The 576,716-nt window shown below is 44.2% G+C and overlaps 3 protein-coding genes and 1 long non-coding RNA gene across 14 annotated transcripts; 1 reads left to right on the top strand and 3 right to left on the bottom strand.

The window, feature by feature from the left end:
* Positions 1-73,341: 73,341 nt before the first annotated feature.
* On the bottom strand, positions 73,342-85,975 carry LOC141085402 (zinc finger protein 574-like). Of its 3 annotated transcripts, none has more exons than XM_073570751.1 (3): positions 85,696-85,975; positions 82,812-82,870; positions 73,342-76,063 (listed from the first exon to the last, which is right to left on the bottom strand). In XM_073570751.1, the coding sequence occupies exon 3, from the start codon at positions 76,034-76,036 to the stop codon at positions 73,520-73,522; it is 2,517 nt and encodes an 838-aa protein (XP_073426852.1). In that variant the 5' UTR covers positions 76,037-76,063; positions 82,812-82,870; positions 85,696-85,975; the 3' UTR covers positions 73,342-73,519. The 3 variants fall into 3 exon arrangements, with proteins under 3 accessions (XP_073426852.1, XP_073426851.1, XP_073426853.1); XM_073570750.1 differs by having other exon boundaries at positions 85,779-85,975; XM_073570752.1 differs by lacking the exon at positions 82,812-82,870 and having other exon boundaries at positions 85,779-85,975.
* A 17,648-nt stretch (positions 85,976-103,623) lies between these two features.
* Positions 103,624-332,152, bottom strand: POU2F2 (POU class 2 homeobox 2). Of its 8 annotated transcripts, XM_073570744.1 has the most exons (18): positions 331,964-332,152; positions 315,721-315,794; positions 173,491-173,538; positions 119,726-119,785; positions 118,565-118,599; positions 118,435-118,470; positions 117,253-117,417; positions 116,950-117,144; positions 114,331-114,436; positions 113,371-113,462; positions 113,030-113,176; positions 111,943-112,084; positions 111,673-111,821; positions 111,331-111,507; positions 110,829-110,892; positions 110,505-110,667; positions 109,321-109,394; positions 103,624-108,699 (listed from the first exon to the last, which is right to left on the bottom strand). In XM_073570744.1, the coding sequence occupies exons 4-18, from the start codon at positions 119,775-119,777 to the stop codon at positions 108,425-108,427; spliced, it is 1,872 nt and encodes a 623-aa protein (XP_073426845.1). In that variant the 5' UTR covers positions 119,778-119,785; positions 173,491-173,538; positions 315,721-315,794; positions 331,964-332,152; the 3' UTR covers positions 103,624-108,424. The 8 variants fall into 8 exon arrangements, with proteins under 8 accessions (XP_073426845.1, XP_073426846.1, XP_073426844.1 ...); XM_073570745.1 differs by lacking the exon at positions 173,491-173,538; XM_073570743.1 differs by lacking the exon at positions 315,721-315,794 and having other exon boundaries at positions 331,964-332,132.
* Positions 332,153-332,264: 112 nt separating this feature from the next.
* LOC141085401 (uncharacterized) lies at positions 332,265-409,171 on the top strand. Its single transcript, XR_012231288.1, has 2 exons — positions 332,265-332,402; positions 408,210-409,171. It is a non-coding gene; the product is annotated as an uncharacterized lncRNA (long non-coding RNA).
* Positions 409,172-438,469: 29,298 nt separating this feature from the next.
* DEDD2 (death effector domain containing 2) lies at positions 438,470-480,124 on the bottom strand. 2 transcript variants are annotated; one of them, XM_073570739.1, is made up of 5 exons: positions 479,971-480,124; positions 469,834-470,353; positions 463,569-463,679; positions 453,130-453,255; positions 438,470-440,071 (listed from the first exon to the last, which is right to left on the bottom strand). In XM_073570739.1, exons 2-5 carry the CDS (start codon positions 470,288-470,290, stop codon positions 439,698-439,700), a joined length of 1,068 nt encoding a protein of 355 aa, XP_073426840.1. In that variant the 5' UTR covers positions 470,291-470,353; positions 479,971-480,124; the 3' UTR covers positions 438,470-439,697. The 2 variants fall into 2 exon arrangements, with proteins under 2 accessions (XP_073426840.1, XP_073426841.1); XM_073570740.1 differs by lacking the exon at positions 479,971-480,124 and adding an exon at positions 479,866-479,889.
* Positions 480,125-576,716: the final 96,592 nt, after the last annotated feature.

Here is a 576,716-nt window from a genome sequence, read left to right as displayed (position 1 = left end):
ACAGAGAGAACAAACCAGACCTTGGAGTCGTATTTGAGATGTTTTATTTCCGCTGATCAGGATGATTGGGTTTCATTTTTGCCCTTGGCCGAATTTGCTTTAAATAATAAAGCTAGTTCTGCCACTTTGATGTCACCTTTTTTTTGTAACTTTGGGTTTCATCCTCGATTTTCTTCAGGGCAGGTGGAGCCTTCTGCCTGCCCAGGTGTTGACACTGTGGTGGAGAGAATGCACCAGATCTGGGACCAAGTGGTGGATAAGTTATCTCTCTCCCAGGAAAAGGCCCAGCGGTTTTCCAATCGACATAGGACCATTGGTCCCCAGTTTAAGATTGGTGATATGGTGTGGTTATCATCAAAAAATATTGCTATGAAAGTGGCTTCTCCTAAGTTTAAGCCTAGATTTATTGGACCTTACAAGATTTTGGAGATTATTAATCCGGTCTCTTTTCGTTTGGCTCTTCCTGTCACATTTAAAATCCATAATGTGTTCCATAAGTCCTTGTTGAACCAGTTGTTCCTGGGGTGGCACCTCCAGACCCTGTATTGGTTGAAGGTAACATAGAATATGAGGTAGAGAAAATACTGGATTCCCGTCTGGCTAGATGGAGACTCCAGTATTTGGTTAAGTGGAAGGGTTATGGTCAGGAGGATAATTCCTGGGTCTCTGCCTCTGATATTCATGCCAAAAGATTGGTGCGTGCCTTTCATCGGGCTCACCCTGATCGCCCTGGTGGCGTGGTTGAGGGTTCGGTGACCCCTCCTCAAGGGGGAGGTACTGTTGTGAGTTCATTTTCCCCTTCGTCACTGAGGTCTGGTGAACGCCCTATTCTGGTAAAGGAAGGTAATGAGCCTGATTATCATGCACCTGAGCCAAATGAGGATGACTGGCTGAGTGGAGTCACGGACTGGATATAAGGCTGCCGACGCCCTTCTGTACTGCGGGTGACTTCTCTGTGGACTTCTAGGACACCAGTCTGATTCCTGCTTCCCTAAAGCTAAGTTTTCTGCTTTGCCTGTTTGCATTTATGTTTTGTTTTTGTTTTCCTTGCTTTTCTGGATTCTGCCATTCCCTGCTGGGATGAGCTGAATCTCCTTTTGCCAGTTGCTCTGTCTTCAGAATATTCCTGATTACTGACATAGCTTTTTTGAAGCCTAGCGTCTTCAGGGCCTTTTTTACTGTCAGTTTGTTGGCTCTTATTTTCATAGGGTTTTTCACGGATTGCAGACAGCAGCCTTCCTGTCCTTTCCTATCTAGGTAGTTTGGGCCCCGTCTTTGCTCAGTCTATCTTTCTGTCTGTGTTAGTGTTTTCATCTTGCTTCACCGTCATTATATGTTGGGGGCTGCCTATTGCTTTGGGGTCTGCTCTGGGGCAGTTTAGAATTCCCCTTTCTTTCTTTAGGCCTATTTAATTCTTCGGCTGTGATCGAGGGGTCTAGGGTAGGAACCCCCCACGGCTACTGTTAGTTGTTGTGATAGGATCAGGGGTCTGCAATCTGATAGCTGCCAACCTCTCTGGTTTTCTGGACTTAGCTAGCAGTTCTGTTTTTGCCTCCTACGGTGACTCAATCATAACACATGCTATATGGTACTATGAAAGCATTACTGTATATGGCACTGCGGTCATGGCCGCCATCAAGGTGTTACTACCCTGACTGGCGTATGGGGCCCAAAGAACAGAGGGGGCCTGCATCGGACCCCGACTCATCTGCTCACTGGGCCCTAGCAGCAGGATTCTGCAGGTGCAGTAACTGAACCTGCGTCCGAGAAGCAGATTCAGTTAAACTCTATTGCCGTGTGGGCCCGCACGGCAATAGTTAAAAGCCGCCAGCCAATCGATGGCTGGTAGCTGATGTCAGTGCGCACGTCGCTGGCGTATGACATCATTGTCATTTGCCGGCAAGTGCACGCTTGAACTGCATGGAGGGAGAATCACAGCAGGAGCGCAGCCAGGTAAGGAGAAAGGGTTTTTTTTTTTTATTGAAAGCGGCACGGTGGCAGAATGGGAGACACAGGGAGCAGGATGGGAGACACGGAGGCAGGATGGGAGACACAGTGGCAGAATGGGAGACACGGAGCAGGATGGGAGAAACGGGGGCAGGATGGGAGACACGATGGCAGGATGGGAGACACGGGGGCATGATGGGAGACATGGGGGCAGGATGGGAGACACGGGGGCAGGATGGGAGACACGGGGGCATGATGGGAGACACGGGGGCAGGATGGGAGACACGGTGGCATGATAGGATGCATGGTGGCAGGATGGGAGACATGGTGGAATGATGAGAGACATGGTGGCATGATGGGAGACACGGTGGCAGGATGGGAGACACGGTGGCATGATGGGAGACATGGGGGCAGGATGAGAGACACGGGACAAGATGGGAGACACAGTGGCATGATGAGAGACATGGTGGCATGATGGGAGACACAGTCACAGGATGGGAGACATGGGGCAGGATGGGAGACACGGGGCAAGATGGGAGACACAGGGGGCAGAATGTGAGACACAGGGGGCAGAATGGGAGACACAGGGGGCAAGATGGGAGACACGGGGCAGGATGGAGACACAGGGAGCAGGATAAAGACATGGTGCAGTATGGAGACACATGGGGCAGGAATATGAGGCAGGACGGAGACAGATGGTGCGGTCAGGTAAGGAGAAAGTTTTTTATTTTTATTGAAAGCAACAAGCCGCAATATGTTTCGACAGCAGGATGGAGACACATGGACCATGTGTCTCCATCCTGCCTGGGACAGAATGGAGACATGGTGCAGAATGTACACAGGGGGCAGGATGGGGACAGATGGGGCAGAATGGAGACAGATGGGTCAGGGTCATGGAGCAGGATGATGACAGATAGGGCAGGATCATGGGGCAGGATGGAGATAGATGAGGTAGGATCATGGGGCAGGATGGAAACAAATGGGGCAAGATCATGGGGCAGGATGGAGACAGATTGGACAGAATTATGGGGCAGGATGGAGACACATGGTGCAGGATCATGGGGCAGGATGGAGACATGGGGCAGGATCAGGGGCAGGATGGATACAATGGAGATAGATGGGGCAGGATGGGATATCACATGGGGGCAGCATGGTCACTCATGAGGGCAAGATAGGAGAACATATGGCTGGAGCCAGGAATGAGACACATGGGGGCCAGGATGGGAGATATTATTACCATAAGAGCTAATTAAGGGATATTATGACTGCAGTGATGTATTTATTTTATTTTTTGAGGATACTGTTTTAAATGGGGGGTGGTCCTGTTACTGTGCAGGGCGACACTGTCACCTTTTTTTCTTCATCTGGTGTAGTTTTGAAGTTGGGAAAAAATTAAGTAATGTGTTCTGCAAGCAATGCTCTAAATAACTGTGTTATTTCCTGCAGAGACGAACCCCTGGCTGAATGAAAATGAAAAGCAAAGATGAAGGACTTCACCTAGAGACGTCACTGGTGACTCAGTGTGTTACCTGTACACTGACACTATACACTGTATACTATATACAGCGGTCCTGTGTACAATGTCACCAGTGATGACTGTATTACCTTTATACTGACACTATATAGAGAGCTCCTGTTTATAACGTCATTGATCACTCTATAACCTGTACAATATATACAGCGCTTGTGTGTATAATGTCACTGGTGATCACTGTATTACCCGTACACTGATACTGTATACAGAGCTCCTGTGTATAATGTCACCAGTAATCACTGTATTACCTGTACACAGACACTGCATACTAAGTACAGATCTCCTATGTATAATGGCACTTATGGTGATATTAATATTGTGTTTTTCATTAGTAATCAGTATTGTAGTATTCAGTCACCATGTGGTGGTAATATGTTGACAGGCCATGGTGTGGCGGTATTTGTTCCTTGTATGTGCTATTATTTTGTCACTATGTGGTGGTAATATGTGGTCTGGTCATAGTGTGGTGGTATTTGTTACTTGTATGTGGTATTATTGGTCTTCATGTAGTGGTAATATGTGATCTGGACATGGTGCGGTGGTATTTGTCCCTTGTATGTAATATTATTCGGTCACTGTGGTGGTAATATGTGGTCTGGTCATGGTGTGGCGGTATTTGTTCCTTGTATGTGGTATTATCGGTCATTTTAAAAATTGAAAAATAAATAAAAATATACCTAAATTGTATTGGATATTTTAACAAATGATTAATAGGTTACAGTAGAGTAGGGCTCGGCCAAAAGAGTCTACCTTGTCGTGGTGGCGGATTTAAAAATATTTTGGCCAAAACAAAAGCTGCCGGCTATATGTGTGATCTGGTGAAGGGAACTGTTAATGTGTGATTGGTATGAAGTGGAGTTTTTCCAAGAGAGAGCGGTGGGGCTGTGGACAGTTCGAGGGGTGGAGCCTGGCCGGAGTCTCAAGGGGGCCCCAAAAATTTTGCCAGTATGGGACCCTGAAATTATTAGTGGCAGCCCTGACTGCAGTACACGTTACATGGCACTGTGACATTACTGTATATGGCACTATGAAATTACTGTATATGGCACTGCGGTACACACTATATGGCACTATGGCATTACTGTATAAGGCACTATGACATTACTGTATATGGCACTGCGATACACGCCATTTGGCACTATGGCATTACTGTATATGACACTATGATATTACTGTATATGGCACTGCGGTACACACTATATGGCACTATGGCATTACTATATATGGCACTATGACATTACTGTATATGGCACTGTGCAGGTGTTATATGGCACTATTACAGACAGTACTATGTATGGAACTGTAGCTATAGGGACATTATATTGTCATTACTGTATATGGCACTGCGGTGCACACTATATGTCACTATGACATTACTGTATATGGCACTGTGCAGGTGTTATATGGCACTATTACAGACAGTACTATGTATGGAACTGTAGCTGGTGCTATAGGAACATTATATTGTCATTACTGTATATGGCATCGCAGTACATGCTATATGGCAGTATGACATTAATGTATATGGCACTCCAGTACATGCTATATGGCACTACAATGGGCATTGCATTTGGCACTGCGGTACACGCTATGTGGCACTAATATTATTTTTATTATAGCACCATTTATTAGATGGCGCCTTACATGTGAGGAGGAGTGTACATAATAAAAACAAGTACAGTAATCTTAAATAATACAAGTCACGACTGGTACAGGAGGAGAGAGGATCCTGCCTTCTAGGGCTCACAATCTACAAGGGATGGGTGAGGATACAGTAAGTGAGGGAAGAGCTGGTCGTTCAAAGGTTTAGAGGATCAGTGGTTACTGCAGGTTGTAGACTTGTTGGAAGAGGTAGGTCTTCAGATTCCTTTTGAAGGTTTCCACAGTAGGAGAGAGTCTGATATGTTGTGGTTGAGAGTTCCAGAGTAGGAGTGATGAGCGGGAGAAGTCTTGTATGGGATTGTGGGAAGAGGAGATAAGAGGGGAGTAGAGAAGGAGATCTTATGAGGATCGGAGGTTGCGTGCAGGTAAATACCGGGAGACGAAGTCACATGTATGGAGGACACAGGTTGTGGATGGCTTTGTATGCCATGATTAGGGTTTTGAACTGGAATCTTTGGGTAAAGGGGAGCCAGTGCAGGGATTGACAGAGGGGAGAGGCCAGGGAATAGCGGGGGGGACAGGTGGATTAGTCTGGCAGCAGAGTTTAGAATAGATTGGAGGGGTGCAAGGGTGTTAGAAGGCAGGCCACAAAACAGGAGGTTGCAGTAGTCAAGGCGGGAGATGATGAGGGCATGGACTAGGGTTTTTGCAGATTCTTGAATGAGGAATGTACGGATCCGGGAAATGTTTTTGACTTGAAGTCGGCAGGAAGTAGAAAGGGCTTGGATATGAGGTTTGAAGAAGAGATCATTGTCAAGGATTACACCAAGGCAGCAAGCTTGTGGGACTGGGGAGAGTGAGAAGCCATTTACTTTAATGGATATGTGGCGCCCCTGAGGCTCAGCCGCCACAGAGGTACTGCACCTTCTCCTAAGGTGTGGTGCCCCACCATCCAGGTAAGTTGGGGACTCCTGACCATGCTCCAACACTCGTACCCCACACAATAGAGTAGTTCAGCAAAGCCACATTGCAGCTCCTTGCTTAGAGAGAAGCAGAGCACCTTTGGTGGTTCCCTGCTTGGAACACTTGACGTGCTGGGAGGTGGGTGGAGTTCAGAATATAAGAGCGGGACAGATCCAGGATTGAGAGTCAGTTGAGTCCAGAGGTGGAGTAGGAGAGGAAGCACCTCAGGAGGAGTGGGGATCCCTGGAAGAGGGATGGAGGAAGGAGTGCTGCAGCTGCCTCAGTGACCTGAGCCAGCTGGCACGGGAAAGGAAAAAAGGAGAAGGACATTGAACCGAAGCCTGAGCTTCCATAGAAGGGAAAGGACAAGAACGGAACGTAGGAGTAGTGGGAACATAGAGGACATGGGTTAGAGGAAGAACCCTGCCTAGAAGTTCTAAGCGCAAGGCCGGGGCCCGGTCCCCGAGGTTGTATGAACACTAATGGTTCTGCAGCAGACACCGGTGGAGTAGTGGGGTGTAAATGCACTACTCCCATCTAAGACTTGAGGGCACAACAGCAACACGGATAGAGAGCCGGGACTTAGGAGTAGAGAGTCCCAGAAGCAGGCTACAGCTGTCTGCCGTGCAAGTAGAGTTCTTGAGAACATCTGTCAGGAGGAACTCCAGTGTAACACAGTACTAGGAGATCTTCACACTTTAGGCGCTATAGAGGAGATGTTCAGGAAAGGCACATAAGTTGGCGGAGTGTGGAAGGGAGCATTCCATCTTGCCTGAAGGTTGACTGAGTCCCTGACCCGGAGGACACGGCACAGAAGCGGGCACTACAGACTCTGAGTAAAGCTTTGGAACTACATGCCCTGGTGTCCTCCATTCCTTCCTGCGTCCGTCCGACTGGCACTGTTACATTCCCTGCGCCAGACACTACACCATCTAAGTGTCTCCACATCTACACTGCCCTGGGACAATAGCCCTGCCTGTGGAGGGCTATACCATCCTTGCTGCACCACACCATCTGTCCCAGAGGATCTGTCTGCAGCGTCGGCTTAACACCTCCCTTGCTGAACACCACAGGTGGCGTCATGAACTATTCATCTAACTACCTTTCACCATTCACATCTTCCTATTACTTGGGCGCCCAGGGCCACGGTCTGGGTCACCGCTGCTGTGACACATCCCACTGATACCGGCCCGGTACCGAGTACCCCGCAGCCCTGGGAGGGCGACCCAACTTGGCGTCACGAACAGGATGACGAGACCCGATACCATCGGGTTCTGTGTGCCTGAGATTTGTTGGACTTAAAACTTTTGAAAATGTGCAGAAGACCCAATTTAATAGACTGTGAAATGAACCTTAAAAATGGCCGTTGGCGTGGAGAAGAAGGGTGTGACGAGATGGGAGGTCCTAGGAATAGACCGCGAACAGTCTTGGGCCTCCCCTGCCTGAATTACTATGTGACAACAACATGGCCCACCCCCCGAGGGGTTCGTATACTGGCTTGGTATGGAGGCGCTGGAAGAAGACGCCGCCCCAAGAAGGAGGGGCAGAAGCCAGTGGCAGGAAAGGGGCTGAGAGAGGAGGGAGAAGAACGCCAGAACGCCATGATGGAAAGAGAAAAGAAGACAGAAGAACAAGGGGAAGAGAACCCACTCGCCACCAGGCCGCCCCTGCGGAGGCTGCGACCGCTGATACATCCCCTGCAGCGTCCGCCACCACCTTACAACCGATATTGTCATTGGATGAGTCCCGTCCGGAGGAGGTATATGAGGGCTCTGGAGCAGAACGGAGGGCCGGGACCGCGTCCCCGTTTGGACCGGGTGCGGTTGCACCGGCCTCCACTGGTGACCCCAGCCGAGACCGGCCTTGCCCCTGCCCGAATCCAACTGCGGTCCATCCCATCTACAACTCCGGGAGTTGTGGCTGCCACTGTCCACTACCAGGTGCCGGGACCGGAACCGCGCCTGGAAGCACAAGGTACGACCACTGCCCCTGACCTGACCCTATTCTTGGGAATGGAACCCACAGATAGGAATGGGCCAATTGACCTCCGCCGGCAGCCTCAGGCTGTGGTGCTGCCACCCGAGGTCTCGATGGACACTGAAGAATCGGATCCCGAGGAACCAGTGACAGTGCTGGCCGAATCACCAACGGCAGTAGAAGCGCCATCGGAGGTAGCGGATATGCCGTCTCTGCAGGCAGTGGACATTTCCATGGCTCTTTCAATTACCCCGACTAGTCCCTATCTCTCCCTGTGGGAAGCAGAGTACATGCGATTAGGAAGCAACCAGCAGCAGGATGAAGACACCCAAAGTATTTCATCTGGTAGCAGTTCACAATCAGCAGCTTCCAGAACCCCAGGAGGGGATCAGCACTAGTAACCTACACTAACTCTCGTTACCCAGGAGGGTTTATTTGCACCGTAGTGCCTATTTTTCTATTTTCTGACCATCATGGTTTGGTTTCGTTTTTTTTCCAGAGTTGCCCTGTTTATTGGCAGCCTTTAAATTTGAACTGAGCGATCATGAACTTGGAGTGATCCAAAAACTGTGTTTGTAAACAGTTGCACCTCTTTAGGTGCCCTCTCTTGGTTTTACATATAGACACTTTGCGAAGATTACGTCTACCTCATTTGGAGCATGACTCCAATCAAAGGACACTGCAAGACATCCCGGCTGGGAGTGGTGTCCAGCACTTACAAGAATTATTGAAAAGTTTTAATGTGAAGTATTTAATGATGTATCTTATAAGAGTATTGGTAACTAAGAAATGGCTTTTATATAGAATTAGAATGTTTTGATAAAGAGATACGAGATTTGAATAAAGAATTGAGAATGTATATGATGAACCAGGCATCACGGTTATCACTCAGAGTTGAGAGAAAGCAGAAAATGTGCACTAAAGAGAGAAAAGAAATGTGTTGATGAAGAATACTGAAGTGATAGAGAGTAACACATAATAGCACTTTGAATTGAGTATTATACAGAAAAATTGCACTTTTGACTTAGAATTTTAGATAGTTAATTAATAACTGTTTACAACATTCAAGAATGAGTGCCTCTCGCATTGGGAAGTTTAGTATAGGAAATGTTTATTCAGCATTGCAAAAATTTGCATGTTCCTGTAGTGTCAACTTTGTTTTCCTTGCAGCCCGCGGACGTGCTGTGTTTAACAGGGGGGTATGTGGCGCCCCTGATGCTCAGTCGCCACAGAGGTACTGCACCTTCTCCTAAGGTGTGGTGCCCCACCATCCAGGTAAGTTGGGGGCTCCTGACCACGCTCCAACACTCGCACCCCACACAATAGAGTAGTTCAGCAAAGCCACATTGCGGCTCCTTGCTTAGAGAGAAGCAGAGCACCTTTGGTAGTTCCCTGCTTGGAACACTTGACGTGCTGGGAGGTGGGTGGAGTTCAGGATATAAGAGCGGGACAGTTTCAGGATTGAGAGTCAGTTGAGTCCAGAGGTGGAGTAGGAAAGGAAGCCACTCGGGAGGAGTGGGGATCCCTGGAAGAGGGATGGAGGAAGGAGTGCTGCAGCTGCCTCAGTGACCTGAGCCAGCTGGCATGGGAAAGGAAAGAAGGAGAAGGACATTGAACCGAAGCCTGAGCTTCCATAGAAGGGAAAGGACAAGTACGAGGAACGTAGGAGTAAAGGTTACATAGAGGACGTGGGTTAGAGGTTGTATGAACACTAATGGTTCTGCAGCAGACACCGGTGGAGTAGTGGGCTGTAAATGCACTACTCCCATCTAAGACTTGAGGGCACAACAGCAACACGGATAGAGAGCCGGGACTTAGGAGTAGAGAGTCCCCGAAGCAGGCTACAGCTGTCTGCCGTGCAAGTAGAGTTCTTGGGAACATCTGTCAGGAGGAACTGTAGTGTAACACAGTACTAGGAGATCTTCACACTTTAGGCGCTATAGAGGAGATGTTCAGGAAAGGCACATAAGTTGGCGGAGTGTGGAAGGGAGCATTCCATCTTGCCTGAAGGTTGACTGAGTCCCTGACCCGGAGGACACGGCACAGAAGCGGGCACTACAGACTCTGAGTAAAGCTTTGGAACTACATGCCCTGGTGTCCTCCATTCCTTCCTGCGTCCGTCCGACTGGCACTGTTACATTCCCTGCGCCAGACACTACACCATCTAAGTGTCTCCACATCTACACTGCCCTGGGACAATAGCCCTGCCTGTGGAGGGCTATACCATCCTTGCTGCACCACACCATCTGTCCCAGAGGATCTGTCTGCAGCGTCGGCTTAACACCTCCCTTGCTGAACACCACAGGTGGCGTCATGAACTATTCATCTAACTACCTTTCACCATTCACATCTTCCTATTACTTGGGCGCCCAGGGCCACGGTCCGGGTCACCGCTGCTGTGACACATCCCACTGATACCGGCCCGGTACCGAGTACCCCGCAGCCCTGGGAGGGCGACCCAGATAGACAGGCAGTACTATATAACACGGAGGAAGATGAGAGATCAGCCTAAAACTACACGGGGGGAACTTGTTAATGATCTCAAGGCAGCTGTTACGACAATTGCCAAGAAAACCATTGGTAACACATTACGCCGTAAAGGTTTAAAATCCTGCAGTGCCTGCAAGGTCCCCCTGCTCATGTCTTTGTCAGTGGACAAACTTACAAAATCAGCAAGGGATCAAATACTAATTTCCCCCACTGTATAGGGGGCAATATATCTCATCACGGTATATACAGGTGTTATCGGAGCTTTGTGGCTGCACACTTGTATGGCGGCAGGCCTGGTATCAGCACTATGGCGGGCACTATTATACCCTAATTAGGATGGCGCTACATTACAGAGGACACATTTCCCCGCGCTCCGGTATTATAGTAGCAGCCGGTGTATGAAGCACCAATAATCTTCTCGGCTGTAAGTCAAATGTTCCAATAATTTTTTGATGAAAATGGTGAACAATCCCGGCACCAGCCCTTGGCATAAATGTAACTAAAAGTGGATTTAACGGGTTAAACCAGAGCGGTGACCTATGGACCTGTCAGGAATCGATCTCCCGGCTGTCTCCATTATGGCTGGTGCACTCTCAGAAAATCGCCCAGTTCAGGGTTAAGCGAACAATGGACAAATCCTGCAAAAGAGCAGCAGGATCAATCTACGCACCATTATTTGTGTTCCTGAGGGAGATGAACGGGTCTGTTCTTTCCTACAAAAACATATGCATGCCCAGCCAAACTGAGCGTGCAGGTGGTACTCGGGAGGAATGGCTGTGTTGTGTGAGCTTCTCTGCAATCCAATCAGATGCAGCAGAGATGATTTTGTGCTCGTCCTATAGGACTGCATATAAATCTCCATGCATAAAAAAATGCGTCCCGAATCGAGTGACAAATTCGTCTCTGCTACATGTGATGGCGCGTGCCCTAACCGATGATATGAGAAACGTTATACAAGCCTCCCACCATCATCCATCTCTACAGTTTCCCATATATCACTCTCTTCCTCTCCTTTTCGCTTCCCCCATCTCTCTTTCCCTCCTTCCGTGTTCAGAATACAGATAAAACCTTTTCAATATTCTCCTCGTACAAGAGCAAACGGCATCAATGGGGAGCGAGCGGAGGAAGGAGGGTGGTGGGATGGAGGGAGTGGTGATACTGAGACTGGCCGTTGAGGATGAGACGGGCAGATGGACTCCTAATGGAGAAACAAGCAAAAGAAAAGGGTTATTGGGCAGACCCCCAACACCGAGATCCTGAGCTGCCAACACCCCCCATAATGACTCCACTATATATGTGTATATCATCCTGCCAGACGCCACTTTCCAGCAGAGAAAAACCCTCACCTCATTGTACATCACTGTCACGTATCCTCTGTGTGTCACGGTCCGTCGTCTTAGGGTCTTCCTCCGGAGGGGCGCTATGCACAGAATATATCATCTTAACCTATGGGTACCCTGAAGCCACGGACACACACAACTGACGCTCCCAGTGTGAATGGCAGACGAGAAGCATCTGCACAAGAAGAAGATGCATCCGATTCCTGACTGACACATTTCTGCCCCATACTGATACATTATATTATATGTATATATATATATATATATATATATATATATATATACACTGTATATGTACACACACACACGCAGGTGCTTCTCACAAAATTAGAATATCATCAAAAAACTAATTTATTTCAGTTCTTCAATACAAAAAAAGTTAATCTCATATATTATTTAGAATCATTACAGAGTGAACTATTTCAAGTGTTTATTTCTGTTAATGTTGATGATTATGGCTTACAGCCAATGAAAACCGAAAAGTCATTATCTCAGTAAATTAGAATAATTAACAAAAAAACACCTGCAAAGGTTTCCTAAGCATTTAAAAAGGTCCCCTAGTCTGTTTCAGTAGGTTCCACAATCATGGGGAAGACTGCGAAATTGACAGATGTCCAGAAGGCAGTCATTGACACACTCCACAAGGAAAGTAAATTTTTCATTTCATTTGGAAATCAAGGTCCCAGAGTCTGGAGGAAGAGTGGAGAGGCACACAATCCAAGCTGCTTGAGGTCTAGTGTGAAATTTCCACAATCATCGGTGGTTTGGGGAGCCATGTTATCTGCTGGTGTAGGTCCACTGTGTTTTATCAAGACTAGTGATGAGAGAGCATGCTCACCACTACTCGGTACTCGCCCGAGCATCTCACTGCTCAAGATGCTCGGAGCTTGCCGAGTATTTCCAGGGTTGCTCAGCGGGAGCTCGGGTCCCCGCCCTGCATGTTTGGCGCTCTTTAGAGAGCCAATAAACATATAGAGATTGTCTGCCACACACTGTAATGCTGCAGTCATGTTGGTTGTGGCATTACAGTGATTGGCTGGCTGCACAGCATCAGGTCTGTGTCAGACCTGTCGCCGCAATGCTCTTCCCAGTCTAATACGGCATCAGGCAGTGTAGGGAGAGGTGCTGCTGAGCTAGTGAGAGATTTGATTGGTTCTTACTTAGCGTGTGTATACCATATCTAATACACGTATCCATCTCAACTATCAGTCCTTCTGAGGACTAATAAAGCTGCAAAGATGTCAGTGCTAGGCAGTCAGGCAGTGTATGTGGCAGACTGCAGTGCATATAGCAAGAGGGTCCATTCCAGTTCTGTCTGCTGCTACTGCTATTACAGATATTTGTAGACATAGCTCAGTTATCAGGGGCCAGAAATAATTTTTTTTTTACAGGCCAGCTATTTCAAACTGTTGTTTGTCCGTCACATGGATCAGAGATAAAAAGTGCGCTCAAAATTCTGCCATTTCTGCCCTCCCTTTAAATTTGGTTGCAGTGTGTTAGCGCAGTTATTGACACCAGTTTGCTGGAAAAAATAGTTACCTACAGGTCAGCTATTCAAAACTGTGGTTTGTTCGTCACACGGATCACTTATAGCTGCGCTCAAAATTCTGCCATTTCTGCCCTCCATTTAATTTTTGTTGCAGTGTGTTAGCAAAGTTATTGACACCAGTTTGATGGTAAAAAGTTACTTACAGGCCAGCTATTGAAAACTGGTTTGTCCGTCACTAATGTTGAGCGATACCACCCGATATTGAAAAATATCGGATCGGATTGGATCGGCCGATATCCAAAAAGTATCGGGTATCGCCGATTCCGATCCCGGAAGTCCCATTCAAGTCAATGGGACAGAAATATCGGAATGAAAAAAAACCCTTTCTTTACTTGCACATCCAGTTCGGGAGGGGGGAAGAGTGTGGGAGGTGCGTGGGCGGACACTGTGCGTGTCTGTGTGTGGGGGCGGGGTCTGTGCGGGCCTGCCAGGGGATTGTACGGGCCTTCTGGGGGCTTGTGCCGGCTGCTGGGGGTCTGTACGGGCCTGCCGGGGGTCTGTAGGGGCCTGCCGGGGGCTTGTGTCGGCTGCCGGGGGTCTGCAAGGGCCTGCCGGGGGCTTGTGCCGGCTGCCGGGGGTCTGTACGGGCCTGCCGGGGGCTTGTGCCAGCTGCCGGGGGTCAGTACGGTTCTGCCGGGGGCTTGTGCAGGCTGCCGGGGGTCTGTACGGGCCTGCTGGGGGTCTTGTGTGTGTGCAGGCATCGTCCGATGGGACTACAAGTCCCATCGGGCGATACCTGCTACAATGACAGTGATTGACACATTAGCCAATGATGGGACAGTAGTAGTCCCATTATCTGGCTAATGTGTTGAATGTAAAAAAAAAACCTACATACTACATACATACAACATACATACATACTACATATATACAACATTCATACATTCCACATACATACTACATTCATACAACATACATACATACTACATACATACTACATTCATACAACATACATACATACTACATATATACTACATTCATACAGCATACATACATACTACATACATACTACATATATACAAAATTCATACAACATACATACATACTACATACTACATACATACTACATTCATACAACATATATACATACTACATATATACTACATTCATACAACATACATACATACTACATATATACTACATTCATTCAACATACATACATTCTACATACTTCATATATACTACATTCATTCAACATACATACTACATATATACTACATTCATACAACATACATACATACTACATACTTACTACTGTACATACATACAACATGCTGCAGACATACAACACACATACAACATACATACTACATACAATACATTCATACATTCATACAATACATACATATAGACATACAGTACATATAACATAGAGTACATACTGACCATCACTTGTCACTTTGATCCCCGAAACCAGTGTCATCTATGAAAAAAAAATGAAAATAGCAAACAAGCCATATACTCCCTGATCCGCCGATCTCCCGTGGAGAACAGCAGCATCAGCTGATGCGATCGCTCTCTACGGGGCTCCAGGAATCCAATGACGGGCGGTAGGTATCCTTCCGCACTGTATTCCTCCGCCACTGTAAAAAAAAATAGTCCCTAGTCTCACTTTTGGCATTGCTGTGTGAAAATGTTCCCACGCAGCTTTTGCCATAAAGTCAGACCAGGGATTATTTTTTTACAGTGGCAGAGGAATACAGTGCGGAAGGATACCTACCTCCCGTCATTGGATTCCTGGAGCCCTGTAGAGAGCGGTCGCATCAGATGATGCTGCTGTTCTCCACGGAAAATCGGCGTGGGACACTCATGGATTTCTGCGGATCAGGGAGTATATGGCTTGTTTGTTATTTTCATTTTTTTTCATAGATGACACTGGCTTCGGGGAACAATGTGACAAGTATTGGTGAGTATGTACTCTGTGTTATATGTACTGTATGTCTATATGTATGTATTGTATGAATGTATTGTATGCAGTATATATGTAGTATGTATGTTGTATGTCTGTAGCATGTTGTATGTATGTAGTATGTATGTACTATGTACTATGTATGTATGTTGTATGAATGTAGTATATATGAAGTATGTATGTAGTATGTATGTATGTTGTATGAATGTAGTATATATGTAGTATGTATGTAGTATGTATGTAGTATGTATGTAGCATGCATGTAGTATGTATGTAGTATGTACTATGTATGTATGTTGCATGCATGTAGTATGTATGTAGTATGTACTATGTACAGTCATGGCCAAAAGTATTGACACCCCTGCAATTCTGACAGATAATATTCAGTTTCTTCCTGAAAATGATTGCAACCACAAATTCTTTGGTATTATTATCTTCAAGTAATTTGTTTTAAATGAAAAAACACAAAAGAGAATGAAGCAAAAAGCAAAACATTGATCATTTCACACAAAACTCCAAAAATGGGCCGGACAAAAGTATTGGCACCCTCAGCCTAATACTTGGTTGCACAACCTTTAGCCAAAATAACTGCGACCAACCGCTTCCGGTAACCATCAATGAGTTTCTTACATTGCTCTGCTGGAATTTTAGACCATTCTTCTTTGGCAAACTACTCCAGGTCCCTGATATTTGAAGGGTGCCTTCTCCAAACTGCCATTTTTAGATCTCTCCACAGGTGTTCTATGGGATTCAGGTCTGGACTCATTGCTGGCCACCTTAGAAGTCTCCAGTGCTTTCTATCAAACCATTTTCTAGTGCTTTTTGAAGTGTGTTTTGGGTTATTGTCCTGCTGGAAGACCCATGACCTCTGAGGTAGACCCAGCTTTCTCACACTGGGCCCTAAATTATGCTGCAAAATTTGTTGGTAGTCTTCTGACTTCATAATGCCACGCACACGGTCAAGCAGTCCAGTGCCAGAGGCAGCAAAGCAACCCCAAAACATCAGGGAACCTCCGCCATGTTTGACTGTAGGGACCGTGTACTTTTCTTTGAATGCCTCTTTTTTCTCCTGTAAACTCTATGTTGATGCTTTTGCCCTAAAAGCTCTACTTTTGTCTCATCTGACCAGAGAACATTCTTCCAAAATGTTTTAGGCTTTTTCAGGTAAGTTTTGGCAAACTCCAGCCTGGCTTTTTTATGTCTCCGGGTAAGAAGTGGAGTCTTCCTGGGTCTCCTACCATACAGTCCCTTTTCATTCAGATGCCGACGTATAGTACGGGTTGACACCGTTGTACTCTCGGACTGCAGGGCAGCTTGAACTTGTTTGGATGTTAGTGGCGGTTCTTTAACCAACATCCGCACAATCTTGCGTTGAAATCTCTTGTCAATTTTTCTTTTCCGTCCACATCTAGGGAGGTTATCCACAGTGCCATGGGCTTTAAACTTCTTGATGACACTGCGCACGGTAGACACAGGAACATTCAGGTCTTTGGAGATGGACTTGTAGCCTTGAGATTGCTCATGCTTCCTCACAATTTGGTTTCTCAAGTCCTCAGACAGTTCTTTGGTCTTCTTTCTTTTCTCCATGCTCAATGTGGTACACACAAGGACACAGGACAGAGGTTGAGTCAACTTTAATCCATGTCAACTGGCTGCAAGTGTGATTTAGTTATTGCCAACACCTGTTAGGTGCCACAGGTAAGTTACAGGTGCAGTTAATTACACAAATTAGAGAAGCATCACATGATTTTTCGAACAGTGCCAATACTTTTGTCCACCCTCTTTGTTATGTTTGGTGTGGAATTATATCCAATTTGGCTTTAGGACAATTCTTTTTGTGTTTTTTCATTTAAGACAAATTAAATGAAGATAATAATACCAAAGAATTTGTGTTTGCAATCATTTTCAGGAAGAAACTGAGTATTATCTGACAGAATTGCAGGGGTGTCAATACATTTGGCCATGACAGTATGTATGTTGTATGAATGTAGTATGCATGTATTGTATGAATGTATGTATATTGTATGTAGTATGTATGTAGTATGTATGTTGCATGTCTGTAGCATGTTGTATGGATGTTGTATGTATGTAGTATGTATGTACTATGTATGTATGTTGTATGAATGTAGTATGTATGTATGTATGTTGTATGAATGTAGTATATATGTAGTATGTATATATATATATATATATATTTTTTTACATTCAACACATTAGCCGGATGATGGGACTACTACTGTCCCATCATTGGCAAATGTGTCAATCACTGTCATTGTAGCAGGCATCGCCCGATGGGACTTATAGTCCCATCGGACGATGCCTGCACACACACAAGACTCCCGGCAGGCCCGCACAGACCCCCGGCATCCGGCACAAGCCCCCGGCAGGCCCGTACAGACTCCCGGCAGTCGGCACAAGCCCCCGTCAGGCCCGTACAGACCCCTGGCAGCCGGCACAAGCCCCTAGCATGCCCGTACAGACCCTCGACAGCCGGCACAGGCCCCCGGCAGGCCCGTACAGACCCCCGGCAGCCGGCACAAGCCCCCGGTAGGCCCGTACAGACCCCCGACAGCCGGCACAGGCCTCCCGCAGTCGGCACAGACCGCGCATCATGATGCGCACAGACCGCGCATCATGATGACATCATTTCAGCAGCCAATCACAGCCACAACAGTGGCTCATTGCATTATGGGGACTTCCGATTCCGGTATCCGATATTGAAAAAATATCGGTACTCGGTATCGGAATTCCGATACAGCGAATATCGGCCGATACCCGATATTTGCAGTATCGGAATGCTCAACACTATCCATCACACGGATCAGAGATAGAAAGTGTGCTCAAAATTCTGCCCTTTCTGCACTCCCTTTAAATTTTGTTGCAGTGTGTTAGCGAAGTTTTGACACCAGTTAGCTGGTAAAAATAGTTACCTATAGGCCAGCTATTGAAAACTGTGGTTTGTCCATCACATGGATCAGAGATTAAAAAAAAAGTGCCCTCAAAATTCTGCCATTTCTGCCCTCCCTTTAAATTTAGTTGCAGTGTGTTAGTGAAGTTATTGACACCAATTTGCTGGTAAAATAGTTACCTACAGGCCAGCTATTTCAAACTGTAGTTTGTCCGTCACATAGATCACATAAAAGTTTGCTCCAAATTCAGGCATTTGCAGTGAACGTGGAAAATATCGTACTCCATTTAAAATGAGCAAGGCACGTGGCAAGGGACGGGGAACTGGACGTGATGGTGCGTGCAGAGGCCAAGGCCGTGGCTGTGGGCAAGCTGAAATTGTGACACAACAAACACCCACATCTTCTCGCCCGACCTTCCTGACACCACTTTTGAACCCAGAGCAGTGTTAAAAGGTTGTTGGTTGGATAGCAGAAAATGCTTCAAGTTACTTTGCCACCACCACCACCCTGTCTTCCACTCAAGTCTCAGTAGCCGTGAGTCTGAACCGCATATTCCTCACCCTGATCCTCCTTCCTCCCACCATGACAAGTGCCTGGAGACAATTAATCCCACTCTTGGACACTTCGAAGAGCTGTTCACTTTTCCATTTATAGATTCGGGGCTATCGCCCGATCCACTTGAAGCGGAACAAGAGGAGATCGCATGTAGTGATGCCCAAATATTTGAGCAGCCACGGTCACATGAAGGTGACAGTGGGAAAGTGTCACAAGAGGTTGATGATGATGGGACACAATTGCCAGAAAGTCAGGAGGAGGACCAGGGTGCGGAAGTGGAAGATGAGGTGGTGGATGATATAGTAACTGACCCAAGCTGACAAGAGGATATGCAGGGCAAGGACAGCAGCACACAGGGGGAGGGAGGCGTAGCACCCCAACAGGCAGGAAGAAGGAGTGTGGTGGCCGCAGACAGAAGGCGGGCAACCGTTCTCCATAACACCAACACGATGGAGGTTGCCAGTCCAACTATTTGGTCTTCCCGAGTCTGGTTGTTTTTAAAGACTCTGCCAATAACCCCAAAAAGGCCATTTGTACCACCTGCCAGGCCAGCATCAGCAGGTGTAGCAAAACTACCAGCCTGACCACCACCAGCATAATCAGGCACATGGCAGAAAAGCACCCAACTTTGTGGGCCAAACCCCAGGGTCCAGGAACAGTGTCTGCAGGTGACACCACTGCTTCTTCCGTTGTTGTGCATGCAAGGCAATCCCCTGTCCATGGTGCATGCGAAGGTGCCTCCTGCCCTGCACCTGTCATTACACACATTCAACTAGCACCATCATCAAGCACGTGCAAGTCCTTGTTCCAGCGTTCAGTTGTCCATACCCCAGTCCTTGGAACACAAGCGCAAATACGCAGCCAACACCCCACAGGCCACACAACTAAATTCACATATTCCGCAACTGCTTGCACTCAAAATGTTGCCTTTTAGGCTCATGGAGACGGAAGCTTTCCGCAACCTAATGGCGGCGGCCATTCCTCGGTACTCGGTCCCCAGCCGCCACTATTTCTCCCAGCTTTTCCTCCCCGTATTACACAAGCACATGTCCCACAACATTAGCCGTGCCTTCAACAATGCACTTATTGGGAAAGTCCACCTAACCACGGATATGTAGACAAGTGCTTGTGGGCAGGGACGTTACATATCGCTATCGGCACACTGGGTTAACATAGTGGAAGCCGGGACCCAGTCGGACCTTGGGATCATCATCATCATCTTTTTTTTTTTATATAGCGCTAACATATTCCGCAGCGCTTTACAGTTTGGGATGGACCACGTCCTCCTGACGCCGAGGATTGTGGACTCTAGGTCAATCAGAGTTGCCCCCACAGTCTACGGTTCCTGCACCTCCTCCTCTTCAGCCTCCATCTCTGAAATGACCACATCAGTCACAAGCTGAAAGCACTGCAGCACTTCCTCAGCCAAGCGGCAACAGGCTGTGCTGAAGCAAATATGCATAGGTGACAAACCGCACAATGCTGAAGAGTTGTGGACCGCTCTGAAAGAGCAGGCAGATCTGTGGCTGACACCGCTGAACCTGCAGCCAGGCATGGTCTTATGTGACAATGGCCGGAAGCTGGTTGCGGCTCTGAGGTGAGGCAAGTGGATCGCCCGCCAGGGCAGTGGGGTTACTCGGTACCGGGCCGGTGTCTCAGAGGAAGGTGTCACAGTGGAGGTGACCCGGTCCGTGGCCCTGGGCGTCCATGCAAAAGGGGTGAAACGTGGCTGAATAAAGTTTATAGGTGGATGATACGTGACGCCACCTGTGGTGCTCGGCAATGAAGGGGTTAAGCCGACGCTGCAGGCAGATCCTCTGGGACAGATGGTATAAGGCAGCAAGATGTAAGAGCTCCCCACAGGTAGAGCTGTAGTCCCAGGGCAGTAGTAATAGGTGTTGAGGAAGAGGGTGCAGTGTTAGGCACAGAGATGTAGCAGTGCTGAAGGGGTTGCAGGAAGAAGGCAATGACACAACAGGGTGCAGTTTCCTTTACCTTTTTACTTTGCTTTGTAAGTGCAGTCCAGGATCCAGTTTGCAGATGGAACAGGAGTTGATCAGCCTGGGAGCAACTTAGGAATCTCTCTATGCATATGGGTTGTGTAGTCTCCTTTCTAGTGCTTATCTGAGGCACTTGCAGTACTGAGTTACACTGAAGTTCCCCTTGCTTGCTCTCTTTAGAACTCCCCTCGTATGGCAGACAGCCGTAGCCTCCTATTTCTGGCTCACACAAGTTGCTGCTGTGCCTCCAAGTTTTAGCTGGGAATAGAGCATTTACAGCCTCTTGTTCCTCCGGTTTCTGCTGCAGGACCATCAGCATCCATACAACCTCGGATACCGGACTCCGGAACATGCGCTACAGCTAGAAGTGAGCCTGAGTTCTGCTCAATCCTCCAGCTCCTCTTTCCACATCCTCATACTTTACCTTATCACACCAACTTCACTAACTTCCCTTTCCTGGCCACAGAAAGCAGCTCCTCCCCCAGTTTGGGTTCAGAGCTCCCTCTGCTGGCCTGGAGTGGGAACTGTGCTGTGTGCTGGACTTACCTGATAGAGAGACCCTTTCATTGCTTCCAAGCATGACATCACACTCCCTAGGAGGAAGGTAATGCCACTGTGGAGACCATACTCCTGGGGACGCCACATTCCCCCCTAGTGTAATTCAGTACTCCCGGACTGAGAAAATATGCAAACATATTAACAAATTAACAATTGTAACTGTAACAAGATTTCAAAAATGAAAAATTACAAAAACCAAAGCTCCAAAAATAGTCCCTGTGACGATTAGTCCATGCGTCAATGTCCATGGTCCATTTCCTGAGCAAGTTGGTAAATATATACAAGGATTGTTTTGGCCACACATAGTCCTGTGGCCCAATTGTCCATCAAAATAAAATAAGATATTCAAAATGTTCTTACAGAGTCTCTGTAGGCACATAAGCTTGAAACGTTGCATATTTACAGGTACAGTTTACATTTTAGATTTGCACTTTAATCTCTATATCTAACTAGGATCTCACCTTTTGTACTACGGGTAGATCTGCGTAGCATGGGCACTTCTAATGGCCTATTTAGGTTTAGTGGGCCTGTTACTGCTGTTGGTAAACTGGGTAGTAGCCGTCTGCGAACTCTTAGACTCACTGTGGGCATGACAGATTCACCACTGGCAGGGCGAGGATTCTCTTGCTCTACTGCTGGTGTGGCATCCGCTGCCTGAACTTCCTGGCTTTCAGAGTTAGAGTCGTCTTGAGTCTCTGCTACTTCAGTTGCAGTAGGCTGGGGAAAGATCAGAACAGGAACTACGATGGCTTGATCCACTCTTGTCCAGTTTGCAGGAAATTCTCTGAGTACAGTGCTGACCTTTTTCTCTTCTTCTGTGGGTTGAAGGTTGTTTTGCTCTCCCATCTTTTCCTTTAGTTGGTCAGGACACAGTTTCAGATGATCCCTCGATACTGCTGATGAGGTTTCTCCTCCATCCTTACTGATAAGGAACACTTTGGTGTTGTCAAAGTTTGATGGGAGGACGGTGTAGGGTTCAGCTTCCCATTGGTCATCCAATTTTTACATCCTCCTTTTCCTCTTTAGGACCTGTTCTCCTGGTGACAAGGGAACTGCAGGTGCATGTTGATTGTAGTTCTTTTCCTGTTTTTGTCTTGCCTGCGCTAAACTCTTTTCTACGCACTCTTGTACTCTTCGGTACTGCTGCTGCCTCTCTGTGTCCCAGTCAGCATCTGGTGATGTCACCACAGGTGTCAGGACTCCCATGTCCAAGTCAATAGGCAACGTGCCAGGCCTCGCTCTCATCAGGTAGGCTGGTGTGCAGTTGGTGGAATTCACAGGAATGTGATTGTAGAGGTCTACCAGATCTGGCAACTTATCTGGCCACAGATTCCTCTCTTCCAAAGGCAAGGTCTTCAGTAGATCGATCACCACCTGATTCATCTTTTCACACATGCCATTGGTTTGTGGATGGTACGGTGTTGTCCTGATCTTCTTGCAATCGTACAAGTTACAGAATTCCTGGAACACTTCTGCCTCAAAGGCTGGACCTTGATCTGTAAGCACTCGCTCGGGATATCCGTGTGGTCGACAAAAGTGCTGTTGGAATGCTCTGGCTGCTGTCCTGGCTGTTTGATCCTTGACAGGCACGACTACCAGGAATCTCGAGTAGTGGTCAACGATGGTAAGAGCATAAACGTAGCCTGAACGGCTTGGGACCAGCTTCACATGGTCCAGGGCTACCAACTCGAGTGGCTGTTTAGTTATTATTGGCTGCAAAGGAGCTCGTTGGCTGTTACGGTCCTTCCTGCGCAGGTTGCATTGTCCACACTCCCGGCACCAATTTTCAATGGCCTTCCTCATACCAGCCCAGTAGAATCTCTCCCGGAGCAAGGCCTCCAACTTATTCTATCCAAAGTGTCCTGCTCCATTGTGGTACGCTTCCAAGATCATCGATGCCTCCCTTTTTGGGACTACCACCTGCCAGACCAGCTCATGAGTGCGGGCATTGATATTCCTCCGACACAACTTTCCCTCATAGATGAACAGCCTGCCTCTTTCCTTCCACAACTGCTGGGTTTCTTCAGGAGCATCTGGACCTTGGCGTGAGTAAGCTTGTGACAGTAGCTCCTTTACCAGGCAGACTGTGGGATCGCTATCCTGCGTTTCTGCCCAGTCATGATGAGGCAACGGTTTTAGGGTGGCCTCTTTCACGATAGATCGTCTGTTTCTCACTCCTTGGGCACGTTGGGCCGCAATTGGCCGGTGGAAGGCAGGTAACTCTATTTCTTCGAGTGCCTCAGGGTCTTCTCCCCCATCTGGCAGATTGGGCATCCTGGACAGCGCATTGGCATTCTTGTGCCCCACTCGGTACTTGATGGTAAATTCATAGTTAGACAGCCGGGCCATCCATTGCTGCTCCAGTGCACCTAGTTTTGCAGTTTCCAAGTGAGTCAGCGGATTGTTGTCCGTGAAGATGGTAAACTTGGCTGAAGCTAGGTAATGCTTGAATCATTTAGTCACAGCCCAGACTATGGTGGGGAACTCCAATTTGAAGGAACTGTAGTTGTCACGGTTCCTTTCAGTGGGATGAAGCTTCCTGCTGGCGTAGGAGATCACTCTTTCTTTGCCATTCTGTACCTGTGACAGTACTGCTCCCAGTCCCACGTTGCTGGCATCAGTATACAGAACAAATGGTTGGTCATAATCTGGGTAGGCCAGAACTTCATCTCCTGTGAGAGCCATTTTCAGTCGAGTGAAGGACCTCTCCAGTTTCTCATTCTATTCAAATGTAGGACTCTTCTTCCTGGCTTTCTTGGGCTGGCCCACCAAAAGATTTTGCATAGGTGTGGCTATCTCAGTGAAGCCTTTGATGAACCTTCGGTAGTAGCCTACCAACCCGAGGAATTGGCGTATTTCATGGAGGTTGCTGGGCTTCTGCCAGTCCTGGATGACAGTGACTTTGTCAGGATCTGGTGCCACACCTTCTGCTCTCACCACATGACCGAGGTACTGTACCTTGGGCTTCAGGAGGTGGCATTTGGATGGCTTCACTTTCAGGCCAAAGTTGGGCAAGGCTTCAAACTCCTCACACCCGCCCCTTCCTATAGCTCCAGGGTACAGCTATTGGGGCGACTTGTGCGCCCTCGTATGCTAATCTTTTCCTGGGGCTGTGGGAGAGGGAGACGGTCCTTGACACACCGGGGTACGGCAGCCTCATCTCGTGGTCTCGTTATATTGATGACATAGTCTTCATTTGGCAGGGCTCCACGTCACATCTTGATACCTTTCTTAATGATTTTAACACCAATGACCAAAACATTAATCTGACTTGGAAATACAGTGAAAAAAGGATGGAATTCCTGGATATCCTGACTTCCAAGGGACAAGATGGTATAGTGATCACTGACATCTACCGCAAGAGTACAGCGACTAATGCGCCCTTGCATGCAGAGTCATCTCACCCTCCTCAATTAATTCGCTCTATACCAATAGGGCAATTTTTGAGGACTTGCCACATCTGCTCTGACGAGCACATTTATCATCAACAGGCCATAAAACCTTTCATGTAGGTTTCAAAAAAGTGGTTATAAACTCAGGGACATTAATAAAGGCTACAATAGAGCTACTAAAACGGACAGACAATCGCTCCTATCATATAAATCTACCTCTAATAGACCCAATAATTTTGATACCAAACCACGTTTTATATCCACCTTTAATTCAAATTGGAGACAAATTAAAAATATTCTTTCAAAAAATTGGTCTATTCTTTTGACTGACAGGGATTTAACCCCTTTCTGACATCAGACGTACTATCCCGTCCTTGAGATCCGGGCCCCTATGCCCATGGACGGGATAGTACGTCTAGCGCGATCAGCGGCGCCCACGTGGTGAGCGCCGCTGATCGCGGCCGGGTGTCAGCTGATTATCACAGCTGACACCCGGCACAATGTGTCAGGGGCGGTCACGGACCGCCCCCAACACGTTAACCCCTTGCACACTGCATTCAAACATGATCGCGGTTTACCGGGGGTTAAAGGGAAGCATCATCAGGGAGGGGGCTCACTCCGTACTTCCCTGAGCCCCCCACAGCAGCGCAATGTGCAGCGCTGCTGCGGGGGGCTCCTTCCCAGCAGGCCCCCGAATCCCAGATGGAGACGGGGGCCTTCGGGGGCCTGCAGGGAGCTGACTTCCTCAGTGCCTGCAAAGCGCAGGCCTGAGGAAGTCTGCAGCAGTGCCTGTGATGTGACAGATCAGCGATCTGTCACAGGACAGTGATGTCCCACCTGGGACTATGTAATAAAGTTAAAAAAAAAAGTGTTGAAATAATTTTAAAAAATCGCCAAATAAATTAGAAAAAAAAAAAATATTCCCCCAATAAATCCATTTTTTGGAAATAAAAAAAAACAATAAAAGTACACATATTAGGTATTGCCGCGTCCGTAACGACCTGCCCTATAAAACTGTCCCATTAGTTAACCCCTTTAGCGAACCCCTTAAAAAAGAAAAAGAAAAAACGAAGCAAAAAATAATGATTTATTATCATACCGCCAAACAAAAAGTGCAATAACGCGCGATCAAAAAGACGCATATAAATATCCATGGTATCGCTGAAAACGTCATCTTGTCCCGCAAAAAACGAGCTGCCACACAGCATCATCAGCGAAAAAATAAAAAAGTTATAGCTCGCAGAATAAAGCGATGCAAAAATAATTATTTTTTACATAAAATAGTTTTCATTGCATAAAACCGACAAAACATAAAAAACGACCTAAATGAGGTATTGCTGTAACCGTACTGACCCAAAGAATAAAACCGCTTTATCAATTTTACCGCACGCGGAACGGTGTAAACGCACCCCCCCAAAAAAAATTCATGAAACGCTGGTTTTTGTTCATTCTGCGTCCCAAAAATCGGAATAAAAAGCGATCAAAAAATGTCACGTGCCCAAAAATGGTACCAATAAAAACGTCAACTCGTCCCGCAAAAAATAAGACCTCACATGACTCGGTGGGTCAAAATACGGAAAAATTATAGCTCTCAATATGTGGTGATGCAAAAACTATTTTTACAATAAAAAGCATCTTTTAGCGTATGACAGCTGCCAAACATAAAAACCCGCTATAAATAGTAAATCAAACCCCCCGTTATCACCCCCTTACTTAGGGAAAAATAATAAAATTTAAAGAAAATGTATTTATTTCCATTTCCCATTAGGGTTAGGGCTAGGGTTAGGGCCAGGGCTAGGGTTAGGGCTAGGACTAGGGTTAGGGCTAGGGTTAGGGCTGAGATTAGGGTTAGGGGTGTGTTGGTGTTAGGGTTGGAGTTAGAATTGGGGGTTTCCACTGTTTGGGCACATCAGGTGCTCTCCAAATGCAACATGGCGTCTGATCTCAATTCCAGCTAATTCTGAGTTGTAAAAGTCAAATGGTGCTCCTTCCCTTCCAAGCTCTGCCATGCGCCCAAACAGTGTTTTACCCCCACATATAGGATATCAGCCTACTAAGGACATATTGCAAAACAACTTTTGGGGTCCAATTTCTCCTGTTACCCTTAGGAAAATAAAAAATTGGGGGCAAAAATATCATTTTTGTGGAAAAAAATGATTTTTTTATTTTCACGCCAGGGCGTTATAAACTTCTGTGAAGCACTTGGGGGTTCAAAGTGCTCACCACACATCTAGATAAGTTCCGTGGGGGGTCTAGTGTCCAAAATGGGGACACTTGTGGGGAGTTTCAATAGTTTAGGTACATCAGGGGCTCTCCAAACGCACATGACACCCGCAGACCATTCCATCAAAGTCTGCATTCCAAAACGTCACTACTTCCCTTCCGAGCCCCGACGTGTGTCCATACAGTAGTTTTCTCCCACATATGGAGTGTCAGCGTACTCAGGACAAATTGGACAACAACTTTTGGGGATCAATTTCTCCTGTTACCCTTGGGAAAATAAAAAAAATTGGGGACTAATTGATCATGTTTGTGGAAAAAATACGATTTTTTTATTTTCATGCCCGGGCATTATAAACTTCTGTGAAGCCCTTGGGGGTTCAAAGTGCTCAACACACATCTAGATAAGTTCCTTAGGGGGTCTAGTTTCCAAAATGGGGTCATTTGTGGGGGTTTCCACTGTTTAGGTACATTAGGGGCTCTCCAAAGGCAACATGACACCCGCAAACCATTCCATCAAAGTCTGCATTCCAAAACGTCACTACTTCCCTTCCGAGCCCCGATATGTGCCCATTCAGTAGTTTTCTCCCACATATGGGGTATCAGCGTACTCAGGACAAATTGGACAACAACTTTTGGGGTCCAATTGCTCCTGGTACCCTTGGGAAAATAAAAAAAATTGGTGACTAAAAGATCATGTTTGTGGAAAAAATACAAATTTTTTATTTTCACGCCCGGGTGTTATAAACTTCTGTGAAGCACTGGGGGGTTCAAAGTGCTCACCACACATCTAGATAAGTTCCTTGGGGGGTCTAGTTACCAAAATGGTGTCATTTGTGGGGGTTTCCACTGTTTTGGTACATCAGGGGTTTTCCATTCGAGACATGGTGTTCGATCTCAATTCCAGCCAAAAACGTCAAATGACGCTGCTTCCCTTCCGAGCTCTGCCATGCGCCCAAATAGTGGTTTACCCCCACATGTGGGGTATCAGCGTACTCAGGACAAATTACACAATAACTTTTAGGGTCCTGTTACCCTTGGGAAAATAAAAATTAAGGGTGAAAAGATCATTTTTGTGGAAAAAATATGATTTTTTAATTGTACTGCTGTACGTTATAAACTTCTGTGAAGCCCTTGTGGGTTCAAAGTTCTCACCACATATCTAGATAAGTTCCTTGGGGGGTCTAGTTTCCAAAATGGTGTCATTTGTGGGGGGTTTCCACTGTTTTGGTACATCAGGGGTTTTCCAATCGCGACATGGTGTCCGATCTCAATTCCAGCCAAAAACGTCAAATGGCGCTGCTTCCCTTCCGAGCTCTGCCATGCGCCCAAATAGTGGTTTACCCCCACTTATGGGGTATCAGCGTACTCAGGACAAATTGCACAATAACTTTTAGGGTCCTGTTACCCTTGGGAAAATAAAAATTGGGGGTGAAAAGGTCATTTTTGTGGAAAAAATATGATTTCTTAATTGTACCACTGTACGTTATAAACTTCTGTGAAGCCTTTGTGGGTTCAAAGTTCTCACCACATATCTAGATAAGTTCCTTGGGGGGTCTAGTTTCCAAAATGGGGTCACTTGTGGAGGGTTTCCACTGTTTAGGTACATCAGGGACTCTCCAAACGTGACATGGCATCCGATCTGAATTCCAGCCAATTTTGCATTGAAAAAGTCAAACGGCGCTCCTTCCCTTCTGAGCTCTGCCATGCGCCAAAACAGTGGTTCCCCCCCACATATCAGGTATCAGCGTACTCAGGACAAATTGCACAATAACTTTTGCAGTCCAATTTCTCCTGTTACCCTTGATAAAATAAAAAAATTGAACCTGAAGTATATTTTTTGTGAAAAAAAGTTAGATGTTCATTTTTTTTTTAAATATTCAAAAAATTCCTGTGACGCACCTAAAGGGTTAATAAACTTCTTGAATGTGGTTTTGAGCACCTTAAGGGGTGCAGTTTTTAGAATGGTGTCACTTTTGGGTATTTTCTATCATATAGACCCCTCAAAGTGGCTTCAAATGTGATGTGGTCCGTAAAAATAAAATGGTGTTGCAAAAATGAGAAATCGCTGGTCAATTTTTAACCCTTATAACTTCCTAACAAAAAAAAATGTTGGTTCCAAAATTGTGCTGATGTAAAGTAAACATGTGGGAAATGTTACTTATCAAGTTTTTTGTGTGCCGTATCTCTGTGATTTAAGGGCATAAAAATTCAAAGTTGGAAAATTGCGAAATGTTCAAAATTTTCGCCAAATTTCCTTTTTTTCACAAATAAACGCAAGTTATTTGAATGAAATTTTACCACTATCATGAAGTACAATATGTCACGAGAAAAAAATGTCAGAATCACCGGGATCCATGGAAGCGTTCCAGAGTTATGACCTCATAAAGGGACAGTGGTCAGAATTGTAAAAATTGGCCCGGTCATGAACGTGCAAACCACCCTTGGGGGTGAAGGGGTTAAAATATCATCTATCCCCCACTCCATCTATTATGTGGAGGAGATCACGCAATTTGAGCAACATGTTAACCAAAAGTCATTATGTTCCACCTAGAGCGAGCCCTTTTCTTTTTGGTAGCAAAGGTTCACCATGGGGATCTTTCCCCTGTAGTTCCTGCTCTGTGTGTAAATTTATCCCCAAATGTACACAATTTTTAAATGATAGGGGCGATAGGACATAAAACATTGTCCATCATATCACCTGCAATACAGAGTCTGTCTCACCTCACGTGCCCCTGTGGCCTGATATATATTGGTATGACTACCAGAGCCCTCAAGGTTAGAATTCAGGAGCACGTGAGGGATATAATTAATGCCAAGAAAGAACAAGATCCTGATAAACTGAAAAATGTCCCAAGACACTTCTATGAGTATCATGGTTGCACCCCTAAGGGGTTAAAAGTGTGTGGTATTGACCATGCTCCCTCTGCTGGCCTGGAGTGGGAACTGTGCTGTGTTCTGGATTTACCTGATAGAGAGACCCTTTCATTGCTTCCAAGCATGACATCACACTCCCTAGGAGGAAGGTAATGCCACTGTGGCGTCCATACTCCTGGGGGCGCCACACAAGCTCACACATGTACCATGCCTGGCCCAAGTACTTAACCTCGCGGTTCAACGGTTTCTCAAAACCTACCCGGAGCTGCCGGATCTGCTGGTCAAAGTACACTGCCTGTGTGCCCATTTTAGAAAGTCAGCTACAGTTTCTGTTGCCCTTGCCGGGCTTCAGCAGTGTTTGCAGCTTCCGGCACACCGACTGGTGTGTGATGTCCCCACGCATTGGAACTCTACACTGCAGTTGTTGACTACGAGCATCAACAAGTCTGTCGGTTTTCAGTTCAGACTCCACACATAAGACCTCCGGAGTGGACATGGATGTCAGACATATGTACCATCCTCCAAAACTTTGAGAACTCCACCAAGATGGTGAGCAACGATGACGGCATAATTAGCATCACTATTCCGCTTCTCTGTGTTCTGAAGCGCTCTATGCTCACATTGCAGGCGGAGCATGATGAGATATAGCAAGGAACCATAAAGGGTGATTACACACAGCCCAGCCTCATCTCATCCCAACGTGAATTGGGTGACAATGAGGAAGAGGAGGAAGAACAGGAGCTACTTTCATACGCTATAGACGGTACTACCTGTACAACTGTTATACTGTCTGCTCAGCGTGGATGGCCTGAGGACAGGGAGGAGAGTATGGTCTTCTTGGTGAGGACACGGAAGTCTTGCCTGTTAGCAGTCTGGCACACATGGTTGAGTTTAGTTTACGCTGCCTTTCCTGTGACCCTCACGTCCTCAAAATTTTGAGTGACAGTCATTACTGGTTGGTGACACATCTAGACGCACGCTACAAGAAGAATTTTCCATCTCTTATTCCCGAGGCGGACAGGTCTACTAAAATGGGGCAGTACCAGAGGGCCCTTGTTGAGGGAAAAAAAAAATTCCCCATCTGAAAACGCGGGCGGAAGAGGTCATAGTTCATTGGACAACCAAGGAGTACAGGCGAGAGAGACACAACTCCTTTAGCAGAGGCAGGGAAACACTGGCAAAGTTCAGGGAGAGTTTTGTCAGACCCTCCCATCGCACAGGCTCTGGGGAGCGGGATACTGTCACAAGGAGTGCAAAGTTTGGGAAGATGCTGAGGGAGTACCTTGCTGACCGTACCAACGTCCTCCGTGATTCCTCTGTGCCTTATAATTATTGGGTATCCAAGCTGGACACATGGTACGAACCCTACCCGTGCCCTCCGTTCTGCTGATGACCTAAGGTTAGCATCCTCAATAATCAGAACCTCCCACTCCTGTCTCCAAGACTATACACGTGGAGGAAAGAGGAGACTCTTAAAGAAGAAGTTACAGGTCTGTGAGAGCCAGAAATCTTGATTGCTTGTTTCTGACCAAATACTTATTTTCCACCATAATATGCAAATAAAATGAAAAAAAACAGACAATGTGATTTTCTGGATTTTTTTTCTCAGTTTGTCTCCCATAGTTGAGGTCTACCTATGATGTAAATTACAGACGCCTCTCATCTTTTTAAGTGGTGGAACTTGCACTATTGCTGACTGACTAAATACTTTTTTGCCCCACTGTATCTACCTACAGTTGCCACTAAGGGGGGCTAATAGAACTGCCTACCTGCAGTTACCGCTAGGGGGAGCTAAAGAAAATGTCTACTTGCAGTTGCCACTAGAGGTAGCGTTAAAAAAAAAAAATGACCTGTAACTAAATTAGAGGATAATAAAAGAAATTACTGCTTACAGCCACAACTAGAAAGAAAATAATCTGCCTGCAGCTGCCACTAGGAAGAGGTAAGACAAAAAATGTATCTGCCTTTAGCCACTAGTAAAGGAAACTTATATTTAAATCTGTATGGATGCAGCTGCCAGTAGAGGGAGCTAAAAATATTTATATGGTTGCCTACAGCCCCTATTAGGTGGAGTATTAAGACATTTCTTGTATTCCGCAGCCACTAGTAGGTGGCTACAGGAGGACAGAAATTAATCACTTTACTCTTTAAGTGGGGGATCAGAAAAATACAGCATTGACGACTAGAAAGATATACTAATAAATGACTCAGTAAAGACTGTTGCATGTAAAAATCAAATGGAGTAAATCAGTAACTATGTTCTCTATTGTTCCCTGTTATCAGCCACTCCATGTGGAGAGAGGCTGATTGTTGTTTTTTCAATGGGACTGGTGATGGGAACTCCAAAGAGATGTCACTTATGATCACATTATCTTCAGACCATGTGCGTGCGGAGATAACAGTAGAGGGGTACAAGTGCACGAGTTGAGGGTCTGTCAATGGCCAACATCAATCCTCATTTTTAAAAAGACAAACTGCAATTGTATCAGTCTCATCCTTCATTTCCACCAAGATAAGCGGCGGGTGCACATGGCAGCCATTGATCTCCCTTTATAGAAATAACATAATAATGCCAAGGAGCTTTCTGTGTGCCATCTGGGGCTCTGCAAGGTCATCTCCCCACACTCACTTATCCTTTCTTCACCAGCAAACTCCTAAAACTTTGCCTTGTTTCTTGCACAAGAGGAAAATTGGTAGAACTGAATATCGATCTTCGAAAAGGGCATTCAATGTTCTAACTCGTGCTTTATTAGTGTGTGTGTATAAAATATACACCATATTAACAATTCGACTGAAATTTTATTCTGACATTTTCAGGAGCAATGAAAAAATACTGAAATCTCAAAAAGAAAAAAAAATCCCAGAATTGCAATTTCATTGGGAATTTGAGTGCAGAAGTGAGAAAGAAGCTCATCAGGATTTTACCCTGCTCTAAATACAACACATAGTAGACACTGAGACTGCTGTATATATGTCACATAGGAGACACTGAAACTGCTGTGCATACATTACATAGGGGACACCAAGACTGCTCTGTATATACATTACATAGGAGACAACCAAAACTGCTGTATATACATCACACAGGAGACACTGAAACTGCTATGTATAGATCACACAAAAGACACCAAAACTGCAATATATACACCAAATAGGAGACACTGAAACTGCTGTATATACATCCCATTGAAGACTCCAAAACTGCTGTTCATACATCACATAGGAGACAACCAAAACTGCTGTATATACATCACATAGGAGATACTGAAACTGCTGTATATAAATCACATAGGAGACACAAACTGCAGTATATACATCACATAGGAGACACCAAAACTGCAGTATATACATCACATAGGAGACACCAAAACTGCAGTATATACATCACATAGGAGACACCAAAACTGCAGTATATACACCACATAGGAGACACCAAAACTGCAGTATATACACCACATAGGAGACTCCAAGACTGCTGCATATACATCACATAGGAGACACCAAAACTGCAGTATATACATCACAGGAGACACCTAGACTGCTGTATATACATTATATTGGAGACACTAAAACTGCTGTATATAAATTACAGAGAAGACACCAAAACTGCAGTATAAACATCACATAAGATACATCAAGGCTGATGTATATACATCACATAGGAGACACCGAGACTGCTGTATATACATCACATAGTAGACACCGAAACTGCTGTATATACATCACATAAGGAACACCGAGACTGCTGTATATGCATCACATAGAGGACACCAAGATTGCTGTATATACATCACATAAGAAATACAGAGACTGCTGTATATACATTACATTGGAGACATCAAGACTGCTGTGTATATATCACATAGGGGACAACAAGACAGCTATATATACACATTGAATAGCAAACACAAATACTGCGGTATATACACTCACTGGCCACTTTATTAGGTACACCATGCTAGTAAGGGGTTGGACCCCCTTTTGCCTTCAGAACTGCCTCAATTCTTCGTGGCAGAGATTCAACAAGGTGCTGGAAGCATTCCTCAGAGATTTTGGACCATATTGACATGATGGCATCACACAGTTGGCACAGATTTGTCGGCTGCACATCCCTGATGCGAATCTCCCGTTCCACCACATCCCAAAGATGCTCTATTGGATTGAGATCTGGTGACTGAGGAGGCCATTTGAGTACAGTAAACTCATTGTCATGTTCAAGAAACCAATCTGAGATGATTCGAGCTTTATGACATGGCGCATTATCCTGCTGAAAGTAGCCATCAGATGTTGGGTACATTGTGGTCATAAAGGGATGGACATGGTCAGCAACAATACTCAGGTAGGCTGTGGCATTGCAACGATGCTCAATTGGTACCAAGGGGCCCAAAGAGTGCCCAGAAAAAATTCCCCACACCATGACACCACCACCACCAGCCTGAACCGTTGATACAAGGCAGGATGGATCCATGCTTTCATGTTGTTTACGCCAAATTCTGACCCTACCATCCGAATGTCGCAGCAGAAATCGAGACTCATCAGACCAGGCAACGTTTTTCCAATCTTCTACTGTCCAATTTCGATGAGCTTGTGCAAATTGTAGCCTCAGTTTCCTGTTCTTAGCTGAGAGGAGTGGTACCCAGTGTGGTCTTCTGCTGCTGTAGCCCATCTGCCTCAAAGTTCGACGCACTGTGCGTTCAGAGATGCTCTTCTGCCTACCTTGGTTGTAACGGGTGGCAATTTGAGTCACTGTTGCCTTTCTATCAGCTCGAACCAGTCTGCCCATTCTCCTCTGACCTCTGGCATCAACATGGCATTTCCGGCCACAGAACTGCCGCTCACTGGATTTTTTTTCTTTTTCGGACCATTCTCTGTAAACCCTAGAGATGGTTGTGCGTGAAAATCCCAGTAGATCAGCAGTTTCTGAAATTCTCAGACCAGCCCTTCTGGCACCAACAATCATGCCACGTTCAAAGGCACTCAAATCACCTTTCTTCCCCATACTGATGCTCGGTTTGAACTGCAGGAGATTGTCTTGACCATGTCTACATGCCTAAATGCACTGAGTTGCCGCCATGTGATTGGCTGATTAGAAATTAAGTCTTAACACACAGTTGGACAGGTGTACCTAATAAAGTGGCCAGTGAGTGTACATCACTTATGAGTCACCGACAATCCTCCTCACACTATTTCCCCTCCTAGCCCTCAGAGCGTGCTCCTCCCCAATCCTGGTTCAGAGCTCCCTCTGCTGGCCCGGAGTGGGAACCGTGTTGCATGACATGGTTAACTGCTAGAGAGACCCTTCCTTGCTTCCAAGCATGACATCACCCTCCCTGGAGGAAGGCAATGCCATTGTGGCGGCCATACTCCTTGGGGTGCCACATATACATCACATAGGGGACACCAAAATTGCTGTATATGCATCACAAAGAAGACTGCTGCTTTTATATCACATAGGGGACACTGAGACTGCTTTATATACATCACATAGGGAACACTGAGACTGCTGCATATACATCACATAGAGGACACGAAGATTGCTGTAAATACATCATATAAGAAAGAGAGACTACTGTATATACATCACATAGGAGACACCAAGACGGCTGTGTATACATCACATAGGGGACACCAAGATTGCTGTATATACATCGCATAGGAAACATCAAAACTGCTGTGTATACATCACATAGGGGACCCTGAGAATGCTGTGTATACATCACATAGGTGACACCGAGAATGCTGTGTATACATCACATAGAGGACAACAAGACTGCTGTATATACATCACATAGAGTTCACCAAGATTGCTGTATGTACATCACATAGGAATCTGTTGTGAGTTCATTTTCCCCTCCGTCACTGAGGCCTGGTGAACTCCCTATTCTAGTGAAGGAAGGTAGTGAGCCTGATTATCAGACACCTGGGACTAATGAAGACGATTGGCTGAGTGGAGTCACTGACTGGATTTAAGGCAGCCTACGCCCTTTCTGCCCTGCAGGTGATTTCTCTGTGGACTCTTGGACACCAGTCTGATTCCTGCTCTCCTAAAGCTAAGTTTTCTGTTTTGCCTTTTTGCATCTAAGATTTGTTTTTCTTGCTTTTTGGATTCTGCCACTCCCTGCTGGAGTGTGCAGTGTTCCTGGAGCTCTGTCTTCTGAATGTACCTGAGTGCTGATTTAGTTTTTGAAGCTTAGTTGCTTCAGGGCCATTTTTATATCAGCTTGTTGGCTTTTGTCTCTGATAGGGTTTTGGCAGATTGCAGACAGCAGCCTTCCTATCCGTTCCTATCTAGGTAGTTTTTGGGCCCCGTCTTTGCTCAGCCTGTCTTTCTGTCTGTGTAAGTGTTTTCATCTTGCTTCACCGTCATTATATGTGGGGGGCTGCCTATTGCTTTGGGGTCTGCTCTGGGGCAGTTAGATTTCCCCTTTCCTTCTTTAGGCCTATGTATCTCTCCGGCTGTGATAGAGGGGGTCTAGGTCATCGTAGGAACCCCCCACGGCTACTGCTAGTTGTGTTGATAGGTTCAGGGGTCTGCAATCTTATAGTTGCCAACTTCTCTGGTTTTCAGGACTTAGCTAGCATTTCTGTTTTTGCCTCCTACGGTGACTCAATCATAACAGAATCACCCGCCGAACCGCAGATCCTGGGGTACTCAATAGCAGGAAAGAATTGTTTAAAAAAAAAAAAAAGTGTGTGTATATTCTTTCCTCTATATCTTTGAGGCCGTAGGGGGAATTTTTTTTTTTTCTCTCAATGGAGATAAAGCAAGTGTCTGATCGTGTGGAGCAGCTCGCTGCTGAAGTGCGAGGAATTTCCGCCTATCTTGCTCGTTCACATGCTGTTGAACCAAAGATCCCCACACCTGATGTATTTTTTGGGGATCGATCTAAATTTTTGAGTTTCAAAAATAATTGTAAATTATTTTTTGCTTTGAAGCCTAACTCGTCAGGGAGCCCCGCGCAGCAGGTTAAAATTGTCATCTCTTTGCTGCGCGGCGATCCCCAGGATTGGGCGTTTTCTTTGAAACCAGATGACCCTATTCTGACTAATGTGAACGCATTTTTTCAAGCCTTTGGGTTGCTGTACGACGAACCTAATGCTATTGATCAGGCTGAAAAGACCCTGTTAGCATTGAACCAGGGTCGAGAATCTGCAGAGTTGTACTGTCAAAAGTTCCGAAAGTGGGCGGTCCTTACTACCTGGAATGATAGTGCCTTGGCTGCTCTCTTTCGGAAGGGTTTGTCAGAAGCCGTAAAAGATACTATGGTGGGATTTCCTGTTCCCTCTGGTCTGGACGATTCTATGTCTTTAGCCATTCAGGTTGATCGGCGTTTACGTGAACGCAGGATTACACGAGAGGTGTTGCCACCGGTTGAACAGACGTCTGAACCTATGCAATGTGATAGAGTTTTGTCTAAGGCGCAACGTCAGGAATTCAGAAGGCGTAATAAGCTGTGTTTTTTCTGTGGAGATGCCTCACATGTTATTTCTGTTTGTCCTAAACGTGAGAAACGTTTTGCACACACGTTTTCTGTTGGTGGGGTTCAGCCTAAGTTTCTTTTGGCGATTACTCTGATCTGTTCCCTATCCACATTTTCCGCCAAGGCTTTTGTGGATTCGGGAGCAGCGCTAAACCTAATGGACTTGGATTTTGCTAAACGTTGTGGATTTCCGTTGACACCTCTGCAGACGCCTATCCCTTTGAGGGGGATTGATGCTACCCCTCTGGCTAAAAATAAACCTCAGTTTTGGACCCAGTTGGTCATGCGGGTCGCCCCAGACCACCAAGAAAATTGCAGATTTTTGGTGTTGCATGGTCTGCATGATGCCGTTGTTCTGGGGTTTCCCTGGTTGCAGATTCATAATCCAGTTTTGGATTGGAAGTCTGTGTCTGTGGTGAGTTGGGGTTGCCGGTGTACCTTTAGTGAGGCTCCGGTTTTTTCCACCTCTCCTCAGTCGCATGAGGTTCCTGACTATTTGGCGGACTACTATGATGTATTTAGTGAGAATGAGTCTGCGTCCTTGCCTCCTCATAGGAGTTATGACTGTGCAATTGAACTAAACCCGGGGTGTAAATTTCCTAAGGGTCGGCTCTTCAATTTATCTGTACCCGAGCACGAGGCTATGCGGTCCTATATTAAGGAGGCATTGGAGAAGGGTCATATTAGACCATCTTCTTCACCCTTAGGTGCCGGGTTTTTTTTTGTGACCAAAAAGGATGGTTCTTTAAGGCCTTGTATTGATTATCGTGCCCTCAATAAAATTACTATTAAATATCAGTATCCGTTACCCCTGATTTCGGATCTATTCTCTAGAGTCAGAGGTGCTTGCTGGTTTACCAAGCTTGACCTCAGGGGGGCGTATAATCTTATCCGCATTAAGCAGGGGGATGAATGGAAGACGGCGTTTAATACTCCGGAGGGACATTTTGAGTACCTGGTGATGCCTTTTGGGCTCACTAATGCCTCTTCTGTCTTCCAGTGCTTCATGAACGATATTTTCCGAGACTTTGTCGATAAATTTTTGATTATCTATCTGGATGATATTTTGATCTTCTCCAAGGATTGGGATTCTCATGTGGAACATATTCGGACTGTGTTCCGGATCTTGAGAGAGAATTCTCTGTATGTCAAAGGATCAAAATGCCTTTTTGGAGTACAGAGAATTTCTTTTTTGGGAATTATTTTGTCTCCGTCAACTATTGAAATGGACCCGGCCAAGGTACAGGCCATTTATGATTGGGTTCAGCCCACTTCTTTGAAGGCCCTTCAGAAGTTTTTGGGTTTTGCTAATTTTTATCGGAAATTTATAGCAAAATTTTCTAGTATTGCCAAACCATTGACTGACCTGACCAGGAAGGGTGCGGATGTGTTGAATTGGTCTCCGGAGGCGGTTGCTTCCTTTCAGGAGCTGAAGCGTAGATTTACCTCTGCCCCGGTTCTGCGGCAACCTGATGTCTCACTCCCGTTCCAGGTAGAGGTGGATGCTTCTGAGATTGGTGCAGGAGCGGTGTTGTCCCAAAAGGATCCGGTAACATCTAAAATGAATCCCTGTGCTTTCTTTTCCCATAAGTTCTCTTCATCTGAACGTAACTATGATGTGGGGAATCGGGAACTGTTGGCCATGAAATGGGCATTTGAGGAGTGGAGACATTGGTTGGAGGGAGCCAAACATCAAGTTGTGGTACTCACTGACCACAAAAATTTGATTTACCTAGAGTCGGCTAAACGCTTGAACCCTAGACAGGCTAGGTGGGCCTTGTTTTTTACACGTTTTGATTTTGTGGTCTCTTTCCTTCCTGGAACTAAGAATGTCAAGGCAGACGCCCTCTCTAGGAGTTTCTTTGCTGATTCTCCTGTGGTGACCAAGCCTGCCACCATCTTAGGCGAAGGGGTAGTTCTTTCTGCCATCTCGCCCGATTTGAGACTTGCTCTGCAAGAGTTCCAGGAGGACAAACCTGAGCGTTGCCCCAGTGGAAAGTTGTATGTTCCTGACCAGTGGAAGAAGAGAGTGATGTCTGAAGTTCATTGCTCTGCATTGGCTGGTCATCCAGGTATTTTTGGTACTAGAGATCTGGTGAGTCGCTCTTTTTGGTGGCCCACCTTGTCTCATGATGTCAGGAATTTTGTGCAGTCCTGTGGGACTTGCTCCCGGTCTAAATCTTGTTCTCGCTCTAGTGGGTTGTTGATGCCTTTGCCGGTCCCCAGGAGGCCATGGACCCATATTTCAATGGATTTCATTTCTGATATGCCGGTCTCTCAAAGAATGACTGTTATATGGGTGATTTGTGATAGGTTCTCTAAGATGGTTCATCTTGTACCACTCCCTAAGTTGCCATCTTCCTCTGAGTTGGTGCCTCTGTTTTTGCAACAGGTGGTTCGCTTGCACGGGATTCCTGAGAACATTGTATCTGACAGAGGAGTTCAATTTGTGTCTAAATTTTGGAGGACGTTCTGTTCCAAGTTGGGAATTCAGTTGTCCTTCTCCTCTGCTTTTCACCCTCAGACCAATGGGCAGACAGAGAGAACAAACCAGACCTTGGAGTCGTATTTGAGATGTTTTATTTCCGCTGATCAGGATGATTGGGTTTCATTTTTGCCCTTGGCCGAATTTGCTTTAAATAATAGAGCTAGTTCTGCCACTTTGATGTCAACTTTTTTTGTAACTTTGGGTTTCATCCTCGATTTTCTTCAGGGCAGGTGGAGCCCTCTGCCTACCCAGGTGTTGACACTGTGGTGGAGAGAATGCACCAGATCTGGGACCAAGTGGTGGATAAGTTATCTCTCTCCCAGGAAAAGGCCCAGCGGTTTTCCAATCGACATAGGACCATTGGTCCCCAGTTTAAGATTGGTGATATGGTGTGGTTATCATCAAAGAATATTGCTATGAAGGTGGCTTCTCCTAAGTTTAAGCCTAGATTTATTGGACCTTACAAGATTTTGGAGATTATTAATCCGGTCTCTTTTCGTTTGGCTCTTCCTGTCACATTTAAGATCCATAATGTGTTCCATAAGTCCTTGTTGAAGAGGTTTGTTGAGCCAGTTGTGCCTGAGGTGGCACCTCCGGACCCTGTATTGGTTGAAGGTAACTTGGAATATGAGGTAGAGAAAATTCTGGATTCCCGTCTGGCTAGACGGAGACTCCAGTATTTGGTTAAGTGGAAGGGTTATGGTCAGGAGGATAATTCCTGGGTCTCTGCCTCTGATATTCATGCCAAAAGATTGGTGCGTGCCTTTCATCGGGCTCACCCTGATCGTCCTGGTAGCGTTGTTGAGGGTTCGGTGACCCCTCCTCAAGGGGGGGGTACTGTTGTGAGTTCATTTTCCCCTCCGTCACTGAGGCCTGGTGAACTCCCTATTCTAGTGAAGGAAGGTAGTGAGCCTGATTATCAGACACCTGGGACTAATGAAGACGATTGGCTGAGTGGAGTCACTGACTGGATTTAAGGCAGCCTACGCCCTTTCTGCCCTGCGGGTGATTTCTCTGTGGACTCTTGGACACCAGTCTGATTCCTGCTCTCCTAAAGCTAAGTTTTCTGTTTTGCCTTTTTGCATCTAAGATTTGTTTTTGTTTTTCTTGCTTTTTGGATTCTGCCACTCCCTGCTGGAGTGTGCAGTGTTCCTGGAGCTCTGTCTTCTGAATGTACCTGAGTGCTGATTTAGTTTTTGAAGCTTAGTTGCTTCAGGGCCATTTTTATATCAGCTTGATGGCTTTTGTCTCTGATAGGGTTTTGGCAGATTGCAGACAGCAGCCTTCCTATCCGTTCCTATCTAGGTAGTTTTTGGGCCCCGTCTTTGCTCAGCCTGTCTTTCTGTCTGTGTAAGTGTTTTCATCTTGCTTCACCGTCATTATATGTGGGGGGCTGCCTATTGCTTTGGGGTCTGCTCTGGGGCAGTTAGATTTCCCCTTTCCTTCTTTAGGCCTATGTATCTCTCCGGCTGTGATCGAGGGGTCTAGGTCATCGTAGGAACCCCCCACGGCTACTGCTAGTTGTGTTGATAGGTTCAGGGGTCTGCAATCTGATAGTTGCCAACTTCTCTGGTTTTCAGGACTTAGCTAGCATTTCTGTTTTTGCCTCCTACGGTGACTCAATCATAACAGGAATCACTAAAACTGCTGTATATACTGTATATCACATAGGAGATACCAAGACTGCTGTGTATACATCACATAGAGGACACCAAGATTGCAGTATGTACATCACATAATAAACAGACACTACTATATATACATCACATAGGAGACATCAAGACTGCTGTGTAAACAAATGTAACAGACACCAATGCAACAGAGAGTCACCCCCAGCCTGTACACATGGATCATACTGTAATCAGGCTTAAATTAGCATTCCTTGTCCTGTATCTGGTGGGGGCATGCTTGTCTTTGTTCCCCTATGCAAGGGGCATCTCCAATACACAAACCTGTAAGACAGAACGGAGTCCGGTAGCTTCTGGAAACTTCTCAATGTAACCACATGTTAAAAGTTGGTATGAACCTACCCCATTGATGGGCTGATCACAGGACAATAGACTCATGTTTTTGGCCGAGTCAGTTGGTGGTGACCTGCGAAGTACTGGGATCTTGTGCTGAGGCGATCCCGGTGACAGTGCGTATTGTTAGAAGCTGCCACGTTGGACTGTGCTGTATGCCTCGTCTGCTGGATCCATTGAACTCATCCAAGGACTATTTCGATATTTCCCTGGCATCGGATTACCAGGTGGCGCCCCCAGGTCGGCTCCCTTTGTGTGGACTCATTGTGGACTCATTACGGACGCTGTAGCATTACCCTCATATGTGCTGCCGAGCTCCCTGTTCTATTAAATCTCGCTGGATTGTTTATTAGCCTGGTGTCTCTTCCTGCTCTGTCGCATACCCCATTAAAAACTGGTGGCAGCTGTGGGATCAGAGCAGAAGGAATGGAGGACAGCGGCCCATCAATGTCTGGAACTGGAACCTCAGGATACAAGAACTGGACTGTGGGGAGCTTACAAACAAAGGCCTGTGAATTAGGAGTCGCTATAAATGACTGACCAAGGAGCAACTAATTAAGGCTTTGGAAGGAGCTTGTTTGCAAGATGGATTCCCACAGCAAAGGAAGGAAAGACGGGAGCTGCAGGTAAATACCCCAAAAAGTCAGTGGGTTGTGTGGTACGAGGAGGAGATGGCATTGCTTGGAGGTGAGGTCACCATAGAATATAATATGGAGGCCATTCATAGAACTCAAGAGAGGGCATTGCTGGAGAGACAGGTCGCTGTGGAAGCAGCTGGAAGCCCCTGTATCCACAGCATCAACAATGAGAGAATTCCCCAGAGTGCCCGCAAAGACTTTAAGCTGTTTAATGAGGCTTCAGGGGACATAGAATCATAGAATCGTAGAGTTGGAAGGGACCTCCTGGGCCATCTGGTCCAACCCCCTGCTCAAAGCAGGATTCGCTAAATCATCCCAGTCAGATGTCTGTCCAGCCTCTGTTTGAAGACTTCCATTGAAGGAGAACTCACCACTTCTCGTGGCAGCCTGTTCCACTCATTGATCACTCTAACTGTCAAAAAGTTTTTTCTAATATCTAATCTGTGTCTCCTCCCATTCAGTTTCATCCCATTGCTTCTAGTCTTTCCTTGTGCAAATGAGAATAAAGTTGATCCTTCTACAATGTGACAGCCCTTTAGATATTTGTAGACAGCTATTAAGTCTCCTCTCAGTCTTCTCTTTTGCAAACTAAACATTCCCAAATCCTGCAACCTTTCTTCATAAGACAGGGTTTGCAGACCGGTCACCATTCTGGTCGCTCTTTTCTGAACTTGCTCCAGTTTGTTGATGTCTTTTTTAAAATGTGGTGCCCAAAACTGGACACAATATTCCAGATGAGGTCTGACCAAAGAGGAGTAGAGGGAAATAATGACTTCACGTGATCTAGACTGTATGCTTCTATTAATACATCCTAGAATTTCATTTGCCTTTTTTGCTGCTGCATCACACTGTTGACTCATATTCAGTCTGTGATCTATTAGTATACCCAAGTCTTTTTCACATGTGCTGTCACTTAGCCCTATTCCTCCCATTCTGTATATGCTTTTTCATTTTTATTGCCCAGATGTAGTACTTTGCATTTCTCCCTGTTAAAAACCATTCTGTTAGTTGCTGCCCACTTCTCCAGTTTATTTAAATCTTTTTGAATCCTCTCTCTCTCTTCTCTAGTATTAGCTATCCCTCCTAGCTTTGTGTCATCAGCAAATTTAATCAGTTTACCGTCAATTCCTTCATCTAAATTGTTGATAAAGATGTTGAACAATACAGGGCCCAGGACAGAGCCCTGTGGTACCCCACTTGAGACATTCTTCCAACTGGATGTGCAGCCATTTACGACCACTCTTTGGGTCCGATCACTAAGCCAGTTATGAATCCACCTAACAGTTGCCTTGTCCATTCCATACTTAGTCATTTTTTCAATAAGGATTGTATGAGAGACTTTGTCAAATGCTTTGCTGAAGTCAAGATATACTATATCTACAGCATTTCCTTGATCCACCCAATCAGTGATACCATCATAGAAGGAAATTAAGTTAGTCTGACATGACTTATTAGTTACAAACCCATGCTGACTCTGTTTAATCACTTCATTCTTATCCAGGTATTGACATACATGTTGTTTAATAATTTGTTCAAAGATCTTTCCTGGTATAGAAGTCAGACTCACCGGCCTATAGTTGCCTGGGTCCACCTTCTTCCCCTTTTTGAAGATAAGAACAACATTTGCTCTTCTCCAGTCTTCTGGCACTTCTCCTGTTCTCCTAGAATTTTCAAAGATTATGGAGAGGGGTTCAAAAATTTCTTCTGCTATCTCCTTCAGTACTCTGGGGTGTAATTCATCTGGACCTGGAGACTTGAATTCATTTAGGTTAGCTAAGTGTTTCCTCACTATCTTTCTGTTTATAGATATCCTGGATTCTTCTATTCCCTTAATAGGACAGTGAATAACAGTTGATGTTACATTTCCTTTCTGAGAGAAAACAGATGCAAAATAGGAATTTAAAAGTTCAGCCTTCTCAACATCCTGTCTTACCATTTCATCATTTTCATCCTGTAAAAATCCTATAGCATCTTTGACTTTTCTTTTACTTTTGACATATCCCCAAAATCCTTTATTATTGCTTTTGACATCTCTTGCAAGCCTCAATTCATTTTCAGCTTTAGATAATCTGATTTGTGCCCTGCAGGTTTTGCAGACAGCATTATATTCTTCTTTAGATATGCCTCCCTCTTTCCATTTTATAAACATTTTTTTCTTCCTTTTTAGCATGTGCTTAAGTTCTGTGTTCATCCATCCTGGTTTCCTTAAATGCTTCCTATTCTTCCCTCTTTTCGGAATTGTTAACAACTGTGCTTTGAGAATTTCATTTTTCAAGATTTCCCATCCTTCCTGGACATTTTTGTCTTTAAGGATATCCAGCCATTGGATCCCTCCAATTCTCTTTCTGAATCCCTTAAAATCTGCCTTTCTGAAATCTAACCTTGACGTCTGAGTCTTCACAGGTCTTCCGTCTCTAGTTATCCAAAATTCTAAAATAGCATGGTCGCTACCTCCTAGGGTCCCAGCCACTTTTACCTCCTCAACCATTTCCTCCCTGTTTATAAGGATTAGATCCAAGGTAGCAGTTCCCCTTGTTTTCTCCCCTACCTTTTGGAAGATAAAGTTGTCAGCAAGAGAGGATAAGAATTTCCTTGACCTGTTAGTTTTGCCTGAGAGAGATTCCCAACAAATGTCTGGATAGTTGAAATCTCCCATGACAACTATGTCATATTTTTTGGAGAACTTGGCCATTTGATGCATAAAGAGTTCATCCATATCTTCAGCTTGCACAGGCAGCCTGTAGTAAATGCCTACAATGGTGTCCTTTCCATTGTTCTGTCCTTGTATTCTTACCCAAACAGTTTCCACAGAACTCCCAGTCTCTGAAGCTTCAATCTCTGTGCAGATATATGCGTTTCTAACATACAATGCGACACATCCTCCTCGTTTATCAAGTCTGTTTCTTGCAAATAAGTTGTATCCTTCTAGTCTTGTATTCCCATCATGTGTATTGTCCCACCAAGTTTCAGTGATTCCAATGACATCATATTTCTTTTCCTGTGTTAGTAGTTCCAATTCTCCTTGTTTGTTGCCCATGCTTTGTGCATTAGTATAGAAACATTTTAGTTTGTGATAGGTTTCTCTTTCTCCAATATTTTTATTAATTAGATTCTTTTGTCTTTGTTCTTCCTTTCCACTTCTAATAGCAGAGTTCTCAATAGCATTTGTCAGGTGTATGGCTTTTTCTGGTCTTTTGCTTCCCTTCCCATGTTGTTCTAGTTTAAAGCTCTCCTTACAAGTGTAGCAAGGCGACTTCCAAATACATGCTTTCCAGTCTTCGTAAGGTGCACCCCATCTTTAGCAAGTAGTCCATTGTAAAGGTACTTCACTCCGTGATCTAGAAATCCAAATCGTTGCTGACGGCACCATTGACGTAGCCAGTTGTTCACCTGCAGAATCTTATTCCACCTCCTTGTTCCATGGCCATCCACTGGGAGGATGGAAGAGAAGACCACCTGCGCTCCCAGTTCTTTCACTTTCTTGCCTAAGTCTTCAAAGTCTCTGCAGATGGTTTCCAGGTCATTTCTTGCGGTGTCATTTGTCCCCACATGTAGTAGCAGGAATGGGTAGTCATCTGTAGGTCTGAAGAGTCCTGATATCCTGTCAGACACATCTTTAATTTTTGCACCTGGAAGACAGCACGTTTCTCTTGAAGTTATATCCGGTCTGCAGATAGCGGCCTCTGTTCCTCTCAACAGGGAATCCCCCATGACCACCACTCTCCGTTTCTTCTTCACAACATTTTTCTTTCTCCATCCAGGAGGACTCTGAAGGCGTACAAGGTTGCTGTTTGTGGGCAAAGTCTTATCCTGATGTATTTCTTCATCGTTTTCCTGCGAGAGCCTGGTAGTGGTTCCTGAGCAGTATGGGTGCTGTCTGCCTCCTGATCCTCCTGCTTCTCTGGGTCACATGTCTCCATTCCTCTGTTTCTTCAGGTGCACTTCGAATTTCTTCTCTTTCTGTAACATGAAGAGATAATTCTGCTCTGTCCAAGAACTCTTCACCTTCCTTAATGATCTTCAACGTAGCTAACCTCTCTTCGAGATTTTGCAACTTTTCCTCCAACAGGGACACAAGCTTGCATTTGTGGCATGTGAAGTTTGGCTTTTCCACTGGTAAGTCTGTGAACATGTAGCAAGAAATGCAGCTCACCAAATGGCTCCTGGCCTCTTCCATATTGAGATTTCTTAAAAACGATGAAAGATGAGCCAAAATTCGCACGCCAATAGGCGCGCGGTTTTCCGATTTCCTCTTTTCAGCTGCAACGGCCAAAACCCAGTGATCGTTGAGCTCGCGGAGACTCTTCACCTATCCCAGAAGGCACTGGGATATGCAAATGATCTCCTCAAGACTCTTCCCCTTGTTTTCCGATTTCCTCTTTTCAGCTGCAACGGCCAAAACCCAGTGATCGTTGAGCTCGCGGAGACTCTTCACTTATCCCAGAAGGCACTGGGATATGCAAATGATCTCCTCAAGACTCTTCCCCTGGTTTTGAGGGATTCTTCCTAGACTTTGAACATTAATGTCAGTTAATGGAAGTTCCAGAAATGGAGAGGGTCAGACATCTGGTGGGGCTCTTAGAGGGTGGAGCTGCAGAAGCGTATGGACCATCGGTGGAACCGTGAATATAAGGATATTAAGAAAACCATCCTGGAACATTATGCAGGTAACTCCGGACACTTACAGGACTCAGTTCCGCTCATTAGCAGTCACGGGGAAGGCTCTTTTAAAATGTATGCCCATAGGATCAAATAGGCATCGCTGCCTGGAGGGAAAGGGGGCCTTGACTCGGGAGACCATCATCCAGGTCATGTAATCTTAACAGAACAGTTCTTTGCTAAATGCCCCTCTGAGATCAGGGAATGGGTGCGTGAGAGAAAACCAGCGACAGTAGAACAAGCTGCCGCTTTAGCTGATGAGGTTCTCACCATCAAGCCTCAGTGGAAAAATTTACTGGCGGATGGAGAAAAAATTACCAGCACCGCACCAAAAGTGGTCCCTTGTCCTTCAGTCCCCAAAGTTTGCTGTCCCACTAGACCACCAACTCACGTTGATACCCATGTGACTCACCTTCTAGCTAGTCCTACCTTTTCCTCTGGAATGTGTCAAGGAGAGAAAGGAGTAGAACGCAGGCGTTATGGATGTGGGCATCCCATGCATCTGTAGGCCACATGCCCAGCTATCAAGTGGAGAAATCGGCCTCAACATCAACCACCACCTCATGCACCTTCACATGGACATCAGCCTCCAGGTTCCCTTACCTCTGTCCACAGATGGCAAATGGGAAGTGGTGCGACACAGCAACAAGACACCTGCCCTCAGAGTCAATTGAGAAATGACCCTACAACATATCGGTCTATCTATTAGTTGCAGCCAAATACAATGAAGGAAGAGGTGCCACCCCTCCAAATTGACTTGCCTAATGGCTCAGAAACCCATGTTCCACAATTTGGAGTTTATGTGGTGCGGGCCACAGCCACGAGTTCCTTTAATCCTCAAAGAAAGCACTTACAGGAGGTAGTGCTTGACGGTTGGAGAGTTCATGGTTTTTGTGACTCTGGAGCATTTCTCACTATAGCTGATCCCAGAGTGGTTTGGCCAGAGGCAATACAGCATGGACCCGGATTACTATTGAATTAGCTGGACGTTAATGGAAGAATATCCCAAAAGCAAGTGTAGAACTGGACTTTGGCTTTGGGGTTAAGCAGTGCGTGGTTGGGGAGATGAGGGGCCTGCCTGCAGATATTGAAGAGGAGGATGAATGAACTCATGGAGATCAACATCCGACACTGCGGAGACACCATCACGTGTTTCTGAACGCAGTGATTCTAGAGCACTGCCCCCATCCCTTATGGGAAATATGTAAAACATGCAAAACAGAAGCCGCGGAGACACCATCATGTGTTTCTCAACGCAAGCAATGACCAGCCAGGTCTTTGCCCGGGAAGGAACAACCACGGGAAGGGCAGTCTCCAATGAAGGAAACCACCTATGCCAAAACATGGTATCCATCCACATACAGCTGTTTCAGGGTATTGCCCCTCATCAGTGTGGAGTAGGAAACTGGCTGGTAGGAGCAATGCCTAGTAAAAAGACTATGAAGAGGAGGAAAAACTGCCAAAACAGCCAAAACTGCTGAAAATACATCACATAGGAAACACTAAAACTGCTGTACATACATCATATAGGGGACATCAAGAATGCGGTGTTTACATCACGTAGGGGACACCGAGAATGCTGTGTATACATAACATAGGGGACACCAACACTGCTGTATATACATTACATAGGAGACACCAAAATTGCGAAATTGCTGTATATACATCACAAAGGAGACATCAAAACTGCTGTATACAAATCACATAGGAGTTACTGAAACTGCTGTATATACATCACATAGGAGACATCAAGACTGCTGTCTATATATCACATAGGGGACACCGAAACTCCGGTATACATATCACATAAGAGACACGAAGAATGCTATATATACAGTGGCTTGAAAAAGTATTCACCCACTTGGCTTTTTAAATATTTTGTTACATTACAACCTGTGTTTAAAAAAATTCTAAAATGATTAATTTGTGATGCATCAGAAACAGTTTAAGTTAGTAAAGTGAAGTGAGAAAAATATAGGTATAAATTAAATTTACAGGATAAAATAACTAACAATTGACATGTGCATATGTAGTCACCCCTTTAGTTATGAAGCCCTTAAAACATTCTGGTGCAAGCAATTCCCTTCATTAGTCTGATGCTTAATGAAAAGAATTCCACCTTTGTGCAATCTACGAGTCACACATTGGGCAGTACATACACTTTACCTTTTCTGAACGGCCACAGACGCTGCAACACCATTAAGCAAGAGGCACCACTAACCAACCAACATGATGAAGACCAAGGAGATCTCCAAACAAGTCAGGGACAAGGTTGTTGAGAAGTACAAGACAGGGTTGAGTTATAAAAAATATCCCAATCTCTGATGATCCCCAAAGCACCAGCAAATGCAATATCATCAAACCTGCCAAGAGAGGGCCACCCACCAAACCTCTCAGCCTGAGCAAGGAGGGCATTAATCAGAGGGGCAGCACAGAGATCAAAGGTAACCCTGAAGGAGCTGCAGAGTTCCCTATCAATGACTGGAGCATCTGTCCATACAACCACAATAAGCTGTACACTCAATAGAGGTGAATAAAAAACAATAAAAAACAAATCTGAACTGAGAAAAGTAAGTTAATGTGTATGCACAATGTAAGTGCATATTAACACATGACCATTAACCAGAGAAAACAGAAAGCAAAAAACACAAATATCCTGAACTAAAAGTAAAAAATATACTGCAAATAATGCATAAAGGTAATAATAATAATAATAATAAGGGTATTTAGTAAACATAATTTTGATCAAAATAATGTACAAGCCATCCCGCCACGTCACGGCAACCCTTGTGGGACAGTCCCTACTCTAGTATTTAAAACCTTATCACTTGCCAAGTGGCGTGAATGTGAATAAGGGTCGAGCGGCTGAACCACTTGTAACAGCTTAGGCCAGACTGGATGGCTTTCCCAGCTCAGAAAAAGGGGCGGTCACACCCATATATGCACTGAATGCACAATGAAATGAATAAAAAACAAATCTGAACTGAGAAAAGTAAGTTAATGTGTATGCACAATGTAAGTGCATATTAACACATGACCATTAACCAGAGAAAACAGAAAGCAAAAAACACAAATATCCTGAACTAAAAGTAAAAAATATACTGCAAATAATGCAGAAAGGTAATAATAATAATAATAAGGGTATTTAGTAAACATAATTTTGATCAAAATAATGTACAAGCCATCCCGCCACGTCACGGCAACCCTTGTGGGACAGTCCCTACTCTAGTATTTAAAACCTTTTCACTTGCCAAGTGGCGTAAATGTGAACAAGGGTCGAGCGGCTGAACCACTAGTAACAGCTTGGGCCAGACTGGATGGCTTTCCCAGCTCAGAAAGAGGGCGGTCACACCCATATATGCACTGAATGCACAATGAAATGAATAAAAAACAAATCTGAACTGAGAAAAGTAAGTTAATGTGTATGCACAATGTAAGTGCATATTAACACATGACCATTAACCAGAGAAAACAGAAAGCAAAAAACACAAATATCCTGAACTAAAAGTAAAAAATATACTGCAAATAATGCATAAAGGTAATAATAATAATAATAATAATAATAATAAGGGTATTTAGTAAACATAATTTTGATCAAAATAATGTACAAGCCATCCCGCCACGTCACGGCAACCCTTGTGGGACAGTCCCTACTCTAGTATTTAAAACCTTTTCACTTGCCAAGTGGCGTAAATGTGAACAAGGGTCGAGCGGCTGAACCACTAGTAACAGCTTGGGCCAGACTGGATGGCTTTCCCAGCTCAGAAAGAGGGCGGTCACACCCATATATGCACTGAATGCACAATGAAATGAATAAAAAACAAATCTGAACTGAGAAAAGTAAGTTAATGTGTATGCACAATGTAAGTGCATATTAACACATGACCATTAACCAGAGAAAACAGAAAGCAAAAAACACAAATATCCTGAACTAAAAGTAAAAAATATACTGCAAATAATGCATAAAGGTAATAATAATAATAATAATAATAATAATAAGGGTATTTAGTAAACATAATTTTGATCAAAATAATGTACAAGCCATCCCGCCACGTCACGGCAACCCTTGTGGGACAGTCCCTACTCTAGTATTTAAAACCTTTTCACTTGCCAAGTGGCGTAAATGTGAACAAGGGTCGAGCGGCTGAACCACTAGTAACAGCTTGGGCCAGACTGGATGGCTTTCCCAGCTCAGAAAGAGGGCGGTCACACCCATATATGCACTGAATGCACAATGAAATGAATAAAAAACAAATCTGAACTGAGAAAAGTAAGTTAATGTGTATGCACAATGTAAGTGCATATTAACACATGACCATTAACCAGAGAAAACAGAAAGCAAAAAACACAAATATCCTTATTATTATTATTATTATTATTATTATTACCTTTATGCATTATTTGCAGTATATTTTTTACTTTTAGTTCAGGATATTTGTGTTTTTTGCTTTCTGTTTACTCAATAGAGGTGGAAGAGTGAGCAGAAAAAAGCCTTTACTTACACATAAAAATTGTAAGGCTCGTTTTGAGTTTGCCAAAAGACATGTGGGAGACTCCCCAAATGTATAGAGAAAGGAGCTATGGTCAGATGAGACCAAAATTTTACTTTTTGGCCACCACAATAAACGCTATTTGTGGTGCCATATCAACATATCTCATCACCCCAAGAACACCACCCCCACAGTGATACATGGTGGTGGCAGCATGATGCTCTGAGGATGTTTTTTGACAGCAGGGACAGATAAATTGGACTGAGTCAAGAGGAAGATGGATGATAGGAAATACAGGGATATTCTTCACCAAAACATGTTTCAGTCTGTCAGTAATTTGAGACTGGGACAGAAGTTCACCTTCCAACATGCCAATGACCCAAAGCATACTACTGAAGCAATACTCGAGTAGTTTAGGGCGAAACATGCAAATGTTTTGGAGTGGCATAATCAAGGTCCAGACCTTAAATCAATTGAGAATCTGTGGTCAGACTTGAAGATCGCTTTTCACCAGAGGAAACCATCAAACTGGAAGGAGCTGGAGCAGTTTTGCCTTGAAGAATGTGAAAACATCCCAGTGACAAGATGTGGAAAGCTCATAGAGACTTATCCAAAGCGACTTGCAGCTGTATTTGCTGCAAAAGAAGGCTCTACAAAGTACTGACTTTAAGGGGATGAATAGTTATGTACACTGAAGTTTTCAGTTATTTTGTCCTATTTGTTGGTGGCTTCACAATAAAAATAAAACCAGATGTTCACAGTTGTATGCATGTTCTTTACAGGTAAACATAACTGTCCAGAAAAACCCTAATCAATGAGAGTAACACTTCATGAAGCATAAATACGTAGTGACCATTGATGAAAATCTCAGGTCAAGAAGTGTCAAGCAAATGAGATTCCAAAAATATATATTTATTATTCATATGAAAAACAGGAAAAATGTATAAAATGAGATGCCTCATGCAAAGAGAGATGCAGCACAATACATTTAAATAAATAGCTATTGTTATGAAACAAACACAATTTTAACATCTTTAGCATTTGAACCAAGATAATAATTAAGTGCAGTTCATAATCATTCATGCTCAAATGGATACCAAGCATAGTCTATTAACATAAGCAAAAAGTTTGAAGTAGTTAATTTCAGCTAGACTGGCAACCACAAGAAATTCCTGCGTCCCTTCACCCCGACGCGCGTTTGGCTCTGCTTCTTCTCGGGGAGTGAATAATTAATAAATGTATATTTTCATTATCTTCTTGTTTCAATGCCTCTTGACCTGAGATGTTTATGTTCATTAAGTATTTATGTTCTTTACATGAACTGATGCAAATCCTCAGAAAAATCTGTAAAATTTTAGGTTGTGAGGTAGCAAAACACAAAAAATGCCAAGGGGGGTGAATATTTTCCAAGACACTGTACATTTCCAGGAGGAATAGCAGAGGAACAATATAATGTATAATACTGAAAAAAAAAAGATTGCTACTTTACGGGAAATACTTTTTTACTTTGGAATTGGAAGATGGGGTGCCCACAGCTGCCGGGCCCCATAGCAGCTGCTAATGTTGTAGTTTATACCCTTGCCCACAGCTGGTTGGTTAATCCAGACCTTGTTCTAGCCACGGCTGGGCTCTGGGCCAAAATTCCTCTACATTCAGCCAGCAAATCCTGATTTCTACAGAGTAATGAGTCAGAGCAAGTTATCATGTAAGAAATGCACATGGGGAACAGTGCATAAGCTGCAGAATAAACACAAGAAAAGCAATGCAAAGTGCACGCATCCACAGGGAGTATCCGTATCTGAGGCCGCTGACAATAACGCCGCAGCATGTGAAAATCACATTCATACATAAGGATGTGTCGTCTGCCTGCTAAAGAAGCTCAGCCCCACCAAGCTGCAGGGATTTACAGGGTGACAAACTGAATTGTGGAAGTGAGAGGATTTCAGGGACATAGCCGCTAATGAGCGAGCATTGAAAATTCTCAATCAGATTTACTGAGTAGCGGAATCAGCAGCATGCTTAACTCAAGCCAGCAGAGAGGTGGCAGAATTAACCCCTTCATTCCGAGAACTTTTTTTTTTTACTTTTGTTTTCACCATTGATGTGTCTGTATGATGCTTTGTTTCATGCAGGAGAAATTAACTTTTGTTTAGATCTCTTTGATCTTCGTTTTATTATTTTTTTATTTTTATACGGTTCATGTTTCACAGTAAAACAGCTGATTACTAAGTTCTTCAGGTTATTACGGTCATGTGGATACCGAATATGTGTGGGTTCTTGTTTTGATGCAGTGTAGACTCAACCAAATGTATTTTAAAATATATATATATATATATATATATATATATATATATATATATATATATATATATATAATTTGTTTTCTGATTTTCTTACATTATTATTACATTTGTTCCCACAAATTGTTTTACATCTTTATTTTACATTTATAATGTATGAGTATAAAGTGTCATGTAATACTAGCTTTTGGTAGAATAATAACAGCATCCATGGTTTCTCTGGTATTGGATGAGATAAATAGGGTGGACAGCAGCATGTGCAGCCTCTTCTTACCTCAGCACCCCTGGTATCTCCAGGATTAGATCAGGTAGGCATTGTGAGTAGCCTCTTCATACGGCCCTTTTACATTTAGCGATGCACCAGCGATCCAACCAGCGATCCGACCCGGTCAGGATCGCTGGTGCATCGCTAAATGATCGCTAGTGAGCTTTCATACAGAAAGATCTCACAGCGATGCAGCAGCGACGCAGCGCACGATACTTACCATTCACACACAGCGATCCTGCGTCCTCCCGCCCGCGTCCAGCGTCGCTCGTCATCACAGCAGGAAGTCTCAGCAGGAAGCGCCCGACGAGAAATGGAGCCGGACATTCTCGCGCGATCAGCGATGGACAGCGGGGGAGCCGGTCGCTGGTAAGTATCACACATAGCGATATCGCTAGCAATATCGCTATAACGTCACAAAACCAGTGACGTTTTAGCGATATTGCTAGCGATATCGCTTAGTGTAAAACCCCCTTTACTCAGCACCCCTTGTATCTCCAGTATTAGATCAGATGGTCAGGGTGGACAGCAGTGTGAGCAGCCTCTTGTTACCTCAGCACTCCTGGTATCTCCAGTATTAGATGAGATAGAGTGGATAGCAGTGTGAGCAGCCTCTTCTTACCTCATTACTCCCTGGTATCTCCAGTATTAGATCAGGTAGATAGGATGGACAGCAGTGTGAGTAGCCTCTTCTTACCACAGCACCACTCGTATCTCCAGTATTAAATCAGGTAGACAGGGTGGACAGCAGTGTGAGTAGCCTCTTCTTACCTCAACACTCCCTGGTATCTCCAGTATTAGATCACATAGACAGGGTGGACAGCAGTGTGAGCAGCCTCTTCTTACCTCCGAACCCCCTTGTATTTCCAGCATAAGATTAGACAGGGAGGACAGCAGTGTGAACAGCCTCTTCTTACCTCCGAACCCCCTTGTATCTCAAGCATAAGATCAGACAGAGAGGACAGCAGTGTGCGCAGCCTCTTCTTACATCAGAATATCCACTGGGATCACATCTTCCTATACATGAAGGATGGGTGGAACTTTTTCTGCACATGCTCACAGACATCCATCCTCTTAATGCCATAAAACAGGATTCTGTCAGTGTAACAAGACAGTGGCCATTTAAATGTACCATATTTAATACTTCCCTAGAAAAAATGAGCATTATTTGCTAATTAAATAATTTAAGAATTTATTTAGAATGACATTTTCTGCCTTTGCTTTATTTTCTATGCATGGGGAATCCCTTTAAGGTGTTGCCAGTATAATATATGTTTTAGAAAGGTTGTCTTCCCCCCAGTGATAATATTTAAAGGAGCAGTAATATGTTTTAAAATCACATGGGTTCCAAAACTGGACCTCCCAATGTAAGGGAAATTAAAAAATGACAAAATGAATAAAATAACTCGCTGATAATGGGAAAAAAATCCCTATAAATAGAGCCTGTTCCGCGCTCCGGCCATCGCCCACTGTTATTTTCCACTTACCAGGAGATCATTTAAAATCTAATTGTGCGTGCAGCAATGGAATATCTGATAAAGGTAAAGGGCAGCGCTCCTTACATGCCGCTGTCTGCCGCACCGGTGTATGTGTAGCTATTGACGTGTGTCTGGAAATTAGTGTCTGCTCCATTATATGTCTATTATTGGTAAATAATGTACTATATACCATCCTCAACATGGAAATTGCAACACTAAGTAGGAAAAGTCATAGAATGATGGAAGTCACAGGATGGATAGATGTCTTACTGATCTGCAAATGAAAAAAATGGAAACAACATTTTCAACATTTCGATTTATTGAGTATGAAGAATAAGAACCACGTACAGATATCCCGGCACTTACAGCCTTGGCGGCTATCGATGAGATTATTAATGATCATCTGAGGAAGGTTCTGCTGCTGAATGCACTTGGACAAATCATCAAGATCCGCTGCTGGCAGCTCCTGCGTAATCACCGACCAATGACATCCCAGATGTGGTAGATGGAAGACAAGTCTGGAGACGCTGCAGCCATGGGAGCACGTTTGGGGCACGCAGGCTGCTCACAGTAGCACCACTTGATTTGACTTGTTGAAAAATGATTCCTAGGTCACTTTTCGGGAAATGACTGCACCACTGGTTCCACGATTGATCCTTTCTGTACTACAAGAGAAAGTGGATGACATATCAAGACTGGAAATTGTTCTGGAAACCATGAGGGCAACACCATTAAGAGGCCTTCATGAGGGAGTGTTACACTGTTCCTACTCCATGGATTATGGTGTTGGGTGGCATAAAGTATGGTAGCCAGACTACAGTTGTATAACATCTAAAAAGTGGAAGGGAAGGCAGCAATTCAGCCACAAAGTGGAGACCACGTAATGTTAAAAGCCACCACTGTTCTGCTGACTCAATAACTACAGAGTCCAGACCTCCTCTGGTACTAACATCAGCACAAACACTGCGCCCCCTGTCAGGAGCTTCATGGCCAAGCAACTGCATGCAGCCATACATCACTAAGCACAATGACAAATGTCGGATAGAGCATCAGAAAGCCACCATCACTGGACTCTGGAGGAGATGTGTTCTGTGCCATGACGGGTCGCACTTCTCTATCTGGCATCTGATGGACGAGTCTAGCTTTGGTGAATGCCAGGAGGCCCTTACACTACTGACTGCATTGTGCCTGCGCTACAGTCTGGTGCTTGTTAACAGTGTTTGGTCTCTTACCCTTAGGTCCAGGAAATTGTGGCTTGTAACTTTTACACACTATCATAGAAAACATTAAAATCCTTAAGTCAACTCCAGAAGGAGAAAGAGATTGCACTCTAAAAGTTGGTTCCATGCATCTGACCCCATCCTTTGGAATCAGGTAATTAAGAAAACTCCTAATGGCAAACAGATGTGAGGCCCTGCATCAGGAATGTGGAGAAGCAGATTTACAACTGAGATAAGACCTAGAAGAAGCATAAAGATCTGTGATCCTTTGTGTGCTTACTAGAAATTAAGAAGAGAGGTTTGTATGAAACCTAATCTTTCTAATAGATACGAAAGCCATCTTTTCAGAAATGTGATAAAGTGCAGAACGCAAAGCATGGTTTCACGGCACTGAGCAATGGCTAGGATCCCTTCAGTTGAATAAAAACCTGGTCGATGAGGCTACACCTGTCATCTTTGGTCTCTAAGTAAAGATAAAATCATGCTAAAAAATATGACGGCAATGTTTAGCGACTGCGACCCTCAGGAACAAAGATATCATGAATGTAGGGAATCTCATACTTTTCTGAATCTGAAGCCACATCCCATGACCAACCCTGTTATGAGTCATCAAGGAGAGGTGTGTGGGTGTAACTTAGGTGTTGATTATCGATCAGTGAAAGTGCTCATATAAAGTGTTTTTCAAGCATGCTCATGTGCTAACCGATTGTCTTCGGCATGCTCAAAAAATACGAGTCCCCCTGGCTGCATGTCTCACGGCAGTTTGTTAGGTAATCCCTGCATGTGTTGCTGCTGTCGAACAGCCGCTAGACATGCAGGTGGGGGGACTCAAACATAATATTCGAGCAGGCCGAAGACACTTGGGTAGCACCCGAGCATGCTTGGATAACACTTTATACGAGGGTGTTTGCTCAACACTCGTGCTGATAAAAAGACAAGGCAAATTATCATCTGTGTTCAATGCATGGAGATACATATCTGTGTAGGCATGATCCACGTTTACGGACATTTTCCAACCCAAGTGCTTCCCTTCCCTAAGCTCTGAGTCATCTCTGTGACCAGTGTTTAGTAAGTTTCGTTGGTTAATCTTGTTTATTTTATGTAATTGTATATGCTGTATTGTTTTGTCCCCCTGTAAAAACTTTTGTTTATTATAAACACTGCCTATCTTTCTGGGTTATATATAAAATTCAACAGTTCTGTTCCTTTTGTTCTGTAAACCGCATCCCAAAGCCATACGCTACCGGTAATGGGTGTCCAATCGGCCTGAAAACGTTTGGTGGTGGCAGCTAATAATCTTTCTTTGGTTATTATGGAGCTAGAAGTGACCATACTGGGGTGTGTATATATATATATATATATATATATATATATATATATATATATTCCATGGGTTAGACTCATTTGTGTATCCACCATACGCTCACTGTTTTTTTCCCAATAACAGGCCTATTAGTCGAAACAGTATGCAGCCTCCTCCGTAAATCGTCGGTTAATTGTGTAATTGTCCTGACAATATGAGAACAGCAGAGAGGTGATCTTTGACACCCACCGATAAACAAACACCATAGTGCCCTATACAGTAAATGACCCCACGACCGATCACATTACACCAGTTTTATTTGAACAATCAAACTGTGCACCCCTTCTACATCCGTACAGTTAAAGTTCCCCTTCTTTGCAGTTATAGTGCCCCCCATTCAGAAGTTATGTCTACTTTGCATTGCAGAAAACTGATAACATCAGGGACAGTTTTGGTCAACAACCCCCAGAGCCCTTCCTCCTGACTTCCCAGCCCTCCACCTTCAAAACCAACTTCTCCACCATTACAGAAGATCGACTCTCCACTCTACTCTCAAGATCACATTTCACCACCTGTGCACTCGACCCAATCCCATCCCACTTCATACCAAACCTCACCACAGTCTTCATCCCAACCCTAACCCATCTCTTCAACCTATCACTAACAACTGGTGTTTTCCCCTCAAGCTTTAAACATGCCTCCATCACACCTATCCTCAAAAAGCCCTCTCTTGACCCATCCTCTGTATCTAGCTATCGCCCTATATCACTTCTCCCCTACGCCTCCAAGCTACTGGAACAACACGTCTACCTTGAACTGTTATCCCATCTCTCTTCTTGCTCCCTCTTCGACCGCTTACAATCTGGCTTCCGGTCACACCACTCCACTGAGATTGCCCTTACTAAGGTCACCAATGACCTCTTAACTGCCAAGAGCAAGCGACACTACTCTGTCCTCCTCCTCCTGGACCTGTCGGCTGTCTTTGACACAGTGGACCATTCCCTATTATTACAGACCCTCTCATCCCTCGGCATCACAGACCTGGCCCTATCCTGGATCTTATCATACCTAACAGACCGGACATTCAGCGTCTCCCACTCACACACCACCTACTCACCTCGCCCCCTATCTGTCGGAGTCCCACAAGGTTCAGTCCTTGGGCCCCTGTTGTTCTCTATTTACACCTTTGGCCTGGGACAGCTCATAGAATCTCATGGCTTTCAGTATCATCTTTACGCTGATGACACACAGATCTACATCTCTGGACCAGATATCACCTCCCTCCTAACCAGAATCCCTCAATGTCTGTCCACTATTTCATCCTTCTTCTCCGCTAGATTTCTGAAACTCAACATGGACAAAACAGAATTCATCATCTTTCCCCCATCTCACGTGACCCCCCTACGAACCTATCAATTACAGTAAACGACTGCCCACTCTCCCCAGTCCCACAAGCTCGCTGCCTCGGAGTAATCCTTGACGCTGATCTCTCCTTCAAACCACATATCCAAGCCCTTTCCACTTCCTGCCGACTTCAACTCAAAAATATTTCACGAATCCGTTCATTCCTCACCCAAGAATCTGCAAAAACCCTAGTCCATGCCCTCATCATCTCTCGCCTTGACTACTGCAACCTCATGCTCTGTGGCCTCCCCGCAAACACTCTCGCACCCCTCCAATCTATTCTAAACTCTGCTGCCCGACTAATCTACCTGTCCCCCCGCTATTCCCCAGCTTCTCCCCTCTGTCAATCCCTTCACTGGCTCCCAATTGCCCAGAGACTCCATTACAAAACCCTAACCATGACATACAAAGCCATCCACAACCTGTCTCCTCCATACATCTGTGACCTCGTCTCCCGGTACTTTCCTGCACGCAACCTCCGATCCTCACAAGATCTCCTTCTCTACTCCCCTCTTATCTCCTCTTCCCACAATCGCATACAAGATTTCTCTCGCGCATCACCCCTACTCTGGAACTCTCTACCACAACATATCAGACTCTCACCTACCATCGAAACCTTCAAAAAGAGCCTGAAGACCCACCTCTTCCGACAAGCCTACAACCTGCAGTAACCACCGATCGACCAAACCGCTGCACGACCAGCTCTACCCTCGCCTACTGTATTATCACCCATCCCTTGAAGATTGTGAGCCCTCGCGGGCAGGGTCCTCTCTCATCCTGTACCAGTTATGACTTGTATTGTTTAAGATTATTGTACTTGTTTTTATGTATACTCCTCCTTACATGTAAAGCGCCATGGAATAAATGGCGCTATAACAATAAATAATAATAATAATAATAATAATAATAATAATAATAATTGCTCTTCTTTGTGCTTACGTGCAATAATAATGCCTTCTCTATGCCCACACACAATAATAATGCCCCCTATTGGCACACCCTAACAATTATAATGCCCCCTTTGTGCCAAAATACAGCAGAGTGATGTGCATAATGTCAACACCTCACTGTGACATGTAGCTGCTGGGAGAAGCGTTGGGGTTGACATAAATGTAAAAAGGCAACCATTGGTAAAGGATACTTACCTAATCCACATACTGAAGAGCAAGAATGTGTTTTGCCCCATACATACTCTGACCCAGTCTGCACAGCAAAGCTACACAAAAAAAAGAGCTGCTGCTGAAAAAATGAAGAATAACATTTTGATTATACATTCCCTTTATGATGATAAAAGCTCATACATGGGGAGGAAGAAGTCTATACGTCTTACCAGGAGTAGTCGGTAATTAAACTTATAGAACGGCATCAAAAGGCTGGTGACTGGAGACAGGGGAATAATATGAATCCTTAATACCTGACAGTGAGAATTTGCAGGAAAGGATTAATTATCACGTCTCACTTTATTCTGCGATTAGGATCTGCCTGTCAGGCGTTTTACCTTCAATTTACAGAGAAACAAGTATTTTGCTGGAACATTAAAGAACGACCCTTAAAAGTATTTCGATTTTTTTATAACTATATCTTTTTTAATTTTTACAAGCTTCTAACTTTCAACTAATTTCTACATGTAGTTGATCTTCAGGTGTGCTTCTTTTTATATGCCTTGTTAGAAAAAACATGGCTGCTCTCTTGGTAAAAGAGCACCACACCTGGTAAGAGGTTGTATGTGGCATTGCAGCTTAGGTCTGTTCATTTTAACACAGTGGACCTGCAATAACTGACACAACCCACGGACCAGGGAAAGGGATCAGCCACGGTTTCTAATCTTGGACCGCTCATTAAGGCCACACTCGCAAATTACGTATTCGTTGCAGATTTTTGTTGTAGCAAATCTACAGTTTACGCAATGTGGTGAGAGTTTAGAAATCTGCAGCGTAAAGTGCAAAATGCTGCAGATTTTAAATTATTTTGCATAATTTCTTGTGGATGTATCGGTATTACTTTGCTCACTGTGTATGTAGTTGTATTACTTGGCACGCTATGGCGGTAGTTTTTTCATTGCTCCTAATACTTCTGAATATTCTGCCCCTTTTTTACATTTTCCCTTTTTTTTATATTTTTTTTCAGCTCGTCTCCTCAATCTTCATTATTCCTTGTCTTCGCCTTTCACAAGAGTTTTTCATTCTTCTTCCCGCAGCAAAAATACATTTGAACCCTTAGGAATAACTCTACAGTTCACGTTCCTTTTATCGCTACGCACAGGATGGGATGTTACTTTTTGGGTATTCAGGTCGCGCTTCATTAGAAAAAAAAAAGTTAATTAAAAACCTTTATTAAGTTTTAGGATGGGAAATTATCCTGCGGCGTCAGTTTTGCTGCAGCTTGTGGATGAGTCCCTCCTTTTGAACGGCTGACAAAGACGATAGTCGGGGTCCGCGCGGTGGATTTTAGATTTTCTGCGATCGACTGATCTTTGGGGCATCCATGGTGTCATTTTATATGGCCATGTAACGTTCCTGTTAGTCTTTTTTTGCCGACAAAAAAAAAAAATCAAAAAAGGATGACAATTGGGCACAAATGGAAAAAAATTTTTTTTCAAGCACGAGTTAAAAAACATGTCTGAATAAGGCATTAACGAGGGTGTAAAAGTGATACCAAAAAGCGGAATTTGGAGACTCTCAGCTCTGGCCACACACTTCAGCTCCTGGGGACGACATTTTCAGTGGGTGTATATTAGTAAATGAGAGGACTCGGTGTTCTCTGCGCTTATTATCCCTCAGAACCACATTACTGCTGATAAAAGAAGATGATTTTGCCTGGAACTGGATCTAAAGTAAATTGTCACGATCATTTAAAACAAGCAGAAAATTGTTGACGTCATCTGGTTCACCCCGGAGCTTCTTCTCCGCGCCGCGCTCTGCAAAAAAGCAAAAAACCTCCCTGATGCTTCGAGCCGATATTGATCGCATTGATTTCCTCTTCTTCAATGTAATTAGGAGTTTTACTGATTTAAAAAAAAAAATAAAGATGGAACTAAAACTGAAAAAAAAAGGAAATTAAGTGCCATATTCACAGCATGTATTGTATTGTCGAGGGTCCGGTGCCTGGCAGGAGTAGAGCCTCATAGGCAGATGGGGGGTTGCCCAAGCGTGCACAATACCGCAGTCATTCATAATGTTCCAGGAGAACAGGTTGGAGGTTTTCATGATGAAGAGACCTCTGCCGTCCAAAATGTATAGGTACCGCTACATTTAATATTACGGCTCACTTCTAATTACTTGCCCCACATTTGTTCCTATAGGTTATACATATAACCATACTGAGCACCACACAGTATAGCGTACATGTGTAACATATACTGTATAGAATGCACCCTTCGGCGCCGCAGAAAAAATTGCCGGTGGCTCGCAGGTGGCCGGAATAGGGATTAACAGCAGCACCAATCCCCCAAAGCCAGCGAGACCCCCTTGATCCAGCTAGAGACAAGAACAAATATAGGTCAGAATCAGCAGCAGTCAACGGTGTAACTATACTGGGTGCAGGGCTTGTAGTCACCCCTGTGTCTTAGAGACTACGGGGGGGTGCCCAAAATGCACCCATAGCAGAAGACCAATATTAATAAAGTTCCATCAGAGTTTGAGCCTCAATTGGAGATTTTACATCAGGCCCCAACAGGGTCAGGTTCAATCCCCGAAGCCAGGACATTTCCATTACCATGCTTTACAGTGAAGGTACGAAATTCTTCTAGTGAAATGCTTTCCTTGGTTCTTACCCGAAAAAAAAAGTTAAATTTATATTTCAAGGGACTATTGCTCTTATGAAGATCTAGTGCTAGGCGTTTATATACTGTATGATCCATTAGGTCATTGATGCTTCCCAGGTAAGGCATGTGGCATGCTAGTCTAGGTGCGCAGTGGAGGTGTGAATGTACAGTGGGGTACACTGGGAGCATTCCTGACGTATATGGCCGACCATAGGCACATTTACAGTACCAATGTCACCATACACTGCAAAAAGACAGTAAATACCGCCATACACTGCTCAATTAATACCGCCATACAGTGCTCAATACAACCATACACTGCTCCATACCATCATATACTGCTCAAATAACACCATACACTGCTCAATTAATACCACCATACAGTGATCAATACAACCATACCGTGCTCAATTAATACCACCATACAGTGTTCAATACCGCCATACCGTGCTCAATTAATACCGCCATACTGCCACATATAAAGTAACTAATGGCAAAGCCATACAATGCCGAAGTGATATCAACATTCAAGGAAGTCTTCGGACACAGGGGGCACTCTGCTGCTCAGACCTCCGTGAACCTGATTGATTGCTACAGGATTATTAATTTGAATTCTCTGACTGCTCCTTCCAATAAAATAAGGCCTAAAATGAGCAGTTTGCCTTCCTTGGCATGGTTGTTCTTCTCCTTTGTGTATATATCTAGTGAGCTGAGATATTTGTGAAGGGGGCTGGCTGACTTCTCAGCTTCAATAGCTAAGCCAGCCCCCACCGTACAAGGCTCATCATGGAAATAGAGCTGCTGGAACAAGAAGGGGCGCTGAAAATAAATTAGTGGCTCCTTTGAAAAATGAAATGTCGCAGGTTTGATGTGCAAATATATTAGACTATAATGAAGTGGAATAAATGGGAATATTAGGAAATGACGGACAGCCGCAGCCAGCGCTAGTATAAGGCCAGAACAAGGAGCCATAATTAGCTCACATGCTCCCCCATGTGGCCACACAGAGGTACTGCATGCTCCCTTTAATTTCTCCACTCATTCCTACCATGCATGTATCATAGAATGAAAAAGAACAACTCACTTGTCTTTATCACATCCAAGGCCAGATTTCTACTAGCGACATCTTACATTGAAAGGGACTGAGCCTCTATATAATATAATACAGCCAGCACCCAAGTCTAACCGCTGTAAATGGAGCTAGTGGGGTGCCAGTGGCATGGTCCCTGAAACCAGGGTCCAACTGAAAGACCCCCATGTTTGTACACATAGCTGGCTTTTTAGATCAGTAGTTTTGCAATATTATAGCATTATTTTACAAGTTAGCACAGGTTCAAGTTCCTTATGGGGACCAATAAATAAAAATATTAAAAAGAAATTAAAAATATAAAAAGCTCACCACCATCCTTATCCCGGAATATGCATAAAATCCCCCTAAAAAAAATAAAATAATACCGCGGCCGTTACTGTCTGAACTAATAAAATATATTTAACCCATATGTTGAGCGAAAAAAAAATTAAAGTGGCAGAATCGCAAAATTTTGGCCAAAAAATTGCACCAAGAAACCAAAATGGTGGTAACAAAAACTTCATCATGCCCTGCAGAAAAAAACAAGACAGCCAAAAATTCAACAAAGTTATAGTTCCTGGAAGGATCAATGAAAGTGACCGATTGGGACTCCCCCCTATGGGTCCATGTAAACCTGGCTCCGGTCTGGATTCTGAGGGGGGGTTGTAAAGCAAATGTTACTTATTGGAAGCAAAGTATTACATCTTCTCCATTCTGGCAATGATCCAAGATTAATTTCCTCCATAAACCAAACTTCCTACTTCCAAGACTTTTCTTGTGCTGCACCAGTTCTCCGGAATGCGCTACAGTAACAGCATTAATTCCCAGTGTCCACAGTTTTAGTGCCATGGAACTTGGTGCAATATAATTAATGCTCATTAATCCACGTCTGTGTTCGCTTTGTACATTTGGCAGAGGTAGACATGTAAGTAATAAGTGACTCAGACCGCAGCTATAGTTGACTTTACATAGCAAATTGCATTTAAAAGTAGCAGAATGTGTCTGGATGCTATTGATTTCTACATAACTATTGACCAAACACTAATGCAAGGTAACGGCACAGCAATGTTCAGTCATATGCTTCATAGACTTTCAAGGAATTGGAAAGATTAGTTGTTTTTTTTTTATCTCCAGAAACTATGCCACACCTGACCTATACCCAATGCACAGACCCCATTGAAACAAGTTAGGGCATCCTATGTATTTACTGCTTCTACAGCCTGGCGTTAAGCAACTTTTATGTTATTGTTCAGGGACTTGTGTGGCAAATCGTGAAGTAATGTTGTAAGCACTACATAAAAAAATCATTTCTGGGGTCTCGCTAATGTCCAGATGATATAGGACATGCTATTTACATTGAAGGCCAAAAAATAAGATATGTGCTCTTTGTTGTGAAAAATGTATATATTTTTTAAATGTGTGCTTAGATAGTTTTAGATTGCACTATTTTACAACATTCTGCACTTGTGGAGCTGCAGGATAGAGCTCAGTGGGCATTCCCTGTGAAGCAGCTTCTCTCTACCTGTCTGCCGCAAAATCAGGGTTCAGTGGGGTTTTTTGGTGAAGCTGCTAATCCTCTCCTGCAGGTTCAGAGCTCAGTGAGAGTACCAATTCAAGCTGCTCATCATCTCTCTGGTGATCCTTGTGATGCATACTCTTCTCTCTCCCTTCCTCAGGATCCGAGTTCAATGGGCGGTCCCTGTGAAGCTGCTCATCAGCTCTCCCTCAGCTTCAGAGCTAAGTGAGCGTTTCATGAGAAGCTGCTCCTAGTTTCTACCTCAAGTTCATAGCTTTGTGGGTATTCACTCAAGATCAGAGCTCAGCGAGCGTTCCCTGTGATGCATATTTCTCACTCTCCCTTCCTCAGGCTCAAAGCTCACTGGGCACTCCCTATGAAACTGCTACTCCTCTCCTCCATGTTCAGAGCTCAGTGAGCATTCTATCTGAAGCTGCTCATCATTTTTATGCAGGTTCAGACCTAAATGGGCATTTCCTGTGAAGCATACTCCTCTCTCCTTCAGGGTCAGAGCTCAGTGGGTATTCCCTGTGAAGATCTCCTCCTCTGTGTTCCTTCTGCAGGTTCATGGCTCAGTGTGGACATCCCCTGTGAAATCGCTACTCCTCTCCCACAGATTCAGAGCCCAGTGGGCATTCCCTGTGAAACTGCTACTCCTCTCCTGCAGGTTCAGAGCCCAGTGGGCATTCCCTGTGAAACTGCTACTCCTCTCCTGCAGGTTCAGAGCCCAGTGGGCATTCCCTGTGAAACTGCTACTCCTCTCCTGCAGGTTCAGAGCCCAGTGGGCATTCCCTGCAAAACTGCTACTCCTCTCCCACAGATTCAGAGCCCAGTGGGCATTCCCTGTGAAACTGCTACTCCTCTCCTGCAGGTTCAGAGCTCAGAGGGTGTTCCCTGCAAAACTGCTACTCCTCTCCTGCAGGTTTAGAGCCCAGTAGGCATTCCCTGTGAAACTGCTACTCCTCTCCTGCAGGTTCAGAGCCCAGTGGGCATTCCCTGTGAAACTGCTACTCCTCTCCTGCAGGTTCAGAGCCCAGTGGGCATTCCCTGTGAAACTGCTACTCCTCTCCTGCAGGTTCAGAGCCCAGTGGGCATTCCCTGTGAAACTGCTACTCCTCTCCTGCAGGTTCAGAGCCCAGTGGGCATTCCCTGCAAAACTGCTACTCCTCTCCCACAGATTCAGAGCCCAGTGGGCATTCCCTGTGAAACTGCTACTCCTCTCCTGCAGGTTCAGAGCTCAGAGGGTGTTCCCTGCAAAACTGCTACTCCTCTCCTGCAGGTTTAGAGCCCAGTAGGCATTCCCTGTGAAACTGCTACTCCTCTCCTGCAGGTTCAGAGCCCAGTGGGCATTCCCTGTGAAACTGCTACTCCTCTCCTGCAGGTTCAGAGCCCAGTGGGCATTCCCTGTGAAACTGCTACTCCTCTCCTGCAGGTTCAGAGCTCAGAGGGTGTTCCCTGCAAAACTGCTACTCCTCTCCTGCAGGTTCAGAGCCCAGTGGGCGTTCCCTGTGAAACTGCTACTCCTCTCCTGCAGGTTCAGAGCCCAGTGGGCATTCCCTGTGAAACTGCTACTCCTCTCCTGCAGGTTCAGAGCCCAGTGGGCATTCCCTATGAAACTGCTACTCCTCTCCTGCAGGTTCAGAGACCAGTGGGCATTCCCTGTGAAACTGCTACTCCTTTCCCACAGATTCAGAGCCCAGTGGGCATTCCCTGTGAAACTGCTACTCCCCTCCCGCAGGTTCAGAGCCCAGTGGGCATTCCCTGTGAAACTGCTACTCCTCTCCCGCAGGTTCAGAGCCCAGTGGGCATTCCCTGTGAAACTGCTACTCCTCTCCTGCAGGTTCAGAGCCCAGTGGGCATTCCCTGTGAAACTGCTACTCCTCTCCCGCAGGTTCAGAGCCCAGTGGGCATTCCCTATGAAACTGCTACTCCTCTCCTGCAGGTTCAGAGCCCAGTGGGCGTTCCCTGTGAAACTGCTACTCCTCTCCTGTAGGTTCAGAGCCCAGTGGGCATTCCCTATGAAACTGCTACTCCTCTCCTGCAGGTTCAGAGCCCAGTGGACATTCCCTGTAAAACTGCTACTCCTCTCCCGCAGATTCAGAGAGCCCAGTGGGCATTCCCTGTGAAACTGCTACTCCTCTCCTGCAGGTTCAGAGCCCAGTGGGCATTCCCTGTGAAACTGCTACTCCTCTCCTGCAGGTTCAGAGCCCAGTGGGCATTCCCTGTGAAACTGCTACTCCACTCCTGCAGGTTCAGAGCCGAGCCCAGTGGGCATTCCCTGTGAAACTGCTACTCCTCTCCTGCAGATTCAGAGCTCAGTTCATGTAAAGCTGCTCCTTCACTGCTGCTCCAGCCCAAGACACTTTAAAGCAGACGCTTTCACATCGACTTGGTTGCACAAACCTTGGGGGTTTTGTCATCTGCTCAGACTACACACAGAATGCATGTTTTTTGGGGGGTTTCAGTCATAAACAGGTCTGCCAGATGGGGACTTTTAGAAAGTCTTCTACTATATTGCTTTATTTCTCCATACGCACCGTATATCAAAATTAGCCATAGGATAAGGGCACAGAATGGATATTTTTCTATTTTCCAGCTAAAATCCTAGAATATAATGATTGGTCAAATGGGCAATAATATGAACGACGTTCTAGAAAACAGCATGGGAACTAATGGGGAGATCCATATTAAGGAGGCTCTAAAAGCCGTCACTGTGCAGACTGAAGTTGATGTCGATCTTCTAATGAGCAGACATCAGCAGGACCCTTGGCATTAAGCAGGTAATGCATTTTATTGCTTTCTAATTGTTGTAAGATGTAATGGGTTATTAATTAAGCGATTCACAGTGGTCAGGGGGCCACCATGTGAAATCTCCTATTGACTGAGACCGAGGTGTTTAAGTGCTTTTGAGCTAAAAAGGCCAGATCATGGTTGGAGCCCATCCAGAACTATAACGACGAGAGCCGCGTGGCTGCAGTGCAGGAACTTGGGCTGAATCAGGAGGGTAAATTGTTCAGTTCCATGATTGTAGATATTTGCAGGAAACAGATCCAGTTACTACATATCCATGAGGCTTTGCCCAGGAACCACTGATAGAAGGGCATTAATCAGTATCTGCAGTTTTATGGCTCTTTCCAAAATGTGAGCACTATTATGTAATAGTGAGAGGCTACAGATTGTGCCTGGTGCAGCAGCATGCAGGTCACGGTCACAGGCATTGGGCAAACTACAGCCAACTGCAGGGTCTGCGAGATTATTGGTTGGGAATAACCTTAAATCATCCCCATGGAGCATCCTGGAGACTGACAACAGAATCTTATGATTTGTGGCACAAGTTTGCGACTATGATGTGGTCACTTCCTGACAGTCGCAGAATACAATATAGGGAAATGCCCGTAAATTGATTCTTTTGCAATTGTGCGGCCATTAAAACAGATTATTTCCCTATAATCTGACGGGCAACTCCGACCACTTTGTCCAGTGCTGCCGGCTATTGAACGCAGGTTAATCCGAATGTGTACACGGAACCGTGCGATTCACATTCATTGTATGGGTGAAATTTCTCTTGCCATCTGGAAAAGACACGCTGCATGTCCATCTCCGCAGGTGGCTCTGGCCGCATTTTGAAATCCCATCCACTATGCTGCAGCATCTGGATGCTGCAGGTTGGATGCTGCACAAGTACGCAGCGTCCAATCCGCAGCATTTACTGATCGTGGCCACATGCCCTAACAAGTCAGACGTGCTTAAGTTCCTTTACAAGACAAAGAAAACTTCATGGGTCCCCATAGTGCATGCATACTGTTGCCAGCACAAAGATGTTCTGCTGCTACAACGGCGTTCAGCAGCACATTTCTAAAATTGGGAACCGTTGCTTCTACAAGCATTTGCTCAGCCAGTTACTGGCCTGTGTCAAGAGGCCGCTGCTTCTGCCCATTTCTATGTTAAGTAGGTTCTCAGCAGGAGAGATATCCCCATCAACAAAGATACATGCACCTCACCAGTTAGAATAGAACATTTGTCGGTGCCACCCAGCATCTCTCTCTTTCCACTGCAGAAGTCAGAGGTGACAGAACCTCCCCATGTATTCCGAATATACCACAATAGAAGTCTTCAACGTGCTGCTCAGCAGCTGATGTGGAACCACAATCCCCAGCAGCTATAGTCCCAAATTGCAGATTATGGTCTTAAAGATCTGCTTAAAAAAATGCAACGGCCCATTCAGGGAACATCACACGACCATATTTTTTTGGACTGGAGCCCTCATTCACCGTAGTTTCAGCCTGGTGCCTGGTTGGGAGCGGCTGCATCACAGTGCCATAATTAACCATTGCTATTAACCCCCTAGCACTGGGAGACTAAAGCCCCCATCACACTAAGCGACGCACCAGCGATCCCGACAATATGACCTGGTCAGGATCGCTGGTGAGCTGTCAGGCAGGTCTCACCAGCGACGACGCGGGTAACAAGTGCGCGTCGCTTAGTTACTCGCTCTGTACCCTGGTTACCAGCGTGCTCGTGCTGGGAGCTGGTATCCAAAGTAAACAGCAGGTAACTAAGCGACGCGCGCGCTTAGTTACCCGCTGTTAACCTTGGATACCAGCTCCCAGCGTCTGCTTACAGCGCTAGGAGCTCGCTGATCTCCCGTTGCCACACGCGGCGATGCGTGCTGGCCAGCGGGAGACCAATGATCAAAAAAAGGCCTAGGACATTCCTGAACGGTCAACGAAACCCGGGGGGGTGTTTGCTGATAGGTGTCACACACAGCGAGGTCGCTGTTGCGTCACAAAACTTGTGACTCAGCAGTGATCTCGCTTAAGGAGGTTTTTTCACATAGCGATATCGCTAGCAATATCGCTAAAACGTCACCGATTTTGTGACGTTATAGCGATATCGTTATGTGTGATACTTACCTCCGACCGGCTCCCCCGCTGTCTGTCGCTCATCGCGCGATATCGGGAGGCTCCATTTCTCGTCGTCGGCTTCCTGCTGTGTGAGACGAGCGATGCGGGCGGGAGGACGTCAGGATCGCTGTGTGTGAAAGGTGAGTATCGTGCGCTGCGTCGCTGCTGCATCGTTGTGAGATCTTTCTGTGTGAAAGCTCACTAGCGATCATTTAGCGATGCACCAGCGATCCTGACCGGGTCGTATCGCTGGTGCATCGCTAAATGTAAAAGGGCCTTTAGTGTGATGGGGGCTCAAATTTTGTGTGTTTCAGTTTTTACCTTTTTTTTTTCCCTCCAACGATGTCATATAAGGTCATGCTTTTTTTCCATGGGACAAGTTGAAGTTTTGAATGACATTCATTTTCCCAATGTACTGAATAAATTCAAACAAAAATGTAATGCCACCATTTTTTGTTTTTTTTCCTATTGTACCACATTCATTGTACGAGACCTGGAACCATGATTCCTCACATAAGGCCGGGGTCACAAGTGCAACTGTAAGTCTCTCGCCTCAATACCCGGCACTCTAGACCGGAGTGTACGGCTACATGTATTTCTAGGCAGCTGAACGCTCCGGTCCCAGTGCCGGGTATTGAGGAGAGAGACTCACGTGAGTTTCTCGCAGTGCAGTTGCAAGTGTGACCCCGGCCTAAGTACAATTATGGTATTATCAGGAATTTATTAGGGATGTGCGGTGACCAACCCCTCCCCCCAAAAAAATGCATTTTTGACTTCTCTTTAAAGCATTTACTGCTTTGATTTGTTTTGCTAGATCAGATGGCAATCCCCAAATTTGTTTATTCTTTTAACTTTTGGGTTTTAGTGTAAATTGCAATTTTTTTTTTTTTTTTTTTTTTACACTCTTTAGGGATTCGGTGATCCTTTGCTCATTCAATATGCTGCAGTACCATGGTATTGCACCTTCTGGCAGCGTTGCAGGCCTTCAGCAAGCGCTGGCAAATGTACCAATTAAATGCAGCTCCCAGAGATTGACAGCATCTAAATGGTTAACAGAAGCAATTAGGACCTTGCAAAATACAGTCAGCAGCAAACGCTCCTGAACACCCTCAATATTTGCAGACCCAGCATCCTGGGTGGAGTCTACCAATTAAAAGCAGCTCCCAGAGATTGACAGCAGCATCTAAATGGTTAGCAGCTACCGCTCTTGCACACCCTCCACATTTGCATACCCCAGCGCAGGCATCCAGTATGAGTCAGGCCTGCCTATAACTTCTATATTCTGTGCCTGTGCTCAGACTATTGATGAACATTCCATTTCTTCGCAGGGTTCTGTTTCTATGGCGATGCCTGTGCCCAACACAGGACGAGGGGGGGGACAGAGCGAAGAAGAGCAGTCTGGGCTGCAGAAGCAATCTTTGCTTGCACAAGATGTACGTGCATCAGAGGCACGCAGACCCATGTACACAGCGAGGCTCTTGCCACCTCGCTGTAAAAGATGCCTGAAACAATGCTTTTTCGAGCAGCACACCCCTGCCTGCAGCATCAACAACTGCACAGGGGCTGGGGGCGGAGGAGACAATGCACGTGGGCGACGCGAGAGAGACTACATCTATCTGCAATGGTGACAGCATCATGACTCATCCAGCCACACTGGTATTAAAAGCGACGTGTGTACAGCACACAAAAATGGTTTCCAGGTAGCGAGCATCATTTGCATAGATCAAAAATAAATACGCTTGTACAGTATTAATCCAAAACATGTGCCATTGTCATTCCCACTAGATTCATATGTTATGTCCTTGGGAAGTACAGGTGAATAACAAATCCATGCACCTTGCCTGAATGATTTTGGCGCCCAGTATGAATCCAGCCGTAGAGACACAGATTTCAAAAGCCAACGCCAGCTCAGTGTGGGCTCAGTTCAGACTGGCATTGTGGGTTACATTTTTTCTTCATGTATTTATTTTAAGCCAAGTATCATTTTTGCAATTGGGTTCCATTAAAAATGTTGCATCGTTTGCCTTCAATAAGTTCTGCATGTTGCACGGTCTATTGCTGGCTGCAGAATGAGTTAACTGAGAAACTGTCAGCAACAAAGTTTGAAAACGCTGAAGCCACATTCAAACGTCCATGTATTACAGGCAGAGCACAGACCAGCTGCGGATCTATTAACCCAAGCCAGACAGTCTCATGAGACTGTCAAGTTTCCGTCAATATAGCCATAACAGAATGCTTTATCGGTCTCCTTTCTGAGCTCTGGTCACAATACAGGAAGTTAAACTTCATGGTCATATTATTTAAAAAAAAAAAAAAAAAAAAAAAAGTTACAAATCAGAAAGAACTCACTGACAGATGCTCCATTAAAATGTGCACATTTTTTAATGAAATCCAATTACAAAAGGTCAGGTAGATAGAACATGCAAAATTGCTGCTAGATCCACAGAAAAAAAAAAAACAAAAAAAACAAAAAAAAAAAAACACCAAAACAAATGCGGAGGGAATGCCACGATCCGCCAGTAAAGGTTAATAACTATAGGGTTTAATTAAAATAGGAATTTCAACAGTGTTTCATACAGAAAGGACATAAAGAATGCAGACTTCTGACAGCAACCAATTATCAACGCGGATTCGTTATAAACCGCAGACTTCCTCTGATCTCACGGACCGGAAACGCGCTGCCCTTTACTTCACAATATCATAAGGTTTCAATCTGAATGTTCCCCAAATGAATATTCTCCACCTGCAGAGTCTCAAACTGAATATCTTGCACACTTATGGTGCTGCCCTCGGGAAAAATTTCCACCGTCTCGATGATGGGAATGGTTTCTACAGTCTCTAGTATGGCGACCGTGCTGGAGAGGTCGTTAGTGTGGGACTCGTGGGCCGCCGGTGGTAACGTTTGCTCCCGATGAAGCTTTCGATGTTTCCACAAATTGGAGAAGGAGCGGTAAGCTCGGCCGCAGTCGGGGCAGGTGTGGGGCCTCTCGCCGGTGTGGATGCGCTTGTGCTCGGATAGGCGGACGGCAATGGTGAAGGCTTTGCCACAAACATCACACTTAAAGGGCTTCTCCCCAGTGTGTAGGCGCATGTGGTCTTTAAGGTGAGTGGATTGTCGGAAGGCTTTGCTGCAGACCGGGCAGGGGTATGGCCGCTCACCAGTATGGATCCTGCGGTGAACTTGTAAGGATGTTTCAGTGCTGAAGGTTTTCTGGCAGTCGGGACACTCCAATTTTTTGGCGCCGCCTTTTTGTCTGCTTTGCGGACACACTGGTTGTTTACCTTTCCCTGGACATCCGTGCTGAGATGCAACATGGGCATTCAGTCGAGCATCAGAATTTACCTTCTTGCCGCATACAGGGCACTCCAGCTTCTCTCCGGCTCCACCACCGGCTCGATTACAGCGATGATTTTTTAACCTCTGTGCACTAGGATAGTTGGTGCCGCAGTCGGCACACCGAGATGGCGCATCACCTTTATGTCCGAGCTGGTGCACCTCAAGCAGCCTTTTGAGCAAGAAAGAAAGGCCACAGTCTTGGCACTTATAAGGATACTCACCGGTATGATGATACTGGTGCATGAGCAGTCGGTACGGGCGGTGGAAATTGACCCCGCACTCCGAGCACTTGTAAGGATATGCCTTACTGTGAACGAAAAGATGCGTCTGGAGCGTGGACGACTGACTGAAGGCTTTACCACACACCTGGCACTTGTGGGGTTTTTCCCCCGTGTGGGTAAGCTTGTGCCGTAGCAGGTTGGCTTGGGAGTTGAAGGACTTACTGCACTCTGTGCAAGAATAGGGCCGCTCCCCGGTGTGTGTCAGCATGTGGTTTCGTAAGTGCGACCTCTTTTTGAAGGGCTTGCAACAAGTCGGGCACTTGTGTCTCCTTTCAAGCGAATGCACAAAATGCTGATGCCGTAATAGCTGCGCAGGTGAAGGGAATTCTTTACCACACGTGCAGATAAACCCTCCTGCAGGACTCGGGAAGGTGCAATTCTTTTTCTTCTCCTCCGCTGCCGGCAGTGCAGGCTCCCGGGGTTTGTTGTTATGCTGACGCCGGTGATACAGGAACTTTGTCATGTTAACGAACGTCAGTCCGCATTCACAAGAGTACAGTGGGTCAGAGAGATGGGTTCTGCGGTGATTTAATAGGACGGTTTCGCTGGCGAAACCAAGGCCGCAATCCATACAAAGGTAATGGGACTCTCCTTGATGTGATCGGAGGTGTTCCTCCAACTCTGGAGATGTAGGAAACACTTTGCTGCACAATGGACAATTAAAGGGACAAGTCTGATGTAACAACTGATGAACCTCGAGTTCACCGACATTTGTAAAAGTCATTCCGCACGGAGAGCAACACAAAGTAGCATCCTCTGTCGCCTTCTCCCCTTCAGAGGGAAGCGGAGCATCGCTGTTACTCTGTTCACCGTTCTCAGCAGCGGGTGTCTCTTTCTGCATCTGGTCACCAGCGGGTTCATCCTCAGTGGGTTGTTGCAATTCCTCAAGCTGCTGACCACCTTCTTGTCCTTGAAAATGAGTAGCTTGATGATCCAGGAACTCTTCAGGTGTTTGGAAAAGCTGAGTGCACTCGGAACACTTATAAAACAAGACTTCTACGGCGCAGTCCTCCCCGATGCCCTCGCTCTTCTTGTAAGAATGCTCCAAGTCCACCAGCACCTGCGCAGTAGAGGATGGGGTTGGTACATGGAAATGTTGCTGTCCTGCCACAAGATGGACCTCGCCAGGAGCAGAGGGGTTACACATAAGCTGCAGCGTATCCTCCAGGACATGCTCTTCAGTCTGCAGCACAACCTTTGACTGTGCCACCTCCTGGTTTTCCATGTGTGTGTACCTGTGGGCCATCCATACATCCTGGCTGTTGAACAAAGCTTTGCAATCTGGGCACTCGTAATGAATCTCGCTGCGGGATGGTCGCTTGGTTTTAGGGCTCTCGGACTTGGATGTATTCAGTAACCGGAGATGCAATTCCTGGTGAGTGAGCAGGTCCCCAGGAGTCATCAGCAGCTGCCCGCACTCCAGGCATTGATACTGGTTTTCTTGAGAGCTGAGACCGACAACCTGGTACTGGGGCTCCGGCGCAGCGGTGGTGTGGCTTTGCTGGTGCAGGACAGCATCCCCCAAGTTGGGAAATTCCTCCCCGCATTCTGAGCACACGTAGCGGTGCTCTAGGTACACAACTGTCTCTTCCGACATTTCTGCTCACCCAATCTTTTTAATGACCTGTCAAGAAAAACAGAAGACAAGAGTAAGAGATTCGCAGAGCCATCTCTGAGACATTACTAAACGAATCTGAAAGGAAGCAAACCAGGGGACAAAAATGTGCAAATCGGGCCAAAAACTACTCTGATCTCCGCAGCGCTGTGCCAAGCGGTGAGATCAGGCGGGATTAAAGCTAGCAAATGGCAGAAACCCAAAAGCAGGCAGAGGAGAGGCACTGCTGTAGAGATCCTCATCAAATACTGCAGCTCTCAGCGGGATCCAATGTGTGTGGGAACAGTCTCAGACTCTACTCCTCAGCTACCAGGGAGTGCGGCCTCATTCACACAGCGCATTTCAGCATCCGCATTATAGCGGCACATTCTGCCCAACCTCGGTTTTTATCACCTTTATTAACAAGACTGGAGACCTCTACAGATGAGGCCAAAACAAAAAAAAAAAAAATGCTAAAATGGAAATTATAGCTGTCTGAATGAGGTCCAAGGAGGATCAAATAAACACACAAAGCCTCCCCGGGGGGGAAAAGTGGAATCAGAGGCATCTGATGAACTGTGACATTGACTATTATGAATGGTGGACCCTGTGTTATCAGTGATTGTACAGGTGGAGGCGAGCTGTGACATCACATACTGTGAATGATGGGATTCTGTGTTATCAGTGATTATACAGGAGGAGGAGGCGGCAAGTTGTAACATCACCTATGTGATTGGTGGATCCTGTATTATCTACTGTGCATAGAAGTGTGATCATTCCCGCCTGTGATAATGAGGCAGCTGAGCACTGATCTCTACAGAACTGGAGAAGTCAAGTGATTATGAGGCTCAGTAAACACATTTCAAGATCATTGGTGGTGATAAAGAAATACAAAAAAAAAAAAAAAAATCTGTTTAACACTGATATAAGGATTGAAGCAATACATTGTCTGAGGACATCTCCTTTATGGAATAACATTATATCAGCAAATAAATTGCACATCTGTCAACCAAATTTCCACATAGTAAACAAGGGGATGGGGGAGATACGAGCACACAGAAGTGCACGACCTGCACGAAACTCCCACTCATAAGAAGCAGCAGCAGAAATTAGGAAACATTGCGGCACAACGTCCGGCTCTGGACTCACTATCCCACATCTAGAACGATTGCTGAGGACCCAGCTGTTGGTCATGTCCCCCCTTACAGACTCGTAGCTCGTACTATCAGTAGCGGATGTGTCACATTACAGGTCTGGACGTGAGCAGCCATCATAAGGAACCATGTGGCTGTATTTGCAGAACTCACACCTGTAGCATAGGTTTACGTTAGAGTGGGGGCGAGTTGGCGGAACCTGATCGATTGTCAGATTGTGAGCATCACCTTTGGTCTGACTGCGTCTGTGGCTCTTTTGATTACTGTTGAAAGCACAGCACTCCTGTGTAGTAGCTAGGTGCACAGATAGGGTCTTCTTTGATTAGCCAGCCTGGTGCATCACAAGCGTCAAGCCAGGCCAGTTAATCAAAAGGAGAGCCAAGGATGGCGGGAGGTAGAAGCCACTTCTCAGGGATCACAGATTACAGAAGTGACCGAAGTACGGGGTCATATAAATCGATTTGTACCAACTCTGGTCTATACATAGCACGTTCTATGAGGGTGAATAAAATTATAGGGGTCCGGCCAGGGCATTACTGCCCTTACTGGAGTATGGGGCCCGGTAAGGAGGTGACCCTGGTCTCCCCCCACCCATTGCAGGTTTCAGTACCAAAGGGGGGGGGGGGGGGGAAATTCTCCTCACTTGGCTGCGCCATCCTCTTCATAAACCATTTTAGGTGAGACGTCACCAGCACTTGACAGCAACATCATTCGCCGGCGACGTGCATGCACTGATTTGCTGGCATCTCCTATTGCTGTGCGGGAAGCAAGTCCTGCAGGGCAATAGAAATCAACTGAACATGTGTCCTCAGACGCACTTCTGTAAGCAGCTTGGATTGTGGCCTCTCCACTCTTCCTCAGACTCTGGGACCTTGATTTCCAAGGTCTAGTGTGAAGTTTCCACAATTAGTGATGGTTTGGGAGCATTGTCATCTGCTGGTGTAGGCCCACTGTGTTTTATCAAGACCAAAGTCAGCGCAGCCATCTACCAGGAAATTTTACAGCACTTCATGCTTCCCTTTACCAACAAGGTTTTTGGAGTTGGAAATGTCATTCTCCAGCAGGACTTGGCACCTGACCACACTGCCAAAAGTACCAATACATGGTTTACAAAGAACAGTATCACTGTGCTTGATTGGCATCAAACTCGCCTGACCTTAACCCCATAGATAATCTATGGGGTATTGTCAAGAGGAAGATGAGAGACGCCAGACCCAAAAATGCAGACGAGCTGAAGGCTGCTATCAAAGCAAGCTGGGCTTCCATAACACCTCAGCAGTGCCACAGGCTGATCGCCTCCATGCCACACTGCAGTGATGCAGTAATTGATGCCAAAGGAGCCCCGACCAAGAATTGAGTGCATTTACTGAATATACATTTCAGTAGGCCAACATTTCAGATTTTAAAATCATTTTTTCAAGCTGCTGTTATAAAGTATTCTAATTTACTGAGATGACGACTTTTGGGTTTTCATTGGCTGTAAGCCACAATCATTAACAGAAATAAACACATGAAATAGATCACTCTGTAATGACTATATAATATATGAGTTTCACTTTTTGTATTGAAGAACTGAAATAAATTATCATTTTGATGATATTATAATTTTGTGAGATGCACCTGTATATAATAATAAATTTTATTTTTATAGCGCCGACATATTCCGCAGCACTTTACATTTCAGAGGGGATTTGTACAGACAATAGACATTACAGCATAACAATAATCACATACAGTAGATTATAACAAATAACAAGAGGAGTGAGGGCCCTGCTCGCAAGCTTACAGTCTATGGGGAAAGAGGGAGACACGAAAGGTGGGTGGTAACAGTTGCTCTGATTGTATGGACCAGCCATAATGTTAAGTGTGTAACAGTACAGACACAGAGGGCTAATGGATGCATAAAGCATGTGGGAACATGATGCTGGGAACCTGGTTATGGTAAAACTTTTGGCTCTGCCACACAGGGATAGGTTAGGTTAATGTGTTGAGGCGATAGGCCAGTCTGAATAAATGCGTTTTCAGGACACGCTTAAAATTGTGGGGATTGGGGACTAATCGTATTGACCTGGGAAGTGCATTCCAAAGAATTGGCGCCGCACGTGTAAAGTCTTGGAGACGGGAGTGGGAGGTTCTGACTATTGAGGATACTAACCTCAGGTCATCAGCAGAACGGAGGGCGCGGGTAGGGTGGTATACTGAAACAAGGGAGGAGATGTAGGGTGGTGCTGAGCCATGGAGGGCTTTGTGGGTGAGGGTAATAAGTTTATACTGAATTCTGGAGTGGATGGGTAGCCAGTGTAATGACTGGCACAAGGTAGAGGCATCGGTGTAACGATTGGCGAGGAATATGATCCTGGCTGCAGCATTCAAGACAGATTGGAGAGAGGAGAGTTTGGTAAGAGGGAGACCGATTAGAAGAGAGTTACAATAGTCGAGACGAGAATGAATAAGAGAAACAGTAAGAGTTTTTGCAGAGTCAAAAGTAAGAAAAGGTCGAATTCTAGAAATGTTTTTGAGGTGCAGATGACAAGAGCGAGCCAGTGATCGAATGTGGGGGGCAAAGGAAAGCTCGGAATCAAGTATGACCCCAAGACAGCGGGCATGTTGCTGGGGAGTAATAGTGGAACCACACACAGAAATAGCAATGTCGGGTATAGGTACATTAGTAGAGGGAGGAAACACAAGGAGTTCAGTCTTTGACAGGTTCAGTTTCAGATATAGTGAGGACATGATATTAGACACAGCATTTAGACAATCGCCAGTGTTTTCTAGAAAGGCTGGCGTGATGTCAGGAGAAGAAGCGTATAATTGGGTGTCATCAGCATAGAGATGGTACCGGAAACCAAATCTACTGATTGTTTGACCAATAGGGGCAGTGTACAAGGAGAAGAGGAGGGGGCCTAGAACCGATCCTTGAGGAACCCCAACAGTAAGGGGAAGGTGAGAGGAGGAGGAACCGGCAAAAGAAACAGTAAAGGAGCGGTCGGAGAGATAGGAGGAGAACCAGGAGAGAACGGTGTCCTTGAGGCCAATGGAATGGAGCATAGTGAGGAGGAGCTGATGATCCACAGTGTCGAATGCTGCAGAGAGATCCAAGAGAATTAGCATGGAGTAATGACCATTTGATTTAGCTGTTAGCAGATCATTAGAGACTTTAGTGAGGGCAGTTTCAGTGGAGTGTAAAGAGCGGAAACCGGATTGGAGAGGGTCGAGAACAGAGTTTTCTGAGAGATAGCGGATAAGACGGGAGTGGACCAGGCGTTCCAGGAGTTTAGAGATGAAGGGAAGATTAGAGACAGGTCTATAGTTAGCGGCACAGTTTTGGTCGAGGGATGGTTTTTTAAGTAGTGGATGTATGATGGCATGCTTAAATGAGGAGGGAAAAATACCAGAAGAGAGAGAGAGGTTAAATATTTTAGTTAGGTGAGGGGTGACAGCAGGGGAAAGGGACTGGAGGAGATGTGACGGAAATGGGTCACTGGTGCAAGTAGTTGGGCGAGAAGATGCAAGGAGCCTGCTTACTTCTTCTTCTGTGACTGGTTCAAAATCAGAGAGTGAGTTAGATGCAGTGGGGGAGGGAGGACAGTGCATGGTATGAGGGGATTTGGAGATAATTTCCTGTCGGATCTGGTCAATTTTTTCTTTGAAGTAATTGGCCAGATCGTCAGCTCAGAGCTCCGTGGTTGGGGCCTGTACTCTTGGATTGAGTAGAGAATGAAAAGTGTCAAAGAGACGTTTCGGGTTATTGGACAGTGAGGTGATGAGGGTGTTGAAATAGGTTTGTTTGGAGAGGTGAAGGGCAGTGTTGTATGTTCTAAGCATGAACTTATAATGGATGAAATCTTCGTGTAGATTGGATTTTCTCCACAGACGTTCGGCGCACCTGGAGCACCGCTGTAGGAAACGTGTTTGCACCGTGTGCCAGAGTTGTCGCCGTCTGTGTTGTGGTGTTCTATACAGAGCTCGTGTGTGTAATGGCACTTATGATAATAGTATTTTTTTTTATTAAAGGGAACCTGTCACCAGTTTTTGAGCCTATGAACAAATGCCACCATCATTAACTGCTCCTGTGCTGCATTCCACAAATGTGTCTGTCTGCTCCTGACTCCCCCTGTATGGCCCCATAAATACCATTTGATATGCTCCCACGCTGTATGTAAATAAGTGGTCCAGTCCGGTGGGCGTCTTTGCTGCAGCGTACGTCCCTCAACTCTGCTCCTAATCGCGTCCTCCACATAACGAACTGAGAGCTTGCGCAGGAGCCTCACAGGACCACGCAAGCGCACTCTGCTCTGCCCTACTGTGAGCAGAGCATTAATCAGCACTATGAAAGCGCATTGCGCCGTCATTTGAATGAGGTTACTGCACAGGCGCGAGATCTCAGTTCACCATTTACAGCAATCACAACTATGCACTTGCACATTGCTATTTTATGCTCTGTTCACAGAAGGGCAAAGTATGCCCGAGTGGTCCTGTGAGGTTACTGCGCAGGCGCAAGCTCTAGGTTTGCTATGTGGATGACGCGATTAGGAGCAGAGAGGAGGGATGTACGCCGCAGCAAAAACGCCCATCGGACCGGACCACTCTTACTTACATAAAGCGCGTGAGCATATCAAATGGTATTTTTTGAGGCATAAAGGGGGTGTCAGGAGCTGACAGACACGTTTGTGGCATGCAGCACAGGAGCAGTTAAAGGTGGTGGCATTTGTTCATAGGTTCAAAAACTCGTGACGGGTTCCCTTTAATGATCAGTAGTGTAGTATTCAGTCACTATGTGTTGGTAATATGTGGCCTGGTCATGTTGTGGCGGTATTTGCGTCCTGTATGTGGTATTATTCGGTCACTATATGGTGGTAATATGTGGTCCAGCCATGGTGTGACGGTGTTTGTACCTTGTATGTGGTGATATTGGTCATTTTAAAAAAATTACACAATCCCTTAAAGAAAAATAAGAAGAAATAACTAAAGCATATTGGGTATTTTAACAAATGTTTAATAGGTTAGATTAGAGTAGAGCTCAGCCAAAAGAGTCTCCTTGTTGTGGTGGCGGCTTAAACAATCTTTTGGCCAAAAATAAAAGCTGCTGGCTATGTATGTGATATGGTGTTAGATGGGAACTGTTAATGTTTAATTGGTGAGTACGAGGTGCAGAAGTGGAGTTTTTCCAAGAGTGGGTGGTGGGATTGAGGAAGGTTCGAGGGGTGGAGGCAGAGCAAGGGTGGAGCCTGGAAAGAGTCTCAAGGTGGCCTGAAAATGTCAGTATGGAGCCCTGAAATTCCTGGTGGCAGCCCTGGGTCCGGCACTGCTCAATTCCCCATAGGACACATGGATGATACTTGCTGAAAACAAAGGTGAGGCCACGCGGAGCGCCCTCTGGTGGACTGCTGGAGCAGAGGCCACACGGAGCGCCCTCTGGTGGACTGGTAGGGTCAGTACATTGCACGAAGGATCCTTCCTCTTGCAAAAACACCAAGTTAAAGAGCAATAACCAACACAGGGGGCCTGCAGCAAGTACGGCTTTTGGAAGAAAATTAGATCGCATTTGCAACTTGCAGGTTAATAATCAGGGAGAAAAAATAAAAAAATAAAAACATAATGCCTGGGATCTGTCTGTACGTTACCTGCTAAAATAGTGCACAAATTCCGGGAGCTCCGCTTCAGATGCACTCATAGGAGACCCCTGCAAAATATTAAGACACGTACTGCATCAGCGATGGACATGTGGTGCACAAGGCCAATGCCTGCACAAGAACAAGGGATTGCCATAACCCTACTCACCCTCACCCAAAACAGAAAATGCTTCTTAAATTGGAATAGTAGATCTGGAGCAGCGATAGCAGCAGTTATTGAGATCAGAGCCAGCTCAGATCCCGGCCGTTTAACTCCCTAGATGCCGCACTCAATAGCATCCACGGCATCTAGAGAGGATAAGGCTATGTTCGCATGTTGCTTTCTTTTTTTTTTTTTTTGCAGCCAAAACCGATCTCTTGGCAGTAATAAAAAAAAAAATATAAAGCTGCAGACAAAAAAAAAAAAAAAAAAGGTTTTGCAACAACGCCAATAACTAAAAATAAAAGTTTGCAAGCAAAAAAGTCAGTTTTTGATATTTGTAAAAATAATGTTTAAGAGAGGCCAGAACAGGCACAGCCATGAAGGAGTTAATAAAATCCATGCCTTCTGACTGACAGCACAGGGTCTTAGGCTATGTGCACACTAGGGTGACCGGATCTCATATGGGGGGGGAAAAAAAATGTCAGAATCTTGTTCGTCTGGACCCCACAAAACGATTCCCCTTTCCAGATATTGAGAGAGCCAAAATTTGAGCTCGATCAAACGACGTTAACCCGTGCCGCTCGTCGCTCAAAGTTTGAAAAAATCCAAATTGAGGTATTTTAAGATTTAGGTATTTTGCATAGTCTGTTAGACTATAAAGAATGTGACAACAACATTGCAGAAATAGCCCTGACCAAATTTTCGAACCATTTGTGGTATTTGAATGCAGAGTTGGTGGGATTATCGTTTTTTGATCCCACCATTACAGACAATGAAAAGTTGTTAATGGCTAATAAATTGCTCAGTAGCACAGATGAACCATCAGAGCACGCTAACCTACATGAGTTGATAATTTTACATAGTTATCTAATCTATTCTAGAGCTTTTGTTAAAGTAGTTTTTGAAACGTCAGAATATAATGCTCGGCATTTGCTTACAACTTGCAGGACATATTGCTTTTGTTCTTCATCTTTTGTCAGAAGGTCGTTAAAGTCGGTTACTTCCTACCTCTTTTAATTTTTCTTTCCTAACTTTTGGATTTACAACCCTAGCGTGCTCTGATGGTTCATCTGTGCTACTGAGCAATTTATTAGCCATTAACAACTTTTCATTGTCTGTAATGGTGGGATCAAAAAACAATAATCCCACCAACTCTGCATTCAAATACCACAAATGGTTCGAAAGTTTGATCAGGGCTATTTCTGCAATGTTGTTGTCACATTCTTTATAGTCTAACAGACTATGCAAAATACCTAAATCTTAAAATACTTCAATTTGGATTTTTTCAAACTTTGAGCGACGAGCGGCACGGGTTAACATCGTTTGATCGAGCTCAAATTTTGGCTCTCTCAATATCTGGAAAGGGGAATCGCTTTGTGGGGTCCAGACGGACAAAATTCCCACATCGATTTTTTGCGGTCACCCTAGTGCACACGCTGCGGATTGGTATGCAGATTTATATCTGCGTAACCACAGGTAAAACCGCAGGTAAAATGACCTGCGGATTGCCCTGCGGTTTATCACCTCTACAATGGAGAAGATGGTAAACCGCAGCAGAATCCGCAGAAAAGAAGAGACATGTCATTTATTTCTGCGGATTTGAAACCGCAGCTTTTCCGCAGTTAAAAATCCGCAGCATGTGCACAGCAGATTGTAAATCACATAGATTTACATGCTACTGTACACTGTCTGCAGAACTGCTGCAGATCCGCAGCAAAAACTGCAGCGTGTGCACATAGCCTTAGGGTGTGTGCACACGCTGCGGAACTTTCTGCACGGATTTTGCAAAATCCGCAGGTCAAAAGACCTGCGGTTTATCTGTGGATTAGCCTGCGGTTTGACACCTGGACAATGGAGTAGGTGTAAAACCGCTGCGGATTAAGCACAAAGAAGTGACATGCTGCAGTTTTGAAACCGCGGAAAATTCCGCACCGTGTGCACTGCGGTTTTTGTTTTCAATTGATTATAATGGTACTGCAGGGCCAAATCCGCTGCGGATTCGCAGCAGAATCCACAGCGTATGCACACAGCCTTAGGGTATGTGCACACGGTGCGGATTCTGCTGCAGATCCGCAGCGTTTCAGGCTCTGCGGGTCCGCAGCAGATCTAGGCTGTTTGCACACGATGCAGATTTGCAGCGGATCCGCAGCAGATTTTACCACGCAGAAACGTTGTATATCCGCATTGTGATGTACAGTAGCCTCAAAATCAATGTAAAAAAAAAACCGCAGCATTTTACTTCTTTTGTGTGGTTTTCCATCTCCCCTGTCACCAAATCCGCAGGGGGAGAACCGCATTGGAAAACCGCATGAAAAATGGAAGAAATCCGCAGGAGAAATGCAGGTCATTTGACCTGTGGATTTCTTCCATTCTGCGTGGAAAAATCCGCAGGGCCAAAAAGTCCATCTGCACTCAGCCTTAGGTGCGTTGTACAGTACCATTGTTTTCAATGGTAAAGTGGAAAATGCTGTGCTGATGCGTTTCACACCTCATCCATTAGGTGTGAAACCGCAAGGCAAAACCGCAGGCAAATCTGCCTGCAGTACGTGTCTAATATTTTGCAGGGGTCTCCTATGACTACATCTGCGGATTTTACTACAAAATCCGCACCACCAAAAAACTCCGTGTGCACATAGCCTATAGTTCAGCCCAAATACCGCACCTATAGAATGTCACACGGCTGGAAAGGCATGCTGGGACATGTAGTTCAGTTACAGAACCCGTAACTCCTACCTGCTGATACGTAGAACCTTTCCCCCCTTCCCTCTAGCAGTTGTCACGTCACCTCCTCACGCAGCTTATTACCGGTACTGTACCTTTAAATTATCAGCAGTGCCTGTCCCGCAGTACAATAAACACCGGCAGGTCGCAGCCCGGGTGTCAGACACCACTTCCTGGACTGACCGTTGGCCTCAGTACAGTCAGCCGCCACCGCGCCGTTCTCGACACCTGCTAATCAAAGGCACAACCCATTGGCTACCGGAACTATACAAGTAACCAATCAGAGCGCAGGTTGTTAAACAGTGTTGTGAGGAGGAAAATAACGGATGTGACGTTAACGTGACGTAGTTTGCCGCCGCCATATTGGTTATGGGCAAAATAAACCCCCCACAAACACAAAAAAAAACCGAAACTTAATGATTATTTTTCTCAGAAATTACAAGCTCGATGTAATGTTGAAAAATAACACAATTCTGCTATTATTATTTCGGTTTTGTTTTCACGGCGTTGTGTTATAAAATTGAACCGGAAACGTGATTTTTCTGCTCTGTACAATTACTGTGACACCAACCTTTTTAATATATATATATATATATATATATATATATATATATATATATATATATATATATATTTTGGAGGTTAGAAAAAAAATGTGAGGCAAGTAATGTCTTTCTCCTCCTCGCTATTGCGAGGCAAGCCATTGTTTCTACTACTCCCATTATGGGATGTGTTGGCGGAGGATTTGTGAGTTTTCTCTTTCTTATTATTCTAAGCAGTGTGGCCGTATTCACACTGTGACTAAATGCTGCGTCTTTTTTTATTTTTGTGCAGAAAACTGCTGAAGCCGAGGAGACGTGATTCCATGCGAACGCTACGTTTACAGTTTGAGTTTTCGTTTGTGCATTTTTTTCCTTATGAGCTTGAAAAAACGCTTGTAAAAAAAACGCAATTGCATTTTTTACATTTAGAAGCAAATTTTTTTGTTGCAAAGGATAAAAAAAAGGCTTAAAAAATGCTTCAAAGTCGCACCAAAAATGCATCAAATAAGGAGAAAAAGGCATAAGGACCCCATGCGATATTAATCAGAAAAGACTTACTGCTTCAGCAGAAGGAAAACTGCACTTACGCTGGGTGTGAACACGGCCTTAGCTGTCTGGACAACGCCTTGAATTTAGTGTTACAATTTTTGGCAGGATTTTTTTTTTAATAAACTGAATGTCCCCTGAAATGTCTTAAGTACATTTGGTAAATGGGCAAACTCCAGGGTGAAACCACCAGACTATAAAAACTGCCCCACCAGATTTGTGAACTTTTCCAGAACTGTGTTATCACCTGCTCATTGCTGAATTCTCTCAGAAAGAATCAATTCTAAAAATTTGTTTTCCCATGTACGGTGCCAGGCAGCTTAGTCATAGGACACAGCCCCAGCGTCCATACGGAGGCCTGGAGGGGTTATTTGCCCTGACTTATCCTAATTGGACCTTGTGCTCATTGCTGTTTGTAACTTTGTCCTACAGGGGCTTCCATCCCTCTTCCATCTCCAGATATCTACCGTTTTGTGTCTACAGCTCCTATACAGACCTACATGTTCCCATGGTTACACAATGCAAACAAAGCCTGATCCATACTTTCCAACAGTCCTAATTTTTCTTGGACAACATTACAATCCCAAGCCCAAAAAGGGGCACTTTCTGCATATACAAAGTCTGTATATTGGGAATATTACTGGGTTGTCTCAGTGTCTTCAGGTTAAAAATGGCCCATTTTTGTTCTTATTTTATTCCCTCTGCTCTCCTGAGTATTCCGCTTTTTTATTTTTTTTTTTAATCCACCGCACAGAGATATGGACCTTTTTGTTTGGTTCCAGTTTTTATGGTCTTTACAAGGGGGCTTGGCTCATAGGGTAATTATGCAGAACAGTTTTAAAGACACTCCCCAGAGGATCCTGCTGCTAAAAAAAAGGGCCATATCTCTGAAACCGTATGACGGATTGAAAAAAAATTAAAAGAGGAAATACTCAGGAGGAGCGACAGGAATAAAATATGAGCAAAAACTGGACCCTTCTGACCTGAAAACAGGTCCTCTTCTTAAGTGTGCTGATTATTGGGAAGTATGGTGATCCTGTAGTCATGTGTAACGTCCTTCCACATACCTCACTGCTTGCAACATTTATGTTTTATATAAAAGGGGTTGTTCACTAATTTAAAAAATGTTTTAAATCAGAAAAAAAATCGTATTCCCCTACAGGACCGCTGAATGTCCTGGGATACACATCTATCCTCCCGATTGAATGGAATGGGAAGGCTGCAGCCAATCAGCCGATTACTGGCTGCAGCGGTCATGCAGTAAGAAGTCAGCAAGGAAACATTCTAGTAGGTATGATTTGTTTTATTACTACTTTTCATTTTTTTCACCAAACTGGGCCCATTTAGAATATATAAACCCAGAATATAAAACAGATTAATTTCAAAAGTCTGCATACCCTTAAGTCTCATGCCCTGCTGCCCTCACTGTGCTCCATTTGAGAAAGTAAACTGCAATTTCAGAAGAAACCGCTCCATAAAAAGCCGTCGTGACAATAATGAATATAAATCTGCCTGGATTCCGGTAAGAAGTGAGCGGCGTTTACTGCGTTACGTTCCATTTAATGTGCAGAGCAGCGATCTTATATTTATCTTTGGAGACGTTTAGCCGCAGGCCATAAACACAGCAATAATTGATGCAATTGATATTCTTATAGTCGCCGGCTGTCCCAGTTTTTAAAAGATTTGTCTTAAAACATTGGTTTCTGTCTTCCCTCGCGTTCTGTTCAGCAATGGCCGGCTATACGTTCGTTAATATGCGGCTGATAAGTGCTGCTCGCTTGCATCTGTTCACCGTCTGCTGTCGTGTTAGATGGGATCTGAGTGTTGTAAGTACTTTTTAGGTCACTTGTGTTTTTGCATTGCGCTATTACGATAAATTAGTACTAATAACTACAATGCACGTCCAAGTATACTTCTATTTTCTCCTGGATTCTTGGCCATGGAGGAGAGTCTTGGTAGAAATTGCTGGATGTATGCTTATTTTGATCACATTGACCTTAATGGTAGCTGTATACAGGTTTATTAATATGCACCTGAAAAACATATCCACATCCCATGCATACCCAGTGGCATACACTGGAAACTTTCTGCATGGAATTCTGCCCAGAAACCGCATGCAATTCAAACTGCAAATCCAAGAGTCAGAGTTCTGCAATGGAAAATACATGAAAGATTTCTGTATGCAGTGAGCTCCCCCTAATGGTGTCCTTGTGCCCTTTGGATGTTATATTACTGTATGGCTCTGTGGCGGAAGCCATACTATTTACTTGTGGTAATGCTGCGGCTTTGGGGGTCTGTTCCTGGACTGGAAGTGATGACCTGCCCACCTAACCCAGCAGTGGCCAAGAAGCAGTGGCTGGAGCAATAGGGAATTCCAGTGGTATGCTTCACTTCTTTTTTTTAGACGGTTCCCTACTTTTACTAGAAAATTAGTAGAAAATTCCCTAACCGTTTGCTGCGCCATATCTAAATGACGTGCCTAGATAAAGTTGTCTGTCGGTGCCCACCATACACCACAGTGTCAAAGAAAGGAAAATACCAACTTGGGAAAGCTTCCAGTAACTTTCATGGAGTTTTTTCAAAGTTAGCAACTACTTGAATTGCCAGCAGATTGAAGGGATAGGGGGATTCAGATCCTGAGATTGCCAGCAATCCCTCAACAGACCCCCAATTGCACAGCTCCTGCCTAAGCACTACAAAATCCAGACTCCGCGCAGTGTGCATATGTAAAGCAGGTAAACGGATGCAGTAACGCAACAGAACAGAGCAAGTGCGGTTTAATTATCAATAATGAACTCCTCGCAGGGAGATAACAGGAAGGGGGGAGACAAGTTAAACAGTATAATTGTGGTTCAACGCAAGTCTTTCTATCAACTTTAACTTATCGTGACTCCACTGTCTTTTAGTCGTCTGTAGTCCGATAGTTGATGAATGCCAGCGGAGGCCAACACTGCGCCTTCAGGCTTTCCCGCCCAGCACATGGTCGCGCTTTAGGCGGCAGTGGGCGGTCACCAGTTTTGCCCACTGAGCCCCTAGTCCAATAAACTGCAGAGCGGGATTGGGAAGCTCCACAAAAGTCTCTCTTCGGCATGTGCTCCCCTGCGCACCCGCCAACACCTGGATGCACACACCACGATGTCTCACTTGGCGATCATCCCTCGATGCACCCACCGATACCTGACTGCTTGCACCGCTTCACTCGACGCCCATCTCCCTGTGCGCCCAATGGTACCCGGGAGTCCTCACTGACCCGTCCTAGGTCTTTGCTCTGCGCTTCAACTCGCTCCGCAGCGCACAGCCGGGCCCTGCTCTCTCGCTTCTTCGGCGGGAACTTTCTGCCTTCTCCCCTCGATTACCACGCCCCCTCCTTTCAGGTCATGGCTTCTTTCAGGCTGGGTGCACACGCTGCGGATTTTGCTGCGGTGTACAGTAGCATGATTCCCTATGGGAATCAAAAACCGCAATGCAGACGGTGCGGAAATTTCCGCGCAGATTATCTGCGGTTTTCAATCCGCAGAAAGAATTGACATGTCAATTCTTTCTGCGGATTCTGCTGCGGTTTGCCATCTCCTCCATTGAGGAGATGAAAAACCGCAGAGCAATCCGCAGGTAAAACCGCAGGTATTTTGACCTGCGGATTTTACAAAATCCGCAGCTAATCCACAGCGTGTACACACAGCCTCAGTCTCCTCAGAGGTGTAGCTAGGGTTTTGGATCGGGGGGGGGGGGGGGAGCGAAACTTCTGAGTGGGCCCCTAACCAGGTAACTTTGATTACAACTCAGTGACACACCCTAATAGTGGAGAACCTCAGCAGATGACCGTGCTGCTACTGAAAATAATCTCTATATAAAGACCAATATTGATATTACCGCCATATGGTCAGTGGTAAATACAAGTCCTACAAAACATATGTGATTACTGCACAGTTATAGTTGGTGTCTTACCGCTGACGTTCTTTCTGATGGAATCGTTCACTTTTCACGTCTTTTCCATCTGGCCCAGACCGACATGACAACTCCTCCAGCCACGAATCTGCTACAGAGAATACAACGACACGTGTCACTTCTCATATTCCAGCCCCATCACCATCTATCTCCAACCTGCACAAACCCCTAATCCTGCTGATACCCCAATGCTGAGCCGCTGCTGCCATGTGTCCCTATTACTGCACCTGATACCCCAATGCTGAGTCGCTGATATCGTGTGTCGCTATTACTGCCCCTGATACCCCAGTACTGAGCCACTGCTGCCATATGTCCCCCTATTACTGCTCTCGATACCCCAATACTGAGCTGCTGCTGCCGTATGTCCCCCCTATTACTGCCCGATACCCCAATACTGAGCTGCTGCTGCCGTATGTCCCCCCTATTACTGCCCGATACCCCAATACTGACCTGCTGCTGCCATAAGTGTCCCTATTTCTGCACCCAATACCCCAATACTGAGCCGCTGCTGCCGTATGTCCCCCTATTACTGCACCCGATACCCCAATACTGAGCCGCTGCTGCCGTATGTCCCCCTGTTACTGCACCTGATACAGCAACAGCGGCTCAGGATTGGGGTATCAGGTGCAGTAATAGGGAAACATACAGCAACAGCGGCTCAGGATTGGGGTATGTTTCCCTATTACTGCACCTGATACCCCAATGCTGATCCGCTGCTGCCGCATGTGCCCCTATTACTGCATCTGATACCCCCTATAGACACTCGGCTCCGCTCCGTACAGCTTGTACACACGGAGCTCTGCTCCATACTCCTTGTACACACGACCTCCGCTCTGCACACCTCGTACACACGGGGCTCCGCTCCATACATCTTGTTCACATACGGCTCAGCTCCGTACACCCTATACACACACGGCTCCGCTTCATGCACCTTGCACACAAACGGCTCCGCTCACCCCATACATACGCGGCTCTGCTCCTCTATACACCTCATTCATGCATATCTCTGCTTCGTACACGTTCTACACACACAGCTCTGCTACATCCACCCTGTAAACCCCTCCTGACCCCACACAAACTTCACCTCATCCAGCACCATGACAACCAGCACAGCAGAGTCCTGCAGCCACTGAAGCCCCTGATCATGTGACCCCTGACCCCGCCTCTCCTGTGACCTCATCACAGGTCCTGTGTGCGCACAGAATAGCCCAGGACGACATTGCTGGCTGTTAGGTGGGGGGCCCACTGCTGGCACCGGGACCCCCCACCGCCTTCTCAGGGGCCCATAGCGGCAGGGCGGCAGAGTAGGGAGATAGATTCTCCCTGCCCTACCGCAGAATGTAACTGTAAGGGCGCGCTGTGCACGCCAATAGTCACACTAGTGTAGCTCCGGTGGGCCCCCTCAGAGTGCGGGGCCAGGGGCCACCGCCCCCTCTGCCCCCCCCCGGTAGCTACGCTACTGAGTCTCCTCTTTCCTTCCCCCCTGCAACACTGGACGCGGCCTCGGCATTTCAGAGGTACCCACAGCCCGGTCCTCTTCCTTACATATAGACAGGAGCTGTTACGGGGTCTATTGAGCAATCTATGGGGATCTCAGGATGTGAACCCCCCACCAGTCTGTAGGAAACTAAAGTACCTGCCGAATGTGACTATGAAAATTGCCTTTTCAAAGACGACGAGGACTACAACTGTAATGCAGCCTACTGGAAGTAGCAATCCTAAAAGTCAATATCGACTCTTTAACAAGCCTTGCCACACGACTTAGTCTAAAAGCCAAATCACAATATCAATTTGTAGACGTGTTTCAGGGTGTTTGCCCCTCCTCAGTGCAAAGAATGAGATCTGATTTGGCTGTATGAGGGGCCTCTGACTGGTGGCTAAGCAGTATTGTCTTGTGGAGCGTGACATGCCAGTGTAAGAAGACTTATAGGCCATGCAATGCTCCTAGAGGAGCACTGCATGGCCTATAAGTCTCCTTACTCTGGCATGTCACTCTCCACTAGGAGTGACACTGCCAAATTTGAAAAAACACCATGCAAGTTAACTCTTTAATTTACATCATAGCAGACAGAGCACACTGTGCAGCAGTCTATCCACTTAGTGATGCTGACTTTTGAATATATGTACATATTCCTCCTGGCAGTAGATAATGCCAGGATGCCCATTTCTTATTAATATTTTGCCCTGGGCAGCTCCAATACTACTGAAACTTGTAGGTTTTTGCTCAGAGTTGTGCCCAATATTCAAGCTCCAGCAATGCCCAAGGAAGACAAGACACTATGGATAATCACTGACCCCGGGACTTGATTATATGTCTATATCATATGGGTACTTGGCACCACCTGGATACTGGAGCGTTGACAAGTCAGTGCAGTTACATTAGACAGAATACACTGATGAATTCCTAGACATTGGTCAATTTGGGAACTGCAGGCTAAGTTGCAGTACTACACATGACCTGTAGACAGATGTGTCACTGTTTTTTGATTGAAAGAACTCGACTTGAGGGGTAACCAAAACTTTTGAATACTTTTTTTTTAATATGTTATAGCCCGTTTAGAATCACTGATCGGTAGGGGAACCCCGGCCAATCGCTCAAACTCACTCAGCTTATCCTTGAGGGGTACACGGGCTCAATAGAAAATCTACAGGTCACACAGAAACATAAAGTAAGTAATCCCGCCCCTCGGCGAGAATGTTCAGTGGGGGTCTGAAGAGTCAAACCTCCATAAATGACAATTCTAAAGAGGGGTTATAACATATGGAAGAATAAGTGTCATTCAGCTGGGTTACACACCAGGAACTAAAGCTTGGTACCATATGCCCAGTTTTCATGCAGGGCCTCAGAATTTACAATATCTACTTTCAACATTCAACCCTATTTCCCACTGTTAAAGGATTGCCTCCTGCTCCCTATTGTGGTCACCATGCAGCAGACGCTCATCTGACGACCGAAGCAGCAACTTCATGTGTCGATGACTGTGGTCAGTAGACTGGAAATGGTCACTGCTATGTTGGACGGTGTGCGGGACTCCAAGTGGGATAACCACTTCACTGCTAAAGAATATGGACACATTTGCACGTGTTTTTTTTCCTTCTTAAATTTGTGTAATTTTTTTTTTAGCTACAAAGCAGTTTTCATTAAAATAATGTTGGCTTGTTTGGCTTCTACAGCCTGTATTTATCACACGGTACATAGACTGCAAAATGAGTTAGCAGTAAATCTGTCAGGGAACTCCTGACAACAGGGTCTGTAACTCTCAGCTGACATAGATGTAAAGGTTGACACACATACAGTTGTGGCCAAAAGTATTGACACCCCTGCAATTCTGTCAGATAATATACTCCGTTTCTTCCTGAAAATGATTGGAAACACAAATTCTTTGGTATTATTATCTTCATTTATTTTGTTTTAAATGAAAACACAAAAAGAATTGTCCTAAAGCCAAATTGGATGTAATTCCACACCAAACATAAAAAAAGAGGGTGGACAAAAGTATTGGCACTGTTCGAAAAATCATGTGATGCTTCTCTAATTTGTGTAATTAACAGCACCTGTAACTTACCTGTGGCACCTAACAGGTGTTGGCAATACCTAAATCACACTTGCAGCCAGTTGACATGGATTAAAGTTGACTCAACCTCTGTCCTGTGTCCTTGTGTGTACCACATTGAGCATGGAGAAAAGAAAGAAGACCAAAGAACTGTCTGAGGACTCGAGAAACCAAATTGTGAGGAAGCATGAGCAATCTCAAGGCTACAAGTCCATCTCCAAAGACCTGAATGTTCCTGTGTCTACGGTGCGCAGTGTCATCAAGAAGTTTAAAGCCCATGGCACTGTGGCTAACCTCCCTAGATGTGGACGGAAAAGAAAAATTGACAAGAGATTTCAACGCAAGATTGTGCGGATGTTGGATAAAGAACCTCGACTAACATCCAAACAAGTTCAAGCTGCCCTGCAGTCCGAGGGTACAACAGTGTCAACCCATACTATCCGTCGGCGTCTGAATGAAAAGGGACTGTATGGTAGGAGACCCAGGAAGACCCCACTTCTTACCCCGAGACATAAAAAAGCCAGGCTGGAGTTTGCCAAAACTTGCATAAAACGTTTTGGAAGAATGTTCTCTGGTCAGATGAGACAAAAGTAGAGCTTTTTGGGCAAAGGCATCAACATAGAGTTTACAGGAGAAAAAAAAGAGGCATTCAAAGAAAAAAAACACGGTCCCTACAGTCAAACGTGGCGGAGGTTCCCTGATGTTTTGGGGTTGCTTTGCTGCCTCTGGCACTGGACTGTTTGACCGTGTGCATGGCATTATGAAGTCTGAAGACTACCAACAAATTTTGCAGCATAATGTAGGGCCCAGTGTGAGAAAGCTGGGTCTCCCTCAGATGTCATGGGTCTTCCAGCAGGACAATGACACAAAACACACTTAAAAAAGCACTAGACAATGGTTTGAGAGAAAGCACTGGAGACTTCTAAGGTGGCCAGCAATGAGTCCAGACCTGAATCCCATAGAACACCTGTGGAGAGATCTAAAAATGGCAGTTTGGAGAAGGCACCCTTCAAATATCAGGGATCTGGAGCAGTTTGCCAGAGAAGAATGGTCTAAAATTCCAGCAGAGCATTGTAAGAAACTCATTGATGGTTACCGGAAGCGGTTGGTCGCAGTTATTTTGGCTAAAAGTTGTGCAACCAAGTATTAGGCTGAGGGTGCAAATACTTTTGTCTGGCCCATTTTTAGAGTTTTGTGTGAAATGATCAATGTTTTGCTTTTTGCTTCATTCTCTTTTGTGTTTTTTCACTTAAGACAAATTAAATGAAGATAATAATACCAAAGAATTTGTTTGCGCAATCATTTTCAGGAAGAAACTGAGTATTATCTGACAGAATTGCAGGGGTGTCAATACTTTTGGCCACAACTGTAGATCCATCAAGTTTCACCTTTATCCACCAGTTATACTTGCATTCTCAATCGCAATTATTTAGAACTCAAAATACCATTTGTTGTCCCTTTTTCAAATACTGTTATAGTATCTGCCATTAGTTCCTCTTGCAGTAAGGCCTAAAGTGGCTTGTAAAAGCATTCATCCCCTTAGCATTAATTTTGTTTTGCTACCTCACCATCCGGAATTTCACTGTTTTTTTGAGGGTTTACATCAGTTCATGTAAAGAGCATGCCTACAACAAGCAAACAATAAATAGGACAAAATAACTTATAACTTTAGTGTGCATAAATATTTGCCCCCCTAAAGTCAATACTTTGTAGAGGTTCCTTTTTGCGGCAATTACTGTTGCAAGTTACTTTGGATAAGTCTCTTTGAGATTCCACATCTTGCCACTGGGATTTTTGTCTTGAAGGCAAAACTGCTCCAGCTCCTTCAAGTTAGATGGTTTCCTCTGATGAACAGTGATCTTCAAGTCTGGTTCACAGATTCTCATTCAGTTTAAGGTCTTGGCTTTGACTAAGCTACTCCAAAACATTTACACGTTTCCCCTTAAACCTCTCGAGTGTTGCTTTAGCAGTATGCTTTGGGTCATTGTCTTGTTAGGTGAACTTCCGTCCTATCCAGTCTCAAATCACTGACAGACTGAAGCAGGTTTTGAGAAAAAAACAAAACAGACAGAGATGCTTACTTGTATAGACAGGCCTCAATACAAATGCACTAACAGGGTGCAGCGGACCCAAGTAAAATGGCAACTGCACAGGTGCAATAATACCTAATGAAACAGCCAGCCTACAATCAGAGATTGGCCGCGTGGCACACCAGTGCAAAAAAATAATCCGTATGTGGCAATGTTCACACAGGGAATGCAGAGCATATGGTTCACAGCCTCTTAGTAACACCATATAGGGGGGCTGCCCAGTGCTAACTATAATGCATCCCGTGTGAACAGAGGCCACAGTTTACAGAACCATTTGGGCCCAACTGCACCCTGAAAAGATAAAAGTGCACAAAAACATATCAATATATGTAAGGTATTGGATGTACCGTCCATCTTCACCTCAATTCGGACCATTTTCCCTGTCCGTGTTGCCAAAAAACATCCCCACAGCATGTTTCACTGTGGGGATGGTGTTCTTGGGGTGATGAGCTGTGTTGGTTTGGCACCAGACATAGCATTTACCTTGGTGGGCAAAAAGTAAGATTTTGGGCTCATCTGACCACAGCACCTTGCTCCATACATTTGGGGAGCCTCCCACGTCTTTTGGCAAGCTCACAACAAGCCTTCCATTTTTTTGTGTAAGTAAAGGCTTTTTTTCTGCCCACTCTTCCATAAAGGCCACCTCTATGGAGTGTATGCCTGATAGTGGTTGTATGGACAGATTCAACAGTCTCTGCTTGAGTTCTCTGCAGCTCCTTCCGGGTTATCTTTGGTCTCTGTGCTGCCTCTCTGATTAATGCCTTCCTTGCCTGGGCTGAGAGACTTGGTGGCACCCTCTTGTCGGGTTTGTTGTGGTACCATGTTCTTTCCATTTGATGATAATGGAGGTGATGGTGCTCTGGGAGATCATCAGACAATGGGATTATTTTTATAACCCCATATTGACATGTATTTCTCAACAACTTTGTCCAGGACTTGTTTGGAGATCTCCTTGGTCTTCAACGTGTTGTTTGGAGATGTCCTTGGTCTTCATGGCGTTCAGTTAGTGGTGCCTCTTGTTAATGGTGTTTCAGTCTCTGTGGCCTTTCAGAAAAAGGTAAAGTGCATATACTGACAGACATGTGACACTTAGTGAAAGGACGTCCACTTATGTTCAATCTAAGCATGTGACAAATGACGTAATTTGCTGGTAATTGCTTGCACCAGAAATTTCTAGGGGCTTCATAGTAAAAGGGATGAATACATATGCACATGACAATTCTTATTTAAATACCATAAATGTAATTTATGCCTATATGTTTCTCACTTCACCAACTTAGACTATTTAGTGCTGATGCATAACAACCAAATCGGATTACAAAAATATTTAAACCCAGGTTGTAAAGTATCAAAATTAATATAAAACCAAAGGGGTGAATACTTTTGCAATCCACTGTACACAGAGTCTGCCTGCTCCAACTGTAAATAATCCTTTCCTGTTTATCTTTCTTCTAAGACTATTTATGACCAAATCAAAATGTAAACTCTCATATGTAATAAATCAGCCTAAAAAAAATTCTAGACAGGAGAGAGAGAGAGAGAAGAGTCACAGACCTGAGTGTGAGAACGAGCTCACTAATGGATAACTGGTAACTTATTCCGCAGCATAAATTTATATATAAAAAAAATATATATTTATAGTGTGAAATCTATAAAATATATTATAAAAAATATAAATTTTATAATATATATATTTTATAGATTTCACATTATATGTATTTTTTTTATTTTTACAAGTACAAGTAAGAGTCAAGAAACAGCAGGTGGCTACAGATAGCCGTTTCATGATTTAAGATATGTTTAATAGCTTTTTTTTTTTTCAAATGTAGACCCAGAAAGGTCTAACTCATAACAGAACAACGACAAATACCACAGAATATACAATACACATTGCTTTCTTTAGGGGCTAGAACATTTACTGAGGATTCAGGTGCTGCATTTAAGTGTGATGACCAAGATGTTAAGCAGCTCTCAAATTAATCATAAAACAAAATTAAAAAAAAAAAAAATTGCCAGTAACTCCCCACCTTCCCCAAATTATATAAAAAAAAAAAAGTTATTTCATTAAAACATAAAGCAAAAAAAAAAAGCAACAGTTCATCAAGAGAAATGGTGCATACAAAAACAGACAGCGCCATTAACCTTGTCTCTGCTACCGAGGCAGAACAGTGCCTCAACAGCAGGGAAATAAGTTAATTTGGCATGTACACTGGGTACAATTGACACCTCAGTCTAAATTTTGCTAAAACAATGTGTCGAGACCACCCATCCCACAAGAATGCATTCATTTATTTATCCCTTCCTTCCCTCTGGCAATTTTTGGTTTTACATTTGAATCCACTTTTACATGGAGCGAACATCGCGATGATGCAAGGTAGATACTCCGCTCTACTGAGACATACGGGCATTGGTCCAACGTTACAGTACAGAAAAATTCTGCAAAGGCCAAGGTCATAAGCGATAAAAGTACTTGCATTTTTTTTTTTCAACATTTTGACACTTTAAGATAAAATTTGAATTTTTTTGCAATTTTCTTCTTCTGAGGGCGACATTTGGCACATGCAAATTCTTGTCAAATTTGTTGGCTTACTGTAGTGCTATTTGAATGGAATAACACACGTTCGGACATGTTAAAGGGTTATTCCATTCTATAAAAGAAATTCTGACTGCCTTCATGCACCACTAGAGGGAGCTCACTGCATACTGTTGCACTGCAGTAAGAGCCCTCTAGTTATTGCAGTAGTGACATGCATCAAGTATCGATGCAGTTTGTGAGAACTCTATAAAATAAATAGGGCTCCAAAAAAAGCCAGGACTACACAGAAACTTTTGCTGCGACATTACTACAACTGCTAAGTGAATTCTTGGTAATATTGCATATAATATACACATGAATACTAAAAATAAAGGATCCAGGTAAGGCAGCAAACGTTTTCTGCCCGATCACATTCGCCGTTGGAGCTGGGTCTAGTCTACGCCCTGCGGTATAATAATAAGCTTTGGTCTTTTCTATTGGCGCATGTTCAATTTGTTGCAGCTGGAAGGATAAGGACAGTCAACTTTTCCGTTTTTCTACACGCAGTAAAATGACCAGAAAATACCATAAAACTATGTATATAAAATGTGACCCCCGACTGCAGTATCTGTCTAGTCAACTCTGCCACAAGACATAAATCAGTAACCAGAATATACAGAAAATGGCCACCTCTTCCCACTTTTTATAAAGTAATTAGGTAAAATATGCAATTATTGAAGCTTCGTTAATCCAAACTAAACCATGCAGACCAGTTAGAGGCTCAAAAAAAAAAATAAAAAAAAAAAAATTATATATATATATATATATATATATATATATATAAAAAAAAAAAAAAAAAAATTATATATATATATATATATATATATATATATATATATATATATATATATATATATACACACATATATATATATATATATATATATATAATTTTTTTTTTTTTTATTTCTACAGTTTAATGAGACAAACCCTTCTAATCATCTGCAGCACGGTCATAAATCAATGCAGAAAAATTGTGCAGCGTTTGGATGGTTGAAATCTGCAAAATCCCATCCACTTGCCTCCTGTCATAAAAATCCAAAAGCCATTCAATCCCATGCGGTTCTGCCATAAGGGTTATGTTCAGACACTGCTTTGTAACATGGACTATAATGTGAGACTTTCGCACTAAAAATCCATTAAAAAATGCTTACAATAAGCTATAAAGCGCATGGAGCAGTGAAGAAAAAAAAAAAAAATGGGTCATGTTAATTCTTGGTATGCGCCATCTTTTATAAAAATCAACTGGAATTCTAAAATTTTGTAAAAAAAAACCTCTGAATATTCCAGGTGTTCATATTGAAGCTTCTGTTTCTATAGTCAGCAAATTTTTTTTTTCAGTGCAGATAAAGATTAAAAATTTCCTGTTGCAACCTGGAAACTGTCGGCAAGCAGCTATTGGCAAATCGGATATTTTTGTGTGGGGGTTTGTTTGTTTTTTTCCAAAGTGATAGATGATTTCTTATTGAATTAGAAATGTGGGATTTTAGTCACACTCACTCCCCAGAAGCCGTAAGATTTGGTAGCGGATGAATTCAAACATCCATTTTTTTTTTTTGCGAAATAAAAAAAAAATCCAATTTTTTCATTAGTGCAGAGTCTAATCTTCCATTTTGGTCCATGCGTCTTGTTTTGCCATAAGTGCAGTAAAATTAAATAAAAATGGACGCCCGTTTTCTGCATAAGACTGCTATATGTATTTTTATGGATAGCACTCGCACCTGTGATAGTTTATGGGGCCCATTAAAATTGTGGAGATATGTCCGATCATGATTCGCGGGTTGGATAAATAAAAAAATAAAATCATCAATGTAAGTCTAGGGACTGCATTTGAATGTCATCCAATGTTAGTCCAAAGTGGAGCGTCACTTTGGGGCGTCGTTTGGATGAGTAGCTAATCGGTCCATGGGCGCCATGGACTCATTCTAACCAATTTGCTAGTGCATGTCGGTGGTTTTACTGGCCGACTGCGTGCGTTGAAAAAAAGATGGAAGCATGCACTATGCCAAGCGTGTCAGGGCATGCGAGTCCTCGGATGGACGCCTGTTTGTTCCACCACTACACACAACCGAACATGGACGATATTGATTTCTTTGTCCGTAGCCGCCTTGTGCCTCATCCTCTACCCCCCCGTCCTATAGCACAAGACTAATTTGCTTGTTTGGCGCTTATAAGTCTCCTTTGTGGATAATGTACAGAGTGGAGATAAAGGGATCGGACCTTGTTATGTGTTGTTTCTTTAATAGGCACTGATCTTTTACCGCGTGCGCCTCTGATCACAATATATGAAAGGAGCTCTCGATGAAAGTACCAGCGGCTTTGATATTCTGCCAGGAATAGCAAAAAAATCCAATTGCCCATTAAGCTCTCGCTCTGTTTATCGGTCCCGATGAGCGCAAACGATGTTCATGTAACAGAGGGATTATCACATTAATGGGAGCCTCTTTCTCTAAAGGAATCACAACAGTGTATCACCGCCAGATGGTCCTCCGTACTGCGGTCCCGTGCCTTTATGCTTCATACTGAAAGTGGTGCTCGCATTTATAACACCCTTCATTGGTGGTCAGTTAAATAACAAAAAGATGGCTGCTCTTTGTATGCGTTGCATTGTACAGAGCAATGGCAATGATCGATTCTGCTTTCAAAAACATCCCTTTAACCCGTAAAAAAAATATAAATAAATAAAAGGTTGCTCCAGATGTAAATAAAAGTGTGATGTCCTCTGCTGAGGGGGGTTCTTGTAAATCAACCCCGAAACCATGAGTATAAATGCTCTCTGGTGCCACCTAATGGTGATAGCTACACTATAAGGCAATGTGCAACTCCTTAAAGGGTTTATACACTACTGGCCAATGCCTTCTAAAAACGCTAACGTAAATGAAAAAAGTAAAAAAAAAAAATAAACACGTCCTGTTCCCACCAGGTCAGTGCCATCTCTCCCAGTGGTCACGTGACACCTGCAGTCAATCAAGTGCTGTTGATCAGCTGCAGCGCTGGTGTAATTAATTGGCTGCAGCGCTGATGTGTTTAAGTCAGGTAAGCGCCGGGAAAAACAGCGGCAATTTTGCTGGAAAAGTGCCAATATAGGAGGGGAGTTTGCACCAGTGGTGGACAACCCCTTTAACAAGTCTTACTTTGTTACTTTGAGTATGTAATCAAATAGGGTCTTGTCTAGTTTCCTTCCTCCTAGAGGAGAGATAATTTCAATACATTTTTCCCAGGGAGCACTACATGGCCTACAAGTCTCCTTACACCTCCGGGAGACGCAGTACCCTCTAGATCTTTGGTCAAGAAAACACATACTTTTAACATTTGACTAGAGACGCCTGGGGAGGACCCAGGTTGACTTTATAAATGGGAGATTGGGGACTGAAAATCAGCTCCAAAAAACGTGGATTTCCGTAAGCCTCATTCAGATGTATGGGAAAGTCACAGAAATACAGGTGGATCTCACAAAATTAGAATATCATCAAAAAGTTAATTTCAGTTCTTCAATACAAAAATTGAAACTCATATTATATAGTCATTACAGAGTGATCTATTTCACGTGTTTATTCCTGTTAATGTTGATGATTATGGCTTACAGCCAATGAAAACCCAAAAGTCATTATCTCAGTAAATTAGAATACTTTATAACACCAGCTTGAAAAATGATTTTAAAATCCAAAATGTTGGCCTACTGAAATGTATGTTCAGTAAATGCACTCAATACTTGGTCAGGGCTCCTTTGGCATCAATTACTGCATCAATACGGCGTGGCATAGAGGTGATCAGCCTGTGGCACTGCTGAGGTGTTATGGAAGCCCAGCATGCTTTGATAGCAGCCTTCAGCTCATCTGCATTGTTGGGTCTGGTGTCTCTCATCTTCCTCTTGACAATACTCCATAGATTCTCTATGGGGTGAAGGTCAGGCGAGTTGGCTGGCCAATCAAGCACAGTGATACTGTTGTTTGTAAATCAGGAATTGGTACTTTTGGCAGTGTGGACAGGTGCCAAGTCCTGCTGGAGAATGAAATTTCCATCTCCAAAAAGCTTGTCGGCAGAGGGAAGCATGAAGTGCTCTAAACTTTCCTGGTAGACGACTGCGCCGACTTTGGTCTTGATTAAACACAGTGGACCTACACCAGCAGATGACATGGCTCCCAAACCATCACTGATTGTGGAAACTTCACATTAACAGAAATAAACACATGAAATAGATCACTCTGTAATGACTCTATATGAGTTTCACTTTTTGTATTGAAGTACTGAAATAAAATAACTTTTTGATGATATTCTAATTTTGTGAGATGCACCTGTATCTGCATGTGTTCAAAATGGGGAGAGGGGAGTAAGTCGCCGTCAGACATCTTTCGTGCAGGCTTATTTTCCCTGTATATTGGAGTTTGATCTGTTCGGGAAGAGTCTGAGATGCCATCATCTGCATGAGATAATCATCCATTCCTGCTGAAAACTGGGGGGTCTCGGCCAGTTTTGCTCTAAAATGTATGGAGAGGGTGGTGGGGGTCTCAGCCGTTGTATTTGAAGGGTTAATTTTGAAATAAATTTCCAAGATGGCTTTTAATTTTGAGAAAGGCTTTCCTGCTGCACAATCTAAGCCTGTATCTTTTTTCCCTTGGATATTGATGGGAGGTTTAGAAGAGACAATAGCAAATCCAGTTCTACTGGTAAGAAAAAAAATCTGCACATGGTTTTTACATGCAGTCGCCTATATTTCATCAGAAACAGAAAAATTAAGACATCACTAAAGTAAGAAAAATCAACTAACAAAAACGGCAGCAAAAATGTAAATATACATCCATATTCTCTATGTACCATTTTTTATATAGCAGTTTTTCAGCACGATAAGACGATAATACAACGCAATGTGTTCATGGGGGTCCATGGCCTGCTTAAAGGAACGCTTCAGGCAAAATGTATGTGCCTGGGGGTAGATCATACTCACCACCTTCATTCGGCAGCACACAGTGGGACGGATTTACTAATGTGATTTCCCCCAGACATTGTCGAATATGTGAAAACAGTTGGAGCAAACTGTTGCAACACGTTTTAGGTTGTTTGTGCTTTGGTAATAAAAAAAAAAAAAAAAAAAAGGGACTTACATTAAAAGGGGTGGAACTTGCAGCAACATTTTGATGCAGAAAAAATGATACCAATAGGCAGGGTAAAATCCAGGTGCATTTCCACTGGCCGACAGTGTGCCGTTAATCAGGCACATAAATGTCGATTGGCAGTTGTATAATATTTGGTTAGATAGGCGACCATGTTTCCTTGCTCACAGGAAGAACAGTAACATGATCGCATAGACTATCACTATTCTCGGCAGCACGTGTGCAGCCGAGAACGATGATTTTTTTTTTTGCTTGTTTATCAGGCTATATGCAGCATGCTTAGACAGGCCGATTGGGAAATGTATCATTTGGCGTGGGTCACTGCTGCATTTTCACACTGTCTGCCCAAACATTAGATAGAGTTAGTAAATCTGTCCCAATGTCTCTGTTTTGTCTTGGCTGTTCCTTTAAGAAGCCATTGCAATCAGTAACAGAAAAGCGCAGATGGCGTTGATGAACTTTTGCTCCCGTTGGGGTCAGACCGTACAATCCTTACATCATCAATTATCACAAATACAGATTATACATTCACTGCAAAATCACAGTACGGCTGCTACAGCTTCCCGAGAGTCCACCATCCATATCCTCTACGCTTCTGAGATTTCTGAGCACCAGCTGAAACGTCAGAGTTGTAAACTACAACTTAACAGATCTTTGAAATCGAAATTTGTTATGTAATGAGACCACACGTTACCTGCCATATAGTGAGCAAGTCTACTACACCGCATCTACATCCACACCCACAGAAAAGCAATGAAACCTTAAACCAGTGTATAGGATTTTTGTCCGATAGAAAAAAAAAAAAAAAAGGGGTTGCTCTTTTTTTTTTTTAACTCGTGTACCCCAGTCAGACAGATTAGAATTTGAAGATAAGTTTGGGTCTGGCGTGAAGGGGGGGGGGTGACGAGAGAGGGGGGGGGGGGGGAGAGGGAGCGAGAGCGGGGGAGGGGAAGAGAGAGTGAGAGAGGGGGAGGGGAAGAGAGCGAGAGAGAGCGAGGGGGGATGGGAGAGCGAGAGAGTGGAGGGAGGGGAAGAGAAGAGAGCGGGAGGGAGGGGAAGAGAAGAGAGCGGGAGGGAGGGGAAGAGAAGAGAGCGGGAGGGAGGGGAAGAGAAGAGAGCGGGGAAGAGAAGAGAGCGGGAGGGTGGGGAAGAGAAGAGAGCGGGAGGGAGGGTGGGGAAGAGAAGAGAGCGGGAGGGAGGGTGGGGAAGAGAGAGCGAGAGAGAGGGAGGGTGGGGTTTGACGAGAGAGCGGGAAGGATGGAGAGAGCGAGAGGGAGGGAGAGAGATCGAGAGTGGGGGGAAGAGAGATCAAGAGGGGAGGAGGGAAGAGAGAGGGAGGGGGGGAAGAGAGCGTGACAGGGAGGGAGGGAGGGGGGAGAGAGTTAAGCAAAGAGAGAAAGAAGAGAACAGAGGAGGGAAGAGAAACGGACAGTGCATGCTTGCTTTACTGTTTGTCCAGGCAATGGTAATAATCTCACATTGTAGGAGTCTAATAAGACATGATATTTAAAAAAAAAAAAAGAAAAAAAAAAAAAAAAAAGGCATTGCCATAGGACAACCCCATTTGACATCTCAAGTAGCCTAAACCTATGTGATCCAAGTGTCATAGTTGACATATACTTTTGTCTGGACAGTTCCCGCCACTTCCATTAGATGGGGGGTATATTAATAATTAGAAAAACACGAAGCCTTCTGCATAGTGGAAGCAAAATCAACCAGATACCAGCTGTTATTGCTCTGGCTGCCACTGGCGTTATCTCTGCATTTGTTTAAGGCATGAGGCCCAATAGATTTTAAGAATTTAGTCTCTGGAAATCTGTATACAAAGATAATATCAGACTAGTGGTACCCAAAAGAAACATGTGATCATGAGAAAACGGTAATGGACTATTACAGTACATGGCGACATTTATCTGGGACGCCGCCCCCAGGTTCTGCATCATTTTACCTTCTCGTGACTGTAAAAGTAGAAAAGAGCGACATTAGGAATGAGTTCTGCATGCATTCATTAGTCACCCCATCAGTCCCACTCTTTGCACCCCCTTTCTTCCTACGGTGAAAGTCTTACCACATAAATTAAAGCAAGGGGGCACAAAAAAGGTGGTTAACCCCTTCACTGCAAGAGAGTCTGCGGCACAAGTCAGAAGCAAACGTCACCAGCAGTTAACAGGTTAAGCAACTTCAGACAGCCTTTTGTAAAGCAATACCTTTTTTTCACAGTATCATCTTTCTTTAACCCCTGATTATGTTTTTTTTGTTTTTTATTTTTTTTTTCCATCACATCTAAAGCTAAATCTATAATGAGGCCCATGTCCCTTTTAAGAAAGTCCAAAGTTCACATTTCCATAAAAGAACAACAGCTAAAATAAAAAAAAGTAGAAAAAAAAATTAAGGAAATAAAATGAAAACGAAGAGAGTGTTTATCGTTTTGTTTTTTTTTGGTCTTGTTTGTTTCTCTTTCTTTCATTCATTGTTTCAGTTTTGTCCTCCACCTGATGTGGAATTTTTTTTTTTGGTATACGATTTGTTCCCCCTCATCTCCATGGCGCTTTCTCTGAAGTTTTTAAAAGTTTATAACTTTTTTCTTTTTAATACTTTGGCACAGAGAAAAAAACTTTTTTTTTTGTAAAACCATCAAATAAAATGGAAAAAAAAATAAAAAATAAAATGAGAAGTTTTTCAAAGAGGCCGTTAAAGCTTTTGGAACGGGGAGATGCAGGAGGGATAGTCTTAGCTCCTTGCACCTCACCAGAAATTTTAGTCTTTTTTTTGGTTTTCGATAACATTCCCTCCTTGAGTTTCTTTTTTTTTTTCTTTTTTTTTTTCTTAAAATAATATCGGCTTCTTCAGATGAGGTATATAAGACAGAGAAAGACGCACCCCTGCAGCCCTCACCCTTTGTGACTCTTGTACCTTTGTCCATGGGATGGAAGGGCTCAGAAGGAGGGGGAACATGAGATTTTTGGTAACTCTATTTCTTGGTATATATCTTCACTCTGCCAACACTCAGAGTCTGTACTTTGGCACAGCGTTAGCAAAGAATAAGTTTTGTTTGTTTTTGTTTTTTTGGTTTCTTCTTTGTGTTTGTTTTGGTTTCATTTTTTGGTTTGCTTGTTTTTTTGTTTTTTTTGTCCATCCACGGAAACATATGATCCAGGAAATATATCCCATGAAATTAAACAAAAAAAAGGCAAAAAAATATAAAGCTTGGCTGCATTATAAATAAATAAATAGGAATTAAAAGCAAAGAAAATTTTAAAAGCTATTGTGCATCGTGAGGGGTAAAATATATAAATATTTAGTATGAGAAAGTTAAAAGTACAGATAAGTGATAAGAATAAAAAGAATTACCAATTTCTTTTTAGAAAAAGAAGAAAAAGAATATCCGGGGAGGGGAAAACTTTTTGAATGTTTTTTTCCGCCTGCTCTGCAAAAAAAAAAAAGTTTTCTAACCACATCTAGAGCTGGAGCGGGAAATTCTAGAGCGAGTTTTCCGTAAACAGAATTACAAAAAGGTTTTTTTACTTTTTGTGTAGGATGGGAAATAATTCAGCATTTTCTAAATAAATTATGGGGAGCGTAAAAGAAATCTAAAGGGGTTCAGTGCTGGCTAAATATAAAAAAAAAAAAAAAAAGCTAATAAATAAAGCTATGTGTGTGTTTTTTTTAATATGGACGTCACACATATACACAGAGTTACTCTGAGGTTCTAGAGATATGTTAGGCTTTGGATAAAGCTGTTATTTTGGTATTTGGTGTAGAAGAGGGGGAAGCGATGGGCGTTATTTCACCCATGCACCCCACCCCATGAGCGGACTCGCTCCTGCTGCAGCCTCCTCCCCTTCCTCCTAAAAATCTGTGGACATTCATTCTCTGCAATAAGAGTACGTAAAGTAACAGGAGGAAGGAACTTGGAGGGTCTCCCTGCCCCCACCCCCCACCTGAATTCACCTCCTACATATCAGTAACTAAAAAAATGGCACCTAGCTCAACATGACTAACAAGAGGGAGCAGTGGGGGTGGGGCTCAGTCTTTGGGAATTCCTTTGGTTGGGGGAGCTCCGTACACCCCAAGAAGGGTGCAGCATATTTTTGGTTTCTCTGAAGTATTTCCGAGGTTTGGATTTTTATTTTTTGGTTCTTATTTGGTTTTTGGTTCTTCATTTAGGTTCCATTCTTTTGCCCCCCCCCCACGCATTTCACGTCTTCACTTCGGTTGGGGGGCTTTGAAGGGGAAAAGAGGCAACACCATCTGAAAAAGTAGTCACACCTCTGCCCCCCTGAAGTATCCAGGAGCCTCCATTTATATATGGAGGCTCAGCTTTGGGTGCTGGTGGAGGTTGAAGGAGGGGGAGAAGAAAGAGATAGGTTTCCCTCTTTCAATCGCTCTCCCCGCTGTGCTGGGAGCCTCCTGGGCTGTGCTGTAGGTTGGGAATTGCAGCCTCGCCAGAAGAAGTGGTGGAGGCTGGAGAGAGACTTGGGGTACCACCAGCAGATGCGATGCGTCCCAGGCCGGAGCCGAGAAGAGGGAGACCTCCAGGGTTCAGGAAGAGTGAAGAGCTCATCAGACTGGGAGCGCTGGAACCGCTGGCAAGGATGAAGTTACCGCTGGCATCAAGACCGGAGAGTGGCAGAGAGCCACCACTGGTCAGAGCTAGGAGACAAAAGGTACAGAAAAAAAAGTCATGCAATTAACTTATTGAGATAAAATAGAAATAAAAGAGAAATAAAAGATGAAAAACACAGAATAAAAACAGAAATAACGACTCATATGACGATAATAATGTCACTCATGCGTCCTTTTTGGTTTCTTGCAGATTTGACTCTCGCCATCGTGAAAAAAAAAAAAAAAAAATCAGGAGCAGCAATTGTAAATCCTCCGGGGGTCTTAATAAATGGCTCCGATAATACTCAGCAAAGTGTCTGCAGACGAGCAGTAACTAAAGTGCAACGACACGCGAGTTTCTTGTCAATGATGACATCTCAAAAAGCTTTTTGATTACTTCTACAAATTAGAATTTATAGCGCTTTTACCATGGTAAGTGCCATTCGGGGCCGTGCTGAGGAGCATGGGATTCATTATGAGCAATGACAGCTTTTCCAGATCTTACATAAAAATACAAGAAACCGCCATTTGCGTTTTTATGCAAGACATACCGCCACTGGACGATTTTTGATATGAAATGTCATGGCCAATCAGTACGAATATTAATGTGATGACGCATGCTATGAACAGTCACGAGGGAGTTCGTGTGACTTCCCCTGTCCTACAAACCTTGTATGGTGGCCAGTGGGTTTCCAGCCATGAGGGCTGAGTTCAACCCCGGGCTGACCCCGAGCACTGTGCCCCTGTAAGACCAAGAACATGGATAAGACGGGAAAGACATTCTCTGATTCATAGTTTAGCACAGAGTTGATACCTTCCATAGTATATAATCTATATACTCCTAGCCGGTGACTACCAGGAACATCATGCCACTTCAATCCAGCAGCAGGAAGGGGTCAGTGGCAATAGATTTTTGCTTTAAAGTGTATGTGTGCATGACTACAAATGAGAGACATTGTACACTCGATACTAGATCCATAGAACAGTCTGATTACCGTATGTATGGTTCATCTGGGATTCTTTACAGTTAGAGCAGTCAAGCTACTGAATTGCCCCACCCCAAGAGATAATATCAGATACGGTGACAACAAAAAAAAAAAAAAAATGGTTGCCTTTAGTGATGAGCGAACGTGCTCAGATAAGGTGTTGTCCAAGCATGCATGGATGCTGACTGTCTTTGGCGTGCTCGAAAATTATATTTTGAATCCCCATCGCTGCTTGTCTCGCGGCTGTTTGACAGCCACAACACATGCAGGGATTGCCTAAAAAAACAGCAATCCCTGCATGTGTTGCGGTTGTCGAACAGCCACGAGACATGGAGCCACAGGGATTCAAACAGTTTTCGAGAACGCCGAAAACACTCAGCACCCAAGCATGCTAAGAAATGGTAAATGTAGCTAAAAGGGGTCCGAATGAGCATGGCTGCTGCAGCCAGGTCGTGTATAAAGCGAGTGACTGCTAGGACCAGTGATTGGCTGCAGCAGTCACATGCAACATCTGTGCAGACCAAGGTCATAGCAACTTTGGTAATTTTTGTTTTCCTAATTTTATAACTTTGCTTGTAAAAATAAATGTAAAGCTATAAGTATGTAATGGGCACTTATATTACAGTTTGTGACCGATTGTGCCATAGTGTGCTTTTAGGCAGTGCGTAGAACACAACGAAGAATAGAGTGTATACAAGGCCAGGAGCAGATTATGGTTTTCCTTGATCTCTTTGATTCTTCCTATATTGTCATTATTATGTTTCTCCTCTTTCTGCCTTTTGAGATTTTGTGCAATCAGCTAAGAGCATCTGGTTTCAGTCTGTATGCGCTTGAAGGAAATATGAACGTGCAAATTTGAGTACTTACCCTGCATTGGGGCTAAGTCCGGTCAAGCTGAGCCCAGAATGGGTGCTACTCTGGGGACTTGCACTTGTGCTGTTGCTTGGAGGGGGTGTTGCGGATGGGGGTGCTGTGTTGGAGGGTGGACGAGGATGTACAAGTGATCCCAGTGCAGAAGGTAAGGTAGTCACTAAATATAGAAAAACAATAAAAGGTAATAACATTAAATCAGCAAGTTTCATATTTTGGAGTGGACGGTTGTGCATGTCAGTAGATCACATTGTCAGATTTATTACAGGGGTGCAAATAAGACTCAGCGCTCAGTGAGAAGAATAGGGGGTGTCCGTTTACCTGTTGTGCTGAGATTACTGGAAGCCTGGGAAGTGAGCGTGGGGGCAGACACCGGGGGAGACACCTGGAGCAGACCAAGGAAAGGAGGAATTATGAGAAAGTGAGGGTGGATGAGGAAAACCAGAGGATAGAGACAGGAGGAATAGCCATGGTAGTGCAGCGCCCAAAACACTTGGAAATTGGTAGGATAATTCCACCCAAGAAGGAAACTCTGCAAAGTTTATTTTCTGTGCGGATTTGCAGTTGATTACAGCCTGGATGTAGGATTTTTATTTAATATGTATTCGGAAATATTTCTGCATTGAAATTTTCCAGCAACAATTTAATATCTGTTGCAGATTCTTCTCATTCTCATGTAGAAAAGGTGGAAAAAAAACCCGCACATGCGTCATAATGTGTGTGCCCGCGCATGCCCTATACTGCAAGTGTGACCGCGCATGCCCTATACAGCCTCCCTTTTGTAATGTGGGATTTAGGAAGGTAGATACAAGGACTTTTTTACCAAATGGCTCCCATACAGTTGTCCCTTGCTCTGGCTGGGAACGAGTGGCATACTGCTACAAGGATTGATGCGTTTTTCCTTCTGCCGGCGGTTACAGAACCAGACGCGGATCACTTCCTTCTCCATGTTCAGCTGCTCAGAAATTATTAGGATCTCCTCAGAGGTAGGCTTCTGGTTCTGTACAACACAGTAATGAATAGATGAGCGATAATAGACTGAAAAGTGAATTATTAATATCCTAGTATTGATCCAACTATAAACCCATGGACTCGACTTTGCAGGACTATTTAGGACACAACACGACACATCAGTCTAAACCTGCATTTTCGTCTTGTATCTCACCGCAATAAAACTTTTCTCCAGTGCATAGCGCACATTGGTCTCGATGCTGGTGCGTTTCTTACGTCTACGGCCAGGAAGTCCTTCATAGCCTCCCCCAGGACTGCTCAGAGGGTTGGGACTCGGCAGGGTGCTGTCTACTGACATGGTTTCTGGGCAGAGGAAACAATAAAAGCTTTATTGAAAAAACTGTAGTGTAATGATAAAAGGGCGATTAAAGTGAACTGCAACCGCCTCCTCTTTGCACGAGGCATTCATCCGTCTTAGTCTTACCTGCATCACTTAGCCACTTCTGGAGTAATGGTTTTAGCTTGCACATGTTCTTGAAACTCAGGTTAAGTGCCTCAAATCGGGAGATGGTTGTCTGGGAGAAGTCATTGCCGTACAGCTTTCCCATAGCCAGGCCAACATCCCCCTATAAAATAACATAAAAGCCTCTATAAACAATGAAGTAACGCCTTATTACCCCCTAGATTGGTGGTACAGGACACCACTGTCACATGCAGAATATACTACTGCAGTACCACAGGTCTCATAATTATCCGTTTGTAGAGCCAATCGCTAAAGTACGGGACACACTTGTCGATTTCCTAAACAGGAGGAGGTGAGCTGTAACATCACCTATTATGAATTTTGGACCCTATGTTATCAGTCATTGTACAGGTGGAGGAGGTGAGCTGTGATATCCCATATTATGAATGGTGCATCCTGTGTTATCTATTGTATATAAAGGTGTTATCAGTTATTGTACAGGAGAAAGGCGGTGAGCAGTGATATCACCTATTGTGGATCCTGTATTATCTACTGTATATAGGGGTGTTATCAGTCATTGTACAGGAGGAGCAGGAGGTGAGATGTGACAAAGTTTGCAAAAGGTATCTGACAGCAGCTTATTTTTCTATCCACCATTGATAACACATGCACACCCAGCAGAGCCATTATTTAGGAGTATAAGGGAGGGTCACTGTCAAAACTGGCCAGCTTCACATTCCACATATTCCATTAATTAATACCCCTCCACTTCTTAGACAGGCATACATACAGAAAGGAAATAGGTCTCATATCAAAAAGTCAAATCACCCCCTCTCTATGTTACTACAATCAGTTTTTGGCCTGCGGCAGGTGGATACGTTTATTCATTAAATGATTCTTGGGCCAATTTCTCAATGCCTTGTAATATGGGAAATCCTATACAGATTATCTCAGAAAATTTGGAGAGAATGAGGCAATCCTAACTTGCCTCATTCTCTGGAGTGGACCCACAGCAGCAGCATGTGGTGCAGATATGGTGTGAATGTACAGCAGTCACATGGGATCATACAATACCCTCAGAACACAGTGATGAAAAGCCTTTTCCTACCTGAGTGAATCCTAGTTTAATCCTGCGCTGTTTGAAGGTTCTGGCAAATTGTTCTAACTCCTCCAAATCACTGGGTTCCTCAGGATGAGATGCTGGTTCTGTATGTGACAATATTGGTGGATCCTGGGGTCCCGGACGGGACACAGCCTTGAAAGAGAACAGCATGGTTAAATATTTTATCAAGGTTTCTTAATAATACTCCATCGGGTTAATAAGAGGCCCACACAGTCCCGCAGATTACTAGTGTGCAACGATGGACGGCTGGAACGATGGACGGCTGAAATGATACATGGATGAACAGTTTGGACCTACTGAAAGTGATAAGAACGGATTTCACTCACCTGAGTGGGAAGGCCAGGCCTTGGCTGACCTGGAATGAGATTCCCCTGGCTTTGTTGAGGTAGCTGAAAGAGATTTGGTGCAGAAAGGAGACCTGAAGCAGAAGAAGAAAGCAACAAGACTATGAAAAACACAGCAAACTAGCATTAGATGATGGTAAAATACATAAGATCTAGTAATGCACTTCACCAGTGGCTCGCAACGCAACCATAGGAGCCCGGAGTTCTTGCTACAAAAGGACATCAACATTAATAATATTATTGCATATCTCCTAGTCAGTGCCAACTTTGGCAATTAGTAAAAAGTTTTCCAGGAAAAAATATAGTCAAATCAGCATTAAATAGCAAGTTACATAACATACTAATATAGTTTTATTATGCCAGCTGTTCCATCCATCAGCACAAGATTGAAAGAAAAGTGGCTGAAACGCTGGCACCCAATCAGCGCTGGCGTCACGGCCTCTGCTTTTGGACAAATCGAACATTAAGAAGAAGTCTGAGCTGCAGCTGCTCTCTCACTTCCTCTTCATGTTCAACAGGAGGCGGGGGACAGTGCCGCCAGCGCTGATTGGATGCCCGGGTTACATGTCACAACAACAGAAAGGGGGCCCGGGGAGAGCGAGTGCCAACGCTGCGGGAACAGCGCCAGTACAGGAGATGAGTATAGTTTTTTTTTTTTTTTTATTCGGGGCCAAGTGTGGGGCATGACGACAACTTCTTTAATTCCCATTTTTATATTTGGGTATTGCCGGACAGGGCTTGTAAATATAAGCATTTTTTTCAATTGACTGTTAATTGAAATTTTCATCTGCTATTGAGATATTAACACTTTTCTTCTGTTTACAGCTGGCTGCCTTGGAGACCGACCACTGCTGCTAGAACTCACAGCAGTGTTTACAAACTCTTTTCTACTGATCTTGTAAGCACTGCTTTAAAAACTGATCAGGATCGAATGCGACTCACCTTGTTGGCCTTGCCCCGCTTGGGGCAGCAGGAACTGTGTGGGGGACTGGAGAGGATGGCCAGGAACAAGAACCAGTTGCTGGAGCTGCAGCAGTTGCTGGATATCCTATGTAATTGACAGAATTTAGTAAAATATAGAAATTAGCAGCTGATAAATGGTAACGTCCAGGTTTCAATTTATCTTGTCAATTGGGCGTGTCAATACACATTCTGGCCCGGTCTGACCTGATTGCATAATACCAGACTGTGCACAGAAACTGTGCAATGCTTCATTTCCCTTGTGTTGGCGCTGGAGGGAACCAAAACACTTTTTCCCAGGCTTTCCAACAGATTACAATAAGATGATCATAAAGTATCCCTCCTTCTCCAGTGATATACATTTTATGATCATCTTATTTTCAAGGATCCTTCTAACAACTAAGAATTGTCCAAAGCCAAGAACTTCTTTAAGAACTTCTCAATGTTTGATGCACATGTTCATCATACGTTGGGTGTACGTGTATAAATCGGGCTCAAATTAGCTGTTTAACCATTTAAATGCAGCGGTTATCTCTGACAGCAGTATTTAAATGGTCAGTTTGTTTGGCACAATCCTTTCCGGCGCCTGTTGACACAATCGATATAGTAATGGGGGTTCTACTAAAGGCACCGTCTGTAGTAGAACCACCATTAGTCTGTAGTCCAAAAAGTTTGTAGTCCAAAATGATATGAGTAAAAAACAACAGCTTGTCACGCAAAAAAGTGAGCGCGGATTTAGACAGAATGACAGAAAAATAAATTCTGAATTCTTATAACCACTAAAAATGATGAAATAGTAGTAAATAAATAAAAAAAATATTTTTTTAAAGTTTGGTATCGGACTGAATATATCGGAAAAATAATGCTGCCATGTCATTTTTACAGCACAATGTACATGATAAAAAAACCCTTCCAAAACAAAAAAACAACTGAAGATTTTTTTTTTTTACCATTTCATCCTACTAAGAATTTATTTCACTTCTTCAGATACATTGTATGGTAAAAATGAATGGTGTCAGAATCTTATTATTATTGTTGTTGGCGTAAAAAAAAAATAAAAAAAAAAATTAAGGCTTGTGAAAAAGGAGGAAGGACAAAAACCACAAAAATAAAAATTGGCTCTAGTTAATGTATGATGACTTTTTGGAAAGAGCAAATTAAGAATTATTCTATTATGATGTATAAGGAGATAAAAACTTTGTAAACTAATCAGAAACACAAGTGCGGTTTTTAATGGAAATAATATGTTATTTTTAGTAACAATATATGTACATAGGTTTCGGGAACTTGTGAGAAAAGAAGATAACTATGATAAAAATGTTTCTGGTGGGGGGGGGATCATAATGCACACAGCAGACTTCTTACCTTAGGGTTTGTGCACACTCTGCGTTTTTGTTTTTTTAGGGCAACACTACATTTTATAGTACCAGCAAAGTGAATGAGATGTCTGAAATCTCACGCTGTTTTTTTTTCCCCTGAGGATTTGAATCCTAAAAGCGTGTCAATTCTTTCAGCGTTTATTCAACACTTATCACCCATTCAAATGAATGGGAAAAACGCAAATAAAAAAAAAAAAAAAAAAAAAAAAAAAGTGCTTTTTTTTAAAAAAATGTATTTTTATTTTACACTATGTTTTTCTTGCCAATACTTTGGTTTTTGGTGCAGAAAAATCTGCTGCAAATGCTCAAAACGTCAATAACACAATTTAAAAAATATAAAAGTGACTTAAAACCCAACACTAAAAAAAGGCACTGTTGCTCTTAGGCTGTGTGCACACGGTGCGGATTCTGCTGCGTTTCCGCAGCGGTTTTGCTCCTGCGGAAACGCAGCAGTTCCGCTGACCAAGTACAGTACAATGAAACCCTATGGCGGTGCGTTTTTTTCCGCGCGGTTTTGCTGCGGTTTACAAACCGCAGCATGTCAATTGTTTTTGCGGTTTCCGCAGCGGTTTCATACCTCTACCATAGTAGAGGTGTGAAACCGCAGGGCAAAGCCGCAGACCAAACCGCAGAAAAACCGCAGGTCACTTTACCTGCGGTTTTATCTGCGTTTCCGCGCGGAAGAATCCGCAACGTGTGCACATAGCCTTAAGAAGAAAACAAAAAAGAAGTATTGTTGCTCTTAAAAAGTTTCCTGTTCTCATTACCATTGGGGTTTTGGTTTAAAACTGGTCCCAAAGCGGTCTGCAGAAAGCATTGTACAATGGATACCACTAGTGCAGAATGGACTTATAATGGTGTCCGTTGGGCTATGTTGTAATTTTAATCATTTTGGTAGACTCTTAAACAAACAAAACATTTTGATGCGAAGAAAACATGGTGTAGATCTAGCTTTATTTTCCCTACCCCTTCTTTCCCTAGTGCCACCAATTCTCCCCTTCGTTAGCCTCTGTGGGGGCGTTCATGCTGAGCAGACATACCACTACTGCCTGTACGGCACAGCGCAAACTTGCAACAATGTTGACCAATTTTATAATCCTGAGCATTTTAAAATCCTGAGCATTTTTATATGTTCCTGTTTACCATGTAGCTTTATGATAAAAGTTCAAATTCTTCATTCACAATCAGTCATAGTGATCTCGGGGGCACACGCCTTGCTCACCTGTGCAGTGAGGTGGATGGGCTGGGACAAAGCAAGTTGGGGGGGTTGCTGTTGGCTGTTGGGGGTAGACTGGCTGTCGGACCCTGACTGGGAGGCGCTGGCGGCGGCAGCGGCGTTGGATTGCTGTACAGCAGCTGCTAGAAGCTGAGCTTGCTGGAGAAGCAACTGCTGCTGTGCAGGGAGGAGTGCAGTTAGCTGCAGGCAGGATAAATAAAAGCATGGGAGTAAAAAAAAAGCAAAAAGAGGAACCAGAAGGCTGACACATGAATTCATAAACAATATGAGCATAAAGCTGGCACTTACCCCAGCCAGCTGGCTGCCAGCAAGGAGGAGTTGCGTTTGAGGGAGGGAGGTAGGTGGTTGCTGAGGGGCGGAGGGAGCCTGTGGGGTTGGAGGAGCAGAAGGCATTGGGGGGACTGGAGTTCCGGGAAGGGATGGGGATCTCTCCCCACATTCTTCATCTGTAATCTGCATGAGAAAAAGTTTTCGATTTAAAAATAAACTTCTAGAACACTTTCTTTCCAAAGTAATATTGCAGGCTGCATCTCTGGTTGTATGGTTTGATAATACTTCTCCTTTAAATCCATTCAGTTTCAGCACTTTATAATGAGGCTAGGGAACTAAACAATAAAAACAGATAGGAGCTCTGGTCTGTAGGGAAATAAAGTAACAGGGGGCTATGGGGAAGTTAAAAAAAAATAAAGACGAACTCAGGAAACGGGTGCAAGGCTGTGACGAGTCCGGGGCATCCCCTAATATGTTCTTGATGCACAGATGATCATAGTGAATCACACGAACAGGCCTCAGAGAACGGGCCATGTATTTGTGATGTCGCCTCTCATATATACATTTATAAACAATGGTTTCCAACCTGTGCTACTTCTCCATTTATTGGGAAATTAGGATGTGCAAAATTAAAAATGTGCTACCAGGTAATCTATAGATTAAAGTGGGATCTTACTCTGATCTGCACCAGACCTTAAAAGTGCCCAAATACAGTTGGTTGTACCTGATGATCTTGGCAAAATGAGCCAACCATCTCATGTATGGTGGTATCCTAACTCTCCAGAGGAATGAACAATCAGCCATGATGCTAATCTGATGCTCTTAAAGTTCTTGGCAGCGCCCATGAGACACCGCTAATTCTCTACATTCCTTGATTGATCATGATAGATTTCAAGCCAAAGGTATCTTGCTGAACCTAGTTTCCCTCTCCCCATTAAAAACATGTGCTTTCGGTCAAGTCAAGAAGAACAGTTGGCATTTAGCGTCAAATATCTAAGTCGTGTGGGCGAACAGTGTATGGGCTGACATCACATATTCTCTTGGCAAATGTCAATAAAAGGATTGGGCATGTTGGCTTTCATGCTCAACCCTTTCGACAAAAAAAAAAAAAAAGGAAAAACATGAGTATGAAGGGTGAATAGCTGTTGGTGTAGAGAGCTACTCAAAGTGTATTGGAAGTTTAAGAATCCTCGTACATACCTTTGGAGACATTGAAAAGGGAGATCCCTTGTTTTGCTAAAAATGAAAAAATATGAATATATCACAGATTTGAGCAATGAAATCATAACCGAGACTTGTAACCGTGGTGAAAAAGAAAGCGACCCGGTACCTCATGTAAAGAGTCTGCACCGTTTCTTTCATTGTCTGTGAAAATATAAAGTATAAAGTAGATTATCACAAAGAGCACGTGAGGATGCAGAGTTTCTTCCCCTCTCGCTAAACTTTTGAAAAAAGGCTACAGAAGAGCATATAGTTGCAAATTAGTCAGCATCTTTTTTTCTGCCACTTTTGTGTGGCAAAGCCTGCAACAAAATTTGTCTAACAAGAGCAAACAGATACAATTCTGAAGGATCTGATTTTTTTTTATATTTTCCCAATTTTTTCCCCCAATTTAGCTTATTTACCTAGTGCTTCCAACCATTAATCCCCCGCACCTCTGTGTGGCTACATTACAATAATGGTGTATAAATTATGGCCAGTCAGCAATTGTGACAACAGTAAAAAAATAAAAACAGAACATAAAACTTCTTAATTACACTGTGTATATGATACAGGAGGTTCCCACCATATATGTAAACTTTACTCAGTATGGTGAGAACAGTTCATGTAAAAAGTACATTTCTTCCAGTCAACTACTATAATATACAGGAAAGGACTTCCTCAATGGGTAGAGATTCCCACAGTCTAAAAAACAAAGTCTCAAACTGGACTTCCCTAACTTTAATCTTGGAAATAACACAGAAAAAGAGTTTTAGCCCTACGGTGATATCATATGGTATAGTGTGATATATCATTACCAGGGGGCTGGCTTTTCTTAAGGAGACCAGCAGCGCTTCGTGGGATACCTTGATTTGCATAACAATCATAAGGAAAAAATTGTGAATTTACTGCGAAGCTCCATCAAAACCGGTTTGATAAAAAAAAAAAAAAAAAAAAGGAAGATGTTGCTTACAGGTGACGGCATGGGATCTGGTAATGAGATCTGCTACAGCTTTGCTTGACCTCATTTTGGTTTTCCAAAACAAACCAACCTCCAAGCACCCGGGGTCCAACCCCTTATTCCACCACTGAATATTAATTTACCTTTACTAGTGGAACTACTTATGAATTCTACAGTCAGTATAATCGTGGGCTGTAAAAACTTTCATGGACTGGCTGTCTAACATGTAGGAAATCACCTTTTTATATTCTGCCGATGACGCCTACTTGAATAGGAGGGTGGGGATCACTATCTTTCAGTGTCACAAACAGACAGAAGAAAGGCTATTACCTGTTACACCCCCTTCTACGTGCAATTTGCCGAGGTGTCCCGGTTTCGACATTCTTATTTCTGTAGACAGAAAGTGAGAAGGTTGATCTAAACTCAAGTGTACAGATATAGTTATACGTAGTGCTGATATACATTTATAGCCAAAAGTGTTGGTCCCCTTGCAATTCTTCCACAAAAGGAAGTATTTCTCAGAGAAAATTTTTGCAATTACACATCCCAGAAATGGAGGAAACAAAGCTCTGGAGATTTCTGAGGTGGCCAGCAATGAGTCCAGATCAAAATCCCATTGAACACCTGTGGAGAGATATTAAAATTGCTGTTGAGAGAAGGTGCCTTCAAATATGATAGACCTGGAGCAGTGTACAAAAGAAGAGTGCTTCAAAATTCCAGATGAGATTGTTGATATTGTTCAACAATTTTGGTGCTCAAGTCCTCAGACCATTCTCTTATCCTCTTTCTGTTCTCAGTCCATGCTTAGTGTGGCACACACACATAGACAATCCAAATATTGAGTCAACTTCTCTCCTTTTTAGCTGCTTTCAGATGTGATATTCATACTGCCCACACCTATTACTTGACACAGGTGAGTTTGAACAAGCATCATACTTCAATTTCTAGAACAATTTCAAGGGTGCCAACACTTTAGGCCATGACTGTAGATCCATTTTGTCCATACACTGGAAATTGTGAATTGATGTCCTAAATGAAACTGGCAACGTGTGACTTTTCTAGGTTAAATGGGTTTTCCAAAATTTGTGAAAAAAGTGATTGGGAAAAAAAAAGAAAAAGAAACAAAGAAACTATACTCCCCTCTTTAACCCCTTCACCCCCAAGGGTGGTTTGCACGTTCATGACCGGGCCAATTTTTACCATTCTGACCACTGTACCTTTATGAGGTCATAACTCTGGAACGCTTCCATGGATCCCGGTGATTCTGACATTGTTTTCTCCTGACATATTGTACTTCATGTTAGTGGTAAAATTTCATTCAAATAACTTGCGTTTATTTTTGAGAAAAACGGAAATTTGGCAAAAATTTTGAAAATTTCGCAATTTTCCAACTTTGAATTTTTATGCCCTTAAATCACAGAGATATGGCACCCAAAAAACTTGATAACTAACATTTCCCACATGTTTACTTTACATTAGCACAATTTTGGAACCAAAATTTTTTTTTGTTAGGAAGTTATAAGGGTTAAAAGTTGACCAGCAATTTCTCATTTTTACAACACCATTTTAATTTTACGGACCACATCACATTTGAAGCCACTTTGAGGGGTCTATATGATAGAAAATACCCAACAGTGACACCATTCTAAAAAACTGCACCCCTTAAGGTGCTCAAAACCACATTCAAGAAGTTTATTAACCCTTTAGGTGCGTCACAGGAATTTTTTTGAATATTTAAAAAAAAAAAAAATGAACATCTAACTTTTTTTCACAAAAAAAATACTTCAGGTTCAATTTTTTTTATTTTACCAAGGGTAACAGGAGAAATTGGACTGCAATAGTTATTGTGCAATTTGTCCTGAGTACGCTGATACCTGATATGTGGGGGGGGGGGGGACGACTGTTTCGGCGCATGGCAGAGCTCAGAATGGAAGGAGCGCCGTTTGACTTTTTCAATGCAAAATTGTCTGGAATTCAGATCGGACGCCATGTCACGTTTGGAGAGTCCCTGATGTATCTAAACAGTGGAAACCCCCTACAAGTGACCCCATTTTGGAAACTAGACCCCCCAAGGAACTTATCTAGATATGTGGTGAGAACTTTGAACCCACAAGGGCTTTACAGAAGTTTATAATGCACAGCTGTACAATTAAAAAAATCATATATCATATTTTTTCAACAAAAATGATCGTTTCACCCTCAATTCTTATTTTTCCAAGGGTAACAGGACCCTAAATGTTATTGTGCAATTTGTCCTGAGTATGCTGATACCCCACATGTGGGGGTAAACCACTATTTGGGCGCATGGCAGAGCTCGGAAGGGAAGCAGCGCCATTTGACGTTTTTGGCTGGAATTGAGATTGGACACCATGTCGCGATTGGAAAACCCATGAAGTACCAAAACCGTGGAAACCCCCCACAAATGACACCATTTTGGAAACTAGACCCCCTAAGGAACTTATCTAGAAGTGTGGTGAGAACTTTGAACCCCCCAGAGCTTCACAGAAGTTTATAACGCCCTGGCGTGAAAATAAAAAATTCGTATTTTTTCCACAAACCTGATCTTTTAGTCACCATTTTTTTATTTTCCCAAGGGTACCAGGAGAAATTGGACCCCAAAAGTTGTTGTCCAATTGGTCCTGAGTACGCTGATACCCCATATGTGGGAGAAAACTACTGTATGGGCACACGTCGGGGCTCGGAAGGGAAGTAGTGACGTTTTGAATGCAGACTTTGATGGAATGGTCTGCGGGTGTCATGTTGCCTTTGGAGAGCCCCTAATGTACCTAAACAGTGGAAACCCCCCACAAATGACCCCATTTTGAAAACTAGACCCCCTAAGGAACTTATCTAGATGTGTGGTGAGCACTTTGAACCCCCAAGTGCTTCACAGAAGTTTATAAAGCTCGGACGTGAAAATAAAAAAATCATTTTTTTTCCACAAAAATGATATTTTTGCCCCCAATTTTTTATTTTCCTAAGGGTAACAGGAGAAATTGGACGCCAAAAATTGTTTCGCAATTTGTCCTGAGTAGGCTGATACCCTGCATGTGGGGGTAAAACACTGTTTGGGCGCATGTCAGAGCTTGGAAGGGAAGGAGCACCATTTGACTTTTTCAACTCAGAATTGTCTGGAATTGAAATCAGACGCCATGTTGCATTTGGAGAGCCCCTGATGTGCCCAAACAGTGGAAACCCCCAATTCTAACTCCAACCCGAACCCCAACACACCCCTAACCCTAATTTCAGCCCTAACCCTAGCCCTAACGGAAAAATGGAAATAAATTTTTTTTATTTTATTATTTTTCCCTAACTAAGGGGGTGATAACGGGGATTTGATTTACTATTTATGGCGGTTTTTATGTTTGGCGGCTGTCGCACGCTAAAAGACGCTTTTTATTGTAAAAATAGTTTTTGCATCACCACATATTGAGAGCTATAATTTTTCCGTATTTTGACCCACTGAGTCATGTGAGGTCTTATTTTTTGCGGGACGAGTTGACGTTTTTATTGGTACCATTTTCGGGCACGTGACGTTTTTTTGATCGCTTTTTATTCCGATTTTTGGGACGCAGAATGAACAAAAACCAGCGTTTCATTAATTTCTTTTGGGGGGTGCGTTTACACCGTTCCGCGTGCGGTAAAATTGATAAAGCGGTTTTATTCTTCGGGTCAGTACGGTTACAGCGATACCTCATTTAGGTCTTTTTTTATGTTTTGTCAGTTTTATGCAATGAAAACTATTTTATATAAAAAATAATTATTTTTGCATCGCTTTATTCTGCGAGCTATAACTTTTTAACTTTTTCGCTGATGATGCTGTGTGGCGGCTCGTTTTTTGCGGGACAAGATGACGTTTTCAGCGGTACCATGGATATTTATATGCGTCTTTTTGATCGCGCGTTATTACACCTTTTGTTTGGCGGTATGATAATAAATTATTATTTTTTGCTTGGTTTTTTATTTTTATTTTTTAAGGGGTTCGCTAAAGGGGTAAACTAATGGGAAAGTTTTATAGGGCGGGTCGTTACGGACGCGGCGATACCTAATATGTGTACTTTTATTTTTTTATTTTTTTTCAAAAAATGGATTTATTTGGGGGAATTTTTTTTTTTTTGTAATTTATTTGGCAATTTTTTTTAAATTATTTTAACACTTTTTTTTTTATTTTTTTTTTACTTTATTAAATAGTCCCAGGTGGGACATCACTGTTCTGTGTCAGATCGCTGATCTGTCACATCACAGATCACTGTGACAGATCAGCGATCTGTCACAGGCAGTGCACAAGGCTTCCTCAAGCCTGCGCTTTGCAGGCACTGAGGAAGCCAGCTTCCTGCAGGCCTCCGAAGGCCCCCGTCGCCATCTTGGATTCGGGGGCCTGCAGGAAAGGAGCCCCCGGCAGCAGCGCTGCACATTGCGCTGCCGTGGGGGGCTCAGGGAAGCACGGATGGAGCCCCCTCCCTGCCGATGCTTCCCTTTAACCCCCGGTACACCGCGATCGTGTTTGATCGCGGTGTGCAAGGGGTTAACGTGTCGGGGGCGGTCCGTGACCACCCCTGACACATAGTGCCGGGTGTCAGCTGTGATAATCAGCTGACACCCGGCCGCGATCAGCGGCGCTCACCACGTGGGCGCCGCTGATCGCGGTAGACGTACTATCCCGTCCATGGGCATAGGGGCCCGGGTACCATGGACGGGATAGTACGTCTGATGTCAGGAAGGGGCCTGCTGCAACACTTTGGTGGTCCCCAACGGTCCCAGCTTACTTCCTGCAGATATGACCACCGGCCTCAGTGTTGATAGCACGTGACTTCTGAAGCAGTGATTGGCTGCAACAGTCACATGATCGCTAAAGGAGGGAGATAAGCGGCAGCGCTCATGTGAACGCTGCAAAGAATAAGAAGAGACCAACTAGGACTGGGATGGAGAAGCAACTGAAGGTGGTTAGGTGATTATTTTCCCAAAAAGCTTGTAAGCTTCTTGGGGAGGGGGGGGAATAAATATAAAGACATTCAGCTGTAATGCACAAACATACAGGACTAATCTGTGTATTAGTGACATAATAAGCCTTGTATATATTTTCTTTCTAGCCCCTCTGTTCAAGAAGTTGTGGGGCTTACTGATTTTCTCAAGTAGGCTGATGGGGGAACTCTCACTTCTGCTTCTGGTTTCCCTGCTACAAGTCGATTTACCGAAAAATAAACTAAAAATACACACGGCACTTAAGAAATACCACAGTGTCCCATGCAACGTGCACATACAGTAGACACATTCCTTGTAGCCAGAATTGTAACATTACTCAATACTTGTAAATCTGCCCCACTGACATTACATTTCAGGTCTAGCAATAATGTAAATATAGAGCCCCAGGGACTAATTACCAATCTAAGTACATCTATATGTATGAAAGCCTGATGCAGACCTATTAGGCAGAATAGAGAGTGCAGCTCTGGAGTATAATACAGGATGTAACTCAGGATCAGTACAGTATCAGTAATGTAATGTACAGTTGTGGCCAAAAGTATTGACACCCCTGCAATTCTGTCAGATAATACTCAGTTTCTTCCTGAAAATGATTGCAAACATAAATTCTTTGGTATTATTATCTTCATTTAATTTGTCTTAAATGAAAAAACACAAAAGAGAATGAAGCAAAACATTGACCACTTCACACAAAACTCCAAAAATGGGCCAGACAAAAGTATTGGCACCCTCAGCCTAATACTTGGTTACACAACCTTTAGCCAAAATAACTGCGACCAACCGCTTCCGGTAACCATGAATGTGTTTCTTACAATGCTCTGCTAGAATTTTAGACCATTCTTCTTTGGCAAACTGCTCCAGGTCCCTGATATTTGAAGGGTGCCTTCTCCAAACTGCCATTTTTAGATCTCTCCACAGGTGTTCTATGGGATTCAGGTCTGGACTCATTGCTGGCCACCTTAGAAATCTCCAGTGCTTTCTCTCACCCATTTTCTAGTGCTTTGGGTCATTGTCCTGCTGGAAGACCCATGACCTCTGAGGGAGACCCAGCTTTCTCACACTGGGCCCTACATTATATGCTGCAAAATTTGTTGGTAGTCTTCAGACTTCATATGCCATGCACACGGTCAAGCAGTCCAGTGCCAGAGGCAGCAAAGCAACCCCAAAACATCAGGGAACCTCCGCCATGTTTGACTGTAGGGACCGTGTTTTTTTCTTTGAATGCCTTTTTTTTCTCTCCTGTAAACTCTATGATGATACCTTTGCCCAAAAAGCTCTACTTTTGTCTCATCTGACCAAAGAACATTCTTCCAAAACGTTTTAGGCTTTTTCAGGTAAGTTTTGGCAAACTCCAGCCTGGCTTTTTTAGGTCTCGGGGTAAGAAGTGGGGTCTTCCTGGGTATCCTACCATACAGTCCCTTTTCATTCAGACGCTGACGGATAGTACGGGTTGACACTGTTGTATCCTCGGACTGCAGGGCAGCTTGAACTTGTTTGGATGTTAGTCGAGGTTCTTTATCCAACATCCGCACAATCTTGCGTTGAAATCTCTTGTCAACTTTTCTTTTCCGTCCACATCTAGGGAGGTTAGCCACAGTGTCATGGGCTTTAGACTTCTTGATGACACTGCGCACGGTAGACAAAGGAACATTCAGGTCTTTGGAGATGGACTTGTAGCCTTGAGATTGCTCATGCTTCCTCACAATTTGGTTTCTCAAGTCCTCAGACAGTTCTTTCGTCTTCTTTCTTTTCTCCATGCTCAATGTGGTACACACAAGGACACAGGACAGAGGTTGAGTCAACTTTAATCCATGTCAACTGGCTGCAAGTGTGATTTAGTTATTGCCAACACCTGTTAGGTGCCACAGGTAAGTTACAGGTGCTGTTAATTACACAAATTAGAGAAGCATCACATGATTTTTCGAACAGTGCCAATACTTTTGTCCACCCTCTTTTTTATGTTTGGTGTGGAATTATATCTAATTTGGCTTTAGGACAATTCTTTTTGTGTTTTTTCATTTAAGACAAATTAAATGAAGATAATGCCAAAGAATTTGTGTTTGCAATCATTTTCAGGAAGAAACTTAGTATTATCTGACAGAATTGCAGGGGTATCAATACTTTTGGCCACAAATGTATGTACACAGTGACTGGACTAGCAGAAAAGCGAGTGCAGCTCTGGAGTATAATACTGGCTTAATATAGGCTTCTGTTCTCCAAACCAGGGCGGTGGGGGCAAGAGAAGTCAGCAACCAGCCTGCACATCCATCAGAGGACTCGGGGGTGAGACGCTCCACCAGGAGTCGAAGCGATGTGGCTGCCAATCCCCCTAGGTCTGTGGATAAACAGAGAAGCCACAAGGTTTCCAACACGGAAGATAAGCCTGCCAGCATGCACGCTCACTGTGGTGAGGCCGACCTCACTGAGGAAGGTTGGGGGCTGCAGAGACCCCAGGAGTCTGTGTCCACCTATGACTCATAGGTCATGAACCACTCCCGTGAGTATGAAAAAGTGAGCAAGATCATCAGGAGGCTCCAGAAGGAGCTGCGCTGCACAAGCGCCAAAGCTGCAGGTGGCCCCAAACAGAGGAAAGACAACTCCAGGCGGAAGTAAAGAGATTTAAAATTGAAATTACGGTAATGAGCTGGAAGGGAAGAAAGACTTCATCAGGGAAAAAAAGTGGTCCATTTAAGGAAAAACTTATGAAGACAGATTCAGAGATATGGCTGATACAAGAGAGCAAAGTCAGATTGGGCTGCAGCCTGAGAGCCAGATGAATGATGATGAGGAGGAGGATGACGACCAGCAGAAAGCTCCACCTGGCAGCCTGGAAGTGAGCTCCCTGCAGGAAAGGCTCTCCATGCTTATGTTGTGACTGTCACACTGCCGCGACACATACAGGTGATTATCAGGAGCGCTCAAGGTATCCAGGTTACCGATGCAGCTATTTGGTAAGCGCTATAGCTATTCGGATAATCACTTACCCAAAGCTGTTCAATCAACCCTGAGGTTGCTTACAGTTCTATGGAGGTGGCTGAGCCACTTGTGCCTGATGATGCAGAGGTCAAAATTTCACCTACTGTTACTGGTCCAGCAGGAGTGAATGTGGTGAGTGTGAATGAGGAAAATTCATTGTCTAGTGGTGTAGTTGCTAGTTTGGTGGATGGTGAGATAGTGATGAACAATGGGGAAAATATGTGTTTGATACACTGCTGATTTTGCATGTTTTCCCCATCTACAAAGAAAGGAGAGGTCTGTGATTTTTATCGTAGGTACACTTCAACTGTGAGAGACAGAATCTAGAAGACAAAAACCAGAATATCACATTGTATGATTTTTACATTATTAAATTGCATTTTACTGCATGAAATAAGTGTTTGATATAACAGAAAAACAGAACTTAGATTTCTGTACCAAATATTTTCTTTGCAATTACAGAGGTCAGACATTTCCTGTAGTTCTAGACCAAGTTTGCACACACTGCAGCAGGCATTTTGGCACACTCCTCCATACAGTTCTCCAGATCTTTCAGGTTTCGGGGCTGTCACTGATGAATATTGAGTTTCAGCTCCATTTACAGATTTTCTATTGGGTTCAGGTCTGGAGACTCCCTAGGCCATTCCAGGACCATGAAATGCTTCCTCCGGAGCCACTCCTTAGTTGCCCTGGCTGTATGTTTTGGGTCATAGTTATGCTGGAAGACCCAGCCACGACCCATCTTCAATGCTCTCACTGAGAAAAAGAGATAGTTGGCCAAAATCTCGTTATACATGAACCCATCCATCCTCCCTTCGATACGGTACAGTAGTCCTGTCCCCTTTGCAGAAAAGCACCTCCAAAGAATGTTTCCCCCATCATCCTTCACGGTTTGGATGGTGTTTTTGTGGTTGTATTCATCCTCGTTCTTCCTCCAAAACATGGCAAGTGGAGTGGATACCAAAAAAAAATATTTTGACCTCATCTGACCACATTACCTTCTCCCATGCCTCCTATGGATTATCCAGGTGGTCACTGGCTAACATCAAATGGGCCTGGGCATGTTCTGGCGTGAGCAGGTGAACCTTGCATGCCCTGCAGGATTTTAATACATGACGGTGTAGTATGTTACTAATGGTAAAGTTTGAGACTGTGCTCCCAGCTCTCTTCAGGTCATTGACCAGGTCTTCCTGTGTAGTTCTGGGCCAATTCCTGATCTTTCTCAGAACCATCCTTACCCCACGAGGCAAGATCATGCATGGAGCACCAGACCGAGGAATATTGACAGTCATCTTGTGTCTTTTCCATTTTCTAATAATTGCGCCAAAACTTGCTTCCTTTTCATCAAGCTGCTTACCTATTGTCCTGTAGCCCATCCCAGCCATGTGCAGGTCTACAATTTTGTCCTTAGACAGCTCTTTGGTATTGTCCATGTTGAACAGGTTGCAGTGTGATTAGTTGAGTGTGTGGACAGGTGTCTTTTATACAGTTAATAAGTTCAAATACCGTACAATTAATACAGGTAATGAGTGCAGAGTAGGAGGCTTCTTAAAGAAAAACTAACAGGTCTGTGAGAGCCAGAATTCTCACTGGTTGGTAGGTGATCAAATACCTTATTTCATGCAATTAAATGCAATTTACTTATGGTATGTTAAGAAAAATCATACAATCTGATTTTTTATTTTTAGATTATGTCTCTCACAATTAAAGTATACCCATGATAAAAATTACAGACCTCTCCATTCTTTGTAGGTGTGAAAACTTGAAAAAAAAAAATCGGCAGTGTGAAGAATATTGGAGATATAATTCCATGTCAATCATATGCATCCTATTGGGCATGGAATGCAATAAAACCCCTTCAGCACGTGCAGTGGTAACAGGACACCTGGCCAGCTTCAATAAAAGGGATTCACACACCCACCAACTTGCTGGTATTCAATCTTCCACAGAAAGACCCCCTGTGGATCCAAGCCATGCAGCCTGAGTCCTTTGTTTAGCCAGCTAGGATTTCATAAAGGAGTTGTAGAAATACTATACGTCCTAGCTGTACATCATATGTATTTCCGAGATCTCCAGAACAGGGCAAGTTCCTGCCTGGGTCTCAAGTAATTCTAACATGCATGGGAAGAGAGATACATAGAACAGCCACTAGCAGCTATGTAGCAAAATTGTGTATAGTCTATTAGTAGCAGGGGCCCGGTCAGATCCGATGGCACCAATACCACCGCCCTAGGACTGCCCAGAAAGGAGTTATGATCTTTCATAGGTTTTGGGAGATTTAATCAAAAAAATGTCCACAGGACCAGGGAAGAAATATCAAAAGTGCAATCATATAATCCCTTTAAAAATATGAAACTTTAATAAATTGAGGTAAAAACACCCCTCTAGTACAATAATAACACAATTAAACTCTATACAATAATAATCTACGATAGCCCTACACTAGCCTGCTATCCCTTCCTGACAGTGGAGGTTGGCACCCTAAAAGATACGATTTGGCGCCCCATCTCCGCGGCGGCTGTCCCAGACGCGCCCTAAATGACCCTTATAAACTACAGGTGGGAAAACAGTAAGCAAATAAAAGATGAAAGATAGCGTTTAATATAATACACAGGCTATTAATGTACAATATATAAAAGACAGGCTATTACATGTAAACATAGAGAAACCTCTTGTATAACCAATAGATAGTAGCAAGTCTTGTCTTTTTGGGTATTAATAGACCACAGAAAATATAGATTCCATAAGCTACCAGTAGATAGTGGCAGTCTTGTCTTTTTGGGTATTAATAGACTACAGAAAACATAGATTCCATATGCATTATCAAATAAAGCCCAAAAAAATAAACTCTGCAGTAAAATCAGACAAGCACAGACAAGAGGTAAAAAAAAATAGCGTGGTTCAATAAAGGAACATCAGAATTATATCCATATTGGTTCCCATAGAAGGCAATGGATGATACCTATTGCCAAAAAAAAAAAAGTTATAGAAACAGCTGGGGGTTAACCCAAACTTAGCTTCCAGCCTCAACACGTTTCCCTGTCCACACGGTTCATCAGGAGGCACAATAAGGAACCAGCCAATTCATGGATGTGAGGTGTCCAGATAGAGAGGCAAACCTCCAGGGAGGAGATTTAAGTTCAGCTCAGAGGGTAGTGTCCCAGAGGGATAAATGCTTGTGTGAAGCATATCCTATTGCTTTTTTTCAGGGAGGCCAGGAGGACATATAGTGTGAGAAGTCACACACAGAGAGGACCATAAGCCACCCATGTGGAGCCCCTTCCCCCTAAGCCAGGCCCTTCATCTAACTGGTAAAAGACCATATGTTCTGCTTATATCTTTCCGGTTGACACCCACCCCACCCCACCCCCGGCTATGGCAGCACCCATCAGGAGTTAGGGCATCCTCCTTCTGGTCTCCGGGGACAGCATGTTGCAACGGCGTCTCCTGGAGACTCTAAAGATTGATCTATTCTTCAGGATAAAAAGCCATGGCCTTGGGGCCTTCTGAGAGAAAAAATGAAAGGGGGGGGGGGATACAGTGTGGTCCCTCCTAAGAGTTGGACCAGGCAGTGTGCATAAGAATGTGGTCCGTCTTTGGTGGAGGAGCAGTAGTTAGTGTCCTTAAAGGTTTAAGGGCAGCACGGTGGCTCAGTGGTTAGCACTGCAGCCTTGCATCTGGCAAGGAGTTTGTATGTTCTCCCTATATTTGCGTGGGTTTCTTCTGGGTACTCCGGTTTCCTCCTACATTCCAAAGACATACTGATAGGGAATTTAGATTATGAGCCCCATCGGGGACAGCGATGATAATGTGTGCAAATTGTAAAGCGCTGCGGAATATGTTAGCTCTATATAAAAATAAAGATTATTATTATTATTAAGGTTGTGGAGCCTTTGCTGAGGATGGGCTTCAAGGCGAATGACATCTATGCCTTGATACATCCCAATTCCACTCTAAAGTTTGATGCCAGCATTGTTTAGCTAGAGAGGCTTGAGCTCTTCTGGTCAAATTATGAGTTGGAAAAAAAATTAGCTTGGCTGGCGAGATTTTGCAGTCTAGGCAGTGTCTCGCCAAAACCAAGTCCAGAAGGTGACCATGTTAACTTACATGGAGTCGCTTTCTTGCTATGACATCATGACGTGGCTTGGTTTGTATGGAAAGGTGGTAGAGACGCCAAAGAATAACTGTACCTGGGAGTACAGAGACTAGGACAACAAAAGAAAAAAACATATGGGAATCTGTGTCATTAAAGGCCGTGAAGGATTCCTCCTCAGGTGGAGGATAAGGTGAGTGGGAAGAATAAAGCAATATAGCTCAAATCACCAATGAAAGCGGTACTGACTCCGTTGATGCTGGCGTCCATTAATGTCGCTAGCATAAAGTCAAATACGGCCAGATTTGCGGCCTTTTGAGTTTTTCCGCTGGATTGAAGTTGACATTTTCTTTTTGCCAGAGACCACACTGCCAAACATGGCGGATGTGATTAAAGCAAAGCAGAAGTGGAGACTAGGGTCCCTCCTGTGAAGAATATGGGGGCTATAGTTTCTTGCCAATCAACTATCATATCCAGTTCAAGATTATAGTTTTCTTACAAAGTGTGAAGCTGAGACAGGAAACCATTTTCAGTAGGTTTCAGAGCAGAGATAAATTCACACCCCCCAGCAGATAGCTAGGACCAAGTTATTCCTGGCAGGATGGATCCCTATTGAGAGTGTAAAGCTAATTAACGGATGAAAGAATTCCCCCAGCCAGATGGAAGCCATAATTTCTTAAGGAGTTATGGACTTATTGTATGGCCTAGCGGTATACCAGTTACATTTTCAAGATCTCAGGAACAGACCAAACGCCCACCGGAGTCTTGACCCGTTCTAGCACCCAGGAGTAGGGAGATTCGTAGAACAGCTACTTAAAGCCAGGTAGCGAGGCCGTGTTAGGTCTTCAAGTATATTGGGGGGCTGGCCGGATCCAATGGCTCCAAAACCACCACCCTATGACCTTCCAAAGAGAAGTTATGTTCCATCATTGGTTTTGGAGTTTCAGCTGCCAGCGCAAGTGGGAGGAAGACCAAGACGATCCATGCAGGTGGGGAAGGCAGTGCCTGACCAAGGGGTTAAGTACAAGTACAACGATGTGGGCCTTCATTCTCTGCCAAGGGAGGTCACACAGTGCAGTGTGTTGGAAGAAAACGGAAATAACTGGCCTCCCACACCTCCCATGTGGTTGCCAGCATCCAATGGCCTAACATCAAGCTGGTAATTGACTTTTGTATCATCTGCTTATACTTTCCTACAACCTGTATTTGCATATCTAACCATTGTATATGCATAAACCATTGTGCACATAGTGCATTGTCTAGTGTGCCCTTATGGCAACTAAATATATAATTTAACCTTGGGCTTCACTTTTATCTCGATCCACGAACCCACACGGATGTGTTCTTGGTTTTAACTTTCTATACTACCAGGGCTGGTTTCTGGTCCGCTATAATCCTGTTAATGGATCAGGCTTATATCTAACGGGGAACTGGTGGCAGTCCTACCGAACTGACAAGGCACTGCTTCACAGGTGCTACTGTAAGGGGCCTCTTGGCATGTCAGGGTTCTCAGCGAGTGTGGTGCCACGTCAACAGCTTCTTGGGCCATCTTCTCTCACTCCCCGTGCCTCCCTGGGCCCGTGTGGACAGTGGGTGTCTGTGTAAAACTGTGCCAAGCTGACCTTAGGTGTCCCCAGGGGGTGCGGAACGTCACGTTGGTTGAAGTGAGGAGACTGTACTGTGTGATCCCTCCGATATAATAGTGGGAGGTTTGTCACACCCCCTATTGGTCTCTTGCAGCCTAGCCATATAGCTGTGTGGTGGTCCTTTTTACTGCACCGGTAAAATGCAGACAGGTTGTTGAGTTAGAAATGTAGAGGTGCTTGACCTTAGATGTCCTCATGAAGGGACAAGAGCTCCGGCTCAATAACATCTCTGATCCCTAATCTAAGTGGGACCGGAAGCGTTTATTTATGAGGATTAAGCCATACCTTTTTACTAGTCGGCAGGTCATCATTGGAAGGGACTTCAACACTGTCACGAGGCCCAGAAATAGAGGAAGTTCCAGAGATAAGCTGACTTATGATAGTATTGCTGTTAATAGTATAGCTACTGAGCTTGCCTGGTGGATGTCTACATCCACAAAGGGGTCACCTATCATAGAGGCAACTATAGGTTTAGAATAGGAGGAAGGAAGCAGTCTCTTCAGCAGTGTCTTGTTGAGGTAGAGTTATCCAACCACGTTTTAATTTTGTTTTCCATGAATGTTACAGAGACCCCAGGATGGTAGGATTTTGGAGGCTCAATTCATCTCTCTTAGAAGTGGACATAAGACAGTCCTTTGTGTATTTTCTTCAGAGCCAGGTACCCTTACTGGATCTTTGTAGTAGTAAGTCAGAGTGGTGGGAGATGTTCAAGAAAAGGGTAGAGAGTTTCTCTGCCAGCTCGCAAGCCTCAGGAGTCTGGACAGATATCGCCTGTATCAGGGCCTGAGAAGGAAATTCAAGCATCTAGTCTCAACTGAAAGTAGAGGTGAGGAGATCTCCAGAGCAAAATCTTAGGTAATGAAATGTATTTATGATTTACGTGCATCTTTGGTTTCTGAGAGGGATTATGGGAAGTACCACTCACCCGACCATTACAGAAACTGCAAAATGTCAGTGAATAGTAAAATAGTTACAGGACAGGTCAATACTATGGGGTGCCTGAAATGATCCAGATCAGGGATTCTGGAGATCGTCAACTCTTTCTACTCGTACCTCTTGGGGAAGAGGAATCTTGATTGGGATGTGATGTCGGCTTTCCTTGCTGAAGCCATCCCTGAACCAGGGGTAGACCCCTCTCAATGTTTTCACAGATGATCAGGAAAAGAAGTTAAGATGGCGACTGAAGGGCTTGCTCTAAAGGAATCACCCGGTCCAGATGGCTTAAAATTTGAATTTTATAAGACCTTTAAGGATGCATTGGTTCCCGTATTTACTGAGGTATTCAATAAGTGTCTTTCCTCAGGCACTCTGCTAAAGTCAATGAAGAGATCTGCACTGATCATCTTGTCAAAATGTAAAGACCCATCTTGCATTGAGAATTGGTATCCAATAGCGCTTCTCAATGCAGACAGGAAGGTTTTGGCAAAGGTGCTGTTTTAACGGCTGGTGAAAATTGCACTAGGAGTCCAGTATTGCTCTGTTCCAGTCTGCAGTACATTTAGTGCTGTGCTCAGTGTCAGAAGGCAGTGGAGCAGGGTATTGATGGCCATTGAAAGGGGTGCATGCTGTTATTGGACCGAGCAGAAGTTAATCATAATAGATTGGTAGAGTTGGAAGGGACCTCCTGGGTCATCTGGTCCAACCCCCTGCTCAAAGCAGGATTCACTAAATAATCCTAGACAGATGTCTGTCCAGTCTCTCTTTGAAGACTTCCATTGAAGCAGAACTTACCACCTCTCATTGCAGCCTGTTCCACTCATTTATCACCCTGTCAAAAAAATTTTTTCTAATATCTAATCTGTGTCTCCTCCCATTCAGTTTCATTCCATTGCTTCATGATTACCTCTGGTCTATCCTTCTGAGGTATGGCCCGCTGGGGGGGGTTGTTGATTGGCTTAAGATCTTGTACGCTGGGGAGGAGAGTTTCCCATTTGTGAATGGTTGAATTGGCAGCTCTTTTTAGGTTGGGTCAGGTGTTCCCCTGGGTTGTTCCTTGAGCCAGCTGCTGTAAATATTCGCAATTGACCAACTTCTTAGGAGGGTGGAACATGGATTAGGCAGCACCGAAAGCCACTTTGAGGGTGGTGGCATAAGCTGATGATGTCACAGTTTTTGTTTCCTCTCATAAGGTAGATTGGCTGATGTCAGAGGTAGATTGCTACTCGGAGGCATCCGGCTCCAAGATCAACTGGGATAAGTGTGAGGCTGGGAGGAGGAGATCCTGGTTTTGATCTCTCCGCACCCTTCCAGAAGCCAAAAGTCTCTTCAAAAGTCCTTGGCATAGAATTTGGCAAGGGGGATTTATCATAACAAAATTGGGACAGCAGGCATAAGATCGCCACTCAGAAGGTGGACCAAAGGAAGGGTTGTTTGTTTTTTTTTACCCCAAGTTAAAGGGTAAACCTGATCAAAACTTACCTGTTCCCTTTACTGATTTATCTGGGCAGTGTGTGCATTTTTCCGAAGCCTCTCTGGACTCGGGTCTACAGTTTGTTATTCCAACTGTTGTGGGAAAATAGACTGAATCTGGTCAAGAGAGAGGTTATTTAATGTATGAGGAGAAAAAGGAGGGTTAGGTATTGTAAATACTGTGGTATTCCTTGTGAAAACCTTCATTAAGATAAATATTGAAAACCTCTGGAAAGAGAAGGCTCCTCCATAGGTATTCTCCTGTAGGGAATGATTTCAGCCTACCTCACAGGAATGAGAGACAGGAGGGAAAGTGAAGGTTCTGAAGGTTATTTTCCGGTGATGTCAAGGAGATGAGGGTTCTGTTGACCGTTTTCCAGAGGCCTCTGGCGCTCAGGGATTGCCCAAGTCAGGATCTTGGAGTGGGTTTGCATCTTTTGAATTCTATCAGAATACCCTCAAAATTTTGAGACTTGGCCCTGCTTCCATGGGAAACTGTGTGTGAGAGACAATCTGAAGTGTAGGAGATCTGAGGACAGGAACTGTCCTTGGGAGCATTGTGGTAACATGCTGGAAAGCATGGATCAAATCCTACTTTGTTGTCCCTTTAACACAGAGGTGCACAGCAGGGTAGGCGCCACCACTAGCTGACCCCAGCTTGCCCAGCTCTCTTATGCAGAATGAGCCTATGGAGTATTCGGAGAGCTGGGTGGTGGGAACTGCTGCATCTTATTTCTAGTTAGCATAGTGGACCAACATCACAAAACAGTCACTGACCTCAGTGAGACCAGTCAAAGAAAACACTGTGGCAGCCAGCAAAGGCGCTCAATCACAGTGAAATCCTAGGTGCATTGCTCCCTGGGAATTACGAATATGCAAATAAAGTCCGTGGAGCCTCATTTAAGAGTCTGAAACACTACTAGGCATTGCTCCCACCTAGCCGGAATCCTACTCCACACTGATAAGGGGCAACACCCCAAAACAGCTGTCTGTGGATGGATATCTGGCCTTGGTATTTCCCTTGTCATATCTGTAAACTCGTAAAGAGCTGGATATTGACTTAAAGGGCCACTTAATATGGTGGTAATGGTGGTTTCCGAAAGGAGCCACTCCTTGGCTGGGTCCTTCCCTGGAGGAAGATCTGGCTAGTCCCGTGTTTAAGACTCTTAAATGAGGCTCCACGGACTTTATTTGCATATTAGTTAGCATAGTGGTTAGGTATCACATATAGAACGCACGGTGCTTAGTATCGACGCAGCGGAAAATCCTCCCAATGCACGATGTGTTTAGGACCATACTCTGTGACCTGGTGAAGGTGCACTCTCTGGAGTATGAGAGACTGGGCACACGTAGGGCCGCTCTCCGCTGGAGGGGCTTTTCTTTTATTGTGCCCTAGTCTGGTCATCTTTCCTGGTGGTGGGCTGCGGCTGACAATGTAGATTTTTGTTTTGTTTGATCAGTATACAGTGATATAGGGCTGCAGGCGCAGAACTTGGACTTTGTTTCTGTATATATTATATATAGGGCTATAGATTTGGGTGTGTTAAGTTTGGTGGCGGATTAATCTTGTGAGACTTTGAGACATTGGAGTGTTTGAGTGAAAAACCGGCATTGCCTGATCTGGCCTATGGACGTTGGACATGGACTGAGGCATGAGACACAGAACCAGCTCTCAGGTAAGTGTGGGGGTTGGGAATGGTGGGCTTGAGTGTGGGGTGGTTAGTTTAGTCTTGTAAATATTTATTTAGTTAGGGTTTATTTTATATTAATTTAAAAAATGTTTACGTATATATTTTGCCAGCTATTGTTTATTTTACCTATTGGTTGTGGCTATTATTTGGTTTGGTAACCGGACCAGAAGTTGGAGGTGTAAGAAGTTGTTATTAGTTATTAATCTGTACAGATGTATGTCAGAGGCCCTCAAAAAAGGAGAAAGGTCGATAGTGGTAGAGGGGAGGACAGTGGACTTGTCTTTCTGGATAGAGACACTGCCTTGCTGCCTTCCAAAACCAAAGGGAGGGAGGGACTGTTTGGTCTCTCCCCACAGCCGGGCAGGGGCCGCAAAGGAGGAATGTGGTCCGTCTTAGGTGTGGGGGCAGTGAAGCTTGTCCACCTAGGAGCAAGGTGGTGGAGCTCCTCCTTAAGATGGGCTTCGGGGCGAATGACGTCTTTGCCCTGATACATCCTTCGGCGTCCCGCTTCTTCGACGTCAGCTTTGTGTGGCCAGAGGGGCTTGAGCTCTTCTGGTCTAACTATGAGCTGGTGCGGGAAGAGCCCGGATGGCGAGACTTCGTTGCGCAAGCGGTGTCTCGCCAAAATTCCGTCAAGCGAGTGACCGTGGTCAATTGTAACGAGTCACTTGCCGGCGTGGACATTATGACGTGGCTTTCCCGTTACGGGGAAGTCACCGAGGTCCCCAAAAAGAACAGGGACGAATTCGGCATCTGGTCGGGGGGCTGGACCTTCATGGTTAAACTGAAGGTTTCCGGCGGCACGGTCACCCACATCCCTTCCTCGGCGTTCCTGGGAAGGGACAAGATCCTGGTCTTCTACCAGGGGCAACCGAAGGTCTGCCACAAGTGCGGCGACCCCACTCACTTCAGCGCTAGCTGCAAGGTACAGAAATGTGCCTTGTGTGGTGGGGTAGATCATCTGGCCGCCTCGTGTAAAGACATTCGGTGTCACTTGTGTGGTGACCTAGGTCACCCTCTCAGCCGCTGCCCTCGCTCCTTTTCTAATGCCGCTGCAGGCCCGGTGGGAGGAGTCCGTGAGGGAGAAACCTCTGGCGGCGCTCCTGCAGCTGTGGCAGGTGGTGGCGGAGGGGAAGGGGCTGAGGGACCGGTGAGGAAGGGCAATGCCAAGGTGAGGGGCCCCGCGTATGTGCGGAGGCAAGAAAAACGCCATGGGGGTGGGGGGCAGGTGAAGTCTCGGGCAACCGGGTCGATGCCTGCTCCTCCCTCCAGGCCCGTGGCAAAAGCCTCTGAGGTCCTGAGGGAGAGTGTGGTGAGAGAGGAGATCAGGAGGATGGAGAGGGAGGATAAAGCGGCTGACTCGGACGGGTCCTCACAGTATGAAAGTGTTGATGAGGAGGTCCAGGAGCAGCCTACAGCAGCGGGTGGCAAAAGTAAACGTGCCAATCATAACAAATCGGGGGGGGGAAGAAGGCTGGCAAGCCTTCAAAATCTCCCCCGCCCCCGACCACCAGGGTGCGCACGGAAGGGCCCGCTGACCCCCCTCTGATTGACCTCTCCAACCGGTTCAGCGTCCTCGGAGGCTCGGATGATGGGCCGCAAGACGAGGATGCTGGGCCGGGGGTACCACCGGAGGGTCCTTCGGGGGATGGTGGGGTCCGTCCCTCAGGGGGCAGTGTTCCTCCTGGGGGGGGGACAGACCTGGAACCCGGGGGCGAGGACACTGGGGGGGGTGGGATGGACACAACGGGAGCTTCCCTGAAAAGGAAGGTGTCCGACCCCTCCCCAGGTGGAGGTGATAGCAGTGGTAAGAAGTTGGCCATCCAACTTGATCACCCATGATGGCGGAACTCGCCCCGTTGACGCTGGCATCTATTAATGTTGCCAGCATAAAGTCAGATGCGGCTCGCTTCACGGCCTTTGATTTTTTCTCCCGGATTGAGGCAGAAATTTTATTCTTGCAAGAGACCAGACTAACAGACATGGGGGCCATCTATAAAGCACGGAGGGAGTGGAGGTGCGGGTCCTCATACTGGTCTCTTGCGGCCGAGCCGTATAGCGGGGTGGCAGTCCTTTTTAAGACTGCAGCTGTTGAATGCCGACGGGTTACTGAGTTGGAAATTGGGAGGTGCCTGATCCTAGATGTCTTCATGAGGGGACAAGAGCTCCGGCTCATTAACATCTACGGCCCGCAGTCCAAGTGGGACCGCAAATGTCTCTTCCTGAGGATCAAGCCCTTTCTTTTTACGAGCCGGCAGGTGGTCTTCGGTGGGGACTTCAACACCATTACGAGGTCCCGTGACCGGGGGGGTCCCGGAGATCGCCTGGCTTATGATAGCGTCGCGTTGAATAGCATAGCCAGTGAAGCTCGCCTGGTGGATGTCCACATCCGGCACACCCCAGGTCACGGAGGTTTCACCTACCATAGGGGTAGCTGTAGGTCTAGAATAGACAGGTTTTTTTTGAAGGAGGACGCCATCTTTTCTGCTGTGTCCGCCGTTGAGGTGGAGTTCTCCGATCACTGTCTAATTTTCTTTTCTCTGAATGTTGCAGAGACTCATCGGATGGGAAGAGGGCTGTGGAAGCTCAATTCGTCCCTGCTGGAAGAAGCGGAGGTGAGACAATCCTTCGAGGATTTTCTTCAGAACCAGGTACCGCTGTTGGATCTCTGTAGTAGTAAGTCAGAGTGGTGGGAGATCTTCAAAAAGCGGGTGGCGGGGTTCTTCCGTCAGCTCTCGAGCCTCAGGAGTCTGAACAGGCACCGCTTGTACCAGGCCCTGGGGAGGAAACTCGAGCAGCTTGTCTCGACTGGAGGTGACCGTGAGGAAATCTCCAGAGTGAAATCTTTGCTCAAGAGGTGTCAGTATGATAGACACACATCTTTAGTTTTTGAGAGGGACTTCGGGAAGTACCGCTCACCCGACCCTTACAGAAACTGTAAGATGTCAGTGAATTGTAAGATGGTGACAGGACTGATCGACAGTACGGGGTCCCTGAACAGATCCAAATCAGGGATCCTGGAGGTGGTCAGATCCTTCTACTCACACCTCTTGGAAAAGAAGGATCTGGATCGGGACAGGATGTCGGCATTCCTGGCTGAAACAGTCCCCGAGCCAGGGGGTGATCCCTCTCGGTGTTTTGGCAGAGGAAATCAGGGAAGAGGAAGTGAGACTGGCCATTGATGGGCTTCGGCCCAAGAAATCGCCAGGTCCGGATGGCTTAACATCAGAGTTCTATAAGACTTTTAGGGACTCCTTGGTCCCCCTCTTGACAGGGGTATTTAATGAGTGTCTCTCCTCGGGCACTCTTCCCGACTCAATGAGGAAGTCAGCCTCATTATTCTGTCAAAGGGTAAGGATCCGTCCCGTATTGAGAATTGGCGTCCCATAGACAATACGGACCGGAAGGTTCTGGCCAAGGTGCTGTTTAATCGGCTGGTGAAGTATGCACCCCGGCTCCTTTCAGGGGCCCAGCATTGCTCTGTTCCAGGCCGCAGTACTTTTAGTGCTGTGCTCGGTGTCCGAGAGGCAGTGGAGCAGGGTAGGGCAGGTCACTGGAAGGGGTACCTGCTGTCATTAGATCAAGCGAAAGCCTTTGACCGGGTCAACCACGAGTACCTCTGGTCCGTCCTTTTGAGGTATGGTCTGCCTGGGAGGTTTGTAAAATGGTTAGAGGTCTTGTACCAAGGGGCTGAGACTTTTCCGCTGGTGAACGGTTGGTCAGGTCGCCCTTTTGAGGTGGGTTCTGGGGTCCGTCAGGGCTGTCCGCTGAGCCCGCTTTTATATGTGTTCACGATCGATCCCTTCCTAAGGAGGGTAGATCGTGGACCGTTGGCGGGAGTCGGGATGGACCAGGCGGGCTCTGGGTCCTCTCTCAGGGTGGTGGCGTATGCCGATGAGGTTTCCCTTTTCGTGTCCTCGAGAGGGGAGGCGGATTGGGTCATGTCGGAGGTAGTGCGCTACTCGGAGGCATCCGGGTCCATGATCAACCGGGATAAGTGTGAAAGTCTCTGGCTGGGAGGGGGAGATCCCAGGTTTGGTCTCCCGGGCACCCTTCCAGGGCCCCAGGCCACCGCCAAAATTCTAGGCATCGAATTTGGCCCCGGGGATTACCCCCAGCAAAATTGGGAGGGCAGATTTAAGATCGCCGCCCAAAAGGTGGACCAATGGAAGGGTTGGTCTTTAACCCTGAGGGAAAGGGTTTCCCTGGCTAAAGGCTTTCTGCTACCTTTATTAATATACCTGGGCAGTGTGTGCATCTTGCCGGAACCTCTCTGGACACGGGTCTATAGCCTGTTCTTCCAATTGTTATGGGGGAATAGGCTTAACCTAATCAAGAGGGAGGTTACATACCGTACGAGGAGACTAGGCGGGTTGGGTATGGTCAACCCGGTGGTGTTTCTAGTAAACACCTTTCTTAAGACTAACATCTCCAACCTCTGGCTAGAGAGGGCTCCTCCGTGGGTAGTCTCCTGCAAGGGTTGGCTTTGGCCTTTCTTCCAGGAATGGGAGACAGGAGGGCAGGTGAAGAACCTACGCACACCTCATGGGCATCTCCCGGCTTACGCTACCCCGGTTCTGAAGGTGATCCGCCGGTGGGGTCTGGGAATGTGGGAAATCAGGACCATGTCGAGGCAATGCCTTGACAGGAGGGTCCTGTTGACCCATTTCCAGAAGCCCCTGGCCCTTAAGGATTGCCCAGGCCGGGATCTGGAGGTCGGGCTGGGGCTTTTAAATTCTAAGCGGATCCCCATGAAGTTTTGGGACTTGACCTGGCGTTGCTTCCACGGGAGGCTGTATGTAAAGGATAACTTGAAGTGCAGGAAATCCGATGATCGGGGTTGTCCCCGTGAGGAGTGTGGCGACGTGCTGGAAAGCATGGAGCACTTCCTGCTTCAGTGTCCCTTTAAAGCAGAGGTGTACAACAGGGTGGGTGCTTCCATACGCTGGCCGCGACTGGCGTCCCTCTCCTACGCTGAGTGGGCCTATGGAGCGTTCAGATCCCTGGGTGGCCGGGACCCGTGCACTTTATTCCTAGTCAGTGTAGTGGTTAGGTTCTACACTTGGAATGCACGGTGCCTAGTTTCGACGCGGAAAAAAACCCTCCCAAGGGATGAGGTGGTAGGAAACATCTTGGGTGACCTGGTGAAGGTCCGTTCTTTGGAGTTCGAAAGGTTGGGTGTGAGAAAGGCCTCTTGGCTTTGGAGAGGCCTCTCCTTTTAAAAACGCACTCAAGGGAGAGCTAGCTCCGTGTGAATGAGGGTAGGGATAGCATAAGTTTCACTGGGTGTGTTAGGGACAGAAGTAGGGGCAGATAGGGACAGGGAGGGACAGGCACTGAGGGACAGATAGAGAGTTAGTTATGATAAGTTAGGTAGAGTAGGGACAGGAAGGGACATAGGGACAGTTTCTTTAGGGACAGAAGCAGGGACAGTCTTAGTTGTTGAGGGACAGGGTGAATGAGTTAGTGAGGGACGGGGCCTCGAGAACTCCTTTTCCTGGTGGTGGGCTAAAGCATGCCACTCTAGTCTTTTGTTTTGGAAACATAGAGCATTGATGGATATTGGGCTTGCAGGCACTGAACTTGGGCCTGTAAGAAAAGTTTTGAAGGGTATGGTGTATTTAGTAATGATGAATAAGGATGTTATGACATATTTAATTGGTGTATTATGTGTTATATTGTATGTTATTATGTGTATGTGTTATTATTTTCTTTTAGTTAGAGGGCATGGGAGGGTATAGTGAGGTTGGGAGGGGGGTGAATGGGGGAGGTGAGAGTGGAAAAAAATCAAAGGACCCCAAGTCAAAGGGAAGTGGCAAGTGGAGATGGACCATGGAGGAAAAAGGCATGCTGGAGCACATCGGAGGCAAATGGTGGAGGGTTTTTTTTTCTTGAGGGGCATAAAACTTTCATGCTCCTCAAGTAGATGTGATAAGGCCACGAACTTTTATGGACCTTGTGGAGTGATAGGCCATGGACGTATATGGACCTGTGGTGAGGAAAAAAAAAAAAAAATATAAAAAATATATAATAAAAAAAATAAAAAAAAAAAGGATAGGGGTGTTAAGCTCGGTGGGGGTTTTTCTTGCCAAGTTAATGGCTAAAGTTATTTTTGAGGCAGTATGGGCCGGAAGTATTTCTTTTGTTATTTGTATATAGGTATGGGTGGGAAGCGTGAAAGGGTATGCATGAGGATGAATGGATTATATCTGGGTTTTTATTTTAATTTTTAAATTGTATAGTGTTGGTGGAGAGATCCTGCTGGGGGCCCTCCAAGCTGGAAAGCTTGAGGACCACAAAGGACATTGCAAGTTTTGCACAGGCGTTGTATGTTTCTGTATGGTTTTGCCTTGGTTTTTAGTTCTGGAATGTTGTTTTTGTCTGTCTAATGTATTATGTATTGTGTTTTGATATTTTTATAATAAAAAGAGCTACAGGATGTAATACAAGTTGTAACTCAGGATCACTACAGGATCAGTAATGTAGTAATCTAAATGATGCAATATTTGTAATTGGTCTTTGAAGGTCATCACAAAAATATCTCTCAAAATATTTTCAGGTCAAGTCTCTATCTACATCAGCCTCCTCGTGTAAGTGTAATGAAAAGTCTCTAAAGATCAGCAGAAAAATTTTTTTTATAAACTGATCATCCCAGCAGGTATAGCAAGATTTAGGCTGCGTTCACATATAGTTCTGTTCAGCACATTTCGCATCTGTCTAGATTGAGGCTACAATGTCATCATCCTTTAAATGAATCAGTCTGCATCACTTTCACAGTATTTTTTACCTAGTTTGTTGAACACAGATGTACTGATCTGACCAGACTAGTACAAAGATGGAAACTGCTACATTTATGCACCAAATTATACCTCATGGAAAATATTTTTTTTCCCATTTCAATCCTTTATGTTCTTTTGACATACTGAACCAAGATGTGCCAATTACCAGTGCATCCGCCAATTAAGGGAATAACAATATAGTACTATATGGCGGTAATTCATATGACTGCACAGCGGTGTTTTCTTGTCTGTACTACAGCCGATCACAGGATACGTGATCTCAAACTAATAGCCTTATTGGGTATATATGTGATGTTGTTAGTTCGCAAGACCCTTGTTTGGGCTGGGACTTACACACTTGATACATATGCGAAAATATGGCCGACATAGAATGGTGAGAATGGACACCGAAATGATTAGGACAGTGACTAAAAGTTGGTATAATCTGAGTGGAGACATTATTATAAATGGCATTTCTAAGGCTGGTTTCACACTTGCGTTTGTATGCGCATGCGTTTTTTTGCAGTATGCGTGTCATGATATGTATTTTTCCCCAATACTTTGCAATGTCTTGTGTATACCTGTAACAATATGTTTCCTTTCCCCATTGCCTGTGTCTCTGGGACTATAATGTAATTATGTAAGTAACCTGTCTCCTTTCCACAAGACTTGTGTATCTAGACCATAATTGAATTCAGGCTTGGGTCAACACAGCTAGGGGAATCACCATTGTTCTCCTCAGCAGGGGGAGGACTCACAATACACATCCTTGTAGACACCTCGGAGCCGTGCGATGGACCAAACCATTGACTAGGAGGTGGGAACTTCTACTCCCCTACACTTGGGCTGATCCCAGGAGCCCAAGACAATGGACTTATGTGTGACCCATCAGATGTGAGTTGGATGCTAAAAGAGAAGGATGAGGCTGTCTGAGGAAGCCTCAGCCTCTGTGTGATCGTGGTGGATTTCTGGGACTCTTAAAGGACTATGGTTTTGTGATCTGGCACAAGGATTGTCGGGAGGTGCCCCCGAATCAGTTTCCTGTGGACTTATTTTGGGACTCTGCAAATTACCTTCGTGTTGTTCCTGTTTTCTGGTCAATAAATCTGTTGGATCGTTCCCAGGCCTGTTGTCCCTCCTTGCTCTGGAGAATACTCCCGTCACAAACTGGTGGCAGCGGTGGGATCAGAGCAGAAGAAATGGAGGACAACGGCCCATCAACTTCTGGAACCAGAGCCTCAGAGTACAAGAACTGGACTGCAAAGAACCTACAAACAAAGGCCCGTGAACTGGGAGTCAGCTGCAAGGGACTCTCCAAGGAGCAGCTGATTGAAGCTTTGGAAGCAGTTCGCCTGCAAGATGATGCTGAGGAAGGATCCTCACAGCAAAGAGAGGAAAGGCGGCAGTCGGAGGTAAATACCCAAAAAAGTCAGTGGGTTGTGTGGTACGAGGAGGAGATGGCCTTGCTGGGAGAAGAGGCTACCATAGAAGATAAGAGGGAGGTCATGCGCACAGCCAAGGAGAGGCAGCGCAGGATGGAGGAGAGGGCAATGCTGGAGAGGGAGATCACTTTGGAGGCGAGAAGCTCCAGACAGACTGTACCCACAGCATCCCCCATGAGGGAACTCCCCAGAGTGTCCCGCAAAGACTTCAAGCCGTTTAATGAGGCTTCCGGTGACATTGAGGGCTTCTTCCTGGACTTTGAGCATCAGTGTCGATTAATGGAAGTCCCGGAAAGGGAGCGCGTCCGACATCTTGTGGGGCTCTTAGAGGATGGAGCTGCCGCAGCCTATAGAGCTATGGACCCTCGGTGGAACTGTGAGTATGCAGAGATTAAACGGACTGTTCTAGAACATTATGCTGTGACCTCAGACACTTACAGGACCCAGTTTCGTACTTTAGCCTGTAATGAGGAAGTGTCTTTCAAGATGTATGCCCACAGACTCAAACAAATATGTAATCGCTGGCTGGAGGCAGAGGAGGCCTTAACCTGGAACACCTGTCTCCAGGTTATCCTAAAAGAACAATTTTTTGCCCAGTGCCCCGCTGAGATCAGGGAATGGGTGCGTGAGAGGAAACCTGCTACAGTGGAAGAAGCTGCATCTCTCGCTGATGAGGCTCTCACCATCAAGCCTCGGTGGAGAGTTCTGTTGGAGGATGGAGAGAGGCCTACCAGCTCCACAACACCGGTGGCCCCCAGTTCTTCTGTCCCCATTGTTCCCCGTTCCTCTGAGCCACCACCTCGTGTTGATACCTGTGTTAATGTGCCTCCTGTTGCTTCCACTGCGTTTTCTGGAATACGACGAGGAGAGGAAGTAGCAGAGCGCAGGTGTTATGGTTGTGGGCATCCGGGGCATCTGCAGGCCTCATGTCCAGCCAGCTCATGGAGGAATCGTCCTCAAACCCCTACAGCACCTTCAGGTGGGAGCCGACCGGCAGGTTCCCTTACTCCTCGCCCAAGAGGACGCATTGGATGGAGTGAGACACAGCACAGATGCTATCGATGTGGGCAGCCGGGGCATCTGCAAGCCTCCTGCCCAGCTGTTCAAATGAGGATTGATCCTGTACCCAATCATATTATTAATTATGTACAGCCAAGTGCCACGGAGGAAGACGTGTCACCACTACGTGAGGACTGGCCTAGTGCCTCACCCACCCATGTTGCACCACTAGGAGTTTATGGTGTGCGACCCGCAGCTATGACGACTTCAGCTCATCGAGGTAAGCACTTGCAGGAGGTCGTGCTGGATGGACAAAGACTTGTTGGATTTTGTGACTCAGGGGCTTTCCTCACGCTGGCTGATCCCCGAGTGGTTCGGCCTGAGGCAATCCATAGAGGACCTGGGATTGTCATTGAACTGGCTGGTGGACAATGGAGGACTATTCCCACAGCCACTGTGGATCTGAACTTTGGTTTTGGGGTCAGGCGATGTTTGGTTGGGGTGATGGGTGGTCTGCCTGCAGCTGTTCTCCTGGTCAATGATGTGGGAAAGCTACGATGCCAATTCGTGGCTGCATGAAGCCACATGTAAGTTACGCCATGCCTGTGTGTACTTAACCAGTGACCTGTAGAGGTCCCTAGTACGTACACAAATTAGGAGGGGAAGGGATTGTCATGATATGTATTTTTCCCCAATACTTTGCAATGTCTTGTGTATACCTGTAACAATATGTTTCCTTTCCCCATTGCCTGTGTCTCTGGGACTATAATGTAATTATGTAAGTAACCTGTCTCCTTTCTACAAGACTTGTGTATCTAGACCATAATTGAATTCAGGCTTGGGTCAACACAGCTAGGGGAATCACCATTGTTCTCCTCAGCAGGGGGAGGACTCACAATACACATCCTTGTAGACACCTCGGAGCCGTGCGATGGACCAAACCATTGACTAGGAGGTGGGAACTTCTACTCCCCTACACTTGGGCTGATCCCAGGAGCCCAAGACAATGGACTTATGTGTGACCCATCAGATGTGAGTTGGATGCTAATAGAGAAGGATGAGGCTGTCTGAGGAAGCCTCAGCCTCTGTGTGATCGTGGTGGATTTCTGGGACTCTTAAAGGACTATGGTTTTGTGATCTGGCACAAGGATTGTCGGGAGGTGCCCCCGAATCAGTTTCCTGTGGACTTATTTTGGGACTCTGCAAATTACCTTCGTGTTGTTCCTGTTTTCTGGTCAATAAATCTGTTGGATCGTTCCCAGGCCTGTTGTCCCTCCTTGCTCTGGAGAATACTCCCGTCACAGTGCGCTCGGGCGGACTTGCCCCAAAAAAACGCATGAGTACGCAATGCGTTTTTTTTTTACAGCAAAACACCCATTAAAGTCTATGGGTGCGCATTGTAATGCGCACGTATGCGCAAAAAAACGCATGCTTTTTTTTTTTAATTGCACCAAAACCCGCAAAAAACCCGCACACATGATACGTTTTTTCATGCGTTTGTGTGAGCAAAAAACACGCAGCAAAAAAACGCAAGTGTGAAAGTAGCCTAGCACAGGCCCATAATCTAGACCGCTAGCAAAATATGATACATCAAGCCCCGACATTCAGTTTTTACTCCAGTTTTCCAGCATCACAAAGAACATACTAAGACCACGTTCCCACTATGAGTTTTTTTATGCTGCATATTTTCCAAAAAAAATGCAAGTAACTCATTTTACTTAACGGGTTCAGAAATGGTGCAGGAAATCTGCAGCATCAAAAACTTACCAAAAACACAGCCTTAGGATATGAGCACACAGAGGATTTTTGAGGTAGTAAAAAAATGACACGTTTTCTAATTGAAACAGCTTCAGGAAACAAAAGGAGAGTTTTAAGTGTTTTTGCAAGTTTTTTTCCCTGAGGCTTTTTTTTTTATTTGCAGCCTTTTGATTGGACAGTTTCTAATTTGAAGCTTTATGCTTTGAAAGGAGTGACATACACTTTTCATTTCTTCCACTTGCAAAACCTAAAAGCAGAAAGAAAAATGCTCAAAAGCCTGAACCTATGAAAAGGAAAGTTGTTTTACACTAGGAAGAGTTTTTTGAACATTTTTTCAGAGTGGATCTGCTCCGAAAGACTCCTTAAAAACAAAACGAAAACTCTGTGTGACCTCCTATGAAATTGGTCCTAATGTGTGTACAGTGCCGTCATTAGCGTCAGGCAGACCAGGCACCTGCCTAGGGCCCCCGCTCCCCCTGGGGCCCCCAGCCAGTGGCGTGTCGCTAATAGCGGAACATGACAGCTGCTATGGGGTCCGTGAGTCAGGGGGGCCCGCCTGATGCCATCACCGACTCCACCCCCCGCGTTCAACTATACCAGTATAGTTCAAAGAAATGATGGAGGAGAGATGACGCTCCCTCTCCCACTGACACTGCGGGTGCGCGATGAAGTGACATGTGCCGCCGCTGAGACCGGAGCAGGGCAGGGCACGAGGAGAGGTGAGGATTGTGTGTGTGTTTTTTTGTTTTTTTTTTAAATATATCAGTAAGAACTGGACTGTGGGGCCATAATATTCTATGGGGGAGGTGGGCTGTATTATATTATATGGGGGCTACATTATATCCTATGAAGGAGGATTGCATCATACTCTTTGATGGGGCTACATTATATTCTATGGGGAGGTGGGCTGTATTATATTCTATGGGGGGCTGGGGCTACATTATATTCTATGGGGAGGTGGGCTGTATTATATTCTATGGGGGGCTGTATTATATCTAATATATAAAGCTCAATGTGTGTGTGTGTATGTATGTGTGTATGTCCGGGATTGGCATCTGCACCGTCGCAGCTACAGCCACAACATTTTGCACAGTCACACGTCTGGACCCCGAGAGCGTCATAGGCTATGTTGTGAGGCAAAATTTTAACCCCGCGCGTTCCAATTCACCACACAATTTTGCCTATAAGGCCGGGGTCACACTAACCGACGCAAAATACGGTCAGTATTTTACATGCGTAATACCGATGACAGACCCCTAAACAGTGCTCCGTTTGTCATCCGTAATCAAGGTGTGGTCGCGTATTTTGCGCATGTCAGCATCCGTATGGCGAGATTTTCTCGCAGGCTTGCAAAATGGACATATAATGGAGCCCTATGACAGTTTTAATAAAGAAATGAAAGAATAGATATAGACACATAGAATGCGTATATATATATATATATATATATATATATATATATATATATATATATATATATTCTATGTGTCTATATCTATTCTTTCGTTTCTTTATTAAACCCGTCAGTGTGATTTTACTGTATAGCGCACTGAATTGCCGCCTTTGCTAAAAGACACCGGGTGCGTATTTCTCGCAGGTCACACGTGTGATCCATGTGTAATCCGTATTTTTTGCGCACCCATAGACTTGCATTGGCGTACTACGGCCGTAGTACGCTGACAATCGCAGCATGCTGCGATTGGCACGGAGCGTAGAATACGGATGAGAAATATACGGCTGGTGCGAGGGACCCCATAGAGAATCATTGGTCCGTGTCTAATGCGTGCTTTTTGCGCCTCTCACTCTCCCGTATTCCTCGCCAGTGTGACCCCGGCCTTATTCTTATCATTTCTATGGTGTTATCATCCTTCTGTAAAGCTGGAAATAACACAATTACCGTGCCAACACAGACCACCCTCTGACACAGACTGCAGGGGGAGCCCAGTATCACACAGGATAGGATAAGACACACGGCTCACCAGTCAGTGTCACACAGGAGAGGATTAGGGTGTGTGCACACGCTGCGGATTCTGCTGCAGATCCGCAGCGGTTTTGGCCCTGCGGAACAGCAGCGGTGAACAGTAGCATTATAACCCATGGAAAACAAAAACCGCAGTGCAGACAGTACGGGTTTTTCAGCGCGGTTTTGCTGCGGTTTTCAATCCGCAGAAAGAATTAACATGTCATTTCTTTCTGCGGATTCCGCTGCGGTTTGCCACCTGCTCCATTGTAGAGATGATAAACCGCAGGGCAGCAGTCCCACGGCTCAGCAATCAGTATCACACAGGATAGGATTAGATACACAGCTCAGCAGTCAGTATCACACAGCATAGGATTAGATACACAGCTCAGCAGTCAGTAACACACAGGATTGGATTAGACACATGGCTCAGCAGTCAGTATCACACAGGATAGGATTAGATACACAGCTCAGCAGTCAGTATCACACAGGATAGGATTAGATACACAGCTCAGCAGTCAGTATCACACAGGATAGGGTTAGATACACAGCTCAGCAGATGGTATCACACAGGATAGGATTAGATACACGGCTGAGCAGTCAGTAACACACGATAGGATTAGATACTTTCTGCTGAGCAGTGTATCACACAGGAGAGGATTAGGTACACAGCTCAGCAGGCATTATCACACAGGATAGGGTTAGATACACAGATACACATGTTGTTTATACACATGTTTATCAAAGGCTCTTGAATGAGTTGAAAATAAAATACTATCAATACTTGGGTAATCGTTTAGTTAATTTGTGTTGCAAATCTGTAGTGTTGAATATATGATGTGAAATGTTTTTATGTGCAATATAATCATAATTTGTTATAACTAACCACAGTTGGTTACTATGCCCAGGCAACGCTGGGCTCTTCAGCTAGTTTATTATATTCTATGAGGGATGATTGCATCATACTCTATGAGGGGGGTTACATTTTATTCTATGGGGGGCCTTCAATATTTTCTATGAGGTGGCTACATTATATTCTATGGGGGCTGCATTATACTATACAAGGGGGCTGTATTACATTCTATGGAGGGGCTGTATTATACTATATGAAGGGGGCTGCATTATATTATATGGGGGGGTTACATTATGCTCTGTGGGGTGGCTGCATTATACTGTATTGAGGACTATGGAGAATACATTATACTATATGAAGAACTATGGGGTGCATTATACCATGGGAAGTGAATTGTATGATATGGAGGACTATGGCGGTGCATTATACTATATGGTGCAATATGAGGAGTATATTATACTATATGGAGGACTGAGCAGTGTATTTTAATATATGGACAACTATGGGGAGTGTATTATACTATATGGAGGATTATGAGGAGTGTATTATACTATATGGAGGACTGAGAAGTGTATTTTAATATATGGAGTCCAATAGGGAGTGTATTATTCTATATGGAGGACTGAGCAGTGTATTTTAATATATGGAGGACTATGGTGAGTGTATTATACTATATGGAGGACTATGGGGCACATTATATTATATGGAGGACTATGGGGTGTGCATTTTACAATATGGAGGAATGTGGTGCACATTATAATATATGGAGGACTATGGGGTGTATTATACTAAACAAGCAAAATCCTGCATATTCGAGTGATTGGATTGTTTATGCCGAAACAAAAATCTTTGTTCTCAGCAGCACATCGCCGGTGTAAACTGTAGATGTGCTGCTGATAACATGATACTGTATGGGAACAGATTGATCTATTAGCGATTGTTCTGTCCCATCATTATTCCTCAGCCGGTGGAAAGAGGCCGGGAAACAAGCGTCAAATGACTTCAATATCCTCTCTCCTCCTGTACCAGTCATGACTTGTATTGTTTAAGGCTACTTTACTCGTTTTATTATGTACTAGCTGAAGAGCCTGGCGTTGCCTGGGCATAGTAATCAACTGTGCTTAGTTATAACAAATTATGATTATATTGCACATAAAAACATTTCACATATTCAACACTACAGATTTGCAACACAAATTATCTAAACGATTACCCAAGTATTGATAGTATTTTATTTTCAACTCATTCAAGAGCCTTTTGATAAACATGTGTATCTGTGTATCTAACCCTATCCTGTGTGATAGTGTCTGCTGAGCTGTGTACCTAATCTCTCCTGTGTGATACTTTCTGCTGAGCTGTGTATCTAATCCTATCGTGTGTTACTGACTGCTCAGCCGTGTATCTAATCCTATCCTGTGTGATACTGACTGCAGAGCCGTGTATCTAATCCTATCCTGTGTGATACTGTGTACTGAGCCATGTATCTAATCCTATCCTGTGTGATACTGTCTGCTGAGCCGTGTATCTAATCCTATCCTGTGTGATACTGACTGCAGAGCCGTGTATCTAATCCTATCCTGTGTGATACTGTGTACTGAGCCGTGTATCTAATCCTATCCTGTGTGATACTGTGTACTGAGCCGTGTATCTAATCCTATCCTGTGTGATACTGTCTGCTGAGCCGTGTATCTATTCCTATCCTGTGTGATACTGTCTGCTGAGCCGTGTATCTATTCCTATCCTGTGTGATACTGTCTGCTGAGCCGTGTATCTATTCCTATCCTGTGTGATACTGACTGCTGAGCTGTGTATCTAATCCTATCCTGTGTGATACTGACTGCTGAGAAGTGTATCTAATCCTATCCTGTGTGATACCGTCTGCTGAGCCGTGTATCTAACCCTATCCTGGGTGATACTGACTGCTGAGCCGTGTATCTAATCCTCTCCTGTGTGATACTGACTGCTGAGCCATGTGTCTAATCCTATCCTGTGTGATACTGACTGCTGAGCCGTGTATCTAATCCTATCCTGTGTGATACTGACTGCTGAGCCGTGTATCTAATCCTCTCCTGTGTGATACTGACTGCTGAGCCATGTGTCTAATCCTATCCTGTGTGATACTGACTGCTGAGCCATGTGTCTAATCCTATCCTGTGTGATACTGGGCTCCCCCTGCAGTCTGTGTCAGAGGGTGGTCTGTGTTGGCACGGTAATAAATTGTGTTATTTCCAGCTTTACAGAAGGATGATAACACCATAGAAATGATAAGAATAATAGGCAAAATTGTTTGGCGAATTGGAACGCACGGGGTTAAAATTTCGCCTCACAACATAGCCTATGATGCTCTCGGGGTCCAGACGTGTGACTGTGCAAAATTTTGTGGCTGTAGCTGCGACGGTGCAGATGCCAATCCCGGACATACATACATACATACACACACTGAGCTTTATATATTAGATATCCCTTTTCACAAGTATAGCACCTTGGAATAAATGGCGCTATAATAATAAATAATAATATTGTCGATCACACTCGTTTAGTGGCCTGAACTTAGTGCAAGTAAATACAACCGAAATGCTTCTGTGTGATGTGCAATATGTTATCATTTGGGGCCCCATTTTGCCTAAAACCGGCCGTGTGTTTGTGTATGTAGGTTGTCAGCGATAGCCACTAACGCAAGTAATGGTGACAGTTTCTTTACTGCGCTGCAAAACCTGTTGGTGATGCAAAAGCTGCAGGAAGATATCTTTGGGGGTCAGCCCAGGACCACAGCTGGAGACGATATCAGCAGACAGTGGAGTCAGGAGTTTCGCAGTCTCACATCAATACAACACTGTGCAATAAAACAAAGCTTTTATCATTTACACTTCCGAAAACCTCTCCACAGCTGCTATGCCAGGCTGTGCTGGTACCAGGACATACCCATGCATATTGTCATACCCACCATATTGGCATACCCCACCGTATATTGGCATATTCCACTCATTGCAACACTCTCACTAGGTTAGTTTAAAATTCATTACTGAGACATTATATTAAGCACCCAGGCATCCAAGAAATGTTCACTCCCTGGTCTTCAACTTCTGCAATAACCACCAGTGCCTGCTAGATCCAGACACAAGACACCTAAGGAATATATGATGCATTTTCATTCCCTGCATCCCCAATGACCTCCGAGTCCTACATACCTATGCCCCCACTGACCTCTCCAACCCTCATCTCACCTGTTGCCCAATGATTAGAGATCACCATGATGAGAAGTGGAAGCAGAGCAGAGATCACAGGAGATGTAAGAAAGTAATGAAGCAGACAGCATGAAGGAACTAACCCTCCCACACTTGCTGTTAACCCCAATTCTGCCACTCTCATTGCATTAACCAATGAGTGGCCAGGGTTCAAGCTATTCTCATTGCTCCAAGCTGTTGTGAAACTACAAGTCCCAGAAGCTTATGAAAACTGCACACCATCAGGTCAGGATGGGACCTGTAGTTTTACAACAGCTGGAGAACCAGAAAGATTGAAAATAATAGTCATGGTTCACAGACCTATTGGAGCTGTGTAATAGAGAATTGCTCAGTAAGGCGATGTTCCCACCATAAGTTTTTGACTCTTTTTTTTTTTTTTAGGCCTCACTGAAACTTAGACAATGCAATTGATACTTGATGTGAGCAGGTCTAGATTTGCAGCAAAACTTGCACTATTTTCGGTGCTTAGTATTTATAAATTGGTCACTTTTAGACCACAGCCAGACTCCGTAAACCAGACCTACTTTTTTTTTGCACTTTTGAAACTGAAGACTGGAGAGAAAGTTTCATACTTTTGTGAAAAGTTAGCATGCGCAATTTTCAACTTTTTTTTTCCCCCACTGTTTTGGCATGATGCAATTACCAAATTTGTATCTAGGGGCATTGGATAACGACTTGTAGGAGTGTATTGGGTATTTTTACAGTTGTACTCACCCTTGGAGCGTCTATTAATGGGGTTTGGGGGGGGGATCTTGTACTGATTTTGCATTGGAGCCTCAGAGGGAAGATCTTGCGTTCTGAGCCAATTCACTATGACAAGTCTGATTTCTTCGTTTTGTCGTTTTCACACTTTTTATAACAAGTCTGGGGGACATGCCGTCATTATTTCCTGCTCGTGCATTCGCGGTGTTAAGCTGACATTTCCTAGAGCCCGGTACTAACGTGTTGCATAATTGATAGCGTCCCAATACATTCACTGCTGTATTGTAACTTCTATGATTGATCAACTGAAGGATTAACCAGAATACTGTCAATTTATCCTTCATACATACAGAAATGCCGAAGATTATGTTCCCCAGCGATGTTCTCTAGCTATTGCCTACTATTGTGTAGTATGTCATTTACCATACTTGCGTCACCGCAGGTTATAAAGCTACACATATGGCAGATTTTTCTTTTGCAAATCATCTACATGTTTTAGATGAAGATTTTTTTTGGGGGGTGTATTTACCATGATTGAAAAAAAGGTAATATCTGCAGTGAATTGTTGCATGAATGAGATTTTTAAAAAAAAAATCGTATTTCTTATTAGTGCTGCATTCAGTTTGAATAAGCAGGTAGGGCGTTACATGCTGTGACTGTATGGCAGCGCTTGGTGTCGGTGTGTTCGTTGGAGCGTGGGACAGTCCCTTAAACCACATCCTGCAATAACAGAGTGACTTGGAGCAGGTTCCTCCCAGTAGAGGGTGACATGACTGTAGAGAGAGCACCTGCATCTAACTCTGACATTGTGGTGAACTACACGTACCATATACAGAGAAGTACTGATGATATGTGTCGTGCAAAATGGGTATCTGCAAAGAAAAGTGTGGACTAAGGGCAAAAATCCTGGGAACGAAAGACAAAATTAATTTGCCAGCAGCGGTGGAGCAAAACTTTGGACGTATTCCTCTTCGATGAGTCCTTTCTCTCTATAAATACAGTCATATGTAAAAGTTTGGGCACCCCTATTAATGTTAACCTTTTTTCTTTATAACAATTTTGGTTTTTGCAACAGCTATTTCAGTTTCATATATCTAATAACTGATGGACTCAGTTATATTTCTGGATTCAAATGAGGTTTATTGTACTAACAGAAAATGTGCAATCTGCATTTAAACAAAATTTGACCAGTGCAGAAGTATGGGCACCCTTATCATTTTCTTGATTTGAACACTCCTAACTACTTTTTACTGACTTCCTGAAGCACTAAATTGGTTTTGTAACCTCATTGAGCTTTGAACTTCATAGCCAGGTGTATCAAATCATGAGAAAAGGTATTTAAGGTGGCCACTTGCAAGTAGTTCTCCTATTTGATTCTCCTATGAAGAGTGGCATCATGGGCTCCTCAAAACAACTCTCAAATGATCTGAAAACAAAGATTATTCAACATAGCTTTTCAGGGGAAGGATACAAAAAGTTGTCTCAGAGATTTAACCTGTCAGTTTCCACTGTGAGGAACATAGTAAGGAAATGGAAGAACACAGGTACAGTTCTTGTTAAGCCCAGAAGTGGCAGGCCAAGAAAAATATCAGAAAGGCAGAGAAGAAGAATGGTGAGAACAGTCAAGGACAATCCACAGACCACCGCCAAAGACCTGCAGCATCATCTTGCTGCAGATGGTGTCACTGTGCATCGGTCAACAATACAGCGCACTTTGCACAAGGAGAAGCTGTATGGGAGAGTGATGCGAAAGAAGCAGTTTCTGCAAGCACACCACAAACAGAGTCGCCTGAGGTATGCAAAAGCACATTTGGACAAGCCAGTTACATTTTGGAAGAAGGTCCTGTGAACTGATGAAACAAAGATTGAGTTGTTTGGTCATACAAAAAGGCGTTATCATGCGCTGTATTGTTGACCGATGCACAGTGACACCATCTGCAGCAAGATGATGCTGCAGGTCTTTGGAGGTGGTCTGTGGATTGTCCTTGACTGTTCTCACCATTCTTCTTCTCTGCCTTTCTGATATTTTTCTAGGCCTGCCACTTCTGGGCTTAACAAGAACTGTACCTGTGTTCTTGCATTTCCTTACTATGTTCCTCACAGTGGAAACTGACAGGTTAAATCTCTGAGACAACTTTTTGTATCCTTCCCCTGAAAAGCTATGTTGAGTAATCTTTGTTTTCAGATCATTTGAGAGTTGTTTTGAGGAGCCCATGATGCCACTCTTCATAGGAGAATCAAATAGGAGAACTACTTGCAAGTGGCCACTTTAAATACCTTTTCTCATGATTTGATACACCTGGCTATGAAGTTCAAAGCTCAATGAGGTTATAAAACCAATTTAGTGCTTCAGGAAGTCAGTAAAAAGTAGTTAGGAGTGTTCAAATCAAGAAAATGATAAGGGTGCCCATACTTTTGCACCGGTCAAATTTTGTTTAAATGCAGATTGCACATTTTCTGTTAGTACAATAAACCTCATTTGAATCCAGAAATATAACTGAGTCCATTGGTTATTAGATATATGAAACTGAAATAGCTGTTGCAAAAACCAAAATTGTTATAAAGAAAAAAGGTTAACATTAATAGGGGTGCCCAAACTTTTACATATGACTGTATATGGTGTATGACCACAGGAGCCAGTAGGGGCTCATTCAGACATCCATTTTTTGTGCATGTGTTTTTAGGAATAGCGCTTGTACGTCTAATAGTGAATTGGGCTGTTCACATATCCATGATTATTCATGGACCTCAAAATCCCATATCGATCCGACTGTTGAATCAAAACTGGAAATGCAAATCTAGGAGTCTGTGGGAAAAAAAAAGGAATCAAAACGCACTCTGTAGACAGGAGAAAGTGGAGAAGCACTAGGACCAAACTGATAAAACTGATGAAAATCTGACCAAAATCGCTTTGTACGTGACAAAAAACTTACATGTGAATGAGGCCTTAGGCCAGTAAACACATTTATGTCGGCCAGTAGAAATGTTTGCAACTGAGTAGAATACTTCTGTGCTTCTTGTCAGTGAATTAGAACTATATTTAATCTCTATGCAGTTTACTATTATTGCATCCACCCTATGCAATGTAATCCTGCCTGGACTCCCAGCTATTTACCCTGCACTGATACATTGTTACAAATGATTAAGACAGGAGAAACATTAGAGCTGCTTATGTAAAGGATTTATTGGACTGGAGACGATAGTAAGAATTAGTGATGAATGAACGTCCTGGGATAAGGTGTTTTCAGAGCATGCTCGGGTGCTAACTGAGTGTCTTCAGTGTGCTCAAATAATATGTTCAGGTCCCTGTGGCTGCATGTTCAATTGCCGCAATATATGAATGGATTGTCTGTTTGTTAGGTAATCCCTGCAAGTGCTGCGCCTGTCGAACGGCCATGAGACACGCAGATATGGAGACTCGAATATATTTTTCGAGCACGCCGAATACACTAGGTTAGCACCCGAGCATGCTCCGATAACGCCTTATCATAGCACGTTCACTCGTCGCTAATAAGAATCCATCAGGTATAGGAAGCATTGGGTCATGTCATCCTCTGGATGGAAGCCTCTTACGGTATGTTCACACTGCATCTTTGTCTGTCAAAATTGTCCATTTTTCAAGCAGAAGATAATCGAGTACTCGCTCCGCATCTCTGGTGTTTTGTAATCCTGAGCATTTTTTTTGTTAGCATTTTTGGGTCATTCCTGGAGTGCTTTGTCAATTTTTTTGTTTGTTTGATTTTACCCGTTGGCATTTTTTTTTTTTTTTTAATTTGGTTAACATGTTTCCAGAGTCTTTGAGGTGTTGTTTTTTGTTTCACAAATTAATTAAGCGCTGGATAAAGCGTCTTTTTTGCCTCCCCATTGATTTCTATTGTACTGAATGATGTAGCCTCAGGAAACAATGGACATGTCGCTTCTTCTAACTTCTTTGTGTCTTTGAAAAAATGAAAAGTTTAAAGACACTGAAAAGCCTGAACATATGAATAGCAAGTTGTGTATCCAATTTTCTCATGCGGTGACTTCAGTACCGCCAATGAACTACAGTCACCGCTCGACACTGAATGCGCATCCTCACAATACTGTCAGTGAGTCCAGTCTGGTGTGTTGAGCGGTCGCATGCTCATGCACAACCATCTGTATGTAGCAGAGCTAGGGATCGTTGTGGGACCTCAACTGTATAAATTATCTGCAGACAGGTGAGGATAACCTTGTTTTTTTTTTTTTTTTTACTTGGATCATAATAAATGGGTTAAAGAGGGTTGGGGAGTGTTTTGTTCAAATAAAAGACTTTCTTAAACTTATGGGGTTGGTAATGGGGTTGTCTTATAGATGCCTCTCTATTACTAAACCCTGGGCTTGATGTCAGTGGACATTAAACAGCTGACATCAAACCCAAAACCATTAGAATACCTGCCAATGCACCAGAGCAAGTGGGAGGAGCCGACGCTAAAAGCCAGAATTGGTGCATCTAAAGGATGCGCCGTTTCTGGGGCAGCTGAGGGCTGATGTTATTAGTCTGGGAGGGAGCCAATATCCTTGTCGTCTAGCCAACCTATTAATATCAGCACACAGTTGTCTGGTTATAAAAATTAGGGGGGACCTCACAACATTTTTTTTGGGGACCCCACCATTTAATAACCGGTAAAGGCTACACAGACAGCTACAGTTGTGGCCAAAAGTATTGACACCCCTGCAATTCTGTCAGATAATACTCAGTTTCTTCCTGAAAATGATTGCAAACACAAATTCTTTGGTATTATTATCTTCATTTAATTTGTCTTAAATGAAAAAACACAAAAAGAATTGTCCTAAAGCCAAATTGGATATAATTCCACACCAAACATAAAAAAGAGGGTGGACAAAAGTATTGGCACTGTTCGAAAAATCATGTGATGCTTCTCTAATTTGTGTAATTAACAGCACCTGTAACTTACCTGTGACACCTAACAGGTGTTGGCAATACCTAAATCACACTTGCAGCCAGTTGACATGGATTAAAGTTGACTCAACCTCTGTCCTGTGTCCTTGTGTGTACAACATTGAGCATGGAGAAAAGAAAGAAGACCAAAGAACTGTCTGAGGACTTGAGAAACCAAATTGTGAGGAAGCATGAGCAATCTGAAGGCTACAAGTCCATCTCCAAAGACCTGAATGATCCTGTGTCTACCGTGCGCAGTGTCATCAAGAAGTTTAAAGCCCATGGCACTGTGGCTAACCTCCCTAGATGTGGATGGAAAAGAAAAATTGACAAGAGATTTCAACGCAAGATTGTGCGGATGTTGGATAAAGAACCTCGACTAACATCCAAACAAGTTCAAGCTGCCCTGCAGTCCGAGGGTAAAACAGTGTCAACCCGTAACTATCCGTCGGCGTCTGAATAAAAAGGGACTGTATGGTAGGAGACCCAGGAAGACCCCACTTCTTACCCCGGGACATAAAAAAGCCAGGCTGGAGTTTGCCAAAACTTACCTGAAAAAGCCTAAAACGTTTTGGAAGAATGTTCTTTGGTCAGATGAGACAGAAGTAGAGCTTTTTGGGCAAAGGCATCAACAGAGTTTACAGGAGAAAAAAAAGAGGCATTCAAAGAAAAAACCCGTCCCTACAGTCAAACATGGCGGAGGTTCCCTGATGTTTTGGGGTTGCTTTGCTGCCTCTGGCACTGGACTGCTTGACCGTGTGCATGGCATTATGAAGTCTGAAGACTACCAACAAATTTTGCAGCATAATGTAGGGCCCAGTGTGAGAAAGCTGGGTCTCCCTCAGAGGTCATGGGTCTTCCAGCAGGACAATGACCCAAAACACACTTCAAAAAGCAGTAGAAAATGGTTTGAGTGAAAGTACTGGAGACTTCTAAGGTGGCCAGCAATGAGTCCAGCCCTAAATCCCATAGAACACCTGTGGAGAGATCTAAAAATAGCAGCATGGAGAAGGCACCCTTCTAATATCAGGGACCTGGAGCAGTTAGTTTGCCAAAGAAGAATGGTCTAAAATTTCAGCAGAGCATTGTAAGAAACTCATTGATGGTTACCGGAAGCGGTTGGTCGCAGTTATTTTGGCTAAAGGTTGTGCAACCAAGTATTAGGCTGAGGGTGCCAATACTTTTGTCTGCCCCTTTTTTGGAGTTTTGTGTGAAATGAACAATGTTTTGCTTTTTGCTTCATTCTCTTTTGTGTTTTTTCATTTAAGACAAATTAAATGAAGATAATACTACCAAAGAATGTGTTTGCAGTCATTTTCAGGAAGAAACTGAGTATTATCTGACAAAATTGCAGGGGTGTCAATACTTTTGGCCACAACTGTATGAGCTGTTATTAATAAGCTGGGAAGATCCATGGATAGTGGTCCCTTCCCAGAATAACACCACCACCTCCCAGCTGACTGTTTTTCCTCAGCTGGTTAAGATAAATGGAAAAAAGCTAGGGGGAACCCACACCATTTTTTTTTAGCTTAATACATGTACAGTAAACTTCACACGCACTGCACTAATTGTATATCTCAATGACATCATTCTATCTATTATATGTATACATCTATTCTATTCTAACAATTCAAGCTGGGAATTGACTGTATTTGGCTAATGAAATGTTAGGTTTTCTTGACGATGGGTATGTGAAAATCGGATGGCATACACATGGTCCTTGTGCAGTGCGATTTTTTTTTTTTTTTTTTCTCAAAACATTGACTTGCATTGGCGAGTATCGTCCAACATACTAGGCCATACGCAGCATGCTGCGTTTTTTTTTCTCGTATCCATTGACTTGCATTGGCGAGTCTCGTCCAATATACTCGGCCATACACAGCATGCTGCAATTTTTTCTCTCAGTCTGATCTGAGCTGAGAAGAAAAAATCGCAGCTGAGCAGGGACTAATTCAATAACATTAGTCAGAGTGCAACCTGATTTAAATGTAAATGAATATAAGCCCAAATTCCAATCAGCCGTGGCTTTTTTTTTTTTGGAAGTGCATTGAGCAGCAAGGTGGTGTGCTGGTAAAAGGGGAAAAAAAAAAAAAAATCTTTTAAATCTTCTGCCTGAGCGAGTGTGAACGAGCTGAGTGTGACCTGAGCGTAAGTGCGAACTGTGGTAAGTGTGTGACTTGAGATTCAGTGAAGAGGTGTTTGGAAAACCTATAACAAATACCTGTGTGAGTTGCTGAATTGTAGGTTGCTGAGTGCTTTCTACCTGTCCAATTTTTGGGGGGCTTGGGGGCTTGCCTAACCTATTTTTTTTTTTTCTCTCTAATCTTTAATCTCTTATTTTACTATCTGTGTTTTTAAGGGTTAACTATATTGCATTTAAATCTTGAGGTGTAACTATATTCACAAGTCACAAGGGGTTAATTAAGGGTGGGAGTTCATACAGTAATTAAGGGTTTATAAGGGGCAGCTGGTTGGGGCTTAACTCCTTTTGGAAGTGCATTGAGCAGCAAGGTGGTGTGCTGGTAAAAGGGGAAAAAAAAACAAAAAACTTTTAAATCTTGTGCCTGAGCGAGTGTGACCTGAGCGTAAGTGCGAACTGTGGTAAGTGTGTGACTTGAGATTCAGTGACTTTGGATTCAGGGAGTTTCCAAGGGAGGTATTACTGAATTGCTGTTATATTTTATTAATACTTTTTATTTATTTTTGCTTATCGTATTGTCTTTTGCAATCCCCATTAGGATGTGCTCCACTTTTGCCAATGCCATCCAGTGCACGTCTTGCCGCATGTATGAAATTCTTGAACAGCCGGTCGAGGGTGCATACTGCTGTGCGAGATGTGAGCACGTTGTGCATTTGCAAGCCCAGATTCTGGATCTAAATGTGCAGCTGGCAACACTGAGATCCATACACAATATGGAAAGGAGTCTTCTGCTCACTGAGCAGACGCTCAATGGGATAGATGAGGGGGGGATGCTAGGTTGGAGCTGCAGGACAATGAAGCAGCTAGCTGGGTGACAGTTAGAAGGCGGGGTAGAGGGAAGAGCACCAGGGAGGCTAGTCCTGATCTGGCACACCCCAATAAGTTTCCTAAGTTGGCAGATGAGGGGAGTGTTAGTGCAGGAGTAGCACTGCTGCAGCAAGGCATGTCCTCTGAAAGCCAGATGAGTGTCTGCTCCAGTAAGGGGGGAAATAGAAGAGCAGGGCAGGCCAGGCAGGTTCTGGTAGTGGGAGACTCAATTATTAGGGGAACAGATAGGGCAATCTGTCACAAAGACAGGGATCGTCAAACGGTGTGCTGCCTACCTTGGCATTGGCACAAATGACAAAGTTAGAGGTAGGTGGAAGGTCCTTAAAGATGATTTCAGGGAATTAGGCTGTAAGCTTAAAGCAAGGACCTCCAAGGTGGTATTTTTGGAAATACTTCCTGTACCACGTGCCACGCCAGAGAGGCAACGGGAGATTAGGGAGGTTAATAAGTGGCTCAGGAATTGGTGTACGAAGGAGGGGTTTGGGTTCCTGCAGAACTGGGCCGACTTCTCAGTTGGCTACAGGCTCTACGCTAGGGACGGGTTCCACCTCAATGGGGAGGGTGCAGCTGTGCTGGGGAGAAAATGGCTAGAAGGTTGGAGGAGTGTTTAAACTAGGGACGGGGGGGGGGGGGGGAGGGTATTCCTTTTATAGGAGGGGAAGACAGTGCATCTAGAGACCTGGGCACAAATAATGAAATTGGGGGTGGGGGTGGCATGGGGGGTGGGGTTAGAACAGTTAATAATTTAAGAAAGAATAGAGGTACAGAGAGATACATAAAGTGCATGTATACTAATGCCAGAAGCCTCGCCAACAAGATGGAGGAATTGGAGTTAATGTTGTTGGAGCATAATTATGACATGGTGGGGATATCTGAGACATGGCTGGATGAGAGCCATGACTGGGCTGTTAATGTACAGGGCTATAGTCTGTTCAGAAATGACCGTACTAATAAACGAGGGGGAGGCGTGTGTTTATATGTAAAATCATCCTTAAAACCCATCCTTCATGATAATATATATGAATCTAATGAAAATGTAGAGTCCCTGTGGGTAGAGATAAGGGGAGGGGGGAAAAATAATAAGTTACTGATAGGGGTTTGTTATAAGTCTCCAAAAATAATGGAAGCAACAGAGAATATCCTTATAAAGCAAATAGATGAAGCTGCGACTCAAGGAGAAGTCATTATTATGGGGGACTTCAACTACCCTGAAATACATTGGGGAACCGAAACCTGCAGTTCCAGCAAAGTTAATAGGTTTTTGACAACTATGAGAGACAATTACCTTTCACAACTGGTTCAGGACCCAACAAGAGGGGGGGCACTGCTAGACCTAATATTATCCAACAGGCCAGACCGCATATCAAATGTAAGGGTTGGGGGTCACTTGGGTAATAGTGATCACAAATTAATAAGTTTTCATGTATCCTTTAATAAGATGTGTAGTAGAGGGGTTACAAGGACACTAAACTTCAGGAAAGCAAATTTCCAACGGATGAGAGATGATCTTGGTGCAACTGGGACGATATCCTGAGACATAAAAATACACAAAGAAAATGGGAGACGTTTATTAGCATCCTGAATAGGACCTGTGCACAATATATACCGTATGGGAATAAACATGCTAGAAATAGGAGGAAACCACTATGGCTAAATAGAGCTGTAAGGGGTGCAATAAGAGATAAAAATAAAGCATTTAAAGAATTAAAGCAAGTAGGTAGTGCTGAGGCATTAACTAAATACAGAAGATTAAATAAATTCTGTAAAAAGCAAATCAAAACAGCAAAGATTGAGACAGAGAGACTCATTGCCAGAGAAAGTAAAAATAATCCCAAAATATTCTTTAACTACATAAATATTAAGAAGCTAAAAAATGATAATGTTGGCCCCTTAAAAATAGTCTGGGTGAAATGGTGGAGGAGGATGAGGAAAAAGCCAATATGCTAAATGACTTTTTTTCGACAGTGTTTACACAAGAAAATCCCATGACGGATAACATGATCAGGGATAAAAATTGTCCATTAAATGTCACCTGCTTAACCCAGCAGGAAGTACGGCGGCGTCTAAAAATCACTAAAATTGACAAATCCCCGGGCCCGGATGGGATACACCCCCGAGTACTGCAGGAATTAAGCACAGTCATAGATAGACCATTATTTTTAATCTTTAAAGATTCCATAATAGCAGGGTCTGTACCACAGGACTGGCGTATAGCAAATGTGGTGCCAATATTCAAAAAGGGGACAAAAACTGAACTTGGAAATTATAGGCCAGTGAGTTTAACTTCAACTGTGGGTAAAATCCTGGAGGGTTTTCTAAGAGATACTATACTGGAGTATCTGGAGAAGAATAAACTTATGACCCAATATCAACATGGGTTAACAAGGGACCGTTCCTGTCAGACTAATCTGATAAGCTTTTATGAAGAGGTAAGTTCCGGACTGGACCAAGGGAATGCAGTGGACGTGGTGTACATGGACTTTTCAAAAGCTTTTGATACGGTGCCACACAAAAGGTTGATACATAAAATGAGAACAATGGGGATAGGGGAAAATATGTGTAGGTGGGTTAAGAGCTGGCTCAAGGATAGGAAAACAAAGGGTGGTTATTAATGGAGCACACTCGGACTGGGTCACAGTTAGCAGTGGGGTACCTCAGGGGTCAGTTTTGGGCCCGCTTCTTTTTAACATTTTTATTAATGACCTTGTAGGTGGCATAGAGAGTAGAATTTCAATATCTGCAGATGACACTAAACTCTGCAGGGTAATCAATACAGAGGAGGACAATTTTATATTACAGGAGGATTTATGTAAACTAGAAGCTTGGGCTGATAAATGGCAAATGAGCTTTAATGGGGATAAATGTAAGGTCATGCACTTGGGTAGAACGAACAAGATGTATAATTATGTGCTTAATTGTAAAACACTGGGCAAAACAGTCACTGAAAAAGACCTGGGTGTATGGGTGGACGACAAACTCACATTTAGTGGCCAGTGTCAGGCAGCTGCTGCAAAGGCAAATAAAATAATGGGATGCATTAAAAGAGGCATAGATGCTCATGAGGAGAACATAATTTTACCTCTATATAAGTCACTAGTGCGACCACACTTAGAATTCTGTGTACAGTTCTGGTCTCCGGTGTATAAGAAAGACATAGCAGAACTGGAGCGGGTGCAGAGAAGAGCGACCAAGGTTATTAGGGAACTGGGGGGTCTGCAATACCAAGACAGGTTATTACACTTGGGGTTATTTAGTTTGGAGAATCGAAGGCTTAGGGGTGATCTTATTACGATGTATAAATATATGCGGGGACAATACCAAGACCTTTCTAATGATCTTTTTACTCTTAGACCTGTGACGGGGACAAGGGGGCATCCTCTACGTCTGGAGGAAAGAAGGTTTAAGCATAATCACAGACGCGGATTCTTTACTGTACGAGCAGTGAGACTATGGAACTTTCTGCCATATGATGTTGTAATGAGTGATTCCCTACTAAAATTTAAGAGGGGACTGGATGCCTTTCTTGAAAAGTATAATATTACAGGGTATATACACTAGTTTCCTTAGTGTTGCGTTGATCCAGGGAGCTAGTCTGATTGCCGTATGTGGAGTCGGGAAGGAATTTTTTTCCCCAATGTGAAGCTTACTGTTTGCCACATGGGTTTTTTTTGCCTTCCTCTGGATCAACATGTTAGGGCAAGTTAGGATAGGATATGGGTTGAACTAGATGGACTTAAAGTCTCCCTTCAACCTTAATTACTATGTTACTATGTTACATAGGAGTCTTGCATAGAGTAAACCCTCGTCCTCATCATGGAGCATTATTTCAGATCAGGCACCCAGGGGCCGATCTTCACCAGAGCTGTTCTAGCATCCAGGATGTCACCACATACAGCATTATCCAAGCCACAAACCACAGACATAAGTGGCTGGAGCCGCTGCCCTCCTAGATAGAAGGCACTTTTGCAAAAATCCCTACATTCAGTACAACACATGAAGAACGCACTGGTTACCATACAAATATATATGCCGCAGGTTATGTTTGCCCATGCAAATTTTGGCACAGATTCCTCACCTATACATTAGCCTGACCCTTTTCTCTGAAGAAGTACAGATGTTAAAGTAAACCGCTGAGTACGATTAGTTCATTGAAGTCTTTTCATTAGTCTGGCTGCAATTAAAGCCGCAGCCGCATTTGTAAATCTTAATGTTTGGCGCCGCAGCTGCTCACTGAGACTATTTGCTTCCAGTCACACTATAAAAAAAAGATAGGGAAACATAAGTCCTTGATCTGTCTCAAGTAAAGCATCATACTACTGGGTGCAGTAGCTCTCTTTTATGTAGGCGATAATATATGTGTAGTCACTTTTATGTAGGCGATAATATATGTGTAGTCAGTGTTGGACTTTGTTGGAAAAGGCCCACCAGTAAGGCCATATACACACATCCAGAATTTGGTGAGTTTTATACCCCAGTATTTGTAAGCCAAAACCAGGAGTGGGTGATAAATACAGAAGTGGTGCAAATGTTTCTATTATGCTTTTCCTCTGACCGTTCCACTCCTGGTTTTGGCTTACAAATACTGTGGGAAAAAATTCACCAAATACTGAATGTGCGCATGTGGCCTAACATTGATTTTTGGGGCCCCATGCAAAAATAACCTGAGCCTAGTACTCAAATTTACTTTTGCTTCTATGTAATGTATCTAACTTGTTTAATTAATGATTGAAATATACTTTTTTCAGCAAATTGTAAATCAAATGTCATAGCACATTATCGCTCCTTGACAGGAGCCTACCAGAAGATTGTCCTGTTCTCCTATCGGCCAGTCCGAGCCTGATCACACTGTTCACTCTGTCATCCAGTATATAATGGAAATCTGAAGTGTCATGGTTCATTCACATGTCCGTTTTTTCACGCATAGCGGTTGTACTCAGTTTAGCTTATGGAGTAGTACACACGTCCATTATTTTTTCTGCGAACAAGTGGTCAACACAAAATCACAGAGATATACCTAATAATCCCCGATCCTTTAGTTTCTCCCAAGAGACCAAAAAAATGGTAGAACAGCTTACTTCTCTCTCCCCACTGAAAAAGCAAGCATAATCAGCGGAGCTGAGCGTGCATGTGTATGGAGGTGCCGAGAGAGACAGCTGATCTGACAGCTAGCTATTGACCAGACACAATCATCCTAAAGGGTAGAAAAACCTGGCAGCTTTATTTCATAAACAGCGCCACCCCTGACCATAGTAGTGCATGGCATTGCAGCTTAGCCTCTTTGAGGTGAATGTAGGTGAACTATAATACCATGTACAACCCGTGGTCAGGGGTGGCGTTATTTCTTGAAATAAAGCATTAATATTATTCTAATCCTGGATAAACCCTCTACTACCATACAGAACACGGCATCATAATCTAATGGGTCTATGTCTTATAGTTTGGTCCACAAATAATTTAAGTGGCAAGACAATGTCACCTCCAAATATTGATGTGTTGACTTTTAGGACCCATTGCTATGTCAGAATCTGGGCTCCCGTAGATAGTATAGTGCAGCGTTATTATTCTATTCATGAACCAGGAGACTCATTATGAAAAATGTTTTAAATCCCTACCAGTCGTGGAAATGTTCTCTGGCCAAAAAAAACTATAGCCACCGAATCATCATTTGAATTTTTTCTTTTCAATCACTTTTCTTTTTTGTCTTTGTTGCCATTTTTGTGCACAATTTTTCTAAACCGCACTCGTGAACTTTGCACAAAAAACAAGTCTTTATTCTTGTCTGTAACCTTTTCTAATCTTTTTTTAAAAATAAAAAAGCCACAAAAAGGTACAAAACTTGAGTCAAAATAACAGGCGTACATAAAATAACTCCAGGAGGTGGATGGACTACTGAAAAGACTTTTTGAAAAGTCCCAAATGATCAATTAGTGATGAACGCAAAAAAGCTAAATACACTTTAAAAATGACAAATTAAAAGGAAAAAAACAGGTGAAAAGCGCCAAAAAACCCACACATAAATACAATCATAAATCGGGCCCTATATATTTTAGCATGCTGACGAAAATACAAATTGACTTTTGATTAGTAAAATACCAGTTACAAAGACACCATGCATGAAAATGACCGATTTGGTTATTGGCTTTTTGCCACTGCCTGGGTCATTGGGGCACATTTATCGCTGACTCCCTGATGTGTCCGTGCCGATCCCATTTTTACTGAAGATGTTACATGTATCCCTGTGACTACATCCTGGTGGTTACCATAGTTACACTCCTGAACCATTCACAAAACAGTGTCTGACCCTTCCTGGGCAACACTGACAAATGCAGAGATACAATGTACCACGTTAATTCACGTGTAAAAAAGAAGTATGCAATTCACACGTTTTTAATGTGCACTGACACATATTCCATGACCCTGGCCTTCTGCACTTCTCTCTGTATGTACTGTACAGTGTGTGTGTGTGTGTGTGTGTGTGTGTGTGTGTGTGTGTGTGTATGTATGTATGTATGTATATATATATATATATATATATATATATATATATATATATATATATATATATATATATATATATATATATATATACACACACACATATAAAGTTGTTAAAGCTTGACAAAGGATTTTATATCCAAAACGTTGCCACATCACTCGGCAATAAAGTCCACTTTTTTTGCAGTTTTTTTGTACTGTTTCTCCTTTTTTCAACTTGTTATTGGAGCCATTTTGTATGCTGGCTGGGGAAGAGTGCACACTGTTGAGGTACTTAATGTTGCTGTTCCAATTTTTGAAATATTTATATATACATATATAACGTGTGTAAGAGTAAATGTTTATTTCTATACAATAATAGATGCTAAAAACAAACTTAAAATAATAATTATGAGATTCATGTCAGTGCGATACCACCATTGGCCAACAGAGGGCAGTGTAAGACTTTGTATTGATGATGGATAAGCAGGGAGAGGATGCAGTCCCCAGTACCCACCATCCACCTTCACTCTGCTTTCTTCCTGGCTCTGCCAGTGTTTGTCTCCGTTCTCCTCCCTCCATTATTCTATATTTTTTCTTTTTTTCAGCTGCTGGACCTGCTTCTACCACACACACATTTTTCCTTCTTTGAGTGTAAGGTATAAAATAACAAGCAGGTCACAGAGCGGCTCCTATCATGCAGGCGGTCAGACACAATGTACTAAGAGTGTGCTTACAGGCCCAGCAATAGCAACCGCAGACTATAATAAAGAGAATCCAAAGATCTGGAGCATAGAAAGATGCATTATACAATGCTCATATAGATACAATTTAGTAACCCAAGACCCTGAGAGAATCTAAGCAATACATATGTGTATGAAAGAGACACAAGAGTGTGTATGGACGTGAGAAAACACAATGGGGCACACGTTACATGGCCATAAAGAAGAACGGAACATGGCGGAATAATTTATTAAATCTACCACACAGGAGAAAGAATAGAGAGGTAATGTACAGGTAACACTAACATGTAAGAACATGAAGATAAAGGTAAGATGCTGGAACAAAGGTAACACACATGAACATACCGATAAATAAAATATGTAGGTACAATATCAGAAACATAACATGTAAGGACATAAACATTGTCATATAATGAATTGTATGGGAATATAGTAACATACACACATCAACACACGACATGATAATAGGAAAAAGATAGGACAAAAGAACAGAAATGTCACCACATAAGCCATGAACGAAAAACAACAATGGAACATACACACAAATGTAACACACAAGAAGATACAAATGTAACACACAAGAACAGACACAATTTAACACACAAGATACACAAAAATATAACACACAAGAACATAGATACAAATGTAACACACAAGTACACACGCACAAATGTAACACATAACACATACGAATGTAACACACACATGCACAAATGTAGCACAAAAACACATACAAATGTAACACACAAGAACAAATGTAACACACAAGAACACATGCACAAATGTAACACACAAGAACTCAAGCTCAAATGTAACACACAAGAACACACCCACAAATGTAACACACAAATACACATACAAATGTAACACACAAGAATACACCCACAAAAGTAATACGCAAGAAGATGCACACAAATATAACACACAAGAACATATATACAAATGTAACACACAAGTACACACGCACAAATATAACACACAAGATCATAGATACAAATGTAACACACAAGTACACACGCACAAATGTAACACATAAGAACACATACAAATGTAACACACAAGAACACATGCACAAATGTAGCACACAAGAACACATACAAATGTAACACACAAGAACACACGCACAAATGTAACACATGATAACATAAATAAGACACAGGAATATACAAGTAGCCTATAAAAAAGATCTAGCACACAGGAATTTAAACATAACTGTAACACACAGGAATAAAAACAGAAATGTAAAACACAATAACATAAATGTAAAAATAGCCTAAAAGAACATACACATAAATGTAATGCACAGGAACATAAACACAAATGTAACGCTGGAACAATAACATCCATGTAAAACATAAGAGTATAATTGTAACATATAGTGACAGACATGAGAGGACACACACAACATACAATGTGCAACATTTTGTAGCATTCCCAATAGAAAGCAATATGTTACACTCAGGTCACAGCTACTTTGCAGCCTCTGCCACAGATTTTGTCAAAAAATGTCAGCAGTAAGGCTGGAGTCACACTAACCTGCGCAAAATACGGTCAGTATTTTACATGCGTAATACGGATGACAGACCCCTAAACAATGCTCCGTATGTCATCCGTAATCAAGGTGTGGTCGCGTATTTTGCGCATGTCAGCATCCGTATGTAATCCGTATGGCATCCGTATGGCGAGATTTTCTCGCAGGCTTGCAAAATGGACATATAATGGAGTCCTATGACAGTTTTAATAAAGAAATGAAAGAATAGATGTAGACACATAGAATGCATATATATATATATATATATATATATATATATATATATATTCTATGTGTCTATATCTATTCTTTCATTTCTTTATTAAACCTGTCAGTGTGAGTTTACTGTATAGCGCACTGAATTGCCGGCTTTGCTAAAAGACACCAGGTGCGTATTTCTCGCAAGTCACACGTGTGTTCCGTGTGTAATCCGTATTTTTTGCGCACCCATAGACTTGCATTGGCGTATTACGGGTGTAGTACGCTGACAATCGCAGCATGCTGCGAGTGGCACGGAGCGTAGAATACGGATGAGAAATATACGGCTGGTGCGAGGGACCCCATAGAGAATCATTGGTCCGTGTCTAATGCGTGCTTTTTGCGCCTCTCACGCACCCGTATTCCTCGCCAGTGTGACTCCGGCCTAATAGTCTGCTCTATTTTGTCTGGTAAAATGGCGGCCTCATTATAGAAACCAGATGGACCCCATTATAGTCAATGGGGCTGGTTGAGTGCCACTGGGATCCATCATGTCAAGGATCTTTTGTTTTTCTTCATTTAAGTTGTAGAAGAACAACAGCAAAAAATGATTGGAGATGTGACCAGAGCCTTAGCCGTATACACAGAAATTGCCAATATGTTACCAAGTCGTAGAATAATGTGGTCATAACTGACAACAATTATAATAGTAACATAGTGACATAGTATTTAGTGTTGAAGGGAGTCTATCTAGTTCAACATAACCGATGCACACAACGCAGGATATAGAAACCATCGCTGTCATTTTACCAATTTAACACGTGACATATAGAGGCTTAATATATTACATTATTTTATTCTTCTATGTCTGGCTTGATCGTAATATTCCAGTTACGGCTGAAGTCATCTGTTTTAAATTACAGTTTTGTTTTAAAGTTCTATTACATATGATGCAATAATCTATGTATTAACCCTTTACATGATCTGATAGTCAGGGGCATGCACACATATATAATACATATATAACTACACCGCACCCAGCCAGCATCTCACATCACTTTAGATATAAATATATAGTACACAAATTACATATATTTCACATTTAGAGATTTAGAGTGCACACAGCATCTCACATAATGATTATATGGAATTGCAGATATGGTTTGTAATATATATATACAGTATATATATATATATATATATATATATATATATATATATACACATATACACACAAACAGAAATGCAGCTCTATTTTGTAGAACGCTAAGTGCACAAATAACAGAGATGTACGATAGCGCCCAGTGAGTATATCCCTTATTATGCAGTATATTCCTACTGCTGGCCATTTGCTGGTATTCCTACATGCACCACTTATAATTAATGATTTATATAGCTGCTGGGTTTTATTTATTGTATCATTGTTTATTTTAGATATTTGTAAAGGACTCAGAAATACATGGCTCATTCTGTGCAGGTTGGTATGTATCTCTGACCTTCTCTTTACTGATACACTTTATTATGGCACACGCGCACATTATGTCAGCTCTGTACGGTATCTCCATGTAGCACAGCGCAGTGTCAAAGTATGCATCATTGTGAGGACCCGATTCATGATCTGGATCATTTTATAAACTGGTTATAGTAAAATATATACAACTTACCACTAAGGGTAGAGACCCTCCTTTGGTATTCCAGATAAACTTGCAGTTCTGTGTAGAAACAAGGGCCAAACTATCAACATTACATAATTACTAGATGGGAATAAATGATGTTTACTGTTTATTAACATGATTTAAAAAAAGATAAGTTTTGCATTAGTAATACAACTAATTTATGCAATCTTTGAGAACTCAATCATGCAAATCTAGCAAATAGATTGGGTCATGCAAAATGATTTTTCAACATGGCACTGGTATAGGATTCCTTCTAAACTTCCCCTGTCATTACTGCAGCTTTGGGGGTAAAACCAAGTGTCTTAGCCATGCTCGAAAAATATGATCGACAGCTGCAACACATGCAGGGATTGTGTGTTTGTTAGGCATGTGTTGTGGCTGTTAAACAGTCGAGAGACATGCAGTTGCGGTAATCATATTTTTCGAGCACACCGAAGACACTCGGTAGCACCGGAGCATGGCGGATAACAGCTTATCCCAGCACTTTCGCTCATCATTACTTTTAAAGGAGTTTCCCAATACTGGACATTAATTTTTTAAATGCTAAAATGCCCCAGATAAAAAAAAGTTACCGTAACATACTTGCCTACGAGACCAGTACCGATCCAGTGATGTTGGTGATGTGTCACTTGGTGGTCACGTGACTGCTGCAGCCCATCAGTGGCCGCTGATGGGCTGCAGCCTTCACACTTCCATTAGACATAACAGTTCCGAGATGGTGTAGGTCGGGGAGTTAAAATAAGAAAAACTTATCTGTGGCACTTTCGCATTTAAGAAGGGATTGATCAGTAGTGGACAGCCCCTTTAAGTATGGCGTTTCATATGCAACTCTTAAACTAGATTCACCAAATGCATTAAGGCTATGTGCACATGATGCGGATTTGTTCCATTTCCAGAGCAGTTTTTCTGAGTGGAAATGCACCCAAAACACAAAGGATTACTAAAGCAAGGTTAATCAATGTGAATCCAGAATTGGTGTGCACATGATGCAGAAAATTCCGTTCTTATTCGCGTTCTAGTTTCCGCAGCATGTCAATTCTTTTTGCGTATCTGCAGCGTTTTTCACCAATTGACTTCCATTGAGTCACTCAATTCTGCAACAAAAACGCAGGTGTAAAGAGGTTCGTGGATTCGCTGTGGATTTAGTGGGGATTTCATGCGGATTTGGTGCAACAAAAAGCAGCAGATTTTTGCAACATTTTCAGGCTTAAATAACAAAATTATACCTCGGTTCACTTTTGTAGCCTAACCTCTACCCCACAGAACAACTTTAGGCCTGTTTCACGCGTCCAGATAATTCCGGTACCGGGGCTATCCGTGCCCGTGTGGACACGTGGTACCTCCGTGTGGCACACGAGAGCCGCATCAGGACCACACGGACGGCACGAAGAAGCGCTACAGTAAGCGCTGTTCCCCAGCGTCTGGTGCTGACTGCGGCTGTGATTCTTCTCTCCTGCTCTGCCGGCAACAGCGAGCAGGAGAGAAAGAATGAATGAATGAAAACCCGACGTGGGGTCCCCCCTCTATTTGTGAACCAACCAGATGAAACTTACAGCTGGGGGCTGCAGCCCTCAGCTGTCAGCTTCATCAACGTTGGTTCTCAAGAATAGAGGGGTCCCCACGCTGTTTTTTTAATTATTTAAATAAATAATTTAAAAACCAGTGTGGGGTCCCCCTATTTTTGACAACCAACCTGACTAAAGCTGACAACTGAGGGCTGATATTCTAAGGCTGGTAAGGGGCCATTGATCTTCGCCCCCTACACCCTAAAAACAGCAGCCCCCAGCTGCCCAGAAAAGGCGCATCTATTAGATGCGCCTATTCTGGAGCTTTTCCTGGTTCTTCCCACTTGCCCTATAGCGGTGGCAAGTGGGGTAATAAGGGATTAATGCCACCTTTCTATTGTAAGGTGACATTAAGCCTGGATTAGTAATGGAGAGGTGTCAATAAGACACCTATCCATTGCTAATCCTATAGTAAATAAAGGGTTAAATAAACACACACAATAAGTATAAAATATTTTAATGAAAGAATACAACACACACATTGTTTAAATCTTTACTACACTGCTAATTCCTTTGTGAAGCCATTGTTCTCCTGTAAAAAAGTTTAATAATAAAGCAAAAATATACATTACCTGCCCGACACTCAGTCACATCTCATGGCATAAATCCATCTCAGGGGTTAATCCAATTACAGGCGAAGCGCTGCTAACACAGCCGCTCCCGACTGTAAACTACTGTAGAATGAATGGAAGCAGCCGGCGCATGCTCAGTAAGTAGCGGTGACGCCACAGCTCATCACTGAGTCTGCGCTCTGCTTCCATTCATTCCCCAGTCATTTCCAGTCGGGAGTAGCTGTGTTAGCAGTGCTCCGCCTGTAAACGTATTAACCCCCTGAGATGGATTTACGACGTGGGACGTGACTGAGCATCGGACAGGTAAAGTATATTGTTGCTTTATTATTTTAAACTTTGTTTACAAGAGAACAATGGCTTCGCAAAGGAATTAGCAGTGTAATAAAGATTTAAACAATGTGTGTGTTGTATTCTTTCATTAAAATACTTTGCTCTTATTGTGTGTGTGTTTATTTACTATAGGATTAGTAATGGATAAGTGTCTTATTGACACCTCTCCATTACTAATCCAGGCTTAATGTCACCTTACAATAGAAAAGGTGGCATTAACCCCTTATTACCCCCACTTGCCACCACTACAGGGCAAGTGGGAAGAACCAGGAAAAGCTCCAGAATAGGTGCATCCAATAGATGCGCCTTTTCTGGGCAGCTGGAGGCTGCTGTTTTTAGGGTGTAGGGGGCGAAGATCAATGGCCCCTTACCAGCCTTAGAATATCAGCCCTCAGTTGTCAGCTTTAGTCAGGTTGGTTATCAAAAATAGGGGGACCCCACGCCGGTTTTTAAATTATTTATTTAAATAATTGAAAAAAACAGCATGGGGACCCCTCTATTCTTGAGAACCAACCTTGATGAAGCAGACAGCTGCAGCCCTCAGCTGTAAGTTTCGTCTGGTTGGTTCATAAACAGAGGGGGACCCCACTTCGTGTTTTGATTCATTCTGCTCTCCTGCTTGCTGTTGCTGGCAGAGCAGGAGAGCAGAATGAAAGCCGCAGTCAGCACCAGCCACCGGGAACAGCGCTTAGGGTAGCACTTCTTCCTGGCGGCCGTCCGTGAGCACGAACGACAGTGTGAACTGTTCTCCTTGTGCAGCACGTGTTGCGGTCTGTGAAAACACGCTCACATGTACATAGACCCATTCATTTGAATGGGTCTACGTGTATCGGTGTCTCCGGTACGTGAGAAAACTGTCACTGCACGTACCGGAGACACTGACGTGTGAAAGAGGCCTTAGGGCTCATCCCCATTTGCGAGAAAAAAAGGTCCGTTTTCTGGATGGAAAAAACGGACCGATTCTATGCGAGTGTAATGCAATTTCAGTGTGATTTTTCCATATGACATGCGTATGACATCCGTATTCAATGCAATTTTAACATGAGGTTTTACATAGAGCAGTTCTCTCCATGTAAAAACTCATGTTAAAATAGCATTGTAAAAAACAAACTGTACACATCGTTTTAAAACAAAAGAATTTTCAAAACACAAAACACACACACACATATATATATATATATATATATATATATATATATATATATTTGAGAGAGACATAAATAGCAGAATAGCCGTTAATTCATTTGTCGGCTTTTACAAAATAATTGCAAAAGCCGACGAGATAGGAGACATGAATTAAATACAGTAAACCATTTTATTTAAGTTAGATTTTTATATGAACATATATACACAGAGTACATACATATATACTGTATATATACACATGTCAGTGACACACACACACACACGTGTGTATATATATATATATATATATATATATATATATATATGTGTGTTTCTCAATGACATATATATTCACCTATTCTATGTGTATACATGTAGTATATCTTTTGTATTAGAACATGTCAGTGTGATTTTACTGTATAGCCGCATATTAATTACCGGCTTATCTATCTATTATAAATACACATATATATATACACATATATATATGTGTGTGTGTGTCACTGACATGTATATATCTATGTATTCTATGTGTATATATCTATTCTATATATTCTATTCTAAGGGTATGTGGATTCTGCTGCGGATTTGGCCCTGCGGATCCACAGCAGTTTCTACTGCGTTGTACAGTACCATTATAATCTATGAAGGACAAAAAACGCAGTGCACATGCTGCAGATTTTTCCGCGCTGATTTGCTGCAGGTTCAAATCCGCAGCATGTCAATTCTTTGTGCGGATTCCGCAGCGGTTTCACACCTGCTCCATTGTAGAGGTGTGAAACCACAGGCTAATCCGCGCGGAAAAATCCACAGACCAATCCGCGACGTGTGCACATAGTCTAACATGTCAGTGTGATTATACAGTAGCCGGAGATGAATTGCCGGCTTTTTTTTGCGTTTTTTGCTCCACTTCTTCCGAGAGCCGTAACTTTTTTATTTTTTCCATCAATATGGCTGTGTGAGGACGAGTTGTACTTTTGAACTACACCATTGATTTTACCTTATAGTTTACAGGAAAACAGGAAAAAAAAAATCAAAGTGCGGTGAAATTGCACAAAAGTGCAATTCCACAATTAAACTATTTGGTTTTAGACTACCCTTTATCCCCCATTTTTCCAGCCTATATCTTTCATTTATTTCGTCAGATACTTCCGCCATAGGTTCTGATGGGGAGCATGCACACCATACATAACTGTAAGGGTAATATATTTAAAAATGTATCAACGGTTTTTCCCCATTATCAGTATACATGGTATAACAGACTGTATATGTATCCTTTATCCAACAGCTCCACATTCATCCACAACTGTCCATATATTTGATATCAATATAGTTCAAATAACTGCGCAATGTGGTTCAAACACTTTTATTCTAGTTCAGAATGCAGAATGCTAAATCTTGCGTGCATAGAGCAACACCATTTCATGCGGTGAGTGGGCATTATTGTACAAACAAATAGGAAGGTAATCTAGCGTGGGTATATAAGGACGGGTCAGGCAATGGGGCTGTAACTCTGATAAAGGACTGTGTCCTTCAAAATGCGTTGGTCGATTGACCCCATCGCGCACCCGTCCAGTAGTTCTCGTGACGTCATGTTACACCACGCCACTCGCTCACCTCACCACAGCCTTGGCGGCGCTTCCAGATGGAGCCCGCCATCAGCTCGCAAGTTTGTGCATCCGGGAGCATCACTAGAGTGGGAGGACGCTCCCCCAGCGTTCACCTCCCGGCACATGCATGTGCGGCAAGCCTAACCAATGGCGTGAAGTGTTACCAACAACCACCATTAATTTGATATACTACTTGCCCCTAACACCACTGTGGTGTTGGCATACTCAGACTACTTGCCCACTGCACCACTGGGGTGGTGGCATATTCAGTGTTCTTATACCATTTCCTTCCTTGTCACCCTTTTTAGCGCGGTGATCATATCATTTCTGGTAATTCCACAATTGTTTTTAACCATGTTCATTATATGGTAAAACTGACATGCCATTATGATTCTCCAGGTCATTACGAATTTGCAGATACCAAACATGTTTAGGTTCTTTTTTATTTAAGTGGTGAAAAAAAAATCCAAAGTTTGTAAGAAAAAAAATAGCACCATCTTCTGAGAGCCATAGCGTCTCTATATTTCATCATCTGGGGTTGGGTGATGGCTTATTTTTTGCGTAATGAGCTGACATTTTTATTGATAGCGTTTTGATGTAAATGATTTTTTTATCTCCTGTTATTGCATTTTATTGCAAAGTTGCGGTGACTGATTTTTTTTCTCGTTACACCATTTACTGATCAAATTAATTTACTTTATATTTTGACAGTTTGGACATTTATGAAAGCGGAGATACCAAATATATGTTTTTTTTATTGTTTTATTTTGAATGGGGCAAAAAGGGGGCGATTAGAACTTATATATTTTTTTTTAAATTTAATATTTTTTTAAACATTTTTTCGCTTCTTTTTACTGACTTCAATAGTCTCTTAGGAGACTTGAAGCTATGGTCGTCCGATTGTCTGTGTTACACATAGCACGGCTTCAGATAATGACGGCGAATCATTGTTCATAGATGTTGCTTGACGAACATTACGTTGTGGTTGAAATCGCCTATAGTGTCTTGTGTATTGGCCACATTTACATGCAATACAGTCCCGACTTCCTAATAATACAACAAAGGGAGTTTCAAGTTCTTCGCTACTTCCTTTTAGCAGACTGCAGACTGTAGTACAGAGTCCATAACATACTATAACCTGCAGTCTGCGATCAAGAAACCTCCTGCAGCTGAGCATTATAGTCAGTGTGATCTAATTGAAGCAATGGTGTTAATATTACAGCTCTGAATAAGCTCAGAGACTGGAAGTTCATCGTAAGCAGGCTCGGACTGTCCCATCGGAGAACAGGAGAATCCCCAGGTGGCCCCACTTATGTAAACAGTAGTTGGCACAGTAAACTTGATTTTCTATGAATGGACAATTACACCGCCTCATCATTGATTTAACAAACTACCCAGTTTATTATTAATTAGAAGCTAAATTAAATGTGTGAATGAGGGTAATGTAATATTTACCTCTAGCTGAACAGTGGGCTTTCAGAGTCAATGTTAATGGGTGGGCCCACGCTACCTCGGTCTGCCGCTGACTATAAGAATACACTTAGTGCCTATGATGTGAAAAAGCCACCACTTCGTGGATGTTACTTTTCAGTATTTGGCTGTGTTCTGCATATGAAAACATATTATTCTCCCTGGAATCACATCCGCTCTTGTGTTTCGACAATTCTCATTCCGATGTCATTGGATCACTCATCTTATTACTGTATCATTCGAGGCATTCAGCGCTTCTACATGTCGTCATATCACTATGCATGTTCTTACGTTACCCTGTATTGTGCTGTATCACCGCTGGTGTTATTATACTGCGCTGCATGCTATTATACCTCTCTGCGTGTTGCCAGATAGCGCTCTGTGTTTCGACATATACACTATTTTGCAATGCATTGCTGGTAATCTGTCTGTGAAAAGGTAAAAAGAACTAGGGCAAACAGTAACGGAATAATTATTACTGGATTCAATCTACAGCTGTTCCGCAATCTCAGGTTTCTATCTGTGATTCCACGTATCAAGAAAAAAAGTTAAAACTGTTATACAATAATACCAGTAATTAAAAAAAAAAACCATGAAATGCATAATACAGTCGCCAGCTACTTTTCCGCAAATAGATTCAGTGAAAACGTTTTATACTTATTTCTATGAATCACCGATTCTGCATTATGACATGGGAACATTTAAAGGGATCAAAAAATTGCAACAAATATGATACAAAAAATAATTATTGACGTGTGAAATCCTGACTGCTGCCACCCTGCCTATTTTAACTTGTCAGCAATCATGCACCATAAACCCCCCTTTAAATGGTGCAGCCGATCTTAGATGGTTTTGTGGCGCACGTACAAGCATCATCACATCTTGAGGTCAGTGATCAAATGCACATGTACGGCACTTGATCGCTGCTGGGTGAGTCTCAAGAATGGCATGGATTAATGGGCTGAAAGCATAGAATCCTACCATTTTGGGGGGTTTACCAGGTGGGTAATATTTTTTTCTGCATTGTTTGACATTTTCTGCTACTGTTTTTTCAACCTAAAGGTTTATTTTGGACATTGATCAACATGAGCATAGCGAAGATTAACACTCAAGAACTGTATGAACCGAAAACCTGACAGAGATTGTAGAATCATCCAAGAAGGATTATTCTGATTATCAGGAAGTTCTTCAGTAAAAGCTAGTGAGACACAGATCTCAAATGGGTGGTAAGATTTTATTTTCCCACGCTAGCAAATATCATTCTGCTTCATTGCTGCACTCGTATTATCTTGGTGGAAAGCGGATGCCACACTAGGATCCATTCTTTTATCACTAATGACTGAGAGATTTTTTTTTAAGCAAGACCGATAATAGTTCCAATCAATGAAATTTCATTACAGCACCATAGACATAGTGATTATCTTTAATGATTGCCAGCAGCATTTGGTTCGTTAATGACAAGTGTTGCATCGATTATCCAGCGTCAGGGGCACATATATATATACACTCACTGGCCACTTTATTAGGTACACCATGCTAGTAAGGGGTTGGACCCCCTTTTGCCTTCAGAACTGCCTCAATTCTTCGTGGCAGAGATTCAACAAGGTGCTGGAAGCATTCCTCAGAGATTTTGGACCATATTGACATGATGGCATCACACAGTTGGCGCAGATTTGTCGGCTGCACATCCCTGATGCGAATCTCCCGTTCCACCACATCCCAAAGATGCTCTATTGGATTGAGATCTGGTGACTGAGGAGGCCATTTGAGTTCAGTAAACTCATTGTCATGTTCAAGAAACCAATCTGAGATGATTCGAGCTTTATGACATGGCGCATTATCCTGCTGAAAGTAGCCATCAGATGTTGGGTACATTGTGGTCATAAAGGGATGGACATGGTCAGCAACAATACTCAGGTAGGCTGTGGCGTTGCAACGATGCTCAATTGGTACCAAGGGGCCCAAAGAGTGCCCAGAAAAAATTCCCCACACCATGACACCACCACCACCAGCCTGAACCGTTGATACAAGGCAGGATGGATCCATGCTTTCATGTTGTTTACGCCAAATTCTGACCCTACCATCCGAATGTCGCAGCAGAAATCGAGACTCATCAGACCAGGCAACGTTTTTCCAATCTTCTACTGTCCAATTTCGATGAGCTTGTGCAAATTGTAGCCTCAGTTTCCTGTTCTTAGCTGAGAGGAGTGGTACCCAGTGTGGTCTTCTGCTGCTGTAGCCCATCTGCCTCAAAGTTCGACGCACTGTGCGTTCAGAGATGCTCTTCTGCCTACCTTGGTTCTAACGGGTGGCAATTTGAGTCACTGTTGCCTTTCTATCAGCTCGAACCAGTCTGCCCATTCTCCTCTGACCTCTGGCATCAACATGGCATTTCCGGCCACAGAACTGCCGCTCACTGGATTTTTTTTCTTTTTCGGACCATTCTCTGTAAACCCTAGAGATGGTTGTGCGTGAAAATCCCAGTAGATCAGCAGTTTCTGAAATTCTCAGACCAGCCCTTCTGGCACCAACAATCATGCCACGTTCAAAGGCACTCAAATCACCTTTCTTCCCCATACTGATGCTCGGTTTGAACTGCAGGAGATTGTCTTGACCATGTCTACATGCCTAAATGCACTGAGTTGCCGCCATGTGATTGGCTGATTAGAAATTAAGTCTTAACACACAGTTGGACAGGTGTACCTAATAAAGTGGCCAGTGAGTGTGTGTATATATATATATATATATATATATATATATATATATATATATATATATATATATATACACACACACACACAAGACTGTGCAAAAGTTTTAGGCAGCTGTGAAACTAATGCGGCATTATAAGAATGCTTTCAAAAATAGAAGTATTAATAGTTTATTTTGATCAATTAAGAAAACGCAAAGATTGCACAAAAGTGAAATCTACATCAATATTTACTTTTTCTTCATCACTTCTGCTAGGTACTTGTCACTTACACACACTTAAAGGGAATATGTCACCCTTTTTTTGGACTATGAGCTGTCGGCATCGACATCATGGGCTTATCTACAGCATTCTGTAATGCTGTAGATAAGCCTCCGATGTAACCTTAAAGATAACAAAAAAGAGTTAGGGCCCCGTTACACGTATCAATGTTCCAGCAATCCCACCAACGATCCGACATGGATGGGATCGCTGGGACATAGTTAGCTGATCGCTGGTGAGCTGTCACATAGACAGACCCACCAGCGATCAGGACCAGCGAGCAAGCTGGTTTCCAATGTAAACAGCAGGTATCTAAGAGCTGTGCGGCTCTTAGATACCCGCTGTTTACATTGGAAACCACCTCCCAGCGTCGCTGATCGCTGGTCTCTCGCTGCCACACGCAGCAATGCGCGCTGGCCAGCGTGAGACCAACGATCAAAAAATGGCCCAGGATGTTCAAGCGCAATCAGCGATACCCAGCAGGGGGGCTGGTCGCTGATCCATGTCACACACAGTGATATCGCTGGCAAGATCGCTGTGGCGTCACAAAATCAGCGATCTCGCTGTGTGTGACGGGGCCTTAAGATTATACTCACCCCGGCGCTCGGTCCGTTCCGATGGGTGTCGCCGTCCGGCCCGGCACCTCCCGTCTTCATACGATGCCATCCTCTTCTTCGCTTCCTGTTGTGGCTCCGGCGCAGGTGCACTGCTCTGGAGAGGTCCAACGCATGCGCACTACAGTATTCTGCTCTTGCCCTCAACAGGGCAGAGCAGTGTGCCTGCGCCAGAGCCACGACAGGAAGGGAAGAAGAGGACGGCATCGCTGCAAGATGTGAGGCGCCACACCACAAAACCCATCGGACCAAGACCGGACCGACTCCCCCCCGTGAGTATAATCTAACTCTTTTTTCTTATGTTTCAGGTAACATCAGAGGCTTATCTACAGCATTACAGAGTTCTGTAGATAAGCCCCTGATGTCGATGCCGGCAGCTCACAGTCCAAAAAAAGGGTGAGATTCCCTTTAACCCCTTTCCTACATTAGACGTACTATTCCGTCCATGTGACCTGGGACCTAAGTCCCAAGGACGGAATACTACGTCTAGTGCGATCAGCTGCGCTCACGGGGGGAGCGGAGCTGATCGCGGCCGGGTGTCAGCTGATTACCACAGCTGACACCCGGCACTATGTGTCAGGGGCGGTCACGGACCGCCCCCGACACGTTAACCCCTGGCACACCGTGATCAAACATGATCGCAGTGTACCGGGGGTTTAGGGAAGCATCGGCAGGGAGGGGGCTCCCTCCGTGCTTCCCTGAGAACCTCACAGCAGCGCAATATGCAGCGCTGCTGCGGGGGCCTCCCTCCCTGCAGGTCCCCGGATCCAATATGGCGACGGGGGCCTTCGGGGGCCTGCAGGGAGCTGGCCCCCTCACTGCCTGCAGAGCGCAGGCATGAGGAAGCCTGCAGCAGTGCCTGTGACAGATCGCTGATCTGTCACAGCAATCTGTGATGTGACAGATCAGCGATCTGTCACATGACAGTGATGTCCCCCCTGGGACATTATAATAAAGTTAAAAAAAAAAAAAAAAAAAAAAAAAAAAAAAAAAATCGCTTAAAAAAAAATATTCCCTAATAAATTCATTTTTTGAAAATAAAAACAAAAACAATCAAAGTACACATATTTGGTATCACCGCGTCCGTAATGACCCACCCTATAAAACTGTCCCATTAGTTAACCCCTTTAGCGAACCCCTTAAAAAATAAAAAACAAAGCAAAAAATAATGATTATCATACCGCCGAACAAAAAGTGCAATAACGCGCGATCAAAAAGACGCATATAAATATCCATGGTACCGCTGAAAACGTCATCTTGTCCCGCAAAAGACGAGCCACCACACAGTGTCATCAGCGAAAAAATAAAAAAGTTATAGCTCGCAGAATAAAGCAATGCAAAAATAATTATTTTTTATATAAAATTGTTTTCATTGCATAAAAGTGCCAAAACATAAAAAACTTCATAAATGAGGTAGGTATCGCTGTAACCGTACTGACCCGAAGAATAAAACCGCTTTATCAATTTTACCGCACGCGGAACGTTGTAAACGCACCCCCCAAAAGAAATTCATGAAACGCTGGTTTTTGTTCATTCTGCGTCCCAAAAATCGGAATAAAAAGCGATCAGAAAAAATGTCATGTGCCCCAAAATGGTACCAATAAAAACGTCAACTCGTCCCACAAAAAATAAGACCTCACATGACTCGGTGGATCAAAATATGGAAAAATTATAGCTCTCAAAATGTGGTGATGGATAAACTATTTTTAAAATAAAAAGCGTCTTTTAGCGTGTGACAGCTGCCAAACATAAAAACCGCCAAAAATAGTAAACCAAACCCCCCTTTATCACCCCCTTAGTTAGGGAAAAATAATAAAATAAAAAACAATGCATTTACTTTCATAAGGGCTAGGGTTGGAGTTAGAATTGGGGGGTTTCCACTGTTTTGGCACATAAGGGGCTTTCCAAACGCGACATGGCGTCTGATCTCAATTCCAGCCAAAAAAGTTAAATGGCGCTGCTTCACTTCCGAGCTCTGCCATGCGCCCAAATAGTGGTTTATCCCCATATATGGGGTATCAGCGTAATCAGGACAAATTGCACAATAACTTTTGGGGTCCTGTTACTCTTGGGAAAATAAAAATTGGGGGTGATCATTTTTGTTGAAAAAATATGATGATTTTTTTAATTGTACGGCTGTACGTTATAAACTTCTGTGAAGCCCTTGGGGGTTCAAAGTTCTCACCACATATCTAGATAAGTTCCTTGGGGGGTCTAGTTTCCAAAATGGGGTTACTTGTTGGGGGTTTCCACTGTTTAGGCACATCAGGGGCTCTCCAAACGTGACATGGCATCCGATCTGAATTCCAGCCAATTTTGCAGTGAAAAAGTCAAATGGCGCTCCTTCCCTTCTGAGCTCTGCTATGCGCGCAAACAGTGGTTCCCCCCCACATATCAGGTATCGGCGTACTCAGGACAAATTCCACAATAACTTTTCCAGTCCAATTTCTCCTGTTACCCTTGGTAAAATAAAAAAATTGAACTTGAAGTAATTTTTTTTGTGAAAAAAAGTTAAATGTTCATTTTTTTTTAAACATTCAAAAAATTCCTGTGAAGCACCTGAAGGGTTAATAACTTCTTGAATGTGGTTTTGAGCACCTTGAGGGGTGTAGTTTTTAGAATGGTGTCACTTTTGGGTATTTTCTATCATATAGACCCCTCAAAGTGACTTCAAATGTGACGTGGTCCTTAACCCCTTCACTACCAAGGGTGGTTTGCACGTTAACTCCCGGGCCAATTTTTACAATACAGACCACTGTCCCTTTATGAGGTAATAACTCTGAAACGCTTCCATGGATCCCAGTGAAAAAAACAGAAATTTGGCAAAAATTTCGCAATTTTCCAACTTTGAATTTTTATGCCCTTAAATCACAGAGATACGGCACACAAAAAACTTAATAAGTGACATTTCCCATATGTCTACTTTACATCAGCACAATTTTGGAACCAACATTTTCTTTTGTTAGGAAGTTATAAGGGTTAAAAGTTGACCAGCGATTTCTCATTTTTGCAACACCATTTGAAGCCACTTTGAGGGGTCTATATGATAGAAAATACCCAAAAGTGACACCATTCTAAAAACTGCACCCCTCAAGGTGCTCAAAACCACATTCAAGAAGTTTATTAACCCTTCAGGTGCTTCACAGGAATTTTTTGAATATTTAAAAAAAATGAACATTTAACTTTTTTTTCACAAAAAAAATTCTTCAGGTTCAATTTTTTTTTTTTTTACCAAGGGTAACAGGAGAAGTTGGTCTGCAAAAGTTATTGTGCAGTTTGTCCTGAGTACGCTGATACCTGATATGTGGGGGGGAACCACTGTTTCGGTGCATGGCAGAGCTCAGAAGGAAAGGAGCGCCGTTTGACTTTTTCAATGCAAAATTGGCTGGAATTCAGATCGGATGCCATGTCACATTTGGAGAGCCCCTGATGTACCTAAACAGTGGAAACCCCCCACAAGTGACCCCATTTTGGAAACTAGACCCCCCCAAGGAACTTATCTAGATATGTGGTGAGAACTTTGAACCCACAAGGTCTTCACAGAAGTTTATAACGTACAGCAGTACAATTAAAAAATCATATTTTTTCCACAAAAATGATCTTTTCACCCCCAATTTCTATTTTCCCAAAGGTAACAGGACCCTAAAAGTTATTGTGCAATTTGTTCTGAGTACGCTGATACCCCATATGTGGGTGTAAACGACTATTTGGGCGCATGGCAGAGCTCGGAAGGGAAGCAGCGCCATTTGACTTTTTTGGCTGGAATTGAGATCGGACACCATGTCGCGTTTGGAAAGCCCCTGATGTATCAAAACAGTGGAAACCCCCCACAAATGACACCATTTTGGAAACTAGACCCCCCCAAGGAACTTATCTAGATGTGTGGTGAGCAATTTGAACCCCCCAGTCCTTCACAGAAGTTTATAATGCCCGGGCGTGAAAATAAAACAATCGTATTTTTTCCACAAACATGATCATTTAGTCCCCAATTTTTTATTTTCCCAAGGGTACCAGGAGAAATTGGACCCCAAAAGTTGTTGTCCAATTTGTCCTGAGTACGCTGATACCTCATATGTGGGAGAAAACTACTGTATGCGCACACGTCGGGGCTCAGAAGGGAAGTAGTGACGTTTTGGAATGCATACTTTGATGGAATGGTCTGCGGGTGTTATGTTGCCTTTGGAGAGCCCCTGATGTACCTAAACAGTGGAAACCCCCCCCCAAATGACCCCATTTTGGAAACTAGACCCCCTAAGGAACTTATCTAGATGTGTGGTGAGCACTTTGAACCCCCAAGTGCTTCACAGAAGTTTATATCGCCCGGGCGTGAAAATAAAAAAAACATTTTTTTCCACAAAAATGATATTTTTGCCCCCAATTTTCTTAAGGGTAACAGGAGAAATTGGACCCCAAAAGCTGTTTTGCAATTTGTCCTGAGTAGGCTGATACCCCATATGTGGGGGTAAACCACTGTTTGGGCGCATGGCAGAGTTTGGAAGGGAAGGAGCACCATTTGACTTTTTCAATGCAGAATTGGCTGGAATTGAGATCAGATGCCATGTTGCGTTTGGAGAGCACCTGATGTGCCCAAACAGTGGAAACCCACCAATTCTAACTCCAACCCTAACCCTAACACACCCCTAACCCTAATCTCAGCCCTAACCCTAGCCTTAGCCCTAACCCTAATGTGAAAATGGAAATAAGTACGTTTTTTTTTTTATTTTATTATTTTTCCCTAACTAAGGGGGTGATAAATGGGGTTGGATTTACTATTTATAGCAGGTTTTTATTTTTGGCAGCTGTCGCACGCTAAAAGGCTCTTTTTATTGTAAAAATAGTTTTTGCATCTCCACATATTGAGAGCTATAATTTTTCCATATTTTGACCCACTGAGTCAAGTGAAGTCTTATTTTTTGCGGGACAAGTTGACGTTTTTATTGGTACCATTTTTGGGCACGTGACATCTTTTGATCGCTTTTTATTCCGATTTTTGGACGCAGAATGAACAAAAACCAGCGTTTCATGAATTTCTTTTGGGGGGTGCGTTTACACCGTTCCGCCTGCGGTAAAATTGATAAAGCAGTTTTATTCTTTGGGTCAGTACGGTTACAGCGATACCTCACTTAGGTCTTTTTTTATGTTTTAGCGCTTTTATGCAATGAAAACAATTTTATATAAAAAATAATTATTTTTGCATCGCTTTATTCTGCGAGCTATAACATTTTTATTTTTTCGCTGATGATGCTGTGTGGCAGCTCGATTTTTGTGGGACAAGATGACGTTTTCAGCGGTACCATGGATATTTATATGCGTCTTTTTGATCGTGCGTTATTGCACTTTTTGTCCGGCGGTATGATAAATCATTTTTTGCTTCGGTTTTTATTAAGGGGTTCGCTAAAGGGGTTAACTAATGGGAGTTTTATAGGGCGGGTCGTTACGGACGCAGCGATACCAAATACGTGTATTTTTTTTTTTTATTATTTCCAAAAAATGAATTTATTAGGGGTTTTTTTTTTTTCATTTATTTAGCGATTTAAAAAAAATTATTTTTACACTTTTTTTTTTTTTAACTTTATTACATTGTCCCAGGTGGGACATCACTGTCCTGTGACAGATCGCCGATCTGTCACATCACAGATCACTGTGACAGATCAGCAATCTGTCACAGGCATTTCTGCAGGCTTCCTCCTTGCCTGCGCTTAGCAGGCATGAGAAAGCCAGCTCCCTGTAGGCCCCCGAAGGTCCCCGTCGCCATATTGGATTCGGGGACCTGCAGGGATGGAGCCCCCCTGCAGCAGCGCTGCACATTGCGCTGCTGTGGGGGGCTCAGGGAAGCACGGAGGGAGCCCCCTCCCTGCCGATGCTTCCCTTTAACCCCCCCCGGTACACCGCGATCGTGTTTGATCGCGGTGTGCCAGGGGTTAACGAGTCGGGGGCGGTCCGTGACCGCCCCTGACACATTGTGCCGGGTGTCAGCTGTGATAATCAGCTGACACCTGGCCGTGATCAGCGGCGCTCACCACGTGGCCACCGCTGATCGCTATGACGTATTATTCCGTCCATGGGACTTAGGTCACATGGATGGAATATTACGTCCATTGTAGGAAAGGGGTTAAAAATAAAATAGTGTTGTAAAAATGAGAAATTGCTGGTCAACTTTTAACCCTTATAACGTCCTAACAAAAAAAAATTTTGGTTCCCAAATTGTGCTGATGTAAAGTAAACATGTGGGAAATGTTATTTATTAAGTTTTTTGAGTGCCATATCTCTGTGATTTAAGAGCATAAAAATTCAAAGTTGGAAAATTGCGAAATTTTCAAAATTTTCGCCAAATTTCCGTTTTTTTCGCAAATAAACGCAAGTTATATGAACATAATTTTACCACAAACATGAAGTACAATATGTCGCAAGAAAACAATGTCAGAATTACCAGTATCCATGGAAGCATTCCAGAGTTATTACCTCATAAAGGGACAGTAGTCAGAATTGTAAAAAAAAATTGGCCCGGGAATTAACAAGCAAACCACCCTTGGGAGTAAAGGGGTTAATGAAGGAACTCCGCAGGGACCTTGTTCCAAACGTCTTGGAGAACTGACCACAGATCTTCTGTGTATAAGGTATGTGCGGACCCTTCATGTTATCCCAGATACACTGGATGATGTCTCTTTATCACCAACAAACTCTCCTTCCTTGCCAACACTGAAACCTGGCTCACTACCTCTGACACAGTCTCTACAGCTGCGCTTTCCTATGGCGGATTCCATCTCTCTCACACCCCTCGCCCCAGCAACAAACGTGGTGGAAGAGTTGGCTTGCTCCTCTCCGATACCTGCTCCTTTACCCCAATTCCTTTGCCACCCTCCGCTACTCTTCCCTCGTTCGAGGTGCACTCCATCCGCATCTATTCCCCCTCCAACTGGCTATCATCTACCACCCCCCAGAACTAGCCATCTCCACCTTTCTCAACCACTTCACCACCTGGCTACTCCATTTCCTTTCTGCTGACATCCCCACCATCATCATGGGCGACTTGACCATCCCCATTGACACTTCCACCCCAGCTGCCTCTAAACTTCTATCGCTCACGGCTTCCCTTGGCCTCACTCAATGGTCGTCTGCGGCCACTCACAAAGATTGTCACACGCTGAACCTTATCTTCACCCGTCTCTGTTCCCTCACTAATCTCAATAACTCACCCCTCCCCCTGTCTGACCACAACCTACTGATATTCTCTTCCCTCTCCTCTCCTACTGCGCAATCCCCGCTCCATAAACTCGCTCACCCTCGCAGGAATCTCAAACACCTCAATTTACAATCACTCTCTGAGTCCCTTCTCCCTCTTACAGACATAGCTTCCCTTCATGACACAGATGCTGCTGCCACTTTTTATAACACCACAATAACATCAACACTTGATTCGGCTGCCCCCTTCACGCAGAGCAAAACTCGTACAATCAACAGGCAGCCCTGGCTGACCAGCCTGACCAAAGAACTGAGATGGGTTTCCAGGTCCGCTGAGGGGAGATAGAAGAGAACCCATTCTACTGAGCACTTCAGCGCATACAAGCAGTCCCTTGCCAGCTTTAAGTCCACGCTCTCTGCCGCTAAACAAACTTACTTCGCATCTCTCATATCGTCCCAGTCTCACAACCCTAAACAACTCTTCATCACTTTCAATTCTCTACTCCGTCCCACATCACCTCCTCCCCCTCCTCTCATTTCTGCTGAAGACTTTTCCTCCTTCTTTAAGCAGAAGATCGACAAGATCAGACAAAACTTTGGTCCGCAGCCCCCAATGGCCATCTTAGCCGCTCAATCCTTTTCTGCAAAAGCCAGCTTCTCCACCATGACAGAAGATCAGCTCTCCACCCTTCTGTCAAGATCACACTTCACCACTTGTGCCCTCGACCCACTCCCGTCCCACCTCATCCCTAACTTGGCCACAGTCTTCAACCCATCTCTAACACACCTCTTCAACCTTTCACTTACAAATGGTGTCTTTCCCTCATCCTTCAAACATGCCTCAATCACACCCATCCTCAAAAGCCCTCCCTTGATCCATCCTCTGTGTCTAACTATCGCCCGATATCTCTTCTCCCTTACGCCTCAAAACTACTGGAACAGCATGAGACATAAAAGGACGCCCAATACTCTACCTAGGGAAATGGGCAGTAACCATGAGAAATAAACCGCCATCATATATAAGATTCCACTCCATAGATACCAACAAAGGAGAAATAAGGAGTAATGGATTCAGAAGTAAATATAAAAGTACAAAATTTATTAATTGACGCATGCACAGACAGGTGATAATTCAGACACCAAAATTACAAAAATCATATGACGCAGTCAGACAGAACCGGATGGGGGAAACAGAATGACAACCTGTGCACCAAAAAATCACAGCAGCACAAATAATACAATGAGTCTGGGAGATATCACCTCTGTGCACCTCATGGTAAGCAACCCACCTTCATCCCAATGCATTCATTATGGGCTTAGGGACTACTTCAGCAGGCACTGCTTACCGCTATCGCTGTTAGCACTTCAATACACTGAGGCAGGATAATTCCCTCCTTTTTTTTGGTTATGGGCTTATTTTTGGCCGCAATATTTACTAGTTTTGGATAATCCTGCATGATATCTCCCAGACTCATTGTATTATTTGTGCTGCTGTGATTTTTTGTTGCGCAGGTTGTCATTCTGTTTCCCCCGTCCGGGTCTGTCTGACTGCATCATATGATTTTTGTAATTTTGGTGTCTGAATTATCACCTGTCTGTGCATGCGTCAATTAATAAATTTTGTACTTTTATATTTACTTCTGAATCCATTACTCCTTATTTCTCCTTTGTTGGTACTGGAACAGCATGTATATCTTGAACTGTCCTCCCACCTCCCCTCCTGTTCCCTCTTTGACCGGTTACAATCTGGCTTCCGACCGCATCACTCAACTGAAACTGCCCTAACTAAAGTCACCAACGACTTACTAACCGCCAAGAGCAAGCGACACTACTCTGTCCTCCTTCTCCTGGACCTGTCCTCTGCCTTCGACACCGTAGACCAATCCCTCCTGCTACAGACTCTCTCATCTCTTGGCATCACAGACTTGGCCCTATCCTGGATCTTATCATACCTAACAGACCGAACATTTAGTGTCTCCCTCTCACACACCACCTCCTCACCTCGCCCCCTGTCTGTTGGTGTTCCTCAAGGCTCTGTCCTAGGACCCCTACTATTCTCCATCTACACCTTTGGCTTGGGACAGCTCATAGAATCCTACGGTTTGCAGTATCACGTCTATGCCGATGACACGCAGATCTACCTATCTGGACCCAACTTTGCCTCCTTACTGACCGAAATCCCACAATGTCTGTCTGCTATCTCAGCCTTCTTCTCTGCTCGCTTTCTCAAACTGAACATGGACAAAACAGAATTCATCATCTTTCCCCCATCTCACTCTACCCCTCCACCAGACCTATCCATCAATGTCAATGGCTGCTTTCTTTCCCCAGTCCCGCACGCTCGGTGCCTTGGGGTGATCCTCGACTCTGCGCTCTCTTTCAAACTACATATCCAACCTATGCCTCCTCCTGCCACCTCAAACTCAAAAATATTTCCCGGATCCGCTCATTCCTCAACCACGAAACCACAAAAACACTAGTGCATGCTCTTATCATCTCCTGCCTCGACTACTGCAACCTCCTACACTCTGGCTCCGCTCCAGTCCATCCTACACTCTGCTGTCCGACTAATCCACCTGTCTCCCCGCTATTCCCCAGCCTCCCCCCTATGCCAGGCCCTTCACTGGCTTCCTATTGCCCAGAGGCTCCAATTCAAAACCCTAACCATGACATACAAAGCCATCCACAACCTGTCTCCTCCATACATCTGTGACATGGTCTCTAGGTAACTACTCACACGCAACCTTCGATCATCTCAAGATCTCCTTCTCTACTCCCCCCTTATCTCTTCTTCCCACAACCGCATACAAGACTTCTCCCCTGCTTCCCCCATACTCTGGAATTCTCTGCCGCAACACATCAGACTCTCACCATCAACGGAAACCTTCAAGAAGAACCTGAAGACCCACCTGTTCTGACAAGCCTACAGCCTGCAATGATCCTCAGTCTACTGAACCACCGCACGGCCTGCTCTACCCTCTCCTACTGTATCTTCACCCATCCCTGTAGACTGTGAGCCCTCGCGGGCAGGGTCCCCTCTCCTTATGTACTTGTGGGGTCCCTTGTCTTACACATGTTTATTATACTTGTCTATATTTCCCCTTTTCACATGTAAAGCGCCATGGAATAAATGGCGCTATGTAAATACATAATAATAATAATAATGATGTGAGATCAGGGCTCTGCGGGGGCAGTACCAATCTCTTCCAGGACTCATTGTTCTTCTTCATGACATTGGCCGTTTAGGGTCGTTGTTCTGCTGAAGAACAAATTTGAAACTACGCAGATGCCTCTCTGATGGTATTACATGATGGATAAGTTTCTGCCTGGATTTCTCAGCACTGAAAACACTATTAATCCTGACCAAATCACCAACTCCATTTGGTGAAATGCAGACACAAACTTGCAGGGCCCTCCACCATGCTTCATTGCTCTTGCAGACACTCATTATTGTGCCACTCTCCAGCCCCTCTGGAGATTTCTGTTACAGCCAAATATTTCACATTTTGACTCATGAGTCCTGAGCACCTGTTGCCATATTTATGCACCACAGTTCCTATGTTAACTTGGAAATTTCAGTCCTTTGGTCTTCTTTGGATTGGTTTTTGGCCACAATTCTTCCATGAAGACCACTTCTGGACAGACTCTCTGAAAAATAGAGGCATGTAGCTGTGTCACACTGGTTGCTGCCAGATCCGAACTGATGACCCCTCTGGACATCTTCCAATTTCAAAGGGAAGTACGGTAAGCATGATGTCTGTCGTCTGCTGCACCAAGTTTCCTTGGCCGACCACCGAGTCTGCGGTCCTCAATGTTGCCCATTTCTTGGAACATCTTCAAAAGACCTTGGACAGTACATCGTGAAACCCCAGTCTTTGAAATCTTTCCATAGGAGAGGCCTTGCTGATGTAATATTAGTCTTGTTGCTGTGCTCAATCTTGCCATAGTGTATAACCTGTGACAAGAATCTGTCTTCCATAACTTCACCTTTGTAGCAGAGTCTGATTGTTCCTTACCCATTTGTATCGGTTTCAGTTAATAACCATGTTTCAACCCATATATAAAAATTATTTTCATTATCACCTGTTGATATAATTGGTTACTCATACAAATTACTATAATTTTACAAAATCCCTGACTTTGCACAAGTGTACCTAGAAGAATTGTTGCTGTTTTGAAGGCCGTCAAAAAGAATATTCAGGATTTAGATTTTTATTCATTCATTTTGCATTTTGTTAATGGATAAAAATACACTATCACTTTTATTTTTTGAAAGCTTCTTATATTGCAGCATTTTTTGCACCTACCTAAAACGTTTGTGCAGTACTGTATATATCTCATGAAATTTACTTGAAGTGTACAGAGTACTTTTGAAAAAATAAAAAAATAAGTTATAAGATTCCATAGATTCACAGGATATTGTCTGCTAAAATAAAAAATAAATGCAAATGACAATGGGATCTGTGCATTCATGATACATGATTCTGTTTCTAGAGAGGGATGTGTGGTAGGTAATGTGCATCACCATGTGGACGACAATGGGGGATTTTATATCACTGCCAATTGTCCATCTCAGTATGAGTGCAGGCAAGGACAGTGGTGGAGGTTTTCACTTTTGGTTCTTTTTATTCGGGAGCATTGCAGGGAGTTAAAATATAAATCCGTATTCAATAAAGAGATGTTTCAGTATGATAAAACAGAAAAGAAGCAAAAGGAATGTGTAGAACAAATGGCCATATAAGAGAAAGCAGAGTGGGACAAAGAGGAGAAGGTCTGACAGAGCGGAAAAAAAAGTTTTCGAGTGACAGGTATAATGTAAGCTAAAACCAAACATAAATGTAAAACTTTATTGTAGAATTGAGTTACAAAAGAGAATGTGGCAGATGGTGCTAATGAGAGAGACCTCACTGGTGTATTGGAAGAGAAAGGAAGAAAGGACGTGAAGTGCGGACAACACAACAAAATGTAAGAGGCACAAAGAGACTATTTGTAGGGCCAGGATTATATTGTTTGCTCCAGCACTCTTTCCCTGTCCTCTCACACTTTCAATATTTGATTCTCTCTCTCTGTTTTGCTCTCCCGCTCTCTCCTTCTCTCGCTCTCTCCCTCGGGTCTGTGCTGATTGTAACTGACACACTGACTCCATTTCACACACTCATATTTCTCGTAAGATCAATACTTTTGACTCCCTACAAGACAATAATCGTGCGCTCGCCGCCCGCCAGTCGATCAAACACATTATTAGAGCTACGTCCCGAGGGAGAGAGGCACAAGGGGGGAACTGAGAAAAGAGAGGGGGATAGGAGCACTGAGATGCCCCCATGATGCCAATTGCTGCCCCGCATTTCTACTCTGTGACACATGTACACTATGGCACGCTGCCCCGTACACAGTGCTGTCACACATCTACCAGTGCAGGTTATTAACCATTAACACTCTATTATATCTATTAGAAGGATAGTCTAGTGTCATGCACAGCAGGGGGGTCACACAATACTAACCTATTCATATATTACCAGTTTATGTATTTCTAATATATTAGAAATTGCTTTTCTGTGAGTGCAGCAGCAATGACTCCTATGGGTTGAGTTGATCATCTCTGATCTGTTATTTCTGGTAATCATTATTGTAATAGGCATTCTATCTACAAATATTTCACAATTTATACAATACACAAAGTGAGCCACTGAGCAAAGTAATTTAAAGCCTCATACCAGGATACAACTCTATGCAGGAGGATAGCTACAGTGAGTGCAGAAGGAGCAGATGCATCTGTGCCAAGGGTGTCCTATGGGACTGAGCTACATAAGAGAACTCAGCCACATAAAAATACTCTGCTACATAAGGGGTAAGGTTTCTCCTTGTGGAGAGTGACATACCAGCTCTGGCTTGTCAAGGTAAGGAGGCTTATTCGCTGTGCAATACTCTTCTGGGAAATTTAATATGCAAATTGCCTCTTCAGAGAGAAAGAGGAATTGAACTCTATAGCGCCACCTGTTGGTAGTAGCGATCCTACAAGTCACAATCAACCCTTTAATGAGTCTTTCAATATGACTTAGGATAAAATCTTTTTCTCTGCTACATAAGGGTACACTTCTAAAAAAAAAAACTGTGCTACATAAGAGACCTCAGCTACATACGGAACCTCTGCTACATAAGGGTACTTTGCTACATAAGGGTATTCTGCTACATAAGGGACCTCTGCTACATAAAAATGCTCTGCTACATCATGGACCTATGGTACATAAGGGTACTCTGCTACATGAGGGACCTCTGCTACATAAAAATACTCTGCTACATAAGGGACCTATGCTACATAAGGGTAATATGTTACATAAAATACTCTGCTCCATAAGATTACTCTGTTACATGAGGGACCTCTTCTACTTAAAAATATTTTGATACATACTGTAAGGGTACACTGCTACATAAAAATATTGTGCTACATAAGGGTATTCTGCTACATGAGGGGCCTCTGCTATTTACAGTAAAATACTCTGCTACATAAGGGTACTCTGCCACATAAAAAATACTCTGCTGCATAAGGCTGTGTGCACACGCTGCGGATTTTGCTGCGGTTCCGCAGCGGTTTTGGCCGCTGCGGACCCGCAGCAGTTTTTGCTGCGGTGTACAGTACCATGATTCCCTATGGGAATCAAAAACCGCAGTGCAGACGGAGCGGAATTTTCAGCGCGGATTATCTGCGGTTTTCAATCCGCAGAAAGAATTGACATGTCAATTCTTTCTGCGGATTCCCCTGCGGTTTGCCATCTCCTCCATTGAGGAGATGAAAAACCGCAGGGCAAAACCGCAGAGCAATCCGCAGGTCTTTTGACCTGCGGTTTCACCTGCGGATTTTACAAAATCCGCGCGGATGAATCCGCACCTAATCCGCAGCGTGTGCACACAGCCTTAGACAACTTAGCTGCATAAAAATACTTTGCTTCATAAGGTAAATCTGCTACATGGTAATCTGCTACATAAGGGACCTCTCCTATACAAAAATACTCTTCTACATAAGGGACCTTAGCTACATAAAAATACTCTGCTACATAAAAGAACTCAGCTACATAAAAATACTATGCTATATAACAGTTTTCTACTACAGAAGGGTACACTGCTACATAAGGGTACTCGGCTACATAAGGGACCAGCCAATCATTGGACTGACAGCCATTTTCGCTTGTTCTCCCAAACATAGGAGTGCTAGTTCAGCCAAGCGCTCCTGTGTTCTTTATCAGAGAGAAATGTCTGATAGAGACAATATGATGGCAGTCCATAACCAGATATGTCTGATTGGTGTTTACGCAAACGATAAATTGTCCGGGGCCCTCATACACATTAGAGTCTCAGCCAATCCTGCCAATATCAACATTAGTCTAATGTACATAGGGGGGCTTTGTGTGACATCTGCACAGATCCTGAAGTTTTGTAGTATAGTTTAATAACTGAAGGCCATGTATAACATTTTTTTTCTAATTATTCCAAAGCAACTTTGCCAAAGGTCTTAATTGCAAATTTCCTATAGCTTTGTTTCCAGGGACCACATACAAACCTATGTGCCTATATGTGTCAGACAACAAATAATCTCTGCAAAGTCAGGTCTCGCAGTGATTCTCTCTGCAATCTGTCTTGTATTTCATTTGTAGCCCAAAGAATATATGATAGCACAAACTAAGGAACAGATGGGAAAAAGTATGGTGGCAAGAACACACTGTACAGAGTTTGGTGGATGTCTGTTACCATGAAGACACATAGTTGCTGTAGAAACAATATAGAGAATTTTTAATTAACAGATAATGCAAAGTTGCGTCAATTATTATTTTAGGACAATTGAAAACATTGGATTGCAAAGGTGGGCATGGCCATTCAAAGCTTTCCATGGTTGATGTGGTCCCTTTCTAGTTATTAGACTTCCACCAAAGACAATGGAAATGCATCTGATGTGAGGTCTCATAACTTTATAACTTATCACTCTAAAGCTGGATTTACACTGGCTGATTGCTGAAATTGAGCATACCTAGGAACGCTTGTTTTCATGGAATAGAGTTGGGTAAACAAGCTGCCAATCACCCAACAAATGAGCAAAATGCTCACCCATTAGGTGAAAATTTTTAAGCAAGTTTAAAAGTCATCATTCTGGGCAGCTCATTGTACTGTGTAAAAGGGATGTGCTGTTGAGTACAATAACAGTCTAAACAGGCTATCAAATGTCTACCTGATCTGCAGTTGTAGGAGCACTCCAGTGAATTCTTTTATTCAGGGCTGAGGAATCGGAGTCAGAGTTGGAGTCGGTCTCCATTTTGGTGGAGTTGGAGTCGGTCTCCATTTTGGTGGAGTTGGAGTCGGTCTCCATTCTGGTGGAGTTGGAGTCGGTCTCCATTCTGGTGGAGTTGGAGTCGGTCTCCATTCTGGTGGAGTTGGAGTCGGTCTCCATTCTGGTGGAGTTGGAGTCGGTCTCCATTTTGGTGGAGTTGGAGTCGGTCTCCATTTTGGTGGAGTTGGAGTCGGTCTCCATTTTGGTGGAGTTGGAGTCGGTCTCCATTTTGGTGGAGTTGGAGTCGGTCTCCATTTTGGTGGAGTTGGAGTCGGTCTCCATTTTGGTGGAGTTGGAGTCGGTCTCCATTTTGGTGGAGTTGGAGTCGGTCTCCATTTTGGTGGAGTTGGAGTCGGTCTCCATTCTGGTGGAGTTGGAGTCGGTCTCCATTCTGGTGGAGTTGGAGTCGGTCTCCATTCTGGTGGAGTTGGAGTCGGTCTCCATTCTGGTGGAGTTGGAGTCGGTCTCCATTCTGGTGGAGTTGGAGTCGGTCTCCATTCTGGTGGAGTTGGAGTCGGTCTCCATTCTGGTGGAGTTGGAGTCGGTCTCCATTCTGGTGGAGTTGGAGTCGGTCTCCATTTTGGTGGAGTTGGAGTCGGTCTCCATTTTGGTGGAGTTGGAGTCGGTCTCCATTTTGGTGGAGTTGGAGTCGGTCTCCATTTTGGTGGAGTTGGAGTCGGTCTCCATTTTGGTGGAGTTGGAGTCGGTCTCCATTTTGGTGGAGTTGGAGTCGGTCTCCATTTTGGTGGAGTTGGAGTCGGTCTCCATTTTGGTGGAGTTGGAGTCGGTCTCCATTTTGGTGGAGTTGGAGTCGGTCTCCATTTTGGTGGAGTTGGAGTCGGTCTCCATTCTGGTGGAGTTGGAGTCGGTCTCCATTCTGGTGGAGTTGGAGTCGGTCTCCATTCTGGTGGAGTTGGAGTCGGTCTCCATTCTGGTGGAGTTGGAGTCGGTCTCCATTCTGGTGGAGTTGGAGTCGGTCTCCATTCTGGTGGAGTTGGAGTCGGTCTCCATTCTGGTGGAGTTGGAGTCGGTCTCCATTCTGGTGGAGTTGGAGTCGGTCTCCATTCTGGTGGAGTTGGAGTCGGTCTCCATTCTGGTGGAGTTGGAGTCGGTCTCCATTTTGGTGGAGTTGGAGTCGGTCTCCATTTTGGTGGAGTTGGAGTCGGTCTCCATTTTGGTGGAGTTGGAGTCGGTCTCCATTTTGGTGGAGTTGGAGTCGGTCTCCATTTTGGTGGAGTTGGAGTCGGTCTCCATTTTGGTGGAGTCAGAGTTGGAATAAAATTGGCCAAATCTGACTCTTAAAATATAGAATAAATTGGGTACAGTATAACAATGCTGGATGTGCAGTAAATTTTTTAATAAAAATTTGGGAACATTGTGAAATGTCCTATAAATGTCTGTTCAGTTCCTGATTTAAGGATCTCTGCTTTTAGTTGAGATGAATCTGTGCTGCATGTTATGTACATGCTCAGTAGTGAGGCAGTACTGTGGAGTCAGAGTCGTGGAGTCGTGGAATCGGAGTAAGGGAAATTGAGGCGTCGGATGTTTGGCTTACTAACTCCACAGCCCTGGTTTTATTTCCCCATGCGTTCACTATCATGTATATGAGAGCAATTGGTGTAGTAACATATTCACCTGCCGCCATCTTCTTCCATTATGAGCTCTGGTAAAATGACACTACGACCTGTCGAATCACATGGAGGTTGCTGTGTGGAGCGGAGGTCACTTTTTGAACGTTCTCAATGTAAGTCTATGGGAATTCATAAAGATCTGTAGCCTTGTCCTAAGTCCCACTGACTGAAGGCTCATTCAGACATCTGTACAAATTGGTCCAAGATTAGACTGCAATTTAACGGACTAGCCACAGGTCTCCCGACCCAAATATGACAGCTACATAGATTTCTATGAAGTTATCACGCTTGGGTTGGGAGACCTGCGGTCACTCCATGCATTGCGGTCTGATATCGGGCCGATTTGTACAAACGTCTGAATGCGTCCTTACATTGAGATTGTCACCGCCGCTTTACACAGTCACAGACGCAGTCATATAACGCCGGAGCGGATTGGTACCAAGCAGATACCGGGACAAAACGGCCACCAGTAAGTATGTTACTACACTATCTACACTCATATACATGATAACTAGCACATGGGGAAATTTAAAAAAAAAAAAAATCACTGGACTACTCTTTTAAAAAGCCAGAAGTTGACATTAAATCCCCAAACTTTGTTTGGAAATCATCATTATAGGCTGCACATCACCTAGTGCAAACAGGGGATGTGCTGTCGAGAACATGATGCTCTATGGGGACGAACAAACCCAAGTACTTTCTACGAGCCAATATACTGCTTGCTGTGTCCCATGGGCAAACACAGTCAAATGGGCCAAGTGTTCAAATAAGCGCTTCTGACCCTTTATTTTAGCAATTGGTGATAGTCTTATCATTGGCATTATGACACATCACAAATTCAGATTTCAAAAGTTTTGTAAAACTGGAGACACACTTTACGACCTTGTAAGTACATTTATGTAATTCTTCAGCAGCCCAAATGGTGTACAAATATCTTCTACAGCGCTTCTTCTTTTTTACCATGTAGATGTCTCCACACCCATGAGCCCCCTACTCCCACTACTTGTCTCAGAAAATGTTGAGGTAAGGATACCCGTGCTATTATTTCTGGTTTTGTGTCACCTATGGGAACATAAAAATCAAAATAACATCTGTGATAAGACCAGAACCAGAAACATGTTGTGGCAGAGAGTTCCATAATCTCATTGCTCTTACAATAAAGAATCTATAGGCTCGTGCTTTTTACAGTAAATAATCCATAGTTTCACTGCGTGTAGAGTAAGGAATTGTGGTCTGTAATTATGATTAGACCTTCTATCTTTTAGATGTACAGGATGTGCCCTTGTCTGGGGTCTGAAAAGATCATTCCACAGGTACTGTGCCCTCATATATTTGTATATTGTAATAAGATAGAACATTAGGCCTTTGTATTTTCAAACTGAATAACCCCAAGTTTCATAATCCGTCTTGGTGTTGCAGTCCACCCATTATCTTAATAATCTTGGTTGCTCTTCTCTACATCAACTCTAGTTCAGATATGTCCTTATACTCTGCAACCCAAAATGACATCCTAGTATTCTAAGTATTCAAAACTATGTTATTGTCAGGAGCATCTATGCCTTTTTTAATGCATCCCATGCTTTTATTTGCCTGAGCAGCAGCTGCCTGACACTGGTCACTAAAGCTTAGTGTGTTGTCAACCACCCAAGTCTTTTTTAGTGTCCATTTCAACCACTATTACTATTTAGTACATAATTATACATTTTGAAAACCAAAGAGGAATAACTATAATGGGGGTTAATTGGGTTCAGTTTAATCGAGAATCGCATCAATCGGTAGTGTGGGGAATATTTTTTTTTATCTCCAATGGGGGCACTTTTATTCCGATTACAATATCGAGCGGCAAGCCAGATGCCCAAGTGCCAAACCATTAATTCTCTATGGGGCTTCCAGAAAAAAGACAAGTGCAGAACTCATTAGCCCCACAGGGATTGAAAGGAGAGGGGCTTGAGCACATACACTACTGCCCCATTCCAACAGGGGTAAAATTGCCCCGTTGTAATGATCAGAGAAGGTCCCAGCGGTCAGACCATGATATTACTAGTGATGAGTGAACGTATTTGGGTAAAGTGTTATCCGAGCATTCTCATGAGTGTCTTCCGTGTGGTCGAAAAATGTGTTAAAGCTCTCAAGACTGCATGTCTCATGGCTGTTACACAGCCGCAACACATGCAGGGATTGCCTAACAAACAGTAAATTCCTGCATGTGTTGTGGCTAGATATGCAGCTGTGGGGGCTTGAACATATCTGTCAAGCATGCTGATGACACTTGGTTAGCATCCGAGCATGCTCGGATAACCCCTTATCCGACCACGTTTGCTCATCACTAGTTATTACCTATCCTGTGCATAAGCGATAACTTGTTTTCATACAACAGTCCCATTAAGGCTGAGTTCACACGTGGCGTTTTTTTCGCGTTCCCGCGGCGGTTTTAACAGCACGATTTTGCCGCGAAAATGCGAAAAATAAGCATCCCATGCATTCCTATGGGATTCCGCAATGCTGAGCTAATGCTGTGGTTTTTACCGCGGCGGAATCGCTTCGCGGGAAAAACCGCAGCAGGCTCATTAATTTTGCGGAATCGCGGCGATCCCGCACCCATAGGAATGCATTGTTCCACTTACTTCCCGCATGTGGCTGTGCACACCATGCGGAAAGTAAGCAGAACATTTGCGGATGGTACCCACGGTCCGGAGGAGAGAAGACTGTCCTCCGGGCTTTGGGTACCATATCCCTGTAAAGAATAGAATTTAAAATAAAAAATATTGTTATTCTCACCTTCCGGCGTCCCGCGCAGCCTTCCCGCTTCTCTCCACGCTCTCGTTCCCAGTAATCCTTTGCGAAAATGCCCGCGATGGCGTCCGTTCTCGCGATCCCGCGAGAACTGACGTCATCGCGGGCATTTTCGCAAAGGATTACTGGGAACGGCTGCGCGGGACGTCGGAAGGTAAGAATAACACCATTTTTAATTTTTTTTTTGCATTTTATCTTTTACTACTGATGCTGCATAGGCCACCTCAGTAGTAAAAAGTTGGTCACACTTGTCAAACACTATGTTTGACGAGTGTGACCAACCTGTCAATCAGTTCTCCAAGCGATGCTACAGATCGCTTGGAAAACGCTAGCATTTTGCAAACTAAATACGCTTGCAAAATGCTAGTTTTTCCGCGGGAAAATCGCGGGAATTTAAAATGCGATTTTCCCGCGGAATGGAATTCCGGAATTCTCGCGGTAATTTCCGCGAGAGTTCCGGTACGTGTGCACTTAGCCTAAGTCTACAGGTTTTCTGGTTCCTACTACAAGCCTTGGACCTTGGAATAGAAGCCAAAGAAAGTAAACATTGGATGTAATTTCACAATGATGGTTATGCTGCTTTGTAGTAAGATATAGATAGACAACCTATGTTTTCATATAAACGAGTAGTAAATATTTTGGAGTGTGTCATAGTTCATTTTATTGTGTCACGGGGTTTCCGCCATGAAGGCCAACATTTGTGAGCTTAAGCTCTTGCAATCTGTAACTTGATTTAACTGCTACAGTTTACAGACCAAGATGAGATCATCCTGGCACAATTATCACTGTCCTGATGAGAAATCTGTGCTTCTGCCTTCAATCTTTACATCTACCATTGAGATCTAATCTCTAAGTTGCACCTTATCTTTTAAAGAGTCACTAAAATTACCTTTCAGCTGAACCTGCTGGCAGCGGCTGCCAGATGCCTCTGGCACCACTTATCTCAGGGGGATAGTAACAAAGACAACAAAAAAATTAAGTCAGTAGAATCCCTGTGATACCCAGTGGAAGATGTCAGGGGATTGTTCTTCAGATATTTTTTGGACATCTTTGACTAAAATATATTGACAGTTTAGACACAAAGTTAATTTTTTCTATGTTATTTGCATACATAGATGTAAATTGTAGCAGACCCTATGTAGTAGGCTGCCCCGAAGCTTTGTAATTTAAGGATCACTGCCACTTAGCCAGATAAAGGCATGTAATGAACTATAGGGCTTCACATGGATTAATGAGAGTACGGGAAGCTGTAATGATGCATAAAAGTCCAGATCAAGTCAAACTGTTGTGAAAAGAGAAAGACACAAAAAGATTATGTGACAAGGATACAGTAGAAGATGTCACTCTGCCGGCGAGCGTATGATACACGTGATGCCAGCCCACACAGCATACAACAGAGAAGGGCAGGGCAAAAACCAGAAAATGGTTGTCAGCACCTTTCCATGAAGATGTAATAGGGATGTTCTTTATATAGATTTGTGAAAAGACAGGTAGAAAAGTAGGATATGATGTAGACATGCGTTACTTAGATGCTTGAGAAAGGCTCTGCCATTTTAAGCCGAAACATCGCATGGGCTGATTAATATCCGTTCTTTTCATCATGTTACTTTGTAGTTCAGCTTCATTTTAGGGAGTTTTTGTATGCAAGAGATTTTGGTGATAACCCTGGAAGCTTGACACCCATCTGTGCATGGAAAAGTGATGCATTAATTATTATTTTTTATCTCTAAAGTAGATAGATATGAGATAATTAGATAGACTGACATAAAAATATTAGATAGATGAGATAGATATTAGATAGATAGCTATAATAGTTTATAGATACAAGATATAGATAAGACAGACAGCGATAGACAGATAGATAGATAGCAGATAGATAATATATAGATAATAGATGATAGATAGATGATAGATAAATAAGACAGATGATAGATAGATAATAGCTAGAAGCTATAGATAGATGATAGATAGATAATAGATAAATAGATGATATACAGATGACAGACAGAGATAATAGAGATAATAAATAGATAATAGATAGATAGATGCTATTCATTATATAATGTAAGAAGACATCCCGCCTGCTTCATTCTTTATCTTAGAGGAGCTGACAGACTGCTTGCATATTGGTCTGGAATATTCCTCCTATGATTAGCTTGCTTTGCATTTATAATTATATTGCAGTGTGGATGTGATAGAAGAAGGAGCTAAATACCGAATGTGAACAATGCCCGGTATCACTAATGTGCTGAGTTCTGTAGATTTTTCTTATAAAACATGCAGTGGAGATTAAAGATCCGGGTCTCTTTACATGATGTGCCCAAACCTCTACAATCACTTCTGCCTCTTAGGGTATATGATGGTCATATAATGGGGTCACACTCCAAAAGAGCATCTATTGATCTGGCAGACCTGGTTGTTCATGTATTACACGGCTGGTAATTTTCAGTGGCGATTTACTTATGGATATGCTTGCTTTATTCTAAAAAGGTAGGCAAAATGAGAAAAACCCTATTGTGAACACATGCATAATTGCCTCAAAAGTGCACTGTGTGAACTGTGTGAAACTTCAGCATCCTCCAATGGTCACTATTCCAATATGTCCCAATCCTAATAGGTAGCCACATTTATACTATGCAAATCTATGTCTGCATGGATGTGTTTTACTGTTTATCTACGATCATAACATGAGGATGAACTCTTCCTAAATATGCATGGGAAAGGAGGCTGAGGCAGCGAGCGCTGGTGGTGCTAATGGTTGGATATATGTGCTGGTTCCTGTGGTACAGTAGATTTGGGGCACTGAGAACTCAAAGGCAGTATTTAGACAACCAGATATAGGAAAGGCCCATGATCACACAAATCCAGATAGATAAATTTCCCAGCTACACCATATAAGATGCTCATTAAGATGATTAATCAGACCATTAATTAGATAATTCATCAGGTACGTTACATCTGACACAGGTCATTTACAGCTCAACCAAAACCACATAAAATGTAATATTAATATAAATTAAGCGCGCCCATACGCGAGCCCTGCATCTATATGTAGAATTAGCGTAATTAACCTTCCTCTGGACCCCGCAGTGTCCCTGAAATCATAATTGATCTCTGTGACACTCTCAGCTCTGTTCCACAGCTAGTCCTATATTTGTGGCGTCACACGGATAAAGTAGGGAGTACATCCTTGTATTGCTGGAACCGTCGTCCACCACAAACACCTCCCAGGCCTTTGTATAAATTCTCGTTCAATATAAAACCATTCTTATAAAAATTGTCCATTCCTTCCATCCGGTCACTATCTTATTGCTCTATATAACTGTTCCTAATAAAACAAGAACTGCTCCATCCAACCCATCTATACAATACACATTATGGCACCGTGTCCTCCTTTTTACAGCTCCTCCTATGGTTCTATATATAATTGATATGACCCTATATAATTCTCTAATGCTCCCATATGTCCCACTGAACCGGACGGCTCTTCAGTCATGTTCTATTGCTTTACAGAAGTCTCTCTATAAAACCCCCAATACATTTCTATAGCCAGCTCCTACATTCACTCTGATACCTAGTTTTATTACCTTTTGTCACTTTCCTCATTTGTCTATATAGCGGACGGTATTGTTCATCTTTTCTATGCACTATAGGCGCTCATAATACTACTATACTATTTCTCTATATAGAGGGTACTATAAAATGAAAACCTCACCTTCTTGTATATGACAGTTTATTGACAAGAGATTGCACATCATGGCATGGTTAGCGAAAGATGGGAGTTCAGAAAAACATAGTTAATCGAGGAGCCGATGGCGTGGGGTCAATCACATAATGCCAAAGGCTGTAGTGGACGGGGGGGGTCAATCAAATAATGTCAAGGAGATATTAGGTAAATAGGAAAGAAATGGTTATCACTGGAAAGACATACTTAGGCAAATGGGCTCTGGAGGATGAAAGCAAGTGGGGTAAATAAAAATAGGAGATAAGGTGTCGAAAAAAAGCTATAAAAGGGTAAAAAAAATGGGGGTTAGGCGGAAGAAAGATTTCCATAGAGTAATAAAAAGGTGCTAGCTCTGAATTATTGAAGAGTCGGAAGGTGGAGGCTCTGAGGGTGGGGGATGGAGGGGTACAATTCTGGGGGGGGGGGGGGGGGGGGGAGAGCTAGGCCTTGAGGGGGGTGTTGAAGCTGCAGAGCTCTCCTGCTCAGATTAGGTGGAAGGGGGAGTGCAGCCGCTCTCACACCAGTCACTATATGCAGGGCATCTGACAATGAAAATGCTTTATTGCTTAGTCTTGTATCGATCGGTGACGAGGGGGCTCGAGGGGGGGTTCTCTACTGCACTGCACAATCCACTACTGCTTTCCTGAGCCTCCTCCTCTCCCCCCACACCTCTGCGGCTCTCTCCTCCTTGCAGCCCCCGCTGCTCCTGCCTTCCATCCTCTCTCTCTTCTTTTATTCACACTTTTCCCTCTCTAATCACACTCCAACTCACTGAGTCTCTCTCAGTCTTATTCGCTCTCCTCCTGTCATTTTTTTCTCTTCCTGACTTTTCCTTTTCCACTTCCTCCATCTTTTCGCTTTCTCCTCATCCCTTTTATCACACTATTAAAGGAAATGTATTTCAGTCCTTTCTCCCTCCCTCATCCTAGAGACTGTCTTCACCTATTTTATCTCGTGTTTTGCAATGTATTGCTAATATCTTGCTGAACCCCTGTGGGTGTCTCTTCTCCAGGGTGAGTCTCGACCATTAGCTCTTGGTCTATCCTTCATCAGAATCCACTTACGGTTTGTAACGGGCTTTCTAATCAAGGCTCATTCATACAAAGGCCGGACGCCCATGTCCCTCCGCCCGTCACTTATTACCTTTCCTCTCTACCTGTACGGTTCTGCCTTACTTTAATCCTCTGATCCCATTTCTCACTCTCTAATCCTGTTTAACCCTCCTGCTTTCTGAGCTCTACTTCTTTTTCTGACTCTCATTTGCTCCTCCAATAGTTTACTGATTACCTGGCTCTCTAAAGCACATCCTGGCACCAATCACGAGCATTACTGGGTGTTCTTATGCAACCAGCTTAGACACCAAATCTACATATTCTACAAAATATGACATCAGGCAAATGGTAGGCTACCAGCAGATAGACGAGGCTACAAGTCTCAAGCTGCCTTTAGCAATCGGGACATACCAGAATGTGTCATTCTAGATCTGACGGTAGCCCACAAATTGTCCGCCTTTTAATGTAAAAATTAATTCTCAATTCAACTTGCATTGTTTCATAATTTCCAACAAAAGAGCAGTTGGATATCGATACCACAGAGGGGTTGAGGCTTGACCAGAATACGGGTTGCAGTCGCCTGCGGGTAAGAGTTGACCGAGGGCATCTAATCCATAGGTTTCAGGCTGTTACGTTAAGATGACAATGAGGAACGCTGGGAAGAAGATGCATGAGAAGTCAAGCCAAGTACAGCAAGCAACCAGAGCAAGCAAGGAGGAATATGAGGTGTAGATGAAACAGGTTACTGAGAGATTGGCATAGAACTCGGAGCTAAAACAGACAATACCCAAGACATCATGACAGCAAAAGGCATGACACAAAAGAAGCCACGAGCCTAAAAAGATTGCACTCTCCTGCTGCGCCGTAACCATGTAACATACAAACATGTTACGCACACGCAAGCCCCAACCACATTCTGCACTTTGAAGGATAGACACTTTCAAATCACTGCATGAAGCTGCTTTTCAAGGAGAGAAACTGCTTACAAATGAGAAGGAGACTACATTTAAGGCGAAAGGATGCTCTTTAAAAGGTATTACTTCCAAGGAGAGATACGCAGAGAGCTGCAGCTCTCGTATGAAGAATACTATGCAAAGAAATAGCAGACAGAGTCCATCGAATGCCCTCAAAGACTGTGACCTTTGCTAAGACCAGACCGTTCTCCCAACTAATTGGTCTATTTTGAGGGGGGGAAAAAAGCTACAAGTACTGAAGCTTTCTTCCAATGATGGCTTAAAGCATTGTCTGTCTTCTTAAAAAAGATATCAGCTTTATTACTATTCATTCTAATTACTATTTACTGAAGCTACCATTAAATAATTGTTCTCGAAGACCATGAAATAGTCTCTACGTTAATAATATCAATTTCAAATATTTCTCTTTAATAAACCTCTACAACCTGTCATCTTGGGATTTGAAGTGTAAGCATATCAGGGGGGTCAGATCCCTTAGATCCATTCAATTACTTCCAATAATGAAGATTACTTTTCAAACAATGAGACGGCCTCAATGAATGACAGTGACTTCCAGAGAGCTTCAGTGTAATTAGTGAAGAAGGCATCCTAAAGACTCAACTTCCGATTAGACCTTGGTCTTCAATCAGCGGGACCCCCTTTCCAATGGGATCTTTTACCCCCCTTCCTATTGAAGAGAGATGTCTCCCAACAGGGGAACTGACATCCAAGCTTATAGACTGCTTTTTAATAAGATCGGCTGGATTCAATGCTGATTAATTTTCCACCAATGAACAATTACATAGTTGGCGAAAGCTTCTAATAAACTAGCATTAATAATAAGACTGGGTTACGTTCAAGCAAATCTCAATTAATGGTCACATTTGGCAGTGGCATCTTGGTTTCTGCTGAATGACTCCCTCATATTTAAACTAATGACACTTTCCAAAAACAATATGGAATTACATTAACTCCTATAGCAATAACTGTCCCCTCCATTGTCTGAAATGTTAAGGCTCTCACATCATGCCACATCATTATTAATAGAAGCATATAATACATGTTTTTCATCTTTTCATCTGTGACATGACCACCTGCCACAATGGAAACATGTATGTGGGCCTCACGTAATGAAAAGATGGCGACTGACTTCACAATGACTACTGAAACTTAAAATAAAAACACAATTGGTTGCACTGTGTATTAATACATAAAAATTTTAGCAGAAATCTTCACACATAAGAAAAAGGGCTGATATAATATTGATTAATGCTGATTTTTCTTAGACGAGGAACATTATATTCCGTGACCAAATTATATTTGTTCCCCAAGGTGACCGGGGTTATCTTTTTTTTTCTATATTTCCAAGACACTTCATTGTTGCCATATAGGATTTGATTGGATTATAAGGGAATCGCCCCCATGCTTCCTCCAAGATTTACAGGGATACACAGACACCATGATGTTATTCAGTCAGATATCCACCACCAGTCCTGAGATACCTGATTAAAACTTTTCCAGGAATTTTCCTCGCAGGATATTATTAGGTTTTGATACAATGACATAATTTAAAGTTTTTATTATATAAAATGGCCAAGTAATAATAATAATACCAGGAGCTAAACCTGGAATATAGCAATAGTCTTTGTTTTAGTCCATTCCACCCATCTATTATCTCATCCATTTACTTGCACCACCAGCAGAATAAATATATAAAAATAACCTAATTTGGCATGGAAAAGCCCTGCATCCCAACCCCCTGGCTCAGTTCTCTTCTTAGGAGGAGTGTAATAGGCTGCGTTTACGTTATACCTACATGCTGGTCGGGGTTGCATCTGTTTTGCTTTGAGGGCTGCGGATCAGTTAAACCATTTGGATTGCTAATTCCTGGTTTGGAGTCTGCGCATCCCACTAGTATATGATAAGAGACTGAGCCCCATCCAGCCCGTCTGACAGAAATGTCTGCAATGTGATCACTGGAATAAGCATTGTTCTTTTATTCTGGTACCGCCGACATACAGATTTGAGGTGTAGGTGCTTAGTTATGCCTTTGTTCCTATGACTGCCTGACGTTACCTCTAGATGTCCCTCTATCTCAGCGTCCTTCTTCCCATGATGACAGTGATGCCTGCGCGCATTCGACACCTAACTTTTAATCTGCAAATCCATTCAAAAGCTAGACTAATTTACAGTTAGCTCCAAGAGGACACAGTGACTTCTCAGGAAGATGCTGGATCCACTGTCCCAGTCACCTCCTTAGGGACCTCTCCTCCTCCACCTTTGCCTCACTCTTTCCCCTGGGGCTCCGCACGCGCTCTCCCCCTTTACCGCTCCTGTGCAATTTGAGCGATGGGCGAAGCTGTCCGTCACTCGGCGTCTGGCAGAGGGACACAAGCTGCGAGTCTGAGACACAACGTGTCATTTACAGCATGGAGAGCTCAGGAGGGGTCACAGGTCAAAGGAACCCCCCTTGGATAACAAAGGAGGGACCATGGAGGAGGAGGAAAGATGTCAACAGATACAGAACCGTTTTCGAGCACAAAATACATATAGTGGGATAAGGTGCATGAGCGAAAGAGAATAGGAAACAGAGGGCCTAGGTGTGAATTAAATCAATATGGACGAGGAAGATTGACAAACTAAAAGAATTAACATTTGTCAAAAAGAAATTGCTTCCATCACAACATCACCATATAAATATGTTGAATAAATAATAATAATAATAATAATAATAATAAATAGTCATAAATATATTGCAGCATCAAAACTAATGTCATAACAGATACAAACCTAAAATATGCAAGAAATTCTCAAAGCCTTACAGGAAAGATGTATATCTTTGTACCGTGTTAGCCAGTAGACAGAAAAATATTCAGAATTGAGAGTCCTCAGTGGTTGATACCTTCTAATGGCTAACTGAAAAGATGGTAACACATTGCAAGCTTTTGAGCCTAGTCTCGAAAGCTTGCAATGTGTTACCATCTTTTCAGTTAGCCATTAAAAGGTATCAACCACTAAGGACTCTCAATTCTGAATATTTTTCAAAGCCTTACAAAAATTCATCTAGGCTTTCACTACCACCTGTCTATATAAAATAAACCCCAAATGAATGATTCCAGACTCTAACCTTATAACAATAGGCATTCAAACTGTCAAACTGCCGCACTCACAAGGACTGACTTTAGCTACATTTTATTATAAAAATTTACTATAACAATTATTTCAATGTATCAATTTATGACCAACGAAAGTGACTTTTCTCCTAGATCATTGATGATTATTGTGCAATCATTGTGATGAAGTTTGTAAAATGAGTTCATGCTGTAATTAACAGAGTATGTCAGAAGGTATCATTCTGGAGGATTCCCTCAAGTATACCTCGGATGGATGCCAAAGTGTAGGCACACAGTGAAAAGCATTACCCATAAGCTTTCATGTTAAAAAAAATAAATTAGCAGGTTTTTGCTATGGAATCTGAGAGCAGAATGATGAAGGGGAAGAGACTTTGATTCCAGTGATGTGTAACTACCTGGGCTGCTAAGTACAGTGTTGATAGAATCCCTGTTTTCTCTGCTGTACATGCAGCAGTGGTCTGACTGCTGAGCTCTGTATAACCCCGCCCACACCCCAGATTGGCAGATTCCTATCTACAGTGTCAGCAAGTTGCCAATCAATGGTGGGCACGTGGTTACACAGATTAGCTGAGCTGGCTAGCACGAGAGACCTAGTCAAGCAGTGATAATCTCCTGCTAATAAAACGCTGGTTGTATTAAAACTAAAAAAGTGACACATTAATGGAATCAGGGTATCTGCCTCTACATTATTCCACTGTCTAATTAAATAGCAAAAACCTTCTGACAGAGTCCCTTTAAAGAAAAAAAAATGGTATATGACACTGTTCCCTGGGGTAGGGTGGGGGATTGAAGAGCGAGATTGGGTTACAATATGCCTCTGAATATAATAGAAAAGTCAACTACATTTTTCTATCCAGCAAAAAAAGATTATACAGTATATTATGCGCAAACAAAGATTAAGGCTATGTGCACACACTGCAGATTCACCTGCGGGTTTTTTCCCGCGGAACCGCAGGTAAAACCTCAGGTAAAGTGACCTGTGGTTTTGCTGCGGTTTGGCCTGCGGTTTTGCCCTGCGGTTTCACACCTCTACTATGTTAAAGGTGTGAAACCGCAGCAGAATCCACAGAAATAATTGACATGCTGCGGAAAAAAAACTGTGCGGAAAAAAACGCAGCGTGAGTACTGCGGTTTTGAAAATCCATAGGCTAACATGGTAAAGTACCATGTCTGCGGAACTGCTGCGGTTCCGCAGGGTCAAAACCGCAGCGGAACCGCAGCAAAAACCGCAGCATGTGCACATAGCCTTATACAGGCTTTTCAACTACAAATCAGCACTAAACATTGTGTGTAAAATGCGGATTTTGATGCAGATTTCACCCTATACATTATGCGATTTTCCAAATCTGAAATGTGGGTCAATTTACACAATAAAAATTCCACATGTAGGTAAGATTTTCAGAATCTCAATTACTTGGCTGGTCCTGTAATACATTGTGAATTTTTCTTCGCTAAATCTGCATAATATGAATTCACCCTAAAGTCTAATCAAATGCCAAAAAAACAACCATCAGTTGAACAAGGATCTATGGACACATTTAATGTAAAAGATGCAGGTGGCTGTATGGACTTCCCTTGGCTATACTGCCTATCGAAGAGGTCAGCCAAAAGATCAGCATATATATAGTGGCATGTAAAAGTTTGGGCACCCCTGGTCAAAATTACTGTTATTGTGAACAGTTAAGCAAGTTGAAGAGGAAATGGTCTCTAAAAGGCCTAAAGTTGAAGATGACACATTCCATTTGTATTTTAGACCAAATATATATATAGTATGTGTGTGTGTATATATATATATATATATATATACACAATGGAATATATATATATATATATATATATATATATATATATATATATATATATATACACACACATATACATATACACACACACACATACTTTTTATATTTAACATTTTAAAAATTATAAAAATACAAATGCAAAAGTTTGACCACCCTGCATAGTTAGTACTTAGAATCATAGAATCGTAGAGTTGGAAGGGACCTCCTGGGCCATCTGGTCCAACCCCCTGCTCAAAGCAGGATTCGCTAAATCATCCCAGTCAGATGTCTGTCCAGCCTCTGTTTGAAGACTTCCATTGAAGGAGAACTCACCACTTCTCGTGGCAGCCTGTTCCACTCATTGATCACTCTAACTGTCAAAAAGTTTTTTCTAATATCTAATCTGTGTCTCCTCCCATTCAGTTTCATCCCATTGCTTCTAGTCTTTCCTTGTGCAAATGAGAATAAAGTTGATCCTTCTACAATGTGACAGCCCTTTAGATATTTGTAGACAGCAATTAAGTCTCCTCTCAGTCTTCTCTTTTGCAAACTAAACATTCCCAAATCCTGCAACCTTTCCTCATAAGACAGGGTTTGCAGACCGGTCACCATTCTGGTCGCTCTTTTCTGAACTTGCTCCAGTTTGTTGATGTCTTTTTTAAAATGTGGTGCCCAAAACTGGACACAATATTCCAGATGAGGTCTGACCAAAGAGGAGTAGAGGGAAATAATGACTTCACGTGATCTAGACTGTATGCTTCTGTTAATACATCCTAGAACTGCATTTGCCTTTTTTGCTGCTGCATCACACTGTTGACTCATATTCAGTCTGTGATCTATTAGTATACCCAAGTCTTTTTCACATGTGCTGTCACTTAGCCCTATTCCTCCCATTCTATATATGCTTTTTTCATTTTTATTGCCCAGATGTAGTACTTTGCATTTCTCCCTGTTAAAAACCATTCTGTTAGCTACTGCCCACTTCTCCAGTTTATTTAAATCTTTTTGAATCCTCTCTCTCTCTTCTCTAGTATTAGCTATCCCTCCTAGCTTTGTGTCATCAGCAAATTTAATCAGTTTACCCTCAATTCCTTCATCTAAATCGTTGATAAAGATGTTGAACAATACAGGGCCCAGGACAGAGCCCTGTGGTACCCCACTTGAGACATTCTTCCAACTGGATGTGCAGCCATTTACGACCACTCTTTGGGTCCGATCACTAAGCCAGCTATGAATCCACCTAACAGTTGCCTTGTCCATTCCATACTTAGTCATTTTTTCAATAAGGATTGTATGAGAGACTTTGTCAAATGCTTTGCTGAAGTCAAGATATACTATATCTACAGCATTTCCTTGATCCACCCAATCAGTGATACCGTCATAGAAGGAAATTAAGTTAGTCTGACATGACTTATTAGTTACAAACCCATGCTGACTCTGTTTGATCACTTCATTCTTATCCAGGTATTGACTTACATGTTGTTTAATAATTTGTTCAAAGATCTTTCCTGGTATAGAAGTCAGACTCACCGGCCTATAGTTGCCTGGGTCCACCTTCTTCCCCTTTTTGAAGATAGGAACAACATTTGCTCTTCTCCAGTCTTCTGGCACTTCTCCTGTTCTCCAAGAATTTTCAAAGATTATGGAGAGTGGTTCAGAAATTTCTTCTGCTATCTCCTTCAGTACTCTGAAGGAGATAGCAGATGCTATCTACTCCTAGCAGTACTTAGTAGCATCCCCTTTGCAAGTAACACAGCTTGTAAACACTTTTTGTACCCAGCAAAGTGTCTTTCATTTCTTGAGGGATTCTCATCCATTCTTCCTTGGAAAATTCTTCCAGTTCTGTGAGATTCCCGGGGCGTCTTGCATCCTCTGCTATTTTGAGGTCTCTCTACAGATTTTCAATGATGTTCAGATCAGGGGACTGTGAGGGCCATTGTGAAACCTTCAGCTTGCGCCTTTTGAAGTTGTCCATTGTGGATTGTGAGATGTGTTTAGGATCATTATCCATTTGTAGAAGCCATCATCTTTTCAACTTCAAGTTTGTACAGATGGTGTTATGTTTGCATCAAGAATTTGAATTAATGCTTCCATCTACCCGTGAAATGTTCCCCGTGCCATTGGCTGCAACATAACCCCAAAGCATGAGTGATCCACCCCCATATTTAATGGTTAAGATGTTCTTTTCCTGAAATTCTGTGCCCTTTTTTCTCCACACTTACCTTTCATCATTGTGGTCAAAGAGTTCTATTTTATCCTCATCAGTCCACAGGACTTGTTTCCAAAATGCATAAGGATTGTTTAGGTGTTCTTCTGCATACTTCTGACGCTGAATTTTATGGTAAGGATACAGGAGAGGTTTTCTTCTGATGACTTTTTCATGAAGCCATATTTGTGCAGGTGTCTCTGAACAGTAAAACAATGTACCAAAACTCCAGAGTCTGCTAAATCTTTCTGAAGGTCTTTTGCGATCAAGCAGAGCTTCTGATTTGATTCTCTGCCAATCCTATGAGCAGCTCTCACAGAAATTTTGCTTGGTCTTCCAGACCGTATCTTGAGTTCCTCTGTTCATGCTAACTGCCATTTCTTAATTACATTTTGAACTGATGAAAGGGCAACTTGAAAACGTTTTGCTATCTAGTCTTCTACTGCTTTGTGAGCATCCACCATTTTGATTTTTAAAAGTGCCTGGCATCTGCTTAGAAGAACTCATGGCTGTTGTTTTTTGGCACAAGGTTACAGGAAATTGGGTTTTTTAATAAAGCTGGGAAATTTACCTGGCTTTCACTAACGATGATAGTGAAAAAGCCATAAACCTAACAGGCTAATTAAGGTCTGAAACTTTGGTCAAAGTTATCTAAGTACACAAATCTCCAAGGGTACCTAAACTTTTGCATAGGTCCATTTTCCTTTTTCTAATTCTTAAAATGTAAAAGATTAATATTTTTTTTTGCCTAAAATACAAAGGAAATGTTTAATTTTAGGCCTTTCAGAGATCATTTCACCCTTAACTTGCTTAACTGTTCACAATAACAGTAATTTTGACCAGGGGTGCCCAAACCTTTACTTGCTATGCTGTTCCAACAGCACTCAGTTCCCAGCCGTTTAGATGTTCTAGTATTACATGTTTAACATGTATGCATGTATTCTCTGCTGCATTACAAATCATCATATGGTCTGGAAGCCCTACAGGTTGAAACTTTTACCTACACAGACCACAATAAATAATTTAGAGATAGCAAAAAACATCATTACTGATAGTAGGTAGTGCTTCCAAATCACAACTAGAGTAGTTTTCAAGTTAAGTTAATTTAGTGCAGAAAGATTGTGGGTCTCGATCACGTCCCTGATGAAGCAGAGCGAAACATGGATATGCAACCCCTTAGAGCTTTTTCTATGTAAGTATACACTATATTTAATATAGATTTTTCTTGTGATTGTAGATTTGCTGCAATTGGGCATCTAGTGACTAAGTGACATTTTGATTTAAGTTCCAATTTATAGACTCTAGTTTCATAAGCAAAATTTTTTTCTTTGCTACCTGATACATTTCATTTTACACTAAAAAAAAGCCTCAATCCTACTGATTATTGTTTACTGTTATTGATTACTGTGACTTTATTAGTATTAATATAGACCTACATTAGCCGGTTTACTGACATTCAGTGATTGATATATACTTGCTGCTTCCTTGGGAATGCATTTTACAACTTTGCTGCCATTTAGTAGTCCTCATATAATTGATAAATATTTGTATACTTTTAAGCAAGTAATATTAAGGGGTCGCTGTGTCCTTTATTTGGTCGCCTTGTCTAAATTTTTCATGTATTTATACTTCATGTGGATTTTTTAAACTAAATATTGTTTAGTTAAAGAGATGTATTTTTGGAATATTTTGCACTCATTTATTTCCCTTTTTGTGGGTGGATTGCTTTGGCTAAATGAGTGATGTCCTATACACTAATATTGAGGACCAATTGGTTGGGAGCATATTTTATTTCTTTATTAACGTACCAAAAAAGCCCTGTAATGATATACTAGAGCTGTGTTTGTCATATGTGGACATATTTTCTCTAGTTTTCCAAATAATCATTTGGTCTGCAAGCTGTGCAAATTGGATCTTTTACTTACACAGACCAGAATAAGTAATTTAGAGACAGGGAAAGACACCATTACTGAGTTGGTAGGACTTCCAAATCACACAATTGTAGTTTTCTACCTGATAATTCTAATTGGTTCAGGGATGTTACATAGAAAGAATATGCTACCAGCAATATAGGAATTAGGAAGGTATCATTGGAATTGTGTGATCATTCGCTGCGAAAGTCATGATTCTGATATTTTTTTTGAGTAAAGATACAAAGGATAATAAGCTGCTCAATGATGTGCCAGTCAATAACACATACAGAGAATACAGCTTTCTGGGCATGATAGGAGTTGTAGCCCCCCTCCCCCAACGATTGGTCCTACAGTGCACATCACCGCTGCATACAATCACTTCCACATCTTCTGCCTTCTACATGAGCAAAGCCGCTAAGCTCAATGATTGGCTGCAGCAGTGATAAGCACTGTAGTCGTGATGTTACCGTTCAGCTAAAACAGAAACCAGAGAAGTGGGAGGGAGCAGGCATTGAACCAGCGAAGGATGAGAAGTACTATCTGTGTTTGTTTTTTTACAAGTATCCAATCATTTGGGAACTACTTTTTTGAAAGTGGAAAACCCTTTTAAGCCTCAAGCAAGAAAATCTATCTGGGCTTGTGACTAGTTCTCTCTTTTACCTGCACAGGCCTCCTGATGAACCATAGAACGATGAAACGTGTAGAGGCTACAGTTATGGATGGATGAGTATCAGGCTTCTTTTTTATACTTTCTTATGAGGAATTTATTGTGTACATAACTTTGTACCCTTTCTGTTGGATGGTAAAAACAGCATTTCTTGAACTATTATCTGTTTGTATGGTGATCATATGGGTTGTTATTATTATTACCTTTGGCTGTTTTCTATAGGCTGTTAATCTTATGGGTCTTTTCTTTCACAGGGTCATCTAAGGGAGTTTAGAGTCACCATTGTTTTGATTTAGTGCCCCCTTGGTGTTGCCTGGTACCAAAGTGGGCAGCAACTAACAGAATGGTTTTTAACAGGGAAAAATGCAAAGTACTACATCTGGGCAATAAAAATGAAAGAAGTATATACAGAATGGGAGGAATAGGGCTAAGCAACAGCACATGTGAAAAAGACTTTGGTATACTAATAGATCACAGACTGAATATGAATCAACAGGGTGATGCAGCAGCAAAAAAAGGCAAATGCAATTCTAGGATGTATTAACAGAAGCAAAATATTCAGGATTGAGAGTCCTCAGTAGTTGATACCTTTTAATGGCAAACTGAAAAGATGCTAACACATTGCAAGCTTTCGAGACTACTCAGGTCTCTTCATCAGGCTAGACTAATACAAAATCTGAAGTCACATTTATGCACAATACAGCCTAGAAAAAATGCAATAGATAAGACAAGTGATGTGAAGCAGAACTATCAATATGGGAGAGGGAGAAACATAAATATAAACATTGGACCAGTTCATAGATAAGGAGTCCGGATGTTTTATGGTCCTCTGATTGGGGTCTAGTTCTGTGTTGTGATGCCCCCACACGGTTTTAAAAGGAAATTCCTTAATTGATGTAAAAAGACATAAATCCATGCGACACATTCATTCCAGCACTGAGAGTGTCAAAGTTCGTCATAAATTTGTACTCCCAAACTCGTTAACAGAAGCATACCGTCTAGATCACATGAAGTCATTATTGCCCTCTACTCCTCTTTGGTCAGACCTCATCTGGAATACTGTGTCCAGTTTTGGGCGCCACATTTTAAAAAAGACATCAACAAACTGGAGTAAGTTCAGAAAAGAGTGACCAGAATGGTGAACGATCTGCAAACCCTGTCTTATGAGGCAAGGTTGCAGGATTTGGGAATGTTTAGCTTGCAGAAGAGAAGACTGAGAGGAGACTTAATAGCTGTCTACAAATATCTCAAGGGCTGTCACATTGTAGAAGCATCATCTTTATTCTCATTTGCACAAGGAAAGACTAGAAGCAATGGGATGAAACTAAATGGGAGGAGACACAGTTTAGATATTAGAAAAAAACTTTTCGACAGTGATCAATGAGTGGAACAGGCTGCCATGAGAGGTGGTGAATTCTCCTCCAATAGAACTCTTCAAACAGAGGCTGGACAAACATCTGTCTGGGATGATTTAGCGAATCCTGCTTTGAGCAGGGGGTTGGACCAGATGGCCCAGGAGGTCCCTTCGAACTCTAAAATTCTATGATTCTATGATTCAAAGTGGGCTTTATTATCAAATGCACCCTCTTTTAAATCCCCATAATTGGAGTTTTCTATGTCTTGTTTTTTTTCTGGGATGTATATCTAATAAATTAGAAATTTTTGGGGAGACTTATGCTTTATATGGAAAGCCACTTTAAGCCTCAAGCAAGAAAATCTGTTTGTACAGCATGGCACGCCTGGACCGAGGTGCCCAATTAGGGTCCTGCCCCTTAAATTATGATCAAAAGAACTATGGCACTTAGATGCATAGTCAAATGGAATTTATTAGTTGAAAATTCAAAATAAGTATTATTTATAATGATTCTGTCATAAACTGTGACCTTCCTCATGCTAATATAAAGCAGCATTATCACTGTGGAGAGAAAGTTAAATGAGCGCTCCGGTGAAAATAATATGAATAGGTGCCAGAGTCTCTCTAGAGTAATAAGGCTGACTTACAACCAGTTATTTCCAATCTATTATTCGTCACGCTATTTTCTAGTGCAATCAGTGTATCTGAAGACGGTTCATAGCCGAAACGTTGTAAATATTGCTTTTGGGCTGCCAACTAATTAATACCATTTGAGTATGCTTTTTTGAATGCCAAGAAAAATGGCAGAAAGCTTTGCCAAATTTATTAAGATATTTATTTGCACCTTTTAATAAATCTAGCACAATTTACTGATCTTTTTATTTTTTTTCTAGACTTGCATTAATAAATAGGATAACAAAAGTGATGGTAGTAGACGACTGGTAAAGCAATGGTATCATTATCCTCTTGTTCAGAGGCATAACGGAAACGATCGCGGTCACAGAGGGTGCGGCCGAGCCTGGGCAGGAGGGGTACCCGCTGCACCTATTCAGCTGGATGTGCATCTGAGGATGCATATTCAGATTAAATGTATTGTGCATGAAGAACCGCCGACTCCCTGCACTGTGTTACACCGCTCTGTCATACTCACTCGGCCTCCGCTCCCACGCCGCAGCCGGCCTCCGCTCCCACGCTGCAGCCTCTCTCTACCCGACGGCCACGGCGGTCACCTATGACGGGCTCGCGGCCGACGCCATCTCTGCATGCAATGCGCATGCGCCATAGGCCACGGCCGCACCTCCCTGCTGCTTCTTGTGCTCTGGCTGTGCCACTTCCCCCTGAGGGAGGCGCCTGATCATTGTGTTACCTTGCACTCTGGGCCCTGCTTCCTCCTGTGCTCTTTGCAGCCTCTCGGTTCGTCCGCTGTGTTTTTTGCAGCAGCCTCGTAGCCCTGTCTCCCGTGTTCCCTGCAGTATTCTCCGTCCTACTCCAGTGTTCCTGCTCCTTCCTACTCCAGTCCTGTTCCTGCGTTCCTGTTCAATCCTATTCCAGTCCAGTTCCTGTTCCATCCTACTCCAGTCCTGTTCCTGTTCCATCCTACTCCAGTCCTGTTCCTGTGTTCCATTTCCGTTCTATTTCAGTCCTGCACCAGCGTTCCTGTTCCATCCTACTCCAGTCCTGCCTTCGGTGTTTCTGCTCATCCAGCTATCCACACTCCTACTCCAGTCGTCTCCTGTGTTCTGCTCCAGCCATCTCTCCATATTCCAGCCTTACAGTCTACGCACTCCTACTCCAGTCCATTCTGAGCCGCCCCTCTCGGTACCGGCTACCGTGGTACTTGAACCCCTGGGCCTGCTCCTAACGGTCCCTGTATAGGGGTCGGTTCCACCTGGCAGCTCACCCGGGGCCCCTCGGTGCCACGGTCCAGAGGGTCCACTCCTGGAGATTCCGGCTCCTGACCACCCACGCTAACACACTGAGATACAAGCAACCAGCCCATCAGAGGCCAACAGCTTATGTTGTACGGCACAATGAAGTCAGCTGCTGGCTAAGAGGGCACCACATGTCATATGAGTGGAGAAAGAGCAGCAGAATGGGGGACATTATAAAAGGAAGGGGATCATTATTACTGGAAAGGTCTCATAATGTGGGACAATTAACCAGGAAAGGACCCAGGATGAGGCCATAAAGATGGATATTACTGGAAGGAGCCCAGGACAAAGGACATTATACCAGGATGAAGGACATTATACAAGTCAGGGGTCCAGGATGGCAGATATTATACCAGGAAGGGTCCCAGGACAGGTGACATTTTACCAGGAAGGGGCCTACGATTGTAAGCTTGCGAGCAGGGCCCTCATTCCTCTTGGTATCTGTTGATTTATGTGATTATTGTTATTCTGTAATGTCTTGTATTGTTTATACAAGTCCCCTCAATAATGTAAAGTGCTGCGGAATATGTTGGCGATATAGAAATAAATTATTATTATCATTATGAGGCGGCACATTGTTGCAGGAAAAGGCCATGATCGGGGACATTATTAAAGGTTGGTGGACATATTTACATGGGTGTAAGGGGGCAAACACATACTGTATGTCTTCATAGGTTCTAGACACAAGGTACAAGGGCCATTGCAGCTGGGGGCCAAAGTCCAAATTTTGCACTGGGTTCCATCGGACTTTAGTTACACCACTGCTCGTTATTGAAAAAAAAAAACAATGAGAAAATGATTCAAGCATTTCAGAACCTGAATTAGAGAGTGCACTAAATATGGAGGAAAAATAAAGATATATATAACAAAATATGGGCATATTTTCTGCAGCGTGAAATCATGTTAATGAACAGATGATAAAGCAGTGTACACAAATCACATGAACACCCTTGTGCAGCTGTTTTGATAGACATTGCCAGCAAATTATTTTTACTTTCATCAATCTAAGTAAACATCTGATCTAACAAATAATGTGCAATCCTTGAACCTGTGCATCAAAACTATTCAAAGAGAAAAAAGTGTCCTTGTTGCTCATAGCAACGATTATTATTATTATTATTTTTTTTTTTTCAGATCTCAAAAGTTAGTATGGAGAACAGGTCACCTTGTCTGAGAGATATTTCTAATATACTGGAGTGCCATATTTTAACCTAAGAAAACAAATTCTTAAATAGCACACATTTTTATTTATTATTGTAATAGACTGAAGGCTTTGGACTCACTTATATTGACATTTAGTTGACTGCAAACAGACAGAAAAGTTTGTAGTAAAAAAAGGGGCACTACTACTCTGTAAATGGTGCTAATTAAAGGGATAAGCTATCGTCTCAGGATACCTGTCTAAGGCTGGTTTCACACTTGCGTACCGGGGCTCTGCGGAGGGCTGCAAACTTCCTCCGTTAAGTCCCTCCCACTGCCGCAACGCTTCCATTCAGCTGCGCCTACGTTTGCCTGCGTCCTGCGTACCTATTGAGTATGCAGGCCAAACGGATGTTTGCGGATGCCTCCACATGCGTCGTTTTGAAGCTGCACCGACCACAACAAAATGCAGCATGTTGTGTTCAACGCAGTTCAGCGCAGTGTCAAAACGACGCAAGCGGAGGCATCTGCATACATCTGCATGGCCTGCGTACCCAATGTTAAAGATAGGTAAGCAGGACACAGGCAGACGTAAACGGAGCTGAATGGAAGAGGTGTGGCAGTGGGAGGGGCTTAACGGAGGAAGTACACAACCCTCTGCAACTCTGCCCAACGCAAGTGTGAAACCAGCCTAAGCTGAAGCTGGCGAAACGTTGCTTTGGCAGTCAGATATCTGTAACAACTCCCTCAAACACACGAACGCCCGTCTCAGCATAGAATTCAAGTCTTTTCAATGAGATGAGACAAGACAGCTGCTATTGCAGCAGATTTATTTCCATTATAAAAAAGGATGGTCATGATACCAGTGCTGGGTGACCGGCACTGCTGGGGTTAATGTTCTGACCTCAGTGCAGACTCTCACCTGCACACCTGGGACCTATTATGGTGGCCTCTCATTGGTTCTGGGGAGGCTTCTTATAGCCTCGGGAAGCTCCCATCCCCCGTCAGTTATACTTTCGCCCTTGGCATTGTGTGGTGACCCCTGAGTTTGTTAGTGCTGTGTTCTGGTTGCATGATTCTCTGTGTATGACTCGGTCTGTTCTCTGGATATTGCTTTGGATTCTGCCTGGTACCTTCTACGTCTGTTTGTTTTTGATCTCTGCTTGGCCCTGACTATCCGTTCTGTCTCATCCCTGGTACTTTACTGATATCTTGTGTATGACCTTTGGCTATGTCTGACCTCCCATCTGTTTATCCCTCCTGTACCTCACTAGCCTGTATTGTGCATGACCTCCGCTTTGCCCAACTTTGAGTTTTCTACCTTCTTTGAAAGCAGGACGCTAAGCCCCGCCCCCTTGCAGTCACATGTGCCGGCTTGCTAAACTTCTACATTCAGGTCCTGTGCATCTTTATTTTCCGGCTGTTCTTGTCCCCAGGGGTCCCTACGGTGCGGGTGAGTCCCTGCTTAGCGGAGGCTGTACGCCGGCGCTGTCAGGACCCTGACATTATAACCGACCATTAAGTTTTTGGGGGTTTTTTTATGCAGAGAGTTATGGATCCCATACAGTCTCTGGCTGACCAGATGAAAAATCTGAGTCAGATGTTTCAGGGTTTATCTCTGGAGCAGCAAGCTCTGGCTCGTTCTCAGCAGCAGGTTTCTGAGATAGTGCGGGGAGCTCTAGCTGCTGGGTCTCTGGGGGCTGGGGCGAGTGATGTTGTTTTGGTGTCCCCAGAACCACCTGTTAAACTGCCTGACTTTTTTTCTGGAAACAAAAAGGAGTTCAGGGTCTTCATGGAGGGGTACAAACTCTTCTTTAGTTTGAGGCCACGTTTCTCTGGGGACAAAAGTCAGAAGGTTGGGGTCATTATGTCTCTGTTAAGAGGGTCCCCACAAGCTTGGGCTTTCTCCCTTCCTCCCACTGCCCCTGAGAGACTGTCTGTGAATGCATTCTTTGAGGCCCTCGGGCACATTTATAATGAGCCTGACCGAGTGCGATTGGCAGAGGACATGGTGATGAGCGTCTGTCAGGGGAAACACTCAGCTGAGTGGTTTTGTACTGAATTCCGCTGCTGGGCCGCAGAGGTCTCTTGGAACGACGCCGCACTCCGAGGACTCTTTCGCAGAGGCTTGTCCAAGCGGCTGCAGGATGCCTTGGCGTTACATCCCCCACCAACTCTCTCGAAGACGCCATGAACAAGGCCGTCCGGATGGACCACAGGCTGCGAGCCAGAGGGGTGATGCAGGTGGAAACTCCATTGTTCCCCAGTGGAAAAGAGACTGCCCCTGAGCTCATGGATGTAGGCACTCTCTCCCTGAAGGATACGGAGAGGAAACGCCGGAAGGACAAGCAGTTATGCTTTTACTGCGGTAAAATGGGACATTGGAAAAGGGAGTGTCCTGATTTCCCGTCTTCAACCCGGTCGGCGGGAAACGACTAGGTCTGGGTAGTCAACGGGGAGACTACTCAGACCCTCAGGTATCCTTTTCCTCGTTTTCTAAAGTGTTACTGCATGTGGAACTGTTTGTGGACGGTAGTTCTTTTTCCTCTACAGCCTTCGTGGACTGCGGATCATCGATTAACCTCATTGACTCCCAATTGGTCACACACTGTAAGATAGGGACAGTTAGGCTCAAGGTTCCGATCAAGGTGATGGCCATTGACTCCTCTCCCCTCACTAAGGAGGGAATTCTCTTTATGTCTGACTTGTTTTCGCTCAGAGTGGGCACTACTCATGTGGAAAACCTAAGTTGTTTTGTTCTGGACAATCTACCTCTGCAGGGTTGGTGTTGGGCATGCCCTGGTTACAACGTCATAACCCAGTTATTAACTGGAAAACGGGGGAGATTGTTCAATGAGGGTTTAATGATTATAAGTTATGTGATAAATCCGCACTGCTGGTTGAACCGGTTAAATCTGTGTCTGTATCATCTGTCGAGCTGGAAGGTATTCCGGAATGCCTGAAGGACTTCGAAGATGTATTCTCCGAAAGCGAGGCCGAGACGTTACCGCCACATAGACCCTTTGACTGCGCTATTGAGCTTGTCCCGGGGGCTAAATTACCTAAAGCCCATCTATTTAATTTGTCCAGTCCTGAGCGCTTGGCTATGAAGGAGTACATTGCTGAAAGTCTGCGCAAAGGACACATACATCCTTCAGTCTCACCTGTGGCGGCAGGTTTCTTTTTTGTAAAGAAAAAAGATGGCGGGTTACGTCCCTGTCTCGATTTTCAGGAGCTTAATCAGATTACGGTACGGAATACGTACCCCCTTCCGTTGATTCCCGATTTGTGTAACCAACTATCAGGGGCAAAGTGGTTTTCTAAACTGGATCTTCGGGGGGCATATAATTTGATAAGGGTCCGAGAGGGGGATGAATGGAAAACCGCGTTCCTCACGACCGAGGGACTGTTGGAAAATTTAGTCATGCCGTTTGGTCTTTCCAACGCCCCCGCCATATTTCAGAATTTCATCAATGTGGTATTCTCGGATCTCATTGGTCGTTTTGTCGTTATCTACTTAGATGATATTTTGATATACTCCTCCGACAAGCATTCTCATTTGGAACATGTACGAACTGTTCTCCAAAGACTGAGAGAAAATTATCTGTATGCCAAATTGGAGAAATGTGTATTCTGTGTGCAAGAATTGTCTTTTTTGGGATTAATTGTATCCGGTGAGGGTTTTCGCATGGACCCCAAGAAGGTGCAGGCCATTGCGGATTGGGTGCAACCCCGAGATCTTAAGGGTCTTCAGCGCGTCTTGGGGTTCACCAATTATTACCGCAAATTTATCCAGGGGTTTTCGCAAGTGGTCAAACCTCTCACGGATCTAACATGCAAAGGTGCGGATGTGAGAAATTGGTCCTCACTCGCAAAAGAGGCCTTTGCGACGCTGAAAAAATGTTTTATGTCTGCTTCTGTCTTGGTACAGCCAGATCCTTCCAAACCATTCGTGGTGGAGGTGGATGACTCCGAGGTGGGGGCAGTGTTATCTCAAGGGTCAGCCACTCTAACCAACCTCAGGCCATGTGCTTTCTTTTCCAGGAAGTTCTCTGCTGCTGAAAGAAATTATGATGTAGGCAATAGAGAGCTTCTTGCGGTCAAGTTGGCGTTTGAGGAATGGAGGCACTTTTTGGAGGGGGCCAGTCACCCGGTTACTGTGATCACTGATCACAAAAATTTGTCATACATTGAGTCTGCTAAAAGATTAACGCCCAGACAGGCCCTTTGGTCACTTTTTTTTTTTTCGTTTCCAGTTTACTCTTACATTCCGTCCAGGATCAAAGAATGTCAAGGCTGACGCCTTATCTCGTAGTTTTCACCCTGTGTCTGCCCCTGAGCCACCGTCATCCATCCTGCACCTTGGGGTGGTGTTAGCAGGGATCCTTGTCTGAATTGGAATGGGAAATTGAGGGGGCCCAGTCGCTGGCTCCTGCGGCCAAGCCAGGGGGCAAGTTGTTTGTCCCAGAGCAAATTCGCCTTAAACTCTTGCAAGAGTTCCACGAATCCAAGTTGTGTGCTCACCCTGGTATATCAGCCACGCGACTGGCGGTGGGTAGGATCTTCTGGTGGCCTACTCTTGGTTCTGATATAAAGAAATTCTGGTTGTGGGGTCTGCGCTCGTTCTAAAAGCTCCCATAGCCGGCCGGCGGGGGAGCTGATGCCCTTGGAAGTTCCCGAAAGACCATGGACCCATCTGTCCATGGATTTTATTACCAATCTTCCCTCTTCCAGGGGTAATACGGTGGTATGGGTAGTGGTGGACAGATTTTCAAAGCAGGCTCATTTTGTACCCCTGTCCGCATTACCTTCTGCTGAGACCTTATCCAGATTGTTTGTGCAGCATGTGGTCCGCTTGCATGAGGTACCCCAGAATGTGGTGTCTGATCGTGGTGTGCATTTTGTGGCTAAGTTTTGGCATCCTTTCTGTAAAAAATTAGGGATATCTGTCCTTTTCGTCTGCATACCATCCTGAGAGTAATGGTCAGACGGAATGCACTAATCAGTCTCTGGAACAGATCCTCAAATGTCTGACTTCTGCTAGACAGAATGACTGGTGTGATATACTGTCGTTGGCTGAATTTGCCTTCAATAGTCGGGTGAGTCAATCCACTGGTATGTCCCCTTTCTTGATCAACTATGGGTTCAGTCCTCATTTTGGTGAGTTTTCTCGTCTGGATACGGGGTGCCCCGGGGCTGATGACTCTGTTCAGCGGTTAAAAGATACATGGGCAGAAGTCCAGCGGCGTATATCTAGGTCTCAAGGCAGGTATGTTTTTCGTGGACAGGAAACAAACACATGGTCCCATGTTTCAGGTTGGAGAGAAAGTTTGGCTCTCCACGTGTAACATTAAGTTAAAGATTCCGTCAGTCAAGTTGGGCCCCAAATTCATTGGCCCATACAAGATTGTGGAAAAAATCAACCCAGTAGCGTACAGGCTGTGCCTTCCACCCTCTTTCAAGATCCCTAATGTCTTCCATAGATCTCTACTGAAACCGTTTGAAGCAGTCCAGGGAGAACCCGAGTCCGCTGCTCCTCCGGTTTCGGTTGAGGGACATGTGGAATGAGATTGGTCACATCGTAGATTCTAGGTTGGTACGGCGGTCAGTACAGTACCTAGTTCATTGGAAGGGGTATGGGCCGGAGGACAGGTCCTGGGTGCCGGTCCGGTTGATGCAGGCGGATCGTCTGGTTCGGGCTTTCCATGCTAGATACCCGGGCAAGCCTGGGGGTCCAGAGGCCCCCCATTGAGAGGGGGGTACTGTCATGATACCAGTGCTGGGTGTCCGGCACTGCTGGGGTTAATGTTCTGACCTCAGTCCAGACTCTCACCTGCACACCTGGAACCTATTATGGTGGCCTCTCATTGGTTCTGGGGAAGCTTCTTATAGTCTCAGGAAGCTCCCATCCCCCGTCAGTTATACTTTCGCCCTTGGCATTGTGTGGTGACCCCTGAGTGTGTTAGTGCTGTGTTCTGGTTGCATGATTCTCTGTGTATGACTCGGTCTGTTCTCTGGATATTGTTTTGGATTCTGCCTGGTACCTTCTACGTCTGTTTGTTTTTGATCTCTGCTTGGCCCTGATTATCCGTTCTATCTCATCCCTGGTACTTTACTGATATCTTGTGTATGACCTTTGACTTTGTCTGACCTCCCATCTGTTTATCCCTCCTGTACCTCGCTAGCCTGTATTGTGCATGACCTCCGCTTTGCCCGACTGAGTTTTCTACCTTCTTTGAAAGCAGGACGCTAAGCCCCGCCCCCTTGCAGTCACATGACCGTTCACATGACCGCAGGTCCTGTGCCGGCTTGCTAAACTTCTACATTCAGGTCCTGTGAATCTTTATTTTCCGGCTGTTCTTGTCCTCAGGGGTCCCTACGGTGCGGGTGAGTCCCTGCTTAGCGGAGGCTGTACGCCGGCGCTGTCAGGACCCTGACAAGGATCAGGAGTTAAAGTTTAAAACCGCCCAATGTTTCGCTCCTCCAAAATCTTCAGTCAAGTGAGTGTCAGGAGCTCCTATATACATCACCTGGTTAGTCGGTCCTATCGAAATAAACGGCTACGGCTGACTTCCATCCATGGGGGGGGTGTTTAGTTCACATTAGCGCAATAAACAATGGTGTTCAAACATATTTCCTAATATTGTTATTTACTTTTAACATTTTTTTTTATTTTATGTTAAAGTGGTTATCCACTTTTCCACCTTAAATAAGCTGATCACAGAGCAACCAGAATCATCGCACAAAATATTCTTGGAAATTTATCAGCAAATGTACAATTTCCCTGCAGTGTTATTGCAGGAAAAAGAAGGCAGTGCATAGTGCCTATAAAGTCAATGGGTTGCCTGTGTGGGTGTGTAAAGATTCACTAAATAATGTCTGCATCGTTTTAGTTACATCGTAATCTAGCAGTTTTACAACTTGTAAAATTATGTCACCTGCAATAACAATTATGTTGTCAGAAATTTACCTAAGGTTTCATTCACACTTTAGAATTTCTTGATAATTATTTCATCTGTATTTCTATGCCAAAACCAGGAAAGTCTCAATAACAGTTGTCAATCTTTCAATTATAGTTTTTCTCTGTAAGTTCCAATCCTGATTTTGGCATAAAAACTGATGCAAACCACTGACCAAATACTGTCATGCAAATAACCCCTTATAACAGGGTCATACAATAAATTTTGATACATAGTGTTACGTATAGGGACGGTACATGACTTCTGTCTTAAGTGGTCTTTGAGTCATAATATCCTACACAATGCATAACACAGTGTATCCATTTTTCCTGGTGTGTTCTTTGAGATTAGCAGTTAAAGATTTCCAGAGCATCAACGCTACTTTAACTAGCTGATTGGTGGGGGTGCAAAATGTTGAGCCCCCGCAATGTTATACTGAAGGCCTATTCTAAGTACACATAATCCGCATTGTGATCCGGGAAACCCAATTAAAAGTTGTTGTCCTATAAAACAACATTTAGCAACTAACTACAGAATAGAATATATCATGGATGGTGTTGATCTACTGGTATCTCCACCGACCCAAGAACGAAAGACCAAAAGTCTATATGAATGATAGTATGTGCAACCATTGCTGCATTTGCTTTCTATAGGAATGGTGGTCATAGGTGGTCACGCAATGGACTTTGGGACCCCCCATTCTCAGGACTGGTGACAGTGTCAGCAAGCCCCCAGGGTTTATACCTTTACAATTTATCCTGTAAATAACCGATATAACGTTTATAGGACAAGCCTTTACATTACTATGGTGGTTCAAATCTAACTTTAAAAGTTTTGTGACCATTTACAAAAATGTCACTAGAATGTTGAACGTAAGAAAACGTTCAAGTCGTCCAGATTTCATTTTCGTTATAAGTTACACCAACTTAAATTCTATGTGCAAACCGCAAAAAGAAAAAGACATCAATCTGCACGAAGAAAAGAATACAAAAGCACTAAGTAGAATAAGCAACAACTTCCATTTAAAGTTGCCACAATGTTACCTTTCTTGTAGTATTGCGTTGTAAACATAAGTAAGAGAGCATAGCCGTCTTGTCAAGGCTCCTTGCCATCACCTTTGTGAGGATCTAATGCAGGCAGCCTCGACACTGAAGTCACTTCTATTTGGTCACAACTGAGAAACTAAGTTCTTCGTACGACATAAAGAAAATATTTTCTACACAGATCAATGTCATCTTTTGTTGTTCTTCAACAATTGTAACATTACCTTTACTAAAAAAAAATGAAGAAAAAAATAAAACCACTGCGTTGCCTTCAGTTCTGTCACTGTTAAGTACCAGATGTAAGTAGACTGATGGAAAAAAAAAAGATTTTTATGAAGGTAATTTATGTATTTTCACATTCATACTGTACTTTGTGCATGAAAAAAAAGTTATATACAAAAAAAGTGGATGTTGAAAAACAAATGTGGATAAAAAATTTTAAAGAGCAGCTATCACTTTTTTATTTTATTTTTTTTCAGAAATCAATAGTACAGATGAAAATAATAGATTTTTAAATATAGTTTATTAGAGAAATCAGCTCCTTTCTCTTCTTAGAAAGATCAGAAAGAGTTTGTAAAAGGCCGAGGTCAGACTTGCGAGAAACTCGCCCGAGTCTCACACGTCAATACCCGGCACTGCCGCCGGCACTCGGATCGGAGCGTTCAGCTGCATGTTTTTCTATGCAGCTGAACGCTCCAATCCCGATTGCAGGCGGCAGCGCCGGGGGTATTGACGTGCGAGACTTGTGTGAGTTTCTCACAAGTCTGACCCCGACCTAAGAGGAGAAATGTGTCTTCAGTGAAGACAGACTTTGCCATTATTGAGACAGATGACAGTTGGTGCTCATAAAGTTCTATGGAGAATGGTAACTGTTTCAGTACAACTGTGTCGGCCGCTATCTCCTCACTTCTCCATAAAATTATAGAAACACCAACTGTCATCTCTTAGTGGGGGTCTTCACTGAAAACAGATTTTACTCATAAAATGAGAGTAAAATTTCAGTCCAGGTTGAAGAAAAAGCAGATTTCTCTGATAAAATAAATTACAAAGTGGTTTATTTTCATGTCTACTATTGATTTATGAAATAAAAATGACATTTACTCTATAAATTCTGAAAAGGATCCAAGATCACAATTTGTTACCATCTCCACCTATGCATGGTAAGTGTCTGATCAATGGGGGTCCGGCTATTTGAACCCTCAGCAAAACATGAGAATGAGGGTCCCGAGTCCTCTGTTTTAATGGAGCTATGGCTGAGTATTCGCACCGTCTCTATTTTCAAGCTCTTAGCTACATTTAGCCCTAGAAGTTGAATTGCAGAACAGTGCTCATGCTCAACCATTCTTGACAAGTCCCAATGATCTTAGATCTTTTAATAATAAAGCCATTTGTTGTAATTTGTGGAAGTACCTGGTAGAAAATGTTTAATGCCCTACAGCGCCACCAAAAGGAAAAATTAAGCATTACATATCCTATACAAATAAGCAACAGCCATTAAACAGTTTGACGGCGCAGTAATGTAAACTGTTTACATAAGAGCTGACTGGTGGGAGTGTTGGGTTTCGGACTCCCTCCAAATTGATATTGATTATCTATATCAAGGGTATTTAATTAATATCATAGTGGTGGATAATTCCTTTAAATCAATGAGTGAAGCACGCTGTAACTGGTTTCTATATAAGATAACTGTATGGAGGACTCCAACATCTTATTATATAATTATAATACTATTATACAAATAATAGTAGTAACAAAAAAAATAAGTTCTGTTAACCCGACAAGCCGATTAATTTAACATGAAATACCCTACTGAGGTTTGATAGATAAGTCATTAAATTTTCGTGAACCTGCCCTTGTTATGTTTTATAATTTTGGATCACCAAAAGTGACAAATAAAAAAAAATGATGGCGAGTCCATCAGCTTCCTCACTGTATATCTTGGCTGTACAGTGCCATTTCCCACATCCATCAGGCCTCTACCCATCAGACATGAGTATACTAGTTTGTCAATGTGGTACTACTACAAGCTGCTGGCATGATAAAGCGCAGCGTACGTATCAGCTTTGTGGTATCATCTAATCGTGCACAAGCCAAGGTTTTCAACAAGTGATGTGATTGTAGATAGCAAAGGCAACTTTACCAGTATATAGGCAGGTTTGGACCACCTCTATTCTAATTTTGGGAGGCCAAGGCATCGGCCGATTGAAGTGACATGGCTGCTTAAACCTTTTACGATCAGCTGGTATCAACAGGAAATTACAACATAGATACTAATTTCCCAGTTGCAGCACCAGGGTTCCCATTAAAATCACTGGGCATCAATAGGTCGCAATGGAAGCAAGCGATTCTCCAATGATGAGAGCTGCGTTTAGCACAGCTCCTCGTCCTGGCTATAGATGATAACATTTTACCAGTTCCATGCTGTTTACTGCTAACAGAAAGAAAGAATGTTGTATGTGCTCAGTAATCTTGAATATTACTGACAGCATGCCCGAAATGGGCATAAACTGATAACTGTCCTAGATGTACATTTTCATTATTGGGTGCCTGGTTAATGGGTTTCTATGCCTTTTTTTTTATAAAATTAAGGCCAAAAAGGTGATTAAGAAACCACTGCGATATACACTTTATATTTATTGTATCTTTTCTACAGCCTGGAGTAACCTATAGATGTGTTTGTTCTGGATTTCCTGGAAGAGACTGGAGATATGTACAGAAGAGAGTCGAAACAAACATCTGTGTGTTTACTAAACTTCACAAATGCAGTTCAGCGAGAAAGAGTATTTACAAAAAAAAAAAAAAATATATATATATATATATATATATATATATATATATATATATATATATATATATATATATATACACACACATACACACACACACACATCAACCCAGATGTAGTCAAGGCAACCAGAATGAAAACATATGTCGTACGCATTGTTTACAGTTTCTTATTTTGTGACTAAGCAGATTTATTGATATACGGTAGATCAATTAAAGGGGTTTAAAAAAAACACCTTCAAATATTCCAGACTTCTCATATCCCTCATTTTTGCTTCATTTTCTGGCAGGGATGGCGCATAATTTCTGCAGCCGATCACTGGTCCCATCTGTGACATGTTAGTCACTTCTGAAGCCACTGATTCACTGTGGTCAATGACTGGCTGCAGTGGTCACACTTCATCCCAGCTATAACAGAAGAATGGTGGGCCACCCAGCAGTACTGAAGAGTGGCAATGGATTATTGTAAAACACTGTACCATTTTAAAATTTAAAAAAAAAAAAATCGGTGGGAGGAATCCCTTTAAGAATTTTAATTCTGTTTTGTGGCTCAAAAAATCCAGGAGATTCGATCAATGAGACACACACGATTACTAGCATGGGAGTCCTTTGCTCCCCCGTCCCTTCTCATTGCACGTTTACACTGATGAAGAGTAAAGATGAAGTGATGTACTCCACTCTGCTGCTCCATTCAGAGAACCCGTACCCCCATTCTAGTGATTGGTAAAGCTACACTAACGACCCTGGACATGTGATAAATATCCATGGAACAATCCCTTTAAAGTGACAAATGTAATGTTTATTTGCACTAAATTGGGTGTTTCTGGGAAATTTGGGTGCAGGGCTCTTGGGTGGAGCAGGGCTCAAAGTTGAACTGAAATGATCAAGAGAAATGTAAATGAAAAATATACGATGCAGCACAGAAAATGAATGAAACACTGGCAACAGTGATCTGTACATGAACGAGAGATAAAGCAGTCAGAGATAGTTACTGAAAAGGCTGCATACATCTACTAATTTCACAGAAGGAAAAACAAAAATTCTACAGTTACTTGGGGGCTATATTAGTTTTACTTTACACCTATAGCACAAGTAAAGAGGTGCAAAGACATAAATTGTTGGCATGCATGTATGGTAATTGTGCATGAGCTGTTCAATTCATGGGTCATTTAAGTCTCTGAACTTAAGATCAAGCCAAGAAATGTGAATCAATGGACAATTATTCACGTAAAATCACAATCACCACTGCACATAACTAATTACCAATAAGACCCACTTTTCTTACAATTGCTATCACAGTGGATTGGGACCTTGGATACTGCACAGTTCACACTAGTACTAATGTAGCCTATGATATTACTGATATTACTGAATAACACAGCTGATGCACAAAGTCCATGAGCTGTGCCATCAGTTCTGTTTATATGGAGCAATAATCTACTTTTATATATTATATTATTAGGAACCCCAGTGGATAAAAAGTATTCCAAATTGTGGTAAAAGTATACCTAAATGGTGATTTTAGAGCAGTGTGATTGATACTGTCAATTGTTGACAGGAGGACAATAGGGATTGGCTCACAGAAGATGAAATGGTACAGTCACCTTTAAAAATAATTTTCCTTCAATATTACCTGAAATTCACATTTGCATGAACACTCTATATAGCGACATAGTTGTACAAATAATTAACTTATATATACAAGTTGATTGTACCTGGTGGGCAATGGTGCAGAGTTCAGTGGCAAAGTGAGGCTTCTGTCTTCACTCTACACCCGACGAGCGCTGTTTCGCATAGTGCTTCTCCTGGGGGCGTCAGGTTCAGTGCACGCAAGTCATGGCTAAGAGGCTCAGTGCACACTAGTCATGGCTAATATGCTGAGTGCAAACTAGTCATGGTTAAGAAGTTTAGTGCACACTAATTATGGTAAGAGGCTCAGTACACACTAGTCATGGCAAAGAGGCTCAGTGCATATTAGTTATGGCTAAGAGGCTAAGCTCACACTAGTTATGGCTAAGAGGCTAAGTGCACACTAGTCATTGCTAAGAGGTTAAGTGCACACTAGTCATTGCTAAGAAGCTCAGAGCACACTAGCTTTGGCTAAGAGACTAAGCGCACACTAAACATGGCTAAAAAGCTCAGTGCACACTAGCTTTGGCTAAGAGGTTCAGTGCACACTAGTCATGGCTAAAAGGTTCAGTGCACACTAGTTATGGCTAAGAGGCTAAGTGCACACTAAACATGGCTAAGAGGTTCAGTGCACACTAGTCATGGCTAAGAGGCTCAGTGCACAATAAACATGGCTAAGAGGCTCAGTGCACAATAAACATGGCTAAGAGGCAAGGTGCACAGTAGTCATGACTAAGAGGCTCAGTACACACTAGTCATGGCTAAGCGGCTCAGTGCACACTAGTTTTGGTTAAATGACTCAGTGCACACTAGTCATGGTTAAGAGGCTCAGTGCACAATAATTATGGTTAAGAGGCTCAGCGCACACTAGTTATGGCTAAAAGGCTCAGCGTACACCTATCATGGCTAAGAGACTCTGCACACCTGCCACAGCTAAAAGGCTCAGTGCAGACTAGTCAAGGCTAAAAAGCTCAGAGCACCGTTCCGTCACTGCTTTTGCATATTCCTGCCTCCCTCACTGTTAACTGACAGCACTGACTTGCCTGGAATCAGCAATGAAATCCCAGGAAATCCAGCACTGTCAACCAGTGAGGGAGGCTGGGCATGCAAAACTAGTAGATGCATAGGGGCACTGAGCCTTTTGGCCACACCCAGCATCCACCAAGCACCCAAAATTAGCATGTTTGCTTAAACTTCAATATCTCAATATCTGCTGAACGGAGGCAGCATTTAGATAAGGTGTGGCTCTTTTTTTTTGGGGGGGAGGGGTTATACAAACTTATGTGCAAAGTTTATATTGTCAGGTTGGGCATATATCCTGGCAGGTCTATTTCCAGTACAGAACAGTGTTTCCTAGACTGGCTCATTTCCATAGTTAAACCAGCCCCCTTCTCTGTCACAGTCAAAGGAGAGAAAGAACTGGCTTAGTTATAAAAATGAGCCAGCCTCCTCCATACACAATAATGGACACAGGCCAACAAAGAGCTTGTCTCTCCTGAAGTGGAGGTGCTGAAACCCGGGACAGGAGCACATACTGTAAGTTTAGATCAGGATACGTTGAATAACTTAAGTATAATACTAAGCTGTATAACTTGCTATATTGGGCAGGTTAACAGATATTTTTCTTAATTGGACATAAAAAATAATAATCCTGGACTTTAAACTACATTCTGTACCACTCAAATGTTTTTCTCCCTCAGTTGAATGGAGATGGCTGGCAGATGCCTGTATATAATTACATGCCACGTTTCTGCCCTTCACCTATGGCTGTAGTGTGATATTAATCATTATAGTAGACCAAAATGGTAAAAATATGGTCCAGTCTGATATTATGGCGGCATCAGATCTATATGATTGCAACATAAAAAAAATCAAATATCAGGGTTCTGTCCTCCCTCATCCGGAGCACTACTACAAATATCTATGCCTCAAATAATATGGTTCTTTTAAAATGTTTATAAATGCCATATAACATGTAATCATAGTGAATGACAAATCTGATTTTACATATTAGGATAAATTTTCAGAGTTCAGTAAGAACCGGTCAATTGAAATTCAATAAGCTTAATTTGTTTCTACCCATGTAAGTCGTACATAATAATAAAAACTGACCTATTTATGCACGATTGTGAGCTTAACAGATATAACCGATGGCTGACAGAATGCCAAGAATACGCTATTATACTCAAAATGGGCCATAAATAATCAGATGTCTATTTGTAGTTACCTGGTAAGAGAGCGGCGTGATTTCTGGTCCATGTGCAACCACTGTGTCCGTCAAGCCTTTTATTAACATATTGACCGATTTCCATAATGATTAAATGTTTGGGACATGATTAAAGGATGTGATAAAGGCCTCCCGTTTACATCGTTTGAAAAATGTGATGTATTTTGTCAGGAGTTCAATACATTTACACATGATTTTGTTCCCGAGTCTATTTTATCGTGGTACAGAAGAAGGCTTTAGAAGCTATATTAAAGAGGTTTATTAGTTTACAGAAACGGAAGGTGATTTTGAAAGAAGAGCAGAGGGCTGATGGCTGAGATTTGTGGGACCCAAACGGGAAGCGAGAAGAAGATTAACCGGAGAGAAACAGCCGAATAACTTATACATGAAATAGGACATAACAGTATAGTTATGTTTTACAACCGGTGGTAGCAGGATGATATGAATTAAGTCTAACAGATAACTAATTGCTTGTATAATATGATTGGATACAGCCAGAAAGAAGATTAGGAAGTGCGGGGTAATGTGTCCATAATGTATTTTAAAGCTTCCAGAATGCAAATCTGTGCACAATTTAGTGACAGATTTAGTGACAGCGATTTTGCAAATATATTTGCCTAAATAAAGCAACTTCAACTTTTTTTTTCCACAAAAGGTTTTCAGCACAAGCCTATTTTATGTATAAAATCTGAATATGTGTTCAGCGCAGACCCATAAAAAAGAGAATGTCAAAGAAGTCGAATACTTAGAGATGACTAAATCGATTCGGAGGACCCTGCTCTAGAGGCCATGTCAGTATTCAGTGGCTGCCAAACGTAAGCCATCACCTACCTGCCATCATTTGCGGCCTCTCTTTTGATTAGCTGGCATGACAGTGTATGTGTGTTTATCTCGCCAGCCTAGGGATTTCAACACGTAGGTGGTGGCTCACAGAATACTTATGTGGCTGCCAGACCACATAAGTTCTCTGAATTTATTCACTAATATCTGCAAATAATTTCTTAATACTCTTTTGGATGAAACTTCTCCCCATGGCTTTCACCAGATCCCTCTGTCTGAGACCTGGAGTCCATTGATTCTTGGAGTCTGTTGGCAGATCTGCGTTATATCCATGGGAAATCTGAATCTGTGACTGTAGCCCTGTATGATATGGTCAATACCTTCCACCAAACCAGATATCAGACCTCTTGCTTTCCACTGATGAGGGGTAATACCCTGAAACACACGTCTGCAAATTGAGATTCTGATTTGACTTTTATCCTAAGTCTTGTGGCAAGGCTGTTTAAAGGGCCAATATTGACTCTTAGGATTGCTTCGCCCAAAAGATGGTGCTAGAGTTCAAACCCTCTTCCTCTGTGAAGAGGCAATTTATATATTTATATATATATATATATATATATATATATATATATATATATATATATATATATATATATATATATATTATGGGGCATTTTGAGTAAAAAAAAAAAATTAGAGGGGTTGTCAAGGGAAAAAAACGCTTTCGAAGGGCTCAGACTGTAATTGGATGAATGACATTTCCTGTGATTTCTTATGTCTTGAAACTAAGCCAAATGGTAAAGACCAGAAAGAACTGCACTGGAGCTGCAGAATGAGAGATGCATGTGTCCGGTAAGGATAGTTATTTCTTCTATTGTTTTTTTTATGCAGTCTGAGAGTCATGTTCACATGTTTCGATAGCAGTGCGATTTAACAGCGTTTTTACCATGATTTCAGAAAGCCGGAGCAAAATATATCAGCATCGTGTGAACATTCTGAACCTTTAAACATTTCTTTATTCTATGGAAAACCTCTTTATTAGCAGCAAAATCGTATATAAACATTTCCTTGATTCCTTCACATCTTGGTGTCCATTCACCATTCAAATCCATCTGTTGGAATCCATCATCCTCTAAGGATCTCTATGCTGTATTTGCAGATGATGGGACATAGCAGGACTTACAGAGTATATATTGGTATAAGGCCTGAATCCAGACATGAGCTCAGATCCAAATCTAGAACTGGATTTTACCCAAATCCCTGCCAACAAGTCAACAAGACATTGCTCATCACCAAACCAAATATATGTTCTCAGTTCTCTGAGTCTTGGTTCATACTTGCATTATAGGCCTCCTGGTCATTTTTACAGAGAGAACAGTGCAGCCTGAAGTCCGTCAGTATTTGTTGGCATCCATTTGAAAATGGAAGCCATGATACTAGTGTGGGGTGAGGTTTAAAGGAACTATACACACTGGAGAAAAGCAGTCCAAATCCGCCAATTTTAGCATGATTGGATAACACTTTAAAGTGCATAGACTTGAGGATAAGGATCAGGCACCTTAAATTTCAACATCTCCTAAGAGATAAGCAGCCCCCAGAGGTGTGTGGTGACGGCATGCTCCCCAAATCCTATGCAAAACACATGCATGCTTGGCCAAATCGAGCATGCATATGTATGGGGGAAAGTCGGGAGGAAAACTGAACAAGTTGCCATTCAAACCTGCAGGTGTATAGGTGCCTTTAGGCTAGTGGCTCCACCAACCTAGTTTGCAGTGTATCACAGTTGTACTGAACTAGTAATATACATTTTCTCAGTCCCTTACATAAGTGTTAAAATACAAAAGCAACCAGGTTGAAATCACTTGTAAAATCAATAAAGATGGGGGGGGGGAATGCAACAAATGATTCAACTCCATACAAAATTCCACCCTGTACAGGACATTCATCATGCTCGCACATCGATTATACTGGTTCATTTTTATAACTGCTGACTATTCTCTTGACTTAGGACTTTATAGCAGCTTTGACGCTCAAATCACAGAAAGAAATAAAAAAAATTACATATTATTAGTAGGTCCAAGTCTGCCAAGCGTATAACCACTGATACACAAAATACGCCTTCTTCACATGAACACCTCTTTCAACAAGTTTTTACCCATTATAGCGAGTTTTTATAAAAGAGGAGAGGAATGAAAGATTCTGTCTTATCTTTGCAACTGCCCTACTTTATCTTCAGCTCATACCTTACTGGGACAATCCTGCTCATTTCTGCACACTATTGCGCTAACGGGCTTTGTTAAAGGGAATCTGTCACCCCATTTTTCGACTATGATCTGCCGGCACCAACATCAGGGGCTTATCTACAGCATTCTATAATGCTGCAGATAAGCCCCCGATGTAACCTGAATGATAAGAAACACGAGTTAGATTATACTCACCCGGGGGTCCGGTCCGATGGGTGTCGCGGTCCGGTCCGGCACCTCCCATCTTCTAATGGTAACGTCCTCTTCTTTGCTGCCTGTCGTGTCAGAGAGGTCCGGCACCTGCGCACTTCAGTATTCAGTGTGCCTGCGCAAGAGCCATGACAGGCAGCAAAGAGGACGTCACCGTTAGAAGATGGGAGGCGCCGGACCGCAACACCCATCAGACCAAGACCGGATCGCCCCCCCAGTGAGTATAATCTAACTCCTTTTTCTTATCTTTCAGGTTACATCGGGGGCTTATCAACAGCATTACAGAATGCTGTAGATAAGCCCCTGATGTCGGTGCCGGCAGCTGATAGGTGAAAAATAGGGTGACAGATTCCCTTTAATGCCACTAAACAATATCTTCTTATTTAATTAAATTGGACAATTAATGTTTGTTTTCTTTTCAGGATTATTAAAAATAGCAATATAGAAAAATAAGGAACATTTTCCATACAGTATATAAATGTCAACTGCATTTAGCATTGGGGTCAACAAGACTAGGTTAGTGATAATTAAGCCTCTAAGTTGCCCCTAAAAATTTGTATTGGTGAGAGCTGTAAAATGTGGTGACAGGAAGTGGACTGACAACCAGTCTAAGCACAGTTCTGCCTTGGAGCTAGGGTTGTCACATTTCTTTGACCAGGATTGTGTAGATCCTGCAGTATACATTTATATTTGAGGACCGTAGAAGTGTGAAAATAATTTTGGTTTCTTATCTTTGAAAAATGTATATTCATGCTAATGGAAAACGACATATTGTCTGGCACATTCCTATTTAGGTCGAATACACATATATACATATGTATATACACCTAGAACTATATATACAGTATATGTATATATATATATATATATATATATATATATATATATATATATACATACATACATACATACACACACACAAACACATTTAAATACATATATATACACAGTTGTGGCCAAAAGTATTGACACCCCTGCAATTCTGTCAGATAATACTCAATTTCTTCCTGAAAATGATTGCCAACACAAATTCTTTGGTATTATTATCTTCATTAAATTTGTCTTAAATGAAAAACCACAAAAGAGAATGAAGCAAAAAGCAAAACATTGATCATTTCACACAAAACTCCAAAAATGGACCAGACAAAAGTATTGGCACCCTCAGCCTAATACTTGGTTGCACAACCTTTTGCTGGAATTTTAGACCATTCTTCTTTGGCAAACTGCTCCAGGTCCCTAATATTTGAAGGGTTCCTTTCCCAAACTGCCATTTTTAGATCTCTCCACAGGTGTTCTATGGGATTCAGGTCTGGACTCATTGCTGGCCACCTTAGAAGTCTCCAGTGCTTTCTCTCAAACCATTTTCTACTGCTTTTTGAAGTATTGGGTCATTGTCCTGCTGGAAGACCCATGACCTCTGAGGGAGACCCAGCTTTCTCACACAGGGCCCTACATTATGCTGAAAAATTTGTTGGTAGTCTTCAGACTTCATGTGCCATGCACACGGTCAAGCAGTCCAGTGCCAGAGGCAGCAAAGCAACCCCAAAACATCATGGAACTTCCACCATGTTTGACTGTAGGGACCGTGTTCTTTTCTTTGAATGCCTTTTTTTCTCCTGCAAACTCTATGTTGATGCCTTTGCCCAAAAAGCTCTACTTGTGTCTCATCTGACCAGAGAACATTCTTCCCAAACGTTTTAGGCTTTTTCAGGTAAGTTTTGGCAAACTCCAGCCTGGCTTTTTTAGATCTCGGGGTAAGAAGTGGGGTCTTCCTGGGTCTCCTACCATACAATCCCTTTTGATTCAGACGCCAACGGATAGTACGGGTTGACACTGTTGTACCCTCGGACTGCAGGGCAGCTTGAACTTGTTTGGATGTTAGTCGAGGTTCTTTATCCAACATCTGCACAATCTTGCGTTGAAATCTCTTGTCAATTTTTCTTTTCTGTCCACATCTAGGGAGGTTAGCCACAGTGCCATGGGCTTTAAACTTCTTGATGACACTGCGCACGGTAGACACAGGAACATTCAGGTCTTTGGAGATGGACTTGTAGCCTTGAGATTGCTCATGCTTCCTCACAATTTGGTTTCTCAAGTCCTCAGACAGTTCTTTGGTCTTCTTTCTTTTCTCCATGCTCAATGTGGCACACACAAGGACACAGGACAGAGGCTGAGTCAACTTTAATCCATGTCAACTGGCTGCAAGCAGGGCTGTGGAGTCGGAGTCGGAGTCGTGGAGTCGGAGTCTGAGTCGGTGCTCATTTTGGTGGAGTCGGAGTTGGAGTCGGTATAAAATGGACCGACTCCGAAAATATATAATAAATTGGGTACAGTAATTCAATGCAGGATGTGCTGAATATTTTTTCATAGGAGTTTGGGAAAGTTATGAAATGCCCTATAAATGGCTGTTATATTCCTGATCTAAGGCTACATTCACACACAGCGTTTTTCCTGTGTTTTTTTGAGGATACGTTTTTCAGCTGCAAAAGCAGATCAGCTTTTTAAAAAACTGCATCACCTGAAAGGTTTTTGAGCTCATAGATAATGTTTTCAATAGCAAAAGCAGATTAGAAATCTGCTCTATCTATCCATTTATCCATATCTGTCTATCCATATCGTATCTGTACCAAAAAGAATGAAAACCGGGTAGTACACCAATATATATTCTGTTCTATCTAAATATCTTGATTATTGGATCATAAAAATTATTAAATGTCTGAGGTTCACATTGTACTACAATAAATTTTTCACTTAAATATAAGCAATATGTGTCGGAGTCGGAGTCGGTGTAAGGGAAATTGAGGAGTCGGAGTCACAGGTTTGGCTTACCGACTCCACAGCCCTGGCTGCAAGTGTGATTTAGTTATTGCCAACACCTGTTAGGTGCCACAGGTAAGTTATAGGTGCTGTTAATTACACAAATTAGAGAAGCATCACATGATTTTTCGAACAGTGACAATACTTTCAGGAAGAAACTGAGTATTATCTGACAGAATTGCAGGGGTGTCAATATTTTTGGCCACAACTGTATAACACAGATATGTACATACACAAATTATGTATTTTATATATATAAATATACACACATACATACATATATACACACACACATATATATATATATATATATATATATATATATATATATATATATATATATATATATACACATATACGGTATATATATATATATATATATATACACATATACGGTATATATATATATATATATATATATATATATATATATATATATATATATATATAATGAAGATTTAAATGAAAACATTCAGACAAATTGTCATATTATTCATGTCATATAAGTTATGTTAATCATATATTTAATAATTTCATATAAGTTAATATTAAACAAAATAATGGACAACATAGAAAGTACTAAATACAGGGTTTTAAAGAACTATGGTTTAGACAAAATACTATACTGGCCATATATATTATATATATATATGGTATTTGGTATGGTAGCGGGGCCCTAGCCCTTGTATTCTTACCGGCATATTATTGTGTGTATAGATAGATAAATATATATGTTTCTCTTAGCTTCATCATAGACCAAAAGTAGTTTTTTGCTATGGTAATGGTACCCAGGCCCTTGTATTCTGATCAGAACATTAGAATATTAAAAAAAATACGTCATAGTGAGGTCTACCCCACGCATACATGTACAACAACGTAACAGTTTTTACACTCTTACGATTTATAAAAAATATAACAACAGCTAATCCACCACTACCATCACGATAACTTGTGTCATGTTTAAAGGGGAATACCATTTTTACTTTTTATAACTTTTACTTTTTTTTTTTTTGAACCCCAAATTCAAAGTCCATTAGAATAGGGAATCCCTTCCCCATGCTTTGCACCACTGAACAGGGAAGGTCACTGGTTTCACTTGTAGTGCATGAATGCCAGAGAGCCAAACTGGTCTTGGTGCCGTTTACCACGGTCCCGCTTCGATTTTAAAGAACGGGGGACTCATTCATTATTCTAAAATGTTATGTGATGCTAAAATTGTGCTTTTAAAAAATATATTAAAGTTCTGCTAAAAATTCACAAATTCAGTCATATTTTAATGTAATTCAAAATAGATAAAACTTTATTCTGCATTTTTAACTGTACAGCCAGCAATGGGTCATATATTATATATGGGCGAAGAAGCCTGATATAATATTCTGTTTTATTTATCTCTTCAAAATGTTGGTGTTGTTTCTGGAGAATACACAGCGCTATAATAAATAATTAAGATTTTTTTAACTATAATTTAGCAAAAACACAATATGAGTTTACATCTTAAAAAAAAAAAAAAAATAAAAAAAAAAAAATCAATATCATCCTCCTTCACGATGCCGCTGAGCCCGACTGCAACTAACGTGCGGCAGTAAAAATTTTATATATATCTATACAATATAAATATATATATATATGCTTTTATACAAAAATATATATAAATATCTATGCATATAAATAAAGCTGTGGGTGATTAATAAATATGATAATATATAAAATTAAGATTCACTGCTTACAACTAATGTGCCATTATATAATAATCTACTGCATAGAGCACTATTGTAAAAAGTAATCCAGTACAAATAGCACAGGATTCTTAAGTAAATGAAGTGAAGCTGACTGATTTAGGAGGAAAAAAAATGCACGTCATCATTTTATGAGGAACTGGCCTGGCCTATAGAGATCCGGGTTATGTGATGTTGGCTGCAGTATTCCCTGTTGGATGATTTTTTTTTCTTTTAGACACTTACAAACCAAATGCTGCAAATGGGGGGAGATTTAGATGTCACTATCACCCAGATAATGTAACCACAGACCTGTGACGTAGTAGAAGCTAAGAAACTGAAATAAATTCAATTATTATTCATCTAGTTAGCAAAAAAAATACAAAATGACAAAGCCAGTAATCTCTTCTAGTAGTAAAAAGTAATATTAATAAATGTTCAACATATATGCAGGTCTTTATATTCAGTGATGAAGTGAGTGCATTGGAATTCTGTATTAATGGCCAGAGAATATATTTATTGATATAATATAATGTATGCAAAAATGCATATATAATAATATTATTTTTAGGAATGCTTTTACCATATGCATCTCATTGGCTACAAATTGGAGCATCTGCACTGATGGAACAGACTTAATAATTTTTAGACCTAAGAACAGCCTTTTCTTCATCAGTTAGCTACCAAAATAATATAAGTAATGACTCAATCGTCATCGCCTTTCATATGAGCAAAATTACATGGCAAACCCTTAAATTCCAACATAGACTCCATGTTAAAAAAAAAACAAACATTGTCTTATTGATCACATCACTGTTAAAAAAAAGAAACTGCAGACTTGACCATTAATGAATACAGACCTTTTTAATTGACATGGACCAAAAAGAAAAATTACAAAACCCAATGGCGTTTCACCCGATATGCCCACTTCTAAGTCAACATGAAGGTTTGATCTCTAGTACCATTCCCATATGCCATGAAGCCATTTTCAGACAGTCAGATCTCGGTGTTCACTCTTTCACTGTTCATATAATCTTTAAAGAATGACACCATTTTAGTCTGGCTTTTCTTTTCCGATACTGCCCATTATGTATTGGGGTTGGGAACGTTGTCCCCATTAAATATAATACACCTATAGAAATTATATATATATATATACGCATTTGTAAAATTGAAAAAGAAACCTTGGATACCTAAGACCAAAAGAGTTACCTCATGATGTAGGCTAATATGTACTAAATATTCAAAAACTTTCCATATGCTGTGGCTACTCTATTGTATGGGGACAGGTTGCAGAAATGGCGGCGTCAACTAAAAATTCCCATTGTTATTACGCTAAATGGTCGCCTCTATAAAGATCTCGTCGCTGGCAGTTTTCGACCTTATGAAAAAAAAAACCTTCACGGTATGTTTGTGCAGCGATACAAACGACTTCCACAAATGTTTTTCTTAGCCACATACATTTCTGCCACAACCTGCAATCGTTCCCCTCCTCAATAAGAACAAATTCAGAAAAAGTTAAATGACTTTGGTATGGACACACATTCTATCACATAGTAATGTGCACGATGCCTCAGAGCTTACAATCTAATTTGGCATTTCTCTACGCGGTATCTAAAGCCATTTCCACTAATATGTTCCTCTTTTAGGTTTACTATATGTTTCTGCCAGAGAGCTGACATCGCTGTACAGTGGACCCGCGCCGCCATATTACTCAAGACCTTTATACTCGTCACAGGGGGAATAAAAAAAATAAAAAAAATGAAATACAAAAACTTTGATCTCTAATCAAAGTCTGTGTCTTCTCACATTTTATTCGACCCAGTCTTGGACAGGAACCAATGTTTTATCTGGTCATAAAATGGGGGGTTATACAAGCCTCTTCACTAAAAAAGCCTTTACACAGGGAGGCTGGATCCAACAAGCACTGCAAAACCAAATGTAATTAGTCTATTAAAAAGCCATTTCTGGATGCTCGTGTGTAGATAGACAGTCTACTGCATAGGGCCAAAACCACCTTCCCAAATCACTCAGCCTTCATTACAGTTCACTGAAAATACATAGCACATTGTGTATATCTTGATGGTGGAAGGTAGAAGATAGCTAGACGATAGATAGATAGATAGATAGATAGATAGATAGATAGATAGATAGATAGATAGATAGATCATTGATAGATAGTAGACAGGTAATCGATAGAGGATAGACATATGATAGATAAATAGATAGGATAAATATAAAATAAATAAGAGATTAAAAAGAAAGGAAGAAAAAAATGAATAAAGAAAATAGATAGATTGATATATAGACAAATATAAGACAGATAGATATGGGATATACACTTATTACAAGTCATGGAGGCATAATATGGAAATTAATAATATTACCACACTAAATAGTTACACACAATTTACAATGTATATATTCAATTAGATCAGACACAGATGAAGCGAGCACCCAGCTGATGTGGTATTTTCTATCAGAACACTCTAAGGAGTTAATGATCTTGACAAATTTTGGTAACAAATTATTTGGAGAACAATATACAATTTTACAGTAATAATAATTAACTTTCTGGTGCCAAGCCCACCATCCCTCCTCCCCCTATACCACCCACCCCCTTCAAAATGTATTCATGTGCATAAAGTGCTTCTAAGTAATAATTTAGAAGCATTAATCTAGCACATCTCACCATTGATACATATTATAATAGGACAAACAAATAAGAGGTCCCCAGACACTGCACTGAACAGACACACACAAAGATTTGCAAGTACCTGTGGCAAACACACGAGAGGGAAAAAAATTAAAATTGGACCTGATCTACTATTTCTTATTTATTCTACAATTAGGCAATTAAAATATACATATATATTTCATCCTGCATAGACTAGAGTCATACCATGCATATAAACTAAGGAAAATCATAATGCAAAACATTAAACCAGGTGCAAGTACTACTATCCCTTGATACAGAATAGGTCATACAAGTTGGGGTACATAGGCATGAATAAGGAAAGTTTGAGGGTGCAAAAGTGTTTCCAGTATATAAGCCAATAACTAGGTGATAATGTATCCGATATTGTTACAGAATGATTTATATTGGGTTTTTTTGTCATTTAACATGAGATTATTTCACCCATTGCTGTCACCAGCTATCCTGAATGTGCCCCTCCTGTCCTCCCACCCATGCCTCTCCCAATTAAACTAATAAGCCTTAATTATTCTAAAAAGGTTGGAACTCCCACACCAGGAGAGGGGGAGACACCTTCAAGACAACTCCAATTGCCCAATCTTTCTTTGGAAGTGGGGGGTGGGGGTGTCTATTAAAAGGAAACCACTTGAGCAGGCAAGTGTGGGGCTCCTTTTTTTGGGATACCCCCCTAAAATTTCTTCCCTCTAATTTCTAAACATCCCAGTGTCTCTAAATCGAGCTCTCCTCTCTCCCTCTCCCTCTCTCTTTTTTTTTCCCTGTCTATCGACCAGAAGAGCTGAATCCGCTGCCTCTGACAGCCAGAGATCAATACAAACATGAATAAAAGGCAGCAGCGGGGTTTGGCAGCGAGGCACACTCTGCCTGCCTCTCCTGCTCGCTAGCAGTGGACCACGCCGCCGATGTGGCTTACCGTCAGCACCTGCCAGGGACAGAGGCGACTTAAAGGGCCATGTGTGTTCAGAGCCGGCTCGCTGAAACAGAAAGGGGACGGAGAGCGGAACAAACATAGCAGCGTGCAGGCAGCTTTCATAACCCGATGAATTAGGCCAGGGTGCGCTGTGCCGATGTGAGAGTGAGGGAGGGTGTGTGTATGTGTGTGTGTGTGTGTTTGAGTGAGGAGGGGAGAAATGATGGAGAGGAGAGATCCAGGATCCAAAAAAAAAAAACCTGTCGGTGTGTAGTGCGGGGGAGAAGTGAGGGTGTGCGTGTGTCGCCCGGTGCACGGATTGTGGCTGATGGGAGTAGTGTTTGAGTGGAGTGTGCGGGGTCAGAATTACAGGCAGAGCATCAGTCCGGGGAAGGATGCTCTGCAGGATACCGATGTCTTCTCCACCTCTCGGATATGCATTCACCGGCTAAAGTCTTTTTTGTTGGTATTTTCTCTTTGGCTCGCCTCCTCTCTCTCTGGAGCCGGTTAATTTTACAATATGGCCCCCACGCATCCAAGGCCCCCCCTGCACAGCAGCACACACTGCCTGCGAGTCCCGGCTATTCCATCTTACACTTCACAATATCTCCTCCTCTCTCTCTCTGCCCTTCTCTCCCTCCCCTCTTCCTTGTCTGATGACAGCTGTATAAGCGACCCCTTCGTCCCTCACAGACCTCCCCCCTGATGCCCAGGTTCCCCCCTCCCCTTCTGGCCACCTCTCGCTCCCCCCTTTATCCCCCTCCACTCTGTCCACTGTTCGCCCCCCCACCCTCCTCCTTCCCGAGGTCCATTCCATGCACACAAAAGGAATTATTTCCCTTGGAATAATGGAGATTTCCAAGAGAGAGCAGGGACAGAGCACAGGCTAAATGGAGGGGCTCCTCCCTCAGCCACTGGACACCCATGCAGTGCCAAAGGGTTTAATGTATCGAACCACACACCCCTCGCTGAAGGGGTTAATGTAACCCCTCCTACCTACATACAGAACATGTTGTAAGGTGACAGGTGACACTCATGGGGGTCTCGTAACGTCAAGCTATCTCGCAATGTTTCATACTGGGCCCTGCTGTCTCACATTGTAGCCTGCTGTCTCACACGGTTACGTACTGTGTCACACTGATACGTATTGTCCCGTGCCGTCTCTCGCCGGCACGCACTGTCAGACGTATTGTCCAATGCTAACGTTCATCCTTATCTTACTTCGTCCCATCCTTTTTTTCCCCTCTTACTCTAATATCTACACTTCTTGATTCCATTAAGTCCACTAAGCCAAAAAAAAATCTTCCCCAGTTCTTCCATTCCTCTCTTCTTCCATTAAGATTCACTTTTGGAGACTGTACAGATAGAGGGACCTGTCGTATATGATCAGTACACTTGGGATATAAGTATCAGACATTTTATATTAAGCGCCTGATATTGGCTCTCGACACCTGTCTCCTTCTTCTTCCATTTTATGAGCTTCCTCTAGCTAACCAGGACTTTCCTGTAATCTTCTGAGGATATGTCATCCTCCTCGCCCTTCTTTTCCTCTCTTGTCATCTTCTTTTGTCATTTTTATCTCCTTTTCCACCTGTTTTTCTCTTGAACTTTTGAAGGCAAGTCGTTCTCACAGGTTTCTTTCTAAACGACGCCAACCGACCTTTTTACACCTTTCTTGCAACTGTGCATCCATAATACTGCTTCCCGACCCTTTCTGCCTATACGTTCCATACCATTGCACCTGGACTATTCCAGGACTTTCGCATCCTGACCCCTTTGTTACCTGGATTTGCGAACACCTTCCTACCTTGTCATTTTACTAAAAAGAGTATTTTTCCTAATTCTTTTCATCGATTTTGGGTTTCCCCTGTCACACCCTTATTTTAGCATCCCAATATCTTTTCATTGCATCCCTCTCATTAGCTCTTCCTTGCTTTCCTCTCTTGGCTGCCTCATTCCCTCGCTCTGCTCCTCAGCGTGCAGGGACGGGAGTTAATTCATTACAAAGTACATTTGAGTTGCTAAAAAGAAAATCAATTCTTTCATCGAGCGGCTGGTACGGAGTGATTGAGGGGGCGCGGGCGGGGGGACTGGAAGGGAAGGAGTTAAAGGGACCTCAGCACATCTGACATTCTGTGTCACAAAATGATGGAAGCCGCATGGATCGATACTGCATCCCCTCCCCCCAGACACGGCTCTCTGCCTCTCTCTTACCCTCTGTCTCTCTCTCCATCCCTCTTTCGCTCCTTTTTAGTTTACCTGTCTGCTGCTATACCACTTTCTTTCTCTAGATCTGTCTTTCTTGCTTAATCACAAATACTCTTTATATCTGTTGCTTCTTAACTCCAACATACACCCGTAAAAGATAAGTGTTAGCCTGTGGCTCTCTGTCTTACATCTCCATCTTTTGCCATTTCTACTTTACAATCTGTACTAAAAGACTTCTTCCTCCTTTTATTTTGGCTACCTTTCTACACCTTGGCTCTATCTACCTGTCTTCGTTCCCCTCCTTGTACATTACCTGGCTCTCTCTTACTACCTGTCCTTGCTCCATACAAACCTTCCAGGCACTGTTCACATCCATCATCAGTACTGCATTCATCTATAATATTTCACCTCTTCTTTTTCTTCTTCCTTTACCCCTATTGTTTTGCAGTTTTTTCCTATGCTTTTCTTTACTATTTTCCCCAATTTTCTGTATATTTTTAGCCTTTGACAGTCATTCCTGCCTTAGTACAACCCAGTAATATGATCTGTTTTTTATTTTCCAAAAAAGTCTAAAACATCACAATTGAATCCAAAACTCTAAGATTCATCCTATAAAAAAACAAAACCCTATAATGAGATTTTTATTTTAACTAAAAAAAAAAAAAGCCTAAATACGGAATTGGATGCCAAGGACTAATAGTCCTTCTATAAAAAGTACAAGTCTTCCATTCTGTGGATCAAGTGTAACACAAAGAAAAGACATGGCATTATAGAAAATGGGATTAATAATAAAAGGCAAAAAACAACAACGAAGTGATATCTGTTATATTACATCCAATACAATTGCTCACATTTAATACCAAAGTTCATTATGACCAACTAATCTGAATGCATTTTTCCCCTTGTATAATAATAAAGAAAATCTCAATATAAACTCAAATGTACAAAAATAAATCTTCTACAAAAAGTAAATTGCAATCTCTGCCAAATATTGCAGAACTGGTAAATAAAGTAAAAGATTTGCAAGGGGAAATTGGCAAAAATTGAAATCTATGTAAATTTTCAAAGTAAAACTAAATGAAATGCTTAGCCAGAAATTATTTTAAAAAAACACCATAAAACATAGAAGCTTGTTTTAATTCTTGAACAATCAGGATCCCTGTACATAAAAAGGCAAAAAATTGGAAAGACGTGACATATGCAGGATATGCAAAGCCCAGAATAAAATATGGTGAAAAAGAGGGAGGAAAAGATGTTAAAACATAAAAAAGAACGGTAAAACAAATAAAACAAGAGGCAACATGAAATTAAAGCTAAAATACTTGACCTTAAAGAAAAAAGGGTTTGCGATAATGGGAGGAATGGACTTTTGACAAACAAACACAAATACATAAAACGCGCTCAGGTACCAGATGGTAGGAGAAAAAAAAAAAGACAAAAATATAGATTTGTTTCTACCTTCGTGTCCAACCACATATATGTTTTTTTATGATATATATAAAGCATCAGGGACAGCAGGAGTGGGGGAGGGGGATGACCTCAGTGTCAAAAGATTTTAATAACATGGACACTTCTATCTAGTCTCCCTTTCCAACCGAGCCGTGAAATGGTACAGCACAATAAGTGAAAGCTTAAATAGAGTATTTAGCAGCACATATATGTACAAGCTCACACCCACACCCGTATTTTACACACACACACACACACACACACACACACACACACACACACACACACACACACACACACACACACACACACACACACACATATATATATCATAATGCATTTTCCTTATGCAGATTTTAGTGATAGCTAAAAAAAAAAAAAAATAGGATAAAGGATACAAACAAACAAGTTAAAGGATACTTATTTACTAATATTAGCACATCCAGATTTGTGCCTGGTTAAATATTGTTTTGGGATGTTTAATTCTGGTAGTATATCTGTACATATGAGCAACATACAATATACATTTTGTGCACGTGTATGGATATGTTAAATATTTTTAATTTCATGTACACAATATATATTTCCTATTGTAGTTTGTGCACTTTTAGTATCCGGACATTTATTTGGGAATAGAGTACCGGTATATAATATGTTATTTGCAGGTATTAAAAAAAAATGTTTTGTATAATTTTTGTAAATGTCCAATTGAAAAAGTCTTAAAAGAAGCTGGGTCCCAGATGTGCTTACACCTGTGAGCAGGCATGGACAGACATGTCGCAAATACATTGCCGGATTAATTTATGCATGGCAAAAAGTAAAAAAAAAAAAAAAAAAAGACTGAATGCTGAATGTATATAGAGGCTTACATAAGGGAGGGGAGGTGGACACAGAGGTGACTGAAGCCATCTCATCTATCACCACTGCAACTGCCCAGTCTATTCACATACCCCCCTTTTTTGTAGAAAATAGTGATAATAAAAAAAAGCACAAAAATAAAATAGACGTGCTTTTCACCCTAAGACAGGGGATGTGTATAGGAACCCGCAGAGGGGGTCTGTGCGCGTGGTGAGTGCGTGTACACACAATGACCTAACACTAATTTTCACAAGTCGCTGCGTGCAGTCCCTGCAGACACAATGAGGGTGAGCAGTAATCATTAACACACAGGCGCACACTCTGCAAGGGGCTTTTCGTGAAGCATCCCATTGTGTGGGGTCTAATTCTTTTCTTATCCCATCACCCCGGACCGTGTACACACACAAAGGACAGAAACATAGAGCAGCCTGCACACACAGCCACACTGCCTCTGCTTAATGCCCGGCAGGGGATGGCCAGCACTCATCGGGTTAACCCCTTCCCTGCCGGAGGGGCTAGTCCCCTAACAGAGAAAAGGTTAATTGAGGGGTAACCACTGAGTTTTGCGCAACCTCTGAATTATACTGCATGGAATAAAACACACACATATATACAGTAGATACAAACATACTTGACCATTACCAAGTACACCACCGCCACATATATTAAGAACATTATAACCAAGCACATAATACTCAGAAATCCTGTAAATATCATTATATGAATTGCGGCCGGCATAGCTGCCATCCGAGTATATGACAGCCACCAATTAAGTGCAACACAAAGCATTAAACCGGCAACAAGATAGACACAGATATTTATGGCGCAACAGAAGGATAGATCGTTATCAGTTACAGATTGCATTTGGAATCGGGGAGATACGCTCCCATCCATCCGTTCACATAGTCGTCGCCCCTATAAAATACAAGTAATACCAGTATTAAAACTGTGTTAATATAAGATTCATAGAAACCATTATATTGTATATCTGGCCCAAGAATATGTGTTGAAAATAGAGAAACCATCTAATTTTACATAATTTTAAAAGCATAATAGTCGTGATAGCATGTTACTAATTATTAAACACGACCCTTGCAAGGACTAGAGGATGAACCCTGTGCAAAATCAAGTGTCAGCCTGCAGGCCATAACCCCCCTACAAGTAGTAAGAGACAGCAAATCTTGCGTCAGCAGTCCACAAGATGAAGAGTATTCCATACTTACATTTTACCAAACCACTTAGGGTCTGTATCACTTCACATATCAATATAACCCGGGCCAGTTCTAGGTTCCTTTTCTCATACAATAGCCAGTTTGAAACTGGTCGGAGATATTAGATAATTCTTCATTCTGTATCCATCATCATTTCTGATTGCCCAGAAGCTGGTCGGCAACAGATAATCTGTAGAAAATTTGATTGGCTGTATTGGGTTTCAGCTGTTGTAATCTGAAACTTCACCCTTTGGATCGGCTGTTATAACAGGGCATGCTATTTGACTAATCATGCCTTCTTGTACATTGTCATCAATGTCTGTAGGGGCACTGGGAAAAACCACAGATATCTGCACACGTGAGGTCCTTAATGGGATGGCAAAAGCCAAATTTGCTGATAGTCACAGTGTTTGCCCCTACAGCTTTGTCAGATGGCAATGCAGCAGTGAAAAAATGTACATCTGTACATGTTTATGAACTTTTTGCGAAAGTTGCCCGTGATATATCGCATAAAAGTACTTTGCCGGAAGTCTATAGTGCTACAAATATTTGTGCTTAATTTTACATTGTATCTAACAATACAATGACCGCTTAAGGAACATAGTGTTTTTTTAAGGCTTTTTATTTCCTAGGGAACTCACGTAACACTCATGTCATTACTACAAGCCCAAAATCACTCGATATGCTTGTAGCAGCAAAATCTTCTGATAAGAGGGAACATTTATATCATTTTACTGGGAGATAACCTGAATGAAAAACACAAAAGTAACAAAGATCAAAGATTTGTCTTCAACCTCAGAAATAAATGGGATATATAAAAAAAAAATAAAATGAGGTCACGAAGGACTATTCAGAAATATACCTGCGATATGAGGTGAAAATGGTGCAACTGAATATTGTACTCCAATGTGAACATACAAAAAAAATCACTTGGTCTGGGAAGGGTTAAACAGGGAAGCAAGGAGAACAGAGAACATAGTGAACTGCTATAATAGACAACGTAGTATAAAACAAAAAGGATTTTTCTATGGACGGTTCTCATTGCACAAAGCAATGTAGACGTGTAGATCATTAAAAACTGAGAATTAGATTAAGTAGATACTGCAAAGGTTATGAGATGTGTGCAAGAAAGGCCGAGGGACAGCAACCCTATAAGTTTTAGTAGGCACGCTGATTATAAGGATCCACAGCTGAAAATTCAAAAAATATAAAGGGGGCCGATGAAGGTTGGAGGATCTTCCATGTAAATGACATGCACTCTACATAGGATAAATGTATAGTCTGATGCTTGCAATAATGAGGGTGGTTTGAGTTATAAACATCTTTATACATTAAAGAAGAGACTTTAGAGACTTCAAACTTTTCGAACCAATATGCTAAATTGTAAAATGGAAGAAGGGGAAAAAATAACCAGTGGGGTGCAATATTGCTGCTGTGGATGTAGCTGAGGACGCCGGCATACAGTGTGTGTCATCTACTCTGCCGCAAGTCTTCAGATTAGCTCAGTGTACTTGGCATATTAAGTGTACACTTTTTGCTGAATAATGAGATTTCAAAGGCCCATTGGCCATGAAAAACTGACCTGCCGCTTATGCTTAAAAAAAAAAAAAAAAAAAAAAGGACAGCCTCCATTATTTGGAAAGTTCGATTTTTTTTATTAGGAAACGTCAAACACTAAAGTGCAAAAAAATCCAAAATGTGTTGATTATTAAACAGCTCATGTTCATGGTTAATAAAATCTGTACTATAAATACTATAATCTTATGAAATCTTACTTACTATAAACCGGAAGCTCAAAACGCATCTTATTCCTAAATTGCTTTGGGACTTAAAAGAATATCCAACCACAGGCTGCAAGGGTCATGCCCCACATTACTGTCATCATGGCTCCCATTGAGCAGTAATGTGATCGCTGTGGTCACTGAATGGCTGCAGTGGTCACATGCCAGACAAAGATGGGGAAGTACAGATGAAGGATCATCAGGGGGCGAACCAGTAGATGAGTTGAATTTTTTTTTTGCTGTTTCATTACCTTCTCAGCAGATTTAAAAACAATTATTTTTTGTGATAAACCCTTTAGATATAGTATTATTTTCTCTAAGATGCTGAAAAATAGATGCTTATCCAGAGCAGGACAGTTAAAACAGGTGGTAAGTTGATTAAGGTGCATAGCATAAATTCCAGACTAAAGAATATAAAACATGTATGCCTCTAGGTGTGTCTCCTCTACATAGTAGTATAGATGTTGGTACTGGACACGTGAAAGTTTTAGCTCTCAGATATAATGTACAATTCTATTTTAAATGTTAAAATGGAGCACTAAAATATAGGGACTGGTAGAGAACATTGAGACATTCATTTATTATGCTTAGCTTATGCTGTATATATTATATATATTGTCCCCATCTAAATTCAATATGTCTTTGGAGTATGCAAAGAAATTCGGAGAACCCAGAGGAAACCCACGCAAACAATGGGGGAACATACAAACTACTTGAAGATGTTGTCCTTGGTGGGATTAAAATCTAGGACCCCATCTCTGCAAAAAAACATTGGCAACCACAGAGCCACCGTCACACTTCTCACACTTTGAAAAGGTGCAAACTCAATGAGAGATTGCAGCTGGCATCTTGGGGACCCAATTTTGCTAATCAGCACAATATAACATTCACTAAAATAAAATTTTGTCCTTTTTAAGTAAAGGATAAATATCTAAGAGGGATTAACTGTGCAAATTGTTTTTAGGGACCATCAATGTTTGATCAGTAAAAGAGGGCGGTACTCGGCACAGCCACCTACAAGGATGTGATGTAACTGAGTAAACAATAAAGGGGTCCCTTCATTTTACTAATTTGGGGATGAGACCCACAGACAGATGGCCTAACCAAACCATAGGCCATCTATATTAACAATTTCATCTGATAATTATTGATATCTTCCATTCTAGACTGGTTCCATCATGTGTCCAGATTAGATTATTACGTTATATGTAGGTGTAGGGGTGGAACACTAAGATAAAAAAAGTCTATGCCAGCATCATGCGAACCTTGGCACGTGCCATGGCCCACTAAGTTTGGGGGCAGAAGGAGATTCAGATAAAAATGCCAAAACTCATATAGACAATGTGTTTACTGTCTCAAAAGGGTTCATAAACATTTAAAGGCATTTTCCATTAATACAATTTTGAAACCGACTGACTCAGGAGCAGACACAGACAGAAGGGGGCCACTGTACCAGAATAGTATACGGGCCCTCTGCAGTCCAACAGCTCATCCTAATTCACAGTAATACCTGCTTTGGAGGTGGTATTAGCCCCTTACCTATTGGCCCCCGTTCAGCTGCACAGTTTACACCAATATGTCTGCAAATGCATCTGCTTGCTGTAGATAGTGATAATTAACGAGAACCAGACATCAGGGTTATGCATATTAAATGAAAGGTATACCCATAATGGTGCTGCTATACTGATTTAATACATACATTCAGTGAAGAAATCTGCAGCCTGGTTGTTTTAAAATTAACATTAGAAGTTTTAGTCTCCGTGCATTGGGTTTCTTTGGTTTTCTCACGGTCCCTCCGCTATATCTGGTTTCTTTATCCACTTCATTACATAAATATTGCGTCTGCACCATCCTACCCATAGTCGGCACTTGCACAGATTGATCTTGTGGTGGAATTCAGTAAAATGTGCTGGTGGTGACACATGTGCTTGACCTCTAGCGGTCTTCAGTAAATTGGCGCCGGTTTGCAATGCATGTGCAGATTGAAATCTCGGCTCAATGACAAGCCGAGATATTAATTAGTGCATGCGCCGGCACAATTGCCAATTTCCTAAAGACTGAGATCAATTTGCGCAAGCGCCGCAAAAGCAAAATTTAAATATGGAAGAGGATTAAGACACCAGAGACAGCAGAGGGGCCATGGCAAGCTGAAGACCCAACACACCGTCCCGATCCAGAGACCAAAACTTCTGATGATTTAAAAATTAACAGGCTGCAGATTTTTTAACTGAATGCATGTATGAAATCAGTATTACAGCACCGTTATGGGTATACTTTTAGTTTAATAAGCATAAAACTGATGACAGATTATCTTTAAATCAGTTTTATTCATGAGTTCATGTGTTTTCAATGGGGAGAGTTGAGTAAGTTGTTGCCACACATCTGTCATGGAGGCTAATTCCTTGGAAAACACTGGCTATTACATGCAAATTGCGCAACCCTTAATTGTCCCAACATCACCCGCAGAGGGGCAAGTTGAGAGGCCACCATACAAATAAGATTTTTGGGCGATCCTGCCAATTACCACTGGGTCAACCGACTAGACCAAGCCTTGACCAGATATGGAGCATACAGTTCCTACTGAGAGTAGCTTTACTATTTTGCAACTATTCCCCACCACAAGAGAATGTAATGGAAAGGAGTAGTCCAGATTGGACAATCCCTTTAATTTCATACCATGCATAAAATATATGCTTGGGTTTTTCACCAGGATTCCCTTTTTTCAGATTCTTAAGATATAGAAGGCAAATTTGTTAATTAATCCAAAAGTCAAGCTTAGTTTTTACAGATGAAGGCAACAAAGACTATTTGGACCTAATTAAAGATCTGCCAAGGGAATGTACGGTATTCTACACCTACATACAAGACCTCAAGTTATAGAAAGTTGATTTCATAGAGGCAAGAAAAGCCATATCCTCCTCCTCCCTGCCTGTGTGCTCCTATGTGGCTGAGTAACAGCACTAGGCTATTCTCTAATATTGTGGGCGACACCGTGGCCCAATGCAGCTCTGCTCCATTCATTGGCAAGGAAAGGGTTAAGGGCTGTGGGCTCTGTGGGCTCTTGGGCTAATCAGATCTTGTCATCTCCCGAGTGAGGACTTGTTTAAACAGAGATTTAGAGCGGGAATCAATAGGAAATTTAAAAATCAATGTGGTAAGTATGAGAAAATCAATGCTCTTTAATCGCCTTGCCGATTCCAAGTCAAAACAATTAGAAGCGAGGAAGTGCTCCATGTGTTCCTGGGGCCGGCAGCCTCCATGCTGCGATCCCCAAAACAAGAATTCAGAGGGGGGGTTAACCTTAGATAATCTGGGGGGGGGGACTTCACTTATATGAGAGCAGGAGAGAGACTAGAAGAAACAGGAAAGAAACAGAATGGAGCGAAGTGCAGTAGATTTATTAATGCGAATGTCTAGTAGGATCGAGCAGTCACACCGTGCATCAAACTTTGGTAGACAAGAGGTGGAAAGTAGAGACACTAAAAATCACCATTCATGTGTGTACATGGAGGCTAGTGACAATTTAGTGATGAAGGGGATAAGATATGTGAATGTTCATATGTAGTGCACTAACCTAGGACTCTTCTCTGATGCTCTACACCAATAATCCTTCTTTCCTAATGGTGTGACCGTGACCAATATAGAAAGCCACCATTACTCAATACGGACAGTCATTAACACTCAGTTGATGCCATATGATTCCTATTTTTTGTTTCTCGCAGCTGCTCTAGATCAAAGCTCCGTACAATATCATATTAAGAAACTAAAATGCTGTAATGTAGCTTTGCCACTGCCCTGTGAGGTGCACATGTGTCTCTATATGTATGTATGTGTGCATTAATTTGTGTGTATATACTGTATATGTGTATAAATGCATTTGTATGTACATGTATAAATTGTGTGAATGACCATGATACATGCAAGTGTATTTGTCTATGGGTATAAAGCTGTGTGCATGTGCATGTCTGCATTTACGCATGTTTTTACATTTATTTTTATTGTTCATTTTTATAGCTCCATTTATTCCATGGCACGTTACATGTGAAAAAGGGGCATACATAGACAAGTACAATAAACATGAGCAATACAAGGCACACATAAGTACAGAAGGAGAGAGGACTCTGCACACGAGGGCTCACAGTCTACAGGGGATGGTAGAGGATACACTAGGAGAGGGTGGAGCTGGTCATGCGGCGCTTTAGTAGACTGAGGAATACAGCAGGTTGTAGGCTTTCCAGAAGAGGTGGGTCTTAAGGTTCCTTTTGAAAGTTTCTGTGGTAGGCAAAAGTCTGATGTGTTGGGGTAGAGAGTTCCAGAGTATGGGGAAGCACGGAAGAAGTCTTGTATGCGGTTGTAGGAAGAAGAGATAAGATGGGAGTAGAGAAGGAGATCTTGAGAGGATCGAAGGTTGCGTGTAGGTAAGGTAAGACCATGTCACAGATGTATGGAGGAGACAGGTTGTGGATGGCTGTGAATGTCATATTTAGGGTTTTGAACTGGAGCTGTCAGGATTCGTACCGGGGTTTAGTCTGGGTTCCACAGCAAGTTTCGCTGCCTTACTGGCTGTGCCACACAGCCAGTCGGAATATTCAGTTTCTGATCAACTAGTTCTTTTTCGTTCATCATTCTTCCCCGTTCTGGTGATTGGCTGCTTCACTGTTTCCTGTTCGTATGTCCCGCCTTCTTCCTATTTAGCACTCCTCAGGGCTTTCACTCCTTGCCGGTGATTCTTTTGTGGTACGGATTCCTGCCTTCTCCACTGCGCTGCCCGGTACAACCTCTGACAGCCTCCCGGTCTCTCTTTCGTCTGAGTACCTCTGGACTCTAGCTTTCCGCTTTGTTTTTGCTGAAAGTTTAGTACTGTTTGGTGTGTTAGTTTTGGGTTTCGTGGATTAACCCTTCAGGTTCGTTCTCTCTTTAGTATCACTCTTGTAGTCCTCCTTGCTGCTGCTTGTCTCCCTTAGGTTGTCCAGCATTAATTCCACCCACGGTTTACCCTCACTGTAGCTCCCTGCACTTACGCCGAGGAAGGGACCGCCGCCCAGTTGTCGCCCACCGGCTAGGGTGGGACCGGCAAGTAGGTAGGGTCAGCGGGGGGGGTGGAGCTCAGTGGCACCTTCTTTCCCCGCCGTGTGGTGGAATCATAACAGGAGCCTCTGGACAATAGGAAGCCAGTGAAGGGCTTGGTAGAGAGGAGAGGCTGGAGAATAATGGGGATCCATGTGGATTAGTCAGACAGCAGAGTTTAGGATAGATTGGAGTGGTGCAAGGGTGCTAGAGGGGAGGCCAGAGAGTAGGAGGTTGCAATAGTCGAAGCGGGAGATGATGAGGGTGTGCACAAGCGTTTTTGTAGTGTCTTTGTCAAGGAATGAACAAATCTGAGAAATATTTTTGAGCTGGAGTCGGCAGGAGGAGACAAGGGCTTGGATATGTGACTTGAAAGAGACAGCAGAGTCGAGGATCACACCAAGGTACTGAGTATGTGGGACTGGGGAAAGTGAGCAGCCATTGACATTGATGATTAGGTCCGGTGGAGGAGTGGAGATAGGGAAAAAATGATGAATTCTGTTTTGTCCATGTTCAGTTTTAGAAAGCAAGCAGAATAGAAAGATGAAATAGTGGATAGACATTGTAGGATTTTGTTCAGCAAGGAGGTGATGTCTGGCCTAGATAGGTAGATCTGCGTGTCAACGGCGTACAGATGATACTGCAAACCGTGGAATTCTATGAGCTGTCCCAGGCCGAAGGTGTAAATGGAGAAGAGTAGGGGTCCTAGAACTGAGCCTTGGGGAACACCGACAGACATGGGGCGAGGTGAGGAGGTGGTGTGGGAGAGGGAGACACTGAATGTTCGGTCTATTAGATACAACGAGATCCAGGATAGGATCAAATCTGTGATGCCAAGAGATGAGAGGATCTGTAACAAGAGGGAATGGTCCACAGTATCAAAGGCAGAAGACAGGTCCAGGAAAAGGAGGACAGAGTAGTGTCGCTTGCTCTTGGCGATTAGTAGGTCATTGGTGACTTTAGTTATGGCAGTTTCAGTTGAGTGATGCGGTCGGAAGCCAGATTGTAAGCAGCCATAGAGGGAGCAGCAGGAAAGGTGGGAGGCTGTTCCAGTCGTTTTTGGGCATAGGAGAGAAGTGATATCGGGCGATAGCAAGACACAGAGGATGGGTCGAGGGAGGGTTTTTGAGGATGGGTGTGATCGAGGCATGTTTGAAGGATGAGGGGAAGACACCATTTGCAAGTGAAAGGTTGAAGAGATGGGATGGGGTTGGGATGATGGGTGTGGCGAGGTTAGGGATGAGGTGGGATGGAAGCGGGTCAAGTGTGCAAGTGGTAAGATGAGATCTTGACAGGACTGTGGAGCGCTGATCTTCTGTCATGGTGGAGAAGCTGGTTTTGGAAGAACAGGGCTGATCAGTTAAAGAGGGCGGCATTGGGGGCTGCGGGCCAAAACTTTATCTGATGTTATCAATTTTTTGCTTAAGGAAAGAGGCAAAGTCTTCAGCAGAAATGAGAGGAGAGGGAGGAGGTGCTGGGGGACAGAATAGAGTATTGAAAGTGTTGAAAAGCTGTTTAAGGTTGTGAGGCAAGAAGGATATGAGATGAGAAGTTTGTTTTGCGGCAGTGAGTGTGGACTTGAAGCTGGTGAGGGACTGCTTGTATGCGAGAAAGTGATCGGCAGAACGGGATCTCTTCCATCTCCGCTCAGCAACTCTGGACACCCGTCTCAGTTTTTTGGTCAGGCTGGTCAGCCAGGGTTGCCGGTTGATTGTACAAGTTTTGCTGTGTGTGAGGGGGGCGGCCGAATCGAGTGCTGCTGTTATTGTGGCGTTATATAAAGTGGCAGCAGCATCTGTGTCATGTAAGGAAGTTATGTCTGTAAGAGGGAGAAGGGACTCAGAGTGAGTGTAAATTGAGGAGGTTTTTGAGATTTCTGCGAGGGTGAGTGAGTTTGTGGAGTGGGGGTGGCGCAAAGGAGGAGAGGAAAGAGAATGTCAGTAAGTTGTGGTCAGACAGGGGGAGGGGTGAGTTAGTTAGATTAGTAAGGGAACAGAGGCGGGTGAAGATAAGGTCCAGCGTGTGGCCATGGAGGACCAATGAGTGAGGCCGAAGGAGGCGGTCAGCGATAAAAGTTTACAGGCAGCTGAGGTGGAAGTGTCAATGGGGATGTTGAAGTCACCCATGATGATAGTGGGGATGTCAGTAGAAAGGAAATGAAGTCGCCAGGTGGTGAAGTGGTAGAGAAAGGTGGAGATGGCTAGTTCTGGGGGGCGTTAGATGACAGACAGCTGGATGTTGGGAGGGGGAATAGATGCGGACGGAGTGCACCTCAAACGGGGAATGAGTAGCGGAGGGTGGTAGCGGAATTGGGGTAAAAGAGCAGGTATCGGACAGGAGCAAGCCAACTCCTCCATCACATTTGTTGCTGGGGCGAGGGGTGTGAGAGAGATGGAATCCGCCATAAGAAAATGCAGCTGGAGAGGCTGAGTCAGAGAGGGTGAGCCAGGTCTCAGTGATGGCAAATGTATTTGTATGTGTTATGTATGTATATGTCTGCATGAGCATATTCGTGTGAGAATCCTTATGTACTTTTTATATATATATATATATATATATATATATATATATATATATATATATATATATATATATATATATATATATATATATATATATATATATATACACATATACATATACACAGTGCCTACAAGTAGTATTCAACCCCCTGCAGATTTAGCAGGTTTACACATTCGGAATTAACTTGGCATTGTTACATTTGGACTGTAGATCAGCCTGGAAGTGTGAAATGCACTGCAGCAAAAAAGAATGTTATTTCTTTGTTTAATTTTTTTTTAAATTGTGAAAAGTTTATTCAGAGGGTCATTTATTATTCAACCCCTCAAACAACCAGAATTCTGTTTGGTTCCCCTAAAGTATTAAGAAGTATTTCAGGCACAAAGAACAATGAGCTTCACATGTTTGGATTAATTATCTCTTTTTCCAGCCTTTTCTGACTATTTAAGACCCTCCCCAAACTTGTGAACAGCACTCATACATGGTCAACATGGGAAAGACAAAGGAGCATTCCAAGGCCATCAGAGACAAGATCGTGGAGGGTCACAAGGCTGGCAAGGGGTACAAAACCCTTTCCAAGGAGTTGGGCCTACCTGTCTCCACTGTTGGGAGCATCATCCGGAAGTGGAAGGCTTATGGAACTACTGTTAGCCCTCCACGGCCTGGACAGCCTTTGAAAGTTTCCTCCCGTGCCGAGGCCAGGCTTGTCCGAAGAGTCAAGGCTAACCCAAGGACAACAAGGAAGGAGCTCCGGGAAGATCTCATGGCAGTGGGGACATTGGTTTCAGTCAATACCATAAGTAACGTACTCCACCGCAATGGTCTCCGTTCCAGACGAGCCCGTAAGGTACCTTTACTTTCAAGGCGTCATGTCAAGGCTCGTCTACAGTTTGCTCATGATCACTTGGAGGACTCTGAGACAGACTGGTTCAAGGTTCTCTGGTCTGATGAGACCAAGATCGAGATCTTTGGTGCCAACCACACACGTGACGTTTGGAGACTGGATGGCACTGCATACGACCCCAAGAATACCATCCCTACAGTCAAGCATGGTGGTGGCAGCATCATGCTGTGGGGCTGTTTCTCAGCCAAGGGGCCTGGCCATCTGGTCCGCATCCATGGGAAAATGGATAGCACGGCCTACCTGGAGATTTTGGCCAAGAACCTCCGCTCCTCCATCAAGGATCTTAAGATGGGTCGTCATTTCATCTTCCAACAAGACAACGACCCAAAGCACACAGCCAAGAAAACCAAGGCCTGGTTCAAGAGGCAAAAAATCAAGGTGTTGGAGTGGCCTAGTCAGTCTCCTGACCTTAACCCAATTGAAAACTTGTGGAAGGAGCTCAAGATTAAAGTCCACATGAGACACCCAAAGAACCTAGATAACTTGGAGAAGATCTGCATGGAGGAGTGGGCCAAGATAACTCCAGAGACCTGTGCCGGCCTGATCAGGTCTTATAAAAGACGATTATTAGCTGTAATTGCAAACAAGGGTTATTCCACAAAATATTAAACCTAGGGGTTGAATAATAATTGACCCACACTTGTATGTTTAAAATTTATTAAAATTTAACTGAGCAACATAACTTTTTGGTTTGTAAGATTTATGCATCTGTTAATAAATCCTGCTCTTGTGTGAAGTTTGAAGGCTCTAACTTATTTGCATCTTATCAAACCTGCTAAATCTGCAGGGGGTTGAATACTACTTGTAGGCACTGTATATATATATATATATATATGTATGTATGTAGGTAGTTGTGTGTGCATTCATGTACTATATATCTATACAGTGTATGTGTCTTTGTGAATGCATGTATATACAAAATGTGTGCATGTAAAGTGGGTACGGAAAGTATTCAGACCCCTTTAAATTTTTCACTCTGTTTCATTGCAGCCATTTGGTAAATTAAAAAATGTTCATTCTTTTCTCATTAATGTACACTCTGCACCCCATCTTGACTGAAAAAAAAAACAGAAATGTAGAAATTTTGCAAAGTTATTAAAAAAGAAAAACTGAAATATCACATTGTCATATGCATTCAGACCCTTTGCTCAGACACTCATATTTAAGTCACATGCTGTCTATTTCCTTGTGATCCTCCTTGAGATGGTTCTACTACTTCATTGGAGTTCAGCTATACTTAATTAAACTGATAGGACTTGATTTGTAAAGGCACACACCTGTCTATATAAGACCTCACAGTGCATGTCAGACCAAATGAGAATCATGAGGTCAAAGAAACTGGCCAAGAACCTCAGAGACAGAATTGTGGCAAGGCACAGATCTGGCCAAGGTTACAAAAGAATTTCTGCTGTACTCAAGTTTCCTAAGAGCACAGTGGCCTCCATAATCCTTAAATAGAAGAAAAAATTTCTACATTTTTGGTTTTTTTCAGTCAAGATGGGGTGCAGAGTGTACATTAATGAGAAAGAAAATGAACTTTTTTGAGTTTACCAAATGGCTGCAATGAAACAAATAGTGAAAATTTTTTAGGAGTCTGAATACTTTCCAAACCCACTGTATAGCATGCACATACAATATATGTGTTTGCATATATACCTATATTTAGTGTATATATATATATATATATATATATATATATATATATATATATATATATATATATATATATATAAAGTTCAATGTGGGTGTGTATGTATGTATATATGTATGTATGTCCGGGATTGGCATCCGCACCAGCGCAGCTACAGCCACAAAATTTGGCACAGTCACACGTCTTGAACCCGAGAGCGTCATAGGCTATGTTGTGAGGCAAAATTTTAACCCCGCGCGTTCCAATTCACCAAACAATTTTGCCCCTATCTACATAATGGGGAAAAAGTGTATGTATTGGCATCTGCACCGTCGTAGCTACAGCCACAAAATTTTGCACAGTCACACGTCTGGACCCCGAGAGCGTCACAGGCTATGTTGTGAGGCAAAATTTTAACCCCACACGTTCCAATTCACCAAACAATTTTGCCCCTATCTACATAATGGGGAAAAAGTGAAAGGAAAAGTGTTGGAGGCAAATTGACAGCTGCCAGATGTGAACAAGGGGGACTTAAAGAATGAGAGCGATGGCGCCAAAGAGTATATACCGTACAGTTGCTAAGGTGGGGCCCTGACATGGGATACTCACCACACACGGGGATATGAACACACAAAAAATGCGCCACACGCTACCCCGTGCTTCAACACATATACCACCCTCAGCACACATTTCACACATACACCAACCTCACCACATAAAAGTCGAAACACAAAAGTCGCCACGCTGTCCCAGAGCTGTTTAAAAGATGAAAAATGAGCTGTGATTGGTTGCTATCAGCAACAGTTTTCTTTGTAGACAGTTGTGGTAACTGAGGCCTATTATTCTTATCATTTCTATGGTGTTATCGTCCTTCTGTAAAGCTGGAAATAACACAATTTATTACCGTGCCAACACAGACCACCCTCTGACACAGACTGCAGGGGGAGCCCAGTATCACACAGGATAGGATTAGATACACAGCTCAGCAGTCAGTATCACACAGAATAGTATTAGATACACTGCTCAGCAGACAGTATCACACAGAATAGGATTAGATACACGGCTCAGCAGTCAGTATCACACAGAATAGGATTAGATGCATGGTTTTTATGTGCAATATAATCATTATAATTTGTTATAACTAACTACAGTTGGTTACTATGCCCAGGCAACGCTGGGCTCTTCAGCTAGTATGTATGTAATATATATATATATATATATATATATATATATATATATACACACACACATCTGTGTATACAGTATATATATATATATATATATATATATATATATATATATATATATATATATATATATATATATATATATATATATATATATATATACACACACACAAATATACACCCACATATATGTATGTGTATATATATATAAATATGCACCATGTTTTTAATTATGTCAGTATGTGTTTTTGCACCATAAAAACCTCTTGATGTAAATCTTCCTATCACATAGCAGAATGCATTATATCTCCCATTACAGTATGCAACTTTCTTTATAGCTCTTGCTACAACCTGATACCATTCCCCTAATAATCTATAGAAATTCTCTGCGAGCTCTTTTTTAGTACATCTGCATACAATAAAGCTATGTTCACATGTTGCATTTTTGCTGCTTTTTTAATGCAAATTTTATCCTGCTTTTTACAGTACCAGCAAAAGCTATGAGATTTCAGAAATCTCATGCGCACACATTGTTTTTTTATCCTGACTAAATTGGAAAGCTGTTGCGTTTTTGCAAACTGCAGCATGTCTCTTTTTTCAGCGATTCTTCACCCAAAGAAGGCAATAAGTGCAAAAACACAGCAAATAATGCAAGTATCACGCTTTGCAGCATTTGTGGTGCAAAAACCTTAAGGAAGTTGCATCATGATGTTTGCGGGGGGGGGGGCAGTACGCTTTATCAGCATGCACAAAATGCAGCAAATACACAGCAAAAACTGCTTTTTGTAAACCGCTTTTTTTTTCTGCAAAGAGAGCAGGTTTTGCCTGCGGAAAAAAAAAATGCAACAAAAACTCAAAGTGTGAACATAGCCTAAGATAGCTTTAAGGCTATGTGCCCACGTAGCGTTTTTCATGCAGAATATTCCTGAGCGGAAACGCACACTCTTCCCGGGAAAACGCATGCGTTTTATGATGCGGTTTTGTAAGCGTTTTTGACGTTTTTGCATGCGTTTTCCTATGTGTTTTTGCAATACAATTGAATGTATGCGGAAACATGTGCGTTTCCGCAAAATTAATGAACATGCCGTGTTTTTTTCCGCTTAGCGTTTCCGCAGTGGAAAAAAATGCACCATTAGCACAACATGTGCAGATTTCATTATGATTACATTGGATGCTTTTCTTAAGCATCTCCGCAGCAGAAACGCTTGTCTAAAAGCGCTGCGGAAACCAGGGCTGTGGAGTCGGTAAGCCAAACCTGCGACTCCGACTCCTCAATTTCCCTTACACCAACTCTGACTCCATGACTCTGACTCCCATATATATTGCTTATATTTAAGTGAAAAATTTATTGTAGTACAATGTGAACATCAGACATTTAATCATTTTTATGATACAATCATCAAGATATTTAGATAGAACATAATATATATTTATTGGATTACAACTCTAGAACACAAAAAACTGTAATAAATTGTAAATAAGTAATACACTATGTAATATATATATAACACTATGGCCGGGGTCACACTGGCGAGGAATACGGGAGAGTGAGAGGCGCTAAAAAGCACGCATTAGACACGGACAAATGATTCTCTATGGGGTCCCTCGCACCAGCCGTATATTTATCATCCGTATTCTACAGTCCGTGCCAATCGCAGCATGCTGCGACTGTCAGCGTACTACGGCCATAGTACGCCAATGCAAGTCTATGGGTGCGCAAAAAATACGGATTACACACGGACCACACATGTGACTTGCGAGAAATACGCACCCGGTGTCTTTTAGCAAAGGCGGCAATTCAGTGCACTATACATTAAAATCACACTGACAGGTTTAATAAAGAAATGAAAGAATAGATATAGACACATAGAATACACACACATATATATATATATATATATATATATATATATATATATATATATATATATATATATATATACACATACACACACACACACATTCTATAAAAACTGTCATAGGGCTCCATTATATGTCCATTTTGCAAGCCTGCAAGAAAATCTCACCATACGGATGCCATACGGTTAACATACGGATGATGACATGCGCAAAATACGCGACCACACCTTGATTACGGATGACATACGGAGCACTGTTTAGGGGTCTGTCATCCGTGTTACGCATGTAAAATACTGACCGTATTTTGCGCAGGTTAGTGTGACTCCAGCCTATGTAATAAACTATGTAAGTGGCAAAAAACAGTTTTCAACAAAAACATACTAAATAACATTTGTGCAATCTATGAATTTGCTCAAAGGCCAGGTTCACATAGCGTTGACGGGCTGCGTTAACGCTATAGCATAACGCGATGTGCGTTATGCTATACCGCTAGCGCTGATGATTCATCAGCACTAGTGGTGACGGAGCCTCAGACGCTGCAGCCCGCGTCCGAGGCTCCGTCAGTGAATGACGGCACATCGCGAACGCGTGCCGCTTTACGGCAAGCGTTGAGATGCGCCACATAATGGGGGTCTATGGCAGCGTTAATGGACTGTGTTACATCGCGTTATACCGCGGTATAACGCAGTCCGTTTAACGGACTGCCATAACGCAGTGTGACCCCAGGCTATGAAATAGAATTGCCTCCATCAGATCCTCTTTCATAGATGACCTCAAATCTGACCTAATAATTTTAAGGCTAGAGAACAACCTCTCTACACTAACTTGGGTTGGAGGCAAAGCCGTTACCACATGGGCAACATCTCTAACAATTTCCGGGTATAAAGGAATTGCCTCATGCACAGTCAGTTTTGATGAACGGTTGCATTTTTCTATTTCTTTGAGAGGAAGTGAAACATTTTGCTGAAATATGGTCAATCTGCTTGCTATAGGAGACGGAGTGAAATCTTTTTCCTTGCAGCAACGCTTTGTCAATACTTGTCAAAGTCAAACTCCTCATCTGATGAGGATGAAGATATGGCAGCAGTAGCACTGTCAGGACCCCAGTCTTCTTGCACCTGGCAGTCCTCCTGTAGGCCACTCATCCTAACTGCTACCTCAGTCAGAGCTTCTTTTCCTTTAGTAAGCCGTTGATCATCAAGCAGTATACGATGACTTGGGTCCACTTAAACAGCTGCCAGAAAAATTTTATTTTCCAATAGCTGTGTCTCTCTCTGTTTCATTGAAGCAGAAATGCCATCTGCAATTAAACCTCCTCTTTGGGACAGGCAAAATAGCAAGTTTTTCCACTCCCTTATGAAAATGCCAGGAGTTAAATCCTCAGATTGTTATTTTTTAGTCACGTTAAATGGGTGATTAAGCAATTCCTTCAATTCAGCCACCTGTGTCCATTGACCTTCATTTAGGGTTACCTGAGGGTTCGCCATATCTATAAGAAACGGTTTTAGTTCAAGCAATCGCTCAATCATTAAATAAGTGCTGCCCCACCGAGTGACTTGATCGACAATTGCCCCTTTCCCAGCACGTCTCTTCAAGATGAAGTCAATTTTAGGGGTTCTGGCGGCAATAACCAATTTCCTAACTTTTCCAATCAGATTTCCAGCATGTCCCTCTTGCAGACTATCTCTTATTGCCAGCTGAAGCGTATGCACAACACAGGGCATGTGATGAATATGAAAAACGTATCCTCAAAAAACGCAGCAAAAACGGTGTGTGAATGTAGCCTTAGATCAGGAATAGAACAGGCATTTATAGGACATTTCATAACTTTCCCAAATTCCTATGAAAAAATATTCAGCACATTCTGCATTTAATTAATGTACCCAATTTATTATATTACTCCACAGCCCTGGCAGAAACGCTTAAAAAATGCAACTTGGGCACACAGCCTTATTATGAGCACAAGAAATATTATTTATAAAAAATGTCTTAAAGACCCTTCCCATATTTTTTCTTATCCAATGGGTATTACAGTTTTTTTCCCCATAGATCATTCCTAGTTCTTGTTGTCAGATGATGCTCCTAGCCACTTGCAGCATTCCTACGGTTTTGAGCACAGCACTCTTCTAATAAGGGTAAAGGGGTCCCGGAGGATGAACCTCCACCAAATGTTATGGTATATTTTTGTAATACATCATAACATTTTAGATATTTTAATATACTTCCTACCATGTCATGCAAACTATGGCTAAGCATGGACTTGGGGCCTGGTTAGTGACACACAAAAGCTATGCGTATAGAGCCTATAAGACCGAACATGAACTTCAAATGGCTCCAAATTCTTCTATACTTTAGAATCATCGAAAATAATTTTGAATATGGACGTTATTTAGATACTTCCTAATAACTTTCCATTAGATTTAAAGGAAATCTGTTACCCTTTTTTTGGACTATGAGCTGCCGGCATCGACATCAGGGGCTTATCTACATTCTGTAATGCTGTAGATAAGCCCCCGGTGTAACCTGAAAGATAAGAAAAACAAGTTATATTATACTCACCGGGGGGGCGGTCCGATGGGTGTTGCGGTCTGGCACCTCCCATCTTCATACATTGCCGCCCTCTTCTTCCCTTCCTGTCGTGGCTCCGGCGCACTACTCTGCCCTGTTGAGGGCAGAGCAGAATACTGCAGTGCGCAGGTGCCGGACCTCTACCGGCGCCTGCGCACTGCAGGACTCGGAGCACTGCGCACTGCAGGACAGATTCCCTTTAATAAGTTACAAATCAAAAGACTTGCATGTGTTGTACACAACTTATCCTTGACCCTCAGGTCAGAACCATATGACATTGTTAATGTATCATCTGATTTTGATAGGGAATAGAAGAAAGTATATAATCTTGTAATGCGGCATTCAGAGTTACGCTAATCTTTCCTGACAGTGAGAAATGATCGAGGTCTAGCTAATTTCAGCATATGGATTCTCAGTGACAACTTGGACCTTGGCACCGTCACATATTGTCTCTCGTCACAATGTATTGGTATTATCTAAGATTGGGGTATTAAGCAAATGTACCCACTGCCCCACCAGAGATTTAGAAGATCTTCTAAGTGGGCCTAGATTATAACCAATGAGATCCGATAGTAGGCAGTAGTCCTATCTGAATTACATTCACTGCAGGTCACTTGCTCTCTCGAAGGGCTAGTTCACATGACAGTATTTTTGATCCAGGTATTGTTAGTCTAAAAAACGGACAACACTTGGACCAGTGTTATTCAATGGGGCAGGGCAGAGGAGTGATTTTTTTCACTGCGTGAGAAAAATGGCAGCATGCAATAAGTCTGTGGGTGCGTAAAAAAATGATGTCATATGGAGACACAGTATAACATCCGATTTTTATGGATACATTGCAATTCTGTAACACAGAGATCCGTAAATGATTAATAGTTGTAGCTGTAAAATAACTTTGTATGCGGACTGCACACAGTTGACAAGTGAGAAAAAAGTTGTTCCACTTTTCTGGATGAAATTCTGAACCATTTTTTTTTAACACATTTGTGTAAACTTACTCCTTTCCAACACGGCGATTTTCTGTTTTTGCACTTTAATTTCTTCCTCCAGCCATAACCTATTTATTTTTTGTCAACACAGACATATAAGAGTTTGAATGACACCATTCATTTTAATATTCAACGTGCTAGAAAATGGAAGGGAAAAAAATTCCATGTGTGGTGAAATTTTGAAAGAAAATAAAAATAAAATTCAGGAATTTTTTTACGGTGTTCGTTGTACAGTAAAAATGACCTGACAGTATGATTACAGCAATACCAAACTTGTATAGCTTTAAGTGGAAAAAAAAAGTCTTGCTTGTTTCATCATATTCCAAGATACGTAAAATTTTAATTTTTACGTAGAAGATGCTGTGTGAGGACTTGTTTTTTTGCAGGACAAGCTGATGTTTTTGTCCAACAGAAAAAGGAAAAGGTGGCACTCACCGTCCAAATAAAATGTCCTTTATTCGGATTTATATTAAAAAACAGAGGCAGGAGAGTTGTGAGTGAAACTCTCCTGCCTCTGTTTTTTAATGTAAGGCTGGAGTCACACACAATGATTAAAAAAAATCGGTCCGATTTTTACGGTACGAAATTGCACAAAGGTTTTTTTTCCAGGGATCCGTCTGTCATCCGAATTTCCGGCGATGAACCGATTTTATTCGCATCTAAGCATCCAATTGACATCCAATGCCTGATGCTCTTTCCTGTTGACCTGGAGAAGTCTTGCGATTTTATCGCAAGTCACACTTGTAGTCCGTTTGTAATCTGATTTTTAATCTCACCCATAGACTTGCATTGGCGAGTCCGATCCGAAAATCGGTGACAATCGCAGCATGCTGCGATTGTCTCGGTCCGAGGAAACGTTCCGAAGGGAAAAAAAAAAAAAAAAAAAAAAAAAAAAATCGGATGATGGGAGCTGCACCATAGAATAACATTGGGACGAATGCAATGCGATTTTTTTATCGCATTGCATTCGTCCGATTTATTCGCTATTGTGACTCCAGCCTAAATCCGAATAAAGGACATTTTATTGGGACGGTGAGTGCCACCTTTCCCTTTATCTATTGGACATGGACATTCTCTGTTTATTCCACATGCGTTGGCACCCAAGATCACTAGGAAGGTACACCATGAAATCCCTGTGAAATTACAGCTGTGCTGCTCACCTGTCTTCACTTCAATAAGCTGATGTTTTTATTTAAAACATTTTGGGGAATATAACACGATGTATTAGCTTCTTGCATCTTTTAGTGGTGCTGTGGCGACTGAAAAAAACGTAAATCTGTTATTTTTCCTCTTTACGGCACTTGCCGATTGAGTTAATTTTTATATTTTGTTAGACCAGACTTTTATGGATACAGTAACATTAAATATGTTTTTTTTTGTTTTGCTTCATTTGAAATTGGAGAAATGGCGGTGTTTCAAATCTTTATATTTTTTTTAGCCCTCTTAGATTTTTTTGTCCCAATAGTAGGCTGTTCAATTACTTATACTGTATAATGTAATACAAAAGAATTGTTGTATACTGTGAAAAGATGTTCTGTGAAGTCCACCCATACCTTGGGTTTCATAGTTGGACCAAAATGGAGGCGACGGAGGCATTCGTCTGGCCTCGACTGCCATGAGCACCCTGAAGAGAGGGTGGAAACCAGTAACTGAATGTATCTGTGACTGCACTTTTTAAAGTGAACTTGTCAGCAGTTGTGGCCAATATAAGATACGGCTACAGCCTTTCAGGGCTTATCTACAGCATTTTATAATGCTGTAGATAAGCCCCGATCCGTCCTGAAAGATGAGAAAAATAAGTTTTATTATACTCACGAGGGACGGTCCGGTCCAATGGGCGTCACAGGTCCGTGTCTGACACCTCCCATCTTCTTGCGATTCCGCCCTCCTGCTTGCTTCATGGCTCCCCGGCATCGTGCTCCTGCGCAGGTGTACTTATCTGCCCTGCTGAGGGCAGAGCAGAGTACTGCAGTGCTTAGGTGGTGGGCCTCTGACCTCTCCGGGCGCATGCGCATTGCAGTGCTTTGCTGTGCCCTCAACAGGACAGAGAAGTATGCCTGCGCAAGAGCGCGATGCTGGGGAGCCTGTGAAGCAAGCAGGAGGGCAGCATCACAAGAAGATGGGATGCGCCAGACCCGGACCTGCAACACCCATCAGACCAGACCGCCCCCCTCTGCTGTACTCGTTGTAATTTTGCTGGATGAGGGAAGTATGTGTGGGGTCAGGAGGGGTTTACAGGATGGATGTAGCTGCGTGTGTGTGCGAGGTGTACGGAGCAGAGCTGCGAATGTGCGAGGTGAATGGAGTGGAGCCGTGTGTGTACGAGGTGTACGGAGCGGAGCTGCGAATGTGCAAAGTGTACGGAGCGGAGCCGCGAATGTGCGAGGTGTACAGAGCGGAGCCACGAATGTGCGAGGTGTACAGAGCGGAGCCGCGAATGTGCGAGGTGTACGGAATGGAGCCATGTGTGTACGAGGTGTGTGGAGCGGAGCCGTGTGTGTACGAGGTGTACGGAGCGGAGCCGTGTGTGTACGAGGTGTATGGAGCGGAGCCGTGCACGCGAGAGGTGTACGGAGCGGAGCCACACACGCGAGGTTTACGAGTTGTACGGAGCGGAGCCCTGTGTGTACAGAGCTGAGCTGTGCGTGTGCGAGGTGTACGGAGCGAAGCCGCGTGTGTACGAGGTGTACGGAACAGAGCCCTTTGTGTAAAGAGCTGAGCTGCACATGTGCGAGGTGTACGCAGCGGGGCTGCACGTGTACGAGGTGTACGGAGTGGAGCCGCGAGTGTGTACGAGGTGTAAGGAGTGGAGCCACGTGTGTACGAGGTGTACGGAGCGGAGCCGCGTGTGTACGAGGTGTACGGAGCGGAGCCGCATGTGTGTACGGAGCGGAGCCGCATGTGTGTACGGAGCGAAGCCGCGTGTGTGTACGAGGTGTACGGAGCGAAGCCGCGTGTGTGTACGAGGTGTACGGAATGGAGCCCTGTGTGTACAGAGATGAGCTGCACGTGTGCAAGGTGTAAGGAGCGGGGCTGCGCGTGTGCGAGGTGTACGGAGCGGAGCCACGTGTGTGTACGAGGTGTACGGAGCGGTGCCACATTTGTATGGAGCGGAGCCGCGTGTGTGTACGAAGGGTATGGAGCGAAGCCGCGTGTGTGTACGGAGCGGAGCCGCATATGTACGAGGTGTACGGAACAGAGCCCTGTGTGTACAAAGTGTACAAAGCTGAGCCATATGTTTACGGAGCGGAGCCGCATGTGTACGAGGTGTATGGAGCAAAGCCGCATGTGTACAAGGTTTACAGAGCAGAGCCATATGTGTACAAGGTGTACAGAGCGTGGCCGCGTGTGTATAAGGTGTACGGAGCAGAGCCGCATGTGTACAAAGTTTACGGATTGGAGCCATGTGTGTACTGAGTGGAGCTGTGTGTGTGCGAGGTGTACGGAGCGAAGCCGTGTGTACGAGGCACACAAAGCGGAACAGTGTGTGAATGAGGTGTGCGGAGCCATGCGTGTACAAGGTGTATGATGGGGAGCATTCATACCTCCCAACCGTCCCAGATTTTGAGTGTCTGCCCCACTGCCCCGACCGGGAGCTTATTTTTCCCGCGGACACAGGAGTATACGGCGGAGCCCCAAGGAGCATTAGAAAACTCGCACGTGACATTCCATCGGAAGTGACGTGCTGGAAGCTGACCAGAGGAGATTGTTATGGAACCAAGGAGGCACTTCAGGGAATGCTTCAGATCATCACCATATCCTCCTACGACAGGGTGGACAGCGGGATCGCCTTGGACTCGGGGATGTCGGCCATGTGAGTGGATCATAATATGTCCTGCACCAGGAGGCTCAGGTGGGCACTACAATGTGAGCCGGGCTGGTATAGTATCTTTATAGAATCTTTCTTTCCCCTCTTTCCTTGTCTTTCTGCTACGTCCGTCTGCAAGTCTGGGCTGCAGAAAGACAGCGCCCCGAGTAGCACCGACACCCTTTACCCCTATACAGGGATCTGGATTTACTGCAGAGCCCAGGAAGCGCTGTCTGAACAGGAGCAGAGTGCCAGAGCAGAACGGTCGCAATAGAAAAGCAGTGAGGGAGCCAAAAATGAAGTCGGAAACCAGGCGAGCAGTGGAGGTACAGAAACGGCAGGCAGAGGCAGAGTCGAGAGTCCAGGCATAGGTCACAAACCGGGAGAGTAGCGGAGGTACAAAATAGGCAGTAGAGGGGGGTCAGGAATCCAGGCCAAGGTCAGCGTCAGTAATCGGGAGAAATGCAAGGTACAAAAACGGCAGGCAATAGAGTAGTCAGAAATTCAGGCTGGGGTCAGAGTTAACGATAGGCAATCACAAAGTAACACGTAGGGGAACCAAGAATATATCCGGCGGCTTGCAAGCCCAGTCCCAAGGTATTTGAGGGATCAGGTCATCCCTCACAGGCTCCCGGGCTGATGATGTCATCAGGACCGCCCCCAGGACCAGACCTGATGATGATGCACCAACCCCTTCATGACTGACAGAGGAGCGGAGTCTGCGTCCACTAGATGTCTGCGCAGAAGCCCTTTCACTGTTGCCGCCATCACTCAGGCGCGAGCCACGGCGCCTCCTAGTAGCTGAGGGCGGAACAGCAGGCCCCGAGTTAGACGGCGACATGTCAGTCCGGCGCCTCCTGGTGGCCGAGGTCCGGACAGCAGGCCCCGAGCCCGAGGGCGGTGTGACAGTCCGTCGCCTCCTAGTGGCTGAGGGCGGAACAGCAGGCCCCGAGTCTGACGGCGACGTGACAGTACCCCCCTCTCCAGGAGGGGCCTCCGGACCCTCAAAACCCGGTTTGTCTGGGTGAAGGAGATGAAATCTCCTAATTAATGCCTTGGCATGGATGTTCCTTGCGGGAACCCAGGACCTCTCCTCCGGGTCGTAGCCCCTCCAGTGTACAAGATACTGTATGGAGCCTCTCACAAGGCGGGAGTCAAGGAAACCCTGGACTTCATACTCCAAGGACCCTCTGACCGAAACAGGAGGAGGAGGGGACTGGACAGGGTGAATTGGGGAGCGATACAGCTTGAGGAGGGACTTGTGGAACACATTGGGCAACTTAAAAGACTGTGGAAGCTTTAAACGGAAAGCTACAGGGTTAATTACTTCTATGATTTCGTATGGGCCGATAAATCTGGGACCCAGTTTGGCAGATGGTACTTTAAGTTTGATGTTTTTTATTAGAAAGTCAAACCTTGTCCCCAACCCCCAAGTGTGGCCCCTTGGATCGTCGTTTGCAGCTGAAGCCTGTCTAACCTGAGCCCCTTTCAAATTCGCATTTACTTCAGACCATATTGTTTTCAAGCGATGTATGTTTTTCTCCACCCCAGGGAGCTCCGACATCCTAGCCGAGAATGACCCAAATCGCGGATGCAATCTAAGGTTACAAAAGAAAAGGGGTAGTTTTAATGGAGTCCTGGTAGCGATTATTTAAGGCAAACTCAGCCAATGGCAGATGTTCCACCCAATCGGACTGGTGTCCTGACACGTAACAACGGAGGTATTGCTCCAGAGCTTGATTAGTACGTTCGGTTTGCCCATTGGTTTCGGGGTGGTAGGCCGAGGAGAAGGATAACAACACCGATGCGTTTACAGAACGCCCTCCAGAATTTCGAGACGAACTGGGTACCTCTGTCAGACACAATATTTGACGGAACACCATGAAGACGTATAATGTGCACAAGGAACAATTTGCTCAAGGTTTCGGAGTTAGGTAACCCAGACAGGGGAATAAAATGGCACTGTTTTCTGAACCTGTCTACCACCACCCAGATACATGTTTTCCCATCTGAGGGCGGCAGGTCTGTAATGAAGTTCATTGAGATGTGGGTCCATGGACTCTCAGGGGTAGGCAAGGACTGAAGCCAGCCAGCAGGGCGATTATGGGGGGGATTTGGCACGGGCACAGACTTCACATGCTGAAACATAGTTCTTACAGTCCTTGACCACCGTCGGCCACCAAAAGTTCCTAGTTACCAACCTGGTGGTATTATTGAGCCCAGGATGGCCTGCCAGAACAGAGTCATGTGACTCCTTAAGAACTTGAAGGCGAAAGGTATTCGGAATGAACAATTTTTGGGGGAGTGTAGTGTCCAGAGCTCGTTCTGGAGACCTACGGATCTCCTCCAGAAGGTCTAAGGAAACTGCCGACACGACGATCCCATTGGCTAATATCGGAACGGGTTCACAGTCTTCGGTTTGTGTGGGGCAAAAGCTGCGAGAGAGGGCATCGGCCCTCACATTTTTCGTACCAGGGCGAAAGGTGATTAAAAAATCAAACCTTGAAAAGAACAAGGCCCACCTGGCCTGCCTGGAATTCAGTCTTTTAGCTGACTCCAGGTAGGTCAGGTTTTTGTGGTCAGTAATGACGGTGACCTTGTGTCTGGCGCCTTCGAGAAAGTGACGCCATTCCTCGAAGGCCCATTTTATTGCTAGTAATTCCCGATTACCAATATCGTAGTTCTTCTCTGTGGCAGAGAACTTTCTGGAAAAAAAAGCACATGGGCGCAGCTGAGTGAGGGCTGCAGTGCCTTGCGATAGCACTGCTCCCACTCCGACTTAGGAGGCATCCACCTCCACAATAAATGGGCGGTCTAAGTCAAGTTGTACTAAAACTGGGTTGACCACAAAGCACTCCTTTAACGTAGAAAATGCTTGAATTGCCTCAGGATTCCAATTGGCCACGTCCACCCCTTTCCGGGTTAGATCTGTGAGTGGCTTGGTGATCTCTGAGAAACCCCTGATAAACTTACGGTAGTAATTGGCAAATCCCAAAAATCGCTGCAGTGGTTTCAGCGATTTGGGTTGCACCCAAGCCTTAATAGGTTGGATCTTGGCAGGATCCATGCGGAACCCTCTGCCTGAGACCATGTTCCCCAAAAATTGTACCTCCTCAGCAAAAAAGACACATTTCTCCAATTTAGCAAACAAGGAGTTCTCTCGCAGTCTCTGCAGTACCGAACGGACGTGTTGAGCATGTGTCACAGGGTCAGTAGAGTAAATTAAAATGTCATCCAAGTACACAACGACAAACACACCACAGATGTCCCTGAAAATATCGTTGACAAAGTGCTGAAACACTGCAGGAGCATTACTGAGTCCGAACGGCATTACCAGGTACTCAAAGTGACCAAGAGGTGTATTAAACGCTGTCTTCCACTCATCGCCGTCTCTTATGCGGATTAGATTGTATGCCCCCCGGAGGTCAAGTTTAGTAAACCAACGGGCTCCCACTAGCTGATTAAAAAGATAAGGGATGAGTGGAAGCGGGTACTGGTTCTTTATAGTGATTGCGTTTAATTCTCGGTAGTCAATGCAGGGTCTGAGACCACCATCTTTCTTCTCTACAAAGAAGAACCCAGCTGCAACTGGTGAAATAGATGGTCTAATGAACCCCTTTTTTAAGCTATCCGCTATGTACTCATTCATGGCCTGACGCTCTGGACCAGAGAGATTAAATATTCTCCCTTTTGGAAGACGGGCATCTGGAATTAGGTCTATAGGACAATCATACTCTCTATGGGGTGGTAGTTTCTCAGATTCTATAACGGAAAAGACATCTCCATAATCCCTGAGAGCAAACGGTATGAAGGGGGTTTTTTTTAGCTTGGCTTGATTTACTGCTACAGATATGCAATTATCCTGGCATTGCGAGCTCCAGCGCACCACATCACCCAGGTGCCAGTCAATGACAGGGTTGTGTTGACGTAGCCACGGCATCCCCAAAATGACTGCAGAAGAGAGATTGTCCAACACAAAAAAGGAAATAAGCTCAGAATGTAGTGCTCCTACTGACATAGCAATCTTAGCAGTAACAAATTTAACCCCCTCCTGAATAATGGACGTGCCATTAATAGCCGTGGTTTTAATTGGAATGTTAAGTTTCAGTAGTGGGACACCAAGTTTTTTAGCAGCAAAAGAGTCCATAAAATTCCCTTCAGACCCGCTATCGACATAGGCTTTTAAACACAGAGAATCCTGACCAAAATGCAAAGAAATAGGTAGTAAAACTTTGGCCGCATCTGCGGGCGGTACCTGAGCCTCTGCGCAACCATAGCCAGAGCTGCTCAGAGGCTGATGTTCCCGGGGTACGGATCTCTGACGTTCTGCTTTGTCCCTGGAGTCTCCTAAATTCAGCATGCTCGAGCAGGAAGGGGAGACTGATCCTCCAGGCTGTATACTGGGGCTTAGTAACAGGTGTTTTAGGCCAACAATCAGCTCAGGCAAGAGAGGAAAGAAAAAAAAATTCAGAGAAACTGTCTTTATATATGTGTGAGAGAGATATATATATATATACACATACATACATACATACAGACACAAGAGACAGCTTTATTTTTTATGGCCGGATATAATGTAACGTCCGTCTGCAAGTCTGGGCTGCAGAAAGACAGCGCCCCGAGTAGCACCGACACCCTTTACCCCTATACAGGGATCTGGATTTACTGCAGAGCCCAGGAAGCGCTGTCTGAACAGGAGCAGAGTGCCAGAGCAGAACGGTCGCAATAGAAAAGCAGTGAGGGAGCCAAAAATGAAGTCGGAAACCAGGCGAGCAGTGGAGGTACAGAAACGGCAGGCAGAGGCAGAGTCGAGAGTCCAGGCATAGGTCACAAACCGGGAGAGTAGCGGAGGTACTAAATCGTCAGGCAGTAGAGGGGGGTCAGGAATCCAGGCCAAGGTCAGCGTCAGTAATCGGGAGAAATGCAAGGTACAAAAACGGCAGGCAATAGAGTAGTCAGAAATTCAGGCTGGGGTCAGAGTTAACGCTAGGCAATCACAAAGTAACACGTAGGGGAACCAAGAATATATCCGGCGGCTTGCAAGCCCAGTCCCAAGGTATTTGAGGGATCAGGTCATCCCTCACAGGCTCCCGGGCTGATGATGTCATCAGGACCGCCCCCAGGACCAGACCTGATGATGATGCACCAAACCCCTTCATGACTGACAGAGGAGCGGAGTCTGCATCCACTAGATGTCTGCGCAGAAGCCCTTTCACTGTTGCCATCACTCAGGCACGAGCCACGGCGCCTCCTAGTAGCTGAGGGCGGAACAGCAGGCCCCGAGTTCGACGGCGACATGTCAGTCCGGCGCCTCCTGGTGGCCGAGGCCTGGAGAACAGGCCCCGAGCCCGAGGGCGGCGTGACAGTCTGTCGCCTCCTAGTGGCTGAGGGCGGAACAGCAGGCCCCGAGTCTGACGGCGACGTGACACTTTCTTTCTCATTCTTTCACTTTCTGTTCTTTCTTTCCCCTCTTTGTTTCTCTCTCCCTTTCTGTTTTCTTTCCCATTTCTTTCTTTTTTTCTCTCTTTGTTCTTTCTTTCTTTCACATTTCTTCCTCTCTTTGTTCCTTCTTTCCCCTCTTTTTCTCTATCCCTCGCTGTTCTTTCTTTCTTTGCTTTCTTTTTTTCCTCTCTCTGCTCTTTTTTTCTGTCCCCTCTTTCTTGCTCTGTTCTTTTTTTATTTCTCTCTGTTTCTTCTTTCTTTCTCTCTGTTCTTTCTTTCTCTCTCCTTTTTTTCCTCTTTTTTCTCTCTGTTGTTTCTTTCTTTTCCTCAGTACCAGTCAATGTGCCCACAGTACCAGCCACTGTGCCCATAATGCCAGCCACTGTGCCCTCAGTACCAGTCAGTGTGATCAGCAGTGCTAAATGGGTGTGGTTGGGGCATGGACATGGGTGTGACTAGTTGTGAAATGGGTGTGGTCGGGCAGACGGTAACCAATCATCATAGAGGCTGTCATCTGTTTCCATCAACTTTGCTATATGTGGGCACCTCTAGTAAGGTGGGCACGAGATGGCGGGTCTTGTCGCCTCTGCCTCACACAAAAGTTACTATGAGGTGTACCTTATTCCTGCCACATTTCTTTCTTGGCCTACTGAGAGAAATGTTTTGACCAGTTGAAAGTTATACAACCTGAGGATCGTGCATGTGTACGCTGCCCGCATGTAGTAATATGTGTCTGTATATATATATATATATATATATATATATATACTCTGATCCCTATATAAACCCTGCCCCTCCAACCGCCATCCACTATCCCATGCTCCTGTTCCAATCCTGGGGTCTTTTTTGTCCCCCCCTTGGTCCTCCACATGCTGAACATCTGGGACATGACTATCATTGCGCATTGTGCGCTTGTTTGTCGCCAGATGCAGCATCGTGTCCAGTGTGTGAGGAGACGGCGACTTGTCTGTGGCGTTAACGTCTCTGATGCCATGTTGGGCACAGCCTGTGACGAGGAGCTTCTCTTCCTGTGTATCCAGCCACAGGCTGCACATTGGAGGCTGCTTCTTCTATCTGGGGAAGTTCATGAAGCAGAAGCCTCTGTGTGACTCATGTGAAGTAACTTGTCTGACAGGTCATGGGTCCAGGTCAGCAGGTGATTGCAGACTATTAGCTGGTTTCGATGTTAGGTACAGATGAGTCAGGACTAGATGTTGGGTGGAAGCCTTCCAGTATTTGTAAGGCCTCGTGCACACGCTGAGTATTTGGTGAGTTTTTACCTCAGTATTTATAAGGCCTCGTGCACACGCTGAGTATTTGGTGAGTTTTTACTTCAGTATTTATAAGGCCTTGTGCACATGCTGAGTATTTGGTGAATTTTTACCTCAGTGTTTATAAGGCCTCGTGCACACGCTGAGTATTTGTTTAGTTTTTCACTCAGTATTTGTAAGGCCTCATGGACACACTGAGCATTTGGTGTTTTTTACCTCAGTATTTGTGAGGCCTCGTGCACTTGTTGCGTATTTGCAGAGTTTTTTACCTCAGTATTTAACCCCTTCCCGCCCCTTGACGCACCGTATGCGTCATGAAAACTAGTGACTTCCCGACCCCGTCACATGATCAGGGGGCCCACAGAGTCTGAACAGCCCGGGGCCCTGACTACCCTTAATCCACCCCTGCTGCCAGGATTGGCAGGGGCTCAGCTCCTCAGCCAACTCTATAAACGAGAACCTTTAACGCTATGGTCAGTGCTCCTGCATGGTGTTTCGGGGCTGGCGGAACGCACCAAATAATAAAGATGAAATAATATATAAGGCCCAGGGCCCAGCGTGCAGAGGTGACCAACTGCTGCTGAACAATGCGGGAAAGGCGTGTAGGAGGAAAGCCGGACACCAGTGGGTAACCACTGAGCCGGTGCTAGCAGGCACGAGCTCCGTGACTTCACGTAACACGTACCAGCCGGCGAACAACCGCAACCTGTTAGCGTCACAGGTCACGGTGGTGCGAACCACTGCTTACAACGAGTGCAGTGTCCGCCCTGACAGCCGCCACTAGCCAGCCTAACAAACGGTGCTGGAAAGCGCACACACGGCGCTACTGTAGCGGACGCTGCGGTAGCAGTGGCCAAGGAGGCTTATATTGGCCGACGCTCTAGCGGTAGTTGTGGAGCAACACTGCGGCGCTATGCAGTGCTAGAGCTAATGTGCTGACTCTAATTCCCAACCCTAACTCATACGTGATATCCAAGGAGGGGGTAATTATAAGGCGTCAGTCACAAGGCTCATTCATCCATCATCATACATACACTAAATACATTAGCCTCAGAGTCTATCATAGCGCATGGCGGGGCGGCCATGCGAACCTTTTATAGCATTGCCCTTCCGGGACCTTCCTGATCCTCCTGATGGACCAATCAGAACTGGAGAAGGACCTGAGCATGTGACTCCCGATCCCCAATGGAAGATCGTCTCATGAGCATGCTCAGTGGACCGAAAGCAAGACAGACTCTGGAGTCTTTTGCTGCTGGCCAGGCTGCATTGCCATAACTGGACCCGAGGTGGCAGCAGCACTGAACCCACAATGCTGGTATGGGCAAAACGTCGGGATCGTGGAGTCTGCTGAGCAGGCTCCACTGCGGCCGGAGGGGAATAGAAGACCGCCGATGGCAAGGCTCAGGATTCCAGCTGTGCAGCGCCCGGAAACCGACGCCTAACACATGGTTCCCCTTCCCCCTCCATGCAAGCACACGGCATACTCACCATCCCAGCTGCATGGCATGGTCCCTGCTCTAAATCCAGGTGGCGCATAGCACGCTTGCGATCCCCTGCCCTTAAGGCTGGGTTCACACGTAGCGGAACTCTCGTGGAAATTAACGCGAGAATTCCGGAATTCCATTCCGCGGGAAAATCGCATTTTAAATTCCCGCGATTTTCCCGCGGAAAAACTAGCATTTTGCAAGCGTATTTAGCTTGCAGAATTGCTAGCGTTTTCCAAGCGATCTGTAGCATCGCTTGGAGAACTGATTGACAGGTTGGTCACACTCGTCAAACAGAGTGTTTGACGAGTGTGACCAACTTTTTACTATTGAGGCTGCCTATGCGGCATCAATAGTAAAAAACAGAATGTAAAAAATAATAATAAAAAAAATATTGTTATTCTCACCTTCCGACGTCCCGCGGCTTACTGGGACCGGGAGCGTGGAGAGAGGCGGGAAGGCTGCGCGGGACGTCGGAAGGTGAGAATAACAATATTTTTTATTTTAAATTCAATTTTTTACAGGGATATCGTACCCAAAGCCCGGAGGACAGTCTCCTCTCCTCCGGACCGTGGGTACCATCCGCAAATGTTCTGCTTACTTTTGGTGTGCACAGCCACATGCGGAAAGCAAGCAGAACAATGCATTCCTATGGGTGCGGGATCGCCGCGATTCCGCGAAAATAATGAGTATGCTGCGTTTTTTACCGCGAAGCGATTCCGCCGCGGTAAAAACCGCAGCATTAGCACAGCATTGCGGAATCCCATAGGAATGCATGGGATGCTTATTTTTCGCATTTTCGCGGCAAAAAACAAGCGGGAAAATACCGCCGCGGAAACGCGAAAAAACGGTACATGTGAACGAGGCCTAAAGGGGCAGTGCGTGCATATAGTAAAATGCCCCAGTGGTATGTGATTCAGTCCCGTCTCTCCGGGTCTGTAATCGTTCTACAGAGGATTCAGAACTTAGTAGTCTGAATGGAGGCCTAGTCCTATCCGTGTCTGCGTACTTGACCCATGGGGTCATCAGCTGCAGTACCGGAGACTGCTTAGGAGTGGTACCTGGTGGCTATCTGCAGCTCAGTCTGTCTCCACCATCAGTAAAACGAGGCAACATTTATAATGAAATCCAGTTGCAAAAATTATTGCTCCAAATATATGCATTTAAAATAAAAAGAAAAAAGTTCAACAACACCTTTTAAAGGGTGTCTGTCAGGAGAATTTTACTAATAAAGCTAATGTTATGTGATTATGAGTCATAGAACCATAATGCAAATTATATATTTTTTTGGCAGTAAACTGATGTGCCAGTGATGAGAAATCAAGCTCTGAAGCCTCATGCAAGTTAGCCTAGAAGTGCACTGGAGGAGTGTTCATGCCCTGTGAGTGCATCAACATCACCTGAATGCACTTCCAGGTTAATTTGAAGGTTTAACCCCTTCCTGACATCCGACGTACTATCCCGTCCACGGTACCCGGGCCCGTATGACCGTGGACGGGATAGTATGTCTACCGCGATCAGCGGCGCCCACGTGGTGAGCGCCGCTGATCGCGGCCGGGTGTCAGCTGATTATCACAGCTGACACCCGGCACAATGTGTCAGGGGCGGTCACGGACCGCCCCCGACACGTTAACCCCTTGCACACCGCGATCAAACACGATCGCGGTGTACTGGGGGTTAAAGGGAAGCATCGGCAGGGAGGGGGCTCCCTCCGTGCTTCCCTGAGCCCCCCACGGCAGCGCAATGTGCAGCGCTGCTGCGGGGGGCTCCTTTCCTCCAGGCCCCCGAATCCAAGATGGCGACGGGGGCCTTCGGAAGCTGGCTTCCTCAGTGCCTGCAAAGCGCAGGCATGAGGAAGCCTTCTGCAGTGCCTGTGTCAGATCGCTGATCTGTCACAGTGATCTGTGATGTGACAGATCAGCGATCTGTCACAGGACAGTGATGTCCCACCTGGGACTATTTAATAAAGTAAAAAAAAAAATAAAAAAGTGTAAAAATAATTAAAAAAAAAATCGCCAAATATATTAGAAAAAAAAAAAAAATATTCCCCCAATAAATCCATTTTTTGGAAATAATAAAAAAAAAAAACAATAAAAGTACACATATTAGGTATCACCGCATCCGTAACGACCCGCCCTATAAAACTGTCCCATTAGTTAACCCCTTTAGCGAACCCCTTAAAAAATAAAAATAAAAAACGAAGCAAAAAATAATGATTTATTATCATACCGCCAAACAAAAAGTGTAATAACGCACGATCAAAAAGACGCATATAAATATCCATGGTACCGCTGAAAATGTCATCTTGTCCCGCAAAAAACGAGCTGCCACACAGCATCATCAGCAAAAAAATAAAAAAGTTATAGCTTGCTGAATAAAGCGATGCAAAAATAATTATTTTTTTATATAAAATAGTTTTCATTGCATAAAACCGACAAAAACATAAAAAACGACCTAAATGAGGTATCGCTGTAACCGTACTGACGTGAAGAATAAAACCTCTTTATCAATTTTACCGCACGTGGAACGGTGTAAACGCACCCCCCCAAAAGAAATTCATGAAACGCTGGTTTTTGTTCATTCTGCGTCCCAAAAATCGGAATAAAAAGTGATCAAAAAATTCCACGTGCCCGAAAATGGTACCAATAAAAACATCAACTCGTCCCGCAAAAAATAAGCCCTCACATGACTCGGTGGGTCAAAATACGGAAAAATTATAGCTCTCAATATGTGGTGATGCAAAAACTATTTTTACAATAAAAAGCGTCTTTTAGCGTGCGACAGCCGTCAAACATAAAAACCGCCATAAATAGTAAATCAAACCCCCCCGTTATCACCCCCTTAGTTAGGGAAAAATAATAAAATAAAAAAAATGTATTTATTTCCATTTTTCCATTAGGGTTAGGGCTAGGGGTGTGTTGGGGTAGGGTTAGGGCTAGGGTTAGGGTTAGGGTAGGGTTAGGGCTAGGGTTAGGGTTAGGGCTAGGGTTAGGGTTAGGGGCGTGTTGGGGTTCGGGTTGGAGTTAGAATTGGGGGTTTCCACTGTTTGGGCACATCAGGGGCTCTCCAAATGCAACATGGCGTCTGATCTCAATTCCAGCCAATTCTGAGTTGAAAAAGTCAAATGGTGCTCCTTCCCTTCCAAGCTCTGCTATGTGCCCAAACAGTGTTTTACCCCCTCATGTAGGGTATCAGCCTACTCAGGACAAATTGCAAAACAATTTTTGGGGTCCAATTTCTCCTGTTACCCTTAGGAAAATAAAAAATTGGGGGCAAAAATATCATTTTTGTGGAAAAAAAATGATTTTTTTATTTTCACGTCCGAGTGTTATAAACTTCTGTGAAGCACTTGGGGGTTCAAAGTGCTCACCACACATCTAGATAAGTTCCGTGGGGGGTCTAGTGTCCAAAATGGGGTCACTTGTGGGGAGTTTCAATAGTTTAGGTACATCAGGGGCTCTCCAAACGCACATGACACCCGCAGACCATTCCATCAAAGTCTGCATTCCAAAACGTCACTGCTTCCCTTCCGAGCCCCGACGTGTGTCCATACAGTAGTTTTCTCCCACATATGGGGTGTCAGCGTACTCAGGACAAATTGGACAACAACTTTTGGGGTCCAATTTCTCCTGTTACCCTTGGGAAAATGAAAAAATTGGGGACTAATTGATCATGTTTGTGGAAAAAAATATGATTTTTTTATTTTCATGCCCGGGCATTATAAACTTCTGTGAAGCCCTTAGGGGTTCAAAGCGCTCACCACACATCTAGATAAGTTCCTTAGGGGGTCTCGTTTCCAAAATGGGGTCACTTGTGGGGGTTTCCACTGTTTAGGTACATTAGGGGCTCTCCAAAGGCAACATGACACCCGCAGACCATTCCATCAAAGTCTGCATTCCAAAACGTCACTACTTCCCTTCCGAGCCCTGACGTGTGTCCATACAGTAGTTTTATCCCACATATGGGGTGTCAGCGTACTCAGGACAAATTGGACAACAACTTTTGGGGTTCAATTTATCCTGTTACCCTTGGGAAAATAAAAAAAATTGGGGACTAATTGATCATGTTTGTGGAAAAAATACAAATTTTTTATTTTCACGCCCGGGCGTTGTAAACTTCTATGAAGCACTGGGGGGGTCAAAGTGCTCACCACACATCTAGATAAGTTCCATAGGGGGTCTAGTTTCCAAAATGGTGTCATTTGTGGGGGGGTTCCACTGTTTTGGTACATCAGGAGTTTTCCAAACGCAACATGGTGTCCGATCTCAATTCCAGCCAAAAACGTCAAATGGCGCTGCTTCCCTTCCGAGCTCTGCCATGCGCCCAAATAGTGGTTTACCCCCACATGTGGGGTATCAGCGTACTCAGGACAAATTGCACAATAACTTTTAGGGTCCTGTTACCCTTGGAAAAATAAGAATTGAGGGTGAAAAGATCATTTTTGTGGAAAAAATATGATTTTTTAATTGTATGGCTTTATGTTATAAACTTCTGTGAAGCCCATGGGGGTTCAAAGTTCTCACCACACATCTAGATAAGTTCCTTAGGGGGTCTAGTTTCCAAAATGGTGTCATTTGTGGGGGGTTTCCACTGTTTTGGTACATCAGGAGTTTTCCAAACGCGACATGGTGTCCGATCTCAATTCCAGCCAAAAACGTCAAATGGCGCTGCTTCCCTTCCGAGCTCTGCCATGCGCCCAAATAGTGGTTTACCCCCACATGTGGGGTATCAGCGTACTCAGGACAAATTGCACAATAAATTTTAGGGTCCTGTTACCCTTGGGAAAATAAAAATTGGGGTGAAAAGATCATTTTTGTGGAAAAAATATGATTTTTTAATTGTACCGCTGTACGTTATAAACTTCTGTAAAGCCTTGTGGGTTCAAAGTTCTCACCACATATCTAGATAAGTTCCTTGGGGGGTCTAGTTTCCAAAATGGGGTCACTTGTAGGGGGTTTCCACTGTTTAGGTACATCAGGGACTCTCCAAACGTGACATGGCGTCCAATCTGAATTCCAGCCAATTTTGCATTGAAAAAGTCAAACGGCGCTCCTTCCATTCTGAGCTCTGCCATGCGCCGAAACAGTCGTTCCCCCCCACATATCAGGTATCTGCGTACTCAGGACAAATTGCACAATAACTTTTGCAGTTCAATTTCTCCTGTTACCCTTGGTAAAATAAAAAAAATTGAACCTGAAGTATTTTTTTTATGAAAAAAAGTTAGATGTTCATTTTTTTTTAAATATTCAAAAAAATTCCTGTGACGCACCTAAAGGGTTAATAAACTTCTTGAATGTGGTTTTGAGCACCTTAAGGGGTGCAGTTTTTAGAATGGTGTCACTTTTGGGTATTTTCTATCATATAGACCCCTCAAAGTGGCTTCAAATGTGATGTGGTCCTAAAAATAAAATGGTGTTGTAAAAATGAGAAATCGCTGGTCAACTTTTAACCCTTATAACTTCCTAACAAAAAAAAATTTTGGTTCCAAAATTGTACTGATGTAAAGTAAACATGTGGGAAATGTTAGTTATCAAGTTTTTTGTGTGCCCTATCTCTGTGATTTAAGGGCAAAAAAATTCAAAGTTGGAAAATTGCGAAATTTTCAAAATTTTCGCCAAATTTCCGTTTTTCTCACAAATAAACGCAAGTTATTTGAATGAAATTTTACCACTAACATGAAGTACAATATGTCACGAGAAAACAATGTCAGAATCACCGGGATCCATGGAAGCGTTCCAGAGTTATGACCTCATAAAGGTACAGTGGTCAGAATTGTAAAAATTGGCCCGGTCATGAACGTGCAAACCACCCTTGGGGGTGAAGGGGTTAAAGACCGATTATAAGAACAGTGTGATTTTCATAGTTTTCTCCGGACTACACAGCCATATCATGAGCTATCTCTCCCAACTCCCCCATCTAGTTCAGCCTATTTTTAGTGCAGCTGTTCTGCATTGTTGATCCTGGGGAAGGCAAAAAACCCACAGAGTAGAAGCCAATTATCTCCTTAGGGAAAAAAATTCCTTCCCCTCAGCTGGGTCAATCATCTACCTATAATATTATGTTATTCGTAACCTTCTATACTATTACTCACAAGAAAAGCATCCATGAATTTCTTAAATTCATTCAGTGAGTTGGCCATCACCACTTCCTCAGGAAGAGAATTCCAGAGCCTCACTGCTCTAAGGCCTGTTTCACACTTCCGTTTTTGTGTCCGCCTAACGGATCCGTTTCCGTTTTTTTGACGGAAACTGATGCAAACGGATCCGTTTTTAAAAAAACGGATCCGTTTTTTTGACGGATCCGCGGTAACCACTAATGGAAGTCTATGGGACAAAAAAAAAACGGATCCTGCAAAAAAATGGCGGATCCGTTTTTTTACGGAAACCAACGGATTTTGACGGATTTGAAAAAACGGAAGTGTGAAACAGGCCTTACCGTGAAGAACCCTCTTCTATGCTGGTGCAGAAATTGTCTTTCCTCCAAACGAAGAGAATGCCCCCTTGTTCTTGTCACAGTCCTTGGTACAAACAGTTCATTGGAGAGATCTCTGTATTGCCCTCTGATATACTTGTACATATATATTAGGTCTCCCCTAAGTCTTCTCTTTTCTAGAGTAAATAGACCTAATTTTAATAACCTTTCTGGGTATTGTAGTGAACCAACTCCATTTATCATTTTAGTAGCCCGCCTTTGAACCCTTTCAAGTTCAGTAATGTCTTTCTTGAGCACCGGCGTCCAAAATTGCACACAATACTCCAAGTGTGGTCTGACGAGTGATTTGTATAGAGGGAGAATTATGTTTTCATCTCATGTCTCCAGACCTCTTCTAATGCATCCCATGACCCTATTTGCTTTGGTGGCAGCTGCCTGACACTGGGCACTCCAATTTAGCTTCTTATTGACTAAGATGCCTAAGTCTTTTTCCATGTTTGATTTCCCCAGCAGTTTCCCATTTAGTAAGTAATTGTAGCATCTGTTTCTCCTTCCCATGTGCATAACCTTACACTTATCTGTGTTAAACCTCATTTGCCATCTTTCAGCCCAATTCTCCAATTTACTCAAATCTGTCTGTAGTTGCAAACTGTCCTCCTTTTTGTTAACTACCTTACATATTTTTGTATCATCTGCAAATACTGATATTTTACTGTGTAAGCCATCCACTAGATCATTAATAAATATATTAAATAGTAGGGGGCCCAATACAGAACCCTGTGGTACCCCACTAGTAACCCTGGCCCAATCTGAGTATGCCCCATTAATAACCACTCTTTGTTTTCTATCACTAAGCCAGCTACCAAACCATCTACACACATTTTCCCCACACATTTTAATGCTTCTTCATTGCCTTCTTGTTTTAGCTTCTTAAATGCCTTGTTCTTGTTATTTATTGCCCTTTTTACATCCTTACTTAGCCACATTGGTGTTCTCCTGTTCCTAGTCCTTTTATTTCTGTACAGTATGTCTAGCTCGCAGTGGGTGTGTAAAACTGATTTAAATATTTCCATTAAAAATACAACAGGAATTTGCGCTAATAATACCCGCATAAAAACCACTCTCTATAGGGAAAGCAAAGATGGATGCCAAAGAATATTAATATGCTTCTATGCAAAACGATAATAATGACCCCCTTACTCACGTGGGGGGGTGTGCTATAAATATGTGTCTCACTGTAAAAAGTGAGTAACAGTTTATAAAATACAACCAGTCTCACTGCCCAATAAACATGAATGAGTCTGTCACTAGGAAGAAAAAATCATACTGACCGTCCAGATTACTGTTCATGTCATGGGCAATGGTAACAGTCTTGAATTCAGAACATAGCAACTCCTCTCCTGATGGGCTTTGATGAATTCCAGTAGTGGTGTAATTATTATCGTTTTGCATAGAAGCATATTAATATTCTTTGGCATCCATCTTTGCTTTCCCTATAGAGAGTGGTTTTTATGCGGGTATTATTAGCGCAAATTCCTGTTGTATTTTTAATGGTTTTAATATTCAGACGAATAGGTGGCGTAGTCTGCTAATTTGCAGCTGCTATACCCCTACACAGCGCCATTGGTTGTTAAAAATTATTTTTTTGATTTAAATATTTCCCATTTATTTTCTGTGCTCCTATTTTTGAGGACATTGTCCCAATCAATTCGGCGAAGGTCCTCTCTAAGCTGATCAAACTTTGCTTTCCTGAAATTCAGCGTTTTTGTAACCCCCTTTCAGGGCAACTTACTGAAGGACAAGTGGACAAGTAAGGTACCGCCTTACATCCTGAGAGAAAAGGATGCAATGTTTAAATTTAACATGACTTTGGGGTATCTTCTATCAGGGGAGAGTAGGGAAGCACCATAGACAATAAATGCTGAAATTGGGCTATGGCTACACAAGGACTCTTTGTAGCAAGATATTCCCATATTAAAGGGAAACAGTCAAGTCAACTCATGCTGACCAAACCCCTCAAGTATCATGAATCTAAGCTTGGATGCACAATTACAGCCTGGTATATTTTTTTCTGAAATGCACTGGTGTTTCCGATAAAATATAGTTTGATGATCCGGCCGGGCCGCATAAGAATATCTGAGAGTAGTCCAGCTCTGCCCCCGGTCATCTTCTCTCCACCCTATTTTGGTTTATTGTCATGTTTCTCCTGATGTACACACTTGAAAGAGACCTGTCAATCAACTAGAGGAGTGCATTGAGAAGTCGGAGAGGGGGATGCCAGACTAATATCGTCTATCAGTATGGTCCCCGGCTGGACTAGTCTCGCCTATCATTATGGTCCCCTTCTGGAATAGTCTCATCTATTCCTATGGTCCCCAGCTGGACTAGTCTCGCCTATTATTATGGTCTCTTTCTGGACTAGCCTCGCCTATTCTTATGGTCCCCTGCTGAACTAGTCTCGCCTATTCTTATGGTCCCCAGCTAGAATAGTCTGGCTATTCTTATGGTCCTCCACTGGACTAGTCTCTCCTATTATTATGGTCCCTTGCTAGACTAGTCTAATATGTTGTTATGGTCCCCAGCTAAACTAGTCTCATCTATTCTTATGGTCCCCAGCTGGACTAGTCTTGTGTATTCTTATGGTCCCAAGCTGGACAAGGCTCACCTATCATTATGGTCCCTTGCTGGACTAGGCTCACATATTCTTATGGTCCTTTGCTGGACTAATCACGTCCATTCTTATGGTCTCCGGCTGGACTAGTCTCATCTTTTCCTATGGTCCCTGGCTTGGATTAGTCTTGTCTATTTCTATGGTACAAGGTTGGATCTTTTAAATATATACTCAGTGAAACACCTGAGCATTTCAGTGAAAAACATATTTTTGCAACTGTGCAGACAGCCTCTAAGTGGCATATGCAGTGTACATGCAATTGTATACACTGACAGACACAAACAGAAGACAGCTCATGTTCAAGAATAATATAGGATCCAATAGCGCAATAGAATGCACAATTTGAAAATGAAAATTGCCCCCCTTACCTCTTAGGCCACTGCTCCAATGGTATGTCTGGCTTGATTGAACTTGTTCTTTTGGACGACAGCTGTAAATCAACAATCGATAATGGACAGCAATACTACAGAAAAAGTCTGTGTGCAGGCTCTAGCCTTTTTTATAGGTCAATTGCATTATCTAATATATAAAGCTCAAGTGTATGTATGTATGTTTGCATGTCCGGGATTGGCATCCGCACTGTCGCAGCTACAGCCACAAAATTTGGCACAGTCACACGTCTGGACCCCGAGAGCGTCCTAGGCTATGTTGTGAGGCGAAATTTTAACCCTGCGCGTTCCAATTCACCAATTTTGCCCCTATGTACATAATGGGGAAAAAGTGAGTGTGTATCAAGCCCCGCCCCTCATTATGATGTCATAATGGTTGCCATGGCGACGCTGATGTCATCAAAGGCTGCAAGCCTCGCCGCTCATTATGATGTCATAATGGTTGACTATGGGAAGGAGGATGTGTGTGATGGGTATATGGGCACTCAACTATGGGATGGCGAATATGTATGATGGGTATATGGGCATGGGACTATGGGATGGAGGATGTATGATGGGTATATGGGCACTCAACTATGGGATGGAGGATATGTATGATGGGTATATGGGCACGGGCCTATGGGATCGTGGATATGTATGATGGGTATATGGGCACGGGACTATGGGATGGAGGATAATTATAATTTGCTATAACTAACCACAGTTAGTTACTATGCCCGGGCAGCGCTGGGCTCTTCAGCTAGTATATTTATATATACAGCTCTGGCAAAAATTAAGAGACCACTGCAAAATTTTCAGTTTGTCTGATTGTTCTCTTTATAGGTATATTTTTGAGTAAAACGTAAATTGCTCTTTTATTCTATAAACTACTGACAACATGCCTTCGAATTTCCAAGCACTAAATTTTGTATTTATTTTCCGAATTTGAGAAATTGTCAAAATAACAAAACAATGCAGTGCTTGCAGACGTCAAATAATGCTAAGAAAACAAGTTCATAATCATATAGAAACAACAATATTAATGTTTTAACTCAAGAAGAGTTCATAAATCAAAATTTTGTGGAATAGCCATGATTTTTAATCACAGCTTTCATACATCTTGACATGCTTTCCACCAGTCTTTCACACTGCTTTTGGGTGACCTTATGCCACTCCTGGTAAAAAAATTTAAGCAGCTGTTCTGTTTGGAGGCTTGTGACAATCCATCTTCCTCTTGATTAGATTCCAGATGTTTTCAATGGGGTTCAGGTCTGGAGATTGGGGCTGGCCATGACAGGGATTTGATGTGGTGGTCCTTCATCCACACACTGATTGACCTAGCTGTGTGGCATGGTGCTTTGTCCTGCTGGAAAAAAAACAGTCCTCAGAGTTGGGGAACATTGCCTGAGCAGAAGGAATCAACTGTTTTGCATGTGGCTTGATTCATACGTCCTTCACAAAGATTAACCTGCCCAATTCCAGCCTTGCTGAAGTATCCCCAGATCATCACTGATCGTCCACCTAATTTCACAGTGGGGGCAAGACACTGTGGCTTGTACGCCTCTCCAGGTCTCCGTCTAACCATTAGACAACCAGGTGTTGGGCAAAGCTGAAAATTAGAAAAGATTACCTTACTCCAGTCTATAGTCCAATCCTTATGGTCTTTGGCAAACTTCAGCCTGGCTCTCCTTTGCTTCTCAATGATGAAAGGCTTTTTTCTAGCTTTACATGACTTGAGCCCTGCCTCTAGGAGCCTGTTACGAAATGTTCTTGCCATGCACTTCACCCCAGCTGCCATTTGCCATCCCTTTTGTAAGTCACTTGATGTCCTCCTGCGGTTGCTTAGTGACATTCGAATAAGATGATGGTCATCCCGGTCAGTGGAGAGTCATTTTCGCCCTCTGCCGGTCTGAAGCTCTGTTGTCCCCAATGTCTGCTGCTTGACCTTGTTGTAATGGACTGCTGTCTTAGAAATTTTAAGGATGGAGGCAACATGACGCTCACTGTATCCCTCTGCTAGTAAAGCCAGAATTGAGCCCTTCTTTTCCTCACTCAAGACTTTTTTTTTTCAACTCCTTTGGCATAGATAAAAGTAATTTTTTCATTCCTATTACTTTTGGGATATTACTAGCACTTGTTTTGCCATCCAGCTTGTCCTATTGCAGGAGGATTGTAAACACCACAGCAGGGTTTTTTATACTTTCCTTCGCTAAATAAGATTTGGTTCAGGTGATCACCTAATCAGAAGCACATTAAGCAGAATGAGGTGTACTCTGGTTGGAATTCAACTGACACTGGAATGGAACGGCTGTCAGACATGTAGAGAAGCTGATTTTTATAAAAGTGTGCAGCGGTCTCTTAATTTTTGCCAGAGCTGTATGTATATACAGCTCTGGCAAAAATTAAGAGACCGCTGCACAGTTTTATAAAAATCAGCTCTGGCAAAAATTAAGAGGCCACCACATCAAAAACCTCTCATGGGCAGCCCATTCTCCAGACCTGATCCTCATTGAAAACCTCTGGAATGTAATCAAGTGGATGATGGATAGTCACAAGCCATCAAACAAAGAACTGCTTAAATTTTTGCACCAGAAGTAGTGTGAAATCTAAATGATTATGAACTGGTTTTCTTTGTATTATTTGAGGTCTGAAAGCACTGTTTTGTTTTTTTTTTTTAATTTTGACCATTTTTCTTTGTAAGAAAAAAAATACAAAATGCATAATGTATTGCTTGGAAATTCGGAGACATGTTGTTTACATCTTACTAAAAAATATACCTATAAAAGAGAAAAATCAGACAAACTGAACATTTGAGAGTGGTCTCAATTTTTGCCAGAGCTGTATGTATATATATATATACACATACATACACACACACAGTATATATACAGTATATATATATATATATATATATATATATATATATATATATATATATATATATATATATATATATATATACACACACACAAATACAGTGGGGGTAATAAGTATTGGATCCCTTGCTGATTTTGTAAGTTTGCCCACTGACAAAGACATGAACAGTGTATAGTTTTAAGGGTAAGTTAATTTTAGCATGGAGATAGAATAACAAAAATAAAATCCAGAAAATCAAATTGTATAAATTACCGTATTTTGCAGATTATATGATACACTCCAAATTTTGAGGAGAAAAAAAAAACCTTTTCTTTAATAAAATGGTGGTGCTTCTTATAATCCATGCGTCTTATTGGTTACAGGGGGTGGTGGCTGTGGTGAAGCGGGGTCCAAGGGTCGCTGCTGGAGACAAGAGTGGAGCGTTGCTACAGGCCGCAGTCTTGGATGAGGGGGTGTTCCGATGTGCGCCACTGCGGGTGTTCGGTGGTGTGGTGGCTCTGCTGACATTTTGTGAGCCCCCGCACTTACATGGTTTACTGTGCAGTGGTCTCTGGGAAAATGGCTGCCGGGGCATGCGCAGATCAAGATCTCGGGAGATGAGATCTCAGCGCTGAAATCTCGCAAGATCTTGGTGTCGAGATCTCCATCTGCGCATGCCCCGGCAGCCATTTTCCCGGAGTCCACCGCACAGTAAACCATGTAAGTGTTGGGGCTCACAAAATGTCAGCAGAGCCACCACACCACCGAACACCCGCAGTGGCGCACATCGGAACACCCCCTCATCCAAGACTGCGGCCTGTAGCAACGCTCCACTCTTGCCTCCTCCAGCAGCGACCTTCGGAGCCTGCTCCAACGCGGCCGGTAAGGTATATCCGCATTATACGACGCACCCCCATTTTCCCCCCCAAATTTTTGGGGTAAAAAGTGTGTCTTATAATCCGAAAAATAAGGTACATAAATTTGCATTTTGCAATGAGAAATAAGTATTTGATCCCTCTGGCAAACTAAACTTGGTGGAAAAAATGCTTGTTGGCAAACACAGAAGTCAGATATTTTTTGTAGTGGATGAAGAGGTTTGCGAACATGTCAGGAGGAATTTTGGTCCACTCCTCTTTGCAGATCTTCTCTAAATCATTAAGATTTTGAGGCTGTCGCTTGGCAACTCGGACTCTCAACTTCCTTCATAAGTTTTCTATGAGATTAAGGTCTGGAGACTGGCTAGGCCACTCCATGACCTTAATGTGTTAATGCAGCATCAATAGTAAAAGATAGGATGTTAAAAATAATAATAATAAAAAAAAATAATGTTATTCTCACCTTCTGACGGCCCCCGATTTTCTCTGCGGCGCTCCCGGCATCTTCCGGTCCCAGTAATGCTTTGCGAGAAGGACCTGCGATGACGTCATGCTCACGAGAGCGCGACATCATCGCGGTCATTCGCGCAAAGCATTACTGGGACCGGAAGACGCCAGGAGCGTGGTGAGAGGCGGGAAGGACTCCGGTTACTGTCGCAAGGTGAGAATAACAATATTTATTTTTATTCTATTTTTTACAGGATTATGGTACCCAGGGCCTGGAGCAGAGTCTCTCCTCCTCCAGACCCTGGGTACCATCCACACATGAAGCGCTCACTTCACTCATGGTGGGCACAGCCACATGCGAAAAATGAGTGTTTCAAAGCAATCTTGTGTGTGCGGAATCCCCACGATTCCGCAAAAAGAATCAGCATGCTGCTGATTTTTCCGGTATGCGATTCCGCGGTGGAAGAATCCACAGCATTGCGGAATCCCATAGAATTGCATGGGATGCTTTTTTTTTCGCGGCGATTCTGCGCTTAAAAAACGCCGCAAAAACGCTACATGTGAACACAGCCTTACGGCGTAATGTGTTACCAACGATTTTCTTGGCGACTATGGTTCCAGCTGACTTGAGATCATTAACAAGTTCCTCCTGTGTAGTTTTATGCTGATCTCTCACCTTCCTCATGATCAAGGATACCCCACGAGGTGAGATTTTGCATGGTGCCCCAGATCGATGTCAACTGACAGTCATTTTGTATTTCTTCCATTTTCTAACTATTGCACCAACAGTTTTCTCCTTCTCACCCAGCACCTTACGTATGGTTTTGTAGCCCATTCCAGCTTTGTGCAGGTCTATGATCTTGTCCCTGACATCTTTAGAAAGCTCTTTGGTCTTGCTCGTGTTGTAGAGGTTAGAGTCTGACTGATTGAGTCTGTGGACAGGAGTCTTTTATAAAGGTGACTATGTGAGACAGCTGTCTTTATTGCAGGTAACAAGTTGATTAGGAGCGTCTAACTGGTCTGTAGGAGCCAGAACTCTTAAAGGTTGGTGGGGGGGGATCAAATACTTATTTCTCATTGCAAAATGCAAATTAATTTATATAATTTATACAATGTGATTTTCTGGATTATATTTTTGATATTCTATTTCTGAATGTTAAAATTATCCTACCCTTAAAATTATAGACTGTTCATGTCTTTGTCAGTGGGCAAACGTACAAAATCAGCAAGGGATCAAATACTTATTTCCCCCACAGTTGTGCTCAAAAATTTACATACCCCGGGCAGAATTTTTGTTTTCTTGGCCTATTTTTCAGAGAATATGAATGATAACACCAAAGCTTTTTCTTCACTCATGGATAGTGGTTGGGGGAAGCAATTTATTGTCAATCTACTGCGTTTTCTTTTTAAATCATAATGACAACCCAAAACATCCAATTGATGGATCAAAAGTTCACATGCACTGGTGATTTTGACCTGATAACATGCACAGAAGTCGACACAAATGGGTTTAAATGGCTACTAAAGGTAACATCCTCACCTGTGACCTGTTTGCTTGTAATCAGTGTGTGTGCATAAAAGCTGAGTGAGTTTCTGGGATGCAGACAGACTCTTGCATCTTTCATCCAGCCACTGATGTTTCTGGATTGTGAGTCACGGGGAAAGCAAAAGAATTGTCAACGGATCTATGGGAAAAGGTAATTCAAGTGTGTAAAACAGGAAAGGAAAACAAAAAGATATCCAAGAAATTGATAAAGGCAAAGAAAAACCCACAAATAACATCAGCCGAAATACTGGACTTTCTGAAAACTAACGGTGTAGCTGTTTCAAGATGCACAATAAGGAGACACTTGAAGAAAAATGGGCAGCATGGTCGAGTCGCCAGAAGAAAACCATTACTGCGCAAATGCCACAAAGTATGTCGCCTACAATATGCAAAACAGCACAGAGACAAGCCTCAAAACTTCTGAAACAAGGTAATTTGGAGTGATGAGACCAAAATTGAACTTTTTGGCCACAACCATAAACGTTACCATTTGGCGAGAGGTCAACAAGACCTATGATGAAAGGAACACCATTCCTACTGTAAAGCACGGAGGTGGATCGCTGATATTTTGGGGATGTGTGAGCTACAAAGGCACAGGAAATGTGGTCAAAGTTGAAGGAAAGAGGAATGCAGCACATTATCGACAAATACTGGAGGCAAATTTGCAATCATCAGCTAGGAAGTTGCGCATGGGGCGTGCTTGGATGTTCCAACATGACAACAATCCAAAACACAAGGCCAAGTCTACCTGTCATTGGCTACAGCAGAACAAAGTGAAGGTTCTGGAGTGGTCATCTCAGTCGCCTGACCTCAATATCATTGAGACAATCTGGGAAGATCTCAAGTGCGAAGTTCATGCTAGACAGCCCAGTAATTTACAGGAACTGGAGGCTTTTTGCCAAGAAGAGTGGGCAGCTTTACCATCTGAGAAAATCAAGACCCTCATCCACAACTACCACAAAAGACTTCAAGCTGTCATTGATGTTAACGGGAGTAATACATGGTATTAAGAAATGGGTATGTGAACTTTTGATCTGCTGGTGAAGGTCCACTGTGTTTTATCAAGACCAAAGTTTTCGCAGCTGTCTACCAGGGGCTATGTGCACACGGTGCGGATTCTGCTGTGGAATTTTCTGCGCAGATTTTGCTAAATCTGCAGGTAAAATGACCTGCGTTTTACCTGCAGTTTTAGGCCCTGTGCACACGGTGCAGAATTGGCCCTGCAGAACTGCACGTGATGTACAGTACCATTTAAGGCTATGTAAAACAAAAACGCTGTGCACATGCTGCAGATTTTTCCGCGCAGATTTGGTGCGGAATAAAAGAAGCAGCATGTCGCTTCTTTTGTGCGGTTTTGCTGCAGTTTTCCACCTGCTCCATTATAGAAATCTGCAGGTGAAAACTGCAGGGGAAATCCGCACAAAAACTGCACTAAATCTGCAGGTAAAACGCAGGTCATTTTACCTGCAGATTTAGCAAAATCTGCGTGGAAAATTCCACAGCAGAGTCCGCACCGTGTGCACATAGCCTGAGTGCAGTTTTAATGCAGTTTTTGTGCGGATTTCCCCTGCAGTTTTCGGCTGTGTGCACACGATGCAGATTTGCAGCGGATTTTACAGCGCAGAAACGTTGCATATCCGCATTGTGATGTACAATAGCCTTAAAATCAATGAAAAAAAAAACGCTGTGCAGACGATGCGGATTTTTCCACACGGTTTTCCTGCGGTACAAAATCCGCAGCATGTCACTTCTTTTGTGCGTTTTTCCATCTCCCCTGTCACCAAATCCGCAGGGGGAAAACCGCAGTGGAAAACCGCACAAAAAACGCAATAAAACCGCAGGAAAAATGGAAGAAATCCGCAGGAAAAATGCAGGTCATTTGACCTGTGGATTTCTTCCATTCTGCGTGGAAAAATCTGCAGGGCTAAAAAGTCCGTCTGCACTCAGCCTTCACCTGCAGATTTCTATAGTGGAGCAGGTGGAAAACTGCAGCAAAACCGCATCTTTTATTCCGCAACAAATCTGCGCGGAAAAATCTGCAGCATGTGCACAGCGTTTTTTGTTTTACATAGCCTTAAATGGTACTGCATATCACTTGCAGTTCTGCAGGACCAAATCTTCAGCAGAACTGCACCAGAATCTGCACCGTGTGCACATACCCAAAGGCTATGTGCACACGGTGCGGATTCTGCTGTGGAATTTTCCATGCAGATTTTGCTAAATCTGCAGGTAAAATGACCTGCGTTTTACCTGCAGTTTTAGTGCGGATTTCCCCTGCCGTTTTCACCTGCAGTTTTAGGCCATGTGCACACGATGCAGATTTGCAGCGTTTCCGCAGCGGATTTTACCGCGCAGAAACGTTGCATATCCGCATTGTGATGTACAGTACCTTTAAAATGAATGAAAAAAAAAAAAAAAACGCTGTGCAGACGCTGCGGATTTTTCCGCGGTACAAAATCCGCAGCATGTTACTTCTTTTGTGCGGTTTTCTATCTCCCCTGTCACCAAATCCGCAGGGGGAAGACCGCAATGGAAAACCGCACAAAAACCGCGTGAAAAATGGAAGAAATCCGCAGGAAAAATGCAGGTCATTTGACCTGCGGTTTTCTTCCATTCTGCACGGAAAAATCAGCAGGGCTCAAAACTCCGTCTGCACTCAGCCTTATATAATGGAGCAGGTGGAAAACTGCAGCAAAACCGCACAAAAGAAGCGTCATGCTGCTTCTGATTCCGCACCAAATCAGCATGTGCACAGCGTTTTTTGTTTTACATAGCCTTAAATGGTACTGTACATCACGTGCAGTTCTGCTGCAGTTCTGCAGGGCCAAATCTGCTGCAGAACTGCACAGAATCTGCACCGTGTGCACAGGGCCTTAGAGCACTTCATGCTTCCTCTGCCTACAAGCTTTTCGGAAACGGAAATTTCATTGTCCAGCAGGACTTGGTACCTGTCCACACTGCCAAAAGTACCAATGCCTGGTTTAAAAACAACAGTATCATTGTGCTTGATTGGCCAGAAAACTCACCTGACCTTAACCCCATAGAGAATCTATGGGGTATTGTCAAAGAGAAGATGAGAGACACCAGACCCAATAATGCAGACGAGCTGAAGGCTGCTATCAAAGCATCCTGGGCATCCATAACCCCTCAGCAGTGCCACAGGCTGATCGCATCTATGCCACGCCACAGTGATGCAGTAATTGATGCAAAAGGAGCCCCGACCAAGTATTGAATGCATTTACTGAACATACATTTCAGTAGGCCAACATTTCGGATTTTAAAATCGTTTTTTCAAGCTGGTGTTATAAAGTATTCTAATTAACTGAGATAATGACTTTTGGGTTTTCGTTAATCATCAACATTAACAGAAATAAACACTTGAAATATATCACTCTGTAATGACTGTATATATGAGTTTGACTTTTCGTATCGAAGAACTATCTGGAGGGAACAAGGTATCCCAGTCCAATACTGCACTGTTACGCCGAGCCGAAAATAAACCCAATGCATCAGATTTTCCCACCGCGCCGTTATACAATTTTATTATTTTTTTAAAGAGAACTGCTGTGCAGCGGAGGGATTACACCACTTACCCAAAAGTTCCTAAGTAGGCAAATAATTAGGAGAAATATGCACAGGCCAGCAAATTCTGATAAATATCCTACTGTTCCCCATGGAAAGAAACGCACTTGATGACTCTGCTGTGTAGTGGCAGCCATGTCAGGGATATATGCAGAGAACGGGGTGAATCTCATGACCGTTCTGCTGCTTGCAACAGAGGAACCTTACATGTTGTGCTGTCAATTTCCTCTTAATATTTAAGACATTAATATGCATATAATTGATCCAGGCATGTTCACATGATCCCTAATTTATAAAAAATAGAAAAAAATCCAAGAGCAAAAAAGATTGTAAGACCTTCTGGTGGAAGAAAACACTTGTGATAAATGACCCCTTGAAAAACTGCTGACTATTTTCATGTACATAGCAGTTAAAAAAATGTCAGGGATAGGAAGTGGAGACTTTTAAAGTTCTCCCTTGTCAGGGCTCTAATCTAATCCCAGTTAAAATTCTTACCAATTTTATTTTGTCAATATTTCACAACGGGTCAGAGAAATCTGTGTGAATAGGCAAAATGGTCGTAACATTGAGACGTTACATTAAGTTACTGGCTCGGAGCCGGCAAGGGTGCCCGAGAAAGCATTCGCCCCTCCCGTCTCTCTCCAGGAAGGTAGATCAATGTCCTTCCACAGACATGTTAAACACACACAAAATCAATGGTGTTTATGTGTCCAGGGAGGGGCAGCTAAGGAGGAATTGATCTGACGGGGACCTAATCACTTTCTCAATAATCCTGACCTGCCGACCTTAGTATTAACCTATTGATAGGCTGCTGTCTGGGCTGGTGAAGAGGGAGAATGAGATGAACTTGGACATGACTTATGCTGGTAGTGAGTACCTTTCTGGTGCTAAGTAAAGTTTAGCAATGCCTGGGTACACTATTCCTTAATTACAAAGTATCAAACATGCAACATTAAGATGTAGGACACTTTCTACACCTTCCATCTTTTTATGTATAGTGTCATACTAGGAAAGTTTTAAATACGTCTGATCACTCGCAGATGGAAAAATCAGTAAAGGTGTACTGGACTGAAAACAGACTATGGGATGATCCATCCCATAGTCACGCACTTCTTCTGTCCCTAGGCCTTTGACTAGTTTCTGCAGGTCCTCGGCTCATGGGGGGCTAGAATGATGACTTTTACTCAGGGTACTTCACATGTGCATGTACATTTTTGCGACTGCAAAAGAATAGCAGTATGTGTGCAAAAAAATAAATAAAAATAATGCAGATTTCCTAAATATAATTTAGGAACTAGTACACGGAGCTCACGTATGTTATCCTTGCGCTGTCCATCTTTTGCATAGACCCAATAATGACTTTATTGAGATGTCGGAAGAGAGGGCTTATTCAGATTGATACGTTATATTTCATGGAGTTATTCATATGTGCATTTTTTTTCTTTATGTTGTTTCTTTTTTATATGATCCTTGTTTTGGTCAGGATCTGATAGTTTTGGAAGTGAGTAGATAGGCATCTGATGCCGTCCATTTGTCCAACTGGTTGCTTGTACACGCTTGGGACAAAATTTTAAGGTGGTTCCGCTCCATAAACCGCCTGAAAAAGCACCAACTAAACGCTCCAAAGAATGAACATAAGTGATACATATGTGAAAATGACTTGCTGTGCATATGTTGAGTCTTTAAATTGTCTTCATGTTTTGAAAGACACAAAGTAACCCGACTATTCTTCAGGTGTCTTCCGCTTGGAAGATGCCACAGGCTAATTAACCCTTTCGCGCCTGAGCCTGTTTTTGCCTTCGTGACCAGGCCAATTTTTTCAATTCTGACCAGTGTCACTTTATGAGGCCATAACTCTAGAACGCTTCAACGGATCCTGCTGATTCTGACATTGTTTTCTCGTGACATATTGTACTTCAGGATAGTGGTAAAATTTCTTAGATATGAACTGCGCTTATATGTTAAAAAAATCAAAATTTGGCAAAAATTTTGAAAATTTTGCAATTTTCAAACTTTTAATTTTTATGCCCTTAAATCAGAGTGTGATATCGCACAAAATAGTTAATAAATAACATTTCCCACATGTCTACTTTACATCTGCACAATTTTGGAAACATAATTTTTTTTTTTTTTAGGAAGTTATAAGGGTTAAAAGTTGACCAGCGATTTCTCATTTTTACAACAAAATTTACAACACCATTTTTTTTAGGGACCACCTCACATTTGAAGTGAGTTTGGGGGGTCAATATGACAGAAAATACCCAAAAGTGACACCATTCTAAAAACTGCACCTCTCAATGTACTCAAAACCACATTCAAGAAGTTTATTAACCCTTCAGGTGCTTCACATGAATGAATGGAATGTGGAAGGAAAAAATAAACATTTAACTTTTTTTCACAAACATTTTACTTCAGAACCATTTTTTTTATTTTCACAAGTGTAAAAACAGAAAATGAACCACAAAATTTTTTGTGCAATTTCTCCCAAATACGCCGATACCCCGTATGTGGGGCTAAACCACTGTTTGAGCACACGACAGAGCTCAGAAAGGAAGGAGTGCCGTTTGACTTTTTCAATGCAGAATTGGCTGGAATTGAGAGAGGACGCCATGTCGCATTTGGAGAGCCCCTAATGTGCCTAATCAGTGGAAACCCCCACAAGTGACCCCATTTTGGAAACTAGACCCCTTAAAGAACTTATCTAGATGTGTCGTGAGCACTTTGAACCCCCAAGTGCTTCACAGAAGTTTATAACGTAGAGCCATGAAAATAAAAAATCATTTTTGTTCCACAAACATGATCTTTTAGCCCCCAATATTTTATTTTCACAAGGGTAACAGGAGAAATTAGACCCCAAAAGTTGTTGTCCAATTTGTCCTGAGTACACTGGTACCCCATATGTGGAAGAAAACTACTGTTTGGGCACACGGTGGGGATCGGAAGGGAAGTAGTGACGTTTTGGAATGCAGACATTGATGGAATGGTCTGCGGGTGTCATGTCGCGTTTGCAGAGCCCCTGATGTGCCTAAACAGTGGAAATCCTCCACAAGTGACCCCTTTTTGGAAACTAGACCCCCCCAAGGAACTTATCTAGATGTGTGGTGAGCACTTTGAACCCCCAAGTGTTTCACTAAAGTGTATAATGTAGAGCCGTGAAAATAAAAAAATCATTTTTTTTCCACAAAAATGATCTTTTAGCTCCCAATTTTTATTTTCACAAGGGTAACAGGAGAAATTGGACCCTAAGAGTTGTTGTCCAATTTGTCCGAGTACGCTGGTACCCCACATGTGGGGGGGACCACTGTTTGGGCACACGGTGGGGCTCGGAAGGGAAGTAGTGACGTTCTGGAATGCAGACTTTGATGGAATGGTCTGCAGGCGTCATGTTGCATTTACAGAGCCCCTGATGTACCTAAACAGTGGAAACCCCCAATTCGAATTCCAACCCTAACCCCAACACACCCCTAACCCTAGCCCTAACCCTAGCCCTAACCCTAGCCCTAGCCTGCCTACCTGCTTTTTTTTTCTTTACTTTTTTTTTTATTTTTGTGTTTTTTATTTTTTGTATTTTTGACTCATAGTAACGCCACTTCTCCTCTGATCTCACACTGGCAGATGATCAGAGGAGAAGCAGCATTACTATATGACAAGATCGCTGCCCGGCACATAGTAACTCCACTTCTCCTCTGATCTCACACTGACAGATGAGCAGAGGTGAAGCAGCGTTACTGTGTAACAAGATCGCTGCCTGGCACAGCTGTGCCAGGCAGCGATCAGCTGTGCCAGGCAGCGATCTAGTCATACAGTAATGCTGCTTCACCTCTGCTCATCTGTCAGCATGAGCTCAGAGGAGAAGTCGCGTTATAATGAGGTAGATCGCCGGGAAACAAGCAGCTTTCCCAGCGAGCTCTCTCATTGGCTGCTGTGACGCGACGTCATCAGGACCTGAACCAATCAGGTCTCGATGACGTCGGGGGTCCCACATGCATTGTGCACCGGGATCCCCGCGTTATAAGGTATGAGGGGGTCCCGGGGGGCACAAAACCGCCGACAGTAGATAAACGTCGGCGCTGCACAAAGCCCAGCAAGCGCCAACGTTTATCTACTGTGGGCGGTCGCGAAGAGGTTAAAGAAGCCTATAGGAAGCCCACAAAGACATATGGAAGTTACTTAGCATGAATTGCAGTGTTATAAAAATGTGCCAAAAAATTCTGGCATTTCCTGAAGTGCGTCGTTCAGCTTCAAAAACAGCAGGTTCACCCGAGAATAAAGACGCCGTGTACCCAAAGCCTTGTTTTTATCAGTGATTCCGGTGATTTCAGCATGAGTAAACTGTGATTCTGTGAAGGCCCAGACTGCTGAATCCTCACTCCTGAGTGTATGTGTTACATTAATATTGATGATATGCAATAAGGCTGTACACCCCCACCATGCATATATGTGATTTTCTAACATTGCATTTTGGGTAAATGGTTTAGCAAAAGTGGAAGGATCTGTGCATTTCTACCAAACATTGCAGAGCGTGCAAAAGTTATCATGTTTTGTGAAAGGGATCTAGACGATGCTTTCACTAAGAGAACATAAACCCACATGTAAAAATGAGATAATTTAAATGACCTGAAGGACCACAGAAGGCAGATTTGTTGGGAGGGGGGTGATGGCATGACCCTTGTGTAGTGTGTGAGTGCACGCATGTGTATAGTGGTGGCTTCAGGGCATTTCTCTCCTCACAAAAGGACAAATATTGCCAGTGGTGGACATCAGCCCTTGGCCTATGCTTTTAATTACATGTCCTCTGCATTCTCTAGTCACATTATAGAAGGAAAAGCCTTTGCATGCAAGCGTTTTTTGCTTGTTTGCTTTTTTTGGAAACAACAAATGTAGGAGTGAACAGTGTGATGCATGATTATGTGACAAACTGGAGAATAAGAGTATAAACTGATAAAAAATAATATAATACACAAAATATAATATATTTTGCACAAAGCGGTGACTTTAAAATTCATGGATATGGTGCCATGTGTTTGCTATTTAAAGGGGTTTTCGAGTACTTTTATATTAATGACCGATCCTAAAGAAAAGGTCATTAATATCAGATGGGTCGTGGTGTGATACCCAGCACCACCGCCGATCAGATATTCCGGACACTGTCTGGATGTGATCAGTTACAGAACAGCACAGCTCCATCAACTGCATAGTCGCTGTAGTACGGTAATGCAGAGCAACCTCTATTTGAATCGGCTGTGGAAACCTGCCGCCACTGGAACAGCTTAATCGGTGGTGGTCTCGGGTGTCGCTTCAACACCAATCTGGTATTAATGACCAATGGATATGCCATCAGTGTTAAAGTGCCAAACAACCCCTTTAACTTTAAGGTTACGTTCACACTAGGCATTTTTTCAGCGGGTTTTTTTTTTTTTTTTAACTCTTTAAACAGAAAAAAATAAGTTTTGCTTGTTTTTTTCCTTGCATTTTGTGCTCTGTTTTTTTGGGCGTTTTTGTTATGCTACATTTGTCTCTCATGCATGCTGATAAAGTTTAGTGCAAAAAAAAAAATCTCATTCTGTTTAATTAGGTTTTGGCACAAAAAATGCGGCAAAACCAGATACCTGGGTTTTTTGGTGCAGATTTTCAGCATTTTTTCACCACTCCTTACTTTCAATGGGTGAAAAACGCTGAAAAAATGCTGAAAGTGACATGCTCTTTTGTGCATAAAAACATGCAAAGCACAAAATCCTAATGAAAAAAAAACAAAGTGTATGCATGACATTTCTGAAATCTCAGACTTTGCTGAAACTGTAAAACGCAGCTCACAAATTTGCATTAAAAAAAAAAAAAACCCTAGTGTGAACATAGCCTAATCCAAATAAATTCTATTTAGTACCTTTCTTTGTCTTTATTACAAACAGAATATCAGCAAAATATTCACATTGTACCATTGCCACCTATCAGGCTGGACTACAATAATCACGCGACACGATGACTAAGGTATCATATCTAGAAATGAGAACATAACGCGAACAGATAGCGGCAAGTCGCTCAAAATGCTGCCCCCACAGATTTCTATGCAAGTAGAATTCAACTTACGACTCAAGTTGCAAAAAAGTAGCACAAATCTTTTTGGTCACACCAATTACCAGTGACTTGGTTGTGGAACCTTAGCCTAATATTTTTCTTTTATTTTACCAATGCATTACTATTTGTACAGGAAAGATATATCTTTGTACCGTGTTAGCCAGTAGATAGAAGAATATTTAGAGTTGAGAGTCCTCAGTGGTTGATACCTTTTAGGCTATGTGCACACGGTGCGGATTCTGCTGCGGGTCCGCAGCAGATTTAGGTGCGTTGTACAGTACCATTGTTTTCAATGGTAAAACAAAAAACGCTGTGCACATGCTGCGGATTTTTCCGCGCGGAATTGCTGCAGGTTACAATCCGCAGCATGTCAATTCTTTGTGCGGAATCCGCTGCAGTTTCACACCATATCCATTATGAGGTGTGAAACCGCAGGGCAAAACCGCAGGCTAATCCGCAGGTAAACCCCAGGACTTTTGACCTGCGGATTTACCTGCGGTTTTTTACAAATCCGCGGGGACAAATCCAGAGCTCTCAAAAGTACGGGTGCACATACCCTTAATGGCTAACTGAAAATATGGTAACAAATTGCAAGCTTTCGAGACTATGCAGGTCTCTTCATGATGAAAAACCTGCGTAGTCTCGAAAGCTTGCAATTTGTTACTATTTGTATGGACCGATCAATCTGAGCAGAGATACAGTCCAATGATTAGGGGCCATATATCATTTGGGTGACGTTTATCTATACTAGATAGATACATTATGTACATATTTAGTGTTAGTATATGGCTACCTTTGAAAATCATGTATCAGCTATGCAACTATGCAGCAACACCCATAATAATGCATTCTCATACATCTATACAAAATGACCAATTTTCTGAAATACCATAAACTATAACTGCAATAGCATAAAAAAATTATGAATTCTCAACAAGTACCGTATATTTTTTTTTTACAAATTAGAATGACCGCCTCTTATCAGTTTTTAGGATAAAATGTCTGGACACCTTCAAAGATGACTGTAGACAGGCGGCGTTACATCCCTGTGCTGTGACTGTAGCAGATCCTGCTCTCTGGTTATTAGTCTGGTGCCATCTGCAGGCAATCAGAAGAACTATTTTTATCACTTTTTTTTGTAGACAAAGGGACAGTAGCGCCATGGCCTTTGTCCTCTATCTCCCCTTCCCCCTATAGTCCCGAGGGCCAAAGGGCTTCTGACCCAGCCCACCCCTCTCATATCATTACAAGAGATGGGGGAGAGAAAGAGAAATATAAGAAAACAGGGTAACAGAGCAAATAATTTACAGAATGGTTCTGAAAAGACACGGGAATATACGGAGGAAGGCAAATGTAAAATATAGGCATCATGGTGATAACAGATGAACTTAGCATTTTTAACAGGAGACTAAGTATTGTGCTATGTCTACATATATACAATAAAAAAAAAAAAAATAATAATATATATATATATATATATATATATATATATATATTAGAGAAGCAAAATAGCTAGGAGTCACTATACCATACATCAGCAAGTATAAGCATCTTTACAGCGAGATCAGAATACAGGATATACTTTATTTTCATACACAACGCCACTTCCACCCATGGCCTGCTAATACATATACTCAAACTCAGTTGTGTGTATTGGAGCGAGTTGCAATACCAGGCTCAACCTAACTACATAAGTGGCACTGTTCCTAGAACAGAAAAGAAGATATTTTGTGAATCATATGCCCAAAGAGCATGTAAAAACGGGACACAGTGGGACAGTGAGGCAATATATCTGCACGCATCTATATAAAACAGGAGGCGCACAGAGGAGCTGCATGTACACACTGCAGTCTGTCTGCACTGCACTGCATATCCATTTACCAGTAGTCGTTAGTCAATGCTACATTTTTTTTTTTTTTAAATTCGTTTATTGAACCTCAGGACATAAAAAATGTACAACATACACATTGGCTTATGATAACAAGCATTATACAGAGCATACATGTTTCCATCCATTGTGAAATATAAAGCAAGAAATTGCACACTCTTATTGATAAACAAGGTAATATGTACATACCCTTCCAAGCATACGCAAAGGATAATTGGCTATACACTGTTCAGCATGTATATCAATCAAATTTCACAAGCCTTGTCATATCACTCGGATAATAAAGTCAAAGTAAAAATTCCTAAACTAAGACTACCACTACATCAACTAGTATCTACTATTTTTGCAGCCTGGTTTACTATATCATATTATGTCGCGTGTGATGTCTCAACCTTGCAAAGTAAGATGAGAGGAATTCCACCTCTCCCAAATCTTTTCAAATTTACCCGGGCATCCCCTATTTTGGTATAACGTGTGCTCATATGGAACAACCGAATTTACCAAATCAATCCAAATTGATCCTATCCAAAGAGAGGGACATGAGCCTCCCATCCACAGCAGTGCCAGCACCTTCCATGCCATAAACAGTGTCTCGCGCAGGAAGACCCCGGTATAGCGATCCCAAATCTCTTCATCTCATACCCCAAACAAGCAGACCAATGGCTCTAGAGGGACAGGGGCTTGTACCAGGGATGTCAGTAACGATGTCACCTCTTTCCAGTAATGTAGGATAGTGGGACATTGCCACACCATATGAATAAAATCTGCATCTGGTGAGTGACATCGCAAACATTCTGATGATTGAAGTCGACCCATCCTAAAAAGTTGTGTCGGAGTCAAATATGATTGATTTATTATAAATAATTGTATCATTCTGTTATTAATAGATGGTGATACTCCGATCGGAGATTCCTGGATCTCCTCCCACTCCTCTCCTTGCGTATTAGGGATGAGTCGTTCCCACTTCCTCTTAATAGAACTCATGGCCGATTCTGCCTCTACTGACAGCATGTATGTAAATAAAGAGGAGATGAGACCCTGGGGACCCTGCGAATTAAGGATTCCTATCAGAGGTAAAGATGAAATAGTACGGCCCACACCCCTACACCTCATGTGCGATTGAAGAGCCGATCTCAGCTGTAAATAGCGAAAAAATTGAGATCTCGGGATGTCATGTGTAACCTGTAATTGTTCAAAAGACATTAAGGTCCCCTGGTCATACAAGTCCCTCAGCGAGGAGACGTTATGCTGAATCCAAAAATCAGTGGATGGGTGATTTAGCAATTCCGGAAAATAATCATTATTCCACAGGGGCATTTCAGCTGTAAAATCTTTAAACCCAATCACTTTCTTGATTTGCCTCCATGTTAATCGTGCCAGTCGGAGCAGGGGTAGCAGACGAGGGGCACTAGTCTTCTCTAACTCAAGGAAACCTAATGGGCAGTCTGTCTGTGCAGCATGAAGCAGATGACTTTCAGAATTGGGGAGGTAATTACCCGGCATCCATTTACTTAAAGCTTTAGCCTGCTCAGCAAAATAGTACAGGAAAAAAATCTGGTAACGCCACCCCACCTCCCTTTTTAGGTCTTTGTAAAGTGGACAATTTAAGTTTGGGCCTAGTTTTCCCCCATATAAAGGATATGATCTGGGAATTGAGATGCACAAAGAAAGATTTGGGTACCATTACAGCACTGTGTTGAAGGGAGTAGCTAAGCTTGGGGAATAATTTCATTTTAATCAGGTTAATGCTTCCGGCTACAGACAACGGAAGCTCGCTCCAGGATGCAAATTTAACTTTAACTAGTTCCAGCAATGGGTGGACATTAAGTTGTAAGTCAAGCGTACTATTGTGAGATATGTAGATACCCAAATATTTAAAACTAGATACAATAGACAGCGAGGAGAGAGCCTCCTCTATGCTACATTTTAACACTTTTACTTACTTTTATCATGGTTCTCCTTCACCAAAACTGTACAACGGGCACAATGCAGGAATAGGGTAACGTTCTCCTGGCTTTCACCAAACCCAGACTCGTCCATCAGATGCCAGACAGAGAAGTGTGATCCATCAATGCACAGATCACGTTTCCTCCAGAGTCCAGTGGTGGCGACTTAACACCACTCCATCCGACACTCAGCATTGTGCTTGGTGTTGTACGGCTGCATGCAGCTGCTTGGCCATGAAGTTTACGGCGGGCTGCAGTGTTTGTGCTGATGTTAATACTAGAACGGTGGACTCTGCAGTTATGGACTCAGCAATACAGTGGTCACTTTTCTGCCCTCTGCACCCAGCTCTTTAACATTACGGGGTCTCCACTTCATGGCTGAATTGCTGCAGTTCCTTCTGTTTCTCAATAATATAACTCACAGGTGATGGGTTTAAAATTTAGAAGGAAAGAAATGTCATCAGTGAGCTCTTTACGACCAGCCATTCTGTCACGTTAATAAAAATAGATGGCACAGCGGGGGAAAAGAGGATGTACTCTGGGGGTGGATGTTATACATTGGGGGACGAGGCACCAGAAGTTATACACCAGGGGGAAGAGTTGGATGTTGTACACCAGGGGTGAAGGGACGATGTTATACATTGGGTGCAATGAGCAGGATTTATGTACCAAAGGGCAATAGGGCCGGATGTTATACACCGGGGGTAATGAGGGGCAACTGTTATATATCGGGGGTAATGGAGGCCGGATGTTATGCATGAGGGGGAATGGGGGCCAGATGTTATTCACCGGGAGTAATGGGCCCCTATGTTAAGATATTTAATTGTGGCTAAGATCAGGTGTAGAATCTGTTCTTATCAGTTATTAAAATGCCATTGTGCGGGATAGATTTACAAAACGTAGTACCAATTGTTCAGTGTATACCTGTGGCCTCACCGGTGACTAGTTTGGAAGTTCAAGGTACACAAGTGATCTAGCAATGCCAGAAATCACTGGAGATAGGATCCCATCGACTGCACATTTGCGCACATTTCACTTTTATTCTTTAGGGAGTTAAATGCAAAACATGATTTAACTGATGACACGTCCTCTGTGTGCATTAATGCAAGTTAAAGAAGATGAGCCATTTTCTGCATAAACGGAGGTCATCTCCTTCAGAATTATTTCCTTTGATTGAGCTCCATGAGCGCACTTCAACACTGACTATAGTTCTAAAGGAAATTCACCTACCAGTACACCGCTGGCAACCAAAGGGCTTTTATGGATAAATGTTAACATGCAGACCATGTAATATGATGGAAGACCTAGAATATAAAGAACACATACGTATATTTATGTCACTCACACTCATTGACATAAGTTCTGCCATTACAAATTTTATGAATGTTTAAAGACCTGTCACTAGAGGTCAAAAGTGTCCAGTTTTCGCTCTTATTTTATTCCTGCTGCTCCCATGTGTAGCCAGTTTTTTGTAAAATCCACCATATGGTTTCAGAGATATGCTATGTTTTATGGTCTTTATACAGGGACATTGCTGATAGGGTAATAATGTACAACACCGAAGGACACGCCCCAGAGGAACTGGTTAGACATTCCTTATTAGTAAAAACTGTAGAAATTAGCAATACATTAAAAGACCCATATCTCTTGAACCATATGGTGGATTTTAAGAAACAAAAAATGGAATATACAAGGGAGCAACAGGAATAAATTAAGAGCAAAAATTGCTCACTTTTTACCTTTTAAAAAGAAGAAAATTACGGTAGGCGCTTCAGTTTCAGGAAAAAATATCCAATACGCGTTACATGAAGCCACAACACTTTGACCTGGTGACAGGTCCTCTTTAACCCCTTAACTCCTAAGGGTGGTTTGCACGTTCATGACCGGGCCAATTTTTCCAATTCTTACCACTGTCCCTTTATGAGGTAATAACTCTGAAACGCTTCCATGGATCCCGGTAATTCTGAAATTTTTTTCTCGTGACATATTGTTCTTCATGCTAGTGGTAAAATTTCATTCATATAACTTGCGTTTATTTGTGAAAAAAACGGAAATTTGGCGAAAATTTTGAAAATTTCGCAATTTTCCAACTTTGAATTTTTATGCCCTTAAATCAGAGATACGGCACACAAAAAACGTAATAAGTAACATTTCCCTCATGTTTACTTTACATCAGCACAATTTTGGAACCAAAATTTTTTTTTGTTAGGAAGTTAAAGGGTTAAAAGTTGACCAGCGATTTCTCATTTTTGCAACACCATTTTATTTTTACGGACCACATCACATTTGAAGCCACTTTGAGGGGTCTATATGATAGAAAATACCCAAAAGTGACACCATTCTAAAAACTGCACCCCTTAAGGTGCTCAAAACCACATTCAAGAAGTTTATTAACCCTTCAGGTGCTTCACAGGAATTTTTTTAATATTAAGATTAACTTTTCTTCACAAAAAAAATACTTCAGGTTCAATTTTTTTTTATTTTACCAAGGGTAACAGGAGAAATTGGACTGCAAAAGTTATTGTGCAATTTGTCCTGAGTACACTGATACCTGATATGTGGGGGGGACCACTGTTTCGGCGCATGGCAGAGCTCAGAAGGGAAGGAGCGCCATTTGACTTTTTCAATGCAAAATTGGCTGGAATTCAGATCGGATGCCATGTCACGTTTGGAGAGCCCCTAAACAGTGGAAACCTCCCACAAGTGACCCCATTTTGGAAACTAGACCAACCAAGGAACTTATCTAGATATGTGGTGAGAACTTTGAACCCACAAGGGCTTCACAGAAGTTTATAATGTACAGCGGTACGATTAAAAAATCATTTTTTCCACAAAAATGATCTTTTCACCCCCAATTTTTATTTTCCCAAGGGTAACAGGACCCTAAAAGTTATTGTGCAATTTGTCCTGAGTACGCAGATACCCCATATGTGGGTGTAAACGACTATTTGGGCGCATGGCAGAGCTCAGAAGGGAAGCAGCACCATTTGACTTTTTTGGCTGGAATTGAGATTGGACACCATGTTGCGATTGGAAAACCCCTGATGTACCAAAACAGTGGAGACCCCCCACAATTGACACCATTTTGGAAACTAGACCCCCCCAAGGAACTTATCTAGATGTGTAGTGAGCACTTTGGACCCCCAAGTGCTTCACAGAAGTTTATAACGCCCGGGCGTGAAAATAAAAAAATCGTATTTTTTCCACAAACATGATCATTTAGTCACAAATTTTTTTATTTTTCCAAGGGTAACAGGAGAAATTGGACCCCAAAAGTTGTTGTCCAATTTGTCCTGAGTACGCTGATACCCCATATGTGGGAGAAAACTACTGTATGGGCACACGTCGGGGCTCGGAAGGGAAGTAGTGACGTTTTGGAATGCAGACTTTGATGGAATGGTCTGCGGGTGTCATGTGCGTTTGGAGAGCCCCTGATGTACCTAAACTATTGAAACTCCCCACAAGTGACCCCATTTTGGAAACTAGACCCCCCACGGGACTTATCTAGATGTGTAGTGAGCACTTTGAACCCCCAAGTGCTTCACAGAAGTTTATAACGCCCGGGCGTGAAAATAAAAAAACATTTTTTCCCACAAAAATTATATTTTTGCCCCCAATTTTTGTTTTCCTAACGGTAACAGGAGAACTTGGACCCCAAAAGTTGTTTTGCAATTTGTTCTGAGTAGGCTGATACCCTATATGTGGGGGTAAAACACTGTTTGGGCGCATGGCAGAGCTTTGAAGAAGCACCATTTGAGTTTTTCAACGCAGAATTGGCTGGAATTGAGATCAGACGCCATGTTGCATTTGGAGAGCACCTGATGTGCCCAAACAGTGGAAACCCCCCAATTTAACTTCAACCCTAACCCCAACACAGCCCTAGCCCTAACCTTAACCCTAATGGGAAAATGGAAATAAATACATTTTCTTTTAATTTTATTATTTTTCCCTAACTAAGGGGGGTGAGAGCGGGGGGTTTGATTTACTATTTATAGCGGGTTTATATTTTTGGCAGCTGTCACACGCTAAAAGACGCTTTTTATTGTAAAAATAGTTTTTGCATCACCACATATTGAGAGCTATAATTTTTCCATATTTTGATCCACAGAGTCATGTGAGGTCTTATTTTTTGCGGGACGAGTTGACGTTTTTATTGGTATCATTTTCGGGCACGTGACATCTTTTGATCTCTTTTTATTCCGATTTTTGGGACACAGAATGAACAAAAACCAGCGTTTCATGAATTTCTTTTGGGGGGTGCGTTTACACTGTTCCGCCTGCGGAAAAATTGATAAAGCGCTTTTATTCTTCGTGTCAGTACAGTTACAGCGACCCCTCATTTAGGTCTTTTTTTAATGTTTTGGCGCTTTTATGCAATGAAAACAATTTTATATAAAAAATAATTATTTTTGCATCGCTTTATTCTGCGAGCTGTAACTTTTTTATTTTTTTGCTGATGATGCTGTATGGTGGCTCGTTTTTTGCGGGACAAGATGACGTTTTCAACGGTACCATGGATATTTATATGCGTCTTTTTGATCGCGCGTTATTGGACTTTTTGTTCGGCGGTATGATAATAAATCATTATTTTTTACTTCGTTTTTTATTTATTTATTTTTTTTAAGGGGTTCGCTAAAGGGGTTAACTAATGGGACAGTTTTATAGGGCGGGTCGTTACGGACTCGGCGATACCAAATATGTGCACTTTTATTGTTTGTTTGTTTTTATTTCCAAAAAATGAATTTATTAGGGAATATTTTTTTTTTTATATTTAGCGATTTTTTTAAAAATTATTTTTACACTTTTTTTTAAACTTTATTACATAGTCCCAGGTGGGACATCACTGTCCTGTGACAGATCGCTGATCTGTCACATCACAGATCACTGTGACAGATCAGCGATCTATCACAGGCACTGCACAAGGCTTCCTCCTTGCCTGTGCTTTGCAGGCACTGAGGAAGCCAGCTCCCTGCAGGCCCCCGAAGGTCCCCGTCGCCATCTTGGATTCGGGGACCTGCAGGGATGGAGCCCCCCACAGCAGCGCTGCACATTGCGCTGCTGTGGGGGGCTCAGGGAAGCACGGAGGGAGCCTCCTCCCTGCCGATGCTTCCCTTTAACCCCCGGTACACCGCGATCGTGTTTGATCGCGGTGTGCAAGGGGCTAACGTGTCGGGGGCGGTCCGTGACCGCCCCTGACACATTGTGGCGGGTGTCAGCTGTGATAATCAGCTGACACCCAGCCGCGATCAGCGGCGCTCACCACGTGGGCGCCGCTGATCGCTGTGACGTACTATCCCGTCCCTGGGAATTAATGCGCAAGCACGGAAACCAACGTTATCTGTGATATTCACAGATGAAGATTACGTGCAGCAAGCCGAGGAGGGGGGGAGAAGGCGACTAAGCCACGCCCATCGGACCGAACCGCGGCGATTTGCATACATCCCCAACAAGATAAAAAAGTATTTATGCCTCAAAAGGTACGGGGTCAGGGGGAATAAAAAATCCTAATAGAATCCTTATGGGACGCACAATTTGGTGATATCTTTACATGATATCACTAAATATGGGTGACCGATTCCCTTTAATATGGAAATTCCCACCATCTCTGCATTGACAGCAGTGCAAGACGAGATCCCATTCTTGATAAGGATGTAGGGACAATTTCTGCTATACATTTTTGGGAGGAAGTTACACCGGACTATGGATATATGAACAATACTTAAAGCCAAAAAAAAAATGGAAAAAAACTTCACTGTTCCAGCATGTAGTGCCATAATATGATACTGCACTGTGATAAATGAAGATGGAGTATATAGCCAAGGCTTTCAGGTGTACCACTACTAAGCCATAATGTTGCAGAAAAAGTCCAGCAGTCACAAAAAATTTATTGCAAGTAAAATCTTAAAATCATAAAAAAGTGCAAGTTAAAAACTCCTGTAATCTTAAGCCCCCTTCTCACATAGAGCTAGCGCGTCACCGATTTTGTGACACAACAGCGACCTCGCTACATGTGACATGCAGCAGCGACCGCCCCCCCCCCCCCCCCCCCCCGCTGGATATCGCTGATCGTGCTCAAATGTCCTGGGCCATTTTTCAGTCCCGCTGGCCATCGCGCATCGCTGTGTTTTACCCGACGAGTGACATCGTTAGCGACGCAGAACTCAAGGAAGCAGGCTGGAATATCATTCAGAATCGCTGCTGTGTGACAAGGTACCAACGACCGCCGAGGATCGCTGGATGGTTACTGCGTCGCTGAAGAGATCTGCCTGTTTGGCAGCTTACTAGCGATCATTTAGCAACGCACAAGCGATCCTTACAAGGTCGTTTCGTTGTAGGGATCGCTGGTGCGTCGCTAAGTGAAACGGGACCCTTACACGTTTCAGATCCTTAATCATAGAGATGGCAGTCAAGAAAATTACTCTTGAGTAGCTGCTTGCTTGTATACAATTAGGCTATGTGCACACAGAGCTTTATAAGGAATCTATTGGAGAAAATGCCTGGAAAATCGCTTTAAAAATTTTTGAAAAGACTCTTCCTATTCATTCATAGTGACTAAGGGTTCGATAGAGACCTGAAACACATAAGATTACAGGAGTTTTTGACTTGCACTTCTTTCATGCTTCTAATATGACGGATTAAAAGGTATTTTATATTTCCATTTTTTGTGCGTGCTGGACTTTTTCTGCAATATTATGGATGATTATTGGACTATGGAGTCATATTCATTCAGCATCCCATAATACTGAGCTGCAAACGAACAGCACTGTATTATACAGATGCTCTCCACTAGAAGCGATGCTCTGCAGTACACAGCATTGAATGGAACATGCCACTATTTATTTTATCGAATTTGTAGAAAAAGCAACAGAAAATGCTCTCTGTACCTTTGTGTGAATACTTTATCATTGCTTCACCCGTTACACATTTTGAGATTCTTTCCCAATTTCTTGCAGTGAGCTGCAGTAGAGAGAATGATGCGTCCTAACTTTTGAGGAATTCTATACAATTCTACCCACATTATAAGGAATTTTTATTCTAACAGCTTTGTCGGATTAAAGGGAGTTTGATAAAGGCTTGTTGGTTGCGCCACTACAACATCCTTATCAACACCTAAAGAGAGAGTTTTATATGGAGCCCAATTTAGTGCAAGGCTGTTGCCCTTGACATTCATCATGAGCCATGCAACAGTTTAAAAATATGTTCCCGACATTGCTCAGGTTCATGACAGTTTCTACATAGCAGCGACAGTATTGATAAATCTGCCCCAATGACTTTCAGAGCAAGTAGCCAGGAAGGATTTAGAGAATTCAGTAGCAGAATAAGATGATGTATGAGAAGACAGAATGAATTTCAGAGCTGGATACACGCTGATATCTGAGCTTTGTGTAATGTTATGCACTACTACACTGAGAACGCCTACGGATATAACCCTAATATGCACAGCGCTGTGTCCAGGAGCGTAGGATACATGCTATTACTATGATGTACCATGTGCAAAGGAATATCAGTAGATGAGAAAAGGCAGATTGTATTGTTCAAAATCCAGAGTTTAAAGGGATCTCTGCTAAAACATGACTGATTCAATTAGTGAATGGTTCAAAGTCAATCCCACTGATTGAGACACTAATTGAATCACCTGTGCTGCCGCCGAGATCTCCGGATACGTTGAGAACCCGGACATGTAATAATAATAATACTATGCTTGATCGCTCATCCTTTCTATGCTGTGTTTTACCTTTCTACTGAATGCATGGTACATTAGAAATGGCATGTAATGGCTTAATAACGTGTGGAGAAAATGAGGCATTTTGAAGATATGAAAATCCACCATTATTATTTTCTTGATATCTTCTGATAACTGTAAAAAAACAGCATAAGTGGCTCTGAAAGTACAAAAATGCAAAGAAATGGGGTAAGAGCACAAGATGTGCATTCAAGCTAAATGCTCTTGCGTAGCTGCTTCCATATACACAATTAGGCCACTGTTTTATAAACTGGTTGACCGGCCTTAGGCCAGGTTCACATAGAGTTAATGCAGTCCGTTCAACACATAGCGTTGATGGCCTGTGTTAATGCTACTCCCTAAAGCGACCGCGTTATGCGATAGCGCTAGCGCAGATGCTGCATCTGCGCTAGCAGTGATGGACCCTCGAACGCTGCAGACCGCGTGCGAGGGTCCGTCACAGAATGACGGCACATCGCTAACGCATGCTGCTTAGGACATGCGTTAGTGATGCACCGCGTTATGGCAGCGTTAACAGATGCGTTACATCGCGTTAATGCTGCGGTGTAATGCAGTCCGTTAGACGGACTGCCATAACGCAATCTGAACCCTGCCTTAGGCTACAAGTCTGTGAATTGCATATATGCAGTCACATGCCAACTAGACATACACAGCCTCACCAGATGCAAGGGAATTAAGCCAAGCTGGATACGTCTAGTCGGAATGAGGCCGGAAGTTTGCAAATCACATCATTGCGGTCACGACTGCCTGCTCCCGGCATCGGAGGATTCTCACAGCATGCAGTTAACATAGAGTAACTGCAGACTTGTACTCCAAGGCTGGACAACCCGCTTTAAAGGAACGTATTGGAGAAGACTAAAAAAAAATAGAAACGCCTGAAAAATCGCTTAAAAAACTCTTGAAAAGACTCTTCCTATTCATTTCTAATGTAAAACCAAGTTGCTGTTTATACGTCCTTTGTTTTGGAGGGTAATTTTTTTGCAAGTCAGGTTTTAAAAAATAGCTGGTAGTGAAAAAAAAATGCACCTCACTTCCCAACTAGGCATAGTCCGATCAGAAGGTTGCAAAAAACAGTTGAAACATACTGCTCTCCAAAGAAAGAGTGTATCTGCAGGTTTCACTAGAAAAATTATCATCTTTGCCTTTGGAAACCTTAAGGCTATGTGCACACGTTGCGAAATTCCCGTGGGAATTCCCCAACTCCCTTCCGCATGCGTAATTCCCGCGTTTTAACTAGCGTTTTGCAAGCACAATTAGCTTGCAGAATGCTAGCGTTTTCCAAGCGATCTGTAGCATCGCTTGGAAAACTGATTGACAGGTTGGTCACACTCGCCAAACATAGTGTTTGACAAGTGTGACAAACTTTTTACTATTGAGGCTGCCTATGAGGCATCAATAGTAAAAAGATATAAAGTTAAAAAATATAAAAAATCGTGTTTTTCTCACCTTCCGGCTTCCCACGCAAGCCACTGCGTCATCAAAGGTCATTGTCGCAAGGTATCGCTGGGAATGGGAGTCGGCGGGAGCGTCGCTGAGGCCTGGGGACGCTGCGCGGGATGCCGGAAGGTGAGTGACACAATTTTTTATTTTAATTTTTTTTTTTTTTTTACATGGATATGGTACCCAGAACCTGGAGGAGAATCTCCTCTCCTCCAGACCCTGGGTACCATCCGCACATTTTCCGCTTACTTTGCGCATGGTGGGCATAGCCACATGTGGACAGTAAGCGGAACAATGCATTCCAATGTGTGCGGAATTCCCGCAATTCCAAAGAATGAGCATGCTGCGTACTTTTCCGTGATGTGATGTTGCTGCGGAAAAATACGCAGCATTAGCACAGCATGTGCGGAATGCCATTGAATACAATGGCTTGCTTATTTTATGCGTTTTTGCAGCGTTTACGCCGCATTTTCGCAGCGAAAAAACGCGGCAAAAAAGCATAAAATACGCTGGAATTCCAGACGTGTGCACACAGCCTGAAAACTCTGTGTACATTCACCCACAGGGTCCAGTTCAAGCATGTATAATAAAAGTTAATGGTGAAAATCTTTTTTTTTTCCAGCACTTCTAATAATTTTTGCCTGTTTCATGCATGGTCTAATAATTTGGGATCTGATTTCATCCTTGGGATTATACAGCTGTGTTCAAAAGTTTACATACCCCGGCAGAATTCTTGCTTTCTTGGCCTTTTTTTCAGAGAATATGAATAATAACACCAACACTTTTTCTCCACTCATGTCTAGTGGTTGGGTGAAGCCATTTATTGTGAAACTACTGTTTTCTCTTTTTAAATCAAAATGACAATCCAAAACATTTAAATGACCCTGATCAAAAGTTTACATACCCTCGTGATTTTGGCCTGATAACATGCACAGAAGTTGACACAAATGGGTTTGACTGGGTACTAAAAGTAACATCTTCACCTGTGACCTGTTTGCTTGTAATCACTGTGTGTGCATAAAAGCTGAGTGAGTTTCTGGGATCCAGACAGACTCGTGCATCTTTTATCAAGCCACTGATGTTTCTGGATTGTGAGTCACGGGGAAAGCAAAAGAATTGTCAACAGATCTATGGGAAAAGGTAGTTTAACTGTATAAAACAGGAAAGGGATGCAAAAAGATATCCCAGTAATTGATAATAGTAGCGTTCAAACTGTGATTAACAAATGGAAAATCAGAGGCTCTGTAAAAACAAAACCACGGTCAGGTAGACCAACAAAAATTTTGTCCACAACTGCCAGAAAATTGTTTGGGATGCAAAGAAAAACCCACAAATAACATCAGCTGAAACACTGGACTCTCTGAAAACTAGCGGTGTGGCTATTTAAAGATGCACAATAAAGAGGCACTTGAAGAAAAATGGGCTGCATCATCGAGTCGCCAGAACAAAGCCATTACTGGGCAAATGTCTTGCCTACAATACGCAAAACAGCACAGAGACAAGCCTCAAAACTTCTGGAACAAGATAATTTGGAATGATGAGACCAAAATTGAACTTTTTGGCCACAACCATAAACCTTACATTTGGAAAGAGGTCAACAAGGCCTATGAGAAAAGGAACACCATTCCTAATGTAAAGCACGGAGGTGGATCGCTGATGTTTTGAGGATGTGTGAGCTACAAAGGCACAGGAAACTTGGTCAAAGTTGAAGGAAAGATGAATGCAGCAAGTTATCAGCAAATACTGCTGTGCATGTGACTTATTTGGATGTTCCAACATGACAACGATCCAAAACACAAGGCCAAGTCGACCTGTCACTGGCTACAGCAGAACAAAGTGAAGGTTCTGGAGTGGCCATCTCAGTCTCCTGACCTTAATATCACTGAGCCACTCTGGGGAAATCTCAAGCGCAGTTCATGCTCGACAGACCAGGAATTCACAGGAACTGGAGGCTTTTTGCAAAGAAGACTGGGCAGCTTTACCATCTGAGAAAATAAAGAACCTCATCCACAACTACCACAAAGGACTTCAAGCTGTCATTGATGTTAGAGGGGGCAATACACGGTATTAAGAAAAGGGGTATGTGAACTTTTGAACAGGGTCATTTGGATGTTTTGGGTTGTCATTATGATTTAAAAAGAGAAAACAGAGTAGTTTGACAATAAATGGCATCACCCAACCACTAACCATGAGTGGAGAAAAAGGTTTGGTGTTAACATTCATATTCGCTAAAAAGAAGGCCAAGAAAGCAAAAATTCTGCCAAGTTTGTAAGCATATAAACTTTTGAGCACAACTGTATATAAAATACATCTCTTCCATGCAGGGTCATTATGACCATGTTCTGTTTGGTCTCTCATGCATGTCCATGAAATAGGGGAGGAGAAGCTGAGCTCTGTGATACATTGTTTTAAAATGCTATTTACCGAATATACTCGAATATAAGTCGAGATTTTCAGCCCAAAAAATTGGGCTGAAAGTCCCCCTCTCGACTTATATTCGAGTCATATACAAAGGGGTCGGAGGGGGCGGATGTGTCAGGTCATACTTACCCGTCCTGACGCTGTCTTGAGCCCCCAGCTTCTCCCCGTGCTCTCTCTTCCTGCCTTCAGCGGTCACGTGGTGCCGCTCATTAAAACTCATCAATATGCGCATATTGATGAGTTTTAATGAGCGGCACCACGTGACCGCTGAAGGCAGGAAGAGAGAGCGCGGAGAAGCTGGGGGCTCAAGACAGCGTCAGGACGGGTAAGTACAGCGATACTCACCTGTCCTGCGTCCATGGCTGCTTGCTGCTGTCTGTCATCGGTCAGTGACTTCAGACAGCAGAGGGCGCGGTGACGTGGTTAATGCGCGCCGCGCCCCCTGCAGTCTGAACGTCACTGACTGATGACGTGCAGATAGCAGTGAGCAGCCATGGACGCAGGACAGGTGAGAATCTGACACCCAGCGACGGAGAGGCGAGTATGTCTTTTTTTTTATTTTTACATGCAGCAGCACATGGGGGAATAATCTAAGGAGCTTCTTATGGGGGCAGCATATGGGGGAACAATATGGAGCTTCTTGTGGGGGCAGCATATGAGGGAACAATATATGGAGCTTCTTAGGCTGGTTTCACATTCGCGCTTTTTAAGCGCACGCACGGCCGGGGGTAGCTCCGCCCCCGAGCCGACTCTCTGCCCGGCGTGCCCGCCCCTTCCTTGTAGCGCCGCCTCCTAGCGCACAGCGGCGCCTGCGATCGGCGCACCCTATCTTTAGCATAGGGTGCGCAGATCGTGCGCAGGCCGTGCGCTAGTTGCGCTTTGACCTGCGCTGCGCACTCTTGATGGTGCGCCGTGCGCGCCAAAATCCAAAAAGTTTGATTTTGGGGCGCACGGCGCACCGTCAAAAGTGCGCAGCGCAGGTCAAAGCGCAACTAGCGCACGGCCTGCGCACGATCTGCGCACCCTATGCTAAAGATAGGGTGCGCCGATCGCAGGCGCCGCTGTGCGCTAGGAGGCGGCGCTACAAGGAAGGGGCGGGCACGCCGGGCAGAGAGCCGGCTCGGGGGCGGAGCTACCCCCGGCCGTGCGTGCGCTTAAAAAGCGCGAATGTGAAACCAGCCTTATGGGGGGGCAGCATATGGGGGAATGATCTGGAGCTTCTTGTGGGGGCAGCATATGGGGGAATAATCTGGAGCTTCTTGTGGGGGCAGCATATGAGGGAACAATCTATGGAGCTTCTTATGGGGGCAGCATATGGGGGAATAATCTATGGAGTTTCTTCTGAGGACACCATATGGGGGAATAATCTATGGAGCATTTCCCACCCTAGACTTATACTCGAGTCAATAAGTTCTCCCAGTTTTTTTTGGCAAAATTAGGGGGGTCGACTTATACTCGGATCGACTTATACTCGAGTATATACGGTACATATTAAAAGTGATTTACTTGATATCAGAAATTATAAAGTCTGTGAGTCCTGTTTCTCCTGCTCATACAAGAGATCACAACTCTCTATATAAACAGGACTCATAGGCTTCTCTATGAGTATAAAAAGGAAGCAGGACTTCTCTCTAAAAGGAGAAGAGCAAGCAGGACTCTCCAGCTTGTTCTATGAGAGAGGGAGCAGGACTTCAAAGTTTGTTCTATAAAAGGAGGGAGCAGGACTCCTAAGCTTGTTCTATAAAAGGGAAGCAGGATTCACAAGCTTGTTCTATGAGAAGAGGAACAGGACTCACAAGCTTGTTCTATAGGAGCAGGACTGACAAGCTTGTTCTACGATAAGGGAAGCAGGACTCCTAAGCTTGTTCTTTGAGAGGGGGAGCAGGACTCCCACGCTTGTTCTATCAAAAGGGGGAGGAGGACTCACAAGCTTGTTCTATGTGAGGAGGAGCAGGACTCACAAGCTTGTTCTATGAGAGGAGCAGCAGGACTCCCAAGCTTGTTCTTTGAGAAGGGAAGCAGTACTCCCACTCTTTCTGTATGAGTAGATGGGAAGCAGGACTTGCCATATTTCTCTAAAACTAGGAGGGCAGGCAGGAAGCAGAAGCTTGTTCTATAAGAGTGGGAACAGAACTCACAAGCTTGCTCTACAAGAGTGGGAGCAGAACTCACAGGCTTTTTCTAAAGGAATGTGTAAAAAGTAGGACTTATAGGTTTCATTATGTGTACCCAGGGCTGCGTGTTTACTCACAGGCAAGACTCATAACCTTCCTCTATGAGTAGGCATAAAGGTTCTCACAGTTTTCCTCTAATTGTTCTGGTAGCATTTTTATAGCCTCTTATGGGAACATATTTAATTAATTCATGGAAAACTATATAGCCTGGAGCAAAGTGCCTCTCCACAGATTGAAGACTGTACAGAATCTCTTTACCAGCTGACAATCTCTCTAATATTCACACCTGTTCTATGATTTGTTTGATTCAGTGGAGCACCAGGAGTTGGTGTTGGGGCAGTATAAGGACCAGTTCTTGCCTTTGTGGTGCTTAAACAAAGAAAATTATACCTGGGGAATCTTCAGTCTGGGTTCACACAGTACATACAGATTCAGTACAGCTGGCCCAATATCGTCCTGTATGACCAAGGCTTTAGCGCTCAAGCACATGGCCATGATTTGTGTGCGAGCACCCCGTATGGCAGCACACAGTACCTACAATGGCATATTAGGGACTCAAACGCACCATTGGCATCGCCAGATGAGGGATTCATAAGGCCAGGAGTGGGACTACTGCGGTCGCAGCTGCATCAGGACCCGGAGTGTTTAGGGGCCCGATCGCGGAGCTGCAGCCGCTCATTGGCTGTGCAGCTCCTTGCTTTGAGTGGCTGCCAGGCTGCAATTGGCCTGACGCAATGGCTGCACACAGGACCTGTGATGAGGTCACAGGAAGAGAGGAGTCAGGGGTCACATGATCAGGAGCCTCGTGTATGCAGGACTCTGCCGACCTGGTTGTCATGGTGCACTGCTGGATGAGGATAAATTTATGTGTGGGGTCAGGAGGGGTTTACAGGGTGAATGTAGCAGAGCTGCGTGTGTACAAGGTGTACAGAGAGGAGCCGTGTGTGTACAAGGTGTACAGAGAGGAGCCGTGTGTGTACAAGGTGTACAGAGAGGAGCCATGTATGTAGGAGGTGTATGGAGCGCAGCCATGTGTATGGGGTGTACTGAGCGGAGCCGCTTGTGTACGAGGTGAGCAGAGCAGTGTGTGTACGAGGTGTATGGAGCAAAGCTGTCTGTGTACAAGGTGTACGGAGCAGAGCCGTGTGTATGGGGTGTACTGAGTGGAGCTGTGTGTGTACTATGTGTGAGGTGTACAAGGTGTCCGGAGCAGAGCATGTGTACAAGGTGTACGGAGCAGAGCTGTGTGTGTACGAGGTGTACGGAGCAGAGCCACGTGTGTACGGAGCGGTGCCGCGTGTGTACGGAGTGGAGCTGTGCGTGTACAAGGTGAGCGGAGATGTGCGTGTATTTTGGCATGGGGGTGCCCATTTGAAAGGTTGCACCGGGGCCCATAACTCTGTAGTTATGCCACTGCATAAGGCTGTATATTCTTCTGATAGCCGTTGCTTTTTTGCTTCATAGGGAGACTGAGGCTGTGTGCACACGCTGCGGATTTTGCTGCGGTTCCGCAGCGGTTTTGGCCGCTGCGGACCCGCAGCAGTTTTTGCTGCGGTGTACAGTACCATGATTCCCTATGGGAATCAAAAACCGCAGTGCAGACGGTGCGGAATTTTCCGCGCGGATTATCTGCGGTTTTCAATCCGCAGAAAGAATTGACATGTCAATTCTTTCTGCGGATTATCCTGTGGTTTGCCATCTCCTCCATTTGAGATGGCATCTGGTGGGCCAGCTCACTTTTTTCTTTTATAGTAAAAGGAAGGAAGAAAAAGAAAAAAAAACTGAGAGCGAGAGGAATAAGGAGAGAAGGGAGAACAAAAAAAGCATGAAAAGAGAGGGTGAAAAAGAATGAGAAAGAGGAATAAAAATAAAGAGGGGGAGAAATATTTCAAAGGGAAAAAATGAAGAAAAAAAAAAAAATGAGGTAGAGAAAAAAAGAAAAGGACAAAAAGAGAGGTTGAGAAAGAAAAGAAAAAGAATGAGAACGTGAGAGAGGAAGAAAGAAGAAAAAAAAAAGAAACAAAATTCGAGAGAAATAGAGAGAGAAAAGTGTGAATGAAAAGACAAAAAAGGTTGAAATAGAAAAAGAGAGAGAATGAGAATGGAGAAGAAATAAATATGGAAATTGAAAGAAAAAAAGAAGACACAAAAAAGAGTGTGAGAAAGAAAATAAGAAAAAAAGAAGGAAAAATAACAGAAAGAAATGGGAAGAGAAAAAAAAAAAAAAAAAAAAAAAAAAAAAAAAAGTGAAAAAACGAGAAAGTCAAAAAGAGTGAGAGAAAAAGGAAATAAAGAAAGATAAAAGAGAGGTAGAAAGTAACAAAGAGTACCGTGTTTCCCCGAAAGTAGGACCCCCCCGAAAGCAAGACAGGGTGGGGGTTACGGGGGGGTCCTTCAATGTAAGGCCTCCCCCGAATGTAAGGCAGGGTTGGGGGCCGCTGTGAAATGTAAGGCCCTTACCTTTGGGCCGCCGCTGTCCCCCATTGGGTCCCCAGGCTCCAGAGGTGTCCTCAGGTGCAGCTGGGCGGGTCCAGCGCTCATGGGGTTAACTCGCCGTGTTAACCCCGCAATCCGCCCAGCTCAACAGCTCATTGGCCGCCCCTGTTCCCCACGTCACCGCCGGCCCCCGGCTCGAGCACTGATTGGTCCAGCAGCTCGGGCTGTAATTGGCCGCCCCAGCCCCACGTCACCGCTGTTTCCCTGCTGATTGGCACAGCGTTCCCTGCAGCACAGGCCTTCCGCACCCACAGCCGCACCGCAGAGGAAAACGTCCATCATTTAAAAACCAAGTAGGGAAACATGTACTGTATAGGGTGTGGGGCTGTGTGCAGTGGGATACGGCACTGTTATGGGGTGTGGGGCTGTGTGCAGTGGGATACGGCACTGTTATGGGGTGTGGGGCTGTGTGCAGTGGGATACGGCACTGTTATGGGGTGTGGGGCTGTGTGCAGTGGGATATGGCACGGTTATGGGGTGTGGGGCTGTGTGCAGTGGGATACGGCACTGTTATGGGGTGTGGGGCTGTGTGCAGTGGGATACGGGACTGTTATGGGGTGTGGGGCTGTGTGCAGTGGGATACGGCACTGTTATGGGGTGTGGGGCTGTGTGCAGTGGGATACGGCACTGTTATGGGGTATAACAGCATGTTAATAAATGTTAATTTATTGGTTAAAAAGAAATTGTCATTTTTTTTCGGCTAATGTAAGACCTCCCCCGAAAGTAAGACAGGGTGGGACTTTTTGGGGTAAAATTAATGTAAGACAGGGTCTTACTTTCGGGGAAACACGGTAAGAAGAGAAAAAGCATAATGGGGAGAGAAAAAAGGGAGAATGAGAAAGAAGAAAAAAAGAGAAAGAGAGAGGGTGACAAAAAGAAAAATGACAGAAGACCAGATGACAAACCGAGAATGAGAAAAAAAGGAGAGGGAAAAAGAACGATAGATGAAAAGAAAGAGGGGGAGAGAAAAAGGAAAGAAAAAGAGAGGATGAAAGAGGGAGAAAAGAAACGGTAGAAAAAAGATAGAATGAGAAAGAGGGAGAAAAGGAAAGGAAAAGAAAATACACAAAAAGGTCTAGAAAGAGAGAAAGAGAAAGTAAAAAAGAATGGGAAAAGGAAGGAGGGAGAAAATAAAGATAACCACGGAAAAATGAATCTCTAAATACAGCAGTTCTATAAGAGCACAGCTTCCCTTTACCTCACACATAGCGCACACAGCGCGGGGGCAGAGTGCTTGTGTCCTCAGCCCCCCGACTTCACGGCCCAGTATGTACCGGGCACCGACCCTGGGCGAGGAGAGGAGGCAGCGCAGACACCAGCCGCTCCTCACAGGGGCTGGGGCTGCGGTGCCTGAGGAGAACGCGTCACTATGACAACAGGTGAAAAAAAGCGGGAGCACAGCGAGGCCACCTGCCGGGGAGCTGTAGAACTGCGCTGTGTGCGCCGCCCGCCCTCACAGAGCCGAGTCCTGAGGAAGGAAGATGGCGCCTTTTATCATACGGGCAGGGCATGCTGAGAGTTGTGGTACCACACTATTAACAGACCATGGGTTTTCTATTATTTCCCTCCTCTTATATGTTAGTAGTCACAGGTGTAAATGAATGTTCGTGCTTCTCTCCTCCCCATTGGATTTGCAGGTGAGTCAGCCATTATACACTGTTATCAGCTATTTTAGGCAGAGTAATGGTTGATAGTAAAAATGAGGAAAAAAAGCCATTTTTGTATTTTTTTTATACTATTTTTAGGGGAGGTTGTTAAAGCCTCTGAGATACCTAATATGTGTATACTAACCTGTGTTTTCTATTGACCCCATTTTCTCTTCCCTTATTCCCAGAGCCATAACTTTTATTTTTCCATTAATATGGTCATGTGAAGGCCTGTTTCTTTGCTGGACGATTTGTACTTTTGAACAGTACCATTGGTTTTACCACATCGTGTACTGGAAAATGGGAAACAAATTCCAAGTGCGGTGAATTTGCAAAAAAAAAAAAAGGGCAATTCCACAATTGTTTTTTTTTTACCTTGTTCATTATATGCCAAAAGTGACCTGCCAGTATGATTCTCCAGGTTATTACAAGTTCGTAGACACCAAACATGTCAAGGATCTTTTTTATTTACGTGGTGAAAAAAAATTCTAACGTTTGTAAAAAAAAAAAAAAAAGTCGCCATTTTGCGACACGCGTAGTCCATTTTTCGGGATCTGGGGCCAGGTGAAGTGTTATTTTTTCTAGTAATACCATTTTGGAGTAGATACAATGTTTTTATCACCCATTATTGCATTTTATTGCAATGTTGTGCTGACAAAAAAACCTTTAGTTTTGCGTTTTTATTTTTTTTCTCATTATGCTGTTTACCAATCGGATTAATTTACTTAACCCCTTCGTGACCGGGCCAATTTTTTAAATTCTGACCAATGTCACTTTATATGGTGATAACTCTGAAACGCTTCAACAAATCCCAGTGATTTTGAGAGTTTTTTCGTGGCACATTATAATTTATGATAGTGGTAAATTTAGATTGATATATTTTGTGCTTATTTATAAAAAATATCAGAAACTTGACAAAAATGTAAAAAAAAAAAATTGCAATTTTCAAACTTTGAATGATTATCCCTTTAATCCAGATAGTCATACCACAGAAAAACATTAATAAATAACATTTCCCACATGTCTGCTTTACATCAGCACCAATTTTAAAACGCTAATTTATTTTTTTAGCCTTTTAGGAGGTTTAAAAATGTAGCAATAATTTTTCATTTTTTTCAAGGAAATTTACAAAATTTATTTTTTTGAGGGACCTATCCAGGTTTGAACTGACTTTTGGGTGCTATATATTGGAAAACCCCAAAATTGATACCATACCAAAAACTGCACCCCCTGACATATTGAAAACTGCTGTCAGGTAGTTTATTAACCCTTCAGGAGATTTTCAGAAATTAATGCAAAGTGCTGTAGCCAGAATGAAAAAGTGTTTGTTTACCACCTAAATGTCACTAACTTCTGAACTGGCCGCTGTAGCCGGGAGACTCCAAGGCTGTGTGCACACGCTGCGGATTAGGTGCGGATTCATCCGCGCGGATTTTGTAAAATCCGCAGGTGACTGCGGTTTTACCTGCGGATTGCTCTGCGGTTTGGCCCTGCGGTTTTTCATCTCCTCAATGGAGGAGATGGCAATCCGCAGGGGAATCCGCAGAAAGAATTGACATGTCAATTCTTTCTGCGGATTGAAAACCGCAGATAATCCGCGCGGAAAATTCCGCACCGTCTGCACTGCGGATTTTGATTCCCATAGGGAATCATGGTACTGTACACCGCAGCAAAAACTGCTGCGGGTGCACACAGCCTAAGGGTGTGTGCAGACGCTGCAGATTAATCCGCACGGATTTTGCAAAAACCGCAGATAAACCGCAGGTCAAAAGACCTGCGGATTATCTGCGGTTTTGCCTGCGGATTCACCATCTCCACAATGGTGGAGATAGGAACCCGCTGCGGATTCCGCAGAAAGAATTGACATGTCACTTCTTTCTGCGGTTTCAAAACCGCAGCAAATCCGCGCGGATTTTTCCGCAACGTCTACACAGCGTTTTTTTTTTACCATTCATTTGAATGGTACTGTACACCGCAGCTAAAACTGCTACGGGTCCGCAGCGGCCAAAAACGCTGCGGAAACGCAGCGGAATCCGCAGCGTGTGCACATACCCTTAGGCTATGTGCACACGTTTCAGATTCTGCTGCGTTTCCGCAGCGTTTTTGGCCCTGCGGAACCGCAGCAGTTCCGCAGACATAGTACAGTACCATGTTAGCCTATGGCATTTCAAATCCGCTGTGCTCACGATGCGGTTTTTTCCGCGTGGTTTTGCTGCGGTTTACAAACCGCAGCATGTCAATTCTTTGTGCGGATTCCGCAGCGGTTTCACACCTTTAACATAGTAGAGGTGTGAAACCGCAGGGCAAAACCGCAGGCTAATCCACAAGAAAACCGCAGGTCACTTTACCTGCGGTTTTACCTGCAGATCCGCGCGGAAAAACCCGCAGGTGAATCCGCAGCGTGTGCACATAGCCTTAGGCTGCTATTTGGCCATGAACTGCTATGGCAAACATCAGGACCATACAATCATGATCTCGGTGTGTCAATTAGATTGAAGTGCAAGCCCCCACAATCTATTAACCATTTATTTGATGTAGTCACTTTTGACAGCAGCAACTAAGGGGTTAAACAGATATGGACGGTGCCAACACCGATCATTTGTGATACAGCAAGTTGTCAGATATAGTGGACAGCCGACAGCTGCTGGATTGTCACCTTTATGGGGATGATATTCCCTTATATCTCAGGTCAGTAAATATACGTATTGTCTGTCATGAAGGGGTTAAGATGTTAACTCCTTTACAACCTTGGACGTATAGGTACATCCAAGGTCGCATCCCTCTCTTTGATGCGGGCTCCAGCGCTGAGCCTGTATGTTTTCCAACACATGTCAGCTGATTTGATCAGCTGTCTCGTGCCCCTAACAGCCACGGGTGGAATTGCGATCCACCCACAGCTTTTAACATGTTAAAGGCCGCTGTCAAGTTCCGACTGCGGCAATTAACATCGTCGCAAGTCGCCGATGAGTTGGCATGACAACCCGGGATCTGTAAGAGACCCCTGTGGTTGTTGTCACCGAAATGCTATGAGCGCTACTCTGTGGCTGGCGCTCATAGCAGAAGGGCATCTGTGCGGCAAAGGCGATCGGATGATCGCAGCTTCTAGTCTCTCATAGAGACTATTAAAGCCAGTGACCAAAAAAAAAAACTTTTTTAAAAAATGTAAAAAAAAAAGTTTAAATCATCCCTCATTTGCCCCATTCAAAAAAAACCATTAAAAAAATGCACGTATTTGGTATTGTCGCTTTCATAATCGCTAAATCTATCAATATATACTTTTTTTTTTAGCAGATCGGTAAACATCGTTACGAGATAAAAAATCAAGACGCCAGAATTACTTTTTTTTGGTCACCGCAACATTGCATCATGCAATTCATTAACAGGTGATCAAAAGATCGTATCTACCCCAAAATGCTATCAATGAAAAAAGAAACAATAAGCCCTCACCCAGCCCCGGATCATGAAATATGTAGACGCAATGGTTCTTGGAAAAAGGGCGACTATTTTTTTTTACAAAACTGGATTGTTTTTCACCATGTAAATACAAAATAACCTATACATGTGTGGTATCTAGAAACTCGTAATGATCTGCCGAATCATAATGGCAAGTCAGCTTTAGCATTTAGTGAACATAGTAAAAAAAAAAAACTGTGGAATTGCACTTTTTTTTGCAATTTTACCGCACTTTTATTTTTGTTCCCGTTTTCCAGTACACGACATGGTAAAACCAATGGTGTCGTTCAAATGTACAACTTGTCCCGCAAAAAACAAGCCCTCACATGGCCATGCTGACTGAAAAATAAAAAATGTATGGCTTTGGGAAGAAGGGGAGGAAAAACCTAAAGGGGTTAATAGATCAGGCGTATCTGAATGCAGCGGTACCAAATATGTGTGTTTCTTATTGTTTTATTTTGAATGTAGCAAAATGGGGGTGATTTGAACAATTCATTTTTTTTTTTTTTAAATATTGCAATATTTTTTAAAACTTTTTTTTACTTACGTCAATAGTATCCTTAGGAAACTTGAAGCTGCGATCGTCTGATCACTTGTGTTACGCATAAAAGGGCTTAAGCCCTGATATGTGTAGCAGAAATAATCATCTATGAATGCTGGCCTCAGAGATTCATAATGACAGGCTCGAGGGTCTTCTGCAGACCCCCGGCTGTCATGACAACCCATCGGCGCCCTGCAGTCATGTGAGAGACACAATTGTTTTTTTATTTACCATGTTCTCTATATGGTAAAACTGACCTGGCAATATGATTCTCCGGGTCAGTATGAGTACACACATATAAAACATGTATAGTTGTTTTTTTTACCTAAGTGGTGAAAGAAACAATTGAGAAATTTCTTTTTAAAAAAAACGTTGCTTGTGTCGCCATTTTCCGAGACCCATAATGTTTTCATTTTTCGGGATATGGGACTGGGTGAGGGCTTATTTTTTGCGACCTGAGCTGACATTTTTACTGAGACCATTTTGGGGTAGATACAATGTTTTGATTGACTTTTATTGCAGTGTTGTGGCAACAACAAAAAAAACCAACACAATTCTGGCGTTTATTTTTTTTTTCATTACGCTGTTTATCGATCGGATTAATTTATTTTATATTTTGATAGATCGGACTTTCACTAATGCAGCGATACCAAATATGTGTATTTTGAATTTTTTTTCAATTGTTTGAGTTTTAAAACAGGTTTGATCTTGTGTGGGGGGTTTTTTTCATATTTTTATTAACTTTTTTTTTAACTGTACTTACTAGTCCCTTTAGGGGACTTGAAGCTGCGATTGTCTGATTGTTCTATACATAGCAGTGCATCATAAAATCAGCATTTAGCTGGCTTACACAGGAAGATCGTTATTACAAACAATGGGGTCTCCAGCAGACGCTCGGCTGTCAAGGCAACTCATTGGTGCATCGCGACTACGTCACAGGCGCACCCATGGGCATGTGGAATGATGTCGGCGCGTGGGTAAATGCCGCTGTCAGGGATTGACAGCCACATGTGGCTGTTAGAGGTACATGATGGCTGATTATATCAGTCGGGAAAGACACGGGCTGGGATTGCCAGCGGACATCAAAGTCACAGAGGCGGCATATGACGTACCAGTATCTCACATGTTGGTAACGGGTTTACATTGATGACTTATCGTTAGAATAGGTCATCAATGTCTGATTGGTGAGGGTGCTGCCTCTATGTAGTTGACGGAGCTGAGCAGTTCCAGACGCCGCTGACACTGGTAACAGCTGATTGGCGGGGGTGCTGCCTCTATATTGTCAACGGAGCGGAGCTATTCCGGCCGCCACTGACACCGGTAACAGCTGATCGGTGGGGGTGCTGCCTCTATATAGTAAACGGAGCTGAGCAATTCAAGCTGCTGCTGACACCGGGAACAGCTGACATTAATGACCTATCCTAAGGATAAGCCATCAGTGTTAAAATCCCGGACAACCCCTTTAAGCATGGACATAAATATCTCTTTTCTATAACTTGCTTTAAGTAAGGAAGAGGTCTGAGTAGAAAGTGTTGTCTACAAGTTGTTGGAGACTTCTGCCATTCTCATTGAGATTATAACTGATGTTTCCGCCCAGAGAGAAAGCGGCAAATAGCACTTTGGCTCTATAGAATTATCCAGGTTGGAGCGGGATGCCCAAAATAGCTGTTTTCACAGATCTCCCTATTACAGAGAATATTGCTATGTACCAGTGTATTATTGACACAGAGTCATTTACATGTGAATAGCGCAGGTCTGTCGCTGCCGGCTAAGCTGGGCTTTTTATTCTATATCAAGTCTGATTATCCTGGAAACATATTCCACACAGACAATTTTGCGCCTTGCACTGTGCTATCGCCTTCCCTCCTGGCCGCGCTGCTGTTATTTATTCTGGCTATCTGACTTTATATCCCATAATCCTCCTGTTGGTTTGGATCAGTGTGTTTTGTCATTTTGTGTAATTTTACCTGTTCCATCGCCACACTGATCCTCCTTTATTTTCTCCAAATTCACACAATCCCCAGGGAGATGAAGGAAACTCTTCTTGCTTTGTTTGTTTGTGTTTTGTTTTCCTTTATTGCCGTACACTGACCATATCTTTGTGTATATGGTCTTTTACCCGTATTTGTATGTTAACCAGTCAAAAATTGGATTTAACCCCTTAACGACCACCAATACGCGCTTTAATGGCTGCCATTAGGGGTACTTATTCCTCAGCTCCACTTTTTAAGAGAATAAGAATAGCGCCGCCAAACGGTGACTATTCCCATGGGTGTCAGCAGTACATGACACCTGCAGTATCGGACCCCTACCGGTTTTGCGACTGATCGGGGCCGATAAACCCCTTAAATACTGCTGTCAATCACGACGGTATTTAAGTTGTTACAAGGGGGTCTCAAGACTCCCTTAGTAACCATCGGACCCCCGCAATGAGAATCGTAGGTCCCAGTGGTTACCATGGTACCCTGAGGTCATGTGATGACCCCAAGGTACGGTGGCCTGTGAGATCCAGCAATAAGCCGGGATCACACATGCGAGAAACACGGCCGAGTCTCGCTTGTTAATACCCGGCACTGCCGCCAAAACATCTCAAGACATTATCCAGGAATTTAAAGCTTGGGAGGAAATTGGTCTTCCAAATGAACAATGACCCGAAGCATACTGCCAAAATGGTAGCAAAGTTGCTAAAGGATAACAAAGTCAATATTTTGGAGCGGCCATCATAAAGCCCTGATCTCAATCCTATTGAAAATGTATGGGCAAAGCTGAAAAGGCCGGTGCAAGCAAGGCGACGTATAAACCTGGATCAGTTACACCAGTTTTGTCAGGAGGAATGGGCCCAAATTCTGACCAACTATTGTGAGATTCTTGGGGAAGGATATTCCAAATGTTTGACCTAAGTCATTCAGTTTAAGGGCAATGGTACCAAATACTAATGAAATGTATGTAAACTGTTGACTTTGCAGTAAGTAATAAAAAATGCCTCAAAACATTCTCTCTCATTATTCTGGCATTTGGCAAATATTAATAATTATGTTAATCCTAATTGAACTAAAACACGAAAGGTTTATTCTGATTTCGTGTCAGATATTTATAAATAGACACGTATGCATGTTTTTCTCTAGTATCTATAAACTTCTGGTTTCAACTGTAAGTTCCCTAAGGGGTCTAGTTTCCAAAATAGGGTCACTTGTGGGGGGTTTCCACTGTTTAGACATATCAGGGGCTCTTCAAAGACGGCATGACTACCGCTCTCTATTCCAGCCATTTTTGCATTCAAAAAGTCAAATGGTGCTCCTTCCGAGCCCTGCCGTACGCCCAAATAGTAGCATTCCCCCACATATGGGGTAGCGGTGTACTCAGTAGAAAATGTACAACAAATATTGGGGTTCATTTCTCCTGTTGCCCTTATGAAAAAAAAATGGGCTAAAAGTACATATTCGTTGGTAGAATGTAATTTTTTTTTTATTTTCACAGCGCTACGTTATAAATTTCTGAGAAGCACTTGTGAGTTCCAGGTGCTCATGACACATCTAGATAAGTTCCATAATGGGTCTAGTTTCTACAATTGAGTCATTTGTGGGGGGTTTCCACTGTTTAGGTACATCAGGGGCTCTTCAAACACGAAATGGCGTCCGCTCTCGAACCAGCCGTTTCTACGTTCAAAAAGTCAAACGGTGCTACTTCCCTTCCGAGCCCTGTTGTGTGCCGAAACAGTGGATTTTCTCCACTTATGAGGTATTGGCATACTCAGGAGAAATTGCACAACACGTTTTAGGATCCATTTTTTCCTGTTATCCTTGTGAAAATAACAAATTTGGATCTAAAGTAAAAATTTTGTGAAAAAAGTTATCCAAGAAGTATCATTTCTCCTTGCGGAGAATGACATGCTAAGCATGTCGAGATGAGGAGACTTAAAGCCGCAATGCTCCTCTGGGAAATATGCTAATTATGCAAATTGTCTCTTCAGAGAGGAAGAGGACTAGAACTCTAGTGCCACCCATTGGAAGTAGCAATCCTAAAAGTCAGTGTCGACCCTTTAACGAGCCTTGTTACATGACTTAGGATAAAAGCCAAGCCAGAATCTCAATTTGCAGACACTGTGTTTCGGGGTACTGCCCCTCGTCAGTGCAAAGTGTGAGATCTGGTTTGGCTGTGAGAGAGGCGTCTGACCGATATCCAAGAAGTATCATTACTCTGTCGCCTCATTGGGGGACACAGAACCATGGGTGTTATGCTGCTGTCCACTAGGAGGCGACACTATGCATAATCTGCAAAAGATTAACTTTGGCTCCTCCTCTGCAGTATACACCCCTGGACGGCGTCAACCTTCTCCAGTTTTTGCTTAGTGTCGCAAGGAGGCACACCTTTTTTTCCGTTCTCTTTTTTTTTTTTTCCGTCAGGAACAGATGAAGAAAAGTGGGTCTCCAGCGAGACTCCCGACATGGCTCCTTCCTTGGCCCCCTTTTTAGGGGTGCCCGGTTGAAGTTGAGATGGCCATTCCCCATGTCGCTCCTTCCCCAGTCCTGCGGGTACTGGTCCGAAGTTGAGTCCCCCCCCTTTGGGGTCTGGGTTGAGGTTGAGGCGAGGATGAAGACCCCCTGACGGTGACAGACGCACCCTCCCTAATCCCCCGCAGGGGGCATTAGGTCGAGACGCCTCAGGTAGGGTTGGAGAATAGGCACCATTCCGCAGCATCCAGGGACCCCAGACCAGCTGAGGGATCCTGTTGGGGCCAGGGGAGGGTGCGGACTGGCATGGCACAGCAGAGACAGGGCTTTTCCGGCGTCCCTGTCTCTGCAGCGGCTCCATAGCGCTCCAGGGGCCCCCATACAAGAACCGCTTCCCCTGCTACCCCCACCGCTATCCAGTCGACCATTCTTCTACCCCCCCCCCCCAGACTACCTCGCCGCTCTGGAGCCCTCCTGGGCATCAGGCCTCTAATTTAGACCGCCTTTTCCCCGGCCCGCCCCCCGGATGACTAAAATGACACGCTGGAGTGTCATAGAAGGGGCGGATTGAGGCAGAAAGGGCGCGTTTTTACACAGCCCAGCGCGCCCTTTTCAGCTCTCCGCCCCCTCCTCCCTCTCCTCAGCGTCCCGGTGGCCATCTTTTTTTTTGGATGAGATCCAGGAGAGGAGCATCACAGCGGTCTCCGGGGGGCACAGAACTGGGATCTGTCGGCGCTGGACCTAGGGGCACACCGGTGGGGTAAACTCACAGCTGGGTTCTCATTACTCAGCTGTGAATCCATACTTCCTATAAGGCTCTCTGTGGGTTCCCTCTGCGTAGCCACCCCTGTACGATCCCTAATAGCCAGCCTCTGTGCACTATGCCGGGTTCAAGGAAGAGAACCAGGCAGGAATGTTTCTATGCATTCTGCACAGCCTGCAAAGCCACGCTCCCTAGTGGCAGCACGTATCCGCACTGCCGGGACTGCATTCAGAACTCTGGGTCAGAGGCCACGCCGGAATGGGCAACTCAGATGTCACAGTCCATGACACAGTCCATAGACAACCTAACTGCCACATTGCTGCAAGCTCTGCAGAGTCGGGCCCCGGCTATGGACGTTACACAGCAAACGGACAGCTTGACTCTCACAGACGTAAGCGGACCCACAGGTCTCGATCACCTGAGTCGTCCTATAGCACAAGGTCGTCCCCCCCCCCCAGGGAGAGACACCGTCATTCCAGGTCTCCTAGGCAGACAGTGCAATTTACCACAGAGATCCCCCGCCACAGAAGCCCCCGCGCCCCAGGTCGTCCTCCAGGGATCACCTTAGCGAGGCACAGGATTCGGAGGGCATCTGTGACTCCGACTCAGATAGCGAAATGGAGAGGTCCGTGGTACCTTTTCCCCCTAGCAATACAGCGCTAGTTGAGGACATAATCTCTGCCATTCATCGGGTGCTAAAAATTCCAGAGTCTGCCCCGGAAGTCCCAGAACATAGGATTTGCTTCGAAAGTGTTAGAAACCACCTAAGGTCTTCCCTAATCACCATGAGTTTGAGAAAATACTTACCAAACAGTTTGCGCAGCCTGAGAAAAAATTTTCTAATCGCAAATATTTGGAAGCGAAGTACCCCTTCCCACAGAAAGACACCAAACAATGGACAGATCCACCTGAAGTGGACCCCCCCCCCCCGGTTTCTAGGCTAGCAGCGCAGACCTTACTCTCTCTGCCAGATAGCTCAACCCTCAGGGACGCAGCAGACCGGCAAGTAGAATGCATGGCTCGTTCTATTTTTGAAGCTGCAGGCGCCTCTCTGGGCCCTGCGTTTGCTTCAGTTTGGGCGGCCAAGGCCATCCTGGCTTGGGCCAAAAAACTACAGGAGGGTCTTCAAGCTTCAAATCCCGAGCTCTCGGAACAAGCGGTCCAGATAGCAGTGGTAGCAGACTACATGCTTCATGCAGCCCTGGATTCCGCAAGAGGTGTAGCGGGAATAGCATCAAACGCCATCACGATCCGACGCATCCTCTGGCTGCGAGAATGGAAAGCGGATGCAGCCTCAAAGAAGTCCCTCACGCGACTTCCGTATCTTACTGGAAGACTTTTCGGCGAAAAATTGGACACAATGATAGCCAATGCCACTGGGGGTAAGAGTACCTCTCTCCCTCAACTAAAACCGAAACGCACGTTTAACCCCTTCCTGACATGAGACGTACTATCCCGTCCACGGTACCCGGGCCCGTATGACCGGGGACGGGATAGTACGTCTACCGCGATCAGCGGCGCCCACGTGGTGAGCGCCGCTGATCGCGGCCGGGTGTCAGCTGATTATCACAGCTGACACCCGGCACAATGTGTCAGGGGCGGTCACGGACCGCCCCCGACACATTAACCCCTTGCACACCGCGATCAAACGCGATCGCGGTGTACCGGGAGTTAAAGGGAAGCATCGGCAGGGAGGGGGCTCCCTCCGTGCTTCCCTGAGCCCCCCACGGCAGCGCAATGTGCAGCGCTGCTGCGGGGGGCTCCTATCCTCCAGGCCCCCGAATCCAAGATGGCGACGGGGGCCTTCGGGGGCCTGGGGAAGCTGGCTTCCTCAGTGCCTGCAAAGCGCAGGCATGAGGAAGCCTTGTGCACTGCCTGTGACAGATTGCTGATCTGTCACAGTGATCTGTGATGTGACAGATCAGCGATCTGTCACAGGATAGTGATGTCCCACCTGGGACTATGTAATAAAGTAAAAAAAAATTAAAAAAAAAGTGTAAAAATAAATTTAAAAAAATCGCCAAATAAATTAGTAAAAAAAAAAAAAAATATTCCCCAATAAATTCATTTTTTTAAAATAATAAAAAAAAAAAACAATAAATGTACACATATTAGGTATCGCCGCGTCCGTAACGACCTGCCCTATAAAACTGTCCCATTAGTTAACCCCTTTAGCGAACCCCTTAAAAAATAAAAATAAAAAACGAAGCAAAAAATAATGATTTATTATCATACCGCCAAACAAAAAGTGCAATAACGCGAGATCAAAAAGACGCATATAAATATCCATGGTACCGCTGAAAACGTCATCTTGTCCCGCAAAAAACAAGCCGCCACACAGCATCATCAGCAAAAAAATAAAAAAGTTATAACTCGCAGAATAAAGCGATGCAAAAATAATTATTTTTTATATAAAATAGTTTTCATTGCATAAAACCGACAAAAACATAAAAAAACGACCTAAATGAGGTATCGCTGTAACCGTACTGACCCGAAGAATAAAAGCGCTTTATCAATTTTACCGCACGCGGAACGGTGTAAACGCACCCCCCCAAAAGAAATTCATGAAACGCTGGTTTTTGTTCATTCTGCGTCCCAAAAATCGGAATAAAAAGCGATCAAAAAATTTCACGTGCCCGAAAATGGTACCAATAAAAACGTCAACTCGTCCCGCAAAAAATAAGACCTCACATGACTCGGTGGGTCAAAATACGGAAAAATTATAGCTCTCAATATGTGGTGATGCAAAAACTATTTTTACAATAAAAAGCATCTTTTAGCGTGCGACAGCCGCCAAACATAAAAACCGCCATAAATAGTAAATCAAACCCCCCGTTATCACCCCTTTAGTTAGGGAAAAATAATAAAATAAAAAAAATGTATTTATTTCCATTTTTCCATTAGGGTTAGGGCTAGGGTTAGGGTTAGGGCTAGGGTTAGGGCTAGGGTTAGGGGCGTGTTGGGGTTCGGGTTGGAGTTAGAATTGGGGGTTTCCACTGTTTGGGCACATCAGGGGCTCTCCAAATGCAACATGGCGTCTGATCTCAATTCCAGCCAATTCTGAGTTGAAAAAGTCAAATGGTGCTCCTTCCCTTCCAAGCTCTGCTATGCGCCCAAACAGTGTTTTACCCCCTCATGTAGGGTATCAGCCTACTCAGGACAAATTGCAAAACAATTTTTGGGGTCCAATTTCTCCTGTTACCCTTAGGAAAATAAAAAATTGGGGGCAAAAATATCATTTTTGTGGAAAAAAAATGATTTTTTTATTTTCACGTCCGAGTGTTATAAACTTCTGTGAAGCACTTGGGGGTTCAAAGTGCTCACCACACATCTAGATAAGTTCCGTGGGGGGTCTAGTGTCCAAAATGGGGTCACTTGTGGGGAGTTTCAATAGTTTAGGTACATCAGGGGCTCTCCAAACGCACATGACACCCGCAGACCATTCCATCAAAGTCTGCGTTCCAAAACGTCACTGCTTCCCTTCCGAGCCCCGACGTGTGTCCATACAGTAGTTTTCTCCCACATATGGGGTGTCAGCGTACTCAGGACAAATTGGACAACAACTTTTGGGGTCCAATTTCTCCTGGTACCCTTGGGAAAATAAAAAAAATGGTGACTAAAAGATCATGTTTGTGGAAAAAATACGAATTTTTTATTTTCACGCCCGGGCGTTGTAAACTTCTGTGAAGCACTGGGGGGGTCAAAGTGCTCACCACACATCTAGATAAGTTCCTTGGGGGGTCTAGTTTACAAAATGGTGTCATTTGTGGGGGGTTTCCACTGTTTAGGTACATTAGGGGCTCTCCAAAGGCAACATGACACCCGCAGACCATTCCATCAAAGTCTGCATTCCAAAACGTCACTACTTCCCTTCCGAGCCCTGACGTGTGCCCATACAGTAGTTTTCTCCCACATATGGGGTAGCAGCGTACTCAGGACAAATTGGAAAACAACTTTTGGGGTCCAATTTCTCCTGGTACCCTTGGGAAAATAAAAAAAATGGTGACTAAAAGATCATGTTTGTGGAAAAAATACGAATTTTTTATTTTCACGCCCGGGCGTTGTAAACTTCTGTGAAGCACTGGGGGGGTCAAAGTGCTCACCACACATCTAGATAAGTTCCTTGGGGGGTCTAGTTTACAAAATGGTGTCATTTGTGGGGGGTTTCCACTGTTTAGGTACATTAGGGGCTCTCCAAAGGCAACATGACACCCGCAGACCATTCCATCAAAGTCTGCATTCCAAAACGTCACTACTTCCCTTCCGAGCCCTGACGTGTGCCCATACAGTAGTTTTCTCCCACATATGGGGTAGCAGCGTACTCAGGACAAATTGGAAAACAACTTTTGGGGTCCAATTTCTCCTGGTACCCTTGGGAAAATAAAAAAAATGGTGACTAAAAGATCATGTTTGTGGAAAAAATACGAATTTTTTATTTTCACGCCCGGGCGTTGTAAACTTCTGTGAAGCACTGGGGGGGTCAAAGTGCTCACCACACATCTAGATAAGTTCCTTGGGGGGTCTAGTTTACAAAATGGTGTCATTTGTGGGGGGTTTCCACTGTTTAGGTACATTAGGGGCTCTCCAAAGGCAACATGACACCCGCAGACCATTCCATCAAAGTCTGCATTCCAAAACGTCACTACTTCCCTTCCGAGCCCCGACGTGTGCCCATACAGTAGTTTTCTCCCACATATGGGGTATCAGCATACTCAGGACAAATTGGACAACAACTTTTGGGGTCTAATTTCTCCTGGTACCCTTGGGAAAATAAAAAAATGGTGACTAAAAGATCATGTTTGTGGAAAAAATACGAATTTTTTATTTTCACGCCCGGGCGTTGTAAACTTCTGTGAAGCACTGGGGGGGTCAAAGTGCTCACCACACATCTAGATAAGTTCCTTAGGGGGTCTAGTTTCCAAAATGGTGTCATTTGTGGGGGGTTCCACTGTTTTGGTACATCAGGAGTTTTCCAAACGCGACATGGTGTCCGATCTCAATTCCAGCCAAAAACGTCAAATGGCGCTGCTTCCCTTCCGAGCTCTGCCATGCCCCCAAATAGTGGTTTACCCCCACATGTGGGGTATCAGCGTACTCAGGACAAATTGCACAATAACTTTTAGGGTCCTGTTACCCTTGGAAAAATAAGAATTGAGGGTGAAAAGATCATTTTTGTGGAAAAAATATGATTTTTTAATTGTATGGCTTTATGTTATAAACTTCTGTGAAGCCCATGGGGGTTCAAAGTTCTCACCACACATCTAGATAAGTTCCTTAGGGTGTCTAGTTTCCAAAATGGTGTCATTTGTGGGGGGTTTCCACTGTTTTGGTACATCAGGGGTTTTCCAAACGCGACATGGTGTCCGATCTCAATTCCAGCCAAAAACGTCAAATGGCGCTGCTTCCCTTCCGAGCTCTGCCATGCGCCCAAATAGTGGTTTACCCCCACATGTGGGGTATCAGCGTACTCAGGACAAATTGCACAATAACTTTTAGGGTCCTGTTACCCTTGGAAAAATAAGAATTGAGGGTGAAAAGATCATTTTTGTTGAAAAAATATGATTTTTTAATTGTATGGCTTTATGTTATAAACTTCTGTGAAGCCCATGGGGGTTCAAAGTTCTCACCACATATCTAGATAAGTTCCTTGGGGGGTCTAGTTTCCAAAATGGGGTCACTTGTAGGGGGTTTCCACTGTTTAGGTACATCAGGGACTCTCCAAACGTGACATGGCGTCCAATCTGAATTCCAGCCAATTTTGCATTGAAAAAGTCAAACGGCGCTCCTTCCATTCTGAGCTCTGCCATGCGCCGAAACAGTCGTTCCCCCCCACATATCAGGTATCTGCGTACTCAGGACAAATTGCACAATAACTTTTGCAGTTCAATTTCTCCTGTTACCCTTGGTAAAATAAAAAAAATTGAACCTGAAGTATTTTTTTTATGAAAAAAAGTTAGATGTTCATTTTTTTTTAAATATTCAAAAAAATTCCTGTGACGCACCTAAAGGGTTAATAAACTTCTTGAATGTGGTTTTGAGCACCTTAAGGGGTGCAGTTTTTAGAATGGTGTCACTTTTGTGTATTTTCTATCATATAGACCCCTCAAAGTGGCTTCAAATGTGATGTGGTCCTAAAAATAAAATGGTGTTGTAAAAATGAGAAATCGCTGGTCAACTTTTAACCCTTATAACTTCCTAACAAAAAAAAATTTTGGTTCCAAAATTGTGCTGATGTAAAGTAAACATGTGGGAAATGTTAGTTATCAAGTTTTTTGTGTGCCTTATCTCTGTGATTTAAGGGCATAAAAATTCAAAGTTGGAAAATTGCGAAATTTTCAAAATTTTCGCCAAATTTCCGTTTTTCTCACAAATAAACGCAAGTTATTTGAATGAAATTTTACCACTAACATGAAGTACAATATGTCACGAGAAAACAATGTCAGAATCACCGGGATCCATGGAAGCGTTCGAGAGTTATGACCTCATAAAGGTACAGTGGTCAGAATTGTAAAAATTGGCCCGGTCATGAACGTGCAAACCACCCTTGGGGGTGAAGGGGTTAAACGAAGAATCCAGACGCGATTCCGATCCTTTCGGAATTCCTCGGGCTGGTCCGTCTCGCGCCCAGCGCAAAACCGTAACCGTTCTCCACGCAGGGACAACCCACGGATGCAGCAGCGACCGGACAGGTCTTGGCAGTTGAAAGCAGGCCAAGCTAAACCCAAGGGAGGAAAACCTCAGAACCTTGCTTCATCATGACTCACGAACTCCGGAAGAAACCCCACCAGTAGGCGGCCGACTTTTACTCTTCCAGCAAGTCTGGCTGCCTATTACAGAAGACAGGTGGGTCAGCAAAATAGTGTCTTCCGGATACAAGATAGAGTTCACTTCCGCTCCACCGAACCTGTTCTACTCAAATCTGTTCGTAGTCCCCAAGAAAGGAGGCAGCGTCCGATCCATACTGGACCTAAAACAGCTCAACAATTACGTACGGGTCCGTCATTTCCGCATTGAGTCCCTCCGGTCCATCATAGCATCCATGGAGCAGGGAGAATACCTCGCCTCCATAGACATACAGGATGCGTATCTGCACATACCAATTGCTCCCGCCCACCAAAGGTTTCTCAGGTTCGCGGTCAACCAAAACCACTACCAGTTTGTCGCCCTTCCGTTCGGACTCTCCACGGCTCCAAGAACGTTCACCAAAGTCATGACGGCCACCATGGACGTTCTGCACTCGAGGCATTCTAGTCGTCCCATACCTGGACGACCTCATCAAGTCTCCCACTTTCAAAGATTGCGAGGTCAGTGTCTCAATCACAATAGACACACTGAGTCGCCTGGGATGGCTAGTCAACCTACAGAAATCGTCGACTATCCCAAGTCAGACTATAACATTCCTGGGAATGTTATTCGACACCTCCAGGGGCCTGGTGCTCCTTCCCAAGGACAAGACACTGGCCATCCGTCTGGGAGTTCGTACACTGCTTCGCAGTCCTCCTCGATCTCTCCGGTTTGCCATGAGAGTCCTCGGCCGGATGGCAGCAGCAATAGAGGCAGTGCCATTTGCCCAGTTTCACCTCAGGGTCCTTCAACTAGCCATACTCAGATCTTGGGACAGGAATCCCTTCTCCCTCGACAGGGAGTTCAGGTTGACGTCGTCAACCAGGATGTCCCTGCATTGGTGGCTCAAACCAACCTCGCTTACACAAGGGAAGCCCTTTCTCTCAGGACAATGGAAGATCCTGACTACCGATGCAAGCCTGACAAGCTGGGGGGCGGTGCACCTACATCACAGGGCACAAGGCAAGTGGTCACCGAGGGAAGTGACATTGCCCATCAATATTCTGGAAATCAGGGCCATCCTCTTGGCACTGAGAGCCTTTCATCACTTGCTTGCAGCCTCGCACATACGGATACAGTCGGACAATGCCACGGCTGTGGCATACGTGAACCACCAAGGCGGGACCCGCAGCGCCCAGGCGATGAGAGAAGTGGCACATATCCTCCGCTGGGCGGAAGACACAAGGTCGGTACTTTCTGCGGTCCACATTCCGGGTGTAGAAAACTGGGAAGCCGACTTCCTCAGCAGGCAAGGAATGGACTCGGGGGAGTGGTCTCTCCATCCTGAGATTTTTTACCAGATCTGTCAACGCTGGGGAACCCCGGAGGTGAACCTAATGGCATCCCATCTCAATACCAAGGTCCCCAATTTCATGGCCAGGACACACGACCCGCGGTCGCTCGGAACGGATGCCCTGGTCCAGGACTGGTCCCAGTTCCGACTCCTGTACATTTTTCCACCCCTCCCCCTAATCTCCAGGGTCGTGAGGAAGATCAAGCAAGAGGGAGTTCCAACCATCCTCATCGCGCCAGACTGGCCCAGACGTACATGGTACGCCGACATCGTTCAACTTACAGCAGACGCCCCCTGGCGTCTACCCGACCGTCACGACTTTCTGTCTCAAGGTCCGTTCTTCCATCAGAATTGAGGGGCTCTCAATTTGACGGCATGGCCCTTGAAACCTGGATTCTAACCCAGGCAGGTTTTTCACCGGCAGTCATTGCAACTATGATCAGGGCAAGGAAGCCTGCCTCCGCCAAGATCTATTATCATACCTGGAGAGCTTTCTTTTCTTGGTGCGAATCTCATGGACAAGTCCCACTCCCTTATTCCCTCCCGAAGGTACTAGGTTTTCATCAATCGGGCCTAGACGCCAAGCTATCCTTAGGCTCGCTTAAGAGTCAGGTGTCGGCGCTTTCAGTCCTTTTTCAAAAACGCATTGCTATTAAACCGCAAGTAAGGACTTTCATCCAGGGAGTTTCCCGATTGGTTCCTCCCTACAAACGTCCGCTGGATACGTGGGACCTCAATCTGGTCCTGACAGCATTGCAAGCTCCACCCTTCGAACCTCTTAGAGGAGTTCCACTCTCCATTCTGTCTCAGAAAGTGGTTTTTCTAGTGGCGATCACCTCGTTACGCAGAGTGTCGGAATTGTCAGCACTTTCCTGCAGACGGCCTTTCCTAGCCTTTCACCAGGACAAGATGGTTCTCCGCACGGTACCATCCTTCCTTCCGAAGGTTGTGTCCAACTTTCACCTCAATGAGGAGATTTCACTGCCATCCCTTTGCCCGGTTCCGGTTCATAGAGTGGAAAAGGCTCTGCATGCGCTTGACCTCGTCAGATCATTGCGGATTTACGTGTCCAGGACTGCACCTTTCCGGAAAACAGCAAAGAGCAGCTGACAGCACAACGGAGGGGTGGATGCCAGTTCAAAGGTTCATGGACCCAAATGAACAATAGTCCAAGTAAGGAAGAGGAACAGCATTCGCTCTGGGTGAAAAATTGTATCAAAAATGTATTCTGCCAAAACAAAATACAACGTTTCGGCCATATTGTGGCCTTTTTCAAGTATAACATAACAGCACAAATGGTGGCCTTTTATGGTGTGGCGCAGCCAATCACCATTTAGGTAACGCCATCACAGAAAATCCATACATAAAATACATATAAATACATCCATCAGATATATATGTTCAATAGCACAGTTTATCTAGTCGTTAACAATAATGGTCATATTCATATTAGAAATATTGCAAAAGCATTTCATATATAAACAACGATCCCCAAATCAGCCCACCAATGATCGTGATGCATCAAAGGTATCCATAGAAATAACGCACCAATCACTTGCAGTAATACATATCCATATATAAACCGCCAATCCCTAATCACATAATAGTGGCGCCAACCCCAATGGACCAATCATATGAGGACTCTCAAATCCCTATATCGGCAGAGTTCCCTCTCCCCATATGACAACATCAGCGAGAGCCAGGTTGTATCAGGAGCGCAGTCCAATGACGCGCACCACCAGGTCACGGCGCGCGCGCCGCCCATCCCCGCAGGCACAGTCACGTGACGTCTCCGTCACAGAGCACCGCGCATGCGCGGTGCTATGCAAGGGATCAGCCACACGAACCGCCCACCTGGGAGGACCGCGCACGCGCAGAGGCCCAGAGCACGCAATCACATACCGCACTCCCTCACAAACCCGCACATGCGCTGATTAACGAAAACAAGTGTAATACCACACTTGAATAAATGAGTCCACACAGATAGGCCAAAACGCTCCCAAACAACGCAGCATATAAGAGACATTTGGAATCAAGGAACCATATCCATAGTAACTTTAATAATATTCCATACTTTACGAAATTCGCATACGTTGCACATAATATAAGGAGCAAAACTGGGATAATTACAAAAAAGAAAAAAGGAAAAGAGGGCACGGGGAATGGCAGGCAAGAAATAATCTTGCCTGCCATTCCCCGTGCCCTCTTTTCCTTTTTTCTTTTTCTTTTTTGTAATTATCCCAGTTTTGCTCCTTATATAATGTGCAACGTATGCGAATTTCGTAAAGTATGGAATATTATTAAAGTTACTATGGATATGGTTCCTTGATTCCAAATGTCTCTTATATGTTGCGTTGTTTGGGAGCGTTTTGGCCTATCTGTGTGGACTCATTTATTCAAGTGTGGTATTACACTTGTTTTCGTTAATCAGCGCATGCGCGGGTTTGTGAGGGAGTGCGGAATGTGATTGCGTGCTCTGGGCCTCTGCGCGTGCGCGGTCCTCCCCGGTGGTCGGTTCATGTGGCTGATCCCTTGCATAGCAACGCGCATGCGCGGTGCTCTGTGACGGAGACGTCACGTGACCGGGCCTGCGGGGATGGGCGGCGCGCGCGCCGTGACCTGGTGGTGCGCGTCATTGGACTGCGCTCCTGATACAACCTGGCTCTGGCTGATGTTGTCATATGGGGAGAGGGAACTCTGCTGATATAGGGATTTGTGAGTCCTCATATGATTGGTCCATTGGGGTTGGCGCCACTATTATGTGATTAGGGATTGGCGGTTTATATATGGATATGTATTACTGCAAGTGATTGGTGCGTTATTTCTATGGATACCTTTGATGCATCACGATCATTGGTGGGCTTATTTGGGGATCGTTGTTTATATATGAAATGCTTTTGCAATATTTCTAATATGAATATGACCATTATTGTTAACGACTAGATAAACTGTGCTATTGAACATATATGTATCTGATGGATGTATTTTATGTATGGATTTTCTGTGATGGGCGTTACCTAAATGGTGATTGGTTGCGCCACACCATAAAAGGCCACCATTTGTGCTGTTATGTTATACTTGAAAAAGGCCACAATATGGCCGAAACGTTGTATTTTGTATTGGCAGAATAAATTTTTGATACAATTTTTCACCCAGACCGGATGCTGTTCCTCTTCCTTACTTGCACCTTTCCGGAAGTCTGATTCCCTCTTCATTCTTCCAGAAGGTAGTCGCAAGGGACTGCCGGCTTCCAAGGCTACCCTTTCCAGGTGGATCAAGTCCACCATACATGAGGCCTACCGACTTAACAGTTCCCCTCTTCCGGCCGGTATCACGGCACACTCTACACGGGCAGTAGGGGCCTCCTGGGCCATTCGGCATCAGGCTTCGGCACAACAAGTGTGTAAGGCGGCCACTTGGACTAGCCTACACACGTTTACGAAACACTACAGTGTTCATACCCAGTCCTCAGCAGATGCGAGCCTGGGTAGACTGGTTCTGCAGGCGGCAGTGCCCCAAATTTAGGGACCTACTAGCACAATATTCGTCCATTGCTTCCCACCCAGGGACTGCTTTGGGACGTCCCATGGTTCTGTGTCCCCCAATGAGGCGACAGAGATTTTTGTGTACTCACCGTAAAATCTCTTTCTCTTAGCCTCTAATTGGGGGACACAGCTCCCACCCTGTTGCCCTTATGGGCCGTTTACGGTTGAGTTCTCATATTGTTCTTTGAGCTCGTACATAGTAGCCTTCTTACAGGCATGGTTATGTTATTTGGTTACGTTCCTCCTAATGCTTTTGCACAAAACTGGAGAAGGCTGACGCCGTCCAGGGGTGTATACTGCAGAGGAGGAGCCTAAGTTAATCTTTTTCAGATTATACATAGTGTCGCCTCCTAGTGGACAGCAGCATAACACCCATGGTTCTGTGTCCCCCAATTAGAGGCTAAGAGAAAGAGATTTTACGGTGAGTACACAAAAATCTCCTTTTTTCCTTGCGGAGAATGTTAAATGTTCATTTTTTCCTTCCACGTTGCTTTAGCTCCTGTGAAGCATTGGAAGGGTTAACAAACTTCTTGAATGTGGTTTTGAGTACCTTGGGGGGTGCAGTTTTTAGAATGGTGTCACGTTTGGATATTTTTTGTCATATAGGTGCCCCAAAGTCACTTTAAATGTAATGTGGTCCATAAAAAAATGTTTTTGTAAATTTTGTTGTAAAAATGAGAAATTTTAAAAAATTGTGCTGATGTACAGTAGACATGTGGGAAATGTTATTTATTAACTATTTTGTGTAACATAACTGATTTAAGGGCATAAGAATTAAAAACTTGAAAATTGCTACATTTTAAATTTTTTTGCCAAATTCTGATTTTTTTCACAAATAAACGCAAGTCATATCGAAGAAATTTTGCCACTATCATGAAGTACAGTAAGTCACGAAAAAACATTCTCAGAATCAGTGGGGTCCGTTGAAGGGGAGGAGTCCTGAGGAGAGAATGTGCATTTTACCAGTGCATTCTGGGATAAGTGAAGAGTCTCCGAGAGCTCAAAGAACATTGGATTTTGGCCGTTGCAGCTGAAAGGAGGACATCAGTAATCCAGGGGAGGAGCCCTGAGGAAAGAATTTGCATATTCCCAGTGCATTCTGGGATAAGCGAAGAGTCTCCGCGACCTCAAAAAACACTGGATTTTGGCTATAGCAGCTGAAAGGAGAACATAGGTAAACTGCGTGCCTACAGGTGCGCAAATTTTGGCACATTTTTCACTGCTTTGATATCTCTTTAACAGTAAGAACATGGAAGATGCCAGGAGCCATTTGGTGAGCTACATTTCTTGCTACATGTTCATGGACTTACTAGTGGAAAAGCCAAATTTCACATGACAGAAATGCAAGCTTGTGTCTCTGTTGGAAGAAAAGTTGCAAAATCTAGAAGAGAGGTTAGCTACATTGAAATCATTAAGGAAGGTGAAGAGTTCTTAGACAAAGCAGAATTATCTCTTCATGTTACAGAAAGAGAAGAAATTTGAAGTGCACCTGAAGAAACAGAGAAATGGAAGCATGTGACACAGGGAAGCAGGAGGATCTGTAAGCAGTCAGCACCCATACTGCTAAGGAACCAGTACCAGGCTCTCAGGCAGGAGAACGATGAAGAAATACACCAAGATAAGATTTTACCCACAAAGAACAACCTTGTATGCCCTCAGAGTCCTCCTGGATGGAGAAAGAAAAATGTTGTGAAGAAGAAACGGAGAGTTGTGGTCATGGGGGGACTTGATTGAATGCCCAGGGCCTTTTCCTCGGAGAGAGACAACTTATCCACTACTTGGTCCCAAATCTGCTGCATTCTCTCTACCACAGTGTCAACACCTGGGCAGGCTGAAGATTCCACTTGCCCTGAAGAAAATTGAGGATGAAACCCAAAGTTACAGAAAAAGGGGGACATCAAGGTGGCAGAACTAGCTCTATTATTTAAAGCGAATTCGGCCAAGGGCAAAAATGAAACCCAATCATCCTGATCAACAGATATAAAACATCTCAAATAGGACTCTAAAGTCTGGTTTGTTCTCTCCGTCTGCCCATTGGTCTGAGGGTGAAACGCAGAGGAGAAAGACAACTGAATTCCCAGCTTGGAACAAAAGGCTTTCCAGAATCTAGAAACAAACTGAACTCCTCTGTCCGATACAATGTTCTCAGGAATCCCATGCAAACGAACCACCTGTTGTAAAAACAAGGGTACCAACTCTGAGGAAGATGGCAACTTTGGGAGTGGTACAAGATGGACCATCTTAGAGAATCTATCACAAATCACCCAGATAAGTCATTCTCTGAGAGACAGGAAGATCAGAAATAAAACCCATTGAAATATGGGTCCATGGCCTCTTAGGCACCGGCAAGGGCATCAACAACCCACTAGAGCGAGACCAGGTTTTAGACCGGGAACAAGTCCCACAGGACTGCACAAAATTCCTGACATCACGAGATAAGGCAGGCCACCAAAAAGACCGACTCACCAAATCTCTGGTACCAAAAATACCTGGATAACCAGCCAATGCGGAGCAATGAACTTCAGACATCACTCTCTTCCTCCACTGGTCAGGAACATACAATTTTCCCATAGGACAACGCTCGGGTTTGTCCTCCTGGAATTCTTCCAGAGCACGTCTCAAATCGGGCGAGATGGCAGAAAGAACTACCCCCTCACCTAGGATGGTAGTAGGCTTGGTCACAATAGGAGAATCAGCAAAGAAACTCCTAGAAAGGGCGTCTGCCTTAACATTCTTAGTGCCTGGAAGAAAGGAGACCACAAAATCAAAACGCGTATAAAACAAGGCCCACCTAGCCTGTCTAGGATTCAAGTGTTTGGCCGACTCAAAGTAAATCAAATTCTTGTGGTCAGTGAGGACCACAACTTGATGTCTAGCTCCCTCCAACCAATGTCTCCACTCCTCAAATGCCCATTTCATGGCTAACAATTCCCGATTGCCCACATCATAGTTGCGTTCAGATGGGGAGAACTTTCGGGAAAAGAAGGCACAGGGATTCATTTTAGACGTCACCGGATCTTTTTGGGACAAAACAGCTCCTGCACCAATCTCTGAAGCGTCTACCTCCACCTGAAAAGGAAGTGAGACATCAGGTTGCCGCAAAACCTGAGCAGAAGTGAACCTCCGCTTCAGCTCCTGAAAGGCCGAAACAGCCTCTGAAGACCAATTCAGCACATCAGCACCCTTCTTAGTTAAATCAGTCAGTGGTTTAGCAATACCAGAAAAATTAGCTATAAATTTACGATAAAAATTAGCAAACCCCAAAAACTTCTGGAGAGCCTTCAAAGAAGTGGATTGAACCCAATCATAAATGGCCTGTACCTTGGACGGGTCCATTTCAATAGTTGACGGAGACAAACTAAATCCCAAAAATGAAATCCTCTGTACACCAAAAAGGCACTTCGATCCCTTAACATACAAGGAATTCTCCCTCAAAATCCGGAACACAGTCCGAACATGTTCCACATGAGAATCCCAATCCCTGGAAAAGATCAAAATATCATCCAGATAGATGATCAAAAACTTATCCACAAAGTCCCAGAAAATATCATTCATGAAGGATTGGAAGACAGAAGGGGCATAAGTGAGCCCAAAAGGCATCACCAGGTACTCAAAATGTCCCTCCGGAGTATTAAACGCCATCTTCCATTCATCCCCATGCTTGATGCGAATAAGATTATACGCCCCCCTGAGGTCAAGCTTAGTAAACCAGCAAGCACCTTCAACTCTGGAGAATAAATCAGAAATCAGGGGTAACGGATACTGAAATTTAACCGTAATTTTGTTGAGGGAACGATAGTCAATACAAGGCCTTAATGAACCATCCTTCTTGGCCACGAAAAAAAACCCAGCACCTAAGGGTGAAGAGGATGGTCTAATATGACCCTTCTCCAACGACTCCTTAATATAAGATCGCATAGCCTCGTGTTCGGGTACAGATAAATTGAAAAGTCGACCCTTAGGAAATTTACACCCAGGTCTCAACTCAATTGCACAGTCATAACTCCTATGAGGAGGCAAAGACGCAGACTTGCTCTCACTAAATACATCATAAAAATCAGCCAAATAGTCCGGAACATCATGCGACTGGGGAGAGGTGGAGAAAACAGGAGTGTCGCCAAGAGCACACCGACAACCCCAACTCACCACAGACACAGATTTCCAATCCAAAACCGGATTATGGATTTGCATCCAGGGAAAACACAGAACAATGGTATTATGTAAATTATGCAACACCAAAAATCTGCAATTTTCTTGGTGGTCTGGGGCGACCCGCATTATCACCTGGGTCCAAAACTGAGGTTTATTCTTCGCCAAAGGAGTAGCAACAATACCCCTCAAAGGAATAGGCGTCCGCAGAGGTGTCATAGGAAAACTGCAACGTTTAGCAAAATCCAAGTCCATCAGATTCAAGGCCGCTCCTGAATCCACAAAAGCCTTCGTGGAAAATGTGGATAAGGAGCAGATCAGAGTAATTGCCAAAAGAAACTTAGGTTGTACACCACCCACAGCAAGTGTGTGTAAAACGTTTCTCTTGTTTAGGGCAGACAGAAATAACATGAGAGGCATCTCCACAGAAAAAACACAGCTTATTACGCCTTCTAAACTCCTGACGTTGTGCCCTAGACAAAACTATCACATTGCATAGGTTCAGACATTTGTTCAAAAGGTGGCAGCACCTCCCGTGTAGTCTTGCGTTCACGTAAACGCCAATCAACTTGAATGGCTAATGACATAGAATCGTCAAGACCAGAGGGAACAGGAAATCCAACCGTAGTATCTTTTAAAGTTTCAGACAAACCCTTCCGAAAGAGAGCTGCCAATGCACTATCATTCCATGTAGTAAGGACCGCCCACTTTCGGAATTTCTGACAGTATAACTCTGCAGGATCCTGACCTTGGTTCAATGCCAATAGGGCTCTCTCAGCTTGATCAATAGCATTAGGTTTATCATATAACAACCCCAAGGCTTGAAAAAATGCATCCACATTAGTCAAAACAGGATCTTCAGGTGTCAAAGAAAACGCCCAAACCTGGGGATCGCCGCGCAGCAAGGAGATGACAATTTTAACCTGCTGCGCAGAGCTCCCCGATGAGTTAGGCTTCAAGGCAAGAAATAATTTACAATTGCAAAAAAGAAAACTGAGAGGAGACTTAATGGCTGTCTACAAGGGCTGTCACATTGTAGAAGGATCATCTTTATTTTCATTTGCACAAAGAAAGACTAGAAGCAACGGGATGAAACTGAATGGGAGGAGGCACAGATTAGATATTAGAAAAAACTTTTTATCAGTTAGGGTGATCAATGAGTGGAACAAGCTGCCATGAGAGGTGGTGAGTTCTCCTTCCATGGAAGTCTTCAAACAGACTGGACAGACATCTGTCTTGGATGATTTAGCAAATCCTGCTTTGAGCAGGGGGTTGGACCAGATGATCCAGGAGGTCCCTTCCAACTCTACCATTCTGTGAAGCATTCCAGAGTTATAGCCAGATAAAGTGACACTGGTCAGAATTCAAAAATTTGGCTTGGTCACTAAGGGATTAAAGCCATGGTGTTTTTTTGTCACAAATATAACTCAATCATGTGTGGTCACCTTTTTTTTTGCACGTTCTCCTTATGGCTAAGCTATTTTAATTTGGATTCATAACCTACATTTTTTACATGCAGTCAGTAAAGCGCATGCAACATTACAATGAACCTCAGCAGGATTTTGCTCAGTAAATTACAGTGTCAGGCTGGCGCCGTTATACTTATTAAAATAATGCCTAGGGTGATGTCTTGTGGTTCTTGCTTAATCTTTATTTGTAGTTTTTAATTTAATGAGCTTCTCATGCTCCGTGGCGGCCTGTGAGTGGGGCTTTATGTAGTGCTCTGCACACATATGCATCTCAATCAAAGAAGGCAGCACAGTCATCAGGTCAAATAGCAGATAAGATCAATTTTATTAGTATAAAAAGTATACAGACAAACAGGCAAAAAATGGGGCTAGAAGATGGAACAAGATTATTCCGACCACATACAGGAGGCCCAGGATTGTTCTGTCAGAAGGCAAGTATACATAGACATCGTACTGGTATGCACATATCACATAACTCCTCTATAAGTGCACAATGGCAGCAAGTACAAGACACCTAAGGCTACGTGCACACACTGCAGATTCGTCTGCGGATTCATATCTGCGGAACCGCAGGTAAAATGACCTGCGGATTGGCCTGCAGTTTTGCCTTGCAGTTTGCCACCTGGACAATGGAATAGGTGGCAAACCGCAGCAGAATCCGCAGAAACAATTGACATGCTGCGGGGGAAAAACCGCAGCTTTTCCGCAGGTAAAAATCTGCAGCATGTGCACAGCAGAATGTTAATCCCATAGGATAACATGCTACTGTACACTGTCTGCAGAACTGCTCAGTTCTGCTGCGGTCAAAACTGCATCAGAACCGCAGCAAAAACCGCAGCGTGTGCACATGGCCTAAGTCAGGCATATATATCAGGGACCGGGCATAAGCCGCATCCACAACCAGGCTCATAGTGCAACATAATATTGAAGATATATATAAGTACCTTGCAAGGAGCAGAACACCTTCCCAGACAGTCCTATCCGCCCCAGGAAGGACCCAGATCTGGCTAGTTCCGTGTTTGAGACTCTTAAATGAGGCTTCACGGCCTTTATTTGCATATTCGTATTTCCCAGGGAGCATTGCACCTAGGATTTCACTGGTTGAGCGCCTTTGCCGGCTGCCGCAGTGTTTTTTTTGACTGGTCTCCCTGAGATCAGTGATTGTTTCGGGATGTTGGTCTACTAGGCATTGCGCCCACCTAGCCAGAATCCTACTCTACACTGATGTGGGGCAACACCCCAAAACAGCTGTCTGTGGATGGATACCTGGCCTTGGTATTAATATCCCTTGTCATATCTGTAAACTCGTAAAGAGCTGGATATTGACTTAAAGGGCGACTTAATATGGTGGTAATGGTGGTTTCCGAAAGGAACCACCCCTTAGCTGGGTCCTTCCCTGGAGGAAGATCTGGCTAGTCCCGTGTTTGAGACTCTTAAATGAGGCTCCACGGACTTTATTTGCATATTCGTATTTCCCAGGGAGCATTGCACCTAGGATTTCACTGATTGAGCACCTTTGCCGGCTGACACAGTGTTTTCTTTGACTGGTCTCCCTGAGGTCAGTGATTGTTTCGTGTAATTCTTGAAGGTGACAGGCCTAAACAGGACTGAGTACATGAGATGAGTAAAATGCACCAGGCGTGCGTATCAGAGTGTCAGCATTAGAGGAGATAAGTGCAGGCCAAACTGGCACAATTAGGGGAAAGGAGACGCTGGACAAGTATATGACCCTTGCTTAGCAAGACTGTAGTGTTGAGCTGCGTTGTGATGAGTAGCGAGAAACTGGAAACAGAGGACAAGTAGAGAAAGATTAAAAAGGAAAGGTAAAGATATAAAACGATAGAGACAAGAAGGAAGAAAACTGCTGGAAATGCTACAAGGTGTAAAGGAAATGTTCATAAGACTGTGTGACTGCTATCCCTTGTATATATTCTCTACCAAGAATTTCCCATTCAGTAAAAAGCTTACTTTTAAATGTTAGTCTCCCTCATTAAACTGTCCAACACCTGATCCTGGGAAACCAGCAACATTGGTTACATGCGGCCTGCATGAGCGTATGTCCCTCTCTGCTCAAGTCCACACACCCAACCAGGACCTGCACCTTTATATAACATGCCAGGGCATACAAGACGAGTACCTCACCCACGGCTACCACCCCGCGCCATGTTACAGACACATTGCAGGGATCAGGGTTTCTGTAAATTTGTTACAAATCATTCATGAAGAAATTGAAGCTGGAGTGTGGGCAAAATAAAGAAGGTACACTTGGGACTTTGACTTCTTGACTCCTCAGCCCCGGTGTCTTCCTTTCAGGACATTCCTCAGCATGGAGGATTTGCACAGAATACTTTATATCTTGCCAAAAAATAAGGATAGACTACTTGGCAACTTTCATCATGTAAAAGTACATAACAAAAAAAAAAAATATGCATTTGCTCTTGTGCAGCTACTCTAGGGTAGCAATTTGGCTGTAAAAGAATAATTAAAACTCAGATCAAAAGTCACAGTCTCATGCAACTTACCATGAGATCCATATTGGCAAAGTGCAAAGAAAATGACAATCATTAGATGTGATTTTGCTATGCAAGCTTCATGTCACACGATCAAAGTTGCCATTTGGCTCCATCTTGCTGAAATTTCCCACTTTTCTTTGCCTGCTTTTTGCTTTAAATCAGGAATTTAACATCAATGCTGAAGATACATCACGTGCCTATAATCACAATATTCTACATTAGGCTTCTTCCAATTTTCTTGACAAACAATTGACAGATTATTTTTGCAGGATGAACATAGTCGTGGAGCAATTTTAAAAAATGTCAGTACGTTTTTTTTTTATATATATATATATATATATATATATATATATATATATATATATATTATTATTATTATATATTTTTTTTTTTTTTTTTTTTTCTTTATTTAGAAAATTTCAATAATAAAACAGGAAAGGAAAAAAGGGTAAATATTCTCCAGAAATAGTAAAAGAAAAAAAAACAAACAATCGTAACAAGCAACAACTATAACACTACAAGGCTGCAGATTTGCAAACCAAAATGGTTATAAGAAGAGTTTAAAAAACAACGGGCAGTGGGGGGAGGGACATGGGAAGGAAAGGGGAGGGTTGGTAGTCAGAATGTCCTGCTTAAAATATAGAGGTTAACTAAGCAATTTGGGAGATCAAGCTCAAATCAAGGCATGAACATTGTAGAACAGGCTATATGTAAAGAGGAAAAAAAGGGAATAACAAAAGAAATGTATAGGGAGGCAGAAAATAAGGATTACCGGTTGTTCTTATTTGGTGATCCTCTGAGGTGTTCAACCAGTCTATCCTGTCCGTAAGTTTTAATTCGTATTTCTTGCTCATATGATCAACATTTTAAAATTTAAAAACTGGAGTAGTGTCTCAAGCGTACATCTAATAATTTGAAAAGCGCTCTGGCCACAATGTAGTAAAGGAACCAGAAACCAGCAAATCAGGGACAGAAGCAAGAAAAAGAATAACACTCCCCCAATAACGTTAAATTTTTCATGGCAAACTGAAGGGTCGTTTAAATACTACTGTTATTCAATCCAAAGATGTATGCATGGTCCAAATGCCAATTTGCACAAGAAAACCCGTCATGTCAAGTCCCAGATGGTTGGTTCATTGCCCAAAAAATGGCTCACCAAAGATTCATTAAAAACTATATTCAGATGAGTAAAATATTCAGATTTGAGAATCCTCAGTGGTTGATACCATATAATGGCTAGCTGAAAAGATGGTAACATGGTACAAAGATATATATTCAGATGAGTAAAATTTTGCCAATGTGCAAATCTCCCCTTAAAAAACAAAAACAAAACTCATTTGTATAACATAGAGATGTTTTATTACGTGAAAGTATAATATGGAATTTGTAAGAGAAACAAATAGGGGCATTCAATCAAGTCTCTGCAATGAGTTATCTACGCATTTCACAGAGCAATGATGTGGAGATGAGAGGAAGGAGTAGGCACTGTGCCTTTTGATGTGCACTTTTCATGCATTAAGGAAGTTATCACCAATCAGGACCTTATAGGCCACGGACATTATTCTGCTTCTTTCAGGATACCGGTCTGCCTTTCTTCTGTTCTGATGGTATCAACTGTGTTTTCAAGCAAAGACGACACTAGATATTATGTGTACAGTGAGCTATTGATAGAGCAATATTTACATTTTTTTTTCTGCTCAGAACATTCATGGGATCAGAACACGTATAAATAGAAGATAAATCTCCCATCCATGACTTGTGTATTCAATGTCGACCACTGATTTTTCAAGGGGATCAGAAAAAAAGCCTTTTTGCAGAAACTGCCCAATAATCCATTTGGATAAAGGTGGACAATAATGCTAGACCCTGCCATGACTGAAGCTATTTTGGCAAAATAGAGCAGGGTCTTCTCCTTAGCAAAAACTACTACAGTTTTCACTGCAGAAATGTTGCAAGGCATTAGTCAGTCATTTTATACTGTATGTAATACACAACAGATATTCTGAAAATGTGCTGCATGCAGTGGGGAAAATAAGTATTTGATACACTGCCGATATTGCGAGTTTTTCAACCTATAAAGAATGGAGAGGCCTGTTATTTTGATCGTAGCTACGCTTCAACTGTAAGAGGCAAAATCTTTTTTAAAAAAATCCAGAAAATCACATTGATTTTTTACATAATTAATTTGCATTTTATTGCATGAAGTATTTGATACAAAAGAAAAACAGAACTTAATATTTGGTGCAGAAACCTTTGTTTGCAATTACAGCGATCAGACGTTTCCTGTAGTTCTTGACCAAGTTGCACACATTGCAGCAGGGACTTTGGCCCACTCCTCCATACAGATCTTTTCCAGATCCTTCAGGTTTTGGGGCTGTCGCAGGGCAACATTGAGTTTCTTTTAATGTATCCTCTATTTTTGCATCTTCCCTGGATGTGACTCTCAACGTATGAGATTGTAGATGAAAGATAGCCCCTTAAATATGCTTTCAATGTGTCCCAGAATAAGTTGACATTACGGGGTTCAGTATGTGTTGATATAAAACAGTCTAGTTGTGCAATTGTTGTGTCATATGGGCCAACTAATTTAAGCCAGAATTAATTTAATTTCCATAATGGTCTGCAAGTGATACAGCCAAACTTAAGAGTTAACAGCACCGGGCTGTGGTCTGACACTCCTCTGCCTCCATGTTCTACTTTATCTACCCAGAACGCCAAGTTATTAGAGCCAAATATATAGTCCAGACATGACAAGGTGCGTCTGGTAGAGGAGTGACATGTGTATTCTCTTGTGCATGGGTGTCTCAATCTCCCACCATTCCCTCCCATATAAGTAGCCATATTGGTGGGAGAAGGTGTTGAAGTGTCAACATCATCTAGTCATAGTCTATCGAGGGTGTTATACATTATGGTGTTAAAACCGCCCATGCATAGAATATATGCCTCTGGGTTGTTCAACGCAAAACTCACATCTTTTTTTACAATGCTTATATTGGCTGGTGGTGGATTATATATGCAGAGAATAACAATTTTTAGAATTAATACTTGCAAGGACAAATACAAAGTGTTCCTCCGGGTCTCTACGGGAGGCTTTAACCTCCCATCTTAATGACTTATGTATACATGTGGTCAAAATTCTTGGTACCCCTCAGTGATGGAAAAACCCACAATGGTCACAGAAATAAACTGAATCTGACACAAGTAATAATAAATCAAAAATCTATGAAAATGAACAAATGAAAGTCAGACATTGCATGGTTGAAAAGCAATGTCTAACTTTCATTTGTTCATTTTCATAGATTTTTTATTTATTATTTTTGTCAGATCCAAGTTATTTCTGTCACCATTGTGGGTTTTTCTGTCATTAAACAAGGGGTACCAACAATTTTGACCACGTGTGTATAAGAAGAGAATAGCTCATGTGGAAGGAGCATAACGACCATTACACCCATGGCTTATGTATCCATTTGGCTTTATCTCTATTGAGGCGAGTCTACCAGGACTATTATATGAGGGTGGTATTTCTTTACCTGCGAGAAATCTTGGATTCTTATCCGTGTGGATTTTAGGCCCCTTACATTCCAGGTCATGCATACTAGCTCAGAACCCTTTACCTTTCCAGACAGTAGAATTATCAGAATAGTTTACAAATACCGTTCTATAACTTTTACCAGTCTAGTCTGAGCTTCGGGTATGTTCTTGTGAGATTCCATATTTATCCACATTGCAGAGTTTGCGTAATCTGGAGGGGGGTCCTACTAAAGTACAAAGCATTAGTGCATAATAGTCGGCAAATATGACAGTCATTACAGGAGCTATCAACCAATAAACAAGTAATTGCAACAAAACCAAGGAGAAGAAAAGCATACAATCGACACAAATAACCATTCTTGGTGTACAGCATTTTTGTACTTTGGGGATACCTTCATCGATCAGTGTCCAATTTAGTTGAATCTCGAGTCTTCCAAGTGCTTCCTAATGCTCGACTAATGGAAACAGAGTCTTACAGGTTCCAGTAATGTTCGCACTGGATAAGTGACAGCGGATTTAAGGATTTCATTTAGGAAAACATTGAGTTTCAGTTCCCTCCAAAGATTTACTATTGGGTTCAGGTCTGAGTATGATATTTCCCTGACTATGCTTCACGGTTGGGATGGTGTTCTTGGGGTTGTACTGATTCTTCTTCCTCCAACCACGGCGAGTGGAGTCGATACCAAAAAGTTCTATTTTGGTCTCACCTTGATGCTCATTGACTAACTTAAAACTGGCCTGGACATGTGCTGGCAAGAGTAGGGGGACTCTTCCTGCCCTGCAGGATTTAATCCATGACGGCGTAGCGTGTTACTAATGGTAATGTTTGAGACTGTGGTCCCAGCTCTCTTCTGGTGTCTGACCAGGTCCTCCCGTGTAGATCTCGGATGATATCTGATCTTTCTCAGAATCATCCTTACCCCATGAGGCGAGAGCTTGCATGGAGCCCCAGACCGAGGAAGCCTGACTGTCATCTTGTGTTTCTTCCATTTTCTAATAATTGTCCCAGCAGTTGTCTTTTCACCAAGCTGCTTGCCTATTGTACTGCAACATATCGCAGCCTAGTGCAGGTTCACAATTTTGTCCCTGGTGTCCTCAAGACAGCACTTTGGTCTTGGCCATGGTGGAGAGGTTGGAGTGAGTGTGTGGACAGGTGTATTATACAGGTAACAAGTTCAAACAGGTGCAATTAATGCAGGTAATGAGTGCAGAGTAGGAGGGCTTCTTAACCCCTTAATTGTTAAGGGGAGAATATATGGCATATGAATATATACAAAAATCAAAATTATACCACTATATGGACGCATTGCTGAATATTAGAATCATGTAGCTTTAAGATATTCTGATATTTTTGATTCTCTAAGACTTATTTCTGTATTGTATAACCCACCTAGCTTCATCGAAACTGGGTAGATTTAGGGTGGAGTAGGCTAGAAACAAAGAAACAATAATTATGTGCGTAATGATTATATAGTAGATATAGGACATATGAGATCAATAATAATTTGCTATATGGGGTAATCATTATTTTGGAAAAGAACCCATGATGTAATGCAATGAGATTGCTCGATTTCTGTTATAAAAAGCTGTACATCTCTGTTTAAAGTAGGGAAGAATCATTTGAGACACGATATACCTTGTCTTGTGTATTCTTTTCTTCGTGCACGTACCATCTCTCTCCCAGAGATCCAATTCAGCCACAGACCATTAAGACGGGTCACACCCTAGTGTGACAGAATCCACAAATGACCGCCAATACCTCTTTTAACCCCTTTCCTACATTAGACGTACTATTCCGTCCATTCGGCTAGGTACCTAAGTCCCAAGGATGGAATAGTACGTCTAGCGCGATCAGTTGCGCTCATGGGGGGAGCGCAGCTGATCGCGGCCGGGTGTCAGCTGATTATCACAGCTGACACCCGACACTATGTGTCAGGGGCGGACACGGACCGCCCCCGACACGTTAACCCTTGCCACACTGCTATCAAACATGATCGCAGTGTACCGGGGGTTTAGGGAAGCATCGGTAGGGAGGGGGCTCCCTCCGTGCTTCCCTGAGACCCCCAGAGCAGCGCGATGTGCAGCGCTGCTGCGGGGGCCTCCTTCCCTGCAGGTCCCCGGATCCAATATGGCGGCGGGGACCTTCGGGGGCCTGCAGGGAGCCGGCTTCCTCATGCCTGCAAAGCGCCGGCATGAGGAAGCCTCCAACACTGCCTGTGACAGATCGCTGATCTGTCACAGCGATCTGTGATGTGTCAGATCAGCGATCTGTCACATGACAGTGATGTCCCCACTGGGACAATTTAATAAAGTTAAAAAAAAAAAGTGTAAAAATAATTTATAAAAAAATCGCTAAATTAAAAAAAAAAATATTCCCTAATAAATTCATTTTTTGAAAATAAAAAAAACAAAAGTACACATATTTGGTATCGCCGCGTCCGTAACGACCCGCCCTATAAAACTATCCCACTAGTTAACCCCTTTATTGAACCCCTTAAAAAATAATAAAAAAAAGCAAAAAATAAAGCTTTATCATCATACCGCCGAACAAAGTGCAATAACGCGCGATCAAAAAGACGGATATTAATAAACATGGTACCGCTGAAAACATCATCATGTCCTGCAAAAAACGAGCCACAACACAACGTCATCAGCGAAAAAATAAGTTATAGCTCGCAAAATAAAGTGATGCAAAAATAATTATTTCTTATATAAAATTGTTTTCATTGCATAAAAGTGCCAAAATATAAAAAAAGACATAAATGAGGTATCGCTGTAACCGTACTGTCACGAACAATAAAACTGCTTTATCAATTTTACCGCACGCGGAACGGTGTAAACGCACCCCCCAAAAGAAATTCATGAAACGCTGGTTTTTGTTCATTCTGCGTCCAAAAAATCAGAATAAAGAGCGATGAAAAAATGTCACATGCCCGAAAATAGTACCAATAAAAGAGTCAACTCGTCGCGCAAAAAAATAAGACCTCACATGACTCGGTGGGTCAAAATATGGAAAAGTAGCTCTCAAAATGTGGTGATGCATAAACTATTTTTACAATAAAAACCGTCTTTTAGCCTATGACAGCTGCAAAAATAAAAACCCACTATAAATAGTAAATCAAACCCCCTTTATTACCCCCTTAGTTAGGAAAAAATAATAAAATAATTTTTTTTTATTTATTTCCATTTTCCCGTTGGGGTTAGGGCTAGGGGTGTGTTGGGGTTAGGGTTGGAGTTAGAATTGGGGGGTTTCCACTGTTTTAACACATCAGGGGCTTTCCAAACGCGACATGGCGCCCGATCTCAATTCCAGCCAAAAAAGTAAAATGGCGCTGCCTCCCTTCCGAGCTCTGGCATGCGTCCAAATAGTGGTTTACCCCCACATATGGGGTATCAGCGTACTCAGGACAAATTGCACAATAACTTTTGGGGTCCCGTTACTCTTGGGAAGATAAAAATTGGGGGTGAAAAGATCATTTTTGTGGAAAAAATATGATTTTTTAATTGTACGGCTGTACGTTATAAACTTCTGTGAAGCCCTTGGGGGTTCAAAGTGCTCAACACATAGATAGATAAGTTCCTTTGGGGGTCTAGTTTCCAAAATGGGGTCACTTGTGGGGGATTTCCACTGTTTAGGCACATCAGGAGCTCTCCAAACTTGACATTGCAGCCGATCTGAAAAAGTCAAACGGCGCTCCTTCCCTTCCGAGCTCTGCCAAACAGTGGTTCCCCCCACATATCAGGTATCGGCGTACTCAGGACAAATTGCACAATAACTTTTCCAGTCCAATTTCTCCTGTTACCCTTGGTGAAATAAAAAAAATTGAACCTGAAGTAATTTTTTTGTGAAAAAAAGTTAAATGTTAATTTTTTTTTAAACATTAAAAAAATTCCTGTGAAGCACCTGAAGGGTTAATAAACTTCTTGAATCTGGTTTTGAGCACCTTGAGGGGTGCAGTTTTTAGAATGGTGTCACTTTTGGGTATTTTCTATCATATAGACCCCTCAAAGTGACTTCAAATGTGATGTGGTCCCTATAAATAAAATGGTGTTGTAAAAATGAGAATTCGCTGGTCAACCCTTATAACTTCCTAACATAAAAAAAAAATTTTGGTTTCCAAATTGTGCTGATGTAAAGTAAACATGTGGGAAATGTTACTTATTAAATTTTTTGTGTGCCGTATCTCTGTGATTTAAGAGCATAAAAATTCAAAGTTGGAAAATTGCGAAATTTTCACCAAATTTCCGTTTTTTTCATAAATAAACGCAAGTTATATGGATGAAATTTTACCACTAACATGAAGTACAGTATGTCACGAGAAAACAATGTCAGAATCTCCGGGATCCTTGGAAGCGTTCCAGAGTTATTACCTCATAAAGGGACAGTGGTCAGAATTGTAAAAATTGGCCAGGGCATTAACATGCAAACCACCCTTGGGAGTAGAAGGGTTATCTGATCTGAGATATAAGAGAATAATCTCCCCATACAGGTGACAATCCAGCAGCTGTCGGATGTACGCTATAGCTGACAACTTGCTGCATTAGCCACGATCAGTGTTTGCACCGTCCAAATCTGTTTAACCCCTTAGATGCTGCTCTCAATAGTGACTACATCATATAAATGGTTAACAGAGTGTGGGGGCTTCCTCTTTATCTCAGTTGGTGCCCTCAGATCATGATTTTGTAGTCCTGATGTTTGCCATGGCAATTCATAACCAAATAGCCGCCTTAGAGTCTGACGGCTGTTGTAACCTGTTCAGAAGTTAGCAGCATTTAGGTGGTAAAAATACACATTTTCATTTCTGTCATGCCACTTTACATTAATTCCTGAAAATCACCTGAAGGGTTAATAACCTGGCTGCAGTTTTCAATATTTCAGGAGGTGCTGTTCTTAAAATAGTATAACTTTTGGAGGTTTCCCAATATATGGGACCCCCAAAGGCACTTCAAACATGGATAGGTTCCTAAAAAATAAATGTTGTAAATTTCCTTGAAAAAATGAAATATTACTGCAACATTTTTAAACCTCCTAAAATGCTAACAAAATAAAAGAAAATCTTACAAATGGTGCTTATGTAAAGGAGACATGTGGGAAATGTTATTTATTAATGTTTTTGTGTGGTATGACTATCTGGATTAGAGGGATAATCAAAATTTGAAAATTGCTAATTTTTTAACAGTTTTCTCAAATTTCTGATATTTTTTCTAAATAAACACAAAACATATCGACCTAAATCTACCATTGTCATAAAGTATAATGTGTCACAAAAAACAGTCTCAAAATCACTGGGAGTTGTTGAAGCGTTCCAGCGTTATTACCACGTAAAGTGACAGGTCAGATTTCAAAAATTTGGCTCAGTCACTAAGGGGTTAAAGAAAAACTAACATTTTTTAGATTTTGTCGCTCACAGGTGAAGTGTACCTACGATAAAAATTACAGACCTCTCCATCCTTTGTAAGTCGGAAAACTTGCAAAATCAGCAGTGTATCATCACTTATTTTCCCCACTGTATATGCACCCTACAGGAACGTCCCCCTAAATATCCTTACCTATATGAACAAAGCATTATACAGTGGGGAAAAAAAGTATTTAGTCAGTCAGCAATAGTGCAAGTTCCACCACTTAAAAAGATGAGAGGCGTCTGTAATTTACATCATAGGTAGACCTCAACTATGGGAGACAAACTGAGAAAAAAAAATCCAGAAAATCACATTGTCTGTTTTTTTTTCATTTTATTTGCATATTATGGTGGAAAATAAGTATTTGGTCAGAAACAAGCAATCAAGATTTCTGGCTCTCACAGACCTGTAACTTCTTCTTTAAGAGTCTCCTCTTTCCTCCACTCATTACCTGTAGTAATGGCATCTGTTTAAACTTGTTATCAGTATAAAAAGACACTTGTGCACACCCTCAAACAGTCTGACTCCAAACTCCACTATGGTGAAGACCAGAGAGCTGTCAAAGGACACCAGAAACAAAATTGTAGCCCTGCACCAGGCTGGGAAGACTGAATCTGCAATAGCCAACCAGCTTGGAGTGAAGAAATCAACTGTGGGAGCAATAATTAGAAAATGGAAGACATACAAGACCACTGATAATCTCCCTCGATCTGGTGCTCCACGCAAAATCCCACCCCGTGGGGTCAGAATGATCACAAGAACGGTGAGCAAAAATCCCAGAACCACGTGGGGGGACCTAGTGAATGAACTGCAGAGAGCTGGGACCAATGTAACAAGGCCTACCATAAGTAACACACTACGCCACCATGGACTCAGATCCTGCAGTGCCAGACGTGTCCCACTGCTTAAGCCTGTACATGTCCGGGCCCGTCTGAAGTTTGCTAGAGAGCATTTGGATGATCCAGAGGAGTTTTGGGAGAATGTCCTATGGTCTGATGAAACCAAACTGGAACTGTTTGGTAGAAACACAACTTGTCGTGTTTGGAGGAAAAAGAATACTGAGTTGCATCCATCAAACACCATACCTACTGTAAAGCATGGTGGTGGAAACATCATGCTTTGGGGCTGTTTCTCTGCAAAGGGGCCAAGACGACTGATCCGGGTACATGAAAGAATGAATGGGGCCATGTATCGTGAGATTTTGAGTGCAAACCTCCTTCCATCAGCAAGGGCATTGAAGATGAAACGTGGCTGGGTCTTTCAACATGACAATGATCCAAAGCACACCGCCAGGGCAACGAAGGAGTGGCTTCGTAAGAAGCATTTCAAGGTCCTGGAGTGGCCTAGCCAGTCTCCAGATCTCAACCCTATAGAAAACCTTTGGAGGGAGTTGAAAGTCCGTGTTGCCAAGCGAAAAGCCAAAAGCATCACTGCTCTAGAGGAGATCTGCATGGAGGAATGGGCCAACATACCAACAACAGTGTGTGGCAACCTTGTGAAGACTTACAGAAAACGTTTGACCTCTGTCATTGCCAACAAAGGATATATCACAAAGTATTGAGATGAAATTTTGTTTCTGACCAAATACTTATTTTCCACCATAATATGCAAATAAAATGAAAAAAAAAACAGACAATGTGATTTTCTGGATTTTTTTTTCTCAGTTTGTCTCCCATAGTTGAGGTCTACCTATGATGTAAATTACAGACGCCTCTCATCTTTTTAAGTGGTGGAACTTGCACTATTGCTGACTGACTAAATACTTTTTTTCCCCACTGTATATACCCAATCCTCCATTTCCATGGATATGCATGGCATCCCTTGAATACTGCACAACAACATTTTGGCTTGTGTCACCTGAAGCATCCCTATTACTGAAGAAACTGCAGGTTTGGAAAACATTTTTTTATCTTTGTGATTTCTTTTAAACTTTATTTATTAGGAATTGGAAAAACCCTTTTAGAAAAAGTGTATGGGATTCCATTGTGCCATGTGCGCCACGAGGGCCAATATTTTTAACACATATCTAGACATGATTTGATAAAAATGCGAATTTCAGAACTTAAATTTGTGTACTTGCGATATAATCTCCCTGTAAAAAACTTGTACTGCTTTGTTTCAGATGGCCGATAATGCACATTTAGGGTAAGGCTCTACTAGCGTTATCAGACTCAGACACACTTCGCTATGTATCAAGGATTCTGAATGAAATGCTTTGCTTTTCTCCACTATTCTGCACAATCAAGATTATGGAACTACTGACCAATCACAATGGAGCGGCTTATCAAGGCTCATTTGGAGACTTGAATCGTACCTCGCTGGGGTCTGCTGGAAAAGCAAATGGCTGCTGCCTACAAATTGTACTTCCATCACTTTCTCAGTAAATAATATAAGGATTTCAAGCAAGCGCATCAAAACCATATGGTAGTACGAAATACTACATGTTTATAAAGCTATAAAGATTAACGGTTTAAAGATTTTTTTACGAGGCAGAAACTTCCCTTTAAGAGCAAATCCCTCCCGCTGTGTCTTTAGAGGGGATAAAAATCTCCAGTATGGTCCAGATGTTGGGCAGCATTGTATATTTTAGATGGCTGCTTATCACAAACTCCACTGTCACAAACTGTATGTGCTACATCTCACCACCAAGGGGAGAACTCAAACACCTCTCAGCCAACGACATTAATTAAAAAGCATTAATAACGCACAGAAAGGTCCCTGGTCTGTTCAATAAGTGGCCACCTGGTTATCCGGCCTAGCTGGAGGATCGGGAATCTCCCGCAGGGACACATCTCAGCCTTGCTCAAATGAAGAACGGCCTTATTAAACCCTCGGAGATTGCCTGCTAGCTTCACACATGTGGGACATACACAGATTAACCCCTGGATAGGCAGGCAATACAGCATTCTATAGATCCAGAGAGGAAACACTGGCTGTAATTTCATTTCCTGCACATATTGATTCACAGGTTGAAATTGAAGGGAAACGATCAGAAGTTTACTTTTAACTGCACATTTATTTATACAGAAGCAATCAGGGGGCACAATATTTTCAATGCATTTATTGGTAAGTTACACAGAAAATCAGATGTAAGATTGCATTTGTGCCAACTTGGTATAAAAATGTGGCAATAGGGCCAGTGCCATATTTATGAAACCCCCTGCAATAAATGTGTAGGAAAAAGTAAGCAAATTTCAGACTAAAGACAAACACAATCCCTGACAAAAAATATAGAACCAAACTTTTTTTTTTTAATCAAATACACATCACATGTAAGACAACAAAACAATGTTTAGGTGCTGAAAATTCTGACTTCATGAAACCCACCTCAGATGGTAGCAAATTACCCAAAACCCTTTAAAACAAAACGTAAATGTACATTGTATGCTTTCTCACACTCTTGATTTACTGGTATGTCAGGTGAATATAAAAACTTGTGTGTTATCTGAAATCAGGGGTCCCCAACCTGTAGCTCGGGAGCCACATGTGGCTGGCAGTCCCATGAATTGTGGCTCGCGACTGTCAGCTTGGTGCATTAGCTCCAGGTCTAGCAAACAGGTATGAAGAGTACATCTCAAAATGGTGAATTTTGTGAGTAGCCCTTCACAGAAGAGCAGATCTGGATGCACATCTACTGGTCTTAGGGGCTGTGTAAGGTAGCACTGTCATTCAAGGTTGGGGACACTCGCTTGGCAGCCAAATAATCACGGGCACAGGTTTTCCATAAAACAATAACAATCCATGCGGTTTATTCAGGCATCATAAACCCACAGCAGCAACATAAAGTTCATATAAACAGCATAGCGTCCATGACAGAGCTTCACTCTGTTTATCCTGTAGTCATACAGGTTGTGCAATGTCCAGCACACAGGCTCTCAAGCCTCACAGTTATATCCCCTGTCAGGGTTACCTTCTCATAGCTGCTTCATACTCCAAACTTCAGAAGTCCATTCCCTCCAGGGAACTGTCAGACGCTTGCTGCCATTACTCACAGCATTCACGTGCTGTCAGGCAGGAAGCCCCATCTCCCAGCGGGACCTTCCACAATGGACCAACCGGGTCCCAGCATTCACTCATGTGACCTACCCTGGCCACCTTATATGGTCCGTAGCCACGCCCACCGGGTCACATGGCTATGACCTCATCACAGGTCCTACAAGCATTCATACACTCTTTAGTATGGCGTTCTAGACACACCCCTGGGTGGATTTGTAGGTAGCTCTCCCTAACCCATTGGCACGAAACCTCAGCAGTATCACTGCTGATTAACACATACACAAGTTTTCATCTCAAGGCCACCCACCTTGAGATACATTACGATCATGCAGCATCCTACACCTATCAGGACACTGGAAATGCTTATACGCCTGTCCTGGGACACCCACACAGCACCCCCTAGCGGACACAGTGGTCACTACACCACAGGGCTTAGACATGTTTTAGGTATGGTACGCTCGAGGATGGTACTACCTGTTCCTGAAGCTGGATGCGACAGTGTGTTGGGAGTTCTTGATGGGAGAACCCCTGGATCTCATTGTATTGCTTTGGAATGATTTCTGTGGAAAAGCTTTGGTTATCATTATACCTGTAATGGGGGCTTTGGTTGCACTACTTTGAAAGGGGAGGGAGTTAGATGTGGCTCGTGACCCTCAGTGCTGAATGTGGCTCTCAAGGTCAGAAAGGTTGGGGACCACTGCCTTAAATAGTACTTTCCCACAAAATAGAAAGTAACGTCACTTATGCCGCAACATGAATGCTGTAAAAATGAAATCCAAAAAATATTGCAGAATTGCTGTATTTCAAATGCTCCCTCTACATAAAAAAAGGAATTTAAGTTTTTCTATACAATAAAAATGGTTGTTTCATAACTAATTTTCAGTATCCTGGCCTCCTACTTGTCGGTGGAGCTGTGTGCTCCTGAATACTGGCAATTCAGACCATAGCATAGTTGCCTTTAGCCCTAACAGTGCATGTCTTTATACTGCCAGGAGAGATCGCTTTCCTCTGCAACCTCAGAGAAGAGCAGGGGGGCACTGAAGATGACTAGGTCAATTGGAAAGAGCTTGTAAGCGATACTCTACTTACTTGGGAGACCAGCCACTGATGAAGTCTATAGCCTAATCAATTACAGTAGATAATTTTTCAAAAAAAAATCATTAAAAACAGAAATCATTTTAACCCCTTCATAGCCTTGAGATTTTCCGTTTTTTTTTTTTTTTTGCATTTTCATTTTTTTTACTCTCCTTCCCAGAGCCATAATTTTTTATTTTTCAGTCAAAATGGCCACGTGAGGGCTTTTTTTTTGCGGGATAAGTTGTACTTTTGAATGACACCATTGATTTTGCCATATAGCAGGGATCCCCAACCTGTAGCTCGGGAGCAACATGTGGCTCGCGATCTCATGAATTGTGGCTGTCTGCCAGCTTGGTGCATTAGCTCCAGGTCTTGGTGCATTAGCTCCAGGTCTAGCAAAGAGCTATGAAGAGCACATCTCAAAATAGTGAATTGTGTGAGTAGTCCGGCACAGAAGAGCACATCTGGATTCACATACTGCTCTGGCAAAAATTAAGAGACCACTGCACAGTTTTATAAAAATCAGCTTCTCTACATTCCAGTGTCAGTTGAATTCCAACCAGAGTACACCTCATTCTACTTAATGTGCTTCTGATTAGGTGATCACCTGAACCAAATCTTATTTAACAAAGAAAAGTATAAAAAAACTCTGCTGTGGTGTTCACAATCCTCTTGCAACAGGACAACCTGGATGGCAAAACAAGTGCTATTAATATCCCAAAAGTAATACGAATAAAAAAATAACTTTTAACCATGCCAAAGGAGTTGAAAAGAAATGTCTTGAGTGAGGAAAAGAAGGGCTCAATTCTGGCTTTATTAACCCCTTTACCCCCAAGGGTGGTTTGCACATTCATGACCGGGCCAATTTTTACAATTCTGACCACTGTCCCTTTATGAGGTAATAACTCTGAAACGCTTCCATGGATCCCGGTGATTCTGACACTGTTTTCTCGTGACATATTGTACTTCATTTTAGTGGTAAAATTTCATTGATATAACTTGCGTTTATTTATGAAAATATCGGAAATATGGCGAAAATGTTGAAAATTTCGCAATTTTCTAACTTTGAATTTTTATGCCCTTAAATCACAGAAATATGGCACACAAAAAAATTAACATTTCACATATGTTTACTTTACATCAGCACAATTTTGGAACCAAAATTTTTTTTTGTTAGGAAGTTATAAGGGTTAAAATTTGACCAGTGATTTCTCATTTTTGCAACACCATTTTATTTTTACGGACCACATCACATTTGAAGTCACTTTGAGGAATCTATATGATAGAAAATACCCAAAAGTGACACCATTCTAAAAAATGCACCCATCAAGGTGCTCAAAGCCACATTCAAAAAGTTTATTAACCCTTCAGGTGCTTCACAGGAATTTTTTGAATGTTTAAAAAAAAATGAACATTTAACTTTTTTCACAAAAAAATTACTTCAGGTCCAGTTTTTTTTATTTTACCAAGGGTAACATGAGAAATTGGACTGCAAAAGTTATTGTGCAATTTGTCCTGAGTACACGGATACCTGATATGTGGGGGGAACCATTGTTTCGGCGCATGGCAGAGCTCAGAAGGGAAGGAGCGCCGTTTGACTTTTTCAATGCAAAATTGGCTGGAATTCAGATCGGACGCCATGTCACGTTTGGAGAGCCCCTGATGTGCCTAAACAGTGGAAACCCCCCACAAGTGACCCCATTTTGGAAACTAGACCCCTCAAGGAACTTATTTAGATATGTGATGAGAACTCAGAACCTCCAAGGGCTTCACAGAAGTTTGTAACGTACAGTCGTACAATTAAAAAATCATATTTTTTCCACAAATGATCTTTTCACCCTCAATTTTTATTTTTCAAAGGGTAGAAGGACCCCAAACGTTATTGTGCATTTTGTCCTGAGTACGCTGATACCCCATATGTGGGGGTAAACCACTATTTGGGCGCATGGCAGAGCTCGGAAGGGAAGCAGCGCCATTTGACTTTTTTGGCTGGAATTGAGATGGGATGCAATGTCGCATTTGGAAAGCCCCTGATGTGCCAAAACAGTGGAAAACCCCACAAATGACACAATTTTGGAATCTAGACCCCTCCAAGGAACTTATCTAGATGTGTGGTGAGAACTTTGAACCTCCCAGGGCTTCACAGAAGTTTATAACGTACGGCCATAAAATAAAAAAATCAAATTTTTTTCCACAAAAATGATCTTTTCACCCCCAATTTTTATTTTCCCAAGGGTAAGAGGACCCCAAAAGTTATTGTGCAATTTGTCTTGAGTACACTGATACCCCACATGTGGGGGTAAACCACTATTTGGGCGCATGGCAGAGCTCGGAAGGGAAGCAGCGTCATTTGACTTTTTTGTCTGGAATTGGGATCGGACGCCATGCCGCGTTTGGAAAGCCCCTGATGTGCCTAAACAGTGTAAACCCCCCACAAATGACACCATTTTGGAAACTTTACCCCCCCAAGGAACTTATCTAGATGTGTGGTGAGCACTTTGAACCCCCAAGAGCTTCACAGAAGTTTATAACGCCGGGGCGTGAAAATAAAAAAATCATATTTTTTCCACAAACATGATCTTTTAGTCCCCAATTTTTTTATTTTCCCAAGGGTAACAGGAGAAATTGGACCCCAAAAGTTGTTGTCCAATTTGTCCTGAGTACGCTGATACCCCATGTGTGTGAGAAAACTACTGTATGGGCACACGTCGGGGCTTGGAAGGGAAGTAGTGAAGTTTTGGAATGCAGACTTTGATGGAATGGTCTGCGTGTGTCATGTTGCCTTTGGAGAGCCCTTGATGTACCTAAACTGTGGAAACCCCCACAAGTGACCCCATTTTGGAAACTAGGTCTCCTAAGGAACTTATCTAGATGTGTGGTGAGCACTATGAACCCCCCAAGTGCTTCACAGAAGTTTATAACGCCCGGGCGTGAAAAAAAAAAAAATCAAATTTTTTTCCACAAAAATGATACTTTTGCCCCCAATGTTTTATTTTCCTAAGGGTAACAGGAGAAATTGGACCCCAAAAGTTGTTTTGCAATTTGTCCTGAGTAGGCTGATACCCCATATGTGGGGGTAAAACACTGTTTGGGCGCATGGCAGAGCTTGGAAGGGAAGGAGCACCATTTGACTTTTTCAACGCAGAATTGGCTGGAATTGAGATCAGACGCCATGTTGCGTTTGGAGAGCCCCTGATGTGCCCAAATAGTGGAAACCCTCCCAATTCTAACTCTAACCCTAACCCCAAAACACCCCTAACCCTAATGGGAAAATGGAAATAAATACCTTTTTTTTTTTAATTATTTTTCCCTAACTAAGGGGGGGATAAAAGGGGGGGGTTGATTTACTATTTATGGCGGGTTTTATGTTTGGCAGCTGTCATACTCTAAAAGAGGCTTTTTATTGTAAAAATAGTTTTTGCATCACCACATTTTGAGAGCTATAATTTTTCCATATTTTGACCCACTGAGTCATGTGAGGTCTTATTTTTTGCGGGACGAATTGACGGTTTTATTGGTACCATTTACGGGTACGTGACATTTTTTGATCGCTTTTTATTCCTATTTTTGGGACGCAGAATGAACAAAAACCAGCATTTCATGAATTTCTTTTGGGGGGTGCGTTTACACCGCTCCGCGTGCGGTAAAATTGATAAAGCGGTTTTATTCTTCGGGTCAGTTCGATTACAGCGATACCTCATTTGTCATTTTTTTATGTTTTGGCGCTTTTATGCAATGAAAACAATTTTATATAAAAAATAATTATTTTTCCATCGCTTTATTCTCCAAGCTATAACTTTTTTTATTTTTTCGCTGATGACGCTGTATGGCGGCTCGTTTTTTGCGGGACAAGATTACATTTTCAGCGGTACCATGGTTATTTATATCCGTCTTTTTGATCGCGCGTTATTGTTCGGCGGTATGATAATAAAGCATTATTTTTTGCTTTGTTTTTTATTTATTTTTTAAGGGGTTCGCTAAAGGGGTTAACTAACGGGACAGTTTTATAGGGCGTGTCGTTACTGATGTGGCGATACTAAATATGTGTACTTTTATTGTTCGTTTTATTTCCAAAAAATGAATTTATTAGGGAATAATTTTTTTTTTAATTGGCGATATTTTTTTTTATAAATTATTTTTACTTTTTTTTTTTAACTTTATTACATTGTCCCGGGGGGGACATCACTGTCATGTGTCAGATCGCTGATCTGACACATCACACAGCGCTGCAGGCGTGAGGAAGCCGGCTCCCTGCAGGCCCCCGAAGTTCCCCGCCGCCATATTGGATCCGGGGACGTGCAGGGAAGAAGGCCCCCTCAGCAGCGCAGCACATCGCGCTGCTGCGGGGGTCTCAGGGAAGCACGGAGGAAGCCCCCTCCCTGACTATGCTTCCCTAAACCCCCGGTACACTGCAATCGTGTTTGATCGCAGTGTGCCAGTGGTTAACGTGCCGTTGGCGGACTGTGACCGCCCCTGACACATAGTGCCGGGTGTCAGCAGTGATATTCAGCTGACACCCGGCCGCGATCAGCTGCACTCCCCCCTGTGAGCGCCGCTGATCGTGATTATTATTTATATAGTGCCATTAATTCCATGGTGCTGTACATGGGAAGGGGGGTTACATACAAAGTTATAGATATCGTTACATACAAAGTTATAGATATCGTTAACGGTAAACAAATTTACAATGATGGACTGGCACAGAGGGGAGAGGACCCTGTCCTTGCGGACTTACATTCTACTGGATAGTGGGGAGAGACAGAAGGTCGGGGGTGCAGCAGCTCTGGTGGTGATGAGGCGGCAGCTCAGGCGGTGGTCAGGCAGCAGAATGGTCATTGCAGGCTGTAAGCTTTCCTGAAAAGATGTGTTTTCAGGATGACGTGCTATCCCGTCCCCTGTCATAGGGGCCCAGGTCCCGTGGACGGGATAGTACGTCAGATGTCAGGAAGGGGTTAACAGAGGGATACAGTGAGCGTCATTTTGCCTCCATCCTTAAAATTTCTAAGACGGCAGTCCATTACAACAAGGTCAAGCAGCAGACATTGGGGACAACAGAACTACAGACCGGCAGAGGGCGAAAACGACTCTCCACTGACCGGGATGACCGTCATCTTATTTGAATGTCACTCAGCAACTGCAGGATTACATCAAGTGACCTACAAAAGGAATGGAAAATGGCAGCTGGGGTGATGTGCACGGCAAGAACAGTTCGTAACAGGTTCCTAGAGGCAGGGCTCAAGTCATATAAAGCTAGAAAAAAGCCTTTCATCAATGTGAAGCAAAAGAGAGCCAAGCTGAAGTTTGCCAAAGACCATAAGGATTGGACCATATAGGACTGGAGTAAGGTAATCTCTGATGTGTCTAATTTTCAGCTTTGCCCAACACCTAGTCATCTAATGGTTAGACGGAGACCTGGTGTTTGCACCCACTGTGAAATTTGGTGGAGGATTGGTGATGATCTGGGGATGCTTCAGCAAGGCTGGAATTGGGCAGGTTAATCTTTGCAAAGGACGTATGAATCAAGCCGCATACAAGGTTATCCTGGAAAAACAGTTGATTCCTTCTGCTCAGGGACTGTTTTTTCCAGCAGGACAATGCGCCATGCCACACAGCTAGGTCAATGTGTGGATGAAGGACCACCACTTCAAATTCCTGTCAAGGCCAGCCCAATCTCCAGACCTGAGCCCCATTATATACCTCTGGAATGTAATCAAGAGGAAGATAGATAGTCACAAGTCATCAAAGAACTTCAATTTTTGTATCAGAAGTGGCATAAGGTCACCCAAAAGCAGTGTGAAAGACTGGTGAAAAGCATGCCAAGATGCATGAAAGCTGTGACTAAAAATCATGGTTATTCCACAAAATATTGATTTCTGAACTCTTCCTGAGTTAAAACATTAGTATTGTTGTTTCTAAGTGATTATAATAATAATAATCTTTATTTATATAGCGCCAACATATTCCGCAGCGCTTTACAGTTTAACAGTTTCAAAACACAAGTCATAAGTAACAACATTAACAATACAATAATTAAAGCAAAATAAGACGAAATAAGATGACCCTGCTCGTGAGAGCTTACAATCTACAATGAGGTGAGGGAGATGCAAAGTACAGGTGTGTATTTACAATTGTGTATTTACAATGAAGGTCCAGCCATCTTGAGGGAGTGAAGGATGGATGGCGATAGTGAATGGGCTACACACGCACACTTACACATAGAATGACTTTGATTAGTGAACGTGATAGGTCGCTCTTTATTTAAATGGTGACAAAAATCCCAAATTTGTAAAAATAAATAAAAAGGCGCCATTTTCAAAGACTCGTAGCACCTTTATTTTCAGGATCTTGGGCTGAGTGAGGGCTAAGTTTTTGCGCGCCAAGCTGATGTTTTTATTGATACCATTTTGGGGTATATATGATGTTTTGATCACCTTTTAGTACAGCAGTCAAAAAACAGTAATCCTGATGTTTTGATTTTTTTTCATTATGCCGTTTACTGATCGAATTAATATAGTTTATATTTTGATAGATCAGGTGTTTCTGAATGCAGTGATACCAAATGTGTATTTTTTTAATGAGGCAAAAGGGGAGAGATTTGAACTTTAAAAAAATATAGTTTTTAAAAACATTTTTTTTCCACTTTAGACATACTTTAATAGTCCCGTTAGGAGACTCGAAGCTACTATTGTCTGATCGCCTGTGCTACACGTTGCAGGAATGATCATCTCCTATGAATACCAACCAATCGGCACCCCGTGATCATGTGACGGGGAGCAGATGGGCGGGGGATGTGACATTTCCAGCTCGCATGAGTTAAATACCGCTGTCACAAATTGACAGTGGCATTTAACATATTAACAGCCACTCGTGGATCACAACTCCACCTGTGACTGTTAGGGGCACATCAGCTGATCAAATCAGCTGTCACGTGCTGGAAAATATGCAGGCTCAGGGCTGGAGCCTGCATGAAATGGAGAGACACGACCGATGATGTACCTATGCATCCTAAGTCATAAAGACGTTAATAGGAATTGCAAAGTTGTTTTTACGCTTTGCAATGTTTTCTGTTAAAGAAGTTGTGAAACCTTTACACTAAAAATATATCACCAATAAAAAAGGCTATAGTGCTAGTTAGTCTGCATGGTATATGTAACAGTAGCACAATTGTTCCTGCAGTGGAACAAGCTCAGATTATGCTGATTAAAACAGCTGTAATTAGTGGTGCAACAGCAAAACCAAAAAAAAAAAAGAAACATGGAGAAAAACATTTTCTCTGGTGTCACGGTAATTATACATATAAAGATGATTGTCCAAAATAATCACATATCCCATCATATTCTATAGAGCTGCAAATCAGATGAAGGATCAGGTTAATCAGTCATGTTATCCTTCGCAGGAGGGTTTTCTATCCATGTCTACCACTCATTTAAGCTGGTTTCACATTAGCGTCTTTTTAGCGCAGTGCATCATGCGCATGCGCCATGCTGCCCTATGTTTAACAAGGTGGCGCATGGTCTAGCGTTTGCACGCGTTTTTGTGCGCATGCTTTTTTTGTAGTGTGCGCCTAGGCGCGCTGGACACAACCTGTTGCATTTTTGGTCCGTCCAACTTGTGTCAAAAACCGCATGCGCACGGAATGCGCCAAAAAATCACATTACAGTCCATGGGAACGCAGGCGTGCACTTGTACATGCGCATGCCTGCGTTTAAAATCACATGCGTTTTAAGAGTTAACATGGCTGGAAACTGGTTAAAACGCATGTGCCTAAAAAAAAAAAAAAAAAAAAAGCAAACGCATGCAAAACGCATGATGCGTTTTTGCATGCGTTTCTAATGCGCACGAAGCGCTGCGCTAAAAAATGCTAATGTGAAACTAGGCTTTGTCATGTTTACTATACTTTTTTCTGTTATGCACTGTCACACATGCATTTTTTTTATTCACCATGTTACAAATTATTATGCAAATGCTATTTTTCTCGGATTTTCCTAAATTATCTGTAAACGGTCAGTATAATGTTAAAATTGTCAATCGTTAATGCAGGGTCTCAATCTCAGCTGGAAACTTTGAATGATTAGCCCTTTAACCCCTTACTGACATCAGACGTAATATTCCATCCATGTGACCTGGGCCAATTTGACCATGGACGGAATATTACGTCATTGCGATCAACCGTGCTCACGGAGGGTGCGTGGCCAATCGCCGCCGGGTATCAGCTGATTCTGACAGCTGGCACTAGGTGCCGGGCGTGGTCACAGACCGCTCCCGGCACTTTATCCCCCGAAATACTACGATCAAACAACATTGCAGCATTCTCGAAGCCAGCACAGGGCTGACAGTCCCTCTGCCTTTGGATCGGAGACCCCGTGGGGTCCCAATCATTGCCATGGAGAGCATGACGATAATAGGATCACCAGAGCTAGGAAACTTGTTGATCATGTGCAGTGCATTGTCAGCAAGTCTCTCTGTCAGTGCAGCGCTGACAGCTTCTGTGGCATGCAAATACTTCATCTGCATGCTATAGCGATCAGCCTGCAAAAAAATGATTGTCCATATTGGGACAAAGTAAAAAAAAATTAGGAAAAAGTTTAAAAAAAATTAAATTGTAAAAATATTAAAAATAATCAAAATAAAAAAAATATATTCTATCGCTAAATATTTGAATGAAGATAAAAAAAAGTCTAAACAATACAAGTATACATATTTGGTATTGCCACATCCGCAACGACTCGACCTATAAACTGTCCCACTAGTTAACACCTTTAGTTAACACCATTAAAAATAAAAAAGGCAAAAAAATGCTTTATCATGCCGCCGAACAAAAAGTGGAATAACACTCGACCAAAAACATGGATATAAATAAACATGGTACAGGATGAAAATGATGAAATGGTAAGACAGGATATTGAGAAGGCCGAACTTTTAAATTCCTATTTTGCATCTGTTTTCTCTCAGAAAGGAAACATAACATCAACTGTTCTTCACTGTCCTATTAAGGGTATAGAAGAATCCAGGATATCTATAAACAGAAAGATAGTGAGGAAACACTTAGCTAACCTAAATGAATTCAAGTCTCCAGGTCCAGATGAATTACACCCCAGAGTACTGAAGGAGATAGCAGAAGAAATTTTTGAACCCCTCTCCATAATCTTTGAAAATTCTTGGAGAACAGGAGAAGTCCCAGAAGACTGGAGAAGAGCAAATGTTGTTCTTATCTTCAAAAAGGGGAAGAAGGTGGACCCAGGCAACTATAGGCCGGTGAGTCTGACTTTTATACCAGGAAAGATCTTTGAACAAATTATTAAACAACATGTATGTCAGTACCTGGATAAGAATGAAGTGATTAAACAGAGTCAGCATGGGTTTGTAACTAATAAGTCATGTCAGACTAACTTAATTTCCTTCTATGACGGAATCACTGATTGGGTGGATCAAGGAAATGCTGTAGATATAGTATATCTTGACTTCAGCAAAGCATTTGACAAAGTATCTCATACAATTCTTATTGAAAAAATGACTAAGTATGGAATGGACAAGGCAACTGTTAGGTGGATTCATAAATGGCTTAGTGATCGGACCAAAAGAGTGGTCGTAAATGGCTGCACATCCAGTTGGAAGAATGTCTCAAGTGGAGTACCACAGGGCTCTGTCCTGGGCCCTGTATTGTTCAACATCTTTATCAATGATATTAGATGAAGGAATTGCGGGTAAACTGATTAAATTTGCTGATGACACAAAGCTAGGAGGGATAGCTAATACTAGAGACGAAAGAGAGAGGATTCAAAAAGATATAAATAAACTGGAGAAGTGGGCAGCAACTAACAGAATGGTTTTTAACAGGGAAAAATGCAAAGTACTACATCTGGGCAATAAAAATGGAAAAAGCATATACAGAATGGGAGGAATAGGGCTAAGCAACAGCACATGTGAAAAAGACTTGGGTATACTAATAGATCACAGACTGAATATGAGTCAACAGTGTGATGCAGCAGCAAAAAAGGCAAATGCAATTCTAGGATGTATTAACAGAAGCATACAGTCTAGATCACGTGAAGTCATTATTTCCCTCTACTCCTCTTTGGTCAGACCTCATCTGGAATATTGTGTCCAGTTTTGGGCACCACATTTTAAAAAAGACATCAACAAACTGGAGCAAGTTCAGAAAAGAGCGACCAGAATGGTGACCGGTCTGCAAACCCTGTCTTATGAGGAAAGGTTGCAGGATTTGGGAATGTTTAGTTTGCAAAAGAGAAGACTGAGAGGAGACTTAATAGCTGTCTACAAATATCTAAAGGGCTGTCACATTGTAGAAGGATCAACTTTATTCTCATTTGCACAAGGAAAGACTAGAAGCAATGGGATGAAACTGAATGGGAGGAGACACAGATTAGATATTAGAAAAAACTTTTTGACAGTTAGAGTGATCAATGAGTGGAACAAGCTGCCACGAGAAGTGGTGAGTTCTCCTTCAACGGAAGTCTTCAAACAGAGGCTGGACAGACATCTGACTGGGATGATTTAGCGAATCCTGCTTTGAGCAGGGGGTTGGACCAGATGGCCCAGGAGGTCCCTTCCAACTCTACAATTCTATGATTCTATGGTACCGCTGAAAACGTCATCTTGTCCCGCAAAAAACAGCTGTCACAGCGCCATCAGTGGAGAGTGTATTTGTTTGGAGGCCTAGGCAGATAAAAACATTGCTGCCTTTTTCTGCTGTCTTTTGAATTTTTGGAGGATTTTAGTCCTCTTTGGGATGCATTTGGATAGCGCTGGGCAGCCCGCCTGATCTAATAGAAGGGTTTCACTAATAGGCTGTTAACCTGGATGCTGTGCATTACCATTGTGTGAACAGCGCCATATACAAGTCTTCAATATGCAATCACATACTAAGCAGCCACCCCCTCCATGGATTGGTAGGTAGTGAGTGGCTGTCTCATCAGTATTTTTGCACCCGTGTTACTGCCATCTTAACTACATGGGCCTGCTGCACCCTGAGAGTGCATTTGTCTGGAGGCCTAGGCAGGTAAAAACATTGCTGCCTTTTTTTCTGCTGTCTTTTGAATTTTTGGAGGATTTTAGTCCTCTTTTAGTTACTAAGCAGCCACCCCCTCCATGGATTGGTAGGTAGTGAGTGGCTGTCTCATCAGTATTTTTGCACCTATGTTACTGCCATCATTGGAAAATAAAGTTAAAGCTCTCAGAATAATGTGATGCAAAAACAATTTTTTTTTCCTATAAAATAGTTTTTACTATATAAAAGCGGCAAAACATAAAAAAATATAAATGAGGTATCTCTGTAATCGTACTGACCGAAAGAATAAAACTTCCTTATCAATTTTACCACACACGGAATGGTATAACCCCCCCCAAAAAAATAAATAAATTCATGAATTACTGGTTTTTGCTCATCCTGACTTCCAAGAATCGGAATAGAAAGCAATAAAAGTCATGTGCCTGAAGATTGTACCAATAAAAAAGTCAACTCGTCCCGCCATTAACAAAACCTCACATGACTCTGTGGGCCAAAATATGGAAAAATTATAGCTCTCAAAATGTGGTGATGCTTATGCGCCTGACACTGCCAATCCTTTTTTGCTATACACGTGGAAATTGTCCATGGCTGGTATCCCACTAATATATTATTGGGTGGAGATTTACATACTCTTCATGACGTCTTCCTTGATAGATCTACACCTATGCCTGCATCTCCTTCTTCAACTGGAGTGCTTTCTACCCTACTAGATAAGCTTGATCTAGTTGATGTTTGGAGATGCTGCCACCGTACGGAGAAAGAATACACCTTTTATTCTAGAGTACATGATGTTCATACTCGTATTGATTATTGGTTAACCTCTGCCCCCCCTTCTTTCCTTCTTAAAAACAGTTGATATACTCCCATTGGTTATTTCGGACCATTCTCCAGTTTTACTTGCTTTGGAACGCCCCACTAGTAGAACTATTTCTTTTCGTTGGTGTTTCCCCTCATATCTTTACACCTAAGATGACTTCAAACGCTATATAACTGGTTGATGGGAGACTTTCATGGACGATAACTTAGAACACTTGGACAATATCAACCTATTTTGGGCCACTGCTAAGGTGGTGCTTAGGGGACATATTATATCCTATGTATCTAAAAAAAAAAAATTGTCCTCCCTGCGGCCTCTCTTGGACCAGCTTACTCAGGCATATAGGGATTTTAAGTTACATAATACACCCTCCTTCAGAGAGGCTTACCTTATGGCTAAACAAAACTTGGACTCCCTATTGCATGAACAGGCACACAATCAGCTCACCAACACAACCGATACTTTCAGTGGGGTAATAAACCGGGCCGTCTTTTGTCGTCCCTAACAAAGCCATTCAAAGCGGCCAATAGAGTCTCTAATATTACATTAACTGATGGCTCTATTACTCATGACCTAACTCAAATCTGTGTGGTTTTTAGAGTTTTTTACGCAGATCTTTATGGCCCATCCCTAGACTCCCGAGAGGATGGATACAAATTTTTACATAAGGTTGATTCACCAAAACTTTCCACTTCCCAAAGGGAAACTTTAAATCAGCCGATTTCTCCTGGGGAAGTGGGATCAGTTATCAAGTCTTCAAAAATGCTTAAAGCACCCAGCCCGGATGGGTTCTCAGTGGAATTTTATAAAATGTTACAACCTTTACTCATTTCCCATCTAACTTCTCTTTTCAATCATATTATTGACTCAGGTCTGACCGATTCAACGAAGCTTGTTTATCTTTGTTGCTAAAGCCAGGCAAGGACCTGCTTCTTCCTGCCTCGTACCGTCTGTTCTCCCTCCTAAATGTTGATTTTAAATTGCTTACTAAAATCATGGCTAATAGACTCCAGTCTATACTTCCTGGTCTATCACTTATAATATCAGGACAGCATTGGCTGCCATTACACATAGTTACCAGGCCAAAGCCAAGCAGCATATACTGGTCAGCCTTGATGCTGATAAAGCTTTTGATAGAGTGTCCTGGTCTCACCTAATTCAAACCCTTAAGTATAGATTGTTTGGCTATACCTTCTTTAACTTTGTAAAGGCAATCTACATCAACCCTCAATCTTTAATTTGGCTTAATGGTATTCAGTCAACCTCTTTTTCAATCTTCAGGGGTATGAGGCAGAGATGTCCCGTCACCTCTGTTTATTATTGCCCTGGATCCTTTGCCAAGATACCTGGAGATGATCCCTTCCTTTGGCGATATTGGGATTGGCCACCACATTCTTAAAACATTGGCATTTGCTGATGATATTTTACTCATGATAGCCAATCCTAAGGAATCCATTCCTTCTATAATGGATGCCTTTAATGAGTTTGAAGCAGTTTTGAGATTTTGCATAAATTATGACAAATCTCCTGCTTTGACTATCTTCAAAGCTGCTCAAAAACTGTGGTCGTTCCCTTTCCCCTTTCAGTGGAGGAGGGATTCCTTGCGTTATCTTGGGGTATGTTTGCCCTCAAACCCCCATGACATTTATAAATTGAATTTTCGACCCATTTCTGCAGTTATACAGGAAATACAATCCTGGAAATCTCTTAAATTATCTTTTGTGGGCAGGGCCCACCTGAATAAAATGATTTCTTTCCCCAAAATACTTTTCCCTTACAGGTGCTGACGTTTCTACTATCTAAAGTCGATGATAGGCTTTTGACAAAAATCTGTCAATTTATTTGTGGCTCAAGGTGGGCTCTAGAATTAGTATTTTTAAGTTGCAACAAACTAAATCCTTAGGTGGCCTTAATCTCCCTAATATACGCCTATATAGTATACTGGCTGTCTTCCGTCATTCCTTGGACTGGATCTATGCCTTTACCCGCTTTACAAATACCCCAATAGATGAGACGATGTGTAGACCTTTTAGTCTTCCTGCTCTGCTTCACCTACGTCAACCTGAGGTTCCAATGGAAATTAGGTATAACCCCCTACTATGGTCAGTAATTTTGGGATGGCGTCATGCTAGACGAATTGGTGGACTGGACCCCCATATCTGTGTTTCTTCCTTTTTGAGGCAATCGCTCCTTTCTACAGGGCAGGCCACCTCCCATCTATCGTGTGCTTGGGAATAATGTTTGTCGATTGGTTTGTGACATGTTAGCAATGTCCTCTCATTTTGGAAGACACTGTATTTAAATACCCAATCCCGAGAGGAGATAATGTCTAATTTGGGTGATAGTAAAATTATGTGGGCTCAATACTGGCAGATATACCGGATGACTTTAGAGCACACTCTCTAAACTTAATCTCCATTAAAGCTTACATGGGGAATTATTCTTTGAGTCTTCTATACAAATCGATAAAACCTTCCATACAGTGGTCAGACTCTTCACCGGGCCCGGGGAGATGCAGAGATGGGTATCTCAACTAACCGACTGTCAGGTAAAAGACCCCTTGAAAGCCACATTACGTATTAACTCTGTTACCGTATGATAGTTACATAAACAGGACTTTCATGATATTTCATAGAGCATATACCTCCCCAGAGATTAAATCGAAAATGTCCCCCTCAGGTAATTTTCCCTACCCTAAATGCTTAGATTCTCCTACGAATATTTTCATTGTTTATGGGACTGTCCAAAAATGCGGGAGGTTTGGGATACACTCTCGGAATAGCTCAGTAATACCTTTGGTGTATCTATCTCTCTTTCTCCGGACTGGGCCATATTCCATATTCTTCCACAAGATCAGTTGGTGAAGCTTTCTGTTCAGCAGCGCCGTGTTTTATTTGTTTGGGCAGCTGCTACCCGCAAAAGTATTTTACATCTATGGGCACAGGGTAATACTCCCTCTTTGAGTTTAATTACTAAGAAGGTAACTTATCTCTTTAAGATGGACTGGATAGAGTCCATTTTGAATAAAGAGAAATACACTAAGCGTTTTGTCCTTACTTGGTTTTCTTTTATTAATACCCAGACATTGTCGACATGTCAGGCAATTCATGGTTGCTTCCAATTTACAGACTGGTACATGAGAGAGCAAATTGATGGCAGAACTCCTGTTAGGCTTAATTGATGTTACTTTATGAAGATATGGACGTGTGCCCGGGTGGGGGTGGGGGGAGGGGAAGTTGGTTATAGTTATAATCCACGGTCTAGTGCTCAAAGTATGGTGAAAACCTGTTGGATCTTTTCTGATGTTTTTGTACAACTTTTGTACTCTTTTTTTCAATAAAGAAGGTTTATATATATAAAAAAAAAAAAAGTTGTGATGCAAAAACTATTTTTTGCAATAAAAAGCATCTTTTAGCGTGTGACAGCAGCCAAACGTAAAAACCCGCTGTAAGGCCTCTTTCACACGTCCTGATATTTCTGGCACCAGAGATGTCAGTGTCCGTCTGTGTAAGGGTGTGTGCACACATTGCAGATTCTACTGCGGATCCGCAGCGGATTTGGTCCTGCGGATCCGCAGCAGAATCTGCTGTGGTGTACCGTACCATTAAAGTGAAGCAAAAATGAAAAACGCTGTGCACATGCTGCGGAAGTTCCTTGTGCAGATCTGCAGCGTTTTGATACATGCTCCATTATAGGAATCCGCAGGGGAAAGCTGCACAAAATCCGCAGGTAAAACGCAGGTCATTTTACCTGCGGATTTAGCCAAATCCGCGCGGAAAAATACGCAGGGTAATCCGCAACGTGTGCACACACCCTAATACCTGCGGCACACGTGAGGCATGCCTGTGCCGCATCAGTACAACAAGGAGAGGCGCCAGGGAAGAAGCGTTACAGTAAGTGCTGTTCCCTGGCGCCAGGTGCCAAACACGGCTCTCATCATTCTACCCTGCTCTGCCAGCGATCGGCGCAAGCAGGGGAGAATGTTGAGAGTTACATCTCTATAAATAAAAGTGAATGTGTGTGTATCACCAACCAATCACAAAGCATCTTTCATTTTACCAGAGCTGTTCAAAAGAAGCTGATCTGTGTTTGGTTGCTATGAGCAACAGTTTTCCTTGCAACTAGAGTTGAGCGACTTTGGTCGGATCGGGTTTCGTGATACCCGAATGAAACAAAATTTGAGTCGGATGAAACTGGTCTGACTAGGGCAAAAAAAGTCAGAGTTTCGTCCGAAACCCGACCCCAATGCCGACTTTTATTCCCCATTGACTTGCATTGGGGTCGGGTTTCGGACGAAACGCTGACTTTTTTTTGCCCTAGTCGGACCAGTTTCATCCGACTCAAATTTTGTTTCATTCGGGTTTCACGAAAACCCGATCCGACCAAAGTCGCTCAACTCTACTTGCAACCAATCACTAAGCATCTCTCATTTCACCAGAGCTGGTTAAAAGTAGCTGAGCTGTGATTGGTTGCTATGAGCAAGTTTTCCCACTTGACAACACCTCAGCAGACACTGACATGGTGGGAGAAATCTAGCATCCCCGGGAACATAAGCTCCCAGCCATTGTCTGCCCCCCCTGAAAGGAGCAGAGAGCACATGACAGAAATGAATCCCCCCCCCCCCCCCCGCCCATATCCCCATCACACATCCTCCATCCCGTAGGCACATCTTCCCTCTTAAAGGGATCATTGGTATGGAAGTCAGAGCATATCCATCCAGGGCTTTGGTTTTGATCCCAGGCCTCTCTTAACCCCTTAATGTCCAATGACGGACACAGTCCGTCATTAGACATATCCCCTGCTTTGATGAGGGCTCCGGCGCTGAGCCCGCATCAAAGCCGGAACATGTCAGCTGTTGTGAACAGCTGACATGTGCCCGCAATAGGCGCGAGCGGAATCGCCGTCCGCCTGCGCCTATTAACTAGTTAAATCCTGCTGTCAAAGCTGACGGCGGGCATTTAAATAGCATTTCCGGCCGCCGGGCCGGAAATGACCTCATCGCCGACCCCCGTCATGTGATCAGGGGTTGGTGTCATGTTGCCTGTACAACCAGAGGTCTCTGAGACCTCTATGGTTGTTCCAGGCATATGGCTTTCAGCGCCACCCGGTGGACGGCACTGAAAGCACAGGAGTAAATTTGCTACATATGGGCGATCTGCTCATTGCCCATATGTAGCAGAGCCGATCGGGTTGCGCATGCTTCTAGCCTCCTATGGAGGCTATTGAAGCATGCCAAAAGTAAAAAAAAAAAAATGTTTAAAAATTAAAAAAAAAACCTAAAAGTTCAAATCACCCCCTTTTGCCCCAATCAAAATAAAGCAGTAAAAAAAAATCCCACATATACATATTAGGTATCGCTGCGTTCAGAATCGCCCGATCTATCAAAAAAAAGCATTAACCCGATCGCTAAACGTCGTAGCGAGAAAAAAATTCAAACCGCCAGAATTACGTTTTTTTGGTTGCCAAGACATTGCATTAAAATGCAATAACGGGCGATCAAAAGAACGTATCTGCACATTCGTGGTATCGTTAAAAATGTCAGCCCGGCACGGAAAAAATAAGCCCTCACCCGACCCCAGATCACGAAAACACGAAAAATGGAGACGCTACGGGTCTCGGAAAATTGCGCAATTTTTTTTTTTTAGCAAACTTTGGATTTTGTTTTCACCACTTAGATAAAAGAGGACATAGACATGTTTGGTGTCTATGAACTCGTAATGACCTGGAGAATCATAATGGCAGGTCAGATTTAGCATGTAGTGAACCTAGCAAAAAAGCCAAGCAAAAAACAAGTGTGGGATTGCACTTTTTGCAATTTCACCACACCTGGAATTTTTTTCCCGTTTTCGAGTACACGACATGGTAAAACCAAAGGTGTCATTTAAAATTACAACTCGTCCCGCAAAAAATAAGCCCTCACATGGCCATATAGACGGAAAAATAAAAAAAGTTGTGGCTCTGGAAAGAAGGGGAGCGAAAAACGAATACGAAAAATCCAAAATAGCTCCGGTCATTAAGGGGTTAAAGGGATCCCAGGTATGGAAGTTAGGACCGTTCCACTCAGCTCTGTGGTTCTGACCCCAGGGTCTCTTAAAGGGATCATTGGTATGGAAGTTAGGGCAAATCCACTCTGCGCTTTGGTACTGACCCCAGGCCTTTCTTAAAGGGATCTCCTGTATGGAAGTTAGGGTAAATCCCTCAGCTCTCTGATTCTCACCCCAGGCTTCTATTAAAGGGATCATTGGTATGGAAGTCAGGACAAATCCACTCAGCGCTCTGGTTCTGACCCCAGGCCTCTCTTAAAGGGATCCCCGGTAAGGAAGTTAGGACCGTTCCACTCAGCGCTCTGGTTCTGACCCCCACTCAGCGCTCTGGTTCTGACCCCAGGCCTCTCTTAAAGGGATCCCCGGTAAGGAAGTTAGGACCGTTCCACTCAGCGCTCTGGTTCTGACCCCAGGCTGACGGGATGATGTGGGATATTAGGGGGTAGTAGTTTGGTGGCTCTGGCTGACTGAATGATGTGGGATATTAGGGGTAGTAGTCTGGTGGCTCTGGCTGACGGGATGATGTGGGATATTAGGGGTAGTAGTCCAGTGACTCTGGCTGATGTGGGATATTAGGGGTAGTAGTCCGGTGGCTCTGGCTGACAGGATGGTGTGGGATATTAGTGGTAGTAGTCCGGTGGCTCTGGCTGACGGGACGATGTGGGATATTAGGGGTAGTAGTCCGGTGGCTCTGGCTGACGGGATGATCTAGGATATTAGGGGTAGTAGACCGGTGGCCCTGGCTGACAGGATGATGTGGGATATTATAGTGAATTTAGCTATGCGGATTGGGAGGGGCTCTACACTCAGCTTTATATATAGATATAATGATTATAATTTGTTATAACTAACCGTAGTTAGTTACTATGCCCGGGCAGCGCTGGGCTCTTCAGCTAGTTTAAGTAATAAAAGAGACAGCAGGCGACGGCTGATGAGACTATTACTTCCATCAGCCTACCCCTCCTGCTGCTAACAACAGTGACAGCAGGAGTGGCGGATGGGAGTATTCATCTGCCATTCCTGCGTTGTAATAAAAAAAATGGCATGGGTTCCCCCCTATAACTTTTGGAGTCTAATTTCTTCTGTTACCCTTGGGAAAATAAAAAATTGGGGGCAAAAACACGGGCATTACATACCTGGTAATGTGTTTTTTCATGAAACATGACGGCACCACGAGAGAGGGGATCCGCCCAACAAGGACAGGAAACCTTCAGCATAAAAGGGGCGGCTCCTCTCCGCATCAGTTGTTTTCCAGAGCACGAGAGGAACTCCACAGGTTAGTGTACATATAAATAATGCATCCTTTGTACTACTAATTTTCCAACACCCAAGGGAGCGTATAATGCTAATAATGCATCCCACTAATGATGTGATCAATAGGGAGGGAATATAAGGGTGCCGTCATGTCTCATGAAAAAAACACATTACAGGTATGTAATACCCGTGTTTTTCATTCTACATGACCGCACCACTATTGAGATTCTGATTTGGCTTTTATCCTAAGTCATATTACAAGACTCGTTAAAGGGTTGATTGTGACTTGTAGGATCGCTACTACCAATAGGTGGCGCTGTAGAGTAAAAGTCCTCTTTCTTTCTGAAGAGGCAATTTGCATATTAGAGAGTTACAGAGATTTGTATTCTCTTAGGGAGGGATCACTGCTTGTAACACTCTTCTCCCGAATGTGAGATCAGAGGTAGCAAATAGGTCTAATCTATAATGTCTGATAAAGGTAGACGGAGCGGACCAAGTGGCCGCCTTACAGATTTGGTAAATGGGAGCATCTGCTCTCTCCGTCCAGGACGTCGCCATGGCCCTTGTGGAGTGGGTTTTTATACCTTCTGGAATAGCCCTTCCTGCACTGTTATATGCTGGCATAATGGTCTTTCTCACTCATCTAGCTACAGTCTGTTTAGAGGCTTTTAAGGCTCTTCCTTGCCCCTTGGAATGAGACAAATAAGGCCCTCTGTTTTATCTCCAAGGTCTCGTTACCTCTAAATACTGCAGGAGACCTCTCATGTCCAGGCAATGAAGCCTCTCCTCCTTCTGGTAGTTAGGGTTATAACAAAGGGATGACAAGATTATTCCCTGAGCCCTTTGGAATTTTGATACCACCTTGGGAAGGTGTGCTGGATCTAATTTTAAGGCCTCTTTCACACTTCAGTTTTTTTGCATCAGTCAAAATCCGCCAAAAGGACGGATGGCTGATCCGTTTTAGTACTGATGACAACGGATTCCACCCGTCCGTTTTTTTGACGGATCCGAAAAATGAAGAATTTTAAAGGAATCGCAGCCTGGAAAAAAAAGAGAGAGAAAAGAGAGAAGAGAGAAATTTTTTTTTTGTCCGGCACCCAGAAAGAATTTTGGGTTAAATGAGTGACTGGAGGATCCGCCACAGAAAAAACGTTGCAGACTCCGTTTTGAATTCTTTGAGGATGGTGACGGACAGCAACTTTTAGCGGATCCGCAAAAAAAACGGATGCAACGGACGGCAATCCGTCACAATCCGCCATTAATGGAAGTCAATGGGAAAAAAAACGGATCCTCAAAAGAAAATTGAGGATCCGTTTGTTTCAAAACCTGGCGGATTGTGACTGATTGTAAAAAACTGAAGTGTGAAAGAGGCCTAACACAACTCTATTGCCCATGGCCTGAGTTTAGGGAGGGTCTGTTAATAATGTGAGTAAATCCTCAACCTACGGGTCGATGTGAGCGTTACTAATAAGACTATCTTTAAAGTAATCACTTTATCTGATGTTGTGTTTAGTGGTTCAAACAGACTCTGTCAGAGGTGATAGGACTAAATTTAGATCCTAAGGAGGAGGAGTAGGGGACGGGACAGAGTCAGCTCTAGTACAGGCCCGGATAAACCTGGCCACCCACCTATTGTTTGCCAGGCCGCAGTTGAATAAGGCTGCCAGGGCTGAGAAGTGTACTTTGAGGGTGCTGACAGTTAACCCCAATCCTAAATCTTTCTGCAGAAATTCCAGTATTGCCATTATCGGGGCTTTCCCTTCCCATATTGGGTCTGAGGTAGATAAGAATTTTTGCATATCCTCCTACAAATTTTTTGTAGTCACTGGTTTACTGCTACTGAGTAAGGTGGATATTAACGCCGCTGAGAATCCCTTCTTCTCTAGTAGTGACCTTTTAAATCTTGGGCTGTGAACTGCAGCCCAGATCTCTGAGGGTGATTGAAGGGACTCTGTGTTAGAAGGCCCTAGACCCCTGTCACTGACATCACTCTCAGCCAGTAGGACCATGGTCTTTTTGGTCAAAAGGGGCTATCATAATCACTCTGGCTCTATCCTCGCTGATCTTCCTCAAAACCGCAGGTATGATGCATATTGGAGGGAAGGCGAACGGAGGACCTGATGTCCCCTCTATCCTTAAGGCATCTACTGCCAATAGTCTGTCTGCTGGACTTAGGGAGCCGAATTTCTGAACCTTCCTGTTGACTTTTTTGAGGCGGAGAGATCTATACTGGGTTTTTTCCCTACATGTGCTTTATCCATTGAAAATTGGATTCTTTTAGGTACCATTCTCCTTGCCTCAAGTGGTTCCTGCTAAGATAGTCTGGCTTCAGGTTGTCTATACCTCGGATATAGGACTCAATAATGAGAGAAATTGATGTTCTGCCAGAGTCATGATCCGGCCTTAAGCTGCTTAGTGGAGGCCCTTTGACAAGAACTGTCACCTTCAGCCTAAAAGGACCGGTGACTATCTACATCAAGGTCTGAGAACGGGTGTCTCCCTGGTGGTTTACATATGCAACCACTGCTTGGTTGTCTGATAGGACTCTCACATGGTGTCCTTTTTAAGTGTGGTACCAATTCCATTAGTGTTTTTTTGATTTGTTAGAAGTTCTTAATCGTTCAAGGATAGATTTCTTTCCTCCTTGGCCTAGGGATCCTGGAGCCATAATGTGTCTAGGTGGGCTTCCTACCCCCAAGTACTGGCGTCCGTTGTGACCACCTTGGAGGTTGTGTGTGTGTGCAGGGTACTCCTCTTGGAGATAACTATCTGTAACCGCCACCTGAGTGTCTGGAGTACAGAGTCTTGAGGGTGAGCGTTTGCTCTAACCATCCCTGGAGCTCCCGGTGGTTCTGCAGCACACACCCTTACCGTTCCCTTGTGTGGAACTGGGCCTATTTCACGGCTGGTATGCTGGAGGTGAGGGACCCCAATACTGACATGGTCATTCACAGAGCCATTACTGGCTCTTTTTTCCCATTCCAGTTTGGATTTTTTGAGGTTCAACTGCCAACCCAGCGACTGTAGTGTTTTCATCCCTATTCTGACTTGTTCTCGACAGTAAGGGAAACTTCTTCCCACTATCAAGAAGTTGTCCAGATATATCACCAGAGGATCCTTTTTCTGAGGTGCGCTGTGACTTCTGCAATTAATCTTTCTGAAAACTCGAGGGCTATTGCTACTCCAAAGGGCAGAGCCCCGTATTGAAAGTGATGCAACTGAGACCTCATCTTGACTGCCACTCTGTGACATTTGCGGCCTTATTGCCGGTTAGAATGTGGTGATAAGCGTTCTTGAGGCCCAGGGCTGCTATATAACCCTGAGGAAGGAGGAGTTCCACTGCTGACTTTATCATCTCCACCTTGGAAGACGGGATTATCAGAAACCTGTTGAGGTCTTTTCTGATTTATAATTGTCCTCCAGGAATTATCTAAGGTGTGTTTTTTTTTTTTTTTTTTTTTTGTTATTTTTCAAATAGGGGGGAGTAAACCTCTATCCTTCTACCGAATCTCTTCCAGGACATGTTTGTCTAGGAGTGAGATTGCTTCCCCTTCTAGACCGTCTTTCTTGACAGGACTGCATACGTCCTCGTGGAAGCCAGTGGTGGAACCTTAACCCCAGACCTGATCTCACAATTTGCCGGATCCAGGCGCTGGACGAGAACCTTTCCCAAGCTGGGAGGAAGTGCACCTGAGAAGGCCTTTCACTGGAAGGGTTTTTTGGGGTCTTTGGAGGGCTTGCTAAAGTAGAAGCCTCTCGAGACCACCTTTTGGATCGGTAGTCAGAGTTGTTTCTGTCTCGATCCTTATACTGCCGTATCCTTGATTTCCGCCATTCTGAAAGGCCAAGAAGGTCTGAAATGGCTGTTTTTTGGGAAAATTTTCCTTTTGTTGTCGGCATTTCTTAATACGTCATTTAATGCCTGTCCAAAACAGGAAATTTCCCTCATATGGCAAAGAGCATCTTACATCTTTGCCTGTGTGTCCCTCGGCCAGCATTTAAGTCATACTGCACGCCGTCCACATTAACAAAAGCTGCTGATTTTGCTGCTAGCCTTGCTGAATCCTGCTGAAGCCTCAGCTAGGAATACTGCCGCTGCTCTCATGGCCGGTATTGCCTTTAGGAAAGTCCCTCTGGGGCTCTTTTCTCTAGCTGATCCTCCAGGTTATTAATTTATTATTAATTTATATCTTAAGGGATTTAACCACACTTTGCGGGCTGGTCTCCCATTCTGGTCCCGGCCCAGACTCAAGCTGTTTAGCGGTCGCCAACTGATGAATGCCCTTAATGCCCCAGCCGAGGCCTCCCAGGCTGTTTTAAGACAATTATCTGTCTTTGTCAGAGGTTCTTACAGGGAACCTTAAATCCTCAAAGAGCAGGGAGGACTTTCTGGCGACATTTGAGATCGCTACATCCATCTTAGAAGCGCTATCCCAGGATGAGGATCTCTTCCTCAAAGGGGTCATCCTTTTCAGGGAATTGATTATCTGGAAATTCTTCTTGATTTTCTCATTCCCTTTTAATGAGTCCTTGCCACTGTTAGTTAATAGGGAAGGCTCTACGTTTTTCTTATAGCAAGCTGTCGAATATGAGTTTCTATGGCTTTCGCATCTACCAGCCCCATGGTAGGCCGGACTGCTTTAATAAGCTTGTCCGTACTGTAGCTTCCACTAGGAACATAGCTTTCTTATCTGAGCTACCTTTTCAGTAGCGAGATTTAACTGAGTCCTCCTCTGATCCTTATGAATTCCTTCTGAGAGATCAATGAGGGGCTGGCCTATCCCTTGCCTGCCATGCGTGTCCGTTGACAGCAAGGCCCTTATTGATTCACAGACTTCTGACTGCATCAGGGATCTCAGGCTCTCAGCCAAGAGGGTGTCTCCTCCGCTACTGTTTTATTAATACAGGCCTGACATAACTTCTTATCCCTAAGGGATTTTTTTTTTTTGCTTTAGATTTACCCCTTTTTTAGGGACCTCCAGTGCTCTACCCCACCAATGTATGTAAAAAGAGGGGAGAGAGGAGACAAGAGAGAGAAAGAGAACAGACATTATCGTACTGGACTTTCTCGAAGCTCACTTACCACTCGGACGCATCACAGAACGGGTATCGGATCTGGAGGCTGACTGGTCTGTACACATGTCTCCCATCGGGATTGTGGACCCCTCCTTTTAACACCATGACGATCCTCCCGTACGCTGTCCGAGCAGCTTCTACTGTAGATATGGCGTGTCTGGCTCCTCATCTGAGCGAGACTGCCACTCCTGCACCTCCTGGCGCGGCTGTAAGTGCTCTGGCGAAAAAGGCTCTCAATCTTAACAAGTTAGCTGCTGCCGCTTTCATATGAGAACAGTCACATTCAACCTAGAATGGTTGGTGACCCCTGCCAGCACTTCTGACAGCATTACCCTTTTTTTTTCTTTTTTTTTTTTTTTTAATTTGATCACCTGGTGCACCTGCTGGCCGCTTGCGCTTCCTGGATGTACCCCCATGCATGCGCACTGCAGCTGGTTTTTGCATGCACCCGGTAATCACAACCGGTGCGTGCTGTATCATCTAGTGCCCAGAATATCACCCGGGTGTATTCGGCCTAGGGATAATGTGTGCGCGCGCCCCTGGCACTTGCTGCCAACATACTGCACTCACCACCCGGATCCTGAGTCTGCTGCACCTCTGCTTCCGGAGCACCTTCAGTGTGCACTCCTTCCAGGTGCCCACTGGCACCTCTGTTCCCCGGGTGTACGCGCTGCCTGCGCGCCCCGGATACTACTTCCGGTGCGCGTCAGGGTCACTTTCGGTGCGCGTCGGGGTCACTTCCGGTGCGCGCCGGGGTCCCTTCCGGTGCGCGCTCCCACTCATGCACCCGGTCGCTGCCTGTGCTCGGGTGTCCCCATCAGCTGCGCTTACCCGGTCTTCCCCTCCGGTGCGTGCTCAGGACTGTTGCGGCGTTCCCACGCCATCGGCCGCCATGACACCAGCTGCCCTCATACCTGCTGTCCCCATGGACCTAGTCTTCAGGAGTACAGTCATGGCCAAAAGTTTTGAGAATGACACAAATATTATATTTTCACATGATCTGCTGGCCTCTGGTTTTTGTGTGTTTGTTATGGAAATATATATGTATTTCATATAGATCTCACTTGCCTGCTATAGGCTATATACTCATGTACTCTGCTATAGGCTATATACTGCTATATACTCAGATATACTGCACACAGATGCATATTCACAGTTAGAACCTTGTAAAATGACCTGCCCCCCCATGAGAGAGTCTGGGGAGCAGATGGTATCTTATGATAGCATTGTCTTGTGATATTTGTCCCAGACATAGAAAGAGGAAGTTTAGGCCAGATGTGCCAGCCGATACCAGAACATGCTGACACTGTAGAAACAATAGGCTGTAAATTATATATTGCTAGAATCAGCTTTTTGGTAAACTCTTCCATATATGTTCATGTATTCAATCTGACCAATTACACTAGAAGGTCAGCCTTTATGTTAATGAGTAGCCACTCCTTTTCTGTACAACTGATAAAACCAAGTATATTCAATAAACTTCCAGAGTTTTGCTGGGAGGTATTGCTGCCACCCAAGTCTGGCGTCTTTCCTTCTTTGAGCGCTCAGTAAGACTGTGTCTAATTTGGGCAGGCCACAGTACGCACAGGGGTAAATTTACCCAACTATAAATTTCCACATCAATTTGGCGCCCAACGTGGGGCTTTGGACGAAACACACGGGGACCCAGCTGACCGGAAAGACGGGGGTGCCGTTACGGGCCTGGCACACGGGACGGAGGCTGCAGCTCCATAAGTAAGGTAAGAAAATTCTGTCATCTTGCCTGAATGTCCCGTGTCCGTACCCCTAGCCGGTCAGGTGTGGTCACCACCGTATCCCAGGTAAAGTGTAAAAAGTCCACCCTTATCCAAACCCTGGGATAAGCTAAGTGTCTACTGTGGTTCTGTGTGTCTCAGATCCGGTTGTTTAGAGTTGGTGGAAAATTGTGACAGACTTGTGTGTTTATGGTTGATGATAGACCGATAACGGGGCAGTTTGACCCACTCAGATAGGTCCTCACAAATACACCTGGACACAGGGGGAGGACAGGTGAAGCCTTGCCCAGGGACAGGTGGTGGGGGCCTTACGGAGATATCACGAGGCAAATCTCACATCAAGCTATCACAACAAACACCCGTGCACAGGAAGGGACAACAGCGCCCACGCCAGGCCACGCGGTGGTGTTAGCTTAGGGGAGATATTGCGAGCCAAACCACTTGACAGGTTGCCACCAACACACCTGGTCACAGGGAAGGACAGGAGAAGCCGGCCCAGGCAACAGGTGTTGGCAACATAGTGGGAGTTATCACATTACTGATACTGACGAGCCAGCCAGGACGTCCGGTACAGCGTGTTAACATTCCCGGGTCACCAGCGCAGTGCACCCAGTGTGGTTGGCAGTTATCGGTTACCAGCAGCTGTTTCACATACGCGTCACAAAACAAGGGCTTTCGATCTCTCTCCCCGGACGTCTCTGTGTTTGCCACCCCGTGATGTGCCGCTTGCTTTCCATGTAGACTCGGGACTGGAAAGTCTAAAGTCTTTTTGCATTTCCTCTTTTTGCCTTTTTTCATACTGTTACATTTTTGTTTTACACTCTGCTGTTTGCATAAGTTTATCTTGCATTTTTTGGTAGTGGTCTTTGCCTGCAGGGTTTAGAAGGTTTGGGAAAGCTGGGTGCGTATAGCTCTGAGTCTGTGGGCACTTCACCCATCACCCCCCCCCGGCATCTCCATCACCTCTCCCTCCCATTACATTGTTCTTAGATTTTGCACAGACGCAGGCAGAGAAAGAGGAAGTTAAGTGCCTGCATTCTGAATTAAGATTACTTTTTAGATTTTTATTTTTGTTTTTGCAACGTTTTACCAAGGTTTAACAACTTTTGTGTTTTTTCTTTCTTCTTTTTTCCCTCCATTTTTCCATATATTTGGTTTTTCTGAGTGGATTCTTTTTCAAAGTTTATATACGTGTTGACCTTATCAACTTTTTGGTTTATTATCCTTTTAAAATCTTTAAAAAAAATTTTCCTTTTTTTTATCTCTTTTAATTTTTCTTCCAAGTTTTTCTTCCACGGTTTTTGTGACAGGTTTAGTTTTCACTTCTTTTTTTCAGTTTTGTTATAAAGATAATTTTTACCTGCGTTGGGTTATTCACTAAATATTCCTGTTCTCTTTTAAGCAGGTCAAAAGGGATTGCAAAGTGTTTAAAGTGTTAATCACCTTTTTCAGTTTCAAAACAGACATAATACGTGTTTTTTTTCCTTAAGCTGACATGATGTATTGAAAGAAAAGGGAAGTAGCTAGTAATTGCAGTCTGCATTTCTTAAAGTGACAGAGCATTTAACGCCGCAGACGGTGATAGCAGATAGTGTGAACAAGAAAGGATTGGTTTTTTTTTATTTTTACGTGTAGGGAAAGTGTTTCCAGCGGCATACCAATCTGAGCCGGCTGAGAAGGACTACAGGTCCAAAAATGCCCTCTGTAACGGACAATAAGGGGAAGCCATCGGCTCCCCCTCCCATCTCCACTCTTCCCTCAATCTCGGCTATTCTCACAACCTCCTCCGCTCTTTCATCTATTCCTCCTCCTATACCTCGTCCTCCCTCATCATCTCGACCTCTCCCTCCTCTATCTTCACCTCCGCCTATCTCTCCTCCTATCCCTCATCCCCCTCCTCTTCAGTCTCCTCCCCACTCTCCTTCACTATCTCTCACTTCTATTCCAAACCTCTCCTCCACCCTTCCCCCTCTTCCTTTTTCTCACCCATCTCTCAGTTCATCGTCACCTGCTGGCCTAGTGCCAGATCCAGACAATGAAGTGTCCCTAGTTCCACAGGGGACTCTCTCTAAAGAGACAGTTATGACACCGGGAGTAGAAAGTGAATCACTCCCCACACATGACAACACAGGTGCCCTCCCGATACAACAGATAGCAGAAGGGAGGTGTGGGCCGTCAGACACTGCACTTGCTGAGACTGGAGATCCTATATGCCAAACGGAGCTGCAGTCTCAGAAGGGGGGAGTGCTACACAAACACAGAAAGACAATCACACAATGGTACAGTTCCTCCTCTGATGAAAATGAAGGAGGGACAGACATGCTACCTAGCGCAAGGAGGAACTCACAGACACCAAGTAGGCAGGGGCAGATAGAGCCAAAACTCTTACACTATGTGCCCTTCACCCCTAGTCAGGTGTTCAGTATTCTAAAAAACCTGCCAGACCCAGATATGGACCCCATGCCATTTTACCGAAGAATGCAGCAGAGCCAGCAGACATATGCTGCAACCTGGAGTGATCTCTGGTCCATAATGGAGATTAAAGCAGGTGAAACACTCTGGCCAATCTTGAAGGAACACTTCAAGCTTCCATCAGAATTAGATGTGCATTCCTGGGAATCAGGATCAAAGCTAATTGAACAGCTTAGAGAGTGGGCCAACGCCATACAAGCACTCAGCCTGCATAACATGAGCCAAGCCGAGACAGAGTCTGTAGACGAGTTTCATGGCAGAGTGAGGCAAGTATTCCAAATTTTAGGCTTCACTATTCATGATCAGATACACGGACAGATGTTGGCACAGGCCTTTGTGCATGGACTAAGAGAACCAATCAAGAAACTACTGATAGTGGCCAGACCTGAGTACAGGGCAATAGCAGTAGATGTCCTGCTTACAGTAGCCAGAAGAATTGAATCCCTCCCAGGAGTACGGAGGACAGGCCCTCCCGTGATGGCCACTGACGTGGAGGAGCAACTATCACACAGAGTTAGGAGAGCTGGCAGGTGTTTCAACTGTTGCAACTTTGGCCATTTCCGGAACCAGTGCACAGCACCCCGGCAACCCAGGTCATCCCGCAGAGGAGTAGGCCAAGAAAGAAACAGAAGACAATGAAGAACCCTGTCCATAGGACAGAGGCAAGCCAGGTCCGCCAGACGTCACGCCCCTGACATGTGAAACCCCATCAGCGGACCCAATACCTCAAATCACTGGGGGCTTTCATATCCTTCCTTGTGGACACTGGTGCAGTCAGAAGTGAAAATCCCCGACCCCACCAGTCTAGGGGATTTAAGGCCAAGACAGACGTTCCCCAGCTTGCAAGCCCCTGAGCATGTGGACACAGCCAAGACACTCCATCCTGTTCCAGTTTACGGTGGAGACCTGCCCACCCCACCTGATGAGCGCAGACCTGCTGCAGGAACTGAAGGTGACCAAAGTGTCCCATGAAGATATGACCTTGACCTCTTCTCCACCTCAGACCCAAGAAGAATCAATCATGCTGGTGGCCCTACAAGAGCCAAGTCTACAACCCCGGACGCTCCGAAGGCCCAGCATCCGTAGCTCATCACCCAGAGCTAAAATGCCTCTAACCAACTGGAGGTCTAAGTGGAACTGCTGTTCAAAAAACAGCATAAGAAAACTCTCAACCCAGAGAGACCACACCCGCTTCGTGAAATGGCTGCGCTGCTTCCGGCTCCAGCGCCAGAGGATCATCTTGGACAAGATTCTGAAGGGGCTTCCCGAGGTCAATCCAGGCCCTGGACCAGAAGACAGCCCCTCAGCTCCTCCAATTGGTTAACAAGATGCTGACCTGAGATCAAGCTGGGTGAAAGGAACTGCTGCTAACTGGTGAAGAAGATGCCCCGGCAAAAAAGACCCCCTGTGAGAGCAAGAAAAGCTAGGCTGAAGGTCACCTCTGACGCAGAGGACCTCAGCAAACGGCTGGTGCCCTGCCAGCCCTGTGCCAGGAGATGGGAGTCACCTATGGCACTGTGAAGAGCAAGGCCAGCTTGAGCCGCCTCACCCACGGGAATCATCATGCGGTCCCAGCTTCTCTCGATCAAAAGGAAGACTGTGAAAGGAGAACCAGACCAGATTGAATGGTGGATAACCTGAGGACGGTGAGCGAAGCAACCGTGTTTGAAACCCCAGTTGTGCCAGATCTGCACACCCTGCTGACACAGCAACGGTGCTCACAGCAATGGATCTGCCCGAAGCTTCCCTCAATGTTCCCCCTCACCTGGATGACCAGTTCCTGAAAGCGCACAAGGGGGGTGCGGAACAAATGGACAGTAAGGCCCAAGAGGGCCCGGAACAGCCTTTCACAGCTCGCCAGAGCATTGCCCTCTGTCCCCACCAACTGAATTGCGGAGCATGCAGAAGTCATCGACACCGCTACCCGCACAGCGTTTTCCATGTCTCCTCTACTCTGCCTGGCAGAGCAGCAACGTAAGTTCTGCAAAACAGAGTCCAGTGGTGTCAAAAGCAAGTTCCTGAAGACACTGTATCGCCCACTAGACGAAACACTTGACAGATGACCGGAGGGCCGCGGAGGAGAAGGTGGCTCCCTCAACAACTCCGAAGATGCAGTCCTTCCTTAGTCTAGTCTCGTACTGCAGAACTTGGATCTCTGGTGCTCCAGGCTTAATGCAGCCTCTGTACAATTGCATCAACGCATTGCAACCTTCATCTCTAGTCTCTGCGCCAACTCTAGGTCTCCCTGACTACGAGAAGCCATCCCGTCCTGACCAAAACGGAGAAAGAAGGACCAAGATGGAGAAGGTCATGCTACTGTCCAGGCTTAAAACAGACCCACGGAGGAAAACCAGAGGCCTCTAGACTACCTCTCAGCTGGCCTGGATCCAGTTGCAAGGGGGGGGCCCTCCTGCATGAAAGCAATACCCGCAGCACACGCCCTCCTGACAAGGCTCTCCACCACTCTTCAGTGCTCTCAGCCGTTACCTGTCTCTACTCCCGCTCCCAAGGGGGATGCGGATACGGACCCTCAGATGAAAAATCTGCAAGATACCGTACATGGCTCCAGCCTTGCAAATGATGAAGGAAAGTTCCACACGGGATGTGCAGCGACCAGCAATCAAGACATTCTATGGTCCAGAAGGTTGTCAGCCCAAGAGCCCAAGAAACGGAGCTGATAGAGCTGACGAAAGACCTGCCAGATTGCGAAGAACGAAAACTTCCAGGTACTCGCATGACTTGGCACCTGACTTCGGACCGATCTGGGCTGCAAGAAACTTCATCACAGCAAGCGGATCGACTGTGAAGCACCATGGAGCCATCAGAGACCTGCTGGACGCTCTTCAACTACTAAAAGTGGTGGCAGTGCTGAAGGCCAAGGCACACGGAAAACTGAACACAGTAGAGACACGGGGCATCAACAGCAGACGTGGCAGCCAAAGGAGCAGCCAGAGGAAGACAATATGGAAGATGGGAGAGGTCGTAGAGCCGGACGGCTACTACATGACGACTGAAGACGAGAAAACCTGGCAAACAGAAGTCAATGGGAAAACCATTGAAGATGCCATCTCTGAATTGGAAAGAAGTGCTGCCTCCTCCTCCACCAGTCAACAAGCTGAATCACTTCCAGGACGAAGACTCTGACGTGGATATGAATTCTGAGGCAGAAGAATGGTGCCCACCTTTACCAGAAAGGACGTATTTGATGGAGAACATTCCAGAAGATTGCCCTCCACCATCCTCTTGTGGGGAAGCTTCTCCTCCAGCACAGTCCTACGATTGGCAGTCCACGGCAACACTCCCCGAGACGAGCTGCATGAGTCCGAAGGCATCCCGAGGCTATGACAGTTTGACTTTCCCCCTCATCCCCAGAGAATACCGGCTGGACCGGTACCAATGCAAAGAGTCCCAAGTCCTCCTCTGACGCAGTCTAACCCAAGTCTTCATACAGAGGGAGACGCGGACATAGACGGAACCACAGCTAAAATCCCACAATCAGCTCAGAGAATGTCAATTACCACAACCCAGTCACTAAACCTGGCAAAATGACTTCCTGAAAACCTGTACAAGAAGTAACAGGATCAGACTCGGAAGGAGGAGAAGGAGAGCTGGATGCTGAAGGCCAAAAGCACTGGGCTCCAAGAAACCGTCTACCTCAAACCGTCTACCTCAAGACAGACCCAGTCTATCTCAAAGTGTGTACCCTACGGTGGTTCAATGGGCACATGGCCCCCACACAGAATGGAAGACACAGATGAATGACCTGATTGGACTCAACTCACACCTAAACAGCGAAGATTCCCAGCAGCTGTTCGGCCACCGACAAATTTAACAATCGGACAAGCGGGAAAAGTTCCCCCACATCATCTCGCCTGAAGACTTCCCAGTAACGAACCAGGTGGCGAAGACTACTGCAAAGAAGCTACTCTCAAAAATAGTGTGCAGATATGGGGTTTCCAGAGGCAATAGCAAGTGATCAGGGACCCGCATACACAGCAAACCTAACACAAGAGACCTGATCAGCAGTAGGGTCAGACTTAGGCCTACACAGCTACTCACCATCCCACACCATAGACTAGGTGGGACACTTAAGAGCAGCATGCTAAAAAATTTGCCCAAGAGACAGACAAACCCTGGCATTAGACACTCCCGTAGGCTCAGGAAAAAGCTGTCACCAATATGAGACTTTATTTGTGTCCAAACCCATGTTAGGGGTATTCTTCGCTTAGCAGTTGACTATGCAATATGATACTTTGTCTGCATGTGTAAATGAATTTATCAAAAATTTTGCTAATGTCCATTCTTGAGTTTCTCTCCTTATTGCCAGGTCCAGATTCGGTGCCTGGTATACACGTCCTGAAGTCAGGAGACTGAGTGTGGGTGGAGAAAGTCCACAAAGAGAAGCACTCAATCCCAGATCCGATGGCCCTTCTCCAAGTGCTGACGCCACCGACCTGGAGGGAAACCCCACCTGGATCCACGCATCGCATTGCAGGAAAAGGCCTTCATACCAGAAGATACACCTGAGCTGGAATGATGCTGTGGATGACCTCCCTGACTGAATAAATTACCTACCTGACGGAGAATACACATGCACTGACTGCATAGACTGCTAACTAAGAGACTTTGATTAAATTGCACGACACCCCCTTTAGGGACAGATCTCCTGACCGCCCATTAGCAAAAGTCTGTACAGAGGAGGATGTATGCACTAGGCATATGTCAGTCCACTGGCAGCATAAAAGAGTTGCAGCGCTTTGGGCCAGGAGCAGGGTTTTAGGGCAAGTGATATCTAAGGGGGGATTGTTATGGAAATATATATGTATTTCATATAGATCTCACTTGCCTGCTATAGGCTATATACTCATGTACTCTGCTATAGGCTATATACTGCTATATACTCAGATATACTGCACACAGATGCATATTCACAGAACCTTGTAAAATGACCTACTGCCTCCCCATGAGAGAGTCTGGGGAGCAGATGGTATCTTATGATAGCATTGTCTTGTGATATTTGTCCCAGACATAGAAAGAGGAAGTTTAGGCCAGATGTGCCAGCCGATACCAGAACATGCTGACACTGTAGAAACAATAGGCTGTAAATTATATATTGCTAGAATCAGCTTTTTGGTAAACTCTTCCATATATGTTCATGTATTCAAACTGACCAATTACACTAGAAGGTCAGCCTTTATGTTAATGAGTAGCCACTCCTTTTCTGTACAACTGATAAAACCAAGTATATTCAATAAACTTCCAGAGTTTTGCTGGGAGGTATTGCTGCCACCCTAGTCTGGCGTCTTTCCTTCTTTGAGCGCTCTGTAAGACTCTGTCTAATTTGGGCAGGCCACAGTACGCACAGGGGTAAATTTACCCAACTATAAATTTCCACATCATGTTTGTCAGATGTTTTTATCACATACAGAAATATAATTGCAATCATATTATGAGTAGCAAAAGGTTATATTGACAGTTAGAATGAGTTAATGCAGCAAGTCAATATTTGCAGTGTTGACCCTTCTTCAGGACCTCAGCAATTCTCCCTGGCATGCTCTCAATCAACTTCTGGATCACATCCTGACTGATAGCAGTCCATTCTTGCAAAATCAATGCTTTTATTTTGTCTGAATTTGAAGGTTTTTGTTTGTCCACCCGTCTCTTGATTGACCACAAGTTCTCAATGGGATTAAGATCTGGGGAGTTTCCAGGCCATGGTCCCAAAATCTCTATGTTTTGTTCCCTGAGCCATTTAGTTATCACCTTTGCTTTATGGCAAGGTGCTCCATCATGTTGAAAAAGGCATTGTTGATCGCCAAACTGCTCTTGGACGGTTGGGAGAAGTTGCTCTTGGAGGACATTCTGGTACCATTCTTTATTCATGTCTGTGTTTTTAGGCAAGACTGAGAGAGAGCCCATTCCCTTGGCTGAGAAGCAACCCCACACATGAATGGTTTCAGGATGCTTGACAGTTGGTATGAGACAAGACTGGTGGTAGCGTTCACCTGGTCTTCTCCGAATAAGCCGTTTTCCAGATGTCCCAAACAATCGAAAAGGGGATTCATCAGAGAAAATGACTTTACCCCAGTCCTCAACAGTCCACTCCCTGTACCTCTTGCAGAATATCAGTCTGTCCATGATGTTTTTCCTGGAGAGAAGTGGCTTCTTTGCTGCCCTCCTTGAGACCAGGCCTTGCTCCAATAGTCTCCGCCTCACAGGGCGTGCAGATGCACTCACACCTGCCTGCTGCCATTCCTGAGCAAGCTCTGCACTGTTGGTAGCCCGATCCCGCAGCTGAAACACTTTTAAGAGACGGTCCTGGCGCTTGCTGGTCTTTCTTGGGCGCCCTGGAGCCTTTTTGGCAACAAGGGAACCTCTCTCCTTGAAGTTCTTGATGATGCGATAGATTGTTGACTGAGGTGCATTCTTTCTAGCTGTGATACTCTTCCCTGTTAGGCCATTTTTGTGCAGTGCAATGATGACTGCACGTGTTTCTTTAGAGATAACCATGGTTAACGGAAGAGAAACAATGATGCCAAGCACCAGCCTCCTTTTAAAGTGTCCAGTGGTGTCATTCTTACTTAATCATGACAGATTGATCTCCAGCCCTGTCCTCATCAACACCCACACCTGTGTTAATGGAGCAATCACTGAAACGATGTTAGCTGGTCCTTTTAAGGCAGGTCTGCAATGATGTTGAAATGTGTTTTGGGGGATAAAGTTCATTTTCTAGGCAAATATTGACTTTGCAAGTAATTGCTGTTAAGCTGATCACTCTTTATAACATTCTGGAGTATATGCAAATTGCCATTAGAAAAAATGAAGCAGTAGACTTTGTAAAAATTTAATATTTGTGTCATTCTCAAAAGTTTTGGCCATGACTGTAAGCCTCAACGCCTCTGGTCACGCTGTTTGCAGTTACTTCTCTCTAGGGCAGTCCCCAGCGTCAGGCCCATGCTCGACAGGGAGGGATCCTGAAAGGGTCCTCCGAGGAGTCTTACCTCTGCACGGGCACCGATGTGCCTCACGGGCTGCATGGCCACCACACGTCAACAGGGAGGGAGCACAGAAAGTGGCCTCCATGGACTTCTATGGGGTATGTCGGCATCTGGGAGGGTACACCGCATGTGGTCTCCGAGGCTCAAACTTCACCCGGGCATTTGCCTCGCGGGCTGTGGCCATGCACTCGCTTGGGGGGGCATAGGAATATATGGCCCCCGAGGCGACTACCGGTACCTGGTGATGGGTGTAGCAGATCGGTGCCTGCCAGTAATCACCAGGCCCAGGCATCCTCTTCTTTCTTGAAGAACCTTCAAGAGGTTTTCATCTTGAGGGTTCCCCATCGAGGACAGGAAACCAACTGATGCGGAGAGAGGAGCCGCCCCTTTTATCTTGAAGGTTTCCTGTCCTTGTTGGGCGGATCCCCTCTCTCGTGGTGTCATCATGTAGAATGGAGAAAGATCATTTTTGTAGGAAAATTATTTTATTTTTACGGCTCTACGTCATAAACTTCTGTGAATTTTGTGAAGCACTTGCGGGTTCAAAATGCTCACCACACATGTTCCTTAGGGGTCTAGTTTCCAAAATAGCGTCACTTGTGGGGCGGGGGGTTCCACTGTTTAGACACATCAGGGGCACTCCAAACCCGACATGGCGTCCAATCTCAATTTTAGCCAAATTTGCATTGAAAAGTCAAACGGCGCTCCTCTCCTTCCGAGCTCTGCCATGCGCCCAAACAGTGGTTTACCTGCACATATGGGGCATCAGTGTACTCAGGACAAATTGCACAACTTTTGGGGTCCAATTTCTCCTGTTACCCTTGGTAAAATAAAAAATTTGATCTGAAGTAAATTTTTTGTGAAAAAGATAAATGTTCATTTTTTTTTAACATTTCAAAAGTTCCTGTGACTCTTTGTAAATATTTTTCCCAGCAATATGTGCTCCTGAAGGATGATGACTCAAGTATGATTTTTATTTCAAACTAGAACACAACCAGTTTCGACTTCTTAGGCAAGGTTCACATTAGCGTTTCTGTGCGCAGCATATCTGCATGCACAAACGCATGCAAATGCATGTATATGCAGCATTTTCATCCGCATCTTAAGCATGTCGCCAAAAAACCGCTGCGTGTCCATGCGTTTGCGTTGTTTCTGCGCATGCGTTCAATTTTTCCAGTAGTTACCATGATACCAGACACCCAATGGACGTGTCATGGGATTTATATATACAGTCACACACACATACATACACACACTGCACTGATGAAATCCTCGTCTTTTGCTGCTGTATCCAGCTGCAAGATGGGTCTTGGTGTGGAGAGCTTCATTCTTAATCTTGATTTGTCATTGAAATTGGCTGTTGCCATTGCTGTGGCTTGTGAAGAAAGAAGAGAAAGATGGAGAAGATGTCATAGTCGCTATTGGCAACACCCTATCATTGAAGTCGGAGAGAGCCATGGAGCTTACCACTCGTACACAAAGCTGCCTGAAAACCCTGAGAAGTTTGAGTACACAAGAATGTCAGAACAGCTTCCATGACTTGCTGCTACTTGTCCGAGAATCCATCACCAGGCAGGACATACAGCTACGTAACGCAATTCCTGCTGAGGAACATCTGTTGGTGACCCTGAGGTACGTATTTTTGAAAAAGAAACACCTGTCATTAATATGATTGTTCTAAACGCCATTTTTTTCCCCCATTTTCTGGTCAGGCAGATTCCTGGCTATCGGAGAGACCTTATTATCGCTGCATTTTCAATTCCGGATTGGACTGTCCACGCTTTCTGGGCTTGTTGGAGACACCTGCCATGCTTAATGTGATGTTCTGCATGAAGAATTCCTCCCACGACTGGCTGGAAAATGCTGCAAAATTCAAGGACATTTGTAATTTTCCAAACTGGGGGCTGTGGACGGCAAACAGATTCGGATTATGAAACCTGCTGGAAGTGGATCCGAGTATATCAATAACAAAAATTTTTTTGTTCTCATGGCAATTGCAGATGCTGTCGCTTTGTCGCCGTGGACGTTGGTTCATTTGGACGAGGAAATGACTCACTTTCAAAAACTGCCATGGGCCAACATTTGTATGGGAATAATTTCAATTTTCCACAGCCACGACATCTTGCGAACACTGAAGGACCGCCATGCCATTTGATGTGGTTGGGGATGAGGCATTTCAAATGTGTGCCAACCTCATAAAATCGTACTCAAGTTGGGACTTGAATCACACCAAAAGAATTTACAACTACCGACTGACAAGGGCACAAAGAATTGTGGAGTGTGCCTTTGGATTGCTGGTATCTAAATGGTGCATTTTGGGAACAGCCATCAATCTAAAAATTGAGACAATTGATGAGGTTGTGAAAGCTTGTATTGATCTGCACAATTACATCCTGGTGAAAGCGACACCAATTAGAACTTGAGGAACCTGTTACTACCACATTGCAGGATTACCAAGATCAATCTGAGGACTACAGTGGAAGTTGCCCAAATGAGAGATAAATTTGCTGCCTACTTTGTTTCGGATGTTGGACGTGTGGCATGGCAAGACTAAATGGTTTAAGCTACTAATAAGTAAAATGTACCTGTAATGTTTGCTGACTTTAATACTAACACCTTGTCTGTAACACCTGTTAATGCTTCACTCAACAATACACATGTTTACATAAAGAGATAAGAAAACACAGGGATTGTGAAAAAAAATAATTTTTATTTAAAAAAATATTTAATCTGTTTTTAAGTTAAAAACAAAGTGAGGTTTACTTTCGGGGTCTGCCTGATGGTGTGATATTGTGAACCTGTGAGGTGTTAGGCTGTGATGATTGGCTAGGAGTGGTTGGTGAAGTGGTTAAAGGTGAAGTGGCAGTTAATTGGAGGATTGGGTCAGATATATTGGCAGCAGATGTAACATTGGGGGAGAGGACAAATTGGAAGGGAGAGAACCAAGGGAAGGTGGGGACAGACTTGGAAGTGGAGGTGGTGCGTAATGTTTCTTGCCAACTTTTCTTTTCCTGGCCGTTTTGCTGGTTCCGTGGCATTTTATTTTTCCCTGTTCCTGGTATGCTGCACTCGACTGCGTGGTGGAAGTTGAAGGGTGCATGGTGGAAGATGAAGGGTGCATAGCTGCTGCACTCGGCTGTGTGGTGTAGCTGGGTACTGTAGGAACAATCTTACTGTCCAGCGATGTTGGTGGTAGATAGGTCACTTGCGCTGTCATCGGTTGTTGAGCAGACGGGTATCCAAGTCCTTGAGATGTTTGGAAAGGTGCTGGAGGATTCTTCCACTGCTGCTGTGCTGGCCCTTGCTGACCTGTAGGAAACGAAGTTTGTGCCTGCTGCTGCTATCGGGACTGCTGCAATGTCTGGCTGTAAGCAGCATGGCAGGCCTGCATCACATTCAGCTGGAGATCAGGCGGTAGGCTTTCCGACACACCCCGCTCTATTGATGAAAGAAATGTTGCGCTGGTCTCTGAAGGTCGGCTACTAGGCGGTCAAGGTGTCTGTGGACTTCCTGGAAAAGTGTGTTCACCTGAGTGAACCCACTATCCAGTCTTTCTAAATCCGCCTTCATCCCATCCCAGAAGATCGAGCCTAAGTGAAGAAACTCGGGCATGACTGGCCTCTCCCAGGTCCTCTGCCGCTGACGAGAAGACCCAACAAAACCAGTGGGAGAGGGGAAAACCAGATGGACCGGCTGCCTGTTTCCCAGCCTGGTTGTGTTATGGAAATATATATGTATATGTATTTCATCTAGATCTCACTTGCCTGCTATAGGCTATATGCTTATGTACTCATATATACTCATATGCACACAGATATAATCACAGCTGTCCTGAACTTTGTAACTAGTTACTGGAGATGACCTAACCCCATGAACCAGTCTGAGAGGCTGATGTTACCTCATGATAGCATTGTCTTGTGACATTTGTCCCAGACATACAGAAGAGGAACTTAGGCCAGATGGTCCAAGCCGATATTGGAGTCTGGCTGACATTGTAAGACAAAGGGCAGTAAATCATCTGAGTCTTAAGTCACCTCAGGTCGGACACCCATATATGTTCATGTATTTAAACTGACCAATTAGATAAGAAGTTCAGCCTTTATGTTAATGAGTAACCACTCCTTTGTACGAACTGATAAAACCAAGTATATTCAATAAACTTCCAGAGTTCTGCTGGAAAGGATTGCTGCTAACTAGGCTTGGCGTCTTTCTTTCCTTGAGCGCTCAATAAGACTCTGTCTAATTAGGACAGGCCGCAGCACACACAGAGATATATATCTATATCAATCAAATTTCCATGACATAATTGGCACCCAGCGTGGGGCTGTGAACGAAAACGTACGGGGATCCTGCTGACCGGAGAGGACAGAGGTGCGGCCAAGGCCTTGGCTCATGGGAACGGAGACTTGCGCAACTCCATAAGTAAGTTAAGAAAATCTAGTTATCTTACCTGAATGTTCCCTGTGCCCAGTCCGGGTCAGCAACTCTAGCTGGTCAGTGTGGTCACCAAACCCAGGTAGTGTAAAAAAGTCCACGCTCTTATCCAAACCCTGGGATGAGCAAAGTGTCTGCTGTGGTCCTGTGTGTCTAGATCCGGGAGAGAGCTGGTGGAAACACGGTGACTGATTTGTGGTTGCTGAGAAACCGATAGCAAGACACTGAATCTCTCTGACTAAGTTAAAACACGTCCCCGCACCACGCGGAGGTTTTGACTTAGACTGGATATCACAGGTGAATTCCTCAAAGAGCTGTCACGGTTTCCGCACACACACGGAGGTGTCAGCTTCAAGGAGGTATCACATGTGAATCCCTCGGCTGTCACAGTCCCCACACACATGAGGATGCTGGCAGACTGGAGAGATATTAGACTGATCACTGGAGAGACCACGGTCCCCGGGTGCACACGGAGGGGTGATAATCTAGTGGGATATCATGGCTCCCGTCTCCCACGACGGAGGGTGATACATCCTGGTGCTAACCAAAGCGCCACGGGTGAGTGGCAGTTATCGGTTGTCAGCAGCTGTTTGACATACGAGTCACAAAACAAGGCCTTCGATCTCTCCCCGGATGTCTATATGTGCATCAACCTGTTTTTCCACTGCTGATTTCCACAAAGATCTGAAGCAGAAAAAGTTTTTTTTTCTTCCGTCTTGTACACTTCCTCTTTTTGCCTACAGGGAGTGCTCCTGATATATATATTTTTCATATTGTTATATTTTGTACTCTGCTTTTCCCTATTTTGTTTTATCTTGCATTTTTGGTGGAGATTTTTATTCTTGTTACTGTAGTGTGAGAATTTTTGGGAAAGCTGGGTCTTTTGATTTTTCTCTTCCATTGTTCTCAGAAGATTTACTGAGAGACGCGGGCAGGAAGGGGGAAGTGTGTGTGTGTGTTCTGCAGTCAGCACACTTTTTAGATTGTTGGAAGTGTACTTGTATTGGTTTTTGATTTTTCTGAGTGGTTCTTTTTTAAAGTTTATATACTTTTTGATTTTATCAACTTTTTGGGTTTTATCCTTTGAAAACCTTTTTAGGAAAAAAAAGAGAAAGAAAATAATTTTTCCCTTTTTATCTTAGTTTTCACCACTTTTTGTGACATTTTATCAGTTTTTTAGGTTTTTAGTTTTCACTTCTTTCAGTTTTTTGTTAAAAAGAGAATTTTTACCTGCTTTTGGTTATTCCTGTGTTCTCTTGTCAATTTTGAGTTTCCGTTTTTGTTTCCACTACTTTTGAAGTTTTTACTAAATATTTTGGTTTTGTTTTTACTTTTTTTAAGCAAGTTAAAAGGGGGTTGCAAAGATTTTAAAGTTTTGATCACTTTTTTTCAGTTTTTAAAACAGACATAGTATGTGGTTTTTGCAAGAACAGTTTTTCATTAAACTGTAGCCTTGCATAATATATTGAAAGGAAAAAAAGGGAAGTAGCTAGTGATTCTGAATTGCCGTCTGCATTTCTTAAAGTGACAGCGGATTTTACAGCGTAGAAGGTGCTGAAAGCTGGTGTGACAAGGAAAAGGATTATTTTTTACGTGTAGAAAAAGTGTTTTCAGAGGCATTCTAATCTGCCGTCTGAGAGGGACCACAGATCTAAGCATGCCTTCTGTGACGGCAGAAGGGGGGAAGCAGGTCGCTCCCCCCACCATCTCCTTTCTCCCCACTCTTCCCTCTTCCCATCTCTCTCACCTCTCCTCCTATCTCCGCTATTCTCACTCTCACCTCCCCGCTCTCATCTATTTCTCCTCCTATACCTCATCCTCCCTCACCATCTCTCACCCCTCTATCTTCTTCATCCCCGCCTATCTCTCCCCCTTCTCTCATCTCTCCTCCTTCTCCATCACCAAGGCCCACCTCTCATCCTCCCTGTCTTCACTTTCTCCCCCTCTTTTGTCTCCTCCCCACTCTCCTCCTATTCCAAATCTCTCCTCCACCCTCCCCTGCTCCTCTCTCTCACCCACCCACCTTTCCGTTCATAGTCACAAGCTGACCCAGTGCCAGATCCAGACAATGAGGTGTCCCTATTTCCACAAGGCACCCTCTCTAAAGAGACAGCTATGACACCGGGAGAAAGTGAATCACTCCCCACACATAACAACACAGGTGCCCTCCTGATACAACAGCAGAAGGGAGGTGTGTGCCATCAGAGACTGCACCTGCTAAGTCTGACACGGAGCTGCAGTCTCAGAGGGGGGGATACTACCCACACACAATGGCACAGTTCCTCTGATGAACATGAAGAGGAGATTATGCTGCATAGTACTAGGAGAAACTCACAGACAACAAGTAGGCAGGGGCAGATAGAGCCAGAACTCTTACACTATGTGCCCTTCACCCCTAGTCAGGTGTTCAGTATTCTAAGAACTCTGCCAGACCCAGATATGGACCCCATGCCATTTTACCGAAGAATTCAGCAGAGCCAGCAGACATATGCTGCAACATGGAGTGATCTCTGGTCCATAATGGAGATAAAAGCAGGTGAAACACTATGGCCAATCATGAAGGAACACTTCAAACTTCCATCAGAATTAGATGTGCATTCCTGGGAGTCAGGATCAAAGCTAATTGAACAGCTCTGAGAAATTGGGCCAAAGCCAGACAAGCACTCAGCCGGCATAACATGAGCAAAGCCGAGACAGAGTCTGTAGACGAGTTTCATGGCAGAGTGAGGCAAGTATTCCAAGTTTTAGGCTTCACTATTCATGATCAGATACACAAATGTTGGCACAGGCCTTTGTGCATTGACTAAGAGAACCAATCAAGAAACTACTGATAGTGGCCAGGCCTGAGTACAGGACAATAGCAGTAGATGTCCTGCTCGCAGTAGCAAGAAGAAATGAGTCCCTCCCAGGAGTGTGGAGGACAGGCCCTCCTGTGGTGGCCACTGACACGGAGGAGCAACTATCACACAGAGTCAGGAGAGCTGGCAGGTGTTTCAACTGTGGCAACCTTGGCCATTTTCGGAACCAGTGCACAGTACCCCGGCAACCCAGGTCATCCCGCAGAGGAATAGTCCAAGAAAGAAACACAGAAGACAATGAAGAACCCTGTCCATAGGACAGAGGCAAACCAGGTCCGCAGACGTCACGCCCCTGACATGTGAACCCCATCAGCGGGCCCAATACCTCAAATTACTGGGGGCTGTCATATCTTTCCTTGTGGACACTGGTGCAGTCAGAAGTGAAAATCCCCGACCCCACCAGTCTATCAGAGCACTCTGTGTCTTGTATGGGGATTAAAGGTCAAGACAGACGTTCCCCAGCTTGCAAGCCCCTGAGCATGTGGACACAGCCAGGACACTCCATCCTGTTCCAGTTTATGGTGGAGACCTGCCCACCATACCTGATGAGTATAGACCTACTACAGGAACTGAAGGTGACCAGAAGTGTCCCATAAGAATGTGACCTTGACCTCTTCACCCCAGGCCCAGGAAGAATCAATCATGCCCATGCTGGTGGCCCTACAATAGCCTCGAACAACCAGCGCAAGCTTACCCAAGGAGGTGCTGGACATAGCACCTGGAAGCCTATGGTCCAAGGGAAACTTCAAGTTGCGTCTGTGTGGGTGTCACTCAAGTCTGGAACCCCGGACGCTCAGAAGGCCCAGCATCCGCTGCTCATCACCCAGAGCCGACCTGCCTCTGACCAACTGGAGGTCTAAATGGAACTGCTGTTCAAGAAACGGCCTAAGAACTTTGGCATGGTCCAGGAAAACTCTCAACCCAGAGGGACCACACCCGCTTCATGAAATGGCTGCACTGCTTCCGGCTCCAGCGCCAGAGGATCATCTTGGACAAGATTCTGAAGGTGCTCCCTGAAGTTAATCCAGGCCCTGGACCAGAAGACAGCCACTCAGCCCCTCAAACTGGTTATCAAATGCAGACCTGAGATCAAGCTGGGTGAAAGAAACGGCTGCTGGCTGGTAAAGAAGACGCCCCAGCAAAAAGACCCCCTGCGAGAGCAAGAAAGCTCAGCTGGATGTCATCTCTGATGAAGAGGACCCCAGTATAATGGCTTGTTTTCCTGCCGGCATTGTGCCAGAAGATGGGAGTCACTCACGGCACTGTGAAGAGCAAGGCCAGGTTGACTCGCCTCACCCATGGGAATCATCATGCAATCCCAGCTTTTCTCGATCAAGAGGAAGACTGTGAAAGGAGAATCAGACTGGGTTGAATGGTGCATAACCTGAGGGCTGTGAGCGAAGCAACCATGTTTGAAATGGTGCTCACGGCAATGGATCTGCCCGAAGCTCCCCTCAATGTTCCCCCTCACCTGGACGACCAGTTCCTGAAAACGCACAAGGGGGTGCAGCGCAAATGGACAGTGATGCCCAAGAGGGCCCAGAACAGCCTTTCCAAGGTCGCCAGAGCATTGTCCTCCATCCCCGTCAACTGGTTTGCGGAGCACGCAGAAGTCATCGACACTGCTACCTGCACAGCGCTTTCCATGTCTCCTCTACTCTGCATGGCGGAGCAGCAATGTATGTTCTGCAAAACAGAGTCCAGTGGTGTCAAAAGCAAGTTCCTGAAAACACCGTATCGCCCTGAAGACGAAACATTTGACAGATGACCGGAAGACCGCGGAGAAGATGGCTCCCTCAATAGCTCCGAAGATGCAGGCCTTCTTTGATCTAGTCTCGTACTGCAGAACTTGGATCCCTGGTGCTCCAGGCTTAATGCAGCCTCTGTACAATTGCATCAACGCATTGCAGCCTTCATCTCGTACAGGAAACTGAAAGACTACATGGTCTCTGCGCCAGCTCTAGTCCTCCCTGACTACGAGAAGCCATCCCGTCTTTGCCGAACAGAAAAGGAAGGACAAAGATGGAGAAGGTCATGCTATTGGCCAGTCTTAAAACAGACCCGCCGAGGAAAACCAGAGACCTCTAGACTACCTCTCAGCCGGCCTGGATCCAGTTGCATGGGGGGCCCTCCTGCATGAAAACAATATCTGCAGCACACGTCCTCCTGACAAGGCTGCTCTCCACCACTCTTCAGTGCCCTCAGCCGTTACCTGTCTCTACTCCCACTCCCAAGGGAGGATGCGGATACGGACCCTCAGATGAAAAATCTGCAAGATACCGTAGATGGCTCCAGTTTTGCAAATGATGAAGGAAGGTTCCACACGGGCTGTGCAGTGACCAGCAATCAAGACATCCTATGGTCCAGAAGCTTGTCAGCCCAAGAGCCCAAGAAGCGGAACTGGTAGAGTTGACGAAAGGCCTGCCAGATTGCAAAGAACCAAAACTTTCAGGTACTCGCATGGCATAGCACATGACTTTGGACCCATCTGGGCTGCAAGAGACTTCATCACAGCAAGCGGGTCAACTGTGAAGCACCATGGAGCCATCAGAGACCTGCTGGACGCTCTTCAACTACTAAAAGTGGTGGCAGTGTTGTAGGTCAAGCCACGAAAAATTGAACACAGTAGAGACACAGGGCATCAACATGGCAGACGTGGCAGCCAAAGAAACAGAAATAGGAAGACAATATGGAAAATGGGAGAGGTCGTAGAGCCGGACGGCTACTACATGACGACTGAAGACGAGAAAACCTGGCAAACAGAAGTCAATGGGAAAACCGGTGAAGACGCCTTCTCTGAATTGAACAGAAGTGCTGCCTCCTCCACGAGTCAACGAGCTGAATGACTTCTAGGATGAAGACTCTGCCGTGGATATGAATTCTGAGGCAGAAGAATGGTGCCCACCTTTACCAGAAAGGACGTATTTGATGGAGAACATTCCAGAAGATTGTCCTCCACCACCCTCTCGGGAAGCTTCTTCTCCAGCACAGTCCTTTGGTCAGCAGTCCACGGCAACACTTACCCCGTCTCCCCGAGATGAGCTGCATGAAACCGAAGGTATCTCAAGGCTACAGCAGTTTGACCTTCCCACTCAACCCCGTAGAATGTCGGCTGGATCTGTACCAATGCAAAGAGTCCCAAGTCCTCCTCTGACACAGTCTAACCCGAGTCTTCATACAGAGGGAGGGGAGACGCCGCGGCACGGACATAGACGAAACCTCAACTAAAATCCCACAATCAGCTCAGAGAATGTCAATTACCACAACCCAGTCACTAAACCTGACAAAATGACTTCCTGAAACCTGTACAAGAAGTAACAGGATCAGACTCGGAAAGAGGAGAAGGAAAGCTGGATGCTGAAGGGCAAAAGCACTGGACTCCAAAGAAACCCATCTACCTCAAAACAGACCCAGTCTACCTCAAAGTGTGTACCCTACGGTGGTTCAATGGGCACTTTGCCCCGCACAGAATTGAAGACAGATGAATGACCTGATTGGACTCAACTCACAAATTTTCAGCCAAATTCCCAGCAGCAGTTTGACCTCCGACACATTTAACATCGGACGAGCAGGAAAAAGTTCCCCCATGCCACCTGGCCTGAAGACTTCCCAGTAAGGAACTAGTTGGCGAAGACTACTGCAAAGAAGCTACTCTCAAAAATAGTGTGCAGATATGGGGATTCCAGAAGCGATAGCAAGTGATCAGGGACCCACATTCACAGCAAACCTGACACAAGAGATTTGATCAGCAGGAGGGTCAGACATAGGCTTACACACACTTCCCACCATCCCGCACCATAGACTAAGTGGGACACTTAAGAGCAGCATGCTAAAAAATATTGCCGAGACAGACAAACCCTGGCATTAGACACTCCCATATGCTCAGGAAAAGCTATCACCAATATGAAACTTTATTTGGGTCTAACCCCCAGGTTAGGGGTATTTTTACTTAGCAGTTAACTATGCAAAATGATACTTTGTCTGCATGTGTAATTGAATTTATCAAGAATCTTGCTAATGTCCATTCTCAAGTTTTTTCCTTCATTGCCAGGTCCAGATTCGGTGCCTGGTATGCACGTTCTGAAATCAGGAGACTGAGTGTTGGTGGAAAAAGTCCGTAAGGAGAAGCACTCGATCCCAGATTTGATGGCCCTTCTCCAAGTGCTGACGCCACCAACCTGGAGGGAAAACCCCCACCTGAATCCACGCACCGCATTGCAGGAAAAGGCCTTCATACCAGAAGATACACCTGAGCTGGAATGATGCTGTGGATGACCTACCTGACTGAATAAATTACCTACCTGATAGAGAATACATATGCACTGACTGCATAGAGTGCTAAGAGACTTTGATTACATTGCACCAAACCCCCGTTAGGGACAGATCTCTTGACCGCCCATTTGAGAAAAGTCTGTACAGAGGAGGATGTATGCGCTAGGCGTACGTCAGTCCACTGGCAGCATAAGAGTTGCAGCGCTTTGGGCCAGGAGCAGGATTTTAGGGCAAGTGATATCTAAGGGGGGATTGTTATGGAAATATATATGTATTTCATCTAGTGCTCACTTGCCTGCTATATACTTATGTACTCATATATACTCATATGCACACAGATATAATCACAGCTGTCCTGAACTTTATAACTAGTTACTGGAGATGACCTAACCCTATGAACCAGTCTGAGAGGCTGATGTTTCCTCATGATAGCATTGTCTTGTGACATTTGTCCCAGATATACAGAAGAGGAAGTTAGGCCAGATGGTCCAAGCCGATATTGGAGTCTGGCTGACATTGTAAGACAAGGGACAGTAAATTATCTTCTTAAGTCACGGACCCCCATATATGTTCATGTATTTAAACTGACCAATTAGATAAGAAGTTCAGCCTTTATGTTAATGAGTAACCACTCCTTTGTACGAACTGATAAAACCAAGTATATTCAATAAACTCCCAGAGTTCTGCTGGAAAGGATTGCTGCTAATTAGGCTTGGCGTCTTTCTTTCCTTGAGCGCTCAATAAGACTCTGTCTAATTAGGACAGGCCGCAGCACACACAGAGATATACACTCACTGGCCACTTTATTAGGTACACCTGTCCAACTGTGTGTTAAGACTTAATTTCTAATCAGCCAATCACATGGCGGCAACTCAGTGCATTTAGGCATGTAGACATGGTCAAGACAATCTCCTGCAGTTCAAACCGAGCATCAGTATGGGGAAGAAAGGTGATTTGAGTGCCTTTGAACGTGGCATGATTGTTGGTGCCAGAAGGGCTGGTCTGAGAATTTCAGAAACTGCTGATCTACTGGGATTTTCACGCACAACCATCTCTAGGGTTTACAGAGAATGGTCCGAAAAAGAAAAAAAATCCAGTGAGCGGCAGTTCTGTGGCCGGAAATGCCATGTTGATGCCAGAGGTCAGAGGAGAATGGGCAGACTGGTTCGAGCTGATAGAAAGGCAACAGTGACTCAAATTGCCACCCGTTACAACCAAGGTAGGCAGAAGAGCATCTCTGAACGCACAGTGCGTCGAACTTTGAGGCAGATGGGCTACAGCAGCAGAAGACCACACTGGGTACCACTCCTCTCAGCTAAGAACAGGAAACTGAGGCTACAATTTGCACAAGCTCATCGAAATTGGACAGTAGAAGATTGGAAAAACGTTGCCTGGTCTGATGAGTCTCGATTTCTGCTGCGACATTCGGATGGTAGGGTCAGAATTTGGCGTAAACAACATGAAAGCATGGATCCATCCTGCCTTGTATCAACGGTTCAGGCTGGTGGTGGTGGTGTCATGGTGTGGGGAATTTTTTCTGGGCACTTTGGGCCCCTTGGTACCAATTGAGCATCGTTGCAACGCCACAGCCTACCTGAGTATTGTTGCTGACCATGTCCATCCCTTTATGACCACAATGTACCCAACATCTGATGGCTACTTTCAGCAGGATAATGCGCCATGTCATAAAGCTCGAATCATCTCAGATTGGTTTCTTGAACATGACAATGAGTTTACTGTACTCAAATGGCCTCCTCAGTCACCAGATCTCAATCCAATAGAGCATCTTTGGGATGTGGTGGAACGGGAGATTCGCATCAGGGATGTGCAGCCGACAAATCTGCGCCAACTGTGTGATGCCATCATGTCAATATGGTCCAAAATCTCTGAGGAATGCTTCCAGCACCTTGTTGAATCTCTGCCACGAAGAATTGAGGCAGTTCTGAAGGCAAAAGGGGGTCCAACCCCTTACTAGCATGGTGTACCTAATAAAGTGGCCAGTGAGTGTATATCTATATCAATCAAATTTCCATGACAGTTGCTCCATCACTGGTGTATGATTGGGCCTGTTCGTTGGCAGGTTGATGAGGGGCCGCTCCAACTGAGGCCGATCCAGGTTGTATTGTGCTGCTCCAGGTTCTGTGTGGAAAATAAATGAAAAACATTAGTAAAAAAAATTATATATTTTATATATTGGTAAGACAACACAAAAGATACTCAAATTTGCTGACCTACCGCAGGCCTCAGAAACGAAAGTAGACAATGTATTTATATTTTCTGAGCGTTGGAGCAGCACCACTTTGAACCCGAATCTCCTTTCTCATGTCCTTAGTGAAGCAATCCTTCATCGAACGCCAACGGACTTATTCTCTTCACTGTGAAGGGGTAAAAAAAAAGGAAAAAATTAATTGTAAAACAATGCACCGACATTACCAGGTTCACTGCTGCGTTAGACCACATTGCAATAATTACAAAAATCCTTTCTGGCATGTGGCGTAGCAGGGTCCCAATCAGCCAGCAGCGATCTTGCCACTTCCCAGAGTTGTCAAATCATTGCCGAGTCTTAATCATTACGATCACGGGAGTACCACAACGCTGCTCGCCCTTGCAAAGATTGAATGAGTTGGTCGTTATCAACCTCTGGTTTGCCTTCCTCACGTTGTGGAACCTATAGATCAAATTAATAAGAATTGGTAAGTAAAACTGAAAACAAATTCAATTACAACTCTGATAATGAAAAGACTACTTTCACCCAGTGTTTCCTCCTCAGAAACTTGAGGCCAACAACCCTGGGAAGATTCATTTCCACTCGACTGCTCCTGCTCTTCCACGCTGGAAGGTACCTGTAAAGAAAATACATGATTTACCACATGTATAGCATTGCCAGTCAATACATACCAATCATATCAAATGTGATTACATAATCAGTGTCATGCCCATGCTGGGGAGCTTCACTGGAGGACATGGTGGGATAATATGCAGCAGTCAAGTGAAACACTACAGAAAAGAACAGAGAAGAAAAATTAAACTTGTTAAGAGCCAAAAAAAAAAATAAAAATCACAATTGACACCAATACTTCTATTACAGGCAGTAGTCCAACAGCGCAGCAGTCAGGGAGAATAGCACCGGGACAGCAGCACCACACCAGGACAGAGAAATCCTGTACAGGAGAACTGAAGAGCCAATACCACACCACCGGGATGAAGAAATCCTGGACAGGAAAACTGAAGGGCCAATACCACATCACACCACCGGAACGTCAAAGTCCTCTACAGGAGAAATTAGGGTCAGTACCACACCACCGGAACAGAAATCCTGGAAAAGAGAAGCAAGCCCAACAGTAGTCCGGGACAAGTGCAGCTATACTTATATAGTCTTGTGCTCACATCCAGAGTCTGGAGCGTAATGGCCTTGCAGTGTCCACACTTCCTTTTATACAGCTGGCAATTAGCAGGGGGTGAAATAATTTCCTGGACCTGCTCATTCTGAAGTACACAAGTTTCGACTCACTCATCCGCATGACTGCACATAATTGACGCCTCAAAATGCATCCTGCGTTAGCCGGACACCGCCGCACACCGTGAAACAATGCACTGTTGCAAACACATGTCCCTATGTACACAATTTTAAATATAGGTACGCATGATGCATGCGGATTATACACTGCGCACAGATACTCTAAAGTGAAACCAGCCTTAGTCTTCCTCAGGTATAATGTCACGGATAACATAATACCTGAGGAAGACTCTAAGAAGTCGAAACCGGTTGTGTTCTAGTTTGAAATAAAAATCATCCTAGAATCAGAATATAGAGTTCCATCATCATCCTTCAGGAGCACATATTACTGGGAAAAATATTTACAAAGTTTTATTGCCTATGAAAGCACTGTTCAGTGCTCTCAGTTCCCAGATCTCTGCAGCAAACTGAATGAAAAGCGGAATGGAGTGATCCATGGATTGGATACGCAGTATCTCAAGACACCTGAAAGGTGAGTGGATTCACACTAAGTATATACCTTTGGAAACTAACTACTACACTCAGAAGCCTGTACTTACCATTTCTCTCTATAATACACTCTTGTTTTAAAAATTCCTGTGAAGCACCAGAAGGGTTATTAACCCCTTCCCAACCAGTGACAGCATATGCGTCATGAAAGTCGGTGCCATTCAGACCAATGACGCATAGCTGTGTCATGACTTTAAAGCCCCCCTGAGGGTCGGGTGACCGGGGTCAATGAAAGGTCACTTGACCCGCAGATACAGGGGGCTTTGTACTTCACCACGGGGGATGGCTTCGCCCCCACGTGGCTGCGATCGCTCTGATTTGCTGTTAAAAGTGAAACAGCCTATCAGAGCGATAGTAATATTTCATCAATGAAATTTGATGAAATATTACAATCCAGTCATGGCCGATGCTGCAGTAGCATCGGACATGGCTAGAGACACCGATCCGACCCCCCCACCGGTTAACGGGGCGATCTGCTCCCCCGCCTTCCGATCACCTCCCCTCCCACCCCCCGGTACCTTCCGAGTGCCGCTGTCGCTTCCGGTGTCCCGTGGTCCCGAATCATGGGCGCCGCCATGTTGGAAAATGGGGGGCGCATGCGCAGTGCGCCCGCCGGAATCTGCGGCTGCAGATTCCATTCATTCATTTTGATCACTGTGATAAACTTTCACAGTGATCAAAATAAAAAGTAAATAAACCCCCCGTTTATCACCCCCTTAGGTAGGCACAAATGATAAAATAAAGAAAATATTTTTATTTTTCTATTAGGGTTAGGGTTGGAATTAGGGTTAGGGGTGTGTTAGGGTTGGGATTAGGGATAGGCTTGTCGTTAGGGTTGGGATTAGGGTCAGGGGTGTGTTGGGGTTAGGGTCGGGATTAGGGTTAGGGATGTGTTGGGGTTAGGGTTGGAGTTAGAATTGAGGGGTTTCCACTGTTTAGGCACATCAGGGGGTCTCTAAACTTGACATGGTGCCACCATTCCGGCCAATTTTGCATTCAAAAAGTCAAACGTTGCTCCCTTCCAAGCCCCGACGTGTGCACAAACAGTGGTTTACCCCAATATATGGGGTATCAGCGTACTCAGGAAAAATTGCACAACAACTTTGGGGGTCTAGTTTCTCCGGTTACCCTTAGGAAAATAAAAAATTGGGGGTTAAAAAATTATTTTTGTGGAAAAAAAAATTTTTTTTTGTTTTCACGTCTGCGTTTATAAACTTCTGTGAAGCATTTGGGGGTTCAAAGTGCTCACCAGACATCTAGAAAAGATCCTTGGGGGGTCTAGTTTCCAAAATGGGGTCAGTTGTGGGGGATTTCTACTGTTTAGGCTAGTTTCACATTAGCTTTTTTTGCGCAGCGCATCGGGCGCATAAAAAACGCAAGGAAAAGCTCAAAACAAACGTGCGTTTTTTAGCATGCACATGCTGATGCGTCAAAAAAACGCAGCGTTGCTTGCGTTTTACATGCGTTTTTGCATGCGTTTGCGTTTTTTATGAACATGCGTTTTTAGGTGTGACATTTTTTCCATTGTCTAAAGAACATTCTAGACTTGTTTACCTCAAAAACGCATGCGCAAAAAAACGCAAGCGTGCGCAAGACCATGCGCACACATGCGTTCCCATAGACTTCAGTGTGTTGTTTTTGTGCATTCTGTGCACAAGCGTGCGTTTTTTTGACGAGACAGGGCGGACCAAAAAATGCAACATGTTGCATCTGGTGCGAAAGACAAAACGCATGCGCACGAAAACGCAAGTGTGCGCAAGACCATGCGCACGTCATGTTAAACATAGGTGCACGGGTGTGCACGATGCGCTGCGCACAAAAGCGCTAATGTGAAACCAGCCTAAGGCACATCACGGGCTCTGCAAACGTAACGACCGCAGACCATTCCATCAAAGTCTGCATTTCAAAACGTCACTACTTCTATTCCGAGCCCTGATGTGTGCCCAAACAATGGTTCCCCCCACATATGGGGTACCAGCGTACTCAGGACAAACTGTACAACAACTTTTGGGGTCCAGTTTTTCCTGTTACCCTTGTGAAAATAAAAAATTGCAAGCTAAAAAATCATTTTTTGAGGAAAAAATATTTTTTTATTTTCACAGCTTTGCGCTATAAACTTCTGTGAAGCATTTGGAGGTTCAAAGTACTCACCACACGTCTAGATAAGTTCCTTGGGGGGTCTAGTTTCCAAAATGGGGTCACTTGTGGGGGTTTCCACAGTTTAGGTACATCAGGAGCTCTGCAAATGTAACATGACGCTCGCAGACCATTCCCTCAAAGTCAGCATTTCAAAATGTCACTACTTCCATTCCGAGCCCTGACGTGTGCCCAAACAGTGGTCCCCCCCCCATATATGGGGTACCAGCATACTCAGGACAAACTGGACAACAACTTTTGGGGTCCAATTTCTCCTGTTACTCTTGTGAAAATAAAAAAATTGCAGACTGAAAAATAATTTTGAGGAAAAAAATGTTTTTTATTTTGACGGCTCTGCGTTATAAACTTCTGTGAAGCACCTGGGGGTTCAAAGTGCTCACTATTATCTAGACAAGTTCCTTAGGGGGTCTAGTTTCCAAAATTGGGTCATTTGTGGGGGAGCTCCAAAGTTTAGGCACACAGGGGCTCTTCAAACACGACATGGTGTCCGCTAACGATTGGAGCTAATTTTCATTTCAAAGTCAAGTGGCGCTCCTTCCCTTCTGAGCCCTGCCGTGCGCCAAAACAGTGGTTCCTCCCACATATGGGGTACCAGCGTACTCAGGATAAACTGGACAACAGCTTTTGTGGTCCAATTTCTCCTGTTAGCCATGTGAAAATAAAAATAGTGTGCTAAAAAATCATTTTTGAGGAAAAAAAATGATTTATTTTCACTGCTGTTATAAACTTTTGTGAAGCACTTGGGGGTTCAAAGTGCTCACTACACATCTAGATAAGTTCCTTAAGGGGTCTAGTTTCCAAAATGGTGTCACTTGTGGGGGATTTTCACTGTTTAGGCACACAGGGGCCCTCCAAATGCGACATGGTGTCCGATAATGATAGGAGCTAATTTTCCCTGCCGTGCACCCAAACAGTGGTTTATGACCACATATGAGGTATCCGTGTACTCAGGAGAAATTGCCCAACAAATTTTAGCATCCATTTTATCCTGTTGCCCATGTGAAAATGAAAAAATTGATGGTAAAAGAAAATTTTTGTTGGAAAAATTAAAATGTCCATTTTTCCTTTGCATGTTGCTTTAGTTCCTGTGAAGCACCTAAAGGGTTAATAATCTTGAATGTAGTTTTGAGTAGCTTGAGGGGTTCAGTTTTTAGAATGGTGTCACTTTTGGGTATTTTCTGCCATATAGACCCCTCAAAGTGACTTCAAATGTGAGGTGGTCCCTAAAAAAAATGATTTTGTAAATTTTGTTGTAAAAATGATAAATCACTGGTCAACTATTAACCCTTATAACTTCCTAAGGCCGGTTTCACATTAGCGCATTTTCAGCGCGCGCACGGCCGGGGGTAGCTCCGCCCCCGAGCCGGCTCTCTGCCCGGCGTGCCCGCCCCTTCCTTGTAGCGCCGCCTCCTAGCGGACAGCGGCGCCTGCGATCGGCGCACCCTATCTTTAGCATAGGGTGCGCCGATCGTGCGCAGGCCGTGCGCTAGTTGCGCTTTGACCTGCGCTGCGCACTTTTGACGGTGCGCCGTGCGTGCCAAAATCCGAAAAGTTGCGCCGTGCGTGCCAAAATCCGGAGCTACCCCCGGCCGTGCGCGCGCTGAAAATGCGCTAATTTGAAACCGGCCTAACAAAAAAAAAAAATTGTGCTGAAGTAGACATGTGGAAAATGTTATTTAGTAACTATTTTGTGTCCCATAACTCTGGTTTAACAGAATAAAAATTCAAAATTTGAAAATTGTGAAATTTTAAAATTTTTTGCCAAATTTATGATTTTTTTCACAAATAAACGCAAAAATTATCGACCTAAATTTACCACTAACATGAAGCCCAATATGTCACGAAAAAACAGTCTCAGAATCGCTAGGATCCATTGAAGCGTTCCAGAGTTATTACCTCATAAAGGGACACTGGTCAGAATTGCAAAAAATGGCCTGGTCATTAAGGTCAAAATAGGCATGGTAATGAAGGGGTTAAACTTCTTGAATGTGGTTTTGAGCATCTTGAGGGGTGCAGTTTTTAGAATGGTGTCACTTTTGGGTATTTTCTGTGAGCGGTTGTTTCATCGGTATTCTTGCACCTGTGTTTCCATCTTAATTATATGGGTCCACTGCATCCTGATTTGCATTTGTCTGAAGGCCTGGACGGGTAAACCTTTTTACTCTTTTGCGGTTTTCTATTACTGGAGGATTTTTAAGTCCTCTTTCTGTGCTGTTTCAGTGTTCCTATTTAAGTAGACCAAAGGAAAGCTAGACATCATGCCGCAATGCAAAGAAATTCTGGAACAAATGAGTAAGTAATTAATTGAAATCTGTCAGTCTGGAAAAGGTGTTAGTGATTTCTCAAGCTTTGGAACTCCACTGAACCACAGTGAGAGCCATTATCCACAAATGGCGAAAACGTAACTGTAGTGAACCTTCCCAGAAGAGGCCAGCCGACCAAAATTATCCCAAGAGAGCTGGGGCGACTCATCCAAGAGGCCACAAAAGACCCCACCACAACATCCAAAGAACTGCAGGCCTCCCTTGCCTTAGTAAAGGTCAGTGTTCATGACTCCACCATAAGAAAGTCTGAGCACAAATGGCCTGCAAGGCAGAGTTCCAAGATGAAAACCACTGCTAAGCAATAAGAACAAAGACTTGTCTCAGTTTTGCCAGAAAACAACTTGAGGATCCCTAAGACTTTTGGGAGAATACTCTGTGGACTGACCAGACAAAAGTTTAAATTTTTGGAAGTTGTATGTCCCATTACATCTGACGTAGAAGTAACAGCATTTCAAAAAAGGAACATCACACCAACAGTAAAATGTGGTGGTCGGGTGATGGTTTTTGGCTGTTTTGCTGACATAGGACCTAGAAGACTTGCTGTGGTATATGGAACCATGAGTTCTGCTGTCTACCAAACAATTCTGAAGGAGAATGTTTGGCCATCTGTTCGTTACCTCAAGCTAAAGCGCACTTGGGTTTTGCAGAAGGACAACGAACACTCCAGCAAGTCTACCTCTGTATGGCTTAAGAAAACCTAAGTAAAGACTTTGAATGCTTAAAAAAAAAAATCAACATTTAACTTTTTTTTCACAAAACATTTACTTCAGATACCAATTTTTTTTTATTTTCCCCAAGGGTAACGGGAGAACCTGGACCCCAAAAGTTATTGTGCAGTTTGTCCTGAGTATGCTGATAACCCATAAGTTGGGGTGGGGGTGGGGGGACTACTGTTTGGGCGCATGGCAGATCTCTGAAGGGAAAGAGCGCCGTTTGACTTTTTCAACGTAAAACTGGAACTAAGATCGGACGCCATATCACGTTTGGAGAGCCCCTGATGTGCCTAAACAGTGGAAACCCCCCACAAGTGACCCCATTTTGGAAAATAGACCCCCCCAAGGAACTTATCTAGATGTGCCTTAACAGTGGCAATTGTTGTGAATTCGCTGTCTGGCCTCCCTCTGGTTATTACTGAAGGTAGTGGAGCTGGTCAGATTGACAGGGGTTACGAGTTCTCTTTCTGGGCTCCCTCTGGTGGTTACTGGAGGTAATGGAGCTGATCTGATTGAGAGGCTTGCCACCTGATAATGATGATGACGATTGGAGATCTGGGGTTTCAGATTGGGATTTAAGACAGCAGACTCTATCCCTGCTGTTGATTTGCTTCCTGTTCCTCCTGAGATCTGATTTTTCCAGCTCTGTCCCTGCATGTTCAGCTAAGTGGTTTATTTGCTATTCTGTTTGCATTTGATCTGGTTTTGTCTCTCTTCTTGGTGCGGGTCAGCCAGCTCCAGCTGGGGCTGTGCTGAATCACCGCCCATATGTTACTGCTTGTGCCAGTTTGTTTTATCCCGTTAGATTATAACTGTTTGTAACTGATAAGTCATGTCAGACTAACTTAATTTCCTTCTATGACGGTATCACTGATTGGGTGGATCAAGGAAATGCTGTAGATATAGTATATCTTGACTTCAGCAAAGCATTTGACAAAGTCTCTCATACAATCCTTATTGAAAAAATGACTAAGTATGGAATGGACAAGGCAACTGTTAGGTGGATTCATAACTGGCTTAGTGATCGGACCCAAAGAGTGGTCGTAAATGGCTGCACATCCAGTTGGAAGAATGTCTCAAGTGGGGTACCACAGGGCTCTGTCCTGGGCCCTGTATTGTTCAACATCTTTATCAACGATTTAGATGAAGGAATTGAGGGTAAACTGATTAAATTTGCTGATGACACAAAGCTAGGAGGGATAGCTAATACTAGAGAGGAGAGAGAGAGGATTCAAAAAGATTTAAATAAACTGGAGAAGTGGGCAGCAACTAACAGAATGGTTTTTAACAGGGAGAAATGCAAAGTACTACATCTGGGCAATAAAAATGAAAAAAGCATATATAGAATGGGAGGAATAGGGCTAAGTGACAGCACATGTGAAAAAGACTTGGGTATACTAATAGATCACAGACTGAATATGAGTCAACAGTGTGATGCAGCAGCAAAAAAGGCAAATGCAATTCTAGGACGTATTAACAGAAGCATACAGTCTAGATCACGTGAAGTCATTATTTCCCTCTACTCCTCTTTGGTCAGACCTCATCTGGAATATTGTGTCCAGTTTTGGGCACCACATTTTAAAAAAGACATCAACAAACTGGAGCAAGTTCAGAAAAGAGCGACCAGAATGGTGACCGGTCTGCAAACCCTGTCTTATGAGGAAAGGTTGCAGGATTTGGGAATGCTTAGTTTGCAAAAGAGAAGACTGAGAGGAGACTTAATAGCTGTCTACAAATATCTAAAGGGCTGTCACATTGTAGAAGGATCAACTTTATTCTCATTTGCACAAGGAAAGACTAGAAGCAATGGGATGAAACTGAATGGGAAGAGACACAGATTAGATATTAGAAAAAACTTTTTGACAGTTAGAGTGATCAATGAGTGGAACAGGCTGCCACGAGAAGTGGTGAGTTCTCCTTCAATGGAAGTCTTCAAACAGAGGCTGGACAGACATCTGACTGGGATGATTTAGCGAATCCTGCTTTGAGCAGGGGGTTGGACCAGATGGCCCAGGAGGTCCCTTCCAACTCTACGATTCTATGATTCTATGATTGGTATATTCTGAAAGCAGAGCAAAAAGAGACCAGAGTGCTGATATAGTGGGCGGCGAAGTCTTGTGACTTCAGTGTTTTTTGCATCAGACGTGTTGGACTTTTTGCAGGGTTTTTTGCGTGATTGCAGACAGTGTCTTTCCTTTCCTGTCTAGTCAGTGTGGGCCCCATCATTTGCTCAGTCTATTTTCCTGCCTGTGTTTGTGTTTTCATCTTGTCTCACCGACAATATATGTTTGGGGGCTATCTATTCCTTTGAGGTCTGCTCTGGGGCAGTTTAGATTTCCCCTTTCTTGCTTTAGGCTTAGTTAGCTCTCTGGCTGTGCCGAGGCGTTTAGGATCATCGTAGGTACGCTCCACAGCTACTGCTAGTTGTGTGGATAGGATCAGTGTTGGGATTTTTTTTTTTTTCCTCTTTTTTCTGGGGCTGCGCAGGAGATTTTTTTTTTCTCTAAATGGAGACTAAACAATTGCCTGATCGTGTTGAGCAGTTCGCTGCTGAAGTGCGGGGAATTTCTGCCTATCTCGCTCAATCATCTGCTGTTGAACCAAAAATTCCTACTCCTGTGTTGTTTGGGGATCGGTCGAAATTGAACTTTAAGAATAATTGTAAACTATTTTTTGCTTTGAAACCTAACTCATCGGGGAGCTCGGTGCAGCAGGTTAAAATTGTCATTTCCCTGCTGCGCAGCGATCCCCAGGATTGGGACTTTTATTTGACACCCGGAGATCCTATTCTGGCTAATGTGGACGTGTTTTTTTCAAGCTTTGGGGTTGTTGTATAATGAACCTAATGCTATTGATCAAGCTGAGAAAACCTTATTGGCATTGAACCAGGGTCAAGATTCTCCAGTTATATTGTCAAAAATTCCGAAAGTGGGTGGTCCTTACTAAATGGAATGACGATGCCCTATCAACTCTCTTTCGGAAGGGTTTGGCAGAAACCGTAAAAGATGTTATGGTGGGATTTCCTGTTCCCTCTGGTCTAAACGATTCTATGTCATTGGCCATTAAAATTGATCGGCGTTTACGTGAACGTAAAACTACACGAAAGGCGTTGCCTCCTTTCGAACGAACATCTGAACCAATGTAATGTAATAGGGTTTTGTCTAGGCCGCGACGTCAGGAGTTTAGAAGGCGGGATAAGCTGTGTTTTTTCTGTGGAGACGCTTCGCATACTATTTCTGTCTGCCCTCGAGAAAAGCGTTTTGCTCACACATTTGCGGTGGGCAGTGTACAGCCTAAGTTTCTTTTGGCGATTACCCTGATCTGCTCCTTGTCTACATTTTCTGCTAAGGCTTTTGTAGATTCAGGAGCAGCTTTGAATCTGATGGATTTGGACTTTGCTAAACGTTGTGGTTTTCCCATGATACCCCTGCAGACTCCTATCCCTTTGAGGGGTATTGATGCTATTCCTTTGGCGGAGAATAAACCCCAGTTTTGGACCCAGGTAATGCGGGTCGCCCCGGACCACCAAGAAAATTGTAAATTTTTAGTGTTGCACAATTTGCATGATACTATTGTTCTGGGTTTCCTTGGTTGCAAACTCATAATCCTGTTTTGGATTGGAAATCTGTGTCTGTGGTGAGTTGGGGTTGTCAATGTGTTCTTAGTGACACTCCTGTTTTCTCCACCTCTCCCCAGTCTCATGATATTCCTATTTGGCTGATTTTTCTGATGTATTTAGTGAGAATAAGTCTGCATCTTTGCCTCCTCATAGGAGTTATGACTGCAATTGAGTTAATGCCCGGGTGTAAATTTCCCAAGGGTCGGCTTTTCAATTTATCGGTACCCGAACATGATGCTATGCGATCTTATATCAAGGAGTCGTTGGAGAAGGGTCATATTAGACCATCCTCTTCACCTTTAGGTGCTGGGGTTTTGTGGCCAAGAAAGATGGTTCATTAAGGCCATGTATTGACTATCATTCCCTTAACAAAATCATTGTTAAATATCAGTACCAGTTACCCGATTTCTGATTTATTTTACAGAGTTAAGTGCCTGTTGGTTTACCAAGCTTGACCTCAGGGGGCGTATAATCTTATTCGCATCAAGCACGGGGATGAATGGAAGGCGGGTTTAATACTCCGGAGGGACATTTTGAGTACCTGGTGATGCCTTTTGGGCTCACTAATGCCCCTTCTGTCTTCCAGTCTTTTATGAGCGATATTTTCCGGGACTTTGTGGATAAGATTTCGATCATTTATCTGGATGATATTTTGATCTTTTCCAGTGATTGGTATTCTCATGTGGAACATGTCCGGACTGTGTTCCGGATTTTGAGGGAAAATTCTCTGTATGTTAAGGGATCGAAGTGCCTCTTGGGTGTACAGAGGATTTCATTTTTGGGATTCATTTTGTCCCAGTCTGCTACTGAAATGGACCCGGCCAAGATACAGGCCATTTATGATTAGGTTCAGCCCAATTCTTTGAAGGCTCTCCAGAAGTTTTTGGGTTTTGCTAATTTCTATCGTAAATTTATAAGAAATTTTTCTGGTATTATTAAACCACTGACTGATTTGACCAAAAAGGGCGCTGATGTGGTGAATTGGTCTCCAGAGGCAGTTTCGGCATTTCAGGAGCATAAGCGGAGATTCACTTCTGTTCCGGTTCTACGGCAACCTGATGCCTCACTCCCATTTCAGGTGGAGGTAGATGCTTCTGAGATTGGTGCAGGAGCCGTTTTGTCCCAAAGAGATTCGGTGACTTCTAAGATGAATCCCTGTGCCTTCTTTTCTCGAAAATTCTCCCCATCTGAACGTAACCATGACGTGGGGAAACGGGAATTGTTGGCCATGAAATGGGCATTTGAAGAGTGGAGACATTGGTTGGAGGGAGCTAGACATCAAGTTGTGGTCCTCACTGACCACAAGAATTTGATTTATCTTGAATCAGCCAAACACTTGAATCCTAGACAGGCTAGGTGGGCATTGTTTTTCACGCGTTTTAATTTTGTGGTCTCTTTTCTTCCGGACACTAAGAATGTTAAGGCAGACACCCTTTCTAGGAGTTTCTTTGCGGATTCTCTTGATGTGACCGAGCCTACTACCATTCTAAATGAGGGTGTAGTTCTCCTCCCCCCCCCCCCATTCTCCCCTGTGCTTTCTCCTCCCCCCCCCCCATTCTCCCCTGTGCTTTCTCCTCCCCCCCCCCCATTCTCCCCTGTGCTTTCTCCTCCCCCCCCCCATTCTCCCCTGTGCTTTCTCCTCCCCCCCCCCCATTCTCCCCTGTGCTTTCTCCTCCCCCCCCCCATTCTCCCCTGTGCTTTCTCCTCCCCCCCCCCCATTCTCCCCTGTGCTTTCTCCTCCCCCCCCCCCATTCTCCCCTGTGCTTTCTCCTCCCCCCCCCCCATTCTCCCCTGTGCTTTCTCCTCCCCCCCCCATTCTCCCCTGTGCTTTCTCCTCCCCCCCCCCATTTCTCCTCCCCCCCCCCCCCATTCTCCCCTGTGCTTTCTCCTCCCCCCCCCCCATTCTCCCCTGTGCTGCTTCCTCCCCCCCCCCATTCTCCCCTGTGCTTTCTCCTCCCCCCCCCCCCATTCTCCCCTGTGCTTTCTCCTCCCCCCCCCCCCATTCTCCCCTGTGCTTTCTCCTCCCCCCCCCCATTCTCCCCTGTGCTTTCTCCTCCCCCCCCCCCCATTCTCCCCTGTGCTGCTTCCTCCCCCCCCCCATTCTCCCCTGTGCTTTCTCCTCCCCCCCCCCATTCTCCCCTGTGCTTTCTCCTCCCCCCCCCCATTCTCCCCTGTGCTTTCTCCTCCCCCCCCCCATTCTCCCCTGTGCTTTCTCCTCCCCCCCCCCATTCTCCCCTGTGCTTTCTCCTCCCCCCCCATTCTCCCCTGTGCTTTCTCCTCCCCCCCCCATTCTCCCCTGTGCTTTCTCCTCCCCCCCCATTCTCCCCTGTGCTTTCTCCTCCCCCCCCATTCTCCCCTGTGCTTTCTCCTCCCCCCCCCATTCTCCCCTGTGCTTCCTCCTCCCCCCCCCCATTCTCCCCTGTGCTTCCTCCTCCCCCCCCCCATTCTCCCCTGTGCTTTCTCCTCCCCCCCATTCTCCCCTGTGCTTTCTCCTCCCCCCCATTCTCCCCTGTGCTTTATCCTCCCCCCCATTCTCCCCTGTGCTTTATCCTCCCCCCCCATTCTCCCCTGTGCTTTATCCTCCCCTTCTCCCGATTCTCCCTCTCGTGCTTCATCCTCCTCCCCATTCTCCCGATTCTCCCTCCCGTGCTTCATCCTCCCCCCTATTCTCCCTCCCGTGCTTCATCCTCCCCCCCCATTCTCCCTCCCGTGCTTCATCCTCCCCCCCATTCTCCCGATTCCCCCTCCCCTGTGCTTCCTCCCCTCCCCCTATCCACCCCTCTGCTTCCTTCTCCATCCTCCCCCCGTACTTTCTCCCCCTCCTCCCCCCCCCATCCTCGCCTGTGCATCCCCCCTCCTCCCCCCTGCCTCTCCCCACCTCTGTGCTCCTTTCCCCCCCATACTCTGTGCTCCTTCCCCCGTGCTACCCCCTGGGACAACGGAGGATGCAGGGGACGTTCAGCGTTGCTACAGGAGGGAGTGTATGATGTCCCAGCCACCGGCTCATGCCACAGCTCCCACTCCCCCGCTGGTTCTGCACAATGACTCATGTATAAGCCGAGGAGGCATTTTCAGTACAAAAATGTGCTGAAAATCTCGGCTTATACACGAGTATATACACAGTATTTACGGCTTATAAAATAAATGCATCAAGTTGTCAAACGCTCCATAATGCACTTTGATAAATGGAAATAAGAAACATTCAATACTGAATAATGTCTTTATTAGGTTTGTTTTACAAGAGACATTTTGAAATGTTAGAAAAAAATTTTTTTTCAAAGCTTTCTCTAAAAGCCCCTTATTTACATAGTAAAAACTATCCCTAAGTGGGATCCAGTACAAAGATCATGTGGTCGTACAAGTCAGGGATGACAATTAGCACATCTAACAAAGTAAGTATACATCTAACAAAATAAGTATACCTGGAGTAGGGGTCCTTCATCGTGGAGAAGCAAAAACAAAAATCATCCCTCTAATCTACTGCACTGTTCTGTGAAACTGCTGTTGCATTTAAAGTCATACTAACCAGCAGTACACCGTAGTAAAGCATGTTTGTCAACACAAACCAGAAGCAATCGTGTTTGTAGGCAGACAAAATCTATGAATATTGCGCCAATCCACTTACTAGATGCAAGACCAATGCATGTGATGCCATGCAACAGATTAGCGGAATACCTTTCCCCCTTCTCTTACTATATCCTCCACTCACCTGTTACCATATATGTTACAGTGTGGCTACAGCTATAGTAGAAAGTTGAGTAGAGCCACGAGGTAGAGGTATACAATAAGCCAGCAGCATCTGCGTGTAGCGAGCTGCCAATAAATATATTATATTGCTGTCTCTACCCATTTATCTTCATGGTTTGATTTATACATAGATTTTTATATTTATTTATTTTTTTTAACATGAAAACTAGAATTCCCAAATAAGGAGGTCCTCAATGACCTCCAGTCGCAAAATACTAATGTTAGCCATACAAATAAGCGCCACATATTTTTTAGCTTATAGTGTTTAAAAAAAATATTTTTTTTTTTTTTACCCTTCTGTGGTATGATTGAAGACAAAAAAAATACGCAGTTAGTATAAATGGTACTGCCTGGTATGTATAGGAATGGGAAGATATATTAAGCACTTCCCCAAATGAAAAAAAATAAAGCCACTGTAATCTTATCTTTTTGCTTACTTTCCTATCATAACCCTGTTTTAGCACTGGAATGGGATCATGAATAAATCAGCCTCTGATCTGGAGATTGATATTTCACATCCCCTTTGAAAATTCTATTTTTCTTCCCCTCCAAGTAGTAACACTCATTAGAAACACAGGACTCTTAGGAGGAGAAGCAGAAACAGTTTATATATATTTTGATTCCTGGTGACCAGCAGGCACCAAACACAGTTAAGTACTTCTCAACGATAACACAAGTTTGAGGAGCTCAATCCGCCCTTTGAGGGAGGCTCTCCAGCAGCATTCTCCGACCTTCTTCATAATCGTCTTCATCTACATTAACGAGAAGCTGAATGGTTTCTTGTCCTACAGCTTCCTTCAGAGAGTCTGTGATGAAAACACCTTTCAAAGCTTCCAGCAGGGAGCCATTCATGTAGTCCATCCAAAAAGCATCCAGGTAAGACAGTTCGGAGAACTTAATATCACAGATAATTGAGCCCAGGTCTCTAGATTTTAGCACAGTGTTGGACTGGCTAAAGAGATCAAATTGCTTCTCCAGCGGATCCTGCTTTATGGACAGAACGTTCTGGTGAAGAATCGCGTCGTGGCGGCAGTACTCTGCTCGAACGCGCAATCTGATTCCTAAAAAATGGAGGTAGGTGGAGGGGGGGGCAAAAAAAAGGGAGGGAAGAACAAACAGAAACAATTAAAAAGAAAAAGTAACAAATTCTACAAGGTCATGCAACTTTAACCACTATTAGAGTGTAGCCTTCAAAATATGAAGGACCAGCAAAGCTATAACAGCTCTAAAGCACTAAAGAGCACATTGTAGTTACCAGTTTGCAGCCAATATTAAGCTTTGAGGTGTTCTACAATTGAAACAGACTTGTCCTTATATTTCAGAGCTTTTTTTTTTTTCTTGTAAATGTAACAGGATGAGTAGGCATATTCACTTCAAGTCTGAGTCGTTTTTAGATGGTTGCAACGTCAAATGGCTCGTTTAAGTACCTGCAGCTTTTACTGGATTTTAGTATTAATTAGCAAAACGAATAGGAATGGAAATATACGACCAGAACTAATACCACTTGGATAGGAGAACAAATGTGGCTTGTTACATACGCTTAAGTGATTTTTTTTTCCGCTTTATTTTTTTTTCTGTTCTTGGTGAAGGTCAGTCAACCTGTAGAAGTATTTAATCAAGAGTGCAAAATAGAACATTTCTGTGCGCTTGTCTGTACATACAAATGACATCTCCCTGAAGTATAAAGATCAATGAAAGGGGAGCAGAAAATCAGAGCTATAGTAAGTGAATTCTAGCAGAAGGGAGAGTCCCCTTTTTTTTCTTGAGTGAGAATGGGGCACCATAGATGGCACAATGTCTTAATGATGACAAATTATTAAGAAGTTGCCGTGACAGTATTTTATCTTAATTAACCAGACATCCATTTTCAGCAAGCTAGGAGGAATAGACTTATCTATATGTTGACTTTTGAATGTGTTTCTTTCTGGTTGGTCAAGAAAACAGAATTTTGTTCGTATAAGCCTGTAATATTGACTTGTATGATGACAATTTAACATATTGTGCGGTTATCCTGGTTGACTAGAGACGCAGGATAATTGAACAATGATGTTGGCTGATATGTTGATTACACATTGTCCAGGCCATCTAGCTTGTTGACTTGCAAAACAGAGGAACAAGAACTATGCAAATAGATTACATAAACAATGCGAGTTGATCTTGTCACCATTCTTCCCCTTTACCTGTGAATGTTGGATTGAAGGACAGTTAACTATAAAAAGGATATATGCCTCTGTAACATCAGACAGAGATGCATCCAGACAGCCAAGAGATTCAGTCATCCAAGAGATCCAAAAGAACCAGACTCTTTACAAGACAGCAGCCAAGACATCATGGCTCCATCACGAGGGACACAGATTTGACATTCTACAGGATGCCAGCTTATGAGACCACGGCCCCGGCTGGGAGAATACAGATCCGCTTCGTTGACCATTGCTGAAACATGAATAAGTTTGGGGTAGTCAGGATTTGGACCCACTGGTCACCTGAGCCCCATGGATGTTTGTGAAAGTCAAGAATGGGACCCACCGGTCACTTGGCTCCATGGAGATGTTCGGAGAAGCCAGGTTGTGACCTTCCGGTCAACTGGCCTTGTACCTCAATGGACTCCTCTTCCTAAGCTTATCGTTACCTCCACTCTGTGCTTGACATAGGTGGGGGTAGTCGGCCCTGAAGTCACAGCTGCACTTATCCCAGCAAGTCAGCGGTGAGACTCTCTAAATTTGCATTATCTTGGGTATTATACTGGGACTTGTCGTATTTGTTATTTGCCCCTTTTTGTGCTTCAATAAAGCATTGCCACACAGTTTTACCATCACCCTGTGCTGTCTGAGTAGTATGCCCACGGTAAGAGGAGAGCAGGAGTTCGGAGGGTTGATCCCTGTTCCATGCGGTTTCAGCTAGGGGAAACACCACCCCCTCAGTGTCTCCACAGTTGCTAGGGCTAGAGGAAAGGTCAGAACTAATATTTTGCCCTCACAAAAGGAGGCAATACATTATAGTTCAATGCTAGTATTAAGCAGGTTTTTCTCTCATATATATATATATATATATATATATATATATATATATATATATATATATATATATATATATATTTTTAGACTATAGGTCTAAAGAATCAAAACATGCAGGTAGCTGCTAACCTTAATGTTCTGCCCAGCGCCAGCTCAGGCTGGTCACGGGCAACTCCTGCTGCATCAACTCAAGAAATCAGCCCTTCCTCTTCCGGTGCTGTGTAGACATCATGCAGATTAACAGCAGCTTTCTGCAGTTAAGTGTTCGGCTGTCAATCAGCATGACGTCGACAGAGAGAAAGACAAGTAGCTGCTCTGTTGACGAGATGTCAGTGGGAGACGTAGAGTCACTGGCAGAAGCAGTCTGACTGCTCTGAGCCAAACATCTGCTTGTTCTGAGGCCCATAGTTTAAAAAAAAAAAAAAAGGAACCATACCACTTGCGTTGCAGAATTATTATGTTTGTAATAATGACTCATAGAACTTCATTTCTCTGCAAAACAGATGTGGAAAGCTTCCAGTTGATCACTGCAAGGACAAACTGATCCAACTCAAACATGCGACACGTACAACTTTGTACTCCGCACACACTGTCCACTTCGGATGCATCCGCAAGGTATATTATTTAGGCTGAGTCTAGTAATCTTGGCAGTACACAATATTCTGCCTGTGATTAGATGTTTATACATGAGACAGTTTTTTTTATTGTGCATGAAACATTTAACACATTCTTAACAAGAATAGTAACCAACTCACAAGTGTATTTACATTATTTTTGTGTTTGCACAGATCAGATGTGCCACCACCAACAGGCAAAATATGTTCGGGATAATTCTGCCATTTCTGATACACCGGACCATAAATCAATTCAGAAGAAACCGTGGAATGATGATTTGTAATAACGCATTAACCAATGGGACATTGCAATTGCACAAGGCTCTTGGGTGGAACATTAAAAATCTTGCCTGTCTGTGATGACTAAATCTGATTTTCTATTTCTACAGGTGCATGAAACATACAGAGATAGAAAACAAACAGCATGTTTTAGACGCATCGTACATTAACATTTACATTCAAATACATTGATAGGAAAATACTAAAATTTTACTGTGCAAACTGTGCCATGTCAGGAAAATTAAACTTCGGTTGACTGCCTCTGGGAACTTTAAAAGTTTGTGAATATCATCAAGTTTAGCATATGATTCCATAGAAAAAGACATTCTATATGAATTCTTACAAGCTTATGTCCTTTCTCAGTTTTTCTCATGTTCAGTAAACTGAAAGGTTAGGAGAATTCACTAACCAATCTGGTTTCCACCATTAGCGGCATTGCCGTTGAGTTTTTTTAATGCCATGTTTTTTTTAATTTTTCTTTAAAAAAATGCAGATAAGGTAACATTTCAATCCAATAGTAAAGGGTTTGTGCAGCCCCTCTTGCTCTCAGTTTGACCTCCGTAGTGGAGCTACACCGCTACAGACCATATGCATACATCCGGTTTTTAGAATAGGTCACACAAAGGATTCCGGCAAAGAGACGATTACCTCAAATGCAGCACAACATTGCCACACCAGTCATTAAATAATGGTGACGAGACTGCACTAACCTTTTAAATATATACTTTTTTTTTTTTGCAAGTTTGGAGCTCATTAGAAAGTACTTAGGCTGGTTTCACATTAGCGTTTTTTTGCGCAGCGCTTCGTGTGCGTCCATGCGTCCCTATGTTTAACATGGAGGCGCATGGTCTTGCGTTTGCACACGTTCGTATGCGTTTTTTCAAAGGTGTGCGCCTAGGTGCTCCAGACGCAACCTGTTGCATTTTTGGGTTAGCCAAAAGGCGTAAAAAAAACGCTTGCGCATGGAAAGCGACAAAATAATGCATTACAGTCTATGGGAACGCAGGCAATGTGCATGGACATGCGTTCGTCTGCGTTTTCGTGCAAAAATGTGTAGATACTGGTTTTAACCCTTAGAGAACGAATGCGCATAAAAAACGCAAACACATGCAAAACGCATGATGCGTTTTTTGCATGAGTTTCTATTGCGCACGATGCGCTGCGTAAAAAAAAAAATGCTGATGTGAAAGTAGCCTTAAGGGTTTTATCTGGGCTTTTTTTTCTTTTAAATGGGGTCAAGTATTTATTGGCAGGCAACTACCTGCCTGTTGTGTGTGATGATAGCTCCTCGGGGCAATTTTTCCACTTCCTGTGACAGAGCAATGCCTTTCTCTTCCACTCTTGTCTGTCATGTTGATTAAAAAAAAAAAAACAACTGGTTAGCCTTATGCAGTGGAAAGTTGGCTGTCAATTACAATGTCGTCAGAAGAGAAGGCACTGATCTGTCAAAATGACATCAAAGGAAGAACCGCTGCCAGGCAGGACTGATAGCGACCTGCCTGTACTGCCCTGTGACTATTAGCAATAACCTGGCGATAAGTGCTTAGTGCCATGGAGGGAGGGGGTTCTGAATAATCCTTTGAAGGAAAGGTTCAAATGGCCGTATAACTTGGACTAGGATTGCACCATAATGCTCGGACCGGCCTTTGCCTTTCCCAACCCAAGTGTCACAGCTGCACGCTCCTTTCGGGAGAGCCAATGACCAGTCCAAGCACTGCGTTGTGACCCTCGTCTGAGTTATTTCGGCCATGTGACTCTCCACCATCGCAGACTCCCCCACTCTTTTGCTCCTTTGTTTTTTTTTTAAATTAATGATTTTACAATCAAGGGCAAATTATTAGCGTGAACAAAGGCTCACGCACTAGCTTCCTCACCCAGATTTACTTTGAAGATCTGGCTTTGAACAACAATTGCTATATAGTCATTTAAATGTTGACTTTAGCATCTGTGATTTTCTCAACACAAGCGGCCATTGGATTTTAGAACAAGAGAACTTCCAGTTCATTAACAAATAAGTGATCAGCAGTGACTTTTCCATTTATAAAGAGTGGATTTTTTTGTTTTTTAATTTTGAGTGAGTAACAGATACAGTCTGTAGATTTTACACATACTATACATATACTCATGCAGCCTTTAGCTATGACTATAGAGCGGAGGTTATTCAAAAATTAAATTAAAAAAGGGTCGTTTCCCAGCCAAAAGTCATTGTCGCTTTTAAAATCCACATCACAATCTAGTAATGGAAGTCACAATATGTGGGGGAGCCACCACTCAGACAGAAATTCATGTTATACCAATTTGACAGACCATAGCTTTATTTTCGTATAAAGTCATCAGTACGGGTTTTTTTAAAGCATCCGTGGAGTGCAGTCATATACAATTCTCGCAATTAACCATACTAGATCTAAACTTCCATTTTTTTTTTTTCCCTCAAATTACCCTTAAAGAAAAAAAAGAAAAAAAAAAACCACAACAACTTTATTTTACATCAGAACTGAAAGAAAACCCACAGCAGTCAGGTTTAGGACTCCTGAATAAAGTGACAATGTCCGTGAGGAGACACAATGTATCGGAGGAGTGGAGCAGCTTGTGTAATACAGCACCGACGGAAGCAGAAGCAAAACAAGCTTGTATTTTTTTTGCTCCCATGTTTACCATTGAGTTGCAGAGCCAGGCTGTCAGAGCAGCTTTTTAAGGTTTTTTCCATTGGCGGTCTTAACTGTGAACCGAGAGAGACAGGTTGAGCTTTTGGCAAATACACAGAACATTTCTTTTCTAAGTAGCAAGATATTCACTTTCATGACAAAAAGGTGTCCTTTTTATAAGTATCGTTACACAATATATTTTTTTCCTCTGTACTAAACTGAAAAAATTCTGGTGTAGCTGCAGATAGCAGAGGATAAAAGATGCATCTTGGAATAAGGCATATGTATTCATATGTTTTCTAGCACTGCTTTTGTATGAGAAAAAAAAAAAAAAAATTGTGACTAATTTCATATGCTGTGAGAAAAATCACAAGAAACTGCAAGGAATATGGTACGCTGCCGAATCGTTTTTTTCTTTTGTTAAAGGGACAGCGTCCTCAAGAAGTCACATGAGTTTATAAAAGTTTCATTGTGTATGCATTTGTTTCAGAAATATTGTTAGGTCCAGAAATATTTGGGCAGTGACCAGATCTTCGTGATTTCAGCTCTGCAGGCCACTATCTTGGATGTAAAATCAAATTATGCAACTGAAGTGGAGACTTTTGGGTTTAACTAAAGGGGTTTCTCCTCAATCCTTCTGTCGTGATGAAGACACCATATACTGCAATTGGATATACCTGAATCTAGGTGGATTCATAAACCTTGCTCATCTCTTCCTCTCCTTGACTTCTATTTTGTTATAATTTTCTACTTAAAGTTCTTTTCCTTCCTCAGGCTTGAGAAAGCCCAACTTTATTGCAAGGAGTTAATGAACAAGTTGTTAATATGTCACTTTTTTTTTTTTAAATGTAATTATATGCCACTCAAATGAACTGGTTTCTGGAAAAAAAATTTTTAAAAGGGTTGAAAAAAAAATCCTGCGAAACATTTATGAATTGCAACCATTTTTCTACAAAGCCTCCTCATTTCAGGGGCTCAAAAGTAATTGGACAAAATTAAAAATTTGCCATAAATAAAAATGTTCATTCTTAATACTTTGCATTGAATCCTTTGCAGGCCATGACTACCTGAAATCTGGAAGCCATGGATGTTACCATCGAAGGTTACTTTCTTTGTGATGATTTACTGCAGCAGACTCCAGTTGTTGCTTGTTTGTGGGTCTCCCAGCCTTAAAGGGAACCCGTTACCTCCTTTTTGAGCTATGAGCTGTAGCCACTGCCTTGCGGGGCTTAACTATAGCATTCTATAATGCTGTAGATAAGCCCCCGATCCAAACTGAAAGAGAAGAAAAACAAGTTTTAATATACTCACCCGAGGAAGGTGAAGATGGGAGGCGCCAGACCCGGACCAGCGACACCCATCGGACCGGACCGCCCCGGGGTGAGTATAATATAACTTGATTTTCTTCTTTCAGGCTAGATCAGGGGCTTATCTACAGCATTCTAGAATGCTGAAGATAAGTCCAGAAAGGCAGTGACCACAGCTCATAGCTGAAAAAGGAAGTGACAGGTTCCCTTTAAGTTTCAGCTTAAGCATGTGAAATGCCACTTGATGGGCGGAGAGCTGGTGATTACTCAGCTGTTGCAGAATATTCCACTTTAGTTTCACAGTATGTTTTGGGTCATTGTCCATTTGTTCTGTGAAGCACCATCTAGTCAACCTTGCTGCAGTTGGTTGAATCAGAGCAGATAGTATAGCACTGTGCACACACAGGATTCATCTGGCTGCTTCTGTCTTCAGTAACATCATCAAACACTATTGGCTCAGTGCACTGGAAGCCATGCATGCCGCCCATGCCATCGCACTGCCTCCGTGTGTTAGATGATGTGTGCGTTGGATCATAAGCTGTTCCAAGCCTTCTCCGTACTTTCTTCTTCCCATCATTCTGGTACAGGTTGACCTTAGTTCCATCTGTCCATAGAATGCTTTTCCAGAATTGGGCAGCTTTATTAGAGGTTTCTGACAAATTGCAGTATGGGCTATTTTTAAGGACGATTAATAATTTGCACCTTGTGGTGAGCCATCTGTATTTGCCCTTATGGTAGACTTTGATACTGAAGCAACCACTTCCTGGAGTGTTCTTCACTTGGGTGGATGTTGTGAAGGGGTTTTCTTCAGCTTGGAAAGGAGTCTTCAATCCTCCATTTTGGTCTTCCGTGGATGTCCATGCCTTTGAGTTCTTTTCTTTTTGTGCAGAATGTACCAAACGGTTGATATGGGCACTCCTAACATATCTACCATCTAATGGATTTCTCCCCCCCCCCCCCGGGTAATGGTCTGTTTCTCTTCCATTGAGAGCTCTTTTTGGCCACATGTTGTGGGTTCACGGCAACAGTTTCCAAATGTCAACGCCACACCTAGAGTCAACTCCAGACTTTTACTTGCTTAATTGATGATGGATTAACATGGGAATAGCCCATTAAAGAGCTTGAGATAATTGTCCAATTACTTTTGGTCCCTTTGAAAAGAGGCAGCTGGATATTAAAGGGCTGTAATTCCTAAACTCTTACTCCAATTAGGACATGAATATCCTCAAATTAAAGCCGAGAGTCTGCACTTTAAGCCCATTAATGATTATATACTTTGTTTTTCAGATTATAAGAGGCACTTTTTGTGTGTGTGGGTATGGTGCATCTTTTGAACATTCCTTGCCGGCTGCAGTGGAGCAGGGTCGTTGCTGGCAGAGGCATGATTTGGGGCGATGCTGCAGGCCTCAGGCTGGGAGTTAGGTGTGTTCGGTGGTGCGGAGGCTCCACCGACATTTTGTGAAAGCCTGGAGCACCCCCTGGTTTTCATTGCTGTGGACTCCAGGAAAATGGCCACCGAGGACAGCACATGCACAGGTGGATATCTTCACACCACTGAATACTTGCAGCGTCGCACCTCCAAACATCCCTTCCTCCCATCCGGGGTCCGCAGCACAGCATCGCCCAACTCCTGCCTCTACCGGCAGAGACCCTAGGATCCCGCTCCACAGCAGCCGCCACTCCCGGTAAGAAATAGGTTGCACAGTTTATAATCACTACCATTTTATTAAAAAAGCTTTGTTTTCCCTATTTTTCTTCCCAAAATTTGTGATGCATCTTATAAACTGCAAGATATGGTAACTATCCTGTATATGTTTTGGTAAACGTCTAAAACTCCAAAACTTGTCACTGTCCAAATATTTCTGAACCCAGTCATTCGAATGAGGCTTGTAAAGAAAAGAAAAACAAGTGCTTGAAATCAGTAATGTCAACAAATCTGAAGCGTGTGAATCCATTTTTAAAGAGTAACTTCAGCCACAAGTGACATTAGCATGACAACAAATATAAACATAGCACTCAACTTAAAGGTATTTGCAAGGCAGTTTATTGTAGTACATGAAAAAAGACGTTTCTGTCAATGTGACCTTCTTCAGTTACGTGTGGTATATAGATTGTGTAGAGCTTATAGGCATCTATCAGAAAGGACGATGGTACTTTAAGCGTTGAGGCGAATGATCTCTCTAAGATAATGAGCTTGTCAGTATATAGGAGAGGGACAAACATGCCTCCAGATGCGGTGTCCATGACCGGTGGACACCGCATCTGGAGGCACGTTTGCCCCTCTCCTATATACTGACAAGCTCATTATCTTAGAGAGATCATTCTCCTCAACGCTTAAAGTACCATCGTCCTTTCTGATAGATGCCTATAAGCGCTACACAATCTATATACTACACGCAACTGAAGGTCACATTGACCGAAACGTCTTTTTTCGTGTACTACAATAAACCGCCTTGCAAATACCTTTGAGTTGAGTGCTAGGTTTATATTTGTTGCTTTAACGGTTTGGGAACCTAACCTTAGCACCATCTTGAGTTGTGCTCACGGTGTTCTTTCTATTAGCATGATGACAGCTGGATCAACTTAATTGCCATTTTTCAACAGCTGTGGTTCTGTAAGCAAATTGAAATATGCCATGCCGCATTGATGCAAAAGGAGCTTCAACCAAGTATTGAGTGCATTTACTGAACATACATTTCAGTAGGCCAACATTTCGGATTTTAAAATAATTTTTCAAGCTGGTGTTATAAAGTATTGTAATTTACTGAGATAATGACTTTTGGGTTTCATTGGCTGTAAGCCATAATCATCAACATTAACAGAAACAAACATGTGAAATAGATCACTAATTGTAACGACTAATATAGGAGTTTCACTTTTTGTATTGAAGAACTGAAATAAATTAACTTTTTGATGATATTCTAATTTTGTGAGAAGCACCTGTAGGTGCAGCTACAATCTCAGCCAAAATGGGGCATCTATTAAATAACTTGACTGACTCCTATAGTGTTCATAAACAGTCATTTGTGACTGAAGTTCCTCTTTAAACGTACGTAAATGGTTTGTCCACTATTATATTTATCCTCCAGATAAGACATCACTATTAGGTCTGTGAGGGGTGCGACACAGATCAGCCATTACCAGAGCAGTGTTATTCCACTCTGTATATGGTTTATATCTGATAGCAGGGGGTGCAGAGTGTTTGATCTCAACTGATCTAACATTGTTGGCCTATCCTAAGGGAGTTTGTAGAATGTGCAGAAATCGCTGCACTCTTGACCAAGTTGTGTGTATGGAGGTGCATTTTTATTTATCCAAATCCACAGAGCCTCTTTAAAAAAAAGCATATATACACCTTATGTCCAAAGAAATTATACGATAGCAGCTTTTATTTCTGTTATCTGTAGCAAATAAACAACAGTCTGGCAAGAAAGCTAGTGAGCACTAAGAGCACGCAAATCATTCAATGAAATGGTTTAACAGATCTAAAAACTGAAAGAAAAAAAAAAAAAAAAAAGAAAAAAAAAAAAAATAAAATCGCCCACTACTGAAAAGTAAGGGCTCTAAGCGGAAGAAAAACTAAAAGCCTGACTAGGTGAACATGTAGACTAGCAGCATTATTTGTAACACATCTAACAGTCGAGCACGTGGGTCCTGAATCTGCATGCAGAGAGCAAGAGGACAGATACTGACGCTCATGTCTGACTCGGGAATACTGACTGCCTTGTCTGTCTCTCACTTGTAGAAGGCATACATTTACCTTTTCATGGTATGCTTGTATTTTTGAAGGGTAGAGCTCATGATCATTTCTTTAACAGAGAGATTTTCTCTCTCTTAAGCATCAACCTTTTCTCAGTAAACCTGGAAGTTAAATTTTAGAGAAAGTCGACTGAAGAAAAGAGCAACATAATACCATGACATGTACATGAAACATCTAGGAGGAGCACTTTATGTAAAAGGGACAGCAACAATCTAAAATGGGGATGCACATTTAATACTGTACACTTGGAAATAGCACCTGTCGGAAAGAGATCCATAGGAAAAAAGATATTTAGCCATATATTAACAGTGATGTACACATTGTGAAAAGGAAATTATATCTTTTTTCATACTAAACGTACAAACTCAAACTAAGCTTTTAAAATGCTGTTTGAGCTGTGCAAGTCACCGACAGGTACACTGAAAAGGGGCGAGAATTAATAGATATTTTAGTTTTCTTTGGAGCAATATTTGAGCACATCCCCATTCCTTGTGCCACAGAAATATAAATATACAATTTGTGAAAGTATCGTGGATACTTCAAGAAAAAAATAAAAGCATCATTTTGGCAGGGGTGCAACACACTGGTAAGACTAAAATTGAGGGAAGGTTCTCCACTACTAGTCTTTTTTATGCAAAGTGGTAACTGTGAACTTTCTTTGCTTCTACAACCAAAACAGTGTTTTGCAAGTACTGAACCAATGAACAAATTACGTAGTAGAAGCAAACTGATTGGGCATTTGTCACAGCAATTGCTGAAGAGAAATCAATTTCTTCAATGTGGAGGACTAGAAAATTTTAAAAAATATTTTATGAATGTCAGAAAGGACCAATCCAGAGTCAAACAGGTCCATCTGGCAAGTTAAAAAAGTTATGCTAAGTAGGAAAAAAAAATAAAAAAGGAGAAAAAAAACCACAACACTTAAGAGTAGAAAGGTCTTACTGTTTCATCCAGGTAGCACAGGTTTGAAGATTTGTGTTTTTGAATTTACTAGATTTATTAGTAAATCTCTTCGTGAGCACTGTTTCCTGCAACTGTCAAAATGAAACGTTGGAGCACAGAAAAAAAAAAATTACATGACACATTGAACTGAGGCCTTGTTCCAGGGAACACACTGAATGGGAAGCTAACAGACGTGCAATGGTGTAAGGATGAGCTGCTTGAGTGGTTTTTCAGCAACAGGTTAGGGCGTGCATATAAAATTGGGCTGTCCTGGACTTCAACATTGATGGCCTATCCCTATGATAGGTCATCAATGTCTGATCCATGGGGATCCCCACTGATCAGCTGTTCTCGGTGCTTCCACAACACAGCTCCATCGATGCAATAGTGTCCCTGGCCAGGTAACTGCACATCCATCCCCTATTGTCTGTACCCAGAGTAGGCCACTATTCCTTAGACGGAGCTATGTAGCTCTGTAGCTGAGCAGTTCCAGCCGACATTAGGAACAGCTGATAGGTGGGGTTCCCACTGAACAGACACTGATAAACTATCCTAAGGATAGGCCATCAATGTTAACGTCTCAGACAATCTCTTTAAGCACTTGAATTCAGAAAATCTATGAAGGTAGGCAATCCTAGCGTTCAAATCATGCAGGTAAACAGGTTTGAACCATAAGTGTTTTGCTTTCCAGATGTAAACAGCTACATAATGGCATTGAAAAAGAAAAGTAGAGGGCACACAATTTCTGGAGGTAACTGTACACCCAAGTATTTAGAAAAAGAACAAACATCCAAAACTTGTGGGTGTAAAGTTCTAGTCATTTGTCCACTTTTGTAGCTGTATAAAGCGTCTTTTCTTTTAAGACCAATGATAAATATGAAACCACTTTTCATTCCACTTTTTTTTTTTTTTTTAATATATTATTCAAGCCAGTGCCTGTATTGTGTGGTCCTATTTCTTGACTTAACTTCATAGAGCAAAGCAGCACAATCCAACAGAAGGATGTTATAGCATTAGGTGAAAGGCACAGGACAAGTAGGAACAAATTATGCCCAGGAGGAAATTGCAATGCAAATCAAGCCATCCAGTCCATGTGGATCAGCAAGTACTGGGTCGTGTGATATAGAAGTGTCATCTTTACTAAAGGCAGCGCCACAACACTTCAGAGTTTTGGACACATGCAGCTCCAGCAAACAGATCAAGTTGTGTTATTTGGATTTTACATAGAAGTGGAACATAACAGATGACCAGAGGAACAAGAATTATTGCAGGTAAGAGGAAAAATGTTAGTGGACAGACACCAGGGCAAACGACTTAACTTTTTTTTTTTTTTAGAAAAGTTAGTCTGACCCACAGAAAGATAGATAAAAAAAAAAAATCTATCTATATATATATATATATATATATGCGCCACAGTTCTATAGGCAAGCCTATAGACCCCCTTGAATAACTAAAGATGAAGGACTGTTCTAAGTGAGGCTGTGGTTCTTCATTACATATGGATTCAGAAAAGATGCTTGGAAAGTGACTGACGACAGTGATACATGGCAGCTCTTACCGCATGTTACTTTGCTCTGGGTTGTTTCAGCTGATTGGGTAGCGCTGCTCACTTTGCTCTTATTGGGGTTTGTGCAACGGCCCCTGTTTATTTTCCTCACTCGCTTTCTTTTCTTCGAATTAGAGCCTAGAAAATGAAACCGAAAACAAAATCTTTAATTATGATGCCATAATTAAAGGGAATCTAACACCAGATTTTTGCTACCCCAGCATGATTTAGGGTATGTTCCCAAGGTCAGGAATGGCTCAGTAAAATCTGCACCAACTCTGCATCTGAGGTCACCTGCATTTTTTTACATGCGAGTTTTCATTGCATACTTTTTTTTTAGTCACTTGAAATAAAGCTAATTAAAAGTTGGCTTCTGGGAAGGAAAAAAAAATGTAAGTTACTTACCATTAACATGATTTTACAGAGCCCATGACAGCACCACATCAGAGGGTATCCGCCCACCAGGACAGGAAACCTACTGAGTAAAAAGGTGGTACCTCTCCTCCGCATCAGTTTGGTTTCAGAGCACGAGAGAACCTCCAGTTAGTTAACACAACCATCACCAAATACATTCTTCTTAACACCCTTAATAGTGCACACCACAAGTGACAAAGCGGGGGAGGGAATATAAGGGTGCTATCATAGGCTCTGTAAAAATACCATTAACTGTAACTTAGATTTTTCCCCTTCTCCCATGACAGCACCACCTGAGAGATTTATATAGATTAAAGCACCCTAGGGAGGGATCACCCCTTTCAATACCTTCCTACCAAAGGACAAGTCAACAGAGGAGAGATTGAGACGATAGTGTCTATAGAAGGTCGAAGGGGAAGACCATGTGGCCACCTTACATATTTCTTCGATGGACACCTCCACTCTCTCGGCCCAGGAGGTCGCCACAGCACTGGTGGAATGGTCCTGCAGATTTCCAGGAACTAGTCTTTCACTAGAGGTGTAGGCTAAGCTAATGGCATCCCTTATCAATCTAGCTAAAGTTCCCCTTGTAACACTACACCCTTTCTGGTTTCCCTGGAAAGATACAAATAAGGCCTTATCCTTTCTACCTTGCCTAGTCCTGTGTAGGTAATGAATAAGGACCCTCCTGACATCTAACATGTGAAGTTGTGTTCTTCTTCAGACTTTGGTTCACTGAGGAAGGACGGAAGAACTACCTCCCGACTTGGAAGCCACTTTGGGGAGATATGCTGGATCAGGCTTCAACACCACCCCTATCCTCTAGCACCTGCATGAAAGGATGATTAATGGATAGCGCCTGCAAATCACTGACACTATATGTCAATGTCGGGGCTACTAGAATCACTGTCTTCAGTGTCAGTATCTTGTCTTGTACTTCCTGTAAGGGTTCAAAGGGTGACCTCGTCAATGCTTCCAGGACCAAGTTCAAATCCCACGGGGGGCATCTTGGGAGCTGGCACTGGCCTAGACCTCTGGCAGTCTCTGATGAATCTTGACCACCCACCTATCAGCTGCCAGGTTATAGTTGTAAAAAGCCCCTAAAGCAAATACCTGCACTTAGAGGGTGCTGGTGGCCAGACCCATTTCTATACCCCTCTGAAGAAATTCTAAGATATCATTAATTGGGATTGAACCCCCAAACCAGCTGCAATGAGGAGGTTAATTTTTCCCATAGTAGCTACCAGGGTCGGAGAAAACCCCCTTTGTATTAGCAACGTCCTTTCAAAATCCAGGCCGTCAAATGAAGACCCAATTTCTGAGGATGACACACTGGGCCCTGCCTGAGACCTGGAACATCCAGGAGAATCCAGGGCTCTGTCAAGGATATTCTCCTCAGCCATGAGAACCATGGTCTCTTCGGCCAGAAGGGAGCAATGAGGAGGACATCCACCCTCTCCTCCCGAATCTTCCCGAGTACTGCCGGGATTAACATTAATGGAGGAAATGCGTAGGCTAGCTGAAAATCCCAAAGGATCTGTAGTGCATCCACCGCATATGGTTTTTCTCTTGGGTCTAGGGGAACAGAAGCTCTTTGTTTTCCTGCTGGCAAATAGGTCTGTTATGATTGGGTCACCGAGGAGGAAAGCAAGACCAAGCTAAGCCACAGAAAACCAGAGAGGTTGGTAACTAAGTGGATTGCAGACCCCTGATCCTATCCACACAACTAGCAGTAGCAGTGGAGCGTACCTACGATGATCCTAGACGCCTCGACACAGCCCGAGAACTGAATAAGCCTAAAGCAAGAAAGGGGAAATCTAAACTGCCCCAGAGCAGACCCCAAAGGAATAGATAGCCCCCAAACATAGTCGGTGAGAAAAGATGAAAACACAAAACACAGGTAGGAAAATAGACTGAGCAAACGATTGGGCCCACGACAGGACAGGTAAGGAAAGACTGTCTGCAATCACACAAAAAACCCTGCAAAAAATGCCCAACACGTTTGATAGAAAAATACTGAAGTCACTAGACTTCGCCCACTATATCAGCACTCTGGTATATTCTGAAAGCAGAGCAAAGAGAGGCCACTCTAATAAGGGACAAAAACAGACTGGCACAAGCAGTAACATAAGGATGGAAATTCAGCACAGCCCCAGCCGGAGCTGGCTGAACACACAACTGAAATAGACAAAACCAGATCAAATGTGAACAATAGCAAAAGAACACTTAGCTGAGCATGCAGGGACTGAGCTGGAAACTATGACCTCAGGAGGCAGGAAAAATCACCAGCAGCGATAGAGCGAGTCGGCTGTCTCAAATCCAGTCAGAAACTCCAGATCTCCAGTCATCCTCCTCATTATCAGGTGGCAGGGCTCTGTTAATTAGATCAGCTCCATTACTTCCAGTAACCACCAGAGGGAGCCCGGAAAGAGAACTCGCAACCCCTCTGTCAATATAACCACCTCCACTACCTTCACTAATAACCAGAGGTAGGTCAGAAAGCGAATTCACAAGATAGGTCCATCTCTGGCTGCCCACAAAGATTCACAATCGCCTTCGAAAACAGATGGATCTAGCTTCCATTCCCCCTGTCTCAAGGTCGCCCGGCTAAGGAAGTCCATCTCCTCGTTTTCCCTCCCCCTGACATGTAAGGCCGATATCTGTAGCTGGTGTCCCTCCATCACCTGGAAATTTTCCTGAGCTAGCCGCATTAGGGACCGGCGATCCCACTACGTGTGACACAGCAGTGACGGCGCCCCCGCTGGATATCGCTGATCGTGCTTGAATGTCCTAGGCTATTTTTTTTTTTTTTTATCGCTGGCGTCCCGCTGGCCAGCATGCATCGCTGTGTTTGACGCCAACGAGCAACCTTGTTGGCAACGCAGAACTCAGGGACGCAGGCGTGAGTCGTCAGAATAGCTGCTGAGTGACAAGGTACCAACGAGCGCCAAGGTCGTTATACGGATCGCTGCTGCATCGTTGAGTAGATCGTATGTTTGACAGCTTACTAGCGACGCACCAGCGATCCTTACCAGGTGGTATCGTTGCCGGGATCGCTGTTGTGTCGCTTAGTGTAACGGTACCCTAACACCTCCGCTACCAGGGCCTGCTGTTCCGTCCAGGATCTGGGGGAGGAGATCCTGAAGAGGTGCCTGGGGATGGATGCAAACTCTAGCTTCAGTCCTGATTTTACTATGTTGAGAACCCAGGTATTGGCCGAGATCTTTTCCCAGGAAGTTCGAAGTGGGACAGCCTTCCTCCCACATGGGGCGGCTCATCATTTGGAGGATTTTTGGTTTGACGAGGAACCCCCCCCAAACATGAAACCTTTGCTCTTTGACCTTTTAGCTCTCCAGTCATCCTGATTTTTGGGTGGCCTGCTCCTACTATATCGCCTCCTCTGAAAAGGAACTTTTGAACTGCGGCCATGACACCATAGGAAACTTCTTGTCTGCTGCTTTAGCTAAAATATCGTCCAAGGTCTGCTCAAAGAGAAATTTGCCTTCACATGGAATGGAGCATAATCTAGCTTTGGACTGCGCATCCCTTGGCCAGCTCCTAAGCCAGAGAGCTCTACGGGAAGTGTTAGATCTCGCCGCCAACCTCAACGAGTCCGCCGAGGCATCGGCTAAAAAAGAAGCTGCTCCCGGTAATAGAGGAAGAGCCATCAGAATCTCCTCCCTTGGGGTATTGTCCTTTAGATGGTCACTCAGTTGTAACCACACCATCAATGATCTTGCTGTGCAGGTGGCTGCTATTGCTGGTTTTAATGAACTCGCTGAAGATTCAAATACCTGTTTCAGGAAGGTCTCGACTTTCCTTTCTAAAGGGTCTTTTAGAGTCCCCAGATCATCAAAGGGCAAAGTGGATTTTTTAAACCACTTTAGCTACCGTAACATCAATCCTTGGGGTTTTTTCCCCCAATATGCCTGCCTTTTTCTTCAAATGGGTATCTCCTTTTCAAAGAAGACTATAGTGGCCCTTTCCTCTCTGGTTTCTTCCATTCTTTGTTGATGAGCATTTTGATATTCTAAACCGGAAAGGAACGTCTTTCCTTGACCCAGGCCCCCAAACATAATGTCCTGTACTGATTTAGTAGATTTAGGGTCTGAGATGCCCATGGTGGATCTTATGGCTCTAACCAGCCTGTCCGTATCCTGCATAGGGAAGCAGGGCCTAGCCCCTCCCACCCCACCCCCATCAGAAGAGGAGGAGGATGATTCCGAGACTGAACCTTCACCAAACTGTACCGAGCCCTCAGATTCTGAATACAGTGGCTCGCTTTTTCTTTGTCATCAGGTCCCTTAAAGACCAATTGGACCTCCGATCTGATGATAGTGTGATGGGCCCTTAAGTCTAAGCGAGATCGCTAGCAATATCACTTAAGCGTCACCGATTTTGTGACGCAGCAGCAATATTGCTAGCGATATCGGTGTGTGATACTTACCTCCGACCAGCTCCCCCGCTGGTTATCGCTGATCGCGCGAAAACGTCCTGGGCCGTTTCTCGTCGGTCGCTTCATGCTGGTGCCGACGAGCGACGTGTGGACGTCTTCATCGCCGCGTCTGACAGGTAAGTAACGACCGCTATGTCACTGGTGAGATCTGCCTGTTTGGCAGCTCACTAGCGACCATTTAGCAATGCACCAGTCGGGATCGCTGGTGCATCACTAAATGTGACGGTACCTTAAAGGTCCATGGCAAACCCAGGTGTTTCCTCTGATATGGTCTGCTGTATAAATTGCTGGCAGAGCCTCTTATGATACAAGCTAGGTAGATTTCCCTTGCACAGTGCACACTCCCTATTCTTTTGTTTGGAGGTGTGCTTCAGGGGTCTTCCCTATCAAGGAAACACAGAAGGGAGGCTGCTTTTAATAAAATTCACATTCACGTAGATCACTCACTACCTGTCGGCCAATCTATGGTACAGGAGACTCAGCAGGTTCTGAAGAACGTCTCTCTCTCTCTCTCTCTGGTCGTGGACTCGTGACCTGCCTTCCTTTTTAGACTGGTCCTGCTAGCTGTACGACTGCTATTGCACCCTCTATGCTGCTGATGGCAATGGGGGAGCTCCTGCGATGATTGTCGTATCGAAGATGGAGATGGCGGCTGTTGGTGCTGCGGTGGAGTCAGGTGACGCTGCTGCTGTTCCATGTCTGGAGCTGCAGGCAATTGCCGCCATTCTTTTAGGCCCACCCCTTTAAATACCTGGTGGCCCTGCCCCATCATCTCCATTTTTTGAATCCGGTGCGCTGTGTGCAGGGGATTCCCAGGCCCTGCACAAGCGCAGCTCGGATGGCCGCTGACGTCACTGCACGTGCGCAGACCCAGATGGGACGCTTCCCGATGCGGAAACCTCCTGTGTCCCACGTGTGCGCAGTGCCGGGCTGCCCGCTTTCCGGCGCATTCTGTCTTCAGACGCCAGATCCCTCCAGCGTCTCCACGCACAGCCCCAGAAGCTTGCCCTGGCACACCTCGCCATGGATCCCACAGTGCGCGCAGCCCAGGACCCGTGCAGACAGAAGACATTTTCCAAACAGGTCTCCTGCTGCACCACACTGCGCCAACCTGAAGGCCAGCATTCTTCCCACGGACGGCATCCCGATCTCCCGGACACCCTCCTGGGAAAGTGTACCGCTTCTGTAGGCTTCCACAAGCACAGGAAACCAAACTGATGCGGAGGAGAGGTACCACCTTCTTATTCAATAGGTTTCTTGTCCTGGTGGGCGGATACCCTCTCTCAGGTGGTGCCGTCCTGGGAGAAGGGGGAAAAAAAAAAAAGAAAAAAAAAAAAAAGTGATTTCCTGTTTGCAGATACATTGGGGTACGTTTCCACGGTCAGTAAACGCTGCATTGTGCCACGACTCAGCCCGACATCCAGACATAGTGGAGCATGTAGGTGACCACCGGAGATAACTCTGTCTCCGGCGGTCACCTGCACTGCAGTTGTCACGGTCAGTTGACCATGAGAACTTGCCTAGTAACCGGAGATAACCCCTGCAGTCACATGCACGGCAGTAATCAAGGTCAACTCAGCTCATCGCGAGAACTGCAGTGGACACAAACTTCCGGCTGTGGCACAAGGTAAGACATTATTTAAATTAGTTCACATGCATAGTAAGCTGCGTTCCCGCACCTAATACGCATGTGACTATAAAGATAATGCGGTTTTACGGCATCTAATGATAGTCTATGGGAAATTTACACTGCTGAGGCTGAGCATCTCCGCAACATAGACATGCTGCGGTCTGGAAATACGCGCCACATGTCCGACTACAAAAGGGATGCCGGAGGCCTCTCAGCACTCATAGTGGAGATGGGATTTCTTGAAATCCCATCTACTATGCTGTAACATCTGGCCGCTGTGGGTTTGACGCTGTGGATGTATGCAGCGTCCAACCCGCAGCGTTTACTGACCGTGGGAACATTCCCTTAGACATAGGGATCCTGATTCTAGAGATGTTGCTTCATTTTTTATAGAATCCCTGTTTAATCTGCTGTAGATCTAGCAATCCTCTGAACGCTGAGCTCTGCATAACCCCACCCACATCACTGACTGGCTGCTGTTTACACATCATAGGCAGAAAGCCACCAATTAGTGGTGGGATCGGGGTTACACAGAGCTCATGAATATGGATTTCTACATGGCAGCAAGCTAACTAGTCCTCTAGTGCAGTGGTCCCCAACCTTTTTTGCACCAGGGACCGGTTTCAAGCAAGACCATTCTTCCATGGCCCGGCAGGGCGGGGATGTAGGTGTGGCAGGGGCGGGGCTTTGGTCATAAGGGGGCGGGGCTATGGACACGGTTGTAGTGTAGCAGTGCATACTTATAATTAAATAACATTTATAATGTGACTCAACTCACCATAGGTTTTGAATGAGTGCTCCATCACTCCCTTCTCCCCATCATTGTCTTCACCCCATCACTCCCCTCTCCCCATCATTGCCTTCACCCCATCACTCCCTTCTCCCCATCATTGCCTTCAGCCCATCACTCCCTTCTCCCCATCATTGCCTTCACCCCATCACTCCCTTCTCCCCATCATTGCCTTCAGCCCATCACTCCCCTCTCCCCATCATTGCCTTCACCCCATCACTCCCTTCTCCCCATCATTGCCTTCAGCCCATCATTGCCTTCAGCCCATCACTCCCCTCTCCCCATCATTGCCTTCACCCCATCACTCCCCTCTCCCCATGATTGCCTTCACCCCATCACTGCTGTCTCTCCATCACTTCCCTCATGGCCTTCTCCTCATGTCCCCATCTCCTCCAGGGCCAGGCTACACAAACACAGACCAACACACACATACATACACACACATTATACGTACACACACACAGACACACACACATACACACAGACACACACACATACATATTATACGTACACACACAGACACCACCTCTCTCCTCTCACCTGCCCGCCGCCCGCGCTTCCTCGCTCTGACACAGCAGCGGCCGCGCTCCTCTCTGTGTCAGAGACAGGAAGTGCGGGCGGCGGGCAGGAAGCTGGACGGGTCCTTGCAGCTCCGCTCCTGATATTCCCTCTTGCAGGCAGCGGAGCTGCTTAGATCGCTCCCTGCCGCCGCTACACACGCCGCCCCAGCCCCCGCTACGCCACTGACCGCCCCTGGCTCCCCTTGTGTCCGCAGACCGGCAAGGGCACTGCAGCGGCCCGGTGCTGGGCCGCGGACCGGAGGTTGGGGACCCCTGCTCTAGTGAATCTCCTGCTGATAGGGATATTACCACAACTCCAACAAGCATACTAGTGATCTCCCCTTACATTATGCAAAAACCTGGTGACAGAGTCCCTTTAAATATTTGGAGGTTGAAAACACAAAAATCATTTCCTAAACATGAGTTGTTTAAAAAGTAATAACCCAGGTTTTAAGGGCTTGTCACACTAAGCGATATCGCTAGCAATATCGCTATAACTTGTGACGTTATAGCGATATTGCTAGCGATATCGCTGTGTGTGATACTTACCTACGACCCGCTCCCCCGCTGGTTATCGCTGATCGCACGAGAACGTCCTGGATCGTTTCTCGTCGTCAGCTTCCTGCGGCGCTTCCTGTGGAGAGACGAGCGACAAGCCGGGCAGATGTCAGGATCGCCTAGTGTGACAGGTTAGTAGCGACCCCCGACCCCTGCGATGTTGCTGGTGAGATCTGCCTGTGTGGCAGCTCACTAGCGACAACTTAGCGATGCACGAGCGATCCTGGCCGCGTCATATCGCTGGTGCATCGCTAAGTGTGACAGTACCTTTACACATTCAATATGCACTCCAGGACTTTACACGGATGGTTCTCGATTTCTGAAGTCCTTTTACTCCAGTACTGCTACAGCAATGCACTTATTGCCACACCTGGTATTACAACTCTATGGGTGTGTGCACACGCTTTGGATTCTGCTGCGGATTGATCCGCGTGCATTTTGCAAAATCCGCAGGTCAAAAGACCTGCGGTTTATCTGCAGATTAGCCTGCGGTTTTGCCCTGCAGTTTATCCCCTCTACAATGGAGGAGATGGTAAACCGTAGCAGAATCTGCAGAAAGAATTGACATGTCAATTCTTTCTGTGGATTAGAAACCGCAGCAAATCCGCACCGTCTGCACTGTGGTTTCCATTTCCCATAGGATATTATGGTACTGTACACCGCAGCAGAAATCCGCTACGGATCCGCAGGGCCAAATCCGCTGGGCCAAATCCGCTGCGGATCCGCAGCGTGTGCACACACCCTATTAGTTTCAATGGGTCAAGATGTACAACAAGCCGTTAAAGAAAAAAAATTCTGCAGGGTTCTGTTAATTGTAGGTTTTCGTATTATATCCCCATCAATCACACACTGATAGTCCATGTTCAGTTAATTCATCAATGCAAAATTCTGGGAGAAAAAAAAAAAATAAGAAGAATTCCCCCACAACCTTTAAATATTTCCTTAATATTTTTTTTTTTTTACTAATTAAGACAGATCAGAGAAATAATCCTTAAATCGTTCACTTTAACTATATGTATGTGCTGTATAGGAGTCACAAGGATAATAAGAACATAGAGACTGCAAATAATGCTTGACTTTTCTGGGCGTGCTCTGATCTGTGCAGAGATCATTAACAGGGAAAGAATGAACTGTGACCTCAACTGGGTTGTCCACTACTCAGATAACACCTACTGAATCTTTACATTCTCTTCTCCCCCCACCCCCACCCCCCATTAAAATAATAAACCCACCTACGCTGATCCAGCGGTATCAGCATTGGTGCTTCCGGGGATCGTGTGACATTGCTATACGATTCCCTGAGGCCAATCAGTGCTGGCTTCTCTCTCCTACATAATTGCCATCTAGAGGGAGTGAGACACATAGCTACTCTCACTTCTTCTGGATGTCTTGATTTGTCTGAAGGAGGGGGAAAGTGAAGCCAGCGCTAACTGACCGCATGCTTCACATGACAATGCTAATGGGGGGGCGGGGGCACTCAGATTAAGAAAGGGTTGTCCGAATAGTGGACAACTCCTTTAACCTGCTGATTGAAACAATGCTTTCTATGTGATCCTGACTACAGTATTTATCTTAATACAAAGTGATCTCACTATTAAGATGGGGTGACCAAAAATAAAACAAGATTTAATTTTGTTTTGTAAAATAAATAGTTTAGAAAATATATATATTTAACTTGTGTTACGCCAATTTCTGATGACACATTCCCTTTAACTGCACTAGCGAACTACATTCCCTCCTTATTTGAACACAAGCCTTGTCAAAAAAGTGTCTTGATAATTCACATAGACATATTATACGTGCTTCAAGCTCAGCAATTCTTGCAAAATGTCCCAAGTTTTTCCTGCCATTTTGGAGGCCTTTGAGGCAATACAAACACTGGCAATTGGACATTCTTTAGGGTTCCTGGTGTGTTCCCCTCCCTTCAAAACACCCGATGTGTGGCATTGCTTTTCCCATAGGCTTTTTTTTGTTTGTTTACAGGAAAGAGAAAAATAGTTAAACATTTAAAAAAAAAAACAATCCATCCATCCAGCACATTACCAGTTTCCCAGCTTTCTTCTCTGGTCTGCGATGTTGTTGAATTCAGACATCCATCCATTTGTTTGTCAGAATCTATAATTGAAGGGCCGTATGTGCATCTTTCAGGAGACACTGTAAAGCACATCAGACAACTTTCACTGTAACTTTAATATAAAGGCATAGCAGTATAAGGCGCATTCAGACATCCATACAAATTGGTCCAAGATCGGACCGCAAGCGTTTAAGGAAACCAGGATGGATGAACACAGAACTTAAGCCCATGCTAAAAAGGAAGAAAGAAGTGTTTATAAAATGGAAAGAGGGAGGCATATCTAAAGAAGAATATAATGCTGTCCGCAGAACTTGCAGGGCACAAATCAGATTATCTAAAGCTGACAATGAATTGAGGCTTGCAAGAGATGTCAAAAGCAATAATAAAGGATTTTGGGGATATGTCAAAAGTAAAAGTCTAAGATGCTATAGGATTTTTACAGGATGAAAATGATGAAATGGTAAGACGGGATGTTGAGAAGGCCGAACAAATTCTATTTTGCATCTGTTTTCTCTCAGAAAGGAAATATAACATCAACGGTTCTTCACTGTCCTATTAAGGGAATAGAAGAATCCAGGATATCTATAAACAGAAAGTTAGTGAGGAAACGCTTAGCTAACCTAAATGAATTCAAGTCTCCAGGTCCAGATGAATTACACCCCAGAGTTCTGAAGGAGATAGCAGAAGAAATTTTTGAACCCCTCTCCATAATCTTTGCAAATTCTTGGAGAACAGGAGAAGTCCCAGAGGACTGGAGAAGAGCAAATGTTCCTATCTTCAAAAAAGGGGAAGGTGGACCCAGGCAACTATAGGCCGGTGAGTCTGACTTCTATACCAGGAAAGATCTTTGAGCAAATTATTAAACATGTATGCAAGTACCTGGACAAGAATGAAGTGATTAACCAGAGTCCACATGGGTTTGTAACTAATAAGTAATGTCAGATTAACTTAATTTCCTTCTATGACAGAATCACTGATTGAGTGGATCAGGGAAATGCTGTAGATATAGGATATCTTGACTTCAGCAAAGCATTTGACAAAGTATCTCACACAATCCTTATTGAAAAAAATGGCTAAGTATGGAATGGACAAGGCAACTGTTAGGTGGATTCATAACTGGCTAAGGCTGGTTTCACATTAGCGCTTTTTAAGCGCACGCACGGCCGGGGGTAGCTCCGCCCCCGAGCCGGCTCTCTGCCTGGCGTGCCCGCCCCTTGCTTGTAGCGCCGCCTCCTAGCGCACAGCGGCGCCTGCGATCGGCGCACCCTATCTTTAGCATAGGGTGCGCAGATCGTGCGCAGGCCGTGCGCTAGTTGCGCTTTGACCTGCGCTGCGCACTTTTGACGGTGCGCCGTGCGCGCCAAAATCCGAAAAGTTTGATTTTGGCGCGCACGGCACACCGTCAAGAGTGCGCAGCGCAGGTCAAAGCGCAACTAGCGCACGGCCTGCGCACGATCTGCGCACCCTATGCTAAAGATAGGGTGCGCCGATCGCAGGCGCCGCTGTGCGCTAGGAGGCAGCGCTACAAGCAAGGGGCGGGCACGCCGGGCAGAGAGCCGGCTCGGGGGCGGAGGTACCCCCGGCCGTGCGTGCGCTTAAAAAGCGCTAATGTGAAACCAGCCTTAGTGATTGGACCCAAAGAGTGGCCGTAAATGGCTGCACATCCAGTTGGAAGAATGTCTCAAGTGGGGTACCACAGGGCTCTGTCCTGGGCCCTGTACTGTTCAACATCTTTATCAACAATTTAGATGAAGGAATTGAGGGTAAACTGATTAAATTTGCTGATGACACAAAGCTAGGAGGGATAGCTAATACTAGAGTAGAGAGGGGATTCAAAAAGATATAAATAAAAAGGAGCAGTGGGCCGCAACTAACAGAATGGTTTTTAACAGGGAAAAATGCAAAGTACTACATCTGGGCAATAAAAATGAAAAAAGCATATACAAAATGGGAGGAATAGGGCGAAGCAACAGCACATGTGAAAAAGACTTGGGTATACTAATTGATCACAGACTGAATATGAGTCAACAGTGTGATGCAACAGCAAAAAAGGCAAATGCAATTCTAGGATGTATTAACAGAAGCATACAGTCTAGCTCATGTGAAGTCATTATTGCCCTCTACTCCTCTTTGGTCAGACCTCATCTGGAATACTGTGTCCAGTTTTGGGAGCCACATTTTAAAAAAGACATCAACAAACTGGAGCAAGTTCAGAAAAGAGCGACCAGAATGGTGACCGGTCTGCAAACCCTGTCTTATGAGGAAAGGTTGCAGGATTTGGGAATGTTTAGCTTGCAGAAGAGAGGACTGAGAGGAGACTTAATAGCTGTCTACAAATATCTCAAGGGCTGTCACATTGTAGAAGGATCATCTTTATTCTCATTTGCACAAGGAAAGACTAGAAGCAATGGGATGAAACTGAATCGGAGGAGACACAGATTAGATATTAGAAAAAAACTTTTTGACAGAGTGATCAATGAGAGGAACAGGCTGCCACGAGAGGTGGCGAGTTCTCCTTCAATAGAAGTCTTCAAACAGAGGCTGGACAGACATCTGTCTTGGATGATTTAGCGAATCCTGCTTTGAGCAGGGGGTTGGACCAGATGGCCCAGGAGGTCCCTTCCAACTCTACGATTCTATGATTCTAAGCACGGATTGGCCATGGGTCTCCCCAAATGTGACAACTGCATATATTTCTATGACCCACGGCCAGTCTGTGCGCTGCGGTTCGATCTTGGACCGATTTGCACAGATGTCTGAATACGCACAAAGCAAAACACTTGTTTAACCACATAATGAGGACTTCATTTCTGGCAAAAAAAGGAAAATAGCTGACAAATTTATAGCGGCACTTTGTGAGTAGCAGCGTAAAAGAAATGCAGCAAACAAAACAAGTCTCTTTTAAACTCTTCTGTTCTTTCACCTGTGGACAGACGAGTCCATTTTAATTTGCCGGTCTCCCACTGCAACCACCACAGTGAAGGTTCTTGCTGAATCAGCTGCCTCTCACCTGGAGGTTTTCAGATCTGCATTATTACATAAGGCAGGAGACAATCTCCTGACAGACTTTGCCACAAACAGTCTTGAATATTTTACGCATTTTGCATTATAATGTACATGAAAAAAGTAAAGAAGGAAGATCAGGTGCTAACACAAAATGTGTTGCTATGCTTTAGATTCACAGCGGTCAACCCTTGAAAAATTGACAAGCATTAGGCTACTTTCACACATCAGTTTTTTGCCGTCAGGCAGGATCCGGCTTTTTTTTAGAAAAAACGGATCCGGCATAAATTTTGGAGAACTGTAGAAACGGATCCGTTTTTTTGCTGGATCCGTCTCTGTTCCTGGCGGCTGGCCAATTGGATCTGAGCATGCGCAGACTTAAAAAAACCGGATCCGGTTGCTGGATCCGTCTTTTTCTGGATCCGGCGCATTCCGGCGCCCATAGACTTTCATTGTAGCAAAAAGCTGGAAGCGCCGGATCCGGCGCTTCCGGCTTTTTCGCCGGAGACAAAAAACGTTACAGTAGACGTTTTTTCAAGACGCCGGAATGAGACAAGTTGCCGGATCCGGCAAAAAACGGATGAAACGCAATGCCATCCGGCGCGATCCGGCGCTAATGCAAGTCAATGGGGAAAAAACGGATCCGGCATTGCATTTTGCCGGATCCGTTTTTTCTAAAAAAAGCCGGATCGCGCCTGAAGGCAAAAAACTGATGTGTGAAAGAGGCCTTAAGGTGTTCTGTGGGAAAAGCAAGTTTTATGCTATCAGAAATTGTATTTTACTGGATGGCGGATTAGGACCATTTTCACATATCAGCATTTTCAGTATTTTACATGAGTATTTGAAAGCTAAAATGTCTTTTTCCTGGTTTTGTTCCCCTCATGGTTTTTACCAAGGGTGCTTTCACATTACGTTTTGGCACCAGGTCAATGACTCACGTCCGAACCCCCAGCAGAACGGGAGACAGAGCCATAGATTATAATGGTGATTACAGAGTGAACGTGCGCTCTGACGTGCACCATTTCCAGGCATGTATGTCTACTGGCAGTGGATTCACAGATGTAGCAGACTGAGTGTCCGCCTCCTGTAGGCGAACATGCCTGAAAACGATGTACAGCAGAGCACACGTTTGCATCATTATAGTCTATGGCCCCGGCGGTGCATACATCCAAATTCCATTTTGCAGGGGAAATGGTTTGACGTGAGCCATTGGACAGGGCTGTGGAGTCGGTAAGTCAAACCTCTGACTCCTCAATTTCCCTGACATCAACTCCCTTATACATGCTTCACTACTGAGTATGTACATAAAGAAAAGAACAGCACAGATTCATCTCAACTAAAAGCTGAGATCCTTAGATCAGGAATAGAACATTTCATAACCTCCCAAATTTTTAAGAAAAAAATATTCGGCATATCCTGCATTGAACTACTGAATTCAATTATATATTTCAGGAGTTGGTCCATTTTACACCAACTCCACAGCCCTGTCCTAAACGCAATGTGAAAGCTTCCTTACAAATACAGAAATTTGAAAGTGACCAAAGGTTGATACTACACATGAAGTTTTTGTTAGGCTGGGTTCACATTGCATTGTGGGCAACGCGCTGACAGCATCCATTACATAGCGGCACTAATGCTATCTAACGGAAGCATTAAACGCCCCCATTGCCCGCAATAATAGTAGCGCATCCTAAAGTATGCCAAAATCGGCATGCGTCAGTGATGATGCATTACTTCATGATGCACCCTCGAACGTGAGCTGCAGTGTCCAAGGGTGCATCGGTTCTAGTGCACAGCGAACGAACGCGTTCGCTGTGCATAGACCTGTATGGGCTAACGCGTTATATCGTATATTAAGCAGCATTTCCTTCTCCCAAATTTGGGAGGAAAATGGACGTGTATCATATAATCATGGGTGGGAGGGCCACTTTTTCAACAGGCCAACGGCAGGAGGAGTGGAAGCGTGTCCCAGCCCCAGGGCTGTGGAGTCGGTAAGCCAAAACTCCAACTCCTCAGTTTCCATGACATCGACTCCTCCAAAATGGGCTCCGACTCTGCAGCCCTAAAAGCTTGTTGGGCCTTCGGCTCTCCTAAAATGTCAGTGCTGACTGGAATCCTCCTTCCCATTGATTACCCTGTGGTGGGCTTCGGGAGGCATTTTTTTCAGTAGCCTTGCAGGGCCAGGACACCACCTTCTCCAAGTCCAGGGCCCACAGCATCCCCCCCAATCCTGCCGCTGTCAGCCTCCTGAAGCAGCGAGCCTGCCTCCTGTGACCCCGCTTCACCGCAGCCCCCACCATTCCCCCTGGTAAGCTACCGTAAAATTGGACTATGAGAAGCGCCACCATTTTATGTTTAAAAAAAAAAAAAAACACCTTATTTTCCTTCCCAGAATTTGGAGTGTGTTATGGTCCGAAGCATCCAATAGTCTGCAAAATACGGCAAGTCTTTCTTTTATACCTTTACCCTCCTTTTTTTAATCCATGAATCTACTACTACAGTAGGATTTAAAAAAATCACTGCAAGTAAGATTCCAGCCTAAATTTTCCGATATACATTAAATGGCTGCCAAACGACAGCTCTCTCCCGACCGAGTGCCCCACATACAGGAACACAAGCCTTTCCAAGTGCCCCTGTACTCTATGACACAGCCACTGCCAGATTCTTACCTCCAAGAGAACAAAGGATCGGCCATCAGAAAACCAGACAGTTGATCTTGGAGTCAGAGCAGGGAGGCCCCTATATACAAAGTGTGCAGTCAACCAAACCTGCATGTTCTGCCGACTTTAGACTAAAATAAGGAGGCTCTCAGGATATGCTTACATGATGCAATCATGACGAGTTTTTTTATTTCCCAAAATCGCAACAAAGGCTACACATCTTTGCTGGAATTTCAGAAAAACACTGCAGAAAAAGAAAAAAAATACAAAGAAAAACAAGCAGGATTGCATCATGTAAACACACCCCACAATTTTTTCAGATGCAGCTGCGGAGGGAGGAAAAAAAAACAAAAAAAACAAAACAAAAAAAAAAAAAAAAAACTTATGGCCACATTAAAGGAGGGGTGTAGAGCTGTATAAGAAATAAAAAGAGGGTGAATATGCACTAGGAAAATTGGTTTATAAATTGTAGAAATGTGTTATTGCAGGTTAATAAGGAAAAAAGCTGTGCCTGGATGCTATAGACAACAAAACTTTTAACATGACATGTAAGGTATTTGATGAATATTACCTGTACGAGGTCTTTTTAAGGACACATATGGAATGAGGTCGTGTCGGGTTAACACTCGCAGTAGCTGAAGAATATGCTTGAAGTTGGATTCGTCACATTTTCCCCTTCTCTCCAGTTCAAGAAGTAATTCAGTGCCGTTTTTAGGCCTTTGTAGATGAGGGATATCCAAATTAGCATTGTTAGATGCATTGGAGCGCAGGTTCGACCTCTGCCACACAGCAAGCAGAGCATCACCAGGAACTTCTCCAGCTTCTTCTACGGTCCAGTTATTAGGGTCAAGAGGGTGAGTAAATGGGTAGGACTCATTCAATAGGAATGACAAAGCTTCAATATCACTGTCTGTTAACTGGGATCCAATGGCATCAAACATATGGTGTAGAGAAAGCATGCCATAGTACTCCAGGCACTCTTCTTCCTCCCAAGAATGACAGAAAACTGGCTTTCTGACTGCAGCCATTGTGGTGAACAACTTCAGGAGGTCCAAATTCAGATGGCAATTCAGTACAATACAAACAAACTCCTGAAAAAAAAAAAATATTTTCCAAATAAAAAGGTATTAAAAATAGTGGAAATGTCAAACAAACTAACTTTTGAATAGGAGTAGTCCACATTGGCATTTAGGCTTCCCAAAGGTCACTGGGCATGCTTCCAAGGACACATGCAGATTTTACATCCATATTTTACAGACAGAAAAATTAAATGAATAGAAGCTGATCTGCAGTTCTCAGCAGTGCTGCTAAACATCGAACAAAGCTGCCACCACTGAAGTGAGAAACAGCTAATTAGTGGGGGTGCTAAACCGCCACTGGTCTAATACAGAGGTCCCATCATAGGGATAGGTCATCAATATTTTATGCCTAGATGGCCCCTTAACAATTAAACTGTAACAACATTATAGTAGTCAATGAAAATTCAAAGCAGATCCAAAGCAAATCCAGATTTCAGTTAGGTACATTTTAAGTACCGTAGTACCGTATATGGATACATGAGGAAAAAGTGGCACTCTATGCTGATGACATGTTGCTATTTTTGGGAGATGCGGAAGGTTCCTTGGGGAGGGTGTTGAGGGTTCTATACGAATATGCCGGGATATCTGGGATAAGTCCGTTTTGTTGCCGCTGGGTGGAGGGACTCTTGTAGGAGATCAGCCAACTCCGGTTCAAGTGGTTAAGGAATTCACTTACTTGGGCATTAGGGTGTCAAATAATATTGAAGATTATGAAAGACTTAGGGTGTGTGCGCACGCAGAATCTGCTGCGTTGTACAGTACCATTTTGCTCAATGTAAAATGGAAACCGCTGTGCACATGCTGCAGAATTTTCCGCACGGTTTTGCTGCGGTTTCAAATCCGCAGAAAGAAATGACATGTCACTTCTTTTCTGCAGATTCCGCTGCGGTTTACCATCTCCTCCATTGTAGAGGTGGTAAAACGCAGGGCTAAACTGCAGCCTAATCTGCAGTTCTTTTTACCTGAAATTTACCTGCAGATTTTACAAAATCCGTGGGGAATAATCCGCAGCACCTAAAAACTATGTGAGCACATACCCTTATTTGAACCCGCTGCTAGGTAAATTTAAACAGAAAATTACGGCATGGAGGAAATTAAATTTAACAATGGCTGGGTGTGCTAACTTAGTAAAGATGATACTTATGCCTCAGCTTTTGTATGTGCTACACAATGCACCGGTTTTGCTGCCTCAATATAGATTTTATAAAATTAACGCCATTTTCCGTGAATTGATATGGAGGTCGAGGTCATATTGGGTTGGAAATGTTGCAACGTCCAAAAGATGATGGAGGTTTGGTGGTTCCCAACCCATGGCTGTATTATATTGGGTCCCAACGCCAGTATTTGATAGGATGGGGGGGGGGGGAAATCAAGGTCTTATAAGGTCAGTGGGGGAGGTTATTTCTCATGTGGTAGGGAGGGACCCACTGCTGGATGCTCTGGAGGTGGGTAAATTTTGTCTGAATCCTAAAAATTTTTCCAACTTTGGCGTTGCTTGAAAGACTGTGGAAAAAATTAAAGCTATGGAGGGGTATAGGGGAATACACGAGATACACAGCCATTTGGTTTGACCCCCAGCTGACTGAACTGCTAAGTCTACAGAATTTTGGACAGTGGAGAAGAATAGGTATATGGTATGTGTCGCAGTTGCTAGATGGTAAAACACTTAGGGAAGAGTTCCCTTTGGAGCATACTATGTTTTACCAGTATCTGCAGCTGCAACACGCATTCTCTAGACAGCGGAGGTCACCGATAGTGATACAGAATGGCAGTATGTTGAATATGCTCAGTCCCCAGAGGGGTACTAGCAGTCTTATATCGATAATCTACAGGGGATTGCAAGGTACGTTTTTTGGATAGACACCCATTGATGGCTAGATCCAAATGGACAAGGGATTTGGGAGACATATGGGATGAGCAGTGGGAGTCGGTTTTACAATATGTCACTAGAATATCTATTATAAGTGAATCTGGGAGGGTGTCGCAGTTATACACTATACATAGGGTATACAGGACACATGGGTGGATGAAAAAGGCTGGACTAAGGGAAGACTCTGGAAGTCCGAGATGTACGATGGATGAAGCGGATATTCTTCATATGCTATGGTCTTGTCCAAGATTTCGTCATTTTGGATTGGGGTCCTAAATTTAGTGGAAAGAGTGACAGAAGCAAATATTACTCGAGATCCATTGACGTGTATTTTAGGACATGTAGAGGAGGTGGCGTCGGATGAATGGGGTAGGCTAGCAATAGCCAGATTGCTTTATGTTGCAAGGAAGACTATCACATTGCACTGGCTAGATGAAAATCCTCCTACTAGGAAGAAATTTGTAAATAGAGTTAATTTTGTAATCCTTATGGAGCAAAGCGTATACATGAAAAGAGGCAAGATGAACCACTATGAGAATATCTGGGGGGGGGGGGGGGGCTCGGTTTGTTGGACTTTCCCGGATTAGCTTCCCCAGAACTTGTCAAGAATAGGTCGTTAGGGTTATAAAAAAAAAAAAAAAAAAAAAAAAAAGTGTACAACATTGTAATGCATGAATAAGGATTGTAGAGGCGTGACAGGGGGTGGGGTGGAATTTAGTGGAAAGAGTGACAGAAGCAAATATTACTCGAGATCCATTGACGTGTATTTTAGGACATGTAGAGGAGGTGGCGTCGGATGAATGCGCATATTCATGACTTTAATGAGCGGTACGTGACCGCTCAAGGAAGAGCTGCCGGAGACCGTGGGAGAGCGGGCTGCAGAGACCGTGCCAGGAGGGGGTAAGTATATGCGATATTCACCTGCGTCTTCTGTCTGTGACATTCAGGTCAGAGGGCGCGATGACGTAGTTAGTGCGGTGGTGGAACAGGGACAGGTGAATATCGCAGGTGTCGGGGCCCTGAGCCACCAGTGACACCAGCACCTGTCCCTCATAGCGCGCCGGTGTCCCCGCCTGCTCTGGACACCGGCACCTGGCCCCCAGCGACAAGAGGTGTGTTTTTTTTTTTTTAATTCGCAGCAGCATATGGGGCCATAACCTTTATGGAGCAGCATATGGGGCATAATCTATGGAACATCTTATGGGGCCCATCACCTTTATGGGCATATGGGGCATAATCTATGGAGCATTCTATGGGGCAGCATATGGGGCATAACCTTTATGGAGCAGCATATGGGGCATATTATTCTATGGAGCATCTTACGGGGCCATTACTAACCTTTGTGCAGCATTATATGTGGTGTATTTTGTATGGAGCATCTTATGGGGCCATCATGAACTGTATGAAGCATTATATGGGGCTCCTGATTCAATATGGATATTGAAAAACATTTAACGTACTGATGTCTCAATTAGTTTTACTTTTATTGGTATCTATTTTTATTTTTGAAACTTACCAGTAGCTGCTGCATTTTCCACCCTAGGCTTATACTTGAGTCAATAAGTTTTCCCAGTTTTTTGTGGCAAAACTGGGGGGGGGGGGCTTATACTCGGGCCGGCTTATACGCGAGTGTATACAGTACTCACATTTAACGAGCATGTTAAGTAAATGTTATTTCCTACATCTCGAAGACTAAAAGAAAAAAACCCTACTAAAACCTATATGAAGGCATCTTTTTGGGATTGCTACTCTTTCACCAAGGCGTTATATGGTACTTTTCTCCTAGAGCAACAGAAAGCTGCAGAGATTTACTAGCACAGCTCTATGAGCAGAATACTTAATGATCAATAAACCAGGCGTAATCCCATCCATAAGACACACATTAATCACTTCGGACTTCATTACACTACAAGTGAATCATAGATATTCAACATCCTGACAAAAGTGTCTTAATAAGGAGACAGAAAATATAGCTCATTTCTGTCAATTTATAAATATACAACATGTGTTAATCTAACACTGTGCTGATCAACGATGTCTATACAACCCTTAATATTAATCCAATACCCTAGTGTGTCTTACATGTACAAATAAAGCATAGACTGCTTCACCCACAGGTCCTCATGTAAACAGATGATGGTATCTGATTTGCAGTTTCAGAACTTGCTCCACACAAAGCAATCTGCACTGCATGTGAGAATGTGGGTTGGGTCAGCCCAACAACTACAGAAAATATGACACCAGAGATGATTTAGTGGAGGTATACTATACGCTAGATATTACATTAAAGAGGATGTGAAAATAGAATTTCTTCTGACTTAAGATGCATTGGCTAACAAGTTAATGTTTATCACATAATCCCTAATTAATCAGCCAAAAATAATCAACGTCTTTGGCCATCATACCAAAATGGTTTTTTTTTGTTGTTTTTTTTTTTAAACCTAACTCCTCATCTCAAGTTTGGAAGTTATCCTTTATCCAAGGATAAGGAATTACTTCCTAATCGCTAAAGGATCAGACTGCTGGAACCTCCACCAATCACAGCAACCAAAGCTGTAAAGAACCCTGTGTGATTTGATGGAATTGCTGGATAGCCTAGTGTTGCGGTCACCTGGTCTTTGGCACGCTCCTAACAATAAATGGAGCGGCTGTGCGCATGATTGACCACCACTCCATAGTTTGAAGAACCTATTTAGCCAGACATTTGCCCAAGAGTCCAGAAATATTACGACATTCAGTGAAAGGTCCTCTTTAAAAAAGAAACCGGTCACCATTTTTTTCCCCACTTACAACCCCTGCCCATCTCGTTTAAAATCATGTGAATGGGGTTCCTGCAACCTCTTTATAAAAGAGGTGCCCCTTCATACCTCCGAAAAGGTGTTTTGTGTCCCATGTTGCATGTATATTAAGCAGTCCAATGTGATAGGAGTCTCAAGACTGAAGTTAGCACCGCCCCGGTCTCTTCAAACGCTGCCTCTTCCAGCTAGATATAAGCAGATGACGTCTCCAATATCATCCACAAGGTGCCTGAAGTCTCACAGTGGAATCAGACCAGCAGCGCAAAGACAAGTAACCAGCTCCCTTGTTGTTCAATAGGGCAGGTTAGAGTGCGCAGCTCCATGATGCCACTACACAGATGAGAGATTTCAGGCACTGTGTGGCTGACTTCTCTACTTGCACCCAGAGAGAAGAGACAACGTTTGATTGGACTGGGGCTGTGCAAATCGCAATCTGGAGACATCCACTGGACAGGACCGCACAATTTCCATGCAGAGCGGGACATGTATAAAAACACATTTTCACAGGTATGCAGGAACACCTCAGAGGATATACAGGGGTTGTAGGAACCCCATTCACATGATCTTAAACGTGATGGGTAGGGTTTATAATCGAATAAGCTGGTGACAGGTTCCCTTTAAGTATAGGCCATCAAATTTTACATACCAGTACAGCCCCTTTAATTATATGCATATGTGATATTTGATAATGTAACAGGTAGGTTCACTTTACACATGTATATTATGCAATCATATAAGCATCTGAAATGTGACTCCATTTATTGAGGTTAGAATAATCCAGCAATTAGCAGTCCAACTAATGTAGCTAATAAAATGAATCATTCTAGTCACGTTTTGTGAGGGTAGAGTGCAACATGTGGTGAAAGACCGTTACCCAAGAGGTACGTAATACGGTAGACTATTACTACTCACGCATTAGTCAATGTAACTGTTCTTCTTGGGGTGGACAAATTAAGCATTTGGTCACCATTGTATTGAGCCACCTAACACACCACTCAAGGTAAGGAAACAGCAGAGTAGTTATTCACTTCAGGAAGTCATGCCATAGCATATATATCGTTTGTATGATTTGCTGCTTTACCACCCTATAAATATCCTTGTAAATGTTCTTCAGTGAGCGAGACTTCACCTGCCCACAGACTGACAATGATGCATGCTGTATGCACACTAATGCAGAGCGAGCTGTCTGTTCCTGCGTGTTGGTGGAGGAAGCCAGATTTATGCAAACTAAAATCATCAATTCACATAAAGCTATGAATTACACAAACTTGGTGGCACTATGTCCTTGTGGCAGAGCAGCTTTAAGCAAGTTACACAGTCATACTTCAGGAATTCAACACCATGTTCCCTACCGAAGCTCTATACCTATACAGTCATATGTAAAAGTTTGGGCACCCCTATTAATGTTAACCTTTTTTCTTTATAACAATTTTGTTTTTTGCAACAGCTATTTCCGTTTCATATATCTAATAACTGATGGACTCAGTTATATTTCTGGATTCAAATGAGGTTTATTGTACCAACAGAAAATGTGCAATCTGCATTTAAACAAAATTTGACCAGTGCAAAAGTAAGGGCCCCCTTATCATTTTCTTGATTTGAACACTCCTAACTACTTTTTACTGACTTCCTGAAGCACTAAATTGGTTTTGTAACCTCATTGAGCTTTGAACTTCATAGCCAGGTGTATCAAATCATGAGAAAAGGTATTTAAGGTGGCCACTTGCAAGTAGTTCTCCTATTTGATCCTCCTATGAAGAGTGGCATCATGGGCTCCTCAAAACAACTCTCAAATGATCTGAAAACAAAGATTATTCAACATAGCTTTTCAGGGGAAGGATAGAAAAAGTTGTCTCAGGGATTTAACCTGTCAGTTTCCACTGTGAGGAACATAGTAAGGAAATGGAAGAACACAGGTACAGTTCTTGTTAAGCCCAGAAGTGGCAGGCCAAGAAAAATATCAGAAAGGCAGAGAAGAAGAATGGTGAGAACAGTCAAGGACAATCCACAGACCACCTCCAAAGACCTGCAGCATCATCTTGCTGCAGATGGTGTCACTGTGCATCGGTCAACAATACAGCGCATGCATAACGCCTTTTTGTATGACCAAACAACTCAGTCTTTGTTTCATCAGTCCACAGGACCTTCTTCCAAAATGTAACTGGCTTGTCCAAATGTGCTTTTGCATACCTCAGGCGACTCTGTTTATGGCGTGCTTGCAGAAACGGCTTCTTTCGCATCACTCTCCCATACAGCTTCTCCTTGTGCAATGTGCGTAGTATTGTTGACCGATGCACAGTGACACCATCTGCAGCAAGATGATGCTGCAGGTCTTTGGAGGTGGTCTGTGGATTGTCCTTGACTGTTCTCACCATTCTTCTTCTCTGCCATTCTGATATTTTTCTTGGCCTGCCACTTCTGGGCTTAACAAGAACTGTACCTGTGTTCTTCCATTTCCTTACTATGTTCCTCACAGTGGAAACTGACAGGTTAAATCTCTGAGACAACTTTTTGTATCCTTCCCCTGAAAAGCTATGTTGAATAATCTTTGTTTTCAGATCATTTGAGAGTTGTTTTGAGGAGCCCATGATGCCACTCTTCATAGGAGAATCAAATAGGAGAACTACTTGCAAGTGGCCACCTTAAATACCTTTTCTCATGATTTGATACACCTGGCTATGAAGTTCAAAGCTCAATGAGGTTACAAAACCAATTTAGTGCTTCAGGAAGTCAGTAAAAAGTAGTTAGGAGTGTTCAAATCAAGAAAATGATAAGGGTGCCCATACTTTTGCACCGGTCAAATTTTGTTTAAATGCAGATTGCACATTTTCTGTTAGTACAATAAACCTCATTTGAATCCAGAAATATAACTGAGCCCATCAGTTATTAGATATATGAAACTGAAATAGTTGTTGCAAAAACCAAAATTGTTATAAAGAAAAAAGGTTAACATTAATAGGGGTGCCCAAACTTTTACATATGACTGTATAGTGAGGGCCATGTGGCCTATATCACCTTGAAAAAAAAAAAAAATGGAGACATTTTTTGTATCCACGAGACTGTGAAGATCTAGTCACACACCACCATTTTATGTTATGTCCAATAGCAGCTGGCGTAGAAGAGAGTAATCTGTTACATATGTAGCATTGTAATATATGTAACAATGATTACTGTAAAAACAAAAAAAAAAACAAAAAAAACGCTGGCTCTAATTTATTCACAACCTCTGACTCTGCGTCATTAGTGTTACATCACTCAGGCTGTGTTCACAATCCATTGCCAGGTCCCCAAAATCGGAACAATGTTAATAAAAAAAAAAAAAATCGATTAGTTGTGTAAACGATGTACCGTATATACTCGCATATAAGCCGAGATTTTCAGCCCACTTTTTTGAGAGAAGAGGCGCCGGGAATTCAGGCAGGTGGTAGTTTGCAGGGCGTAACAGATGGCATCATGCTGATTGACGGCCACCTTCCTGAAGTGAGGCAGCAGGGTAGCCAGCTGTCAATCAGCATGATGGCAGCAGTCACGCCCTGTCAACAGAGGCGTAGGTAAAGAGCTGCTCTATCGACACGACGTCAACGGAAGTCGGCGCTGGGAACAACAACATGCTGGAGTAATTTTATTCCCGTTACAAGATGGACACCCGACCACCACTCTATTTAGTCTCTGCAAAAAGTCTGCAGCCCCATAGAGAATGAATCGAGAGGAGGTCCAATTCTGCCGATCAGGGTGGCCCTAACTATATAAATATATATATATATATATTTTACACATATACACACATACGCCTTATCATGTCTGTCACCGAAACCCTGCTGCGCTGATTGGTCGTGGCTGCCAGGTCCCCACCAATCAGCAACAGGCGCAGTGCGCAAGCGCAGTTAGCGGGACGCACGCCACCGCGCCGTCGGGAGATCAGCGGCGCTAGCCACTGATCTCCCGACGGTTGCCGCAGGTCATCTCCGGGCGCATGGGCGTCAGCGGCGACGCAGCAGGAGATGCCGGCGCTAGCCGGTACCCAGGGTCCGGAGTAGAAGAGACTCCTTCGGACCCTCGGTACCATAAACGTGTAAAAAATAGAATTGAAATAAAAAAAATAGTGATCTACTCACCTTCCGATGGCCCCCCGGAATCTGTCCCTCCTCTCCACGCTGCCGGCATCTTCCGTTCCCAGTACTGCTTTGCGCGAAATACTGCTGATGACGTCGCGCTCTCGCGAGAGGACGTCAGCAGCGGTCTTTGGTGCAAAGCAGTACCAGGAACGGAAGATGCCGGCTGCGTGGAGAGGAGGGACAGATTCCGGGGGCCGTCGGATGGTAAGTATATCACATTTTTAATTTTAATCTGCCGCTGGCCATATTCTAGAGTACCCGATGTTTTAGAATCGAGCCAGCAGCTAGTATATAATAAAAGAGAACCAAAAACACCACACATCACACCACCACCTCCTATTGGGCACACAGCCATTACTTTATGGCAGCCAGTCCTGGAAAAGCGCGACATCTTGCTGACTGGAGTCACATGACCCGGATTACGGGCATAGGGCAACCTTTGCCCCCGGAGACAGCGGCCGCCAGCAGGACGTGCCCCCGCAGGTGAGAGCCAGGTCGGATAGATGGACGCTCTCACCCCATACACTGTCATTAACCACAGGCAGAATAACAACAGCTCAGCCTCCTCTCTGCCGCCATCACCATTAACCCCTGCTGGGAGGTACAACACCACCAATCATTACTGCTCAACCAGGACAGGATGAGAGCGCTAAAAAGCGTCATTACCCCTCACTATGGAGGCGGGACCGCCACTATGACCGCACCAGGGCGGCGACCAGAGCAAGGAGGAGGATTATTTACCTCAGGAAACCGTCCGCCATGTCACCCAGGGAACTAACACCTCCTCGCCAGCCCAATAACCGTCTTCCCGTTCGGTCTCACACACAAAGCCCGACACCCACTTACCGTAAACAGCCGTCAACGATAAATAACACGAGCAGCAGTCCAGTTACCTCCGCTTTTCTGGCAGATTCCACCGAATGACGCGCAAGCGCAGAAACACCGCAGCGTCACTGTCAAACTAAAAACAACGCCCCCTATTCCTCCCCCGAACCGCCATCTCGTGACAGACGCATGCGCAAGAGGGAAGCTAATGCGCAGTCACGCAGCCGAAGACGACTTCCCACGTGACTTGCTGCTCTACGTTTACATAAATTCTGCTATTCACAAAGGAAAGTTGCGCCACATACAATGCGTACAGTGATGCGTGCGTCAGGGGCTGATGGGTTGCTATGGCGATAGTGTACAGCGGCCTTGTCTATAGAACGCTTCCAACCAAGCCTGACTTTGAATACTTAAAGGGGTTGTCCACTTATGGGGGAGAGATTTTTGTTTCTTAGATGAATGGTATTAACAATCATTTTTGTGATTTGGCTTTATTAAACATTTTGGACCATTTGCCTTTTACAACCACTTTATTGTGCTCTCTATTGCTGGATGCCGAATGAGCTGACTGAGAGGCTGTTAGATCTCTAAGATGCCGCAATAAGGGGCGCTGGTACATTTTTTTTCTTTTTGAGAATTTATTACCGCAGACTACATAAAAGTTAAATGTGCAGGGAAACGACCTGAAAAAAAGTCAAGCGGTGCAGCGCTTTTAATGAAATCCAATTGCAAAAATGTTTTTTAACCCAAAATACATGCATTTTTTTTTTCCCCGTATATGTACCTACCAACTGTCAATGTAATGCCTTTATGCATCTGTATCTGTACTTGTTCGTGCCTTGCTGCTGTAATGTTCTGAATTTCCCCATGGTGGGACGATTAAAGGATTATCTTATCTTATTAAAGTTATAAAAAAAAAAAATATCCCAAAAGGTGGATAAGCGACAGGGCCAGTTTGCAGCTTAATGACCGGGCCAATTTTTACAATTCTGACCACTGTCCCTTTATGAGGTTATAACTCTGGAACGCTCTAATGGATCCCGCTGATTCTGAGATTATTTTTTCGTGACATATTGAACTTCATGTTAGTGGTAACATTTCTTCGATAACTCTTGTGTTTATTTATGAAAAAACAGAAATATGGCGAAGATTTTGAAAATTTTGCAATTTTAAAACTTTAAATTTTTATGCCCTTAAATCAGAGAGATGTGTCACACAAATTTCTTAATAAGTAACATTTCCCACATGTTTACTTACATCAGCACAATTTTGGAAGCCAATTTTTTTTTGTTAGGAAGTTATAAGGGTTAAAAGTTGACCAGCGATTTCTCATTTTTACAACGCCATTTTTATTTTAGGGACCACATCATATTTAAAGACATTTTGAGGGGTGTACATGACAGAAAATACCCAAAATTGGCACCATTCTAAAAACTAGACCCTCAAGGTGCTCAAAACCACTTTCAAGAAGTTTATTAACCCTTTAAGTGCTTCACAGGAACTAAAGCAACATGGAAGGAAAAAATTAACATTTAACTTTTTTTTGCAAAAAAAATTTACTTCAGAACCAATTTTTTTTTATTTTCACAAGTGTTAAAAGAGAAAATCAACCACAAAATTTGTTGTACAATTTCTCCTGAATACGTTGATACCCCATATGTGGGGGTAAACCACTTTTTCAGCACACGGCAGAGCTTGCAAGGGATGGAGCGCCATTTGACTTTTTCAACGCAGAATTGGCTGGAATTGAGATCGGATGCCATGTTGCGTTCAGAGAGCCCTTAATGTGCCTAAACAATGGAAAACTCCAACAAGTGACCCCATTTTGGAAACTAGACCCATTAAGGAACTTATCTAGATGTGTGGTGAGCACTTTGAACCTTCAAGTACTTCACAGAAGTTTATAACGTAGAGCCGTGAAAATAAGAAATCCATTTTTTTTCCACAAAAATGATCTTTTCGCCCCCAAATTTTTATTTTTACAAGGGTAACAGGAGAAATCATACCCGCACAGTTGTTGTGCGATTTGTCCTGAGTACGCCGATACCCCAAATGTGGGGGGGAACCACTGTTTGGGCGCATGGGAGAGCTTGGAAGGGAAGGAGTGCCGTTTTGGAATGCAGACTTTGAAGGAAAGGTCCGCGGGCATCATGTTGCGTTTGCAGAGCCCATGATGGGCATAAACAGTGGAAACCCCCAACAAGTGACCCCATTTTGGAAACTAGACCCATTAAGGAACTTATCTAGATGTGTGGTAAGCACTTTGAACCCCCAAGCGCTTCACAGAAGTTTATAAACGCAGAGCCGTCTTTTTTATTTCCACAAAAGTGATTTTTTTAGACCCCAATTTTTAGACCCCTAAAGTTGGTAAATAGTGGAAACCCCTCAATTCTTGCTCCAACCCTAACCCCAACACACCCCTAACCCTAATCCCAACCCTAATCCTAATTCTAACCCTAATCCTAGTTCATCCTAACCCTAATTCTAAGCCTAGCCCTAACCCGAGCCCTAGCCCAACCCTAACCCTAGCCCAACCCTAGCCCAACCCTAACCCTAGCCCTAACCCTAGCCCAATCCTAACCCTAGCCCAACCCTACCCTTAACCCTAATGGAAAACTGAAAAAAAAAATATTTTCTTTATTTCATTATATTTGCCTATATAAGGGGATGATAAACGGGGAGTTATGTACTATTTTTTTTATTTTGATCACTGTGATCGTTTATCATAGTGATCAAAATAATGAATGGAATCTGCAAGCCGGAGCCGGCAGATTCCCGGCGGGCGCACTGCGCATGCGCCCGCCATTTTCAAGATGGCGGCGCCTGTGATGTACAAATGTCTGCAAAATATGTTTTCTGTTGGAATGTGCTAGAAATCTCCCCTTCCCTTCTGAGTTACATGGCACACTGAAGCTATAGCAGTGCCTACCCTCCCCCAAGTGTTATCACCTCTCCAGCTAGCAATAGGATACTTCCTGCTATCACCATTTGGCTCCTCTTCAGAGCGGGAAAAACTTCTTTGTTTGAAACGAATAAAACTATGAGAGACTATACCATAAGAACCAAATACCCTAGAGATATGAAAATCACATTTTTGTAATCCGGGCGGTCACAGCGTCGCTGCCGTGGTTCTTGCGAAGCCTAATCCTTTCAGAACCTGAGATATGTGTTCCAGCTAAACGGTGTATCAGAACTACTGCATATTTGGTCTTGAATTATTGTACTCAACAAATCACAACCAATGATGCCCTATATGTGTCTGTGCGGGCTGCCCCCACGGAGTTATGATTAGTATAAGTTTTCTAGTGTAATTCTAAATCCAAAAGGGAGAGGTGGGATTAACCCAGCATGCATCTCTCCGTGATGTCACATAGCAAGTCTATAAAGCATTTCCTGGACAAAACCAGCTCAGAACAGCTGCAGGGTCCGGGCTGACAAGAACTCAGATGAGCGGAGAAGTGCAGCTCCGCCTCCACCCCCCTTAAAACCACATGGGATGCCTAACAACAATATGGAACTGTGAGTGTAATCTCTTTGTTTTCTCCACTTTTATTTTATACCTGTACTGTACATATTTTATGTCTCAATTTTATAGCAACTTTTATCTGTAATCACTGTCCTCTTTCGGAAAATAAATGAAATAATTATCTAGATCTGTCTCCATGCTCTAAGAATCGAACTATACGCCTTTGATAGATAATCGCTACTAATTCAAGGGGTTTGCCACGGACCCTCTTAATTTAACACTGTGAATTAAGTAACCGTGACTGGTGGCAGCGCGTTGTGTACGGCTATTGCGGCTTGCTGGCAGTCTAGAAGGGTCTTATATTGCTGAATGAGGGGCTGCGGCCACAGCATTAATAATTCCCTTACTGCAGAAGCCTGATTGCCAGTTCACAACAGGCAGCCCGTCCGGCGACCAATTATCCTAGGTGCAGTTCCCTGACTGACCTGAGGGTAAGGGGGGCGCCGGAGAGCTGCGAGTTCCAAAGTGGAACTGAGAAAGTGGGATATACATAAATCCCCGCAGTACTTGGAAGATTGATAGCAGTGGTGGGGCATCCAAATTAAACTCCCCCTGCGGCAAATTGTAGAGCGAGAGATGCTCCAGCGGGGGTGGAATGCCCCCACAGCCCGAACCAGTGAGCCCAGCAGCGTCCAGACTCCTAAACCCCGGACAGAGCATTTTCCCGTGATGGAAAAGGACGGGGACTTGGACACGTTTCTGCGAGCCTTTGAGAAAGCCTGCAGACAGTACCGACTGCCCGAAGACCAATGGGCCAGGTACTTGACCCCAGGGCTAAAAGGCAAAGCTCTGGAGGCGTTTGCTTCTCTTCCGCAAGCGCATGATGATGACTATCGCGCCATAAAAGAGGCGCTGATAGCCAAATATCGGCTGACACCTGAGGTATACCAAAAGAAGTTCCGACACCTCCAACGTGGCCCACATGATAGCTACAGTGATGTGGTGCAAGGACTCAGGACCCACTTTGACCAGTGGATCCATGGACTGTCCGTTGAAACCTCTGAGCAGCTACGGGACCTGATGATCAAAGACCAGTTCCTGCATCTCTGCCCAGCTGAGGTCCGACAGTTCATCCTGGACCGCGAACCAACGAACGCGGACAAAGCGGCGCAGATCGCCGACAACTACGAGGACAACCGGAAGCCCGAGACGCGGAGGCCAGTCGCCACCAGCTGGAAAGGGGGTAAGCCAGCAACCAACCCCAGTGCCCCAGCTAGCCGTCCCTCCGGAGGCCCAGTCCCTGTTGCCAACAGCAGGCCGGCTACTGAAAGTCGCCTGTGTCACCACTGCCAGCGGCCTGGTCACTTCTTTTACACCTGTCCGAATAGGCCGAAGAACCCCCCAGCCAAGGCCCCCGGGCCCAATGCCTCTGTTCTTTTGGTGGGAGGTGTGGTTGGGAGGGCTGACGACAACGTTCAACCTGTTCAGGTGGGGGCCCGTCTTGCTACAGGCCTCAATGACACCGGGGTTGAACGAACCCTCATCCGTCCTGGACTGGCGGCCCCTGAAGAGTTTGTTGAGGGGAAAACCCTGACTGTCACCGGGATTGGAGGCACCCGTTGTCCCTTGCCAGTGGCACGAGTTTTTCTTGACTGGGGTGCCGGGAGCGGGTTGAGGGAGGTGGGAGTGTCTGAAAATTTGCCCACTGATGTTTTATTGGGGACTGACTTGGGGAGGATGGTTGCATACTACGTCCCTGACCCCCTTCCCCAAACTGATAATAAGGGTAACGTTAACCCTGATGATGATGATGATGATGACGGGAAACTGAATGTGTTACCTGCTAATGCCTTGATGAGTAATGATGCAACTAACAACCATTCTTTCCCCAGGTATGATGATGATGCTGATGTGAATGTGCCAAAGCAAACTGATAACCATTCTTCCCCTAGGAAGGATGATGATGATGTTGATGTATCTGTGCCGACTGAACCCGTTAACCCTTTCTTTGAAGCGGTAGATGTGTCCACAGGTACCGAAGTGCTCAGCCCCGTCACTCTGCGGAGTGAGACGGCTGAGGAACCCCTGGCAGGAGTGAGCAACGGTGCTCAAGAGAATGGGGAGGTGCATGGGGACCATGAGGAAGGTAATGCCATGCAGCTGACCAGTGCCACCGAGGAAGGTAACTGGCCCATAAGTAGCCCTGCTCCTGAAGTGTTGGGGGTGGATGGGGAGGTAGAGCCCAAGCCAGCACCGGCTGGTGGGTCTGTAGAAATCCCCAGGGAGACAGCATACATAGCAGCTGTCACACGCAGTCAGAGTGCCCAGATCGCAGGTAACGCACTGTCTTCTGGACCCTCTGCTGCTACAGGAGAGACTGAACCAGAGGTGAACCCAGAGCCGGTTCCAGAGGGTCCCAGTAAAGAGGGGACCCTGACGTCACTTCTGGCAGCCTCCAGCATGGAGTTCCAGGCTGCTCTGCACTCAGATGCCAGCCTGGAGAAATTGAGAGGTCTCGCCGAGACGCCCACCTCCAAGTCTGATAAGGAGAGGGTGTTCTGGGAACGAGGAAGGTTGTACCGGGAGACAGTACCCGGAGATCCTAAAAAGGAGTGGTTGAGGGAAAGACAGCTGGTCGTCCCCTATCAGTTCAGAACTGAGTTGTTGCGGATTGCCCATGAGATTCCGCTCGCTGGACACTTGGGGATCAGCAAAACAAAGGCACGGCTGTCTCAACACTTCTATTGGCCCAAGATGGGGACAGATGTAACACACTACTGCCGCTCCTGTGCCACCTGTCAAAAAGTGGGTAAGGCGGGGCCTGCTCTTAAGGCTCCCCTTATTCCTTTGCCGGTGATAGAGGAGCCTTTCCAGAGAATCGCGGTGGACATTGTAGGACCGCTGTCCGTCCCCAGCAGCTCCGGAAAGCGATACATTCTCACCGTGGTAGACTACGCTACCCGGTACCCAGAGGCAGTAGCTCTGTCTTCAACCAGGGCAGATAAGGTGGCTGACGCACTGTTGACCATCTTTTCAAGGGTAGGATTTCCCAGGGAGATGCTTACCGATCAAGGGCCCCAATTCATGTCTCGCCTAATGGAGGCTCTCTGTGAGAGAATGCAGGTGACGCACCTGGTATCGAGTCCGTATCACCCACAGACTAATGGTTTGTGTGAACGCTTCAACGGTACCCTCAAACAGATGCTCCGCATACTGGTGGAGACCCAAGGGCGCGACTGGGAGCGGTACCTCCCACACCTGCTGTTCGCTTACAGAGAAGTTCCGCAGGCCTCGACCGGGTTCTCCCCCTTCGAGCTCCTGTATGGCAGGCGAGTCCGGGGACCCCTTGGGTTGATAAGAGAATCCTGGGAAGATGAGCCAAACCCCACAGAAGTGTCCATCGTGGATTATGTCATGCGCTTCCGTGACAAGATGCAGACCTTGACGCAGTTGGTGCATGACAACATGACGCAGGCTCAGGCTGACCAGAAGCGCTGGTACGACCAGAACGCCCGGGAGCGGACCTACCAGGTGGGTCAAAAGGTGTGGGCGCTGGTCCCTGTACCAACGGATAAGCTTCAGGCAGCCTGGGAAGGCCCATACGTCGTCCACCAACAGCTCAACCCGGTCACCTACGTGGTCACCCTTGACCATGCTCGGGGTAGGCGCAAGGCCTTTCACGTCAACATGCTGAAGGCGCACTACGAACGTGAAGCTTGCGTCCTACCGGTCTGCAATCTGCCAGAGGATGGGGAGGAAGATCCCCTCCTGGACATGCTGGCCCAGGCCAAGGCCAATGGGTCCATTGAGGACATGGAGATAAGTGGTTCGCTCACCGTGTCCCAGCGGTTGCAGTTGATGGCCACCCTGGAACTCTTCCGGCCCGTGTTCACCAACCGTCCTGGGAGGACGGAGTTAGCGGTTCATGACGTGGACACCGGGAATCACGCCCCATTACGGCGAACACCTTATCGGATCTCTGAAACGGTGCAACAAGTCATGCGCCAAGAGATCGATTAGATGTTAAGGCTGGGGGTGATTCGACGGTCAAAAAGCGCGTGGGCTTCACCTGTAGTCCTCGTGCCTAAAAAGGATCGAACCACCTGGTTCTGCGTGGACTACAGGGGGCTCAACACCATCACAACCTCTGATGCCCACCCGATGCCGCGCATCGAGGATCTGCTCGAGCGGTTGACAAACGCCAACTACATATCCATCATGGATTTGAGTCGGGGATACTGGCAGATTCCCCTGAGCCCTGAGGCGCAGGAGAAATCCGCCTTTATCACCCCCTTTGGACTGTACGAGTCGACGGTCATGCCCTTCGGCATGAAGAATGCCCCTGCCACTTTCCAGCGGATGGTCAACCACCTGCGTCGGGGACTGGAGGAGTATGCGGTGGCGTACTTAGACGATATTGCCGTCTTCAGTTCCACCTGGGAGGAACACCTTCAGCACCTCCAGGAGGTGCTCAAGCGTCTTCACCAGGCAGGCCTGACCATCAAGCCGGGGAAGTGCCAGATAGGCATGCGCAAGGTCCACTACCTGGGGCACCGGGTAGGCGGGGGTTCCATGAGTCCGGAGCCAGAAAAAGTGGACGCAATCGTGTCCTGGCCCACCCCCAGGACCAAGAAGCAGGTGAAGTCCTTCTTGGGCACTGCAGGGTACTATAGGCGGTTCGTACAGGACTATAGCGCCCTTGCCAAACCCTTGACTGACCTCACCAAGCAGAGGCTACCCCAAACAGTCAACTGGACAGATGACTGTGAGGCAGCTTTCCAAGCTTTGAAAGCAGCCCTGTGCAACTCTCCAGTGTTGAGAGCAGTCGACAGCAGTCGCCCGTTTCTGGTACAGACCGACGCCAGCGAGTTTGGCCTCAGTGCTGTGCTTAGCCAGGTCGATTCGGGGGACCAAGAGCACCCCGTGTTGTACCTGAGCCGGAAACTTTTGCCGAGGGAAGTGGCATACTCGACCATCGAGAAGGAGTGTCTGGCCATGGTGTGGGCACTGCAACGTTTGCAGCCCTACCTGTACGGGCGTGCCTTCACGGTGGTAACTGACCACAACCCTCTGAGCTGGTTGCACACAGTGTCCGGAACCAATGGAAGATTGCTCCGCTGGAGCCTTGCCCTTCAACAGTACGACTTTACTGTAAAACACAGGAAGGGCAGTGAAAATGGCAATGCCGATGGGTTGTCCCGCCGGGGCGAACCCGCTGAGGTGCGCATGGCCGATTACCGAGAGGTAATGCCTCCTTAGCGCCCTCTTAAGGGGGGAGGTGTGATGTACAAATGTCTGCAAAATATGTTTTCTGTTGGAATGTGCTAGAAATCTCCCCTTCCCTTCTGAGTTACATGGCACACTGAAGCTATAGCAGTGCCTACCCTCCCCCAAGTGTTATCACCTCTCCAGCTAGCAATAGGATACTTCCTGCTATCACCATTTGGCTCCTCTTCAGAGCGGGAAAAACTTCTTTGTTTGAAACGAATAAAACTATGAGAGACTATACCATAAGAACCAAATACCCTAGAGATATGAAAATCACATTTTTGTAATCCGGACGGTCACAGCGTCGCTGCCGTGGTTCTTGCGAAGCCTAATCCTTTCAGAACCTGAGATATGTGTTCCAGCTAAACGGTGTATCAGAACTACTGCATATTTGGTCTTGAATTATTGTACTCAACAAATCACAACCAATGATGCCCTATATGTGTCTGTGCGGGCTGCCCCCACGGAGTTATGATTAGTATAAGTTTTCTAGTGTAATTCTAAATCCAAAAGGGAGAGGTGGGATTAACCCAGCATGCATCTCTCCGTGATGTCATATAAAGCATTTCCTGGACAAAACCAGCTCAGAACAGCTGCAGGGTCCGGGCTGACAAGAACTCAGATGAGCGGAGAAGTGCAGCTCCGCCTCCACCCCCCTTAAAACCACATGGGATGCCTAACAACAATATGGAACTGTGAGTGTAATCTCTTTGTTTTCTCCACTTTTATTTTATACCTGTACTGTACATATTTTATGTCTCAATTTTATAGCAACTTTTATCTGTAATCACTGTCCTCTTTCGGAAAATAAATGAAATAATTATCTAGATCTGTCTCCATGCTCTAAGAATCGAACTATACGCCTTTGATAGATAATCGCTACTAATTCAAGGGGTTTGCCACGGACCCTCTTAATTTAACACTGTGAATTAAGTAACCGTGACTGGTGGCAGCGCGTTGTGTACGGCTATTGCGGCTTGCTGGCAGTCTAGAAGGGTCTTATATTGCTGAATGAGGGGCTGCGGCCACAGCATTAATAATTCCCTTACTGCAGAAGCCTGATTGCCAGTTCACAACAGGCAGCCCGTCCGGCGACCAATTATCCTAGGTGCAGTTCCCTGACTGACCTGAGGGTAAGGGGGCGCCGGAGAGCTGCGAGTTCCAAAGTGGAACTGAGAAAGTGGGATATACATAAATCCCCGCAGTACTTGGAAGATTGATAGCAGTGGTGGGGCATCCAAATTAAACTCCCCCTGCGGCAAATTGTAGAGCGAGAGTAGCTTGCTGGATATTTTTGGTCACATGGTGCCAGTGGTGGGATAACTAAGATAAGCCCCAACGGTGCCTGTGATAGCCGTGTGCCGGCATTGTGTCTCGTCCCTCCGTCCGCTGATACACCCGTGTCAGTGGTGGGACTGTGACATAGTGGTGACACAGGGTCCGCTGTCCGTCGCGTTTTGGTGGCAGCGGGACCCCCGTTAGTCGCCTCCGTAAGTGGACGAACGGCCGTGGGCTGTTCGTCACAGCGCCCATCGGAGGACGCCGGCGGGACGTGGGACCACCGGTAGGGGACGGAGGACAACGGAGAGGTACCGGGGGGGGATCGGGGACCCTATTTCTCTCTCCCCTGATGTGCGTTCACATCAGAGGAAAGAGAAATTTAATGCATAATCGCGGCTTCTTTTTTTTTTGCGGTCGCCGTTATAGGGTTAATAACGGCGATCGCAAAAGTGGGGTCGGTAAAAACCGACCGATTCATGTTCTCTAGGGTCTCGGCTACCCCTGGCAGCTGAGACCCCGGAGAAAATCCGACACTGGGGGGCGCTATGCTGTTGGTTGTATAATCCCACACAGTCTCTCAGCTTACCACTCTGCTCTGAAAGCATGGATGATCTAGGGGCTGATTCCCTGATGCTTCTAAGCTCTACTACTGGATAGAGCACATGTATAATGGCTTCCAAGAGCGTTCTTCTTCTCCTCCTTCTTCACACTAAAAACAACAACTCTGGACTCCTCCCCCTCTGTTAGGGTATGTGGATCGCCCGCCAGGGCAGTGGGGATTCTCGGTACCGGGCCGGTGTCTCAGAGGGATGTGTCACAGTGGCGGTGACCCGGTCCGTGGCCCTGGGCGTCCATGCAAAAGGGGTGAAACGTGGCTGAATAAAGTTTATAGGTGGATGATACGCGACGCCACCTGTGGTGCTCGGCAATGAAGGGGTTAAGCTGATGCTGCAGGCAGATCCTCTGGGACAGATGGTATAAGGCAGCAAGATGTAAGAGCTGCCCACGGGTAGAGCTGTAGTCCCAGGGCAGTAGTAATAGGTGTTGAGGAAGAGGGTGCAGTGTTAGGCACAGAGATGTAGCAGTGTTGAAGGGGTTGCAGGAAGAAGACAATGACACAACAGGGTGCAGTTTCCTTTACCTTTTACTTTGCTTTGTAAGTGCAGTCCAGGATCCAGATTACAGATGGAACAGGAGTTGATCAGCCTGGGGAGCAACTTAGGAATCTCTCTATGCAGATGGGTTGTGTAGTCTCCTTTCTAGCGCTTATCTGAGGTACTTGCAGTACTGAGTTACACTCTGAAGTTCCTCTTGCTTGCTCTCTTTAGAACTCCCCTCGTATGGCAGACAGCCGTAGCCTTCTTTTTCTGACTCACACACACGTCGCTGCTGTGCCTCTGAGTCTTATGTGGGAACAGAGCATTTACAGCTTCTCATTCCTCCGGTTTCTGCTGCAGGACCATCAGCATCCATACAACCTCGGATACCGGACTCCAGGCTGGATGATCGGGGGACGTCGGGACTGCAGGCCTCTGCTCCTCACTTCCCGCCCGCTGATCTCTTCGCACACAGCACCTCACGTTTCGTGCTCTCTTTCAGGCTCCGCCCATGACGGCACGCCTCTCTGGCTTCCCGAGCGCGCCAAGTGGCGGGGTAATGGCGGCAATTGCACAATAAGTCTATGGCACACAACACAGTCTCTGGCACACAGGACCCGGGGGCACCGGGCCTCGCAAATCCTGTTCGTGACACCAAAATGGATCGCCCGCCAGGGCAGTGGGGTTTCTCGGTACCGGGCCGGTGTCTCAGAGGGATGTGTCACAGTGGCGGTGACCCGGTCCGTGGCCCTGGATGTCCATGCAAAAGGGGTGAAACGTGGCTGAATAAAGTTTATAGGTGGATGATATGTGACACTACCTGTGGTGCTCGGCAATGAAGGGGTTAAGCCGACGCTGCAGGCAGATCCTCTGGGACACATGGTATAAGGCAGCAAGATGTAAGAGCTCCCCACAGGTAGAGCTGTAGTCCCAGGGCAGTAGTAATAGGTGTTGAGGAAGAGGGTGCAGTGTTAGGCACAGAGATGTAGCAGTGTTGAAGGGGTTGCAGGAAGAAGGCAATGACACAACAGGGTGCAGTTTCCTTTACCTTTTACTTTGCTTTGTAAGTGCAGTCCAGGATCCAGATTACAGATGGAACAGGAGTTGATCAGCCTGGGGAGCAACATAGGAATCTTTCTATGCAGATGGGTTGTGTAGTCTCCTTTCTAGCGCTTATCTGAGGTACTTGCAGTACTGAGGTACACTGAAGTTCCTCTCGCGTGCTCTCTTTAGAACTCCCCACTTATGGCAGACAGTCGTAGCCTCCTTTTTCTGGCTCACACACGTTGCTGCTGTGCCTCCGTGTCTTATGTGGGAACAGAGCATTTACAGCCTCTTGTTCCTCCGGTTTCTGTTTCAGGACCATCAGCATCCATACAACCTTGGATACCGGACTCCGGACCATGCGCTACAGCTAGAAGTGAGCCTGAATTCTGCTCAATCCTCCAGCTCCTCTCTCCACGTCTGCACTCATTTCCCTCTCCACAGAACTGAACTAACTTCCCCTTCCTGGCCCCCAGAGAGCAGCTCCTCCCCCAGTTTGGTTCAGAGCTCCCTCTGCTGGCCTGGAGTGGGAACTGTGCTGTGTGCTAGATTTACCTGACAGAGAGATCCTTCATTGCTTCCAAGCATGACATCAACCTCCCTAGGAGGAAGGTAATGCCACTGTGGCGACCATACTCCTGGGGGAGCCACATTCCCCCTAGTGCAAGTCAGTACTCCCGGACTGAGAAAACATGCAAACATATAAACAAATGAACAATTGTAACTATTACAAGATTTCAAAAATGAAAAAATACAAAAACCAAAGCTCAAAAATAGTCCTTGTGACGATTAGTCCATGCGTCAATGTTCATGGTCCAATTCCTGAGCAAGTTGGTAACTATGTACAAGGATTGTTTTGGTCACACATAGTCCTGTGGCACAATTGTCCATCAAAACAAGATAAGATATTCAAAAAGTTCTTACAGAGTCTCTGTAGGCACATAAGCTTGAAAAGTTGCATATTTACAGGTACATTTTACATTTTCTATTTGCACTTTAATCTCTAAATCTAACTGGGATCTCACCTTTTGTGCTACGGGTAGATCTGCATAGCATGGGTCCTTGTAATGGCCTATTTAGGTTTAGTGGGCCTGTTACTGCTGTTGGTAAACTAGGTAGTAGCCATCTGCGAACTCTTAGACTCACTGTGGGCATGACAGATTCACCACAGGCAGGGCGAGGATCCTCTTTCTCCACTGCTGGTATGGCATCCGCTGACTTAACTTCCTGATTTTCAGAGTTGTCTTGAGTCTCTGCTACTTCAGCTGCAGTAGGCTAGGGAAAGATTAGGACAGGAACTACGATGGCTTGATCCACTCTTGTCCAGTTTGCAAGAAATTCTCTGAGTACAGTGTTGACCTTTTCTTCTTCTCCTATGGGTTGAAGGTTGTTTTGTTCTCCCATCCTTTCCTTTAGCTGGTCAGGGCACAGTTTCAGATGATCCCTCGATACTGCTGATGAGGTTTCTCCTCCATCCTTACTGATAAGGCCTCTTTCACACTTCCGTTTTTTACAATCAGTCACAATCCGCCAGGTTTTGAAAAAAAACGGATCCTCAAATTTTTTTTGAGGATCCGTTTTTTTCCCATTGACTTGCATTAATGGCGGATTGGTGTCCGTTGCATCCGTTTTTTGTGAGGATCCGCCAAAAGTTGCTGTCCGTCACCATCCTCAAAAATTTCTCTCTCTCTCTCTCTCTCTCTCTCTCTCTCTCTCTCTCTCTCCTTCCCGGCCAGCGATTCCTTTAAATTTCTTCATTTTCAGGATCCGTCTGAAAACGGATCCTGTGCCATCCGTTCACATCAGTTGAGAACGGATCCGCTTGTCCGCCTTTTTGGCGGATTATAACTGATGCAAAAAACTGAAGTGTGAAAGAGGCCTAAGGCACACTTTGGTGTTGTCAAAGTTTGATGGTAGGACGGTGTAGGGTTCAGCTTCCCATTGGTCATCCAATTTATGCATCCTCCTTTTCCTCTTTAGGACCTGTTCTCCTGGTGACAAGGGAACTGCAGGTGCATGTTGATTGTAGTTCATTTCCTGTTTTTGTCTCGCCTGAGTTAGACTCTTTTCTACGCACTCTTGTACTCTTCGGTATTGCTGCTGCCATTCTGTATCCCAGTCAGCATCTGGTGATGTTACCTCAGGTGTAAGGACTCCCATATCCAAATCAATAGGCAGCTTGCCAGGCCTCGCTCTCATTAGGTAGGCTGGAGTGCAGTTGGTGGAATTTACAGGAATGTGATTGTAGAGGTCTACCAGATCTGGTAACTTCTCTGGCCAGATTCCTCTCTTCCAAAGGCAAGGTCTTCAGTAGATCGATCACCACTTGATTCATTTTTTCACACATGCCATTGGTCTGTGGATGGTATGGTGTTGTCCTGATCTTCTTGCAACTGTACAAGTTACAGAATTCCTGGAACACTTCTGCCTCAAAGGCTGGACCTTGATCTGTAAGCACTCGCTCGGGATATCCGTGTGGTCGACAAAAGTGCTGTTGGAATGCTCTGTCTGCTGTCCTGGCTGTTTGATCCTTGACAGGCACGGCTACCAGGAATCTCGAGTAGTGGTGAACGATGGTAAGAGCATAAACGTAGCCTGAACGGCTTGGTACCAGCTTCACATGGTCCAGGGCTACCAACTCGAGTGGCTGTTTAGTTATTATTGGCTGCAAAGGAGCTCGCTGGCTGTTATGGTCCTTCCTGCACAGGTTGCATTGTCCACACTCCCGGCACCAATTTTCAATGGCCTTCCTCATACCAGCCCAGTAGAATCTCTCTCGAAGCAAGGCCTCCAACTTCCATCCAAAGTGTCCTGCTCCATTGTGGTACGCTTCCAAGACCATTGATACCTCCCTCTTTGGGACTACCACCTGCCAGACCAACTCATGAGTGTGGGCATTGATACTCCTCCGACACAGCTTTCCCTCATAGATGAACAGCCTGCCTCTTTCCTTCCACAACTGCTGGGTTTCTTCAGGAGCATCTGGACCTGGGCATGAGTCAGCTTGTGACAGTAGCTCCTTTACCAGGTGGACTGCGGGGTCGCTATCCTGCGTTTCTGCCCAGTCATGATGAGGTAATGGATTTAGGGTGGCTTCTTTCACGATAGATCGTCTGTTTCTCACTCCTTGGGCACGTTGGGCCGCAATTGGCTGGTGGAAGGCAGGTAACTCTATTTCTTCGAGTGCCTCAGGGTCTACTCCCCCATCTGTCAGATTGGGCATCCTGGACAGCACATCAGCATTGGCATTCTTGTGCCCGGCTTGGTATTTGATGGTAAATTCATAGTTAGACAGCCGGGCCATCCATCGCTGCTCCAGTGCACCTAGTTTTGCAGTTTCCAAGTGAGTCAGCAGGTTGTTGTCCGTGAAGATGGTAAACTTGGCTGAAGCTAGGTAATGCTTGAATCGTTCAGTCACAGCCCAGACTACGGCGAGGAACTCCAGTTTGAAGGAACTGTAGTTGTCAGGGTTCCTTTCAGTGGGATGAAGCTTCCTGCTGGCGTAGGAGATCACTCTTTCTTTGCCATTCTGTACCTGTGACAGTACTGCTCCCAGTCCCATGTTGCTGGCATCAGTATACAGAACAAATGGTTGGTCGTAATCTGGGTAGGCCAGAACTGCATCTCCTGTGAGAGCCATTTTCAGTCGAGTGAAGGACCTCTCCAGTTCCTCATTCCATTCAAATGTAGGACTCTTCTTCCTGGCTTTATTGGGCTGGCCCACCAGAAGATTTTGCATAGGTGTGGCTATCTCAGTGAAGCCTTTGATAAACCTTCGGTAGTAGCCTACCAACCCGAGGAATTGACGTACCTCAAGGAGGTTGCTGGGCTTCTGCCAGTCCCGGATGACAGTGACTTTGTCAGGATCCGGTGCCCCACCTTCTGCGCTCACCACATGTCCGAGGTACTGTACCTTGGGCTTCAGGAGGTGGCATTTGGATGGCTTTACTTTCAGGCCAAAGTTGGACAAGGCTTCAAACACCTCAGCCAGGTGCTTCAGATGGTCTTCATAAGTCTTGGAGAAAACAATGACATCATCAAGGTACAACAGAACCGTCTCGAATTTCTTGTGTCCAAGACAGCATTGAAATGTCCCTGGGGCGGTGCAGAGCCCGAACGGCATGTAGTTGAACTCGCAGAGACCCATTGGTGTAGTAAACGCTGTTTTCTCTTTGCCTGCCTCTGCCACGGGAACCTGCCAATACCCACTAGTGAGATCTAAGGTGGAAAAATAGTTAGCAGTTTTAAGCGCAACTAATGACTCAATTCTGGGTAATGGGTAGGCATCCTTATGTGTAATGCTGTTATTTTTTCTGTAATCAACACACATTCTCATGGTACCATCTTTCTTTTTCACAAAGACTATTGGGGCTGCCCAGGGGCTACCACTATCTCTGATCACCCCAGCTTCCTTCATTCCCGCAACATACTTTTGGCACATTGATATTGTGTTGGGGTATAGGCCGGTACCTTTCTTTAATGGGTGGATGACCTCCAGTGGGGATATGATGTTGAACCCCTTTTGCCTTCTCAAAGTCTAGAGAGTGTTTGCTGAATACCCGCTCGTTCTCCTGAGCCACTCGGTAAACCCCATTCTTTTGGTATGAAGGGGTGGAGTCAGTTCCCACATGCAGCTGCTGACACCACTCCTCCAGCTGCTTTACAGAGCCATTGTCCCCTGCCTGGTCGGATGAGACCAAGGGCTCTGCTGCCTGTATTGCGTTGTTAGGCTGAGTTCACACGTGGCGTTTTTTTCGCGTTTCCGCGGCTGTTTTAACCACGCGATTTTGCCGCGAAAACGTGAAAAATAAGCATCCCATGCATTCCTATGGGATTCCGCAATGCTGTGCTAATGCTGCGGTTTTTACCGCGGCGGAATCGCTTTGCGGTAAAAACCGCAGCATGCTCATTAATTTGCGGAATCGCGGCGATCCCGCACCCATAGGAATGCATTGTTCCTCTTACTTCCCGCATGTGGCTGTGCACACCATGCGGAAAGTAAGCAGAACATTTGCGGATGGTACCCACGGTCCGGAGGAGAGGAGACTGTCCTCCGGGCTTTGGGTACCATACCCCTGTAAAAAATAGAATTTAAAAATAAAAAATATTGTTATTCTCACCCTCCGTCGTCCCGCGCAGTCTTTCCGCTTCTCTTCACGCTCCCGTTCCCAGTAGTCCTTTGCGAAAATGCCCGCGATGGCGTCCGTTCTCGCGGGATCGCGAAGTCTCGCGGTCATTCGCGCGACGTCATCGCGAATGACCGCGAGACGTCGCGATCCCGCGAGAACTGACGTCATCGCGGGCATTTTCGCAAAGGATTACTGGGAACGGATGCGCGGGACGTCGGAGGGTGAGAATAACACTATTTTTTATTTTTTTTTACATTCTATCTTTTACTACTGATGCTGCATAGGCAGCCTCAGTAGTAAAAAGTTGGTCACACTCGTCAAACACTATGTTTGACGAGTGTGACCAATCTGTCAATCAGTTCTCCAAGCGATGCTATAGATCGCTTGGAGAACGCTAGCATTTTGCAAGCTAAATACGCTTGCAAAATGCTAGTTTTTCCGCGGGAAAATCGCGGGAATTTAAAATGCGATTTTCCCACGGACTGGAATTCCGGAATTCTCGCGGTAATTTCCGCGAGAGTTCCGGTACGTGTGCACTTAGCCTTACTGACAGTAAACAGATTAGCAACTGTGGCATACCGAGGTATTGTGGCCTCCTCTTCCCCACAATTCAAGAGGCGTACAGGTACTCTCCCTTTGCGGACATCAGCTACCCCTCTGGCTGTCAGGACAGTGGGCTGGCTATCAGAGTACACTGGCTCTACCAATGCTTGGTAATCTTTTCCTCTGAGGTCTATGGCTGCCCGACACCAAATTAACATTTCACAGCTGGGTGGTATCGTAATGGGGAAAGAATCACTCACTCTGACGCTGCCAATTTCTCCACCAGACAGTTCTACCTGCTGTCTTTGCATCAGGGCCTTTATCTCCTTCTGCAGGACTCATTGCTCACTGGAACCAGCAGTCTCAGTTACCTGTTGCAACAAAACAATAACCTCGGCAAGACAATTTTCAATCACATTAGTACATAAGGTCATCACTGGGTTACATTCTCGTCGATCAATGTCTACAACTATCAGACCGTGAGATTTTAACTCCACTCGCCCCACCTTAATGGTAATCTCTTTACATCCTACTTGCGGCAAAGACTGACCATTGCTGGCAACTACTGTCAGCTCATTACTTGGGCCGCGAGTAAGTTCAGAGTCAGCCCAATACCGTTTGTAAAGGATATATGGCATAGTTGTCACTTGAGAGCCAGTGTCCAGCAAAGCGTTCATGAGGATGCCGTCAATCACCACTGGGAGGACCGGTCGCCCTCCAACATACTTGGCTTGCCAGTTCTTTGGGCCTTGTGGTCTTACTCCTGGGGGTTGGCCCACTGCCCCAGGGGTTGCTCGTTTAAATAACAGAATCTTGGGATCAGGCCTGCCTTGCGGCAGTGACGACAGATGGGACGTCCATCCTGGTCATAGCGATCATTGTCTCTCCCTCGGAGTGGCGGGATCCTCTTCTTCCGTAGCCACGGGACATCCTCTGGACTGGAGGCCAGCTGGATCTTCTCCTTTGAGGACACCTGCAAGGACTGCACAGTTTTGGCAAGTGCAGCCATATTTTTGGTCACCTCTTGGACCTGAAGGCACAGTTCTTCAGATGGATCACCATCTAGAGTCTGTGTGTCAGCCTCCACAGGGCTCAGAGGGAAAGATGCTGCTTATTGGTGGTATGTGAGTGCTGGGCGCCTAGGGGGCGCTGGACGGCTGATATTTGGTTCATGCAGCACCCGGATAGCCCTGTCTTTAAAGTCTGCTAAGTCTAGATCAGGGTTTTGTAGGGCTATGATGTGCAGCTGTGCTCTGTGGGTACTGGATAGGAGTCCCTCAATAAATTGCTCCTTTAACAGTCTGTCTCCATCTTTCACACTGTCTGGGTCAATCTGCTTTATGGCTCGCAGCACCTCCTGCAGGTTAAGAGCATATTCCCGTATACTGTCCTGCACTCTTTGCTTACACCCAAAGAATCTCATTTTTATTTCAGCTGCAGTGCGGGTGTCAAAGGTGCTTCTTAGCTTAGCCAGAATTTTTTAAAGGTCTCTTAATCAGTTTCCTGCCAGGACTTTACCTCTCTTTGCGCTGCACCAGTTAGCTGCTCAATAAGGATGTTCACTTTTTGGCTTTCAGACAGAGGATACACCTCAAACAAACTGCACAGTCTCTCTTTTAACTCACTCAGGGTATGTGACTCCCCTGAGTACTGCGGTAACCAGGCCGCTCCCGGTATGTAGGGCATGGACAGCGGCATTATGGGGACTGCTGCGGTGGGCGCTTGTTCTTGCTGCGCTCTGGAGTCGGTGCTGGCTGCTGGATTCTGGCTCGCCCCTGCATCTTGCCGCACTGTGGGGGGTGCGGTGGCGTTCACCGCTGCATCTTCTCTTGCCTCAGACATTTTCTTCCCCCCTAGTTAACGTTGGCCAGGCCCTGTGTTGCGCTGTCTTAACGATCGCCGCTCTGCAGGCTGGATGATCGGGGGACGTCGGGACTGCAGGCCTCTGCTCCTTACTTCCCGCCCGCTGATCTCTTCGCACGCAGCACCTCACGTTTCGTGCTCTCTTTCAGGCTCCGCCCACGACGGCACGCCTCTCTGGCTTCCCGCGCACGCCAAATGGCGGGGTAATGGCGGCAATTGCACAATAAGTCTATGGCACACAACACAGTCTCTGGCACACAGGACCCGGGGGCACCGGGCCTCGCAAATCCTGTTCGTGACACCAAAATGGATCGCCCGCCAGGGCAGTGGGGTTTCTCGGTACCGGGCCGGTGTCTCAGAGGGATGTGTCACAGTGGCGGTGACCCGGTCCGTGGCCCTGGATGTCCATGCAAAAGGGGTGAAACGTGGCTGAATAAAGTTTATAGGTGGATGATACGTGACACTACCTGTGGTGCTCGGCAATGAAGGGGTTAAGCCGACGCTGCAGGCAGATCCTCTGGGACACATGGTATAAGGCAGCAAGATGTAAGAGCTCCCCACAGGTAGAGCTGTAGTCCCAGGGCAGTAGTAATAGGTGTTGAGGAAGAGGGTGCAGTGTTAGGCACAGAGATGTAGCAGTGTTGAAGGGGTTGCAGGAAGAAGGCAATGACACAACAGGGTGCAGTTTCCTTTACCTTTTACTTTGCTTTGTAAGTGCAGTCCAGGATCCAGATTACAGATGGAACAGGAGTTGATCAGCCTGGGGAGCAACATAGGAATCTCTCTATGCAGATGGGTTGTGTAGTCTCCTTTCTAGCGCTTATCTGAGGTACTTGCAGTACTGAGGTACACTGAAGTTCCTCTTGCGTGCTCTCTTTAGAACTCCCCTCGTATGGCAGACAGCCGTAGCCTCCTTTTTCTGGCTCACACACGTTGCTGCTGTGCCTCCATGTCTTATGTGGGAACAGAGCATTTACAGCCTCTCGTTCCTCCGGTTTCTGCTGCAGGACCATCAGCATCCATACAACCTTGGATACCGGACTCCGGACCATGCGCTACAGCTAGAAGTGAGCCTGAATTCTGCTCAATCCTCCAGCTCCTCTCTCCATGTCTGCACTCATTTCTCTCTCCACAGAACTGAACTAACTTCCCCTTCCTGGCCCCTAGAGAGCAGCTCCTCCCCCAGTTTGGTTCAGAGCTCCCTCTGCTGGCCTGGAGTGGGAACTGTGCTGTGTGCTAGATTTACCTGACAGAGATCCTTCATTGCTTCCAAGCATGACATCACCCTCCCTAGGAGCAAGGTAATGCCACTGTGGCGACCATACTCCTGGGGGCGCCACATATGTCTGCAAAGCTCTAAGCTTCAGACAAGTAAGGGAGTGAGGTAAATTGTGTGTGTGTGTTGTGGTCTCTAGCAGAGAAAGCATAACTCCCATTGCTCACAAAAAACATACAAAACAGTACATTTTTAACCCTTTTGTGTCGGTAAAGACATAGGGCGCCACAAATACATGAGAATTTCTGTGAAAAAAAAGTGCCGCATTTACGCTACATGTGAAGACGGCCTAAATATCCAAGCAGAGTGCATCTGATTTCTGGAAAACTCAGGTGCTTTTGTACTGTGCGGTTTTGGAGCATTTTTTCCTCTATAGGCTTCTATGTGAACATGAAAAAAATCCATGTAACAAAAAAAACTGCTGCATTTTTAAGTGCAGAATCAAAGCATTTCTGTGCTTTAAAAAAAAAAAAGGGTTCAAAAGGATGGAGTGATTTAAAAAAAAAAAATCGTGACACATTGTACTTTATGTTGGTAATAAATTTAGGATCATGTGGTTGTAAGTTTATTTATGAAAATATTTGAAATTTGCAAAAATTAGCAATTTTTAACATTATTATGACATTAACCCCTTACCGATCCTTAGATGTACTGGGTACGTCCAAGAGATTTTGGGCGCACAGATGCTCTCCGCGTGCGATCGCCGCCAGGTGTCAGCTGATTCTGAATGCTGACATCCTGCCAGGAGTCGTGCCGCATCGCTTCCAGCACTTTAGCCCCCTATATGCTGTGATTGCAGCATTAAGAGAGCAGGCAAAGAGAAGAAAGCCCCTCTGCCCTTGGATGGCAGACCTCGTGATGTCATTGTGGCTTCACATCTGCACCAAAAAAGCATCAAATAAGGGAGGAAACGCATAAAAGAAATGCAGCAATAATCAGAAAATTGATATTGCATTGCGTGGTGCAGAAAATGTGCAGGAAAAAACTGCATAAAAAGGCAGCATTCATGTAATGTGTGAACACGGCCTCAGTGTTACATTTTTAATGAGAAAAAAAAGCAGGACTGACGTAAGCAGCTGGCAAACCTGGGCAGGTGACGGGTCCCCAGATTTCCATCGGCAACATCTGATGCACATGTATGGCGGATGTGCAGACTGTATGTGGGGAGCGTGATCTGGAGTTGACTCCATAAAGCCCGTATTCTGGTGGTGACATACAGCCAGCATCGGAGTTAAAACCGATCTCAGTAGTTTAAGTCCTGCCATGCTACTGCTAATTATGACAGCGGCATCTAAAAGGTTGGAAATGGAGGGGATAAGAGTAGCTTCAGAAGCCCATTGGCCATTTGTAAGGCTATATTATCATGATGCGTTTTTGCTGCATTTTTTGAATGCAAATTTTAAACTGCGTTTTACAGTACCTTCAAAAGCTATGAGATTTCTGATTGGAAAATTGCTGCGTTTTACAGTACCTTCAAACAGGGCCGGCATCAGAGCATTACTACCCTGACTGGCATATGGGGTCTGATGAACAGAGAGGGCCTGCATCTGGCCCCGTCTCTTCCACTCACCGGGCCCCAGCGGCAGGATTCTGCCGGTGTAGTAACTGAACCGGCATCCGAGACGCAGGTTCAGTTAAACTCTATTGCCGTCGCACGGCAATAGTTAAAAGCCGCCAGCCAATAGGAGGCTGGCAGCTAATGTCAGCGCTCTCTTCCCCAGCGTATGACGTCAGGATAAAGTGTTTTGATTTTTTTATTTTGAAAGCGGCAAGCCGCAATATGTTTGGGCAGCAGGATGGAGACAAAGGGACTATGTGTCTCCATCCTGCCCCATTTGTCTCCTTCCTGCCTTATGATCCTGCACCATGTGACTGACTGTGGCAGGCTGGAGACATGGGGCAGGATGGGGACAGATGGGGCAGGAACATGGGGAAGGATGGAGACAGATGGGGCAGGAACATGGGGAAGGATGGAGACAGATGGGGCAGGATGGAGACAGATGGGGCAGGATCATGTGACAGGATGAAGACAGATGTGACAGGATGGAGACAGATGGGGCAGGATTGAGACAGATTGGGCAGGATGGAGAAAGATGGTGCAAAATCATGAAGCAGAATGGAGACACATGGTGAAGGATCAGATCAGACAGATAAAGAGGTATGGAGACAGATGGGACAGGATGGAGATATATGGAGCAGGATGGAAACACATGGTGCAAAATCATGAAGCAGAATGGAGACACATGGTGAAGGATCATGGGGCAGGATGGAGACACATGGTGTAGGATCATGGGGCAGGATAGAGACAGATGGTGCAGGATCATGGGGCAGGATGGAGACAGATGGGGCAGGATGGAGACAGATGGGCCAGGATGGAGACAGATGGGGCAGGATCATGGGGCAGGATAGAGACAGATGGGGCAGGATAATGGGGCAGGATGGAGACAGATGGTGCAGGATCATGGGGCAGGATGGAGACAGATGGGGCAGGATGGAGAAAGATGGGGCATGATGGAGACAGATGGGCCAGGATCATGGGGCAGTATTCCTTTCTTGTATGTAATATTATTCGGTCACTGTGGTGGTAATATGTTGTCTGGTCATGGTGTGGTGGTATTTGGCCTTGTATGTGCTTTTATTGTGGTATTATTGGTCATTTTAAACATTGAAAAATAAATAAAAATATACCTAAATAGTAATGTATATTTTAACAAATGTTTAATAGGATAGAGTAGAGAAGGGCTCGGCCAAAAGTGTCTACCTTGTCGTGGTGGTGGATTAAAAAATCTTTTGGGCAAAACAAAAGCTGCTGGCTGTTTATATGTGTGATCTGTTGATGGGAACTGTTAATGTGTGATTGGTAAGTACGAGGTGCAGAAATGGAGTTTTTCCAAGAGTGGGTGATGGGACTGTGGACAGTTCGAGGGGTGGAGCCTGGTCGGAGTCTCAAGGGGCCCCTGAAAAATTTTCCAGTATGGGGCCCTGAAATTCCTAGTGGCAGCACTGCATTCAAAATGAATGAGATTTCTGAAATCTCATGCACACACATTGTTTTTTTATTTCCTGACCTTTTTTTTTCACTTCTTTCAGCGTTTTTGCAGCGTTTTTTCACCCATATAAAGCAATTAGGGTAAGTTCACACTAGGCATTTTTTTAAGCAGGAGTTCATTGGTATTTTTTTGCTGCGTTTTTGGCACGCTAGATTTGTCTCTTGTGCATGCTGATAAAGTTTAGTGTTGAAAAAAAAAGTCCTATTCTCTAAAATCAGGTTTTGGCACAAAAAAACGCAGCAAAACCTAATCCGTGCATTTTTTCAGAATTTTATCACCATGCATTCATTTCAGTGGGTGAAAAACGCTGAAAGAAGTGACGTCCTCCATTGTGCCAAAAGAAAAACATGCAAAACACAAAATCTTAATGACAACAAAAAACAAGGTGTGAGCATGAGATTTCTGAAATTTAATGTTTTTTTTCTAATTTTGTGTTTTTTTGCACAATGGATTTCTGAAATCTCATGGACTTTGCTGGTACTGTAAACCGCAGCTGAAAATTTGCATAAAAAGAAACAGCAAAAATGCCTAATGTGAACTTAGCCTAAGTGCAAAATTGCAGCAAAAGAAAAAAAAAAACAGGTATCAGGTTTTGCTGCATTTTTGGTCCAAAAACCTAAGGACGATGCATCATGTTTTCTTTTTTTATGTACTAAACTTTTTCACCATGCACAGAAGACAAATGTGCAATGGGTACGGAAAGTATTCGGGCCCCTTTAAATTTTTCAGTCTGTTGCATTGCAGCAATTTGGTAAATTCAAAAAAGTTCATTTTTTTCTCATTAGTGTACACTCTACACCCCATCTTGACTGAACAAAACCCAGAAATGTAGAAATTTTTGCAAATCTATTAAAAAAGAAAAACTGAAATATCACATGTCATAAGTATCCTCCTTAAGATGGTTCCACTCCTTCATTGGAGTCCAGCTGTGTTTAAACTGAGAGGACTTGATTTGTAAAGGCACACACCTGTCTATATAAGACCTCACAGCTCACAGTGCATGTCAGACCAAATGAGAATCATGAGGTCAAAGGAACAGACCAAGGAGCTCAAAAACAGAATTGTGGCAAGGCACATATCTGGCCAAGGTTACAAAAGAATTTCTGCAGTACACAAGGTTCCTAAGAGCATAGTGGCCTCCGTAATCCTTAATTTGAAGAAGTTTGGGACCACTAGAAGTCTTCCTAGACCTGGCCGTCCAGACAAAATGAGCAATCGTGAGTGACGAGCCTTGGTGAGAGACGTAAAGAAGAATCCCAAAATCACTGTGGCTGAGCTCTACAATAGAATCATAGAATCGTAGAGTTGGAAGGGACCTCCTGGGCCATCTGGTCCAACCCCCTGCTCAAAGCAGGATTCGCTAAATCATCCCAGTCAGATGTCTGTCCAGCCTCTGTTTGAAGACTTCCATTGAAGGAGAACTCACCACTTCTCGTGGCAGCTTGTTCCACTCATTGATCACTCTAACTGTCAAAAAGTTTTTTCTAATATCTAATCTGTGTCTCCTCCCATTCAGTTTCATCCCATTGCTTCTAGTCTTTCCTTGTGCAAATGAGAATAAAGTTGATCCTTCTACAATGTGACAGCCCTTTAGATATTTGTAGACAGCTATTAAGTCTCCTCTCAGTCTTCTCTTTTGCAAACTAAACATTCCCAAATCCTGCAACCTTTCCTCATAAGACAGGGTTTGCAGACCGGTCACCATTCTGGTCGCTCTTTTCTGAACTTGCTCCAGTTTGTTGATGTCTTTTTTAAAATGTGGTGCCCAAAACTGGACACAATATTCCAGATGAGGTCTGACCAAAGAGGAGTAGAGGGAAATAATGACTTCACGTGATCTAGACTGTATGCTTCTGTTAATACGTCCTAGAATTGCATTTGCCTTTTTTGCTGCTGCATCACACTGTTGACTCATATTCAGTCTGTGATCTATTAGTATACCCAAGTCTTTTTCACATGTGCTGTTGCTTAGCCCTATTCCTCCCATTCTGTATATGCTTTCATCATTTTTATTGCCCAGATGTAGTACTTTGCATTTTTCCCTGTTAAAAACCATTCTGCCAGTTGCTGCCCACTTCTCCAGTTTATTTATATCTTTTTGACTCCTCTCTCTCTTCTCTAGTATTAGCTATCCCTCCTAGCTTTGTGTCATCAGCAAATTTAATCAGTTTACCCTCAATTCCTTCATCTAAATCGTTGATAAAGATGTTGAACAATACAGGGCCCAGGACAGAGCCCTGTGGTACCCCACTTGAGACATTCTTCCAACTGGATGTGCAGCCATTTACGACCACTCTTTGGGTCTGATCACTAAGCCAGTTATGAATCCACCTAACAGTTGTCTTGTCCATTCCATACTTAGTCATTTTTTCAATAAGGATTGTATGAGATACTTTGTCAAATGCTTTGCTGAAGTCAAGAAAAAAGGCATCCAAAGATAGTATTGGAGAATGCAGTAGGGAGATGGGAGAAAGTTCCACAAAGTCAACTATCACTGCAGCCCTCCACCAATCAGGGCTTTATGGCAGAGTGGCCCGACGGAAGCCTCTCCTCAGTGCCAGACATATGAAAGCCCGCATAGAGTTTGCTAAACACGCATGAAGAGACAACTCCCAGACTATGAGAAATAAGATTCTCTGGTCTGATGAGAAAAAGATAGAAATTTTTGGTGATAATTCTAAGCGATATATATGTGTGGAGAAAACTAGGCACTGCCCAATACAATCCTATCAGTGAAACATGGTGGTGGCAGCATCATGGTATGAGGGTGTTTTTCAGCTGCAGGGACAGGACGACTGGTTGCAATTGAAGGAAACTGGATGAAAACCTCTTCCAGAGTGGTCTGGATCTCAGACTTGGCCGAAGGTTCACCTTCCAACAAGACAATGACCCTAAGCACACAGCTAAAATAACAAAGGGGTGGCTTCAGCACAACTCTGTGACCATTCTTAACTGGCACAGCCAGAGACCTGACCTAAACCCAATTGAACATCTCTGGAGAGACCTGAAAATGGCTGTCCACCAACGTTCACCATCCAACCTGATGGAACTGGAGAGGATCTGCAAGGAAGAATGGCAGACCCATGGCTGTACTAGCTCAAAAGGGTGCTTCTACTCAATACTGAGCAAAGGGTCTGAATACTTATGACCATGTGATATTTCAGTTTTTCTTTTTTAACCCCTTAGTGACAGAGACAATTTACAGCTTAATTACCAGGCCAATTTTTACAATTCTGACCACTGTCACTTTATAACTCTGGAACACTTTAACGGATCGCAGTGATTCAGAGAATGTTTTTTTTTCATGACATATTGTACTTCATGTTAGTGGTAAAATTTCTTCGATATGACTTGCGTTTATTTATGAAAAAAACAGAAATATAGCAAAAAAAATTAAAATTGTGCAATTTTCAAACTTTTAATTTTTTATGCCCTTAAATCAGAGAGATAGTTGGAGCGCCCTCAGCCAGGGCAGTGGGGTACTCGGTACCGGGCCAGTTTCTTAAAGGGACAGTGTCACAGCGGCGGTGACCCGGTCTGTGGCCCTGGGCGTTCAATAAAAGGGGAGTATTTACAGGGGAATGAGTAATAAAGAGTTTTTGTGGTAAGAGTTTGTGACGCCACCTGTGGTATCTGATCAGAAGGGACCAGCGCTGCAGTGCAGATCCTCTGGGACTGATGATCTGTTGCAGCAGTGTTGGAATAGCTCTCCACAGGCTGAGCTGTTGTCCCAGGGCAGTGATGATTGGTTAAGGATGCAATGGTTTCTGATGGTAGATGTAGCAGTGCTGGGTGAGTGTTGAGGCAAAAATTCAAAGGACACAGTGGGGTGCAGTTCCAAAGCTTTACTCACAGTTCTGGTGCACACAGATGCCCGCTTGGCACTATGTTCCTCAGGTGAGGGGCTCAGTCAACTCTCAGGCAGATGAAGCACACCTTTCCAGCACTCCCTTTCAATATCTGCCTTCCCTGGCCATCTCACAGTGCTGATTTCCACTTTCCTTCCTTTCCAGCACCTCACAGTTAGTGTCTCAGGCCAGCTGCCGTAAATTCTGTCGGACAACGTGACCCACTACGTTTCCTTGATCCTTTCTGGCTGCCTTTCCGGAGAAGATAACGGTGGTAGTTGGCTGTGGCCACAGCTGTCGGCTTGCTAGTTAAGTCCTATTGTCCACTCCACTAGGCTAGGGGCTGAGACCCTTCTGCAACCTGGACTTTCCCCCACCTGATGTCCTTCAGCATGGAACAAGCCCCATGCAGTGGCGGATTAAGTGGACTATGGGCCCGGGGCTGTTCATAAAACCTGGGCCCCTGTACCCCCCTTCCCACCTGAGCGCTGCGGTCCCCGTGCGGGAATTGACAGCCGTACGGACCGCAGCACTTGGTTTGCTGCGGGTCCATACGGAAAACCCGCCACCATTCCACCACGTGTGGACATGGCCTAAAAAGACGTTGCACATAAGCTGTAGGCCTACGGCCAATACGCACAAAATCGCCCAACGTGATCCTGGCCATAGGGGATCTACTTTAATGTCCCCACTTTAATTTGCAGTCCCCTATCACCCACTCACTTCATCTGCAGTGCCGCTTCCATCATTTGCAGCCCCTTATCCCCCCTTCCATTTCATCATGTGCAGTCCCCTTCCCCCCAACTTCATGTGCAGCCCCACTCCCCCATCATCATGTGCAGTTAATTTTACCCCCACATCATGTGCAGTCCCCCTTACCCCCACTTCATCATGTGCAGTCCCCCTTACCCCCAATTCATCATGTGCAGTCCCCCTTACCCCCAATTCATCATGTGCAGTCCCACTTACCCCTTAATTTATCATGTGCAGTCCCACTTACCCCTTAATTCATCATGTGCAGTCCCCCTTATCCCCCACTTCATCATGTTCAGCCCCACTCACCCCCCACTTCATCATGTTCAGCCCCACTCACCCCCCTTCATCATATGCAGCCCCACTCACCCCCCTTCATCATGTGCAGCCCCACTCACCGCCCTTCATCATGTGAAGCCCCCACTCATCCCCCCTTCATCCTGTGAAGCCCCCACTCATCCCCCCTTCATCCTGTACAACCCCAGTCACCCCCCTTCATCATATACAGCCCCCAGTCACCCCCCCGTCATCATATACAGGCCCCAGTCACCCCCCCTTCATTGTGTACAGCCCCCACTCACCCCCTTCCCTCATTTAATTCATTTTATAAATAAAATAAAATAAAAAAAGTTCCCCATACTTACCTCACAGCCGGCTCGCTTCCCAGCAGCGCCTCTGCTTTCAGCATCCTCCGGGACATGTCGGCGCGTGCACGATGACATCATCGCGCACGCCCGACATCTGACCCGGAAGTACAGCCGGAGGGAGCCGGAGCTGAGCAGCCGTCAAGGTGACGGCCGTGCACAGCTCCCGGCCTCATAGAATGTGACGCGGGCGGCTGTCTGCTGCCGGCGGCATCACAGCACAGGGCACGGCCGGCACTGTACAGGTGCTGGGGGAGCGGCCCAGCCCGCCCCTGGGCCCCCAAAAAACCTTGGGCCCGGGGCGACCGCCCCATCCGCCCCTATTAAGATCCGCCATTGGCCCCATGGGGAGCACTCCCCACCCGTGTCTCTGGGAAAGTCCCTTTCCCACTTCAGGGAACTTCCTTTCAAGATTACTCTGTCCAGCAGCTCCTCCTGACTAGGAGCTGCTCCAAACACGTCCTTCCCCTTCTTCCCCATAAGAGGAACTCCCTCTAACTTCCTTCAGTTCTCCTGCTCTCAACCTAAGCTCCCCCCACCTCCCAACACTCTTCATGAACCAAGCAGGGGTCATATAGGGTGCCTTGCTGTTCTAAAGGTACTGTCACACTTAGCGATGTACCAGCGATCCTGACCAGCGATATGACGCGGTCAGGATCGCTGGTACATCGCTAAGTGGTCGCTAGTGAGCTGCCACACAGGCAGATCTCACCAGCAACATCGCTGGGGACGGGGGTCGCTACTTACCTGTCACACCAAGAGATCCTGCGTCCTCCCGTCCGGCTCCACGCGTCGATCGTCGTCACAGCAGGAAGCGCCGCAGGAAGCTGACGACGAGAAACAGTCCTGGACGTTCTCGCGCAATCAGCGATAAGCAGCGGGGGAGCGGGTTGTAGGTAAGTATCACACACAGCGATATCGCTAGCAATATCGCTATAACGTCACAAGTTATAGCGATATTGCTAGCGATATCGCTTAGTGTGACAGTACCTTAAGTGTGTGTGGTGTGCAGGTGTCAGAGTGTGATCAGGTGTCTCCACCTTACCTGGATAATGGGATACTACACCTCAGAATGAGGTGCAGTACCTCTGTGGTGACTGAACCCTCAGAGGTGCCACATATGTCACACAAAATACTAAATAAATAACATTTCCCATATGTCTACCTTACATCAGCACAATTTTGGAAAGAAAATTTTTTGTTAGGAAGTTATACGGATTAAAATTTGACCAGCGATTTCTCATATTTACAACAAAATTTACAAAACCATTTTTAGGGACCACATCATATTTAAAGTCACTTTGAGGGGTGTACATGACAGAAAATACCCAAAAGTGACACAATTCGAAAAACTGCACCCCTCAAGTTGCTCAAAACCACATTCAAGAAGTTTATTAACCGTTTACGTGCTTCACAGGAACTGAAGCAATGTGGAAGGAAAAAATTAACATTTAACCTTTTTTTTACAAACATTTTACTTCAGAACCATTTTTTTTTAATTTTCACAAGTGTAAAAACAGAAAATGAACCAAAAAAATTGTTGTTCAATTTCTCCTGAATACGTCGATACCCCATATGTGGGGGTAAACCACTGTTTGGGTGCATGGAAGAGCTTGGAAGGGAAGGTGTGCCGATTGACTTTTTCAATGCAGAATTGGCTGGAATTGAGATCGGACTCCATGTCGCGTTTGGAGAGCCCCTGATGTGCCTAAACAGTGGAAACCCCCCCACAGAAGTTTATAACGCAGAGTCGTGAAAATAAAAAAATCATTTTTTCCTCAAACATGATGTTTTATCCAGCAATTTTTTTATTTCCACAAGGGTAATAGGAGAAATTGGACCCCAAAAGTTGTTGTACAGTTTGTCCTGAGTACGCTGGTGCCCCATATGTGGTGGAGAACCACTGTTTGGGCACACGTCGAGGCTCGTAAGGGAAGTAGTGACGTTTTGAAATGCAGACTTTGATGGAATGGTCTGTGGTCGTCATGTTGCGTTTGCAAAGCCCCTGATGTGCCTAAACAGTGGAAACTCCCCACAAGTGACCCTATTTTGGAAACTAGACCCCTCATGGAGCTTATCTAGATGTGTGGTGAGCACTTGAACCCCCAAGTGCTTCACAGAAGTTTATAACACAGAGCCATGAAAATAAAAAAAATAAAAAATTTCCACAAAAATGTTTTTTTTTATCCCCCATTTTCTTTATTTTCCGAAGGGTAACAGGGGAAATTAGGCCAGCAAAGTTGTTGGGCAATTTGTCCTGAGTACGCTGATGCCCCATATGTGGGAGTAAATAACTGTTTGGGCGCACGGTAGAGCTCAGAAGGGAGGGAGCACCGTTTGACTTTTTGAACGCAAAATTGGCTGGTGCCATGTCACGTTTGGAGACCTTCTGATGTACCTAAACAGTGGAAACACTCCAATTCTAACTCCAACCGTAACTCCAACACACCCCTAATCCCAATCCTAACCATAACCCTAATCACAACCCTAATCCCAACACACCCCTAACCCTAATCCCAACCCTAACCATAACCCTAACCAAAACCCCAACACACCCCTAATCCTAACCATAACCCTAATCCCAACCATAACCCTAACAACAACACACCCCTAACCCTAATCCCAACCCTAACCATAAACCTAACCACAAACCTAACTCCAACACACTCCTAACCCTAATCCCAACCCTAACCACAGACCTAACCCTAGCACACCCCTAATCCCAACCCTAACCCTAATCTCAACCCCAACTCTAATCCCAACCCTAACCCCCAACCCTAATTTTAGCCCCAACCCTAACCTCAATTTTAGCCCCAACCCTATTCCTAACTTTAGCCCAACTCTAACCCTAATGGGAAAATGGAAATAAATACATTTTCTTTATTTTATTAATTTTTCCAAACTAAGTGGGTGATAAAGGGGGGGGTTGATTTACTATTTTTTTATTTTGATCACTGTGATAGGGTCTATCACAGTGACCAAAATGAACCAACAGGAAAAATCTCTCTATTGTTGCTGGGTGCCGGCCGGCAGATCTCGGCGGGCGCACTGCTCATGTGCCTGCCATTTTCTCCCGGAAGAAGAAGCCGGCGGTCCAGGGGACTTCAGGGGGCCATGGAGGGACAACGAAGGTACCTGGGGGGGGGATGATCAGGGGACCGGGAGACCCTATTGCAATCACTTCAGAGGAGAGAGAAATTAAATGGAAAAATCAGACTTTTTTTTTGCGGTCGCCATTATACCGTTAATAACGGCAACCGCAACACTGGGGTTGGGAAAAACCGACCCGAATCATGTTCTCTGGGGTATCGGCTACCCCCTGGAGACATTCCAACTCTGGGGGGCGTTATACACTTTTTCCACAGTGCCATCAATTCACAGCGCTGTGGTTTAAGTAACTGCCGCTGTTAAAAGGCGTATCGGTGGTCGTCAAGGGGTTAATAAAGTTGTAAACATTTCTACATTTCTGTTTGTTTGTTTTTAAGTCAGGATGGGGTACATAGTGTACATTAATGAGAAAAAAATGAACTTTTTTGAATTTACCAAATGGCTTCAATGAAACAAAGAGTGAAAAATTTAAAGGGGTCTGAATACTTTCCGTACCCACTGTACATAGTAAAAAAACGCAGCAAAACCTTCTTTTTGTAAGCAGCTTCTTTACTGCCAAAAGAGTGGGTTTTGCCTTCAGAAAAAAAAAAAACAGCAGAAAAGCAATGTGTGAACATAGCCTAACTGCAGGGTCCAAGTGGCATTGTTATGGTGCTACCGAAGGCTCCTGTGTAGACCATATCTCTACACTTGAGTCCAGCCAGTATCAAGACTCCTAGTGAGACAAAAAAATAAGTAAAAAATTAAAAACACCCCCTTTTCTTGAAACATAAAAAAATCTATGAAAAAAATAACATGTGTATCGCTGTTTGCATGGTTGTCTGAAATAGTAAAAATAACATAATTTTTATCCCACGTAGTGAACTGTGAAGCAAAATTAATAAAAAAATAAAAATGGTACAATTGCTGTTTTTTGGTCAACTGACTTTAAAAAAAATGGAATAATAAGGGATCTAATGACCCCCATGTGTTATCAATAAAAATAACAAGCAGAAAAAAAAACAAGTCGATCAACCAACATATGGAAGGCTAGGTGGAAAAATCGGACCGGGACTGGAGCCCAAGGATCTGCGTAAACTTAGAGCTGGCCCTGACTTCCTGCATGTAGGGTCATGTATCAGGCTGTCTCCATTGGTCCTAACACGAGACATGTAATTACTGACAGTCTGCCCTCCTGATCTACGTGTCTCACACTTGTAACGCCTCCTTTCAAATTATAATAAGCACTGGAGGTGGAGTTTCATGGAGATCTATGTCCAGCCCATAGATCTTAACAGCTCATTTACATATTAAGCAAAACATGGATTTCTCGGAATAAGAAATCGGATCGCAGATATCAAGATATCACTTTATTCAGTTTACTATGACCTGTAAGTATATAAATGGCTTAGAAGGGTCGATCCTACTGACAGATTCCCTTTAAGAATTTCTTATGTGCTTCTATATTATTTTATACCATTTTACATTTGAGCGATAGATATCAAACTACATTTTATACTTTTTTTTGTATTATTCCAGGATTTTAGAGATGTTCACTTACATTCAAGTGTTTAGAGAAGGGATTTTTTTCAGATTTTTTTTTTTTTCAATCTTTAGCAGATCATAAGAGCTCTTCTCAGCACCTATAAAATGTTGTAAGGTAAAGTATTATTGTAAGTGTAAATGGCAGGTGTTTGAAAATGACTGGATGTGAAGAACACTGGAAATGGTAGCGGTGAATTGAGCAGGAAATGGTAGGGTAACTGGCGTGACAGCACATTATCTGGTGTGAGCGCAACGTTAGGAAAGAAGTGTATAGATTAAAGCGGCAACGACAGATTGTTTTTGTAAAGGTTGGAAGTTGACTGTTAAAGCATAAAAAGGGTAAAAAAATAAGCAAAAATAGAAAGAAAAAATAAAAAAATAAAAAAACAGCTAAAACTAAAGTTTTGTGTACATGGCTGGATTATGGATTCTATAGAATTCTATAGATTGAGGCTGTGTGCTCACGATGCGATTTTTAAGCGTTTTTGCCGCGATTTTCGGCGCGAAAACGTTTAAAAATCGTGTACAGAACGCACCCCATGCATTCCTATGGCAGTCCGCACATGCTGTGCTAATGCTGCGCTTTTTTCCACGGCGGAAACACATCGCGGAAAAAATCGCAGCATGCTCATTCTTTTGTGCGGAATCGCAAAGAATTGCCGCGATTCCGCACCCATAGGAATGCATGAGAATCGCTTACTTCCCGCATGTGGCTATGCCCACCATGCGGGAAGTTAAGCGTCTCATGTGCGGTTGGTACCCACGGTGTGGAGGAGAGGAGACTGTCCTCCAGGCCCTGGGTACCATACCCCTGTAAAAAAAAGAATAAAAAATAAAAAATCGGGGTATATTTACCTTCCGACGTCCCGCGCTGCATTCCCGGCCTAAGCGTTCCCAGTAATGCCTTGCGGCAAGGTCCTGTGATGACGTAGTCTCGCGTGACTCTAGCAGTCTCGCGAGATCGCTATAGTAACGCGAGACCAACGTCATCACAGGTCTCGCAAGGCATTACTGGGAACGCTGAGGCTCGGGATGGCAGCGCGGGACTTCGGAAGGTAAATATGCCCCGATTTTTTATTTTTTTATCATTTTTAACATTTTATTTTTTACTATTGAGGCCGCGTAGGCGGCCTCAATAGTAAAAAGCTGCTCACACTTGTCAAACACTATGTTTGACGAGTGTGACCAACCTGTCAATCACTTTCCAAGCGATGCTTCAAATCGCTTGGAAAGTGCTTGAGAAAATCGCGGCAAAATCGCGAACAGAATCGCTGTGAAATCGCGCGGAAAAAAACGCGCGATTTCTGGGAAGGAGTCCGGTTTTCAGTGTGCGTTTTAACACGCAACGTGGGCACATAGCCTGAAGGGGGTATCAACAGATTGTTTTTTGTAAATGTTGGAAATTGACTGATAAAGCAAAAAAAAAGGTAAAATAAAATAAACAAAAATAGAAATAAAAGAAAAAAAAAGAAACAGCAAAAACTAAAGTTTTGTGTACATGGCTGGATTATGGATTCTACAGAATTCTATAGATTACAGGAGGTATCACCAGATTTTTGTAAAGTTTGGAAATTTACTGTTAAAGCAAAAAAAAAGGGTAAATAAAAAATAGAAAAAAACAAACAAACAAAAATAAAAGAAAGAGCTAAGACTAAAGTTTTGCTTACATCATTGTATTATGCATTCTACAAAATTCTATAGATTGAAGGGGGTATCATCAGATGTTTTTTGTAAGGGCTCATGCACAGTACGGTCTGAGCGCTGTCCGTGAAAAAAAACGGGCAGCACTCCGTCCAATGTTATTCAATGGCGCAGTGCAAATGAGCGATTCTACAACTATTGTACACACACTAATTTCTTCCGTAACTCGGATGAGACTCACCCATTCAAGTCAATGGACGCGTGAAAAAAAAAAATCGGATGCCATACGTAGACACCGATCACATTAGATTTTTACGAATACATTGCAATTCTATAGCATAGGAAACTGTAAATAGTTAATAGTTGCAGCTGTAAAAAAAGTATAACAAAAGAAAAAAAAATCGTTCCATTTTTCTGAATGAAGCTGACCAGTTTTTAATACGCTTGTGTGAATCTACCCTAAAAGGTTGGAAATTGAATGGCAAAGCAGAAAAAAAGGTTAAAATAATACACAAACAAGAAAAGAAAGATAAAAAATATATAAAAACTAAAATAAAAAATACAAACACAGTTAAAATTAAGCTTTCATGTAGATGGCTGGACTATGGATACTATAATAATCTAGCAATTAAAGGGGTTTCACCAGATTGTTTTTGTAAAGCTTGGAAATTACAGGCAAAGCTAAAAAGGTTAAAAAAATCTGGTAATAGAAAAAAACAATAAAGCAAAACTAAAAGGAAATAAGGCTAAAAAAAAGAGCTAAAACTAAGGTTCGGTGGGCATGGCTGGATTAAGGACTCTATAGATTAAAGGGGGTATCACCACTTTGGTTTTGTAAAGGATAGAAATTGACTGCAAAGCAAAAGAAAAAAGTAAAAAAAATATATAGAAAAAAAAAAAACAAAAGAAAAAAAGCAATTATACAATACAAAAAAAAAAAGAATTAAAGCTAATGCTTGGCGTACATGGCTAAATTATGGATTCTATAGACGTCTATAGATTACGAAATTGGCTTTGTACAGACTGAAAATTGACTGCAAAACAAAAAAAGGCAAAAAACAAACAAATAGCTAAAACTAAGGATTCATGTACATGACTTTATCATGGATTCAAGCTGCACAACTTCTTAATACAGCATGTTCATCTGACATTATTGAATGCAACATCCAGTGCCATATTATGGCGGTGTTCACACCTAACAGCAATGCAGGGGAGATTTATCAAGATATCAAGATTTATACGGTGAATAACAATGGGCAAATTTTTGTTTTTGCTGCAGGTACCTGTGCTGCGTCGGGTCCGGAAACGTCGAGGCTGCGTCCCAGGTTGACTGGGGGAAAAGATAGTGAGAGACACAGACCGGGAGGCAGGGGGAGCAGCTAAGAAAAATGCATGCGGCAGAAGACAGAGATGGCGGCGACAAGCATCGCGCAGCATGGAGAGCAGCGTGGTCCGTTCCTTGAGCACCGGCGCTGCAAAGTTTTGTGTCCGCTGGCTCCCGCCGCCAACAGTGGGACAAAGAGAGAGCGAGGTGTTGTGTGCCCAGTGACAGCCAGAGAGTGAAGTGCCGTGCGCTCCTTGACCGTGAGTACAGCACACGTGCAGTATAAAGAGGGCCAGGTACCGGACATATACCTGCGGCCTTCCTTGCCAGTTAATATTGCTTCGGCCGCCTCAGTTCATGGACTCGGGCCGGTTCTACAACTCCCTGTGGGATCATCTGCTGCAGAGGAGCATACAGGACACGATAAGTGCCTTAATTGGACTGCTACTGTTTTACATTTCGAAACAATCACTGACCTCAGGGAGACCAGTCAAAGAAAACACTGCGGCAGCCGGCAAAGGCGCTCAATCAGTGAAGTCCTAGGTGCATTGCTCCCTGGGAAATACGAATATGCAAATAAAGTCCGTGGAGACTCATTTAAGTGTCTCAAACACGGGACTAGCCAGATCTTCCTCCAGGGAAGGACCCAACCAAGGAGTGGCTCCTTTCGGAAACCACCATTACCACCATATTAAGTGGCCCTTTAAGTCAATATCCAGCACTTTACAAGTTTACAGATATGACAAGGGAAATACCAAGGGCTGGTATCCATCCACAGACAGCTGTTTCAGGGTGTTGCCCCTCATCAGTGTGGAGTAGGATTCTGGCTAGGTGGGAGCAATGCCTATTAGACCAACATCACGAAACAATCACTGGCCTCAGGGAGACCAGTCAAAGAAAACACCGCGGCAGCCGGCAGAGGCGCTTGTCATGATCCATGCTGGATCAGGACTGATATAAAGCACAGGTAACCTTTTTTTTTTTCCTAAGCTGTGCTTAAGGTGTTTTTGCCCCCGGTGGCCATTAGGATTATTGCACTGTGTGTCGTTTGTTCTAAGTTTTCCCCCCGGTGGTGGTGAGCGTCATTGCACTCTAGTTTCGTTAGTTAAGTGCACATGATTAAAATGCAGGTGTGATTGCTGGCTCTGCTATAAAAGAGTCACAGGTGTTGCAATCACTTTTGGTGATAGTGTTCATTTCAACCATGCTTGGTGGAGGAAGGAGCTGGAGAGCAGCTCTGACAGAGCCTAGTGTGAAAGCAATCATAGGGGATTTCCTTAGCTCTGACAGAGCTTGGTGGCAGCGATTCAGGAGGAGAGCTGCATGCTGGTGGTGGACTCTGTTGCCAGGAGCAAGTGCAACAGAGTAAAGTTAAGTTGTGTTTCCCCGTTTGTGTTTTCTCCTTAGTGTGTATTAGTACAGCAGTGGGGCCAGTGCCTGTGCCACCCAGCTCTCCAGCAAGGGATAGGTGTAGGGTGTGCTAGGGCAACAGGTTTGTGAGCGGCGCCCGGTGCGGAACCGGCATAGGGAACGTTAGGAGCGTTAGGGACACTGACTCAGGGGAGTGCAGGAGGTCTCCACGTCCCCTTTCCCTATCGCAGGGCCCACCGTTGTAACTGTTTCCCTACCCCTTGTCTTGTTGTTTTAGTTACCGCCCTGCGAGCTGTGTCACACAGGACAGTATCACGTGCCGCGTTCTGTTGTTTTAGTTACCGCCCGGCTGGTCGCGTCACACAGGAAGGGCAAACGTGACATTTATCACCAACCTAACTTTTTTTTCTGCTGAGCCATGGACCCAGTTCAGCCCTTTGCCCAATTGCTGCAGACCCTTATTAATGAGATTAGGGGGCAGCGCGGAGGGTTGGTGCGGCAGCTGCGGCTGTTGGTGGGCTCTGGGGGCTTGTTCCAGGAACAGGCTCAGCCAAAACCCAAGATATTCCTCCCTGACAGATTTTCTGGAGGGAGAGATCAATTCTTGGTATTTCAGCAAGCCTGCAAATTATATTTCAGGCTGCGCCCTCGTTCTTCAGGGAGTGAAGAGCAACGGGTGGGAATCATTATGTCCCTTCTTAAGGGGGATCCCCAATCCTGGGACTTCTCCCTGCCGGACGATTCACCATCTTTAGAGTCCATGGACGAGTTCTTTGCGGATTTGGCGCTTGTGTATGGGGATCCTGATGGCGTCGCCCTGGCGGAATCTCGAATCCGTAGGTGAAAACAGGGAGCCCGGGTCGATGAGGAGTACTGCTCAGAGTTTAGGAGATGGGCCACTAATACTCAGTGGAATGACCCTGCACTTGGGAGTCAATTTGTGCAGGGTTTGTCTCCAAAGATGCAGGATACTCTGGTGCAGTACGCTGCTCCCAGGTCGCTGGAGGCCGCCATGTCCCTTGCCATCCGGGTGGATAGACGCCTTAGGGAAAGACATATACATAAAGTGCCCCCTGATGTCCTCGCTAGGGAGGACCCAACAGTGCGGACCGAGGAACCCAGACAGCCCGGTGTTGTTGATACAAAAAAGGGGGTGTCTGCGGCTCGTCGTGGTGGGGGGGTATGCTTTTCCTGTGGGAAGCCTGGCGATTTTATGAGAGCCTGCCCAGTTCATGCCAAGTCTCCTGACGAACCTATGCAAGTAGATGGAGCTAGTTTATGTACGGAGCTGCCTATGGTTCGGGGAGTGGTGTCGGCATGTTTGTACTGTGGGCAGACTGGTTATGTCCTGAAGGCTTGCCCATTGCGCGCCAAATTATCCGTGCCATCTGAGAAGCCGCATTCCCCTGGTCGCTTAGAAGGAGGCCACCATGGTGTATACATTTCCTCCATTTTGCCCTCCCAAGGTACTATGTCAGCAGAGGTCTTGGCTGGCGGGGTACCGGAGGGAAAAGATTGGCGGGCGAAGGAAGTAGCCAGCTGGGGGAAGTTGTGTGAGGGCTGCCACCTAGGGACTACGGTTTCTGCCGTCTCTCTTCAACGGACCCCATCCTATCCGGTGAGGGCAGCAGATGTGCTGCAGGAGAGTAGGGGCAAGTCTCAACCCTCGCCATTGGCCAACCCTGGGAGGCACAGATCTCGTGGTGGAAGGGGTTGGAGGGTGGTGTACCCCTTGGTGAGGTGCGGGGGTGTGAGTGTGGTGACACAGGGGGACGCCTCTGTTGTCAATCCCTGAAAGAGTTCTCCAAGTGGTGACAAACGAACGATTGACAATAAACGTTCAGGTCCGGACCTGTGTGAACGAGCGTGTATAGGTGGCCACCAAAAAACATCCAGTGGAAGTGTGTTGTGGAGTCCTACCAGCTCATACCAAACATACACATACACAACCCGTTCCCCAGGTCAGAGCTTCGGAGATGTGTGTTGCCTCCAGAACATACGTTGCCAATACCAGCGTGCTCATTTGTCATAAACCTGAGGTGCAGGTAGTTGCAGGGGTGAACTCTGGATCTGGGCGTCCCCGCTGTAGGTGGTTCCCTGATGGGGAGTGGTCTTGAGGGTCCAGAGGCCCCTCATTAAGGGGAGGGTACTGTCATGATCCATGCTGGATCAGGACTGATATAAAGCACAGGTAACCTTTTTTTTTTCCTAAGCTGTGCTTAAGGTGTTTTTGCCCCCGGTGGCCATTAGGATTATTGCACTGTGTGTCATTTGTTCTAAGTTTTCCCCCCGGTGGTGGTGAGCATCATTGCACTCTAGTTTCGTTAGTTAAGTGCACATGATTATAATGCAGGTGTGATTGCTGGCTCTGCTATAAAAGAGTCACAGGTGTTGCAATCACTGTTGGTGATAGTGTTCACTTCAACCATCCTTGGTGGAGGAAGGAGCTGGAGAGCAGCTCTGACAGAGCCTGGTGTGAAAGCAATCATAGGTGATTTCCTTAGCTCTGACAGAGCTTGGTGACAGTGATTCAGGAGGAGAGCTGCATGCTGGTGGTGGACTCTGTTGTCAGGAGCAAGTGCAACAGAGTAAAGCTAAGTTGTGTTTCCCCGTTTGTGTTTTCTCCTTAGTGTGTATTAGTACAGCGGTGGGGCCAGTGCCTGCGCCACCCAGCTCCCTAGCAAGGGATAGGTGTAGAGTGTGCTAGGGTGACAGGTTCGTGATCGGCGCCCGGTGCGGAACCGGCATAGGGAACGTTAGGAGCGTTAGGGACACTGACTCAGGGGAGTGCAGGAGGTCTTCACGTCCTCTTTCCCTATCGCAGGGCCCACCGTTGTAACTGTTTCCCTACCCCTTGTCTTGTTGTTTTAGTTACCGGCCTGCGAGCCGTGTCACATAGGACAGTATCACGTGCCGCGTCCTGTTGTTTTAGTTACCGGCCTGCTGGTCGCGTCACACAGGACGGGCAAACGTGACAGCGCTCAATCAGTGAAATCCTAGGTGCATTGCTCCCTGGGAAATACGAATATGCAAATAAAGTCCGTGGAGCCTCATTTAAGAGTCTCAAACACGGGACTAGCCAGATCTTCCTCCAGGGAAGGACCCAGCCAAGGAATGGCTCCTTTCGGAAACCACCATTACCACCATATTAAGTGGCACTTTAAGTCAATAGCCAGCTCTTTACGAGTTTACAGATATGACAAGAGAAATACCATGTTTTACATTTGTTATACCTATTATTCCCCTTTAACCATTAACCTCCTTGCGAGGAGTGAATACCTTGTTCTGTTCAAATTGGTACTGTGGCGCCCGACGTCTTTACCGCCACAAAAGGGTTAAATATGTACTGTTTTGCATGTGTTTTGTAAGCAATGGGAGTTATGTTTTCTCTGCTAGAGACCACAACACACACAATTTACCTCACTCCCTTACTTGTCTGAAGCTTAGAGCTTTGCAGACATACCCTAACTGGGAGGGGGAGGAGTTGAGTTGTTCTCTTGGAAGAAGAAGGTGAAAAAAAAATGAAGAACGCTCCTAGAAGCCATGACAGGCGCTTCCTCCAGGAGCAAAGCTAAGATGAATCAGGGAGTCAGCCCCTAGGCCATCCATGCTTTCAGAGCAGGGTGGTGAACTGAGAGACTGTGTGAGTTTATACAACCAACAGCAGAGTGTTTTCCCCGGGAAGACTGCAGCAAACTAGGATCAGTGAAGGATTGTGCAAGTAGGAACTTGAGCTTCACACAGGATCCAAGCTGCAAGTTGCCAGAGGAGGAATACACAGTGAGTAGTGGCTATACTGGAAGTTCTAGACTCCGGGAAGCCTTGGTCCCAGAAGGGATTAGAATAGCAGGATGCTTACACCGAGTCACAGCAGAGTGAAGGATAACTCCCATTCTGCAGAGCAGATTGTAAACTGGTGAGAGTTGTAATACCTCCTCTGAACTGCATCTGAACTACAGTAAATGATAAAGTGACTTTCCTTGTCTCCTGCCTGATTACTCTGTGCCTTCTACTTCCATCATAATCTCTGGGGGTCAGCCCTGGTTGGAGAGGGTTAAACATCTTCACTGCCATCACCATCTACTCCCCCAGGGATCATCTGCAGAGCCGGCTATACTACAGTCGAACACTCCAACTGGCGTCACAAATCACTACATAAACTTTATCCCTAATCAATACTCCCCTTTTACATGACCGCCTGGGGTCACGGATCGGGTCATTGCCACTGTGACACATCCCTTTAAGACGACCGGCCCGGTTCCGAGTATCCCAAGGCCTCTGGGGTGCGCAATTTTGGCATCACAAACAGGATTCCGTGGGTGCCTAAAGTCCTACAGGAGCAACGACCTGCAGCAACTGAAGCGGTGAGTCGCACCCCTGCAAGGGTTAACTAGGGGGGGAAATGTCTAATCCCGGCGACGCTCAGGGTGCAGCAGCTGCAGCTCCCATATTGCCTCTCACCATGCCTTATATACCGGGTGCGCATGGCGGCCACAGTACAATGGCAAATCGCACACTTTAAGTGACTTCAAAGAGAAGCTGCGCAGCATGTTTGAAATTTACCCTATGTCAGATGAGCAGAAAGTCAGTATACTTACAAGTCAGTTCAGTGGCGCTGCTCAAAGAGAAGTTAAATCTTGGCCAGCGACTGATAAAAAGACTGTAAAAGACATTTTTGCTAAATTAAAGGATACTTTTGACACCCGCATTGCTTCAGAAATAAAGATGCGATTTTTCAGCTGCAGACAGAAATCACAGGACACTGTCAGAGACTATGCCCTTAACCTGCAGGAGGCGCTGCAGACCATTAAACAAATTGATCCAGACAGTGTAAGAGATGAGTACAAAATGCTGAAAGAGCAGTTCATTGAAGGTCTTTTGTCTGATTCCAGTAAGGCACAACTGCGCATGAAGTCATTGCAGAACCCTGACATGGACTTTGTTCAGTTTAAGGAGAGATCCGTCAGTATCTTAAGAGAATCTACCTATGTCTGCACTGAGCCAGTTAAACATCCAGCTGTTACGTACCACCAGGGGGCAGTATCCTCACCCCAGGTGCCTGCAGTACAGCATGTGCAGATTCCAGTTGATGATTCTACTGCAGATTTACGACTGCAAGTACAGGAACTGACTAAAATTATGGCTGCTCTATGTAAAACTGTTCAGACTCTCCAGGCTTGTTCCCCCACAGAGAGGATCCAACTAGCATCAAGCCCGGATGATCTCCCATGGCGATGGCCAAAGAGGATGCCACAACAACAGCGACGACTGACTCGTATCGACAGGAGAACAACAGACCAATTTGACTCTTCTGGGAGACCCATCTGCAGACAGTGCCATAAGGTTGATCATATTGAAAGGGAATGTCCTTTAAATGGGCGACCCCTGGGGCCAAGGACCAACCCCCAGGAGTAAGACAATCTGGTCCAACTAACTGGAGAAACAGGTATGTTGAAGGACGTCCACTAATACCCATGGTAGTGGATGGTATCCCCTTCACCGCCCTCGTGGACACTGGATCACAGGTAACCACAATGCCTCACACACTGTACCAGAGATATTGGACTGATGCTGATTTCACCCAACTTCCTGATGGTGACTTGTCACTAATACCAAGTAATGGTCAACCTCTGACACAGGTGGGGTACAAAGAGGTTGCATTAAAGTGGGAAAAGTGGAACTCAAAGCTCAAGGTCTCGTGGTGGTAGAGGTGGAAAGAGGAGAGTGTCAACCTTTCATAACATTGGGCACAAATATGATTGAAAATTTTTTAAGTGAGGTCAACACCATTTTGAAAGACATAGCCAAGTCGGCCCCGTACAAAGAACAGCATGCCCTCAAGAAATCAAGGCCCTTGTGCAGCAACAGAAGGTGGTGTTAACTGGTGGAGAGATTGGTAGTGTAAGGGTGAGTGATCCCCACTCTATTATGCTTCTCCCTAGGAGTGAGACCCTCATCTGGTGCAAAGCAACCATAGGCATCAGAGGACGGGACTACCAAGCCCTCCTTGAACCAGTCTTTTCAGATAGCAGACCTATTGTGCTGACAGCCAGGGGAATTGTTGCTGTTAAATGGGGCAGGGTTCCGGTACGTGTTCTGAACTGTGGAGAGGAGGAAGCTTGCTTGCCCCGTTATGCAACCGTAGCCAATCTATTCCCAGTCAGCAACAATGATATTCAGGATGTAGGACACTTGGATCCGTCAGAAGCGACAGATGACAATGGATCTTCTGTTCAGACGGAGAAATGGTTCCAAAAGATACATGTTGGCACCGACTCCACTCCTGTACATCAGAAAAATGGAGTGCAGCGGGTGGTGCAAGAATACGAGAGGGTTTTCAGTAAGCATCCCTTGGATTTTGGGCAGGTAAAAGGGTTTCAACATAACATCCCCACAGGAGATCACCCACCTATCAAAGAAAGGTATCGTCCTGTACCTCCAGCTCATTATCAGTGTGCAAAAGGTATACTAAGAGAAATTAAACAAGCAGGGGTAATCAGAGATAGCTAGAGTCCTTGGGCAGCTCCCCCTGGTGTTAAGGGGGTTTTACACATAGCGATATCGCTAGCAATATCGCTATAACGTCACCGATTTTGTGATGTTATAGCGATATCGCTAGCGACATCGCTATGTGTCATACTTACCTCCGACCGGCTCCCCCGCTGTCCATCGCTGATCACGCGAGATTGGCCGGCTCCATTTCTCGTCGGGCGCTTCCTGCTGGCGCCGACGAGCAACGTGTGGAGGCGGGCGGGAGGACGTCAGGATCGCCGCGTCTGAAAGATAAGTATTGTCCGCTGTATCGCTGCTGCATCGCTGTGAGATCTGCCTGTGTGGCAGCTCACTAGCGATCATTTAGCGATGCACCAGCGATCCTGACCGGGTCGTATCATGGTCGGGATCGCTGGTGCATCGCTAAATGTAAAAGGACCTTATGTCAAAAAGAAAGATGGTACAATGCGCATGTGAGTAGATTACAGACAACTTAACAAAATTACTCACAAAGATGCATACCCCTTACCGCGCATAGAGGAGTCTCTAGCAGCATTAAAATCAGCTACAGTAGGTACTTCTCCACTTTGGACTTAACCAGCGGGTACTGGCAGGTTCCTGTTGTTGAGGCAGACAAAGAAAAAACTGGGTTCACTACTCCTATTGGGCTATGTGAATTTAACTACATGCCGTTCGGATTGAGCAGTGCTCCTGGGACCTTTCAGAGAATTATGGAATGTTGCCTTGGACATATGAACTTTGAGACTGCTCTATTGTACTTGGGCGATGTGATTGTATATTCCAGGACCTATGAGGAACATCTGCAACATCTGTCAGAGGTTTTGGAGGCGTTGTCCAACTTTGGCTTAAAGGTAAAACCATCTAAGTGTCATCTAAAGCCCAAAGTGCAGTATTTAGGCCATGTCGTGAATGCAGAAGGAGTAGCACCTGACTCAGACAAGGTGACTGTCGTCAGAGACTGGCAAGTACCCACCAACATCCAAGAGGTCAGACAATTCCTAGGCTTAGTTGGATACTACAGATGCTTTATTAAAGACTTTACTAAATTGTCAGCCCCTCTTCAAGTTCTCCTAGTTGGCCAACCCAAAAAGGCCAGAGGCAAGAGTCACCTGAATGAGTGGAATGCTAGGTTGGATGAGTCATTCAACAGCCTTAAGCAAGCATTTACTGGAGAAGAGATCTTAGGGCCCCATTACACATAGCGATCTCGCTAGCGAGATCGCTGCTGAGTCGCAAGTTTTGTGACGTAACAGTTCTCACCAGCGAGATCGCTGTGTGTGACAGTGATCAGCGATCGGCCCCCCTGCCGGTATCGCTGATCGCTGTTGGAAAGCCCTGGACATTTTTTGGGTTGCTGGTCTCCCGCTGGCCAGCACGCATCGCTGCGTGGGACAGGCGGGAGACCAGCGATCAGCTGGTAACTAAGGTAAACGCAGGGTTTCTAAGCACGGCGCTGTGCTTAGAAACCCTCTGTGTACCTTAGTTCCAGCGTGCTGATGCAGGGAGCTAGTAACTAAGGTACACATCGGGTTTCTAAGAGACGCATGTCCCTTAGAAACCCGATGTGTACCTTAGTTACCAGCTCCCTGCATCAGCGCGCTGGTAACTAAAGTACACAGCGATGCCGCGCGCTCGGCGTCGCTGGTCCTGATCGCTGGTGAAGCTGTCTGTTTGACAGTTCACCAGCGAACATGTAGCGACTCACCAGCGATCCTGACACGTTGATATCATTGTCGGGATCGGTGATGAGTCGCTATGTGTGACGGGGCCCTTACTGTATCCAGACTATGATCAGCCGTTTATCCTGCACACTGATGCCAGCAATGTTGGGTTAGGAGCTGTCGTATCTCAAGTGCAGAAGGGTATGGAGAAAGTAATTGCTTACTGTATGCCAGTCGGAAGCTTCGTCTTCCTGAGAGGAACCCTACCAACTATAGCTCCTTCAAGCTAGAATTCTCGGCTATCGTTTGGGCAGTGACCGAGAGGTTCAAGCACTATTTGGCCTCATCTAAATTTACCATCTATACGGACAACAATCCGTTAACCCATCTGTAGACTGCCAGGCTCGGCGCCTTGGAACAAAGATGGATGGCTCGGTTGTCCAATTATGAGTTTGTCATTAAATACCGAGCTGGCACTAAAAACACCAATGCTGATGCTTTGTCCTGCATGCCAAATGCTCCTGATCCAGCAGAAGATCTAGACGACCTGGAAGAAATAGAGATGCCAGCATTCCACCGCCACGGTGCCTCCCAAGACTCTAACCACGTGACAGGCAGAAGCCTTGCCGTTCACAAAGTTTCCCTTAATCCACTACCCCACCATAGTTGGGCAGAGACGCAGAGCAGTGACCCGGCTATATGTATGGCCAAAGAACTCCTTGGAGAAGCAGATTCGTCTCCAGCTCCTGATGCACCTGCAGATGTCCAACAGTTGTGGAAAGAGAGAAAGACGCTGTTCCTTTTTGAAGGCAAGTTGATCCGAAGAGCAATTAACCCACGTACGCATGAACTGGTATGGCAGATCGTGGTCCCCAAAAAGGACGTGCCCATGGTCTTGGAAGCTTACCACAATCAAGCGGGACACTTTGGTTGGAAAAAGTTGGAAGTAGTCATCCGCAACCACTTCTTCTGGACGGGTATGAGACGGTCCATTGAACAGTGGTGTAGGGAATGCGGCCCATGTAATCTCACTAGAAAGAATTCTGCCAATCAAAGGGCCCCCTTGAAGCCCATCATCACTAAACAACCTTTGGAACTGGTGGCCCTAGACCACGTGCAACTAACCCGAAACTGATCAGGGTATACCTATGCCTTAACCCCTTTCTGCCATTAGACGTACTATCCCGTCCATGTGCCCTGGGACTTAATTCCCAGGGACGGGATAGTACGTCTAATGCGATCAGCGGCGCCCACGTGGTGAGCGCCGCTGATCGCGGCCGGGTATCAGCTGATTATCACAGCTGACACCCGGCACAATGTGTCAGGGGCGGTCACGGACCGCCCCCGACACGTTAACCCCTTGCACACCGCGATCAAACACGATCGCGGTGTACCGGGAGTTAAAGGGAAGCATCGGCAGGGAGGGGGCTCCCTCCGTGCTTCCCTGAGCCCCCAACGGCAGTGCAATGTGCAGCGCTGCTGCGGGGGACTCCTTCCCTACAGGCCCCCGGATCCAAGATGGCGACGGGGGCCTTCGGGGGCCTGTAGAGAGCTGACTTCCTCACTGCCTGCAAAGTGCAGGCATGAGGAAGTCTGCAGAACTGCCTGTGACAGATTGCTGATCTGTCACAGTGATCTGTGATGTGACAGATCAGCGATCTGTCACAGGACAGTGATGTCCCACCTGGGACTATGTAATAAAGTAAAAAAAAAAAAAAGTGTAAAAATAATTAAAAAAAAATGGCTAAGGCTAGTTTCACACTTGCTTTTTTTTGCAGCGCGTTTTTCCCGCAAAAAAACGCATTGAAAAAACGCATACATAAGCATACAACTGCTGCGTTTTTTTCAAGCATTTTTATGAGCATGCATGAAAAAAACGCAGCGTTTTTATGCGTTTGTATGCGTTTTTAGCGCGTTTTTACCGCGTTTGCGTTTTTTTCCAACATTTTTAGGTGGCCCCTCACACTACCCAAACCATGACTTTACTAACCCTAACCCTGACCCTAACCCTAACCCTAACCCTGACCCTAACCCTAACCCTGACCCTAACCCTTAACCAAATCATACTTAACCCTAACCCAAACCCTAAACCCTAACTAACCCTAACCCTAACCCTAACCCTGACCCTAACCCTAACCCTAACCCTAACCCTGACCCTAACCCTAACCCTAACCCTAACCCTGACCCTAACCCTTAACAAAACCATACTTAACCCTAACCCTGACCCTGACCCTAACCCTAACCCTAACCCTAACCCTAACCCTAACCCTGACCCTAACCCTTAACAAAACCATACTTAACCCTAATCCTGACCCTAACCCTGACCCTAATCCTTAACAAAACCATACTTAACCCTAACCCTGACCCTAACCCTAACCCTGACCCTAACCCTAACCCTAACCTTGACCCTAACCCTAACCCTAACCCTAACCCTAACCCTGACCCTAACCCTAACCCTAACCCTAACCCTGACCCTAACCCTTAACAAAACCATACTTAACCCTAACCCTGACCCTGACCCTAACCCTAACCCTAACCCTAACCCTAACCCTAACCCTGACCCTAACCCTTAACAAAACCATACTTAACCCTAATCCTGACCCTAACCCTGACCCTAATCCTTAACAAAACCATACTTAACCCTAACCCTGACCCTAACCCTAACCCTAACCCTAACCCTGACCCTAACCCTAACCCTAACCCTAACCCTGACCCTAACCCTTAACAAAACCATACTTAACCCTAATCCTGACCCTAACCCTGACCCTAACCCTTAACCAAACCATACTAAACCCTAACCCTGACCCAAAACCCAACCCTAACCCTGACCCTGACCCTAACCCTAACCCTAAACCCCCTTAACTAACCCTAACTCTAACTCAAACCCCTAAATTCCATGGTTAAAAAAAAAAAACGCATATGCAAAAAAACGCTTACATGAGCATGCCAGTGCGCACATATGCGCATCCATAGGCTATAATGGCCCTTTTTAGCGCAAAACGTGCGCATATGTGCGCATGCGCTTTTTTGCAGGGCCAAAAAATGCAACATGATGCGTCTGGAAAATCCAATCGCACACCCCAAAAAAACGCAGCGCATGAAAATCGCATACATGCGCTTACAAGCGCGCAAGTATGCGCACCCATGTTAAAGATAGGGGAAAAAACGCATGCGCAGGTTAGCGTTTTTTTCCAGCGCTAAAAAACGCAAATGTGAAACCAGCCTAAATAAATTAGTAAAAAAAAAAAAATATTCCCCAATAAATTCATTTTTTGAAAATAAAAAAAAACAATAAAAGTACACATATTTGGTATCGCCGCGTCCGTAGCGACCCGCCCTATAAAACTGTCCCATTAGTTAACCCTTTTAGCGAACCCCTTAAAAAATAAAAATAAAAAACAAAGCAAAAAATAATGATTTATTATCATACCACCAAACAAAAAGTGCAATAACGCGCGATGAAAAAGACGCATATAAATATCCATGGTACCGCTGAAAACATCATCTTGTCCCGCAAAAAACGAGCCACCATACAGCGTCATCTGCAAAAAAATAAAAAAGTTATAGCTCGCAGAATAAAGCAATGCAAAAATAATTATTTTTTATATAAAATTGTTTTCATTGCAAAAAACCGACAAAACATAAAAAAAGACCTAAATGAGGTATCGCTGTAACTGTACCGACCCGAAGAATAAAACCGCTTTATCAATTTTACCGCACGCGGAACGGTGTAAACGCACCCCCCCAAAAGAAATTCATGAAATGCTGGTTTTTGTTCATTCAGCGTCCCAAAAATCGGAACAAAAAGCGATCAAAAAAGTCACGTGCCTGAAAATGGTACCAATAAAAACGTCAACTCGTCCCACAAAAAATAAGACCTCACATGACTCGGTGGGTCAAAATACGGAAAAATTATAGCTCTCAATATGTGGTGATGCAAAAACTATTTTTACAATAAAAAGCGTCTTTTAGCGTGCGACAGCCACCAAACATAAAAACTGCCATAAATAGTAAATCAAACCCCCCCCCGTTATCACCCCCTTAGTTAGGGAAAAATAATAAAACTAAAAGAAAATGTATTTATTTCCATTTTCCCATTAGGGTTAGGGTTAGGGCTAGGGTTAGGGCTAGGGTTAGGGCTAGGGTTAGGGCTCAGATTAGGGTTAGGGGTGTGTTGGGGTTAGGGTTGGAGTTATAATTGGGGGGTTTCCACTGTTTGGGCACATCAGGTGCTCTCCAAATGCAACATGGCATCTGATCTCAATTCCAGCCAATTCTGCGTTGAAAAAGTCAAATGGTGCTCCTTCCCTTCCAAGCTCTGCCATGCGCCCAAACAGTGTTTTACCCCCACATATGGGGTATCAGCCTACTCAGGACAAATTGCAAAACAACTTTTGGGGTCCAATTTCTTCTGTTACCCTTAGGAAAATAAAAAATTGGGGGCAAAAATATCATCTTTGTGGAAAAAAATGATTTTTTTATTTTCACGGCCAGGCATTATAAACTTCTGTGAAGCACTTGGGGGTTCATAGTGCTCACCACACATCTAGATAAGTTCCTTAGGTAGTCTAGTTTCCAAAATGGGGTCACTTGTGGGGGGTTTCCACTGTTTAGGTACATCAGGGGCTCTCCAAAAGCAACATGACACCCGCAGACCATGCCATCAAAGTCTGCATTCCAAAACGTCACTACTTCCCTTCCGAGCCCCAGCGTGTGCCCATACAACTTTTGGGGTCCAATTTCTCCTGATACCCTTGGGAAAATGAAAAAATTGGTGACTAAAAGATCATGTTTGTGGAAAAAATAAGATTTTTTTATTTTCACGCCCGGGCGTTATAAACTTCTGTGAAGCACTGCGGGGTTCAAAGTGCTCACCACACATCTAGATAAGTTCCTTGGGGGGTCTAGTTTCCAAAATGGTGTCATTTGTGGGGGGGTTTCTACTGTTTTGGTACATTAGGGGCTTTCCAAACGCGACATGGTGTCCGATCTCAATTCCAGCCAAAAACGTCAAATGGCGCTGCTTCCCTTCCGAGCTCTGCCATGCGCCCAAATAGTCATTTACATCCACATATGGGGTATCAGCGTACTCAGGACAAATTGCACAATAACTTTTAGGGTCCTGTTACCATTGGAAAAATAAAAATTGGGGCTGAAAATATCATTTTTGTGGAAAAAATATGATTTTTTAATTGTACCGCTGTACGTTATAAACTTCTGTGAAGCTCTTGTGGGTTCAAAGTTCTCACCACATATCTAGATAAGTTCCTTGGGGGGTCTAGTTTCCAAAATGGGGTCACTTGGGGGGGTTTCCACTGCTTAGGTACATCAGGGGCTCTCCAAACGCGACATGGCGTCCGATCTGAATTCCAGCCACTTCTGCATTGAAAAAGTCAAACGGCGCTCCTTCCCTGCTGAGGTCTGCCATGCGCCGAAACAGTGGTTCCCCCCCACATATCAGGTATCAGCATACTCAGGACAAATTGCACAATAACTTTTGCAGTCCAATTTCTCCTGTTACCCTTGGTAAAATAAAAAAAATTGAACCTGAAGTATTTTTTTAGTGAAAAAAAGTTAAATGTTCATTTTTTTTAAATATTCAAAAAATTCCTGTGATGCACCTAAAGGGTTAATAAACTTCTTGAATGTGGTTTTGAGCACCTTAAGGGGTGCAGTTTTTAGAATGGTGTCACTTTTGGGTATTTTCTATCATATAGACCCCTCAAAGTGGCTTCAAATGTGATGTGGTCCGTAAAAATAAAATGGTGCTGCAAAAATGAGAAATCGCTGGTCAATTTTTAACCCTTATAACTTCCTAACAAAAAAAAATTTTGGTTCCAAAATTGTGCTGATGTAAAGTAAACATATGGGAAATGTTATTTATTAAGTTTTTTGTGTGCCGTATCTCTGTGATTTAAGGGCATAAAAATTCAAAGTTGGAAAATTGCGAAATTTTCAAAATTTTCGCCAAATTTCCATTTTTTTCACAAATAAACGCAAGTTATTTGAATTAAATTTTACCACTAACATGAAGTACAATATGTCACGAGAAAACAATGTCAGAATCTCTGGGATCCTTGGAAGCGTTCCAGAGTTATTACCTCATAAAGGGACAGTGGTCAGAATTGTAAAAATTGGCCAGGGCATTAACATGCAAACCACCCTTGGGAGTAGAAGGGTTATCTGATCTGAGATATAAGAGAATAATCTCCCCATACAGGTGACAATCCAGCAGCTGTCGGATGTACGCTATAGCTGACAACTTGCTGCATTAGCCACGATCAGTGTTTGCACCGTCCAAATCTGTTTAACCCCTTAGATGCTGCTCTCAATAGTGACTTCATCATATAAATGGTTAACAGAGTGTGGGGGCTTCCTCTTTATCTCAGTTGGTGCCCTCAGATCATGATTTTGTAGTCCTGATGTTTGCCATGGCAATTCATAACCAAATAGCCGCCTTAGAGTCTGACGGCTGTTGTAACCTGTTCAGAAGTTAGCAGCATTTAGGTGGTAAAAATACACATTTTCATTTCTGTCATGCCACTTTACATTAATTCCTGAAAATCACCTGAAGGGTTAATAACCTGGCTGCAGTTTTCAATATTTCAGGAGGTGCTGTTCTTAAAATAGTATAACTTTTGGGGGTTTCCCAATATATGGGACCCCCAAATTGTGCTGATGTAAAGTAAACATGTGGGAAATGTTACTTATTAAGTTTTTTGTGTGCCGTATCTCTGTGATTTAAGAGCATAAAAATTCAAAGTTGGAAAATTGCGAAATTTTCGCCAAATTTCCGTTTTTTTCATAAATAAACGCAAGTTATATGGATGAAATTTTACCACTAACATGAAGTACAATATGTCACGAGAAAACATTGTCAGAATCACCAGGATCCATGGAAGCGTTTCAGAGTTATTACCTCATAAAGGGACAGTGGTCAGAATTGTAAAAATTGGCCTGGTCATTAACGTGCAAACCACCCTTGGGGCTTAAGGGGTTAACAATAGTGGATCACTATTCCCGTTTCCTAGTGGTCGTTCCAGTGAAAGACCAAACCGCAAGAACAGCTGCAAAGGCATTCCAAGAATATTTCTGCAGACCCCATGGCTACCCAGATCAAGTGCTGATAGACAGAGGTCCAGCCTTCGAAGCAGAGGTCTTCCAAGAATTTTGCTCCCTCTATGGATGTAAAAAGATCAGAACTACACCATACCATCCACATGGCAATGGTCTTTGTGAAAAACTGAACCATCTGGTAATCAATTTATTGCAGATCCTACCACTACAAGAAAGGAACCAATGGCCTGAGAAATTGCCTAATTTGATTGAAATGTACAACCATATCCCAACCAGCGCAGCAGCATATTCCCCAGCTTACTTGATGCGTGCACGGCCAGGTAAACTCCCCATCGACCTAGAAATGGGAGTCCTAACTCCTGAAACCATATCCAGCCAATTGGACACGGATTGGAATACAGAAAGACAACTGCAGTATCAGCAATGTGTAGAGGAAAGTCTTGCTCAAGCTAGGCAAAAAACAGGAAAGGAACTTTAATAGACATGCTGTGGCAACCCCCTTACCAACAGGTGAACAGATGCTGAAGAAAAAGAGAAGAAACCACAAGTTAGATGACCAATGGGAGACTCAGCCATACACTATTCAACCATCTAGTAATGACAACAGCAAAGTGTGTACCATCTCCAAAGACGGCGGAAAAACGTGTACTGTTGTGAGTTCATTTTTCCCTTCACTGTTGAGGTCTGATAAACTCCCTCCTCTGGTGAAGGAAGGTAGTGAGGCTGATTACCAAACACCTGGGCAGCTAGATGATGACTGGGTGGCTGGAATTGAGGACTGGATATAAGGCAGTCGACGCCCTTCTGCCTTGCTGGTGATCCTGCTGGATTCTTGGAGACCAGTCTGATTCCTGCATCTCAAAGCTAAGTTTTCCTGCTCTGCTTTGTACTCTTCAGTTTTGTTTTTGTTTTGCCTTGTTTTTTGGGAGTTCTGCCATCCCCGGCCGGGGGTGAGCTGAATTCCATTTTTGTCTCTGATCTGTTGATCTTTTGCTCTGTCTTCAGAATATACCTGAGTGCTGATTTAGTCTTTTGAAGCCTAGCGTCTTCAGGGCCTGTTTTTCCTATCAGTCGGTTGGCACATTTTGGATAGGGTTTTTGCGGATGGCAGACAGCAGCTTTCCTATCCTGTCCTATTTTAGTTAGCTTGGGCCCCATCATTTGCTCAACCTATCTTTCTATCTGTGTTAGTGTTTTCATCTTGCTTCACCGTCATTATATGTTGGGGGCTGCCTATTGCTTTGGGGTCTGCTCTGGGGCAGTTTAGTTTTTCCCCTCTCTGTCTTTAGGCTATGTAGTTCTCCGGCTGTGATCGAGGGGTCTAGGGCACCGTAGGAACTCCCCACAGCTACTGCTAGTTGTTGTGGATAGGTTCAGGGGTCTGCAATCTGATAGCTGCCAACCTCTCTGGTTTTTCTGGACTTAGCTAGTATTTTGTTTTTTCCTCCTTCGGTGACTCATCATAACAGTGTACTACTGTATCAAGAGACAATCTTAAAGTATGTCCAGCACAATTGCGTGAAAGAGTTGAGACTAAGGAAGATCCTCAGCTAAAAGAAAAGACTGATGCAAAGATTCGCACTGTTCTAGGTGAATTCCCTAGTTCTTGGCTACAAGATAACAATGCAGTGGTAGTTCCAGTGATGGTGTTCCCACAAAGGTCTTTACCAGAGACACCAAATTGTTCTAGAAGCAACGAGTCGCTAATGCCAACCACTAACACTGTGCATGAGAAGCAATCAGAAAACTTGCCCACAGTCAGCAGTGAACCTGTTGTACCCATGGTAGGTTCAAAGAGTCATAGGAAGTCGTGTAATATTCCTATCCTGCACAGATCACAGCGTAGCACACAGGGTCAAACCCCTTCTCACTATAGAAATGATTTGTAAAATATTCTAAGATTAATAAGTTAGTTTTGAGGTGTACTTGCATTGAACTTTGCCTTATGTAACGTTATTAAAAATGTTAAAGAAGTTGTGCCCACATGGACTAATGTGCGATTTCAGTAGTTAATATGCCTTTTTCTACTACAAGAACTCTTGTAAAGACTCTTAAACTTGAGAAGAAAAACCGTGCATCATGTCTTGGCAGGAAGCCATCTAAAACAGCCAGTGCAGTGGATTTTCTATTATGGTCTGTGTGCCCTGCAGCTGCACTCAGGGACGATCCAACCAATCAGAAGTGGTTTTGGGCTGTAATCCACGACTCAACTCAGGATAAGTGTTGTCATTTTGTTATATGCTTATGTTCCTTGTGTAGCCCGAGGACGTACTACCTTTAACTAGGGGGAATGTGGAGTCCTACGTCTTTACCGCCACAAAAGGGTTAAATATGTACTGTTTTGCATGTGTTTTGTAAGCAATGGGAGATATGCTTTCTCTGCTAGAGACCACAACACACACACACAATTTACCTCACTCCCTTACTTGTCTGAAGCTTAGAGCTTTGCAGACATACCCTAACTGGGAGGGGGAGGAGTCGAGTTGTTCTCTTGGGAGAAGGTGAAAAAAAAATGAAGAACGCTCCTGGAAGCCATGACATGCACTTCCTCCAGGAGCAAAGCTAAGAAGAATCAGGGAGTCAGCCCCTAGACCATCCATGCTTTCAGAGCAGGGTGGTGAGCTGAGAGACTGTGTGAGTTTATACAACCAACAGCAGAGTGTTTTCCCCCGGGAAGACTGCAGCAAACTAGGATCAGTGAAGGATTGTGCAAGAAGGAACTTGAGCTTCACACAGGATCCAAGCTGCAAGCTGCCAGAGGAGGAATACACAGTGAGCAGTGGCTATACTGGAAGTTCCAGACTCCGGGTAGCCTTGGTCCCAGAAGGGATTAGAATAGGAGGAAGCTTACACCGAGTCACAGCAGAGTGAAGGATAACTCCCATTCTGCAGAGCAGATTGTAAACTGGTGAGAGTTGTAATACCTCCTCTGAACTGCATCTGAACTACAGTAAATGATAAAGTGACTTCCCTTGTCTCCTGCCTGATTACTCTGTGCCTTCTACTTCCATCACAATCTCTGGGGGTCAGCCCTGGTTGGAGAGGGTTAAACATCTGCACTGCCATCACCATCTACTCCCCCAGTGATCATCTGCAGTGCCGGCTATACTACAGTCGAACACTCCAACTGGCGTCAAGAATCACTACATAAACTTTATCCCTAATCAATACTCACCTTTTACATGACCGCCTGGGGGCCATGGACCGGGTCACTGCCACTGTGACACATCCCTTTAAGACGACCGGCCCGGTACTGAGTATCCCACAGCCTCTGGGGCGCATCATTACATCTTGCTAACCCTTGCTCTGCCTCCTGTCTCTCACTGCATCCCACAACCTGCTTACACTTGGCGTAGTTGGCAGGATGCAGTCCACAAGCACAGAGGTAGTAGACCAAGCGGCCGTGGGGGTCCCAAGGGCCAGCTTACCGCTGGGGGCCATGCTTAGCAATCTCCCAAAGTTTATGGGGAGCAATTCACTGTTGTGGAACTGGTCCGAGTGGGTTGAAGGCATGCTAAGGATGCACACCATGACCCCCTGCTATGCAGGCGGAGATTGCTGTGATGGCTCCAGATGGGGAAGCCAGATGTTTCTGTTATGTTCTGGCCCCCACACGAGCAAAACACTTTCACCAAAGTGTTACAGATCTTGAAGGAGATGCATGGGGTCCCCACGGATATCGGTGAATTGCGGATGCACTTGTTTAGCCACGTCCAAAGGGAGGGGGAGTCTGTGACCCAATACATGAACGTGCTGCAGGAGATCCACGCAGTGATCGCTAAGCAGGATGATATGGGTGTGGGGCCCCTGATGTAATTTTGAGGGACCAACTAGTGACAGGCCTTAGGGTTGCACTGCTTAAACAAGCTCTGCGGCAGTGCTTGCGAGTCAATCCATGTATGTCTTTTCTAGAAGTTGGGGCAGAAGTGCATGAGCAAGAGCAGGGGATGGCAGCCTCTACGGGGAAGGTCTGGAGCGAGGAGGTGCCCGTTCTGCTCGCAGCTGAACCAGTTTGGTTTTGAGAAATTCAGAAAGAAATCCTGGACATGCGAGAAGAGTGGTATGCCCTGAGAAGATCCCCCTTGGAGGTGCCGAAAACATCCGGAGGCCGTAATTAACCCCGAGCCCTGTCCGAAAGTCGGTCAATCCCGAGTTGTGAGACCTCCGATTTGTTTTAGATGGAGGGAAACTGGACTGGACTGGATTATGCTCATGGATACGCCAGACGAGATAGGCCACTGACCCGTTGGCCGTTAAACTAGTGGGTCGGGGCTGGGGGACGCGGCTCTGAGCCTGAGCTGCCAAGAAGGAGAGAAGGAAGTCCCACAAGTTTCCCTGTGCCCCCTTGTATGTGCTGAGATGGATAGCCAAGCCGTCCGTTGCTTAGTTGATACCGGTTCCCAAGTGACTACCATGCCAGAAACTTATTTCAGACATCACTCACTTTTCTGGGGCAATGCGACCTGAATGGGGAGCAGTGATCAAGTTTACAGCGACCAACCAATTACCCATCCCGGTCGCAGGGGTGGTCTGGATGCAAATTACCGTGTGTGGCAAAGATGTGGGCTGAAAAGGAGTAGTGTTGACCACCGGAGACCGTGGCAATGGCCCTACAGTGATGCTAGGGATGAATGTGCTGAATGAACTTGGGACCATCCTAGTCAATGAGTCACCAGATGCTTTTCTCAATCGATAGAGCCCTGCACTCCCCAAAGAAAGGTGTTCCAGCAACTGATACAGGTAGCCCAGGCTCAAGGGGAGGACGATCTCACACTCTCACCCAAGAGTGAAGTGGCCCAAGTGCTAGGCATGCCGGAAGAACTGACACCACCAGAGCCCATTCAGTTAGCGGTGAAACAAGGAGATCCCTGGACTGTAGCCATCACCATGTCTTCAGAACCTTCGTCCAGTATCATGAGAGAAGGGCGCCGGATCCTGGAACTGACAGGACACTCATCGTAACAAATGCAACAAGTGGAAGCTATGCTGGGGCGGTACCAAGATGTCTTTGCCCGTCATGACGATAATTTCAGGTGCACCACAGCCATAACTCACGAGATCCCTACAGGAAATGCCGCACCGGTTTGGGGAGCGCTATCAACAGATCCCGCTGCAAATGTACCATGAGGTGAAAGAATGTTGGCACACATGCCACAGAGTGGGGTCATATGGGAGAGTCAGAGCCCGTGAGCAGCCCCTATCGTTCTAGTTCGGAAAAAGGACGGAACTCTGTGTTTATGTGTTGACTACCGGCGACTACATGCCTGTACAGTTCGGGAGTCTTATCCCCTACAGAGAATTGTCTGCCCTGGGAAAAGCTAAGTACTTCTAGCCATTAGATCTGGCCAGTGAACATAGGCAAGTTCCCATGGCTGAGCAAGGCCAGCCAAAGACAGCGTTCATACTGCCTATGGAGTTGTTCGAATTCAACCGAATGCCCTTCGGTCTTACCAATGAGCCTGAAACCTTTCAGGGGCTGATAGAACGGTGTTTGGGAGACCTGAACTTTGAAGCTACCCTCATTTATCTTGATGACATCATTGTCTATGCAGCCACTTTTGAGGAACATCTCCGGCGGCTGGAGCAGGTGTTGAGTTAGCTGCAAAAGCACGGCCTGAAAGTGAAGCCTGAGAAATGTCACCTTTTCCACAAGCGAATTGAGTACGTCGGACGTATTGTATCTGTTGAGGGAGGAAGACCTGGGCGTGAGAAGATAGCGGCAGTACAGGATTGGCCCACTACAGTGAAGGATGTGCGGGCTTTTCTGGGGCTTACGGGGTACTATTGACGGTCTGTGAAAGAGTTAATTAGCATAATCAATCCACTGCTGGAGTTATTGAAAGGAGTGCCGTCTGGTGCATAGAATCAGACCATTCAATGGAGGAATAGCCAGGAAGAAGCCTTTCGAGCCCTGAAGATGGCCCTGACTGAAGCACCCATACTAGCCTATGCAGACGTCACTCAAACTTTCATCCTTCACACCGATGGAAGTCTTCAGGGATTAGGGGCTGTATTGTCCCAGGTACAGGATGAAAAGGAACGAGTGATTGCCTAAGCGAGCCGATCTCTCCACGACTCAGAACAAAACCTAGACAACTATAGTTCCTTTAAGCTGGAGTTAGTGGCGTTAGTGTGGGCGATGACCGAGAAGTTTGCCTAGTACCTGTCGGGATCCAAAGTCTTTGTACACATCGACAACAATCCTATAGCCCACCTAGAAAATGCGAGGGGGCCTTGAAGCAAAGATGGGTGGCCTGTATGGCAAAATATCAGTACAAAATCGCATACAGAAAAGGGTCTGAGAATACACATGCTGACGCCCTGTCCAGAGTGACTCACAAGCGACCCCGCCGGGACCGAGACTAAGAGTTGGAGGCAGAAGAGATCCCTGAGTTCCAGAACCTCGCCAGGACATTGGCGACGACGTGTCAACAGGTCGAAGAGGCGTTGGGAAAACACCTGTTTAGACGACCTCAAGATGACTGGGTGCGGCTTCAGCAGTAAGACAGGGAACTCGCTCAGTTGAGACAATGGGTGGTCCTAAAACAACTCCCCAGCCAGAGTGAGCGAGATGCCTTGATCTCAGGGATGCTGTAGATTCTCCGTCAATAGAAGAGGCTTCAACTTGAAAACGGTTTGCTGTATCGGAAGGTGCAGTCGGTATGAGAATTGGGCGTCACCTGGCAAGTGGTGCTCCCCGAAAAAGTGATCAATGAGGTGGCCTTACAAACTCATGTAAGAGGGGCTCACCTCGGTCCAGAGAAGACATTTCAGTCATTGCAGAAGCTGGTCTATCATCCCCGGTTGAAGACTGCAGTGGAAGAGGCCTGTCGACAATGTCAAAGCTGTGAACTGGCTAAACCGCCAGAACAGAGTGCTCCTACGCAGACCATTGTGACCTCCGCTCCCTTGGGACTGCTAATGATCAACTACTTGACCATGGGTCCTGGTCATCTCAGATATGAACATAGTCTTGTGATGACCGATCATTTCATTAAGTACGCTGTGGTGACTCCGACGCAGGATCAGACAGCTGAGCCAGCTGCGCAGGCCATCTGGTGAGATTTCATCCGAGTGTATGGATGCAAGAAAAGGATCCATTCTGATCAAGGCGCTTGCTTTCGGGGTCGAGTGATGCAGGAGCTTCACCGCCTGTATCGAATTGAAGAGTCCAGGAAGACACCTTACCATCCGCAGGGGAATGGAGCCTTTGAACGTTTCAACCGGATGTTGATTCAGATGTTGAGAACATTGGAGGAAGACAGAAAAGTCCGTTGACCTGAGTATGTAGCTGAGTTGGTCTGGGTGTACAACAACCAAGTGCACAGTACAAACAGATATACGTCATACACCCTGCTGTTCGGCCAAAAAGGACGAGAGATTACCGAACTGGAGTTGGACCCAGAGGAGGACTACCCACGGACGGGGGTGACCACCTGGGTCCGTGAAAATCAACATCACTTGCAGACTCTGCATCGACTAGTACAGACCAGGTTTTGGGAACTTGAGCCCCATAAGATGATGCCCCTGCGAGGGACAGCTCTCATGGCTGGGGACCGAGTATTGGTCCGCGACAAGCGCCCTCGAGGCAAGTTAGAGCATCGATGGGAACAAACTCCGTACCGGGTGAGACGCCGAATTGGAACTGATGAGCCCGTCTATGAAGACCAGCCTGAGGGAGAAGGGGCCCCTACCAGAGTAGTACACCAAAGCATGCTACGTCCTTGGCTGTCACGAGATCCCGAAAGAGAAGGAAGAGCACCAAGTGATCCCGAAGTGTCCACTCCTGCGACCTTCAATTGAGATGAAGAATAACCTGCCTTACCTTCTGGTCTGGCCGGTCCGCTACCCACTGGGGCAGGGGAAGTGCAAGAACCTGAAACTCCTGATACGGCTGCTCCACCAAACCCGGACACGTACCCGTCCTCAACTGCCCAACCTGACTCGACTACCCAACCTCAACCTCACTTACGCCGTACAGAACGAACGACAGCTGGAATACCTCCCAACCGGAGGCAGCAGATCATTCAAGAGATGGAGAAGTGTCAGCGCTTACTACAAGAACTCTCGCCTGTGGAATGGCGAGCTAAAGAAGAGGGGGAGTGTAAGGAGGAAGACCGGGTTGCGGGTACCTGTGCTGCGCCGGGTTCGGAACCGTTGAGGCTGCGTTCCAGGTTGCCCGGGGGAAAGGATAGTGAGCGACACAGACCAGGTGACCGGGAGGCAGGGGGAGCGGCTAAGAAAAAGCACGCGTGGCAGCAGACAGTTTAGGCAGGGACAAGCATCACGCAGCAGGGTGAGCAGCATGCTCCGTCCCTTGAGCACTGGCTCTGCAAAATTTTGTGCCCGCCGTGTCTCGCCGCCAACAGCGGGACCGTGAGAGAGCGAGGTGCTCTGTGCCCAGTGACAGAGAGAGCGAGGTGCCGTGTGCTTTGTGACCATGAGTACAGTGCACGTGCAGGATAAAGAAGGCCAGGCACCAGACATATACCTGTGGTCTTCCTTGCCATTTAATACTGATCAATCCACGTTAGACTTGGAGAGTGCTGCAGCCTTGTTTACTTCAGCCGCCTCAGTTCATGGACTAGAGGCTCAGCAGAAGGTACCGTACACCGACCGCTGCTGCCAGAAGACGGACCACCGTTTAAAGAACAGCTGGTTCTACAACCCCCAGAGGGATCATCTGCTGCAGAGGAGCATACAAGACACGATAAGTGCCTTCATTGGACTGCTATTGTTTTACATTTGTTATAACTGTTATTCCCCTTTAACCATTAACCTCCCGGCCAGGAGTGAATACCTTGTTCTATTAAAATTGTTACATCTTGCTAACCCTTGCCCTGCCTCCTGTCTGTCACTGCATCCCGCAACCTTCTTACACTGCCACTATGTGTTGGACTGTTTCTGAGGTTTCTTTGCATAGTCTGTACCTTGGGTCTTGTCTTGTGTGGTAGATTCCTGCTTCTATTGATCTGGTACTTAGTGCTTGCTCTTGTGCCACTATATTAGTGCCCCTGTGCTGTCTCAGAGTCCAGCTTTCTCCAGCTATTGGTAGGATTTCTCCATGTCAGCCACCTCTATTATCTGTCAATGGTACATCCCATGCAGTGGTTTGTCTTGCCATGGCGATTCATGTTCCTGTTCTTTCTTCCAGATCTGTTGTTGCTGCCTTAGGCTTTCTCTCATCATCTCATCTTTTGGTGCCATTTTTCTGATGTATTCCTGGATACTCCTTGTTTCATCCGTGATGGTGGCTTGGATGCTTATCAAGCCTCGACCACCCTTCTTTCTGTTGGCATACAATCTTTGGGTGTTAGACTTAGGGTGGAGACCTCCATGCATTCTGAGGAGCTTTCGTGTCTTCACATCTGCAGCTTCCATCTTTTCTTTTGGTTTGGCCAGCACACTATGTCGGCAGGGTGTCTGATAACTAGAAGAGCATATATATTGATGGTGCAGATTTAATTCTTCCCATTGAGCTGGCTCTTCAGGACCTGTCTTACCCTTTGATGGTATTTGGATGTTGCTGCTTTCATTGCCTCCTCATGATGGTTACCGTATCCCTCTGGGATGCCAAAGTACCGTATTTTCCGGCGTATAAGATGACTTTTTAACACCTGAAAATCTTCTTAAAAGTCGGGGGTCGTCTTATACGCCGGGTGTCGTCTTATACGCCGAGTGCATATGGTGGGGGAGCGGTCCCGATGAAGAAGAGAGGGTGGAAGTGGTGTTATCATCCCCCTTTTACCTCATTGGTGGCAGCGGTGTGGCGGCTCCTCCTTCAGCAGTGTGGCGGCTCTGTGTTGGGGGTTGGCGGCGACTCCTCTTTGTCCAGCGTGGGGGCGCTGTGCTGGGGGGCGGCTGCGGAGGCTCTCTGTCCAGCATCGGGGCTCCTCCGGCATTTCCCCAAAGCCCGGAGGCCCAGGCAGCTCCATTGCTGTGATGCGGTGGCCTCCGGGAAAATGGCCGCCGGAGCCCGCACATGCTCAGATTCAGATCTCGTCCCGATATCTCGGGAGACGAGATCTGAATCTGAGCATGCACGGTCTCCGGCGGCCATTTTCAGGGAGGCCACCGCATCGCAGCAATGGAGCTACCTGGGCCTCCGGGCTTTGGGGAAATGCCGGAGGAGCCCCGACGCTGGACAGAGAGCCGCCGCCCCTCAGCACAGAGCCCCCATGCTGCACAAAGATGAGCCGCTGTCCACCCCAGCACAGAGCCGCCACAGTGCAGATGGAGTAGCCGCCGATCCCCAGCACAGAGACCCGCAGACAGGCGCTGCCACCAATGAGGTAAAAGGGGGATGATAACTCCATGTACACCCTCCCTTTGTCATCGGGACCTCTCCCCCGCACCCGGCATATAAGATGACACACGGCATATAAGAAGACCCCCCCGACTTTTAAGAAAATTTTCTATTTTAACTGGAAAAGTTGGGGGGTCATCTTATACGCCGGAAAATACTATACTTGCAGGGCCGCATCATCCATGAGCCAAGGTGAGAAGTCAGCTCAGGCGGCACAGAGTCTCTGAAGAGAGGGGGCGGCAAAGCAGCATTGTCCCCTGCAATCAGATAAGCTGACGCCGTGCTCCTGGCTGCAATGCTGTTTGCGGTGATTGGTGAGTCACTTGTGTTTTTGTCACTGTGTGACACTGACACTGTGTGAAGATAAGAACCAGAGAGCTGCCTAGCTGGCTGTGATCAAGACCTGAGAGGGAGGGAGAACTCTGAGGCTGCCTGTCTCTCTCTAAGACTTTTGTTTCACTTTCATTTGAACAACAATTGGTTGGCTCTCTACCTCCTCTGTGTCCACCCCCTGCAGCCAGGGAGTGTGATGAGATGATTGGTGATCCAGTCAGTGAGTCACAGTCACTCTACCTCTATGTATGTGTTCATTCCATGTCCTGTCCCAAACTCCCAGTGCAGACTGCAGATTACTGGAGAAGAACTTGGAGAACGGAGATCGAGATATAATACCCACATACAATAGCGATTGTAAGCTGCAGGACTGAGTGGAGGCTCCATTATTCTCTATGTGGAGTACGGGTGGAGGTTGGTGCTGGAGGCCCCATTATTCTCTGTGGAGTGTGGCTCTGCGGTTGGAGGTCGGTGCTGGAGCCCCCATTATTCTCTATGTGGAGTGCGGCTCTGCGGGTGGAGGTCGGTGCTGGAGGCTCCATTATTCTTTATGTGGAGTGCGGCTCTGCGGGTGGAGGTCGGTGCTAGAGGCTCCATTATTCTCTATGTGGAGTGTGGCTCTGCGGGTGGAGGTCGGTGCTGGAGGCTCCATTATTCTCTATGTGGAGTGCGGGTGGAGGTCGGTGCTGGAGGCTCCATTATTCTCTATGTGGAGTGCGGCTCTGCGGGTGGAAGTTGGTGCCGGAGGCTCCATTATTCTCTATGTGGAGTGTGGCTCTGCAGGTGGAGGTCGGTGCCGGAGGCTCCATTATTCTCTATGTGGAGTGTGGCTCTGTGGGTGGAGGTCGGTGCCAGAGGCTCCATTATTCTCTATGTGGAGTGCGGGTGGAGGTCGGTGCTGGAGGCCCCATTATTCTCTATGTGGAGTGTGGCTCTGCGGGTGGAGGTCGGTGCCGGAGGCTCCAATATTCTCTATGTGGAGTGCGGCTCTGCAGGTGGAGGTCGGTGCCGGAGGCTCCATTATTCTCTGTGGAGTGTGGCTCTGTGGGCGGAGGTCGGTGCTGGAGGCTCTATTATTCTCTATGTGGAGTGTGGGTCTGCGGGTGGAGGTCGGTGCTGGAGGTCCCATTATTCTCTATGTGGAGTGCAGCTCTGCGGGTGGAGGTTGGTTGCCGTAGGCTCCATTATTCTCTATGTGGAGTGTGGCTCTGAGGGTGGAGGTCGGTGCTGGAGGCTCCATTATTCTCTATGTGGAGTGTGGCTCTGCGGGTGGAGGTCGGTGCTGAGGCTCCATTATTCTCTATGTGGAGTGTGGCTCTGTGGGTGGAGGTCGGTGCTGGAGGCTCCATTATTCTCTATGTGGAGTGTGGCTCTGTGGGTGGAGGTCGGTGCTGGAGGCTCCACTATTCTCTATTTGGAGTGCGGCTCTGCGGGTGGAGGTCGGTGCTAGAGAATAATGGGGCCTCCAGCACCAACCTCCACCCCAGAGCCGCGCTCCACATAGAGAATAATGGAGCCTCCGGCACCGACCTCCACCTGCAGAGCCGTGCTCCACATAGAGAATAATGGAGCCTCGGGCACCTACCTCCACCCGCAGAGCCGCACTCCACATAGAGAATAATGGAGCCTCCAGCACTGACCTCCACCCGCAGAGCCACAATCCACATAGAGAATAATGGGGCCTCCATGTGGAGTGTGGCTCTGCGGGTGGAGGTAGGTGCTGGAGATTCCCCATTACTGGGCACAGGGGGCAGTAACCTTTTCAGAGCTGAGACTATCTTGGTGCTTTTTTGTTGTCACTTTCTAAGAATCATAGCATTTTGTTCCTTTTCCTCTGATAGATGCATATGACCCAAGTATGGAAAACAGGAAGTAACGAAACACATATTACAATGTCCCTTTCCTGTCCCCACACACAGTATAATGTTCCCACAGTATCACCATCCCCACACATACAGTATAATGTTCCCCCAGTACCGCCATCCGCCACACGCAGTATAATGTTTCCCCAGTACCGCCGTCCCCCACACGCAGTATAATGTTCCCCACTACCGTCACCCCCACACACAGTATAATATTCCAACAGTACTGCCATCCCCCACACAGTATAATGTTCCCCCAGTACCGCCATCCCCCCACTTACAGTATAATGTTCCCCCAGTACCGCCATCCCCCACACACAGTATAATGTACGAGGCATAAAAAGCAGAACTGTGTGTGTATGATGTATGCGGAGCCATACGTGTACAAGGTGTATGGTGGGGAGCATTCATACCTCCCAGTGGGACAGTCCCGATTTTGAGAGAGATACTGCCCCGGCTGGGAGCTTACTTTTCCAGCGGACACAGGAGTACACGGTGGAGCCCCGAGGAGCACTTTAAAATTCGCACGTGACGTTCCACCGGAAGTGACGTGCTACAAGCTGACCGGAAATGAGGTAATTTCGGGAGGAGATTGTGACGGAACCATGGAGGCACTTCAGGGAATGTTTCAGATCCATCACCGTGTCCTCCAACAGCGCGGATAGCAGGATCGCCTTGAACTCGGGGATGCCGGCCATGTGAGCGGATCATGATATGTCCTGCATCGGGAGGCTCAGGTGGGCACTACAGTGGGAGCCGGGCTGCTATAGTATCTTTATAGAATCTTTCATTCTCTCTCGGTTTCTTTATCTCTCTTATCTTTCTTTTTTTCTTTCTCTCTCTCTCTGTTATTTCTTCTTTCTTTTCTTTCTTCTTTCTTTTCTTTCTTTCTCTGTTCTTTCTTTCTTTCTTTCTCTCTCTGTTTTCTTTTTTCTCTCTGTTCTTTGTTTCTTTTCCTCAGTACCAGTCAGCGTGCCCACAGTACCAGTAGAATAAGGGGGGTAGGAAACTAGGTGGCACTGGTCACTTTGAGCCTCTCATACTTTTTATTGGTGTATAATCATATGCCCTGAGCACCCCTTAAAGAGGGCCAGCCTCAGACAACAGGGTACAAGCAAATCACTATTACTATCAGTCCAAGTGTAGAATTATATACGTAAAGGTAATGATGTCCCTGTGCCAAGCAGTGCGGAGGATCAGAATACACTGAGGAGACCAGAGCAGCGGGGTTTGGGGAGAAGAATAGAAAAATTATATGGGGCCCATTATACTGTCTGGAGCATTATATGGGGCCCATTACACTGTATGAAGTAATATATCGTGCCCATTATGCTGTATGAAGTAGTATATAGTGCCCATTATACTGTATACAGTAATATATGGGGCCCATAATACTGTATGGAGCATTATGTGGGGATAAGGGATGACTTTCTGTCATGATCAAGGACGGGGTTTCGCTTTGACCCGTCCTGGTCAGACTGGGGGTTAATTGTTCTGCCTCTCTCTGACAGAGAGCGGCTATTTAATGCTCACTGGACCTAGGTCCGGTGTCAGTTATACTCCTGCCCTCGGCTGAGTTAGTTGACCTCTTGTGTACGTGTGCCTTGTGCCTGATAACTTGTTGCTTGTTTGGTTGTGATCTGGTTCTGTCCCTGTTACGAGTTCTGCCTGCCCCTCTTGTTCCGCACCGCTCTCTCGTGTATGACTCTCTGCTTGTAACTCGACTACTCTCTGCTCGTCCCTTTGGTACCGCACCGCCCTCTTGTGTATGACCTTTGGCTTTGTCTGACCTCCCGTTTGTTTATCCCTCCTGTACCTCGTTTGCCCGTACTGTGTTTGACCTCCGTTTTGCCCGACTCTGAGTTTTCTATCTTCTCTGAAAGCTGGACGCTAAGCCCCACCCCTTGCAGTCACATGACCGTAGGTCCTGTGCCGGCTTGCTAACCTTCAGCGTTCAGGTCCTGTGCATCTGTACTTTCTGGCTGTTCCTGTCCCCAGGAGTCCCTACAGTGCGGGTGAGTCCCTGCTCAGCGGAGGCTGTACGCCGGCGCTGTCAGGATCCTGATACTTTCTGTTTGTTGTGGATCTGACCGCTGGGACACCCATGATCCTAGGAAACGTAGCTTTGAATAGCACCATGTAAATGGAGCTGTGGTCAATCATACGCACTGTGGTGCCATTCACATGAGGCTCTTCAAATAACTCCTTAAAGTGAGTGATGAGGGGACGACAAATTATAGCAAAAATTCACTGATCGTGGTGAGGAGTGCTATAGTTTGTGGGCTGGTGGGATTTGTGTGGCAGGGCTGCATTTTTGTCCCAGTCCGGCCCTGTGGCAGGCCTACCGTTGCCATTTATGGCCCTTGTTCTGGATACTTCTGTTTTGTTCTTGTATGTGCGTGTGATGGCGCTGACATCCTTGTGTTTGGACACCTTTATTTCTATTTATCTAAATCAAAATGTCGACTATTGAACTCAGTTTTACAGGATAGATATGAAAATTTACTTTGTGGGGGGGGGGCGTCATTTTGCTGTTCGCCTCAGGCAGCAGAGAGGCTAGGTTCACCCCTGGGTACTTGTAGCATGTGTTCATCTGCTATGTGCCCTGCTGGTAATTCCACTCCATCAGTCTTGACTACCTTGCCTCTCTTTATTACCAACCGGATGCACTTCTCCAGTCCAAAGGACATCCTGATGTCTTCGCTGTAGATCCTTGTCGGTTGGATCAGTGAACTGATGTCTTGTTCGTTTTTTGCATAGTTTGATGTCATCCATGTGGAGGTGGCTGATGTTACTTCCGCTCTTGAACTTGTATCCATAGCCAGACTCTGTAATTATCTGACTGAGGGGGTTCAAGACTATGCAGAGCAGCAATGGGGACAGTGCATCACCTTTGTATATGCCGCATTTGATGGTCACTTGTGCTAGTTGTCTTGAGTTGACTTCCAATGTTGTTCTCCATAGCCTCATTGAGTTTCTGAGGAAGGTTCTTAATTTCCTGTTGACATTGTAGAAAGCCAAGCATTCACAGATCCATGTGTGTGGCATTGAGTCATAGGCTTTCCTGTAGTCAATCCAGGCTTGCTGAGATTGGTCTGTCTGGATTTAGAGCATTCGCTCAAGACTCAATCTACTAGGAGCTGGTGCTTAGAGCCTCTGGTGTTGGTCCCAATGCCTTTCTGAGCTGGATTCATGTACTGGCTCATTTGGTTCTGCAGTTTGGTGGCTATGATGCCTGACAGGAGTTTCCATGTTGTTGTAAGGCAGGTTATTGGGCGATAGTTGGATGGAACTGTTCCTTTTTGAGGATCCTTCATGATCAGCACTGTTCTTCCTTGTGTTAGCCACGCTGGGTGGTGGTTCATCTGCTTTGCCATGTGTTCATGTACCATTGTTAATTTCTTTAGCCAGTAGGTGTGGCTCATGTCTGGGCCAAGTGTTGTCCAGCTCTTCATGTTCTTGACCCACTGTTGGATGTCTGATTCTGTTGTGGTGACTGGTTCTTGCTTTAGGTGGTTGCTGTGTTTCATTCTCAGATCTTCAGCCACATTGCACTGGTGTTTTGTGTTTTTTTTCCTTCTCCCATATGTTCCTCCAGTATTGTTCAATCTCTGCTATTGGTGGGGTTGCTGCCTTTGTGCTGTTACTCTGTAGTTGGGAGTACACCTTGGATGGTTCTTTGGAGAACAGGGCATTTATCTTCTTGGCCACAGCTTCTCTAGTGTATCTCCCTAGTCTTGTAGTGAGTGCTGTGAGCCTTTGTTTGGCAGTCTTTAGGCTAAGTGCACACGTACCGTAACTCTCGCGGAAATTACCGCGAAAATTCCGGAATTCCAGTCCGCGGGAAAATCGCATTTTAAATTCCCGCGATTTTCCCACGGAAAAACTAGCATTTTGCAAGCGTAATTAGCTTGCAAAATGCTAGCGTTCTCCAAGCGATCTGTAGCATCGCTTGGAGAACTGATTGACAGGTTGGTCACACTCGTCAAAAATAGTGTTTGACAAGTGTGACCAACTTTTTACTACTGAGGCCGCCTATGCAGCATCAATAGTAAAAGATAGAATGTAAAAAAAAAATAAAAAATAGTGTTATTCTTACCCTCCGACGTCCCGCGCAGGCGTTCCCAGTAATCCTTTGCGAAAATGCCCGCAATGATGTCAGTTCTCGCGGGATCGCGACGTCTCGCGGTAATTCGCGATGACGTCGTGTGAATGACCGCGAGACTTCGCGATCCCGCGAGAACGGACGCCATCGCGGGCATTTTCGCAAAGGACTACTGGGAACGAGAGCGTGAAGAGAAGCAGGAAGACTGCGCGGGACGTCGGAGGGTGAGAATAACAATATTTTTTATTTTTAAATTCTATTTTTTACAGGGATATGGTACCCAAAGCCCGGAGGACAGTCTCCTCTCCTCCGGACCGTGGGTACCATCCGCAAATGTTCTGCTTACTTTCCGCATGGTGGGCACAGCCACTTGCGGGAAGTAAGCGGAACAATGCATTCCTATGGGTGCGGGATCGCCGCGATTCCGCAAATTAATGAGCATGCTGCGGTTTTTACCGCGAAGCGATTCCGCCGCGGTAAAAACCGCAGCATTAGTACAGCATTGCGGAATCCCATAGGAATGCATGGGATGCTTATTTTTCGCGTTTTCGCGGCAAAATCGCGCGGTTAAAACCGCCGCGGAAACGCGAAAAAAACGCCACGTGTGAACTCAGCCTTAGGGCTTCAGTTGGGGTCAGGCCTTTGTACTTGTCCATCTTGGTCTTATTCTTGAAAGTTACACCCTTCTGTATTTCTGTTAGTTTGCTGACTTCCCTTAGTGTCACCTTGACCTTTGTCTCCAGTCTTCTTTTCCAAGGGGGGCACGTACTGCTGTTGTTCTTGCTGGTTGTATAGCCAAGCATTTCCATGATTGCTGAGGCAGTAGCATAGATCAGTTTATTAGTTTGAGTTATGGTGATCAAAACAGGAGATGTTTAATATTGTAGTGTATAGTGAAAATATGGATCTCCTATGAAGCCTTCATCTGTTATAGCAACCCATTGGTACCCCACAATTAGGGTGAAGGCGCAGGAATGGACCCCCAAATCCTAGATTTGAACAGAAAAATGCCACTGTCAGAGATAAACAGCGTCATGTAAGTGGTTAATGAACAGACTGTATGGCGGAAGGGATTAAAAGGACGTGGTGGGACCACCAGAGTTTTTAAAGTGATAGAATATTTATTAGCTTTTATTTTGCAAATAAATATTTTTGTATGTAGAAAATAAAAGCAAAATTTTAAGGGGATCTGGGTATTATAAGAATTTCTGTTACTGAATTGGAAATTTTTGTAAATTACTTATCTAGCGTCAGTACGTCCGGAGGTCTGTGTCTAGTACTTGTTTGTTAGTCAGTGATAGTACTGCTATTATATTGCTGTTGGTGTTTGCACCACACAAAAGTATCCACGGCTCCATCCTTCAACATAAAAACCTGCTTTATTGCTACACACGGATTCCTTTTACCTGACCCACTTGTCCTTAATTGTCTCCCTGTTGTGTTTGTCTTCGTCCCCGCTGAACCACCTATTCCAGACAAATGAATTAGAGCTGCAATTTGTCATTCGATTTCAGTCATGTGTCTTGGCTTTCTGATCGATACACATTCTATTCCTCCCTATGGGAAATAGGGATATACTATGAAAATGACAAAATAATGATTAAAACTTGGTATATTTATAACTGAATGCATTAAAGGGGTTGTCCCTTGAAGACATCTCCTGTCCAACTGCTTTTTTTAAGCATATGAATATTATAATGAGGAGTCCCATGTTTGATACAAGCATTCTACATTCTTCATCTCCCCAGTGGGTACATTTTGGAAAGGATGGTATCTAGAGAGACAGACCCTTTAATTTTTTTATTTTTTAAATAGAACCCTGAATGTGGGGTGCAGGAGGAAAAAGGAGCTCTTAACTTTGAGATCCACAAGCTCAGTTCACAATGCTGTCAAAGTTTCATAATGATGCTTTGGCAGTAATTACAGATCTAGTTTCAAACAGATTACAAATTTGTCAAGCACTCTACTATTGCCAAAAAATATAAAGATTGGTGCCAGACAAAGTTCAAAAAACAGTTCCAAATGAATAAAATGAACATTACCATATACACAGTCTTTTCAGCACTTCCAGATAACTTCAAGTATTTTCCTTCTTCACTTGGTTTTCCCCAGGAAGAAGCCATCAAGAGAAACCTATGATCAGGCAAGAATGAGTGTGGCATAAACATATATGCTATGGTTTTCCCAGGAAGAAGCCTTCAGGCGAAACACAGGATCAGGCAAGAATGAGTGTGCCATAAACATACAGTGAGGCAAAAAAGTATTTAGTCAGTCAGCAATAGTGCAAGTTCCACCACTTAAAAAGATGAGAGGCGTCTGTAATTTACATCATAGGTAGACCTCAACTATGGGAGACAAACTGAGAAAAAAAAATCCAGAAAATCACATTGTCTGTTTTTTTTTCATTTTATTTGCATATTATGGTGGAAAATAAGTATTTGGTGAGAAACAAGCAATCAAGATTTCTGGCTCTCACAGACCTGTAACTTCTTCTTTAAGAGTCTCCTCTTTCCTCCACTCATTACCTGTATTAATGGCACCTGTTTAAACTTGTTATCAGTATAAAAAGACACATGTGCACACCCTCAAACAGTCTGACTCCAAACTCCACTACGGTGAAGACCAAAGAGCTGTCAAAGGACACCAGAAACAAAATTGTAGCCCTGCACCAGGCTGGGAAGACTGAATCTGCAATAGCCAACCAGCTTGGAGTGAAGAAATCAACTGTGGGAGCAATAATTAGAAAATGGAAGACATACAAGACCACTGATAATCTCCCTCGATCTGGTGCTCCACGCAAAATACCACCCCGTGGGGTCAGAATGATCACAAGAACGGTGAGCAAAAATCCCAGAACCACGCGGGGGGACCTAGTGAATGAACTGCAGAGAGCTGGGACCAATGTAACAAGGCCTACCATAAGTAACACACTACGCCACCATGGACTCAGATCCTGCAGTGCCAGACGTGTCCCACTGCTTAAGCCTGTACATGTCTGGGCCCGTCTGAAGTTTGCTAGAGAGCATTTGGATGATCCAGAGGAGTTTTGGGAGAATGTCCTATGGTCTGATGAAACCAAACTGGAACTGTTTGGTAGAAACACAACTTGTCGTGTTTGGAGGAAAAAGAATACCGAGTTGCATCCATCAAACACCATACCTACTGTAAAGCATGGTGGTGGAAACATCATGCTTTGGGGCTGTTTCTCTGCAAAGGGGCCAGGACGACTGATCCGGGTACATGAAAGAATGAATGGGGCCATGTATCGTGAGATTTTGAGTGCAAACCTCCTTCCATCAGCAAGGGCATTGAATATGAAACGTGGCTGGGTCTTTCAACATGACAATGATCCAAAGCACACCGCCAGGGCAACGAAGGAGTGGCTTCGTAAGAAGCATTTCAAGGTCCTGGAGTGGCCTAGCCAGTCTCCAGATCTCAACCATATAGAAAACCTTTGGAGGGAGTTGAAAGTCCGTGTTGCCAGGCGAAAAGCCAAAAACATCACTGCTCTAGAGGAGATCTGCATGGAGGAATGGGCCAACATACCAACAACAGTGTGTGGCAACCTTGTGAAGACTTACAGAAAACGTTTGACCTCTGTCACTGCCAACAAAGGATATATCACAAAGTATTGAGATGAAATTTTGTTTCTGACCAAATACTTATTTTCCACCATAATATGCAAATAAAATGAAAAAAAAACCGACAATGTGATTTTCTGGATTTTTTTTTCTCAGTTTGACTCCCATAGTTGAGGTCTACCTATGATGTAAATTACAGACGCCTCTCATCTTTTTAAGTGGTGGAACTTGCACTATTGCTGACTGACTAAATACTTTTTTGCCCCACTGTATATGCTATGGTTTTCCCAGGAAGAAGCCTTCAGGCGAAACACAGGATCAGGCAAGAATGAGTGTGCCATAAACATGTATACTCTGGTTTACCCCAAGAAGAAGCCATCAGGCAAAACCCAGGATCAGGCAAGAATTAGTGTGCTATAAAGATGTATGCTCTGGTTTGCCGTTGTTAAAAATCATCACTTATTTCCCAGGGAAAAAAGGATTAGATAAGCTGAATTTCAACTTGTCTAACTAAACCTATCTTCCCCGACATGTCCCATTATGGGACTGTTGAGCTTCCCCATACACATAGAGAGTTTGCTTTTTACTTTAATGTGTATCGTCAGCCTAAGATAAGAGAATTCTTGAAGGAGATGTCGTGAAGAGAGTTTGTCATGATGCTTATTCTTTCCAGTCAGATGGTTGCGTAAAATAGGTAAAAAGACTGCCATTTCAGGGACACGTCACTTACTGGGCTTCTCACTGATGTTTTACAAAAATCATTCTCTTCTGCTGCAGCTCTGCTAGTCTTCTCAATGATGAGCTCTGACTATATTCACCCACACCATTGATTTACAGTTTTTTGCCTTCACTGTGGATAAGCAAAAATCTTCTAATCAGTGGATGGGTGTCGATATATCCAGAGCTAATCGAGAGGACTAGAAAAGCTACAGTACATAAAACTATGATTTTATCCAAACTACAGCAAGAAGCCCAATATGTGTCACATTGCTGAAATCACCGTCTATGGTCCTACTTTACGCTGCCTTCAAGAAAAATGTTGTGACTGATTCTCTTCAAATACTGTAGCCATGAGTCCACTGACATAGGAACCTTACACAATCTCTGAGGGTTCAACCTCCACTGTTCAGAAGAATGTAGGGGTCAATTCAGTGATATGGTCCATTAACATTTTTACTCTGCAGAACACCTCCCCATTATCCTGGTGTAAAGGGATCTTCAGTGACTGGACTGTGAATTAACTGCACCTCCTAACCTGGCGATACACTATCATTTTATCTGATGAGAAAACTCTTTTAAAGGTTATTTTCATTAAACTACTAAGAATGAGAGTGCATTCCTAGGAACTCTCATATCTCGTTTTTGGCAGCATATCATCCTGTGTAACCAGGACATATGCTGCCGAGAGCAGAGATATTTTATGTACACAGATCGATCATATTAACAATTGATCTGTGCAAATACAGTACATACGGAATAAGAAATGCCATCTATCAGTCTACAAGATCAATGCAGATGGCAGTGCCCTATGCAATAAATGAGATGTGTTGTGGGATGTTTCCGAGATTTGGCAGGTCTTGTGGAGTGTTCCCGGTATACGACAGGTCTTGTGGAGTGTTCCCAGTATACGACAGCTCTTGTGGGGCGTTCCTTTTATACATCATGTTTTCTGAGGTGTTTCCAGTATTCGTCAGGTCTTATGGAGTGTTCCTGGTATACAGCCAGTCTTGAGGGGTGTTCCATCTATATGGCGGATCTTGTTGGGTGTTCCCGGAATACAAAGGCCAACACCTTTGATGACTGGCACAAAAATTGCTCAAAGAGGTTACATAAAATATACACTCCCCCATGTACCACATTTACTTCTCAATAGAATGCCATCTCATAAGGCTGCCCAAGTTTCTCAAATCAGGCTCAATCAGGTGGTCTGTCACGTGCAATGTGTAAAAGATAAATATCTATCAGCCATTGATGACAGCAAAACCCGACGCATTTCCCCCTCTCAGGTAGCGAGGGTTCATCAGGGGTCAAGAGATTGGGGTCCAATTACCCCCTGGCCAAGAGTGAGCAATTTTTGTGCCAGTCATCATCTGGCAAGGTGGATATAGCCTCTTGCTACACAAGTATCGCTCCTTCATCTTCATTTTATGTCATATACCGTATACCACATATGGAATTTTTTTCTGTCCATCAATCTATGTGCAATGTGTTTCTGCAGGGTGTCCTGAATCTTTGGACACTGTCTATAGGTGCTGTTTATTATATTCAATTTTTCATGGGGTAGTATTGACTTATCGAGTAGCAGCTTTCAATATTTGTTTTGACTACGAGATAGGTGTCATTAAGCTGCAATTGTTATATACCCTTATTTTGACTTCGAGATAAGATTCTATTATGGGGATATTTATATTATGAGATAATTACTGTTCTTTCACTATATTTCTCTGTAAAGGGCCTGTCACGCTAAGCGATATCGCTGTGTGTGATACTTACCTACAACCCGCTCCCCCGCTGGTTATCGCTGATCGTGCGAGAACGTTCAGGACTGTTTCTCGTCGTCAGCTTCCTGCGGCGTTTCCTGTGGAGAGACGAGCGACGAGCGTGGAGCCGGGCGGGAGGACGCAGGATCACCTGGTGTGACAGGTAAGTAGCGACCCCCGTCCCCAGCGATGTCGCTGGTGAGATCTGCCTGTGTGGCAGCTCACTAGCGACCACTTAGCGATGTACCAGCGATCCTGACCGCGTCATATCACTGGTCGGGATCGCTGGTACATCGCTAAGTGTGACAGTACCTTAAGACGTTTTTTTCAAAGGGGTATTTACCCTTTATCTTCATATTAGCAGCTGTCAGCATTTTTTGACTACGAGATAAGTCTTATTAAGCTGCATTTTTATACCCTTTTTTGACTCCGAGATAAGATTCTACCTTGGATACTCATACTACGAGATAAGTTTACCGCACTATAGCACTTTTTTCAATTTTTTGTGTCCTTTTTTGTATACGCAGGGTGGTCTAGGGCATTACTAGGGATGCCGACGTTGAGCGGGGGCGCCATGTCATCTACAACTAGGGTGCCAACCTCTGCAGTCAGGAAGGGCTGCATTAGGGTGTATTAGGGCATTATAGCTTATTGCCCCTCTGATATATACAGATTCTGTAAAAGGATTATGTTCGATGTTTGATTGATGTTGGACCCCCTGGTATTTAGTGATTTCACATATACAGTACAGACCAAAAGTTTGGACACACCTTCACATTCAAAGAGTTTTCTTTATTTTCATGACTATGAAAATTGTAGATTCACTCTGAAGGCATCAAAACTATGAACTAACACATGTGGAATTATATAATTAACAAAAAAGTATGAAACAACTGAAAATACTGTATGTCTTATATTCTAGGTTCTTCAAAGTAGCCACCTTTTGCTTTGATTACTGCTTTGCACACTCTTGGCATTCTCTGGATGAGCTTCAAGAGGTAGTCACCAGAAATGGTTTTCACTTCACAGGTGTGCCCTGTCAGGTTTAATAAGTGGGATTTCTTGCCTTGTAAATGGGGTTGGGACCATCAGTTGTGTTGTGCAGAAGTCTGCTGGATACACAGCTGATAGTCCTACTGAATAGACTGCTAGAATTTGTATTATGGCAAGAAAAAAGCAGCTAAGTAAAGAAAAACGAGTGGCCATCATTACTTTAAGAAGTGAAGGTCAGTCAGTCCGAAAAATTGTGAAAACTTTGAAAGTGGCTCATATGAGGACCGCCCCAGGAAAGGAAGACTAAGAGTCACCTCTGCTGCGGAGGATAAGTTCATCCGAGTCACCAGCCTCAGAAATCGCAGGTTAACAGCAGCTCAGATTAGAGACCAGGTCAATGCCACACAGAGTTCTAGCAGCAGACACATCTCTACAACAACTGTTAAGAGGAGACTTTGTGCAGCAGGCCTTCATGGTGAAATAGCTGCTAGGAAACCTCTGATAAGGACAAGGCAATAAGCAGAAGAGACTTGCTTGGGCTAAAGAACACAAGGAATGGACATTAGACCAGTGGAAATCTGTGCTTTGGTCTGATGAGTCCAAATTTGAGATCTTTGGTTCCAACCACCGTGTCTTTGTGCGACGCAGAAAAGGTGAACGGATGGACTCTACATGCCTGGTTCCCACCGTGAAGCATGGAGGAGGAGGTGTGATGGTGTGGGGGTGCTTTGCTGGTGACACTGTTGAGGATTTATTCCAAATTGAAGGCATACTGAACCAGCATGGCTACCACAGCATCTTGCAGCGGCATTCTATTCCATCCGGTTTGCATTTAGTTGGACCATCATTTATTTTTCAACAGGACAATGACCCCAAACATACCTCCAGACGGGGTAAGGGGTATTTGACCAAGAAGGAGAGTGATGGGGTACTACGCTAGATGACCTGGCCTCCACAGTCACCAGACCTGAACCCAATCGAGATGGTTTGGGGTGAGCTGGACGGCAGAGTGAAGGCAAAAGGGCCAACAAGTGCTAAGCATCTCTGGGAACTCCTTCAAGACTGTTGAAAGACCATTTCCGGTGACTACCTCTTGAAGCTCATCAAGAGAATGCCAAGAGTATGCAAAGCAGTAATCAAAGCAAAGGGTGGCTTCTTTGAAGAACCTAGAATATAAGACATATTTTCAGTTGTTTCACACTTTTGTGTTAATTACATAATTCCACATGTGTTAATTCATAGCTTTGATGCCTTCAGAATGAATCTACAATTTTCATAGTCATGAAAATAAAGAAAACTCTTTGAATGAGAAGGTGTGTCCAAACTTTTGGTCTGTATTGTATGTATCTTTTTAATCATTGAATTAAAAGTTATATTTTAGGGGTTCTTCCCTTGGTGCTTTCTGGTACACTACTTGAATTTTTGAACCCGAGATTATTCTTTTTGAGGTTTGTTAACTTTCTCTGCCTTGTTCTCGTGACGGGTCTGCTATTTCTCTGCGCTGCATCCTGCAGGCAGTGCCAGTTATATTTTCTGCCTACGGCGTTTGTAGTTGGCTCTGGTGAAAGCCTTATTTGTCCTGCTGCATTTAGCTGACTTTACCCATGTCTGTGCACTCCTCTCCTACCCGTGCCATCTCTGTGTGTCCCTGTGTGTTTGGATTCCCCAATGCTTTGGCTCTGACCTGATTCTGTCTCTTCCTTCTGGTACTTCTGCTATGGACTGGTATTGACCTTTTGGCGCACCTCTGACCCTGTGTTTGGGTTTTCCTTGGTATTACACTACTCTTTGGTATCGACACGGCTTGTCTAACTATTCTACTGCCATCTGGTGGCAGCCTCGCTGCAGTTCTGCTGGTCTGCTCTGAGCAGGATTTCAGCCCTCTATCCACACTGCTGCCATCCAGTGGAGTTGGCCTTACTCTGCATTTATCTGCAGTGCTGCTGCGTAACAGTGTCATTATCTATTTAACATAGAATGTAGAAGCAGTATGTAAAGTTCAGTACACCCTTACAGCTTCAATATTAAAAAGGTAAATAGCAACCAGGAGAGACTAATAAATTGTCCTTGATTAATTGTTCGTCAACATATGTGGCTACCGCTATAAAAGCAGAAGTTTGGGCAATTTGCTGGCCAAGAGCATTCAGGCTTGTGTAAACATAATGCCAAGGAGGAAAGACATTGCCAATGCTTTTACAAAAGCAATTGTTGTTGGCCATCAATGTGGAAAGGTTTATAAGGCTATTTAAAAAAAATCCATCATTCTACATTGAGAAACAGTCATCAGCCTTAAAACATACAAGACCTTTGACTATTTTCCCAGGAGTAGACCTCTTGGAAAATTCATCCTAATTTAAGACCATGCAGTGTTCAGAAAATCTGCAAATAATAAAAATAAATGCCTACTGTAAGCTCAGACTCTAAAGGCCTCAGTTAGCAAGTTAATTATCCAAGTTTATGACAATTAAAAAAAAAGAATGAACAAGTATGGCTTGTTTAGTAGGAGTGCCAGAATAAAATCTCTTCTTTCTAAGAGGAACATGGCAGCAAAGCTCAAGTTTTAAAAGTTTAATCACAACAATCTGCAAGACTTCTGGAACTGTGTCCTATGGACAGATGATACCAAAGTGAAGATAGTTGGCCTTAATGCCCTGTACCATGTTTGGCGAAAACCAAACACAGCATGTTAGCACAAATACATCAAACCAATCATCAATCACAATATTGGAAGGATGATGATTGGGCTTGTCCTCAGCCACAGGACCTGGGCACCTTGCAATCATTGAGTTTACCATGTACACCAAAGTATTCTAGAGTCAAATGTGAGAACATCTTTCCAAAAACTAAAACTTGTCTGAAACAGGGTTATGCAACAGGACAATGATCCTAAGCAGCAAACCTACATCAGATAGGCCAAAAAAGACAAGAAACAAGGTCTTGCAATGCCGCCATCAAAGTCTAGACCTCAACCTAAGGGCTCATACTCACTTGCAAGAGTCTCTTGCATGAAAACCTGGCACTGCCGCCAGCACTGGGACTGGACTGTGCGGCTGCATAGAAATACATGTAGCTGCACACTCCAGCCTGAGTGCCGACTGCAGTGCCAGGTTTTCATGCAAGAGACTCGCACAAGAATTGTGTGAGTCTCTCGCAAGTGACTATGAGCCCTAATAGAAATGCTCTGGTGGGACTTTAAACGAATGCCCACAAGACTGGACAAATTTCCTTCAGAACGATGTATTAATCTGATAAAGTCAAACAAAAAACTATTACTTCAAATTATTGCTGCGCTAGCAATCTGCACTAGTGGTGACGGAGCCTCAGACGCTGCAGGCCGCGTCCGTGGCTCCGTCAGCGAATGACGGCACATCGCGAACACTTTCTGCTTTAGGCCGGGGTCACACTGTGTTATAGGCAGTCCGTTAACGCTGCCATTGAGCCCCATTGTCGGGTGCATCACAATGCAAGCCATAAAGCGGCAAGCATTCGCAATGTGCCGTCATTCGCTGACGGAGCTTCAGACGCGGCCTGCAGCATCTGAGGCTCTGTCACCGCTAGCGCAGATGAATCATCTGTACTAGCACAGATGATTCATCTGCGCTAGCGGGTATAGCATAATGCGATCACATTATGCTATACTGTTAGCAGCCAGTCAACACTATGCGTTGAACGGGCTGCTAAAACGTGATGTGAACCTGTCCTTATGGCATGCGTCACGATGCGCCCGACAATGGGGCTCAATGGCTGCAATAACGGACTGCATTACACCACGTTATACCGCGGTGTAACGCAGTCCGTCAACGGACTGCCTATAACGCAGTGTGACCCCGGCCTTAGTATCAGTGTCCAGACTGCCACCAGGCTGTCAGCTGATGGGTAGCAGTTTTATTGTCTTACGTCAGGGTGTTGGGTTGGGTCTTGTGGACACAATTATACCATGAATCGGTAATACAATGCCGAGTCTAAACTGTTCTGTGCTCATATTCTACCGCTGCTTCTGGATTTATACACCAAGATTATTATTTCTCACCAACTTGGAGAAAATGCCCAAAATCGCCCAATAGAGCTACATTATGAACACACAGCAGTCTATTGGCACCAGTGTGGGGGTCCTACAACACAGTAGCCCCTTCAGATATTTTCTTGCACCTGATCTGCACTGTGCAGGAACTTCAGTGGAGCAAAATTCCATTTTTTTCCAAAGCTCTGTAATGGGAAGAATCAAAGGGATACAGAGCCTCAGCGATCTGTAGGTTATCGCCTAACATTATCACACAAGACAAAGAAACCCAATTCGTATCTCAAACAATTAGTGCACATACACATATCTATCTATAGTCAACTGCTGTCCATATGTACAGCATAGTCCCTGCTTATTTTCATGTATGATTGTATCTTCACTCAATGCATATTCTAGGTACTTGCACATGCTTTTTGAAGGAACTCAGCAGGGAGGTTGTTCCAAACATCTTGGAGAACTGACCCCAGATCTTCTATGGATGTGCTTGTACAAATCCTTCTGTCTCCTCATGTGATCCCAGACAGACTGGAGGATGATAAGATCGGGGCTCCATGGAGGCCAGACCATCACTTCCATGACTCCTTGTTCTTTATGCTGAAAACAGTTCTTAAAGGGAATCTACCAGTAGGATCAACCCTCCTAAGCCATTTGTAAAGGTATATAGGTGATAGGAAGCTGAATAAACGGATACCTTGATATCTGTGATCCAATGTTTTATTCCTAAGAAATCCACATTTTTCTTAACATGCAAATAAGCTGTTAGGATTTATGGGCCGGACATAGATCTCCTTGAGAATCTGCCTCCGGGCATATTTTGTTGAAAAGGGGTGTTGCCAGGGTGGGACATGTACAGTAGATCAGAAGAGCAGACTGTCAGTCATTGCATGTGGGTCGCCCGCCAGGGCATTAGGGTACTCGGTAGCGGGTCGGTATCTCAGAGGGAAGTGTCACAGTAGCGGTGACCCGGTCCGTGGCCCTGGGCGTCCATGTAAAAGGGGTTATGAGTGGGTGGTTAAAGTTTATAAGTGGATGATACGTGACGCCACCTGTGGTGATCGGCAATGAAGGGGTTAAGCCGACGCTGCGGGCAGATCCTCTGGGACAGATGGTGTAAGGCAGCAAGATGTAATAGCTCCCCACAGGTAGAGCTGTGGTCCCAGGGCAGTGGTAATAAGTGTTGAGGAAGAGGGTGTAGTGTCTGGCACAGAGATGTAGCAGTGCTGGAGGGTTTGCAGGAAGAATGCAATGACACAACAGGGTGCAGTTTCCGTTACCTTTACTGTGCTTTATAAGTGCAGTCCAGGGTCCAGATTACAGATGGAACAGAGGCTGGCTAGCTTGGAAGCAACTTAGGAATCTCTCTATGCAGATGGGTTGTGTAGTCTCCTTTCTAGCGCTTTCTGTGGTACTTGCAGTAATGTGTTACACTGAAGGTCCACTTGCTTGTTCTCTTTTAGAACTCCCTCGTATGGCAGACAGCTTGTCACGCTTGCGCCTTGGCTGTGTGGCGCGAGCCGGGGGGTTGTGGCCCCACTGTGCAACAAACCAGACTACCCTGGAAGGGGCGTAACTACGGCAGCTACCTCGGTCTTCACTGGAGCCTCTGATGGTGAGGTCAGGCTTGTGCGGCAGGTAGCTGCCGGGTGCCACTCCAGGGTGGTGTCTGGCTGTGGCTGCTGATCCCACTCGGGAACAGGACACCTGGACAGGTGTGAGTGACAAGCAGCCTGAGACACAGGGCAAGCGGACACGGCTGAGACACAGGGCAAGCAGGCACGGCTTGGTACACTGGCAGGCAGGCACAGCTTGAAGACACAGGGCAGGCGGACACGGCTTGGAGACCCTGGACAGGCAGGCACGGCTGGGAGACACAGGACAGGCGTGCACGGCTTGGAGACACAGGACAGGCGGGCACTGCTTGGAGACACAGGACAGGCGGGCGTGGTAAGAGAAGGGACAGGTAAGGACCTGCTCACACAGCAGGTGTAGGCAAGAAGGAGTGGTGTATGTTGGAACAGGATTTGGACCTGTTCACACAGGAGGTGTAGGCAGGAAGGAGTGGTGTATGCTGGAACAGGATTTGGACCTGTTCACACAGGAGGTGCAGGTATGGATATAGGCTGGAGTGTGGAGAAGGCAGAGCCGCAGGGGTGCGGAGCAGGCTGGGCTGCAAGGGGGCCGAGCAGGCAGAGCGGCAAAGGAGCCGTGCAGGCAGAGCAGCTAGGGAGCCGTGCAGGCAGCGCGGCTAGGGAGCCGTGCAGGCAGCGCGGCTAGGGAGCCGTGCAGGCAGAGCGGCTAGGGAGCCGTGCAAGCAGAGCGGCTAGGGAGCCGTGCAGGCAGAGGGGCTAGGGAGCCAAGCAGGCAGAGGGGCTAGGGAGCCGAACAGGCAGAGCGGCTAAGGAGCCGAGCAGGCAGAGCAGCGAGGGTGCAGATGCACAGACAGAGCTGCAAGGGTGCAGATGCACAGACAGAGCTGCAAGGGTGCAGATGCACAGACAGAGCTGCGAGGGTGCAGATGCACAAACAGAGCTGCAAGGGAGCAGATGCACAGACAGAGAGGAATCAAGGAAAGACACAGCAGGGAAGGAAGCCACAGACAAGGAGAAAGGGAGACTAAGGTAGGACAGAGTACAGACAAAGTACTGGGACCAAGACTCAAGGGCCAGGATAGTCAGCCTCCTGGCAGGCAGACAAAGCAAGGCTAAGAGTATTCCTACAGAGAAGGAGATACACAGGACAGGGCATGGCTTACTCAGCAGCAAGGAGCTAACTGAGTTTAGACATTGCACAGGCAATGTTTCAGTGGGTGTGGTGGAACTAAATAGTCAAGGGCTCTATGTGATTGGTCAGGGACAGATTAGACAGGTGCACCCTGACTGCATAAGAACCAGAGAGTTCTGGTGCCGCCCCCTATACACACATAGCCAGGGAACATACAGGAGAGCAGAGGCACAGAGCACAGGACTGGCAACAGAATTCACAGCATGACCCGGAGCAGTGAGTAAGTTGATGTGCAGGGAATGGGAGGCCATGCAGTGACGCCAGCAGGGTTGTTACACAGCTGTAGCCTTCTTCTTCTGGCTCACACGTTGCTGTTGTGCCTCCGAGTCTTATGTGGGAACAGAGCATTTAAAACTTCCTATTCCTCCGGTTTCTGCTGCAGGAACATTAGTATCCGTACAACCTTGGAGACCGGACTCCAGATCATGCGCTACAGCTAGAAGTGAGCCTGAACTCTGCTCAATTTTCCAGCTCTTCTCCTCACGTCCACACACGTTTCCCTCCTCACACGAACTAACTAATTTCCCCTTCCTGGCCCCCAGAGAGCAGCCCTTCCCCAGTTTTGGTTCAGAGCTCCCTCTGCTGGCCTGGCCTGGAGTGGGAACTATGCTGTGTGTTGTATTTAACTGATAGAGAGACCCTTCATTGCTTCCAAGCATGACATCACACTCCCTAGGAGGAAGGTAATGCCACTGTGTTTGCAATCATTTTCAGGAAGAAACTGAGTATTATCTGACAGAATTGCAGGGGTGTCAATACTTTTGGCCACAACTGTACATGTTTTTGTGATTTTGTTCTTTCCTCCACTTCTTTCAAGAGTCATGACATTGAGTCCCATAAGTTCCTGAGCCCGCTCCATACCGTGTGATATGTATGTGATATACGAGTATATTAGACATAATCAAAAGGATTTGCTGGAACCTGGTTCAGTGGTCAAATTGATGGCCTACAACTGTCAGACCAGAACCGTGCAGACCTCCTCCCACCTGGTGGCATCTCTGATGCCTCATCTGATTAGTAAGCAGGATATGACCATGTGCGCGTGTCGCGTGGTAATTATGACATTGCGTCCAGCTTATTAAGTCTCTGAATCAGCAGTCATGGACTACCGGCATGAACATCAGACCAGTGTTCTGCTACTTTATAATGTTATGCAGAACACTGTTGGAGTGGCCATATTGGTAGTCCATGACTTTCAGTCAAAACCTCTCCTATCTGCTATCACTGGCACTAAGCCGAGCACTAGGGATGAGCGGTCCTGTGGATGTTTGGGTTCGTCTGGTTCGACCGAGCTTTAATCCAAAGTTTAGTTTGGGTACCAGAACTGAACCCGAACCCAATAGAAGTCAATAGGAACCCGAACTTTGATGCTGTAAAAGAGCTGTAAAATGGTCATAGTAAGGCCCAGGGTTTTCTCTCTCCTTCTGAATTCTAAAACAAACTTTCGGGAGAAGTCTGTGTTCGGAGTTCAACCCCTGGACACTGGGTATCCAGTATTAATCCCGATTTTTAAAGTTCGGGTTCAGTCATCTCTACCCAGTCACAATATGATTGTTGAGGCATGACACACAGTGGCCTTACAAATCAGAAGAGGCGCCTAGATGACACAGGTAGTAGAAGGTTTGCAGGGCTCTGGATTGTCAGCCATGGATTACCAACATGTCATCTAGACTAGGGTCATCTGGATTGGCAGCTATGGACTACCGACATGTCCTCTAAACCAGGATCATCTGGATTGGCAGTCATAGACTACAGACATGTCCTCTAGACCAGTATCATCTGGATTGGCAGCCATGGGACTACCGACATGTCTGCTAGACCAGGATCATCTGGATTGGCAGCCATGGACTACCGATATGTCTTCTAGACCAGGATCATCTGGATTGGCAGCCATGGACTACCGACATGTCCTCTAGACCAGGATCATCTGGATTGGCAGCCACAGAATACCGACATGTCCTCTAAACCAGGATCATCTGGATTGGCAGTTATGGACTACAAACATGTCCTCTAGACCAGGATTATCTGGATTGGCAGTCAAGGACTACCGACATGTCCTCTAGACCAGGATCATCTGGATTGGCAGCCATGGACTACCGACATATCCTCTAGACCAGGATAATTTGGATTGGCAGCCATAGACTACTGACATGTCATCTAGACCTGGATTATCTGCAATGTATAAAGATATGCAGGACCCTGGTTCGGAGGCCCCATCGGTGGTCTGTGACAGCCTCTCCATACCCCTGCGTACCTCTTTCTGTCTGCCCGTAACTCTGGTGCCTCTTCTGATTGCTAGGCCGTGTGTCGTCATGACGCTGCAGCACAGCTCACAGATGGCGTCGCGCTGGGCCTACTGTATGTGGTGAACCTGCCATATACCAGATGGATGGATAAATATATATGTATATACTGTATATATATATATATATTTTTGTACATTTATATATGATGAGCACACAGATTGTCTTTATACATGTATATACATCGTCTGTATCGGTGGATATGTCCGCGCACATATTGTGATATTTTCTATGTGTCTCTGAGCATGATCACTCAGAATTTTTTTCCCCCACACCCCTCCTTCCAGCTGCCATTTCCTCGGTGTCTTTACGGCCGCCCGGACTCCGCTCTCTGCCAGAACCGATCGATAAGGGGAAAAAAAAAAACAATTATTTTGTAATAATGAAATGTCCTGGGTATTCGGTTGCCGTGACAACAGCACTCTCTACCTCTCTCGCTCCGTCAGTCAGCCAGTGACAACGCTGGCTGGGTTGACCCCTGACCTCCCTCAGCCAGAAGTACCCCCGCACGCTAGGGGGGGAGGAAGGCTAGCAAATGCCACAGACCTACATGCACAATATCTTTCTTAAAGGGGCTATACTCTCCCTTAACCCCCATTGCATCTAGAAAAATCAGTATTTTGTAAGACCTTACAGATAAAAATCCGGATAACCCGTGGCCGCCGGTGCAGAGATTGGTCAGCTATGAAGCACGGCTTAACCCTTTGTCCTACAGCACTAAAGGAGGGGGGATTCGGTGACTGTAAAGGACATCGACATGGCAAATTAACAGGACAAAAGGGGGGTCATCAAGATTGCAAGGAGACCGCCGTCGTCCCTACACGGCCGGAGTTTATATTGTGAATTTAATTTTTACACTTTATGAGCTGACATTACAGGGGCCCCCGTATCGTAACCTCAAGTCATATATCAGAAAAAAAGCAAAAAAAAGCAACAGGAAAAGGGCGGAGGCATAAAGTGTCAGAATAAATCGAATCCTATAGATAGCCCACATCAACATTCACCGGTGTCAAGTGCAGCCATCATCGAACAATGCAGCCAGGTGTATGTGTGTGTATATATATATATATATATATATATACTGCTGGCATCCTGTTTACAAGCAGCAATTACCTGTCTACATGGCTAATAATGAGCGCTCGTAATGATAATTGCCCTGTGTGGAGGATGTGACCGCAGACGTCCGATCGATTCTCCTTCCCTACATTGATCATCGCGCGCATTTACATTTTAGGACATGTGAATATAGATAATGCCACGTGGTTACAGGCAGACCCATACCAGTACTCAGCAGTTGCTTATTATCAGTCGTCACATTTAAATGAGGCCTATATAACAAAATCATATAATGTGACAATAAAGGAAATGTATGCTCATGTACAGTAATGATGTATTGTAAAATCCACATTAAGGTCGTCCTACAATCCTACAGACTATGTTTGGTCCAGTAAATCACCTCTTGCGGTCATATTACTGTTACCTGAACCCATTATAATAGGACTTGTCACTTGCCATAAATATGTAGTATAGGTACCTAGTGTAAATGCCATTTTCCTGAATCCGGCGTTGTTTTTCTTTTCTTCCTGCACCTCTCCGATCCTGAGATATGGCCTCCTCTTCCTTGTATATAGGCAACTGGGTGTGGTACTCACAAACAGGTCCACTGAGAAAAAATCATGACCACACCCACTTTCATAACAGGATTCGATTTACATTCAAGGAAGAGGAGGCCATATCTCAGGAATGGAGAGGCGCAGGATCAAAAGAAAAACAACGCCGGATTCAGGAGAACATCAGAATTCACACCAAGCAAAAAAAATTACATATTTAAGGCAATTGACAGGTACCCTTTAAATGAAATATCCTTAGAAAGAAAGGTATAACCTATCCACACAGGATAAGTGATAATGTCCTAAACATTGGGATTGCCACCTCTGGGAACCCACTAGTCTTGGGAATCAGGCTTTGTCCACTGTATTTCTACACTTGGTGATCAGCATCAGTCCCATTAGACTATGCAAATGCTCGGCCATGGCTCCGTTTAAACGAGGTGCCCTTCTTGGGTTTGGTAAAGGCCCTAGTGTTGGACCTCCAGTGATCAGCAATTTATCAGCTATCTTGTGGACGTCATAAGTTACAAACTTTGCACAACTCCTTTAACTTCAAACACTAGAGGAATCCTAATTGTGTTCCTTTAACCTGAGCTGATACAGGCAGTGATGAAGCTCGTGGGCCACAATGCAAAATCTCCAACAAGGTCCCAAATATCACGTATTGATCTGTTCATATGGGCCATAGCGACATTTTGGACCACTCTAAGCTCAATTGAAACCCCTGCCCCTGGATATGGGTAAAGTGTACAAGGTAAATCAGTATTTTGGAGATATCTTAGGTTTTGGAGATATGTGGTTTTATGGTGCAGAATACTATTAAGGAACAATTCAAGCAAACCCTCAATCTACATGTTCACATCCTAGAGAGAGGAGGCTGCCAGATAAATATGGCACCACTTATCAGATATGTGAAAAATTCTGCATGCTTGATTCCTAACATCAAATGTTAGGACATAGATGCGCCTCCTCTATACACTTCTAATGTGCTAAGGGAGGCTTGGAGATTATGGGGGGCGAATTATTGTTAGAATGGGTCTAGTCATCTATATTTTAACTTGCAACTCAATCAAGTGACTGGCTCTGCCCGTTCCCCTTTCATTGCGTGCGTTATTGTGCTGTGGAAACAGACCAAAGCAGCGCATGCTGCAATTTTTTTCCATGCACACCATCAGTGCCAAGGGTCCACCAGTTACCAACTCCAGGGCCCAAATTTTCAGCTACATGCAAATGTGACATTATCCTCAATCACACATTTATATACTAACTAGATTATGGCCCGATGCTATCGTATCGGGAGGATGCGATAGCATCACACCTCTTGCCATGTTAACCCTCAACACACACACTCCTCTCACCTTTCACCATCTCCACTCACTCTTTCACTCCACATACGACCCCTTCTCTCACTCTGTCTCTCATACTCACGCCGTCATCGCCGCTGCTCCACGATCCCCGACATCTTCTTCCGCTGGCGCCATCCTGGATCCAGACGTTGTCCACGCCGGCGACATGTTCTTGTGGCGACGCCATCTTGAGTATCGTGAAATCCCGCGATACTCAAGATGGCATCGCCGGAAGAACATGTCGCCGGCGTGGACGACGTCGGGATCCAAAATGGCGTCGGCAAAATCTCGCGAGTTTTCGCCGACGCCATTTTGGATCCCGATGTCGTCCTCGCCGGCGACATGTTCTTGCGGTGACGCCATCTTGAGTATCGCGGGATTTCGCCGATCCAAAATAGCGTCGCTGCAGGAACATGTCGCCGGCTTGGATGCAGTCGGGATCCAAAATGGCGTCGGCGAAATCTCGTGAGATTTCGCCGACGCCATTTTGGATCCCGACGTCCTCCACGCCGGCGACATGTTCTTGCGGCGACGCCATCTTGACTATCGCGGGATTTCGCCGATCCAAAATGGCGTCGCCGCAAGAACATGTCGCCGGCGTGGAGGACGTCTGGATCCAGGATGGCGCCGGCGGAAGATGATGTCGGGGATCGTGGATCAGCGGCGATGACGGCGTGAGTATGAGAGACGGAGTGAGAGAAAGGGTCGTATGTGGAGTGAAAGAGTGAGAGGACGTGAGTGGAGATGGTGAAAGGTGAGAGGAGTGTGTGTGTTGAGGAGGAGTGGTGTGTTGAGGGTTAACATGGAAAGAGGTGTGCAGTGACGTCACCGGTTACAACTGGACAGAAGTTGTTACAACCGGAAGCCACTTAGGGCATTTATTATTATAGGTGAACTGGGTTAAATGACTTAGATGCCACCTCTGTCTGTACATAGTGATTAGAGTACTGCTCATATAAGAGTGTGGTGGCCCTCTGGAGGATTCTCCTGTTCTCCAGGTGGCCAGTCAAGGCCTGGAAGTAGTGCAAAAATTGATAATGGATGTGGTCCCAAAGAAATTAATCAGGTTTCGATTTTTTTTTTTGCTTTCTGCCAACTTTTTGCAACTACGTTCACTAACACAAGTCGTGTTTTAGAAGATCTCAGTGCCACTTGGCCTGACATGGATCTAATCAAGTTTTGCCCCTGCCGCAAAAAAACAAACAAAAAACTTGAAATTGAATGGATGCTCCGCTCCGCCATGGTAAAGGCCACGTACAGCTTAGCCCTGATGTCACATGATAACAGTGTCAGCTCTTGTGGCCACACTTATAACACAAGGATGTCTCGTATGTGACTGCTGTCATCACATCATCTCCAAGGTCGCACCTGATTGCAAGGTTGACTCCTGAACCCTCAGCCCAGCGTCTATCAATCTCCTCTCCGGCGTCACAATAATCGCTCCATGGTGGAGTTATTCCCTTTTGTTTTCCAGGGGGTGGTGGGTGGAAGGGAAAAATATGTTTCCATTCTAGCAAATGAAAGGTCAGATATTCCCCTTAATGGATTCCCCTTCAATTATCATAGTGATAGCGGCAATTACATGTAGGAGGCTTGTATATAGGTCAGACAGTGACTGCATCCAATGGATTATGGCCATTAACCATTTATAGTGATTACTGCTAGTATCCATCATATTAGGTCCAGTCGTAGCTAGAATTCTAACATACAATGGCATAAAAAAAATGCCATTTTTCCTGGTTACCCAGGTGGATTGAGATGTGTCCCCATTAGACAGCTATTATCATATAGGTGCCAAGGTCTGAGATTGGGTAAAACAATTGCAAAATAGGTGACCTTGTCGAAGAAGTGTATATCCTCAGCTGTACAGATCGGACCCTATACATGCACGTATACATACAGCGATCATAGGTGCATGCATAAAATAATGGCATTTAAAGCTGCTTTAAACACATGCGCTTGACTTGTGTCGTCATTTGCAAATAAATATAAAGCTTTTTGCATCATCACTTCTCAGTTTATGATATATAGGGTTAATCTGCAGATGTCACATCCTGGAAGACCTGACATGGCTCAGTTTTGCCTAGTATCATCTCTCAGCTGGGACTAGTAATGGACAGTAGCTCTGCAATACTGCCATCTGCTGGAAGAATGTGGTAACACAGCGTTTGCGTCAAATTTCGCTTCGTTGATGCTCTGTACATAAAGTAATATTCTCGCTACAATGGTGTCATCGTCAAGCACTTTGCATAAAAAAGTATTAACCCCTTTAAGACATGGGAATTTTCCATATATACATATATTTTTTTACTCCCCTTTATATATTTCGATCCCCATAGTCGTATGAGGGCTTGTTTTTTTTGTGGGATGAGTTGTATTTTTGAATGATACCACATAGTGTACTGGAAAATGGGAAAAAAAATTCCAAGTCAATTTAAATTCCAAATAAAAGTGCAATTTCACAATTGTTTTTTTGGATTTTTTTTTATTTACTATGTTCATTATATGGTAAAACTGACCTGGTAATATGATTATCCAGGTGAGTATGAGTACTCAGATACCAAACATGTATTTTTTTTATTTAAGTAGTGAAAAAAAAAATCAGAAATTTGTTAAAAAAATAAATAAATTTGTTTTTTGCCATTTTCCGAGACCCATAACGTCTTCATTTTTCAGGTTTTGGGGCTGTGTGATTCCTTACTTTTTGCACCCTGAGCTGAATTAAAAATTGTATTAAATTGTATTAAAAATTGTATTAAAATTGTATTACTAAAAGTAATACAATTTTGGGAAGATAGGATGTTTTAATTTCCTCTTATTGCATTTTATTGCAATGTTTGTAGAGGCCAAAACATCTTAATTTTGGTGTTTCAATTTTTTTTTTCGTTATGTCATTTACTGATTAGATTAATTTGGTTTATATTTTGATACATCACACATTAGTGAATGCAATAATATCAAATATATGTATATTTTTTTTATTGTTTTATTTTTAATGGGTCAAAAGGGGGTATGATTTGAAGTTTTGTGAGGTTTTTTTATAATTTTTTTTTCATATATTTAAAAAAAAAAAATTTCCTTCACTTTTTACTGTATTTGTTAGTCCCCTTAGGGGACTTAAATCTGTGATTGTCTGATTGCTTATGCTATCAATGGGCTGGCTTTCACACGAGGGTCGTAATGACAGGCAGAGGGGTCATCAGCAGACCCCCAGCTATCATAACAACCCACCAGCACCCCACAATCACGTCACGAGCACGTCGATGAGAGCATGGAATGATGCATCCCCATGTTAAATGCTGCTGTCAGAGACTGACAGCGAGATTTAACAGGTTGACATGTACATCATATGTCGTGAAGGGGTTAAATAGCACCTGTGACTTACCTTTTTTTTACCTGGTGTAAATGCCGTTGTTCTCCTGAATCCGGCGATGCTTTTCTTTCATTCCTGCGACTCTTCATTCACGAGATATGGCCTCCTCTTCCCTGTATAAGATTCTAGTCTTGTTAGCCAACTGGGCATGATGCTCAAGACTCCCATAGAGAAGAGAGCAGTACCACGCCTACTTGGCTAAAAAAGGGGAAAAAAAACAAGCTGAATGCTGAAAAAGAACATATAAAGGTACAATGGTGGACACAGACAGAAGAAGTCCTGTGCAAGAACAATATTCGGGTCCTTTGCAGTCCAACAGATCCTCATAATGCACAATTGCACCTGCTTTGGTGGTAGAAGTGGCCTCTTTACCTCCTGGGCCCTTGTGCGGCTGCAACTGGTATCTGAAACTCTAGGTATCTATTAGAACTTGGCTTATTTGATAACACGGTTTAAAGAGATTTTCTGGGTGTCTGATAAAGGTCTGCAAACAGTCACTCTATTGTGACTGTAGACTTTAAATCCTGACAGTGTGTGGTGCGCACACTGTCAGGATTCACTGGTATTCCCTGTGAGAGCGGACTGCCATGTGACCGCAAGAATCTGATTTGCATGCTTCCGTCCACATTCCGTCAAGACGTGCCGGGCTGTGGCATAACAGGCTGATGGGCCCCCAGTGCAAGATTTGAACCTAGACCGCTCCCCTGCATGTTGATCAGATGTATGGGCCATTGTAGTGTTCTAAATCCTATAAGTACAAGGTAAACCTCCTTCACCACATTATGTAGTAACGTCCCCCATCCTGGGCCCATCCTAGTATATATGTCCCTCATCCTGATATATATATAATTAGATTTTTTTGGCGGTCGCTGTCATTCTGTTAATAACGGCGATCATAACACTGGGGTCCGAAAAACCGACCCATGTTCTTGGTAGCCGAGACCCCAGAGAGATTACGACGCTGGGGGGCGCTATGCAGTTATTTCTCAGCGCTGTTAAAAAGCGGTGCTGAGTACCCTTAACTGCCGCCATTAAAAGGCGTATCGGCGGTCGTTAAGGGGATATACATGTCCTCCATCCTGGTATATACAGTGGGGCAAAAAAGTATTTAGTCAGTCAGCAATAGTGCAAGTTCCACCACTTAAAAAGATGAGAGGCGTCTGTAATTTACATCATAGGTAGACCTCAACTATGGGAGACAAACTGAGAAAAAAAAATCCAGAAAATCACATTGTCTGTTTTTTTTTCATTTTATTTGCATATTATGGTGGAAAATAAGTATTTGGTCAGAAACAAAATTTCATCTCAATACTTTTTGATATATCCTTTGTTGGCAATGACAGAGGTCAAACGTTTTCTGTAAGTCTTCACAAGGTTGCCACACACTGTTGTTGGTATGTTGGCCCATTCCTCCATGCAGATCTCCTCTAGAGCAGTGATGTTTTTGGCTTTTCGCTTGGCAACACGGACTTTCAACTCCCTCCAAAGGTTTTCTATAGGGTTGAGATCTGGAGACTGGCTAGGCCACTCCAGGACCTTGAAATGCTTCTTACGAAGCCACTCCTTCGTTGCCCTGGCGGTGTGCTTTGGATCATTGTCATGTTGAAAGACCCAGCCATGTTTCATCTTCAATGCCCTTGCTGATGGAAGGAGGTTTGCACTCAAAATCTCACGATACATGGCCCCATTCATTCTTTCATGTACCCGGATCAGTCGTCCTGGCCCCTTTGCAGAGAAACAGCCCCAAAGCATGATGTTTCCACCACCATGCTTTACAGTAGGTATGGTGTTTGATGGATGCAACTCAGTATTCTTTTTCCTCCAAACACGACAAGTTGTGTTTCTACCAAACAGTTCCAGTTTGGTTTCATCAGACCATAGGACATTCTCCCAAAACTCCTCTGGATCATCCAAATGCTCTCTAGCAAACTTCAGACGGGCCCGGACATGTACAGGCTTAAGCAGTGGGACACGTCTGGCACTGCAGGATCTGAGTCCATGGTGGCGTAGTGTGTTACTTATGGTAGGCCTTGTTACATTGGTCCCAGCTCTCTGCAGTTCATTCACTAGGTCCCCCTGCGTGGTTCTGGGTTTTTTGCTCACCGTTCTTGTGATCATTCTGACCCCACGGGGTGGGATTTTGCGTGGAGCACCAGATCGAGGGAGATTATCAGTGGTCTTGTATGTCTTCCATTTTCTATTTATTGCTCCCACAGTTGATTTCTTCACTCCAAGCTGGTTGGCTATTGCAGATTCAGTCTTCCCAGCCTGGTGCAGGGCTACAATTTTGTTTCTGGTGTCATTTGACAGCTCTTTGGTCTTCACCATAGTGGAGTTTGGAGTCAGACTGTTTGAGGGTGTGCACAGGTGTCTTTTTATACTGATAACAAGTTTAAACAGGTGCCATTACTACAGGTAATGAGTGGAGGAAAGAGGAGACTCTTAAAGAAGAAGTTACAGGTCTGTGAGAGCCAGAAATCTTGATTGCTTGTTTCTGACCAAATACTTATTTTCCACCATAATATGCAAATAAAATGAAAAAAAAAACAGACAATGTGATTTTCTGGATTTTTGTTTCTCAGTTTGTCTCCCATAGTTGAGGTCTACCTATGATGTAAATTACAGACGCCTCTCATCTTTTTAAGTGGTGGAACTTGCACTATTGCTGACTGACTAAATACTTTTTTGCCCCACTGTATGTTCTCATTCCTGGCTCCATCATGGCACTGGCAAATATATCCCCAATCCTGGTATATATTTCACTTATCCTGCGCCGCATGCTCATCTTGCATATATATCCCCCATCCTGGTAGATATATCCCCATACTGGTATATACTGTATATCCCCCATCCTGGTAACATAGTAACATAGTAACATAGTTATTAAGGTTGAAGGAAGACTTTAAGTCCATCTAGTTCAACCCATATCCTATCCTAACTTGCCCTAACATATTGATCCAGAGGAAGGCAAAAAAAACCCATGTGGCAAACAGTAAGCTTCACATTGGGGAAAAAAATTCCTTCCCGACTCCACATACGGCAATCAGACTAGCTCCCTGGATCAACACAATATTAAGGAAACTAGTGTATATACCCTGTAATATTATACTTTTCAAGAAAAGCATCCAATCCCTTCTTAAATTTTAGTAGGGAATCACTCATTACAACATCATATAGCAGAGAGTTCCATAGTCTCACTGCTCTTACAGTAAAGAATCCGCGTCTGTGATTATGCTTAAACCTTCTTTCCTCCAGACGTAGAGGATGCCCCCTTGTCCCCGTCACAGGTCTAAGAGTAAAAAGATCATTAGAAAGGTCTTGGTATTGTCCCCGCATATATTTATACATTGTAATAAGATCACCCCTAAGCCTTCGATTCTCCAAACTAAATAACCCCAAGTGTAATAACCTGTCTTGGTATTGCAGACCCCCCAGTTCCCTAATAACCTTGGTCGCTCTTCTCTGCACCCGCTCCAGTTCAGCTATGTCTTTCTTATACACCGGAGACCAGAACTGTACATAGTATTCTAAGTGTGGTCGCACTAGTGACTTATATAGAGGTAAAATTATGTTCTCCTCATGAGCATCTATGCCTCTTTTAATGCATCCCATTATTTTATTTGCCTTTGCAGCAGCTACCTGACACTGGCCACTAAATGTGAGTTTGTCGTCCACCCATACACCCAGGTCTTTTTCAGTGACTGTTTTGCCCAGTGTTTTACAATTAAGCACATAATTATACATCTTGTTCATTCTACCCAAGTGCATGACCTTACATTTAACCCCATTAAAGCTCTTTTGCCATTTATCAGCCCAAGCTTCTAGTTTACATAAATCCTCCTGTAATATAAAATTGTCCTCCTCTGTATTCATTACCCTGCAGAGTTTAGTGTCATCTGCAAATATTGAAATTCTACTCTCTATGCCCCCTACAAGGTCATTAATAAATATGTTAAAAAGAAGCGGGCCCAAAACTGACCCCTGTGGTACCCCACTGCTAACCGTGATCCAGTCCGAGTGTGCTCCATTAATAACCACCCTTTGTTTCCTATCCCTGAGCCAGCTCTTAACCCACCTACACATATTTTCCCCTATCCCCATTGTTCTCATTTTATGTATCAACCTTTTGTGTGGTACCGTATCAAAAGCTTTTGAAAAGTCCATGTACACCACGTCCACTGCATTCCCTTGG

This window comes from Dendrobates tinctorius, unplaced genomic scaffold, assembly GCF_039654945.1.
Source record: "Dendrobates tinctorius isolate UK_male_01 unplaced genomic scaffold, ASM3965494v1 ptg000028l, whole genome shotgun sequence".
Classification (NCBI taxonomy): Eukaryota; Metazoa; Chordata; class Amphibia; order Anura; family Dendrobatidae; genus Dendrobates; species Dendrobates tinctorius.
Note: the sequence above shows the minus strand (reverse complement) of the source record. Positions and strands in the feature narration are given on the sequence as shown.

What these genes read in the sequence shown, in the direction of transcription:
- LOC141085402 (XM_073570751.1), bottom strand. Translation starts at nt 76,036, where the DNA reads ATGTCGGAAGAGACAGTTGTGTACCTAGAGCACCGCTACGTGTGCTCA.
- POU2F2 (XM_073570742.1), bottom strand. Translation starts at nt 249,667, where the DNA reads ATGTTTGTTCCGCTCTCCGTCCCCTTTCTGTTTCAGCGAGCCGGCTCT. An exon ending in AACTGTATGGGAGCCATTTG is followed by an intron (nt 110,893 to 111,330) that starts GTAAAAAAGTCC and finishes GGTCTGCTCCAG; the next exon opens with GTGTCTCCCCCGGTGTCTGC. An exon ending in CCCACTGGCCACCATACAAG is followed by an intron (nt 108,700 to 109,320) that starts GTTTGTAGGACA and finishes TTTGTCTCCTAG; the next exon opens with CTCTGACCAGTGGTGGCTCT.
- DEDD2 (XM_073570739.1), bottom strand. Translation starts at nt 470,290, where the DNA reads ATGGCTGCAGTCAGAAAGCCAGTTTTCTGTCATTCTTGGGAGGAAGAA. An exon ending in AGAAGAAAGCTGGGAAACTG is followed by an intron (nt 453,256 to 463,568) that starts GTAATGTGCTGG and finishes TTCATTTTCTAG; the next exon opens with GCTCTAATTCGAAGAAAAGA. An exon ending in CCAGAGCAAAGTAACATGCG is followed by an intron (nt 440,072 to 453,129) that starts GTAAGAGCTGCC and finishes TCCATTTTTTAG; the next exon opens with GAATCAGATTGCGCGTTCGA.